The 528,499-nt window shown below is 40.2% G+C and overlaps 16 protein-coding genes and 1 long non-coding RNA gene across 46 annotated transcripts; 9 read left to right on the forward strand and 8 right to left on the reverse strand.

Annotated features, from left to right (window-relative positions):
- Positions 1 to 8,586: 8,586 nt before the first annotated feature.
- Positions 8,587 to 22,431, reverse strand: LOC148648272 (uncharacterized). The gene is made up of 3 exons (XR_015926703.1): positions 22,319 to 22,431; positions 19,969 to 20,047; positions 8,587 to 9,507 (listed from the first exon to the last, which is right to left on the reverse strand). It is a non-coding gene; the product is annotated as an uncharacterized LOC148648272 (long non-coding RNA).
- On the forward strand, positions 21,872 to 106,922 carry xkr7b (XK, Kell blood group complex subunit-related family, member 7b). The gene is made up of 3 exons (XM_088607677.1): positions 21,872 to 22,662; positions 87,774 to 87,973; positions 97,832 to 106,922. The coding sequence occupies exons 1-3, from the start codon at positions 22,115 to 22,117 to the stop codon at positions 98,773 to 98,775; spliced, it is 1,692 nt and encodes a 563-aa protein (XP_088463803.1). The 5' UTR covers positions 21,872 to 22,114; the 3' UTR covers positions 98,776 to 106,922.
- A 2,379-nt stretch (positions 106,923 to 109,301) lies between these two features.
- Positions 109,302 to 120,316, forward strand: ccm2l (CCM2 like scaffold protein). 2 transcript variants are annotated; one of them, XM_088608471.1, is made up of 10 exons: positions 109,303 to 109,440; positions 111,238 to 111,405; positions 111,720 to 111,803; positions 113,336 to 113,519; positions 113,905 to 114,497; positions 115,168 to 115,300; positions 116,222 to 116,285; positions 117,846 to 117,999; positions 118,418 to 118,556; positions 118,858 to 120,316. In XM_088608471.1, exons 1-10 carry the CDS (start codon positions 109,411 to 109,413, stop codon positions 119,133 to 119,135), a joined length of 1,827 nt encoding a protein of 608 aa, XP_088464597.1. In that variant the 5' UTR covers positions 109,303 to 109,410; the 3' UTR covers positions 119,136 to 120,316. The 2 variants fall into 2 exon arrangements, with proteins under 2 accessions (XP_088464598.1, XP_088464597.1); XM_088608472.1 differs by lacking the exon at positions 111,720 to 111,803 and having other exon boundaries at positions 109,302 to 109,440.
- Positions 120,317 to 123,094: 2,778 nt separating this feature from the next.
- cables2b (Cdk5 and Abl enzyme substrate 2b) lies at positions 123,095 to 141,222 on the forward strand. Its single transcript, XM_088608474.1, has 9 exons — positions 123,095 to 123,719; positions 129,428 to 129,520; positions 131,200 to 131,277; positions 133,062 to 133,170; positions 133,448 to 133,607; positions 134,282 to 134,385; positions 136,499 to 136,605; positions 137,220 to 137,424; positions 137,904 to 141,222. The coding sequence occupies exons 1-9, from the start codon at positions 123,130 to 123,132 to the stop codon at positions 138,042 to 138,044; spliced, it is 1,587 nt and encodes a 528-aa protein (XP_088464600.1). The 5' UTR covers positions 123,095 to 123,129; the 3' UTR covers positions 138,045 to 141,222.
- Positions 141,223 to 142,687: 1,465 nt separating this feature from the next.
- rps21 (ribosomal protein S21) lies at positions 142,688 to 146,389 on the forward strand. 2 transcript variants are annotated; one of them, XM_088607678.1, is made up of 6 exons: positions 142,688 to 142,837; positions 143,353 to 143,438; positions 144,316 to 144,379; positions 144,777 to 144,848; positions 145,584 to 145,639; positions 146,321 to 146,389. In XM_088607678.1, the coding sequence occupies exons 2-6, from the start codon at positions 143,389 to 143,391 to the stop codon at positions 146,328 to 146,330; spliced, it is 252 nt and encodes an 83-aa protein (XP_088463804.1). In that variant the 5' UTR covers positions 142,688 to 142,837; positions 143,353 to 143,388; the 3' UTR covers positions 146,331 to 146,389. The 2 variants fall into 2 exon arrangements, with proteins under 2 accessions (XP_088463804.1, XP_088463805.1); XM_088607679.1 differs by lacking the exon at positions 146,321 to 146,389 and having other exon boundaries at positions 145,584 to 145,643.
- A 14,522-nt stretch (positions 146,390 to 160,911) lies between these two features.
- lama5 (laminin, alpha 5) lies at positions 160,912 to 245,699 on the forward strand. 3 transcript variants are annotated; one of them, XM_088608254.1, is made up of 81 exons: positions 160,912 to 161,639; positions 166,078 to 166,230; positions 185,877 to 185,994; positions 189,329 to 189,447; positions 189,831 to 190,001; positions 190,635 to 190,732; positions 194,339 to 194,454; positions 195,711 to 195,743; positions 196,780 to 196,898; positions 197,257 to 197,347; positions 198,274 to 198,408; positions 198,982 to 199,041; positions 199,434 to 199,574; positions 200,148 to 200,285; positions 200,919 to 201,053; positions 201,470 to 201,604; positions 202,044 to 202,181; positions 202,298 to 202,350; positions 202,758 to 202,857; positions 203,030 to 203,082; positions 203,392 to 203,497; positions 204,042 to 204,141; positions 204,286 to 204,442; positions 204,907 to 205,045; positions 206,445 to 206,587; positions 207,225 to 207,328; positions 208,052 to 208,205; positions 209,098 to 209,261; positions 209,581 to 209,689; positions 210,058 to 210,155; positions 210,307 to 210,514; positions 210,934 to 211,060; positions 211,709 to 211,848; positions 212,300 to 212,415; positions 212,733 to 212,944; positions 213,609 to 213,813; positions 215,405 to 215,549; positions 216,609 to 216,749; positions 217,810 to 217,971; positions 218,418 to 218,531; positions 218,700 to 218,783; positions 219,240 to 219,470; positions 219,942 to 220,055; positions 221,002 to 221,129; positions 221,401 to 221,481; positions 221,602 to 221,816; positions 222,069 to 222,169; positions 222,428 to 222,611; positions 223,361 to 223,504; positions 223,692 to 223,843; positions 224,252 to 224,362; positions 224,769 to 224,880; positions 225,007 to 225,177; positions 225,437 to 225,633; positions 226,167 to 226,283; positions 226,869 to 227,023; positions 227,463 to 227,604; positions 227,830 to 227,932; positions 228,304 to 228,417; positions 229,358 to 229,543; positions 231,004 to 231,146; positions 231,482 to 231,658; positions 232,110 to 232,246; positions 232,502 to 232,655; positions 233,183 to 233,316; positions 233,916 to 234,078; positions 234,295 to 234,423; positions 235,047 to 235,201; positions 235,964 to 236,096; positions 236,632 to 236,775; positions 237,339 to 237,469; positions 237,622 to 237,789; positions 238,398 to 238,524; positions 239,490 to 239,647; positions 239,763 to 239,955; positions 240,686 to 240,838; positions 241,493 to 241,649; positions 242,774 to 242,904; positions 243,447 to 243,540; positions 243,719 to 243,838; positions 244,848 to 245,699. In XM_088608254.1, exons 1-81 carry the CDS (start codon positions 161,367 to 161,369, stop codon positions 244,994 to 244,996), a joined length of 11,115 nt encoding a protein of 3,704 aa, XP_088464380.1. In that variant the 5' UTR covers positions 160,912 to 161,366; the 3' UTR covers positions 244,997 to 245,699. The 3 variants fall into 3 exon arrangements, with proteins under 3 accessions (XP_088464380.1, XP_088464377.1, XP_088464379.1); XM_088608251.1 differs by lacking the exon at positions 195,711 to 195,743; XM_088608253.1 differs by lacking the exons at positions 195,711 to 195,743; positions 204,907 to 205,045 and adding an exon at positions 205,285 to 205,414.
- A 334-nt stretch (positions 245,700 to 246,033) lies between these two features.
- Positions 246,034 to 251,706, reverse strand: adrm1 (ADRM1 26S proteasome ubiquitin receptor). The gene is made up of 10 exons (XM_088608255.1): positions 251,548 to 251,706; positions 250,366 to 250,581; positions 249,821 to 249,937; positions 249,132 to 249,255; positions 248,933 to 249,019; positions 248,455 to 248,536; positions 247,609 to 247,886; positions 247,026 to 247,183; positions 246,682 to 246,784; positions 246,034 to 246,287 (listed from the first exon to the last, which is right to left on the reverse strand). Exons 2-10 carry the CDS (start codon positions 250,573 to 250,575, stop codon positions 246,181 to 246,183), a joined length of 1,266 nt encoding a protein of 421 aa, XP_088464381.1. The 5' UTR covers positions 250,576 to 250,581; positions 251,548 to 251,706; the 3' UTR covers positions 246,034 to 246,180.
- A 982-nt stretch (positions 251,707 to 252,688) lies between these two features.
- osbpl2b (oxysterol binding protein-like 2b) lies at positions 252,689 to 276,163 on the reverse strand. 12 transcript variants are annotated; one of them, XM_088607636.1, is made up of 16 exons: positions 275,943 to 276,163; positions 267,473 to 267,609; positions 266,136 to 266,200; positions 264,978 to 265,126; positions 263,591 to 263,723; positions 263,277 to 263,352; positions 262,513 to 262,647; positions 261,881 to 261,978; positions 260,865 to 261,047; positions 260,423 to 260,530; positions 260,019 to 260,108; positions 259,410 to 259,533; positions 258,949 to 259,074; positions 257,973 to 258,096; positions 257,241 to 257,331; positions 252,689 to 256,501 (listed from the first exon to the last, which is right to left on the reverse strand). In XM_088607636.1, the coding sequence occupies exons 4-16, from the start codon at positions 265,012 to 265,014 to the stop codon at positions 256,399 to 256,401; spliced, it is 1,428 nt and encodes a 475-aa protein (XP_088463762.1). In that variant the 5' UTR covers positions 265,015 to 265,126; positions 266,136 to 266,200; positions 267,473 to 267,609; positions 275,943 to 276,163; the 3' UTR covers positions 252,689 to 256,398. The 12 variants fall into 12 exon arrangements, with proteins under 12 accessions (XP_088463762.1, XP_088463761.1, XP_088463764.1 ...); XM_088607635.1 differs by having other exon boundaries at positions 275,914 to 276,163; XM_088607638.1 differs by lacking the exon at positions 275,943 to 276,163 and adding an exon at positions 275,454 to 275,818.
- A 5,456-nt stretch (positions 276,164 to 281,619) lies between these two features.
- Positions 281,620 to 319,567, forward strand: mtcl2 (microtubule crosslinking factor 2). 2 transcript variants are annotated; one of them, XM_088608428.1, is made up of 14 exons: positions 281,620 to 282,908; positions 285,382 to 285,606; positions 290,252 to 290,410; positions 305,256 to 305,318; positions 306,266 to 307,531; positions 308,999 to 309,157; positions 310,584 to 310,721; positions 311,215 to 311,445; positions 311,813 to 311,950; positions 312,120 to 312,287; positions 314,153 to 314,404; positions 315,833 to 315,903; positions 316,195 to 317,617; positions 317,880 to 319,567. In XM_088608428.1, the coding sequence occupies exons 1-14, from the start codon at positions 281,991 to 281,993 to the stop codon at positions 318,024 to 318,026; spliced, it is 5,358 nt and encodes a 1,785-aa protein (XP_088464554.1). In that variant the 5' UTR covers positions 281,620 to 281,990; the 3' UTR covers positions 318,027 to 319,567. The 2 variants fall into 2 exon arrangements, with proteins under 2 accessions (XP_088464554.1, XP_088464553.1); XM_088608427.1 differs by having other exon boundaries at positions 281,621 to 282,908; positions 308,996 to 309,157.
- Positions 319,568 to 350,929: 31,362 nt separating this feature from the next.
- On the reverse strand, positions 350,930 to 375,075 carry acss2 (acyl-CoA synthetase short chain family member 2). 4 transcript variants are annotated; one of them, XM_088607748.1, is made up of 19 exons: positions 374,137 to 375,074; positions 372,323 to 372,518; positions 364,398 to 364,489; positions 363,199 to 363,302; positions 362,826 to 362,898; positions 361,917 to 361,992; positions 361,326 to 361,443; positions 360,431 to 360,475; positions 358,953 to 359,090; positions 358,147 to 358,317; positions 357,617 to 357,750; positions 357,138 to 357,270; positions 356,876 to 356,932; positions 356,455 to 356,535; positions 355,585 to 355,693; positions 355,188 to 355,256; positions 354,601 to 354,777; positions 354,201 to 354,275; positions 350,930 to 353,884 (listed from the first exon to the last, which is right to left on the reverse strand). In XM_088607748.1, the coding sequence occupies exons 1-19, from the start codon at positions 374,261 to 374,263 to the stop codon at positions 353,757 to 353,759; spliced, it is 2,103 nt and encodes a 700-aa protein (XP_088463874.1). In that variant the 5' UTR covers positions 374,264 to 375,074; the 3' UTR covers positions 350,930 to 353,756. The 4 variants fall into 4 exon arrangements, with proteins under 4 accessions (XP_088463874.1, XP_088463873.1, XP_088463877.1 ...); XM_088607747.1 differs by having other exon boundaries at positions 360,431 to 360,478; positions 374,137 to 375,073; XM_088607751.1 differs by lacking the exon at positions 356,455 to 356,535 and having other exon boundaries at positions 360,431 to 360,478; positions 374,137 to 375,075.
- Positions 375,076 to 378,485: 3,410 nt separating this feature from the next.
- Positions 378,486 to 380,808, forward strand: LOC148648282 (dolichyl-diphosphooligosaccharide--protein glycosyltransferase subunit 4-like). 2 transcript variants are annotated; one of them, XM_088607895.1, is made up of 3 exons: positions 378,486 to 378,620; positions 379,212 to 379,339; positions 380,700 to 380,808. In XM_088607895.1, exon 2 carries the CDS (start codon positions 379,213 to 379,215, stop codon positions 379,336 to 379,338), a length of 126 nt encoding a protein of 41 aa, XP_088464021.1. In that variant the 5' UTR covers positions 378,486 to 378,620; position 379,212; the 3' UTR covers position 379,339; positions 380,700 to 380,808. The 2 variants fall into 2 exon arrangements, with proteins under 2 accessions (XP_088464021.1, XP_088464022.1); XM_088607896.1 differs by lacking the exon at positions 378,486 to 378,620 and having other exon boundaries at positions 379,192 to 379,339.
- A 1,247-nt stretch (positions 380,809 to 382,055) lies between these two features.
- LOC148648283 (uncharacterized) lies at positions 382,056 to 383,665 on the forward strand. Its single transcript, XM_088607890.1, has 2 exons — positions 382,056 to 382,428; positions 382,713 to 383,665. The coding sequence occupies exons 1-2, from the start codon at positions 382,295 to 382,297 to the stop codon at positions 383,047 to 383,049; spliced, it is 471 nt and encodes a 156-aa protein (XP_088464016.1). The 5' UTR covers positions 382,056 to 382,294; the 3' UTR covers positions 383,050 to 383,665.
- Positions 383,666 to 383,930: 265 nt separating this feature from the next.
- On the reverse strand, positions 383,931 to 406,530 carry LOC148648284 (cilia- and flagella-associated protein 337-like). Of its 3 annotated transcripts, none has more exons than XM_088607888.1 (27): positions 405,377 to 406,529; positions 405,217 to 405,259; positions 404,230 to 404,383; positions 403,812 to 403,930; positions 402,413 to 402,516; positions 399,437 to 399,626; positions 399,077 to 399,182; positions 398,645 to 398,729; positions 397,211 to 397,332; positions 395,303 to 395,376; positions 394,781 to 394,911; positions 394,580 to 394,647; positions 393,957 to 394,105; positions 393,318 to 393,455; positions 392,831 to 392,938; positions 391,984 to 392,211; positions 391,425 to 391,495; positions 390,742 to 390,946; positions 389,703 to 389,897; positions 388,991 to 389,161; positions 387,200 to 387,415; positions 386,666 to 386,833; positions 386,393 to 386,561; positions 385,791 to 385,923; positions 385,008 to 385,188; positions 384,728 to 384,823; positions 383,931 to 384,276 (listed from the first exon to the last, which is right to left on the reverse strand). In XM_088607888.1, the coding sequence occupies exons 1-27, from the start codon at positions 405,478 to 405,480 to the stop codon at positions 384,025 to 384,027; spliced, it is 3,780 nt and encodes a 1,259-aa protein (XP_088464014.1). In that variant the 5' UTR covers positions 405,481 to 406,529; the 3' UTR covers positions 383,931 to 384,024. The 3 variants fall into 3 exon arrangements, with proteins under 3 accessions (XP_088464014.1, XP_088464012.1, XP_088464015.1); XM_088607886.1 differs by having other exon boundaries at positions 404,230 to 404,386; XM_088607889.1 differs by lacking the exon at positions 389,703 to 389,897 and having other exon boundaries at positions 404,230 to 404,386; positions 405,377 to 406,530.
- Positions 406,531 to 407,338: 808 nt separating this feature from the next.
- On the reverse strand, positions 407,339 to 417,661 carry mapre1b (microtubule-associated protein, RP/EB family, member 1b). Of its 2 annotated transcripts, XM_088607852.1 has the most exons (7): positions 417,462 to 417,648; positions 414,207 to 414,337; positions 413,702 to 413,847; positions 412,977 to 413,184; positions 411,499 to 411,614; positions 410,190 to 410,342; positions 407,339 to 409,719 (listed from the first exon to the last, which is right to left on the reverse strand). In XM_088607852.1, the coding sequence occupies exons 2-7, from the start codon at positions 414,325 to 414,327 to the stop codon at positions 409,669 to 409,671; spliced, it is 795 nt and encodes a 264-aa protein (XP_088463978.1). In that variant the 5' UTR covers positions 414,328 to 414,337; positions 417,462 to 417,648; the 3' UTR covers positions 407,339 to 409,668. The 2 variants fall into 2 exon arrangements, with proteins under 2 accessions (XP_088463978.1, XP_088463977.1); XM_088607851.1 differs by lacking the exons at positions 407,339 to 409,719; positions 410,190 to 410,342; positions 411,499 to 411,614 and adding an exon at positions 412,112 to 412,512 and having other exon boundaries at positions 417,462 to 417,661.
- Positions 417,662 to 419,505: 1,844 nt separating this feature from the next.
- LOC148648286 (uncharacterized) lies at positions 419,506 to 448,028 on the reverse strand. Its single transcript, XM_088607728.1, has 26 exons — positions 447,484 to 448,028; positions 443,115 to 443,245; positions 442,700 to 442,845; positions 442,191 to 442,395; positions 439,891 to 441,653; positions 438,844 to 439,015; positions 436,975 to 437,031; positions 434,406 to 434,476; positions 433,212 to 433,361; positions 431,713 to 431,775; positions 430,892 to 431,041; positions 429,589 to 429,696; positions 428,669 to 428,810; positions 428,026 to 428,142; positions 427,880 to 427,924; positions 427,567 to 427,646; positions 427,372 to 427,484; positions 426,744 to 426,927; positions 425,940 to 426,024; positions 425,497 to 425,642; positions 424,924 to 425,014; positions 423,983 to 424,131; positions 423,685 to 423,770; positions 423,253 to 423,322; positions 422,759 to 422,877; positions 419,506 to 422,212 (listed from the first exon to the last, which is right to left on the reverse strand). Exons 2-26 carry the CDS (start codon positions 443,233 to 443,235, stop codon positions 422,071 to 422,073), a joined length of 4,575 nt encoding a protein of 1,524 aa, XP_088463854.1. The 5' UTR covers positions 443,236 to 443,245; positions 447,484 to 448,028; the 3' UTR covers positions 419,506 to 422,070.
- Positions 448,029 to 453,672: 5,644 nt separating this feature from the next.
- Positions 453,673 to 499,132, reverse strand: dnmt3bb.1 (DNA (cytosine-5-)-methyltransferase 3 beta, duplicate b.1). Of its 6 annotated transcripts, XM_088607763.1 has the most exons (23): positions 498,805 to 498,823; positions 498,160 to 498,290; positions 491,960 to 492,043; positions 479,692 to 479,845; positions 478,713 to 478,807; positions 476,907 to 477,056; positions 474,820 to 474,987; positions 473,715 to 473,873; positions 473,433 to 473,540; positions 471,974 to 472,115; positions 469,754 to 469,870; positions 469,475 to 469,519; positions 468,802 to 468,881; positions 466,414 to 466,526; positions 465,629 to 465,812; positions 465,440 to 465,524; positions 464,144 to 464,289; positions 462,394 to 462,484; positions 461,637 to 461,785; positions 460,900 to 460,985; positions 460,332 to 460,401; positions 458,172 to 458,290; positions 453,673 to 456,641 (listed from the first exon to the last, which is right to left on the reverse strand). In XM_088607763.1, the coding sequence occupies exons 3-23, from the start codon at positions 492,014 to 492,016 to the stop codon at positions 456,500 to 456,502; spliced, it is 2,460 nt and encodes an 819-aa protein (XP_088463889.1). In that variant the 5' UTR covers positions 492,017 to 492,043; positions 498,160 to 498,290; positions 498,805 to 498,823; the 3' UTR covers positions 453,673 to 456,499. The 6 variants fall into 6 exon arrangements, with proteins under 6 accessions (XP_088463889.1, XP_088463887.1, XP_088463886.1 ...); XM_088607761.1 differs by lacking the exons at positions 498,160 to 498,290; positions 498,805 to 498,823 and adding an exon at positions 498,881 to 499,132; XM_088607760.1 differs by lacking the exon at positions 498,160 to 498,290 and having other exon boundaries at positions 498,805 to 498,860.
- Positions 499,133 to 502,758: 3,626 nt separating this feature from the next.
- On the forward strand, positions 502,759 to 509,500 carry commd7 (COMM domain containing 7). 2 transcript variants are annotated; one of them, XM_088607891.1, is made up of 9 exons: positions 502,765 to 502,953; positions 504,878 to 504,931; positions 505,273 to 505,375; positions 506,103 to 506,159; positions 506,254 to 506,291; positions 506,734 to 506,824; positions 507,463 to 507,512; positions 508,483 to 508,531; positions 509,049 to 509,500. In XM_088607891.1, exons 1-9 carry the CDS (start codon positions 502,870 to 502,872, stop codon positions 509,123 to 509,125), a joined length of 603 nt encoding a protein of 200 aa, XP_088464017.1. In that variant the 5' UTR covers positions 502,765 to 502,869; the 3' UTR covers positions 509,126 to 509,500. The 2 variants fall into 2 exon arrangements, with proteins under 2 accessions (XP_088464018.1, XP_088464017.1); XM_088607892.1 differs by lacking the exon at positions 504,878 to 504,931 and having other exon boundaries at positions 502,759 to 502,953.
- Positions 509,501 to 528,499: the final 18,999 nt, after the last annotated feature.

Raw genomic sequence — 528,499 nt, forward strand, 5'->3', positions numbered from 1 at the left:
AGATCATATCGGGCATTTGTGCGCACTCAATCAATACCCAAAGAATTTCACCCCTTTTCCCTGACCCTGGTATAATAGTCCTTTTTTTCTTGGCAGTGTGGCCTTTAATTAGAATGTCAAGGTACATTACAGCCAAGCTGTTTCTTGACCACTTAATGCCAGCTCCTCACTGGGAATCACAATAGCTCTATGTGTTATTTCTATGCATTAACTGAGACTGCCAGGATTCACATGCAATAGATCTACTGTAAGTTATCTTTTATTGCAAAAGATACTTACCTGCTTAATTTGGGCAATTGATTGTAAATTTTACTTTATTTATATATTTATTTTTTTCTTATCATATGTGTTTCTCTTATTTGTTAATGGGTTCATGTTGTGTTAAATGTCTGGTGTATTGTGTTGTGTTTCTTACTTGCCTGCAAAGCACATTTCCCATCTGGGAAAATAAAAGGAAGTAAGACAGAAAAGTCCTAAACAGAAATGCGTATACCTGTATACAGAATATTTGATTTTTAGTCTGTCTTGATAAACTGAATTTGTTACATGAGTATTGAAAGATAACAAAATAGTATTATATCGGCCTAATTTTCTAAAGAAATTAGAATTCTTGGATTTTCAAACCGATGAGGTCAGTGCACCTTCTTAATGACAGTTTCTCTTTTTGCAAACACCCTCCTTCCCCAGGTTTGGAGTCACCAGCTGCCAGTCCGCTCTTCTTTGCTACTATTATCTCTGCATAGAAGGGGGAGTGCCTCATCAGAGTCAACCACCTCCTTCTAGGCTGTGAATTCCACAGTGTGTACAAGAAAATTAGCTCTTATTGAAGAGCTGTGCAGCTCTGTCAACACAGGCATTGCGCAATTCCCACTGTGCATGACAGAACTCCACATACTGAGGCTGAGTGCCTGGCCCACCCAGCTCCAGTGCTTCTCTGCTCCCCAGTATAGCCCACACCTGATCCAGCTCCAGCCAGCCTGTAGGACGCAACCTGCACTTCAGACAACAGTCCCAACCTTTTCTGTTCAAGAGACCCAGACGGACCCAGTTTAAAGGGAATGAATCCTATCTTATGGGTTACACAGGTTTAACAGCCCTGAGGTTTGCCTCATTGTTCTTTACGCCCAGCCAGCTCCAGAGAGAAGGTGACCGTAACTTCACTCTGTTAATGGGCACAGCAAATTTCTGTCCATGGCATTTCCTCTCCTGTTCATGCGAAAGAGTAGGCTTCTGAAATTATGGGTCAGGTTTGTGGGACTGGCTGACCCTGTTTGCCCTTTGTAAAAGCCAATGTGGTCAGACTTCAAGGAATCAGCTGCCAGAGGAAGAGTTCCAAACAACTGTCAGTTTGGGGTTTTTTTGCGCTCCACAACAAAGCCATTGAACTTATGTTTCTTTGCTCTATTCTGAAAGCATGTATACTAATATGGCCTTGTGTGTCAGTCTGAAGCACACGATTGCATATTCTGTTTTGACATAAAGGAGTACTGTATATTGACTGATAGTGGAACATGAAATCTTAGTGCACTCACCTAGTGAAGGTTTGGAATAAATATTTATGTTTTTCAGGGAAAGATCCTACAGATCCTACATCTCAAGTACTGGTGGTGGAGCTGAATAGCTGCTTTCCAGTTAGCAATGAGATCAATTCGTTGGCTATCTGAAATGCAGGTTGTTCCAAAGCAGAACACCCTGACTCCATCATGCTCAAGCAGAAGGTAACACAAAGCATATGATTACTCATGTCATGAGAGGTAAGACATTTTTCAGTCCCTCTGAGTTAAAACAAGATGGTGGATTTCTTTGGATGCACTGAACAAAAATAATGTGTAGGAAACGGACTTTCTGCTTGTGTATGAAAAAAGACAGCAGAAAGTGTATTGACACAATCTGACAAGATGAATTGTGCAACTTATTCTAAGTATTCATAGAAACCATGCCATAGAAAAACAGAGAACTAATCCTGGATGGTTAAGTTCTGCATGTGCAGCTGTCAAAAATATTATGCACAATGGTTTATTATGACTTTTAGGTGAAGAACCATTTCTGGCTAGCAAGGTAGAAAGAAATTGTTTAAATTGCCTTTCCATTGCTTATCACACATCCTACCAGATAAAAGGATAAAAAAGAATATTAAACAATAGGTTGCAGAACTGCATAAACTTATTTTATCATGGCTGGTCAAAATCATTTTTTTCTGTTTCCTTACACATTTACCTGAACGAACACTGAATCATTTGTTTTACGTAATTGATCATTTTTGCTCCTTGTTGCATTTGAATGTTCATGCTTTGCTGTGATTAACGGCACTTTGAAACTGAAAACAAAATCTTTTTTGTTTGCATTTAGTGGTTTTCCTCTGAAAGAAAAGTAGAAACCACGGGACAGTGGTGAGTGGATCAACGCCAGATGAAGCATAGGAAAGGATTAAAGTATATTACAGGACTTTAAAAAGCTGAGTCTCAGAGGAATTGTGGGTAGGGCCTCTATTAAATCTACCATTCATCTTTACCGATTCCCACAGTTTACAGCTTTTTCCTAACTTTTTTTCTCTTGTTAATGACCGAGTAATAACATCCCTGACACAAACCCAGAGAGCTCTGGTTATGATTTTCCTGAGTGGTTGGTAATATGTTCATCAGAGTGGTAGCAGCCACTTACAGCATTTTCAAGCAGAATAATGGAAAGTCCTCACAAAACAAAGTCACTTCCGAGTCTTTGCTGGCTCATCCACCCACACAAACTCCCATCCACTAACATCTCCATCAAAAAAACTATATCTGAATAAAAGCTAGCCTTTCTTTCTATTCAACTTTCTTTGATTAATAACTTAAGAATATTGTGCGTCTTTATTTTGCATCTTGTTATAAAATGCATGCAGTACAACAATGCTGTAGTTAAAAATGTTGTGCCTAATTTTATCTGATTTGCTTCTCTTTATGTTTCTGCCATGCTCGCACTGTTTGCAAAATTTGTTGACTGAGCACTTGGAGAAATCAATCTTAAACAGCTTAGGTCTCTCCGATGAAGCAACAGCCCCTTCTGGCTGAACATGCTTTCATGATTAAATGGATAGGGAGCTCTAGACATACAGTAGGTTGCTACTTTGAAATCTGAATGACAGATGCAGTATACTGTAATCAAGGATGTGTTGTTTTGCATTTCAGATGCTATACAATCAATCGAAATGCCATTTCTGACAGTAATGAACAGCAACATCTGTAAATCCAGTTCATTATTATTATTGATGACTTCACAAAATTCCTATACATTTTTTCTTTAATCTGCTTTTTTGTAATATTTGTTGGATCTACACAAGGGGATATTTCTTCGTAAACTGCCAGCAGTGGTTCAATAAAAAGCAACCTTGCACAGGAAAATAACACCTTGCATTGTCTACTGCTAAAGGAGTGTGTGCGCACAACATCACAGGGTGATCAGAGTTTCAGAGGACCTACAAGGGAAAGCAATTACTGTAAAAGAATGATGTGACACTCAACATGACTGCACAGCTCCACTTGGTTGTTAGAAATTACTTTGTAATATATGTCAGTGAACAGAAAATAGTTTGCATTGTTTGGATCCTTTCTGATTTGTTTCATTGTTGTGCTGTGGTTATTATCTAACTGACAGAATAAACAAGATCATTAGCTGTATTAGCTGTATCTGCTTCAAGGACATTGATCTTATTATGCTTTTAACAAGCACTTCACAAAGCTTACGTAATGCTGCTTGTCTTAGTTTCTTCCAGACACCTCATATGAAACTGCAATGTTATACGGTACTGTATATTACAGGACAAAATGGTATTCAATGAAATAGTGGTCAAATTTAATTAAATTTAATGAAGATACATTGTAATTTATCAGAAGAGCTTTTGGGTGGGAATGAATTTTGAGATATGTTATGTAAATTACTGAGTTTCAAACACAGGATCTTTATAGTATTAACTTTACTATGACCTCATTAGGTGAAATTGTTTGACTAATACTGGGTGTTTCTCTGTACTTACACCACATTGGTGAAAACTTTCAGATGGCATTCAAACGTACTGACAGGATAAACAAAGGCTGCTGTTTTGTTGATTCTGTAACTTTCCAGCTCATTTTCTCGAGAGATTTTTAACTTTTCTACACAAGGAGATTCCTTGCTCTCCCAGAGTAATTTTACTAAATGAATATTGCTGTTTTTGGCCTCTTGCAACAGCAGATACAGACCTGTTTGTCTAGTCTCACTGCAGCTAAAAAGATGCTGCTGCTTAATTGGGAGCATCTACGTTCCCTTTTTATGACATCACTGGATCCTATCTGCATTCCCTCCTGTGACATCACTGTTCACATCCTCTCCCATGACATCACTGGATCCTGTCCACATTCCCTCCAGTGATACCAATGGATCCTGTCTCTTTATGTTATTTATTTGAAGCTCTCTCGGGTGTAGGCTTGGAGTGCCCCAGCTGACTCTGCCATATTGTTATTGTACAGTGCCTCTATTGTAGCTGTCTATATTTCGCCTAGGGGTTCTGGGATGGAAGAGGAAGTGGGGGTGGGGTTCTCCATGGCAATTAATTCTTATTTGTTCTGTTAAAAAAAATCAACTTAGAAAATGGCTCCCCAAAATCGGGAGTTGCTTATGTACTTTTTAAAGTAAAAATCCTATCTGATGTATTGTTGTAGTTAGATATCTAGTGTAGATTATTTATTTCCATCTTACAATAAAGGATTCTGTTCTTTTTTTAAAGTTATACAAACAGCATGCAAGTATTCACAGTGTGTATAATTAACATACATTCAAGAATCAGGAAAGGAAATGTTCCTTGATTCACTCATCGGAAATAGGGTAGAAATATATATTTATATTTAGCATTTAGCAGCAGTTTCCATTATAATCTGAGCCTTTTGAACACATTTGATCTTGTGTATTTTACAACATGAGTTTTAACTTGGACAGGATAATTGTGTTGTTTTAAACCTTTTTCAGCATGGTTGTAACACTCTCAGAACAATTACTCTCTCATTTTTCAGACATGACTGGGACATTGATGAATATGTTTTATATAGAGAGTATAATAAATCCTATTTGACCTTTTGCAATATACAGTATGGTACAACACTGTGAATCTGTGTGATTGGGGGCATCTCAGAAAATGGGGGTGCACTTAGAATGATATATAAATGTTCCACAGGGCATAAGTAACTTCCAGTACCTGTCTGTATTAGATTGTTTTACTAAGTAAAAGCATTGACACGTTTCACAACAGCTGTAGTTATAACACACAGTATATGTACAGTACCATTCATTTTTTATGAACTACTATTAAGAAAATAGAACTGCTCTTATTATCCAAGAAATCCGAGGGATGTCTTTGGCTAACAACCCTTTCCTGCTAACAATGTCAGCAGCCAGTTCTTTCCTTGAGAGAAGAAAACAAACAGAAAGCATCCTAGTTTTCTGTCAGTTCTGTAGTTTCACTTTTCAAAATCAAGCAGACTTTCCTTGAAAACACACCTCTATAAAAGATTTTTTTTGGTGGCGGGGCCCCCTGACACGTCCATGTGTGATTTTGGCATGAACCCCTCTTTTCTCTTGCGTTTTCCCTAAATCTTTTTCAGCTCCTAGGTCTTGGCTGTGTCCTACTGGCAGAGATCACCTGTGGTGTGCTTGATTTATTTAATTTACGAATGTCAGTGCTGCTTCCTCTCTCCTGTTATTTCAGTTGCCTTTCAGTTTCCTGCCCTGCAAGAATTGACCCTTCCATGTCAAAAAACGCGCATAAAAAAAAGAACTTGGAAGAAATACATACAGATTTATCATGGAAGTTTGGCTCCTGGACTGATTAAAGAAGCTTGCATAATGCTTTTTCTTGCTTTTTTGTTTCCGGTAATATAAAGGTTTGCAGGGTTCATATTTTAATGCCTGCATTAAATAACATTTATGCTTTAAAAGGTGAGGAGGACTGGACACAAATAAATATTTGCAAAATACATGACCTACGGTATGTTTTATGTTTCCTCTAATCTGGAGGCAACATTCCTTACTGAAATGAAATAGTAAATGTAAGTAATATAGGTGCCATAATGTCATATTTTTCCCAGAGCAATTCAAACCAGTTTTATGAGCTTTAAACCAAGATCTGAACTGAATTGGTCATGAAGGGACCTGCAAGGCTTTAAAAGTTGCTTGTGTTTCATATGTTAATTTTACAAACCAAATGTTTGATTAATATTTAATCTGTAGTAATTCAGCAGAATGAATATTCACTCCTTTCCAGCATAGAGCACCATTATGCAAGAATGTTGTTCAAAAAGCATTGCTACAGCCTAAAAACAAAGCAATGGTGACACTAAACACTAAGAAACATTGAGTTGTGGTACAGTACTTCATATGAAAAGCTCATGAATACGTCGTGACTTACACTGTATTTTAACTCCAAAGCATTCAAAGCATGTATTAACTCCAAGTGAAATAAGTCATTGCTTCATGTGTAATTAAATTAAAAATCTGGATGCTTATGGTAAAATGTTACCAAAGCACTTTCCAGTGCAACAAGGGAACATCCGTCTCTGCTAGTACATTTTGGAACATTCTGGGTGTACTATGCAATCATTGTGTACCACATGACACATGACACAGTTTAAATGAGTTTAACAAACGTTTGGGAGGAATGACAGCAATCGAGTTTTCCTTCACCTTTGCTGCTCTAACTCATAATCCTCCATGACTTCACTTCCTGAAAAACTATAAATATCATTATCATTGAGACCTTCTCTCTGCCTTGCGTTTGTCTTTCTGCATTCCTCCTTTATCCCATCTTCACCTTTACAGTTAACCTTGGTCAACGTCATGCTCTGGAGGGGGTCCTAACTTCCTACTCCTACAGCCAAGTGGTTGACCCTCAGTCTAACAGGTTCAAGTGAAGCTTTGTATGTCTAACATCTCAAATGTGTTTTCTTATTGGGTGTTGTTATTCCTCAGGAAATATCCAGTGGACAGATCACTGAAACATAATGAAGTCAGTCTTCTAGGAGTGTGAGGATCTTTCTCCCTTGAAGTGTGGTCACTTCTTTACAATATTCTCTTTTTGTTGGGGTGTGCATGCTAATATCAAGGAGAAGCAGGAAAATGGAAAGGCCTGAGTAAGTCCCAGCCTGTTTTCACACCTACAATTTGGCTCTTGTTATTTGGTGTTTGCCATACAGTTGTCAATAGAGCCTGAAAAACTGGGTTTTTTTTCACCTTCTTTGAACCAGAGCTCTCACGGCACTCTGAGACTCCTGAGAGCCTGGAGGAAAAACAGGAAGCTATGAGCAGCATGATACTGCGGAAGAGACACAAGCGAGTGAGCTGCCATAATGAGGAAGAACAAGGACGCTGACAGGATATTTGGAAACTGGGATTGCGAATCTGTGTTTATCTCACAGAGACAGCACCTAAGAATATTCCTTAAAGCACTCCAGCTGACGAAAGGAAAACCATTTTCTTAAAAAAGCAGGTATCTATGTTGATACAGACGCTGGAAATTGCCCGGTTATGGAAGATGGCCTCAGCTGTGAAGAGATAGCAGTGTATGAAGAAATGTACCGAAATGTCATCAAATCTGACTTTGATTTATAAGGTGGCGGCCTTTTATCAGGATGCTTGGACATTCTTTTACATATCCTGGCTACAGCCTGCCTCTCTAATTGAGTAATTAGGACACCATTGAGTTCATGTCATAATCAGAAATAGATAATAAAAATTAGATAAAACCACCCACTCAGGTTTGCACAAAAAAAGCTTCCCCTTTGGAACATCAGAGCACTGACAGTGACAGTCTGTCTACCTTGGAATGAGCTGAGTAGACAACATCTTAAAGCAGTCCAAGTTCATTGAACTACAATCCCCTCACCTTTCACATTCCAAGCGACCTGTGTTAAGGTTTGCCAGTATTTGTTCACCACACAGCACAAAGGAGATCAGCTCTAAGTCCAGCAATCAGATCCAGCATAAACAGAAACAGCTTGCTTGGTAGCCAATAGTGTTATTTAAGGGCAATGACAGCCACGACTCCAAGATGACCTAAGCAAACCTGCAGGATGCCACAGTCAGCACCCCTGGAGAGCGACATCAGACTTCAATATCAAACACAAGTCCCAGTCCAGCTATTCCAGGTCATTATTATTCTTTATAAATAACATGTGTGGCCAACAGTCATCTAAGACAGGAGTAAAGTTGAGATTACAGTGGGCGATAGATAAGTTTTTGTTTGCATAACTGTCTAATGCTCTGACAGCTATTATCAGTGCTGTTCTCACCCTGCTCCATGTTCACTATTGAGACAAAGGAATTGCAGCAGAAAAAACATAACCAATGCCTAAACCTAAAACATTTTCGACACCATATTTTTACAGTATATTACTATACTATATACTGTAATGCTATAATAATATAGTATTATAATAATATTAATAATAAATTATTAATATTAAGAATATTAATAATTCTCTACCCAAATAAGTCAATTGAGAATAAGCCCTTCTTTATAATGATATAAAAATGATATGACCAACACCTTTATTGCACAGAAAAAGCATTAAAGCTGTGAAAGCAAGAACAGAACAATCAATATGATGTAAATAGCACCACAGGAATTGCCAGTGTTGGAAATTATAGGTGTCAGACAGAAAATATTTAAATATCCTGAAATAAGTTTATGCTTACTCTGCAGATTGTCCCACTCATTGCCAGTGGCAAACTGAAAACAGTTATACCACTGGCAAAACAGAACAGAAAACAGAACTGAGCCAGAGGGTATATACTGTCTGTTACTGCAGTCATGTTAGAGAAATAATGATTTAAGAGTCTGAAACTCTTCTCCCACCTCACTTCATTTTCTTTTACATGTGAATAAAACTATTTCAAATCTATCATACCTACTGTATGTCAGACTGGTCTGATTTCAGATTGATCAAACCTGTCTGGTCTGAGCGATAGGGGTTGGTTAGACTGGAAACAGAACAGTTAACAAGGATGAAGAAAAATCTCAAATGAAAATGGTCTGCTGGCATATTTTCATCCAGCATCCATGCTGACACTCTTTTAACAAGCATTTCATGCTGGCCTGCGTCTTATTATAATTTTTTTATGAAATATCTTGAAGCACACCAGGGTATATTAGTGCTATACCTCGGTTATTAATGTCAACAGGTGCCCTTGTATTCCAACAGGACACGACACTTGAACTCATTCATTTGTCACCAGACATCTAAGGTCAGCCCCCCGCAAAACCTACTGCTTTTCTTCTATAATGTAAGGGTCATGTCGTCTTTGTGTTAGGAGACATATGGACTTGGCCTCTCATGTACCAGCTGGCTTACAAAATGTTTAATTTAAACTGTTGTTTCCTGCTTGTGTGAAAAATCTCTTCCTCCAGCAGGTGGCTCAATCCCTCCATCTCATTTCAATCCCCAGCTTTTTCCTGGAGCCTCGGATGGGAATTTTATTGACAGGATGCAGGATAAATATGGTCTGAGAAACAGAGAAAACAATGAGCAACAGTCTGTGATTTCATTTACAGGGATATATTTTTTTTCTGAATTATTACTGCATTGTACACTGTAGATTAGCACCTGGTGAAAGCATTTTACAAAGTCTGAGCTCTTAAGTTTAGGCATAGAGATGACAATATCAATATGTAAGATCAGCAGAGAGGAAAATAAATGTACAGAAAAAAGCCTATTCTGGGCCGTTCAATTGGAGGCGTTTCTTCATCTCCCTTTAAATGTGTTTTCTTTGCTCATAGTATGTCACCCTTTACACTCCCACTTTATCAAGTACAAGATGTTTAAACATGTTCAGGAAATGCATTACAAAGTGAACTTCACCTTAGTGGAGGTCTTTCCTTCAATCAATGTTTTCACTTTGTAAAGACTGTAACTGTTTAAAAAGGGGCAAAACATTATTTTCTTTACATATAAAATATTGTTTTCTTTGTGTGAGGTCTTACAAAAGAAAAGTAATTATTTTTTAAACATAAAAAATAATGTACTTTGGAACATCTGAGAACTAAGAGAACAAAATGCCTTGTAGTCTGTTACACGTCTAAGTTTTCCACCTTTAGTTCAGGAAATATGTGGTTTCCTAAAATCAGTGAAGGCGTATTTGTCTTGTGTTATATTTTTTAATACAAATTTCTGCATAAGACTCTAAGTAAGCAACAGGTTTATCCACACAAAGAAGTAAAAATAAAATTTAGCAATTACTGCTATCCAGGCCAATTAAATATGCCTTAAAAAAAGGTTAATTATTCTGTTACAACTCCATCACAACTCTTGTTTTCAAAAAATCTGTTTTCGAAACATTTGCCCAGCGCTTGAAAGTGAGATGCCGAGGATCTGGATAAATGCAGAAAGGGGGTCTGCCCTGTTCTCGAGTACTGCACAGTACGTGCTGCTCTGAGACCAGTGAAGGGTAGGTGCTCTGTCTTCGCTACGGCGAGCGACTTTTCTGAAGCTTTGTTGTGTCTTATCAGCTGAGACAGAAGTGGTGGCCGTACCTCCGTCTGTTTACTTGCGGCACCAAGCCCGCCAGCTGCTCTGCTGCTGATAAGATGGATTGGCTGGAGTTGACCTTGGCAGATGAACCATTCCTGTCAGAAGCTAATCATAGCACTTCCTTCACCATTACACAAGAAAAAGTGGCCTACGAGGTTAACCCCTGCTTGTCCAGCTACAGCAGGACCTTAAATTCCGCAGTAGAGAACCACTGGGAGCAGACCCCACCTTAAAGCAGCCGAAGTTACTTTCCTAAAAGGGGCTGCCTTGACAATGCAGTGTTTCGGGGGTTCAGATCCATCGCCTGCTGGAGCTACACAGATCAGCTTCGCTTGAAGTGCAATTTTTTTTTTCATTCTTTATTTATTTTCAGATTTAAAAATAGATTAAATCAACTTCTGTTTCTCTTTTGGTCTCCTTGTTTTAAGCAGGATCAAAGGCTCTGACAAGTACAAAGAAATGTCAACAGCCACAAGACACCTGGGAAGAAGAGGAAAGCCATCTTTGTTGCCTGTAGATTTAATGGTTTTGTGAACTCAAGCAGTCATAGATAAACTAGACAAATTCCCAGAGTAAATGCACTGATAAAGGCAAAAGCAGTTCACAGACATGCAGCTGTTTTTTTCATCTGATCTCTCACAGGCTAACCAAGGTGTTAGCTCGCTTAATAATTGATCATATATTTCTTAATATATAACTTAATATATTTTTTCATGTTAATATTTCCTAATCAATTAGTTTTATTCCTTCTGTACTGGACATTGTAAGCTAAACTCTCAGTTATTACGTACTGTAAACAGAGGAGTTTAAATAACTGCTGTTCAGATTCTGCATGAACGCCCATTGATCTGCTTGAAGTGTATTCTGGGAAAAAAAAACATGGTTGTTTTATTACCACTGTCTGCAAATTAAGTGTGGTTTGTACGAGTGCTGGCATGGAGGTCGGTGCTCCTGCTCCACACCACTTCGGTCCTGTTGTTTGACAGGTGTTGTGTGAGCAGTTGTGGACCTTTGCTGCTGGTGCATAATACAGTAGGTGCCGAGTATCACCCATGTGGTTGCTGAACTTCAGTGGTGGATGAAATGGTGCCCACTTACAGTATATGTAAAGGCCTTTGGGATGAAACGCACTAAATCGATGCAAAGAATTATTATTATTAATTGATGCCTCTAAATTGTCTCTGTATGCCGGTCTGCTGTGTTTTTGTGTGATTAAATGGTATCGTGTCCAGGAGGGTGTGGTGCCCTTTGCTTTCCTGTCAGACTTCAGGTTGCCACAACTCCTGACCAGGAATAATCTGTTTTCCAAAAGTGGCGGGATTAGTTTGTGACACGCGACAAAGTGCTAAAATATTACAGATTCTTGTTGGCTACTTAATTTGTGGTGGCTAATCTTATACTTGGCAAGACACACACAAAGCAAACAAGTAAAATAAATAAATAAACGTGAATAAAGAAGAAATCGCATCAATAGGAAATGACTTCCCCTCAGACACACTAACACAGTTGAAGTGCTTTTTTCAATTTACAGCACTAGAGGGCAGGCTTGCGACACCAGGTAAAAAACGTCTTGCTTATTCTGAGGGGCTCTGTGTAGGGATTTTTGCGTGCTACTGTATATCACCTTGCGTTCTGTTTGACAAGCCTACGCTATACGATAATGAGTTGCTTAGCTTCAGATGGACCACTATGAGGACTGGGATGAAGTACGATAAATCAAAAGTGCTCTCTCTGTCTATTTAAAAGGTCACGCGAGACAACAAATCTTTCACGGCCTCTCAGTTTAAAATACAGATTTTCGTCTATCCATGCTGTACATGTCACGTCCTACAATGTGTACGTTTTCAACAAGACGTAGATGTTTGGCCGTTTGTCAATAAATGAAGTGCTACAGTTAGCGCATTAGAATTCTGAAGGCATGCGGAAACTCAACTCAGGAGCCACCTAAGGGAACGTGTTTTGTTTTCTTTTCTGATGCATGTATTTTTAATGTGTGTTCGGTACGTGCGAAGATGTTATTTATTCACTTCGCCAATGAAGGATGCTTTGTTTGTTACAGTGCGTTATTAACAACAGCTAAAAAAATTACTCCCCAAATTATTTGAAACAGACAGTGACAGGTGAAAATGCAAAATAATGTAAACTGGCAGTGACAGTGAGGAAGTAAGATTTTTTTGTCCAAATGAATAAGGAATTTAGAGACGCGTATTTGACTTGGCAGACTTGCCTTCTGCAGAGAGTTTCTCTGGGGCATCAAGACTCTTGAACTGAAAGTTCACTGAGAAATGAAGTAATGTGATATACTGTAATTATCAAAGCAAATTTCTCTCAGAAATTACCTTAAAATCTACATATAGTACTTTAATTAGGTCAATGGGGCCTGTTCAAATAGTATAGCATGTACAGTCTGAGGGTCAAATCAAATTGCATCCTGCATAATAAAAATAAATGTTCAGGGGAAAATGCCTTTTCATTATTTTCTACATTTTACATTAAACATTGGTATGTTCCTTGGCCAAGAAATCATTTTGCATGTGTCTCAGAGATGTCGGTCCACAGAAGATTATAAAAATGAATGCAATTGTATTTGTTTCACTAAAATTTAATCTCTCATAAAGGCAGTACCTCAGGTGTTCTAGCTGCGATGCAATCTGACTGCATTTACAAACCGCAGATTACATTAGCCATTGGCAAATATGGCCCAGAAATCGTTAAGTGATAAGATGAGCAGCCAACAGCACCAGAAGCAGAGGAGCCAGGTGGGAGAAGCATTGTCCTTGCAATAGATTTGGAGCTGGAGAATTGAAATAAAATAAAACAACTCCATGCAGTTTTAGCTTTCAGGACATTCAGACAGACTATTCGTAAAAGAAACCAGTATCAAGCGACTCTCACCCTGTTGATTCTCTCATGCAGTCAGTAACTCTAAATGTAGGATGCAATATGCAACAGGCGAATTCTCATTAAACAGCCCAATTAAACAGTTGCATCCCAAGAAAGTTCTTAAAGCCTATGTTACAGTATCAAATTCCTCTGTAGCTACTCAGAGCAACAGGTTCACAAGTTCTTTTTCATGAAGCTGATTTGAAATGGCAGTTGTCTTCTTCACTGTTCTTCTGAATTTCTACTCATACCTACTGCCATTGCAATCTCTTGGTTTCATAAAAGGTCATTTACCCTATATTGTATTAGTCCATCCATGCATAAATCCTTAATTGAGTATGGTACAGGGTCACAAGGGAGCTGGAGCCTATCCAGACAAGCAATAGGCACAAGGCTGGATACACCCTGGACAGGACACCAATCCATTGCAGGGCAGACAGACTAACAAACTTTCCCAAAAGCCAATTAACCTACTAGTACGTCTTCAGACTGTGGGAGGAAACTGGAGCACCTGGAGGAAACCCACATTAACACATATAGGACATACAAACGCCACACAGATAGAAGCCCAGGAACTGAAATCAGAGCCAGGGCACCGTGAGGCATCAATGCTAACCACTGTGCCACCATGCCACCCTGGGTGCACGTGTAGTTAACGCATATTTAAACTTTCTCCTATTGAGACTGGCAAGCCTTGAAGAGTACTCTCATAATCATTTTTATTTTGCATACTATTAGGCGATCTTCTTCTGTCATAACCATTTTATTTAGTCAAAACTTTGGGATTCCACCTTGTTGAATTGCAGAGTATTTATAAAATATTAGTGTGTTTTACATTGTATTACATTGGTAATAATGCATTAGGATAACAGCATGACCCCCATCTCAGGTCAGGAATGACAGCTCCCATTCCCATGCCTCAAGACACTTTTACTGTCTTTGAAATCCACTAAGGCGAAAGATGTTTCTTCTGAATTGCCTTAGATGACCCTGGTGCAAATGAAGTCTTCTCACTGGGTGATTTTAAACTGTAGTGCCTTTAACATTATAACACAATACAGTTTCCCTCCTATTGTAGTTTCTTGCTGCTTAGAGTAGACATAATATTATGTGCCAGTAATACCTTCTCCTTCTAAGCACTATTTATTGAGTGTTTTTTAATTGAATGCCTAAGCATATTTTAAATACAACAATGATAACAGTGGACACTGTGGAGCAGAGACAGAGCAGGCAGGCAGACATGGTGTGTTGAACGTACCCGAAGAATAAAGTGAAGTCTGGCATGAAGGCAAGGCCTTTTGGAAGCCAAGGAATCTAGACGGGCTCTTTTTATTTCACCAGGCTTACAGCGAATGATTGGCCAGTGATTTGAGACCTCTAAAATATGGGAGTCGGGTTTAAAACCTTGCTTTGAACATTGCAGTGTTCCATGCAATGTATTGTATTATTTAAGGTTATCTGACTGAAATATCACTTTGATTCTAAACTTCCATTTGCAATGTAATTTTGAATGGTGGAATGAAGAGAATTCTGCAAGAATACATACAGAACTGAGGCAGGTCAGCAGTAATTATGGTAGTTGTTTCAGCTGAGTTGCCACTACAGGTCATTTAGGGTTCTATTGTGTGTAAATACAGTAGGTTCACATGAGGTGCGTTAATTGATTAATTAGTTTATTTGTGAAGAGCAGAGAGCCACATACTCAATCAGGTGTAATTTAGAATAGTTTGGTATATAAAGAGCTTCATGGTGGTAAATGGGGTGTTAGTGTTGGTTTGATGTATTTTTTGGTACCTATTGAAAAAGCATTAGTGAAATTCTCATAGCACAAATATCTTGGCTTTCCATTAATCTCCATGTGCTCAGGCCTCACGAGCCACCTGCTGAGAGAAAGGTCTGTCATGTATATTTTTTTATTATATATCTTTTGTGAAATCCGTCCCTGATGGTGCTTTGGCATCTTGCATGAAAAGGTTTGCTTGATTTTGTTTTCTTGTCTGTGTGGATTTGAAAGTGCTGAGATTATCAAGTGGAATGGACGACACTTCGGATGAACCAGCAAGTTGCAGCATTAAGTAATTAAATGAACAGAGAAAAAAAAACTTAAATAAATGAATTGATCCAAACCAGTTCAATCAAATGTATAGTCAGATCTTATAGCAGGCATTTGGCACTTAAACTCCTAAGACAATGTTAATTAAGATATTGCCTAAATGCATGTGGAGTGCTGACTGTAACTTTGTAATGTTCCAGTAAATCCAGAAGAACAACTGCTCTGCACTTCAAACAATGCCCATCCCACAACACACTTTTTTTATTCATCATAGAAAAATGTGTCTCTCAGTTTTGTCTTCATTTATAACCATTTTCCATGACCTGATCTCTGGTAATACTTTCCTTTACTCATTCTATTTTTCATGGAGAGGAGGTAGCCCAAGCAGGATGTATTACATATTAAGACAAATTCTTAAATTATAAAGTGATATCACATCCTGAAGATGAAGGGTCTAGAGGATTCAGTCTTGATAAAGATAGAAAACATTAATATTGAGGCATCACAGAGATTTAAGTTATAAATGGTTTGTGAGATATTAAGGTAAAATTTAATCTTGAGAATTTTTATATTGGATTCTAAATTGCAGGAGAGTGTTTTTGTAAACAACTTCAAAAAATGTTATGTGCAGGCATGGTTAGTTAGCAGGTGCATAAAAAGAAATACAACATTCAATTCTCTCTCCTTTAGCAATTCTAATGAATATAACATTCTCCCTTTGAAGTAGCATATATTCAACGTAATACTTTATTAGTCTGTGGGAGATATTTAATTTATTAACTTTGTAACAGGGTTCAAAGAAGACATTAAGCCAGCTAGTGACATAAAGATTTAATTGAATTAAGATGAGAAATCCCTGCCTTACTGCACATGACTGGTTGAACTGGTGTGTAAAATAAAGTAATAATCATTAGTCATGCCGCAGAGGAGTGACTTGCACAGCTTTAACTCTATAATAAGGTCAACCTTGACATTCAAGGTGCTGGTCTTCTATGTGGATTATTCTTATGCCCATGTTAATCAAAACAACACACTTTTCAGCCTGCTTGTTTTTTTAAATATATTTTTCTTTTATAAAATGAGAAATCATCAATTTCCTTTATTATGTTCCCAGTGAATTGGGGATTGGCCAGTTTTGTAAGGCTCAGTTCTCCAGAAACAACTCCTGTCCCTGCTTTGGAGAGACTGAGATATCTGGACACGTTCCCCTGGCGTGCCCACCTGCAGAGGTGTTAGTCATTTGCATATCTGCATGACCATGGTTAAGTCAGGGGCCACGCCTCAGCTGGCAACACTTTGGAGCAGTGGGTAGGGTTCCTGACTGGGAAAAGTGGGAACCTGAGAGGCTTGCACTCACATTCCTAGTCTGACTGTTGTCTGTTTTGAGCAAGATGCTTTACTCAAATGTATTCAATAAAAAACCCAGCTGTACAGTATAAATGAGTACAATATATGGCACAGTATAAGGGGTTCCCTTGGATAAAAATGTCAGTTAAACAAATGAGTAGTTAGCAGAAAGCCAAAGGAGCACTAGCTACAGTAGGCTAATCCTTACTGTAACAGTCCGATTACAAATAGGTAGTGACATGGCTCAAGCTGCACATCTTCAGTGAGAACACAAAAATACAGCCCAACATTAATTTAACAAGCTGCCATCTTGGATTTGACCAATGGAAGAAAATGTGCTTTGTTACCTTAAAAGTGCAGTAACTTTGCATATACTTTGTTTCTATAAAACATATGGTTTTTAAATGCCCTTTGAATTAAATACAGCATATGGTATTTACACATACATTAGATGAAATATCTTTAATTCCTTTTATGCCTAAATGTAAAATGGAGAACATAATCAAAGAATTTTACATACCGGTGGTCTGGGGTGTTGCTGTAAATTATTAATTTGGCTGATGCCTTTATCCTAAGCCACTTACAGCTGTACCCATTTGTACAGCCTGGCATTTTACTGAAGCACTTTCAGTGAAGTACCTTGCTCAAAGGTGCATACAATAGCAGTGCCCCATATGGGATTTGAACACAGAGCCTTTTAGCTCTACATATAAGTCCAAAGCCCTAACCACTACCCCCTATCAAAGATTGAGTACACAGTGCTTCAATGACTTGTTCCCACTTGTAATCTATAAAGTCAATATTTCATCCCACTTTACTCCTACATGTGTATTCTGGAGATTATTTGCATACATTTGTTTGCCAGTTTCAGTTTGCTGGCATTGTATTATGGAGAGGTAGAAAATATGGGGTACATTTTTCATACTGTCATAATGTCAGGCAATAGCATCAGGATTTTATTTCTTGTATCACTTCTCTTTTTGGAGTGTTTTATTCTGCAGCAAACTTATTCTAGAGTTTATTATAACTATGGTGTGTAAATAAAGTGAGCCATGATCATCATCATATCCTAGGGAGATGTCAACATCTTTTATGTCTAAAAGATATAAAGGGCTGTCTGCTATTCTAGTCCATGTACTGTAATATTTTAATAAGTTCATTATATCACATCAGTGCATTCACTGTTTCTAAGAGAGAGAAATAAAGCTTAGCTTATTGGGCAGAAGCCCTTGTTTTAGGATCAGTTCAATAAAGCATAAGTGCCTTTTATTTTTGCTGACAATGAATCCATAGTGCAAGGCTGCCATGCTGGAATCTTACAATGAATAGGATGGTATTGCAATGCTTTTAAGCCTGAACTCGGTTCTTGAAAAGGGGAGGGCTATGTCTTAGTTTTTTACCTGATAGTCTAGTGTAGTTTGTTTTACAATTCAATAATTCAAACAAGTGGCACATACTGTATAATGTTACTCTGACTATTCATCTTAAATTCCCGGGGAAATATTGTGAATCTGTTCGGTAACATTCCCAGTGAACAGAATGCTTCTGGAAAAAAAGCTTTACTTGAGGATTGCTCCTGAGCCTGAGACACGAGAAAATGGAATATGACTAAGGCAAATTCACAGACATTGCAGAATGGCCTTTTTAAGCATACTGTGAGAGAGAGAGTAATTGCTTTTTAGGTTATACAAGTCTGATCTCACAACCAAAAATGTTTTCTGTTTATTTCGCTTGTTTCTGAATTGTGGGAAACCCTATCCCAGTTTTTTCTATATGTTTCATATTATGGTAATGTGTGTGTTTAATTTTAATAGATAAACATTCAATCATAGCCAGAAGCCTTTATATATTTTTAAATATCCTGAAATTCATTGATGTTGACTGTACTTGTACATTATTCTGAACAGAAAGTGATTTTTTTAGTTGTATATCTTCAATAGTCCCTTAAGACTATATCTTTTTGAGTATATCTCAAAATGAGATATACTAGCTGAATAATGGTTTTATTCTTTGTTTGCTAGGACTGGCAAAAAATCAAAATTCCATCAATTCAATCTGAGATTAAAAGGAGATTTTAATCATTGGCAGGATCTGCCAACACAGTGCTAGCTGACCAGATTTAACTAGAGTTGAATTTAAACTTGCCATTACTACAGTACACAATGTGTACCTTTTTAAGCAAGCCTCCAAAAGTGCAAATTGAACTACGCATTTGATCATTTTTTTAACTCTGCAGTAAATCATTTGAAGCAGGGGGGTTATTATTTTTAATAAAAGGTGGTCTAACCTCTACCTTTCATTATGTGATTCCTTGTGTATATACTGTATATATGAAACATTCATGCTGTAGATATTGCAATACTGTCAGGTATTCCAGGTGATAGCTGAGATTATGAACAAAAAGTAATACCATCTGCTGCATTGTGCTAGACTCCTTATGCTAAAATGCACATTGACAATGCCCTTGGTATTAACAGTTACATGCTCCTGTCTATTTTATCTTAGCAGATCAAAGAGAAAGACATCTAGAAGAAGGGAAGGATTTCAATCCACAGTTGTTATTCTTTAGTTACAAGGGACATTTGTAAGTTCTGAGGTTCTGAATATTTAAGAATACATTACTTGTTTTGTTAGTGTGAAAGCACATCCCACATAGACATTAATATACAGTATACCCACAGACACACACAAACTGTACATATACACTAGACTATTGCTTCAAACAGTTTTGTTCTTTTATTCAAATCTAAACAAAATCAGATTTTAAGACATGCATGACAAACACGCAGCAAAAAAGCAAGGACTTTTTTACACTTGAATCGAAAATGCATAATAAAAGAAAGCATCTCAATTCAGAGTTAAGTGATCTATTATATCTTCCAAGTGTGGTTTGTTATTCACCGTTTGTTATATCATTGTTGTACATTGTAGTGGAGCAGCTGGAGGAGAAGATAATCATGGAGACAAAATATAAAGTGCTTTGCAGTTGTCCAGGCTGATGTGGGACCTTCTGAAATAATGACAATTTGATATAAATATAAGGAAATCAGAGCTCAGAAAAGGAGCTGAAACCCCAGAAGCTGAATCAAGCCCAATACATTGTAGGAATACTGCTGAGAATCACTTAAACAGTCATGGAAATTCATCCCTTACCTCATGTTCTTAGGAGATCAACTGTCAAAGTGATGTAAAAAAGCAGACTCCAGCAGGGGAGGAGGGTCTTTTGGTGCAGCTAGAAGAAGAACAGTAAGACAAGAAACCAGCTAAGGAATGTGTGAGACAAATGAAACGCAGAAACACTTTTTTTGTAGGAGACACTAAGTGATGACTGCTTGATAGGTGCCTCAAAAGAACAGCAGCAACCATGAAACATAGAAAACAAGACACCAGAAGTGGGAGACTAAGGGGAAAAAAGCCCTTCATCTGTGATTTTACCATGTTAGGAAAAAAAAAACAGCTGAGTTGCGGTGGAGTAACATTGGGTGATGTCTGCTCTTTTGGGGAAAAAAGACTAGCTGAGTCTGTGCTGTATTCCACATCTGTAAGGTTACATATAAAATAAAGAGGACTTTTATCAGACTTCATTTACTTTCATTTCTAACAGATTTTAATAGTGTTTTATGTTTAAGGACCTGGGTGACCCAGTTAAACTCCACAATTATTCCTGCCTTTGCGATAGATTTTTTTTTTATTGTTTTTTTTTATATACCTGTATATATGTTGGTACACTTATTGTTGTGCATGACCAACTTATCTGGAAAATAATTCAGTCATCATTTGCTGTCAATAATGATTTCAACATTAGGATTCTAATAGTAGTAAACCTTGGTATGATAAAGTGATTCATCTAAATCTCCGACTAGCAAGTACTATTTACTATTTTAATAAAGCTGTTCATCTTAGACAAATTTCTAAAGCAACATTTATTAGGGTTTATTTAAACTACATTTGAAGAGCTTATACTTTACTGTAGCTTATGCATCTGCCAATTTTAAGAAGCTAGAATTTGACCTTTGAAGAATTAACAAAAGGCTTTTCTTTGTCCAAATTAAAAAGAAATTCAATTAATAAAATCTAATTGGGGATTTTGACAATTTAGGATAATTGTATATTAAGCAATTAAGAAACTGGCAATCAAAACAACAATGCAATCCTTTTTAAATTCATATTACTATTTAAAAAATAAGTTGATAAGCTTTTTTTTGTATACTTTTAAAAATTATTATATGGTTATATTATGATCTAGAAATTTTGGTCCTTATCCCAAAAGCCTGATCACAGAGACAAAGGGTTCTAAATACTGTCATGCATCCTCTTTTATGACAATATCAAGGGTGGGTCTTAGCCCACATGGTTCACTTTACAGCTCATACCATGACAATTGGATTACTTCTCAATGATGCATTTGAAGAGGAGTTTCAGAGAGATTATTAAGCGTAAAGGACATCATGGGCGACATGAGATGCAGCTGCCTTTAATCAATATGATATTACTGGAGTTAGGATCTGCACTTATTTTATGAAACGATTTAACAATCCACACAAGGCATTAGTAGCAAAGAAGTTGAGGAGATTTCAAGCCTTAGCAAACAGTAAAAGCATAGTGCAACCTCTCCTTAGCAATAGGTGTGTATATGCAATGCACACGAATACAAAATTATATCGTTTTATTTGTCAGGAAAATATACTGTATTAGTGCCAAACATTTTAAGAAATACATTCAGGGATTAAACTGGTGTGCAAGAAAAACAAAAACCCACCAAAATGAAGACTGTGCATCATTGCGTATTATCATAATGCATTGCCATATAGATCTTTAATGCAAAAATGAAACGTTTTAAACACGGGATGTTAACACTCCATATACGGAGAAAAGTCAATTTTTTTGCAGAGCCGAAAGCAAATGCTCCAATCGCCACAGACCAAACAAGTACCAGCGAAGCAGCATGAATAAATGGATGAATTTCCTAATCAATATCATATTACTAGAGGTTTGGTCTCTATGCTAATGAGCGAAACCATCCCTTTCCATGACAACCAGCACAGGTTACACGAGCCAGCAGCAGCGGCAGCGAGTCGACTCGCGCTGAGAAAGGAAGCAAGATTCATATCAATCCGGAAGCCTCTAGTCTGGACAGATATCACCTTTTGTTATTCACGCGAAATGTGCAGATTAAATAAATGAATAAAACAATATTTTTATTCAAAAAACTCCCAGTCTAATCCGGAAGTCTCTCCCTCTCTCGCTCTCCCTCTTGCTCTCTCTCTCGCTCTTTTTTTTTTTTTCCTCTACAACAAACATGGCCGCTAAATCTGATGGAGCAGCCGTGTCTGTGCAGAATGAAAATCCATCTCGGACTCTGGCGAGCCCGGAGCACCGTCCACACCTATACCGCCATGCCGGGAAGCGCTACTCCCTGCTGGACTGCTGCTGGGTTCTCTGTGCCCTCTTGGTCTTCTTCTCGGACGGGGCCACCGACCTGTGGCTGGCGGTGGACTACTACCTGAAGCGGGACTACTGGTGGTTCGGGCTGACGCTCGTTTTCGTGGTGGTGCCTTCCGTGGTGGTTCAGGTGTTAAGTTTCAGGTGGTTCGTCTACGATTACTCGGATAACAGCAATAGCAGCGGAGCGGCTGCTGTGAGCGCAGCCGCCGCCGCCGCAGCGGCGTCGGGCGGAGATTTTAATTTCAGCACCAAGGGCAGCGACCAGCGAGGCGCCGGCTGCGCTACCGGGGCGAGGGTACTACCCTCATCCGGCAGCCGGAGCGGTACCCAGAGGTGCTGCAGGATCTGTATGTGGCTCTTTCAGTCCATCATCCACATCCTGCAACTGGGACAAGTCTGGAGGTAGGACGAGAAGCGTTGTTGAAACATACATGATGAAGCAAACAACATTACTTGCGAGTGATTGTAGATGTTCTGTGCGGTATAGATATCATAAACGGGAATGCAACTCCATCCGAGGGATGGTTTCACTTCTCGGGATCGGCATTGTCGTTTATTTCGCCAGTTGTCGCTTATTTTGTTGACGTGGAGAACCACTTGCTCAGAAAAGTGGTAGCCGGGCTTTTACGCCCTGTTGTCAGTGCACAGATACTTAAAGTTATCGCCCACAAGTGCCTCCCCCTGCATCTGTTCCTCACATTTCTTCTGAGCGCTGACAGCTGTGTGTTAGAGATTTGTATGTCGAAAAGGGGACCTTTGACTTGAGGCGGCTTTCTTATGGTTTGAGAAAATTCTGACCGGTCTGGGAATCGTAGACGTAACGTGTGTTTAATACATTTAAAAAACAGTGAAACACCTTGTAGGGGATTTATGCGATGTTGTTCTTGCGCTGCCAGCCAGCCTATGAATGTTTAATGCAGAGTTACAGTGTACGAGATTAAAAACGCGAATCAAAACCTAAGCTTCCCAAGGCAGTGCATCATTGCTGAGAACAGGAATCCTGAACTCCACGAATCTTTAGGCAGTAGTCCTAATCAAGGAATCGTCAACTCATCTTCAGAACCGACAGCCTTGTATTTATACAAAGATTTGTGGTTCTAGTTTGACATAAAGTGAAGGAAATATCACCAGGGAAAACGAGGCAGTGGAACAGCAACTCAAAATGCATCGCCATTTTTTTTGTTTCAATGTTTTTTTAAACTTCTTCAAATTAATTGACCCACTCATTAATTCTGGCTTCTTTTTTGGTTTTTCACCCACTTAGTCTTTTAATTAACATGCAATTATATATTTGAGCGACTGCTGAAGGTGTTAACCACAACTTTATTTTCCAAAACGATATATCTCTAGTTTTCAAATGGGGAGTAGGCAGCGCTTGGAAAGTATGTGTTTTGTATGGCGAAGTGTGAAAAAAGTGAATCAGCCTGCAAATAGAGATGCATGCTTTGGCCCAAAGTCAAACTCACACGGTATTTGTGTTTTAAAATCTTATTTGCCACTGCTCCTACAGTATGTTAATCAGTTAAATGAATATGTCTGGTTTAAGTAATAATAATTCAGGAGCTTTTTAAAAAAAAAAATCTATAAGATTTATGTCAATCTTCTTTATAAAAAATGTATTATATATTTTTTCTAATAAATCATATAATCCATTGTCATCTACAAATGTTAGAAATGGAACTTGAGGAACTTGTCATTGTCTATATTTCTGCACTGTTTACTTCTAATTCTATTAGCTTAGCCTTCCCTCCCCCAGGAAGAAAGAATGTCAGATAAGAAATGGCAGACTGTATTCCATATTGAGAAATGATATCAAATTCCTATTTATTTTGTTGGCAAAGTGAGTCTGGAAATCCCTCAGACGTATTGAAAAACAGCTATTGTTACATTGGATGTATTTAAGTATTTTTGGTCCGTATTGCCTTTTTCATTATTTATACAAAGCCTCTAAGAATCTGGCATCCTCCTCTTAAGTAGGAGGGGGTGCGATATTTCCTGCCATAATGTCATTAATTGCATCAAAGTGACTTTTTCTCACTGTGATTGTGCTGCTTATGTGGACCCAGAAAGAGGTCACATGTTTTCTGTATTTTTATCATTTCTTTAGTATGATCTTATTTCTATACAAGCAAGACCACATGGTTTATTATTTCAGTAGCTGAATTTTGAAAAATAAAACAGACATTTTGTTTGCTAAGTTTATTATAAGAAAGGTCTGAAAATAAGGGAACAAATGTTATTTGAAATGTCAAAATCTTTAAAAGATGTGCTTCAAATATCTATTCCTGAGGTCAAAGCAAGCCGGAAAAATAAATACTAAATGCAGACAAATTACAAACTGAAGACAGATGTTTTATGACATCTTTGGTACTGTATACAGTAGTTCGCCAGAGTATTTTATAAAATGGTAAGAACCCCTATGTAAATGAAGAAGTTTCTAAATGATTACAGTTGCATCTTAGGATATACAAAACCTTAAAACTCAGATTAAAGTATGATTAAAAGCCTTTACAGCACAGGGCTATCTGTAGACTACATTTTAAAATGTACTGAAAATATGGAGGACAAATAAAGCCAACTGAAGCTTAGCAGTTTTAAATATTTCTTTCTGGAAAATCCCACATCATTAAGGTTCATTCTTGTCAGGGGAGGGGAGTATGGTGCCTTCATAAGTAGTACCTAAGTTAATTTATTAGAATCAAGGTTATCAAAATTAGCTTCATCCCGCTGTAGTGTAATATACAATCTGACTGATCAGTACCACAGAGATTTGTCATGGAATGCACTGCAGTAAGAAGTATGATTGAGAGCTGAAGTAGGATGGCAGGGCACTCATGCATGTTTTTATGTTGCACGTTTCTGTTCAGCAGTGAATAAACTCTTTCTTTCTGACTGACAACATGTCAGAATACTTGTAATGAGCAGCAGGCAAAGTCCACATTTCAGCCCTGAGGCTCATCAGACCAGAGCTTCTCCCAGGGTCTGTAGTGTTAAGCAAACACAGGGAGGATGTGACCCCCCCTGGCTGAAATTCTATTCAATCACAGGGTTACCTCCAGCAATGCGTTTACCTGTTTACTGGAGCAACTGTACAAAGTACAGAATTCACATCCTTCCAGCTGGGAAGAATAGTATGACACTGCTGCCCCTATATCTGTAATGTGAAGTTTCTGTTTTTCTTTTCCCATTTAAAACTTAAAATGAGATGAGTGAGGCTGCTTCACACTACTAAGTCTGTATCACCATAGAATATTTCTAATGAAACTTTCTGTTTCACAGTGTTACACATAGTTGTTATTAGATTTCTGAAATCCAGAAACCCACGTGACTTTCTGTTGACATTATATACAGTACTATTTCATTGTAAGAATTCCAAAAAGTGTATTAGCTATGTTATTGTGCAGAAATATACATGGGTCTTTAATAACGTTTAACTCTACGCTTAGGAAATGTAATGCAAGTGAACTTTAGAAATCACACCTATCAGCTTCGAACATTCAGACATCATTTTGTTGTAAATACTAATGGCTATTCAATTTGTTCTTTGATTAACAGTAAATTTGTTTGGAATATTTAAATAAGGGCAGATTCTGAAAGACCTGTCTTTCTTCTCAAAAAGTCTCATCAGTTTTAACCAGGTTCTTCTTTTCAGTGACAAGTTGTGGTGACTGAAATAAAATGAGTTTTGTTATAGTTGATAAAATTCTATTTTCCCCATCTTGTCCAAATATACCAATGGGTTATGTAATTCAAAAACCACACTGTATGTGTCCTAAAGATGTTTTGAATTCTGATGGAATGCATCATGTAAATATGTTGAATGAGATAATCAAAAAAGACACCAAAAACATACAGCATATACATGCTTCTATACTGTACATACTGTAAATGGCAATTGAATACATTTGTAATAGGAGTTTCAGATTGTTTCCTGAAACATATGGAACAGCTCTGTCTTAAATACATGTTATTGCAGGTACCTCAGGTTTGATTTATTTTTTTAACACAAGATAAAATGTTAAAAACTGTAATGGTATAATGTATATCCTGTAGAACCTAACTTACCTGGAATAAGACACAACGTATAATTTATTCATCTATGTGCATTTTATAAAGAATTGGTCATTTGTCAGCAGTGTGTTTGGTCACATTTTGAACAGAATGTTTTGTAAGAAGAAACAAGCTTTAGAGGAAGTTAAACAATGATATAAACATCAGTGTCTTTAACCTGCTAAGAACTGTTGCCTTAGATAAAGGAAAACATGACACATCCATTGCAAAATGTTTGCCTTGAGAATGTTGTATGGGAAAAACAGGAGTTTAGTCTTTGTAAGTGAATTCTGTGTGTTTGGAGAAATATGAAACAGGTCTACATAATTCACCATGCTAGTGAATCTAAAACTAGATTTTTTTTCCTCTCAAAACAGGAAAACGCCTTTAAATGTCACAAAGCTAGAACCAACCCATTATGAAATGTCAAATAGTCCTTGAATATAAATGACTCATTTTTATTATTGAGAACAGAAAATAAAAAAGAGCCCTGTTTGCTCCTTTAAGAAAAAAATTGCAATTGGGGGGAAAAAAACATTTTATATGAATGTTTCCGATCCATTTTTTATGCTGCAGGAAATTCTGACTCATTTTTTTCCCACCTGCATCACCTCTTTGATTGCACTTGATAAGGTATCAACAAAATAAATCCATAGAAATGTTAACGCTCAGAGACAAATCATGCCAGTAACTTCAAATTCAGATTCATTTTGACCTAGACTAGAGCTAGATTGTTGTCTGAAGTTTGCTCATTTGTTTTTTGTAAAACATATTTTTCAATTCTTGTTAATTTTTGCAGAACTATTGTTTTGTTTAAATCTTGCAGTGTATCAGGATATACAGTATTAGAAACTGTAGATTTTCATTATGTCTCATTTTTAACTGTACATGTCGTGCGACGCACAAACAACTAGGACATTGTGTAAATTGTGGCTAATGCTGGCCCTTTGCTCTCTCTGCTATTTTATATGTAAATGGAATGCTGCTATTACTCATGTACTGTATACAAGATGGAGTGCAAAGGGATTAAAACTGCCTATCTGGCTTTTCCAGATTTATTTCCACAGGGCCATATCGAAAGGTGCACCCTATACTGACCTCTGGCATCTGTCGCTCTGAGCACTGTAGGGCAAACAACTACTGCTGTCTCCCGACTCAGTTAAATGATACTTCTTTTTCAGGATGAGAAATGCCGATTCAGGTTTAACTGGATGTAGAAGCACAGAAATGGGCTTCCAATCAAATATTGACCTGGGCTTTTTAATCATTGAAAGTTATTTATTTTTTAACTCCTTTATGACATTTAACACCCCACCCATTTTGCCAGCTTGGTAGGACGTGTTGTGGATAAAATAAATCAAACCTCAGGTACCTGCAATAAGTTAAAGTTGTGTTTGTTAATACTGTGGTTACTTTGAGATTAGAGCCTTTCTTACTCAAAGACATTTTGCCAAGCTATCATTTTCCTTCAGGCTATCACAAGGCAATAAAAGCTGGCGCTGTTTCTGTGAGACAGGTTTATTTTTTTGACTACTGTTTTTACTGAGAAATAAAAAAGCAGAAGGAAGGTGTTGTCAAGTAGGACAGGCACATGCTGGATGGTTCACAACAGTTGTTGCCTCTGTTATTGAATCACTGAAGTGGGGCAGACTCTTTTGAAGTAATAGTTCCTTCCATTATTAATGTGCGGTTTCAGTTACAGAATTGCTGAATGTATCACATTAAAAATGGGATTTCTAAGATGGATTTAGATGTGGTTTCTTCCAAAAACTCAACACGTTCATTTGATCAGATATCTTTTTTTTAATATTAGTATTCATGTTAGTCTGTTTAGGTGCTTTTCTGTTGCTGTTTTTTCTGGGAAAATTTTAACATTACTATCATAAACATGTGCACTGGGGTGTGTTGCTGTGCAGAAAATTTTGTTACGTGTAAACTACACCCTCCTGAAATTTTCCACAAGCGTGCTGTTGGTCATTTGTGTTTTTTATTAATATGAAAATCCACACTGTAAAGCCTAGATCAGCAAGAATCTATCATGAACACTTTTACTGACATTCATCAAGGCCTGTCTATCTAACCATCAGACACATTATGTATTGTATGCGATATATACAGGATATCTCTGGCTGACGAACAGCCCACACAAGACATTTAAACTATAAAGTTGATAATTTAATTTATTTTGAAAGCACTGATGTTTTGTTTTTCTTGTACTTTTTTGGCAACAGGGCAAAACTGCCCGATGATATTGGTATATTAGGTATCAGGAAGTCAGATGTTGTTCGATCTCCTGTCTGTATTCAGAATGCAAAGGAAAGCTGTGGTTTAGCTGAAGTAGTCTGTCTGCTCTTGCAGCAGTTCAGGGGTTCAAAGTGAATCATATAAATGTATGAAGAGTTTAAGAGCATAGCCATATTAAAAAAGGGGAATGTTTGTGTGTTGCATGTGATTTACTCTTTGCTACTTCTGGTTAAATTATTTGACATATTGCTGAAATAATCCAGCAGACACATCTTTGTAACAAAATATGTACATTTTTATTCTAAGAAGGTGATGTGGAGGAAGCTTATGTCCATAAACCTGGTTGGTAGACCTTCAAGCACAGAACACAGAAATGCTTCCCAGTGAATTTCTTACAGCCAGGCCAAGTGAATCTTTTTAAGATGTGATACCTGCTCGAAGTTGTAAAAAAGAAAATCACAGTGCAGACTCCAATAGTTAAAAAAATTACAAAGGACAGATGGGAGATGTTGCAACAAAGTGTTGGAGTACCAAAAAGACATCTGACCTAATCCACAACTCACAGGAACAATTTCTCTATCAAATCTATTGCTCTTTTTAAAAATCATATGCTGCCTGGCTGTCATCCTTCTCCTTTAGCTGTCTTACACTCATTTATTTGTACTCCTCTTCCTGAGAAGTAAACAAGAAAGTCCATGAAAACATATTCACTGAGTCCTGGGGGTCTCTGGTTTCTCACAGGAAAACCTCATTACATCTGCTGCAGCTCCATCATTTGCTGAAAAGTGAAGCAAATGATCTATAAATGATCTATTAAAATCACATTTATTCTTCCTTATTAGCTGTGGGTTTGAGAGAGCTATATTAAGAATTGCCAAAATCACTCTTTCAAGGCATAATTAGATGATTAGCGCAGGTAGCACATGACTGTGCCACAAAGGAACTGGAGCAGCTCGAGTACTTTAATGCAAGTGTCTGTCTCACGTGCTTGCCCATGTGCAGCTGAGCTATGTGAAAAATTCCTCCCTTTTGTAAAACCAGGGAAGTACTAATGAGCCATACACAAAACCTTTGGTTTTCCTGTGTACTCCTCTTGTATTTAATTTTACATAACCTAAGTCAATTAAGCAACCATTTGTAATGTTTCAAAGGCTTTGAATCTTGTGATATTTTATTGCAAAGAAAAGGAGTGTAAAGTATAAGGATGGGATAAAGTGTTAATGTTACATTCTCACAAAAATAGCATAGTGAAAGCTATACCATAGGTTTAACTTTGAATCCGAGAAAGCTAAAGTATGAGAGGAAGCCCTTCAGTCAAACGATGAGCCTGATTCCTAGCAGTCTATCGATCCAGAGATTTCATGTTACAGGCTCTTGAAGGATCACTGAACAGCGTGCGGTTACATCATGCTCTGATGCGTTGTTAGAAACGCCCACTATTGTTTGAGTGCAGAAGAAGTGCCTTGATTGATTTTAGGCACAATCTGCACCTACTTAGTACCCAAGTGTCCAAGAATCTAGCTTTAATTAATGCATAAAGTCACTTTGTAAAGTAACTTCTAAATCAAAGAAGGAAGGCTTTTTTAAAAAAAGAGCCCTAGAGATGGAATTTGACAAGATAATAACTCCTTCGTTAACAAGCTGAGATACAACTGATGCGCCTGACACTTCATTGTTTTATAGCAGACATAAACAACTTTAACCACTCTCAGTTCTTTATATACTGTAGGATTCTTGATTTTTAAGAAATTCTATAAAGAAACTTAGGCAATGTAGCACAGAAAATAGTCAATTATGCAGATTCATGAAGTCATTTTTATAGATATAATATTTTATAATGCATTTATGTATTTAAGAGTTACCATTTTATTGCAATTTCTAAATGTCAATAGAAAAATATTAAAAACAGATTTTTATATATGATCTTAAGTATGTGTATATGTGCACACTATATGGCTTTGTTTTCATCCAAATATTTGCAGTCAAAGCATTTCTTTACAGAGAATGACACTCACTGATACTCAAACAGCCCACACAGTGGACAGTGAAAAGCTTCCACGCAAAAGAAGTTAAAGTGACCTTTGACTGGCAAGTTAAACCTACGACCCCTTGAATGACTGTGCAACCACTTTCTATTACCTGGGATTCATCAAAGGAAATGCCGGTAATGACTGATTGGAATTACAGCAATGCTATTAGGCTCAACTGCACAACATTGAAAGCTAGTTTTAGGTAAGAGATTACCTGTGCTTTTGGAAATGTTTCATGTGTTGATGAGAATGGAAGGGTGCTCTCTGCTTCTAACGACGCAGTTTACTGGCACATTAGATAAGTATGATTATGCTATCTGTTGTTTTTTTCCTGAGGTTATGGAGTACACAGTACTACTTTTCCATCTGTGCTTTGAAATTTAGCATCATGAATTTAGTGCGATGCAGGAAGAGCAGTCTGCTGAGAGTATTTTAGCAAGTGTCTACCTGCTGCAGCCAATATGATCACTAGAATCATGTGGTTTCCCTGTGGCTTTGCTGTGCAACAAGAGGGTTTTCTTCAGTTTTACAGTATGTCTCAGTGCCTGTTCCACAGCATGTTGAAAGGGTGGTCCTACCTAAGTTAAACCTTTAGGTCTTAACAAAGCCTATGAATTATGTGAGTTTTGGTGACACAATCAACGTGTGTACAGATTTTTTTTATCATGTCCCTTTATCATAAACATTTCATCTATCCCAACGTCTATATCCTATATACTATCTACATATGATATGTACTGTATAGGATATACTGTATATATCCTATATCCTAACTTCCTAAACCAATTTGGAGCTGAGGGGGAGCCAGAGCCTATCCTGGCAAGCAACAGGTGCAAGGCAGGATACAACCTGGACAGGACGCCAGTCTCGCATGTAAGACTATGCATTTCAACTTTTGCTAAAACTGTTCATCATGATTCATCATGGTTATGTTCGTTGTGAGTACAAAAAAAGCTGTAGAAGATTTATTCTACACACATATACTGTATGTGATATGTGTGTTTTATGTACTTGCTAATGCTTGAGATTTTCCTGCTCTGAGGCTAAGCAAAGGATTATGTTCCATTTGCATAGTATTCCTATAATTGTATTGCTGTGGAAAATCTTTGAACACAACATTTAACCATTCTACAGTTTGTACAAATATGTAACATTTGTCTAGTAGAAGCTGTCTGTGAAATCACCACTATTCAGATTTTACACAGGTGTTTTATTATGTCGTATACATTTTTCATAGTTTATGAAATGACTACTCCACACATGCTTATGAACAACAGAACCGCTTATTGTACTTGTCTTCACTGGTGAGGTCACTGAATCTGCGTCTAGCTCAGCAGATCTGAGGGAAAATACATACCACAGGAAAAACACCTGGTTATTTAAGGTGAGCACTGCCTGCTTAGACAGGAGACGCAGTTTGAATGCCAATCTGCTTCTTTTCAATGAATAAAATGACAATGAGGATACATTTTTAAAAAGGTTTGATAGAGGGCATTGGAGTAGAAAATGCGTTTAAAAGATACTTTGATGTAATTTGTTCCGATTTTTTTACGAGGGAGAGCGACTAGGTCTTGGAGATGCACTGTAAATGTCTACGAGCTCTCAGCTCGCATGTCATTTTGCTGAATGTGTCTTTGGAGAATTAAAACTGTGCATTAAAAATCGGTGTTTCTAATGCGGATGCGTACGTGGAAGCTGGGCTTCCATCACTGAGTCTGCGTGTGTGCGTGTGTGTGTGCGTACGCATGCTTGTGCATGTGTGTGTGTTTTGAAATTGCACAGCAGTATTTTGTGATGATTCCTATGAGAGGTAATAAGGAGGAGCAAACTGATGGGCACATGCCAATGTAAGATCGAGTTTACGTCAGGGAGGTGGAAAGGTATTTTGCCTGCCCACCACATGCGATGGCAGGGTGCTGGAGACAAAAAGAAAACGGGATTTTGAGTATTCCATGGCGTTTGCTTTCTCGATTTCCCTTGCCTTTGCGGTGGCCATTTGTTTGCACACTGGGATGAATGGTCAAGTCTCGCTCTGCTGCCCCCGGCTCTGGCACAAGGACAAGCTGAACGATTGTCTCCTCCGAAACCTTCTGCTTTCCAATTCATAGTCTTGCTGCTGAGCTGGGAACAGGAGAACGGAAGCCTCCGTACTGATTAGAATGAAAAGGAAAAAGCCATTAGCCTGCTAAAAATAGATGCTAGTGAATCCGGAGCAGATTTGGATCCTGTTTTTATGAATTAACACAAACTGTAGGGTTACAAATGCTGTCTTGTTTTCAGAGTCTCGGATTACATTAGTAGTGTGCAAGGAGCACAGGAGTTGCAAGCTTTTCTGCTCAGTTCACAATAGCATTTCGATAAACAAGACAAAAAGGGAAACATCCTTTCTCCAGGGATGGCATTAGAAGTGGTTGGCAGGTGCTGGCAGCCTTGGAAACACAATCAAGACCACCAGTGTCTGTGTCAAGCTGAAAGCTGGTAAGACGTGGGCCCATTCTTTAAACAACAGAGAGGGGGTTCTGTGTTTTGCATCTCTGACCTCATATACTCAATTGACTTGTTTTTAGTAGCAAAAACTGTAAAAGCTCAACAACGCATTTTGTAGATGCTGTTCAGACTTATGGAGCTAGGTGAATAAATGTTGTTAAGCTATCTGTTATCAGAGTATCACATAATATTTCCTGTGAAAATTGTAATTCAAGTCCATTTGCACAGATTTTGCATCCCAGCCTTGTAAGACCCATCAGACTGGAGTTTTTGCCAGTTTCTGCTGTGGTTAGTTGCCTGAAAATGCAAAACTCCCTCCTGCATTGAAAGATAGACCCCACATCATCAGCAGTTCCACTGAAAGCACCCAGGTGAACTGAATCAGTAGTGATAAAGTAACCTACTCAAAGGTACAACAGCAGTGCCTGCAAGAAGGACTTGAATCCACAACCTTTCAGTCTAGTGCCCAGGACCCTAACCTCTAATATTCTCTATTCTAAAAATGATCCTGTTATACCAGCATTTCTTAAAGGTGACAAGACAAGACCATTGAGAACAGAGATAGAAAGGAGGCTGCACATCTCCCTTTTTCAGTAGTTAATAACTTAGTGATGACAGGGAATCCTTTTTGAAAGACCCAGATAACCTCTACTGCTTGAGTAATGAAGTGCCTCTCATTCTCAAACCCAATTGTATTTCCTCAATTTCCAGCCTTCAGGCTCTTGTTAAAGCTGAAGTTGTCCATCAGGGATGACTTTCCTTTGTAATTGCATCCATGCCTGCCATCTTAAATAAACAGCATTTTATTTGTGGTAGGGCTTTGTTATGACTACTGCAATACATATCAGGAAAGAGTTGTGTTGAAATTTTAATTTAATAATATTAATAAATTTCATATTTTCATGTACAGTCCTAAGAAATGCACACATAAAATTCTCAATTAATGAGTACAGTAGGTGTGAAAGATCTATACTCAAGTCCTGATTAAGGCTTTTTGGTGGTGAAATGTGAACAAAATGTATTTCATTATAATAGAGATCAGTGTGGGCATTGACTTCCATTGTACAGTGCCTCATCAACTCTGGAGGGTTGTTATTTTTTCTTTTCTTAAGGTCTGTAATAAAACGATTTACTCTGTATCATACTTGATTTGTGAGATATTGCTCTATATTATATACATTTTGCAGTACATCAAGACCAGCAAAAAAATAAAATAAAAAAAGAGATCTGATATACCCAGACAGGACGTGTCGCGATATATGGACTTTGTGTTGCAACATGAGGTCAGCATATCCTGTCAGGGTATGTCCTATTGTAACATATGGACTACATGTTGCGACATGGTGGATGGGCGTTTTGGCTGGGCATGTCATATGCGATATAGGGCCTTCCATGTCGCGACATGGGGGCGGGGCACTTTTGCTGGGGTATGTCATATCACGATATGCGGGCTTAATGTCGCGACATGGGCGCGCGGCGGCGGCGGCCGCGGGGGTCATATCGGGATATGTGGACTCCGTGTCACGACATGGGGTGGGCGTTTTGTCGGGGGTACGCCATATCGCGATATATGGAATGTCGCGATAGTGTCGCCATGAGAGTGATCCGCCAGTCGCAATGGGTATCGCAATGTGATCATGATGTGCGCACTCCTATCGTGACATGCTATCGACTCATGAACGGGCTGTGGATGCCATTACATTCTTTGTCTGCTATCCAGTTTTGACCTCAGTGCGACTTCTCTTAGATTGATCAGTAATTGGAAATCAATGGATGTGTTACCGAATATCCAAGCGTGCTCATACAGCACACACGGTGCACACAGAACTTCCGCTGTGGCGCTTTACCCAATCAGAGTGTCGATTCTCACTCTTCACCCAATCGCGGCCCGAGCTGTTCGGGGGTTTAGCCAATCACGGGTCTAAGACCTGTTCAAGCTAGCAGCTCCTGCTGGATCGGCTTGTTTAGTGTCAGTGAGAATCTATTTTCAAAATGCTTTTCTTATTTGCAAAAGACGTAACTACATCGCCTTATTTTTTAAACGTCTTTATTGATTCACAATGTCCCATGCTCTTTGAAATAAATACATTTTTTTATTTGAAATAAAAAAAGAGATCTGGCAAAGATTAGTTGAACATAAATATTCTGATATGAAACAAAGCCTGCAAAGTATTGCTTTAGGCAAATGAAAACAGCTATGCAGTCCATTAACTCATAGAATTCCTTTAAAAAATATATTCATTTTCAAATGCCCAGAAATACTCTTTTGTTTTGCAACCCTTGCACTGTACCCAGACTGCCTGTGAAGTACAGTGTCTTATCTGAATTCTTGCTAATTTAGTTTATTGTGCCTTGCAGGACTTGGTTAGATTAATTATATGCTGCGTAAAAGCTACTTTATAAACAATTCATGTTATTTCAGTATCCAAAGACCTTCTAATAATTGTTAGCCTGCCCATATTCAGGTGAATTTGAAGATTATTTTGAAGTATTTTCACAAAAATGTGGAAAATAAGTATAAAACTCCTTTTTCAGCAGATGGAGCATTCTACCAATATAAAATATCCTAGAAGACTAATGTGAATAACATTTCCATAAAATAACTGATAATAAAAATCTCCAATAACATATGTAAAATAGATTATAATCCCGATCTTAACCAGATAATGAGTTTAAACTGGAGAGGTCTGTTTAAGTGACTTACACAAATAAACATTAAAAAAAAACTTAATGTTTGCAATTTATTAAATCTTTGTTTTCAGTTGTGCCTCTTGTAAATAAGTTTGTAATATTGTGTTATAGAACAAGCAATCTAGTTTTCCAACTTTTATGACTTATAAATACACATAGTACAAAATGTTGCAAAGAAGAGGAGTCCATTAATCCTATCTTACTTGCTTGGAACCCATAGCTCATTGATCTGAGAATCTCATCCACCTTATTATTTATGGAAAGATCTGCTGGAATCAGCTTTGACAACATGGCTAGACAGCTTGCTCCAGACACCCACCATCCTTTGCAAAATACACACTTCCTACTCTGAATCCTGATTTGACCAAGATGTGCTTCAGTGTTCTAATGCAAAATCTCACTTTAGCTCATGCATTGTAAAATAGACTTTATGATATTACATGCAATGAAGGAGAGCATGTACAACTCAATTCAATGGAGAAGCCAGAGATGCATTAACTAAATGTTTGACAGCCTGTAATAAAATTGCATAACAAAGGAAGACTTGGGGATGTTTGCTATAGGACATGACATTAATGGGGCACTGAACATAGATGCAGCAATAAAAACATAGATCCTGTTCTCCCGACTCTTTTAAGGAGGATGTTCAGATGTACAGCATAGTATGCCTGTTCCTTTAAGGATTCACTTTAAGGTGGAATCAAAGGATAAAGGAATCATATGCAGATAGTCTCATCATGGAGTGAAGCTCTTTTATATCCCTTTTATATCCCTTAACTTACTCAGCATAATAAGCGTTTAGAATTATCTTTCAGAACACCAAAATGATGTTGCTTCCAAGAACATCAAAAAGCACATGACATTCATATTCAGAATACACTTTGTTTAAGCTTTATTATCAAAGGAGTATCATTCAATTATATCCTGTCCCTTGCAAATTCAGAGCAGACCTTTGAAAAAAGACCCACATGTGTAAAAGCTGCATAATCAAAATAAAAAAGCAAGAAGTCTCTTCTACTATTGTGAAATAAAAGCAGTACCAGACATACAGTAGTATGATGGGTTACTTTAAAAACATTCCAAGCCGATGTGAAAATATTACAGCACGTCAAGCACTATTCTCACTTAAATTACTGACAGACTAAACCTTTGTATCAATCAAATGAATTGAATATGATGAATAAAGTAAAATCTGGTTCAGAATACCAGCGATCTTCAATAATATTTACTAAGAAAGTTTAGCACAGTGCAGGGTGAAAAATGAACACAGAAAACATGAATTGCTGCACAGATATCCTGTGGTTTTCTTCAGACAAATATCTAAGGAGTAGCCTGATGAGACACCTGCTCCAGCATGGCAAGAGAAGGGGATAATTATGGGTGGTGGGAGTTGCCGTGGGTTAATGTACAACACTAATGCACTGGCCTTTCACCTCCTGATTTCGTAGTTCAGGAAAGATCAAAGTGACATAAAATCATTCTGGTTGGATTTCTGAGGAGACTCCCAGGGGAGGATGGAATTCAGGCTCGGAATACCCTTGTGTATGAGAGAGGGATTGTGTGTCTGAGTGAACATGAGCGTGTCTTATGTGCAAACTAAAAAAAAATCATCCATGTGCCACAGCTGGCAGACGGTCCTCAGAAGAGCACTGATTGAATTAACTAAGAGATGGGAGACATTCAGAGGGACACATGAAACATTAGGAATGAAATGATGCGCTCTAGCCAATGAAAGGCTGCTATTAATGGCCTTGGGGCTTCAACTAATTGTTTCTTAAATTACCCTAGTGTTTTAGCAGTGTAAAGCCTTGGCAGTAAGCAATGCTATACATTTTGTATTACTCTAAATCAAGAGAAAGGTAGAATCTATGCATGTTAAAAAGAAGCCTGCTCCATTAGCAGAGTAAAATTAGAGCCAGGAAAATTAGACTGTCTGGCCATACTGGGCTGGAGTACTGTCTATTTTATTATGATGATTTACTGCTCTGATCCTTGCAGCCTTTCCAAGTTCGTGGCTTAAACTTCTGACTCTGCGTTACATCTCTTTCTATGCACTCTTTTCTTTCACTTTCACTGCATGGTGCCTGCAGTCCTTTAGCCCTTGATAACAGCGGCATGGCTGAAAAAAACAAACAGGGCCTAGAGCTTAACCGCAGGAAGGGGGACCTGGTGAGAGTCGGTCAAAAAGCCTGAACCTTATGGCTCAGCAATCCAAAAATAATAATAAAAAAGCACTTTACGGATGTGTAGCCTTGCTGATATTTTGTTTTGCTAGAGTGGGGGATTATTATAGGGAGGTCAGCAGATGGCTGGCAGGCGAACAGAGATATACATAATTAATCAGAAAATGCATTTAAGAAGAGGTTGGTAGTGAAAATTACAGATGGCACATGAAACTGATAATGCAGTTTCCCTTGGGAGAGAATCAGCTCAAGGCTTTTTTTTTTTCAAAGCACCCAAATTTGTTTTTTGCTAATTCCTCTTGATGGCTCTTCAACGATGGGGCAGTCTTCAACTATTTTCAGGCATGTATGGTGTCACCATACTATTGGAGAGAACTCTCCATCTCATGCCTTGCTGTTCCATTCAGTGAGGAAATATGATTATAAGATCATGGGAACAGTCACAAATGAGGAGGTCAGGCTGGAAGTGTGTATGGCCTCCTCTCATTTAAAGCTTTCTTATGGTCTTGTGGTTCTTCACATAGACTGTCTTTCTCGAGAGATGCACATGGTTTTGAATCTGTTGATATTAGCCAAAGACAATGGCTGCAGGTATTAGTTTGCACTACCTGAAAACAAAGCATCTATCTCTTCCTTAACACTTGCAGGTAGAATCTCGAAGCAAAGGCATGAGAGCTGCAGTACTTCAGCTAACATATAAGTAGTAAAAATGACAGAGAGTAACAGTGTTTTAAAAATTAAACAAATGTAATATCTAACTGTTTCATATATAGCAATTCTAGTGTTTAAAGTTAAAATGAATATATAAGTAAAAATATTTTTAATGAGTAGTTATTTACTAATATTTATAATTCTCATTGCTCTAAATAATTTTTATAGCATCATATGTATCATCTTAAGAGAGGTTAACTTGCTACATAATACAAAATATAGTGGGACCAACTAATTTACACCACTTAGGCAATAACTACTCCCAGTTCCATTGCTGTTAGGGAAACAATGATGAGCACAGAGGAAATCAAGATGTAACATATAGGTATATGTAGGCAGAAGTAGAAAACATTGTGCACAGGGCACTAGTAAAAGCTGGGCCCAGCTTCTTAATGGTGAGCTACTAGACACCTTTTACAAACAAATGACTTTCAAGCCAAGAAGAACAATTCAATCATCATCAATAATAACACACATTCCTACAAGTAATGCCTGATGAAGAGAAAATCTTTTGTAAGAAATGTATCTTCACCTTCATTATTTATTAAAACTACTGTACCAGCCGTGATTATACTTCAAACTCAGAATATTTTTGTGCACTCCAGAAATCCATTGCATCTTTGTGTGCAGTGTAAGAGAAGACTTCAAGGCCTTCCTATTTGTTAATTATCTGTCCTTAGACATTCCTACCAAATCTCCCTACATTTTTCTATTTTATAACCATTAGTTAATCTGAACTTTTTATGCTCTTAATTGATTTAAGGCATGCAAAAGATAAACCAGCTTTTGGATCTCTTTGCTGTCAACCCAACATAACCCATTCATTACAAGGCTTTTGAACATGTGCGTTTTATGATTGTATGAATTGTATTTGTTAATGCGTGTATTTCGTGGCTATGAAATGTGACTATAGTGTCCTCTTAAAACCACCCATGTTAATTACCCATTGGGTTTTAAACATTAGCACAGTAAATGTCATGCAGTTACATTAAATGCTTGTGAAATATTACCTTAACAGTATTCAATATTTGATTAAATACTGCTTTCTTGAGTAAGGGCTCAAATTCATGCAGTTTCCTCTTAAACCTGAATTGTTTTGGTTGCCCTGAGCTGAAAACAATTGTAACTTCAAGCACTTTTCAATTTAAAACTTTAATATGCCTTCAGTCCCAGATGTCTACAAGCACCCTCTTTGATCTGCTTGATGATACTTGCTCTATTCATCCTAATGGTACTAATATACCTGTAGAATGGAAATATGAGCTCTGGAATAGGTCATTTACTCTTGGTTTCTGGCACTTGCATATAGTACAAAATACAAAGCTTTTGTCATTGGCTCTGACACATGTTGATAATTTAATGGAGAACAAACACAGCTCCCCTTGCTAAGACCTTCAGCTTTCTTAAATTTATGTGCTCCCTTGTCAGAAATCAGTAGCCACAAGTGTTCTGATTTATTGAGGCTCTCTGAGTTTGATCTACGTAGCTGCAAGAACTCTGCAGGAGTTTTATTACGGCTTTTGATACATTTTAGGTCTAACAGAACATCCTTACTCTGAAATGTATTACAGGACAAAAGAAGCACTGATTTGGTTTAGGGCAATTCTTTTTCCCTGTCTTTGAGTGAGAATACTGTAGTATGGTCATAAAAATCAGAATAGCAGAACAGCTGCCCTACTGGTTTGCAAGAACATTCACCATTTCAAACACCTAGCAACGTGAAGAAGATATAATGAAACACATGGAAGCTTGATGAACTGATGACGCCTGCATTATATTGCATATCAGAGAATTTGCTTTAAACATTGGATAAATGTAAAGTTTGCTTTGAAACCTTCCCCTCCCATCCAACTAAAGGTAGGAAGAATTCATGTTATAGCAAATTACAAAGCACCTCTGTATGTGTTCATCAAGGTAATTAACAGATAATTAACTAATGCCTCTTTTTCAGTTGAACTTTATCCCAGCTATTATTAAGTCAGCATTTTCACAGAATTACCCCTGACAGAGTGGAATGGCCAATTTAGTGTAGTCAATTAACCTACCAGTATGTCTTTGGGAGAACCCTGAATTCCCAGAGGAAGATTTCTGCAAACATGCATACTCCACAGAAATCCTCCAAAGCCCAGATCCAAACCCAGGACCCTAGAGCTATTAAGCAGTGATTCTAATCTCTGTGCTGCCTAAAGATAATTACTCAAATCAATAACATTTTTTCAGTAAAGAATTAGTATGACAGGTGTGTGTCATTAGCGTTTTTTGTTAAAAGTTTTTTTTCACCACAAAATGGAAATGCTACCTTTCTTTGCCTAGGAAAAATATCCAAATAATTCACCAAAAGTAAGATTTTGTAAGTCCATGCAGCTGTTAGTTTTTGACGAAGTATATTTTTATTTTTTCATACCAATAAGGGGTTATGATGGGATCATTCCAAGATGCAGGCTGTCTAAGATTTCATGATCTTGAGACAAAGTGCACAGGAGCAGAACTAGCATTCGTCATCGACTGTCAGAGGCCCAGTGATGCCTGACTGGACTTCTGCTCAGGAATCCCTCACAATTCTCTGCAGTGCTGCTGAGCCTAACTGAGCCACTTTTACCCACCACTCATTGTTCAGTTGGCATCTTGTTCTATCAGTCCAGGTTGGAGGGGTGCAGAAGAGGTGGAGGGCAGGAACAGCAGGTAAATAGATGGACTGATATCCTGACAGAGGTCAGGCAGGCTGTGAGTGGATGTCAACTGCTGCATTTCTATTACACCAGAAGAAAACCTGTTACAAAAGGCTGATACATCTTTTCTCGGCAATAGTGAAATTTAAACAGGTCCTACCTGTCTGTTCTTTAGTGTAAGAACAGGACATTCTGTTTGAGTTTTCCCTTGGGTAATACCAGTCAGATCTGGATAATAACATAGTGTAAGCTAAGATTGACTGTATGTTACACACAGTACTGTAGCTCTCGACATGCTTTCTGAAAGAGAGTGTTTAGAGAATGGACTACATTCGCCTTCATTTGACTCAAACCATTCATGCCTCTTGTGCAGATAACATCAGAGTTCTATAGTGACATCACAGCTTAGTAAAAGCAAGGCAATGGAGATCAGCAGGACTTGGAGCTGTCCCATAAGTGAGGCAAAAGAGTAAAAACTGTAAATTTGAACTACAACAGGAATTCCTCATCCCTGAAGTACCATTCAAGTTCTTGTCTTGGACAAGCTACACTTACCTGCTGTACTGTATGTGTATTTGGTAGGGAAGAAGAAATCAGGTTGGTGTGTGGTTTCTGAGGTTGTTTTTTGTTTGCCTTTCTTTTTGCTGCACCATGGGAGAATTCAATTACAGTGTCAAGCCTAGTTTGTTTTCAAAAACAATGAAGTACACTTAATGGAATCCAGACTCCTGGTCCTTTTGTTAGATGTCTCTCTTAAAGTGGTGCTGCGTGTTACAATTGCTCATGGTTGCTGCCAGCTGGTACTGTTGAATTGGACAAACCTAGTAAATCACATGCTGTACCTTACGTAGCTATAGAAACTGCCACTAGCTTCCCTTTTCATTCAGAATCGAGTCTTGTGAGTAAAAATGAAAATGCAGTCCCTTCACCTTTTGTAAAAAAAGAATGAAGCAGACGTGTGATTATGTAATGTGTTGCAAAAAAAAGCATCAGCAGGTGTCAGTTTATGATTAACTATTCATAGGATGGCATACATACTGTAGCTAGGCATATTCTTTACTTTCTTTAGTTTTATGGATTAGATTAACACTTCTAAACTTCGTACTTAGGGATATAATCATTAAATGTGTACCAAGTGGACTTTTAATTAAGAAGGTTATCACTCAGCCAAGTATTTTTCGTGCCACCGATAATTAACTTGATCTAATCTAATTATATAAAGAACTCACATTTAGTATTTGAAAGGACAACTCAGAGCCAAACGCAACCGAATCCCCTACAGAGGTACTGTGATTTTTATATTTTGTGCCAGCTCTCATGGCTATTTTTGTTTTATAGTTCTTAGCCTTTGCAGAGGTAAGCAGACAGGCTATCATGATTTTGCGCATACAGAAAAAGCAATATCTAACTTGTAGGTTCAGGTTTTCAGCACATATATTAAGTGCACAGATGTGCATATAACTTTCTTTCCTCTGTGACACTGGCACTGGAAAGAATGAGGCATGGAAACAGAATGTGTCAGGATTATCCTCCCAAGCTTTCTCAGCACAGACTAAGTGGGGAAGAAAAAAAGCGCTTTTATACATGAGATACATTTATTCTAATTTGTTACACTTCAGTACTCAAAAGCATCACATCATCTTTGCTGGTGTTGTGTAAGCATAGATTTTGATGGTGAAATCCATCACTCAATTAATTTTATGTGCACTTTTTGCACCAATTAGTGGTAGAGTACCTCTCTGTGGTGAGGAAAATCTGGGACTGTTCATAGTTCTGTATACATTCATAGATGTGGGGTTGATTTCATAGTCTTAGAAAAGCCACAGTTTTTCTGATTAAATCTCTGATCCCGGGATTTTCAGTAAGCAATACTGTCATGGAGAATGGGAATCATGTTCACTCTTTTGGGCAAAATGTTCTGTGAGAGAAAAAGATCTGGGATCTTTGAAGAATAATACTCCGAATCCCACTGCAGCCCTGCTCACAGAGTAAAAATGCTTTTTTACTCCATGAATATGAATGTGTTTCATTCATATTTTCTCAGCAGTGCAAAGAGGATGTTTGTCTAGGGTGCTCTGTGTGGCAATTGCCTCTGGTCAGAACATCAGGAATGTAACGTGCAGTTGTGTAGTTCGCCTGGAAATCAGATGTGTCATTTGCTTGTATTCTATTCAGAGAAAGAGGGTGAATTCCTACTGCTTAGAAAATGAAATGTGCTCTTGTTCTGGTATTCCTCTGTAGAGCTGAATAAAATTCCACTGGTGCCCATTCTGACGGTTTTGCTGGAGACAGCTTTAGTGCTTATTTAGTCAGGAGTCATTTGCCATGGGGGAATGGTGCATAGAAAAGTGCAGAAAATTACAGAGCTGACAAGAAAGGAAGGGTTTTTGAAAACCTTTCATAAGGTGTAGGAAAATGAACTGTGTGATGACTTAGGCCCTGGCAGTGACTGACGTGCCAGGACTGAGAAACCCACAGCTAGATGCACACCTCACTGCTGCCGGCTGTGAGAACTGTTCCTGGGACTCTGCCGCGACAGGAGTTGCCTGGCCAGTTTGTCACTTCAGCTGTTGTAGGCTTTTGCGTCCAACAGAAAATGCTCATGACATCACTTCTCTCCTGACTCCCCCTGGCAGATCTGTCATACAGGAGCTCCAGCTTGTCTGAAAAGCTCTGTAATCATGCCCTCCTGGAGATGTTTAAAAAGCTGTTATGTGGTGTGTACTGCCTGGGGATACAGTTTAGCTACAATAATAAGGTAGTGTGTGCACAATGCATCAGTTTATTTGTTTGTGACTGTATTATAATATTCATTGCATAACTACATGGTACATGGTTCAGCCACTCCACAACTGCACTCCAGACGTCTCTAAAGGGGACACTTTAGAAAGCAATGCAATAACAGGATTCTGCTTAAAAAAGCTTTGACATTTTTATAAATCAAACCTTGTCCATTTAGCTGCACATTGTGTAATTGTGGAACTTTAACATGGTCTGTTGTCACTCTAGAAGCATATTCTGCAGATCAGAAATTACCTCCATTAACTTTATTCACCCGTCAACTGGACCAAATCATCTAATACCTTAAAAACTGGACACGTTTATTGTGTCTCTCAAGGGTTCCAAGCCATACCTGACTGTATCCTGAAACACAGATCTAGTACACTTTGAAATCTATAGTGTTCTGGAAAGTTGAGCACACTGAAAACAGCCCATATATAACAGTCTTACCTGGAGAAATAGGTATAGCTTAACTTGGTTTATCCTGCTCGAGGATTAGTTTAAAAACCAAAGGTAGGAAAACGTGAGAACACTCTGATGTCCTCTGAGTGAAGCGAATTAGTCATCTAATAAATATTTGCCTTTCTTGCGGGTATTAGTGTTGGTTTAAAGGGTGCTGAATCCCTCAGGCTACAGCTCCATCCTGTTCTGAAGAGGGAAATGTCAGAGTCTGCCCAAGAGCCATAGGTAAGCTGACAGTGCAGCAGAACAAAGGCATGGGAGACCAAAGGAGGTAAAATCCACAGCAGACAGTCCTCACTTGAGCAAGTTGAAGAAGAGCCACAGCAACTGCACTGCATCAACACATAGCCATTATATTAGTTGAGATTATTTGTGTAAACTGCTACAGCACAATGGCACAAGTGCTATGCAGGCGGACAGCGCTTAACGGTTTTCATCAAATATCAAAGCTCATAAATGTTAATTAAATCATTAAGTCAAAACAGGCTTTTAAATAGACGGCATCTTAAAGTGTTTATTCTTCCCTTTTACATCTTAGATTTGCAGATTACGATTCTACGTTCTAGATTTTTGTATTTGCTGTGCATTCTATTTGTTTATTTCTTACAGTGAGATTTAATGTAGGAAGTATGTATACATTCAACAAAAGTGAACAAGGGTTTTTAATCTGTCTTTCTTTGCAGTGGGATTACTGGAAAAGTTTGGTTTAATGCCTTCACATGTTTGCATGTGATCTGCTTTGGGAGCATATTGGAAATGTGCCAAACAATATAGAGAACAGACATTTCAGAAAAACTCCTTTATTTTTTTCTGTAGCCTTTTTAAACACGTTTTCTTAGTAAGGTCTTAATGACAGCAGTTTGAGCCTGATCTCATCAATTAGCAGAAGATAAGCAACTCTTCCAGCCCAAGATCTCTTCACTTTCATTTCTATTGAAAAACTATTGTTACAATTATTTCCTTTGATAACCACAAAAAGTCAGGTACCTTAATTAAGCCTGCCCTTTTCCCCAAGACCTGTTCAGTAACCTAAATACATAAACAATAGTTCCTTAGCTGCTTAAGACAGTGATAAATTAGTAGTGTTTTGTTCACAACTACTAATAAAGCTATTACAAACTCAAACACTTCATTTTGTAATCAGTCCATTCTCTACCTACCCCCACATCAATTAACTCACATTACACTTGATAAAGTGATAGATGTTAAATCTGTTATTTGTGACACTGCATGGGTGAACTAGTGTAATGTAATCAATTAATTGATTTTAGTTATTGGCTACATTTTTTATAGCAATCCATGTGTTTTTTCCACAGTTTTAGACATTAGTGCTGTTTTATCCTTTCATCAAGCTGATTAATTGATGCACCAGTTTTTGTAAAGCAATGTATTAATGGTAATAAAGTTAGACATTGCCTAATTCATTGTCTACCTCCCTCTGCAGATGGCCAGACTGTAGACTCCTTCTATCTGGATCATGCACTCAGCAGTGAAGAAAGTGTGTGAAAAACACAGAAGCTAGAAATGTTTAATTATGTTCTATACAATTTCTAGGAACAACATTCTCATATAAAATGTTGTGAGAATGAACGAAAGCACTAAGTTTAAATTAGTTGTGAAACTATCAAAACCAGGATGACACAGACAGACATTGTAAATCTTTCCAACTCTATTGGAATAGATCTTCTCGTCAGGTATTGAGCTTCATACTTAAAGGCTTAATCTGTCAGGCTTAGAAAGTCTTGCTCACCATTGAGCCCTGTCTCTGTAAACTTTTCCATAGTTGCAATGAGAAACTCTCCCAGTCCTGGATGTTTTACCAGAGTTCCATTGTGATGGTTCCCATTGTGAATCTACAAAGTACGATCAAATTCACTTACACACAACTGACAGGTTGCTTGCTTTAATTAATTACATGTGGTTTTAAAAAAGACCAGCTCAAGAGCTAGACCTACAGGTATGTACTTTACTACTCTGAACAGGTCAGACTGATGTTATGAAGATCCACCTATGAGTTTCCAACTAGTTTTCTTTTTAACTGGCTGAACAGCTCAGCTGTGTAAACCTATGTAAAGGTCTTGTAAATTGAAAGCTGTACGACTTAAGCTGCACTCTAACACCATAGTTTACTAGTCCTTTTACATAAAGATCAGTTTGTAACTTTGTGTCAGGTCAATTTAATTTAGTATGCAATGGAATGTAAACTAGTTCTTAATGCTCGTGTAAGAACCTGAAAAAGGTTACAAACAATAGAAGGTTGTTCAATCCTTTCAGGTTTGGATGATTGTAGCTTTAATGATAGAATTTTATCCAGCTGCTTCTTAACTTTTATCTGATGGAGATTGTTTCAACAGTGTGGTGAAGCACTGTGTCCCCTGCTCCTTTGACTTCTTAAATCCAAATGTTTGATTTTTAACGTAATCTTCCTTACAGAGAGCAAAAGGAAAAGCACTCGTACTTTTCAGGGGGTATTCAGCCATGATGAAAGTGGAGAACAAGAAACAAAGCACTAGAAAAATTCTTTACTACTTTTAAGTACCAAATACCTTTACATTTTTCAAATCACGTGGTGCTGGCATACAGTCAATAAACCAGTACAGACTATTACTGAATTGTTCCTTATTTCTAAGTATCAATGCTTAGTTACGCATTCTTAATGAGTGTGTCTCTTTCATATATATACGATAGGCAAAAAAAAGAACAAAGCTTTATTTTGAATTTAGGCTTCTTAACTATTTAAGCATACAGAAAAGCAATTAACATAAGTGCATTTTTTGTTGCTTTTGCTTTAAAGTTGCCTCCTGGTTGATTTACGTGGAATTGATTATCATTCTGGTGAATTTCCAGATAGGATCATTGATAGTGGACATTTAGCATAAGACATGCTGCTGAGCATGTCGCCTATAACTCACTTGGCTCACAGTGTTAATGACATTTATCTGACATACTATTCCGAAAAAGGGAGAGGAATAAAAACAATCTTATAGAATGCAGTATAACTGTCATCTCTATCAAGCGATTATCCACATGAAGGAACAACACTTACGAAGTTGTGCCTGACTAGTTTTGGAATTTAACTCATTTCTGTGTAAAGACTGGATCTTCTGTTTTATTGTCTGTATCTTACTTGTGCCAAACTCTGAAATCTGTTCACGTTCATATTCAGTCCCATAGTCCATAACTGATATTTCAGTACTTTGAATAAAACTTAACTCTCCTAAGGTAGAGAAGAGGCAAGATTTATATAGTGAGCTTTACTGGGGTAAATCTCATCTGACTAAGAAGGCTGTCATATTCAGTCTCCTTAAAGAATGATGAGCCAGTACATGCTGCAAGGGTCAAGATGGGATGGTGGGATGAGCAAAAAGAAAACAAGCAAGAAATGCAATATTTATACCATACATTGATTGTCAGATATGGTTGAGATTAGGGTTTGACCTCCTCCAGACTTTTTGTTTTAACCTCCTTTTATCATTATTAGAGAAATCAGAGCCACTACCCTCTTGTCCGTGGAATGAAATCGAATAATTATAGTGATTAGTTACCTTTCTCAGTGGAACAGATCAAACCAACTGGCCTTGCCCAGACCATAATCATGAGTCACCCTGCCTCGCTATACACTCTAAATTCCAGTGATTGCCTTAATTACATCGATCCAACCAGTTTTAAATAGTCATTCAAGTCTGAAAAAAATCAACACACTCACTAATGTAATTGTGTCGGATCAACCATCTAGCACAGGACTTCATGATATACATATTGATCATTTATATACTTTTTAATTCTATTCATTGGGATTTTAGTACAAATTAAAATGTATTTTAATCACCATGGTAACGTAAAAAGAAGACTGATTTTTTAAAATCACGTACAGAAAACGGAAGGATCTAAATAGGAATGTGTTTTCCTCATAACTCTTAGAGTAGATAATGCTCATTGGAGTCTTCTCATCACACTCTTTAAATATTCTACATACTGTAGATACAGAGAATTCACCACAGGGCCTGCACCATGTATTTATTTAACATTTATTATCCATTTGCTAGTATGGACTAGAATACATTAGCAGCTTGGTTTTATTTGAGTGAATTTCAGTGATTAGCACCATGTGGCAGAAATGCAAATGTTAAAAGTAGTTGCTGCTGATCCGCTCAAACTAAACATGCAGCTGGCATAGTAAAAGAATTCAAGTTCTCATTTGTGTTGTTTTAAAGTCCTAATCTCTGATTATTTTGTATTTTATTATCTCTGATTTAGAATCACTAGTCATTGATGAGCTCTTTATATCTACAAGAGTTTAAGATAAGATCACTTTATTAGCCATATACAATTTCTTGCATTAGGAATTTGTCTTTTTGCATGCCCCAGCTTGCTCTCCATGAGACACACAGGCAGGGAGAGAGATGCTTGGGGTCACAGCACAGGGTCAGCCATTTATACAGCACCCCTGGAGAAACTGGGTTAAGGGCCTTGCTCAGGGGTGCAATGGAGTTGATTCCTCTGCCAGCCATGGGATTTGAACCAGCAGCCTTCCAGCCAGAGGCGCATATCCTTAGCCATAGTGCCACCAGAACCCACATGCATCACAGCTGTCTGCGACAGTGTCTACTCTGAACCAATGGGCTTCTCACAGGCAAGTTGTGTTGCAAGTCATATGGGATGCTGTTGTGAGATAACCTATTCAAGTGACTGTTTAGCTTTTGTTAAAATAAAATTTAATTCCAAATCCCTTTTTCCAGCAAATCTGTAACATTGACCAGCTGTTCACATAGTCTGATTAATGAAAGAAATAGTGAACGGTTGATTAGTATTACACATTTAATGTTCACAGGGTATTAAGCACCATTTTTCATCTCCGCAAAGGCACAATGTTGAAAAAACATTATACATTAATGTCTTTTTGATTCAAGAGCAATTTGAAAATCCTTTTCTGTCTCAAATCAGTGAAATCTGAACAATAGAACTCAACTCAACATGCATTCCAAGTGAACATCTTTCCTGGTTTAGGTCTTTGGGATTCTTCCCAGTTTTATTCTGTTGACGATGAACTTGGCCAGCTAATCCTCAGCATTTCATCACCAGCTATTGATGGCAGAGCATTTAAGAAAGAGTCATTGTGTAAACTTATTTGGCAATTAAATGCTTGTAAAACAACAAACATGAGGAAATAAACTGGGCTGTCTTAAAGGCACCTCAAAAGGAGGAACTGGGGAAAAGATTAAAAACCACACTCATAAAATCTTATTAATAATGCAGCTAAGATAGAGGTTTAGAGAAAACAAACAAGTCGACTCATAAATAAAACAACATACAATTACAGTACACATTTATTATTATCAATATGGAATGTGTTAAAACAAACCAAATAATTCAGTAAAGCTCTATAACCTTTAAAAAACTACCAGCAGTGGTACTGACAACATACATTGTATGCTTTTATGATTTAATATGGCTTGCAATGAGATCTTATCTTTAGTATTTATGTTTGGTGCTATTGTGAACTTTCATTAAGTCATGGGTGATTTCCTTATTTACTGTGTTGAAAAAAACTATATATATTTCATATCCCTGTTCTTTCAATTTTTCTTTTAAAATCAATTAACTCTTATTTTATATATTTGTATTTCTTAAATCCAGTTATATCCCTGTATACATACTGATAAAAGAAATGCAACTCTAAGGTTTAGTGGATGTAATCAAAATTATGTTTAAAAATTAAGTCTCAAACAAACCGCAGAAAATGTGAACAGTTTTTCAGCATGAAACATGGTGCACTGTCAAAGTGAAAACTTCATACAGCAAGTACTGTAGGCTGGTCAGGTGTGACCTAGCTGAGCATGAGCACAGTCTTGCTGACATTTCTGCACTCATCAGATCAGCCTTTGAACAGGTTGCTGTGGCATGTTCCACCACTATTCCTGTCTAGCTCCAGCCATGTGCTTAAGATGCATTTGTTGCACGTGTTGGTCCTACAGATCCTCTACATCATATTCCGGAAGCCATGCCATTGTAATTCTTGCACTGTGTTGCTTTGATTTAGCTTGCTACTGTAAATAAGTTAACTGAGATTTGCAGATTATCTTGAAGGAAGATGAAAAACTGTTGGCTTTGTGAATTTCAATTCTCAACTAAGGCATTCTTCTGCTGAGAATGTAAGGGTTCCAAATGAGAAGAGGCCATCTTATTTGGATAGCTCTAACCAGAATTTACTGTACACCGAGGTATCTGCTGAGATTTAATTTTAACACAAGACACAAACACACTTAGTGCCATCATGAATATTATTTCACAAGGTGTTAATGATCCCTGATTACTGACCACTGTCTCTATTTTATGCTGAAAACCCCAACTTTGAGCTTCAAAATTGGACTTAAACACCTTTGCCCTAGGGTCAGTGGGTTGCCCTGTGATCACAACCTGATCCTTCGTTTTTCTTTTGTGGGCAGCCTTTATTTTTTTGTAGTTGTGTGCTTGGGAGCTTCCTTTGAAGGACTGACTGTATGTCAAAGACATTGAATAATGAATCAAAGCTAGAGTATCTTGTGGTCTAAAAAAAGTATTTTTAAGATCTGTGCATGGTTGGCCTTCAATATACTGTTTGTGAACCATGGCCTTGGTAAAATGCTTTCATAAAAATTATTTTACTAAAATAAAAAGACAACAGCTGCTCCACAACTTTTGCTTCCTCCCTCCCATTACCCACTCAGTAAGACGGTCATATTTCAGTGACTTAATTTTGTTATTTACTGGTTATTTACTTGATGAGTACTCTCAAATATCTTTGTACATTTCTTTTTTGTATTGCTGCTTATCAGGCAAATAAATGCAGACCATAGTATGGCTTTCCTGTGAAGTCTTAGAATTCTTTTATATCCCCATTGAATTTCAAAATGCCAAGCATTTAAAGAGCTGGCTCTCTGTCAGCAGCTTCCTTGCCCATTAAGGAGAAAATGACATAGATGTGCTCCTCTGACAAGCCCATCTGCACAACCATTCACTGAAACACTGCAAGCTCCACAGTGCCTGACAAGAAAACTGGAGTAAAATGGATGAGTGGCACAACTCACTGACATCACTGAAACCCTGCAGGTACCTGGTAAATCATAGTAATTGTTCTCCAGGAAGAAAGAGAGCCCTGGCCAGCTGATCTCAGACCTAACCCACAGCTTTGCTCTTCACACCACTACCAGTGGAATCCTAGTCACAGTCAGCTCGTGACAAGTCCAACTATAACTAGAGCCATCTTTGCTGTCATTTTCAACAAATGGCCACGTAAATATATACTATTTACTATTACTATTTGTATTACTTAAAAGGCCAAAAATAAACAGAATACATTTGTGGAAGGAAAAGACTCTTCTGAGTAAATTCAGATCATGCCTCTTTGAATTTCAGAGATGGTGACTAGCTTAATCATTTCTCAGCTACTACTGTTGCAACAACAGCATGACAGGCACTTCCCAGACTCGTGTGTCTTAGTTACTGCTGAGCCCTGATTAAAAAAATCATTGGAGATGACCAGCAGCTTTGTGTGTAGGCAGGAAGACAGACAGCGAGCTTAAGGAACCTGCGAGTACCAACATTCTTTAATAGTACAGAGCAGCTGCTGATCTTGATTATTCAAAATCTCATGCTCGCACAGATTGCTTGTGATGTTTTTGTTTTACAGAAAACAGTTACCTGTCTGCATAAAAGCATTCCCAAATGTTGTTCTTTTGTCATATATTTTTGTTTGCCATCGGTGTCTATAGCATTTTCTTAAGACTAAATAACTATAAAAGGAAATCAAGATTTTCCCTAGTTATGTATAAGATACTTACAGAATGTCTGCTTGTATATGCATATTTTAACAGTAGACTTAAACCATAGATAAACGATTACTGTATATGGTGTTTTATTTAATAAAATGGTCAGCCAAAACTTTTTTCTTAATTTTGATCATTTAAAATAATTTAAGTTCTATTATGTATATACTGTATATTCAATGTGCAAGATTTCTACCCTTAATCAAACACTGTGGAAAGTTTTGAGTGGTCTTCTGTATTTGCTTGGGTTTTCTTTGGGTACACCATTTTCCTTCATACTTCAAAATACATGCTGGTTACAGAAAATTGTAACCTTTATTCATGGGCATGGAATGGACTGCTGTCTAGTCCAGTGCTCTCAGTCCCACCTTGAATCTTATGTTTGCACTATAAGCTCCAGGTTACTGCAACCCTTATTAGGAGATGCAACTTTCTGATGATGGATAGATGTTTGCCCCACTCCTAGACAATGGATGCCAACCACATGACTGGAATGAAGGACCACTGTGGTTACTTGTAATGTCAGACTAAACTGTAAGCATTTTCTCTGGTGTCAATTTGCCACTGTGTAGTAATTGACCATTTTGCAAAATGATGAAATGTATAATCCGCTCAGGCCATACTCGATCATACCTGGCAAATAAATCAAAACTGCACGTCACCCCCGTTGTAGTTGGAAGCATTATTCAGCACATTGTTTCTCCCAAGTGGCCTTTAAATTTTATGGTGCAGGCAGAAAAAAAGGGAGGGCTACACTCAGCAGACAAAATGATTGTCCCACCATGCACAAGAGAAATTACAGCAGACACTAAAAGAAATCAAGAGCGATTTAAATCCGTTAATATAAGGGAGTACTGTGGTGGAGATTAAGTCATGCTCTCCTCTATAAGGAAGTCTTGTAATCTTCCTGACTTCTGTTACGTTGATGAATGGCTTGAAAGTGCAAGCTTAAACCTTTCTCAAATGTTCCTCGCCAGCTAATGGAATCTATTGATGTGCCTTGTTCGGGAGCTGATTTAAAGCCATAACAGGAGCGCGTTCCTTCAGTGATAGGGATTTATTGAGGACCTTCACTGCTGTTTGCCTCTTCCATCTTTGAACTACTGCCTGCACTCTTTCTCTTGCACATAATCCACTTTGCTTACTTCTTTAGGTGTTGTAGATCAGCGCAGTTATGACTTTTTTCTAGTAAAGAATGCTTGCTAGCTTTAGAAATATCTTGACTTCTCAGTAATCTCTCACTAATGTGTGGCCAGGGCAGTTTACACAGGAAACAAAATAGCCCCTTCCCTTATTTATTGGTCAGTATCAGTTATCATGTTACAGTTGCTTTGCTGAATTAGTGACACATTCATGTTTGATACACTAATTGAATAACTTGTACTTGTGGCTCATATCATGATACAGAATATGGATAGAGAGCAAAAGCTAAATGGAGGTCTCATTTTATTTAATATTTTATTTTAAATGTATTTTTTTATTTAATTTTTTTAATTCTGAAATTAAAGCCATGACCGAAGTATTATAAACTCATACATACCAAAATGAAAATACAATTGCAAAATGGACTCCTTATCTATCAGCTGGGATTAATATACAGCTGCTTATGTTGAAGTGTATTATACTTGCTTTGAGATTTTGAACTTCCCAAACAAAATGTCTTTAGATCAGCATCCTTTTTGACAAATGTTTGTCTTTTTCCCTAGTTGTTTTGTTTAAAACGTACTGTACCTAATTCCATTAACCAATGTACATGGATAAATAATTGTTTTCTACTTTAGATACGTAGAAGCACTTAAATGCAGTCACAAGGAGGAATGAGGCTGACACTCGTAAACCATTAATTCAAGCTTCCTCTATCACGATGACCTGCTAACAGCTGTCTGGCTGAATTAATCATTCTGGATGTTTCTGAAACATTTCAGTCTGCACTCACTTGTGATGAATTTGCAATGAGAATAATGTCTCTTTATTCATGTTGAGTAGGAAGCTGGATGTTTTTTCATTGTACTCTTTGAATAATGTTCAAACTGATGAAAAAATGATTTGTTTGGGGAGTGTTTGAAGTACTTTACAAAAACATGTAATACTTAAAAATCCAGAATTATAATGAAGCAATATGTGGAACTTGATGATGCACAACAAGGGGGAGTGTAAAAGCAATTTATTTTGTATAACTGCACAAACTGAAGTTTAATGTGAATCCAGTTTTGATTGTATTGGATCATATGGTAGGATCAGTAGCCTGAAGCACATCCTTCCAGATGTGCTCCCAGAATGCTTTGTGCTGAGACAGCAATGTGTGCAACTGGCACCATCTGATATTTTTATTGATGTGTCAAGGCTAACATCATTGAGCTACAGCCACTTCTGGTCTGTCCACTACTACTGTTGAGCGGTAGTCATTCATGCCCTATTCGTGACATGATAGCTTTCACAACCTACATGAGCGATGAGGCAACGCTGACTATTGCTTTTTCCAGAACCATTGCACAGTATGCTCGCACATTAAAATGCTTGTCAATAATTAATCTTATTTGACAAGGAGTAATACTTTGAGTATAGGGAAACAGATTTTTGTTGTATCTCAGAGAAAGTGTTTTTTAAAACTTTCTTAGAAGAAAAGGCATAAGGGAAATGCATAGTCATATAATACTAAACCATTTTTATAATTAAGCTAACATCTAATTAATTGCTAGTATCTTGTAAACAGAAAAATACCACCAAGTGGGAAAAAATCAGGTCTGTTATGTTTACATGTTTACTTTTAGTAATTATGACTTTAGATAGCTGTTTTGCAAATGCCACCAGTTCTGTTCATTTTCACATCTTTTGTTGTTAATTCCACACTGAAGTGGCAAGCAATTAGATTAGCTGCATGATTGTAGTTATTTCAAATAATTATTGTTTAGTATTGGAAGGTCATTGCTGTCAATGCCTAACAATAAAGTTGTTGTTTTCAAATAGACTGGGGGTTAATTAATGGAAGGACTGAAGAAGACGAGCTGGGTTTATAAAATCCATATTTTAGCAGGGTTTTACCTGGGTACCACTAAGGGTTAATTAAAAGAGTAGAAAAACAGCATTTTTGCATAGCAGTAATGGATAAATAAAACTGACAGTCAACAGCTGCTACTTGCATAAATTCAGTTCAGTACCATGGCTGAATTGAGCATCCCCGGAAGCTGACAAGCTACTGTATGGTTTCTCTAATGTCTTCATCTGCTGATCCATAGATTTTCTATTGTCAGCTTGTCACTCTATTCCAACTAGAATTGAAATACAAACATCAATATAAAGTGGGATATTAAGATAATAAGCAACTGATTATAAATATCAACTCTATTAATAATTATTGCACTTGTAAACATTCTGTATCAATGGGTAATATAACTTAGAATGAGTATCATTTTGGCAGGAGAACTTCACATACTTTTCATTAATTGCTGTTTCTGAGTCACGCATACTTTCAGATTTGTTTTCTTATATAAAAAGTTGAATGTTGAATGTTACATAACACTATTTATTTTTCATAACTTACCTGGTACAGGTCACCAGCCTTTAAAAAGAAGACTGCTAGTAGCAGGACAATATTATGCCATGCACACCTTCCCTGGTGGCATCAGCCCAAAGCAAAGTACTGTAGCTGTGGGAGTACAGATGTTGTAAATTGTCTTTCTGAAGTACAATCTGGGCTCATATATTTGTCTCTTAATTGTAGTGTAGTGTACCCATTATCAGAAAGCTGCTCATTCCTGCTAAGGATCCTGGTGGGCTGGACACTATTTCAAAACTATAGTGTGCAAGCTGGGACTACATCCTGGATGAGACGCCAGTCCATTCCAGAGCGTTAATTCTACATTTTCTTCTGAATCTAGACAAAAGAGCTCTGTTGTATAAGGTGTATTCGGTGCAAGACTCATTCAAAACATCTCCCCACATATTAGAAATGCAACCTATCCAATCAGGATGAAATAATGTAACTCCTGCTTTCACTGATACTGTCACATCCAGACACAAAGCTGTAACTATGCCCAGATCAGCTTGAGGGAGTGGAGAATGACTAAATCAATAGTGCACTCAAAACAAGGGGGTCAGTGAAATTTTAGTTTGTCCCCCCTCCCATTGTGGCACTGAATAATGGATGAATTAAGCATTAATATGCACAATTGTTTTCATTTGAGCTCCAGCTCCATTCATCACACTTGCCAATACTTTTAATTCACCTTCTTTGTACACGTTGATTGTTGGCATTTTGAAACATCTTATGCGATTTTAATTTTCTTGGTATATAAAAATCTGGGGGGAATAGGATCTTTTCTGTTGGGGAAATAACACAGGCATCCCATTGACCTCTGCTATAGATTTCTTATTAGAATTCTCTAATGCTCTAATTTACTACCTACTCTACTATACCTAAAATGTCCAATTATTTCTTCAACTGAAGAAGTTTCTATGGCCAGAGATCCATTGTGTTGCTTTGCAAAGTGGACATTGTACAAGACACTCACCTGTTTAAGTGCTCCTTATTTCTTGATTAAGAGTTCTTTTCTCTGTTGTGCTGTCACTGCTGATTTCAGCTTCATGCATGTGCCTTAATCCATTGATTTTCCATAGATAATGTCATTAACAGCCAGTGCACTTTCTTGCTGTGCTTTTTGTCCAATGCAAGCATTTTATTCCAAGTCTGAATATGCCCTTTGGTCATCGCACGTCTGTTAAAGCCCTTCTTGAAATCACCACATGGCAAGATTATAAAAACTTTTGGGGAATAAAAGGGAAACTGAATTAAATTTCATTTCCTACAACCTTTTGTCAAGGATGGAAAGAAAGAAGTACAGTATTTGCCATAAGTTGACACATGAGAAAACACGCACCCATACAGGCTACCAGCCTTCCCAGAAAGTGAAATTGCTGCAAGGGCTTTTGGGAGAACAAAAAGATGGAAGTGAGGAAAGCAATAAAGGTGACAGCCCTCAGAGAAAGCAAAAAACTGACCACCAGTTAAAAGCTTTGAAAGCTTACTCTGGAGGACAGCCAATTTTTGGCATCACAGCTAAGAATGTACTTGTGCCTTCCCTGGTTCCGCCATTTTCTGGGGCAAAACAGCTGTGGGTCCGGCAGGGGCTCATTCATTTATTCAATGAGACAGGAGAGGAGTAGATCCACGAGAGGGAACAGTTTTTGTCCCATTGTATATTAAAGCAGCTGTGTTCCTTGTCTACACCAAAACCTCCCTGAAGCACCCGGAAGTTAATGAAAGGAAAAGAGCCGCTTTGCTGTGCTTCTGTACTTGCAAGCACATCTGCTTTGCATTCTGTTCCTTTTCCTTTGTATTCATTTCCTTTCACTGTGGTGACTGTGTTCATTTTTTGGGGGGCTTTTTTCAGTCTGATAGAATCTCAGTTTGACTATATTTGAGGGGAAAGGCACGTTAAGAATTTAAATGACCTTGAAAAATGCTCTCAGAGTCCCTTGGTGTTCAATGTATGCATATGTCATATTTCCACTTCCATTTCTGCAAGATGTAAAAATAACTTTCAGACATTTGCTGTCATTAATCTGTACAGTTATGCTGACTGCTTCTGTATGTTCCTTGCAATGCTGCGAAATATCCTTCAAAGCACAGACTGAATGTGAATAAAATATAATTCCTTGTAGTCATCTTGTTCAGAGCACATTTCCAACATATCCTATTCAAACTAAAGAAAAGATAATGGCAAAATTTTCCCCTTACAAAAAGTGCTTTGGAGTGGAAAACTTGTAGTACAATATGGGGTGTCAGCATTACTTTTTCACACTCCTGAAAACTACTGAGTCAACAAGCATTTTGATTCTGTAAACTATTCAGATCTCTATCCTTTAGCCAGATCCATTGGCTTTTTGGATGCACATTTTTCTATGATGATTCTTAACAGTTGCCAATTGGCTTCTGGCTAAAACAATAACAAGTACATGAACACACAAACCACAGAGTAGCAATGGCAATGTTTCCATATCATTTTGGCAGGATATACTGTATAACCAACTTTTGGAAGATAAGAGAACGTAGTTCGGAGAGCAAGACAAGATAACTGGGGATGATAGTACAGTTCTTACCTCAGCTGCTTGAATGACATTGCCCTGTTCTGTTCAGCTACTTATCTATTAAACACAGGAACTGGGCCCACAGGCGTGGTGAATTCTGTGGCAGCCGTAGCTGGGAGAGTAATTGCCTCTGAATGAATTATTCAGAGTTGCATTACCCCTCGTTCTTTCACAGCAAGCAGCGTCTAAACACAATCAAATCTAAAAAAAACACTCTGGAACAAAGACATTTCAGCTCTTGACATAAACTGATGTAGCTCCACCAGATCTAACAACATGCTTGAATGCATTACACAGATAAAGGGTCAAAGTAGTGTTTATAGCTTTGGGATCATACAGTATACTGTACAATATGTAGCAATCTAGTTCATGAGCAGTTTCATTCAGAAGAGCAAATGTTTGTTGTCACACCTTCAAATACAATCCATGTAATCCAGCCCATCCATGAAAATGAAGTATCTTTGTTAAGCATTCGGTTCTGAAAACAATATTATCAGAGCAGTATTATTTTTAATTTGCTATGATTCATAATGTACATTAAAACTACATTTGAAGTGCAGTTCATTATATATGAGGTAATAAGAAAATACTCCATTTGGTTAGGTTTTTCCCTCTGTATAAGTATGCATTTTTGCAGTATTTTACTGATATGAATTTAGTAAGGTTTCCATAATATATTAACAGGCAAATTTTGAATAGTGCTTGTTACTATATGCTTTTCAAAACACTGCAGACCAAGTGCAGGATGTTGGAGGATAATTGCTTGTGTTGTGTTTCAATCTCAGTAACACCTCAAGGAAACCTTTTTAATGTTTTCACTGCAAGCTTATCCAAAGTAAGAATGTATGAGTCCACATGTTTTTAATATTTCATTCATACTTTCAGATTTAACTTTGAGTTAATTTTGGCATAACATAGGCATTTTGTCTGAAGTGTTCCCTGCTGAGATACTGAAGTATTTGAATGTTAGTGTGGTATTTTCTGTCTTCACAGATCTTATGTCCAGTGGGAGATCTGACAGAGAACAGCAGCACCAACATAAAAATCAATCTGGAAAGATTGCAGAATAGGCAGAAATCTGTGCCATATCATAAAAATGCATTTCCATTTTGTATTACTTTCTTGATGGTGGAAGATCAAACTAGTTAAATACGCACAAAGCTATTTAAGCAGTAGTTCCACATCATGGATTATTTTTATGTTTTCAAAAGTATTAACTGATTAATCCTATTATTACGATTATGATAAATGATGACAAGAACCATTTTACTGTTATATGTTAAACTGTGAGACCAAATGAGATGAAATATAAGGGAAAATCAACATTGCAGGTTATACATATATACAGCATAGATACCACAGATGTTGCTAACTTTTTGTGGTCTTCGGCTTCTACTTCCCTTTCAGCCAGTGTTCAGTAAAGCCTGTGGAAAGAAAAATGGATGGTGAACTGTGCCATTTAATTAATCAAATCATTCTCATCTGGCAAGCTGAAGCCAGCAAGCCATTCATCCGCGCTTTAAGTAATCCCAGGGACAGTTTCTAGGGTATGAGTGGAGGAACAGTGCTTAGTACTCAGTTCACTGGGCATGTGGAGTGCTTAAGGAGAGACAGCTGATTCATAATGAGTGGTGCTCCAGAAATCTATTTATAGAAAATCACTTCTGCTGTTCCACATTACTATTAAGTGTATACAGTACATACTGTATTTGAGTATGAACTGTATATAGAGTATACGCTATTTAATATACATGGTATATAGTATATTTCGTTTGAATAGGTTCTGGGTGTATCATATATTGCTTCTGTATAAATTCAGTTTTTACTTTCTAAATACCCTGTATTGCATTACAAGCATAAATCTTTAACCCAAGCAATGCTAAGAAAAACAATATGTGCCAATAGTCACAGCTGTAATATTTTGAATATTACAAAAATCCCATAGACGCCATGTGTCCACATGTAGTAAATACAGTAAATAATCCTGTTTGTTCTTTGTGCTGGTATTAAAACTTCACAAACCATGATATGAAATGCTTAAATAATCATCTGCTGCAGGCTACAATTCTCAATATATTTGCTGCACTTGTGTCAATATTTAAAGCTTTTCTTCTCTTCTGTCTCTGTGCTTTTAAAAACTGGAATTTATAACAAAACTTTGAAAACAAAGAGTAACAGTATGCCAGTGATGTAAAAATGAAAGTAGCAAACCCCCCTTTCACTGCGTTCATTGCTTTTCACCCCTCTACCCCTTCAGCAGATGCTCTATCAAGCAGCTCCTTGTCTCATTCCACTTGTTCCAATGGCCTCATGCTTCACTCCCTCAGCCATGCAGGGTTGATGACACACCAGGACCTCAACTGCTCTAAATGCCTCAAAACTAGGATCCCGAATAAAAGGCAAAGAAAATCCCAGCTTTAACATTCTCCAGCTCCCCAATAAATCAGTGTTTCTGTAGCAAGACCCCTACCAACTTTCTCAGAGACTCACTTTGTTTGACATCAAAGCAAATGTTCTCAAGCTGAGATTTGATCAATGCGATTTGCTCTGCTCCGCTCACAGATGTTTTAATTAAGCAGTGTATTTACATATCGCCCCTGAATGCAGTGACCAGAGGCTGCTCAAAGGCAGATGAAGCCTGGGTGGGAGTGGCTGTACTAGAATCAACAGTAGGAAAGGGCGTAAGGAGTAATATTTCTTAGTGGGGAGGAAAAAGAACTAATCTCATGCACTGTAATGTAACTCTGATATCCATTATTACTTGCAGATACATCTACATGTTGAGAAACAACATACTTTTTAAACCCAACTAAAATGATTATTATATCAGTATGAGAACTATTTATGTATTTACAACTGTGTGTGTTTTGATAATCTATGGTGATTTAAACATCCACTTTAGCAATTGAAAGCACTTGGAAATGTTGCAAATTCAGGCTAAACTTTTCATGAAGTGAGTTCTTCCATTTAAATGGTGTTTCAACTAGCACAATTGACCCTGAAGATTGTTTTGTGTGCTTTGATCTTTCGCTTTGATATACTTACTGATGTAGTTCAGCGAAGTACAACTATTCCGCTCAGAAAGATTACGTTATTTGTCACTGATACAAAAACTATTTTGAAAGGTTTATCCTCTTACTTGCCTGGGCTACTCAGATGCTGTAGCATTTAGTCTACACTGTAGTTTGACTTCAGCTACAGGATGTTAATGTTCTTGGAGTGGTCAGTGATGCTGAAATGAAGTCACAGACTTTCTAAGGATTTTCATATCTGTGAGTTTCAACAGAAAATGTATTTTATGTATTCTACAGAATATTTGATAACACTTTCAAATACAGTAATGTGCACAAATTTACAATCAATTCTGACTGTACGGTATAGGAATAACATATAAATGCAGTATCATGCATAATTCTCAATTGGGTTCTGATCATTGCTGTTTTTTGTCATAACTGCACATTTCACATTAGAAGAAATTATATTTCAATGTCTGAATTCAAAAAGAAGAACTGCAGAACATGGATTGATTACATTAGATATACACTGTGAGCATCATTCAAAATGGTAGTGAATATTTTGCATTGGTCTATACCTGTAACTGCAATACAGTTGCAGTGTGACCTCTGATTATGCTTCAGCCAAATATAGGGTAATCTACCGACTTCAGGTGTTTCAAGGCAGAAACTGTAATTATATTGTAATGACTAAAAGAACACAATGTTTGATAGCAGTGAAATAGTACATTACAGAGTCTACTTCACCTTCGCTCCATAAGAAGTTGCATTTGTTTAGAAAGTAAAGATTATACAGTATGTCAAAGTAAGGTACTTCCAGAGGATAGATTAGCAGTAGTAAATGAGTATTTAACAAGTCTGTGTGAATTATTCAAAATGCAATATCCTCTAATTAAGCTAGTTAATTAATGTTGTTATAATATCAGTATACTTTTCGCATTTAACAGTTTGACTCTTTGGGGGAAAACATTTTTTATTGTTATCAACGCCTCCTTTTTTCTCCAGATTCATTGCTTGAGCTAAGTAGATAAACACTCTAAATGCTGTCTTCATTTTTGGTCTGCTAAAAAAAATATCAAAATAAAAAACAATTAAAAGATGACCATCAGATAGACACATTTAGCAGTACATTTCAATATAATTTGAACACAAAAAGCACGTAAAGAAAGAAACCATTCCAAGAAGGTAAAATAAACAGTTAATGTTTTATTCCGTTGGTATATAGGCAAAAAAGTAAGAAAACCTGCTTAGTATAGCTCTAGCCCTCAGGAACTGGAGTTGCACACCCTTGCTACAGACAGGTTTACCTGAAGTTGTGGAGACTCAGGATTGGTTTCTTGCTCAGAAGCCAACAATTATACTTTATGAGGGCTCCCAAATGACTCACCCAGCACAGACGCTCATTTAAAATGCAGGCTGAGCCCTATCATCTACACATTGTTGGCTTGAGTCTGGCCCATGCCGTCTGCAAGATGACAAATTGCTCTGACCCAAGCGTGTTCAGGAGGAAAGCATGCAATCTCCTTATTCCTTCCATACTGCTAGAGGGTTGGTAGCATTGAGTCAAGTTAATTAACAACAGGTGATTCCAAAAAGAAAGAATAGAGAAAAAGAAAACAGGTGGGGATGCCAAACTGTTATTTTAGAAAAAGAGAAGAACCATGTATTCTGTAATGCTAAAGAGAACTCATTAAAATACCATGCATTTAACAATCATATTAAATTATGTCTTTTAGAAAAGACATTATGATCCTTTGAACAATGTGCTGCCTATCACATCTCACATGACTCACATTGTAAGTCTATGTTTTATAAATACCATGCTTTTTATAAGTTATAAGTTATAAACCAAAGACTCAGTAAAAAGGCCAACTATTTCAAGTAGGGTCATTCTATACAAGATGATGAAATGAACAGACAGTTGGTACTCTTTTAACGCACAGCAGTCTAGGATTGCTAGACAAAAACAAATATTAAATTGAATGGTTGTTCACCATCGTTAATCATTTTTAAGCAACTTATGTGAAATGTCCTGGAAACAGTACAAAGGTTACTGTCGCCAGTTTTTCACTTATATTTTCAAAAGATTTAGAAATGTTTTGCAGGTTCATAAACATTGCATGTTTGAACCAAGACACAGTTATTGTTTACAATCCAAATACTACCTCCAGCAGCAGAAAAATATTAATAAAACTTAAAAGTCCAAGTGAAATTGACAGTGACAATTCATACAATGCAAATGTAATGAATTATGCATAGCTCTAAATCAGAGAACCCTACTCGTAAAAGGGAATGTTAGGATTAGGATAGTGAACATTCACATTTTGTGGATTGATTTTAACACATAGGCTTACACCTGTCTCTCAGCTTTTAATTACCATTCAGTCTAGCTTGCAGAGCATGAAGTAAAAGAAGGCTTGTGACTGACACTCTGTCTTGTCCTCAGTTCCCTCCATTGCAAATTAATTGGATATGATATTTGTCTGTTTGAAAAGGCATTAAAGATTTACAGTATGTATGAATTCTATATATAAGAGTTTTATCATTTCAAGCTTCCCAGGAACAGGAAGATTCAGAAATCTGAAATTAGAAACCCATTCGGAAGTTGCAGTATCAGCATTGGTTGTAACCACCAAAAATGTCAGGTACAGTGCCCAAGTTGTATAAATTGATAAGATTAAAATGCAGTGGTTGTCTCAAACACAATCAACAGCATTCCAGCCTACACAATCACAGCTGGGATTATAATCAAAAGGTGGTGGAGTTCTTATTGAGTACAAGGTAGTTCATCATTGCTGAAACTTATGAATTACTGTAAGCAGTGTTTAGCCAGAAATAATTGCAAGCCAGTTTTAGAGGGTGTGGAGTAATTTCCCATTACACATATCGTGTGGGAGTTGGGTGACTTAGAAATCTTGATACATTTCTAAACAGTGTAGTAAATGCTGCTCTCAAACTTCCAGGGCCACCAGCTTTGATCCGTGTCACGATGGGTTAAGTGGCCTTTGTCGGAACACTTATCGTATAATAGAAAACTGCTGAGTCGATCCATTTACTACCAAGAAGTCCCTTGTCCTGATGAGGAATGCAGTAAAACAAAGCCAAGGGCACAAGGAGGCACTGTCAACAAAAAATTGCTCTCACCCTAAACAGGGCCATGTGCTGTAAAATGGCCAGTCAACCCTAGCCAGCATGTCTCTGGGAGGGAAAGCAAAGCAAACATCAGGCAACCACGAACACTTCTGGCAGAAGGATCCATAGACTAGAACTGGGAATCAAGCTGTGAGGCTGCAGAACTAACCTTCATGTCACTCTGCCACAAAAGGAATTTTTGAATACCATCTAAATCAATAACAATGCAAACTTCAACAAAAGAGATGGCTCATCCTTTAGACAACCATGACATTTTCATACAAGTATAACAGTAGACATTTGAAAGATGTGAGTCATACAAAAGTAAAATGAAATGAAAGCACAGCACACTAGACCTTTAATAGCTTGGGGATGTAATTTGCAAGGCAAATGTAGACAAATTATCTGCCACTAATGAGTTTATAAGAACATAACTGCTGTGAGGAAACCTGTGGCCATGAGTTACTTATTGTGTCAGCTTAATGCTTGCTAAAGGTTCAGGGTATGACTGTCACTGTGAGAACTCCTTTGTAGTTGTCATGTGCTCTGAACTTGTCTGTCTCCATGGTTACTTCCTGTGAGACTATTTGTGCACACATGTGTTCCTCCATTGTCACCTGCCAGTCAGGATTCCAGAACATCAAATCAATTCTCAACTACTCTCCAGGGGTAAAGCAGATTTGTGTGGTTTCTTTTTTCTTAACGTTTTCGTATTTTGCTCAGCAGCGTGGTCTTTTGTGCCTACTCTGTTATCTACTGTACCTCAAATCCTGGCCTGTTCTGAGTCTGGCACTGTTGCAGGACAATTTCACAAATTACAATTGATTTAAAGGCAGTCTGTGGACGACCTCTGGGTATTTCTGAGCTCTGTAGCCTTTAACTACAATGACAGCTAAAATTAGAAAAACACTGACAAGCACTTTCCAAAAGGGAAAATGGAATGTGTTCAGAGAGCCACTCCTGCTGGAGCTTCAGATAAGATCTTAAACTTAATCAATTTGACTACGATTTTTATCACTGGTTTTCAAATGCACTAATTTATTCTGATTATATACGATAATTAAGAAGGTTATTTTGGATAAAATCACATCTAGGCTCAGTATGACAATAAGATGTTATCCAGGCTTGAGTGACTGTACTGATTATTTGTAAGTTTTCACACCCTTGTGTTCAAATGAAAATGTCCTATGCCTGTTCTTGTGTGCTGGCTAAGGTCACTATATAAATAGAAAAAATATCCTTGTACATATGCCCTGAACATGAAAACTCCTTGTGTCGCATGAGTCATTTCTGGAATAGATGCATTGCACTCTATTATTTTGATGTATGAAACCTGATGTTTTTGTTTTTTAGACCCTGTTGCTACAGTACTATATGTCTCGATTGGGTATACCTAGGCTGCACAATATCGATAAAGTTATTAGTGTTTTCAGGCCATGTGACTAATTGACCATGACTAGGATTCATCAAGCATGGGTACACAAGTGGCCAAGTCCTGCCATGGTCAGAGAGGAATTGGTTAGTCAGAGCTGTCTTGGCTGGGAATATCAGTGAGAGATGTGTCTATTCTCCACTTGGCCCTAACTCCAAGGTACTGTGGATCTTACACTGTGACAGATGATAAATGCCTCTGCAGTTGGGGTTTGTAGGGGTAGCAATTCTAGCTTTCAGAGCCAAGAATCAGCCAGCTGCCCGCTGCTTTCTGAAAAATCCCAGTTACTCTTAATGATATGACTTGAACTGGCAACACCTGAGCATGGGGATTCTCCCCTTCTCTCTGAACAATCTTCCTGGTTGAGACGCTTTAAAGAGCCGAGAAAACCCAAGTTTATAACCTGTTAATACTCTTGTCATGTCATGTCCTCCCCCCCCCAAAAAAATGTCAGCTTCGTCAAAAAAGAGACTACTTTATGTTATCCTTGAAACAAAACATTCACAAGACATCAAAGGCTGATTTAAAAGAATCTTATAAAAGCCACATGACATCTGTTTCCCTTTTACCTGTCTCCCTTTGACCTGTCTAGTGGGAATTGTGAAATGTTGAAGGTCTAGCTTTAAGCACTTTAAGTCTAGCAGTACAGTAAATAAAGCATGTATCTTGTGGAATCGCTGGGGAATGGTGCACGGAGCTGGTGGTTTTGTAGAAAGGCATGTAATGATCCTGTATGGAGCTGTCAAGTGTAAGCAGCGCAAGGTTTTGATCCTTTGCCCTTGTACGACCTACCTTGATACATCTTTGCAATTGCTTGCTGCTTTTTACTGCTCTTCTCCATCACTGCACTAGCGCTTTTATTTTGTAATAAAAAGGCTGGTGCAAACCTGTCTATCTCCCTGTTGTTACCAGAGCTGCAGAAAATGGACCTGTGATTGCATAAAATTACTGAAGTTAGGACATCTGCACATTTAGAATATTTTAATCTGTTTGTGAACATGTTGTTAGTTGTTATCATTTAAAACACAGCATTTCATTCATTTCATTTTCCTTCTTGTTGTGGCTTCATGCTCCTCCAAGATAAAAGTATAACTGATTACTCATGGTTAAGCCTCCTTGTGTGCATTTCAGTTTTTATACATTAAAAATGAACAGGCCGGCTCCTGATGCAGCCAATGTGGTGTTTTTCATTTGATTAAGGGTGCTTGTATCAGACACAAGAGTAATTAACTTGAAAAAAGTGGTTGCATGTCAATCGGCAGGTAAAGATCATCAAGAAGTTGGTTTAAAACTACTCAACTCTACATTTAGTGATATATTACAAATATGTCTGAAATGAGTACATGCAAGGCCATAAAGTGATCAACTGTTAGCTGATTTATCGTATCACAGAGAAAACGACTGTGTCCAGAATAGCGCCCTGGCGATTTTTAAGAAAGAGTGAAATTGTTCAACCCCAGCACTAAAAAAGCATTGTACTTGATAGAGGTCTCCATGGAAACAACAAGCTATGTGGTAATGGCTAATTCATGAAGGTAACTTTGTCTGGCTTCACACAGAGCCACCATACTGTGATAATTATCCCCAACTGCTGAGCTGAGACATATTAGTCTTCCTTTTCTCTCTTTGCTAAGGTGATTTTGTTCTTCTCTTCCTACTTTCTAAACGGAGCAATCCAACAATGGGACAATGCATCAAGTTAGCAAGCTGCCATCTTTAGTTTTGGGAATTCGGGAAAGCTGAAGTGGGAAAAAGACCATGATAGAAAATAAGGACATATTCATAATGAATGGCTGTGGCTTTTGCGTAGATGTACTGGCTGAGAAAATCAAACCTTGCTCTGACTTAGACTTAGACTTATAAACATAGGGGTAAAACAACTGAAAATCAGGTCAACATGTTGGAGGGTGACTTCTTTGTGGCAGAACCTGTAAAACATTTACCCAATATAGCACATTGCTGCTACAAGTTTGGGCTATTGGGTCATTAGACGACCTTTTTGAGATTGGGAATAAGTCTTGAATAAGGAAGGATATTCTCAACCTGATGAGCAACAATGACCCCTGTGGTTTGCAGGGTAAATGAGATGGTATCTATGGTAATCACTATGGTAATTGAGAGCAGTCTCCATCTTCTGTTCAGTGCTGACTCTACTGTAGGTGCTGTGGCACAGTCTCAAAGCATGGAAAAGATGGGAGTCTTGAAGGTACATGCTATAAAGGAATGCATGCACTCCATTTTCCTTCCTGCTTTGCAGGTAAAAGGAGTTGATGCACAGCTGGGGGTTCTAGACTGTGTGTTTACAAAGAACATGTAATTGCTAATTCCTGTTTTTTTAAAATGTGAAGCTAACATATGATCACTATTTGAGAGAGGAATATAATTTTACTTTGCATTTAAATCACCCAACTACTGTTAACCAGGTGTTGCCTACCAGATTACTGTAGTGACAGAAGTGGAAGTAAGCTTAGCCTTACAATTTAGAATTGTAAAGCATTTTTTATTGGATTTTGTCTCAACGGCAATGGGACAACAGGAATAAAGACATCTTATAGACAGGCCATTTTTCATCTCAATGCAGCATCATAAATCAGAGAATTACAGTCTACAGAGCGAGCATAATCAAGTGTACCTCTTTCTTCATCCTTTGTGTAAGAGAGCTTTATTTAACAAAGCACATACTATATTCATCCGCTCATCTGAGTTATATATCTGTAATCTAAACTCATGTTTTAGTGTTTTAATGGTTTATGTTATGCAATATTTTTATAAGACTCGTGCAAATGATCAGCCCTCTCAGACCAGTAACACATTATGTGCCTTGTATGTGTCTTGTAGAGCAGTTTTTACTGGAGTGCGTGCCTTCAGTATGTTTTTTACAACCTACCAATGTACTGATTGTTCCATTGTGAATGTGTATTTACTGCAGCCGACTGCTGCATTAATTATTTGTGCCTTCATGTCATTTTGACGTGTCCTTTTAGTGACTCACGGGTGTATTTTTCATGCTTCTTGTGATCTATGTTGATCTCTCTCCACCCAATATGATGTTAGGAGACTTAGGGAGAGGATAACTACAGGCTCCCCCAAGGCATTTTGTGTTACCTGTGCACTGTCTCAGAGTGCTGCCTGAACCCTAGTCCTCGCACAGCTCTAACTCCAATTGTGCTCTTCTCCAAAGACCAGGTCTGCAGCACTGATAGACAGTAGACTATTACTGTCCATGGTGAGCCAAATATGCTTCTACACAGCCTAGAGACAGGGAGCACAGAGGACGGTTCACCTTCTTCTTTGCTGCTGCTGATGCTAGAACCATTGTCAAACTTAAATTTGTTTCATAGGGGACATTTTAAAAACTGTTATAAATATTCAGCTTGCTAGGGGCAGTCACAATTAAAGAAATTAAAGAGAAAAAGGATGATCGAATAAACCATGAAAAGAGAAAACCCATAGAGTATTCAACAGTGCCTTTCATTCCCTTCATTTGGTCTGTCATACTATAATGTTTCTCCTTCAGTGCTCAACAGGACAGAGGCAGGTGAAAATAATGGTTGTGTGAGCTTGTTTCTTCTTTATTAAACCTGCCTCCAAATGGAGGAATTTATCAATTATGGCAACGAATCACATTTTCTTCTTTTCTGCTGCATGTATATGGGCCTATTCTTTACTGGGCAGCTGTAAATCAAATAGTTTCTCCAGAGTTTTCTCTGCAAGTACATAGATCCTGGAAATATCAATAGAGCTTAAGACAGATATCCAGTACCGCACAGGGTTTGGCTGCCTGCCCTTGGCGAGCCTATTAAATGGCATGTGTTTTAGCGTCTGTCAAATATTGACTTAGCTGGCAGTCAGACATCAGTTCCACAGAATGACCAGGGTAGTTTCACCCAATCAGAGATGATATGGAGCTTAGGTTACAATCTCCTCTGTAGTAAGTGGTCTAAGTGAAATCACGGGCTTATTTACTTCCGATTCAAAATTTCCCATTATTTATAAGGGGAAAACAAGTCCCACAACATCAATTAAAGAATTGGCATATGAAAATACTTGGACTTCTGCAGTTGTGTGTCACATTTTAACTGGAAGAAAACATGCAGAAAAGGCTAGTAGCTGGGTCTCCCAGATGGCTCAGCAAGTCAGTCAAGACACTTGCTATGAGCACAAGTTGACTGCTATGGCCCAGATGTTGCAAATTGGAAAGTTCACTAGTTCACTACAACCAGCATTTGATAAAAAAGGAAGACCCAATTGTTGGAGTAGTGCGGGCAGTAGGCTTGGAATTAGTCAGAGCTCTCGATAGCTGGTGCCTATGGGGTTGCAGCAACAACAGTAAGGAATTTGTCAGTCCTCCAATCAGTGGTAATTAGATTCTCTACATTCTTAAAATTTGTGAGGGCTCAATGCAGAGAACCGTTGTGAATAGTCAAATTCACATGTAACAAAGTCCATCCCATACCGTCACATATGCACTGCAGTTTAAAGTGGGTATGGTTAAAAGACAATAGAAACCCTCCTTTATATGATAATTAAGGTACTAGTGCTTTGGCTTTTAGTCAATTAAAATATCATAGAGCTTCTTAAAGAAACAACAGTAATCACAAACATGTACAGTAGTAATCAGTTAACATAAATAACATTCAATAAAAACCCCTCCTCCGCATTCAGTGGATGTCTGCACTTACTCTCTCTGCCTCCATGATTAACATGTGCCATTGTAATGAAATGGGAAATAAAACTATCAGTGAACCTCTAAAGTCATCTCCAGCTTGTCATTCTCCAAACTGCTGACACGGAACCTGGAGCGTTCGTTACCATATAAAAACAAGCTCACATTGAGAAGCAGAAGCTGGGTTGAGGGTACTTGGGCAGGTGGCAGGGAGAGGCTCACTCACTAGCAAAATCCATCTCATGATCCCCAGTCTGTTGCACCACTAATTTGAAAGTTGTGCTAAACAGTCTTTGGCTCTTTTTCTGTCTGCTCTGCTTTTCTTTTATCCAAGATACCATCAGCCAGACCGAATCACAAATAAGTAAATTCGCAGATGACAAGAGCCTACTTTACATGAATGGCTCTGATAAATGGCGCCTCCCTCATTCTCTACATGTAGTACAGGAGTTGTTGCTATGAGCCGATATATGAAAAAATGACTGGCAAATTCCAAATTCCACCTGAGAATATAAAATGTGAACAAATTGATGCCAGAGCTCATGAGGCCAGAGCCCACTCTAGTTTCTGTTGTGTTAGGCGGACTTGAGTGCACATGACTACCCCTAGATGTGACGTTGGTTCATCAAAGGGATTATTGTCCAGCAATGCTGGTCCCCACATACACTGCTGGAGTAAAATCTGTCTCTCAACAACAGGATCTGCAGTAGAGACTTGAACCCACAACCTGTCAGTAATCCAAAGATACTGCCTCCCATTACCATCCATTACACTGCCTCCCAACTGCATGAGTAAACATTAAATTAAAAATACAAAAAGCAGTAGTAGCAGATTTCGTGCACATAAATAGACAAATGCATGCATGGATATAGAGAAGCATAGACATACAAACGAAAGAAAAAGAAATCAGGATGAAAAAATGACTCAAAAGATGCAAACTTCTTGTATTCAAGGTTTGTCAGTGTGGGTCTCAAGCTGAATCTCATGCTGGCAGAAAAATGTTGCTGTATTTATTTTATTGCTGTAGGCAATGTAGTGTTGAGAAATGATTTGAAAGAGTGTTTGTTAATATGATTCAATTTTTCTGTAATTCATCACTTCTGCTTTTTCATAATTTACTTCAATTGATTTTCTTTGTTGTTGTTTCATGCAGCTATATTAAGGTCCAATGTGTTATTTCTAGAGTCTCACATACACTGTATTGAGGTGTTGCTGGTCTTCCACCTACAATATTTAAGATTGTGTACAGGGGAAGTACTGTAGGAAAACAGATAAATGCTGTGCATGTTCTCAGGATATTTTAGGCTATCTCCCTCGATTTTATAGAGACAATATGAGTTAGAAGATGGGTAGCAAAAAGAGTACCTGTCCAGATATGCACAGTGACAGAGGCAACACTTAAATGCTCCTACTTCTATGTGACTGTCCAATCAAAGGCACTCCTTATATTGACAGCTTTCCCTCATGTTGTCTTCCACAGGTCACAACCCAACCAATAGAACAAGCACCGAAATCTCAGTGTTCTACTGGTTCTGGCCTGAGAACATAATAGTACTGCTATTATGTGTACTTTTCTTTATGTATCTTCTGAATATAACATGACTCTTTAATGGAGTACCCTAGTTCTTTTCACTTAGGACTCTATATAACTCTCGACTCGTTTTACACATACTCAGTAGACGTGAGCCGATTACATTACTTTTCATGTTACTAGAAGGTCACTAAGAAGTTCATGACTTAGCCATCTAAACTGATCTTTAATTGTTAAGATGTGGATCAGACCATTTAAATAAGAGTGGTGTAATAAAACAAATTAACTCACTGTCTACTGGCTAATTGTAAAATATCTTCTAGTAATTTGGGACAATTATGGCTCTGAATTCAAATGCAAAATCTAATACTGAATGTCACCTTATGAGGGAGTATTCCTAGGTACAAAAACAAGTCATGTTTTGTCATTTGGATTTAAGGTGTCTAGAACAAAACATACTGATTCCTTTAGGTGCCCATTTCGATAAGCTGCTAAAATTAAACAAATGGCTTCTTCATTTTAGTTAACGTTCTTACTGTATGTTTCTATGCCCTTTTTACAAAAAGACAAAGTAAAAGGCCAAGTTTCAGCCCAAACTAGGTCACAATATTTTTTAAAACTTGGAGTTCTTGTGATTTATACTGGAGCTTCTAATTTCCCCAGTGAACAATTTTCCATTCTGTGAATCGGGGAACGGCCCACTTTCTCACCACTGGGACAATTCAGGTCCTTCTTGTTGCAGCTTAGAGTGCTCTGAGCTTCGAGAGTACCAGGACAGCATGCTGGTCACAGAGTGGTATTGTTGCTGCACCAACTGTCATGTTAACACAGAGGGCTTTCAAAACAGTGTTTTCTCTTGGCTACAGCAGACCTAAAATAGGACTGGGATTCTTTGCTGCAGTCCAAAGAGAGAAAACATCCCTGTCCAAGTACCTCACATCATCATGCATCCCAATTCACACTGGTGTTTGTGTGCTTGCTGGCATTATTTAAAGGAGATATAAGGAAATTAACCCACAATAACAGTGATTTATTTTTATCTCCATAGGTTATGCATTGAGCCCATAGCTGCCTTCGTCACTTGCCTGTACTGGCACTTGTTCGTGACAGGCATTTCGAAAGGAAACCTACAGTGAAAAGTCGTTTTTACATTTTAGGCACATCTTGCTGTTCCATATGGGTAACCTTTCTAATTGAAAGTGTTTGCACTTGGCTGTGAAATCAAAAATATAAACTTAATTTACTTAAAATTCAAGCCCAATTGAACAAACTGTTAAAAGTGGGCAAAGTAAACTGTTTGAAACAATGCTGAACATTGCTCTGGAGTCCCTGGGGTTTTATGGGTGCTTTTAAATGAGCTCCTTCGGGTCCATAATATATTCAAAGTGTTTAACTGGAAAATTACATAATGCAAACGGAGCAAATAAGTGCTGAATTCCAGGAAGATATTTAGCCTTCACGGTTCACAGCCTCCACACCTTGACTTGTATTTGTCTCAGAATTCTTTAACCCAAAACTCTTACGAAGTGTAAAGTTATTTAAAGAATAATACAGTTCGGTATCTTCTGTACATACAGTACCTGAAAAACTCTGACAAATATTTTTCGTCTGTAATTGACTTTGTCATCGTTTATCTTTTCCCGTGCATAACGATACACGGGCACAAAGACGTTCCTTTTTTTAAAACACCTTTAAATCGTAAAGCGGGATTATTTCTCTTTCTGACACTTTCATTTCAGCACCGATTTCCAGACAAACGGTCTGTGTCACCGTATCGGATGAGAAACGGAACGTATGAAAACCTGCAAAGCGAATACACGAGTGGAGGAATAAATGTTACTTGTCAGCACGCACACCTTTATATCTTCTGTTAATGGGATTCCAGTTTCTGTTTTTAGTTGGTGGAAGGGAATATTCTGATTTGCATTACTGTTACTGTCACCTGGCTTGTCACAGTAATGGACCACTGCAGACTCGCACCAGTTGTGAAAAACTGTTTGCGGGTTGCTATACAGTTCTGTATACAGTATTTACTTCTCCGGTTACCATGGTAAAGTGAGGCAGCCTGAAAGATGACCGCCTGTCCGAACAGGATCCCGTCTGTCTGCTTCGTCCCCACACTACCCACATGGATTTTTTTTTCTTGTAATGAGTTGAACAAATTCTATTTGCCAACAGGCCATTTTACCACCTCCCTCCCCCCTTCTCAGACTCATAAACTCCAAACGAATAAGTTATCAATCAGTATTTCATGTCTTTAGCTTCAGGAAGATGTGAAAATACATGTATTTTTCATTCTAAAAATTATTCAGACTGAAAATAATATTCTAATTACAGTACATTACCAGCTATAATCATTTCTTTAAAGGCAAAAAACAGTTGTATGTGTTTTAAAATAGCACCAGTAATAGAAATTAAAATACATATTCTTAAAAATTAATATTCCAATATGCAGCATAGGGGATAATGTGAGACAGCATGTCTTTGAGTAACATTTATTTCTCCCAAAATAATTATAAGCTTAAGGCTTTTCATGAAATCAGTGCTCCGCAAAATGAGGCATTTTTATTTACTGAATTTCACGTTTCTCCAATGTATTTTTTCATTGCAGAATCTAGAACCCACGATTATCTGACAAGATTTTCTACGCAGTTTGCTGCAGTGACTTTTAAAGCTCTAGATATAGTTCTGCTGCACAATTTGTGAATCCATCTGATTCCTTCTAAACATTTGTAGCTGAAAACAGCATTGATTCCAGTGATGGTGATGAAAGGTTAAAAGAAAAAGAAGCACAACTCATTTAAATAATTAAAACACAATTAATTTGTCAAACTTCAATGCCTTCAATGGGTTTACAATACCTTTCAAGCCCTGGAAGGTTACATCACCACAACAAGCTCACACTGAATGAGCACTGCAACACTGACATAATACAAGTTTAATTATGAGAAACCAATAGAGAAGGCCTTCTGAAACAATCTTTCAGTATTTATGTACGGTATTACCTGTTAGCAAATGCTCTTCCCCTTAAATACATTTTATTTACAGTGATCTAGTTAAGGCAACAAAATAGACGTGGATCGTCTTCTTAAAAGAAGATAGACATTTGAAAACAGAATCTTACCCTTTGCCACTATCTGCCGAATGTGCCTCAGTTCATGCCTATTCCAGAACTAACGAGCTAATGAGAGACTTATTCAAGTGACCTCTGCAGCAAGGGCATTAAATGAAATTACAGCAATTTGCAAAACAATGAAACATATGAAATTCCAGCATGTATCCAAGTGAATGTCACACACAAACAATGATGAACAGCTTTGCTTGCTCGCAGCCTGGTAGATATATTCTTTTGCTAGTGTACCGAAGGTTAAAGAATGCCAGCAAATGCCTGGATTCCTTGGACATGAGTAAGCAGACTGCTCTTTTGAAGGCGTACCAGAGTGCAGCAGTGGAGCAGTCATGGAAACAGGAGAGAAGCAGTGAAAAAAGGAGCACAGGTTCAGTCCTGCCTGCTGCTCTGGTAATTGAGCTCCAAAGTGCAATACACTGTGCAAATTACTGCAAGATGGGGGTTGTATTAAGGAGGCAATTTGGTTCAATTGCAAGATCTGAGAAAAAAAAGCCAGCCAGGGTTTAGTGTTGCAGAAACAGGAATGGATGTTGTTTAACTGACCACATGTGCATTGATTCTGCCTCCAGTTATTACTGACATTTTTACTTCAAAAATCCAACCTAATCCTTTGTGACAGTAGACATCCGTTACGGTGCCTTATTGGTGTAATTATTGTAGTCTACAAACATTTTGAGCTCTCTTTTCCCCACCTGGGTGTGCACACGGCTCTCTGCATAACTTCTGTGAAGATATGTCTTTTGTGTCACCAGAGTCTGAAGACAATAAGTGACATTTATATTTGACAAGGGGGTGATGTCTCCTTTGTTCCTGCTATAGGCTGGTATGCATGTGTAATGAGGCATTGAATACTGTCAGAAAAATGCACAAATAGCAATTGGATGGCAAGGGGATGTTGCAGCGTGGCAGGTTTCCTTCAAATTCTGCACAGCTTGCCTTTCTCTTTAAAATTTAAGAGCACAGAACAATTTTCTGAGGGGGTTCTTGTGCACAATGCCACACAGCCAACCTTGAAAGTTATCAACTTTAAATAGCTTAAACACGTATTGGGGGATGGGGGGGGGGGGGGGGTTAATTTGAATAAAAGCTTTTCCCATGCTATCTTCAGATAATGAAATAATTGAGGGTAAATGACATTCCATTAATCAACGTTTCTTTAATATCTGCTCCTGTCAATGCAGGCTGTGGAGATTATCGCGCTATCATCAAGTGTCTGGGCTCCTGATTGTCACTTAAGGGCCTTGATTAGGATTCAAGGAATGAGAAAACAGTTTGTAAATTCCGCAGGACTGCCCGGAGGATGGCACTCATGCGGGCTCCAATATGTAATTACACATGAGCAGCATGAGCCCTCAGCAAAGCTGCTTGCTACCAAGAACTCCTACAAAATAAAAAAATAAAACAGAAAAACATGAAACTCGAAAGAGCAGAGACATCAGGCAGAATGACAGACTATTTTGTGACCAAGCTGTGTGCAGCATATCTACATTGACTTCTTGTATATAGTATAACCATTATACACCCTGGTCTGCACGTCTGCCAAGAATCAGTAGTTTTCGACCTGTGGGCCTTACTTTCCTCCTTTTAAATGAATGGACAGAGCTTCTGTATATTTGTGTTGATTATCAAGGATTTAAGACAAAAGTTGGCACTGGTGTAGATTTCCAAGGGCTTTTTAAAGTCACTTAGCAACAGTTCTCAAGGCAAATTCATGTCATATAAGGTATAGATGAAGAAGCACAAAAGAGGGTGGTTAGACTCCAATAAATCTATCATGCATGCATCAGGTTTGCGTGACTATGCTGTCAAATACAACCTGGGTGAGTGTTTGAAAGAGTGAATGGACTTGGGAGGCTGAGAACAGTCCTTTTTTGCCTGGTCTTTCAGTAACTTCAGTGCAGGCACCGGTCCCCATTGGGAATTTCGAGAGTTTTTGTGATTGAATGCATGCTGTTACAATTTACATAAATAAGCCTGGTTATAAATAACCCAGCACTCTTTGAATAATTTTTTTTTCCGTCAGTAAGTACTGAAACTGATTAGCTGTGGACCACAAATAAATCTATCACACATGAAAAGATACTGGGCAACAAACATTTGGAAACTAGCTCTGGTAAAATTAAAAAGCTGGAAATGCACTGAAATCTGACTCTGAAGTCAGCATGCAGTCAAAGCCCCCCAGGTTCTGAAATAGTGATGCAACAGTGATATGATGTATTACTTTAGGCTACCGGTCCTGCCAAAACCTAGGTCATAGTTAATTCAAAACAAGTGCTTGGAAGTGTAGTGTTAAATACCTACTAGCACTGAGCATAAAGAAAAGCCCTTTAGGTGCATAAAACCTATATTGTCACAGTGAGTCAATGTACTATATAGTTGGTCGTATAGGGATTGATTTCAGGGATATAATGGCCGAAAAAGCTTGTATTTCAGATGTTCAAACTTAGTGTGTATCTCTGAAGATCTCTGAATTTTTCACTGCTTTTGATATTCAATGGCACAGATATAATAGTGGATTATTTCCAGTATTTTTCTGCAACCCCCTTGTTAAGTAAACCGAAAAGGCCACTCCCCTTACTTTTGCAAAGCTTTGAGTTTCATCACAGTCTGTGAATTAAAACGAAATCTCTATTGGCCTCCAATCACCTGAAACAATGAGAGCCAGTAAACACAAAAACCCACAAAAGACAAACTCCTTCCAGAAGTTCCAGAACAAGTTTCATCTTCCTCCCACTGTCCTTCATCTTCATAAAAATGTTCTTTGATCAGGGCAGTGTTAGTAAACTTTTATGAGGCATCCTGGGCCTATTAGTATGTTTGTTTTTTCATATGCACTGTTTGGAATATTTTCTCTGAACATACTGGCACTGCCAATTTCATGTGGTATTTGTCCTTTTAGTCTAGTTTGGTTGGGAGATCAAACTGGTCTTTCAAACCCCAAAAATTATATGTATATATACTGTCATTTTACCATGCCACATCATGAACAAAGAAGTAGGTTCTCTGATATTCAGTTCTTTAGAACTCAAAGGCTTTATGGTGAGTGTTCTTTACTATAAACTGAATGAAAATGTCTGCTGTGCACATGTTCTGTGCATCATCAGTCTTTTGTGAAAGAGGAATGCTGCATAGATCCTTGTTACCATTGATTTCTCTCCAGCCTGTCTAACAGAACTTAACTACTGACTCACATCAAAGCTAGTCAATTCATGAAAACCTAGCAGTGTGAAATTATGTTCAATCACTTAATTATTAAACACAAATAATCAATTGTGCCCTTTTTATTGCCTATATGTACTTGGGTGAACAGGATTTGAACAAAATGTTTTTTTTTTATTTTCTTTGAGGAAAAGTTCCTCAAACTGTTAGCAAAGAGCTCTTCAGTAACACAATGGTTCGATTTTGATGTCTTTCTAAGACCAAACTTTCTAGTCATTCTGAGGACATTAAACTCCCAAGTAGTGTGTACAGATATAGATATGAATGGGTTTGCATGAAGTTTTAATAAAAGCCTTGCAAACTACTTTAAAAGGGAAAGTAAAGCTGTTTATCTACTGCCACCGGTTCATGAAATCACTCATAGTAATCAAAATTCATAGCTTTCTTCTAATAATATCATTTTATAATACCAGAATAAGGTCACGTCAGTCATCTTGGTGCTTTTGAAGTATGTCAGTTGACTCTGGCTGTAGTACACCTGTGATTTTGACTAGAGCAGACACATGTGTCAGTTTTGACGTCTTAGACATGAAAAAATCTTCTCTAATGCTTAAAGAAGCCATGCTTGGAATACTGCTATTACTCTAATCATATAGTATGTGCCGTATTTTAAAATAAAAAAATCTCACATGGTGATTGTTAGAATTAATAGTGAAAGAAGGTTGTTTTTGCTTTTAAAAAAACCAAAATGCTGCATCTTGAAGTACAGTAGGCTGTTTCAAGTAAAGAATTCCTCTATAGAAGTCACAGTTTGAATTTGGTGTTCCAGTGACTGAAAACATTGATTTACATTTTCATCCTTCAGTTTAAAAGCAATAGTGCTATTTATATTAATTAGAAATGTCAGAGGCTTGATCATTTTTCGGTTTGTTTTTTTCTTCAGTGCACTTACTCAGTATGCATTAAACAGACTGTTAATTCCTGTCCTAGTCTAATAATTGTGGTGCTCTTCAGTCTGGCTAGTCTGAAATTCATTCTATTCAAGAGATTGCCATTATGTGATGAGACCAGGAACCACATGTCCCTCATTTTAATGCTTTAAAAACAGGAAAACAATCCACATTAACTAAAGTAATCACAACATGGTCCTGAGAAGCATGAGTTGTTTTAACACGCACTTAAACATGTTCTTTATTTTTTAAAAGCACTCACTTGTCACATCCTCCTTCAAATCGTGAGGGATTTTTTGTCTTCCTTTAAAGCTTCAGTAGGCAGGGTTTAAAGCTTCAGTACTTAGACGTAACTCAGCGTGGTATTTAGTTCTGCTAATGCTTGCATTGCAACTGCTAGATCCTTCCTTCCTCTGATCTCCTCATTAGTAAATTGTGGATGTTTTTCTTAAATGTTCTATAAGTGGTACAAGCTTCTCCTATATTCCTTCATTGGTTTTGCAGCTGAAGTCATAGACCAATTCCCAGCAATTGCTAGTCTTTTTAATCTAAGTTTTGTACGTGTTTAACATAGTTTAACTTAAACATTCCAGTTTTATTTGTTATTACATATCCAATTTATTGTCTTTGATGTTTTTAATGATTAACGTCCTTACTTGATTGCTTCAAAATAATGTGAAGTACAAAGCTTTGTTGGTTTACTAGAAGCAAATGACTCTGTTGGAATGATTTAGTCTATTAAAGTGCTCTCTGGACTTTTGGACTATGCATGTCACCAAAGAACCTACATCTTATAAAGTGATGTATGTAAGGCAATGCTTTATCATGTAAATTAATCCCTTCAGGGAAAACTCTTAATATAGTTCAACTCAGTAGTTGGGCTGTGAATTTTCATAAGGCAGCATGTTTTTTCTTTTTTTAAATATGACTAAATCTAAAGCTTCGGAATGAATCTACTTTAGCCTTTCTCATTCAAATTCAGTGCACTAAAATAATTCAGGCCTAAAAGCATCCCATAAAAGAGTTTGTTACAGGACATTTTTCACTAATTCAGCAAGAGACATAAATAAGGACAACTTGTAATTATGGCAAACTGCATTCACTGAGTGATTGCTACAACCACTCAGAAGACCATTCCAAAAACTACATTTTCAGTGGGATCAGTGGGGTTGAAGGACTCAGTACTATTTCACTTTCCACAAGGTGAAATAAATATTCCTGTGAAAGCTGACGCCACAGTCATGCTTTTTATTTCCAAATATTTTTATCTAGTGAACCCCAATCTTTCATTACATTTTTCACAGTGCTGAAATATTTCCCTAATATTCTTCTTTAAAGCTACGTTTCACTTTAATAGATGGTTGCTGTATCTTGTCATAACAGTCAGTTCCTGTGATATAGTACTTATACTGTTATTCAATAATAGCATGAAGGAAGAGCCCTCAGGTAGCAGGATTTCTCTTTTAAGAAAGTATTGCTTTATTATTACAACGAAGAGGGGGTTCTTTTTTCCTGATTTCTTTTTTTTTTCTTTTTTAGGAAACTGCTTTGTTCTCTCTCCATCTGTCTCTGGTTCCTTGCTATGCTCTGTTTGTTGCCCCTTGTTAGAAATATCTTTTCTAGCTCAGCCATTACTGTGCTGTGCTGTCCGTATTGTCTGTGGCCTGTCTGTCCATCTCAGGTACAGCTGGTGATCGTGACACCAATGATCCCAATCAGTTCCCATCTGCATTGAAAGTTGTGTATTATTGTTATGATATAATGTAACATAATAATATTATTATGTTGTAATCTTACGTTGTTATGTTACAGTGTATGTAAAGAATGTGTATATGCGTTGCATATGTATAATGTAGTGTTCAGTATAAAATGTTACACTGTACACAATTCACCTAAATGAAATCAATTAATGCATTATTTGAAGGTCTGCTTGAAAAAAGTTTTTGAAAATTATGTTTTGAAATAACAGGATAAAATAAATGCATTGACAGTAGTAATGATAGGTAAAAAGTAAGCAAAAGGTACTTCAGATCATAGCAAACATTGATCTTACAGTTTCATCACCTCACACAGAGATACTTTCCTCTCCCCCAAGTTCTTTGAGGGTTTTAGATATAATTACAATGTATAATTAAAACTCATCTGATTTAAAAGTTATGGCCCAGTATTCATACACAAAAACACACTGTTGTGGGGATTTGTAGGGAAACTGCAGTGCACAGATTTTCCTTTGATCAGCCGTGATGAAAACAGCATGTTGACTATTTATAAGTCGCTTTGTGTTGACTATGTTTCTCACATCCTTATAAAGTATATCTTTATTGGCATAAAGATAAAAGGATAAAAGGAGTAGAACACAGAGCAAAATAGATTCTATCACATTTTCACTGATCTGCATAGGCCAGAGCAGAAATTGCAGCTGGACTTAACTTTGTCTTGAAAGTGCTCTGCATTTAACATCGCTGAATGCACTGTAACCAGTTTCCTGAAGCTGACCATAAGAGTGTAGCCTTTTCATATATATTCTGTCTTGTTTCTGGAATTCTTAGTGCACCCCTGTTAATTTTTTAGTGTGTTAAGACTGACAGTTGTCTCACTCATTTACCAATTTGGGATACAGACTTCAAGGACACAGGGAAGGAATTGATTTCAGTCTTGAGCAAGATTTGAGCCAGGGTGGTCATGTCTCTTGTGTTTCCAAAACAACCCTTGACTAATGTTCCCTACTCCCTAAACGTCAACCACTACCACCCCCTCACTCTGCCTTTCTGTGTTTGGAAAGCATTTTCTTTAAAGTAGACATCATCAGTTAAGATGTTCCAGTCAAACAGGAAAGATCGATGATTGTGACTCAGGAAAATGGTCACATCTCATGATCCAGGCTAATCCATAAAGTGTGCAATAGCGGTACCCTTCAAAGTAAGGAGTATGATAGTTTCCAAAGTTCCCAAAGTTCAGGCACATGACCTATAGTTTGTCAGAAGGCTTGAGTAATGCAGTGTTTGTAAGGCAAAGGGCAATGTGAGTTGTGTACCCAGATCTCAGAGGTAAGGTCCTGGCACCTGTGTGTCTCTGTGCTGTGATTTCTTGCAAACTGATACCTTTCTTAAAGAAATGCCAGGAATATCTTTCAGTGAGAAATTATCCCAATAGAGGCACTTTAATATTTCTTTTAGAAAAAAAACAAGTTGTTACAAGCTGTTGTAAAAAGTGAACCATGAAACTGAATGGCTGAATTCCCAGGGTATCAAATTTACAAAATAAATACCCAAAAAGATATAGGAATGTAACAGTCTTTTGACAGCCTGAACAAGTGATCCAGCCACAGTCCTTTTATAGATCTACACCAGCTGTGTTTTCAGCTGTCATCACTGATAACCAAATGCAAATCTTTTTGCTCTGGAACATTCGAATCCCTAGAACATTGATGACATGTTATGAATAAGGATTGACTTAATCTTCAATGCAAAACACTTCTCCATTGTTCCTGCTATTTATTTTTACACCATGCCTGTAGTTGAGATAGTAATTGCAGGTTGTGTGATGTCATATGACAGGGCTGCGCAGAGGGGGAGCTTGTGGCTGTTCATCTTGTCATTTTTGATTGTTCAGGCATGCGTTCATATTAGCACTGACCACGAAGAGGCAGACACTATGCACATACAGTATGACATGGTATGTTTCAAGATTGTTTTTTATCTTACAAATATGGTAGCATAAGCTGCCATAAAAGTCCTGCCAATATGGTCTCTGTGGTTTCAACAGCTAATTGACCTTATGCAGAAGGTGATCCTCCAGGGGTTAGCTTTGTGGGTCTGGCAACAGAAGTCAGAAGGCTGGAATCCCTGTGCATGAGCCTGAGAAACTGAAGTGTGCTTGTCCTAATAAACCGTTCTTGGATGAAATGCCTTAATCTGTGCCTCAGCCATCCCTGTAGTTATATGACAAGAGGTACTTCTCAACCCACTGCACAACTCTGATGCACTACATCAGATCTACTGGAGCTACATTATTCAACTACTTCAGTGGGTAAAGAGGTCTTCAGCCCTACAAAGCCTATTTTCAGATAACAGCTATCCTGCAGATAAGTCAAACTACTGTATGTAACTGTTTGTGAATTTTGTCTTGAGTAGTACATGTCCAGCTTGTGAGTGACCTTCAGTTCTCATCCTCAATCTGCTGATCCCAAATCATGATGATACATTGTATACTTTCTGAGAATAAAAATCACGATTATAATAAAGACTGTTGAACTGATGGATTCATTTAGAAGTATTTCTAAGTGCATAGTGCGTCACACTGATGGGTTTTTCATGAGATTTCAAGGCAACTATAAACATATAAAATGAAATATATAATAGGAAAAATACTGAATCTTAAAATGCCATAGGATACATTTGTAAGATTGGTTTGAAAGGGTTGTTTTGACAGCTGTTAAAAGATTCTGGAAGGGAGTTTCAACCTGTACTTGTTATAATATAACATTTGATGGTAGATGTTGCATTGGATGTGGTTCTTTAGAAACCGGAGGAGGTTGTGAAGAAAACTATGCTGAGGCTACAAAAGCACTTGACTTTAGAAGATTACACAGTATGTCACTGGAAATTGTGCTCACAAGAAATTCAAAACGAAGTTACATTCTGTGAGACCTGACTTGCTGAATAATTGTTCAAGCCACATGTTCAGTACCTTTGCCAAGTCATATCACTAGCAATTTAACCAGCACTGTAATCCTGAGTTTAATCCATTCCTGGTACAGTATATGATCTTAAGAACTTCCATGTACAAAAAGAAGAGGAAGATAGAAATACGATTTTCACCTAATAACCTGAACCAGAAGATTGTCAAACCTAAAGCATGGTCATCCAACTGCTGTGACAAGGAGGATTATAATCGCGTCCACTACCATGTCAGAACCAATCTTATTAATTCCAATGGTTTGTAGCACTTACAGGTTTCTCCAGCACGATGGTCAAATACCTTCAGCTGAGAATATTTGTGCATGTGGGCTGGTCTCAGACTGGTGTAAGAGATTCATAACAGAAAGAGATTTTTTATTTCTTTTAATTATTTTATTATTTTGAAAGTGAGAAAAAATAATTGAACCAATTGTGCTGTAATTATTTTAGCACAAGACTGTTTCACCATCTTACACTCAGCTGGTACACTCGAATGTTGAGACAATAGTTTTAGAGCTTATTTTTTATTATTCGGTGAATGATATTGCCCACAGGTGGCAGTAAGCCATAAATTATGCCATTTGCTATGACAAGGAGCACATTGATTTTCAAAAACGGTGATATAGATTTACCTCTCTGGGCTTTGATTCTCCCTGTCACGTGAGGATCTCTTAGTACGAGCAACTAAGGAACACTTTGATAGTGAAGGAAGCAGACGCAGTCCTTCACAACTGGCACCTCTGGGGATAGTAAGTGCTAATTACTCCAAAGAATAAATGACAAGTATGTGAATGGCTCAGTTATTACTTGTGCCGTAGGCTGTCATTGCAAGACACTCTTGAAGGCAGTGATAAAACTAATCAGAAGACAGAAAGCATATAGCAGTCAGACTGCATTCATCAGCCAGGAATGATTTATACTCCCAGTAGGCCCTAACAGGAAGTTACTATTACATTTGAACTAAATGTTAAAGATGAATTATTAATTATCCACCCCTGCACTGATGAATGTGTCATTAGATGTACCTATATACAGGAATGCTTGAACCTGGATTCAGTCCCTCAAGCTTGTCTTCGGTCCCCAAGTGCCTTGAAAGAAGTAGAAACCCATTTATGTTTTCTGTTTTTAACACTTGTCTGTTTTAAATCCGTATTTAACTTCTAGGTTCAGTTATTAGGCTGATTCTTTGGAATCTTTCAACAAAGAGTGAGGTGCGATCATCAGATCAGTGAGGTACAAGCAACCTGACAGGCATAATATATCAGAGGGTAAGCTCCCACTCGCAACCCGTCTGATTTTCTTACAGGACTGTAATAAGGAAGCTAAGTATTGGTTCAGTAGGTTTGGAATTGCTGAGACACTTAACATATGCATGAAAGATACTTCAAGTTTCTATCACGTCCATAGTGGTGCAGAATGATTATTTAATGTCCTGACCACATTCATTCAACATTCATGCATGTCGCGAATAAGAAAGTCACAACTACAGGATGTTGACTTGCGCGTTGAATTTCTGACGGGGGGGGGGTCCAAACCGGCTCAGCTAGCAAAAGCGATTGACCCATGTTGACTGATGCCAGAGACTACAGGTGTTCAGCCCATGAAAAGGATGATATCTTGCCCCAGCAGAGCTGCCAGCACTTCCTCTGCGTTTTCCCACCCACCAAGAAGCACACAGCTCCTACAAATATAGTGTGGTGTCCGTCACCAGCAAGGAAGGAGAGCAAATACTCTTATAGCATGTTCTGTGTTTCGAGACATTTCACACTTCTTTGTAATTCTGAAATTTGTGTCTGAGAATGTGACTCTTCTAGGCCTTGCTTGCTTTCAATCTCTGATTGACTGACTGTGAGTTTTTTTTTGCCTACTTCTATCCCATGGTGGATAAATAATCTGGCAGTGAATTTGTGAAACCATAAGGATCATGACACAGCAGGGCTCTCACAGGGAGCCTCAGTTGGGCATGCAGTCCCATTTCCAGCTGACGTTTCTTCAGTCATAGTCAAGAGAATGCCCATGGATTTTATTAGCCAGCACGTGTGGTTGTGAGTATAGCCATCTGTGGATAGTAGAGTCATTAGACTTTACGAGTTGTGTGAGAGCTGAGGTGGCACTTACAGTATAAGCTGGGAATGGTTAAACAGTAGTTAGAGTCTAGAGTGTGCAATGTCCCTAGAAGTGGGCTCTGCAGTGGTCACCGAGACCGGCTGGCATGTGATTTTGTTAGAGATCTGTCTGCACTGCTGCCAGTGTGTCGATGTGCTCCTCATGCTTAGCAAAACAACTGCTGCCTTTCGGGTAATAGAGTCATCCTGAAGCTGGAAAAGTGTTAAAAAAATCTGTGTGCTCTTGAAGGCAGAATGAATCATTGTTTGCCCACGAAGCAGCATGTGAAGAACAAACTTACAGGAGCTCTCAAGAGCTGTTGAATAGGTGAAGTAGGTGAAGTTTTGTGCACAGTTCTTTTCAGGATCTTTTCCTCCCGTTTTGCATTGGCTCTATGCAGCTCTCGTTTTTGACAGTTATGTTGTGAGGTGCCTCGTATGAATTATTCTGTAACCCGAAATGGCTCAAAACCCTTTTGCTTAAGCAAAACCGACACTGATGCTCCACTGAATATCTAAAAAATCTTCCCTGCTCTGTACCAGCTCTTTAATTGTGCTCCTGGATAATGCGTGGTCACAACACAGCAGCATCATTCAATTCAAATCACAGAACAAAGGCTTCATCTGTTACTCAGTCATTACTCTGCTGCTGCCCGTGCGACTCAAACTTCTTTGTTGCTATAGCAACATTGTTTGACATGCCTGACGAACACTGCTGGTAGAAATTTTCATGAAGACCTCATTTTCCGAGAATTATACTGTTGCTATAGTTAATGTCAATCCATGAAAACTTTAAAGCTGGTTAACGTGACAGAGTTAAGTCATTCTTGCTGACTGCAGGATAGGGAGTTACGGGTGGCTTTAATTGCGTTGTGGGAAAGCATTCAATCAAGGCACAGGCATTAAAAGAATTTGGAAGATAAGTATAATTAGAGGCATGATGACATGGTAGTTTGAATTGCTGCCTCATGGATCCAGGATCTCAATTCCAGCCAAAGGCACCTGTCTGTGTGGAATATGTGTGTTCTGCCTTAGTTTGCATGAGCTTTTGTTAGCAGCTCCAGGTTCATCACACTTCCCAAAGACATACAGCTTATATTTAAACTGTCCCCTATGCACTCATCCCTGGCTCACATGAGGAAGGTATATATGCTCCCTACTTCGTTACTTGCCTGTGGTGCCTCTCTCCCCTCTGACCATTACTGATTGTGTAATTACACAGACAACACATTCTTCTTGAGAAGAGGGGCACTTCTTTACTCTCCGGGATGTGAGAATATGGACCAAGCTGCCCAGCCACATTGTTCACTGGCTTCCTTCAGGAAATGAATAATGGTCAAGTAGCAACTTAAGAAAATAGCTGAAAATGATCTTTATAGTATATTGAGGTATCTGCAGTTCTGAGCTATATTACGCCTACTTTGTACAGTTTATGAAGGAAGAGAAATGCGTCTACATTTTCATGTCTGTTGAGTTTATGGGGAAGGCTAATACAGTGGACGCCTTCTTTTCCAGGTATCTGCACTCCCTGTACCTCGGAGTCCTGAGCCGCTGGCGTGGCCAGCACGAGCAGCAGCACTTCTACTGGCGGATGATGTTCGAGAGCGCGGACATCAACATGCTGCGCCTGCTGGAGACATTCCTGAAGAGCGCCCCCCAGCTGGTCCTCCAGCTCAGCATCATGATTCAGGGCAACGAGATCCAGCCCTTGCAGGGTAAGAGCAGGGAGAGTTTCTTCATCCGTGCATTTAACACCCTTCTCGGGAGAGGGGCATCTCAGATAGTGAAAAGTGCAGGCAGAGCTCTCTGGCAGAGATATGATTGATTCGAACCAGTGTCACTATACACCATTCACAGACAACTACGAGGGTGGGATGAACATTAGTCTGCCCGGTCCTCCTGGCTGTTAGCCGACTTGTTGACAAATTGCAGACTTGCAGCTTCATCAAGATGAGCACTCACTTTGCTGTAAGGCACTGTGGAGCCTCCAGCATGTCAAAATGTGAAGCCTCTGACAGGTGGGTGTGTCTGCAGAGTCATGGGGATGGGCGATTAATAATGAAAAGACCCGACAGTTCCAAAAGGCTCAGCTCAAGCCATCCTTGAAGCAAGAAACGAGAAGCCGTGAAGTTAAAAATGTATACACGAAAGAACTTATATTATTGAAAGAAAGCAGTGGGAAAAAAATCGAATCTAATAGATACTCCAGAATATGTGAAGATAATAGTATTTAACATATGGTTCTGCATTGCTGTGCACTAGGGTAACTGTCGGCAACACCTTGTGCACCAGGCATAAGGTTGGTTAGCTTTTCTATCCATTTGATTATGGTTGACTGTAATTAGCTCTGCATTTGAGTTTATGTTATGTTTGATAAATGTTTCAAAATCCATTCTCCGCCCATTCAGAATCACAAACTTTTTTTCAGTTGGACTCTCTGCTATGTGGGCCAGCTGGCCTCCTTGTCATGTGTAAACTTATGTTCTTACATTCTTGTTCTTAAATCACCATAAGGTGGATTGTGCAAGTTTTCACTGGTCTGTGTTGTCTATTGACTGTTCTCAAGCTCGCTGGTGTAGCGGAGCTAGTTCGGCGTGGTGATGTCATGGCCCTCCCTGTGCATAGCAGGGACCTCAGCCACCTGGGCTTGGGGAGGTCTCCTTTAGCTCACTCGGCTGGTTCCCTGTTGCATTACGCTGGACACCTGGGTTTGCGCCCAGGTGTTGCGGGACGAATCGGCACGGGCCCGCGCAGAACCGCGTCGGTCACACTGGCACTGTGAGTTAGCAATTGTCCATCCTGGCCACCTCAAGCAGAGGACTAGTTGTGTGCTGCTTTCATGCTTCTGTGGGGAATCCCAGTTTTAGCCATGTAATTGCATAGCCCAGTTTCAAACCAGCAAACTCTGAACTACAAGGCCCATAATATCCCTTGGGATCCACACAATAAAATTGACTGGTTCAACTGCTTGAGAGCCCTCACTAAATCTGGGCTTTTCAAAGTAACAACTACTGTTGGTTTGCTTGTTTTGAGACCTGCTTATACCAATGTCAATCTAATGCCGAAACCTTTTCCAGTGCTCAGTAAAGGTACCTTACATTTCTTCTAAAACAGCTGCTTAATACACAATCCTTCATCCTACTTTCTATATAGAGTGGAGGGAGTTTTCTTAGTACGTTGGCAATAACTACAATGCAGTTGGTTTGTTTTTTAATCATTCAGATTATCCTTCCACTCATTCTTTTTAGTGACTGATTTATTCCTAGAGGGTCACTGCTGGTACAAAGTGCGAGGCCAGACATGATAAATTTTAACAATCTAAATATAGTCCCTAAAATATTCAGCACTATGTTTGTATTTTGCATTTGTGCACTGAAGCATCTTTTGAACACCTTCAAAGAATAACTGCCCAAGATTTAAATTGCTGAAATTAGGTTGTTCAGTACTGGTATTTTTAATTTCTAAGGATAATATTAGTGCAGGGACTATCCTAAGGTCTTAATGGACCATTATTTGACAACAGAAGCATTATTTGCTAGATGGATTGAGCCAAGTAAATAGCAATTTTCCTGCTAACAGTAAATTAACGGCTCTATAATTACAATGCAAAGTAACTTTAATTATTATAGAGCTGCAATAGATATATCTACAAAGAAATAATGGGGAAGGCAAGTAATAGGTCTCTATTATTGGAAAATACTAGGATGGTAAGACAGCATAATTTTGCATTTTTAACTGTGTTGTCCTTTCATCTGAAACCTCTCTCTTATACATTTCATCCTGTCCATGCAATGTGTGACTCTGCATTTAAGTTTCTGGCTACAGTTTTCAGATTTAAAAAAAGAGTCATCAATTAATTCATGTTATTCACTGCCAAAGGTGTTTCCAGTTGTTAACCAATGTTGCTCACTTCTATAGTAGGAATAGAAATGGAACAAGGGCAGTAACCACTTTTCTTCCAAAATAAAAATAAGTCATAAATCAGACACTTGAAGCTAAAATAATGTTGTTAAACCAAACATTTGCTGTGTTGAATAAATGCAACAAGACTTGGTGCAGATTTGCTTTGCAAACCAAAAGAAAGGAAATTTGGCTAAAAATGTCCCTCCTTTGCTTTATGTGTAAGCAGAATAATAAATCAGGTATTGACATGGCTGTGTTCCTTTTTCCTCCATGCGTACTCTGATTGCACAAAAATATTTATCATTGTTCATCACTGAGAGAAAAGCAATGCTAGGGCAATGTAAGAAAAGACCAACTCTGCAATACAGCATCATCCTATAGGAAAAGATGAATTTCATTCAGAATCGTGTTTTAACTTAAATCTAAAAATGAAAGATATTGATTAGCATTAATAAGCACACTGAATTTGTGCATTTAGACACCGTTTAAAAACATGTTAAATGTTCCTCAATAGTGGAAGAGGAAAGACAGGGTTGGTTTGGTGGATACAAAGCTTGAGTAAGGCCATTTTAAAAACCAAAATGTTTAAACTGCTCCCTGTCCAGGAGCCATCTGACCACCTACAGCCCAGTTAATACTCTCATCTATAAACAGTGTGCTCTAATCCATTTCATGCAAAGGCAATTGTCTCTAAGATCCAGACAATTCAACAATAATCAATGCTGACAGGTAATGTATACCGTACTGTATAAAATGCCCTATTTCCATATTTTGCATACAGCATGAGTAATTGGGAAGGATACATCTATCAACCGAAACAGAGCTGGATTGCAGATATAGAGCTTTCAGACAGGTTCACCCGACAGTGTTTACTTTACTTAATTCCTTCATCTTCAGAGAATGGTATCATTTTAGAGAGGATGGTTTGCAAAACATACCTTTTGAGATTTTCAAAACTGGCTAAACACTGCAGTTTAGTGGTTGCCAATGGCACTTTATACAACAAGTTGCAATACTCCTCAAATGTGTTAACAAAGCTTGTTTTATCCAAGAACACTCCACACTTTTTAACCCTAGTATGGAAGAGAGAGCCTGTTGCAGTGTGTAGAGCTGTTGCACACATGGGCCTGGAGTGGAGGAGTTTGGCTCACAGCTGGTGTTCCAGCAGTAGGATCTACTGACCATCTGTAAGCTGGACATGGGAGTTTTACTAGTAATGGGCATTTTAACACCGAAAAAAAAACAGTCAGAGACAAATGCTTTCTGCTCTGAGATTCCTTGGCAAAAGCCAAGAAGAGGGTGAAGAATAAAAAGAATTGCAAAGACGTAATGGTATATGTATATTTTCCCGGAAGCCAGCTTATCTCCCAGCATAACTTACATACAGTACAAACTCCATGCAAATAACACTGAACCCAGGGCTGCATCACTGTGAGGCAGCAATGCTGACGATTGTGCCCATGTATTTTTATTGCTTGTCTTTTTTTTTGCGCTTTACAATTTAATTATGTGCCTAGATACTTTATAAGTCTAAATTCATTGCATGTCACTTATAATCAGGTCTGCCATCCATCATAGCATATATGTATTATCTTCTGCATTTAAGTCATTGTTGACTTCAACAGAAGTAACATCAGTCTAGGCACATGCAAGCTGACAGTTCAGCTAAGGTGGAACATTGCTTCCTCTCATGTCTTAAGCCTGTGCCATTGAACGAAAAAATCCTTTCAATGTTACTCCTTCTTGAGAGTCATGGAAGCTTTATGTTATGATCTATAATGTAAGCTAAGAACCCATTAACCTTAACAGTATTTTAGGGATCTACATTGAATCGACAAATGCTTTGACAGGGTGTTCTTTTCTGTGTCATTTTATTTTTTGTGTTGTTTAGCAATTACCGCCTTTTTTAGGCTGAATGGTGTATATCCGCTTTTTTCTGCAATCCGCTCACCCCCAGCTGTAATTGTAAACAAAACTGAACCCATCAGGAAGGTCTGACAGAAACCTTTGTATGCCATGAAAGCACATTTCATCTCTATAATGAGTTCATGAAATATTACTCCCCTTCTCTGCTCAGAATCTGAAATGGTCTCCTAAACTAAAAAAAAAAATGCACAGTCAGTCTTCATTAGGGTAGACACTGATGCCTGTAACCCTGATGCCCATTTCTAAGCAGAGATGCATGGTTTGAAAGTTGTGGCTCTGCGTACAAAATGTATTCCACCTTTATTGATGGCAAACCTCGGCTTTAAAAGCAAAGAATATTGAAACTCTCAACAAGAAATCGCCACACTTAGAAGCTCTGGTAATTAACATTTTTAGCAATGTTCTGAAAGCAACAGACTAATTCTTAGGGTATTAATTATGTAACAGGTCCCAGGCAGGGATACCATGTAACAGGTTCCGAATATTAAATAAAGGGAAATAAGGCTCAGAAGGGGGCTTCAAAGTCAATTCCATTTATTTCTGAAAAGAAGTGCCACACTGCCCACTCTCTCTACCCTCTCCAGTGTTCAGACAGCTCCCTCTACCTATCCCTTTGAGCTGTGCAGTTTGTATGTTGTGAAACGCTAGTCTTGGGTTCGACCAACCTTTCCCCTTTCAGAACAGACATGCAATGTCTAAAATGGTCTTTGTGCACATCTCCGTTTGTTTTCTCATATCTAACCTCCATTTCTCCTGAAGGGAAAAGATGTCAGTTCTGTTTCAGTAGCTGTGCAGTTGTCTTGCTAACCCAAACCACATCACCACTAAGCTATGGGATACCAGCTTAAAAGAATGCACTTAAAACCGAAACTTTTGGATTATTCAGCTTCAAACTACCTCTAGTATTAAGCGTCTCAGCATCTGAATACTTTGAGAAGCATTTTTTAGCTTTAACCCCTCTGTGCTGCAGGACCAAGAGACTCACGAGGTGGGATGAGTCAAGGAGCTGCTGTAAGGGTGATCTTGGGATGCAGGAAGGGGTGCAATGAATTCTGGGAGAAACAAATTTAGATCAAGTTTGTGAAAAAGCTAAAAAACTGTTAGATAAAACCCAGAGTCCATTTACAGTACAGCTTTCAGATACCTAAAGACCTGTTTAAGAGACATTGTTCAATGGCTCATCTCATAGAGGAATGTTTCTCTCCCAGTTTTCTTTGATTTAGGCCCCTGCAAATATCTGCGGGTTGTCACATTACACGTATCCGCAGGTTCGATTTGCCCGGTAATTTTCTGCAGACACTGCCATTCCCAGGGCTTGTCTTGATTGACGTACTGACCATTGCCACAAGCACCTTCCTTAAGGGACAAGACTGCAGCCTCGACAGTCTTGTCTAGACTGCAGCCTAGGGTTAGTACTGCTAACTCAGTACTTTCCAGCTTTTAGGCTAAATTTCCCTCAAGACTATCAAACTATAGAGCTCATAGACTTCTCTTTGAAGTCATGGTCTTCTGCAAGGGGTGAAAATTGCTCAGACTGGGTTAAAAATAAAATCAATATTATTATTAAACACTCACCAGTAAACAGGAACCGCCAAGCAACTACATACAAAAAAATGGCACAAAGTAGTGGGCTAAAGTGAGTGTTACTGGAGGTCAGAACATTCACTTCTAGAATAAACTGTACCACCTCAACATGCTAGTTAAATTCTGTGGTAAGTAAGGGCTGAATGTCTGATTTTTTAAATTTGATTTCTGTACTCATATTTTGCAATGCATTAGAAGACTCGTGTACAGCTTACTTCGATCTAAATGGGTCAGTGTTGGACCTTAGGAGTTGCTGAAAGAACAGAGACTCCTTAAGATGTATTTTTCTCTTTATTTTTTATTCTAGTTTCCTATTCACATCTGAAAGTGCTGACAACTAAATTCTTGTCTCATCCATCCAGACTTTTTTCACTCCATTCCAGGAACATTATCCCTTTTGAAATTAAAAAAATACGCTGGATTGTTTTTGTACATCCTCCCAGTGCTTCATTCATGAAAAAGTCAATATGTATGGACGTTACACCTCCACTTTTTTCTAGGCATAAGCAGACTGCATGGCATGCCAAATTTCTCCTTTTACTGTAAGAGATTTTTTAAAAATCACCCTTCTCTTCCCTCTTCAAACTCCCACTTCTATCCACCAGTTAAATTCTGAGTTTGAACATTAAATGCAGGTAAGAAAGTAATTGTGCTGCAGATTAAACCTAGTGGGTGATTGCATTTCCTGTATTTTTTTATGCTAGTGTGATCTGTTCCCTCTGATGTTAGATTCAATTAAGATTGTCATGCGTACTGTCCCCGTGGCTTGAACACACTTCGGTCGAAACTGTAGCCAAAGAGTTTGAAGTATTGACTAATGCTTTCAGCCAGGCAGCTAATTAAGATGTTCCTTAATCTGGCTTTCCTCCAAATGGATGGGAGAAAGGAACTGGATAAAATATTTATGATGACTTTAAATTCAGTAAAACACTCAGCAGTTTGACCAGTCAAATTTAGAAAGAAGAGTTTTTTGCCTCGCTCTTTTTTGCTAGGGATACCAAGCTCAATCAGATTTGGATCAGAAATTACTGCAGAGTAATTTAACAGCTTTGGAAAACAAAAAAGGCTTCTCACAGACAATGTTGGCAAACACTAAATGCTTAGTAACAATGTGTGATTTCACGGCATTAATCTTGAAAGTGTCACTGTTTACCAATGTTAAGTCCCTATTCACTCAACTAGTTAAAAGAATTGGCTTCACTTGAAAGTTATGTCCTAAGCCCTGTCATTAGCTATGATGTCCTCAGCATGTCATGCAACAGTGATCTCTACAGCTTGCCATGCAGTGTTGCCTGTCTGAGGTACATCACTCCTGCAATCAGAGCTATCTCTGATGTGACTTGTAGAGTGGAGCAAGGCAGTGACAACAGTTTACATCTAGCATTTCAGTCTGGTTTAAGTCTGTGGCATTCACAAATAACTTATTTAGCTTTTGTCTATGTGCAGTTAGTGCACTTTGATCAATGTTTGATCCGACTGAAAATATTTTCTATTGAATTTTTAATATTAATAGTCCTGAAACAAATGCATTCAACTCAACAAGAAACATGCAGTATTATAGATCTTAATATATCAATGTTCCTAATTTTTTTTTTTAATTTAATAAATCAAATGTACTACAAATTCCTTGAAGAAGGGTACTAAATAACTGTGTTATTCATTTTAAATTATTACTAACGCTAATAACAGAAGGAGACAGGAGTATTAGCAGTGAAAATAATCATTGTTGTAACAGTATAGGTTGATTGTGTTTCAGTAGTGCTTTTCATCCCAAAAATACTTTAAATGTAGAACCTGGTTCATCCACTACCAGTGTGCTGGCAGCCCCACTGCACAGTATATCAAGTAGGGAGGTGAGAAATGTCTTCTCCAATTAAATTAAGATGAAACTTTTAGGGACGCTAGGTTGCATACTGTAACTTTCATCCAACCATTTATTTAAAGAAGCCAAAGTACCAAATTCTATGACATGGCTGGGTGGCTTGTTCCCACAAACCTTTGTGCAAAGAAAGGCATCCTGTTTTCCGTCTTAAATGCATTCCGTCACCCTTTCCTTTTATGTCCTCTTATTTGTGTTTGAAAACAATCAGCTGAGTTGACTTTGTCAGTGCCTTTGAGGATTTTGAATACTTGTATTAGGACCCCTCATAATCCTCTCTCTCTTCAAGATTAAATTTCTTGAGCTCATTTCAAAAATGAATTTCCTTCAGCCTGTCAGTGTAGGACATCTTAAACCACAGAATGTGTCTGGTTGATCTTCCCTAGACTGCTTGCAGAGCAGGAGAATCTTTTCCATAACACAATGTCCAAAATTGCACACAATATTCTAAATGACAGCTCACTTGCCCCTACTAAAATTTTGCATAGCATCCCTTGATTTACATTCTACACTTTCAAATATGCATCCTAACATTTTTTGTCTATTTAAGTGCTTCCTCAATTTGCCTAGAAGATGTAAAAATGTGTCAGCATCATTTACACCAACAAGTTGTGGAAGTCCAAAACAGAATTTATCCAGGACATGGGGGTTTACGCCCCTATTCTTACAAATAGTACCATTGGGTCTTAGTATACTTAGTGAGCTCCTCGCTTTAACCTTAACAGAGAAATAGTGCCACTAGTTCCAGTATCACTGTGCTGTTGCTATTTTATCAGATCCGCATGTTGGCTTTTTCATGTTGAACATTTTTATGAAGTTCTGCTGACTTACATATCGCATCATGCTGCAGGGGTATTGGGTAGCCGTCAACACAAGGGATCCAGATACAGTATGATCACATCAGGCAGATGGGAAACAATCTTGGGTGACCTCTGCTGGACTGAAATGCTTGTGCACTCAGGTGGACTCAATTGTCTACTCTGCTTCTTCTTTACTACTGGGCCGTTATCTAGAAACCATGGAGGAACCAAACCTAAAACACCACCTGCTCTTCTGTTGCAATGCCTGCACCAGCTGTAAATTTGACCTCAAGACATCTGCTTTCAGCTCTCTCCAGCCCTCTCATCATGAGCCGCAAATGTAAAACTAGTGAGATCTGTCTGTTTGCTGTGCAGAAAGAACAGTCATGAGCTTAAAACTTCAGATGTCCATAAATGGTCTCTTACAGTGTGGGTTATGCTAATTGTGCATTGTCTTTGTGTAGTCAATATTCCTGCACGCTATATACATTATAAAATATTGCATGCAGAATATACTGTATTTTGACATATAAATGCATGCATTATAAATTAAATTTTTTAATGTTTCAGATAATTCAAGGTTTGAGCAGAAATAAACAAAAATGGTTAAAGTTCATCATGCCATCATCTGAAGTTGGGAAAACACAATATACAGTATTTCCATCGCATTTACTTCAGGCATAATGACACTAAAGAGTACCAATAAAAAAACACTGTAGATTTTAAAAGGATAATATTTTTGTGTGAAAGGGACAGATGTTAAGCCTCAAAAGCTCTTGAATATTTAACTATTATGGAGCCTAGCAGTCACTGTAGCTCACCATGGGGTTGTCTCAAGCACAGTGTGAACCTAGCCCTGATAACTGTGTCCAATAAAATATGTTGGTAATGGACAGTTTTCTTGATATTAATGTCCCTCCAAACAAAGAAGAACAACAGAGATCACATTATGTAAAAGAGAAATAGTCTAGTTTTCCTATTAAATGTTTACTATTTTGCAGTATTTTTCTGTAGGAAAAAATAAAATGATGATTAAATGTTTCTCCAAATCCACAGCAGGATGTGTCTGAAATACAAATACTTTTTAGAATTGTAATGAAAAGTCATTTGTAATGAAAAGTTTTTAATTCTGCTAAATACTGCAAGTAAGCTCATCCTGCTGAAGGGAATAATATCAGTATCTGTGCCAAAAAGTCTTTTTAAATCAGGAATATTGCATATGCTGTTAACATTAACCTTTTGTATTAAAAATGTAGTGTGTGCTGCTTACACCTTAAAACACAGACTGATGTTTTGACCCAGGACTAAGGAATCACAGGAATCACATGTATTTGCTGACAATAACTAGTAAACAAAACGATTTTTCGATCCAATGGATCATTTCGAGCTGAAGTGCATTTAAGCTACCTAGATGATAGTCGTATGAATGTGAAAAGGCAGTTCCAGGGGAGTTCACACTTTTTCTTCTTCCCCCGATGTAGGCCTGTCAGCCTCGGCCTCTCTGGTCTCGCTGGCATGGATGATTGCCTCCTACCAGAAGGTCCTCCGCGATTCCCGTGAGGACAAGATGGCCATGTCCTATAAGGCCGTCATCATTCAGATGCTGTGGCACCTCTTCACCATCGGGGCCCGAACCATCGCTTTCGCTCTCTTTGCCTCTGTGTTCCAGCTCTACTTTGGCATCTTCATCGTCACCCACTGGTGCATCATGACCTTCTGGATTATCCAGGGTGAGACAGACTTCTGCATGTCCAAATGGGAGGAGATCATCTACAACATGGTGGTGGGCATCATCTACATCTTCTGCTGGTTCAATGTGAAGGAAGGGCGGAGCCGCTACCGTATGTTAATCTACTACTTCATCACCCTCTCTGAAAACGCTGCCTTGACGGTGCTCTGGTATCTCTACCGGGGTCCGCAGACCACAGACTTCTGCGCCTTAATCATAGTTTGTGTGGTGGTCTGCAGCTTCGCTCTTGGAATGTTCTTCATGTTCATCTACTACTGCCTCCTGCACCCGAATGGACCGATATTTGGGTCGCAGTGGGGCTGCGTGGAAGAGGAAGGGCCAGAACCTTGTGCAGCACCCCCTGATGTTGTCACAAGCCCCCCCAGGCCCCTGCAGAGGACTATGGGTGTGGACAGGGAACTGGTACCAGGAGACAGAGAAAGCTGTCTGCCCGTTTTCCAAGTGAGGCCTTGTGTGCCTCCTACTCCAGTTCCTCGCACCCCCCGGACAGAAGGGCCAGTCATTAGGATAGACTTGCCCAGAAAGCGGTACCCAGCCTGGGATGCCCATTTCATTGACAGGAGGCTCCGCAAGACTATCCTCGCGCTGGAATCCACTTCTCCTGTTACGCCCCGATTGCAGTACAGAAGTATCAGTGCGCCCAAGGAAGTGATGGAGTACGAGACCACAGTGTAACCAGTCTTCACTGAGGTCTAAGACCTGATGAGAGGCACCCCATCCTTTACAAGGAAGGATAACCCGGAAGTTAATACGCAGACGAGGGTCAGGGGCTGTTGACCTCACAGGCTTAACGCCAGCGTACCGTATCAAAGGCACATTGGGCACATTTGCAGACAACAATAAGGCCAGAGAGTGTGCAAAAGCAATCTGAAGAAACTGCTGCAGAAGAGGGTGCCAGTCAGATTTGTATACTGTATGTTTTTCTTTACTGGCTGTAGCAGAAAAAGAATTCTTTTGCAGTTCAGCAGCGTTTGACATGAAGCCCGCGCGTCTTTGTTGAGTTGACTTGGTAGCACTGCATTATTAATATGCAAAGGGTTGTAGGTTGGTTTGCTTCGGTATGGTAATGGTTTGCAGACTTGTCTTTTTTTTTCTCAGTGGCCATGTCTTGTAACTTATTTTTTATAACCAAGTTTATATGTCTGCCTTACTTTCGGGTTATTGTAGAGTTTGTGACTGATACAATCCAATTGTTTGTTAACTAAAAGTTTACAGTTTGGGCCAAACCATTGTAATGTCAGTTAATGAAAAAAGCATATTATAAATGGTATATCCTTATTCAAAAACAAAAAGCTGTGATCAAAGTGTAGATGGCTAAAATACAGTAGCAAAATGGCTGAGGATAACAGCCTTAAAAACAATGACTAGCTTGTGAAAATCTTTTTTATTTGTGATTATTTAAAGTGAATTGATAGATTGTCTGGAACTGCTTTTATGACATTTTCTGCTATAATAAATGTCGACCCTACATATAATCTTCCCTTAGCTCCCGTTATCAACACTAATGAAAAGACAATAAGAGCATGGGAAGACGTTTGTCTCACAGCAGTAGGTGCTAGAAATGAGTGGAAAGTCTGCAATGTTTTTGTATCACTTAATCTTTCAAATTTGAAATGCATAAAAATGGGATGTTGCTCTATTTAAAAGTAGAATCTTTTACACACAGTCTTGTCAATCAATCCTGTCTGTAGCATCAGCTGAAGCAAACCGAGACCAAACAAAGAAGGGGAAGACATCGTATTTTGCTTTCTTTTTTGACTCGCAAGATTTCGGTTCCTCTGTCTTTACCGTATGAGAAACCAGCTTAGAATTATTTGCCCCGACTTCTCAACATATTGCGAAAGGGTCATACTGTATTTGTCGCTGGTGAGGCAATGGGGAATGCCACTATGCGGCAGGTCCACAATGGTGAATCCAACTCCCATGCAGGAAGAGGCCAGTAGCTTTATGGAACAAGACAGGGGAGAGGGGGAAGGGGAGTCCTCAGTATCAATGAGTTAACATTGGTGCTAACTGTGAGTCTGGTTAAAGCACCACTTAAGCCAACAGTACAGTCAAGCCTTACTCTGTCAATTGCTGGTCATGGCCAGACTGTTGCTATTCACTGCAAAAAAATATATGTACAGTAAATCTAAATAATTACAATGAAACAAAGACATAAATAATAATCATGGTGTTGATGATGAAAGTTCTAATATTATTAATAATGATGGAATAATACTGATAACTGGTACATTTTTTAAAGAACTGATCATGTATGAGACAGCATCCCACAGTGTGAGTTGAGTGTTGGTTCACTACAGGCCTGGTTGGATCTGGATTGATAACTGTTCTGTTGAACACTGTGTGCTGCTGAATGAAAGACATCTCATTATAGGATTCACAATTGTTTCATTTAGCCTGAGCAGTATTAACCAACCTGAAGGAGAAAAACCCTGTTTTGATTATTTAAAAAAGAAAACCCGTTTCCATAAATATATATTGGTTACACTGGTGCTGAACATGTGAAAGTCTCTACTAACATACAGGACAACTAATAAATGGACTATAATTGTTGGTCCACTATGGATTGGTTCTAAGATGGTTTAGTGTAATTATAATCAGACTCCCTTGAAAAGCATGAACCCATTACTCGAAGAGCATAATTTCCAACCATGATTAAGGGTTGGTGAGCATACTTTTCTACAATTTTCCCAGAATGTTTTGCAAATGTGCCTCACAACCTGACAGCACAGAAATTCCAGGTCAGATGGCAAAGTGGTCAATCTTTCTGGGTGCTAATACAACCTGGTGCTGATGCAGAGAAAGATGCCCAACTGCGTCAAAGCCTGCAGAGCTGCAGTGTGCCCTGTAGGCTCACAGACCAAACTGGGAACCATTATATTCTCTTGGGTTTCATCCAAACCAGATGTATACTAATTAATCAAGCTACATTTTAAAAGAAATGACTTTCACACACATTTGTGTCTGAATTTGTGTAAGATGTCTGATCTTATTTCATAACTTGACAGTAAGACTGGAACAACTAAAAATTAACCAAAAAGAGGGAAATAATCATTTTAGATCTTTTCTTTTTTTGAGGGGTGAGAGAGGGAGCTGCATCGTGTAGTGTCTTTCCATGCCAAATATATTTTTTAAGTCTGTATATTAATGACAGGCCAAAATGAGACTTCTGTAAAAAAATACCTATTGCAAACCATTTTTTTACATCATCATGAAATTATATTTAAGTCTCTAGAGATGTATTTACAGTACATGGCAAGGAATGGCTAAAGTGGTTTATAATATCTAGTCTGTTTCTGTTGGCAACCAAGGTGTCAGTCTGAAATTACGGCATTATGTAAATTGCAGCCGAACAGTGGTTAATGACTAGAGTCACAACAAATATCACTTTTGATTTATCACATTTAAATGAAAACTTTTTTCTTTCCTTTAAGTGTGACCTTATTCTTAATGTTCCTTAAGGAATCACTAAGTTTACTAAAATGTGGTCTGGCAGAGATGTGCTATGATTATCATCATAACATGGCCATTACATCTCTGGCCTTTCCAGTTCATTCTATAGCAGAATGCTCCTGCAACTAGCATTGCCATTATTTAATTCATAAATTAGCAGGATAGCTATAACTTTTAAGGTGCTGGTTTTCTAAAAAACTATTTTCTCAAGCTGGATGTGTTGAAGAGGGCTGAAAAGGGTGTAAGTTGAATGTTCCTGATCCAAGCTGACTTTGTGGAAAAAACACTATTCAGTCCTTCAGATCCCATTATGTCAATTCATAGTTCTGAACCAGTAAAGGCATTGTAATGGTAACCATAAAAACATGTTGAATATTTCTTTTCACCTTGCTATGACTTCTCACCAGGCAAAATGAATAACTCTTAGAATAATGGGATTGCATTCAGCTGAAGTTTTTGTCCAATAATGCTCTACATGATTGGCTATTAATAACATTCTGAATTTAGCCAGTATGTACTTACAGGCAAGTTTTGGTTTCCCACACACTACACAGCTCTCCACTGTTGAATGCTGTCAGGTGATTGCATTTGTTAAATGACATGTATGATGCCATTTGTTTCTGGTAGAAATGTCTTACAATTTCTAGAGCCATTTATTTGTTTGTTTGTTTGTTTGTTTGTTTGTTTGTTTGTTTGTTTGTTTGTTTGTTTGCCTGTTGTTGTCTTGGCGTTTCATTCTTTGACATGTCTTTGTTCACAGATTTGTTTGAAACTGCTCTGCCTGAATGTGTTTTGAAATGCTTTCTACTGAACATGCAGGGGTAAAATACTTTGTTAAATACAAGCGAATGGACAAAGCACATTTCTGCCTCTAATTTTCAGCAGTTGAATTCGTACTTTTTGCTTTCCTTTCTTTCAGGCTTTGCAAAAAAAAATGTAATCTTGTCCTGGTCTCACAAATTGGAAGTTTGCCACACAAAATAGTGAACATTTCGCAAGAGTTCCTCAAGGATAAAGGATATAAGTTCAGGAAAAACGATTTTCCCAAGATAGCGTGGCTGTTGATCGCATGCAGAATGGGTCCCACTGTCTGAGTGAAACATTTATGAGGAATTGTGTCTTGTTGCGTCACACACAAGGCCAGACCTCTAAAGAAAACAATAGTGAGCTAAGATTCAAACTAAAAAACAAAGATATTGCATTTTACTTCAGAAAAGCTACCCAAAGCTATGAAAGAGTTCTGTAGATGTTTGTATTTGTCCTGATTAAATATCCTGTACTTTCAATGCATTTAAATAGCAAATTTGTATAAACGATTGTCAGTGCCTGAGAGGTATTCTCTCTTGAAACATGCTTTAAACAAGCAATCGAAAATATTCTAATGTTACAGGTTCTGGTTGCCTAGGTAATACAGGCATAGCTCCCCTCTCAAAGGCAAGCTTTGGGTAAGGACTGTGTTTTGTTCAGAAACTTGTGTATTATAATTTACCAACTCGGTGTTCCGATTATCGAGTGATATGAGAAGGGAGTGGATGTGTTACAATCACAGCTACGTAATGAAACTGACCCATCTCTCACTGCTATTGCCACGTACAAGTTGTGCCAATTTCTTAATACTGTGGGAGGTGGGACAACCTGAGCTACTGTCATCTACGAACAACAGCTGGTGGAAAAGCTGGGTGTGTTTCAAATGTTGGTCCAGAATACATAAGGACAATTTGTGAAGATGCATGCATGCAAATTAAAGTGTATATCCTTTCCTGTTTTTTTTTTCTTTTGCAACTGTAAAGCCTAGCAGTCTGTTTGTTTTCTACTGCTGAACTATAAGGTGCTTATGCGTAACCATGGGTGAGCTAACGGGTTTTGTGTGGAAAGGTTAACACCTCTCTTTCCAAATGTCAGTCGAAGGAACGAGACGTTCGTTCCACAGAGAATAGAACACTGGCCGGTCTCTTGCTTACTCGCGTAGCATTGTGATTTTAACCAAACATCCTGCTTGCGCATGGGGAAGCTCAGGCTTCACTTGTCAGAAAAATCACACCCACTTCGAGAACAAGACGCAAAAACTATTGTGTGGAAATGCATGATGAAATCAGTTTAAAGAACCTCAACAGGTTTATTCGGAAACGTGAAGGTCAAAAGATGGAGATGAAGCACAAAGGTGTTTAATTTTTTCAAATCAAAAATGTTGTCAGTTCATCTTTAATGCCCATAATCTGTGTTATTACGTCTGTGATCACTTCTAAGGTATTTGTTCTTACCATGAAAAAGACTATATAAAATAATAATAATATAATTATCCTTCATATTACACATATGCAATAAATATCTTGATGATTGATAGTTCTAATACTCAACTTACAGAGTTCAAGCAATTCTTCACCCATAGCCTAACTGAATCCTTTAGGCATGAGAAACAAACACTACCAGACATATAGGTTTTAAAGGTTAAATTACATTAAAAATGTCCCCTTTTTGATACAGTGTTAATAAAGAACATAATGTATGCCTCCAATACCAGTGCTTTATTTAGAATTACTTTTTCACTACAAAACTCATCCAGTGTCCTTAAATTGTATTTTTAACTTCAGCCTAATTGATTTTTTTTCTGCATAATCTTTCAATAAAAATGAATCGTAATCAATTGACATTACATGGATAGACACAGCTGTGAATCCAAGTTTTAGTGTGTTCAGGTTTCAGTATTATTCAGAATAGCTTTAATTCAGTTTGTGGCAAAGAAACAAGTGTTCAGTAAAACGACCAGTGCATTTATGTAGGAAATAACATTTTTGAGTGCAGCGCTAAATGAGCTAAAAAGGAAGCTGAAACATTTTAAATATAGCCGTTAGCAAACAGGTTTTCTCATTGTCCAGTGCTTTGAAGAAAGGGCTCTGATAAGAACACTTGTCTTCTATTTTCGGGTCTATTTTCAATTACGTTCTGTGGAGCAGGGTCGGATTAATGCCCTTGTAGGCCCTGTAGGCACTTCTCTTTCTTAGGCCATTTGGTAGAGGTATGTTTATAAGTGTATCAATTTCTATTGGTAAATGGGTGGTCAAAATGACATTGAATATTTTTTGGATAGCTTATCCTTGCTATATACATATTTATTCCAGAAAAAAACTTTTTGTTAAAGGTTTTATCATACAAGTAAAAAACAAGGTCATTTCTTTCATGGGCTCTTTAGTTTTCACAGGGCCTAGGCACAGTAGGCACAGTAAGCAGAGCATAATACAGCCTTGTTGTTGGGGTGGAGTGAAGGTGGTAGGTAGGATTCTATATTTCACAGTGGGCATGTTTAAAACAAGCAGGGAGCTGCGTCAGCATGCGTAGGCTGCTAAGGAACATGTAAAGGTTTATTCCATGCTGAAAAGAAGAGAAGAGACACAATATTTCAACTGTGGACTTAGATATGGAAGATCTGATGAAGACTTCACACCCGAAGCTTTGTGTCTCTTCTCCTTTCTTTTTGGCATGGAATAAACCTTGACGTGTTTAAAACAAGGTAACGAGCGGTTCAGAAAACCTATCTGCACGAAAAGTGAGCTGAGGGGAGCAGTGGGAAAGCCTCTAGTGGTGGCACAGATGTAATCCTCTCCTGTGACCTTGTCCTCATTGCTTGAGCTTCCACCACTCCCCTCTCAAGGTTATGAGAAAAGCCATTAAAGAGCGCCCTCTTCTGGACACAGAAACACAGTCTCGGATCATTTTTAAAGAGGATGAACTCCAGTCTTCAGTGTCCTGCAAGTTCAAAAAACAACTATCCAATAAAGTTAATAAGAGGCATCTTAACCTCTTAATCAGTTCAGTTACATAATTTAGATCAAACTGAGAGCTCAAATAGAGCAAATATCAGTAGAAACTGGGTTATTGGGGAAGGACCTAGGACACCTAAGTATTATATAAATAATCAATAATGTCACTCTCGTTCTTGTGGCACATAAATTGTGTTATAAAATTTTTATACCTTTGTGTTTTCAGAAGGAAAAAGGCAATAATTTATGAAGTAGAATATAATTATAATATAAAAGATATGCCTTTTTTTCTACATACAGTTAGAGTCATATCATTGCAAATTATTTTCCTCTCTCAGAACACAAGAACTTCAGAAGCTCCTAGTTATTAATGGCTTTTATTACCTGTCACTGTACAAGTACGTTTTTACAGCCAATCTGTAGCAATAGATTCAACTGTTATAAGACTTCCAACCCCAAAACTCCGAGAAATTTCACAGGATACCATGCCTGTAATTTACACTAAAGCTGGTGAGACGGACATTTCTAAAGCAAGCGTCAAAGTAAATCTCCCTCTGTGAAATTTTGGAAAGCCATTACCTGACATTGCCAAGGTTCACACTCTCTTTCCCCCGCAAATAATATCAAACAAAATAATTTGTCATTCTGCCATTATAACAGGTTTACTTTTTTGTGTTTTTCTTGCTGAAGCCCACTGGCAAAACATACAACCTATTCTTTAAATGATTATCTGTAAAGCTTTCAAAAATAACAAACTGTAAGGTCAGGTTTTTAAAATGGGATGCCTGCAGTGCTGACAGGAGCTGAAAAATAAGAAATTTGCAAATTAAAGTCACATACTTTACAAGCGTACTGTAGTCAAGACTCACTGTGAACTTGCCTCAACTTTTGCGAAATGTACAGTTGTGCTTATGATCAATCAGCAGGCATTCTTAATAAGTCAAAAGATTTAGTTGTGACAACCTGCTTAGGCCTTTGACTTTAACATTTGGTCAAGGCAACTTAAAATGCAATTCTTTGTTCTCAAATTCTCAAATTCCAGTGATAAAAACATTTCAAAATGTGTTTATTCTGTATCTCCATTCTCACTTTTAAATAACATCCAACATAGTATGCTTTCATGATGCCTTGAAAATATTTTTTTGTATCTTGCAGCATGAAAAGCAACAGAGAAATGTTTCATTGCCGTAAAAAAATGTTTAGCAAACCCATGGTTATTACAGATGTGTGGTCTCTCATTTGATGCTCTGACTTCTCTATTGTATCTGGCAAAATGAAAAGGTGTATGTTGGCACATTGTCATTTTCATATATTCTTCCTAACACTGTTTGTAAAAATATGGTTGATTGTAAATGTGCCATGTGGATATATTGATTTATTTATATGAATTTGAATTTGTTTTTTATGTAATTTTTTATCTACCTCAGCTGTTATTTTTTGTATAGCTTTTTAACCTTGTCTTTCTATTTATTTCCTAGTAAACAAAAAAAGAAAAAAGCAGATTAGTGCTGTTGTATAGCCAGCAATTCAAACATTTCTGTGTTATTTTCTACATTGTGTCGTGCTAGAATTCTTTAAAATGAAACAAATACATTGTTTTAAAATCCATCATCATTACTGATCTCTTTCTCTGGATTAAACAAAGAAAATTGGCGAAGGATTATCGATCTATAAACTCACCTCTAGAACCAGATGATAGATATCCAATAAGAAGGAATGTAGTTTAAAAAACTACAACACCATCAATATCTTAGGGATTGCAGACACAGTATTGACACCCCCTTTCTAACCACACTGCATCCACCAGAAATCTTTTGCTAGAGTTTACAAGGCTGAACTAGCACATAATATTCAAAACAATATAATTGACAAACAACTATAGTTGTATAAACTAGGTTATTATTCTAAATGAATATCTGAATAACATTGCAAATGAAGGATTTTCAACTGCACCTGTAAACTAAAACAGATTAAAAAAAACCTGTAGTTTCGACTACATAGTGGACATACTGTAAAAAGTTTACATACATTTTCATATTTCTTGTTGCTCTTTCTGACCAAGGCAGTAGTTAAATGACAACGTCAACCTGCCAGGCAAAGGTTATAGTCCCAGCAGCTGAATGCAACTTTCCAATAATAATAAATAATTAGCAATAAGAATTTGTATAAAGGTTTTCATCCCAAAGGATCACAAAGAGTATTCCAAAAAAATAGGGAAGCACACTTCACCCCTCACTGGAATGTAGCACCTACCTGAGTGACTCATGGCAGCAGTTCTATACCCACAGCCTCACTCTACAGCAGGTCTGGTGGAGAAGTGAGAAATAGCTTTACCCAATTAAGTAAACAGCAAAATTTAGGGAGGTCAAATTATTCAAACCCAGAGGGCAATTTAGCCAGAACACCAGGGTTAATGCCCCTTCTCTTACAAAGTAGCTCCATGTGGTCAGAATCTCATCTAAGAGACAGTACCTCATACAGTGTTGCATGTAACAATAGTGAGGCACTGGATTTGGAACTTTTGCTCCAAAGGTAAGAATACCACCTACCAGGTCACGAACACCACTGACAGCAGTAACCTCGTATTTCTCTGAGGTCTCCTCATCCCAGTGCTGATCTGGCCAGGCCCAGCTTTGCACACTGTATCTTCTGTTACCTGACAAGATCAGACTCCAAGGTGGCTCACGCTGCTGTCACTAGACGGATGTAAGAAACCTGCAGTAAACCAATAGCCTCCATCAAATGAAAAAATTGCATGTTGCATTCAGCACAAGACTCAATGAGTTAATGAGTGAGGGACTGCACCTATTTTGTCATCTGTGGGTAGGCTGAGGTTCTGCTTTAATCAAAGCCTTTAAAGGAAATCAAAACCTGTTTTATTTCAAATAACTTCCATCTGATTACTGAAGTCCCTGATGGCATCCCTTACACAGGGATTAAACACCACAGGTTCGGATCAGTGATTTGCAAGCAGGAGAATCAAATACGCTCAAAGTTTAAGAAGGCAAAAATACGCAAACGGGAACCTTGTGACGTCCCATTAACTTGGACAGACAATTATTTTCTGCTTGTCTTTACAATGTTTTTTCCAATAAACAGTCTCATTACAGTAAATATTCCACGTGCCTGATTGCTTCCTAACAAAATCTTAGCATTGTAGAGGTGTTGTTTTTGAGTCTTTTAAAGTTTTACACTTGGCCCAAGAATGACGGCTAGAAAGCATTTCGCCCACCATCTAGTGGTCACAGGAGGTACTGTGTTATTAAATACAAACAGCAAAAGATGGTTTAAACATTCATCTTTGCAACCGGACTTTTGAAGGAGTTTACATTTCATAGGATATGCGGTAAAGTGATATCAGTTATAAAATCTTGAACTGAATTCTAATTTTTAAAAACAACATTTTTTACTCATATCACCCTTCACATACAGTAAGGTGTCAAATGAAGAAGTATCAGGATAACAACAAAACTCTGGTCTTTTCCCTTGCACTACATGTCACTCTTGGACTTGTTGGCTTTGTCCTGTTTGGCTACACAGGTTTTCAAACTCAGAAAAAAAAAACATAGCCGACAACCACCAGACAAAGTTAAGAAACAGAAAACGTTTCTTAACTTTTGGGATTTTACAACACACTGTGTGAGAAAAAGGTTCTTTTTTACCTGTACTAAAAACTTGACAAAAAAAAGCTTTTGCCACAGACTATGCTCTTTTTTCACGTTCTTCATGCACAATTATTTAGATAGTTCCGCCCAAATAATTTGTTTCCATTAAGACGACGCTATTTTGCCCCCAAAAAGACGAATTACTGCCACTGGATGAGATGTGCACAGACTGCAATAGTTTTCACCCTGGTTTTCACCTCATTAGAATCTCAGGCTTTTGTGAAAAACGGTTTGCTTTGTGTGCGGCAGATTTGCAGCCTAGAGAATGGAAGCTGAACCCAAGTTTATATCAGGACTTCTGGTGGAGTTTCCTCTCGCACAGGAAAGCTGAGCTTCCTCTATGGCAAGCAGACCTCCCAATGGGTACACACCACAGCAAATCCCGAACGAGAGAGGCAGCTGCACCACTTTAATAAAAGTGGGGAGAAGGAATGGAATATGAGCACAAAAAAGCAAAAAAGGTAAGTCTGCCTCTCTTCTGTAGAGGTGTAGACTTTTGTTACAGTAGAACATCTGGCATACCTTAGCGCTTTAGCGAGACTTGGGAGCTGTAAATAAGCTCATCTTCAGTTTCCTGTGAAGTGATTATGGTGAGATTTAAGCATTGTTGTTGTTTTTGTAGCTTAGATCAGAGCTAAACAGGGCAGTTTTGGGAAGTTTTCGTTCATTTTTCCAGTATTGGGCCGTAGGTTGACTTTTTTCCTCATCAAGTACTGTAGATCCATTTAGGGCAACTTGGGCTTGTGGAACAGTGAATTCAGTTGTTTGTATCAGTCAGTCCATTCTGAGATTTCCTTCAAAAATGTCTCTTGTCTGTGTATTGTCATGTTATATCAACAAGAAATTCCACAACGGTCTTGTGTACTTCTATATTGAGGGCAGGGGTGGATGTCACAAAGCAGATTTTTCAATAAAATTTTATTTTTTAATCAGTTGATCAAAAGCAGTCTTCTAAAGGAACAAAATACACATTGCAAAAAAATATTGTTTAATGTTTTGGTTTTATGTTTTTTATTTTATTTTTATTTTTTCCCATCCTGTATTTTTGTATTTTTTCTACCAAGCTTTCTGTTAATCAAAAACCGTTTCACAGTTTCAAAACACAATTCTGATAATAGCTTAATATAAAAGTTTGGTGTTCAAACAAAAATAAATCAATGAAAATAATAGGCAAACATTGGTCTACAGAGAGGAAAATATATTATTACTTTTCAGTTAAAAAAATTAAATTTTGGAAACCAAGTCTTATGAATCTAGAATCTTTTTCGTTTGTCCCCAAGCTGAGAAGGTAACAGACATTTAAAGTCCAAAATTTATATTTTGTAATAACTAAGTGATCTGATTCATTAATGTATTTTCTAAAGTCAGAATCTTAAATGTTGCCCAGAGCACTGTACATGGGTCATTTTGATGTGATTAATATAATTTGAAAGTGCAATTACTCTTCCTTCACTAATTGAAGTTAGTTTCACTCCTGCATCCTCTGTGAATAATATGCAAAAAGTATATCTTTAAAAAATGAATTCATTATAAAGAAAAATTCCCAAAAACTCATTATATTTATCATGTGGCAATAATCTGCCTGATGCAAGTTTGTGAACCTGATCAGTACAGATTTATTCCATTTAGTGGGCAACATTATGTCCATGCTATAACACCATTTATTTCTATTGTGTCTAAATACACAAAACAAATTCATCTTAAAACCAGCTGTTTCATTTTTAATAACTGATGAGATTTTTTAGCCAGGGTGCTGCATTTATCATCTTTGTTATTCCCCTGCTCTATTTGACTGGTATTATTGCACTGAAAGAGCATAACTAAGTATTATTAACGTACTCAGATGGCAGTAGATTCAGGGAAGATCATTGACGCCCCTACTCGACTCTTTAAGATGAACAGCTCCAAGAATATTGTCTTTATTTGTAGCCCACTGCTGGTTGGTGAACAAATACAGGTGAAGTGTTAAATAGAAATAAAGTTAGAGAATTGTTCAATATCTGAGATTACATCCTTCCAGCACCAGACTGGCATACTGTGTAGTTATCCAAGTGCTCGAAGCATGTCCATTTCCAAACAAACCCAATAATTCCTGATTCTTGAATCAATCAGTCCGCATTGAGATAGTGCATATTAGGAGCAAGAAATGAAACAAAGAGAGACAAAGAGTACATACTCTCTTCCTGTAATCCGATATGCAGATCAATATTCCTCCTGTTCCTGGCTGGGGGTGGGAGTAACTGTATCTTGCTTCCCAGGGATTTGTCTCTCCAATCAAACGACTGGTTTTCCCAAAGACTCCACGAAAGCAGGCGGACAGGAGCAGCCTGTACAGAAGGCCCCTGCATTCTGTCCCTCTCTATCCTCCTGATTTCCTCATCCATCCTGAGCGGCTCCTTCATGACTATGTAGAGAAGGAAGTTAAGGTACATTTCTTTGGCTGAACCTTGGACTGTGCAGTGAGAGACTGGTTTCCCTGAATCCTCTCCTTTTAAGGTCTTATCTTTATTGCCAGGAAAGATGGATAGCCTTTAGCCTAAGCCCTCAACACAGGGGATTCTAGATTGTAGACTGCCTGCAAAATGTTCAATGCTTGTTTACACACTTGGAGTTCATAGTTCAAGCCTTTTTTCGCTAATGTTTTCAATACTGTATTTGATCTTTCTTTCAGGTATAACTTCTAAGAAAAATCTTTGGAAATCTTGTGTTTTGATCATTTAAATGCCTCTTTTCTCTTTAGTTTCTAGGTCACTTGACCTGGGTGTCATGTTCTTTGAACCCCTCTAGCAGAGATGAGCTTCTGCAGCTTCTTGACACAGCCAGGGTATGTGTGGAGAGATCAGGAAATCAACCATTGGCCTTATGTAATGTCAGATGGCTTTTAAACTCTCTGGATATTTCCAGGAAGTGAAATGGGAGAGCAGTGACAGGATGGCACAGTGCATTGCAGTGCTGGGGCCATGGGATCAGTTCCTGGGGTGCTGTCTGCACGGAGTTAGAATGTTCTCCCCTAGTTCACCTGTGGTTTCCTCCCATAATCCAAAACTATACTGGTAGGTTAATTGGCTTCTGGTGTGAAAAGCATCCCATTTAGGATGTATCCTGTGGCCCTGAGTTGGATGAAGCAGTTTAAATAATGGATGAATGGATATGGGAGATTGCCATGGCGGTTAGTGTCACTCTGTACAACCTCCCATTTCTGAGCTTGATTCTGGCCTCAGGCATCCCTCTGTGTGAGGTTCTGCTCCTGTTCATGTTCTGTTCCTGTTGCATGTTTCCTGCCACTGTCCTCACCAGGACAGGCAGCATTTTAGTGGATGGGATGTATTTCCATAATGCATCGGTATTAAGCAACTCCAGCAATTTCAGACAGATATATGGCAAGAATGACATATAAGATAAGAGATTGGTTTTACATCTATTGCTAGATTTGCTAGGATTTCTGGCATTAGTACAAATATGTTATTCCTACATTACAACCTTATTTCACGCTCCATGCGCTGTCACTACATGTCTGATTAATAGGGCAAAGATAGTCTATCTTTAATATTCACTTCAGATCACTAAACCAATCCCAAATACTAAAAAAAAAAAGTATTTAGTCATCCCATTTATTAGGGATTTGTGCTTAAAATCATCAGGAGTAACATCATGCAATGAACTTGTTAGCTATTTTTATGTATCCCGTGTAAATCTTTCTCAAGTTATTCCATGGAAGAAGCAGGACAAAGTGTTGTGGCATATGCGAAAATGATGGCATCAGCACAATAAACCATAAATAGATCTACTGTATTAAAAGAGGATATAGACCATGTGGGAGCAAAGCAAATGCTTGATGCAAGCAATACAGAGATATCTCAAGAAATTCCATCCATCTATTGTGTTTGAATCAACCATGAGGGCTTTTCTCCAAGCCCTGGCCAGCCCCAAAGGTCCACATTACTGTGAGCTCAATTTGAATTGGGGATTCTGCAAGCGGATGGGGATTAGTTGGGCAGGACTCTCTTGGTTCCTGATGAAACAGCAATCACTGTTAATTCTCAGTCTCATTCAAGCTTGCAGGTACCTTGGCGAGGGATTAAACTTGTCCTTCTGTTGGTTGCTGTGCAGATTAGAATGTATTAAAAAATGAAAGGTCCAATTGGTGGGGAGATTGGAAGAGCCTGCCTATGTCCCTGTTAGCAGAGACATAAAGAACAGACCTGTCAATTTCAGATCGGGTGGGTATAAATAGATAAAAAATTGACCATCTTAAATGTATTTAGCCACAGAGTAGGAACAAAAGGTAAATTGATCACAAAAGTGACAGTTCCAAAACCACTGCCTGGGATTCTGACTGCGGTGATGGGATTGCAGAAGCTGAAGGAGCTGCCCCTGAAGACGACCCCTGAGCAAGACAGCATCCTCAGTCTGTCGGCCCGCTGCCTGCTGCTCACCTGGAGAGACAACGAGGAGCTCATCCTGCGCATCCCCACGCACGAGATCGCAGCCGCCTCTTACCTGCGTGATGACTCGCTGCACCTCCTAGTGCTGAAAACAGGTTCTGCAGACGCAATTTACATGTGACACCTATTTTCCAGGCTAGGTGTTTGCAAACAAATATGGTACTAGAATTGAAAAAGGAATGTATCCCATTTTTACTTGTTAATATATGATAAAAACCTTTAGGAAGTTAAAATTTAAAAAGGCAGTAAAACACAATGCATTCATGCATTACATATTAAGTTTTAAAAGAACAAATACACAAATTAGTAGATACTTTCCTTCTTCAGTCTTTCATGAGAAATACCTGTGAATGTTATTCCATTATACTTGACTTTACATTATCTGAAGCAAGCAGGTTTAATATAGCTTATGTTATTGCATCCTGATCTTTACATAACATGAAACTGCAGCTTCCACAGCTCATTGCCTACAATCTACAGGGCTTGGTGTGGACCCTGTGCCAGCAGGGGGCAGTCTGGAGAGGAGGCACCCTAGTGGCAGCCTGGAGAGGAAACAGGGCATCGAGGGCAGGAGGCAGACTGTCAGCAACATGGACCGGCGTCCTGCGGGGGGCACTATGGAACGCAGACACACGATCTGCAGCGTGGACTGGAAGATGTCTGGCAGGCATGAGCAGAAACTGGCCGGGAGCAGCTCGGAGGTGAAAGCCCCAGGGGGGAGCCTGGAGCGGAAGCAGGCTGGGGGCAGCTGGGAGAGAAGGCAAACCCGGAAGGCAGGAGGCAGCTGGGACAGAAGACCAATAAGCGGGAGCTGGGAAAGACGGAACACAGCCAGTGTGGGGGGCAGCTGGGAAAGGAGACACGCAGGCAAGCCTGGGGGAAGCTGGGAAAGGAAGCATACTTGTGGAGGTAGCTGGGAACGCAGGCAGGCTTACAGTGGGAGCTGGGAGCGGGGCAAGTCCTATGGCAGCTGGGAGAGAAGGAATGCTGGCATTAACCCTCTGGACCCTCTGAAGCCAACTCCATGCCCAGATGCGTACTGTAACTTGGTGATCTTGGCAGTGGAAAACAGGGTGAGTTTTCAGTTAAATGAGATAATAATAATGATACTAGTACTAATACTCGTAATAATTCCCCACACTTATATAGCGCTCTCCTGGACACTCCTGTCAAAGCATTTTACAGGTAATGGGGAATCCCACTACCACCACCAATGTGTAGCCCCCACGTGGAAGATGCGGCAGCAGCCAAAGTGTGTCAGTTCGCTCACCACACACCAGCTATCACTAGGAGAGAGAACTGAGTGATAAAGCCCATTCACAGTTGGAGATTATTAGGAGGATATGATTGGTAAAGGATAGAGGGGAAAGGCTAGAGTTTTACATCTCATCTGAGGGATGGCGCCTTTTTACAGTATAGTGTCCCCGTCACTATTCTGAGGCATTAGGACCCACACAGACTGCAGGATGAGCACCCTCTTCTGGCTCCACTAATATCTCTTCCAGCAGCAACCTTAGCTTTCTCAGGAGGTCTCCCATCCAGGTACTGGTCAGACTCACACCTACTGAGCTTCAGTGGGTTGTCAGTTGTGAATTGCAGGCTGACATGTATCACTTATGTGATATGTAGAACAAAGCTGTGGATAATTTATGACATGGATCTCTGTTTAAGGTAGAGTACAGTGTTTTCCTTATCATTGTAGTTGATGATCAATGTCTTTTATTTTCTGGGTGAACCTCTCAGGATGCTGCGGAGGAATACTGTGCACTTATTTGCCAGGTTTTCCAGATAATCTATGGTGATCAGACAATTGAGTGTGTGGATCGGGCAGGATACCACTATACCTCCACTCCAGACAGTTACTGGCTGCAGAGAAGTAAGTTTCCACTTTGGTGTGAGTCTGGCAACACTGACATGTGTTGTATTTGCACTGTATAGTGAATGAAAGATGGATATTACAAGGATGCATATTCACACCTAAGGAAGGCTCAGCAGCTGAACTGTTGTTTCTTCTTTGTATTTCTTACTGTGGAATTTACCTTTACTTGTTTCTGTGCAGCCTGAACTGATGCAGCTCCCCACTCAAAACTATTACAAGGCTGCCATTTGGTACTCAGATAATGTATCCTGGATGACATGCAAGTGGCCTATTTCTGAATTTGTAGTGTATAAAAGGGCTTTGCAGTTTTTTTATTCACTCCTGGTTGATTTACTCCACTGGATTGCATGCTCTAAAGCAGCGCTTTCCAAATCATTTTCAGCCTGAAGCACACTTTGTGCATCCCAGGTTTTGACACACCAATGATAGACAACTATTGAGCACTTAAATTGCAAGAAATAACATTTATTTTAAACTTAAACATTGACTACAATTTTAATAAGAATTATTTGACTTCCCAGCTAGCACAGTAGCACAGTTGTTAGCACTGGTGCCTCACAGTGCCAGGGCTCTAGATTCAATTCCTGGGAATTGCATCTGCATGGAGTTTGTATACAGTATTCTCCCTGTGTTTGCTTACAGTAGGTTTCCTCCATTTGCTCCTGTGTTCCCCTACACATATAATCTATTCTGATTCCACAGCACACCTGAGACCTATCCAAGGTTCACAGTGAGTCTATGGCCACAGGTTTAGAAAGCACAGCCTCACACAATGAGTATTAATTTGTTTTGGTTCCACCATAATGGAATCTGTGTTGGTGAAAGAGCCAGTATCCATGTATGAAAAAGTTTCAGAAAGAAGCAGAAATAGTATTGCCCCTCTTTATAATATACAGATTCTTTCTATTGTTTTCCCAGGTGACAGCTGCCTCACAGATATGACTTACGGTTATGAGGCGGATTTCAGCTGCTGCAGCTCCTTGTGAGTTTCATGTTAAATCAAATGGAAATGTTGGCTACAGACACAGCACTGGGTTGCAAATGTCACATTTATTTTATTTTGCTGTGTGTCTTTCCTCCTTTGATACAGCTCACTCGGGGAAATAATTGAATTGTGTTTTGGAAGATGTGTGATGCCTGAAAAACAGTTTAATCACAGTGTCCTGTGGTGCCAAGCATGGGCGTATAAATTTCAGTTTGTCTGAAAGTTATAGATCCCTCCTGGCTTGTACAGCATTATTCTGCACTCCTTTTCCAAGTGTGGCGATCTCAGTGAAGAACCGGAATAACACTTAAATGCTCCCACTAGAATTTAAACCTCATTTCAGATTTGTTCTTTGTTTTACTTAAAAACTTTCTTTCATCATAAAGCAGGCCATAGCAGCAGTAATGGTTCTAAGAAAAAAAAACTATTTTGACCTACTGCCATTCAGTGGTTGGAAATCAGATTTATAAAATCATCTTATACTGTTTTTTTCTGTATTGAAATCTGAGGTCACAGGTGTAATTCACAGGTGTAAGACACCTTGGGCATGAAGCATATTGTTATACTTACTGTAAATGGAGACGTTAAGGAAAGGGAGAAAAATCAGGAAATGACCGAATGGATTAGCCAATAAGTAAAATAAGTTATCAAAACCTCTACAAATATAGACATGTGAATTCTTTGTTCTCTGGCACAGCTTTGGTGAAATATTTATTAACAGTGACAGACACACACAATACACTACACACAACCTAAAAATACAAACACAAGATACCGTATTCACAAGTTAAAAGACATGTTGTTTCAGAGACCGACATCGAGACCACCCAGAAAACCCCAGGCTGCTACCAAGTACTGGACTCTTAAATAATGTCTACAGAGGCCAAACAAGATAAACTGCCTTTTTAACTAAATAGAATACAGCCTACAATTAAATCTCTCTCTCTAACTCTGATGCCACAAAATAAATGGTAGCCTCTCTCCCTGTTCTAAAATGCCTCACTAACCAGGAACGGCAGTTTTAAACCAGATCAAGGGAGGGATTCTTCACTCAGGAACTTCAAGTTCCCTAAAAGCTACAGAATTGTAAGCTCTCTTACAAGATTCAAATACTTGGCTACAATTGGGTTTTTTCCAGATCATGAAGGAGGGACTCTCGCCTGGCACCAGCTTCAAGTTCTGTCTCTTGTTGTCTCCTCTGTCTCATGTGGTCTGACCTTCCTTTTCTGTTTTCTCTCCCCTTCCTCTGTCTTGGCCTGACCTTATACAGTCTCTTTCTGGACTGTTGATTGACACTTAATCATTTACCCAGAATTGAATTAACTAAGGTAAACCCGAAGATTCTTTTGATCAGCGTTTCTCACACCCAGCACAAGAAGTAAACATCCCTCGGTTTGAAGCGCTAGGAAGTGGAAATATTGACACTAGTTAGGTATAACCCATTGAGTCTAGATTCTTAGAGAGACCTGCGGTTGTTATCTACCTCAGCCTGTAACAATATTGTGTTCAAATCTGCAAGAAGCAGGATTTTTACATCTGTCTCCCTCTTTCCTACAGTAATGGCTCTCAGGAGACCTTTGACCCCTACTACAGTGAGAACTACAGTGAGGGCTCTTCTTTCCGGGAGTCGCACCACAGCCTGGCTTCCCTGCACAGTGAGAGTGAGCAAAGCAGCGTAGAGGTGCAGCTGCTTCAGGAGTACATGATAACTGTAAGAAAGAAACGCGTGCCGGCTGGGAGGGAAAGGTCCCCTTCATTGCTCCTGGGCCTGAGCACCAGGATTAGTTTCCTGCGACTGTACCTGCACAATGCGTCCAGGTGTTCAATTTACCATCGGGGTGAACGCCGCCCATCTCATGCATTTGCTATGGGCTGGGCGCTTGTTTGAACCAATAAAACGTTTGATGCATAAACCATCAAAGAGAATGTGCATTTCAACTTAGGGGCATGTGGGTTAAATACCCAGAGAGTTGCTTTATAAAATAATCCCAGAGCGTTTAAGGGATTAGAGAAATAAATCTGACATTGTATGCCCTCACTTTTCTATTGCAACACTGGCTGCTCTAGTAATTAAGAAGGAGCTCTGCATGGCCAATTAATAACACGTTCTCGTTATTATACTTCTTAAGCTGAGGAGTAAGCTTAGCCCTCCGGAGATCCAGCAGTTTGCCCTCCTGCTGCGCGAGTACAGAATGGGAGCCCACATCGAGGAGTTCTGCTCAGACCTACTCCAACTGTACGGAGACAAAAGGAAGTTCCTTCTTTTAGGTAAGAGGATTACATGGTTAATTCTACTGCCAATTTCGCCGGGCATGGCTTATGGCTCTGACATTATCAGCCGGGGGAAAAAACCCAAACGGCCTGATTTACATTACTCAGCCCATAGCAAGAAAACAATTTCCATGTTCTTACAGGAAAATCAAAACTTTTCAATGTAAACATCTGTGGGGGGGGGAAACTTTCATTCTGCTCTATCCATAGAATGCTGATCTTAAAAAGATTCTAAGATCAGGACAATGGCTGTATCATCACCTTTTGTGTGTGCTTTGTCCTTCAAACCCTGATTTAGGAATGAGGCCATTCATCCCAGACAAAGATGTGGGCGTGTTCGAGAGCTTCCTCGAAAGCATTGGGATACGAGAAGGCGGGATTCTGACGGACAGCTTCGGGCGCATCAAGCGAAGCATGAGCAACACGTCCGCATCCGCCGTGCGCAGCTACGACAGCTGGTCTCTGCGGTCGGGCTCCGAGGACTTCAACAGAATGATCACGGACATCACGCATGACATCGAGGCCTTGGGCTTTGAGGAGGACGGGGACATTGAAGAAGAGGACAATTACTTGTGAACTCAGGCTTGTAAAAGCATTAAAGATGCAAATACGTCTTTATGCATTTGTTACACATTTCAGGTTAGGAAAGGAGATACCATACATATATCAATCAAATAATCGATCATCCTATTAATTTGAACCCATGGTGTGCCTTTTAACTTACAGTATGTTGTCACTATAAAAAAAAACATAATTTACTTACACATACAAGAATGAAATTATACACTTTTTCAGCAAATTTGTATAACAATATAGTAAAACAATGCATTTATATTTTTAGAATAGGTTTAAACTGCCGCATGGAGTTTACATTTCCTTAGTGAATTGATACTACAGTATTGCTGAGGTTTAAAATTTGGACAGGTCACACTTTGCAATTTAATTTCCTTAAGCCTGTAACTGCTTATTGGCCTGGATTGGGATTTTTATTTTGTGTTTTTCATTTAATCATTCTGAAAATCTCACAATCAATTGAACGAATTATATGCATCTACTATATGCATCTACGGTGCAAGTTGTATTCTCTGTGGACAAAGAAAAAGAAGCATAACGCACTTTTCTCTTTATCAAAAATCAATTTAAAAAAACACTTAAAAAAACATCCAGCAAAAATGAGTTCCGTCCCAAATAGTTTTAAACATCACGAGTTGCCTGTCCCATTAATGTGAACCCATGGTGTGCCCTTTTACTGACAGTATGTTGTTACTCAGATCACTTCTGAAAATATCAACAATACTTGAGTTTTTGCTGCAAGCTGTGCACAATGTCCAGTAATTTCGGGCTTATGTAGGTGGCAGTCTGTATGCCACTCACAGTAGCTAGAAAGACTGTGTGCCTGCACTAAGGTGGAAAAGTTATTTTTTTTATTTTTTATCTTTTATAGGTCTAATTATATTTTGTTATTGCTTTTTTCAAAGAATATGTTTTAATATATATCAGCAATTGTATAGATCTGAATGGGTTTATCTGTCAATAATTAAAATGGAGCAGCAACACAAAATTAGGAAACAAGATAAAATTGCTGAAATGTTGAAAATGGCAGCATGGTCATGTGAATCTGTAATGTAATCTGAAAGAGTTATAGAAAGTGTAATATATACGGACATATGCATTAATCTCCTCCAACTCATAAAACACTCCACCTCAATAACTATCCTGTTTTACTAATTTAATAAATGCAATAAATGGTATAAAAATTATCAGAATATTTGTATTAAACCACTTTTCCAGTAGATGGCTACCTAGCCATAATTTGCTGCGATTGATTGATACTCAATAATAATTATTGCCATATAAGTTATTGTTGATGTAGCCAGAATGCTGACTTCATAGAAGCTCCATATGATGCTATAATATTCTAAATTCCTTATACTGCCATAATTTTTGGACAAAAATAGATATAACCCTGTTCATGACCCTAACACATAATAATGTTGTCTATTGTGTATTATACATACTGTAGGCTCTGTGAAGCTGTTTTGAGGGTTACTTAAGACTGCATTCAAATAAAGAATGAATGCACTGTATTATTTTAGGAGCAATATTTTTTAAACTAAATTAAACTGCACTTAAACAACAATTAATTACCATACATAGTTACATCTGAAGGACGCAAATATTTATGTCCTTTACCATATGTAAAATGTTAATGTCAAAATTAACTTGCACTAAACCTTTGGAAAGCTCATTTTCTTACAGTGGAAGTTAGCCATGGTTATTAAATGCAGTGAACAACGTGATAAACCATTTCAATTTCCCAGACTCCCTAGCCCGGATGAGTGTTCTAAAACATTAATCATGAGGCTTTGCAGAAAATACCTCTACCATTACAATTAACAGCATTCAGTCAGAACTTGATTTAAGTACTGCTGGAACAGACAAGCGAACACAGCAGCAGACAGTAACTGTAAACTGTACAGAGGTTAAAACATAAGGCAGATCTTTCACTGAAGGCATGTTAATTCTACAGTGTTTTTCAATTCAGCAGGCCATCTGTCAACAGAAGAATTACTGAGAGACTAACAAGCTCAAATGCTCTCACTGTACAGATGTGAGAAGCTTGTTTATAATCCTTTGATTGCTCAAAAATAATAATCATTAGAAATAAATGTGCCTGCGATGAAAACAGAAGGGAAATCTTGTTTGCAAAATGCATAGCTCTGTAAACATTCAGTTGTCTCTGAGCTAAATGTAAAGTAGGATTAACCTCAATCTAAGTCTGTCCTCTTATCAAGGTGTTTCTTTCTCACCGACACATCAAGCCAACAGTTGAATTGGGACAGACTGCAGAAGGCAAGCTAGAATCAAGGTTAGCCAGGGGACAGAGGCACATTTCCCTCAAAGCTTTCCAGTCTTCTGCCAAGCAGTAGCCCATACTGTACTTGAGGGCACTGTGATATCTGTGTCCTCTGAGCCCTATCTTTATCCAGTCCTATTTATTTCATTGGTGATTTAAAAATCAGATATTACTTTATATGTAATATATAAGTATATAAACTTTATAATGAATGTCCAATTCTATCTCAGACTCAGTCCCTCAGATCTAATATAAAACCATGTATTAAAGTGTTTGGAGTCACAAAAAAGGTTACAGATTAGAGGACATCACTGGAGTATCAGCTCATTTGGTACTAAGCAGCTAATTAAATCCACGTGCCATATCCAGACTTTTCTGGAAAATAGCCAATTTGTGGGCTTCAACCATGGGACTGGACAGCTTGTCAGACATTCCCACAATCCTTCACATGAACAGGTGACTGCTGTTCTCAGTTTTAAATGCACTTCCCTGTAGTTTCCACTTGTCCTCTGGCTGGTGTTTCACTGCTGATTTAATGAACATTCTGCCTCTTTCCTATCTTAATTTAGATATCATCAGATAGCAAACTAAAAGAAAACAAATGTTACATATGTCCATACTAACATTTTAAGATGACATTGTCTCCGAGGGTTTCTGTAATAATACTACAGCAATACAAAACTCAGCTTCCCAATTCAGATAATTCTCTTCTCCATCTGCCTCTCTTTGAAGGAAGCAGCTCTAATATTAGATCTTCCAGAGGTGTGACATTTCCTGAGGCACTTGAAGTTTCTCATTCCTGATCTCACAAGAGACAGTTTTCCCAGTGCATTAGTGTTACATGGTAGATAAATCATTCAATTTGCAGTAACTAGAAGGAAAATATCTTATGTACAGTCTTCCCACTATATAAATGTTTTGTAACACAAGGCTTGGTTAAATCAGTATTTCAACCCACCAGCCAAATCCTAAATTCCAAGCACAAATATTTGCAAATTTCTTTTGTTAATGTAAAAAACTTCCGTTGAACAAGAAGGTATGATCACAAGGCACACCTGGGATTTCCTGTTGAGGAGTGAGTTTAAACCTCCATTTAATCCAGGCTTTAGTAAGAAAAAGGTATTGAAATATTTATTCCTATTGTGTACTTCTTTGAGAAATGAAACAATTCAGGGTTCTTTTCAAAATCTGTTCTCGTGAGGGCTTAATCACTAAACCTCTAAGACCACACTAGTGGATTTCAGGCTAAATATGCACCTCACACTGTACAAACTGCAGATTTCCTCTGTTTAAATATTAAAGTAATTTATGTTATAATTCTATGTTTGTAGTGAAAATATTCAATACTGCTTCAGTGCTGCTTGTGATACAGATGCGAGTCTATGGACCTTGTAGGGTCTTTGTTGAGGGTTCTGTTTTCTAGCCTTATGCAATCATCGTGGCAAAGTAATATTCATGACCCCATGATTAAATATTTGTTTAGGCTACGTGACTATGTATTGTCTAAGTACCGAATTAAAAAGGCAAGATGCCTTTTAATGACCACAACAAAACGGAATCAAAACATGCCTCTGGGACGATGTTTGCACAGTTTTATAACCAACCAGAGTAGCCAATCCTGACCTCGGGGGAAACTACTGTTTTGCATATCGCATAAATTGCTCCAATACGCTGGCGGTAGGCGGGTGGGTTTGAGTCCTCACGCCGGGTAGAATGCTTTTGGTTTATCTGTTTCCTTTCATTTGGAGAATGGCGGCGGCTGCTACTTGCAGTTCGCGTAGCACGTTATGCCACAGTAGTAAAGCGCCTAAAGATCACCCTCGGAAAAGTAAAGACTCACGGAGGAGGCAGGCCGCCCTCTCCTTCCTAAACAACATCTCACTTGACGGGCGGCCCGTAGATCACCTGAGCAATGGGAACCACAGCCAGAGAGAGACCGAGCTGCAGGCTCAAGAAGCCGGAGCCGCAGCCACCGGACACCAGGTGCCGGCGAGTAGCTGTGGAGCCTTCCCCCAGCTGCCGGCCACCCCGGGCGGGCCCGCCGCCACCCAGGCATCGAGGCTTGCGGGGGTCGCCGTTCCCCCGATCCTGGTCCTGCCGACTGAGCCTGGGGCGAACACCGTGGTGGGCAGCGACGCGTTTTCAGAGGGAGGCAATGAAAGCAACCCCTTGCCAGCACCGGGACCTCTGCTGCTGTCCCCGACGGGACCCCCGCACGCTGCCCTGCCGGGTGGCTCTAGTAAGCCTGCGACTCTCCTCTCCGTGCAGAGCTCCAATTCTCTGAGTTTGGACTCACGGCAGAGGTAAGGTCTGATCGAGCAGTTCACCTGTTCAGTGCGTCCCGGAGTCGGTGCATCGCTGCATCCCGCAAAATAAAAAGTCAAAGTGGAAATATTGGTTTTCCGATAACGGGTCCAATCCATGCGTTGTTTTGCTGGTATAGTCAGCTAAACCGCTGTGATCGATTTTGGCCCCGGAGTTTTAATACGACTCACGGCGGTGTGGGGGGTCATCCTAAAGGTAGGGTTGTTTTGACTGTGCAGCTGAGAAAGAAATACGCCATAAGAGTCTTTACTTCCTGCATCAGTTAAGTGGTAAATACTGCACAGCTAAATAATATTTAGCTTGGTCATGCTTTTTTTTTTTTTGTATTTTGGAGCCTCTTGAAGAGTTAATGCTGAGCTCCATCACGTACTGCTGAGTGTCTTCCGGGTTTTGAAGGATAAGAAGTTAAATCCCATTATTAGCGCAACACCATGGCATTCCCCTATGAAGAGGTTTTACGGACGTGTCTCTAAATATAAAAGATGGATAATAAGGGAGTGGGAGTCCTGTGTTGTTTTGCGAGTGTGTTCAACTAGATTTAGTCGTTGTTTATGGCTTCAGAGTAGGTTTATCGACCTCTTGTCGTGCGTTACGAAATGCTGAATCAAAAAATATCCTCGAGTTATTCTTTTCGGAAAGACGAGAATTAAGTGAAAGAGCAATCGCCCAGGCTTGGTCAGTAACGTAAACAGGTCTTCAACACACCCTACTTTTTAATAATGCAGAACCAGGGTGTCTTGTAGCCCAGGAAACCGATACACATTGAAGATTTATTATTAGAAACAAATGTTTATTCTGGCCCACTGTCAACAGGCCTGTTAACCCAATCCAGCGTGTGCATCCTGAAAATAAGTCTGGGGCTTTGTGTGTTCCACTTTTATTGGTTTGACCAATTTAAAAATAAATGAGGATTTAATTTATTTATGATAAACAAGCAGGTATTAGCTGGAGATGAGTTGGGTTATTTTTCAAAGAGCTTAACCTTTTTTTGTATTAGCATTTACAAACTGGAGTCACAACCGATAAACATGGACTCAACCTGACTACTCTGTGCCTCAGGCTGGACAAAATTATTCGTTGATGAATTGAACAAATAGTTATGCAACATAATCTGCCAGGGCCTGTACTGGGGAGATATAAATAACCGAAAAAAGGTCCAATAGTTTTCCATGCATTGTTGTTTTATTGAGAGGAATCTAGCTCACTAAGGTAATCACTCTGAGTCACATTCCTTTGTACTGCAGGGCTTCATACACCTTTGAAGTAAAATGTCCACCTCCATTTTAAAGGATTCAAAAGAAAGCTAAAATAAAGGACTGTTTGGCTTTCAATTGGGTTTTAGGCATGTGGGAACAACCACAAGCACTACTGCATGCAGCTGTGTGCCTTGTTGTGTTGGGCTAGCTAGAAAGGTTAGTTGTCTTCTCATGTTCCACCTTGTTTTTCTATTAAACATTAATCTGGAACTAAGGGGGAAGTAGAAGTGTTGACAGAGCAAAGACAAATAATAAACTTTGAGAAAAGCGCTTTACAGTAAGAAAAAAAAGCACACATTGGGAGGAGAAAGCAGATTTAGACCATTATAAACAGGGTTTGGAATACAGAAGGGAAAAGCAAAGGGGCAGATACAGAACCAGTTATATAAAATCCCTTCTAAAGAAGATGGTTTTGAGTTGATTTGAAAGTGCACCAGGAAGGTAACTCTCGGATATCTTTAGGGGCAGAGCTTATACAGAGCTTTGGGCCATAGCAAGAGAAGGCCCTGTCACCCAGGCAGGGTGGGACAGGCAGGACACCAGAATTAGTTGAACAAAGGTTGCCAAAAGGGGAGAATGATAGGTCCTGAGCTGCCAAGCCATGTAGATCCTTATAAGTGAGCATGCAGATTTAGAAGTCGACACAAAACCTGACAGGAAGCCAGTGCAAGTACTCCAGGACAGAACTAATGCAATTACTAGTTTTTAACACCAACACCATGGGTCTTCTAGATATCATTCCTGCTTAACTTTTAATCACTGTGGTTAACTTATCCATTTTTCGATCATACTTTATCCTGATTCAGCAGTCTGTGCTTTGCTTTTAAATAGTCTGCTGTACTTGGGTTGATGTGAAAAAGCTAAGCAAATAGAACTCAATCTGCTCCCTCCTTGATGTGCTTGATAAAGGTTTGCTGTAATGCTATTAATTGAACATTTAATAATTACTTCCTGAAAGGTCCCAGTGTGCAAGAGAATATGACCCTCTGACCTTTCACGCTGATTAAACCAATCCAATTATATAATAAACACTCTCAATAAAGAATATGAGTAGCAACCCCCTTCCATTCTGTATACACAGCTAGCTGAGCTGAAATAAAGGTTTTCTCCAATGTTGTTTGACCTCTGAATGGACAGAGTGCTTGCTGCTTTTGAGAAGCGCAAGTGTGTTTGTTCTGAAAGGACAGATGCATGTTTACATTCCTAAATCATTTACAATCACCCACCAGAATGTATATTTGCAGTAAAATGCAGTAAATTATTTTACTCATAAGTTTGAATAACTGCTTGAAGCTTCCTGCTTCTTCATCATCTGTCAATGATGTTAATATATGTGGGAATGACCCAGTATCAAACATTCTCATGGCAAAAGTGACTATGAGGTCTGTGCCTTGGCTGGAACAAAAACCAGTTGACGTGGGGATACACAAGAACTGGGACTGAGATCCAGTGTTTTCCTAAAGCATCCCCAGTGATATATAATTCACTGTTGTGATTCAGTGGCTTTACTCTTCCTTGAACTATTGTTCTGAAACATAACCTTAAATAAGTCTCATGTGCATATGACTGATTCCCTATTTATCGATAGAAACTGAGTGCTAAATCTGTGTGCGCTACTGTTTTTTCTTTTGTATTTTTTTATGTATGTAAAGTAAGGGAAAATGTTACAATTTTAAGTGCCACTTTTGTTGCATGGTGGCAATGTCTAGCTTTATGCTCAATAAAGTTTGCTTTGGGTTCAATTACTGTTACCAGCTTGGTATAGGGTGCTGGTGTTGGGACAGAGACCTAGCATATTGCACAGATGATTGCTGTTGGTGGAATTTATTTTTTTTCAGGGCAGTGACGCATTTTTCTGCTTATCACACTCCTAAACGCCATAGATAAGCCAGTTGATTCAGAGTTAAGAGCTTGTTGAACTTTTGATTGAAACATCTGAGGCTTTCCAAGGTCACCCTTCTTAACCCTGTCTCAGGAGTCTGTTACAGCTGCTTCCCTCTGGACCTCAAAGATGCTGCATACTGTATAAATGAATAAAGAGCTGAGAGATTGTTATATAAACCAACAGGGGTGTGACTAGAATCAGTTTTGTAGACATTTGAATTGAAAAGTTTCTGTAAAGCTTGTGTACTGGCATTGAATACAGATTACCCCAAGGTAAGAAATTATTTTCAGGTTTATTAGGGAAATGTATTTACTCCTTTATGAAAAGACCTCCCCTCAATATTAGAATCTGTGGTATAGGCTATGTAACGTTTTGGTCTTGTGAATGAAAATGCACTGAAACAGGTTTGAACCAACTTTAAAAAGTCACAGTTCTAAAATAATGACATCAGTCAACTTGTTCTCATATTTGGAGTGCTTTAGTAGTGTATGTGCTGGAGGTAGTATTATTATTGCCAAGAGTAGTTAGGAATAATAATTTATAGCTGCAAGCTAGAAACTGATGCAATAGATGTAGACATGGAGGATGGTGAAGATGCAGAAATGTCCAGATGCAAGCTGAACGGTGGTTGAATAAGTGAGAGCAGCAGCTTGGACTGGGAAAGGAAGCTGATGCCAGAAAGCGGGGGGAATAAGAGTAGCCAAAATGTCAAATAGGGATGGTTGTGACAGATCCTAATCTGGATTTCAAAACTGGACTGAATTAAATGGACCCCAGCCACACAAGTTTGTTCGTTTTTAATAGGTCAACCAGAACACGCCAGATGGAACAACTATTGTGTAACAGTTCTTATTCCAAATTCTGCCATAATAAGCTTTTTGCCTTATGGGCTGCCCTGGGCGTTTGCTCGTGTTTGCATTATAAGAGCGTTGCCCTTCACTTTTCATATCCAAAACGAGTCAGAGGGGTTTACAGATTATACAGAAAGAAAGAAGTGTCTAACCGCGTCTAATACGTATTATGTGCCAATCTGTGCGCTGCTGTTTTCTGATGTTTTGACCAGTTTGTTTGTGCATAATGAGAAATAAACATTGCTGATGCTTTAAATTGCGCATAGGAGCAAATTCAATTTCTCAGCCATTTTAACAGTGACAAACACTCCCCTTTTGCAGTGAAGACATTTTGTAGCTGCTGAAACTAAACAAGTACTGATGTTAAGAGTGGTAAGTCAAAAATAAAGCACGAGTCTAAATTACTCTTTACTCTTCACTTAGACTGCTTTTGTGTGCCATACATGACTGTAGAGATAGAATATACTGTGTTCAGTCAACTAATGGGGACCAGGGAGTAAACTTTAGTGGGCAATCTCGAGTAGCCAATCAACCCTAAACGTATTGCAACCTAAATCTCGAAGGTAGGAAGAAGCTGGTGTGCGTATCTGTGAAATAGATAGGGTTCTGGAGTCATAACTGGATAGCTGTGGGCTCCAAACCCAGGAGGAGCACTGATGTTGTGCCCTTCATCAAGGCACTATATCCAGATAGATACTTTATTGTTCATTACTTGGAAATTTGTCTTTGGCTTCTCCCATAAAAGTACAAAACACCCAAGCGAAACATAAAAGTATACTACTCTCCTGTAAAAAGGGTTGGAAATGCAAGTTACTTTAGGTAAAAAAAATCATCAGAGTAATGTTTCCAACGTACTTGGTCCAGTTTGCACCATAGTGTTATGGGATAACTATGGAGAGCTTTACAAGCTGGCGATTCCATCCAGTTGCAAAGTGGGTAAATATGCGTGAAGTGCATCTTGGTCTTAAACCATAATGTCCTGTGAAAGGGGGCTCACTCCATTTCCATTTAAGCCAATGCTAAGATCAATCAGGTAGTTAAGAGCTCTCGCAAGATGAAAATGACCAGAGACAGAATTAGTTGTTCACCCTTCATTTAATATTTAGTGTTTTCCTGTTAGAATGCTATACTGCTGTTCTTCCAAGCATTGGCTAAATTACCCGAATAGGTTTTATCAGGAGTTGCCATTTATTGAAATCCGCAGTCGCATTTTTGAATTGCATTCGTGTTGAGCTTATCATTCAAAAACCTAAACAGCAAGTAGCCTTTCACTCCTTTCTCTCTCTATACTCCGTTTGTCAAAGACCACGGTTTCTACTCTATATCATGACATTTTCAGACCTAAAAGGATCGCAAAGTGTATATTTAAAGAATTCCATAAATGAAGAGTAAGGGTTAATTCTATAAATTTGATAAAATTTTGTACCTGGCCTTGTTCATCGTTATGCACAGCTGAAACCACATTTTCTTTCATCTCCAGTTAGGAATCGTTTTATGCTTGATCTCCCCACTCATGCTTCTGTTAAAGAATATACCGATATGGGACTTTTGATGGTGTGTAATTGCACTGAAAGGCAATGCTAACTTAAATGTTAGCAACTTGTAATTGCCAGATGCCTTTTGTTGCATGGTTTTTGTCAGGAATTGTTTTGAGCAGCACTAATGATTTTCTCATGACCACTCATTTTGCTCAGGTCACGGACTTTATCGGGCTCTCCGCGACCTAGAGGTTTGAAGAAGGTCCACTTCATAAAGAACATGAGGCAGTACGATACCAGAAGCAGCAGGTATGTAAGCAGACTTGATGACTTTGCTTGTTAATGCTTCACACCAAAAGTCTTGGTGTAATCAAGCCACTGTATGTCACTCCTTGGTCATTCTGTGCACAAGCCTGGTGTGCAGCACGATCATTCTCATTTCAACATGGCCTGCTCGTGAAGAGGGCGATGTGTTATTGGCGTTGGAGTCTGACCCCAGTCAGCACGTTGTCATTTGCTGTCTGGGGGGTTCACAGTCAGCGATTTCTGCTCTTTTCCAACCGAACACAGTCCTTCAGTGATAGGCCAACAACTGGGAAGACCGCATGTCACAGTGCCTCGCCAAGATCAATGGGGCGACCCGGTTGTGTTGGACTGGGCAGGCATGTCTTACAGCTGGAGAACCCTACTTGTGATTGATGCCAGCCTGACTGCCCGGTGCTACATTGATCATGTCCTTGGACTCCCACATGCTAGCCTGCACTGGGCTCATGCTGACATGACGACATTCTAGCAGCATAACACACCGTTTCATGCTGCTTGTAAAACAGTGTTTCCTGATGCAAGAAAAGATTGGCATTTTCCTGATGATACCAAATGTCTTTACAGATAGAAGTATAAGCTTCTCTTGAAGATCAGTATATTTTAAAATTTTTCTGTGCTTTGGAGTACGGCTACATTAAAACAGTGTGATCAAAAACAAGCTTAAAAGTACGGCCACGTGCCTACTTGCTCATTCACTGAGATGATGGAGAAATGCCAAGCGATAGTTTAATTACATTAATTTTTAGTAAGTGCCTCAGCATATCTGATCTGTACATTACCTTCGGGATTTAAGGTGTTTCTAAAGTGACGGTGTTTAAATGAATAAATTCATAATACTTTACTAATGTGATACAAGGACAGAATTAAGTCATGGCTCTAACTGTATTGAGTGCTACTGCTTTTCACAGCCAGAGCTTGCCATATAAGTGCTGATTGCATTGTGTGTGCCTTGTGAAAGATAGACAAGATCTGTTTGTTTCATGACCTGACCTGCCCAGTTCTCAACATCAGAGCTGTCATTGTGTGCTGTCAAGTTTTTTTTCTCTCAAAACTCATCTTCTAACCAGACAGCAGAATTACACTGGGATTTTGTTTGGCCTCACGCCCATGGAAAAACACTAGTTCTGTTGACGAAGACTTAGTTATAAACACATGACAGCTTTCTCACTCTTGTTGTCTTTTTTTTCCCTTTGCCAGTTTTCCTGATTGTGTAGGTGTGCGATAGACATTTCAGATGTCTAAAATGCCACATAAGCGCTTAACTGTCTGTAATAATCCTTGGCATTGTATATTTTACTTGACTAGACTTGGAGCATCGAATACTTTAACCATGAAAGAGCCCATGAGAAAAAGTTCAATAAAAACATAGGTTCTGTTTTTCCATGCATATAGGAACGTTTAACGAAACTATGCAGTTAAATAACATTTTTTCTTCCACAAGACCTTCTGCGTTCTGCTTATGCCTGAATATGTCTTATGTGAATACGTGTCTTGTATCATATAATATAATAAGCAAGCAGCGAGCACTGCTGAAATAATAAAGGCATATGACAGAATAAGGTTTGTGTAAAACACGTCAGGGTGCACACCCGCAACTGTGTCTTTAAGGAGGTGAATGTCGTCTCGTGGTGTGGCTGATTTTTTTGTTGGTCTCCTGTTTTTAGGATAGTGTTCATATGTGCCAAAAGATCCCTGTGTGCTGCCTTTTCTGTCCTGCCTTATGGGGAGAGCTTCCACATCAGGTACAGCACAAGAGCATTTCATTATTACTTTTGTCTCTCTGAGTCATTCTAAAAATGTCCTTTTGTTTTAATTCTGTTGAATCTGCATAGAATTCTCAGTATTGTTTTGCCATACTTAAACCAGAAAACGTACTGCTGGTGAAATAGAAAATTCCTTCCTCTGGATAGAATTTGGGGGGGAAAAAACGGAATTAACTTTTGTTTTTAAATCTTACTACTCCTGTGTAGAAAGAGGAGTTTGTGCTATAACTGCAGAATTTTTGTAGTGTTTTTTTTCCAGTTAAAATTAAACCCTTATAAAGCATGTAAATGGAATTGGTGCTGTACAGTCACCACCTCATTTACATAAAAAGCATTTTGTGTTCATCACAAAGTGATAGGTAAGAGTGCCTTTTCTTGCATGTGTTGGTTGTTTGTAGATGGGGAAAATATAATAGCTACTCATTTCACGTCTCTTGTGCCTTGTGCTTAAAAAAAGGATGCAGTGGAAAATTGTGTAATGTTCAGTTTGGTAAGGTCTCGCATAGGGCACCCTTCAATTTTTTTTTCCGTTGCCTCAGGTCATGTTTAAGTTTTCTCTGCTGTTTTTTCAAAGTCCAGATGCACTCCTGATTTACTTGTCCTTAATTGCTGGGGTCTGCTTTGTTTCCTTAGATAAAAATACATTCTGAGAGTTTAGCAAAACAATGCAGTGGTACACTCGTGGGACTTAAGTTTTCTGTGCGTAGCGATATTCCCACTGTCACTTGGGCTTGAGTGGCACAGTGCAACAGTACACTCTGACCTTGGCTTTGAGCAGTGGCCTGTGTATTTACATCCTCGCAAATTCCGTGGAAGCTGGAGAAGGATTTTTTTTTTTATAAAGAGGAAATTGCATGGCGTGTTATATAAGACGTTCGTGAAGAGATAAGAGGAGATTTCCCAGGCTCTGTAGAAATCAAAGTCTCGGGGACTTTAATGTGGGAGCCTGCCTGTACTGTCCAAATCAGGTTAGTTTAAATTAATGTTTCAGTTTATTTGCCTATATTATAATCATTAGTGATGATTAAATTAAAGCCCTCTAGTGTTAGATAATGTGTGAGGGAATGAGTTCTCTTTCTTTTGACAGCAGTGATACATAGTCATAAATCCTAGTAGCGGACACTTTGAGTTTACTTACAGCTGCACAGATGACCATGAACAATTTTTTATAGTGTTTGTTTTGTAATACATCTTCCAAGCAATTAGAAGCAAATGGGTTCTGTGGATTTCATTGACATTCTGTCATCATATTACTGTCAGTTTAAAGATGTTCCGCATGCTAGCTCTGTAGGAGAAACATGTTTATCGTTCCAAAATTACAGCTGTGCTGAAACTGGAAAGGAGTTTGTGACAGATTGTGCAGCGAAGAAAAAATGGGTTTGCTTATTAACTAAGCAGTCCTGAAACATTTTTTTTTGAAACCTCAATAAATATCCGTTTGCTAGAAATTCTCAAGGAACGAAAAGAAAACTGTACTGTATAAGATAATTGACACCATATAATGTATTTTCCCATTGGGTGTGTTTTCTGTGCATTGTGTGATTTATTCCAAAACCGTTGAGATTCTGCAATATTTTTATGAACCCTGGATTCTTCTAGTTTTGCTTTCACGTTGCTGTCACTGTTTATTCGCATGCTGAAAGCAGCCTATTCAGACTAGTTTCCACACAGTGGCATGTGCTGTGCTGTTAACCCATGCTTAGGCAAGCCCCAGGTCTGCAGTCTGACTCGTATTAAGCACAGACTTGGCTTTCTTTCCACAGTGACCCCAAACTGGAGGGACAGAGGCAGAGGCATCCTTCTGGAGGGGGTCCCCCTTCGCTAGACATGGTCCCGGGGCTGGAGGGAGTGGAGCTGGGAGCTGATGGAAAGGTAGGAGCCCTGGAGCTCACCCTCTTGTTGTGGTGGGATCCCATCCTCAGCGTGTTGGTTTTTTTCTAAAACTGGTTTTATATTTGGGTTGTAAAAGCGATTCAGTCTTCAAGAAAATGTCCATTTTTGTTCAAGATGAAACCTTTTAAACATGAAGGGAAAAAATAGTTTGCAGGGATCTCTTGTACCATTGTGCTGTTATAGTAGTTCACTACCAAGTGTGTGTTTGGTCTGCATATTTTTTTTAATGCAGTGTTGTAATGGCTTCTCCCTCCAGACTGTATCCTATGCAAAGTTCCTCTACCCGACCAATGCCTTGGTAAAGCAGAAGAACCCTCCAGCTGATCCTGCTGCTCAGACTCCACTGACGCGCTCCAACATTCAGAGAAATTATACTCCTGCCAGGATCAGTGCTGCAGCACCTGCCCAGGAACTAGGTAAAGATGAAGAGATCTTCCTCTGATGTATATCAAACCTAAAAATGAGTTTATTTTCTCAGCTTGCAATTGTGGTGTTTATCACATTTAAACGCCAACAAAAAGAATTCTGCGCTCTGTCATGCTGCCAAGAATTCCCACAAAATTACATCCTTGATTTTATTCGTCGGCTGCATCTTGTCTTGCTTGGCCGCTTTTGTGTGCTCTGTTAAACGGGGTGGCTCTCAAGAGAGAGAAGTCAAATGCAGGTTCATGTGAGGTCTACAAAGAAACTCCTCTTTTTGTTCTTCTAAGTTTCTGCTTAAGTGCTCGTGTGTCGGAGCTGGGTTGGTGGCTTCCTGGAAAACTGTGGTGTGAATAAGATTCAGATTCTCTTTTGAACTGAAATGTTTATACCTTTTTATGTTCATTGTATCGCACTGATTCACTCAGAACTGTTTAGGCAGACATTCATAGATGTGCAGAATTACCTCCTCTGGTAAGGCACTCGGCTCTGCCTGTCAGCATGTCCTCGTTGAATAGGAGCTGTAATTACCTCAACACAAGTGGCAGATCCTGTTGAGATTCCAGATCTTTGGCCATTTGATATTTGCAATCCTCGTGATGCCTGCAGCCCTCATGCATTGCTCAGGCTCATTTCCCTAAAAGCCTTTCCTGATGGCTTGCTTCTCCAGGCAATGAGATTGTGGACATGTCGGAATACGATCCAAACCTCCTCAGCGATCCCCAGTGGCCCTGTGGGAAACACAAGAGGGTCCTCATCTTTGCTTCTTACATGGTGAGAGCCCTTGACAGCGCTTCATTGACTGTTTACTAGTCTCGTTGTGGTGCCTACCCCTGTCTGTGTCACTCCTGCCTCATTTCCACTGCTGATGCTCAGCTGCAGCTAGGCGTACTTCACAGTGCCTGTCTGTATAGTCTCACTGCATTCTACATTTGACAAAACAAGGCAGACGACCTTGTTACTATTTTATGCCTTTATGCATGGCTCCAGTTCTATCTTTTTATTGCAGTTAAATGAAACGTCTCCCACCACCAGCAAAGAAGAGTAATAACCCGGAGATGCTCTTAAAAATAGCATTGCCCTTTCTTAAAAATATTTATTCAAATCGTTAAACTTTCTGCATTGTTAGAAACTTTGCTTAGGCTCTAATCAAGTTCTAGAGAGCATTAAGTATTCCTATTTGCGTACACTTTTTTAAAATACTTAATATATCTGCTCTCCACAGTAAGCCAGAGCTTATTCCAGCAGGCACAGGACACAAAAGTATTGAATTTTCTAGTTTTTTATTTTAGAGTTTCAAGACTAAATGACCAAACTTTGACTCCCATACCTGGAGTAAAGGCAGCGTAAATGGAGTGTTAGATTGGGGTCACATTGTTTTACTTCACTGTTTGAAAACATTTTCCTGTTTCAAGAAAATCTTTAGTATAAAGTTACTGTTGTGACTTTTAAAGTTGAGAAGCATCAGAAAATGTGGTAAATGCTACCTTAACATGGATGCTATAGAACACACTTTTCATCTGATTTTTAAAAATATCATAAATTAGGATGATTTTGCCTCATACTTATAAAATTACAAATTAATTTCGCTGGCACTGTTACCTAAAGTGACATATATTTACACCCATTTTTTATTGGAAAACTGTGTGAAGGACCTTGCTCAAGAACACCACAGCAGAGTCTCACCTAAAATAGTTGTCTTTGCTTTAGCTACATAGTACTTTCGAAAGCTGTAAAAGAGAATCTGTCTGAACTTGTTAGAAGTTTTCTGTACCTTCACCTTTCCTGAAAGGGAGATTTACTGCTTTGTTGACGTCTGTAAAAAAGATGAAAATGTTGAGACATAAAACCTAATGATGTCATGCTGATCAACTGTAAATTTGGTTTGTGACTGTATTTCATCTATCCTTATATGTCCTTAGTGAATTCTGTTACCATGTTGGTAGGAAAAAATTTATTCTCCAAGGCATTCAGACATCAGCTTCATGACTTAATTTCCTCTTTCCAAGGAATTTCCCTGTCATCCCAGCTCTTAATTTTGTTGAACGTTGTAGTGGGTTCTGACAGTTTGGTCTTTGAAAGACATGGTGCACAGTGAAGAGGCTCCTTCATAAAGTACTTCTAATACCATTGTCTAAATATAAACTCGTGGCTTGATGTCCTATATATGCAGTACCTGTGCAAAGAGCTTTGAGAACAGATTATAAAGGAGCTTGTTTTCTGTTCCACTGTGGAGTGTTATGCGTAAGAAGCTAATGCAAGTTTTTTTTTCTTGGTAACATTGCTTTCATGCTCGCAGTTTGCACTCAAATACCCTTTTATAGAAACGCAATACACTACCATTTTATCTTATTTTAGAATCTTGAAAAAAATGCTGATGGTGTGTAAAAGTTGCAGGTTTTTTTTTCCATTGCCACCAACGGAATCTGTTTATTCATTGAACCGTTCTTTACAGGATTTGTAAAGCGAGCCTTTTAAGTAAGTTCACCTACTCAAAAAAGGATGTTTCACAGATGACTCAAATTGTCTGTTTTAATATAGAATGGTTTACCATTCTTTTTTGCTCTGCTCCAAACAGGATGTGATATGCTTTCTCACTTTGCTAGTCCTAACAAGCCTAAGGAATGTAAGCTTCTGTTTTCTGGTTACATTGCCTAGTGTTAACAAAGGTAAAGAACAAAGAAAATGTTATTAACCATCTCTATAGATCTTTTTTTATTATGTTATGTGTGATTTATAGGCATTATGTTTTAATATTCAATTAATTTAACATGAAAGATAAAGATATTTCATCATGAGTTTTCTGTGCTACATTTTTTCTGTTTGTCACATGTTGATCAGATATGGGGATTTTTTTAAGACTGGATCCTTTTTCCTTTATTCGTAGACAACTGTAATCGAGTATGTGAAGCCATCAGACCTTAAAAAGGACATGAATGAGATGTTTAAGGAAAAGTTTCCTCACATCAAGTTAACTCTGAGCAAAATAAGGAGGTATGTAACAGTTCTCTTCTGCAGGAAAGTCACATTGACATGATTTGTTTTTTGCTGCAGAGCCAGAGAAGGAGGATGCTGGGTGCATGAGTTGCCATCTGTGAAAGTAACCTGCACCACAGATTGGAAATTTCAATCTTATTACCTTTTCTGAGCAAGGAGTCATGCTCATTTTGCTATAAATCTTACCCCTTTATTCTTACTGCTTTGTGATCGCTAGAGTGTTGAAGGTAACAATATACCAGAGCTTGTGACTTTTTATTGAAGTGACCTTGTATTTACTGCGAGTTATTACTTGAAAAAAAAACATTTTTTCTGTACAACATAACTGTTAATATATTTAAATAAATTGGTTGTAGTTTTTATCTAGACCCAGAAAGCTACATGCAGATCACTGTACATAGCAAAAGTACCTGCCTACCCAATACAAAAAAGAATAGAAATTGATAAGCCTGCAATATTCTCACATGTAGGTTTCATGTTTATGCGTTGCCGTGGGGGGAAAAAAAACCAGGGAGTTGGAAATGTTAGTGGATGTGTATGTATTGATGTACAGTATTTTGAGTGTGAAACGTTTCTGAAGCTCGGTGCTTAACTGCCTTGGTCTTGTCCAGCCTGAAGCGAGAAATGCGCAATGTTGGGGAGGAGTGCAGCCTGCAGCCTGTCACCGTGGCGATGGCCTACGTGTACTTCGAGAAGCTGGTGCTGCAGGGACGACTGAACAAGCAGAACCGCAAGCTGTGCTCTGCAGCCTGCGTGCTCCTGGCGGCCAAGATCGGCAGCGACCTGAAGAAGCAGGAGGTCAAGCTGCTCATAGACGTACGTTACAAAGCTTTCAGCTGTCACGGGTCATCGCTCGAGTCCCGTTCAGAGCCCGTCTGCCTCCCAGCTGGCCAAGGGACAGCCTGGGGCGTATCAGTCATTTTAATGCTCAGTGCCTGTCTTTTTCTGGCTTGTCTTTGTGTGAATCCGAAAGGATGTTTTACGCTAGGACACAAAGTGCTATAATATCTTCAACATCCTCAAGCGGAAACAGCGGGTCTGTGCTGTGTGAGGGAGTTCAATCCAAAAGCTAAATGTTTGAGGTTATCTCTGAGGTCTAACCCGGACTCTGCAACTGCACAAGGTCACCTCCGCTAAATGGCAGATTACTCACACTTGGTTAAATCCCAGATAAACATGCTACCATGGAGCCACAGATTCTAAACTTTTTTTATTCTACAATGGTCTACTAAAAACAGGGGGTTGTGATTTCTGAATTTCAGTTTTGAATGTGTTTCTGTCTTCTGTCCCTGCAGAAACTCGAAGAGAGGTTCCGTATTAATCGGAGAGAACTGATCTCCTTCGAGTTCACCGTCCTCGTTGCTTTGGAAATGGCCCTCTACCTTCCAGAGAGCAAAGTGATGCCACACTTCCGACGTCTGATCCAGCAGCCATGACCAGGGCTGCCTCGCACTCTGGTCTCAAAACGGTGACTCCGCAAAAGAAAACTAATCATATTGCAATGGTTCAGTTACAGTGCTGAAGCTTTCTAAGAGTTAAATGTGTCATTTGGAGTGGGGGGGTGGCAGGTCCAGACAAAATGAACCTACCCCTCTCTCACACTTTGTTAGAGGATTTCTTTTTGTTTTTGTTTCCCCATAACACCTATTGTGATAACTGGGTAATTTAGTTCATGCACTTCAATAGAAGAAGAAATGCTTTAGTTTCCAGAATAAAGTCAACACTATTGGATGATCCATGGTTCCTGACAGCTCTTACCAGATGACATTTATCTCTACATTTCACTGTATTAAGCTGTTGCTAAACCGTGTCTTACACAAACATCAGGTATCTCTCATTTCCTTCAAACACTTAACATTTAAGTGTAAAGGTACATTATTTACATGGAAACCCAGCATTCTGCAAATCTCAAAGACTATTTGACTAGGGTTTCATGGAGAAACCCTTAATATTCTGTTCTGTAGACTTGAATATCTCACTCAGACCGGCCACTGATCTACAATTAATGGTTCAGCATACTCAAAGTGTTCGCTGGAATAACATTTAAATGATATTAAAGAAAAAGCATATAAATAAAAAAGAAGCGCAGCCTTTTTTCATTTCTATTTATTTTGTATTGGATATAGAAGGGATATAATCAACACATTTATTTATCCATAGTTTATCTGGATGCACTTCCTTTTTGTTGTTTACATTGTATTTGAAAATATTTATGCATAATCTATAATAGGCAGTATGTTTTGTATGTTACTAGTTACAGCAAAATTGTTTCCTGTAATATTTTTAACACATCTGGGAAGTATTGGCACAAACAGTAAAAATGAAGGATGTCCTGTTGCCTGCTGAAAATATGATTGTACGCTGTTAATTAATAAGCTTGTTCTTCCAAACCTTGTTCTAAGGAAAATAGCATTCAATGCACATTCAATCAAGCACTCTATGTTAGAGATTACATTTAAGCACATTTATGGTGCTATTCTGTAAAAGCTTCAATATGTCGTTGTGACTATTTTATGTGTATTACTGTATGGTGTTCAATACTCAGCTTGTGACTCCACCGGATCGGAATACATTTCTGGAGCCTGTAGGTTTTGATTTTACATAAGAACAATCAAAATAATACTGCTTTTAGAATATGTTTATATTCTAATAGATACTGCAAAGTGTGTTACAGTCACTTCTCCATCAGAATTAAACCATTCTGGCAATATATACTGTAATTCTATGTTCTTAGTGTGAGTGGGGTCGGGATCTGAAGAATGGGACAGTACGTTGTAATGGATGTGTGAATTATACATAAATTGTTTTTTTCGGTACTAGTTTTCACACCTTGTAGTTTTTTTATGTTTAATCTTCAGTAATTATCAATTACTAGTAGCATTCTTTGTCCTCCTGCTGTACATTTCTATGAATTAAATTTATTCTATTGAGCAGCAGATATTGATAGATATTTTGGTCAGCAGATGAGTTTTCATGTTGACAGATGATGATGGTCTTGTAAATCTTTGCACTTTATTTCCAATGCTTTAAAAGTTGCGCGTTGTACTTTGGCACCAAAACAGCAACCTGCATTGTGACCCTCAAATTTTCTTTTTTGTAAGTGCACCTGGTTTGTATTTCAGAGCGTTGCTTATTTCTTTACAAAGGCGTGCTGAAGTAACATGGTTGTAAATATACAGCTAATAATGGGCTCTACAAGAGTAATCTAATGGTGGAAATGTGCAACAGTCATCTTAATGGTTTCATAGGAAAATGCTTTCAATTGCAAAGAAAAATATACAGTAGGATAATTTTAAATGCCAGCAGTCAAATTTTATTTTCTCAGGAAAAAATACAGAACCTATATTTTCTTTACAAATTTATATATTTACTTTGTCAGTTAAGGTTTAAAAATGCAAAACTGTTTATGTAATGTTCATTGTTAGTTCTGAAGTTGACATTTTAAGTGTGGGAATGAATGTGTAATTTTTAATTTCGTGCATATTTTGGCTTGGTAATTCTTCCTTTGGCTCTCTGCCTTTTATAGGTTTCAGAATGCACTTCTACATTCTGCTAAATTTAAAAATGAAATAAAGCAGTCACAGAAAAGCAACTTGTTTTTCAGTAAATCATCCGTTTCAGTAACTAATGGAAACATGTCTGGCATTTATCAGTACTTTTTTGAGTAACCTGTCTGCAATTAGCCTGTAAAATGCAGAGAGAATACGCATCTGTAAAACTGTAGCAGAATTATGCACAGAAAGGACTGCTGCTGTGTCCCTTATGTTGCAGTAGAAAAATATACACTGGCACATTGCTGATGGAAACGGTGTTATTCACGCTTCCCAGATAATATCCCGAGTGAGAGCTGCTATTTCCAACTCATGGCACGCTGCCATACACCGCAAATTACAAAGTGCCTGAGACAAAATTGGTGCAGAATGTGTTAAATTATTAATTCCATCAAACATGATGCCAGTTGAATTGCTTTAAACTGGTCTTGGTCTGTAACTCAAACTGGCAGTGGAAGAATCATGATTTGCCTGCCTGCCTGTGTGCATACGTATTGACACTGTGACTTTCTTTTGACCAAAGCTTTTGCACTATGGTACCATGGTGCTTTGAATAAGAGTAATACCGAATATAAGAAATAATGGAACAAACCCATCCTTCCAGTGTTTGCTGCAGCCATGAGCACAGCTTGAAATAATACCTAGCTTTATAAGCAGTCTGAACAGTCCTGCTTTAATCCTGCGACAGTTAAAAGGCACAGTCTGCTGTGGCCATCTGATATGTTGTGCAGAGCAACAATACAGATGACATGAAGCACCCATGTTATTAAACGAATAAAGAAATGTAACTACGTTAAGGAGGTATAATAGAATGTGGTTTTTCCACTTAGACATTATTTAAATACCCATTTCCCCCCTTGATTTTTTTTTTTTCCTTCCCTAAATATCCTGTTTTATTACCTCATGTCCACTTTTGGCACATTTGTGCTTGACTGTAGAGTTCTGGTTTACCAGTCATAAAGATCATAAAGTACTGTTGCAAATGGAATCGGTTTTTAATGATCTATTTTGGATAAACAATGAATATATATATATATGTTTTCAAATATATTTTCTGTATTCCCTATGTGCCTCTGGGTTTTTTGTGTTCAGAATTGGCATGTTCTAGTTCACTGCTTATTAAATTGATGACACTTCGCTCTGTTAAACACACGCAGAGACTTGGAGGTGCTGTAGGCCATCATACAGCTGGCCTGCGGGTCAGAAATGTTGCATGATGTTATTAGAAATGACAACTCACATTCTAAGCACTTGTTCACTTACAGTCCATTAGACTACACAAAATAAGAAGCAGTCTAAACAGAAACATTTCAGCACAGAATTAACTTCCACTTGTTCATGTATAGATTTCAAGTCATGTTTTTTTTTTGCTTGGCTAGTTTACATTACATATCTATTTGAAGATTAACATGGTGGAACATCACTTGAAGCATTATTGATTCACTCTTTAAGTATGAATGCATCTGTAGTACAGAGTATATTATTTTTGATTTATTTGCATAGTCACTATTAGCCATAACATGACAATTGTTGTTATAGTAAACAAGTAATATGAATCTGATGTGGCTGACCCACATGCTCCTCATTTTATTCATCAACATTTTCACACAGAATTTGCTTTTGTTCTGACACTGCGCTTTAGTTTAGAAGTATAACGTGCAAATCTGCTTTAAATCGTACTTTTAAAGTAATAATTGCTTACACTTATATAGCGGTTTTCTGGACACTCCACTCAAAGCGCTTTACAGATAATGGGGACTCCCCTCCACCACCACCAATGTGCAGCCCCACCTGGATGATGCGACGGCAGCCATAGTGCGCCAGTACACTCCCCACACATCAAGTAGTGGGGAGGAGAGCAGAGTAATGAAGCCAATTCATTGTTGGGGATTATTAGGAGGCTATCATTGGTAAGGGCCAATGGGAAATTTGGCTAGGACGCCGGGGTTACACCCCTACTCTTATCAAGAAACGCCCTGGGATTTTTAATGACCACAGAGTAAGGACCTCAGTTTTACGTCTCATCCAAAGGACGGCGCCTGTTTTATTATTGGGACCCACATGGACCGCAGGGTGAGCGCCCCCTGCTGGCCCCACTAACCAGCAACCTTAGTTTTTCCCAGGAGGTCTCCCATCCAGGTACTGACCAGGCTCACACCTGGTGTGAGTACATTTACTTCTAATAGACTTCCGTTTCATTTTATGTTTATGTCTGGGTGGGTTTACCAATAGAAATTCGTTAAAAAATGTTTTCCTCGACAAGTCAGAAACGCCCTATTCTGGGAGTACTTAATCGTAGTACTTAATCGTAGATGGTTACTGGACCAGTAGAGTCCTTGTGAAATTTTCCTCGTGGGGGGATAGTTGTACCCGGAGAATATGCAGACTACCTTTTCTTTCTGTTAGTTGGGAGTGTAGTTTTTCTTTAAAACCCACCCTATCCATACAGTAGTCTAAAGAAGCGTGATGCTAGCGACATTTAGCGACGCTGGCTTGGCAGCACCTTTCAAAATAAAAGTCCCTTAACCCATAGCCTAAACGACGCAGTCTAACATAAAAGTATAAAAGCCCTACACGACGCAGTCTAACCGGAAGCAGTTCTGACAACCCCTTGCTGTTATGACATCTTCCGGTGGTTTCGCTCTTCCTTTCCGTGTCGGCCATTATACAGAGCAGAGGTAAGAGGGAGCGTGCTCTTGAATAAACTAAAAAAATAAACTAACAACCGCATCGTTTAATATCAGTTTATTGAAAAATGCCGAGTTTAAACTACATACTTTATCTGTTTGTGATTTGTAGCCCTATAAATATTATTATCAAAAGCATTCGGCAGACCAAGAAGCCAGTGAGAAATTGGCCACATGTTAGCGTGGAGCGCATTTATTGTGAGCTGGCGGAGAAATATGCTTTGCTTTTTATTAATGATTTGTGCCTGGACGTTAATAATATAAGAAGAGTCATTTGATCACAGAGTGCTCAATCCTTGGCAGAGTGACTTCGAAGCCGTGATGTCTGTATGCAGCTTATAGCGTTTAGTGATGTCGTTTAGATTGACCCGCAAGTCAGATTCAGTGCTGATTTTAGCCTAAATCCTGAAGATGATTTACATGCGAAATAATAGACAACATCGGATGGTATGCAATATGTAAAATATCGTGAGCTCTAGTCTAATTTGGAATAAACTCACTTACAGACCACCGTGGGACGCGTCTCCTGAAAATAAATCAAGATGCAGAACGATGCCGGTGAATTCGTGGACCTTTACGTCCCCCGTAAATGGTAAGTCTTGCTTTATTCGTTACAGAGGGTGGAAAATACTTCAGCAAAAGAAAACAAAAAAGTCTCATCTTTACCATTTTCTGTGTCTCTGTCAGTTTGCACTACAATATTGCCCGTTTTTTTATTTACTTCCAAACGTAACGGTTTTTTAAATGTGTTAAGGAGTTGGTGAATTGTCTTGTCGGCTTAGCACTGCTTTAGGTTATATCCATCAGGAATGTGCTTGGTTCACCAGCTCTGTGCTGCTTTGAAGGTAACGTGCAAAACTCATTTCCTGTAGTTTGCCTTTAGTAGTTTTATTTACCTCCATTATTCAGCTGTCCTTATGTGCTTCTGCAAGCAGGGGTGTCCCGCTCTTGATTCAGAATGTGATCAGCTTTCTGTAGCTCTTCAATTTCTGAGCCGTTCAGAGGAAGTGTTAAACTTGTCAGTTTAAGGTTTAACTGGATCGGATTGTTGCATCTCTTAGGCCTTGAGCTGATGTTGATTTAAGTCTGGAGTCCTCAATCCTGGGAAGCTGGTGTCTGTACTGGTTTTCTGTCCGGCTGGGGTTTTCGTAATTGGACTGTCCTTATTTTCTTACTTGGACCAACTTCCCCCAGTTCTCTGGGTTCTGGTGCTTTGAAGAGATCTCAAAAACCTGCAGACTCACTGGCCTCCTTTGACAAGGATATGGGACCCCCAATTTAACTGTCAGAATATGCATAGTCTTATGTCCTGCATAAATAACCAAGGCTTCTGCTTAAAGTGGAGGTAATTAAACTGGAAGTGGGAGTGACTCAGCAGTTTAATCTGGGGTGAGTTTTCCATTGTAGCATTCCTCAGTTCATCACTTTATCCACAGGAAGTTTCACATTATTTACTTTTCATCTTCTAGCTCTGCGAGCAATAGAATCATTGGTGCTAAGGACCATGCCTCTATTCAGATCAACATTGCTGAGGTAAGACTTCATCTTTGTTTAATCTAAACTGGCTTTATATTTATGTTTAGAAGCTGTGTTAGGACATGTCTGTTGCTGTACTTAGTTTTGTGATGACAACTGATAGTCGGAACTACATTAATCTGCATCTGTGTGAAGGTTATAAGAAATTTTACCTGAGCAGAGAGCTGCTCTCGGGTTCGATTTGCTCAGTGATGGCTTGCGATTGAGGTTTAGTCTGTTATTAGAGTTTCTACGTGCATAAACTGGTATTGGGGATTCTTAGCAATATCAGTTTTATGCGCTGATAATTTCGGGAAGGAATATATATAGATTTGGATAAATGTTTCTGTGTTAATCCTTGTTCCAATGTGTTCCCTCTTGAAATCCCAAGCTTGTTTTTCCCTTTGACCATCAGGTAGACAAGGTCACAGGCAGGTTCAACGGGCAATTTAAGACGTACGCCATTTGTGGAGCCATTCGCAGAATGGTAAGAAGACTACACCCCTGCGATTACATAGGTTCTCATCTTCCTCACGTTACCTGCGATTAGCACCCATTTCCTCATAAGGAGCAACAATATTGAATTGAACTGCTTAAGTTAAGTAGGGGATATAATTCAGTTGTGCAAGCTTTTAGTTGGTTTCCTTTAGATGGGTTCAATCCAGCCGAATGTAACACTGCGCGATCAGTATCAGTTTTGTGTTGATCCTGTCTTGGATTCTGGCAGTAAACAGTCAATATTCTACTCCTAGTTTATTTACCCCAGCAAGGAAGACTGCACTGCTGCTATTAAAGACGGTAGTGATTTTTTTAAATTCCATGTATGTATTGGCAAGAACCAAAATATGGAAATCGGTCACAATTGTTGGGTCTAATGGACATTTTGCAATGATCGTGCAGTTGGTAGGTCAGAAGGCCTTTGCTAATACATATGCAAAGTTGTATGCTGTTTACTGTAAACAGTTACTTTATTGATCACTTCTGTAATGTGTATATATACTTTTAGATGAATGCCGTTTTACTTTCAGAGTAATTTAAAACTTGGAAGTTTTATTCACAAATCATTCTTGCATTCCTATAAGCTTTTAGGTAGCGATTTACAGCTCATTGTTTGAGACACTGGCATTGAAAAACACATTTGTGTGTGTTTGGGGAGTTAATCTGAAAATTCAGTCTGCAGTTTAACTAGGATTGGGTTATGAAGGGTGTTGCTCTTTTACAGGGTGAAGCAGATGACTCCCTCCTGAGGCTGGCGAAGAACGACAGCATTGTCTCAAAGTAAGGGCGCTGTGACTGCAGAGAAAGAAAGGAATGCTGGAAATGGGGGTTTCTGTCTTCTCTGAATGGGCTGTGTAGCCCTAGCCATTGCTTTGATCTTTGAGAAACGGCAGCCCTTATGTGAGCAGTTTTCTAAGATGTTGCCTTAGCCTGAAGTGATGGATCACAGTGACTTGCTGCCCTGTATTTGCAAAGATAAGATGAATAATTTCAGAGCATGGTTCAAGCAGGACGTTGTCGGTGTGCAAGGTGCTGATGAACAAGCAGAGTTTAATTTCACTTCAAAAAGTATGAAGAGCACAAATCTTCACATACCTGAAGAAGAATCCATAAACACAATTTGTTTTTACTTTTCGGTGTGAAATTAGCCTCTAATTGCTCCCCATGTCACATCATCTTGTTTTAATGTACTGTGCTCTATATAAATGGTTATTAGACCTGTGTATAAATTCTGGTGGAATATGCAATACTTTACCATTTATATACTATATTTTGCTCATCTTGCAAGCACTGCTTCTTATTGCAGTTCTTTAAAATTGAACTTCCACTGTAGAATGCTGTAGAGCGCTTTGCTTACTGAACCACACCCCATCATAGGAAATTACTGATTTTATCAAAACTGAAACCTAATACTAGTAAGTAGTTTGTAATTGTGTTAATCTCTTTTTCTAATCTTTTCAGGAACTTCTGAATCTGAAGACGTGATTTTGAAGTTTGTCCTTTGTAAAATAAAAAGGAAAAAGAAACTGATTTTGTTGTCTTTAATTATTGGATGAACAAGTATGTTATTTTGCCTTTGTTTTTTAAGGGATCTGTTTGCCTGTAAGGTAGAAACCCAAGGTGTAAAAATTTAAAATGTTTGGAGTTTAGCTACCAGCTCTGGCAGCTGTGAATCGCTTGTCACTTGTTAAATAGTAATAGTTGAAGGGTTTTCCACCCTCTCTGGCATTTCCCACTCTGGTCCTGAAGAAACAGTCTACTGGTTTTCAATTTCTTTAATGTCTGAATCTTTTGATTAAATTGATATGTTTGCTGGTTTAGACTTTGGTCATTCCTGAGTGTCACAACTACCATACATCATGGTAGCGGTTTCCAGAATCCTTGGCATACAGGCCGTTTATGCAACCTCTCCTCAACGTGTTACCATTATTTCTGATGACGTATTTCTTAATAGTTGATAAATCTCATTTATGATGAACAGAGAGTTGTGAATGACACTGTATGAGACACTCCTATAATGCAGAAGTACAATTGGTTCTATTTCAGGCAGCACACCTTTGAGAGTGTAAATCTGAAACTCGGAAACGGGTGCAGTGTTGAAAGTCGATTCCATTTGACCTTTTTAAGAGCTGAAAGACAGTTTACAAAAGTTCGTCTGAAGTTGAATCTGATTTCCAACTCTCCACCCTAGAAATAAAAATGTAACCAAGCAACATATTTCATTTAAGGTGAAAGAAAAGGCTGGGCTATGGGTCCCCAGAACGCAAAGCAGGTTTGATTAAACCTTGTCACGGCATATCTTAGGCATAGCACAGAGCTGTTACAACTGGGGGAAAATTAAATTATGTCCTTATTAATGGGTACATTAATTAAATGGATCCTCTTTCTGTCTTTTATATGAAGAAGCAAACCAGTGTCTTGGAAATATTTTTTCAAAAACATTTTCCTTTTAAAAGTTATGCCGAAGTGGACAACTATTTTAATACAAACGAGTGTCAAAGCTCTTACTCTAGCAGTTAATTGGAGATTTCTTCAAGGTTTGTTCCTTTCAAATGAAGTTTAAGATCAACTAAAAGGAAGTTGTTTTGCAGGCACTGGTCTGTGGCTAATGTGAAGTCCTTGCGTTTTTCAGTTACCATCATTAGTTTATTTATAGTATGTAACATGAGGCTTTTGTTTTTATATATATTTTAAATATTTTTCTGAGTCACAGCAATCTCATGGGAAAATTTAGAAGATTACAAGCCACTGGTTACAGCTCGGCAGGCATGTTACAGATAACTTGCAGAGAAATATTAAATTAGACTGAAAAATTAGAGCACCAGAATGTTACAGATGACAGCCTGTCTTATAGTAGCTTATTGATCCAAAGGTTACCATACAATGTTTGGAATCATCTTTAATGATGAGGCTTGTTTGCTTGTTCCTGACATCCACCATCCATTCTTCTTTTGAGTAAAAAAAGTATATTTAATTGTATATCTGTGCTTGTTTTTCTGCCAAGCATAAAGTAATCCATTGGAATTCCCATTGGTATCTTTTAGGATTTGGAAAACTTATCCAGTACTCAGGTAATCATCTTGGCTGAAGAAGAGATTTGGTGTTATTAGCCTTAGTATGACAATGATTTTATGACCTAAATTTATTAAGGGAGCTTTCTGTGACAGTTATGTGCTTCTCTTTCACAGCACAGCACGAGTTAACAAAAACTTAATAGAAACAGTGAGGTGACAAATGTTTTTGCAGTCAAGCAGGAGTAAATGTGTCTTTTTCACCACTGGCAACTTGTAACAGCTACAGTCAGTAGCAAGAATATGATGAGAATTGGTGATCATACTAAAATCCACATGCACCTCTGTCATTTGTTAAACATTATTACATAAGATCATGTTGAGCAAACCTCTACTAAAGCTTTCACTATTCATTGAGCTTATTCTGGTTTTAAGGATTGGATGAGAGGTTTAAAGTAAGTTATCTTATAATCGAATGAATCAGTGCATTCTTCAAGCCTGCTGTAATGGAAGAATGTGCAAGAGCACTTTTTAAAAATAGATGGTGGGAGTCCAGCCGCTTGAGAAAATTATCTGTGACTAAAAAGGGACTCTAGGAAAGCCAAAAGAAGCAGTTTTGTCTTTTTTTTCTTGCATTGCTATTGCCAATAAAACCCTGAATAACCAAGATAAATCTGCCTTATCTTACAAAACTCTTTGCTTGGAAAATGCAGTTTGCAGGGCCACTTCTAGAGTACAAAATACTGCAGGCAAGCCAGAGAAACATGAAATGTCATTTGGTCAAAGGACTTTGGGCACTGGGTGCAGAACAGCCTGTCTTATTGATGTCCTGCAGACACCAGGGTTTGTGTTATCGGTATATAATCCATCCATACAGGAGGTTCTAATTTAAAAAAACAATACAGTGCTCCTATTGCTGCATTTTAAATAATCCTAAAAGTTTAATTATGGGGTGAAGGTATTAGATTTAGTACTAAATAGTAGTGTGACTGATAGTCAATCTTAAGACCGAGTAGATCTAAAAATGTATGCAAGTCTAATTCTGAGAAATGTGTTGGGTGTCTTACAGTGTATAATGGGTTTTTCTCTGTATTTGCAGTACATATGTAAACTGTGACTAATCTTTAGAATTCTTAAGGTTTATATATCAAACCAGACTGTATACATTTTTGTATTTTTGTTTAGAAGTCCTGTGATTTGATGTCTGTAGAACTAACATTGTCTGCTTACAATGTAATCTGCTCAAGAAGAAATACCCAAGGAATGTTTCCAGAAAAACAGATTAAAATTCAAAATTTGAATTCCCTTTGCCATTTTTGCATAAAAGTTCATATAAACTTTATTTCTGTCCTAGTTTTTGTCCTTAGGCTAATAAATAGCATGAATGGAGGAGTACATGTACAACAGGGGTATTTCTCAATAGCTGTGCAATTAAAATTGAACATCATTTTAAAAATGCATTGTAGGTTAGAGTATAGCCAGTCTTAATTGAATATCTGGGTCAGTAATTGTAATTCAAGCCTTTGGAATCCTTTATAGTTTATTAAACAAATATATTTTTAAATTCTTGTGATTGCCGTATTTCATATAATTCAAAGGTAACTTTGTTCAGCTATTTATGCATAGGGTCCATAGTTAAAACAAAGATGCTAACATTCTGGACATTTACTGTAATTCCAGTATAAATGTATTAAATTTAGTGCTAATTTTAAATAACAGTGTGGATGTTTAGGTTTTAAAGTTTTGCAATTGTTTAAACTTAAATGTATACAAATGTGGTTTTTAATGACTTGTGTTGAGTGTTTTCAGTATAGCATCTTGAGCTGGTCTCTGCATTTGCATTAGGAATGTAAACTGTCTGCCTGGTTTATAGCATTCTAATTGTTTATACATAAAAGCAGACTTTTTTGTTTGAAATTCTGTGATTAAAGATGTACACAGCTAACATCTGGCCCTCACCTAATGTCGATGTATCACTTTGTTAAAAATAATGACAGAAACATAGATTTTAGAATTAAGGTCCTTGTCATCTCCATATAAGAGGCTGAAAGACCTGTTATATTATTTAATTTCATGGGTCTAGTCTGCTAAATCTCAATCTAGATCTAATTTAACTAGCTCAAGTAGATCAGGGTTTACTACATTTATTTCTCAAGTTGCCATTGCTGTCCAGCTAGCTTTATTCTGCTACTATTAAGTTACAGTTTTAAAATTATTAACATTTTTCTTTTAACCTGATACATGTGATAGTTCAAGAATCTGAAATAGGTAACATAAAACAACCTATTTGTTAATTAAACATTAGACAAAATCAAATCAATTAAGGGTTCAAGGCCACAGTTAGATGTATAAAATGTTCATTACCTAAAAAATTAAAAATGGTAAAATTGAACTGAGTGATTCAAAATACTCTTTTGAGTTAAATGATGCACATTTTCTTAAATAATACATCAACATGAAACACAGTTGAGGGTATTAAGTCTTCATCAGCTGGTGTAAATGCAGACATTCAGAATTTGGGAAAAAAAGTTTTTTGGGGACAGAAAATTACTTTCAGAATTCACCTTTCCCAAAGACCTTGTTGTAATGCTATGGTTTAATCCTGGACAAATGCGTGTGCTGAAGTAAAGTCTTGTAAAAGTGTAGCACGGCCAGCAGGTGGCACTAGCAATCCTTTAGCGCCGCCACCTAGGTTGTTAACCCGTCTCAGGCTGAATTGTGAGAAGATCGTAGGGTGGATGCTTTTAATACCCAAGAAGGTTCTGTTTCTGATTTTGTGGAAAATACACGTAGTTGCTCCAGTAAATGTCATGCTGTACTAATGGGAAATAATACTACTTCCTGCATTTATTAAGCACTTTTCATCCAAAAGGATTCCAAAGCACTTTTACATAGTGAGAGGGATATCTATTTCATCCACCACTGAAGTACAGCACCATGATACCTCACTGGTGATGAGGGGCAGCCATTCTGTCTGCAGCCCCATTACACAGCACATCAGAGGGTAATTGTTTCTCCAACTGAATTGCAAGGGAACTTTACATTTCCCATGAACCAGGACCTCTCCAAAGGACTGCACTTCCTACGGCACTCTCATCTGCTCTCATCATACTGAGGCATTGCTTTCATATTCTGGCCCAGTGGAACATGTGCCACCTACAAGGCAACTTATTTTTCCTTAGAGGTCTCTCAGCAGAGCAGATGCCCTGGAAATGTCTCCCATTTACAAGCCATCACTGCCAATGAGATCGTATTCTTGCCTGGTTAAGTATTAAATATACGGTGAAGTATTTTCATTTAGTGCTTGTCTATTTTTTCTGTTTTCTGGACTTCCTTCTGTTTCTAATCTCCACCAGTGACAGTGTTCAGTAGTTCCATGAGATAACAAACGTCTGAGCAGGAAGGATTTTTTCCAATGTGCCTTTATGTGTTGTAGCACGCTGTTGAGTCTCAAACTGAGAATAAGAAGAGTGCAAATTCACGTTTGCTCTTAATGTTTCAGACCTCTGCACTCGTGAGCATTATCCAAGGAGTATTTCAAATTTTGAAAATCACTGTGTACTTGATCTGGCAGCTGTGCGTTATAGATCAAGTACACAGTGACTTTCTACAGGGTCAGTGCTGAACAGGGACTTAGAGACAGTGCACTCAAAACAGGAAGCACTTATTTATCCAAAGGTTGGTGGATATATGAAACAAGCTACTCGCATTTGTTGCTGAAGATGATGCTCTAGGATCTTTCAAGAAATAAATGGCTTGATCTGACACCTAATGTCAACCAAACTATCCAGACAGGCCAAATGGTCTCTTAGCATGTGCATCCTTTCTCATGTTTTTAGGCAAGTTAAGTTCTCGGTTTTCTGAATAATCAGGAGAAAGAAGCAATTTCAATATTTTTCAATGTTGAGCAGATCATTGTAATCTTTACTAGTATACTTTTTGTTGCAAAATGGCAAATGAGAAGCAGCAAGCACTATGTACAACCCTTAAGACTACAGCGTTCTAAGGATCAAGTAGAAGTTAATTCCACACTAAATTCTTCTGCTTAGTGTGGTATAACCTCTACTTGTTCCTTTGCAGCTCACACTGTGATGCAGATCCCTGCTTGGACCTCTGTAGTTTTTTTAATCCTTAAATGAGTAATATCTGTTTCTAGCACAGCACCGCATTGACACTGCTTTTTAATCTTAGGAACAATAATGAGTGCGACCTCATTTGCGCTGTTGGGAATCCCAGTGGTTGGTAAATTATGAAGCAATGTCTATTTAATCTCGTCAGGATTCAACTCGCAGGACAAAGGAATTTCAAGGCAAGGGGAAATGAGTGGCGACTAGACTTAATTATGAGTTGATTTGCAATTTTCTGGGCATTATCTTAATTGAACAATTATTTGCTGAAATCAGATGGCTTTAGCTTGAATTCAGCTATAAAGAAAAACTGCCGTGCACAGATGGTCAGTTAATTTGCTTACAGTAGGAGAATTGTATACATTCTGCATTCTCAAGTTAAAACATTCTGGAGATTCGAAGTTTTAAAATTAGACCTTTGATTTCAAACATTACAGGTGTCTCAGAATGTAAAAGACACTAATTTGAAGTACGGGCACAGCAAAAGGCCTTCAATTTACTTAAATAATATTAGAAGTCAAAACACTAGCTCTGTTCCCATGACTGCTTTAACAAAATGACAGGCTTCATCAGTGTGAAAATCCCTGAGATGTGGCGTGCTTTGAAACCAACTTTCAACCACACCTTGCTCTGGTAGACATTCAGAAAACAGCAATTACTGAGTGCCAGCATTAACAGTTAAGTATTTCTTCTAATCTTTTGAGACTAAAATATCCTTGCTTATCATGGTACAAGAGATAACGTATCTTCAGTTGCTTTAGCTTTTAGTTTTATTTCTTTTGGGACTATTGTTGGCTTTTGCCTTTTACATATGTCTGCTCTGAAAGGGTATTGGAGGATCATTTGCATTTATGGAGATGTACTGATTTATTATCTTAACTGCAGAATCTGCCATTGTCGATCGCTCATGATAATTCTTTTGATCACAAATCAATTCATCTGCCTGAACTAGAAATTTATATAGCTGGAGAAAGCCCTGATGCAGAGTACAATAGCTAAGACAAAAGTGATCTCAAACTCTCAGTGTTATAAGATTTTCCTCCTCTGTCACCTTTGACCCTGTGGACTTTTAAGATAATTTAAGCAAATCATGTATCATACCTTGGAACGTCTTGAAATACTGCAGAGGAGTTCAACTGAAGATTGGGAAAGACATGTAAAAAACAGTTTAGGGAGGGTTTGGTCTTCAGTATATTCATCTAAAATGCCTTCATGTAGTGAAATACTTTAAGTATAATATATTAAAATGGCATTTTGGTCTTCCAAGTGAGCACTGGGTTTCAGGTTTTAAGGTGGCATAAAGAAGTTGTGCGGATATCTGTAATAAGCCCAGCTTTGAAGAGAATATTTGTAACATTTAAACATGCAGTATGAAATTGTGCTGTAGTCCATTGCATTAATATGGTAATTTTGGAAATGTTAGACCATAAGCAATGGTCTATTCTCGCTGTTCTCTTTAGTACTCAGGGAACATTTCATCTCACAATATGAAAAAAACACTGGGAAGTGTGATGCGTTTGTTTTGGACATTCTTTATATTTTTTGAAGGATTTCATGTCAGCACAATATATGATTTATTTGAAATACAAAAAACAGGTGTGATTTAATGCTGACAAGTGCTTTGGGGGAACTTGTGACTTGTCTATCTAAACAAACGACAGAGATAAATTGACCATATTTCAGACAGACAGCTGTGTTGCACAGATGTGTGTATATACATCTACTGTATGTCTAACATTCCCTTAATGGAAAAAGCAGAGAACAAAAAACTTACTTAAGGGTGCCTTTTGTTGCTGCCTAAAAAATATAGATTACAATCACCATGAAGAGGCCTTTGTCATTAGTGAAAAGGCAGGTATGTATCAGGGTCTCCTTTGTGCTTTAGGTTATACAAAAGATGCATTTTATTTGGCACCAGAAACATGCAGAAACATGAACCCAATGCCAAAAGTCATTCTTTAAAAATGTTTTTTTTTAATGGACAATGACTGGCAGTTGGTAGGGAGGTGTGTACATTCCTAACAAGAATCTTTAGACAGATTTATTCTGTTGCTTTCAGGGGTGGTGGAGGGGGGGCAGAGACCATACTTCTTGCAACTGATCAACAGAATAATAGATGCTGTAATAAGAAGACAGTATGCAGTACTGCGATTGCTCTGGACTGGATGGCCATGAGTTCGTATGCTAGGTGGGATGCTACCATTGTACTCTCGAGTAAGGTTATTTGCACAAATTTGCAAACTTTGCTTTAGTAAGGGAAACTTCTCTAGATCGTCCCACGTGTGCAATGGACTGGTATCTCAGCTTGTGCCTGCAGGGATAGCATAGGATCCACAATGCAACATTACTTGGACTTGAGCTCGAGGGCTAAATCTGCACAAATTAAACGCGCTCACATGAGCCATTCAGGATCTTATTTTGAAACCTTATAAGGTCTTTTTGCAGCTTTTCAATAAACTAAAGATTTTTACTTTGTATAATTTAGCAAATTCCTCCAGATTTGAAATATCAAGGAAACACTAAAGAACCTGTATTGTTTGCCATGAATTCCCCTGCCTGTCTGGCGTTTGAAATGTGCTGATTTCTTTGTTATCTATTGGATGTATTTAACACATTTAACTTCAAAGGAGCTGAACGTAAAGGGCCACCAAAAAAACAGGTTAAAATGAACTCTACAGACAAAATACTACATGCAGGTACTTGATCTGAGAGAGACATCAAAGCTTTTTTTTTCTTGTGGATTACCGTGGCAGCAGTTCAGCTCCCCAGAGACTTCAAAAGGCAAACTATAACACAAAACTGTTTCATACTCGCCTAATAGTAGAGATGAGGGATGCTCTCGGGAACGCTGGCTTCATTCAAAACATCCAGACATCTCAGTTGTGATATTGTTACCTTTGTTACTCTTTATTGTGTCTAGAAAAAAGAAAGGTTGTTTTGAGGACACTTAGAAAACTAATCCAATGCCAAAATACTAAATACAATCTTATCATGTCACAAACTGATTACGCAGCCCTTTCAACCGAATTAAGTCTAATCTCAGACATTTAGAGGTCTCAATCAAGCCACAGTTCGGGGTAAAACTACGATCTCAATGGTTTGGTTTTTGATTTTCCTGGAGTGTTTGTTTTTAGTTGGAAACCTGGATTGATCCCAGCAATGACCTTTGAGCGGGGACTCCAGTGTGTGGCTCTAATAGTAATTATTGAACAGTCAGCAATGAGAGGGAATTGAGAAACAGTAATAGCCTAGGTTCTTTTACCTGGCCTGACTAATTCAGTAACTTTAAAAATCTAGACAGGGATATCAGAATGAGTGAGTGATTAATACTCCACTAATAAGTAAACTGTTTTTAAGGTATCTTTTGAAATACATGAACTATGAAATCATACAGTACTGTAGAAACCAGATACACTCCTTCTGTCATGTTTTTTTGTTCAAGGGGGTAGGAGTGCAAGAACAGACTTGCAACATAAATTCAAGTCTAAATTGCAATTATTCTGCGCATTGCCCTTCGGTGAGTTTTAATGCAGGGGACAGCATTTACTGTTTGTACTGTAAAAGGCCTTGTTATCAACACTCTTATAGCTGTAAAATGAGATTAGTCACAGCCAATGTCAGATTGTGAAAGGATTTTTCAACAGCATCAAGTAAAATTAATTATGGGCATTAGAGTACCTGTTAAACTGACACCACTCCTTTCAACTGTTTTTTAAAACATTCAAATAATGAACATGAGAGGTTGTACTCCTGTGTATAACCTCAGATTCTCACCCATTTGTTTTTTTACACTGAATTTTACAATACAATCTTTTGGTTGTATTTTTGTGTTTTAATAATTAGGCCGTACAATAACACTTTTTGCCTTTAACTGCTATTGTTATTGAATCACTAGAAAGCTGTATCAGTATTTCTGTATTATTCCACATCTAGATTAAAACAACTGCTCATCTGGTACCAGTAATGTCATAAATTTGTTGCTGTTAAAATCCCTCTTCTTTATTGTTTGCTCTTTAGTAGAGAGTAAAGAACAGTCATTACTTTTGTTAACTCTCCTGATTTTTTCTAGCTCCTGCCAGTTTAAAGTGTCTTATTGGAGAATGAAAAATCAATTTTGGATCTGGGACATTCTGAAACCGATGGAAATGAAAAATGAATTACCCAATCCGGCAAACAGTTCAGCCTGAATTGGTCAGATGACTTGAATTTTAGTGTATTCATGTGCCTTTGACATAGTTTTCAATTTAAAGTGCTTGCTATCCACAATATTTTCTATTCATAGACTACTTGCAGCTCCTTTGCCTGCTTTGATTTTAAATGGTGTGCTTACTGCAGTGTACGTCACAGGGTGCAGTAATTGAGTGTGTGCACTTTTATTCCATTTTCCATTAGCTTTGTGATTAATGGGGCTCATAGTCTGCCATGAATCCAATTTTCCATGTGAGAAACCAAGCGGTAACTTCCTTGTGTTCTGTTATGTGTGCCAGGAACTTCAAAAATGCACCCCACCTCCTTGCTTCATTGCAGGATGGGTTTTTGCAGAATTACAGATTTCTAATGTAAAGAGAGTGACAGTTTTTACCTTTTTCATCCGGTTCAATGCAATGAGATAAAAATTCTTTAACACGCACGAAAGATGTAATACATAGATCTGTCCATTTTCTATTCATAGTATCCAATAAAGGGTCACAGGAGAGCTGCAGCCTAACCTGGCAAGCAGTGGGCACAAGGCAGGATACAGCCTTGACAGGATGTCAGTCCATCGCAGGACAGACACACTTCCACGGGGCCAATTCATCTACCAGCATGTCTTCAAACTGTGAGAGGAAACTGGGGAACCCGAAGGAAACCCACACGAACACGGGCAGAAACTCCACACAGACAGCATCCCAGGAATTGAACCCAGGGCCCCAGCTTTGACACCAATGCTAATTATTGCACCACCATGCCACCCTGTAAAATACATACAGTACATTAAAAGACCGTAACCAAAATTATGAAAAGTAAAAAAAGTGGGAAACTGACAGCTTTGTCCATTCCATATCAAACAGAATTATAAGTCCTATTAGAATCATAACATACTAGAACATACATGCTGACAATGTGCATTGAGTCTGGATGAGGCAGTAGTGGAAGCAGGTAGGTAAATACTGAATAAACTGTAATATTTAATGCTCATTGCACTGGATTTAAATTCATGAAGTACATTAATGAGGTTTGGTTCTTACGCTTTAGCTTTGTTCTATTTATTTCACACCTATTTTACAGACTGATTGACTAGGGCACTTCCTCTGTATATAAAGTCTTCTCCTGAATGGCTGCTATTGACTTGTGACTGTTTAACCTTGGAACTTGGTATTTATCTGTTAATGAGCACCATGTGGCATTAACGACTGGCTCAAGTCATCCTAAATTAAATACACTAGTGACCCCACCAGTTTGCTGTCAAAGGCCTCAGAGCTTAAGGTCAATACATGAAAGTCTTTCCCTGGAGACTCTGAGCGCTCTCACTGGAGTGCAGGCTATGTCTCCGGCATCTTTTGAGAGAGCCTATTAAAAGCCTATATGTGTTCACCCTTCTTTTTGCTATCCACACAAAGACATGAAAATTGATGGTAAACATTCTGGCCTGTGTAATGTTGCCTCTTGATTAAAACTGGCAAAGTGAGTTGCTCACTTCAATATCCAGTTGGCTGTGTAGTGGGGCTCTTGGTGCAGAATGGCCACTGCATCTCACCTAGGCAGGTATTGGCATTGTACTTCAGGTGGTGGGTGAAGGAAGTGGGTCCCACCGTGTTAAGTGCTTTGGGATCCTTTGGGAAGAAGAATGCTATATAAATGTACAGATTTATTTGCTATCGTATAGCTAAGAGATTAAAAAAAAACACTTGTAACGATTTAGATTAGATATGATGCTGCTCAAACTTTAGAGACAGTGCGAAACCATTTTAAAGATATTTATCACTGGGCGGAGGCATATTTGTTCGGCATCAACATGACTTAAAAATAACAGGGCAGCTATAAATCTGTATGTTATATTACTTTGTACTGGTCAGTTTTCTTTTTATTATAAACCATTTGTTAATTCACCAAGTGTGTCTCTAAACATTGAATAAATGCATCAACCCATTATCTCACATTCAAAACTATTACCTTGACAATCTCTTTGAACTGTATTTTCTCCCACATTTGTCTACTTTTAGCATAATTATAACCCTTTACTAGAAACACCGGAGGCAAACCCAGTGCTTCGCCAAACACCTCTTTAAAAAGTGCAGAAATGTTCCCAGTGTAATCTGAAGTCTTTTATTTATTGAAACGTGCATGTGAATCAAATCAGGCATAAAACATACGGGAAGCAGAGAGACACCTCTTCAGATGACAGGAATAAGGAGTGCTTGAGAAAAGCCTGGTGTTTAGCTTTTGGATGACAGCCCAGCAGTCAAAGGCATTGAAAAAAAAACACCTGCACTACATCATCCTCCTGTGGAAAACAGCCATGTAATTAAAATGCAGGTGGTCTGTTTTGTAAACTAACGAAGCTTCATAATGTGTAAATGAGAAATGTGCAACATTAAGAAAGACGAAAAATACTGAGAGGTTTCTTCTCAGTCCCTTCAGCTGTCAATCTAGATCCTTGTTGATTCAACCACTCCTTTGCTGATAATTAAGCTCCTTAAATTTGCTTATATAAACACATTGTAGGAGATTAGGAAATGGGTTTAAAAAAAAAAGTCTAGTGACTTTTTTTTGCAGAGTAGTTAACCTATTTGCTCAAAATAGAGAGGATTTTTCTTATGGAAGTTTTAGTATTAAGTACACCAAACATTTTGTTAAAGGTGCAGTTACCTATTATTACCTCAGAAGCTGGCTAGACGTATTGGTGTTGTGCAGTTAATTACAGAATCAGAGTGACTATGTAGCTGAGAGCTCAGGTGAATCACAAACCAGAAGCCACAGAGCCATCCAGGTATTGAGTTTGAGACCCCTGCTGTAGACTGGTGCACAATGGTGAGCTCCTGGGCTGTCAGCAGTCACAACCATTAGATTAAAATTTCCTTTTTCCACAAAATGATACTGTCAGTCTGTGCTGCATACAGAGTGGCACTACACTACACAATAAACAGGCAACCCTGAAAGATAAATAGACCTTACAACCAGTGTCAATATATTTTTGAAAGAAGAGTACTTCATTGCTGACTAATTAAGGTAAAGTGACTGACTGAATCAATGACTGGTGAAAAGGTCAAGAACACCTTTGACTGCTCAGAGCTGCACCTAACTGGACAGGTACTGTAGATTAGATACAGGGCTGTGGTGGCCCAGGTGTTCACAGAAGCATTCCTGTTAATTCCTTTGCCCTAACTGTGATTTGCTTTTTCCTGTAGTTCTATGTGAAGTATAGTAAGTGTTTTTTTTTTAATTGTGGTTATTTAGATGTCATCTAACTTGGATTGTACATTAGCAGAAATTTTATTTCTGTTCTTCAGCATTAATAAATAGCCCCCGTGCGTGACACGTTCATGGCTCCTGTTTAATGTCTGCAAGTCAGGGTGCTTTATTTCATCTCGAAGATCAACATAAGGAGACTTCCTTGTAAAACAAATTTTCAAAAGCATCTGCTTCTCTCTTTGACGGTTGACTAAAATACTAGAAGGTTTGGCCCTTTCACCTTTTACAACAATTTCAACAATGCATGTTATGTTTTTCTAAAATCACACCCAGCTAGCTTTGCTTTTCTGAGGCTTGTCAATTGCATACTGTTCTCGCTCTTAAATGCACTTCTTCCCAGTTTTTCCTTTGTGTCAAGTGTTTCTCAACATTTTCTATCCCACGGCACACTTATCCTGGCGGGAACAGATGAAGACTTAACACGGAGCTCTTGCTCAATCTCTGAGATGTTCTCCGTTTTTGCTTTTAAATTTGATCTCCCAACATTCTTGGAAAAACTCAATTCTTGTTTTTGTTTATCTCTGAGCAACAGAACTGTACGTTCGTACGTGTAGTTCAAATATATTCCGAAAAGACCTATCCCGTATATTAAACCGGGCACCTTTAGTACATAAAGTGAACGCAGAATTGATTGCTAATTCCGAATGCTCACAATTACTGAACATGTTCCATCGGAGACGTTCTGTTCAATAAAGCCTTTTTTTTCCAAAAAAGATAAACCTTAAAAGAATGAAACAATACAAAATGAGTGGAGAAACAGCTTATTGCAGACTTTTAACAAGAGCTCTCCGATGACCACTTGGTGTCTCGATGTTCCACACGGCCTCTCAGCTCCGGAGATTTTATACAGTATTTCGGACTAGCTCGGCCCAACACAGCTAGCTAGCTAGCCTCTCCCGATGAGTGGGTTGCACACACGCCCTGTGGTAAAATACAACAAGCAGTCAAACCTCGCAGTTAACTCATATACGGATTACGTTTAGGTGTTCATTTCGAAAAGGATTAAGCGGCTGTTTGATGTAGCTGCATGATGTTTGCCCCTCTCAGTATGGGCCACTTGAACATATGCAGCATTTGCCTTCATTGGTATGCAGGGCATATAGATCTTTGTGGGTACCACTTGTTATGCATGGGAGCCTAAAAATACAGCGAATAATACATCTGAAATTGTAAAGCGCAGCTCAGCTACATACACTGCATTAATACTTCAAGTTCTACCACTTTTTTTCCCTTAAATTTCGGAAAAATGTATATCCTGTTAACCTTGGGCATTTCCCATCCTCATAATCTCAGCTTTGGTTATCATCGTAATGGCTTGGGCAGAGCCGCACAAATAAGATATTTTTAGGGCAGAAAAGGGAAGGAAAAGGCCGTCCACCCACTGGACGCCTCCCTCACTTTGGCAGCGTTTTCATTAAATCAGCGTGACCCGAGTTCCACTCTTATGTTAATCCACGGGAATTATGGCACGGGATAATACTTCCACTTGTTCCGTGCAAACGTCTTAATATTTATAGAGTATTCCCGCGGACAACTCCTGTGGCTGTTTTTCCTTCCCGAGTCAGTTTTCAGACCAAGAACAAATAGGATGCAATTACAGTCGCGCAATCCCGAAGCCGTGTGCGTCTGCTGAACAAAAAAAAAACCTGCCATCTATTGTGGTGTTTCCACAGCTGAGGGGGTGGGGTGACTGAGTCGGATAGCTCAAATTGATGCATCATCAGTTGATTAGATCTCCCTGATGAGCGGAGCTCTGGGACCGCAGTCCACTACAGTTCACTTGGCAGCGGAGTTTCAAAGTACTGCCCTACAGCTGCGGGACTTGTGCAGTTACCGGACAATGAACTAATCAACGGCCCGGATCGCCTTATTACTGTATCCATCCCGAACTAGTTAGTCTTGCTTTCCCAGGTGAAGATGGCGAGGGGACCGGTGGGAATAAACGCGATATCCCTTTCCATCTGCTGTTTCGCGACTATCCGCTTTTTATCCGGGGCTTATGGCCAGGAGCTTCCGACAAACGGAGTGAACGGGTTTAGTTTGCATCCCCCGTATTTCAATCTAGCTGAAGGCACCAAAATCACGGCCACCGCAACTTGTGGAGAAGACGAAAACGGGAGAGCAATTCGGGATCTGTACTGCAAACTCGTAGGGGGGCCGGTGTCGGGGGATCCCGGCCAGACCATCCAGGTACGCTGTTGTAGAGAGTGACTGCTGTTGACTACGACTGGAAATGTGAAGAGTATACCCATATAATATTAAAACAATGAGCTCTAAAGACGTTCATGCTTAGACATCTGAGCTGCTGTCCATTTTTTTTCCGGGAGACATAAAATACCCGCTTTTCCGTTCTGTAGGGTTTAACTCACCAAAGTAAAGTCGATTATCATTGCAATAAGCGCTTGTGCAGATTTAAAAAAAATAAATAAATGAATGAGTGGGCTCTTAATGCCAAGACATTTCTTGCACAATTAAAAACGTTAATTTGAGATAGTCCCTGTAAACATTAAAGTTGTTCTTACAGCAGGTAAGGACGACCGAAAGCCACCGATTTGCTATAAAAATAATCACCGATTAAGATGTTGACCACGTTTATTCGAGAGGTTAAACGATTGGGCTGACACCCGAAAATACCGCGTGCTTGTAAACGTTTTTCCGCATTGCCCCTGTTGAGCAGGGCATAGGAGAGTAGTAACTTTGTAACTATCAACGCCTGGGATTTCTTAAAACCATGCCAATTCTCAGTAGAGACCACATCTGAGTTTCAGATACCATTAGTTTGCTTTTTGTCGAGGTAAAAAGCGATTTAACAACTCATTACAGAAGCTGGGATACAAAACAGAACAAGAGCTGAAACACCTGCCCTGCACTTGCTTAAGTGTAACTTCAATAGAATTCTTTGAGTACTTTGTTGTAAATACAACACGGTTTATTGGAGCTAAGCTTTGAATTTGGAGCAAATGTTGCTTACCGCGACTGAACTACAGAAAGACGAAATAATTTTGCATCATGAGCTTCGGTTTTAAATAAATATTTGTTTCATTTACAAATATTACGCACTAGCTTATAAGCTGCTTGTTAGGCATTCTGCTGTCTGAGATGGCTCCAAAAGTCAGATTTTATATAGACACATAATTAATTTGCATTATTGCAGTCAGGTTACTTAGTAAAAATTACATAATTGCTCATTCAACATGCCAAGTAAATGTGACAATTACTGAAGGGGAATCCTTAAGGAGTCTATTGGGTTAGTAATTATGTTTTGCACTCTATAGTTTCATTGCGAATAATTGAACTGGATTAGGTTGGAATTGTTTGCATATGCAATTTGTTGTTCTGCAGTGGTTTTTTAATGTCGATAAAAGGACAAGTCAGTTTGGTTGCACAGTACTTTAACATTTGAGCTTTAGGCTCAATTTCTTTCTAATCACGAATATCAAGACATCTGTATTAAACAGGGTTTAAATGATATAAGTGCTTTATTTCTGATCCGAAATAGGAAGTTCTCCAAGAACGTTTCTTTTTAAAAAGTCATTGTATATTTTTTTGGTGAGCTGTCCCCACAAAACTAGGTAGTGGATCTTTTAGGTACCAAATATTTTAACGGCACAAATCTAAGGAAGCAATTCATTTCTTCAGGGCATTTCCTTGAGGAATTTCAAATATTTCCAGATAAAGCTTTGGAAAGCTGGGGTGTGGCTGTCCGAATTGTTGCCTGTGAGTTTGGGATGATGGATGGATCAAATCAAAGAGAATGCCAATGGTATACAAGGAGCTCATATTTTAGACCGCCTAAGGCAAAGTCCCTCAAGGTCCATTGCCAGAAACTAAGATTAATCCTCAGGACAGTATTTGTCAAGGAACATTCCCAGGAATATCCCACTGTTTCAGGTATATGTCGTAGGTATGAAAGACTTGGAAAACCAGTTCTAAAAGACCTCTGTTTTAATCAGCGTCAGATATATTCTACATGTATAACTTTGATGTCTTTAAAAACATCTGTCTTGATATAAAACATGGGAATGATAGGATGACTAAAACAAGCATACCCAGAGAGAGAGACAGGGAAATGGATTTGAGTCTGAAATGTCAAGAGTCTTTGAGATAAGTTGAGCATGTCATCAGGAAGAAACGTCTGCAACGTTGCATCATAGCAGATGTTACAGAGACCAGCAGCTACATTTAAATCGGCAGGCTGGGCACCAGTCCTCCCCCCTTCACATGGAATTGCAAGAACTAGTCTTAACCCCAAAAATGTATTGCACTGGGTTACATGGCTGTTTAGCTTTCTTTAAAAAAACATATTTGGATAGCCAGTATCCTTGCAGCTTTGCTCATAATTAAAAATCTAAGCAAGAATTTTAACTGAGGCTATTGCTAGTTAAGTGCAAGATTTAGATTTTATTTTAGATCCGGTTGGATTTTACAAGAGTGCTTTTATTTTTATTTCTATTCTCTTGTATGAGTTATTATAAATTTTATTAAAATGTTTGGAATGCTGGTGTGAGAAATTGTTAGGTCCTGTTCAACACTTGGCTAAAATTCTTTGGTAGATTATTTTAATATATTACTACTAACTGCCTTCTGTATCCGGTGTAGTTAATCCCATTTTCTGGCTCAGGAATACATGTTTTTTACTAATTAAAAACAGTAGGAGTTTGGAGGTGCTTTCAATTTTCCCATCTCTTCTCACCAATGTTTCAGTAAGTCAAGTCTATAAACCAAGCCAACATCAAGGCGTAGTTTTCCATTTGCAATAAAGTATCAGAGAGAAGAGCGTCTTCTGTCATACTATTTTCACATGAATCTATTTTTAAAGATAATTCACTTTTTTAAGCATGATGTGGAAGCACACAGTTTTTATTTTAGGATACTCTTTTGCTGGAACTAGCTTTTTTGTCTGTTTTGTCAGAGGAATAGTCTTCGGAATATATTAGCAAAAGTTATTTAACCATGCAAGCAAAATTGTATTTAAAATATTAAGAACACATACAAATTGTAATATGTTCTTAATCATGCATATGTGTTTGCTACTGTTTTTCTCACATTGAAAGAAGAGCTAGACCATTTTCTGTGTTAATCTACTTTTACTCTATTCTGTTTGCACAGAACAGACATTGAGACTCTCTAGTTATACAGTATAAAAGAACTCTAGACCTTTGTTCTGTTTCTCAAGCATTTTTAATGCTTGCCTTTTAAAAACAGTCTTGTAAAGTCTTTAGAAAACAGTCCTTTGCCCTTTTACCCAGTCTTTGGTTTGTTAAAACAGGTTCCTTTTTGCTAAAGAACCGAGAGACAAGAGCAGGAAGGTCAGTGTACTGTGTTTGTGGCACTCCTTGGTCTTATAAGTCAAGAACAGGAAACATTCAATGTGGGGATTTTGCAATGGCAATAATGAACTCAGAAGTGCATGTCACCTTGTGAACTCTGGAACTTCAAAGGGATTAGGTTTCCCTTTCAGCCTTTTCAATAATTTGTTAAATTGGGCTTTGATAGCGGGACTGATAAAGACCTCTGTGAAGACATCGGCACTGGCAGTGTTCACCCACCTACTTGTTTAACTTTAACTTCTGTGTTCGGTGCAGTGTTCTGAAAATGACACTAACTTCACTGCTTTATTAGAGGGCAGTACCTGTAATGTAACTGGAGACCTACAGTGTCTGACTACAAACTGAAGTTTTGCTGTTTATTATTTCTCCCTCCTTTTTTCATTTTCACAATATCAACAGGGTCCATGCCTGTCTGTGAATTGATGAGCAGTTGTTCTATTTTAAGAAATTTAAGTGTGGTCCATAACAGGAGTGTTTATAATAAGTTAATATTGTCCAGTTAGCTTTAATCAGGAAAATATTCGGATTAACTGTGGTTCATCAGAAAAGTTGATGATGATAACATTAGCAATGGAATGCTTGTCATTTTCATATACACTAAGCGATTCTATCACAATGTAAAGCCTAGGCTTATAATTTTCCTGCACCTCTTCCTCCACAGAATAACTCACTAATAGACTCCATGCATTGATATTGGTGTGCATAATAAAGTGTTTTCTGGTATTGATTGGTTTTTGTGAAGCTTCCAGTTATTCCCTCTAGTTTTGCTCCCCAAACGTAGCTCCAGACTGTTCAATTATTTGGATCAACCTTATTGATTGTTTTACAATTTTAAACACTATCAAGTCTCCACTCTGCCATCTTTTCTCGAGACCAGAACGAATACAATCCTTCAGTCTGTCCTCATAAGTCTTCCCCTTAAGGCCTGGGATGAGTTTTGTTGCTCATTTCTTGACTTTATATAATCCCCTTTTTTACAGTGATGCAGATATACTGTAGTCTGCATATCTAGTCTATAACTTCATTAAACATCTTTCAGAATTTCTAAGTTGCATGGCTCCCCTATTTCAGTTGTTTTCAGACCTGGTCTTGGAATTCTTCTGTCTTCTGTTCTAGTTGAACTTTGGATCACTGAGGCTCTTTGAGTTCAACTGAGAGAATCAGTTAACCGCTGCCCTAGTTTCTTCCAAGATTTTAAAATCCTCTTCTTAGAATCAGTGTTGTGAGACACCGTTTCGCCTCTGATGAAAACCTCCTGGTTGTTCTTGAAAGTCTCACGTGCTTGCTGTGTCTTTCAGGGTCAGTACTGTGACACGTGCATGAAAGGAGACAGTGACCGAGCGCACCCCAGCACCAATGCCATCGATGGGACAGAGCGCTGGTGGCAGAGCCCACCCTTGTCCCGCAGCCTGGACTACAATGAAGTCAACGTTACTTTGGATCTGGGACAGGTCAGTGCATTCCCTATTCGCCCCTGGAGTCCAAGGGGCTCACAACCTGCTCAAGCAGTCAAAACCCAGTGGTGCGATATAAACGTTTGTGATCACACTTCAGTTCAGTTTATTTGTCATATGCACAAGTGCAATAAAATGCTTATTTGCATGTATGCTCCAATATAAAGACATTAAAGGAATCACCAAAAACATCAACGCAGAACAGGGGCAGCAACAATAAGAACTTAAGTAACACACAACTTTAAAAAATCATCAGCGTGGGCCAGTGGTAGGGGTAGAGTTCAGTAATCTGACAGTTTGTAGGAAGAAACTGTCTCTGAATCTGGAAGTTCGTGCCTTTATGCTCCTATAACGCTTACCAGAGGGAAGGGGGGAGAAAAATGAGAAACCAGGATTAGCGATACTTCCAGTCTTCCTGAGACAGCGAGTTAATCTGAGACGGCGGGTAAAACAGCGAGTTAGCCTTTAGTTCACTGAGGTCTAATGTTAAAGATCTGATGACTGGGGGGTCCTGTACGCTGTTTTGTAGTTTTTCACTATATGCTGTGGTCTGTACACACTTTTGATAAATGAAAGAGGTTCCTTTTCTATCTTCAAAGAAAACAAAAGAGAAAGGGCACAGATATTTGTGTTCTTGTGTTTCAACATAAAAGTGGATTTGGAGGACTTTTATTATAAAGAGGCATTAAGCCACTTATTTGAGGATTTTATCCCACTTCATCCCATGATATAAGCCAAATAAGGTGCATATGTTGCACATGGGTGTTAATCCCATAGACCTATATTTGGATAAAAGCTTAAACTCTGCTCTGACTTCCCAGGACTCCTGAAAGCTCTAGTGAACATATTTTAAATGTGACCACAGCAGCATGTTGCTGATGGACCCATTTTACAGGAAAAGTGTCTGCTTCTAAATCACAGCATCAATATTTTATGCGTTTCCTTAATGAACAAAGGAAGGCCTGTCTTTTAGGAAGAGACTATGCGTGAAACAATGCTTTCTGTTGTTGTAGGACAAAAATGATATGCTGTACTTCCCAGAAAATGTCCTGGCACAGCACATTTGTTACTGACAAAATAATTTTACTGACACAATGTTAAATAGCACTTTGTTAGACTTGAATTTCAGAGACGTGTAATGTGTTTTATTTGGCTCTTGCTAATGTTTGTGTGACCTGAGGTTTAAAAGAAATAGGTCATACAGCAGAATTACTCAGGTGTAGTGTTTTTGTTAATGTGGTAATGCTGAATATAGTTTTTCCTTTAAGCAAAAGGCCTTCTTACAGAGCTAAAAAGCTCTGGATATTTTTTTTGACAAAGGCACTAGGAGTGTTTTCTTTTTGGTTAGGTACTTTGTCGGTTTAGTTTTCCTTCGTTTCCAAATCTCTGCAATCCCCACTTCCCTCTCCCCCTCCCTCGAATGTAACCAGAGAGCTGTGACTAGCTTCTCGCTGATTTCCTAGGGTCAATAAACCATCTTGTTAAAAAACAATATCGGGCTATCATGGAACACACAGCAGGATGGAACCTGGACCCTGTGGGAACAGGGCGTTCTGAAGAGATTCCTGAGTTAATTCAGCCGTACTGGGCTTTTATTTCTGTTTGTGCCGAGGTAGGAGTGCTCTTTGTCAATGGGCGAGGAATCTAGGTTGCAGCTGAGGAGGTGGTGACTGGCTGCTTGACCCCAGAGAAGGGTTGGAATGCTAGTTAACCTGATCTTTGTCCGTACCTGCGGGAATCTCCTAAACCTCTTCTGCCTCCCATATAGAATTTTTCCAACCTTTCTAACAAGCCTTCAACCTGTCTTTATTTTGGAAGCAGAGTAATAAAAATAAGAATAAGAATGAGTCTGAGTCACTGCAGTCATACTTTTATTGGACTTAGCAGTTACTGACTGGATAGATAATTGTTTTATTATTATTTTACTTGTAAGCTTTTTTTGTATACCATTTTTTTAAAGCCATAGAACATGACTATTTTCTTTATCTGAACTTAGATTTTAAAATTAGTATCCTGTTTGTGTTTTGGTGTGCTGTGGCAGATCTTTAAGTAAGTAAATTAATGAATGATTGATCTATCCATTGGCAAAAGCACCTTATGGAAAGGTGTTTTTTTAAGATAGTTGATGTTTGGTCAGTTGACTCAGCAGCAGCTAATGATAGATCTGGCTAGGAGCCGGTCTTATCAATTAAACACCTTCTAAGCAATCTAAGGCATGAAACTAAAAAGTAAGTTTTCATTTGGTCTATGATTTATCCTCAGTGACATTTGGACAATTAAAAACAGAGTGAAAGCAATGGCTAAATTAAAACATAACTAAATTGAAGCATCTCTGTGGTGGCCTGTGTATTCATTAGGAATGCAGATTGAAGCCAACTACAGTATGCAGATATTGCCTGTTCAGGACTGTGATTCCGCATGCACAACTGGCACAACTCACAACTGAGTGCTACTGAGTGCTACTGGTTTTGGTTGAGTTTGAATTGGCTGAGGTGTCTGTCCTTAACCTCCTGTTGAAAAGTGACCCCTGTGAGACTGCTGTGTTGTCAATGAGAGCCATATCTCTTCTCCGATTGGTGCTATAGAGACCGCAGCAGACACTGAAGGCATTATATAACAGCAGAAATCTAGGAGGGATGCACACTTGAACCTTACCACACTGTGGTGGAGCAAGAGCAGCAGTAGTATGTCGAATTAATTTACAATTACTGACTTAAAATCGGAGGAGTATAATTCAAACCAAGGTGTGATTCCAAATTAAAAAAATAAACTGCCTATGCCTTATTTAATACTGTAATGTATCAGACATGATTCTGGAATGCTGGTTATGTACTGTAGTACGTTTTAAAATTCAATTGTTATCCGTCCTTCTTTCTGTGCTTCCAATGTCTTCTTTAGATTAATTGCTTTCACTAAATTCAGCAGTATTTCTTCAGGTCTGGCAAGGACAAGGAAAGTCATTTGTCAGCTGAAGCATGTACTGTCTGTTTTCTTCATCTTAATCATACATATCCCCAGAGGCCAGGAAAATGTTTTAAGAGATGTATAATGGGTAGTAAAAAACGTCTGTCTCACAAGAGTTTAAAATGTCTTCAGCTGTTTTTCATTGTAAGTACAGTACAAGGCAGTGGGAAATGCAGTCTGGACTGACGTTAAATAGACCTGAGCGATAAATTAATAAAGGAGATAAAATAAGCTGTTTACTTAATAGATTTTATTTCCACGAGAACTGGTGTGATTATTTTAATATTGTGCCCTTTTGCACTTTGAATTAGTGAAAATATTTACACTTCTGCAAGGCATAAAAAGCTGGATTCATTGTCCCAGCTAGCCTGAAGCAAGCTGGTGCTTGTGTATCTGCTGCTTTGTGGATCAGTGTGCGTTTGTTCCAGTGGTGTTCAAGAAATGTCTGTGCATCGTCAGGAATGTGACACTTCAGGAGAAGCGCGGTGAAGGCTTTTCAAGCACTTACTTTGAAAAAAGGTGGTAGTTTATGAAAAGGGAACCGACCACATCCTTGTTTATGCTTCTGAAAAGAAAAGGAGCTGGAGTTCCAGTTCCATTCAAAGGCAGTGCCATTCATAGCTATTTCTTATACTCCTTAAAGCACAGCATTGAGGGACAAGTGTTTGGATAGCTACCTTCTTGTTGACATATCTCCGTTCTTCTCTAAATTACCTCATCCTTTTCTTTGGCCAATCCCAGATAAGTTTAATTGTTTTCTTGAAATATTGTGTCCTGTGCTACTCTTGCTAGCAAGCATGGGGACTAGATGAATTCTCCCCTTCTCTTCTCTCTCCCTCAGTCCACAGGCTTTTCTCTTTTCTGATGTGTGGAAATTTTATTATCAGGTCTTGTGTTGCCTCCCCTTAGTTTTCTTTCCTGCCTTTGCTCTGTCTGTGTTCATGGTGTAATCTGCAGTTGGTCCGCTGGCATGCTTTCTGAACTGTGTTGTTGTAGTGGAAAAAGAGAGAAGGTGCTTTTCTGGGATTTCAAACAGAGCAACTGAGTCATGATTTTCTTTCCTCATAAAGAGTACAAATGAATAGTATTCCTTCAAACACACATAAGTCTTCAGAAGGCAAAGGCACATTGGGATTGCTTTGACCAATCAATCTGAACTGGCTTTTTTATGTAACTTTTTAATGAGTTTCATTACTAAGGGTAACCTGTATAAGGTCTATTGTCAGTTGAGAGAGTGCCAGTGTTACTCCTTAAGTGGTGAACATTTCCTAACATTGATTTAGCCTCCTACTCAAATGCTAATGCCCGTACAGGCATTTAAGAACAATTTCCCTTTCCTGTGATTTAGCTAAACTGTTCGTTCTAAGATTAAGGTCCATATCCTTTAGCTACAGTAGTTCTCACGGTTTTGGCATTGTGACTCTTATACACACGTTAAAGTACCTATGTACAGATGTAGCTTGAAGTGACAAACTAGATCTCTTTGTTTTCCCCAAATCAGTCAAATCTGATGCCTTGTTCTCTCAGTGGTTTGTAACCCCTTACTTTCTGCTGCAAGCAAGGTTTCAAAAGTTTCAACTTCTTCTCTTCAGCTGGTAAATCATTAGTGACATTTGCCACATCAGATCAGCTAGGGATCAGTTCTTTCTCTCTGATGGATTGTGGACGAGGTAGTTACTTTTTATTGTGCCAGCAGGGACTGGAGCAGCTCGATGCAGCAGCCCATCGAACATCTGGCCCCAGTGGACAAAATGTAGGCTGACGTTTGAGTAGTGATTCTTTTAAACAATATATCAGCATATACATATTTCTAGCCATGTAAATATAAGAAAGTTGCTATGACATATAAGCTTTTCTGTGCTTTTATAAAAACCATGTATTTTTTAGAGAAATATGGAATTTCCAATTTGATATAGAGACATTGGTCCTTGACTCACTTAGTAGTCCTGCAGGCATGTAGAGCATTTAAATTCCTGACAAGAAACAGTGGGAAACAGCAGTTCCGACTGTAATTGATTCAAGCATCCACTCCAGGACAGACCCTGCTGTTCTTTAGCTCCACAAACAAATATTGTGACTCTTATAATTCTTGTTGCAACAAGCACGAGAGCCAGTTCTACCTACGATGATGTTATAGAAATGAAATTCATAATAAAGCTTGTTCAGGTTTTCCAAAGGTAAATACACCATGCAAGATATCGCACACCTTGAGTCCTGACAATGTGAGCATTGTTCTGTTTCTTAGATGCAGGTTTCTACGAGCATGGGTTCCTTGCAGTCGAAGCTGGTGACATGTGTGTGTCAGATTGGCGGTCCCCTGCTTGGGAACAGCCTACAAAGATCCTACTGTACGGGGCTAGGATTACCTCACCCTCCACACAGGAACTGTGGTCGTCTTGTCAGTACGCTCCTCTCTCAACCCCTCATTCTTTCATCATGCTTACTGAACAGGAAAATGAGCTTGGCTGCAGCCAGATTCACAGACTGACCTTAATAGGAGAGAAGTTGGAGTGTATAACGGAAGGCAAGAAAAACAGGAGGCGTGGAGGAGCAGAGCTACGGAGACATGAAGCAGTTGAGGCTGAGAGTGCAGTGTTGTAAGAGAGCTGCCACAGCCCCTCTCCACCTGTATGTGGTTTTCAATTTCAAAGATAAATCTCTTTTTTAACCACTCTGCCCATATCTCAACTATGCTCTTGCTTGCTGGAAAACTTAATTTAATATTCACAGCAGTTTTTTTTTTTAATTACTATCAAACAATGTCAGTTAAAAGGGTGTCTTTTGAATGAATCATCAGAGGAAAACTATCTAAGCACCATAAACTTTTTGCCGTAAGGTTTTCTTCTTGTTTTTTGGAGGTAAGAAGCAACTGATTTAGCACTGTTCGCAGTTTCCTCCTCTGATTGATTTCTTTTGGGCAGGAGTTAAAATCATGACAATATAATACAATTTTCTTACTCCTTGAAAATGAAACTCCTGAGCCAATGTCTGTCTCTAGAAGACCTTTAACAAAAATGACCTTATAAGCTAAGAACTTAGGCAGTTAACAGAATAGACCATAATTAGGAAAAACAGCTGCATCCACATTCTTTTGTTCTTAGGTGATTGGATGTGCAGATTCCTACAGTGGGAAGCAGTGCTCAGAAAGACAGCTGTCACAGGTGCTGAGTGCTGAGAGTCAGTAATCCAGCTGGGAAGCTGTTGAAGGCCAATAAGCAGGTTGTTTTTTTAACGACGCTACTAACACACTTCTGTATTTCTGTGGATCAGCAGAAGTGCGGTAATGGGACCAGCCATATTTGGCTGTGGGATCTACGGCTTCTGGCAGGAAGCCTGTTATCAGTCTCTAAAGCCCTTGCAATGTTTGCAGTGAAAAAAAAATCACACCTGTGAGTTGTTGGCTTTTCCCCACTCTTTTTGAGACAAACCTGCAGCAAAGCTCTGTACAGCCTGTGAATCAGCAGGTTTAAGAGTAAAGCCATGGTAGCAACTGCACCTAGTAGAGCATAAAATTACACCTCAATGTTACTTTGCTTATCAATGCTACAGTTGCATGACTTTGCTGTTTCTAACCTTCTTTGTGATTTTCACAAACAAAAATTCAATTTTGTTCTTATCACTTAAGTAGCATAAAACACAGTACATTCCAGTGCCTGTATTAGTGCATAAGAATATTAAGAAGGCAGTTAACATTTGTGCCAAAAACCTGTCTGATATTAAGTGCCAACTGTTGTGAAGGATTAACAGTAAACTTAATTTTGTTCATGTAAGTTTTGGCTACCTGATGATCTGAAAAGGTTATTTCCTTTTCAAACTGCATTTTAAAGATTAAGTTTTCAGACTGAAAATGAGTGACAGCACAAACAAACAAACTTGTGTTTCTAGACACCAAGATGAATTAATTGAGTGAGTCACTACAGTGATACTCAGGTTTTTAGGGTTTGGACTGTTTGCTCTTTAGAGTTAAGAATGAAGATTGTTTCTCTTGAAAGAATAAGCTGTTCCTATTTCACCCCCTGCCATTTTTCGAATTCACTGGAAACCATGGCTCATTTGTGTTGTGTGTAGTCACAAACTCTAAAGGCATTCCTTACTTTGGGATGTGGTATGGTGTTAGGTTTGGGCTAACAGTTTTTGGGATTGACGTGAAGGTCAATAGTAACTAAGGAAGATGTTGTATGTGCTATGGAGTGCAATATATTGCCCTGTGCTTCAGTTTTCACTTTTTATTTCATGGCCTACTTTGGTCTGAAATTAATATTTCTGAGTAAAAGCTGGCTATTGATTCTGATTCACATGTTTTGTGTAGTAATACTGAAGCATCACTTGTCCTTTCTAGTTTGATGGGTGACCCATGTCTCTGTGATTTGTGAGCTAAGGGACACTGTTTTTTGTCTTTTGGTTTATACATGTTATTCATTAACCACTGCACATTTTTACACATCATTTCAGCTGCAGCTACATTAGAACATGCAGGGCTAAGGGACCTGTTTGTTAGGAATCACACCTCCAAAGACTATAGGGCCCCAATCCCATGTCAGGCAGGATCTCCTTATCTTCCTGGTTGCCACTGGGTCTTTCAGAGCTTCGGTCACTCGAGTGCAAACAGTTGTTAACCTTGGGGCACCACAGCCTTCTCTGAAATTTTGAAGGAAACTGTCAAACTGTTTGAACTTCGCATTAGGAGCTAGAGGAGGGAGGTGGGCTTCGGAAGCTGTACACAATTTGCCAGGGCATGCAAGCATTTTTGTTCTTTGGCAGTGCAGTTGGCCAAACCAAGGAAGTAACTCTGTGTCTCACTCACTCAAGAGTTATGCTTGTGAGCCGTGTGTTAAAGCAGATGCAGATTTCAGCATATACTGTAGATAGTACATATGATTGATTCCAGTGTCTTATTCTCTCCCATGTATTAAGAAAACAAATAGAAGGATTTACAGTGTTCTGCTGTGGTCTTTTCCCTTCCAATCACACTTATTGGGTCTGGTACATTTTATTTCTTTGCCTTTTTTTGGAGCTTTTATGAAAATGAAAACCTTTTCCTTTTAAAAAATCATTTCCACTTAATCGTACTTTTTTGCTATTTCAATTTTTGTTTTTCTTTTCAGCTCATCGGGTCCCTAGGTTCTCTATTGTCATACTCAGAAACAGGGCACTTACCAGTAGTTATATTTTCAATTACTTGTGCCTGTAAGACAAAAACAGAAAAGCAGTTATTCTGTAAACAATGGAATTTGGCAGGTAATTGAATGAAACTTTAACCTTTAATTACAATGAGGTAAACTGCTAAATATGTTTTGAAGACTGAAAAGCACTGCAGACTGTTGATAATCAACATGCTACAGGGTGCTACAGTCAGGTATGTTTTCAACCCCTCACATAGTGTACTGTCCATCCATTTCCTAAACACTTCTTTCAGTTCTGGGGCATGTCATGTCTATACTGGCAAGTAACGGGCACAAGACTGCACCCTGGATGGGGCGCCAGCCCATCACAGAGCAGGCAGACACGCACAGACAATTTCCATAGAAGCCAGTATGTCTTACCAGTATGTTTCTGGACTGTGGGAGGAAACAGGATCATCCGTAGGAAACCCATACGAACTCTGGGAGAACATCAAACTCCACGCGGATAGCTTCCCGGGTCTAGAATTGAACCCAGCGCTGCAAGGCAGCAATGCTAACCCCTGTGCCACTGCACTACACACAGAGAAATAATGATATCTTAAAAACCTACATGCATTACCTGCGTATTGCATTCAGCCTATAGAAAATCTATAGTCTAACAATCCTCTTAATTATCGAGACCAGTCAACATAGCCGTGCTTGAACTTTGTTTCGTGTCTCTGGTGTGTACAAAGCTGTAGCTTAAACTTTTCTTCCTGGCCACTGCCTGGCTGTAACAGTTTCTCTCCTTGATCTTTGAGGCCTGTGTGGTGTGAAAAGATGAATGGCTGAAAGGTGAGTTGGGCCGGAGGTTTCTGTCTGCACTTCCTCATTCCCCCACAGGTGCAGCTAAACCTGTGCACACAGTATATGTTATTTATGTTAATGCAAATATGTAAAAAAAATCTTTTTGGGAGATTACGCTGTAATGGAGAATTTGCATTAGAATCTGTTCCCTCAGTACATGAAGCAAAATAGTACTATTAAAATGTAGTCATTAACTTTAAACAGGTAAACACAGTTGAAAATTTAAATCCTGAGGGAAATTCATCACCCTTTTCATGCTGAGGGCACTGCTTTGCTGGGATTATAACGGTTTACACATTGCACCTCTGCCAGGGAAACCTGTCTCTATGTGCAGCTGTTAGGCTTCCTCCAGGGAGACTATTATTATAGGTTTCCTGTTGGCTGTAGCTAACACAAGTGTGGTTTCTGAACACAGAAAGTAATGATGCCATAACCAGCCAAAAGCAGCCCTGTCTGCAGCTTGCCATTAAACCACAAGGTTTCCGTGTAAAAAAATTGCGCGCTGTAGGCCATCGTTCAGAAGATCAGATTCAACGTGTGTGCAGTACTTACTGATTATTTTGGGATCAGCTCAGCTGTTTAAATTCGGCTTTAGTGTGGCTGTGCAAGTCAGGTCTTCTTGTTGGGTTATATAATTATAAACTTTTAAAACCTTATCAAATCTATATACTATAGTATAATGTAGTGGAAACAGTAACATGCAGGAAACCATTGTGGAAAAAGAGGGATAAGCAAAGACTGTGTAAACTAAGGGTGTCCAATCCTAATTTCACATGGAATGGTAGAACACTGTATTAAATTCTCCATGCTGTAATGTAAAAGACATATAGGAAGACATAGCTCTGTCACGCTTTAATTTTTTATTTCTATATTATTAACGGTTTGATTTTATGCTGACACTGCTGTACCTTAGAGAGAGTTTGGGTACACCATATGCATTTGATTTATTTTATACTGGCATTCCCTTTATAGACTCTGAATGGCATAGGTTCTCTTGGAAAAATAAAAGCAGTCTAGCAGTTTTTTTTTTAAAGAGGACAGTTTTTACTTTTACAAAACTTGCTAAACTTTACAGAACTGACTGAATCTCTATATTAGCGATCGGGCTCTTCTTTCTTTTTTTGCTCACATCTCTATTCTGCTGTGCATGCCCATGTTGTCTCATAGAGGAGTAAAACATTTCACCCGAAGTATAATATCCTAGATATTAGGGGAACAAAGAGATTTGGCTTTTGCTGTTTTTAATCTGGAGGTTTTAGCAGCTGTTTTTATCTGGTGTAGGAATTTGAATATTACAGATGAAGAAATTTCATGGCACAGCTCTTCCAGAAATTCCAATAATTGAATGAGTCACTTATGTTTTCTTCACGGAGTGCTCTGGATCTCTGTTGACTCTACTCTTAAGTCCAATATGTTCTGTCAGTGGGTGGTTAAGGTGTCTGGGTGTAGGTACAGTTCCTTCCTGTTCATTGTTCTATATGGGAATATTCCTTGCTTAGACCTGGTGCTCATGTCAGGTGAGGACTGCAATCTTGGTCTTTTATAGCAGTGTAAATGGGTCTGGTTAGAATTCTGGGGCTCTAGGTCACCGTTACCCTGTGTCTGTCATGCCAATGCCCCTGTACTGCTCTGCCACTCCCACTGTCACCACCAGTGGGGCAACTGGAGGTTCCCAACTGGGATCATTCTTCAAACCAAGCCAATGCTTATTCCTTACTGCAGCCATGTTACTTTGTATCTTCTGAACCCGAGACAAGGTTACAGACACTGCATTTTTTACGCAACTGTTTAAACACTGATGTGCTGTGCATATTATTTGACCCTTTTTGTGACCTATAAGTGGTGCACAAGGTACCCTATACTTCCAAGTTCATGTACTGTGTTTCTGTGTCAGCTGTAATTGTTTAATAAAATGTATTGCTGTTCAGTAAAGGTTTTTCAACATTAGGATGCCAAAATAAACAAGTTTAGAAATAGTCTGTATCACATGTGGGTAATATGTATTATGGCTATTTAGAAAAGCTTGTGTACTGTAGAGTTTATAAAACAACTATTTTTGTTAATGCACAATTGTTTTATTATCCTCCGTGATACAATAAATAAACAATAACCCACAGGATGTTATTCTTGGGAATAAAAACAAACTAATATTAGCTCAAGTGGCCGGATCTTCAGTGTGTAGCTGAGGAAAAAATAAAATTGAACATTAAAGCAGAGATAAACAGCACAAGTTCCTTATCTGCTTTCACTTCTAAAATAAAAAGACCAAATATACAGTAAGTTGCCATAACACTCTACATACATTGATTGCAACATGACCTTCATGACTTCTTGTAATGTTTAAACATTTATCAAGAGGACATTGTGGACTTCAAGTCTGCACACCAGCATAAATAACTGAGACTACTGTATTTGTATGAAATATGAAATATGGTTACTGTTACATATAGAGGAACCTGCTTATGTGAATAAAAAGGAGATCTCATTTTTAGTGAAATATTAGTTACAAGAATTGGTGCCTTGACATGAATGTGGGTTAAAAATATGCACTGCATGTTTTTAATTGTTCTGGCCAGTTAAACAGCTACAGTAAGCAACTTAAATTGTGTGGCCAGTTTTATTAATAGACTTACTGTATGTCAGAATGTCTGCTTTTTCTAATGGTTGATCATAGGAACTGCACATTGCAGCCTTTTCTCTCCTTTTGACATGCTTTTTGTAACAGAAGTAGTACATGAGAGCATTTGAAGTAAATGAAGATTATACTGCCAATATAACTGAAACTATTCTTATTATGGTGGTTACCAAATCAGAGGGAAAATGCACTAAGAAAGGTAACAATTAGTGATCTAAGGATAATGCATGAATCTGTATAAATGCCACATGAAACTACATCATTGTGTTTTCACTTTTGAACCCCAAAGGCATAGGTTATTATAACACCCAGTTTAATATGTGTGTGGCCCCCATATAGCACAAGACACCCCGCAGTTGGGCTTCCATAAGATCTGATGCAAAATACATGCTGTAATTTCTGGTGGTAATGACCCATTGCGAACAGATGCTTTGAGAGGATTTGCAAATTCCAGACAGCATTATAGATCTAATACTTTCCTATTCCCAGGAACGTGAAAGCTCTCCATTCAGTCATTTTCTCTTTATGTTTACTGTTCTCTTTGTTAAATTTTGCATGCCCTTGCATGTTCCTAAAATAATTAACCCTTAGAACCCAGGCTCTGCTGCCTGACAAAGCCTCCCTTTAGAATTTCGCTGAGCTCTTGTAATGTCTTTTGGGTAAAACGCTAAGATCTGCAACATCTCCAGCAGAAAATAGTTGATACATTTTGGGAACCCAGTGTTTATCTTCAGTTTGCAACTTCTTATGTGGCTTATCAGGTATGTCTTTCGTTTTCCAGCTAGGCTTTCCCTAACAAGTTACAGAGGCTCATCTCCAGCTTGTTAGAGCATCATCTGAGGGTCAGTCTGCCATTGAGAGAGAGCAGAAGATTTAGGAGACCTTGAGTTAAACAAATGCAGAGGAGGAGAAAATGCAGGCTGCTTTTCTAAATGAAAGTGACTAACTAGGCTGCTTGTTTCTGCAAACTGATGATTTGTTACTTCTTTAAATGTTCTGCTCCAGAGATCACAGAGGCTGCTTCAGCTCTTGAAATATTTTTGTTTTAATTAAATAACAGCAGACAAAGTAATAGTTACAATAGGATGGAAAAGGCATTTCAATGCTCCTGTCTTTTAGCCATTACAATTCAAATTGTTTGAACAGTTTTTCCTTTTAACACTTAGTTTCAGTACTATTCCCTGGCCAGATGTACTTGATGTATTGCTAGGCCTTTTAGTGGAGAAACATTAACCAAAGAAAGGTTTGGAATTCAGAGAAAGGCATTGGAAGCAAGAATCATGAAAGGGAATGGATTTTAACATTCATTTATGTCAGGGTCAATGAGTTCCAGAAACATACTGCAGAAAATCTGTAATACGTTTTCTGACCTTTTACCTGTGTTCTAGTATATGCTGGTCTTATATTTTTAGTTCTGTTTTTTAAGAAATGAATTGTAGACTGTATATACATTTTGTTTTTTTCCTGCTTAAAAACTAGACAAAAGAAAATACCTTTTGTTCCTTTTAAGCTGTTTTCATGAGGTTATGTGTCTGAGGTCAAGGTTGTGCGTGTTCTTAAGCAATTAAAAGAAAAGGGCATTTGGATGCCGGATGCATGTGTCAAGAATTTTATTTTGAAATTCACCTAAACAATGCGTGCCACCACAAGCCGAAGGAGACGAGCATCTTATCTGCTGTAAACTGTGGTTATTGTTGCTGCCGTCTCGTACTCAGATCACATCATTCCTCAGATATGCATGCTTCACCTGAATGTGGGTTGGCATTGTGTGAGTGCCAAAGGTGCTTCATTTTAAAGATCCCAATTGCATCTACCTGCCACTATCTGTCTGAAATCTCCTTTATTATGCCTGTGGCTGTGGCACAATGCAAAAGCTGCTCTTTTATCCACGTTTTTTGGCCTTTTCCTTGTTACAGTATGTTAAACTAATATTTATATAAACATAGTGCTGTGTAATTTAAAGGAAAACAGCAGTTTAGGTTCCCTAGTGGCATGGTTGAGTCAAAGACTATTAGGAGGTTGATTTCTGTGTAACTGGCTTTGTTGCCACTAAAGAAGAATAACGCGTTGTAAATACTTAATTGTGCCACTCAGAACATCTCTGTTCTATTTACACATAAATAAGAACAAAAACGTTTTTTTAGATGGGGAGGCTTCTGTTGTTGCCTTTGCAGAAATACCTTCCAGATCAAGCTCGAAATCTTAACATTTGAAGAGATTTTGTTTAAGATCATGTTTTAAATTGCTCTTTTGCAATATTTAAGTTGGAAAACATCTTGGACAAAAGTATGTATCCTATGTCTTGCAGCTATTGTTCCAGCCTAATAAATTCTACCTTTATTGAAAGGGTAGCTAACCGTTCATCTTGAACCCTTCCACATGGCTTTGTTGCGAGATAACTACCATAAGACTTGAGTTTCAGAAATGCCAAGCATGTGGTGAATGTTTTGCTGGCTGGAGAGGTAATTCCAAATGCTTGTGCATAGGCAAGCAGTGGTTATTGTCATCAGCGGAGGTCCTGTACACTTTATGCATACATGCAGCAGCACACAGAAACTAGGGAGTCTTATACGGTTCTCATCCTAAATTGCAACAAGCACTTTATCTGGAAATACACCTAAAAGGGTTTCTCTCTGGTGACTCTCCCCCAGGCACTGCCCACTCCAAGGGCCTGCTTTTGCAAAAGCTGCTTTTAATTAAGGCACAGCATGGGTGGAATCCCAATTGCGGGGGCAGGAGAGTGAGAAACCGAGTGTATTGACAGCCACAGCTGGATCCAGCTCTATCCAACTTTCTCCTACATAAGCATTTCATTTATCACTCCTCTTCTCCCAATCTGCCCTCCCGGATTCCTCTGACGATGCTTTTGTAAATATTTGAAAACCTAATGAGCAGCTTGTTGGCCCTTATCAGGCTCCTTGAGTTAAGGAGTCGATATGGAGTGGGGGCAGGGAGGTAGAAGGGTAGTGATGCCAGTGTCCAAAGAAAAAACCTGTCAAGGGGGTCCACCTTCGGGCTTCATCAGCTCCGTTCCACATGGGCCACCTGTTTGGTGAACAGTGTGTGAGAGTCCTGATACTGTGGTAGCCACACCTTTACGCTCTCACCGATTTAAAGGGCAGAGAAAAGGCTCCTCCAAGGATGATCCATATTCTCGTATACTTTAGAAACTAAAATGGAATTAGATCTTTTGATCAAATATCGGTGATATCTGATGGTTTCCTTGAATTAAGAGTTTGCTTCAGGTCCAACCATTACATTTCAATGGGGGTGTAGTGCTGGACTTTGATTTAGCCTGTCCAAAATGTGAAATTAGTCTTCTGCCATCCTGTTGTAGATCTGCTTATATGATTGTAAGGGGACCAACTATGCCTTCCAGAACTTGCAGATGCAGTGTTGACCTCATGGTTATGTTAGAAATGACAAGCTGTGCAGGTCCTGAGGCAGCAAAGCACCTTAAAACCATGATCACCCCACCACCATGGTGAAGACCAAACTCACAATGTTTCTGACCATCAGAATGGACAGGCCAGCCCAAACTCAGTTATTGGTTACTTGTTGCAAATTACTGTACTTAACCACCTTCTTTTAATCTAAAAAAAAACATTGAAATATATAGAAGGGTATACTTAAACTCTTTTGGCTTTTTAAGAAAAGATGTATTTTCATTTAAAAACCAGGATATAATGGTAGGAAATTATAGTTCCAGTTATTTTAATTGTCTTTATATGTTTAATAATATGTAAATAATAATTTTCTTTAGATCAGGTGATAATCAGTCTTTTCTTTTTCAGTTTCTTTGCTGAAACCTGCATGTATTCCGAAAATAAGGCAAATGAGATTTCACATTGTGTGCAGTATCATGCAATGCATAATTCAAATTAATGTTTACCTTTAGAATACATTTCTCTTATCTTCTAGTAAATCTGTCTAGCAAAAACTAACCTGCCAAATTACTGTTTCAGTTGATTATTAATCCACAGCAATGTGTAACCAGTCATTTATGAAATTATTTTCAATGCTTCCTGCTGTAGTGGAACACTTGTTCAGCTTTTCCTACCACCAAATCAAATCCCAGCTAAATTCTGTTCTCATTCTGTTTTCATTGTAGTCTCTTGCAAGATTTGCAGCCATGTTCTTTTTGCAATACATTTTTAGATTTTGTTTTCTCTGTAGAGCAAAAAAGTCTTGCATAGTGAGTTTTTTCCTGCTGGCTTTTTTAGAAATTATTTTGCAACTGATAATTACAGCACCTTGCAGCCTGTTACACTCTGCTGTCTGGCTGGACATCAAGAAGGTTTACGAGGGCTAATGATTCATCAGAAATCTGATGCTGTATGAGGCCACCAACTAAGTAGATATGTTGTCTTGCCCCGATTATGAAAAGCCTAACTGAAAAGAAAATGTAAACTTGCATCCAATTAAACGTGAAATGGATTAGCAACCTTTTACAACCATGACGTTTTCCACTCATGAATCATACAGCTGTTAGCTATATTTGAGAGATGGCTGAAAGTGATAAAACTGTAATGAAGCTCAGGCAGACAGTTGGGCCAATGGCAACTTGGGATCCATCCATCTGCTGAAACATATCCTGGTCTACAACAGTGGTTTACCAACACTTAATTAAAAAGTAAAGCTGTAAATCTAGCATCATTATAAAAATCAGGATTTTGACATGGCTGATGAGGAGCATGACTAGAACAGTCACAGACATGCTTTTTGTACAATAGCTTTAAATCGGGAAATATGAATATGACTTGTCATGTCCAAAGTTGAGTTTGCTGGATGTAGCTGTGTTGTAGACAGATGGGAGGGGGAAACACTTTGCACGTCCTCAGTTTGGAAGTTGATGTTTAATTTTTTTCCACAGAGTGTAAATATTCCTCAGCCGGGACTGTGAGGCTGATGAATGAAGTGATCTTTTTTTTTATTTAAACAAACCCATCGCCTGCTGTAATCCCCTTCTCAGATGGCAGAACTGTAGACCTGGTTTGCATCAGCAGTCAACCCCTTTATCACCGCAGAGTCCAGCCATAACGACTGGAAACTGAAGAAAAAGCTGAAGTGGTCTGTGCCTTGAGCTTTTCTCCCTGCTCAGCAGTGCTTGTGCCTGTTATGTGACTCTAGTACTCCGTTCAGACTCAGGGAATCCGTCTCTGTGGGCAGTCAGACATTTTCCGCCTGTACAAATGCGATAATATTATGTTTCATTGTATTGCAACTTTCTATGTACATCTCAAAGCACTATACATAGGAAACTGAACCGATGTACAGTAAAATGAAGACATACAGTATGAGTACATTTTCAAATCCAAAATTACGTTTTAAGAATCCCATTTTGTCCAAATGCGTTTTTAGATGGGATGTAAAATCACCAGTGAAAAGAGAGACATATTTCATTTGGGAATGAGTTCCTGAGTTTAGGAGCGCAAGTTGGTGGTCCCTTGCACCTCAGCTTCAGTGGTAATATGATTATATGACTGATACCCAGTCAATATTCTACAGTAGCTGCTCCAGCAAGCAGGGCATTACAGTAGTCAAGAAAGGGATGAACCAGTTTCTCCACATACACAACATGGTGGGTGGCGATTAATCCCATTTTACTTATGTAAAATCCACAAATGGAATAAATGATGCTTGAGAGTTGTTATAACTGATGCCATCTGTACAGTAAAATTAATGCAAGAACAGGAAAAAAACAAAATGTGAGAGTGTCTTCTGAAATACAAAATTAAGTTGAGCACAGGGCGACATTTGTCAAACAGCTTTCAGGACTGTGAAACAAAACATCTTTATTGCAAGACTGTCATGATTATGAGTTTCTGATGTCTTATAATCAATTCATATAACTTTTTTAGCATTGATGGTGTTTCGGCTTTGTGGTTCTAGGGTCAGAGTGTTCAGGCAGGGAATTAAAGACCGATGAAAACGGTTAGTACTTGTTTAAAATATAGTAATAGTAGTATTCTTGAATCACTGCCAAGCTTTTCAAAAATATCTGTAGTTCATAAAAAAACACGCAAAATGTTATTCCCCATACTTACTTTGCAGCAATGGACACTTTTTTAAAAAACTAAGATTATACAGAAATATTTAATATGAATATTGCATAGAAAAAATAAAGGTGTTTGATTTCAGATTATGTGTGCATAGAATATTGAAGGTTCTTGCCAAATTTGCTTTGAGAAGGTGCAATCTTGTTAAAGGAAATCATCGGTGGTATCACTCAGTAGGCGCCTCAGCGATAGGGAAAAAATGACAGCAATCGTATTGAAAGGCCTCTTTCTGGTTGCTTCTGATCTGACACAGATGCGTCTTTGTTCCGTCATTGTAGAGGGATTCATAAGGAAAAAATTCCTAGACATTCTCCAAACATCCCCAAGTTTAAACTGGGCCCATGGTGTCTATTTCTGGAGCTCTTGTCATTAACATTGACCAATATTTTACAGTTCTAACACAGCATAATGTGGAAAATGGAATGAAGTGAAGGCTGGTGCTGGCCAAAAATAAAATAAAATCAAAATGACACAAAAATACAATCCCTATTTGTTAAGATAAGTGATCATACTACTTATTAGGATTAGTGTACATAGTCCATGAAAACAGTTCCTAGGACTAAATAACAGACAGGACTGCATGGATGTCAAATGTCTATGCCTGCTTCTGAAATGTTTCACTAAAAATGGTTTAAAGTTTTTATTTATCTATGATTGTGCAATGTCTGATGTCAGGTTTCTTTATATATAGATACATTATTTTGATTTTAAGAGTTATTTGGGAATATTCAGCAACTTCAGAGTGGGCTCTTTATTCTCAGAACTAGCAGAAGCTAAAAACAGCACAGTGTTTCTATCTGTTGTGGTGTGACAGTGAATATCATTTTTAGTGTGCACTCTGGGCATAACAATTGCCCAAAAAGTCATTAATAAATAATAATAATAAAATGCATAAGGCATGCATAATGAATTTTGGCTGGTTTTCAAGATCTGCTGCTATGCCAACAGCAGCTGCAAGCAGGATTTCGTGGGAACCGAGTCCTGAGGCGAGAAAAGCTGATATAAGCTAAGGAGTGCCTTTCACAAGAAGAGCTTACAGTGACCTTAGCTCTTCATAGACATGGGATCCTCAATCACCCTGCATTATCTGTGCCATGTATAGTATATACTATAGAATACATTTATAGCATAGTCTTCCCATTTCACTGCTTCTCATTGAGTTTTGCTTGACTTTAAAAATTTAATCTCTTAAATCCAGGTTAAACAAACCAAAACAAAAAAGGTAATTTATTTTTTGGCTTTCACATCTGCCTCTCCAATGTTCACTACTGTTGTTCCTTCGATTTTGACAGTGGAGTATTTAACACTGCTGAAGTTCTAGGGAGCACAAGGCAGATCATGTAGGTTTGACCAAGGATATTCCCTCTGTAAAAATACAATGAAAGCTTGTCTTTAGAGGTACATTAATTATCAAGACTCAGTGCTCTCTGATCTCTGATGGAAAGTGCAGAGATCAGTAAAGGGTTTTGTTGCCCCCAGTGCTTATATGTAGCATCCCTCCTAATTCAGATTTTACCTTGTGTAGATTTGTTATATAGAAATAACTTTGCTCTTTGCTATGTTCCACTGTTTCACATGCTGTTCAGTATGTATTTCTATATTAAGAACTACTCAAGGGAATTATTAACTTATCACAGTTCAGTTAGGCTGTGTGTACTTTTTATGCCACAGTAGAAACTACCACTATCACTACCACAGGAGTGCTATCTCACTCTTGGGTAATATTCAGATTCCAGTTTTCACATGCAAGCATGCAAGACTTAAGATTTGTGAACATGTCTGATTTGCAGACACAACAACATCAGCCCAGTCACAGTATTGTAAGAGAGTTGTTTGAACAGGAAAAAACTTGTGGTTTAGCACTGCTCACTTGTGTTAACTAAAAAAGGAAAGGGACACCGAGTGACTAATCAGGAAGCACATTTTTACGTGTCCTATGGGCTTGAGGATGCAGTGACTCAAATATCTGCAGGAGGCTGAATGAAGAATAATGTGTTGTTTTTGCTTTCCCCACAGCTCTTCCATGTTGCTTATGTGCTCATCAAGTTTGCAAATTCACCAAGACCCGATCTTTGGGTGCTGGAGCGATCCATAGACTTCGGCGACACCTACCAACCTTGGCAGTTTTTCGCCTGTGAGTAACAGTCAACCTTCCAAAAGGATGAGGCAGAACTCCAGAAATAGCTCTCGGCACTAAGACTAAGACCCGGTGCTCCAGGGAGAAAAAACAAACTTTAGTCTCCTCTGACATGTTTATGCATTTTGATTCCAAGCTGGAATGGATGATGCGTGGGTATTACTCTGTATTTAACGGCTTTGCAGCAATTGTTCAAGGGCAGACTGCTCCGAGACAAACCCCAGACAGAAGAACAAGTGTTTGTATGGAATGCCAACCTGAGTTGTTCGCTGAGCAAAACAGACAGATCTTCACAGCGCTAGAGAGAGAGAGAGAGACAAAGCAGGTTCCTGTTGGTTCTGCCTTTGGCTTGTTCTGCCCTATTTTCCTGGAGACCTCTCTGTGGGATTTGCTGTTTGTCACCACACTGAGTAAGATTATTGACAGCGTAGGTGAGGGCAGAGTTCAACTGCTGAAAGGCGAACAAAGCACTGTGCCCCTGGCTGCACATTTTCTTAGAAGTATATTTTTTTATGACATAGTGGCTTCAGTGGCATACTGTTTTCTCCTACAGACATCTTTCTAATTGAACATAATTGATGTCCAAGCAAAGCTCCAGTGAGCAAGAGTGAAAGCAGAGTTCAGTGAAGGCTTTCGTTAAAGAATAGAACTCTAAATATCGGTCATCTTTTGTAGCTGGAGAATACCTGCTTAAAGGCTTGGAATAACCAAGCCCTGATCACATACTGCAGCCCATGGAAGATGCTGAGTAATTAATTTAGTCATTCTGGTTGCAGTTTCTTTTGAGCATGATTGACTTGGATGAGCTAAGATGATTTGTGTAACCACCTTGAAGTCCGCCTTCAAGTTCGCCTTGTTTCGTTTTGTCAAGAAAATACTTTAAACCTTGGATCCTACAGATTTCCCCTAGCTCTTTATGCAGATGAAACTCTCCTGTTTGATTTGATCAGATGCCTAAACACAGAACCTGGTGTCCCGTGGTAATCTAAAGATCCCCCTCTGACATTACAAATTGTGCTCATCAGGTTGTCAGCGTCTAAAGCGGTCAAGCGGATCTGCTTCATCGAGTAAAGGGTCTATTGTGTGGGTCATCTTCTTCTGACCTCAGTGCAAAGAGCCCAGATTTCCTTTTCTGTCAAGTGCCCACTATAAGGCTGCATGTCTGCTATTGTGCAATTATCAAGAACATTCACTCAACTGCACACTTCCTGAACGTCTTTAAGGGGCCTGAAATTGAGTCTTGGTAGTTGAGGCCGCTTTTTAGCTAAAATGCAGTCTTGGGGGTTCAAAATTGTGGTGAAATGTCAGAACAGATAATTGGAAGTCTAGGGAGTTTAATGTTGCCTCGTTTCTTATGGCAAGGAAGAAAATGAGTGGACCAGAAAATCTAGGTTTTTTTTTTAAATAATTGTGTTTAGCCAGCTGTCATGAGTCAAACTGATTTTGTAAAACTCTTTCTGTTATGTGTTAGCATACCGTGAGGTATAGGGCCCCTAGAACTAACGTATCGGAGGGAAAAGTAATTTAAGAGATTCTTTGCTAACACTATGCAGAACACAAGCAAATTTATGACCGCCAGTGCCAGGGTTATCGTGGTTCTGGAGGGCTGCAGAGATCTCTGGATTTTGTTCCGATGTGAGCTGTCAATGAATCTACTTAATAATTGGCCTAGCTAGACATAGTACAGTAGTGCATTGCTAATCTCCCCTTCATGTACCTGTCCTTACAGTTAAATAGCCTTGTTAAGTAGGAGATTCAGGCTTGTGTTAAATATGCAAACCCTCATGTTATTGTAGCCATCGCAGCAAGAAAAGAACAAAACTTTAAATGACCATTATTTAACAAACATGAATTAAAGACTTTTTGACACAAAGTGCCGTCACCTTCTACTTAAGGACCTTTCTTTACTTTGTGTAAAGTAACAGGTTTTTCCCCCTCTACGCTTTTGTGATAATTATATTATTTATTGGAGAATAAATTATATTTAGTGTTTAAGCTATATAATATTGTATTATACAAGCCATATAATAAGACTTTGGTGTTTAAGATTCAGTGTTTAGCAAACATTCATTTGTGTGAGTCCAGAGTTGGTAAATCCTTTTGTAGGTTTAACATACAGAGCACTTTGCCAAGGCATTTTTGTGGCTGGCAAAGGTTAAAGCAATGCACAAAGCCATGTTTTTCTTGTCCTGGAGAATTTTTGTGTTGTGTACAAGTATTCTGGGAATTTGTACAAAGAGGTGGGAACAGTACATGAATTCCAACAGATCGTTTTTTTTATCTAGCCTGGCATTACCTTGTAGAACTTGCTTAATTAAAAAATATATATTATATTAATAAATATATTATTTTTAATATTTAATTTACCTTGAATTTTAAAAAGATGTCACTCAAGCTGTTTTACAGTCTAGAGGTTGATGCTGAATCATGGATCAGCAGCCACACCTGCAGATCCAAGAACAGAATACAATGGGGCAGAGCGGTGGCTCTGTGGCTAAGGATCTGCGCCTGTAACTGGAAGGTTTCCGGTTCAAATCCCGCGGCCAGCAGAGGAATCCTACTCCACTGGGCCCCTGAGCAAGGCCCTTAACCCTACCTGCTCCAGGGGCGCCGTACAATGGCAGACCCTGCGCTCTGACCCCAAGCTTCTCTCCCTGTCTGTGTCTCCATGGAGAAAAGCTGGGGTATGCAAAAAGACGAATTCCTAATGCAGGAAATTGTATAGGGCTAATAAAGAAACATTACATTACATTACAATCCATAACAGAATAACAGTGTAGAATATGTATTTTAATGTACATGTTTAGAGTGAGTGACAAAAGTGAGTGACAAAAGGACCCCACTTTCCTCATTATTTCAAAGATTAGTAGCACCTTACGAGGCCTTTGTGGTTTCTAGTATTTGGTGATCAGAGCCACAGGCTGCTGGGGGTCACAGGGCTCTAATTTTTCCTTTTAAGATGAGGTAGTCAGCTCGGCTCCTGAGGGGGTTTATTAGACTACCAAGGAAATGAGAGCGTATGTTAATGAGGACTATACGAGCCATTCTCCTTCCCTTCTATTAGTATTGCTTTGGGGGCCATGCAGTTCCCTGTAATGTCAGTAATGAGTGAGTATTATATACAATCAGACCCTGGGAAGTACAGTTAATTGAATACCTGTATCCCTACCCTCCATGGCTCTTAATCATTGTGCACTGTGGGTAATCTGAGTGAAGGTGTCAGTTGTGAGAATAGAAATGTGACTGAGGACAAGTGAAGTTCCCTTCTAGATTTCGGTCGCGTGCAGCTGATGCGGGTTTCCCTGATTTCCCGAGCCTTTCTCTTTCCCAGCTTCCAAGAGGGACTGCATTGACAGGTTTGGCCAAAGAACGATTGAGCGCATAACGAAGGACAACGACGTCATCTGCACCAGCGAGTACTCCCGGATCGTCCCCCTGGAGAACGGAGAGGTGAGGCTCTGCGAGCACCTTGATTCTCAATCTGTTTTGGGTTTTGGTACGAGCCAACCATATAAAAATGCCAGGTCTGATGGCAAAATTTAGTTTTTTTTTTAAGGTTTTCTGATGGTTAAGACTGACCCCCAAACTGTATCTTCTGCTTACAGCACAGAAAGAAAGGTTTGGATGCCTTAGCTTCCCTTTTTAACAGTTTACAGGGATGGCCCAGTGAACAATGCCTGTCCTTGTTAATAACTCCCCCATCCCTGCTAGACTCTACTTCCCAGTGCTGTTTCAGCTGGGCCATTATTGTTCATTCTTACAGGCAGCCAGAAGAATCGTGCTATAAATGCAATGGTTGTTCTGTGTTCAAGCCTTGTTGTTGGTGTTTTCAGATTGTCGTGTCCCTGGTCAATGGGAGACCTGGAGCCATGAACTTCTCTTACTCCCCTGTTCTGAGGGACTTCACCAAGGCCACCAACATCAGGCTGCGCTTCCTGAGGACCAACACGTTGTTGGGCCACTTGATGGGCAAGGCACTACGGGACCCCACCGTCACGAGGAGGGTGAGTGTCCGGACTGGGGGTCCGCTCAGATGGGTTGGTTGCTTCTAACTTGCATTTGCTTCACAAGATTTGCGCCAGGCCTGGTCTTACCTACAGTGTGAGCTCACCTCAGTTCAATTGACCATTTCGGTCATTTACTTTGGAGAGAGCCCAAGGGAGGAAAAATAGGACCACTGCGTCATGTAGTCCGTTCATTCAGTATGGTGTTCGGCAGCTTTTTGATACCATCCATCCATCTTCTCACTGCTTCTTCCAGTTCAGGGTCGCAGGGGAGCAGGAGCCTATCCCAGCAAGCAATGGGCACAAGGCGGGGTTCACCCTGGACAGAAGCCAGGGATATAGACACACACACCCTCGCACCCTCACCCCTAGGGCCAATTTTACCAGAACCCATGTTTTCGGACTGTGAGAGGCAACTGGAGCGTGGGAAGAACATGCAAACTCCACACAGATAATACTCCAGGCCTGGAATTAAACCCAGAGCCCCAGCGCTACAAGGAAGCAACGCTAACCACTGCCCCTTTTTTTTATACCAGCAAAGAGGAATTTCCTGCGTTTTCCAAATCAGTCACCAGGGGGTTTTATTTGACATAATTTTTAATCCTGCTTTCAATTTTCTTTGTGGTCGCTCAGTACTACTACAGTATCAAGGACATCAGCATTGGTGGGCGCTGTGTTTGCAATGGGCATGCAGAAGCTTGTAATGCCAAGGATCCCACAGACCCCTACAGGTAAGACGTTGGGTTGATCGGGGCCTATAATTTGTGCCCTTTATCGTTTCCCTGGCCCCAGTAACTATCTGTTGTCCCTTGCGTCCCGGTTATGTTTCTTAACCTGAAGCAAATTCATATGAACAAATCTGAGGCATAAACATAGTTGTTGGTGTGGAACATGTCTGTACAGTGTCTTCAGTGTTATAGCTTCAGAGCTGTTAATCTGTTAAGACTAAACAAATGTACTGTGTGTGGGGCCCACTGGAGTGATAAAAACACATCTGTTATCAGTTTTAATTGCATGCTTGAGGTGGCCCAACATGCTGTGTCTTGATTTGTGAGGGCTTTCTGACATTTTAAATTCAAATTTCCCAGTTCATTTGTTGTCAGAAAAATATGATGTGTGTGGACCAGTTCCTGCTTTTTCTCACATGGAAATTGCGGTTTCCACCTGCTGTTTTTCGACAGCAGCTCTACTTGTTTGCTGTGAATGTTAGCATTTACGTGCTCTATCCTGAATCGTTGAGTCGCTTCTGGGTTTTTTCTCTCATGATCACAGCAGATGTTTAGCTTTGGATAAACATTCATTTTTGCCAAATGTAGTCATGCGTGAGAATGTGCATTTGAAGTGGTCGATCTGTTGTCCTTCAATGTAATTAAGTCAGCTGGCGTGTTAGGGGAATTGTGATTTCGGAGAACTATTCCTATAAACCCACAATCACCATTTTTTTTGTGTGAAACCTTTATTATAAACCGATAATTCATAATTGAATAACTTGTCATAGGGCCAGCTTGTACAGTAGGGCTTTTTTACTGGAGCAATGTGACTGGGGTGCTTTTTTCAAGAGTACAGTATTAGTGCCCCATTGGGGATTTGAACTCATGACATTGTAAACAAAAGGCTGCACCACACCACTAGGATGAACGTATTGACTGATCGTTTTTCATATTCAAGTGTTTTGAAATTATTAAAATACAAGAGGGTCTTTGCTACTTTTATTAATCTAGATTAATTCATTATTTTTTTCTGTTTAGGATTGGTGCATACCACAGCATCGAACAAGATTCCTTACTGTGCTGTACTGTTATACAGTATGTACAGTACTTAACCAGAATAGATTTTTCTTACCCAGACATACCAAATAGATTTTTTTGTGGGCTGTGATATGATACGATGGCTACAGAGGGTTGATAACCGTTACAAACAAGCAAGACAAAAGTCAAAAATTGTTTGCCAGGTACAGAGATATAATTCAGATATCTTGTGCAACCATTTCAAAATGCCATGAAAATGTTGCATCTACCTCCATGGGCATAGCCTATTGTTAGGCTGCAGCTACACCACTTTATCAGGAGAGGCAGAACTGCCAAGAAACAGCAATAAAAAACAGAGTGTGAAATAACAGATATATTAGGGCAACAAAAGTCCTTTATTGTGCTGTTGGCATGTTATTTTTCTCCAGGCTATAGTCAGCTATTGTTATTTTGGGTTATTAAGATACATACTGTAGCATGGTTCGAACTAGTATAAATCCTTTTATGTCTTGTCTATAGACACTTGTTTGTAAGTCCTTCAATATTACAGAAAATAATATTTCAGATGTTTGATTTTTGTGTTAGCACCCACAATGAGGACAGGAAATGTTGACATGACTTGAAGGAAATTGTTTTTGCTGATTGTTCTGAAGAAGCACCTGGAATTTGCCAAATGCTTTGGAAATTGCAGGAGTCGGCCAGATGTGCTGAACAGGACGATTTGAGATTTGAGGCGAGATCATCCATTTCCAGTGCTGGAGGCTATCTACACCATCTCCTGTAGCTGTCATTACCTTGTCAAATCCTCAAGAATCCCTTCTCTGCCTGGGGCACCTCCTCCAGTGCTAGTTTGTGTAACACATACTTTTGTCTAGAGGGATTCAGTCCTTTTTTTGTTATCCGTGTTTTTTCAAGAACTTTTCACATCGATCCTTTTTTGTATTTTTTTATTAAAAGTTAGACAAAATGACATTTGCACCTGCATCATTCATTAAAACGAAAAATGAGTTTCCAAAAGATCAGCTTAAAAAGCTTCATTCTGAGAACTAAATGAGGTTGGCTTTAGGAGGAGCTGAATACACAATAATGTCCAGTTTTTTTATTGCCTCACTGACTGGGTTATTAGAAATCATTTTGTTGTTTACCATATCAACAAGTGATGTTGTAATTGTAATAAAAAAAAATCCAGCAGGGATGCCTGCCTTTTTTCTATAGGTAAACGTCCAACAGCTTCACTGCTGACCTGTTTATGTATCATCCTCACTTGGTAGCGATGAAAGATGTTATAGTATTTTTCCTCTTTTACCTTGCTTGAACATAACACATTTCAAAGTATCAGAAGCAGTTAGAAGTGATTGTCTGCAAACAGAAGTAATCCAATCGATATTAGAAAAGCCTAGTAACGGCAAACCACACTATTTTGTGCCTTTTGCTGAATGTAATTATGTAACTCGTGGAGCGTGTAAACTGGAATCCATCTTTCCAGTGAGTGTGGCATTTCTCCCGAGGAGAGTTCAGAGGGTTGGGAGATAAGCTGGGAATTCTGGGTGGTGGAAGAGACGTTTATCAGCGGAGGAATTCAACCATTTGTCAGAGCTCACAAGATGGAGACAGCACGACCCAGCACTCCCAGACCCGCATTTAAACCATCGACACTAACCAGGCCGAAGCCAGTGATGTCTTGTTTAAGATTACTTGGAATTTGTTTAGCATTTTCACATTTTTGTTTATTTTAGAAAAAAAACGCATTGAGCTAAAATGTGTTCTAGTTGTCTATCTCATTTTTACACCACATTTGTCGCATTTCACAATATGCTACTCATCCCATCCTATACAATTTGTTTCAATTGTGTAGGGTGAAACTCTGAATACACAGTGTGCTAGTGCCAGGATGACCTTTTCCGCTTAATTCAGGGCTTTTAGTTGTGAGTTTTATTTCTAGTTTAAATTAAAGTAAACTGCTGCAGTAGAGTGTGTGACAAAGTTAAAGCTCAGGAAGGTTTCAGTGATATGCATATACAATTATATAACTATATGGTTTCTTCAATAGTGCATTCTCCCTCATTGATTGAAACTAATTGCTGTTTTTCTAAAACAAAATCTTGGCCTGTTCTAGCGTAAAACTTGCTTGAAACATTTTTTCAAGTCATACGGAAAGCACACTATTTAAATGTGATCATATATATTATTTTCAGCCTTTTCTTAGCTTCATTTATCATTTCTAGTTATTTTTACAATAACAGTGGTAAGCCTAATGAACCCTTTTTAATGTAGGTACTCTGACAAAACTGTACAAGAACAAGACTTTGATCTGTTTACAAATGCTGTGATTGTACTGGAGACCTAAATATCGTAGCACTCCATTGTTTCTCAGATCCAGATTCATTTTTAAAAGACAATAAGGGTTTGGTCAGTGCATGAGGCCCACAATGAAGAGTAATTATCTTGTTAGGTCAAAAATTGCTTGGAGCTGTTATTGGTTTGAACTTGATTTCTATTTGGCGTGTAGCACTGGTAAGAATAAGTGACTGAGGTCTTAGCTAATCCATCTGAGAGTGACCATTTTTGTTGTTTTTTTGGATGTTAAAGACTGCAGTGTGACTGTCAGCACAGCACTTGTGGAGCATCATGTGACCGCTGTTGCCCGGGATACAACCAAATGCCCTGGAAGCCAGCTACCACGTACAGTGCCAATGAGTGTGAACGTGAGTAGAGACATCGAGTTCGGGTTGTATGAGTTGTTTCTTTTGTCTGTGTTCATAAGGAGCTTTTTTTCTGCCTTCCTTCACCTTGGGTGAGGGTCTTGTTTGGCCTAGGTCAAAGGCATTAGAAAACCAGCGCAGCGGTTTATGTACCATAATACATAAACATCAGATCCTGAACCATGTTTGTAGGTAGAGTTATGCGTTGTGGGGTTAATTACATTGTAAAGCCTTCTTTTAGACTTTTCTTTACTGTCTTGTTTGTGGTTAAACAGAGACCTCAAAATAAATCATTTTGTACAAAAGCTGGGGCTGAACCTTTGGCTTTTGGTAGCAGTATCCAAACCCATGCTTTTCATCTGCTTGCAGGTTTCATTGTTGTTTCTTGGTTTCCTACAGTGTTAAATCTGTAACTCGGTTCAATTCTGGTAATAAATCTCAGGTATGTGAATTCAGTTGCAAATCGAGGCTGTGTCAAACATAGTGATGCCAAAGAAAATAATGCAATTAGTTAGTACATACAGGTCAATGAAATATTAGTGTTTAAGAAAGGTTCCATAATGGCTAAAGTATGTAAGACGTCTCTCATGCAGCTGGCTTCTGGTATTGTTTTTTTAAATGACTTTGCAAATTGGAAATTTGTATATTGAAGGGAGTGTGTTCTTGTTCGAGAGCTTCTGTGGGTGGATGAGGGCCTCCCCCATGCTGTCCTGTCTTATCTAGGCTCCCAGTAAATTAGAACATCTGTCAGCAGGAATAAGAGGCACCAGCAGTCTAAACTAAATGGAATTGTTCTTTAATTGTTTTTACTGCGCATTTCAGGGGTCAATCTCAATAGTTTTTTTTTTGTTTTTAAGAGAGGCCCATAAGGAAACGATACAATCTATCCTAAATCTTTTTGATGACACTCACGTGATCCTGTGACAAGGAATTGTACTGAAGTCATTTCTCATTCCTCTTTCAGAACACGCAACAGGAACTTAATATTATTACTTAATATTATCCCCAACCCATCAAAAGAAACATATGTGTATGAATTTCCGTGGTACATTTAAGAACATAACGTGCACAAGACTGGGTTGAGAACACAGCCTTTCTGCTTCTTCTTAATCGCCAAGGCATTGCTCCTCGTGGTCCTTGGTCAGACCAGGCCACAAGAGTGTGACTGAGCAAAGGATCCCTTTGTCTCAGGATTCTGTCTCCTTCTTCCTTCAGGTTCTACTCATCCTCTTCCCCTCTGTCCTCCCTCTTTCCTGCAGCCCCCCTGGGCCTCTGGGGACTCTCCCTCCCAGGTGCAGCATGTTTCTCCGCTGTGTTGAGCAGTCATGGGACTGTGAGTGCGTGCGTGCGTGCCTTGAGTAACCCCAGAGCTCATTAGAGAGCTGTCTGTTGATACACAGGGCTGTACTCCCACCACCCTCCTGCACTGAAGGGCAGCCACTCAGAAATCCTTGAAAGTAGATGCTGGTCCTTTGTCTTTGAGTTCCGCTTTAATAACCTTTGGGAGGTTTTCTTCAGTAGCCCCAGAAAAGGCAGCGGAAAGGTCCCGTTCTGAAATTTCTCCCATATTGTTTACGCCTCACTTAAAACATCAGTTTAAACAAGTATTAAAGGAACAAGTAGAGGTTATTTCCGTGCAGAAAAGTATGAAGAAAGAGAGAAAATTGCAGTGTTTTGTCCAGCATTTTGCTTTTTTTTTTACAAGCAGAGAATTTGTCTGTGCTTGTTTTTTTCTGAACCAGCGCCCCATCTCTGTTCTCATCCAGATGGAAAATACTTTATTTGCAATTTTTTTCAGTAATGCTACAGAGCCCACATGAAAATGATGAGGGTTCATCCCATGACTCTCCTGGAAGCAACATTTAAAACAAATAATCTTTAAAAAATCTGTATGCATCACTGTATTGCAAATTTGGTTTTAGCTTAAAGTGTGAAGCATGATATAGTGTTTTGATTACACTTAATTGAATGGAAAAATACTCATACTTTATACACTGTAATGGAGTTTTCAGACATTAAGGCATGCAGTGTGCTACTTTGTAATTCGGTGCTACAAGTGTGGTAAAACAATCCTTAAATTTGATTTCGTTTTCATTACTCTTATGTTAATTAAGATTTTAAACTTTCAGAATCTTGTTTTACTTTACACCTTTCAGTTCCGTTCAGAATATATATCCTGCATGCTACCCCTAACTCCATGTTCTGATCTGCGATTGTCTGGAGAATGTATATTTTCTTTTGGCTTCTGATAAACTCTGCCCATTTTGCAGTGTAGCTCTAAAGCCTGCATGACTTTCAATGCCAGTTCTTCTTTTTCCCTTCGCACAGCCTGTAATTGCAACAAACACTCCTTTGATTGTTACTATGACCCGGAAGTGGATGAGCGCCGGGCAAGTGTCAATGTACATGGGGAGAACCGGGGAGGAGGAGTCTGCCTGGAGTGTCAGGTACGCAGCTGCAGACGATTTGAAGCCCGAGCTATCACAGGTCATTTTCACCGATACCTGATGAACGTCTGCTTGTTCTCTCACATACAATTGGCCTGTATATTGCTGGAACTAAAGCTGTGAATGATGCAGTTTAGAGGATGGCTAATTTTACTCAAGTTTTATTGTCAGCAGTTTGCATGTATCTGGAGCACTTCCATTACGTAGCATGAGGTGGGCTAATAATTGTGTTTTGTGCTTTAAATAATTAAAAAGGGATGTTTTAACACCCAAATCTTTGAATCATTATTACATGGAAAGGTGATCATTTATTTTTGGGGGGAGCGCATTGGAACGTTGTTGTTGTTTCCTTTCACAGCATCACACCACGGGCATTAACTGTGAACGCTGCATCCCTGGATACTACAGGTCGCCTGACCACTCCATAGACTCTCCGCTGGCCTGCTCACGTGAGTGATGTCATCGTGCGCTCTGTGTGGCAGCATGTGAAATATTGTCTAGGAGACAGCAGATGTACTATTTGTCATTAAGTGAGTTTAATGTGCGCTGTGAGATGGTCACTTAACAAATTTTTCCATTTTGAAAATCGTCAGTATGCCCTAAGTATTTTAGGATTCGATTAGATTCGTAACAGCTGTTAAGCCTTTTCTTTTACAGAATAATATGAGATTTAAATTGGGCATATTGAATTCAGTGGGATGTCATTTGCAAATGAATTGATTATAGAAGTGAATATAATAATTCTGAAAGTGAAAAAGAACACGTGAGGTACTGTAATCGCAAAATGGAACGAAAATGGAAAAAGGTAAAATAGTTTTAGCAGAAGTATTTTTTTCTTTGGGTCCAATCTTATCCATCTGTGCTAAAATGAGGTGAGTACAAAAGTTTTAAGTCAACCAATAGGCCAGTGATCTACAGTAGTACATTTGTCTGGGCTATTAGTAGGGATTTCACTGGACCACGCTAAGTATACCTGATTATGTACAGTAGATCCACACGTGCATTTACAAGAAACCTTACAGATTAGAGGTTGCGGACCCCTTTAAAAACCCCTTTTAATTATCCAACAAGTTGGATAAGCAATTTCTCTCTCCTCTACCTGATCTCCTGTGTTGTGCAGCTGTTGTTTAACAAAAGCCACAGCACATCGCCCAGGTGGGTTCTTTAAAGGTGAAAGATGAAATGAGTCCCCTTTCATAGTTAAAGTCTGGTACTTGTCTTAAACTGTATCCAGTTGTCTCTCTCCACCAGTGCCCTGTCTGGACACAATACTTGTACAGTAGGTCATAACTTTGAGACAGACTAAGCTCCAGTCTAATCGGATCTTCAGTGTTAAGGATTTCAGTTTCATTAATGTGTGGCTATTTGACCCCAGGGTGCGTCTGTGACTCGGCATTCACAGACGGCACGTGTGAGGACCTGACCGGCCGCTGTTACTGTAAGCCCAATTACACCGGGGAGAACTGCGAAGCGTGCGCCGAGGGGTACGCCAGCTTCCCCGAATGTTTCCGTGAGTCTCGCTGCTCTCTTTCCTCATGGTGTACAATTCAATCTGTGTGCCCGAGCTGTCTTTAGGGTTTGGTCTAAAAGTAATTCGCTCTCTTCATGTTAAAGAAACAGGACAGACACCTGTCACTGTATGTGGTGTCTTTAAAGAGTGTGTGACATTCTGAAGCAGCCGGGTATCAGAATTTACGTTTTGTGTTGGTTTTGAAAATATTCTCACCCGTGTATGCTCTTTAAAGTTCTGTATATCTAAATACACATTGTGTTCTTGTCCTAAAAGGGACATTTTATGGCAACACACGTTGTGCCTGATGGATAAAATACACTTAGAAATGCTTTTGTTTAGACCAGAGGAATGAGAGAACACGTTGTCTCTCATCTCGCTCTCTGAGTAGTCGTCCGTAATAAGCTTTTTAAAAGTGCTCTAAACTGTGCTTGGGTTGCATCCCTGCTGCAGAGAGCCCAGGTTTGCAGAGCAGAAACTAGCTTGCTTGAGCTCCATTTCTCAGCTGTCTCCCTGCGTTGAATGATTCTTGTCTGCTCACCTTTCTCTCCTTCTTGGTTTGCGTCTGTGCAGCTGTTCCTGCCTATCCCAACAACAGCAACGGCGAAGCTCTACCTGCAGGGGAAATAATAAGTAAGGTTCTTGTGCTTTTTTTTAAAAAAATAAAAGTTGCCATTCAAATGCCATATAGGTAAAGGAGCTTTTCAATCAGAGGTCCAGGTGCCCTAGGGTGTTCTCAGCGTCCGTTCAGGTGTCTCCCCAACGAGGAAAAGTGCACAGTGGTTCTGCTTTGAAAAAGCTTACAATCAGTCTGTTCTGCTTTAATATTTTGTAGTTAATTGTTATGTAATTGTATTACTAAATTTTGATTTACTGTTTAAAAATGGGGAATTCAGAATTTCACAGTTTCCTGAAAGGAGGTTTTCCTACCACAAAGGTTCAGGTCTGAAATATTAAATGCTAAAAAGATGATGGTGTTTTGACCTTCACTGCCCTGTTTTTTTGGCTGTCTCGTCATTCCACAGACTGTGAGTGTAATGCTGCTGGCACAGAGGGTAACTCCTGCCGCCCAGATCCCAGTCGCAGGGCCTGTGTCTGCAAACCGAACTTCCAGGGATTTCACTGTGACCAGTGTGCGCCCAATTATTTTGGACTCAACTGTCAGCGTATGTACTGTGTGTTTGTTTTCCAAGTTCCATCTCGATCACAATTTTCTGCAAGGTTCTACTTTTGCTGAAAGTGTTGTATTTAGTGAACAACATGAAAACATTGAATTTTAAGTATGTCAGCAAGGAAAATTTTAGACTGATACCGTTAGCTAAATCTTTGGAGTCCTAACATAGCACAAAATTTGACACTTAGTTGCTGGCTGATTTTATTGTTTTAAAATGTTATTTTTTGTCCAGACTGTTTTATTTTTTACCAAAATCTGAATCGGCATAATCCATGGTTTCCAATTCTCCTGGTCAAGATGTGCACCCTGTTTTTTATGAAAGCAAAAGGAACCATTTAAAGTTGCATGTCTAAGAAGAGGAAATATAAATTAGAAAAGAAAAAATATGGACATACACAGCTGTGAAGTGGCAGTTGATAGATTGGTGCAAAAAGATTAAATCATCAGGTCTTTTAATTTCCTTGTAGTCAGGCGTTATCAGTTTCATCTGTTAAATTGCAAAATAACTCAATACTAAATGTTTTGCTGTCTAGAATATTAACATCCCTCATCCCTCTCCTCCCAGCCTGTCAGTGCACTGGACCAGGGGCCTTGGAAGGCAGCTGTGATTCTGAGACGGGACAGTGCCACTGCCGTAGTGGGTTTGAGGGCTACCACTGTGACCGCTGTGCTCCTGGGTATTTCAACTACCCTCTGTGCCAGTGTGAGTTTCCGGGTATAACTCTAGTCTTTGCTGTACTTTGACTTATGCAACATACTGTATGTAATCCCCAGCAGATCTGGAATCAGATCAGGAATTTTTAGATGTGTTAGGGCAGATAACTGATTGTGGCCAAGATAAGTGAGGTGTCTAAACTGAAACTGAAACTGGGGTCTGGGGTGGGGGGGGTTGTGTCCACCTTACCAGAGAATGAGGTCAGTGGGTGGGGCCTTTTATGAAAGTAAGGGACATGGCTGTGGCCTTTCATGAAAGTAAGGTCAGTGGGAGTGGTCTTTCATGAAAGTGAGATCAGTGGGCGGAGTCTTTCATGAAGGTGAGGTGAGTGGGTGTGGTCTTATGAAAGTGAGGTCAGTGGGTGTGGTCTTATGAAAGTGAGGTCAGTGGGTGTGGCCTTGCACTAAAGTGAGGTTAGTGGGTGGGGCCTTTCACGAAAGTGAGGTCGGCGGGTGTGGCCTTTCATGAATGTGGGGTCAGTGGGAGTGGTCTTTCATGATAGTGAGGTCAGTGGGTGTGGTCTTTTTTGAAAGTGAGGTCAGTGGGTGCCCTGATGAGAGGTCTTCTCAGGCAATCAAGAAGAGTGACTCATGCCTTGCTTGTCTGTGGGTCTTATTTCAGTGTGTGGCTGCAGCACAGTGGGCTCCTTGCCTGAAGTCTGTGACCCATTTGGCCAGTGTCTGTGCAGGCCTGAGTTTGATGGTCCACACTGTGAACAGTGCAAGTCTGGGTTCCACTCCTACCCCAACTGTCAAGGTACAGAGTCCTAGTCCCCATACTCTGACACTTGTGTGCTAACATAAAAAATGTTTACTTTGGTGCAGATGCAGGGCAGTGTTGTTAAAGAGTTTCCATGGTGACGTAAGGTTAAAATGACATTTTAAGAAATGTATCATTTTACATAGGCAAGTATGTACATTTCCTTAGTTCTTTGTAGTTAAGGAACTGCCATATTTGCCCTTAGTGACTTACCGGCACTTTTCATTGTATTATCAAAAAGACAACTGTGCTCTACATCCTAAAAAAACGAGAGATCTGGACAAAAGGAGATCGAGAGGGAAGGGAGCAGAATGGGGTAGCTGTATTATTTGCTTTGGGACGTACAGGTGCTCTTTGGCGAATAGATTTCCCCGATATCCAGTCCCACTGACTCCCAGTGCTGTCATTTGCAGTTTGCTCCTGTGACCCTCGTGGCTCTGTCGATGCCAGCTGCAGTGCCTCAGGGCACTGTCACTGCCATCCCAACTTCTCTGGTGTTTCCTGCAACAAGTGTGCCCCTGGCTACTATGGTTACCCCAGCTGCACGCGTAAGTTTCCCATTCATGTCCTGTAAGTCTCTACCCGTATACTCTGGCCACACATTTCATTATCTCTATTTATAAGTTGCCTTTGAAGATTTTTACTAAACCTCATTTTGCAAGGATTGGACCTGGGTAAGATTTTAATTGCCTGCATTGTGTACTCTTTAAAGTCCCTTTATGATGTGGTGGTGTGTCATTCCTTAAGGAATTTTACCTATTTATTTATTCTATTTTGCCAGGGGTTTTATCCTAGTTTTTTATGGTTTTAATGTGCACTATAGGATTACCACAGTAAATATTTCTATGAAACTGCTTTCAGTTAGGTATGTTGTTGTTTTCCCATGGTGCAGAGTATTATAGACCACACAGTAAAAGTGCAGAAACGTGGATACATTTCCTCTGATAAACAGTCATCAGGGATTACGTCTTCCATCTCCTTTCCCAGCCTGTCAGTGCTCGATGGAGGGCTCCCGTCACAGCTCCTGCGACCAGGTGACTGGGCAGTGTTACTGCTTGCCCAACGTGGTTGGCCAGCACTGTGACACCTGTCACCCAGGAGCCTATGGCTTTCCTCAGTGTCAAGGTAGAGCCAATAATATCACTTCTGAATTTTTTGATGTGGTTGTGCTTGTCCGCCCTGTTAAACTGCCAGAGTAAAACTGCACTTTTCTTCTGATTATTGATTCATCTTCCTTGCAGTTGGCTCCTGCAACCCAGCTGGTTCAGCGCAGAATGAAGTCTCACCCACAGCTGTAAGTACAGGTCTTGTGGTAGTAAGGGTCCCAGCTGTTGCTTCGGTGAATGTTTTTACATTACAAGAGCTAAGGGACAATTCAGTCAACTGTTTCATGTTCCTGAACTTTTACTGGCTTCATCAGGGCTAAGTGTCTGATTCATTGAATACATGTACATTGTTTTATCAGTATCAGAAATGTTTTCAGGTGTGCATTCTGTCTCCAGTCAAGTGCATCATTAAAATCACCATATGTGTAGAACACGTAAAAGATGGAAAATGTACAGTTAAGGTCACATGTCCATCAGTTATGTAATCAAGAACTTAAGGAGAAGCAGAAGGTGACTTGGGTTTTGTATGCCTGCTTTACAATAACACCTTCTTCCCTCTTCTCAATGAGAGACTCCCTGATTCATTTCTCCTCAGGGTGTCTGTGTGTGCCGGCCATATGTTGAAGGCTCTTCCTGTGACCGATGCAAGCCCCTGTATTGGAATCTCTCTTCAGACGTGCTCTATGGATGCATGAGTAAGACGAGACTGGTCAGATTTATTGCTTTGTAAACGAGGAATCATGTAGGCCAGTAGGGGGTTTCCAGGTCTTGCAGCCACCCTTAGCTGCAGTGCACATTACAATTCTGACCTTACTGTTTTGTTTTTTAGGCAGAAGGTCATTTCTAATTGTCATTTATTTTCAACAGGCTGTGATTGCAACACAGAGGGCACATTGAGCACAGTAGCAGAATGTTCCCAGGTTTGTAGTCACAGATTCCATTAATTATGCATTGATTTTAAACTGTTACTAGAACAATCATTTTTCAGTGACCTTCTTCAGAAATATTTGTATCAAGTACTACTGTATTAAGTAGGTCCTTGAGATTAAGATTATGAAAGAAATGGTACATTTATTGGAACTTTGTCATGTACTGTAATCGGCTTTCATGTCGTATTTCTTAAACCCGTTTCACTGACATCCTGTGATTTAGTTAGTAATTCTGTCGCATACCTGACATATGTGAGGGAAGCTGCAGTCTTCTGATACCATGTTCTCCTTCCCTCCCAGAGTAAAGGCCAGTGTTTCTGCAAGCCGAATGTCTGCAGTGAGACTTGCTCCACTTGCAAAGATGGCTTCTACAATCTGGAGAGAACAAACTATTTTGGGTGTCAAGGTGGGGTATGCTGAGAAGATAAAAATAGTGTTAAGTTGTTCAGATCTGATAACACTCAGGGGTGCCAGGTACTATTAACATTCAATGTTTTGTGTGCACTGTAGAATGATATATGAAGAACGTAATAAAAAGCTTTGATGGCTATACACCAAGAGCCGCTGAAGTCATTCCAGCATTACTTACTGCAGTTCATTAATAGATGCATTTTCTGAAGCTGGTGTGCTTTTAGTAATCTGATATCCAGTATCTGAACTGTGAGAACAGTTACAAGAGAAATGGCACAGGGGTCTGGTGAAGATGGGTGGGGTAATGGAGAAAATTATTTTTAATGGGAAATGATATCTTTGTAGTTCTTTTAACTAGGAGGTACATCTATTTACAAAGGGGGAATGCTTCTTTAAACAAGGGGAAAGGCGTTCCCCTCAAGTATACCTGAACCAGCTACATCTCTGATGTTATTGCATTAGGTGTTTGATGATACAGCTGTGCTGCCCTGCATTTGACCCCACATGTTGTCTAGCCTTCCTGTCTGTGTCATCCTAAGGCTGTCAGTGTGATATCGGAGGCTCAGAGGGGCTCTCATGTGAAAAGAGAAATGGAAGGTGCAGATGTAGACCCAATATCGAAGGACCAAAATGCACTCGGTAAGTGTTCTGTAGAGCTTCAAAGTTAGGCTATGAGGAACCAGTTCTGTGCAAGAGCAACAGTAGACAGCTCAGTAGTCCTTTATGCACTTTTCCTCATATCCAGAGGCTTCAGATGTGTATTCATACTTTGTTTGCTTGCAGGCCAAAGAGTAACCACTACTTCCCTGATCTGCACCACCTGAAGTTTGAAATAGAAGATGGTACCATGCTGGATGGCAGGCCGGTTCGCTTTGGTTACAACCCGCTGGAGTTTGAGAACTTCAGCTGGAGAGGCTACGCACAGATGTCTCCCATTCAGGTAACTACTGACCACTCAGAAAAACATTTTCAATAAATAATAATATAGTTTTATCTAAGACTCGCCTTTCTTTTGTTCATTTTTAACCTTAACAGATAAGCAAGATCCTATTTGACATTTGCATATGAGAAGCTGTAGAGAAGTGAAATGTGCTGACTTTTGTGATTTATGACTTCTGTGATTCTCCTTCTGTGAAAATATCTGCAGATGTGGAGCTTTACTCTTATCTCCTTCAATCCTCTAGCATGTCTTCTTTTTTTCACTGAAAAAAGAGCATTTCTCCCTCTGCCAGGTGTGGAGCTAGGTGTAGTTGGCTTTGGCTTGCCACAGGCTCTGGTCTGTGCCGGGGTCAGGGACGCAAGTTGGGTGCAGGTTGGCGGTGGTTATGGAGGTGGTGGTGGTGGTAATAAGGCATGGCTTTGCTTTTTTTTCCCTGTTTTGTTTCTCTCCCTCTCTCCTTCCAGCCAAAGGTGGTGGTGTCGGTGGTTGTGAACTCTCCCGACCTGTTTCACATAGTCTTTCGCTATGTCAGCCGGGGCTCCTCTCATGTCAGAGGAAGGGTTTCGGTCCTGGAGGAGGGGAAGCATGTTGTCTGCGCCAACTGTAAGTGCTGACCTCACCCCTTCCAAGCCACGTTCATTTTTTTTACTTCTTCGCTGCCTGCTCTCTTTCCTTTTTCCCTTGGCGAGAGGCTGTTTTCTTTATTAGCAAAGGTTCAGAGCAGCACATGCTTGTCCAGGGTTTCTCCTGGAGAAAGTCCTGAGGACTCTTTCCGGGCCCCAGGCCTTAATGTGGGCCCACATCTGCTGTAATTCCCCCCAAACGCCTCTGTGTCTTTCCAGAGTAAAGTGAGAGTTGCAGTTCACGTGAACGAAGCAGAGCTCTATCTCTTCCGTTTCATCCTCAGATATGTTAATACAGGAGCTGCCGTCTACTACGGTAAAATTACAGCATATCAGTCTAACAGAAAAGGTAAGGAGCAGGCGCTTTGCAAACTTCCAGCAGGGGTTTGCTGGGTTAACAAAGTGTTTTTTTTTTAAATTTTGTTTACATCAGTCCATTGGTTAGAGATATGGAGGCTCAGTTCCCATCTTTTTTTATGAGCGTGAGTGCAGGTGTCACTATATTTATTTTAAATCGGAGAAAATATTCATTTATCCTCACAAGGAATATAAATCATGTGACGTCCTCTTTAAGGTCTAAAAGTACCAACTTGTTTTTCGAATCTACATTCAACCAATGTCAAGTTTCATTTAAGCAGCATGCAGAATAATAAAAAGTAATAATTGCTTGGATATATACGGTATAGTGCCTTTTGTCTTAACAGATCTCAAAGCACTACACATATAGTAAAGTCACCTGAGCGACATGCTGCAACCATTCTGTGCTGGCAGCCCAACTAACAATAGATTTAGTTTAAATGGGAGGTCCTCACAAGTACATAAATACAAATAGGTGTGTGTGTTTGAGACTCTATCTACATTTCTTTGGAATTACTAGGTTAAGGGCAAGTGAATGGGTTGTGTGTTCATTCTTCAATGTGTGTGTTTGACATTAAAAGTGTCTGTATTGTCCCTGGTTTGAATGAATTGATCTTGGATACATTCAAACTATTCTCTTTAGCATTCTTGGATACTCATGGCATACTGTAAATGAAGTAAAAGTTCCCGTGCTTGTTAGAACACGTACTCTAACAAAGGAATAAATATATCTATACTCGTATAATAGAGAAAAAGCAACAAATTCAATGATAAACTATCTCATACGGTCTTATATTTTTGTATAGCGAAGTCCATTTTAGTGTTTCAAAGCAGTTCTTCTCATAATTTGTAATGGTTACAGAATTCACATTTGATCATGGGTAAGTGAGGTGTCTGATCCCAATACTGATCCTTATATTTCAGTATTTATTATTTAACCCACCTACATATGGGATAATACAAGAGAATCATTTTAAACTATTTCTTGAGTCTGAAATAATATTCCTTTTCCCTCTGCGCAGGCTCAGATCAGTCCAAACAGATCATCTTTGCACCTAGTTCAGAGCCCTCCTTTGTGACTGTGCCTCAAAACAACTTTGTGGAACCTTTTGTCCTCAACCCTGGCACCTGGTCTGTTGTCATCGAGGCTGAGGGCATTCTGCTGGTGAGGATCTCTGCGTCATATGGCTGCTGTTTGGGCACAAGTTGTTTCAAATCTGGAACTGTTGAAATGAAACTGAAACATCTTTTGTTTCCTATTCTATATAAGTCCGTCTCTTTTTTTTTAAGAATGATACCAGACTGACAAATGGTGGAAAACTTTTTTTTTCTATTGTGATTCTTGTTCACTTAAAAACTAGTTTTCTATTGTGGTCAAGTTTTTTTCCTTGGAAGTTGCTTTGTTGTGGGAACTTCAATGGAAATTTGATATATAAATATTTCGTATTCGACCGCAATAAGGACATAACAAAAGTTCAAAACAACATGGGGCCACTTGACCCATCTAGTTCTTTTGGTAGTTAGTAGCTAATTGTCCCAAATATCACATCCAGCCATATTACTAAAAAAATCCAGGGTACTGGCTTCAACAGCCTGGCTAGAGAACTTATTCCATACTCCTACAAACCTTTGTGTAAAGAAGTAAGTTTTGAGGGAAAATATTTGTGTTAATAAATTACACAGTAATAGTGTGTAATTCATAATTTATGAAGTGGGCTGACTTCAAGAATGTGTTAAGAGTCACAATAGCGACAATAAAAATCTTGTTTGAATTGCAATGTTTTCTTGGGCCTTTCTTTCAGGACTATCTGGTGCTATTGCCCAGTGCATACTATGAAGCCCCCATCCTGCAGCTAAAGGTCACAGAGCCTTGCACCTATGACCACTCTCCAGAAGCCAGCCAAAAGTAAGGCACCCATACATCCTTACAGTGAGAACAGAATTGTTGTCTACAAAGATTATTTTTTGTACAACTGTTGTAGGAAGAGTTAAGAGTAATATGACAACGCTTTGTTTACTACATAACCATTCAGAATAAGATTCATGGTGCAGAATAGGCTTGTGCTTCCTGATTTGGAATAAGTGGTTAGAAAATGAATGGTTGGATGGATGTAGTGCAGAATGGTTATTGGTTAAATGCAACAGAAGTATAGCAGGGTAGTATGACTGAGCTAAAAACAGTGGACAGGCATCAAGAAGTACATTATTGGTGACAAATAGAGGTAACTTAAACAAGAGGGTTTTAACATAGAATGGGAGCAGGACTCCCAGGTGCAGTCTGAAGGGATCAGATTTAAGTAACCTAAAGATGATGAGGAATGGAGACGTCCTGGTGTGCACAAGCTGCTGGGATCTTCCTAAGAGGAGCTGATGAAGATGATGAGTGGGACAGACATTAGCAAGAAGCCATTAGCAACCTTTATCTGGAGGACTGGATAGGAGCAGCATGAGATCGAAGTCAAACTGGTCTTGATTTGTCTGCTTGAGTGAGTGTGCATTTTCAGCACCACCTCATGCATTAGCACAGCTGCAAAGCTTGTCCTCACTGTGTGCCTCATTGCATTTCACAATGTGGCAAGATGCAGATGGTGCCTCTAAATTCAGCCGTTCTGCTCTCCTCTCATCACAGCTGCCTGCTCTACAAGTATCTGTCCCTGGATGGGTTTCCCTCAGCCCCAGGCAGGGATGCCACCTGCAGATTTGACAATCACCTGCCCAGGCCCTGCCAGACAGAGAAGATCACTCCTCACCACCCCTCCATGGCCATCTGCAGTGGAAACGACGTGAGTGTCCATGTTGCACACCACACCCCATTCTTCTGAGATGGGCTGCAACAAAACCTCTATTCTATAGCAGACATGGATAAACCATCAACCATTTTAGTATCCTGTGGACAGCTGTAGTAGTGTGCCTATTGATTCTCATTTCCATTTTATACCCAGAAGAGATTTAAGGTTCAGTGCCTATGGCTGTGGTTCTCAGGTGACCCACACATCTGATGGTTTTCATGCCATCATTTGATAACTGAAGCGTTTCTTGATGTTGTTTCATTGGAAAATTTTGCATTTGGTTTCAAGTCACAAGTTTGGGATTTCATTTCACTCACAAAATACAATGGTTACAGCTGCAACATGTTTAAGAGCTGGAAACAAACAGTTATATATAGCTATATACAGCTATGAAAACCTGTAAATTATTTTAAAAGATGGAAAATAGGAAAGGAGAAGGGTAACCTTGCTCTTTGTTGTTAATTTAATTTGTCTCGGTGAAAAGGGCATTTGACTCCAACCCCAACAAGGGAGAGCCCTAATCCAATTTATCATACAGGTTACTGAAATCACCATTTTCCAAGGACTGGGAACAGTTGTACATTATTGATTGATTGAGAGAACACGTAATTGTATCAATTAAGGGAACTCTGCGTTTTGAGGACTGAAGGGGTTTCTGAATTTTGCTCCAAATGATCTTATTTGATAATGAATGACAATTAAGTAATTCCATCTCATCTGAAATTTTTCATTTGATGGTCGCCTATAAAACATGCTGATCTTGGTATTGCAAGTCCCTTATATTACCCTTTGTACTGTAGCTCATTTACAGTATGTGATAATATCATTTTTTCTGATGTCATTTGTGGAACTGTGAATATCTTCCCTCTTACTCCCTGCCTTGTAGCTCAACGTGCAGTTCCGGATCCCAGTTCCCAGGCCAGGCACCTATGGCCTGGTGCTGGAGTATGTGAACGAGGATGAGTCTCTGCAGACGCTGACTGTGTCTGTGAACTCGCCAGGGGTGCAGACACAAGTGGAGATCATCAAACTGTACCACTGCAAGTACAGGTGAGGCCAGGACAAAGAGTGTGCACATTGGCTCAGACTGCAGTCTGTTGAAGTTCTCCGGTCCTGACTAAAGGGTATAGATGATACGCAAAACTATTTCTTTGGGAGGCAGCATATATTAAAAGACCTAGAGCTGGTCTGTATTAGATCTGGCAATGGCACACATTTCTTGTGAACTATCCTGATTCCATCAAATATCATATGAAATCCAGTGCAGATGTTTTTACCTTTATTAATGACATTTAGACACCTTAATAGCAAACCCACATTTCTAAAAATGGGAATCGTGTCATGATGTTTTTTTTCCATACTCCTTTAGCTTCATGTGCCGGGTTGTCTCCACTGACAGCAAGAATCGAGTTGGTATCTTTTCCTTGACAACAGAGGCAGATGTGCAGTTTATTGCAGACAGAGCCAACTTCTTCCTGGTGAGTCTGGCTAACTTTTAAATAGTGTTTGATCAATGTAGTAAACTTGCCATGATGTACCACATACATAGCAAGATTTATTCCACTTTTTAAGTCCAAATTAGATGCATGAATATATAATCAAAAAGGTTCTTATCATTGGTATGACACATAGCTTTGTGTCAGTGTTCCACTTCCTTACATAAGGTGTTCCAATATGAACATTCTCCTCTCTTTTAACAAGTCCTCATTCCATGAATTATTCATTGTAGAATCTATGAAGCTCAAGCACAGAATACACACAGCTGCAGACGGGTATCCTTGTGTGAACATCCTCTTGCTCTCTAACACAAGATCTGTCCTCTGTCCTCATTTCCATGTATCTCCAGCACAAGATTTATCTCATCCCTCACGAGCAGTTCACTATGGAGTACGTGGAGCCCCGTGTGCACTGCATCAGCACGCATGGGACATTCTCACCAGCCAAGTACGCTGCCTTAATTGAAATTTCTGTCCTTTATGAATTTTGATTTGTTATCGACAGTGAAAGGAAGTTTGGCACCATCCGCTAGCTTTTGTGGGCTGCTTCCTTTCCTGTTGAGGTGTGCTTTATAAGAACTGTTCCTCTCCTTTCCCAGCCTTGCCTGTGTCCCATCCCGATTCCAGACTCCCTCCCAGTCCATCATGCTAAGGGAAGGCCAAGCTTCTTCCGTCCCAGACACCCTGCCCTTCTTCCACGAGTCGCAGGTCATCCCTGCGGAAAGACCCGGCTGGGCGGAGCGCTCTGAGGATCGGCCGCCCACTGCAGCAGACAACTCTGAGCACATCCGCCTGGACCGTTCCCAGGTACAGGAGCAGGATCGCCCAGCAGAGCTGGGAAAGAGAACAGACTGTAGGTCTTAGCATCCCTTGCAAGCTTCCACAGGCAGAGCGATTCCATTTCAACTCTGGATTTGAAAGCTGAAATTGTGTATCACAGTAAACTGACAGAATTTATCTGAATTGAGACAGTTTAATTTATTTGACACTAAAATAAAGAATTAAAGTCTGACAATAGTGGAAAACTGATTGGTGCATCTTGTGAGAAAATAATCTGGTTCATGTTGCACTTCTTGTATTGTAAAAAACAGTCTCGTTAGGAAATATGAGCATATTTGTAAGTCCTCTTACAGTCAGAAAAACACGTTTTGAGAAAACAATAAGCTTATGCTGCCTTGTGGGAGGAATCTAAGTCAGTTTTTGTGTTTGGCTGCTCTCCCCTGCAGAACGCTGTGGTTTATTCCACCCGTGTTCAGACTCTGGGCCGCTATGTCTTCATTCTTCACTATCACCAGCCAGACCATCCCACCTTCGCGGTCCAGGTCTTCCTCAACGCCGGCCGGGTCTGGCAGGGTAAGGCCAAGCTAGAGAGGATGATGGGACCGTGGCATGTCCAAGCACCGTGATTTATATTGTGCTGGGATGCCAACGGATTGGCAACGGACATCTCTGCTTCCCCTGGGCACTTCCATTACACTAGCTGACCTCTCATTGTGTGCAGTGCTTAAGTGTTCCTTTTCAAATGTCAAAGCTCAGTTTGGCATGTTTTAAAAACCTGCTTAAGTTCTATCTGGACTGCCTGGACTGCTGACCTTTTCAGACGTGTTTACAGTACCTTCTGTGTAACATTACTGAAGCTGGTCAACAGTTAGGACTTGATTCTAAAAGGGCTGGCTGTTGTTGTTGCACGACCACAAAAAAAGTTGGAACTTAAATGGCACAAGGATGTTTAGACATCAGTGGGGATATTAAAAAAGCAGGCCTTAAATCCTTCACTGTTCACCAGAGTGGGGTCAATACACGAAACAGTGTTGAAAAAGACTGTTATTTAGCTCTGCAAGGAAATACTGATTGATTTTACTACTCAAGTGAAAACTGACATCTTACATTTTCCCTCATGTAGTTATATAGAACTAGGTCAATTCCTTCCCTTGTGCTCCGAGCTGGTTTTCTGTGGTTCCCTTTGCCTGAGGTAACCAGTTTTTCTGTTCCTCATGCCAGGCTTTGCCAATGCTACATTCTGCCCACATGGCTACGGCTGTCGCAGTACCCTGAGCTCGGAAAATAAAATCATCCTGGATGTGACGGACAATGATGTGTTTCTAACCATCCGTGTGCCTGATGGAAAAACTCTGTGGATGGTAAGGGTCAAGGGGAGAAATCAGGTGGTCTCAATCAAAGTGTGACTACAGTTCTGTGGTGTTCTCTTCGGTCTGTGTGTTCACACTATGCAGGACAATTGCTTGGAGTTGTGTGTATTTGTACTTATTTTGTGCTTTTATTAGGGTTTCAAATCTACAGTGCATTATTTCATTCTCTTTCCTTTGCTTAGGCCACTTTTTTGTTTAAAAATGACTCTGTGGTTATTGCCTACTTGAGTAATACATATGTAAAGCTTTTCTACATATGTATATTCAGATATAAAGCTTTATGTATAGGACATTAGTGAATGAAAGAAAGAAAATTGTTGAAAGCTGCTCACTTGTTCACCTGATGAATGCTGCTATGTCCACTTCTGATCAGTATTTGATTCTCTGCTATTTATAGAGTGTTGTTTTATTGAGATGATTACCAATAAATCTGCTTTTTTAGGATTACGTTCTGGTTGTCCCCGAAGGAAGCTACAACCCTAGCTACCTCACAGAGGAACCCCTGGACAAATCATACGACTTCATCAGTAATTGTGGTTTGGACAGCTTTTACATCAAGTAAGAATTTTATTATATCACATAGCGCGCGTCAGAACGCAAAATGTAAACTTTTTTGTTTTCATCGGAGTGAATAGAAATAAAAAAGGTAAAAAGAAAAGTCACTCTTAACTTGGCTGTAAAATGGTTAAGCATGAGGCGTTAAAACCTCAGCATGTCTTTCTCTACGGCAAACAAGCAAAAAAATGAGAACGGACACTGATTTCTTTTGAGGTTGTGATTCATTTGGCAGCTCTGGAAGTTGAGGCCCAGTTTGTGTTCATTTTTACCTCAGACGCCCTGAGTTTGTGACTCTTTTCCTTCCTGTCGCTGCGCAGCCCCACGGCGTCCTCTCCCTTCTGCAAGAACTCGGCCGTTTCTCTGTCGGCGTTCTTCAACAGCGGCGCCCAGCCCTGCGGCTGCCACGAGGTGGGGGCGGAGGCCGCCGCGTGCGAGCCCTTCGGCGGGCAGTGCCGCTGCCGGCCCAGCGTCATCGGGAGGGACTGCTCGCGGTGCGCCACGGGCCACTGGGGCTTCCCCAACTGTCGACGTGAGTGCTGGGGGGTTTCGGGGCAGCTGGGCAGCGGAGGTGGGGGTAGTGCCCACCAGAGGTGAATGTGTGTCAGGGGAGAAATTTTCAGTGCTGTGGGTGGTGTATGTCTGGCACAGTAGAGGGGGGGTTAGCATTGCATTGCTCTGCAGTCCTGTCTGTGATTCTGGCCAAGGACATTTTCTGTGCCGTGTTTTACTGTGGGTGTTCGAGTGTTTTTCCACAGCCCAGGGGCATGCAGCGCACCTTAAATTACTTCCTGTTAATCTCGTCTGGGATGTAGTCCTGTACCTGGCGGTTTACAACACGGCTCTCCATAACCCTCCTCTGAACAATCTAGACGTTACTGAGAATGGAGGGCTGGATGGGTGAATCTAATTTCAACTACATATTAAACAAGTTGCACTGCCTGTAGCTTTGTTTGTTCTGCACAGAAATAATACACTATACCGGAAAAAAAACCTTCTGTCCACTAAAATGTATGACCCATACCCGTAATTTCCCTACAGCATGAACTATTTTTTAGACCCTGTCAATTATACCATCATTTCGAATAAAAATAAAAGTGAAAGATTCTTCCGTTTAAGAGAAAAACGGGTCGAGACGCTGTTTTCGACGTTCTGGTTCCGTTGCTCTGGTAACCGCCTCCTTCCTGCCTCCTCAGCGTGCCAGTGCGGGACGCGGCTGTGTGACGAGGTGACGGGAGAGTGCATCTGCCCGCCGCGCACCATCGTGCCGGAGTGCATCGTCTGTCAGCCGCAGACGTTCGGCTGCCACCCGCTCGTCGGGTGCGAGGAGTGCAACTGCTCCCGGCCTGGCATTTCCGGGCTCACTGACGACGGCTGCGACCGGGAGAGCGGGCAGTGCAGGTAACCTAGCAACAGGAGAGCAAGGCACTATGGGATACAGAGCATGACAGGAGCGTTTGATGTGTTCTGATTCACAATTTCCAGATCTTGGGCTGCCGTTCCAGAGACATTCCGGCCACGAAATCTTGTTTACTTAAAGTATCCCGTGTCTGTGATGTTTATTCTGTTTTGTTTACTGTCACCATGACTCAAAGAGAATTACAAAGAACATTTAATACAGCAGGTTTAACATCTTTTTCCCAGGGTCATGATTTTTTGAAAATCTCTTTTCCCACAGTACTTTGGTACCTAAATCAAATCTTAATGTGACCTTCAGGACTATTAGTTTTGACCTTATGTCTAGCAGGCTGTTCATATTTATTTTCTGCCTTCCTTTATAATCTTATTTTTTACAGTAATATCAAAGTGACAGTGTTTGGGATCGGAAAGCTCAAACAGTTGTCGTGCATTTGAGTGACTCTGTAAGCTTCAGATTTGACACGAAGCACAATTCACTAAATTTAGCATTGTGGGACACCCAAGAGTGATCCATTTGTCCTGATAACACCTCTTAGGTTTCCTGTTTGTAAGCATTCTGCGCTCATTTCTTTTTGCAAAAAGAAAGATAGCGAACTGGTTCTAGCTGTCTTGTTTCAGATGGATCTGTGGAGATGTTGCACTGTGGGAACAGTCGAAGCTTGCGCGTGACTCCCACTGGAGCTTGACATTTCTATAGCTAATTGTGGTGCATTTCAGTGACCTTGAAGTGTTGGGGTTAAAGAAACATATACTTAGCAATCTGACAGGAATGCTGGTCTCTTTCAATGCTTTGACTACGGAGGGAAATGATGAAAGAGCACTGCGGCCCAGAGCTGATGCTGTTTGAGAGGCGGGAAGGACGTATCGGTGAGGGGAATGGGGAATGAAGAGCAGGGTGTCTTTTGTCCTCTCTTCCCTGTGGTCACTCAGCAGGGAGGAATCTAGCGGTTGGGTGCCACATTCTTCCCCTTGCATTTCTAATCTCCCAAGAATTTGTCTAGACATGAAGAGGTAGTAAAGGTTCTGTCAGAAACACTGCGAGGGTTTAAAGGCCAGAAACTTTACATCTGCTCCAGATGCCTGCACTGCATTACAGCAGCTATTCGGGGGCATGTCATTGTGATGGGTGAAAGAAAGAACTGTGTTTATTTTTCCCTTTTTCAATGTTTTTTGATTAGAGTTCAGTTTTGTGTGGTTTTGAAAACCATGCTCTGGAAGCCCGTTACCAAATAAGTTTTAAAACTACCAAGCTTTTCTGCAAAATTGATTTGTAGCACTGTGAACCAGAATCAGTATTCTTATCTTTTACATTTTAATCTGTGAACTAATTTAGGAATTCTTCAACTTACCTTTTTACTGTTTTTTCTAGGTACCTCAAAAATAATTTTCTTCAGAAAATTACATAATTACATAATTGGCTTTTAACATCTCAAGTTACTTCAGTCTTCAGCTAATTCTATTTTCAGTTTTGTTTTCCACAGATACTACTATTGAATGTGTGAAGTATTAAGTAGCTACAGTACAAGTTCTCTTTGGTTAATCTTTCATATACTGTATATATTTTTTTACTTAGGTGCAAGACAAACATTATTGGGCGCCGGTGTGACCACTGTGCCCCTGGTTTCTATGGTTACCCCAACTGCAGACCTTGTGACTGCAGTGAAGCTGGCACGGAGTCAGGAATCTGTGACTCTGTCACCGGGCAGTGCCTGTGCAAGGTGAGAGCTTTTTATTGTCTTTTCCCACAGGTACTGGGCCTGTGTATCCCAGCATTTACTGCACTGAGCAGGACATAGTCAATAACAGCTTCTTTGCCCTCTCGGTTTCCCGAGAGACTCTGGTTGTTTGTTCTTTGTTTTCTTTGTCTTTGTTGCTTCTTTTCCTCTGACTTTAAGTGGTAAATAATGAAAAGTTTACACTGGTGAAGAGAGTGGAACATCTGGCTGAAACTACTGTTTTCCAGCGCTCGTTTTTTTCCAGCCCTCCATTTCTGTGTACGTTCCTTTTATTGTTTTTTAAAGGTACCATTTAGAACAATAAAGCATAAAATTACATATTTTTAGTAAGAAACTACTTCTAGTGATAGTTCTGCTGCATTTATGTGCTCCCACAAATCATTTTGCAAAAACAAATGTTGCATATTTTTGGTTCACAAAAATGCATTCCATTTCTTAATTTAGGACAGATTAGTTCTCACTTTAATGCACTTGACCAAATTCAGCAGCAGGATACCTGCTGGAGTGTTTGAGAAAATATATTAAGCTACTGTGTAATAAAGTTGTAAAGACAACTGAAAATATTTTAAAAACCAATAGAACCCTTAACCTGAACATTCAAAAAATACAACATGTAAAAAAGTCTATACTGAAACTAACATTAACAGACAGATTAAGCCTGACTTTACAACCACTTTTGTGCAATATATGCCAGGGACCTGTGCAATACATTTATATTTATATTTATATCTATGGTTACATCTATATTTATATTCATACGTGTGATACGATTTTCTGTGTACTGTTCTGTTCTAGTTTGCTCTTGTGTGTCCGGACTGTGAGTAACTCTTGTATTGTATTGTATGTATTGTACTATTAATATATAATTCGTTACACTGTGGCTGTGTTGTGTGTGTTAAGCTGTTGTTGCACTGCAATTTCCCTCACGGGATCAATAAAGTATCTATCTATCTTTTAATACAACTATATAGACACCTTACACAAATAAGAAAAGGCAGGTCCAGCCTGCTCAAGTCCTGTGCTGTCTTTGCCCCCCCCCAGGAGAACGTGGAAGGTGTGAGGTGTGACCAGTGTCGAGTGGGCACCTTCCTCCTGGACCCCAGCAACCCCAAGGGCTGCACCAGCTGCTTCTGCTTTGGCGCCACGGATCGCTGCCGCAGTTCCGAGAAGCGCCGGGTCGAGGTGCCTACCGTCCGACTGCCGAGAAAACACAAAAAAAGAGGAATAAGACTCAGATCGCCAAAGCTTTTAGTTTGTTTTAAAAACAAAATCTAGGACTAGGCAAACACCTCTGTCGTGTGCTTGAAAGCATGTCCTTCCACCATGAAATGAAGAGCCCAGTGCGTTATGGCAGCGTGTGTGTTTTGTCAGCTGGGTCTTGGAATTGGCCCCATCAAATTAAGCTTTGTTAAACGTAAAGGCAGGCTGTCAATTTTTGTTCTGTACTAAAAATGGGAAATTTAGGGAAACTGACATGAAATCTAGGTTTGTGAAAGTCCTTCATGAAATGGCTGTTTCTATACCATTAAATGACTTGAGAGTTTAACTTTCACATAATGTGGGGCTACTGTATTTAGTCATAGTTAGATCCCCAAAGCTATATATACAGCTAGATGACTGAAATAATCAGGTTAGCCTGCAGTACCTTGCTCAAGCATAAGGAAATTAATGTACACCTGCCTTCCAGAAATGATCCACTTTTTCTATGTTCTGTACTGGAGCAATATAACTATATATGTATGACACAGCATGTGGTAGTTCTGCTGGAGATGATCCTCAGGATGTGGAATTTTTAATTTGAAGATGGTGTGCAATGACTTCACTGAGTGCAGGAAACAGTCAAATTAAGCATCATCAGTAACTGGTGTACCAATGAAGAATATTATTATTATTAAATATTAATTAAAATGAATTATGGCAAGGCAGCTATCCAATAATATTGCTTGTTGATGGTCCCCTGGAAATCTTGGAATAAGACCTAAAAATGTTTACACTAGCAAATACACCATCATTACGGGAATATGGCCTTTTCTATTGAGGAACAGGCATTTAGTGTTGTTCTGAGGAAAGTTTGCATTTCAAAGCTATTGTGGGAGATAATTTCGGTCCTGCCTATTATGTGAGATGAGTATTAACCTGCATTGAGAATGATTTAAATATACAGTAACAGAATAAGCAATAGAAAGTAATTTGAGTTGCTGAGGGACTTAGTTTCTATGCTCTAATCCTGTTTCCTCTGCAGCTGATGGATATGAATGGCTGGATTCTTCTGAGCGGAGAACGCCAGGAGGTTCCCATCTCCACACACCTGGAGCGCAGCCTGGTGGAGGCGGACCTGCAGGACGTGCCTGATGTCTATCAGGACCTTCACTGGCATGCTCCACACAGCTACCTGGGAGATAAGGTAGGTAGGCAGGAAGGATTGGAGTGTGGGAGCGATGCTTATCTCACTCCTCACCGAGACTGGAGCAGAGAGATAAGTAGGGACATCAAATACAGCAGAGCGGGGATGATTTTCGGTTCTGTCTGAAATGCTAAGGAATGTTTTCATATCTGCCAGACCTGCTTCGTTTTTGAATGCCGTTTGTATTGTTTTACAAAAAACATGTCCGCCTGTAGAGAAACAAAATCAGCAGAGTTCCTTTTTAGACAGTTGTGCTTTTCCAGTTTGCTTTCTTTAGCTTTATCCTTAGCTGTGTTATCCTTTCACAGGGGTTCATTTGTTAGCCTATAAAAAAAATAAAAAGGGTGACAAACTAGAGGAGGCCCTTCAGATCATCTAGCTTCCTTGGTTGCCAGTAGCTACCCTGCACTGAGACTGACTGCTGATCGTGAATCTGTCTCCTGCAGGTTTCCTCCTACGGAGGGTTTTTGCATTACAGGCTGCTCTCCCAGACTCAGCCCACCAGGGGGGATGGGCTGTCTCTTCCCGCTGAAGCTGCGCGGCCTGATGTCATCCTGAAGGTACCCATACCTCTGCTAAAATTTCTCAGTGTTCACCCACTGTAAGGGTACGGAGTACCATTAACTGCAGCCTGTTCATACCAGCTGACAGCATCGATGAAATCTCAATAGCACGCTCACACAGTGGCGCGTGGTATTCACAAAGGATGTGCATGATTTGCCCTCTAGGGGAACCAGATGACATTGGTGTACCTGGAGAAAGAGTATGCTGCTCCTGGGATGCCTCACGAAGGGCGCGTCCACCTGGTTGAGGTAAGACGTCACCCCATTGCACGGAGCATGGAGCGAACAGCCCTCCTGCGTGCGTCAGCGAGCCTGCTGAGAACCATCGGCATCATGAACATAAGACAGGCAGCCAATGAAAAGAGGCAGTTCGGCCCTTCTAGTTTGTTTGCTAGTAGCGTATTGACCCAAGAATCTGATCCAGTTGAAAAAAGCCAAGGTATCAACCACATGGCTGGGTAGCTTGTCACGTACTCCCGCAACCCCTTGTGTGAAGTGCCGCCTGTACTTCCACATAGTGTGGACGTGCTCTCTGGCTGGTGTTTCAGGGTGGATTCTGAAGACGTTCACTGGGCTGTTTGTCAGTGCCTCTGAGGATGTCGTGTTGCAGGATCAGTGCAGAGTCGGCTTCCCAAGCGCGGGCGGAGGGGAGGGGGGGCTGCAGACTTGGCGTGGCCTGAACCTGACCGTGTTTGCTCTCCCCAGGGGAGCTTCCGCCACGCTCGGACGGGCAACGCGGTCTCGCGGGAGGAGCTGATGATGGTGCTGGTGGGGCTGGAGGGGCTGCAGATCCGGGCGCTGCACTCCCAGTCCTCCCTGGTGGTGTCTCTGCAGCGGGTCGTGCTGGAGCAGGCCTCGCACTCGCCCACAGGAACCCCGGCCAGCAACGTGGAGATCTGCTTGTGCCCGGCCAGCTATCACGGAGACTCCTGTCAGGTACCTGCCTGTGTGCAGCCAGCGCAGCCAGCGCAGTCAGTGCAGGGCTGCTTGTACTCTGGCTCTGCTGACATGCATTTGACCTGCAATAACTTCCACAGTTATCTGGATGTAGACTGTAGGTGATACTGTATGTCCACCAGGATGTATCTAGAAAATGAGTTAAGCAGTAAAATCTATTGAGTGCATTGACTTACTCAGATCAATTTGATTATATTTCTGGTATTCTGTAGTATTTTCTGAAAAGTGAACTCATTCAAAGGATTCTTGAATGATTTTATGCTCTTTTAAGGTCCTTTCAGAGTACTAAAGATGTCCTAAAGACATCTTAAAATTGCCACATGCTTCTAAAGGTTTCTGAACTATTTAACATGTTAAACTGATGAGTGAACCTTTGAGCGTAAAACCCACAGTTCATTGAATTCACGATCCAGTGCTGCGAGTTGAACACTGCCTGTCCCCTCTCTACAGGAGTGTGCTCCAGGTTATTATCGGGACACCAAAGGGCTTTTCCTTGGGAAGTGTGTTCCCTGCAACTGTAATGGCCACTCGGACCAGTGCCTGCATGGCTCAGGAACCTGTGTAGTAAGTTTCATTGCAACGGATTATCTGCTGGATATTGTTTGTGTAGCACAACAGGGAATATTTTAATTGTGTGAGAACCTGTCTAGTCTGGGAACTGGCCACGAAATAAGCTATAAAGAAACACTAGGCAATTGCATTTTTGTATAAAAAGAGTAGTGCAAAAAGTCGTTCACATGATCCTGTGATCTCCGACATCTGGTTGCAGGAACATTTCTATCAAGAATCCAGGGCCCTGGCTGGAAGAGTAGGGTTTTAACCCCTGTGTCCTGGCTAAATGCCACTCTGGGCTGGACAATCTGGCCAACGTTCTTTGGTGAAGCAATTTACCATTTCTCCCCTGATCTGTCGTGTAGTGAGGCTGCTGATGCAGAATGGTGCTGCATTTCAGTGGAGGGATGAAGCGAATCCCCTCATGTATGTGAAAATCTTTGGAATAAAACCACTATATATACGCAAATAATAATGATTATGTCTTATCACGTTCTTGTGACGCAGGTAAGATACTGTTAATGTACAAGGAATGAGAATGGAATTGATGGTTTTGTAGATACTTCAGATTTCAGAATGTGCCACCTGTTGTTCATTTTTCTCTTGTGCAGTGCCTTGAACACCTCTGCTTTAATATACCTCCTCTCGGTTTTTGGTTCTTATTAGCGTCGCTATACAGTGTGTCCGCAGTCTCACAGCCACAGTGTACTTCTCACACGTGCGACAAGGGCTTTCCCTGCTGTGCATCTGCTTCCATTTCCTCAGCCCTGGAACGCTGGGTTGTTTGTTACTCTAGATCAGACATGGTGCTGTTTTTTATTTAGAGAGAGAGAGATACTTAGTGCAAGCTACAGGCAAAATTGGCAACAGTTGTAATAAGGTTATTCTTGTTGTAATAACCAGAATAACCTAGTGCTCTTTCAATGCTGTGAACGGGACCTTTCTTTCACATTGTCAGAACTGCCAGCACAACACCGAGGGAGACCACTGTGAGAAGTGTAAGACTGGTTTCCTTGGCAACTCCACCAATGGACAGTCCCAGATCTGTACCGGCTGCCCCTGCCCGCTGCAGGTGACCTCCAACAAGTGAGTTCCACAGGCTTGTTTTTCCTTGAACAGTTGAATTGCATTGAGACCCAATGTTTTTTTTCTCCATTTGGCAGGGCTATTGATTTGTATCTGGGTGGTACACTTCACTTACTAGTCCAGAGTTTTCTCTTCATTTTCTGACGTGGTTGAAATTTAAGCGTTACTTAAAGAAGACCACTTTTTTTCACCAGAGCTTATTGGAATGATTCAATGTGCTGGGTCAAGCTGGCTGAATGCTAAAAACCTTTTTTTCTTCCTTTTGCATCAGTTTTGCAATTGGGTGCGTCGAGAGAACGAGCAGGATGCAGTGCCTGTGCATGCCAGGATATGCTGGCTCAAAGTGCGAAAGGTGAGTGAGTTACTTTTTCCATTCCTGTCTGTAGCTGTTGCTAAAAGTAAAAGTGCAGCAAATTGCACAGCCCACAGTGGTTCGCTTCAGGAATAAGCTCATGTGTCTGTACTTTCTTAGGTGTGCTCCTGGTTTCTATGGCAACCCCATGGTGATTGGCAGCTCGTGCCGTCCTTGCCAGTGCAACGACAACACCGATCCCAACATGCTTTTCAGCGACTGTGACTCGCTCACAGGGGTCTGCCATGGCTGCATGCACAACACCGCTGGCCCTCACTGCGAGATCTGTGCGCCGGGATACTTTGGAGATGCTGTGGTGGCCAAGAACTGCACCAGTACGTCTGACTTCGTTCTTCGCCCAGTATTTTCCTGATCTGTGTGTTTTAAAGCTTTGTGTTTTCAACAATGAACTTCCCAGGATCAATCCTCGGTGCCATTTTGTTAAGGTCAGGTTGCCCAGATCTCCTCTGTGTAGGATCTGTCGGAAAATAAGGTTTTAAAACTTTAACCTGTAAATTATGCTTGACTGTACTATAGCTGTGACCTTAAGCTGTGGAATTTGAACATTTTCTGGATTGTTTTCTCAGAGTGCGACTGTTCGCCCTGTGGCACATCGTCCTGCGACTCTCACACCGGACAATGCCACTGCAAGCCTGGCGTGACCGGTCCCCGATGTGACCGCTGTGAGGTAGTGTCACCCTCAATTACATATCCACAATAAATGAATATTATTTATCTGGCCCGTGTTCAATATTCAGTGATAACCCAATATTATTCTGTGGTAACTGACATTACTGTCAGTTGAAACAAAGGTTCTAAAAATGTTGCTTCTGTCACCTCCTCTTTAATCGTTTGTTCTGGACACTTGACATATCCTGATGGCTGCTTAGGTTTCGTCACGACAGTCTGTGTTTTTCCTTCACAATGGCCGTGTCTTCCCCTCCAGGAGAGTTTCTATGGCTACGAGTCCTGCGCAGGGTGCCGGCGGTGTGACTGCAGTGCCGCCGCCACCCTCACCCAGGGCTGTAACCCTCAGAGCGGAGAGTGCTCCTGCCAGCCGGGGGTGAACGGGCCCCAGTGTCTGCAGTGCGCCCCTGGCTTCTGGGACTACAAGCCCAGCGGCTGCAAGAGTAAGTGTTCTGTTCCACAGAGGCCTTGAGCTGGCAGCACTGAGTCAGGCGTGAAGCTCCCAACGAACGGCACGTTCTAAGTAAATGAAATCACTTTGAAGAATTGTTGAATGTTTTCCCCAGAAGTAGAATAATACATGTTTGATGGGTTCATTTCATCTGCAAGAAAATGGATATGAACATGGATATTCTTGCTAGCAATAATTCCTTCAATTAGTGTAGCACCTTTTTATCATGAAGGGTGCTTCATATTTAGGATGGGGAGTTTTATTCACTTACTGAAGTGCAGACCCACTTAGGTGATGCATGACAGCCATTCTGTGCCAGAGAATCCAATGGGAAATTTAGCCAGGACACTCGTGACAGCTCTTCCTATGAGATCTTTCTTGACCATGTGGTTAGGGCTTCAGTAACATCTCCTGCAAAGGAGTCTCTTTCCCACCGTAGTGTCCCCTGGACTCTCTGGTACAGAGATGGCTAGTCTGCCACGCCACTTACAGTACAGCAGCAGCCTGAGAAGGTCTCCCATCCCAGTACTGACTGGGCCCAGCTTGACTTAGCTTCTCACATCTGCAAATGTGATTACATATTCAGACTTAATTTTTTGGAGTTTTAGATTTGAATTGGAAGTAGTTCCTAGTTTTAAAAATGAGATGAATGATGCAACGCTTAATGCGCTTCGACCCGAAATGTCACGCCCTGCTGTGTGAGAGAACTAGCTGACAGTCTGTGTTCCCCTTCCGTTCCAGAATGCCACTGTAAAGGTGGGTCATGTGATCCCCGCACAGGAGAATGCAGGTGTAGCAATGGGCTGACAGGAAAGCAGTGCGACACCTGCGCTGAGAGTTACCACATCCCTGTGGTCAACGGAGCTGACTCCCTGCAGTGTCAGCGTGAGTAGGCAGCTAACAAACTGTGGTGACCATAATGATTTTCCAGTGAAAGAGCTAATTTAATTACAATAGATAGTATCTTCACAATCCAGAATTTCCACAGCTCTAAAATGTTTTAAGAATGCCTAAACAGAGTGGCTCATGGTCTTGTGTTTTTAACGCTATGTGTTGGGTGTTCGTTGGCCAGCCTGCGACAGCTGCGTGATCGTGCTGTTGGAAGACCTGGACAAAATGACTGGCCTGTTCCTGACCATCAGGGGTCAGCTGACCAACCTCAACGCCAGTTCCATTGCCTGGACTCGCCTGCAGGCGCTGAACGACTCCGTTAACAATGTGACTGTGAGTACAGACCCAGGGAGGAGGCCTGGCAGGCCACACCATAGCACTGGATCTTAATAGTTCTAAGATTTCAATTCCTTCATCATAGGAGAAGCTAATTTCTTCAAACTTCAAGTCTACTTCAAACTTGTCAGTTCATTGAAATTTCTCGTTGGGACAAAATAACCAGGCTAATCAGATATAGTTTTTATCTTTAGTTATTATTTACAAACATCCACTTTGTAGACATAGACAATAGTTTTGAGTTATGAACCACTTATTCACTTCTCATTTTAGTGTCTAATTAATAGGTGTTTTCAACTATGGTAAGATTTTAAAAATATAATTTCTTGTCCAGTAGATCCTAGGATAAGAATATCCTAAAAAGCAGTTCTTTTTATATATTTGTTTCCATGTCCTTCCAACCAGAATTACCTCTTTGACTATAACAACTCATTGGATAGTCACAAGATGAAGGCAGATGAGCTGGAGAATGAGGCCATGAATCTCTCTGCAGATCTGGATGTTCTTAAGGATAAGGTAAGGTTTGTCCATTCTCAGGTTGGTTGTCATTGATATTTTTGTTATTATACTACAGCGTGGTCGGTGTGTCGGCGTGTTGATTAGAGATACTGCCTCACAGCTCCTGCTCGGGATCTTAGGTTACTTTCCAGTTTGGGACTTGTATCTATGTTGAGTTTGCAGGTTCTCTCCACAGGTCTCACATAGGTTTTCTCTGGGTGTTCCAGCTTTCTCCCATGTCTGGAAGACATTTAGGTTCGGTTTTACTGGCTACTATAAATGGTGGCATTTCCAGTACAAACAGTACTGTCTAGGGAACTACAGAACGTAGAATCAACTTAGATCAATGGTCCAAATTACCTTCTGGTCTCATTTGAAGTTCTGAAGTGAATCTTCTTGTGATGTCTTTGTTTCTGTATCGCAGGCGACAGAGACAAGCAGGAAAGCTGAGACAATGGAAGAGGATGTGGCGCTAACACGCCAGAGAGCTGAGGAACTACTGAATCAGACCCGGGGAACCCTGAGAAACATTGAAGGTGTGCTCAGCTGAAAAACAAGCTCCTTACAGTAATGTATTGATGCACAAGAAAGAATTACCACATTGATTGCTTTTGTAAATATAAACTCCTTGCTTATTCTCTCACTTTCGCCTGGCTGTACAGATCTTATAAGGCAGGCAAACAGAACTGCGCTGAATGACAGCAGCAGTGAATCGGCAGAGGGGCTCAGCAGGAAGTTGGCAGAGGTGGAGGAGATGCTGAGGGAGATGAGGGACAGAGTTTTCTCCATTCAGACGGAAAAGGCAGGGAAAGAACTAAAAGAAGCCAAGAACTGTGAGTCGCCCTTGCTTCTTTGATCCACATAGCATTCGGTTCACGAAGGATTTAATCTTTTTTATTTCGGATTCCAAGAAAGGAATGTTCTTGAGCTGTGAGGACCATGCCTGACCAACCCTAACCCTGCCCGTGTGTCCGTGCTTATCTCGAAATCATGTTATAGTGCAGGAAAGCTGGGTAAATGGGCATTAAAGGACTGGTCCTCTGTCTTCTCTCCAATTTTGATTTTTCCTTCTCCGGCTGCTGCTCTTTTCAGTAATGGAGCGCATGCAGAATGAGCTTGTGAGCCGCCTGAATGACAACGAGGCACTGGTGAAAAGCATCAGGGACAAGCTGGGCAAGTTCAATGCCAAGCTCATGGACCTCCGTGATGCACTGAACGAGGCTGTCAACAAGACTGCCCAAGCAGAGGAGCTCAACAACCTCAACAGGAACAGGCTGGAGGACAACAGGGTGAGCTGAGGAGAGCAGAAGAGAAAGAATTCTGGGCCCTTTATTTGCTGCACGCTTGTCTTTTCTCTCTACTTCATAAAGGTTATATGAAAAGATGTGGCTTTGCTTCACTTAAGCAATTAATCTACTGGTTGATTTATCAGAGCATAGATGACTGATGTGGCACTTTACTCGTAGGCCAAGTTTATCATTTTGCCAAAGCCTAAAATTCACTAGTCCTCCTGCTGCTGGAACCCATCCTCACTTCCACAGTGAAATTAAAAATATATGATTTCAGTAAAAGGTCAGGCACCAACGCAAAAGAAAAACAACTTCAAGAAGAGTCAGTGATAAGGGTTATGAAGGTCCTTACATTTATATCTTTATATATATACATTTATATCTGCCATTTTCACAGTGGCTCACTGTGTTGCAGTGTAGATGTCTTTGTTAGTAGCTGTCCATTGGTGGAGAAAACCTGTACAACAGTTAATTCCTCATGTTCCTTGCCTTTTTGAAAGTTTTTCTATGCTTTCTTGATCTCAATATTCTAGGAAAAGATTGAGGAACTTGAAGCCAGGAAAACGGAAGTTCAGCAGCTCCTTCAAATGGCTGAAGAGGCTGTGGCTCAAGTCAACGATCTCCTGTCCATGCTTCAGGAGAACAAAGAGGTTAGTCTAGCAGTACAAGACGTTTGAAAACTTAAAGAGTTTTACCTCTAGCGCCTTGCCCCTCATGCCACCAAGTTTAAATTAATGTATTGTTAATGTTTGCATCATGCTCCTTAGAATCAATTTTCATATCAGAATTATTTATTTAGAAAAAAAGTTGCTTTGGTCATGCGTTTGCTTTTTTTCTGAAACCACAACCTCCGTGATTCAAAGAACTAGGTGCAGAAGATGAGATATTTCATTAAAAGTATAATGATTAAGTCTGCATGGGGGCACATAGTAGCTTACGGCTGAGATATGGGAAATCTCAGAGCTGTGCCTCAGCGCAACTCATCTGATAGTAGAAAGCAAGCAACTGCCATGCCTGGTAATTTGGGCAATCTGGTGATATTTTCATATAGAATTACTATATGTATTTATAGCTATATTTGCATTAGTGAGGTTTGGTACAGATTCTTTCCTTTAGATCTGTTGTGCTCATGCCTTGACAGTACTTCCTGCAAAACCTATTTTGAAGTCAGTTGCTGAGCTAATTGCCCAGGGCTCGTGGGACTCTTTACATCCCTGCTTTGTAATCCTTGGCAGGAATATGAGAGACTGGCAGCCCAGCTGGATGGAGCCAGGATACCCTTGATAGAGAAGGTGCAGAAATTTGGTCCGTCCATCAACAAGATCGAACTGGTGGAAGAAGCCGAGAGACACGCCATGCTGCTGGATGAGCTGGCCCGGAACCTCTCTAGGTATGGTCCTTCTAAAACTTTACCACATCCAAGTCATAGGTTTTCCAGCAAATGGTATGTTTCACATTACAAATGAGACAGACGTATAAAGAAACCCACTTCCGGAAACACCAAAAAAGAAAATGTGGAGAAAAAAAATAGATGATGACTCCAACAATAATCACTTAGCTGAGGCCAGTGAATGAACTGTCGCTCAACACCTGCAGCAACCAGATAAACTCTGTGTTACATCTCATCTGAAGGACAGAGCACAAGGGGGTGTAAGTAAGATGCTCAGGACAACATGCAGGGCTTGAACTAGCAGTCTTGGTAACAAGCCCTATACCTTACTTTTCAATCCCCAGGCTCTTTTTTTATCACTATGGGAGATCCTACAATTGGGGAAATCCAGTTCTTAAAACGAATACAGTTGATCATTTTAGCCCTGCCCTTTTTTCAGGGTTATCATGGACACAAACCAAGATGGCTTCATCCAGAGGGCCATTAACGCATCCAAAGCCTACTCCAGCATCATCGAGGCTGTCCGCAATGCAGAGAAGGCTGCCAACGATGCCAACCAAGCCGCAACAGAAGCTCTGAAGGTTTGTTCACTTTGCACAGACAGTGAGGTCTGGTTCTGTTCTGTCAGTTTCTAATCTTTTTTCTTCACACTGGCTTTTGATTCTTGGTATATTATGCTAGAAACTCCCTACTGGTGTCAGCCAGAGAGAGTGCTGTACTCTTCTGTCTCTTTATTTTTTATTTGCGCATGCAACTCAGCGATGTTAACTTAAATGGCTTCTCATCAGATAGTGGTTGTTTTGCAGAATGTGATGTCTGAAGATACTGGGTCGAAAGCAGAGAGGCTGAAAAACAAAAGCAATAGTCTGGAGGAGAAGGCGAAGACAGTGGAGAAAAAACTTTTAAATGGTAGTGGAAACAAAAATATATTTTGCTGGCTTTTTCACACAACTGTATAGTTAAAATGTCACCGTCGAGCAATGACACTTGAAACAAAATGTGACAGTGTATACCACATGGCGCTACACTGGCTCAGTGTGACCACTGCTGGTGTCTAGTATGGTTTGCATGAATCCTCTGTTGGACGCTAGTAATGTTAATGCACCCTGGTTTGTGTCTTATTGTGTATGTACAGCATATTCCTTGCAATAATTATATTGGTCTGTACTAGACATATTTCAAAGGCTGGATAACTCTGTTAGGACTCTTTTCATCTACATATTAAAACTGGATTGAATCTGGCACTAATTCAGATGTCCTCACTGCCGTTTCTGTCACAGACCTGAAACCGCAGCTCCAAGCAGCAAAGAAAAGACTACAAGATGTCCAACGCAAACAGAGGCAGCTGCTGAAAAACTTGGAAGCTGCTCAGAGGAGTCTTAACTTTAGCAGAGGTGGGTTATGTTGTAGTTCACCCCTGGCCACTGATCAGGAGCAGAATCCCCTGATGTTGACTTTGCTCTGTTTGATCTTCTATCTTCCCACCCTCCACTTTAAAAGCAGAAGGTGTTACAGTTAGTTTTATTCTATCAGTGTGTTTTCAGGTCTGTATTTACTGTCCTATTATTTCTTAGCTTCTGTATTGACTAATTGCTAAAGACATTCTGTCATTACAAAGTGACTCTTGTTTAATGCACATGGTTTGAGTTGCATGTTTGAGTACAGCTTTTCGAGCTGCATTCAGAAATGACTGCACAGGTACTGTCAAACCTATGCACATATTATCGCAGAAGACCATGGGCAGAGACGGAGTCTGGGGTAGAGTAAGAGACCAGTGTATAGAAGCACTTGATTTTTGGAAAATCTAAAATATTTGAAAATACTTAAATCTTCCAAGCAGGACTAATTTCAGGACCTTTTACTTCTTTTTTTTCTATTGTTGGTCTACATTAACATTCATTTAGCATATCAGGGATGGTGAAGGTTATGTATTATATGAGTGGCTAAGGCTTTCCAGTGCATCTTTTCAAGGTTTATGAATACAGCGTTTCACACGGCGCCCATTTGGCTTATGTGCTTCTAATTGCATTAGAAGCTTTTGTGAAAGAGGCCCCTAATGTCTTTTTGTACAACAAGCGAGCACAGCAAAGTATTAAGACTGCTGCATTTTCACCCTCCTGCCTCCCTGACATTCTGCACAAAAGCTGCTGCAGATAAATGCATACACTAGTTGCATCTGTTGAGATTGTAAGCTTGAGGCAGTCGGTCTAAACACAAGGAGACTGAGCCACTGGTTTCACTAAGAGGCCCTGTTGAGTTTGCTCTCCTCTGAACCGTAAGTAAGATGCTGTCTTATTTATTTTGTTTTTTTTGCTCCTCTTTGTGTCCCTGTAGAAGAGACAGCAGAGGATATTGCAAAGGCCAAGTTAGCCGCGGCAGAGGCCAATAATACTGCCGCAAATGTGGAGAAAGCTCTCAGCCCCATGAAGCAGCAGCTCGAGCAGTGGAAGAAGCAGTATGGGAATGCCAGCGAGACGAGCATGGATTTCAACACTGCCTTCCAGGAGGCCAACAAGTCCGGTAGAGCCCAGGCCTTCTGCTCCTCTCCCTCCTTCCTTGCTCTGGGAGGCCTGATGGCTTCCCAATAAAGCATATAAGCTCCTAGCATCCTCTGTCAATTCAGGATGCAGGATCCTGGGGTGAAACCAGGAGATTATATCACACTCCTAGTAATACAAGAACATGGGGGTCACAATTGGAAACTAAAAGGGAAATCATCTGGGCAGAAATAAGAAAGATTGCTTTACAAAAGATAGGCCCAAAGCTCTTTTATAAACTGCCAAGATGAAATATAATATATTTATGTAGTTGATAATATGTGATATACAATAGTTTCACGTGGCTACTAAACTATAGTATGTAGTATTTTTGTATTTTTTTGTGAGTTTTGCTTGGCTTTACTATTATTCCCTATGGTTTACACAATGCTTTACCATGCCTCTGTATATTTGGCTGCAAATTGTCAATGATTTTGTGATAGTTCAGGTGGGTAGCTGCGTCCGCATGCGTAGGCTGCAAAGGAACAAGTAATAGGTTTATTCCATGCTGAAAAGAAAGAAAACACAACGTTTCAGCTGTGGAGCCTTCTTCAGGTGTGAGAAAGACAGGGCAGTAAGCAAAGGTATTGTAGCAGGGGAACAAAAGCTGGGAGAGAGGAGGAGCAAGGGGCGAGGAGCAAGGAGCGAGGAGCAGGGGACAGAAACAGAGGCCAATCAGGAGGTGTGAAGTCAGGATAAGTGAAGTGAGGTGTGAAATGAAACCTACAATGAATGGAGCGAATTTAGAAGAAAACTAGTCTGTGGTTAAAAGAAGGGGGAAAGTGTGATCCTAGCTGCAGGATAATTTTGGTTTCTGTAGTCTTTCTGATGTATGAGTTCGGAAAACCATCTTTGAGAACACAGACGGAGAGATTAGAGTGGTCATGGCAGTCAGAGGTGAAATGGGAAACAATGGGCTTGGAGAGATCTTTAATCTTCACAGAACCTAACATGTTCTCTGAAGTGGTCTCCGAGTCTCCTTCCTGTTTCTCCAATGTAGATGGCTGGGCATTTACTGCATTAGATACAGTAAATAAGGTTGCTGGAGGTACAAGATGCCATCTGGGTGATCCGGAATTGTCCAGAGAGGAATGAGTGTGGTGTTAGATGTGTACTTGCAGGTGATACAGCGAGCTCTGCTGCAAGGGAAAGTACCTGGTGTGGATGGTTGCTGAGGGCGGTCAAGGGAGCTGCGAACAAGAAGGTTACGCAGATTAGGTGGTCGGCGAAATGAGATGATGGGGCAGTGAGAAAAGAAGGGCCCAATGGAGGGATCATCCTGTAGGATGGAAATGATTTCGTGATGTGCATTGCTGTTTCTAACAAAGACACCAAACTGAGATCAGTATGTTGAGGATGTTTCGGGAACCAGTGTGAGGGAGTGATTGGATAAAACTAGCCCTAACCTGGAGATTTTCACTTGTTCACATCGCCATGCCACAGTGGGAATGCTGGGAGACACCATCCCCTTGCTCATAAAGAAGCTGGATAGCTTGCAGAGCCGCTCGATCCAGATGCCCAACATTTCGGAAAACATCCAGCGAATCCGGCAACTCATCTCCCAAGCCCGGAACGCTGCAAGTAAGGTAAGAACTGCATGAAGAAAGTGCCAGGCTGGGCGGGGATGTCCTCAGCTTGTGATGTCAGTGAGAGCCTCTTCCAATCAATGATAGCTCGCCTGAACAGCACTGTGGAGCTTCCAGGAGCATGTCAAGAGAGGAGCAGCACAATGGTGGGCATATCAGAGCAAGAGTGTGCTCCTTCCTCCTAGTGTGGTTCAGTGGTTATTGAAGTGAGCGAAGTGTAAAAATACACAATATTATAGAAGCAGAAATAGAGCACCTTCCAACTAAACTCTTGAAGACTGAAAAGATGAGTGTTTTTTTACCCATACCATGATGCTTTTTTTTTATTTGCAAAGGTGAACGTGCCCATGAAGTTTAATGGCACTGCAGGTGTACAGGTCAGAAATCCCAGCAACCTCGCAGATCTCACAGCCTACACATCCCTCAAGTTCTACATCACTCTGCCAGAGGCCCCCTCCAAGCGCCAGACAGAGCCCACCAAGCAGTTTGTTTTCTACCTCGGCAATAAAAACGTAAGTTTCTGGATGCTGCTGCACTTCTTTTGACATAGCTTAGAGCACGGGAGACTTAGAGAGTGCTTACTTCTAAACAGTTTTGCTGAGCCCAGGTCTGTTTCTGTTTTTGATTACTTCGAAGTGTCGCTGATTGGTCTTGCATCGTGGAAAACTGGCAGAAGTTCAGCAAATAGCTTGAAAACTCTCCTGGCCATTTGTCTCCTCAGGTCGGTTCAAGCATGAGAGAAAACAAAAATGGAAACCTAATGGAGGCGACATCACCAGTCCTGTTTCAGGATTGTTTTGGTGTTGGGTTTCATTTAAACTCCTTATACCGCCTAGGATCTTCAGTAATGATTGCCTGATAATGCCTCTTGTTAGGGTATCCCTAAAGTGGATCGTTTCAGTCTTGGAGTTCAGTCTTATGCTGTCTGTGCTCTTGTGTTATTTTTTACGTTTGACACTTTAGGCAACAAAGGAATTCCTTGGCATGGCACTGGAGGGAAAGCAGCTGAAGTGGCTGTACAATGTTGGTGGCGAGACGGCTGTGGTCGAACTAAACCAAGATATCAGCTCTGGCACGTTTGACGCTGTCAAACTGGAAAGGTGATACAAGGGGAAGGGGGGTGAATGATTAGATCAGACTATTTAGAAACTGCTGGCTAAAAAACACACTTCTCTTGTTTCGGATTATGTCAAGAACACCTCTGCATGTCAGCTGAAAATGTAAGTTTATAGATACGGTACAAGAAAGAGTTGGTGGCAGGCCAGACCCTGTGTGGTAGTATAGTTTTCCCTTTTAAATTATTTCATACCTTGCACAATCAAGCTGTTCTGATTAGAAGTGTTTTGCTTTCCCAGGATCTTGCAGTTTGGCCAGATAGAGCTCTCTGTGAAGGGAACGGTTACACAGGTGACTAAGCAGAATGACAGGGCAAGGGGCGACAGTGGGCTGCTACACCTGCCCCCTGATGAGACTGTGTTTTATGTGGGCGGCTACCCTCCGAGCTTCACGGTAAGAGATGCATCTCCACTGGGGAGTGTTAACCAACTGTTGAAAATGTGTCCAGAACTCAGCTTGTTTATCACAAGATTTGTCTGTGCCCTAAAATTTATATAGAGCTTTTCACATCGGTTGTTTTTCTTGAATTAATCAATCAAGTACTTGGACATGATCAATAAGATTGAATGGGTACTGCTGTAGCTGCCTGCTGGACCACACAATGAAAGGTGTTTTTCTCTAGACTGTAACAAAAGTCTTTTTAGCATGAGAACATAGTATAAGACAAGTTATATCAAGTGCATTTTTCTAGTTAGTAGTTAATTGATTGAAAAATCGCTTGCGAGTCATTTCTTGAACAAACTGTTTTGGCTTCAGCAACACAAGTGGGCAGCTTGTTCCATACTCCCACAACCCTTTGTGAAAAAGGGCCTCCTGTTCTCAGATCTAAGTGTAGTTTACACTTGTTGTCTTGGGTCTGAAGTTCACTGGTTTAACTATGTTAGTGCCTTTAAGGATTTTTAAGATTATTTTTTTTACAGCCTCCTCGTGAACTCCAGCTGCCCAATTTCAAAGGCTGTATTGTGCTAGATACCCTGAATCAAGAGGTCCTGAGTCTGTACAACTTTGAGCAGACCTTCGATCTCAACACTGCCATAGACCGGCCCTGTGCAAGGTGTGCTCTTGATAAATCATTTTCCTTTGCCAATTAGCTGTCATTCCAAATTCCAGAAAACACCCACCAATATTCATTCACCTTTCAGCTGTGATCTCTACTTCAAGACAGATCCATGTAAAGTTGCCCTTAAACAGAAAGATATTAAAGGAGATCAAGACTTAACCAAGGGATTAAACCTTTGCTAAACCACATATTATTACTTCATTAACATGCGCAACAAAACAGTCTATTTTATCTTATGCAGTATTTTAATTGCTCCTTTTAGTAAGAAAGTAATGGGCATCACCTATTAAATAATCAATTCCTTTCATTTGCACTGCCTCTCCCGGCCGTAATCAATGAAATGATCAGCTACTCTCGCTATCCGATTAAAGCTTCCTCACCACTCAGTAAATGAGTGCAATATCACAAGGTAACTGTCAACTGGGTAGAATATCTTTGATGCATGTGACATTTCGGAAGGTGCAAAGATCAGTAGGTAAATGACCTGTGTTGTACTGTACATTATGTTAATGCTATTTGGATGGGACTTGGATGCCTCAGCCTCTTTATATCATGCTGGAGCTGCTGTTACTGTTTTGATTATTTTGTTGCAGGTCTAAGTATGTGCCAGAGCAGTGGGTCGATGATGGGGCCCACTTTGATGGAACTGGATATGCCAAGATTGATTTCCGAGCTGACGGCGGCCCAACCAGGCGCTTTGAGCAGGAGATCAAAGTGCTGTCTTACAATGCTGTCCTGCTCTTGTTTCAGAAAGAGGTACTTTCAATTGAGCCTTTCCCCAGTGATCTGTTTCTGTCAAAAGATTACCAACATGACAATTGATGTAAAAAATAATGAACTTAAATTAAGAAAAATCACAAATAAAGTCTGATGCTGTTTTTTTTCTTTTTTTTTTTGTTTACAGTGCACGCATTCGTACCAAGTGTTGTTTTTGCAGGCATTTCTGACCTGGGTTTATCTGTTTTCTATCAGGACCAGTTCCTCTGTTTGGCAGTTGTTGATGGAGAGCTTAAGGTTTACTATGATTTCAATGGAGGAATGCAGGACATCAAGCCAGAAAAAGACAAATCTGCCCGGATCAGTGATGGCAAATCCAGACAGGTAAAGCAAAGCTCATTTCCTCCTGTCTTTAGAGTTTAAATACCTACTGTTTCAGTCGGTATTCTCTTGAGTCTAACAGCATTAAGCACTGCGTCCTCACACCTCTTGGATAATTTTTGTACTGAAAATCACCCGTACAGTGATTACATATTACATATAAGTACAATTACATATGAAAACTTAATAAAGTGTAGTGAATCCAAGTATCACATTGGCTCTAAACTTTAGACTTTTGTGTTCAAATGTGCATTATAATGTTCTCAAAAGTTGAAATGCATTATAAAGTACTAGTTAAAACCATAATATAAAGAATGAATTTGCTCTAGTGCTTTTAGGAAGTTATTTGCTTGTGCATTACTTCCTGGAAAGGCTTAACTGCTGAAATTCATGACAAGGTGGGAATTAATTTTATGTATGCCTGCTCCATTTTGCCTAGTCCTGTTCCTATATCGAGAGCGATAGTGACCAAAGTAACATTATAAATATAATTACATTCACTGCCATTATATTGCAGCTCGGACATTTCAAGTCTATGAGTGAGGTTTGCCTGTAAAGATGACCGTAATAGCAATCCATTCTCCTTCAAAGGTTTTCTGAAAACCTTTCTTTTTTTTTTTTCTCAGCTGGAGATCATCCTCCATCAGACAAGCAGCGGCACAAAAGTGATTGTCCGTATTGAACGAGCAAGCATCTTCATCAAACAGTTTGATAAGCCCTTCCCGCAGTTCAACGATTTCTATTACCTGGGCGGAGTCCCCCAGGACAAGATGCCAGAGGGGTAGGTTTAACGACCAGTCTGGTTTTCTTTCCGATTATTCAAAGGACACTTAAATTTCAACTCTGTAGTACTGTAGTACTGCTAGCATTCAATAAAATTCTTCTATAGAATTTATGTAATTTGGACAGAGAAAAAAATAATTATTAAGTAGGTAGGTTAGGTCCCCTTTTCAGGCCATAAAGGTCCATGGTGAATGGGGGCCACCATTTTTCTCAACCATCAAACACTGGAGGTGGAGGTGATGGGGTCAGCATCACATTCCAGCCTGTTACCCAGGAAAGACCTCCCGGTACTCATTTAGAAAGCAGGATGAGTGGACCTGGGAGGTGTCTGGAAGGAATTAGAACGAGCTCCATCACTTGCCCCTACCTGGGATTGAACCCGGGACCTTCCAGTCAGGAGCTAGACGCCCTTGCTGTCTGAGCCACCACGGCTCCAAAAAAGTAAATAAATAAAAAATGATTATATATTATTAATTATTTATAATGGTAATAGAAACCGGGTGCTTTGGTTTCTCCCACATTCCAAGGATGTGCTAGTATGTTCATTGACTTCTGGGAAAACTGGCCCTGCCGTGAGTGTGTTTGTCTGAGTGTGTCCGGCAATAGACTGACGTCTCCACTGTGACCCTGTATCGGATTATGTGATAAGAAAATAGATGGATAGATACTGGTAAAAAATAAATTATTGTATCACAAAATGTTGACTTCAGAATATCAGGTTCCCTGTAATGTTCTGGTATGGGATTTTTTTGTTGCTCAGATTGAAGGCACTGTTCCCAAATCGGGGCTCCTTCAAGGGCTGCCTCAGGAACGTCAAGGCTCTTGGCAAATACGTCGACCTCAAACGAACAAACAGCTCTGGGGTCAGCTATGGGTGTTCCCCCGACTTGCTGGTGAGTTTGCGACTGCCTGTTTCAAGGGAATGACTTGTCTTGTGAGTTTGGCTTTCTGCTGCAGAACTGTTATTTAAAAGCACTTGTAATATAATTGTAAATAACTGAAACAACTTGGTTCCTACAAAGCAGTACACTGCTGTAAATCCAAGCTGCCAGCTTTATTATAATGGTAATAAGCTTTTGATTTCTAACTTTAAATATGAGAAACAATCAGAACAATTGCATGGCACATGTGCTCTTCCTGGCCAGGATTCAATCTGCCATTCCTGAGGTGTGTCTCAGCACATGGGATGCACAGCTAATACCAACAGCACAGAGGTCATCTTTTTAGCTCAAGAGACTTCAAGGCCACTGTAAGTTATGGGGGAAGTGACACCACCACAAGAGTCACATCTTAGTCACTTCGATACAATAGCTCCCTCCTCAGTGTTGTGCTTCTGGAATAGGCAGAGTAGATGAAACCCTGCATCTCATAGCCTTGCAAAAAGATCTTTGAAGCTGAAAATCATTCTTTTACCTTCATGTCCTTTAGGTCGTGCGGGGGGCAGAGTTCTCTGGACAAGGTTACCTCAGCCTCTCCTTGGAAAATGTCCCCAGTCTGCAGGATAATTTCTACGCCGGTTTTGGCTTCAGGACAAGCCAGAAAGATGGACTTATGTTTTATCATGAGGCTCAGGTACATACTGTGGGGTCAGGGAGAACAGGGAGCTAGCAGGTGCACTGGTGACTCTCCTGATTAATGTAATTATTCTCATATTCTCATTGCAGGAATATGAGGCAAAATCATTCTATGCTACACTGAAATCCCCGTTAGTATTATTGTTGTAATGATGTATAGGACACCCTTTTCCAGAACAACTTACATTAAAGAATCACTTTTTGTATAATCTAACAATTTCAGTCAACTACAACTCAATCCCAGAGTGCATCATGTAGAATTATATAATAAAGCATTGCCATTTGAAATAAAAAATAACAAACAATGATAAGTGATAGTACAGCCATCTACATGATTGTGCCAAAAAGTGCTTTTCATTAAGATTAAAATGCAATTTAAAGTTTTGTAGTTTATGATTGCTGGCCTAACTTGTTTGACCATTGTGTACCAAACAGTAATTATCTTCTCTTGGTTGATACGTGTAGATACTATTGACCTTGTTTCTAAAAGTCTTGACTTGGTTCTAAATACAGTACACATTTATATACTGTATCAAATGTAATGATGTTGTTGTTTTGTAGGATGGAGTCTGTGAAGTCTATCTTAAAAATGGGCTTGTGGTTGCAAAGTCAGTCAATGCTGAAGTAAGGAGCAAAATGATCTATAATGACGACAGTAGTCATTATGTGTCTTTATACAGCAACAGCAGTGGGTAAGTCGCATAGTATGGTTTTAATAGAAAAGAAATGTATGCCATGCATTTTTGTGCTTTAGATTTCTATCAATTTGTACCTCGTCGTTTCAGAGTCATAGTCTTAGAGCAGCTGCATCCTGTGTGAATCCTAACTGTGTCTTGTTTCCCAGGTTGCTTCTCTATGTGGATGATGACTTGATGAAGACTGGGCCTGTGCAGCCAAAAAGGTCCAGACACCGGCGGCAGGCACAGCTGGGGAGCTTCTATCTCGGTGGCTCCCCGACCTCCGGCAGTGCCCCCAACCTCACAGGGTGCATCAGCAACCTGTTTGTCAAACGGTGAGGAACGTCATGTGTCCGATAGACTCCCTGCCAGTGGAAATTAAAGAGATAATAGGGGCCACCAGTTGCTCCGCTACATTCAGAAACCCCTTAATCTGCTCTTCGTTTGGTTTCAGAAACAATATCATGTATTATTGTTTATTCCAAATGCAGAAGTAGTTAAGAATGTGTTTCTTTTATTAAACAAATTTGTTTTTTACTGATAATGATGGGCAGGATGGTGCTTTCTTTTTCAAATAGTAAGCTATATAAAAGTCCTTGCCAAGATTTTTAAAATAATGCATGGCAACATTTATTTGAAGCAGATATTTCATAAATATGACACAGATGAAGAAGGAAAATAGTAGAAGAACCAAAATCATTTTAACATCTTGAATGTAAGAACCAAGCAATTCACTTTAAGTGCAAATATTTTGAGGGTCCTTTCTCAAAGCAAGATTGATGGGCAGTTCCACCTTCTGAATAAAAGCTGACTAACTTGATGCTTTTTTTGCTTAAAAAATATTCCGGAACAGAAAATAGCTGCTAATGTGTTACTGTAGTAATAGGAAAAAATAGTGAAAGGCGAACAAGGAATAAAGCAATGTTTTCTCTTCTGTTTGTAGGAATCAGATCTCACAAGAGGTGGTGGATTTGCTCCAGTCGCATCTCGTAAACGTGTCTTTGAACTGCGCAAACAGGAGGAAGCCCTTGCCGATGTGGGCGTCTCCAAGAGGCCACAAAGCTTCTAAGGTAAGACAAGTCAGAGAGTTCCTGTTCCGCCTTAAAACATATGCAGCCCAAAACTGACTGGCTGTGACCTTCTGTATGGATTTTTCTCTCTGTGATGAGGATTGAGGGGGGCGATTTCCCCATTTATTCATCCTGGTAACTGGAGCACAACTTCCCCAGCTCTGTTTAGCATGTACTGCACGTATGTCAGTTATTTAAATTTCATGGTATTAAACGATATCGTCTCACCATAAGACAAGTTACACACAATATAAGAAAGTTTAGTCTGTTTACTTAATTGATACCTAAAGCACTTTGCAACTGTTAATTTTCCAGTTGTGGTTTTCTCTTCACAAGTACTGTATGACACATGGTGCTATTGTCATTCGCTTAAACACTACATTTAAATTAATTGTCACAGTCCATGACATATCATCTGCAAAGATGTTGGGTTTTCAGATTCTCCCGTATTTATCATATTCATACCATAATGCCACAGTGTCTCAGCTCTCTTTGTTACCAAGAAAAGTGATTCTTCTTATAGAAATGTGCACGCAATTTAAGGAATTATGTCCTGTGAAACATCTGAAAAAATATGTGGATTGTTGATCAGTGGAAAACAAGTTCAGCATATTTATTATTGAAACTAAAACAAAACAAAATGTTTCCCTGCCCTCTTGAGATACTATGATTTAAAAGAACAATAGGTAAAAATGTAACACACAGACTGCAACCTAGAAAGTACTTACTACTTTAGTAGTGAGAGTTTTGTGGTAGTGATTCAGTAATGATATTGGTTGGTTCTCTAATCTTATTCAGAATTCTGTAATGTGTTTACTGCAGTTGTAGTGTTATGAGAAACTGGGTCCATATGCAGTGTATTATTTTTATCATTTGGTATTTATAGCAGTGTATAAAGCAGTGAATAAAAAGTCAGCAAGATGCCTTTTATGCCACTTACTGTCATGTTTAATCCTGCTTACTAGGTCCATTCCCAGGCATCCTTAAATGTGCCCAGGAATCGCAGTGTGAGGGGGTCTTGCCAGACAGAGCAACCTAGACGCATCACAGCAGGACTGCAGTTCAGTGGTTCCATGACAAGCCATCTAGAATTCAGCACCACGCCAGTGGATTTCAAGACAAGGTACTGTGTACGAGCTCATCCATCTTCTCGTTGAGACGTTTTGAGGGGTTAACCTTGTACAGACTACTATCATGAGTATTCTAAGCAGATCTAAAACTTTCTCAACATCAAACAGATTCCACTTTTCAATGGACATCCATCTGAACTCTTCGGATGGTCTGATACTCTACATCTCCGGAGAGAAGGAGCACAATGTCATGACTCTGTCTGTGGTCAACGGGCACTTCGTCCTGATGGTAGATGGTGGAAGAAGGAAGAAGACTGAAATCAGAAGCAATAAGAATTACAATGATGGACTGTGGCACACAGTGAGTTTTCTTGGAGCCACATATGATTTGTTTTACTTTTTCTATTCTATTTTTGTTAATGGTTGAAGGTTCATTGCAGGTTACCGCAAATAAAAATAGTGGGACCGTTATAATTAGTGGAACCGTTTGGGAGGGGGGTTCACCCTGTTGTCAGTGTGGGTCCTAATGCCCAAGTATAGTGACAGGGACACTATACTGTAAAAAAGGCGCCGTACTTTGGATGAGACCGAGGTTCTGACTCTTTGTGGTTATTAAAAATCTTAAGGTGTTTTTTTTTCAAAGATTAAGAGTGTTATCCTGGTATCCTATCCAGATTTACCCCTGGCCTTTATCAATCATGGCCTCCTAATAATCCCCATTTGTGAACTGGCTTCATCACTCTCCTCCCCACTGAGAGCTGGTGTGTGGGAAGCTTACTGGCGCACTATGGCTGCTGTTGCATCATCCAAGCGGGGGCTGCACACTGGTGGTGGTCGACCAGAGTCCGCATTACCTGTAGCTTTGAGTGAAATGTCCAGAAAAGCGCTATATAAGTTTAACTGAGCACCAAAAAATGCAAAGAAGAGCCTGAAAGTGAAATGTAAATATGCATAGGAATTGAGCTTTAATCAACATTCCCCTTTAAATTTGGTTTAATAATCAAAACCACAAAATCAAACTATATTTAATATGTGGTGAATTTGGGTGGGCGTAGGTAAGACTTAATCTGTTTGATTTTTGCTTGTTTCAGGTGTTTGTCAAGAAAGAGAAGGATAAAGTCCGCATTGTGACCGATGGACTGGATGTTCAATCAAAAAGGCTTCCAGGTGGTGCAAGGATGTCACTCAGCTCACCTTTTTACGTAGGTGGGATCCCAGCAGGAAAAAGCAGGAAACTCTCAGCTGTAAGTGGGATTGTTAACATTATAAGCAATTGTGCTGCCAATGTGGAGCAGCTATAGCTATAGACCATATAGAAACACTACACAAATTACAATTAAATTAGTTATTAGTTTACTACTAAACTACTACTATGGCTTAAAATAATTTGTTTGTTTTTTTATAACTGGGTGTTATCTACATCATCATTCCCAGAAAAGGATCCTCAAATGCAGAGATGTTTATTTTAAAGATCTCTTTAATAAGTAGAAAACACAACTTATTGAAATGTTAATACATCAGTGTTCGCATGATTAAGAAACTGAAATAAGTTGTCGAACACTTAGGGTTTGCTTTTATGTGCAGAAATGTGTGAAACCATTTTTTGGGGGCGGGTGTGTATTGAAGAGTTTGCACCACAGAGCAGTGCTGTACAGCACATAATGAAAACTGATCCATAGTAAGTTTCCTGGATTTAAGCACTTGAAGAAGGCTCCACAGCCAAAAAATTGCATCTCTTTCCTTTTCTTTTCAGAAACCTTAACTTGTTTCATAGTTATATTCATATATTACCATTTGCTAACGACATCAGGCACGTTTAGTTTCAGTGTTTTCTGTAGGAGATGTTACAGCCGGGGTGAAGCAGCTTTGTGAGGAGGTGATCGTCTTTCTGCTTCCAGGTTGAGGGGCGCGGTTTTGTGGGCTGTATCAAGGGGATGAAGCTGGACAACGTGCCCCTGGATCGCCCCTCCCGTTCACTGGGGGTGGTACCTTGCTATGAGAAGAGTCTGCAGCCAGGGGTGTACTTTGCCAGCGAAGGAGGGCATCTCACTCTTGGTAAATATTGCAATACGATGCCCAATCACTGCAGTTGGAATGCCAACTCCTGTGGTCCTCTTCCTATAGCTTATGACTCAAACAGAATTATGCTTGCTGTAGCGTGAGAACACCAGTATTTAAAATGAGTGCTAGAATCCAAAGCTTGGATTATTTTTCCCACCACAGAAAAATGGCATTCCAGCATTCATCTTCATGTGCCACGTCTATGCTTTTCTAAATGCTGTCGAGGTAGGGAGAATTGTGTCAAGTGCCTGATAACCTGCATTAATTAGTTCATATTGATTGGTCCTGTTTCACAGCTGTTTACTGCTTATAAAAGCTATAGGAAAGCCTGCAGCTCACTGGTTGTTAACTATGTAGTTCAATCTACTGTATATCTAAGACGTCCCATACCAAAGTTTGCCACAGCAAGTTTTTTAATATATTTTTGCAGTTTTAACCTGCATTAACTTTGTTCTGTCTTGTTCTCTCATGGTATCATGCTTTACTGGACCTCTTTTGGACAAACTCTACTCCTATTGTGATTTTATTGTACGTTACATAGCACACTTCTTTACCAGCAATTATTGTCCAACTGCTTACCTCCCTTTCAATAGTAATCAGCACTCGTTGTGTCTGCACTAGATTTATTTAGTGAACATTTTATTCTTCTGAACAAAAATCACCTTAAAAACCTAGAGGGTGAATATTGTATTCTCCATTCCATTAAAACAAAAGAATACCAACAGACACCTAATCTAACTTGGTGAAAATAAATCAATCTGCAACCATGGCAAACACCCTCCATGTTTACCATCAGTACTTCAGCATGAGTGAGCAAAGAGGCAAAACTCTGAGTGACTGTGATGTTGCATGAAAACGGCATGCATTCGTTTGTCATTTTTAAAAGAACGCTTTTTCCACTTATAACTGGAAAAGAGGGGATGTTTAAAAGTATGAAAATAAGCATCGAAAACCAAGTGCCCTAGCTTTACACCACTTATATCAGTTTGGATCATGAGCTGTCGGTACACCATTAAAGGAGATAACTGGGAATAGGTCGAACTCCTGCCCGTTGCCTCTGTTTAGGTTTGTCTGAAAGTCAGAAACGTGACAAGTGTTTTGTATGCTGTTCCTTCCAGATGACTCCTTTGTAACTGGTCAGGACTTTGAGGTGGTTCTGGAGGTCAAGCCTGTAACCAGCACAGGCTTGCTGCTTCATATTGGAAAGAATAAAGGACAGTTTGTCTCCCTCTACATGGCAAACGGCGAGGTAAACTCCTCTTAATCTCCTGTAAGCCATTGAGGTCGGCAAAAATGTTTTTGCACAAAGAATATGTCGTGCGGGACATGCATATACAAAAGATCAATATAAATATAAAGGTAACACTGTACCAAGCCTTTCCAAAGGCATGTATGCTGTAGAATTGTGAGCAGTGGGTGTTAACAAGTTGAAACCAAATGCCTTATCACTTTCTAAAAGATAACTTCCATAGACAGGCCTGTGAGTGGATGCCTAGGTGACATGTCCACCTGCTGGAGAAATGTTGTTATTACAATTAAAATGGGGAGAAACTTTGCATGATCATTTTGTGTAGTGCATAGTTCAGATGTTGCTAAACTGATGTCTTACGCACCCCAAAACCTCAGCTAGTGGAAAACAAACCATTGATTCGCTTCTCTTTGAGATCTGGAACTCAGAAGGTTCTGCTAGGGCCAGTTCTTCAAGAACTTTGAAAAATACATTTTATGAAAAAAAGTAAACCGGTAAAAAGAATGTAAAATTAAATCTGCTGCATGCATCATTCTGCACAGGTTCTTTTCACGGTCGATAATGGTGGAGGAGCGTTCTCGGCTTCGCTGATCCCAGAGGAATCCCTTTGCAATGGGAACTGGCACCATATTGCAAGTAAGGCACTCATCCGATCGCCAGATTATTAATACGCACATGCAGCACAAAATGAAGCCTGTAGTCAACATAGCTTGTCAAGGCTTCCAGTCTCGCTCTTCCAATTCTTTTGCGAAACAGGAAGAATTGCTGGGCAGATTTTAAAGGAACAATGTTTCTCTCCTGGATTGATTTTCAGTTGTCAAGAAAAACAACGTCATCCAGCTGGATGTGGACTTGGAAAGCAATCACACAGTTGGCCCGCGAGGATCGGTTTCGTCACGGACTAGAGCGATGGCGTATTTAGGAGGCGTGCCAGGTGAGGGGGCATTGAGGGTGGGTCTTCAGACCATGCTTTTGTAGTTTTCTGTGGGATACCAAGCAGCTGCTATTTACCTCACGTCACATCACTCCTTCTTAGAGCTGTGCAGTTCACGAGCCATTGATTCTGTTCTCCATGGAAAAAATCACTTGAGCGAATCAAATGTATTGGTTCAGTTTTCCCTCGGACTTTTGATTAAGTCCTTTCTTTTCATGAAGTCAATCGGCTCAGGGTATAGAACTGAGTATTGAACCAAGCGAGGAAATCATTCCGTTCTAATCTCAGAGCCCAGAGAACAGAGGTAGGAATTAAACTGGAGTCCAATGTAATTAATCCATCCATTGTCTAACCATTTCATCTAATTCAGGGTCTCAGGGGATGCTGTCCAGACTATTAGTTTCACATTGGATATTATTTTCCATTTTGCTTTGGAAATGAGTAACCCTCATTTCAGTAATTATGTTTCTGAATATAATATTTAGTAGTAGTATTATTCAGTGACTCAACCCCCTCTCAGTAATTGACTCATTCACTGGCTCAGCTTTAGTAGTACTATTTCATTCAAGTGAATTGGGACATCCAATGACAAAAAGTGAATGAATCTTTTGAATTGATTCAGTTAATTAAATTAATCGCTTCACTAAAATGAATTGAACTGTCCAGCTATACTCATTAGCTTGCAATGCCATACATGTGAAAAATGATTTCAGGTTCATTAGTAGAGAGATCTGGGAAATTAAAATTAAAAAAAGTGCTATTTGTATATTAATTGCATGGTTTCATGCCTCCTCCACAATTATCAACACACAGCTTTAAGAAACTGATACTTAAACATCTTTTGTATTCAATTTTGCCAGGTAGAAATTAAGCACATGAAGGATATGTTTCTCCAATGAAGAGTTTAATTACAGGTTGTATTTGATAACCCAGGTGTCACGTAGGTTAAGGTACAAGACATACAGCAGCTGGGTTTCTAGCTAAAGTAATCTTTTCTTTCTTTTCCCAGATACAGTTAAACTTCCTGGCCTACTTTCCCCCATGCCCTCGTTCCACGGCTGCATAAGAAGAGTTGTCATGAACCAGCTCCCTATAGATTTATCCAGGCCAGTATCTATATACGGTGCAGTTGGCCTTAAAGGATGTCCAGTTGTATGAATATGGAAATGCTTACCTTGTTCATAGGATTTTTATGTTTTCACGCTTGGGTGATGGGGCTCTTTGAAAGCATAGGTTAATTTAAATATTTATAATTTTATTGATCTTTAATTTTATTCTGAACATCACTGAAGTTATTTTCAAGATTTCAAACCTACACTATTAATCAAACCTATGCAAATTAAAGGGGGGGGGTGCGGGCTTAGGAACATGGGACATTTTTTTTTTTCAAAACTGTGGCTATTTCCTTCTCTGTAACTGCAGTGGTGTTGGAAGCGCTCAGTTATCCTAAATTAAATCCTTATTAAGTCCGGCAGCTCAGAGATCATTCTTTTAAAAAGAACATTTCATCTGCCACATTAGAAGGACTGAAATATTTTGAACTGGACAAAAAGCAGTGCTGCTCAAACAGGGTTTTGCCTTCTTTTGTTTGGTGTGACTCCGTTAAACTCGTTGCCTTTCTCCCACCAGGTCCACACCTGCACTGCCACCTATTTGCTGTATTTTAATTGTGAATTTATATTGCTTTGTTTGGTATAATGGGATAATATTATAGAAGAGGGTAAGAAAGACTGGTCTATATATGTCATTTTTATTTCAACCTGAAACAAATCAAATCAAATGCCATTCCCAAATCAAGAGTACAGAGTTAAGCTTGTGGTTATCCAAATCGTCCAAATAAAAATCCTTGTGACTAAGAAAATATGGAGTCTGTTATTCATTTTTTCTCCCCAGTGTGACAGAACTAGCAATGCATTAACTATAACACACTCTGAAATGAATAAAACTTGTTTTGGATAACAAGGACAATCCCGTACATGGTTACAATAATGGTTATTTTATTTTTATAAGTAGTACTGCCTTCAGCATAAATAAAGCACAAAAACCCAATCTTTCCTGCTCTGTGCCAGGAACAGGATAGTGTAGTGTCTCTAAGGTTGTGGCTTGAAAGAGCATGTCATAGTTTTTGCAAGCAATAATATCCCCCCCCCCCCAAAGTAAACAATTTTCACTATTTACAAAACAATGTAAACATCTTTCGTGCTGTTTGAAGACTATTTATTTGCGCCAAGCTTGGAACATTTATAAAGAACAATGAAGTAAATCTTCTAGACACACATAGGTGGACTCGCAAGCCCTAGCATGTAATAATGGGATGCAGGCGTGGATACCATCAGCAATACCTAATCCAAACTCATATCTTCTTCATCATCCTTCTTGTCCTTGGGGTCCCCCTCCTTTTTTTCTGCCTTACCATCGCCTTCCATTGCTTTTGCAAATGCTTCCACATCTGTAGATCAAAAGATCATCTGTCAACTGTGAAACTATACATTCCCCAATACTTTAAAAATGAAAAATGAATACATTAAAAATTAGTCAATTAAGATTGTGAAGAACATTCTTGGTGCCAAACTCTTATAATCTAATTAAATGCTCATTTTATGGTCACTTTTAAATAATGGCCTTACATTCCCATTGAATAACCAAAGAATAATAATTGGACACTTGCTCCGATTTCTAAAGCCAATTTCAGAGTTATTTTAATCCCCAAAAATGCCCTGATTCATAATGAATACTGACTGCACTGTCCAATGCTTTCATAATACTAATGTAAGAACACACAGAACACACTTGATGCCCCTAAACCTGTCGATCTTGTAAGGCAGGAAACAGCAGATATTCACCTCCTTTGTTCGCTGCGTCGACAGCCTCTGTGGGCAGTCCAAACTGGCTCATGAGAGGACCCAGCTGTCCTGAAGCTAATGCCGAGCTGAACATGCTCATAGCCTACAAGATATCAACAGAAGACAAAACTGTCAAAACAAAGACCCCTTTTAAAGCAGACAATATCAAAAAGCAGATGGTTAAATGGAGTTTTGAGCTTCTTTTAAAGGCCTTTTAAAGCCTGTATTTATATACTACAAATGTGGGGGGAAAAAGTTTTCTGGCCTTTGTGGTCAGTGCTTCACAATTCAGTACTTGGTCTTGTAGTAAAACCAAAGACTTCAGGGGGTGGAGCATGAGTGACCTGCTGGAACTGCGGCGAAGTCAGCGTGTTCTGGATCTCCTCTGCAGTCTGGGGGAGAGACTCTCCTGAAGGTAGGTATGGCAGCAGCCGCTGCTGCACTTCAGCATTAGCTAATATAGGAGCCATGACCTCTGGTGTCAGCACACTGGCCAGGTCCACTGAAAAACAACCCAAGGCAAGAGTATTGCATACCGCATCTCAGCATCATTGCATTAGTATATACATATGCACATACATGGAAGTGAGAGAAAAAGGAATTAAGATTGCACAATCCATCTCTCTACATGGGCGATGGTTTCATTTGATACCGCATTTATGTTTGTGGCCACCCTAGCTGCTTGTCTAAGACCACGAAGCATGATGTGCGATATCACCAGAGGAAGCTCTGATCTCCGGTCAGACTAGACTTGCCACACAGGCAGTACGTGTGCGACAAGCACGACAGTGACGATTCAGCAGGGTCGGCTGGTTTTTAACCCTGTGCAGCATGATGACACGGCTGCCTCGTGACCCTTCCGTACGACGCAGAGGAGCACGGCACTGCACCAGCGAGCACGATCTGAAATCCCCGCCTGACACTCACCCCCCTGTCCGCCTGCCGCCATGGCTGGGACGTTCATGGTAGCCAGGATGCTCTGCAAGTCGCTGAGCTGGATGGGCTGTGTGGGGCTGCCGGCGGTGGCGGCGGCGGCGGCGGCGGCGGCAGCCGGGGGCGTGACGGCGGTGCTGCTGGGCGCAGGGGTGCTGGGGGACGCGGTGGAGGGCGCCGCTGGCGCGATCGGGGCGGGAGCCTGGGCCGAGCTGATGCGGGTCGCGGAAGCGGCGGAGGATGGGGTGACAGCGGCGGACTGGCTGCGGGAGCTGAAAGCAAGGCAGTTTCTCGAAATCAACGTCAAAACAAGCCGGCGATGCCATTTCTTACAGCCTCCATTTTCAATGGAGATGTGGAACTTGGAACATCAAATAATAATAATAATAATAAACTTTATTTTATATAGCGCCTTTAAAGGTGACTTCTCAAAGCGCTTTACAGGATGACAATAACAATAAATAAGAAGACTACAACAATAAATAAGAAGATTTCACAAGATAGGACACAATTATAATTACAACAATACAACAATAACAACAGAGGAGACCGTGGAAGGTGGTATTAAGAAGAGCAGAGGGGTGAAGAATGGAACCAGTTAAGTAAAGGCTTTTTAAAGCCCTGGGCACTGCCTATTTGTAACACCACAACACTGAAGGAGAATGCTTCGGCTGGTTATAATTCACTGAACACATTTTAACACCTGAATCCACAATCTGAAGTTTCACGACATTGTGCGTGTGTTTCTGCTGCAACAACTAGGTGTGAACAAGGTTTCAGTCAAGCCGTTATTTACTTCGTGTCGGCAAGTTATACAATAAAAAACCCGGATTTTATTACCCGGAGGAGGAACTGCTTGTGGGCGGCCCTCCACTGCCCAGCAGACTCGCCAGCCCGGGCCCAGCAAGAGCACCAAGCCCACCTGACAACGGAAAACAGCTTTAACAAGTTTCACAGCTTCAAGACCAAAAACGTAACAGAGTTAATAAGACTAATTCTATGTAACCCTTTATTTTGAGTCATGTGTACTCATGAAGGAGGTAATGTACATGGAATTTCACTGGTGCTAAACCTTTGACCCACTTTACAATGGAAAGTTTTAAAGAACTACTACAAAATCATGTCATTAGCACTGGAGAGAAAACATTTTTCCTCCAGCTTAAAGGCGGATCAACACAGCAGGGATGCACAAGGCATTAGACTAACTACGAAAAAAAAACGAACTCTTCTCGTTCTGTGGGTAAAGTCGAAAACGAGTTCAGCAACTTCACGAGATGTTTTGTTATTAGGAAATTCACAAGAAAACGGAGAAACTCACCGAGTCCTCCAAGCCCTGTTGGTCCAATCAGCTGCATCAACTGGTTATGGCTCATATTACCCAGAAGGCTCTGCAGGCCACCTTCTCCTGTTAAAAGTTTAAAACTTTGTTAAAAGTGCATACCAGTTTTTACTGTTACAATCAGAGATTGTACTGTAACTCATGGCCTCGGTCAGAAGTTCTCCCCTCTATACCTCACCTCCTAAAGCGGAGAGCTCGTGGCCTCCACTGCCTCCACTCCCCAGAGCCCCAGGCATCGGGGGGTTGTTGAGGTATTCATTCACTTTACGGCAATACTCCTCATCTTTGTCGGATTTTGGCTCCTGGAAGAGGGAGGGAGAGTCATCAACCAAACAGGAAAACAACTTCTCTTTTTAAAACTTTGATTTGATGGCACTGAAAGCAATGAAGCACTGAAAGTCTTTTAAAAGAAAATAAGCCTATACATTCTGAGTGAAATGCAGACAATCTATTGGATTGGAACAAATGGAACAGGCTCTATAAACATGTTTGGTTTACGTACTAACTAAAAAAAGGCATTAACATTATAGTCCACCACGTAGGTTCCAAAGAGCTGCAGAAGGCCACATCTGAACTCCAATCTCATTTTCCCTAATCGCCAACACAGAGATGAGGCCCCTCGGGTTGCAGAGGCCTGGATAAAAACCTAGCCATGTTTTTGAATCTTATTTCCTGGGAAAAGCTGGACAAGGTCCTTGGATTGTTAATTAGCAACCAAATTTAGGCAAAATGGATTGAACTGCCTCCTCTTATTTGTAGCCTTACGTTCTTATCTGAGATCTAATAAAATGGCGTGCACAAGGTGATGAGAAATTACAAGGAAGGGCAAGTCCCAGTCATATTGGGATTCAAATGAGGCTGATTTACCTGCATCCAAAAGAACAGTCTCTTAGATCCTGCCTTGAACTTCAGCACATATACTCGGCCAGTAGTGCACTGAGTTACCCTCTTGAATTCACAGTCATCAGGGAAAATGATGAGATCCTGAAATGCATTGCAACATTATGATATTAACTTCCAGTAGTTTACATAGTCAGTGTCCACAGGTCAAATAATAACAGAACACACTCTGTATATCCACACTCTGTGGCTGAATGAAGTGAACATGTTGTGCTCAAAGAGGCCTTTCTAATGGACTAATTTCTAAATACATCTCAGAGCAAGGCTGTAAATTGGTTTCACAAATGGGAAATATTTCACAGAAGATTAAAAACAACTGTCAAGATTACTGGGATCCTGAAATTTAAAAGCCATTCTGATTAGCCAGTCTTGTTAAGATCGGGATTCATGAAATGCTGAATTTCCGTCTTGTTAAAAGCACAAGCTGTCTCCCAGAAACCACCAGGTTTTCCAAGGTCCAAAATGATTCTCAGTTCCAACATTTTTTGCGAGCAACAGGTGGGCCTGCTTACATCATCCACATTGCCAGTGGTCCTGTCCTTCCAGCAGAAGTGGATCAAAGAGTCGTCAGTCTGCTGGATGTAGACGAGGCCTTTGCGTTTGTCAGGAGTCACAGTGCTGCCTTTCAGGGTCATCTTCCCAGCCCTGAACTCCACCAGGTACTTACTGGAGGACCCCCGTGACCCCGACACCAGACTGGGAAACAGTGCGCCGGAAGACATGCTTGACTAGATGGGAGAAACAAACATCACAGGACTTCAAGGTTGCTTTCATGAAAAAGATGGAAAGTTTCCTGGTGAGTAAAAATTGTGAGCTTTTTATTTTTATTCAGGGGCAGCAGATCAATCTCCCGGCATTGCTAAACTGAGAGGGAGAAGGGAGAACGGCCCACGCTGAAACTATGTTGTTTTCATATTTGGGAAAAATGAAAGGTTATAAAATTGGGCGTGTTGGCAAACGTTTTATGAACGTCGGAGGGAAATCATCCATTTGTAAACATTCTGTTGCACCGAACACTGAAAAAAAAAAGAAACGAGTAAGCTCTGCTCTGAGGACTTTATACAGCTGTCTGTATCGGAATACACTAAAATCTATATAAACATTTTCTGTCCATAGAGACTCTGGTTCAGACATGCACGGCTGTATCCTGCTATTACAAAGTAGCTACGCCTGTAATATTACCAGACCAGGATCTCCTGCCAAGGGTGAGACTGCAGTTTTCCACGATTACATCCGTTCCTTAAGGTCGGCTATCCACAATTCCAGCTCCTGCCTTAAACCTTGTGATTTTTGTCCCTTTACGTTTCAGAATCAGAACATCATGCAGTAGGTTTTCAGTTTTGCACCCTACGGTACTAAATGTCCTACCGCATTCAATTAATCACGCAATGCTCACCTACTAAACCGCACAGAGGATGCTCACCAATTTCTCAAAATCAAATCGTAACTCGTCGATTTTAAAATATCAGGCAAACAATTACGAATATAGCACTACAAAATTACAACACTAATTACAGAAGTGGTGATTTTCTGTATCACGCTACCCGAACGCCAATCTTCAGATTAAATATTTTAATAAACCGGGCATACGGTACAAGCTCATCGTGCAACTTTACTCTGACGTTTAATTTGTATAACCGTACTCCTAAGATCCCACTTAATCGTTTTTTATTGACCGGTTTTGACTGCGTTACCTCTTTTGATTTTCAATCTTCGAAACAGACAATCACACACGAACACAGCGGAATGCAGGAAAACAAAATACCGCCCCTGGAGTCTGAATACGTCGTTTGATTGGCTGGACGAGATACAACCAGCTCATTGGTTGGATTAGGTTAGTGTCAATCGCGTGCTTTAAACGCCGTATATTTTAAAGTTAGGTAGAGGGGTTTTGCTGCGTCATAAACTCACTGCGCAATCTCTGAGAGAGAAGAACGCAAAAGAATTTGACAAAACTTTATTGGCACCCACCAACTAAAAACACTGGAAAAGCTTTACTGGTGGGCGTCAGATCCAAGATTCAAGTTCGTGGTGCCAAATCAGATCCACTGGTGCCAATTGGTTTACGCATTAGACTAGAAGTGGAAAGTGTCCCTTCATTACTGCAGAAACTCAGTTCCTATAATCCCGCTTAAAAAGTCAGTGTTAATTGATTATATTGTAATGGAGTTTCAAAGGTTTTACTACTTTAATAAACTGAATTCCACATTTTTAACTTTCGTCCTCACAGTGCTGATTTGAATATTACTTTACTTTAGTTTTATTTGCTAGATCAATAAAAGAAATCGAGATAATTTAACCATTCATACGCAAATCAGGGAGAAAACGGTACCAAAGGTATACATGTTCAGCGTTATCCATTCTTTTATTCCAGAATTGTGATATCCTTTATAAAATGTCCTCATTTCCAGGTGAATTGAGCTATTACTTTCTCCCTTCTCCCGCTGATTCATAATGAATGCTGCGGTGCTGCACTTCAGCAGTGGATGAAGCTGACCCCGTCCTTACATGTAAAACACTCTGGGATAATCAGCTGTATATAAAAGGAAAGAATCACAGCAAAACCACAAGAAAAACACAGCAGAATCAGATCATCATAGGCCAGTGACTGCTGAGTGGACCAGACTACCACTCCATGGTCAGTATCCTTCGGGAACATGTTAACTTGCAAAGAAATTCTTCAGGTAATCATTTCCATTATGTTATATTATTTAAGATCTAAAACCATTTATAATTAAATTCAGTGCTTCACATACCCATACCTAATGCAAAACCCTCCCATTAAAATTTCATGATTTATTACAACAGTAAAAAACAGACAAACAGGAACCATGCTGTTCACCAACATTTTTTTTTATTTAAAAAGAACAAATGTATTTCCAACTGAATATTGTGATTTTGTGAGAAGCTCTTACATTTAACTGCCTACATAGTATTGTGCATACAGATAAAACTCCCTCTCTTCTTCCCCCCTCAAAAACAGAAGAAAATGATTTAGTTTGATGTTACTTTTCAGACACAGGGGGTACACTTGACAAAAAGAGAAAGGAATTGCCTTAAATACTATAAAAATAAACTCATTTTGCAAGTCTCTTTTTCAGTATGACCCAACGTCTCCATGCCATATTGAGAAGGCAAACTAAAAATTGTTCAAACAAAAGTACAGAAAGAGGGGGAAAAACTAGTCTAAATGGAAATTTGTAGTTTACAACAAGGAGACAGCCAACCAGTACAGACTCAAGTGTTATTAGTTTTCTACACAAAAACCATACACAGCAAAATAAAAACTTTAAATGATCATTTTTATATTGCTAGTTTACAAATAACCAATTTTTACATTTCTTAAGACCGCAATTAAGTGGATAAATACAACAGTAGTAGTGTTTTAATATACAAAGGGGTAGAAAATAGGTAGCACTATTGGAATATTTAGCATAGTTATTTTAAACACCAATGCTTAGTGACATTAATAAAGATGAAAGGCACAATAATGATGGAGTGATGGTTTAGAAAGTTTGCACACTTTTCCACATGATCCCAATGTTTAACTTGACCTTTACGTTCGCCGCTTAATACTCATTTGAAAATATATTTTTAGTTGCTTACGGAATTAAGAAACTAAACAGTGTAAGAAACTATGCAAGTTCCACAAACCTTTATTTGAAAACAGTAAGCCAAAAGATGTAGACAGTGACCGTCAAATTCAATCTAGCAATAACACTTGAAACTTGGTTATCTACTACACATACAATAAGTAGCAGACCAATTAAATTCTCCACAGCTATGTCCAAATCAGTCAGTTCACATTGTTTTCCTGAAGGTGATGATATAAATCTTCCTAGATTCCTAAAACACAAAAGGCCAACCTATGTACTGTATTTATATACTCCATATTTTAAGGGACACGTTGATCATATCGATTGTTGTTTGCATAGATTTAGGTAATGTTTTAAAAGCACTGAACATTTCAGAAGCCTACACTACTTTCAATTATACTGTAGCTGCTTTTATGTAGCATAAAGATGTTCAGAAAAGCACTCACTGACAAAAATCAGTGGACATATAAGACTGCTGAAGACCAGCAGTTTATTATTACTGTTTTTACATACTAAACTATCTACAGTTTACATCATGTACATACCATAAAGAAAATCCCAAAATTCTATCCAATATCTGGAAATTAACTTCATTTTACCATTTCTACCCCCAATATGCATTTTAATTCAGAAACAGCAATTCGGAATGTGAAGGGAAAAAATAGTTTTAAAAAACTATGAGGACTATTTTTAAATGCCAAACATTTTCTGTCCATTAGAAATCTAGCTATCTTGGAGGCTGAATTTGAAAATAATTGAATACAATCCCAAAGAAAGAAACAGCACCGCTGACCTACATTTCTAAAACCTATGTTCAGAACCCTTTTTCCTCTAGATCTATTCTCCTCACACAAAAATAATAGACTATACAGGTAGTATTTTTCATATTCTGGAAGTCACATGGTAACCAGCAATGAATTCTTAGTTTATTCTGAGATAACAGTTATGTAGCCTGATTTGATGTTTAGGTAAATTAGGCTTAATAGAATAATTAATGTGGAATTCAATGTTAGCTTAAGATTTCTGCCAGTTCAGTCAAAAATGCAAGATAATTTCCAGTCCTAAAGTTGAATTAATCCAACTCCACAGAACCATGTTTTTACAACATACTGTATACTGATATAAATATGAATACCTGTACCTGCAACATTAGAATGGCTTTGGAATTTCTACATGAAAATAGTCACTTTGGCAACCATACACATAGACACTTAAATCTATTTGAATTGAATGATTTTATTATTTAAAAAAGTGTTAGTTAACTAACTAGGTAAACATGGTCTTAAGCAGCTTTCAGTTTTCTCACCAACTAAAACAAATTAATTGGTAACATTTGTAAGCATGCATCAGAATAAGGAACATAAATATTTAGTGCCAAAAACATTTCAATTACAGGACACACACAGACTAGTTGTGCAAATGTGAAATTGGCCAAACTAGTAACAGCTTGAGTAATGGGACTTGTTATGCTTATAAAGAAGAGGATATCTAAGATAACTAAGCTCTGAAAGGTGAAACAAACTGAAAAGGCAAACACAAATGACACACTCGTCTCTGAAACAGGATCTTTTATGCACTTATACCACGAGTGTCAGGCCTAGTGTCCTTTGGTTTTTGTTCCAAACTGCACTCTCAGTTACATAATGGGTCTAATTATTTGTAATAACTGCATAAGTCTAATGCCTGTAACTAGGCTCTGATGTGTTTTATAAGTAAATGTACCTTGATGAGTGAGTGTTCTGTATATGTCTGATAATTTGGCAAATTGCTTATTTGAGTACTTAGGTTAGGAAATAAACCAGCAGACACTAGGCACCCCAGGAAGAGAGTCTGACAACCATGCGCTATACTAAAGCCGGATGGTTTAAACCTAGTTTGGAAAGTCCGGAATTCATATATAAAACCTAAAACAAAATACAATCTTTCCATTCTTTTTTACTGCATTTCATGATGGCACATGCCTGTTTCTTTGCTGGTATTGATCAACATCATGCTTTGCTTTGTCACTGAAGATTTCTATAGTCTCAAGTGTTTTCACTGTCTCTTCAGATACTGTTTAGCATACTGTCATAACTGTGGAGCTATACCCATCAAGTGCATACACTAATGGTAGACATTTTTAAGGTACAGACGCTTTAATATACAGAAAATAAGATATTTTTATAACAAGGAAATGACAAACAGTATGAAACCTTACTTTATTTTAAATTAATATTCTTTATGCGTACCATTTTTTTGGAAAATTTTTAAACGATCACAGAACTGATCGCTGTTACATGTTACTGTTTAAATTAAATGCTTTTATGTTTAGAACTGCACACAATGGTCTCTTCATCTGAAACTAGCCGATAGGCACTACTGCAGGTTTTCTCTTTTTAATCTAACCAACAACTCACAAATAGAACATTTTACAGTGACGTAAGAGATTCTGTAGACTTGCTAAGATCATATTACCGATTTTTTGTTTAATACAGTACGTAGGACCCTTGAAAATGAGAAATGTGAGCCTCCGGTTTCTATTAAACCTAAAGTTGCGCTTATTCCTTAAAACAAACCAAAAAAAAATTAAAAGTGCACCAGCTGACCAGACATGATTGTAGCACGTATGCTGACTCTTGCGAGATCTTTCTTCAAGATGCTTTTGAGATTAAACTCCCACATACTGCAAGATACATGAGGGAAACTACAGCAAAAAAAAGAAAAAATACTGATTACAGAGATATAGCAGATGCTGAGACTGAGGGAGAAATTGGGGAGATCACGACTTTCCTTCTTCCCATTCTCGCTGTCAGTCAATGACATTTCCATCCCAGGCTCAGAACTATTTCACGAGTGGAAAAGGTTTGTACAAATTGTTAATTGTGCCACGTTAGGGGGAAACGAGCAACTGGTTTCTTCCATTTCCAATTAGAGATGATATGGTGCTGAAGGCTGGAGGTGACCACCCCCTCAGTAGATGTCAGGACAGTCGGTGTAATTCCTATCAAAGTACCCTCCTGTGTAAATCCAGTCCTGGGACCCTGTGTGGGGATTTGCGTCTAACCTGAACCACCTGAAAAAAAGAATTAAAAACCATAGATTTCTCAATACCAGATGTGCATTAAGGAATAGAAACATAGTAAAACTCAATACAGACAAGTGTTATGTGTTGCACAAATACAGTATATTAAGCCACTAAAGGTCACAAAAGACATACTATATAATAATAACTATAATCTGTGCTAGGCCATGTATTTTTAGGCTACTTTTTTTAATCAAGCACAAGTGTATTTCCTTCTACACTCAGTCACCAAAAACTGATCATTTTATCTTTAATTGCTTGCCTAAATTTAGCATGAATATCTTTAGCTTATGAGGAATCTCAGTGAATATATGAAGAACAGGAAATAGGCACTGCCCTTTTCCCAGTGGACTAGCCTTAAAAATTAATCTAAAAACATTAAGATTTCTGGGGATAAAACCAGGCAGATAGGAAGGAAGACATTTTCAGCCATTAAAAATAAGGTAATACTCATTAACTGTTCTTTCTACAACTCTATAAATGTTAGAGTAAGACATTATCGGGTTCAATTTTTTTTTAATTGAAGTGCACTTATTTATATGTTTTCTATGTAAGATAAATAATGCTGAGGAAACTGGATCCATTTTAGTCTACTGTAAATGCAACTAAGTTATACAATGGAGTTAGTAAAGAATTCCTATTTTTAAAGACAGTGAACACTTGTGGAAAATGAGAAATACAGACATCCCATAATCCTGCTTGATGCTGTCAATCACATGATGATGTTTACCTGGGTGACCACTCTTCCTCGCTCTTGGCTCGTTCCTTACGAGCAGCCCTCTGCTTCTCCTCCAGCCTTTCCTTCTCCCTGCTGGCCACTTCTGTCAAACACAAAACCAAACCAGGGGGTGACCACAGCCTCCGAAAAGTTTCTCATTTCCCACAAGTAAAAAGATAACGTTTTGCTCAATGATAACTGTATCATACCAACACATTACATGTGTACATCGCTGTGTTGACTGTGTTAAGCTGCTGTTGCACTCCAATTTCCCTCACGGGATCAATAAAGTATCTATCTACATCTCCCATGTCCAAAATAAATGCACATTGCTAAAATCACTAAATGGCTTCCAATTAAAACTACAGTCTCAGCATGAATTTAGCTAATATAAATGTACGGTAAAGCAGTTTCTGAACGTAAAAAACTATGCTCTTTACCTAAATGCTCCACAAAGTGAACATAAGCAGTATACGTGAAGCTTAAAAAATCACTATTCAGTGGTTTCACACACATCCAATTAGTGATGGGACTTCTTGGACTTCCAAGAATGTAGCATCATGTTACAGCTATAGTTAAAGCTAAATTTGAAACTAGCCTGTGAAACCAGCCCTGCATCTATAAATTGTATGATTTGTAATCAATATGGACCACAGGACTAATGATAAGCAAATGCAAGCAAAATGAGCTGATGCTTATTATGGATAAAAATTCGGTTTGTTCAATGCTACAAGTCTTACACACCCATGTTTCCATTTTCCATGGCCCTGATGTCCGGACGCAGGCGACAATCTGTCAGTGGTAAAATCCGGTCCATTCCTGGTTCCAGTTCATTCAGAGTGATAGCAAAGTTTGTAAAATTATACATCTGGGAATACATAAAAATAGGAAGTAAAAGGTACAAGGCAAGTACAAGCAGGCAATACTATTTTTTAGAAATTTAGAAATATTTTTAGAAACCAGTAATTATTTTCATTATGTGCCCACCCATCTGGAATTTCCAATTGTTTTAAAACTCTCAAGTCTTAGAACAATTGCCTAGAGTCAATAGACTGTAAATTTTTAAGGCTTTACAGCCACCAGTCCTTTACCTTTACAGGGAGCTCCAGAAATGCTCTTTCAAAAAACCCACCTGTCAGTCACATATTCACATACTCCAAGTTCTGCAGTGACAGGAGAGATTATCCCAACAGGATAACCAGCACATTTTCTTACTGATACCACTGCAAGTTTGCAGGCACTGGACAAAAGCTGAACCAACAGCTCTGGCTGGTAAATGTGCACCCTACCTCAGCAGTGCTCTACACTATAAATATGGCATTCTGTCAGCAAAACATGAATGGGCAATTTAGGTCCTAGAGTGCCAATGTGTCTGCTTGTTTTCAATTATTGATTGAACAAGACCTATTTAAAGTTTGCCCAAAGCCAATCAGTGCCGTTGCTTTGAAGAGATCTAGAATACCTACAGACACACTGACCTTCCAGGACCAGAATTGCCCCTACTTGTGGCAGACAATTAGCGGGGGAAAAAATTATCTAGGGTGTTTTTAGAGGTGGGGTTTTATAAAATATGTGGCTGCTGAAAAGCTTTGAAAGAGGAAGATGGATTCAACTTCACAAAGACAACAATATCTCTTCCATCGAGAGTCTGGTAACTCAAGAATTGCATACTGTTGAGACAAAGAGTGCAACAGGCTGGAGAAGATATAATTCTTCTGACCTGCGCAGAGTGGGGAGGTCTGGACCATATTCTCCACAGCAGCGTACTGCCGGGGATAACTGCCACTGTTTCCTGAACCTCAGGCATGTCATCAGCCTCATCGTTCTCTGCCTTCAAGCTTTCATCCTGCAAAGGGAAAGGAGAAGATGCTTCACAGTACAGTCACACCACAAAATACAGCACACTACGACTCCGAGCTGCAGTTTGCCGATGTGAAAAGACCATACCCGAAGACTTAACATGTTGGTTATATCAGCTTACAAAAAAAACTACAGCACCCTTGTGAACTAAGCACGCATGTCATGTTTTCTGATTATTTAAAGTACTGACTGACATCTTAACGTTTATCATATTTAAACAAAAAACAAAAGCATCAGCCCACCAAAATTGTAATTATCTCCAATGCTAGATGAACCACAAGTAAAACAGTCTGTTCTGAGCAAGCAGATAAGAGGAAATACCTGCTTCTGTTTCTTCGTGTCAGATGCTTTTTTGTCAGTCTTTTTGTTTGCTTCATAGAGATGAGGATCTATACTCCACATGCATTCTGTCCATTTGCCATAAATCACACACAATTTCTTCTTACTGTTTCAGAAAAGAAACCAATTGAGTCCACATCCAAGCAGAAGCAATAAGTGGAAACATAATCAATGATTTTTATTCAATGCTACTGTACAAAACTGATACAAAGAGGTCTGAGGCTATAGAACAGTCATGTCGCCAAGGTTAAGCTACACTAAAAAAAACCCACTGAATTCAGTGTAGATGTTTTTAAAGGAATTCAGCTATAAGTACATCTACATGTTATTCAGCAGACAAAGTTATTGTTAGGCTACTGCTGTTTGGAGTCACTAGAGGGACAGGACAATGAGATGGTGAAGGAAAAAAAGGTGATTTTTATGCTTTTTGTCTTAAGGAAAAGCCAGTCTTAAGCATCCCTAACCAGCTAAGTTATTCAATGCGGTCAGTACTTAACTTAGTAGTTACATGTACTTTACAAATCACCCGTCATTCATATAGACAGCTAAGCTACAAAGAAACTTCCATGTTGCTCAGTTTCCAAAACTTACTTTTTGTCCTGAATGTACCCTTCAACTCTGTGGAGCTCTTTCCCAAACATCCCACATGGTTTGAAGTTCAATACACATTTCTCTCCAGTACTGTTAAAGCATAGGGGAAAAGGTGGCCCTGTTAATTTTGCATGCAAGGCAATCAATCACAATTTAAAATATTTTAACCATGGGATCAGGTTAAACTCTTCTAGATAATGTATTAACTGAGTATGATAAGCATATCTAGTACAATGCACATACATGTGAAATGGCTGCAAATACACAGATCTTTCCTGGTGTAACTAACCATTTATACTGCCAAGGTTTGTAAGCATTCAAGTATTTCTAGTACAGAGAACAGCTAGAGGCAGAAAATGCCTGAGCCAAAGGCTAAAGCACATGAGAGAAAACTGTTTGCTTACCTGTGATTGATAATCTCAACCGTTCCATACTGTTCTATCCAAAGTTTGCCTAAAATAACGTTATGTACACAACAGGAAGGGTTTGTCCATGTGTAAGCTTCTTTATGCCTGAAGAGGGGACAAAATGTGTCAAGCTGAGCAAACAAAACTGAAAATGCAATTCCATTCTTCTCCCTTAAAGCCAATAACCAGTAAGTTATCTGAAAGCTAAAAAAAACTATTACAAAATTTTAAAGATTTATGTTTGGGTAATTAAAGCATTAACATTTTTATTGTAAAAAATACATAGTACAGTACATATGCATGTATATTTAATAGGTGATGTTAAAATAAATGCATTAATTAAAATGCAATTTAACAGTGTTGTTAACCAGTAGTTTTTTTTCAGTAGAAACACTGAAAAGCTTTAAGGAAAGAGACTGGTTCTGAAGATTATGCTTACCTGAGCAGCTCTAGGGTGATAGTTCCTCTGGGTTCTGCTTCTACACTCTTACCCCAGAACTTCAGTTTGGGGTAGATAGAGCCGTGGAAAACAAAGTCGTTGTTAATGCCTTCGGAGTAGAAAGCACTAATGGGAGGATGATGGCTGACCTGTTCAGATATGAGCCTAAATCCCTGATCCGCTCTGGAAGTAGAACACAAAACCATTAATCCAAATGATCTAATTGTAATTTTCATCTAATTATCCAAACCTACACCTGGTCTAAAAATAACTTTCGTATGAAAATATGAAAATACAAAGTTATAACTCTTTAATACCCCATTGTGTGAAAAAATATAATTTATTCAAAGAAACCTTACTTTTTGACTTGCCACCATGAACTTTCACATGAGGCCACAATGCTGTTTGTTAAATTTGAAATTTTGTGTAATTGTTCCTCTTTTTGTCTTAAGGAAATTAACAAACTGTGGGATATTGGGCCAGATTAACTAAAACAAAATGTATTGTATTTGAATTGAACATTTGTAAAGACAATATTAATAAAGCTAAAATGAATAATTTAAAAATCAACGTACTGTACTCTTCCTTATTGTCATACAACTTAAAGGTTTAAAGGCTTCTTTTAGTAAACATATGGTCAGGCAGATGTACACAACCAAATCATATCTAACTGGCTCACTGTCCAATGAGCAGCTCCCACCACACATTGTGAACATCATTGTGGGAACTTTTCAACAGATTTCAGGTGCAACACAACCAGGGAAAGAGTAAAAACTGCAAGGGTGGAGACAGAGAAGTAAAAGAGGATGTAGAAATCTGAAAAAAAAAACTCTTGCCTTTTTATGGTTTGAGGAAACATTGTAATAGTAACTGTGCAAGCACTGCTATAAGTCTTTCTGTATTGTAGTGGAATCCTTCACAGCACATTTGTACTGTAGCATCTTGCTGAGAACAAATACCTTTACACTCTTTAGAAAACACTCTAACCAAAATGTTTTTGGACAATGAGTCCTCACCGTGTGAGTTCATAGGTTTCTCCTAGCAGCGGATTGAATGGTTTCCCAGTTCGCTCCCACTGAGATGCTACTGCAGACACAGCAAAAGCAGCTACAGCCTGGAAGAGAGCAACACGCTCAGCAAGTATAAATCACTCCAGTAAAAGCAAGCAATCAGAATTGTCTGATGAAGAGGTCATTTTAATCTAAATGTTTTTTCTTATTCATGATTCCTCGAGAAACAAACCGCAGTAAATTATTCAAATGGGTCCGTTTTTGATATCATGAAAACATTAAAGTTTATTAAGCTAGGATCTTTAAGAGAATAGTAAGTAGAATCGTATATATACCGCCTTTGAAATAAAATAGATTTTATGTCCCCTATGTACGTAATGGTTCACATTCAGATATATTTTAAAAGTACTTTAGATGCTGTGTAGATATGTTAGAATAGCAAGATAAGACAGATAAGACACATAACAGATAAGACAAATTGTCCCTGTATCTCTTTTGCATCTTAAATCCTTGACCGCACAAGACAAGTTGAATCAGATTAGGTCGTGTCTACTCATATCTCAGAAATTGCTCAAACCAGATTCAAAACTCTCTTAGAACACATGACACAGAAAGACAAAAAAATCTAAATGGATCACCTGCATCCTTTCCACAGAGTCTGAGAGAGAGCATGCTTTATGAATGAGGTATGTGTGCTCCATGTATTCTGTGATTCGCTGCAGAAAGCTCAGTGGCTCATTAAATACTATAGGCATCGTTATCTTGGAAAGCTCCTGAAACACAAAAAAGTCAGTTATTTTTCCATCACTGTTGTATAGAACAAATACAATCTTTATTTGACATAAACAGAAAAATAGTCCGTCATTCAGATGAGATGTAAAACCGAGGTCCTGACTTTCTGTGGTCATTAAAAATCCCAGGAAGTTTCTTGAAAGGAGTAGGGGTGTTACTACTCTTATCCTGCAGAATTCCCATTGGCCTTTACCAGTCACGGCCTCCTAACATTCCCCATTTACAAATTGGTTTCATCACTCTGTTCTCTTCCCCACTGACAGCTGGTGTGTTGGTGAGTGTACTGGCGCACTCAGGCTGCCATCACAGCATCCTGTAATGCTCTTTTAGAGGACTGTCCAGAAAAGCACTATTTAAGCGTAAGGAATTACAAATTATCATAATATGAATATTTATACTTTGAGACCCAAGTACATAACTTAAAAAAAGACATAAATACATGCAGCATAACTGGAATATTGTCTCCCATGTTTCATCTTAGAAAACATTATTTATTAGCCTTCTTGTGTGGCTGAGCTGAAGTTTCTCTTCTCCAGCATTCCCTGTTAAATGAGGACTCACACCAGCAGAGTGTCTTTACACAAAAAGAGCACCATGGTGGTTTACTCACCAGTCCAATGCATTTCTTTAATATTCCCCACACGCTAAAATTATTTCGGGAAAACATTGGCGCTGGCAAGGTTGTTCTGGAAGACACAGCAACAAACATTTTACAGTTTGGGATTGAAGCAGTGGGATTACCATTATGAAACCTTTACAGTACGTGTTTAAACCCAGTGCCCCAAAAATCTCAGATATACGGGTTAGACAGTCAGCAGCTTAAAAGCAATGAGAAAGCGTTTTAATATCACAAATCTTTTCATGACAAAGAATGGTTTCTGGGGAAATCCTCCCCATGGTAATGGAGCTGGAACCTGACTATACCTGCGCTGCTTGATTCCATTCTCCTGTGGCGTAGTCCCATTCTTGCTCTGACTGATGTTGCCTCCATCAAAAACAATTGCATCTTTATAGCTGGTTTCTGATGTACCTTCGCAGGATTCATCCGACTCCAAGCCTGATGCACATGCAAACAAAAATATTTATAATATAATACAGACATTTTTTTCTATCGTTCTTAGAGGTAAGAATTAACGTTTCATACTGCTAGCTTCTTCTATATTAATCCTGAAAACCAGAAACAGCAAACATATTATCACTCCCTTTAATCAATGTTGCTATTTGAGGTGTGCTGTATCACAGCAGGAGCAGTAGGTGCTTCTTTCTGTATATTTTTTTATATTGATTACATTTCCTCAAATGTGAATTAAAATTCTTCATTATATGTTACAGTTTTTTCTCCTATAACTCAAAGGGTTTCATACTTATTGTATTAATGGTTTTGCATAACTGTACATCTCCATGGACTGACATTAATAATTCACACCTTTTCATAATTACACCTCTCAGTTCACTTTCATTTTGATGTCACGTTGCTTGTGCCATTTTAAATTTAAAACTAATCTATCAGAAACACTACATTCTGACATAATCGGCATTACAATAATACTAATTCTACCTTGCACTGTACATTGTGAACATCTGAGCCTGAGTGACATTTTCAGAATAATCTTTTCAGAGATTAATCGACATAAAACAAACAGCCTTAGGCAATCTATTCTGCATATTATTATGCATATATTAGCTTCAGAACAGAGACACATGTGCAAGTGACAGGAAATAAAAAAACTGATGACTGAACTGTTATTTAGGACTCAAAACATTTAAACAAAGGTTATGTCATTTTACATACAGTATATGAAAGTGATGATTTAGGCATGCTTATTAATTGGAAATAAATAAAGAAATAATTAGCTGATTTAATTCAAAGCTTTCAGGGGTCACATCATTTATCAACAAAGCCATCTGCTTCTATGTAGTATATAATGGCATAATGATACATAATACTTTAGCTCTTGGGCCTTTATTGCCCCGCAGCAAGACATTACAATGAAATCCATTACATAATATAATAGGTTAATGCATAATTAAAACACTGCACACGTGATGGAAGATGATACTATTCAGTGCTAGTAATAACTTTTTTTAATTTGTCTGACACACATTTCCAAAGCAACCTACAATTGCACCCATTTATACAGCTGGAAATTTTACTGGGACAGTTCAGGTGAGGTGCCTTGCTCAAGGGTACACTTGTACCCACACCCTCCCAGTTATGAGTCCAGTTCCCTGACCACTGCTCCCTCAGCATTTGTTGAGCAAAGTGGTTACATCTATGTATCTCTCACTATGCTTTGAACTGGTTTCTTACCTGTGATGGCATCAAAAAACTCCTCCTCGCTGTTCATTTTCTAAACTACAAACGCGTCTGTTCAATTGTCGTTTCTCTAGTACATTGTTCTGTCGTGTGGCAGACGTGTTGCTTGTCCCGTGGATTTCTTAGCTGCTAAGCCAGAAGGCCTGAAACAAAACAATAAAACAAAAATTCATGCTCTCGAATGTAGTTACAACTGGGCTGCATTCATTGACTGTAAGATATCTGTTTTTGCTTATCTTGTCTTGAACATATGGAAATGTAGAGCATATACAGTAGACCTATGGCCCTAGCAATTATAGCCACATTGCTACCAGCAACAAATTACACTCATCTGGTTCAGTGGTGTCATGTTGTTTTTGGTGAATAATAATTTTTTACAAAGTTTCTGAAAAACAGAGAACATGCTCTGTTTGACCAATTGTCACCTGAGGTTATGTATGTTTTAAAGGAAGTTGTATGCTAAGGCTAAATATGTAAAACCATTTTCTGACCCAACTAGAATGTTTCCCTGTCTAGAGCTGGGAAGACCCTTCTTTATCTCAATAAGAACTATAAAAATATATGGAACACCAGTCTATAAGCAGAAAATGTGCTATAATAGGCAAGCACATCTGAAAGCTTCCCAGCAAGTTACAAAGTAACAATATTATGGTCCAATAACATGATACTACTTCTGGTAAACAAATTTGTAAAAAAGAAAGAAGGTGAAATAATTATCTGTGTCTTCACTAATTCAGAAACCAAAAAGCACTAAGTAAAGATCCTAGTTGTAAAATACTGTAGAAAAGCTACAGTAGGTTGTTGCTAGGATTCTGTATTACTGGTAAGCATAATAAAACTAATGTCAGAGACAATACTTGCCATTTTTGAAGATCATTTGCATTCAACCAGAAGCAATTTGATTGTTAAGGTTGCAACAGCGCAAATGACCACTGGCAGTCAGCTGGCTATTTTGAGTTATACAGCAGCCCCATTGTTTGATACTGGAAGTGTATTTTCTCCTAGACTTGACTGGGAAAACAGGTTTTGCACAGCAGTGTAACAGGCATGTATGGACAAGAGAACAACAGAGCGGACAGGTGGTCAACTTTGATTACACATCAACCCCCTATCACCATACTTCAACTGTATTGTCAATAGAATGATACCAACCAGGCTTGGAGTTAATTGGCCAAAGAGTTTTCAAAGAAGAGCAGTTTGCAGCACAGGACACGTAGCTGAGGGAAAAAGGGAGGTAGAGAAGCCTGTGGTTTACATGGAAACCTCATTTTGCCACACTGTAATTGCACTGCCACTAGAATATAATTACCAAGTTTGGAGTTAATTGGCCAAACAGTTCTTTTTTGTTTGTTGGCGATATGCAAAACAAATGTCTGTCAGGAAGACATCTTAGTTTAGGAACCCCGTATTGCAACATTTTTACTTGTACTGGCACAATAATGTGAACTCCTATGTCTGGAGTTAAGTGACCTAATGCACTTCAAAGCAGGGAGCAGTGCACTGTTTAGTGTCAACTGCATTTCTCAAAGCTGTTTCTTGCTAATTGCAGGTATAAATATGATCGTGGCAGCTTTGCAGATGGAAGTCTGAAGCAGCTTCGGTTCATGATGAAATCTGCTCATTTCCTTTTCAACTGGTGCTGTGGTTCCCAGGAAGATGTCAGGAAAAGCGTTTTCTAACACGTTATCATCTAGGCTGACCAACTCCAGTATTAGTTAATACAAATTAAATAAAGCATGAGTATGAAGCTGCTAGGCTACCAGGTCTTTAACCGCAATAAATTTCAAAAACTGAAAAAATACAATATCGTACACTATTATTACAGAACTTAAGCTATCAAGTACAAAACATTAAAAAGCAGAACCAGGAATCAGCGGGGCCTACTTTAAGGCATGTTAGGAATTAAGCTGCTCTGTGAGTGCTGCTTTTATTACTACTACATAACTTGAGAGGGTATTAACATTTCCAGTTTGCTTTTGGGGACCCCCACAGACAATTCAGAAGACCCCTGTTTGAATGTGTTTTTCTCCCCCATTGATTTTGGAATTAAGCAATAACTGGTGGGGGACAGGCAGAGATCACAGATTCCCCCGAAATGCACGCTAATCTCGTCAGCAAACATCCCCCGACCGATGCAGTAAAACAATTCCTGCATGCTGTACCCCGTGTGGGTTAAGAAGGCAATCTTGACAGTGTTATCATAAAATAGGGTGAAAAAGGGCATTATCATCATTTCCAATACTAAGGTTGATCAGTACAGTACACACAAATAGCCATGTCATTTTCTAAATGACAACTGAATTTCTAAAAACAACTGAATCAATAAATATTTACATCCTAGTTAAGCAGAGATTTATCTTTAGGTGTGGGATGGTGGGAATGCTCACATCATTCATAATAACAGGACTTGATAAACTGGGAGGGAAAAGCATTGCCTTGAATCCCAAAGAACCTACGGTAGCAGTCCAAAAGGAAAGCCTTCTTCTCACCTTAAGCACTACAGTATGTTTTGGATGCTGTTCGGGGAAAACAAACACATTGGCTGGGGTACCACCAAGAAAAGCGCCACTCCGTGTTGACAGAAGAAACCAACTTGATACTTCAGTGTTTTCACAAAAGCACTGAGCTGTTGGGAAAAAAGGAGAACCTTCACAGTGAGCTTTCTCAAGTCCTAACCGGATTTTACAAAAGTGTGACCTGGCTTTTTCATCGCCTTACTGTAAAGCAAAGAGCATGCTCTCCTACGGAGAAGAGAAATCATAAGTGGGAAATTAAAATTAAAAGTCCTGGAAGTATAATAATAATAATTATATAGAGCTTCATTTCCATTTTAGGTAAGCAGAAAATATAAACACTCAGCAATATGAAAAGAAAGTCCTTTTGACCTAATTTAGAATTACTGTCCACACTACTAGGCTGCTCACTACAGAACAATCTTTATCAGCAAAGGCCTTCTCCAGACCCACAGATGAGCTGAGAGGGATACCTGAAGAAAGCAGCTGTGCTTTTATTATTTGGCCTTTTGTGCCTAATTGAATTTATTTTTACATAAACGTACATCTCATGTGCATGTAGAGATACCTTCTGTAATTACAACCATCAGTGATTCTGCGACATAATAAAATAACTGCTTGTACTTTGGTAAGGGGGTTTCCTTGCGCAAGGTTTCCTTCATTGTCACAGTCAGAGGCATTAGTGGCTAGGAACAACTCTTACCATAAGGCCACTGAAAAAGATCAAATGATCCCTAAAATACCACGTGAATCTAAAACCTGACTGGATATATAAATTAACAGATATTTGAATATAACCATATTTATAAATAAAAAATAAGTAACTTAATGCCTGTTTAACTCAGATGCAGTTAATTATTACTTTTAATATTACCCAGCTTTCATTACAAACTTCACTACTTCTTCAATTCCTTTAGCTTTCAAAACTCTTTGGAGGGCTCAGGATCATAAAATACAGCTGAAATCATCCAAGCAGACCAAGGACTAAGCAGAGCAAGAAAAATACATTTTCTTTATAATTCACGTTTACTTTCCCAAAGCAGTACTGTAGATGCCATTTATACAAATATATTTACATAAATAAATCTTCTTAATATTCTCTGGTGTATTAATAAGGTTTGGAAAAATACAAATACTCTTACTAGACATATGATACTGTACATATTGGATACCTAATGGCACCTATATTTTGCCAATTTAATAAAAAAAGTGTCTTTGCTGAATGTATTAAGAGTGTGGGAATCACTGACAAGAAAGATAATTGCAGATTGTTAAAACGAGAAATAAAAGTAAATGCGTGTGATTATGGGTCCAATACACCACCAGCCTCCTACTTTCTCACTGACAGAAGTATTGTTTTAAACACAAAGTCACACTTGTACGAGGTAACAAAAAACAAAATGTTCACCTCATACCAATACTGTTCAGAATTACTGTATTGTCTTTGTACAAAAGATACCATGATCTAAGTGAAGTACAATATAGTTACTATGTCATACAATATTCATTTCAGTAACATTAAAACAGAATCTGGAGACGCAGTGGAAAACTACACTCACATGTCCTCTCCGACGTGAACATTTCCATCCCCATAAATGAAAAAAAGTAGCAGCAATCAATCCAGAAAGACACTGAATTCATTTTTGCTTTATCAGTTGAGAGTCTCTGAGACAACTATTATCTAATGAGATGCAACTGGACCAGGCTGAGACCTGCCTTTTCAGCAATTTACCAGACATAAGGCATGCATATTCACCAACAACATAGCTTATAGCTTCCATAGCCTTACACAAATATTTTGCAAGCTAAAGGATTTCACACTGCTGGGATTTCAGATCTCCAGCCTCTTCTCAAGACACTGAAAGATTGAACCCAACTGTTCAACACTATTCCTTTAAGAAAACATTCTGTACTGAACAGGTGTTGTTTACCAAGCCTAATCTATTACTTAGATTAGATAAAAAAAACATGTCAAACAGTTTAAACTTCAACTCCAAATCACTCCATGAGCAAAATCATTACCTCGCCTAATGGACACATTCTGATAACTAATTCACTTCCTGACTAACCAAGATGATGACGGCCTGTTAAATCAACAAATGTCTTAATTTTAAAAATACCATAGCAAGTGCCAGTCCAACAGATATTTAGTCAATTACGATCTATTACAACATGTTCAGTTTACAAATTACTGACTGACATTATCTGCCTAAAACATTTGTGTGCTTAAAAGAGAAATCACAGCTATGATCTAGCATTAGCAAAGAATTCCAAAACCTTGTACCAATTTAGTTATGTGTGCTAAGAATGAAAGACAAAACTATCCCTTTCAATACACAGAAATTAGGTTTCTACAGTACCAGGTAGAAGTTCACATTTCATAACCAAACATGACTATGATACCACATTCCTATAAGTCACATCCCAGGTGATTCCACAAGTGTCAGAATGCTGATAAATATCCAATTAAATTATGACAAAATACATGTACACTTTTGGCAACTTCAGTTTTTTACCTTGATGTTTTCCAGTATTACTAGAATCTGTAACAGACAACAACTGTACAACTGTAGCCTGTATCTACAGGGCTGCTAATAAACTCATATCAGAAATTATTGATGTTTCCACTTAGTGCCTTGTTTACCCCAATAGCTATTGATTGTCCCTTACTAGTGTGTACCTGATCTCTGAGCAATTACAGTGCGAAACACTGTAAACACTCAAACAATAGCATGATCTAAACAGGACAATGGCCTGAGAGGAACATTGGTAACTAAAGCAACTGGAACTGGTGTAATAGCTGATCAAAAACACAGTCCATACTAAACTGGTGTAACACTAGCACAACCAAGTTATGTACCACTTAAAAGAATTTCAGAACTCAAGTAATACACCATTTTAACACGCATATAATGAATTATTTTTAGTTTTAAACTAAATTAAGTTACAGAACATAGCAAATAATTTAAACTAACACAGTGAAAAATTACAATATTTTTCAGTGCCCTATTCGACACCGTTTCAACTAATCCGTATTTCTGATTAAAGTCAGCATTTACCTCCAAACTCGCCATGGAGCTTACTGTATCTGCCTATCAGAGCCACAGACCTTGCATTTTCGGCTTCAGCAAACAGTCCAGCAAATTCATTTGAATGGAATCTTGTTTAACTAGCTGAGTCACATTAAGGCCAAGGATTGTCTGACAGTAAGAATAGTTACACCCAGATTCATTGAGAACACTCCAAACCAAATTTAGTACAGTATGCCCCTAATGCACCTATAAAAAAAACAATTTTACAACTTCTTAGTAACTGAGACTAATGAATGTTTAAGACATTAGAGAAAGCATTTCCAAGGAACACAAACAAATTAGTTTTTGTTAAACAATATGTCGGTCTTTCAGGTGTGTTACATATGTCAAGTTACCAGCTCCCAATCAATAACTCTTTCTTCTGGGAGTGGGGGCATGAACTTTACTTCACAATTAAATCATCTTGGTGCAAAACGCAGTAGCTTTAGGTTTTACAAAATTCACCACACAAAGATTCCGACAGCCAAGTAAAGGGGAATGATTATTCAATCTTGCTCCTGAGTACAACACCGCATATTGAACAAAGGAGGGCCAGTTTGATTTTTTTTATTAAGTCTTTACCATTACTCAAAAAATTAGGTAACAGAGTAAAGACGTATGGAATCTGTATGGTGACATTAGGGAGGAAAACAAAAAGACTCGATGGATTATCTCACTGTATATACTGCCTGAGGTCATTGTCAGCCAACTGATGTTGCCCATTTTGCTGTGTGACACAAGCAGCATCTTGCTGACAAATCCCTGCATGTTAAACGTAAGGGAACAACGCACTTTAAGACGAATTAACCTTTGTTTCTGGTTTACAACAATAGACTGAGGTTGTGAAACTCGGAAATCTCGGGTGGATACAAAATGCACACACTTCGCTGAGGTTTCTATGAGTCAGCGTTGCTGCGATACCTTAAAATCACACTGTTCCTGCCCCTAAAGGTGTTTAAACTTTCAGACATATTCCCTGATATCACATCCAGAGGTTAAAGTGACAAAACCTGAAACTCCATCAGTGAGATCTCTCCTCCCTCAACCCCAACAACCCATCTATTTTTCAATATAGAAATGGTGTAACATATTGTAAAATAGGTATGGCAAGCAAGCTTTCTTAAATATGCCATATTTCTTACTACCATTAAGAATACATTTAACAATCACAAAGGACTTTTTCTAAACAAACTTGGTTTGACAAAAGACAAAATTATAGCAATATTATAATTCTATGTAGTGCATGAAACTGCAAAGATTTTATGAGACGTGCAAATGCAAGGAGAATCCATTTCCTGGCACACCAATTTATGACAGGACCAAGAAAATAATAATAATAATAATAATTGCTTACACTTAGATAGCACTTTTCTGGACACTCCACTCAAAGCGCTTTACAGATAATGGGAACTCCCCTCCACCACCACCAATGTGCAGCATCCATCTAGATGATGAAAATGGAACATTGCACTGCCTCTCTCTTTCATTCATTACCATGACACACACAGAGCCTGAAGAACTAGGCCTTCCTAAATCTCCAATCTCAAGTGAGTTAAAATTAGACTTTCTGCAATATTGCTCCCCTTCAACATTTTCTGCTAATTGATTCTTATTTAGTATACAGGGTCCCCCATATTAGGGTTGGATTGTGGAAAACACTATCATACAACAGCACAAAGCAAACTGTTAATATATTGCTGCAAAACTGCAAATATATTAAAGTCAGAAGTGCTGTTTTATATCATAATTTAATATCAACTGGTATGTAGCCCACAGGGGTTACTGTTTAAACAGCTCCTTCACCAAGTCTTCACCACTAAACTACTTAGCACAGACTTGAGTTTTAAAGTGCTTCACAATCTTATGAGCTTTTTATTTTAATCCAGGAACAAAACAAATAAAATCTTTACTACATTTCCTTCATGCAGCTTTATTATTTTCAGATGCGCTGCTGCACAATGTTCTGGACATTTACATTTCAGCACCTGCCTTTTGTCAGTGTAGTATTACAGCAGACCTGATCACTGTACCGCTTCTGCATACAGACACATTATCCCAGTAATAAATAATAGATTATAGAGGAGAGAAAATTCTTTATGGTTTTTTAGGTTTCCTGGACTCCTCTATGTTTGAGTCACTGTACTAGCACAGTGTTTTATCTAGTTTATTGTTTTGCATACCTTCAATGAAAGATGTCTCTTAATTTTTTAAATGAGGCTCATCAGACTTCACAAGATGATATTCCTTTCACATGGGCATGACTGAGGTACCTATGTCATCATGCCTCTTATTAATTCTAGCAGCATTCGCAAACTGCCATATGAGTTCAATATAAAGCTCACAACATTTTTTTTAAGACTTTGTTGTTACTGATGCAGGTTAGACTGTCCCTGCAACTTCAAAGCTGGAAAAAATGAAAAACAGTATCAGAAAAGACTGAGCATTAATGTTTTTGAACAAGAGATACAACTGAGGTCTAACTGCTTTACAAATGAGTTGCAAAACACCTGCGAGCTCCTTCTGCGATTGCCCTCCAACCTTCTTTGTAATGTGGTTAATATATACCTTTTCTTTCAGCTCTCTGGAGATCTGTTACCGTTTAAAAAGTGGTTACTAATAGCTAGGGCTAAATAAAACCAGGCTCATATTCAAAAATCCCCTTTCTGTCTGAGACTTTGGCTGTCCAACTCTCACTTTTGTGGTTTCATTACCAAACTACAAAGTGCAACGAAGTCAATAGCCTTTTAAATACTTATGTGCATTAAAATACAAGTTTAACGTGGTTTATGAGCATACAGGGTTAAGTAGAATCACTATATCTGCTTTGCATTAAAAGACATAGCCACCCAGCAATCATTCAGAGACGTATACACCTGGAGAATTCACTAATGCATCGCATCTATTATTTCAAAATCAGGCAGAAAAAACATTAGTTCAGAGTGGGAAATTATAGCAGTAATAAAGGTGAAAACAAATTGCCCGTTGTAGCTAACTGCTTCACATTACAATAGCAAACAGTATAAGCATTGTTCTCGTACACTACATTGTAAGTCTTTTTAACTTTCAGGGCAGCACAATTATCAATGTGGCGTACATATTTTACTCAATACGAAAAAGCTTTGAACAAACATTTTTCCCCCGAACTAATTCGACTTCCGTTGATGAAAATGCAGTATTTCACAGATTAAAAAAATATACTAAAAAGAACAAACAAGAATACTGGCGTTAGCATATTTTTCCCAGCCCGTTGCAAAAGAGCACTACAATGTAAATCTCTGATTATTAGAGATGCACAAACTGGGTAGGTACTTCATCTTTTATGCGCAATCACAAACTGGATCGCGAATATGGCCACATCCGTTTTCTTACAGATTATAAAGAGTTGCAATACAAGTACAGCATGAATCGTTTCATGCAGCAGTTTAAATAGTGATCGGTACTGGTCGACCCCAGCCAGTGGGCTGCTGCATTGCTCATCCTTAAAACTCAAGTGCACCAAGTTGCAGAACTTGATTTTAGGAAGGCAAGAAAATAGGATAACATCTCGGGTAGAAGCAAAGATATACCTCGACCCGAACTAATGGCCCTTCACAGCTCTAAAAACATCTGATGTTGTGACAGCATCACAAGACAGTCCGTTGTTTTCACCAGAAAAGACTCGCACCATTCCTATTCAAGCAGGTCTGTTTTCCAGAAAGATGGGGGCTGACTCCATTAGCTATCTATGCCCGCACAGTCCACTCACCACATAACTCCTAAGTTAAAATCTTATCTGGTTGCCTTCAGAGATCAACCTGGTCCGACGACAGCGCCAACTTTCATTTAACACCACTAAAAACAAGACCAGTTCTCTCATAAGTTATTGATAAGAGAAGCCAGTCACTGGACGTAGCTAGGGATTGACATTAGGCCTCGCACCGGGGTTACCGCCAATGAAAACAAGCTTAATCTCTAATTTAACACGTAGGCTGTGTAACAAAAGCAAAAACCCGTTTACCTGCAAGGTTTTGGAGTCCGAAACTGTTATATTTATCCAACAAGGCAAAAGCAACAAACTGAGCTCCCCGCACTGACACAGAGGCGGAAGTGGTTACAAGGGCGGTGTGATTGACAGGGCCAGCGCCCTATCAGATCTCACCAGGGCAGCCGCCTGATAGCAGGAGGAACCAGCCAGAGGGCCAAGGCGGGGACGTGAATAACTGACAGCTAAGTATACAAATAGAAAATCGCGTTTCCTCAGTGCGCCAATCACGTCCCTAAGCTGGTATTGCCCTCCAGTGACAGAGGGGAGGTCCCTAGTTTTGTTGTGGAGGAAGTGTTCTGTGGAATGAAGGCTGTTAATGGCCTTTAGCTTGTAACAGTTGCCAAGCATGTTTCGGTGTCATGCATCTGATAAGAAGAAAACGCAGGTGATTTTACACACACACACGCTTTTTTCTGGTTATTCCAAAACAGGGCTAATAAAAATTAAATCGAGTCGTGATTAAAAATGGTCAAAAATGGTGCATTTTCGTTAAAGTCTTAAAGTGATACCACTGAGATTGTAAAAGCCGAATATCCATTTATAATATGAAAATACAATAAAGCACCCTACTTACAGTATGTGGTTTTTGTATGATTTTAGCAGGAAATATCTCAGTCTGTTTTCGTCAACCAAGACAATTGCAACCAAGCAATATTTTACAAAAAGAGCTTGTATATTATGCTGCGTTCGATATACTTCAGTTAATTTGTTTTAAACGGATGATTGAAAAAATAGCATACAATACAAAGTAACTGCCCTTTAAATACTACACATATTTTCTAAAACATTAACTAAAGAAACACTTTGATTTTAAAAGATGAATGGATAAAATTAAACTTTTTTCTGAACTTCTTCAACTTACTTGTTTATACAGTAGTTGCCTGCTTGCTTCCCTTAGAGAGCGAGAGTGAAATCTAAAAATACTGAGAGGTATTTGTCTGGCAAAATAATCTGAGCCTGTCACAAATTCTCTCTGACCTTGCTTGTGGGTTACCAGTGCTTGACAAACAAGACGCTAACTGTTAAGTACAGTAGTGATGTATTTTTTCTTTCTCCTCGGGTTAAAATGTTGCTATAATACGAGCTGCTGCCAGACAGCTCTATGTGAAGTAGAAAACCTTGTCCTGTTTGTCAAGGTCGTGTATTAATATAACGTACGTTACGAGTAACAGAATTGCAATTTCAAGTGCAAAAAAAAACAGGAGAGTACAGTATCTACTATTACTGATAATTTATTTTGCTGACGCTTTTATTCAAAGCGATTTAAATTCGTTCACTTTTATACGGCTGGATATTTTACTAAAACAATTCTTGTGACGTACCTTGCTCAAGAACAACAACAGTCCCTCACCTTTTTGGAGATGTCTCTGCCCAGTTTAATTGTTGACGGCTTATCAATGGTTTACCAAAGACGTGACAGGTACTTTATTACAGCTTTTTCCATGTGCAGAACCTATAAACAAAGGAGCACAAAATGTCAAATCTACTCTGGGTGTTTCCAAAAGAAGAAACGTAAAACAAAAAGCAAGTGCGGCTTGTGAGGTTCTGAATCAGGTTTCTTCACTTTCTTTCCTGTTTTTTTTCCTGCTTGATCTCCACCTTAGAAAAATAAATAGAATCACAAGTGATTACATGCTTTCACCTTTTACAGTCTTATCACCAAAGTGAAGTGTATTTGATTTGGGAGGGAGCATACAAACATTTCAAACATTCTGCCTTTCTTTGACTTCAAATAATAGCTTGCTCACTGTGCTGGAATACAGACTCGTTATGAGTGGAAATATGTTAAGAGTGACCTCTTGGCCATTTCATGCCTGCATGTATTTGGAATATTCTCCCCATGTTCACATGGGTTTTCGACATGTACCTTAGTTTCTTCCCACCTCCCAAAGACAGGCAGGTTAGATTTGATTGTCTGCTCTAACCTATGCATTTTCAAAAGAGGTTTCAAGAGGACTTCTTACCTCTGAGAGAGGAGGTGTTTGTTCCATGTATTGGCTATGGGACTTGAGAGATATGGGCCAATTGATTTAATCTCATCTGCAGCTGCCCTAATGTTCTGAAAAAGCACATGGGGATCAGAGAGATAAGTTAAAGTAACACAAGCTGTTGTATACTGTATGGAGCAAGGCCATATTCATAATAAATAATCTTGCAATATTGTGTTGATATCAGTATTATAAAACTAAAAACTTTGTAAAATAGTGTAGTCTATGAAACCACAATTACAAAGACTAGAATTATAAGCCAGAGTTAAAAGTTTTCACTGGTCATAATTACATAAGATCTACCACAGTCACAAGCTTCATCTCTGCTTCTTAGGCTTATCTGTTCAGTCTATATGAACTCTGTTCATATAGATTTAACAGACAAACCAGTTTAGCCTTTCCCACCCTCAGAAGCTAAAAGGAGTGAGAAAGGAATGTATTAATTGCAGTGCCGAGTCTGTCGTTTATTACTTTTTCACAGTGAAAGCACAGAGAGCTTCATCTATTGTTAACAGATCTCCTTGAACAAAGCATAGCAACCACATAAACAATGGTTAACGCTTTGGAAGCGAGCGCCTTTCTGTGTAAAGTTTTCATGGTATTTATTGCACATCTCGGTGTGGTTTTTGAATGCTGGAATTCTATAAAGTTACTAATAATCTGCACCTCATTAAAACACACACCGCTAACGAATCAGTGCTATGGGACAACGATAATGTCATTTTAGTCCTTTTTCCTACTTTCAACTTGCAAAGTTTCACACGGTGTGTTCCTTCGTAGTATAACTGACAGTGCTTCAGATATCGAACCTGACCACATGCTTTTTGAAAACAAGAGCCATATCACCCTGCAACTCACAACTGGCAACCCACTGAAGCTAAGCAGGTGTGAGCCTGGTCAGTACCTGGATGGGAGACCTCCTGGGAAAGACTAAGGTTGCTGCTGGAAGAGGTGTTAGTGGGGCCAGCAGGGGGCGCTCACCCTGTGGTCCATGTGGGTCCTAATGCCCCAGTATAGTGATGGGGACACTATACTGTAAACAGGCGCCGTCCTTCGGATGAGACGTAAAACCGAGGTCCTGACTCTCTGTGGTCATTAAAAATCCCAGGGCGCTTCTCGAAAAGAGTAGGGGTGTACCCCGGTGTCCTGGCCAAATTTCCAATTGGCCCTTACTAATCATGGCCTCCTAATAATCCCCCTCTATGAATTGGCTACATTACTCTGCTCTCCTCCCCACTGATAGCTGATGTGTGGTGAGCGTTCTGGCGCACTATGGCTGCCGTCGCATCATCCAGGTGGATGCTGCACATTGGTGGTGGTGGAGGGGAGTCCCCATTACCTGTAAAGCGCTTTGAGTGGAGTGTCCAGAAAAGCGCTATATAAGTGTAAGCAATTATTATTATTATTATTATTATTATTATTAAGAGACAAGAGACAACAGAAATCATTAGACACTGGGATTGCATACAGTATCTTATCGCTGCTTTCATTAACGAGTCACCCACAAAGCCCAAAGGTTTACACTTTGGAGAATATCCCTTAGATGGCGATAGAGTACTGTTGACTATAATGACTGTTAAAGAACCTGGTCTTTCTCAACAAAAGGAAACTGTTGGCAAGAATCAGTATCTTTCCAGTAGGTCAGACATTAAAGAAGGAAATCCTCTATATAGTGCAGCATAACAAAAATTAATTTGACAATTTCTGACAATTTAACGTGCTTTAAATCCTATAAAGTGCACTGCAAATTATTTCTGATAGGGTAAATAGAAGCTACAGTATCTGTTCGAGTTCCTTTTTCCAGAAGAAGACTACGTCTGTATGCACATTTTATCAAATCTAATATCTTCATAAACCAATGTGTTGTTTCATTTTTTTTCTTTTTCTTTCCTTTTGAAAGCTTACAATGTGAGATCAAAATGGTAAAATCACAAAATGGAATAGCGAAGAAAATCTAGTTCCTCAGAAGGGCGCAAGGTGACAGCTGCTGATATCAAATTTCAAAAGCAGTTTTTAATGTGTCTCTCTCCACATGTTTGCACTGCAGGATGCCGTTCATCAGGACCGTGACATCTCCACTAACACCATTAAATCAGCTCACCAGAGTGCGCGATCCCAACAGGCTCCAGTCAGCCACAGGGAAGAGATGAAATAGAACCCCATAATTATACTCCCCAATGCATATATTACCAGGTCTTGATAGGCAGTACTAGATGCCTTTTTATGCCATTAACAATAGTGTATACTTCCAAAAAGCTAATAACCATTGCTCCTACAGCATAACTATATCATAAACAGGTTCTTAGATATAATAAGAGAAATGTATATGAGAATAACACAAAGCCCATTATTGTACACAAATCTCATTTGTTATGTATGCACATCTCAAATAATGTACAGGGTTTAAAATATTGTAACACACCTGGATTTTTAAAATCTGAATGGAATCATCTCTGTACTGTTCTCTTTGTCTTGCTATCTTTACTCCACCCACGCACAGCTCTTCCTTAAAAGCCATATTAAAACACATTTAGCCTGTTAAAACATTTTATTCTTGTGTATACGATTCTTGGCTAATTTTCATTGGCCTATACAATATTAGCCCTGGTATTGAGTTATGATGGCAAAAGTATAAGAAAGAAGGTGGCTTTAGTGAACTGAATGTTTTGTTTCCTTTCTTCTCTTTTCAGCATGAAATAAACCTTCACTTGTTGCTTTAATTTATGCTCACTTCCTTGCTGGTCCTTGACTGTGTTGTATCTCTTGCAGGGTCGTACAATATGCTGAAACTCCCAGCACATTTATGGCAACTTTTTGTTCTTACCTCCAGTGTTTTTGTTTCTGTGTCTTTTCTTTTTTGGTTTTGCTTCCGAGTCGTGATCCTGGAGTTCTCCTGTAACGTCTGATTTGTTTATCCCAACTGAACTCTTGATTAATTTGCCTTTAATGTAATTATTTACTTTTGTTAATCAATCACTGTCAGGAATTGACTGGTATGAGAATGTTAAAAGTGAGCATTTATCCTGTGTCAGAAGCTGACATTCAGTAATTGTCTCCTTTATGTTTTGTTCCAAGGTGGAATTTACACAATTACTGTAAGCAACAATATTAAACACAACACAGTTCCATTTGCAACACTTATTGGCCATAATCTAGTTTTTTTATTTCATTAAATGTGATCACTTTGAGACCTCGGTACAGAAAAAAGGGGATATTGTCATACCTATCCATGATGTTCTTGAGGAATTTGACAATAACCTATGTTACAATTCTTACAATTCTACAAGGTCGGTATAACTGATGTGTCACAATTAACCAGCTATTATGTTGTAATCATGAAGAGCCTATATAAGTTACCATGTGTCCTGGGAATTACTGTTTAATTATTAAGGGATTCCATTACTTAATAGCTTTTATGTTCATTGAACCATTAATTTGCCATTCAATAAATCATGTCAGAATAAGGCTTTTTTAAGCACCACACATCTTTCCATCACACAGTATGACATTGTCATAAAGTTAGAATTTTGTAAAGATCATATACCATGCCTCTGCAATTATGTATTTTACTTTGCTTGTGAAACATTTCAATATTACAACCCTGTTCTACCCTTCTTAATAACACTATTATCAATACAATGTATTATTTAAATAGACTGAACCTATCCTGACATGCACAAAAGTGTATATCTCTCTATCCCTTCTAAAAAAGGCCTGAATTATTTCCGACACAGCAAGAGGAAATCAGAGTGTGATAATAGCGCACACTGTACATATAATATGGGTGGTTTGCTTCATGTGGAACTGATGAGAATTATATCTGGTGGCTCAGGTGTGAAGGTGTGAAGCATAAATAAAGGAAAGGTTAGAGAGAGAGCACAAAGAGAAGCAAAAAAGACAAGATTACAGGAGCTCTACACAATGGTATAAGAGTAAATGAGAACCCTATATTCACTAAACGTAATAAAATATATAAATATATATAATAATAGCCTATATAAATCCAAGGGGTATGTCTTTGAACAAAAGGGAGTAAAATGTCCTGAAGCACTAGCAAGCAGACCGAGTAAAACATGGAAATGAGCAGGGAGGGTTAGGAAGGGAGGGGACTGGGGGAGTAGGTGTGAAAGGAAAAGAAAAAGAGAAAAAAAAGAAAGGAAATCTGAGGAGAGGAAACAAGGGAACAGGAGAGGCGTGGGCGCAACGCAAGTGTAAAAGGACACAGTACCTGGTGATTAAAACGACTTTTCCACGCTAATACCAGGGGGTGTTTCAGCATTCATATGTGATTTCAGGATGTGTAGCTCCTGAGACCGCAACACTGCCTTCTCCGTCCTGTAGACAGGATTCACCGGCAGCAAATCTGACATATTTACAACATGCCCAAAAACCCATATCTAGCCATTTGAGGAAAAAAAAAAAGAATAAGACAGTTAATTGTTTAAAAAAAACTGAGGGTGGAAACTACATTTACCCTCCCATTCAGAGCTGCAGTCGCCTATTTCTCGGTGAAATCTAACAATCTACTGCCGGACAAGGGTACAAGCAAAAGGACAGCATTTCAGAAACATGAAAAATATTAAGGATTTTAAAATAAGCTAAAGATGTTTTGCTGTTGATAGTACCCCTCGAAACTTACACGGGGTATGCTTTTCAATAAAATGTAACTGCCATTTGTTGTTGGGGACGTAAGCGTTAACTATAGCTCCTCAACTGCTGATCAAGAGAAATCTATTTGTAAATCAATTTAATCTCTTAAAACATATTAATATCGAAAGCCATCTGCTGTAGCAAATATAGAACCACTTTACTAACGAAAGGCAGAGGGAATATCTATTTTGCACCCAAACAGATTTAACGTAGATGCGTTTAAAATTAGAATACTGCTGCTTGACATTATTTTACGCATCACCTGATGTAACACCGGGATTTGGTAAATAATTTATAGGAGCTGGTTGCTCGGGAGTTCTGCTCCTAGAAATGTCAATGATACCTCCTGGTTATACTGTGTTACCTTAGAGGGAGGTCGCTCTTGTGCCGTGTTAATGCACTAAGGAGAACAGCTTTAGTATGATGCTCTAGGGCCCAAGCCGAGCCCAGACTGGATCGTCACAGACAGACCACGATTGCTGGGCGGAGAAAAACCCCGATCGGCTGCTGTTGTTGCTACTGGTGCCTTTTGAACAGGGAAAAGGGAGGCGCAACAGCAAGGCGTGTTAAGAAAAGGGGAGAGAAAAAAAGTCCGAAGGGAATTATCCGACACAAACAGCGAAAAAAAAAACGGGAAGATCTAACAAAGCAGTTCTTCCTTGACCGTGTTTCGCTCGTCTCGCAAGTTCTCGATCACCCTGCCTGGGGAGTAAGATATCCTTTGGTTTCCTGCTGTCTGTTGCTTGTTTCGAGGGGAATGAATGACAAAGACAAAGGCTGATGCGACATTGCCGAATCATTTTGTCTTGCTCAAAGAAAGAAGGCAGAGGCAAAAAATGGATAGCGGACAAGGGAACGATGACATTTGTCAGCAGACACAACCACCACCACCCACGTTTCAGGAGCAACCGACTTCCCAACCGCCTCAAACCAGCGGAAAGAAGAAAGTCAACAGAGCCCCTTCACCTGCAAGACCAAAAGATGTCCCTGGATGGTCGTTAGCTAAAATTAGGAGCGGCAGCGGCTCCGGCACCCCGACTCTGAGCGTCAAGACCGGTGGTATTCACTTAGGCAGTCGGATATCCAGGCGCTGCCCGGGGAGTGGGAAAGAGCTGAAACCGGAGAAAAGCAGACAGCCTGGAAAATCCACGCCGTCTGTCTCTGGGTCTCATAAATCGGGGAATAAATCGGCAAAGTCTGCGAGGAGAAAGATATCCGACGCCAGCACTGCATCTGATGATCTAAGCAAGGATTCTGGCTGCGCCCCTGGGAAGCTCTCTCCCTCTGATAGCAGCTCGGAGCTTTCCGATTGTGCCTCCGAAGGAAACAAACTTTCCACCGACGCTCTGAGTAGCGACACCGAGACCAGCAGCAGGGGTGGGGGTGCCGATGGCGAGAAGCCAGGCACGGGCCAGGCGAACGGGATATCTGACAAGGCTAACAGGGGAGATCAAACTGGGAAGAACCCCTTGGACAAGGACCGACTCTCACTGGGAGTGGAGACCGGGGAAGAGAGCATTTCTCCGGGAGATGAGCGATCTGTTGCCTCCTTCGACAGCCGGTTGCATGTCAGCACCTCCCTGGCGTTTTCCGACCTAACGGAGGAATTTATGGATGGGATGCAAGAGGAATTTGTGAGGGAGATCGAAGAACTAAGATCTGAAAATGATTATTTAAAAGTAAGACGTGGTTTTCTCCTCTCTCTACATGCATTGCCGTTTTGATATAGTGTGCAGTCACACTCCTTGAAATGCTAATAAGCTCTGTCTTGCACTGTGCCAGAATTTCACATTAAACTGTGTACCTCGACTATACATCGCAAATCAATGAAAATTAATTGCCCCACTTGCAATCGGAGATACCGTGTGAATCTGGGATTAAAAGCTTGGCTTATCGTATTATGCGACAACGGTAAAGCTCCTGTAATTGCATTGTGGCATCTAATAGTATCACTGTGGATAGATCTGAACAGATATAAATAGCGTTCAGGCGACTCAAAATGATTTATTTATACAATAAATGTTAACATATGTATAATAAGTGTTTTCATTTAAAATTAAAAAAAAAATAACGGTACTGTTACGTGGGCAAAAGGGAATATCCAGACAAGGATTTGTTTGAAATAGTTATCACTAATTTAAGTGCATAATAGTGTGATATCGTGTATAATAGTGCAGTTTAAAAAGGGATTAAAAAAGATATCACAGTTCCGAAATAAACACTTACGCTTACCAAATGCCTGCTTGGGATAGGTTATGCTTTGTTTTCGGCAGTGCTGCAACACGTTGTAATGTGTTACAACTTTAAATTCATTCGTCTAGCCACTCCATTACCATTCTTATTAGGAGAGAATGTTAGGATGAGGGAGGCATTTGCCCATTCTGCCCAATGGGCGAAATCCAATGCCAAACCTCGGCCTTTCCAGTTAACTCGTGCGGTGTGAAGTGCAACCGCCTAATTTTTTTTTATTTTCAACAATGCAGATGTGCACTCCGATCCCCTTCTTCCAGATGCTGCAGTAGAAGGCGTCTAGCAGCCAACACCACTATTGTTTATATCAGGCACCCACGTGACTCGCGCTGCAGTGACCTACATTCACTCGTACTGTATGACAGCGAGCCTTACTGTAGCCCGAGATAAAAGGGTTATTCACTACACATTCGGCCTTATAAATTCTTTATCTTGCCTATTACTACGGATTTGTAACAGGGACTGGGGTGGTTTCTACTAATGCGTCCATATTGTACAAACTGATATTATGGAATATACAGTATAGAGAGAGACAGCGGGGTGAACATTTCTACACGTTTTGGATATAGCATGCTTTATGTGGTTTTCTCTATCCAATAGAAAGAGGTAAACATATTACATGGATTTTATATCAGCAATGGTTTCCAAAATGGTTTGGAAAGCAATAGCCAAACATTGTATTGTATTGCATCCCCATTGTGACGATGCAAAAACTGACATTTTAATTAAATAAAACTTTCATGTTTGTAAGTAAACCCAATTCAGATACCATTATACAGTATGTGCTCATCAGACTGTGGCCGTAAGCATGGTTGAACAGATTCTGTGGACAAAACAAAACAACAACTGCTCAGTAATGTCTTTCGATACTATGATGAATAGAAGGAATAAGCACATATTTTAATGTAAAATCTTTTGATGTGTCCCTAAATCAGTTAAATATTTTGAATTGAAAATGTGCATTAGCACACAAATGAAATTCAAGCACACGGTCTTCAATCCAACCTGTGAAGTCAGTTTGTGGGCTGTCTCTGGTTGAAGGTACTAGTACATCAAGATAGCTCCCACAATGGGAGTTTCAAAGGATGCAATTTGTTGAGAAATTGCTTTTACTTCAAGGCACATGCCCAGCTATTTAGAGCTCAATTGCTTGCCTGCAGGGTACACACAGAAGTTATTAGCAATAATAGCTACGTTGCAGAAAAACTCCCATTTAATTGTTTAGTCTACTTTGTCCTGCAGAAGTGCTATTACCTCATTGATTCTTATCAACCTTTACAAAAACTGTGCGATTCTATTAAGTGTATATCATGAAAGTGAAGGTACTCATAGGAAAAGCCTTTATATGTTGTATATAATATAGAAATATATCCTAAATGCACCTTTGTGAAGTATTGAGCAGGAGACTACTTTAAACCACTGAAACTCAAGCATTCAATGACTTTAAACCATGTGATCACCAAATCTATAGAAAAGGCAATAGAACTCATCCAGTCAAGGCACACTTCTTGAAAGCAGATCTCTTTTTTTCCAATTTTCTACATCTTCAATTTGATATTGTTCCCTATACAGTAAGTCCAGTTAAACAAGTTTTTTAAATGGACAATATTGCAGTTAGTGAGAAATCTGCGATACATGCTGGGATATAACTTGGCTTTATAAACAAGGGAGTAGAAAGAGTTTGATGGATAATTTATTTTTGGCTGATGATTTTATCCAAAAGCAGCTTACATTTGCACCTATATATACGGCCAGGTGTTTTACTCGGGACAGTTCAGGTGAAGTGCCTTCCTCAAGGGTACAACAGCAGTGGCTCAGCTGGGATTTGAACCTGCAGCCCTCTGGCTATGCAGTCAGCCCAGCCATCCTAACCTGTGCCCCCACCCTGTGTGCCGCGTGCAGGATGAGATCGAGGAGCTGCGCTCGGAGATGCTGGAGATGCGGGACGTGTACATGGAGGAGGACGTGTACCAGCTGCAGGAGCTGAGGCAGCAGCTGGACCAGGCCGACAAGACGTGCCGCATCCTGCAGTACCGGCTGCGCAAGGCCGAGCGGAGGAGCCTGCGGGTGGCCCAGACTGGCCAGGTGGACGGGGAGCTCATCCGCGTCCTGGAACAGGACGTCAAGGTACTTTTCCTTCGCGTTCTCTGGAGCTGCCTGCTGTCTTTTGACTCGGCCGATCTCGTGTGCCAATCCAAAACAGAATAGTTTTATCTGTGAGGGCCAGTGTGATTGTTATTAGTCCGTTCTCTCCATATACCCATTGCTTTCGTTTAATATTTTACCAACACAGTCTTTTTTTCTCAGAAAGGTTTCTGGCTAGGCTTAGACTTTGAATTATTTATGCTTCTATTTCTAGATTCAATTTACTAGAAAAAAATACAATCACAAATCCAGTGCATGATGTTAGGGGATGACACAGCACAGTGCTCCTTAAATGATGGGCTAAGGAGCATATCAGTGTTATTTTCTATGGCGAGAATCTTATGTCTGCGTACTATATCACTTTTTTAAACAGAACTGCCTTTTTTCATCTGATAACACATTTGTTTGCAACTCCATCATGTGGCTTAGAATCTAATTCTTCCTCAAAATACAGTAAATCTGAACATGTAAACCAAACTGGTTTATTTTGAATAAACGGAAACCTGGATTTAGATTCTGTCCTCGCAGAATCTGGAAATGTTCGTCATAGCATATAGCGTCAAGCTCTACAAATGATACAAGTTAAAGACAAATGTTAAAGCAAGATGAATTGGTTTTAGCTATCTGCTTAGAGTAACCAAACAATACAGTGTTAGCTGTATCAGATGAATTATGAGAATGCAATGTTTGCAAGAAGCCCAGACAGGTTAGATGAAATGCTCCGTTTTCCAAAACTTCTCTGACAGTATGTGCAGGCAGCTATTTATAACGTGCTGCACTGCAAGTAGCAATACAATGTGGCCATTCTAAAATGCTAAAAGGAAGAAATTTGGTGATGATGTCATCCCCCAGAGGCTAGGCCTGCTGTTACTGTCCCTCATTTTAAATGATGCAGTTGTGAGAAGAAAAAAATCCACTTATCCAAACATTGTGCTTCTTTGTTTAGCTGAACTGACTCAGTAGTGAACTGAGACACAGCAGCCAGAGCAAATCACAGAAGGAAGCCTTGTCTGTGGAAGACATTAAAGGGCCATTGACGTGGGCAACACCCAGTAAATAATTTTGGTTTGTGAGCTCTCTAAAACACCCCTAAAGGCTCTGCAACACTAGACATTAGTTTCTTCACACAACCCGACTCCGTGCATTTCTCCCAAAAAAAATTTTTGGGGGGGGAATGAATTAATCCCAAAGCTGCATATGTATAAGAAACCAGGAACAAATAACAGAAAACTGATCATCTAAATTGACAATGTGCTTTTCTGCTGTCAACCCTGGAAAATGGAGTTCCTTGGAGATTTTAGATGCTATTATTGTATTTAAAGATTACAGATTTAAAGATACAAAACTTAGAAGGATTCAACCTGGCTAATTACAGAGCACAATTGTTTATACACTATGAATGGAAGTGTGGAACACACTCTGATTGAAGTTTCCATATCAAATACCATACTGCCCTCCAGAAATCCTTTGAGGTTTGTAAGAATCAGAGGATAGTGAAAGTGGTAGACTGCGTCCATTTCCTGCCCTTCATGTGTTTCATGAGAGCCATTAGGAACATCTGGACGCACATGTGACAGATAAAAAGAAAATGCGGAATGATCAACTTCTGAATTCCAAGAAATATTACAAAAGTGCAGAAAAGTTCGAAAGAAATTCTCTGAGGAAGTAAACTTACTTAAAGCACTGATTACACAAAAGACATGCTCTGTCGGTCTGTGCTTCCCTTTGTGCATTTTTTTCTTTTCTTCATTTGTTCTCGAGAATGCATGAAAAAGTATTCTGTGTTACTAAGACTTCTTGTTATAAATGAATAAGCAACATTCTAAAATAATATTCAGTAGAGCAACAGTTAATTAAGAAAAGGAGAGGAGAATCGAAAATCCTGCCTGACTCCTGTTTGGAGTATTTCCTGTAGGGAGTATTCTTAGCTGGTAATGTCCAGTGGATAATCCCAGTTACTCACCACGTGGAATGAAGTAGCGGGAGATAGTTGAATCTGTGTGGTTAGAGCTCCGTTTTCATTGCAACAGCTGGTAACTGGGACCATGCAATGCTGAGAAATAGCTCCATGTGTTACATTACACAGCAGTGAGCATTGAAAGAAACACTATTCAAAGCAAATTGGTTTCTGTGGCTTCTGTGTGTCTCAGCCCCTGCATGATTTATTATTTTGCCAAGAAAAGTCATGTAGCAAAAGACGTTTAAGTCAATGTTGCCAGCCACTATTGACTTCTTACAAGTAGAGCTTGCCAGTTTTCTATTCCCATAAACTCTGAACCTGTATTATTTCATACATCAGAACCATTTAATTGTAAAAAGAATACTGTTGTTAAAAACAGAAAAGAAAGCTATTCGACAAGTTTTTCTTTGCAGTCCCAGCAAAATGTCCTTCTTCATTACAAAATTAACTGAAAAGTAATTGTGTTGCTGTAGCAAACAGCTGCTGTAATGCTAATTTAGACAGAAGCAGAAGAGTCTGATGGGTCAGTAACACAGATATGAAAAGGGTCCCATGGCTTTCTGACTCTGCTTGCTGTCAGAGTATTTAGCCACAGTTAAAGACTGAAACCACACAGATATTTAATTTCCCAATATCCCGATTCCAAGACCCACAGCATAGCTACAAAAATTCAAATGCAACTGTTTGTCAGCGGAAATGTAATAAAGCACTGGCACCACAAGCAAAACACACTGTTTTCATAGCACACACACATATATATTTGCATGTCAAAGCCACACCTCGTGAAAAATGAAGCAAGCAAAAAAAACACCTCTTTTTCATCTGTTTATCTCAATAGTCTATTCTCGTTCCCCTGACAAAAGGCTTTTACTTACTGGAAAAGTGTGCAACTGCTATAAAGCACCCTTTTAACACTCTGGAAGAGTCACAGCCTATTAAAATACAGACCAGCGATTTTACAATCCAGGCCGTCTGTTTCTTTTACTGTGTACAGAAGTGAAAGAAGACTGAGCCTGTTAACCCTCTTGGATATGAAATATAAGAGTGTCCCTGTGGTGTTTTTACAGGATAATTACAGTGAGGCACATTGTGAGCAGTAATGAATTTATTCTGCAGCGGAGCACTGCCTTATATCCAGTAAAAAAAACGTACTTTGTATGGCCTTTCTCACTCTATTTCTCAGTGGCCACTGAATAATATCAGCTCTGTTCTTTGGTGTATGTAGAATAGGCACTTCTTTATTGTCGTGTTAGTTTATCATTGGCAGATCTAAAAGACCTGGAACAATTGTTAAGGTGTTTTTAAGTTAGCAATCATTTGATCACAAGACTATCCCAAATACCTGGAGATTTTTGCATGCCCCCTTTGTGTTGAAAATTCATTTTTCTCCCTTCAATGTTAAAACTTGTATACATGCAATAACTACTATATTATAGTACTTATAATTTAAATTTAATTTAATTTAATTTAAATTAAATCCTACTTATAAATTACATTAAAAACTGTGTTCCTAGAAGATCCTTCACAGGTCACAGTGTCAACAAATGCAATAGTATATGGGCCTTTTCAATTAATCTTTTATGTAACCTAGACCCAGGGACATTTTGTACTTCCACCACTGTTTCTGTGAGATTAATTTTTAAAATAGTGCAGAATTAATTTTCTGACATGCCCTGAAAAGTAAAAAGCACATTGGATTGTAGTGGGACATCATTGCCCTCAGCCTATAAAGTCTTTTAAATAACATTGGGTGTTTTTGTAGTTATCCTTACGTGTCCTGATGTAGAAAGTGCAGAGCTGTACAGTAGTTCACTGTAAGGACTCTGTAACTCCCACAACAGCTCACTGCCTCCATACAAGGGCTATCTGCAGTATTAGGAGTTTTTTTTACAACCACTTGCTTGATAAACTATAATAGCAGAGGCAAATGGTGGATTACATGCTCTGACCTGACATTATGCTTCATTTAAAATGATTTCACAAGACTTTTCATCTCCAGTGTCTGAGGGATTGTATCATACTGCACATAATAATCATATGTTCTCCTGACTGAATAAGACAACCATTCGTTCACTTTAATTTACCAACATGTTTGCTGTCTGCCTGCATACACATGCAGTTTTGGAGACGGCAGCATTAACTTTCTTTGGAATGTTTAAGACTTAAACTTCATTGTAATTAGACTCTCAGCTAAACTAAGAAAATTTTACAAATCACATGACTGTGCAGTTATCATAGAGCCTCTTAAGCAATATTTAATGCCACTGCATAATGAAATCCATAATTCGGTCTCAATGCTAGTTCCTTTAATTGCATTCTCATAATTTAATTCTCTGCTTTGAAATATTCAATCAAGCTTAAAACTGTGTAAATATTGTATATAGACATGTGAATCATCGAACAGTCCAATACAATTACAATATCATTAATTTGGTAATGTTCATGCCTAATTAATGGTTTTGAATGCAAGATAACTCAGAAATATTGCATTTAATCAACAGTCACCATGTGGTAAATAAGGTTTTCTACCCTCAATTCACTTTAGTTTCGTCTCTGGACACATACTGGCCTTATTTGTAGCAAGCCCTCAGTTTTAGTGAAGTTAGCTGTAATGGTGAGTCTGTCTGTTTACCAGTACTGCTGCATGTCTTGGGCGTCCATTCACAGGTGGCAAAAGACGTGTCCATCCGCCTCCACAACGAGCTGGATGCGGTGGAGAAGAAGAGAAGCAGGCTGGAGCAGGAGAACGAGGACCTCAGACAGAAGCTCCTTGACCTGGAGGTGGCCAAGCAGGTCCTGCAAGCGGAGATGGACAAGGTGAAAGAGGTAGGCCGTGTGGTGTTGCTACTTGTTTTTAACAAATTGAGCCAGGACGGGAGGTCAGGTTGGAGTTATAATTGTATTGTATTCTAATTATAGTGAGGCAGTCTAAAGTTTAATCATTTCAATTATGGTTAGAAATGTTAAACCTGATACCAATATAGATGTTTCAGTGCTGTCCAACTGCAGTTCTTATATAGCAGGTTGTTTGTTTGTTTGTTTGTTTGTTTTTTTCCTTTCAAAGAATGACCGTAATTCCTTAGTTTCAGTAGTGACTAAAATTAAATGACAAGCAATATATTCAGAAAACCCACGCAGGTCACACACAAGTGAACTCATCACTCCTGTCTTGGAGTCCTTGCACCATATTTCATGTTAGAGGCAATGTTAAATACCTTATATTTACGTTCAAGATATCAAAACATCTATCATTGTTTTTGGCTTTGCAATTGTCTTTAAGCATGAAAGTTGCTTTTTGGGTATGTAAAGCACTTTACTGTTAAAGGTACTGCATAAAATAAAGCAATGTCTTAAGGTTTCTACCCATGCAGCCTTTATCATGATTGTATTTCCATGTGTCCTCAAGCGTAGAGATCTGGTTGTGGCTCATCTGACAGCATGTCATTCACTGTGATCATGGATTGTATTGCAAAGGCTGCATTACAAAGAGCTTTGAAGAGAGCACACCCAGTGAGCTGACAGGGCTCTAACATACAGAGGAATGCCCTTTCTCTCTATCACATTCTGATCTATAGGGGCAGATGACTGTTGTCTTGGATTTTGTTTCTCTGCAGTGGGCAGAGAGCACTGCTGCTTGTTGGAGGGTGGAGCAGTGTATGGCTGGGATACTTGGAATAGCTGAAGCTCTGATGGGCACCACTGCTGTGGGTTGTGTAAAAGATCCCGCCCAGTAAGAATGTCTGTGTCCATTCCAACTGCTCAAGTTTTAACCAGCTGCAAAAATAGAACAACAGCACATCTCAGACCTCGTAGCCCAGAGTGTGAGAGTCAGAGTCTCAATGTCAAGTACTGAGGGAAAGAAGGGGGGAGGGGTGGTGGCTTATTAGAACACAACAGCTGCGTGGGTCTTGTGAGATTTTGGGAGCAGTCTTGTAAAACCTGCACGGCAATTATTGTTTTGTAAGACTGCTGCGTTCGCTTCAAAGCCTACTGACACTGAAGCAAATCCCAAGCAACGCTAGACCGCTTAGGTTCAGCCAGTGCCCTTAGCTTCTGCTGATTTAGGTGCAGAGGGAGCAGAGGCAGTCTGGTTAGCCTGTGGTTAGCTTTTGGGTGCAGCAAAACGACTGGTGGGATTTCCCAAGGTGTAATAAACAACAGGCAGCACCTCGCTGTGGCTGGGATTAGTCACTCAGGGCTCTCTTAGCGTGGCAGGTTGTCCTGCAGACCAGCGCTGAGATTGGCGAGAGATGCACTGCTGCTTCTGTCTGCGCCAACTGTCCTGTCGGGAACTGTGAAGCCCGCAGCATGTCACAAAGATGAACAGCTTGGATAGCTGGGCATCTGCCCTTCCTTGTTTTCCTTCTGCAGTTCAGGAGTCATTATGGAGAGGTGTAAAATGACTATTTGTGATTTCTAGCTCGGTGGGCATAAAATGAAAAACACAAAAAATATGGCTTTGCTTTGCAAGTGAAAAATCAAATAGATGGGCTAACTGTCCTCCTCTTGTTTGTACCCTTTCTTATGTTTTTAGAAATAAAACCATACCCTAATTTATGTTCTCCTAAAAATGATGAAGCTATAGAGAATGTTAACCATGCACTCATAACCCGGAGCCTGTGTTTAGTGGCGGTGAAATGGCAAGAGGGAGCCCAGAGGAATTGAAGATGAAAGGGTGTTAAATTGAAATGTTCCTCCCTCATTTCGACTTGCGTTCATTAGTATTCGGCTTGTTAGGCTGCTTTGAAGAGAATTAGACCAGAAGGGTTATCCGGCATCACCTAAGCAGGAATGAAAGAGGCAGGGTGGTCCTGATGCAGGCTGCTCTGTGGGATTTAATGAAGGATCTGTAATTGGAAACCATGGAGACAAAGAAAAAATGACATGTGTTCACGTTGAAGGTCATGAACGATGTCTTAAATGATTGTAGGTGGGCTCACAGGGGTGATTATCTGTCAAGTGGTAGGTTGCCTTTTGTCAGTTAAAGACAACAATACACAATTTAAATATCTTGGCAGTAGTGTCTCTTGTTTTTGTATTTGTTTTGCTTATAATAATCTTTCTATTGAAAGATGTAACAGTATTTCTCAGTAGGAGCTTTGTTTTCATTTTGAAGTTGGTTTGTACTCAAGACAGAAAAAATATTAATTGTGCTTTGTAAATGATTCCAGTATTCATATTAAGTTGCTTTGTTCCCCTTTGTGATTTACCTAAGGACTTTATATAATAGGAAATTATATATTATATATTATATATAAATAATAAGATGCATCCTCAACTGAAAATAAAATTATACATTTTCATGTCCCATTTACCTGCACCACTGAGGAGAGCCCTGAACTTTCTCCTTTTTCATACTGCACCACTAACGGACAAGTCTAATCGATAACCCATATAGCCTCGCAGCGGCACCTCAGCTCGATGCTGATCAGTTAATTAAAATTGAGTAAGTGGGCTTTAGCTGAAATTAACAATTACTTTCAGGTCCGAGTCATTGACATGGAATTGGTTTCATCAGGATGTTGAAGTCCAGTGGGGTTCGGTGGCAATTCAATGGATTAATGACTTGGCCCACCTGAGATAGATTATGTCTGAAGGGAAAAGTTCACTACTGAGAATATCGATCATGACCCGAAGACGGTAGAAGATATTTGAATAAATCAGTTTGCGTTTTCTTAGTAGCATCTAATTTCAGACATCATTAAAGATGGCTGAAAGTAACATAAACATGTATGAACTACAGTATTTGATATGATTTCTTTGTTCTCTTGCTTGGTGATGATTTCGTATTCCAGAGGCTGATAATTAATACACTACAGTTTTGCAGACTGGGATTGATTATCCTTACATTGAATGTAGGAAAACCCTTCAGGTAGAAATGTCAAGCAGAAAAAGAGGGAGCCCCTGCAAATTGCTCTCTAAGACACAAACAAGAGCATGAAGGAGCCTAGTTAGCTCTCCGTGCTGAATATCTAGGTCGATATCTTCAGAAAAATGAGTCCTTTGGGAGTTTAGGATCTTATGCTGAAATTATCTAAGGCTTTGGGCAGGAAAATCAAGACCACAGTAATCTGACTTGGAATCAGAATGGAGGTTTTGTGTTAAACACAATAGGTGAAAACAGCAGAGCGAAATGTTTTAAATCTTTAATACCTGATTACTTCATTGGAATAGGTAGGTGAAGGATTTAAACCAATGATGAATACATGCCAGGACCTGAAATAAAGCACTGAAATAGGGGTTGTGAGAACTTCTGAGCGGTTCAGCACATGAGGTAAGAGATAACCCATAATTTCACTATTGCCACATCAAACATCAGTCAGGAAGATCACGAAATCAGCCACGCCCTCTAAAATCCCAGCCCTCATTTTCAGTGCAGTGTTTTGACCGCTTATCATTTTTATCAATAGCTTAAGATCTCGAGTGGATCACTGAAGTGCTTTTCAAGGCTGCCAGTGCTGAACTGAGCAACATAATTCTCCTATGCATCTGTGGTGCTGTTAAAGGAAACCAACAGCCCAGGGAGAGCTCTTACTTTATACAAAACTGAAAGAGGCCCAACAGAGGGGTGTGCTGACAGCTAGTGTTGTAGCTTCCACATTGGTGCCTTGTCATGTTGTAATTTCCCCTTGCAAACACCTTGTCCACCTGTGTTTCACTGGTATCGTTCTGCTTAACAGTGAAATCATTATAGCTGTGCCACCACAACTGAAAGCTCAACCTGCAGTGGTATGTTTAGGATTTAAAGGAATTAACTCATTGTTGCAGAAAGGACTGACATCTTGTTTTTTGAAGTCTTATTCAAGACTTAAACGCCTTCTATAAACATGAAGCCGACTTAAGGTTTATAGGTTTAATGTTTAAAACGTCAGTTTTCCTGAACCAAATGGACTGCAGATAGAATATTGAAAAACATGGCTGGACAGCATTCCAGACAGAAACAGGAGTATTGAGCACTAACCCCGTTTCCACAGGCTTGATACTGGAGTTGAAAAGCTACCATAAAGGAAGTTATTGACTCAGAGTTGGATGAATATGTGCTGGTAGGTTTATCCACACAATTGTTGGTTGAACGGCCACTTTGTAACTGTATATATATATAGTATTCTTATCACATATTTAGGGGAGTCGTTTGAGAGGGCATAAGACTGATTTATGATGTTAAATATTTTGGAAATCTTCAATTCAGTTCTTCAGAAAGAACATTCTTAATAAGTTTTTAAAGAAGAATGATGTAAAAGAAATTGACACTGCTGGGTTTTTAAACAAATGTCTTTGCACTTTAGAGCAGTATATATAGTCTTAAAACATCAGGGTTGTATACTGATGATATTTTCTCTACCTAAATTAAAACATACTTATCTTGATTTTGACAGAACCCTGACTTTGATCCAACTTACAACTTCTTTACTATTTCCTTCCCATTCCCCATGTGATATACAGTACATGTACACATATAGCTCACTTTCCTCTTTTTCATGATAAGGTGCACATATAAGGTAACATTTAGGTAACATAAAAAGGTCTCGATGGATTGGTTGTTCTATTGCTGAGCAGTTTAATTTGTATCCCTCTTGAGTCAGACGACGAACACAAATGCTTGCTTGTCTATTTATGGCTGTGGATTTGCCTTTATGAAATGTGGCCTCGGTACTGGCACTCATATAGCACACAGTGCAGACAGGCTGCACCACTACCACTGCTGAAAAATAAGCAACTTCCAATTATTCCGTTTTATAGCTAGAAAGATTCTCCCATACAGTTTACTTTCAGCCCAACCCTCTATTAGACTCTTAAACCATATGAATGAGAACACACTGTAAATTTGTGGATATTTGAAATCAATTTCCATGTTTTAACATCAGCTAACATTAATGTTACTTTGGATTTGGATCAGATAGGAACACAAATGCAAACGTTTTGAGGGAGACTAACTAAAAAAAGGACATCAGTAGAGGTGCAACTAGGAAAATATTTTACAATTTTATATTGTGAAGAGAAAACTTTTGACAGAGGATGCTCTGTTGTAAATACCAGAGAATGCTAATCTGCTTTATTCATTTCAGAGGTTCTACAGTATCTAATGAAAGTTTTGTGCTGCAAATGTCTCCTGTTATGTAAGTTGTTTGCTGATATAAACTAATCTCCCAAACTAGATAAAGGCTTGGCTATCATTGCAGAGGAAATATATTTAAGACAGTGTATCAGAGGAGAACAAAACCATCTGTACTGGCATTCTGTGTGCACTCTGAATGGTCCTTCCCAAACCTCACAGTTAAATGCATTCTGGCAGTATTTTTTTGCACTAATAAAGAGAAATACTTACATAAAAGGTTATATAAACTGAAGCACACAGTCCACATAGATTTTTAGAATTTTTTAAGTGACCCTTGAGATAAGCAGGCCAAACTAGAAGTAAAAAACAGAGATACAGTATATGAAGTGTTTAAGGAACAAAGATGACAGAAACAAAGTTTTCCTTCACTTCTGCAATACTAACTCATGATTCTCCGTGATGTCACTTCCTGAAAAGCTATAAATGCCACAGTAAATTCTCTCCTTCTCACATTTGTCTTTGTGCATCCCTCCCCCACCCCATCATCATCTTTCCAGCTTGCCCTTGGTTGGGCAGCCACACAGAGTCAGGAGCTGAACTTCTTCAGCCAATTGGGTTATGATAAAACTTCCCTTGCCTGACTTCTCAAGAAACATTGTTTAACACATTTTCTTGCTTGATGTTGTAATTCCTTTGTTGTGTAGCCCATTTGTGGTCTATAACTGGAGATCCTCAGTCCAGTTAGGCTTATAGATAACCCTAATAACTGTTTTTTTTTAAGATTACAAACAGCTGCAAACTTTGGTCAATAAAGCTCTAACTCAGTTAAGGTAACTCTGTTAAGGGGTATTCTGATTTTTCTCTTATGAGTCCCCTGTGGCCATCAGCAGGGATATGTGATGAGTTTTAAAACACATTAGAGAACAGATGTCCACAAGAGAGAAAGTAATTCATAATTCCTTCTGTGCTCAAGTATAGGGCACAACCAGTGTTGCCAGAGTCAATCCTGTGGGATTTTGCCCTGTTCCAAATTTAGAAAATAAGCAAATTAATTATCCAGGTGGATGCTGCACATTGGTGGTGGTGGAGGGGAGTCCCCATTACCTGTAAAGGGCTTTGAGTGGAGTGTCCAGAAAAGCGCTATATAAGTGTAAGCAATTATTATTATTATTATTATTATTATTATTATTATTATTATTATTATTATTATTATAAATTAAACCCTTTACGTGATACCTTAATCAGCACACTGCTTTCCAACCCATTAACCCATGTTCCTTTCTGCTTCCCATACACATTATTATGGAGCTTCGAAACTTGTTCAGTGTCTCTCAAGACACCCTAAACCTCAAAACATCAAGAATTCTCATGTTTTTACACACTATAACATTTATGTATAGTTATAGTTAATCATTGTAACAATGGATGCATTCTTTTACACCGTAAAAGTCAGTGAATACACTGTAAAACCCTGACTGTGTGCCCTGAAACTGTACAACAGCATCAATCTCAGAAGATGTCTGGCAGTGGATTAATGCAAAAAAAAATTATCTTCAGAAGCGTGGCATAATGACATTTGTAATAGGTTGAGCTATCATAATTAATAAGATCACAATTAAGCTTCTTAAGTATGACTTCGACTGCCATTCACTGTGCCTGCACAGACCAGTGTTGGGAAACTGCTTGTGACAAAGCAAGACAAAGCCAAAAAGCTGTAGAGAGTAAAAAGAAAATCCATTAATGAAGTGTAGCCAGACTGTCATAATGTTAAAAATTAAACATCCATTCTTTTCAGTGAAAGCATTAACCTTCAAAGATTTATCACTTTCACATTACAGAAAGAAAGAGCCTAACTTAGCAGGCACAGAGCACAAAGTGGGTCTGTATACCATTGACAAGAAGCCAGCCCCTCGCAGGGTGCACACAGATATAAACAGCTAGTCTTTAGGCTTGGAAAAACATGCAGACACAGGAAGGCCATGCAAACAGCTCACAGAGGGCAACCCAGACCTGAACCGAACACAAGTCCCAAGAACTGTGAGGCAGCAGTGCTAATCACAGTGGTACTCTGCTACCCATCCAAAGAAAACCATTGTCTAGTATTAGACTCAGGCCTGTTTTGTTCAAGATTACTATGGCTTTTGTGTCGCCACTGAGCCCATGTTCCAGTGGCACACATCTGCTGTTATGATTGCTATCACGAGTGCAACTCTAGTGGAGTGAAAAATGGACAGGATTAATCCTCCTCTTGACTGGAGATATTGCCAAAAGGAGGAAAAAAGCTCAAACTGACTGAGAAAGCTGAGATTACATTTTCAACGTCCACGTATGGAAGAACATGTTAAGAGGGGGCTTCTGATGCCACTGATGTGACATTTAATTGAGCAGCGTAACTAATCCCCATCACCACTCAGGATCGGCCTTCACAAACACTGCTCCTCGTGTCCGCAATTTCCACTCGATTGTTTCCACTTAGAGATTGTGGATTCTTGTCGGGGAGAAAAAAAAATGTAAAACTTGTCTTTTTGGTTTGTTTAAGAGCACCGGGGCATTTAGCGCTCCGTTTCTAGGACATTGTGGGGCTTGTTACATACCCTCCAGGGAAGCAGAACTCTCTTAACTAATTTCACCAATGGATAAAAACAGGAGAATTGGCAGGATGCCTCAGCTGAATGTGTAATAGAGTTAGCACGAGCAGAGGAGGAGGTGAATTCCTTGCATTCTCCCCCTAAGAGTTGGCACGAGGATGGAGAAAGCCAATGTTTTTAAAAATCAGCAAGACGCAGCAATTCAGTAGCAATGCTGTCATTGGCCCCTTTTTTGTTGCAGATGAATTTTTTTCTTCCTCTCTAAGCCCATCTTCTAAGCTACTTCCTACTTCCTCCTAAACAATGATTCCCTTGAAGAACAGAAGTACAGAGCTGACTACAGGACTTTGGTTGCGTACATAATTACTGTCTTAAACTAGTTAAATCACTTGAATGTGTTCACTTGTTAAAATGAACAGTTCAGTACATGCAGAATGGGGTTCTTTGACAAATAAATACGGTTTTAGCTAACAATAGTGGTTTCACTTTATAAATATGTGGACAACCTGGTTTCCAACAAGGGAGGATAAAAGAACCTACCATCTGCAGCTTTGGCATGATCCTTTTTCAGAAATGTACATACAGGTTTCTTTTGTTCTAACTTCCAAAACAAAACAGTGCATCAAGGTTTCCATAATAAATTTATCTGGTATCTTATTTCAGTCAACAGTACATCATTGAATTCCATTCAGGGCTTTGCAGTCATTTCTATAATCCACCGGAGGTATTACTGTTTATTTTATGAGGCACTGTATGTCTGTAAATATTCTCACAAACTACAAAAGGCACATTTCCAGCTGGAAGTGACTGAAATGAAGACCTATCAGATTGTGTGACCCTTTGGTTCAAAGAGCTGTGTGGTGGTGTGATGTGAAATGTTAAGTGGCTGAATACACATGCACACTTGGAGAGGAATCCTGCAGGGAAAGAACTGAAATGTCAAACACCACCTCAGTCAATTTCCATTCCAGCCTGCCACTTTCAGGATTTAGAAAGACTAGCAGAATAATTGCAGCATCTACAGTATAACACACTGCGGTGACACACTGAATGTTCCTGTATCTTAACTGATCATGGCCTGCACCCAGATTAATGAGGCTCCTGGAATGATGTTAAATTCGGTGATCCTTGAAATGAGTTCAAAATACCACTAACAAAAAAAAAAACAGGCCGGTCAAAGTGCTTGTGTGGCCAATGGCATCATATGGCTATGAAGCATGGACTTTAAGAAAAGACGAATATGTGCATTTGAGAGAAAAATGTTGTGGGGGCCTTGGACGGGAAATCAACTGTTAGCAGCAGTGAAAAAAAAGGTAGTTGCAGTATTTCGGGCTGCCTGGACAGATCCCGCATTAATTGCTCCTGACAGTAAACTTAATGAGCATCAAATATTTCAATTTTTCAAACCCACCTTGTGCTGTTTCTTTTCATTTGCTATTGGTTGGGGGCAAAAGAGCAAAAGATAGGTTTGTACATAGTAGTCAGTTTCTTCTGGTACCAGAAGGCTTATTACATTTAAAAAATATATATTTTTCCCCATTTACTTTTTCTCCTAAAAGCTTGGTTGTTTCAAAGAGCTAATGTCTCCCGACATTGAGGTGTTGAGGGCATGCTGGTCATTAGTGGAAGAAGCTCTAAGGCCAGCATACACTTCAACACAATGGGCTTTTGTGGGAAAGAAGTGGCCTCTCTCTTTCCTGTCTGCATGGGTTAGGCATTACAATGTTCTCCCTTAATCAATGAACCATTGATTTGCGAGGCAGGTTACATCATAATTTGGCAGTAATGAAGGGCAGATGAGCGACGTATCACAAAACTTTGTGATAACTGCTGTGGACAGTTCATCACAAAAAACACATTTCTGCATTAACCCTTAGTTTTAATACATGTGGCACAAAAGTCTTTGTGTGCGCTGAAACTTGCATTAAGGAGAAGTAAAAAGTATAAAGGGGAAATATATAAATATGCAAAGATCACCTGCATTGTCATTTGTCACACTTATCCAGAGAAGGGAATACAATAAATTCAGTACAAAGAAAAAGGTGTGAATTGACACAGATGCTATGAAAATGCATTCAAAAAGAAACATATACTGAAGTTTGATCGTGTCTCTTATCAGTATGCCTTGTTTAAAAAATAATCATCTTTCTTTGCAAGAAACAAAAAGATTCCAAACAGAAACCGGCAAATAACATGCAAAATTGATTCATCTGATCATTCAGAACAATCAAACGCAGCATAAAATGCTTCTGTATAAAAATGTGCTCAGTTCTCTTATATACATACAGTATACACTGACTGCTGATCTACATGCTATATACTCATAGGATACCCAGATAGAAGCATATTGTATAATTTCAGGCAAATAAGGTGACAGAACTGAGGACAAAAGTCAGGACAGAGACTGACTCCAAAGATGGACAGAGGAGTAACTTCCAGAACCTGAGAAATTATTTGTACCTGTAGGTTTCGTTTCACACCTCTCCTCACCTCTCTCGACCTCGCACCGCTTGATTGGCCTCTCTGCCTCTCCCCTGCTCCCGCCTCCTCCTCTCTCCCAGCTTTTGTTTTCCCAGGCTGTATTATCTTTGCTGACTGTCCTGTCTTTCTTACACCCGAAGACGGCTCCACAGCCGAAACTCTGTTTTCTTTCTTCTCTTTTCAGCAGTGAAGAAACCTATTACTTGTTCCTTTGCAGCCTACGCATGCTGACACAGCTACCCACCTGAACTTATTAGTATTTAGACAGGGGATCCCTACTGCAGCAAATCTTCTCTGACCTGCCATGACAGAGGGGTTGGTTAAACACTTGTTTTCTTTATTCCTGTTCGTTTCAACCAGTGAGGGGGTGAAGAGTCAGAGGAGCATGACTTCCCCCAACACAGGGCCCTTTTCAGAACCTGGGGCTGTTTCACAGAAGCTCTTGGCTGTTATAGCCAGAGCAGATGGCTGAGCCTAACGCCAGGCCACTTGGAGTCTCTAGAGCCCAGCACAGGTGCTGCCAAGGCCTGTTCTCATTAACGCAGCCCAGCTCTCCTCAGCCTTAGTTGGCCATTAGCTCAGGTGTCTCAGGGGGATGGAGCAGAGCCACAACTGGCAGCTTCAAAAACAAGTTAGCAGAAGAGAATTAATGGAAACGAGCAGGCCAGGAAAAAAACAGGACTGGGACACGGGGGCAGGTGAATGTTTCTTATCTCTGAGCTCTCGGGTCGTATAATCCTTCAGTTCATTCATGCTTTTGGTCTGGAAGTTGTACAGAAAAAAACGTTTTGGACGTGAAGCTATATTTTTAAAAATATTACATAGCAGACTAATGTTTTGCAAGTCAGACTCAATGAGATCTTAGGAGGCAATTTTTCAAAAACAATCAGTATATTGTTATTTCTTGTAATTGATTTTTAAAAGTGTTTTTAACATATACTTTCATTTTAATAACATGGTGGTGGTCACTAAAACATGATGGATTAGGTTTAGCACAACAATTTATGGATCTATTCATTAAACTGACAAGAATGAAAGAACTGTTTCATGTTGTCAGGTTTCTTGCCTCAGAAGGGAGCTGAATATCTTAGAAGGCTTTTCATTGGCTTTTACATTGACAGCTGTCAGGTTTCAAGGGAGGGGAGGGGAATTGATTTCATTTCATTTCTTTCTTCTTTTTTTCCAATTTGTTCCGTTTGCTTCCACAACAACCACTGAGTAATCGAGAGCACAAGTGGTTACCATGGGAACCACCGTGAACCCATTCTGGCTTGAGCTTCATTTGCTGGATGAAGAGAGGCCTCACTAAGGCTGTTAAGGACCGGCACTCATCCTTTCCACAACATTTCTCTGTCCTGATTGACTCTAAAGGGGCTAACCTAAAGAGGCAGTTGCCGTGACCAATTATTTGCAGTTTGAGTTAGAAAAAACAGTTTGTTTTCTTAGGAACAGAGAACCTTCAAATTCCTTGTTGACTGCCATGGCTCTAGATTTTCACCACCAGGAACTGATAATGAGCGGTTGTTGTCTTCTTTTGAGATCAGACTGGGAAATAAAAATGGTTCAGGGATTTACACTGTACATCCTTGATTACCAGTTCTTAAGGATCCTAAAGAACCTTACTATAGAGCAAAATGGTTTATAAGCCTATTCAGTGTAGAGATTTCTTTTGTGTCTCCAAAACACTGTGCGCCCTCTGAACTCAACTGCCCTCGGAAAACAAACTTACCAACAGTGCTTCTTAAAGAATGTGTCTGGAAGAACAATAGTAACATAAAGCATTGAAATTGCAGAATAGTTTCCTTCATAACTAACGAGTTAGTGTTCTTTATTGTGTTTATATGAAAATATATGTTTAGATATAAAATATGTTTATATGAAAATATAAACATGTTCAAGTTTTGAATTTTAAGGGTATTTCTGTTTTTTTTTGGTGGACTAGTTGCTTTATGACGGTACTGCAACATTTTTTTATTCTTATTTATATATTTTTTTGCATTGTGATCGGTTTTAGCTCCATTTTACAGAGTTGCTCCCTACAATTCCTTGGACAAAATTCACTGCTTTATTGAGTCATACTAAAAACAGGCCCCCCTTTCTTCTCAGGTAAAGTGGGGTGCTGCTATATTTCTTCTTGTTTAGTTTGTGCAGCCTGAAGTAGCAGGCTGTTCTATGGCAGGTTGACTAAGCCCAGATAAAAACATCTTGCTTTCAAAAAGCTCCCTCTGAATCCTCTTTCCTTCATGAAAGCTCCAGCCTACACCCTTAATACAGTGTATTCAAGTTGGGACGTGACAGTTTCATTAGCAGGAAAGTGAGACTCATTTGTTCCCCGTTCTCAGGTTGTGACCCCTCTATATTGGATGATCAGGGCTCTCTGTACAATAAATTCTCAATCTAGCCAAGTCAGCAAATCTTCGTTGCCTGTGCCTCTGGAACAGCCTGGCTGATTGCTTCTGAAAATCCACCAACATGAAAAAAAGAGCCATTGTATGTTATAATATCTGCTGGGCTTTATTATCATTATGATTATTTTTTTCCATTACCCAGCAACAATATCATCTTGATATGGTCTGGCTGTCTCAGTCAAAGAGAGAACTTAACTCTGCTTAATTATCTCTGAATCCCACAGATTTTATTTAATGAGGTACTCAAAAGGGATGATTACGCAACGCTGGCATTTTTTGAGCCCATTATTCTGTCCCGGGCACTATGGAAAGTAATCCTTTTGTTGAAAGGTGTTGACTGTCAAAGCCCAACACACAAATGCCAGTTGAAAACATTTGTTGTTTTCTCCGTGCGTTTCTCTTTCAGAACAAAACCATGGTTGTTTTTCCATGAAAATAAAGCCATAGAGGAGTGCCATCTGTTTTCCTTGATCTCACGGGGGCTTTTTGGATGAATAATTTTTCAGCAGGATCAAAGAGTTTGACAACAAATAATTGCAAACCAACTACCAACTGGCAAAGGAAGAATATTTAGGGATCAAAGCCATTATTTACAGACCACCACACGAGTACACCTGAGTGCAAGAGTAAGTGCTTCCCACAAGTGACTCTAAAGCAGCTTTTTAATCTTGTTGAGTAAGAACAAATGTATCCGCAAGCTCTAAGTCACCAACCTGGGGTTTAAACACATTGGCCCGACGGTGGCGAAGGGCAGCCCGCCCACCAGAAAAATATAAATTAATGTCACCCAACGCTTGCCCTGGCACAAGAAACACCCCCATCTGAACAAGATGAAATTCCCATAAAGAGGTAAAAACAAATGAGAGCAATAGCAGTGCTCGTCCTGGGCCAGCTGTTACTGTATTAACGGAGCCTTGCCTATCGATTATCTGCTGACATCACATTTATGTGTCTCAAAACTGGGTCAGGATTAGAAAGTAGGTATAGAGAGTGGATCACACCATGCTGAAGCAGTCTTACTTGGCATTGTGCACTTCATAAATACATTTCTGGATTTGTCTTTATTCAGTCCAAGACTGCTGTTTCCAGGAGGAAAAGAGTTTAACCTCAAACTGGAGGCAGCCATGTGGTTTTCCAAGACCGACGGCCCCTTTGGAATCAGCCTGCTGCTGCTGTTTCTCAGTATACCAGATCTCTGCCTTTTGCCGGCTTCAGTTGTTCAGAATAACCCAGCAGATTGCATCAGCTTGGCAAGGCGGAGAAAAGCCAGTGGGATTCAGAGGCTTGTGTGCAGGAAGCTGAGGAATGAATGTGAGGAGGGAGGGAGCACTGTATCTGTGGAAATAAAGACCTGTGCTTGCATGTGCTGTTGTGAAACCCAGGAGGAGAGGATTTCAGTCGACTCCACGATACCACTTCAGATTATCATGACGTTTTCCTAGTCTTTTGAATTGTAAAAAAAAAAAAGTACAGTGGCTATTTAATTGTTTTTGTTTGCTTGTATGCAGTTGAACTTTGTCTTTAAAAGTAAAGCTTTGAAGAACTAGCACTGGCAAATTAGTAGTTTAATAGTTAAACTGTGAAGGAAAATATTACAGATATTACATTCAACATTATTACATCCTGCAGCTGCAAGATTTAAACTCAGTGCTACATGATCTCACCCCACTCTAGAAACAGCAGCACTTTTGTAAGGACTGAAATTATATCCCTTATTAAACAGACTAAATGCCACGTGTTAGCAGAGAGTGCTGTCTTTTTAATACTTCAACAGCATTAGTTGCCATGGAAAGGACTGTGCTAGCATACACTGCAGAGTTTTATTGTGGATATCAATTATTCTGTCTCACGGCACCAAAAAAATAAAAAAAATAAAATGAGTCACAGGTACCCCAAAGAGCATTCCTAATGACATGTTTTATATCCTTACTGGATAAATAAATGTATTATTGCAAGGTTGAAGATTATGTCCATGCATTTTTATGTCTGAGTAGCAGTGCTAATGGGATGCCAGCTTTTTATGTTAGCAGGAATATATCTGTATTACAATGATATACTCCATAACGATATCTTACAATATTCGCACTGCTTACAGTTATGGTTTTTATACATTGATTCATTCTTTTTATTTGTTTTAGAACTCTTTGAAGAAAAGAGGAGCTCGTTTGGCCAACAAAACCGACAAGAAACCATCCCCCCAGGTAATAATATTATCCTAATGCTTGAACGTACTGATAGCCTTCCTGCTGAACAGGATGATAAATAAATATACTGTACACATCTATCAGTTATCAAAGACCCTAATGTTAGTCCTTAAGCTTTACTGAGTAAATAACATGCCACTGCCAAGAACGATCTAGTTATTACTTTAATAACAAGTTAGGCATGTGATTTTATAATTCCTATTTTCTTTAATTAAATTCAAGCAACGGTGCAGTTGAAGTTTAAGAATATGTTATCAGTGCTAGTTAGAAACCTGTAAACTCTCACTTTAGTTCATGTAAACACACCTTTAGTAGCACAGAATCGTAAGAAAATTACAGATACCATTAGAAATGTGTTAAAGGCAGGTATCCAAACCTGTAATCACTTGTACCTTCGTATTGCAATCACATTCCTCACTCAAAACATAGAACAGGAACTTAGAAATAGTTTTAAATTTTGAGTCCTTGAAAATAAATAAAATTACTGGATGTACTTTAAACTACTCTTCTCTGTTTTCTACTATAAACAAAATATAGGCTTTACGTATACAGTACATTAAATACTTCTCTTTGACACTATACAGAGAAGCAAGTACTTCATTATTTTATTTGAGGCTTACTTTCAGACACATTTGATAATTTACTTAAGATCATGTGAAACAAAGATAGAAAGAAACATTCTAGTAAGTTTACTGGATTGTATGTGATAGTTGTTTGGACAGTTGTTGTTAGCTTTTTCCATGATCAGCCGTGGTTTCCTGGGTCATTTCTTCACAATGAAATCATTTCAAAATGCATCATAAGACAAGGGCAACTTGTCTGGTTTCACAAAATAATTCTTTAAAAAGAGCCAACAAACAGTAGACTTGTGGTGGGACTTCCTTAGGGCCAGCAAACCCAATTGTCTTCCCCTGAACAAACCCTTCAGTGTTGTTCAATTTCAGGAGGACAGTGCTGACCTCAAATGCCAGCTTCACTTTGCAAAGGAGGAATCAGCCCTCATGTGCAAGAAGCTGACCAAGATGGCCAAGGACAACGACAGCATGAAGGAGGAGCTGGTGAAGTACAGATCTCTGTACGGAGACCTAGACAGCACGCTCTCGGTGGAGGAGGTGGCTGACTCTCCTCACACTCGGGAGGCCGAACTGAAAGTCCACCTCAAGCTGGTAGAAGAGGAGGCCAACCTCCTGAGCCGCAGGATCGTGGAGCTGGAGGTGGAGAACCGGGGCTTGAGGGCCGAGATGGATGAGATGAAAAGCCAGGAGCTCCCAGGCCACCTGGTCACAGCGACCAGCAGTTACGGGGACTCCAGGGAAAGCATGGTGGAGCTGAAGCGCCACCTGCAGTTTGTGGAGGAAGAGGCTGACCTGCTGAGGAGGTCACTCCTGGAGATGGAGGAGCAGAACAAGCTGCTGATGAATGAGCTGAACAAGTACAAATCGGAGCACGACCTGGATGCCACCATGTCGGAGGACAGCTGCTCGGTGATGAGCGAGCCCTCGCAGGAGGAGCTGCTGAATGCCAAGCTCCAGATTGGAGAGCTCAGCGGCAAGGTAAAAAAACTCCAGTATGAGAACAGGGTCCTGCTCTCCAACCTCCAGCGCTGCGACCTGGCCTCCTACCAGTCCACCCGACTCTCCATGGAGACAGATGCTGAAGCAGGGGATTCAGCCGAATGCGTCCCGTCCCAGATCAGGAGAGAAGGACCAATTGGAGGGGAGAATGACTCCAGGGAAGATCAGGAAAAGCTGATACGGCGCAATAGCCACATCGACAACTATGAGGGCTCAGAGTTCTTCAAAAGTAAAGACTACGATGCTCTACTTAGGATCAAAGAACAGGCTGGACTTGTTAGCAAAGCCATTGACCTTATGATATTGGACTCCAATGGGTTTTCGTCCTATCCGAAGATCTGTCCTTCCATTGATACCCCAGAGCAGGCCTTGAATGAGAGTCTTGACAAAAGCGAGGCCTCAAGTGACCTAAAGCTGGTCAGTGCCCTTAACAACAGGCTGAGTGCCTTGCAGAGAGAATTAGCCACCTTCATGGACAAGGTAGAACATCTTGGTTACTCTAGCAGGGAACAAATTGAAGGCGCATCGCCGTTACCTCTTCTTTCCGAGTCAGGGAGCTTTTTAGCCACAATGCCTTCTGTTTCCCAAGACTGCACAACAGAGGGACCAAACAAGGGAATCAGTACTGACCAAAAGGTAAGCATCCCTTTTCTGCTGACAATCCCCCAGCAACAATTTTCTTTTCTTTGCTTTATTTACCATGCTAAAGCTTACTAATATTCTTCCGACATTAAAATCCTCAATAATTCAAAGAATTATCTACTGTGCATGGTGTTAAGACCCCACAGAATTCCAGATAGAACTCTAGCCTAATGGAGTGTGCATGTTGAAGAAGGTAGTCCATTAAAACGATTTGACTAGGGCAAAGCAATCCAATCTTGGAAATCGAAGTATATAAAAAAGAAATGGCAAAAGAGAATTAAGAATTCTGTTCATGTTCAGGACGCGTACATCTTATCATCCAATCAGATTTTTTTTATCAATGTACTTTTTTTAAATTCTCTCCATTTCTCACTGGAAGAAAAAAAAGCTTTGACTACAATTAACTTTCCTTGCTGTTCCCACCAAATACAGGATGTTTTCTCGAGGTCCATACATTTTCCTGACCCAAATTATGACCTATATAAGTAATGAAATGTTTGGTGGTTACTTGTCACTGTTTGTTGGAATATCATAATTATGTCCACAAGACTCAGTGAAGAGTATGTTGAAACAAAATATAGACCATCAAGTAAGAAAGAAAAAAAAGGTTATGATGTGCTTGCAAATGGTGCAGAGTTAACCATTTGAAGTGAAGTAGACCTCCTGGGCTGAACAGCTCTCATAGCGAGAGATGCAATCGTGAATTCCAGAGGGCTCTCGTCTCCCATGTGGTGAGAGGTGAGCCTTTTGCAATAGTCTACTACTTCTAGGCAGCTCTGGGACTATGAGATGCCTGAGAGAAGGCGATATAAATCCCAGATCCAACCACCCACATTACAGCAGTCCAAAACCTCCAGTTAAGGAGGTATAGACAACCTTATCGTTAGTCTCATGCAGCCGGACTACCTTCCCTGAACATACAGACTGATTAGAACAGAGCTCTATTAGCTGTGCACAACTGTGGGACAGTCAGAAGTCCCCAGCTCTCCCCTCTCCCCCTCACTGCATGGGCACCATGACTGGTGTTTGCACACTTTTTTCCCTTTCTTCTCTCTTTGTTTTTCTCCCCTCCACACCCCCTCCTCCCCCTCCCCCCCCCCCCCCCAACACACACTCCAGAACCAAATCCAGCCCATACTCTATCTCATTGTTGTTTTGATTTCGTTTTCCACACTGTCTTACGCCACTGTGATAAAGCTGTTTTTTCTTTACATACTTTTCTTTGTCTTGTAGTTTTTGGATGTTTACGAAAGCCATTTTTTTTTGTTGATCTGTTTTGCCCCCCCCCCCCTGCCCCTCCCCCCAACCCTTAACCCTTTGTACTCCTGAACAACCTCCCTTTCTCTCCTCCCCCCGCCCCACCTCCCCTGCTGCCCTTCACAAACCACCCCCCTGTCCTTCCTCCCCTCTCTTTATCCTTTGTTTTGTTTTCATTAACTTGCCCATGCATGCATACAGCAGCCGCCTGACTTTAGGGACCAAATGGAATGGCCTGCAGGAGGTCAGAGCCGGGACCTGTTAGAGGCGCACCTGAGCGGTGCTGAGGACAACGAGAACAGAGACAGCAACAAGGACCTCGAGAACTACACGCCAGACGACAAGGAGTCGGACATCATCAAGGTACTCCCTACCCAATCTCCACCCACCAATGTGCCATTACAAACTAAGGCCTGGGTTATAAACATGCGCGGCTTTTGTAGACCGCAATGACGAAAGAGACAGAAACAGGACACCACAAGCTCAAACGGCAAAGCTGAATTCGTGAGTCATGAGTGATACGGTCCCATCCAAAGTGTCGGACTTTTGCAGGACAGATGTTCCAGTTGTTAATGCGGGAGACTCTGCAGCTGATTTTTTTGTTTGATACAGAAAGTCCTTGATAAACAAGTTAATCTGGGGATTCTTACAAGATTTTTGTAAAAGCCACTCTTATTAAAGCACAGTAAAACAGCTGATTCAGAAGGTGGAAGTATATTTTCCCCATTCCAGAATCCACACAAACTAATTCAACTAAAATATTAATCCTACTGCATTTCAAAATAATGAAATAAAATAGACTCCAAATAGGTGATCCTAGCTCTTCTCTAGTTAAGAACTAATTGCCTTTCCCAATGCAGCACAGGCTTTGAATTGCAGCAAAGGTGATTAGTGGCTAGAAAGCAAATGCTAAACAGTCCCCTGCGAACAGAATGGTGCTACTTCAGATAGACTGGCTAGCTTGCCAGAAGTAGGTGGGATGAGGCATCAAACACTTCATAGTTATCCTGACCTCAGCTTCACCCTTTGTGGCGTAGAACCCAGCTGGGCTATTGTTACTGTAAAGTCTTTCCATAATGCTGAGAATCAAGAGCTACTTCAAAAGCCCATTGGAGCTGAGTCATGACAGTGTAATGGTGTGACACTCTCTGCCTTTAGGGACAATGCATGGCTTTAGGTGAATTTGGTACTGTGGGGGGATGACATTAACTGTCGAGTGGCCTTCAAACAATTGATCTTTGGAATATGTACATCTTGTACAGACATTCTGGCACGGTGTTTCACATTTGTAACTCTAATGGACAGGGGGGTCAAAAAAATCGAAAGCTTTATGATGTTTTTTTTTCCAATGAAGCATGAACCGCTCAATTAGTTAAAAATTCCCTGTCGCCACTGTTGATGGAGCACATTGTAATTTTGCCTAGAAAACGTGCATAAAGCCAACTGCCCTAGGTGATGCATTTAAACCTAGGTAAAGTTCAAAGAGGGTACCCAATGATGGCATTAATGAGCAGATTTTCCCAGATACTCCAGCTCCTTTCTCTAACTTTCAGTTTTAAAATCCCCCTTTAATTTGCTTTAATATGTTTTTACAAAACGGAAAGCCCCCGCATGTGTCAGACAGCGGGTGTGCTCATTAGAATGCACAGACATCTCACAGGGGAGAGCAAACACTAATAGGGTTGAATGACTACAATAGTACATCAAAACTGCAAGGAAGAAGCGTGTCTTTGAAGCGGCGGCCTGTTAATTAACGAATTCCCTGGCTTTGCTCCGTGTTGTCCTGCAGCATGCAGCCAAGATCAGGGAGCTTCAGAGTCTTCTCTCGGAAGCAAAGGAGGGCATCCGGGGATTCCAGGAACAGCTGTCCCAGGAGCAAGAAGCTCACAGGCAGGAGACGGAGAGCTGCTCCCAGAAGCTTGCTCAAGTAGGCATGCCGCACAGCTCAGTCCCGCCAACCAGACATTCTTGGGGGAAAAAAACCTCTGAGTCTCGTTTCTGTTCTGTTCAGAATTTCGGATACATAAACCCATGAAGATAATGTTTTGGGATAATAATGCCATTTCCCAGTAAAATTTGTAGGCCGTAGTTCATAGTTGGGTTCATAGCTCAATAGAAGATATGCATGGTTTGGGAATGATCCTATTTGCACAATCCCAGTGCTTCAAAGCAGCGCTGAAACGGTTTATAGCTATTTCAACATCACAACGAAAAGCAATTCTTTACATCTCATCTCAGCTAAGCAGTATAGAACAAAATAAAATACTGCCATCAATTCACTGTTTCTTCTCCTCTAAATGTTCAGGGAGCAACATTAAGCTGAAAAAATATGGCTGCACACAAACGTTTCTATGGAAATTTACCTGAAGTTGTATGAGTTTTGAAATTCATATATGGTCTTCTACTTCCTCATTAACCAGCTAAAAGAGGAGCACCAGAAAGCTTTGATCCGACGAGATTTTGAGCTACAGAGCCTGAATCTGCAGACCCGTCTGCAGCAGAAATTCTGGAGCCAGGAGAGAAACCTCATGATTCAAGAGTCTCAGCAGCTGAAGCAGAACCTACTTCTTCTCAATCTTAAACTCAGGTGGTTCCTCAAACAGTGGAGGCTAGGCAAAAAGCTGGACAGCGAGGGAAAGGACATCCTTGAGGTGAGAACCGTAACTGATCCATTCTCTCATTCCTACTGTTGTGGAGTTTCACCTCATTCACTTCCATGTTTTCTGTATGTAATTTTCAAGTTAGCATTGATCAACCTGAATGTTTTTATGTTTTTGTATATAATTTGGATTAAACACTGCTCTGTGCCTATGATTTTAGCTTGCAAAAAGTTATGAAATTCTAAAGAAAGACTGAGAAGCCCAGTGAGAAGCTCAAAACACAAATCTATCTTAATGCAAACACAAAAAACGATTGAACATGACCCTGTTTTTCTGTGTTCTGTCAGTACAAGTGTCATGGTCTTAAGTCTTACTCAGTACCGTGGAAAGTAACTGGAGTCCTGTATGACTTTTGTAGGTGAACAGCGTGAAAGATCTTTACATGCTCATTGAGGAAGAGGGGCTAACTGCTCACCAGCTTGACAACAAAACAGAAGATCAATCCCAGAGTCCAACAGCAAGAGCAGACAACCTCTCTGAGAAAAACTACAAGCAGGTACCAGGAGAGCAGTGGTTGTGCTGGAAGCCTCTTGGGAATTAAATTCGTGGCCTTGTGCAAGGCTATTATCAGTGGCCTCCGAACCATAAGAATAACATGCCTTCATCAACTTTCATGAATGTTAATTGGTGTGAACATGTATGGTGAAGTGCCCTTGTCCTTGCAGTCAAGTGGGCTGGACGGTGCCTTGGCAGACCTGAAGGAGGCGTTGAGGGACCTTAGCACAGAGCTGCAGGAGGAGAGGCGTGGCTCGGAGGAACTCACCCAGCAGTTTGCCAAAGCCAAAGCCGCATGGGAGGTGGAGAGATCTGAGCTCAAATGCCACATCACACAGGTGAGTCTGCACCACCGGCTTAGTGTGGAGTCTACAGGCTTTCATTTCAGCTCGGCTCTTAACGACCAATTTAACAGCTTCTCCCAGCTCCTAGGATGCGGGCCAAGAATCCTACAGCCACACCTGCTCTCCAGCACCAGGACTGCCCACCCCTGTCCTAGGCCAGTCAATTACAAGGGCTTACATGGTGTACTGAGATCAAGACCTACCCTTTGACCTTTGTGAATCATGTGTTCTCCAGAGTCAGAGTGCTGTAGTTTTTAGTGGTGCCTGCATCGCTTGCATCAGGGGCTTTAGTATGTCAATGTTTTCTGTATCTGCTTTCTAAAACTTCTTGTCGATTTTCAATGTGCCGGTGCTTGCTCTAATGGCTTTGGCTTAATTGCCGCTCTGAAGGGGATTAGTTTCTGACAAAAGTGAGATCATGCAGGCAATCTAAAGAGAAATGCTGCATTTCCATCATCACAGCCAGGGCTGCCTTGTAAAAGGACACTTCTGAAGACGTTTCCCTCACATAAATGGCTTTAACAGGATGATGCATCATTTCAAAGAAATGTATACTTCCAGACTGTGTGGGCCGTATTTTCAGCATTCTTTTATGGCACTTACTGCCCAGTGCATTTCGATGGATAGTGGAAGGAAGATTTTTTATAAATGCAAAGTGGTAAAAAGGTTAGATAAGAAGTAAAGAAAAAACTCTAGAAGAACCACTGCTTATCAAAAGAAGATATAAAACCTTAGAATGTGCCCTTTTTCCTTTAAGCTGTTGTTGTAATGCAAGGATCTTCATGACAGCTGTGTATTTAACAAACAACAGTCTTGCAAAAATGATTTAACAAGCTCCTTTGTAGCTCAGCTTAACGAACGCTGATGGTTGTAATTGCTTGCAGGAGATGGCATTGTGCCGTCTGCATCTAGTGCAAGCAATTAACAGTTTCCTGCATCCAGAGACAAAAGTATTACTTATGCCAAAACATTCCCTGAGCCACCAAAGGAAAAAAAACAATTGTTACACTTTCCATTGCCAGTGGGAAAGTGTCTTTCAACAACCAGTCCTAAAAAAATCCCACACATCCCCCGTGCCCGTAGCTCATCCGGAACTCATCTGCCGGGCCTGGGTCTCCGGTGATGACTAGCCCTGTGTTTCATGGAAAAAGTCAACTTCCTGCCTCAGTGAGTAAGACACAGTCAGCGCAGCCCAGCTTGAACCTCTCTAGCTCTTGCCCCTGTCCTCAGAGACCTCCTGGGATTTCTCTCAAAGTAGCAAACCCCGCTGGGGACCTTTCCACCGGCATAGGGAATGTGGAAAAGGAACGAAAGCCCTTATTGGGTTTTTGGGAGTGGGAAGTAGAAAATACGGAGAACCGCTGCAATAGGCTAATGTGAGCACTGAAAAGTACTCCTTAATCAAGGAAGATAATGCAATATCATAGTACTGCCCTAAAAAAAAGTATAGAATTGAATAGCAAATCTATGACAAGCCAACTCATGGCTGGCATTTTTTAACCATACTAAATACCTTTATTTATCCCTAGGCCTCTACATTGAACAAAGATGCACACCGTGAAAGGTTTTTACTAACAAAGAAATTATAGTTGACTGCACAAAAAGAGTAAGCAACTATATCTATGTGTAATCAGACTGATATGAGCAGAAATACCATTCCTTAGGCATAGCCCTGGATAGTCATTATTGCAGGGGCTGAATTTTTACAGCGGGGAGCTGGATAGTTATTTTAGCGGGGCTTGGGTTTTCACAGGGGCGGGCTCCCCGTCTCGTTCATTGCTTTGGAGTAGGCGGTCAGCTCACAATGGGAAGACCAGAACTTCCGTGTCTGAGACCTGTCCTTGCTCTGCCCCTGGCAGCTGGAGTGCAAGGCAGGCAAGCCGGGGCTAGACAAGGACCTGCCGGACCTGAAAGCCGCCCTGAAGAAGGAGAGGGAGGAGCACCAGCACCTCCTGGCCGACTCCTACGCGGCCGTCATGGACCTCACCAAGCAGCTGCAGATCAGCGAGAAGAACTGGAGCCGCGAGAAGGTGGAGCTCCTGGAGCGCTTCAACCAGGAGCGCGGCCAGTGGGAACAACGCCTGCGGGATGCCCAGAGCAAAATTAGCCAGGTGGGATACTGCTACATTTCAGCCCAGACAGATGTGCATGAGAGAAGCAGTGCGAGTTCAGTGATTGTGCTGTTCTGTCACTGCTGAGATCATCACGGGGTTAAGCGCTACGTTGCTGTGATCGTGACAGATCATGTGCCTCCACAGGTGAGACGGGATAGTTAGCTTCACACACTGCTTTTATGAGGACGATCCCAACTGCATACCGGGGACGGAATGCAGAAAAACACGTCCCGATTTAGACAACCTAGAGAAATGATTCTGCGGTGTTATTTGAAAAACGCAGATGAACTTGCTCGTCGGCTGCAGTGCAGGAGGTGAATCTGTTCACAGCAGATGTGCAGCAGAAAAGGTCACCGAGGCAGTGAGCGAACAGGAGTGCTATCAAGCTGTGTTTTCTGGGGGGAGGGGATGAGGCATTTATGAATTTATGAGTTGCAGCACTTCCTGTAACTTCAGAACGCTTCAGTAAGTTGAGAACATTGTGTTCGTCACAATCCAGACAACGCTGTTGCTGCTTCTCCATTAGAGAAAGAATTATATGGCACCTTAATATGTATTCTGGGTTTACTGAGGCATTCTCCACGTGAAGAAATTGATCTTTCATATTTCACATGCACATTATGTCAGATAACACATAGTCCTAAATGATAATATGGCTAATAGTATTTTATCTATGCAAACATTTTTAATAATTAGTAAAACCCTGCAAACATTTGCTCATTCTGTAAGACACACATGTCTGTTTTTCCATTTTAAATGGCACAGAGCTTCTGTTCTTCCTTTGTAATCAGAGCAATCAATGCTATTTTCCTGCCCAGTTCTCCAGCAGTGGAGTCTTGGCCGGCTTTGCCTGCTTGGCTCTGGCTTGGCCTGTTCCTAACTGACGCCCATTCCTGAAAAACAGGAAAGTTTGGATTTCCAGGAGCAATGTTCCTCGTGTCTAGCCTTGATTTTCCCCTCTCTCAGATTAATGAGCTTTAAAAACCACAAAGCAAAATCAATAGCTGAAGCCAACACAAGAGGCAATTCACACTGGAACAAGGCACAAAGAATGTGCTACTGCATGTGTTGCATTTATATTTAAATTCAGAACAAAAATATTTAAGAACTTGCATACAGGATTTAAAACTCCAATTTCTGTTAAACACTTCACAAAACACAGATTTTAATGCAGGTAACACTGCATGTAAAGAGAGTTAGAAGCACAACTTACCATCCACTCTTACACTATAGCAAAAGTTAACATTCATTCTAGATTTGTGCTTTATGGCAGTCATGCTTACACACCTCTTTTTAAAAATATCAGAAAATATTCATATGGAGCAGAACTCCTTTTCTTCATAAACTATATTCGCTCTGCTGTTAGGAACGTGAATCAACCTTTCAAAAAAGCCAACCTTAAAAACCTTTTCTGTTCTCTTGCAGACATTGCATGACAAAATGTCCGAAAAAGACACTTCCCCTGACGCGGAAGCACAGGGAACAAATTTGCAGAGGTGAGGCAGTGCAGAATTTCATTTTTTAAAGAATTGAAGACATTTTATCAATTTATTTTCCTTTCAATTGATCGTTATTTTATTATGTGTTCAAATATTCAAAACTGGGAAGAAATTTGAAAACTCGAAAGAATCTGCCCAGCGTTGACCTGTTAGAATGTGGTAATAAAACTATAGGAATTACTAAGTTTGGGTGAGCTCAAGGGGAACAAAATACCAGCACAATGTGACATTCAGGTGCACAATGTCAGCTTTTATTAGGTCCATTAAAGTAAATCTGTGTTTTTCCAGGACCAAATCAGTTTCTTCCATATCGGAATTCGAGAGCCTTTTGGATTCCTCTCCCTTCGTCCCCAGCCAGGACAACGGCGATGCCAGCAAAGGGCGGGGGATACAGCCCAGCGCACAGCCTATCTCCAACAACCTGTCCCACCTAGGGGAGCTTAACAAGAAGAACTGGAAGTACCTGACAAATGAGATGGCCCTCTATGAAAAAGCTGATCCCTTCAAGACCTGGGACTGTCCAACAATGACCAACAGCTTTGCTGGCCTCGACTTGACACAGTCATGCATACAGAGAAGTTACACCGCACCGGATAAAACCGGGATTAGGATCTACTATAGCCCTCCAGTGGTGCGCAGGATGGAAGGCAGCTTAGCAAAGGAAAAGCAGGAAGAGAAGACAATGGCTGAACCAGGCTATCTGTTTACCACGACAAAGCCCAGGGAGCGTGGGGAATCGGAGAACCCATCAGACAACACCTTTAACAGATGGCTCTGCAATTTCTCCAAGCAGCACAGAGATCTACTGGAGAACAACTCCAAGGCTGCAACTACAGCAGGGTTACCGTCACCATTCCATAACCTGGAGATATCTGGCAACCTGAGCGACGATATGAAGGAGATGACCAACTGTGTGAGGCAGGCTATCCGTTCCAGCTCTCTGGAGCGAAAGTGCAAGGACACTGCAAGCCAGACGGTGGTGGTCACCTCCACCGGAACTCAGACTGCGCAATTTGTTAGCATCGGCCTGCAGACTGAAGGCCCCAGAACGGGCCTGCATGCCAAAAGTTGGTCACCTAGGAGCTCCTCGTTAATGTCTGCTCGCAGCAGGCAGATCTCTACATCTTTAGAAAAAGTGCACAGCAGGATTGAGCGCCCATGCTGTTCACCAAAGTACGGCTCTCCCAAGCTGCAGAGAAAGGTGTCAACGTCGTCCTCCAAGTTGGATACCTCTAAGGACAGGAGCCTGTGGAACCTACACCATCGGGGCCAAAATGGGTCAGCCTGGGCCAGGTCCACCACAACGAGGGACAGCCCAGTGCTGAGTGGCCTCAATGACGGTCTCTCCAGCTTGTTCAGCGTGGTGGAGCACAATGGCAGCACAGAGTCTCTGTGGAAAGGAATACCCCAGGAGAGCAAACCCAAGGCAGAGGTCCCCAAGTATGGGATAGTTCACGAGTTCTTCCGCAACGTCTGCGGAAGGGTGCAAACCCCAATGCCCGTGGCAGAAAGGCAGCCGAAAGACGGCACCCTGGAAGATGGGGCAAAGAAGCCAGACTCTCCTGCTGCCACAGTGGGAAGCGCCTCACCGGACAACGTTTCAAAGATCGTCAACAAAAGGTTTCTTAAGCAAAGCCTCCGAGATGAACAAGCCCAGGGTAACAAAGACACGGCTGCAAGAGACACCAACATGAGTTCCAGTGCGCTAGAGGTGAGTTTCGATTAACAAGCCCTGATGCACGTCTAGAAAAAAACTAGGAAGGGAATATCCAACAGCACGATTGCCTTGTTTGTTCCAGCATAATAATTTAAAGTGAAACAAACCATTTTAAAGTCAGGGATTGTTGCAGTAGATTGCCCTGGGTGAAGGACACCAGTTAAGGGGCTCGGTTTAGGTTTATGCATTTCCGTGTTCAGGCAAATGCTTCTTTGTGCATTAACCATCCAGGGTGCTTCTGGTTCTCTTTCCGCAGGATGCGGCTTGCGACTGCACCTCTCAGTCCCTCACCTCCTGCTTTGCCCGTCCCTCCCGGTCGGCTGCCCGCCACTCCCTGGCACAGTGCAAGATGCGCTCGCTGGAAGCCGGCGCCGCGGAGGAGAAAGGAGACGCCCCGGAGTGAGGGTGCAGGGGGGGGAGATTGTACTAACGAGGACCTGCTGCCAGGGAAGAGAAATCCAGACTCAAACCACTAGGCTAACAATCAACCAGCAGCAAAAACAAAACATCACAGGGAACATCTCCTAAGGTTTCTATTACTCTGCGTGCTGTATTCTCATGTTACTGCAGTAAAGATCCTCAGGTTTGAAAATCTGGGTCAAAGGTGCACACTATCTTGGACTGTACATTATAGAGTTATTCAGTGAATCCAAGTCTGGCCATTAGCCATTTCAAAATCTGATACAATTAGAAGCAAAACAGCATTAGATGAAAGTCAGTGGTTCCCTAGTGAGCACGTGAACTGTTCTCAGTCATTGATGAATCCGATTCATTCGATTTCTATCCACAAATATTTGAAAAGACTTACAACTTTCCCTTTCCATTTTCATTTTAAGTGCATGTTATGAATACAAATTAAATTTAATATTCATCACGCTATCCTAGGCAGTTGGTTTAATACAATGTCCTATGAACATTAAAATTCTCTTAGAAAATTCAATAAAACTTTAAATAGTAGTTTCACAGACCCTGGCTTACACTAGACTTAGATTACCCAAAGTTAACGTAGGTAAGTGAGCCCTAGGCTAATAGGCATCTGTGAACTCAATCCTTAAAGTTGGACTTTTGGGCGCATGTGACTTAAACTATGTGAATGGGACTCATTCTTTTCAAATTATCTTGAATCTGATAGAGCTCTTCAAAGAGTTTCTGGATAAAGGGTGTGGATCTTGAAATTAAATCTATCCAGTTTTGCCTTCCCACGACTTTCTGCGTATCACAAGATGTACATTTTTGAGGCAATAAATGTAAACACAGATATTAATATTCAGTTGTTCAGGAAATCACAAAAGACCTTTGATAGATTAAAAATAACGTGCTGCCAACTTGCCTCTCCTAACTCGCGATTACTGCATATGATCGCATTCTAGGAAATTCTGGCACCCTTTCTTTGAAAAGGTCTTCTGGACCACCTGCTGTTAGTATAGTTTCAGCTCCTCCTCAGAGTGTAGCCTGAAGTTTGTCTTTCCACAAGTGCGTTTAGCAGAAGGTAAGAAGTGCTGAAGGTTTAAAAGTGCACATTTGTTAAATAATTACTCCACGGAGTGTCCTTATGATGTACTTTTTCATTCCGTAATCCTCAAAAGAACATAAAAAAGCGAACATCAGGTGCTCCCGGGAATACTCCCACAATAGCAGAGGACTAAACACAGGGACCAATGTCTACAAATTCCAGCAGTAGAAAAATTGCAAATCTTTTATTGTCTAATTTTACTTGGGAAATGTAAGTGCTTTCTACTTAAAATATACAGTCATCACAATTCATAGAACTTCTGCTCATTCTGCTTGCGTCTTGCCTTGTTCAGCAGAAATGAGCCAGAGGTATTGATGCTTTGTGACTGGAAGCCCAGGAGAAGAAAGGTCCTGGGCTTTCAGAGGGCTCATATGTCCCTATATACTCTAGTGGTGGACGACCTGAGTCTCAACTGCTCAAGAGCAGTATCCCCCGCATGGAGCATTACGAGATTAAAATTATTTTAAGTAAAAATAAATCTAGTTTTAGATTTAATGCCCCAACAGGCTCGCTGCTAAAACTCATTTTCACCAGTGCAAGAAGTGAGGAAACGTGCTAATTGGCTTTGCGAGTGTGTTAATTCACGGAAGACAAACATTTGTCTGCATGGTACTGCCTTTGAGCTGTTGTTACCAAGGCTACCTCCCGCCCTCAGAATTTATTTTTACCTAAATAAAATGGAAGTAATTTTCAGAAGGACACGTGTGCCTTTTAGATCATATGTAAAATTCAATTTAGCACTTTAAGCAAATACTGTATCTCATCTGCTGATCCCTTGTGCAACAGTAGGAAATTGACTCATTTTTGCTGGTATGTCACTGGAGTTACATTCTCCTGTGCCATATCACACATTAAAGCACATTCATTTCCAAAGGCTTTTTTCAGGACTGTATTTAAACCTTGAAGAAATCACTTAGCCTAAAGAGCATTTCAAATATCATAGTATAGAATTTTACTATTCTTTTATGGCACACAATCCACATAAAAAGATCATGTAATCCCAATATCACACCACATCTTGACAATGCTGATATTTATTTGGAATTTGGAAACTCATTCCGTGATCTGGAAATGAACCAATGGAAATAACCAGTAACATATGCTTCACTTGAATGTCAGATTGCCATTCACTGAGTTAGAGTAGAAATACATGAAGAAGATACAAGATAACAGGGACAGTTTTACACAAGCACGAACCTATTATTGACAACTTGAGTAACAGGGCAAAAGGCATGATGAGATAGTGCCAGTCCTAAATCTATGGAAGGGAATGGATTAGTGACAGGCATTATAAAGTTCACTAAATCCTGAGGGATCTTCCTAATTTAATGGTCTGACTACACATGGAATTTGAAAATGAGATGGGAACAGGGGCATTTGGTGTTTAGCAAAGGTGAGGAGGCATTGATGTAATTGACATTTTCTGAATAAATGTAAATGACCAATCTGGTTTGTAAACCGCACATTTTTAATTCTTTTATTTATAAAAAAAAAACCGAGCAACAAAGAAAAAAATGTATTTAAATATATAAAAACTTCCGGGATATTTTGTTTTTAATTTTGTTGTAAATACTTCAGTGTTACAGCCTTTTTTATGTTATTTTTTTAACTTTTTTATTTGCAGTTTTGTTTTTCAATTTGTTTCATGCCTCAGATCAACAAAGCTGGTTTCATGGGAAAGCCTTTCCAATCTCGCACACTGAGACAGAAATTGTGTGCTCAGAAAAGCACTGCACAAGGGCCTAAATTAGGCGACAGTGTATGTCTTCTTCACATAATTTCCATGTGTTTCATGAGTAAGATTAATCATTTTAGGAAAGGACTCTGTATTGGGTTGGTTTTAAGGACCATTGGGTAAATTTGAAATTAAAGAGTTAATTAACTTGGACTCAAGATTAAATGTTTAATTATGACCCTCTTGTTAAAGCATTACTAAATATGTCTGTCTCTGTCCTCACACACCAGCTGACATTGACTTCTTTAAATTTGGTTCCTGTATTACATATTCATTGGACTTTTGTGGTTTATGACTAATTAAAAAAAAAAAGATAATGACTCAAAAACATCAGTTTGAGGAGTACAATGAGTTAGAAAGACTGTTTTGGCAAGGTTTACAACAGTTTTTTTTTCCCAGCCAGCATGTTTTCTATAAATGTACTGTACCATGTATTAACAAAAACCTCCCATAAAACCATGCTCAGTTTGTCCAATAAAAAAATTTAACCATGTACCTATATTTGAAAGAAACCAGTTAAAATTGTTAATATTTGCTAAATTATTTCCAAATGCCTGTAAATTTCTTTTAATATTAAAAGGCTCTAATAAGCTTAATAATGTTGTAACTTACACATATATGAACAATTTGTACTCTTTCTATCCTTGTGTAGAGAAAGTTGAATGTTTTTGATGATATTGAGCCGTGTTCTCCATTAAAACATACTCCTCTTTTCTTCATAGACACAAACATTTCTGTAAATAAGAAAACATCTGCCATAGAATTAAGATGGGGTTTGTGTTGGGGAAGGATCTTTTGAACTGTGAAAGGTGTCAGCTCAGATATCATTGCTTACTGTTTGTCATTGTTCACAAATAAACGTTTGTTGAAAAGGTACGTTGGTGTTATTTTTTAAAAAATAATGTTGGTTTCAGGGCCTTAACTGCTGAATATATGCGTCAACACTATACTGTCACAATGGAGTTCAAGTATTAAGTAACCAAGTATTTCTCAAGTTCTAATTTGAACTGGAAAGGAAGACAAAAGAACAATTCCCAGATCTCCTTCACTTACCAGAGCTGCTGTTTTATCACACTGGACAGGAAGTTTTAGCTGCTGTGAATGTTATTAAAAGACAATAGGGAACAAAAGTCAAGCTGCTGGGGAACTGTGACGGGGCTGTAGCAGACATTAAGGTTTTAAATGCAGTAAGCCTTGACGAGTGACGACCTACCCAAATTGAGTGCAGAAGCCTTTCCACATGTGGGGTAGTAAAAGCAGTTCACTAGTTAGCACTTAGGTCCTGGGTTTGATTATGACCTGGAGCTGCTCTGCATGTCCTCCCCCTGAATGAGTTCTGTCTTGCTGCTCCAGTTTTTTCCCACATCCCAGAGATGGGCCTGCAGGCATAAGCTCTGGGTTGCTGTGAGTCTTCCACAAATTAGTGGCTTTCTCATAATGAATGTTTGGAATTCATATATGTGCATACATGTATTTGTTTATATGCATTGAGAATTTTATTTTTCTTTTGAAAGATGCTCTATTTTAATGACAATCGGGAAATTACTATTTCCTATAGGTATTATAAATCACATTTAAATTTAGTTTTAAATGGCATCTTCAGGTCTCACTTTGCCTACAGTTCCTCTTTTATGTCTGGTGTGCAATTTTGTAATTGCAAATTCAAATGATTACACGTTTAGGATGCATTAATGTCTGAAGAATATTTTTGCAAGGATGTCTTTCTTACACACATTATTTTCCAAATGGAGTGCTTCTTGGGAATGTATAATCCTTTGTTCAAATTCAATTTCAATCTTAAAATCCAAAAAGCTGAGAACACCAAAAATGAACAGGCGCATCTGGAAAAAACGTAAATACAGCAATGGGGGAAAAATGAATAAGTTTTTCAATAATTTATACCTTCTTTTTTTCTTGTATATAACTTTAATCCATAGTTTGAGCTGCTCCAGTGATGCTGAAATATAGATCCTAGCTGTCGCTGCATGTTCACTCAAATTTACAGCTTCTCACAGCTGCTGCTGGCTGACTTACTGACTGCTCGAACGCTATAAATGTCACGAAGTGTGAAGTGCAAGCAAGGCCCCCCCAGATCAATAGTGCACTCTTGGTCCTCAGACACACAGAACTCAGTAATTACACTTCAAACTCAAATCCTTCCCTGATGTGGCACCTCAGAAAACAACGGTTGTTTTTAAAGACTAAAGACAGCGAGTAGCGGGACAGTTTACATCCTTGCAGAATCTGCTTCTGCATCAGAAGACCACCATCACCTGTTTATTTTCCTTCTCTGAGTAAGTCAAGTAGTTTCCAGCATCCAATCCTACAGCACATACAGTAGGAACTAAAGACGAGCAGCAGACGAGATTGAGGCATATTTGGTAGACGAGGTTGGAACTCTACAGTTTGCCTAAAATTCTGAACCTAATTGTTTGCTGATTATAGAATTTAATCTACTTTAAAAAATCCTTATTACATAATTTGATAACATGTTATAATTTTTTGCAAATGAGGCAGAGGCGTGTACAGTGAGGGATGACAACATATACTGCATGCTTTGTCTCTTGATTCAGCTTTCTTTTATATTCTTTCAATGGTATGTGTGCTTTTTTAAAAAAAATCAATGCCTCTTTCACTCAACCCTGCATTCCAGCAGCAGTACATTTATTCTTTTCCCATACTGCACTGAGATACACTATGATGAAACACCAGGCAACCTACTCCAGCAGACAGCTTCCTCTTATAAAAGTCACTCTGTGCTTCTCTGTAACTCTCTCTGTTGCTGTTGTGCTTTAGGCTTATTCATGAAAGCTCATCTGCCCCCACAGCACTGCCACTGTGGCAGATTACACAAGAGGATTTAAACTGTTGGCCTCTCACAGTAGTCTGAACATCTGGGAATAACAGAGCATTCATTTAAAGGAAAACAAGTTTAAATTTAAGGACTTGTCCAGTCCCAGCTCACAGGAAATGAGCTCAGGCTTGAAGTCACCATAGCAACTACAAAAACTTCCTACTAAAACTAAACACATCCCTTGGTTTTCAGCAGGAAGTGGACTAGCAACGTTTTTATATACTGTATATATTCAACAGCTGTGTGGGTTGCTACAGCAAATGCTACAGTATATTTGTTTCAGTTTGCGGGCTATGTATTCATGGTGCATATCTACATCTGAAAACAGTGATTTGATAAGCTGCCAGATCAGAACAGATAAACTCCAGTTTTGGTGAAGTAAACGTACATAAAAAAGGTTTGGAAGTAGAGCTACCACTAAAAATAACATGGATGCAGATTGTGAGTGATCTAAAGTTACCAGAAGCTCCAGTAAAACGTCTTGCACTACATTCCACTACACATTGGCTCAATTTACAAAACCTGTAGAAACAACAGGAAGCACAAATAGAACAAATTCTTCTTTTGTCAGCGTACAATGCAGGTCTACATGGATCATCCAACAAAGCATGAAAGAACACAAACGGGCATCATCTTACCAAGACTGCAAGCTAGAAGAACTGTTTTTATGCTGCTTTATAGCATTACATTTAGTTGTATAGCTTGGTATAAATAATACATCGTGCAGTGCCATGTGACAGACACTAAAGTGTACTGTTTCATGATGCAGTGTAAATCAAAACTAAGCACGATCCGATCCGATATATAAATCATCTTCTGTGCTTCGTAATGAAACCTCTTCCAGAACATCCGTGTGAAAATGTTATTTCAAGATATTTAATATTCTAAAAGCAGGACCAAATGCAGGTTTGTGACTTGCCAAAGAAATTGCTTCAAACAGACGTCTTGCAGTGCAATTCTTTACAACTTGTGTACATTTACAAGTGTACATTAAGCACATCTGACTTAAACATGAGGTTCTACCCATTGAATTAACTGATGAATGGCTAAACACAAACTCCCAATGAAATATAAAGAGGAAGGAGGCCTTTAACTTTTCTCTGCTACTTAAACCCACAGGCCAAAATATTAGAACCCCCATTAAACAACATGCAGGACCCTAGAGAGCAGGAAGAAGAGCTTAAACATTACCTGATATTTTTCCACAGATGTTTAACATTTGCCGCCAAATCCCATCCCCATCTGCCAGCAGGATCATCATCAGCTGAGGCTGTGATAAAGGCAACAGTGTGCAGAGCTAAACTGCACATTCCAAAGGATCAACCACTTTTCAATAGCTTGAGACCTTGAAATGGATCTGTCTTCATGTAGCCACACAGTGCATGCCACTATTCCTTTCACTTGGACCCCTAGTGCTTTTACCAGTGAGTGTAAACAGCAAATATTACAAATATGTGGAAATTAGATCAGATATTATAAATTCAGGGCATCCTTTGCATCATAACAGTTTATGGAGCTGAAGTGTATATTGATGCAGAAGAATCAAGATCAAGTTCAGTTATGTTTCTTGTTTAGAGCATTTTGCATGTTGCTGCATTATAATAAGTAACGATCAAACTATTTTACAGTGTCTTTCCAGGAAAACATCCTATGCAAAGTTCTAAATACATCTTACATGCATTCTCTTCTAATGGAGCCCTATTTTGTCCCCAGTGACATTCCGTCTCTGATGAATATTGTTGCCATTTATTGATGAATCAGCAGCCTTTGGTAGCAATGAAATCTGTGAAATATGGGTCAATATATACTGTAGCTCTTTCGGTTTGAGAGCAGTGATTTGATATGTCTACATGGGCAACCTACCACCCAACCCTACAGGCAACACTAAAACAAAATCAATATCCCTCAGCATTCTCAACAGATGTTTAACCATCTGGATATAAAATAGTTTGCATTGATTTTTCTTAATGAAAATGCTCTCCTGTCATCAGTTCACTTCATTTATGGTGGTACTAGGAAGGCAACCCAGCATCTTTTCTAAACAAAAAAATACAGGCCAAATATGTCAATGGCGTCTCACTAGATTAATGTATTTAATAACACATTTTTTTAATCTAAACATTATTTTTAAATCCCAATATACAGTACAATGATCCCAAAAGAGATTAAAGACTGATTAATCTGTTTTTGTGTACGTGAAAGAGTGCTCCAAAGTGGTACCAGGTTTTGAACTTAATAATGCAGCTACCAACTCTCCCTTCTCTGCCCCTGCATACACACCTTGTTTTAAAACCGTTATGCAATGTTTGCATCAATGCATCTGCCTCTGAGCCGCTCGGAGAATACAATCCCATTAGAAACGACTTGCTTGTGTCCCTCCTAGTCAATCTCATTACCCCCAGAGATAGGATCAGGCACACCACTGGGCTGGCCTCCATACTTTGTAAACAACAGGATGCAGACATGCGTCTGTTGAATAAAAGTGAAATCAAGCAGCATCGGGTACCATTCTTCAACTGACCATAAAATTAGCAGGTCTCAAAAGTACTTCTGGCACCCAAGCTCGCAGTGACGACTTATCTTTTCTGACTTCGACGCCATGAACGGTATCACAAAACTACAGAGTGTTTGTTTAATAACCTTTTTTGACTGAGCAATCTAACCAAGGAAAGGGTGGCACTTCCCTTGCTCATTCAGGCTAGGGTTTGCTAGCAGCTCTTTAAGGGAAAGGTCTAATGAGGTCAATTAGGAACATTCCAGGCGGAATGAGTGAGTGCAGTACCACAAGCACACAACCCTAGCCTCACACAATTCGTGTGTACTATGGATTAGGAATTTTACATCTAATCCCTGAAAATAACGCTCACCCCACTGTGGGTTAACAAACAGGATGAGAAAATCCCCACAATGTCATAAAAATCATTTACATAACCCTGCTGCAGAACCATTCTGGTCCAATTTGGTCAGTACCGCTGGCGATTCCATTTGACATTAAGTCCACTGAAGGGACCACTTTCAAGACTATTTTAGGAACTTGGCATTTTGACGAAAGCAGATGAAGATTTTGGGTATTGGGTAGAGCAGGACAAATGAAAACAGTTTTCCAAGAAGCTCTGAAGCGAATGGAAAAAATATTTTGTTCAGATGAGTATTTGGCATAAGGTCCAATATCTTTCTTTGCTTTTCTTTTAAGATTTAAGTTTAAGTTAATTAAACCAACAATTATTGTCTGTATCATATCTACTATACCATGAAATGTGAGAAAACAGTAACAGAGAAAATGTAAGTGCTTTTCACTGTTCTTACCTATGGCAAAGTTTTCTAAATATAATAGCATAATATTACAAATTACACTTTTTTTTACATATTTGTGTGACGTTATCAGGAAAACAGCACATTTGGAGGTTACATATCAAATCTATGTTCTCGGATTCCTTATTTTACCATAAATTCAGTATTGTATTTATTGTGCTAAAGATGAGGTTTGTATTCTGAATATACATTGCTAACTCAGCATCATGATCTTAAATAGAGCTAAAGAGGATAATAGAATCTTCATATGTGATTCATAATTCTTGTGTTGCTCCCTCACTCTTGCATTAGAATGATCCTTTTTCACAACATCTACACACATCACTGCCTGAGTGCCTTCTGACTGCACTGAGCTTTAAAAATGTATGTGTACTCAGGAAACTGGGTCAGTATTATAAGTGGCACATGTTTTGTAGATTTTCTTTGAAATCAAATCCCATTTTCAGTCTAACACATCTTAGCTGGTGCTTGCATAGAGAAAAAGAACAAAAGAATATTGGTATATGGGATTTTAAGTTCAGTGTTTAGAAACACTAGTTTTAGAAGCAGTCGCTCACAGATAAAAAACAACATTCCTTTAAGGTACAACACAGTCCCCAGCGGGTTAACAAGCACAATGCTGCAGCACAAGCAGCAGAGCGGTCGAGCACCAGAAATAGATCCCCATTCGTCTTTTTTCCTCAACCCATCGTTATCTCTAACTGCCGGTTTGAGCACACAGGGTGTACTTGCGTCTGATTAGCCTTGTAATCAGTGGGATTCCAAAAGTGTTGTGGCTCAAAGATTTTTTTTCCTTAAAAAAGCCTAACTTTAGAAAGGCAGCAGACCATGTGGTGTGCTGGGACATCAACAGGGCCTGGCCGGCTTCTGTGTTCTTTATTCTTGGTTCTCAGGTGTAGCTGGTGTATCTGGCTCTTACAGAGCAGAAGCGCACCCTTCATCTGTAGAGGGTGCACATGTAAGCAGACCACAGAGCAAGGTCAGAAGGTGGGGTTGAGGGCGGAGAGCAGGAAACAGAGTGGGCTATAATCCAGCTGTGGCTTGTTCAAGGCTGGGTCATGAGCACTAGGCAGCACACATCCCTGTGAACTAGAATTTCCAAAGAAAAACACTACAGCATGGTGACTGGGGAAGGCGTGGTGTAGCAGGTGTCATCTTTTAGAGGACTGGAATCCTGAGGTATTTAAAAATCCCATTGCTCCCTCTTAACAAAAGGAGGGGTATTAAGCCAGACATCTTGGGCAAATCCCACTCTGAGCTTGAATAATCTGGCCAATCTAAATTTTCCCCCTTAATTCAACTGAGGAAGCAATTTCTTCCTTCCCTACCTGATGTGCTGTGTAGCAGGACTGCTGCTACAGAACAGCTGCCACTTGTGGCCCAGGTTTGTGTTTCATAGCAGTGGTAGATGAAGTAAATACCCTCCTGTGTGTGAAGTGACTTAAGGATCTTTTGCTTTCATGCAGTGCAAACTATTAATACTGATATTAGGACAAAGGTTTAAAATAGATCTTGTGCGATACTGAACACTTTAGCAAATAACTACTGTATATAAAGGGGAAAAAGATAACAGATTAATTAATAGTACTCTAATTAATAGAGCTCCTACGCTCTCTACGTCCAAAATAAATCCATTCTTAAAAAACCTATAGAAGCTTTAACCAAAGTGAGCATCTGTTTTTTCAGTGAATCATATGCCATCTTATTTTCCAGCACTTCGCAGTGTTTGACTGGTCAGAGATTGAGGTCATGTGACCTCTTCCTGCAGTGTTACAGAGCCTCCTGCTGGCTGAGAGTTTCAGATGGTTTCAAACAGAAAGCTCATTCAGCCACACTGGCATTACCAATCACAACAACAAACTGCAGCACCTGCCTGTGAACACTAAAGGCAGAATGCAGTCCTATCCTACAATTGTCATTCAGGTGAAAACTTACCATCCATCACCTTTTCTAAGGGAGGCATGGGTGCTGTCAACAGTGTAAAGAAAAATCGCAGTGAACACAATCTAATTTCCCAAAATTCCTAAATGTATCAAATCTCATTTCATAAATGTGCTACCACTGAAACATTAACTTGCACAACCACACAACTGCTTGACAATAAATTATAAATATAAGCACTCTTGCACAGAACCACCAGTTTAGATGCAAATGTGGCAGTTATTGATAATGGGCTGAGTTAATAGCAATACAGAAGATGGCAAATGTTCTGGAAGATCCAAGTGCTTCAGTAAGCGTATATGCCTTTTTCAGGACACCGTTATAAATCCTCCAGGAAAATGAATACAAATCCACTTAAGAATTTCAAGGGGGCATCTTTGGTAATGTATTTTTGAAAATCCAATTTTGTTGGCTAATGCCTTTTTTTAGCAGAAACAAAAACTGGCAGAAGAATGAAACCTGCAAAAGGACTCGGATGCCACAAGAGGGGAATATTAGCCATTAACAAACGCAGCTGATGGCAGGAATGCGGCGTGCAGGCAGGGGTGCGAGGAAGCAGCGCACGTTGCTTCCCTTACAGGGCGACGGCAGAGCTGCGATCTGCAGGGGCGCAGACCCGACCAGAGGCCCGGCTTACAGTGTGAAACAGAAGTTGCCATCCCATCAACACCCTCACAAAGACAGCTGTGCAACAAGAAAAAAACATCCATCTGACTCCACACAGAGGGCGGGAGCCCCATCAGGACCCCAGCTCTGCACTCCAGTAAGAGGGCATTCATATTTCAGAATAGCCAGCTGTGCATCATTGGAGGGGGGCAGTGTGCATTAAACTGAAGAAAGCACCTCTCTACCACTATAAGCGCCGTGGCTGCTACAATAAGATTTGTGCTGCATTAAGCTCGGGTATGAGCGACGCTCATGCAAACGCTGGATTAAAAAAAAACCAGATGTTTCACTTCCGCAGCTATTCACCATCTACGAACAAAGGGATACATGAACAGTTTTCAGGGAAGGCCAGGTCCCATTTAAGTATGCTTAGGCGCCTGTGCGGTTTTTCAAACCTGCAGTGCCACTTTAAGCAGAATGGCACTTCAGTAAATCAACAGACCCACCATTACTCTGTGTGCCAGGGGGTAACAGCAACAAGCTTTTAAAGTCAAACACCACTGTTACCAAAACAAGCCCCTGCCTTTCAGCTTCACATAATGTAAATAACTCCCTCTGTTTAAATGGCCCCTCATAACACCTAAATGCAGCACTAAGCAGGAGGCGAATAGTGTGGCATTGGCTATAGCTTCAAGCCAGATGGAAAATACATCTCCAACTGAGCTTTGATTACAGGTGATTTCAGTGTCCAGAGTGCTTATGTATAACCAGTTATTGCTGCAATTTGAGAATACAGATCATCTTTATCACAACATCATTTGCTTCTGTATGATTAAGGCAATTATTAGACAATCGTGACAAATGTGCATCCAAAAAGCATTTTAAATAAGAAGTTTTCTTCCCTACTAATTAATTTTGAATGGACACTATTTTTATAGACCATTTCTTGAGAAACAATGGCAATGAAAAAATCCTGCAAGACCAAAAGTCAAAATGAAGCTCCTCAAAAGCACACTACACTCAAGGGTGAGGATAAGGCCTGAAAGTAGTGTCAAGGCATGGCCAGGGGACACTCATCTAAGGACTCCCTACATATTCTTAACACATCCTCGGCTTCTCCAGAGCTATTATTTGTAAAGAAAGAACCCCCTCTACTGCAGAACTTGAGAATCTGCCCTTTTCAAAATATCAGGCTCCTTCAATCAGCATGTCCTTGCCAGTTTCAGGGTCGCCCTATTGTAACAGTGAGCACAGCAGCCTGCGACTGCACAGAGTGCAGGTACAGATAACAGGGCTATTCACACCCCTTCCAAACAGATTCTGTTGCTGGTTCTCATCAGTGCGTGGCAGCATGCCTCACAACATTTGGATTACACCATCTGTGAGTTATTGCTTCAAGGAAACTTATATAGTTATACTGTATATGAAAGGAATTAAAGCAAAGGAGATAGTATCGCATGAACCAATTGATTGCACGTAAAACGCAGAAGAGTTAGTGGATTAGTCTTTCCTTGTTCCTGGACAGCAAATAAAACTAGCTCTTAGTTGCAAGCACTTCTAGAGTTTCAGTATGGCTCATCTCAGACAGCTAAGCTGTTTCCTTTTCCTTTGACTGTGTTTAAAAAGGATACAAGCTGCAGTGAGGAGTCCACAACTTATCTTTCACTGGATATGAATATCAGTGGAAGTGTTCCCAAGGCACTGTAGTTTATAAAGCTGTGGTGCCTTGCATCCCCCTGTCCAACCTGTGTAAGCATGAAGAACAAATTGCCCAGCCTTCACAGGACAGGATGCTTTTAGAAGAAATGGTCAAGGCCCATTGACCAGGCAATGAGGGGTAGCTTCTACAATGCATTTTCTTAATGCTGGTATGGTTAATAGCCCCTTGCACCCAGAGATCTGCTACACAGTTGGTTCAGACAAAACCTGCCTGAACTTGTCCCACCTATGGAGATGCAAGAGAAAAACAGATTTAAGCCCGCCTTCTTTTAAATGATGACTGATGATTGTCCTCTGTCTGCGATGTTGTCCCTGGAGAATATATGAGGTGTTCTTTGAGCAATGCAAAAGAAAAACTACTGCAAATGCAAAATAAAAAAACAATCTATTCACACGGTAGAGAGAAAAATGGCTTTTTAGAATAAATACGTGGAATGCATTTACTGGTCAGTCTTTCCTGTCCATGTGGGAATACATGCATTAGTAAAAGTTAAAACAAGTAAAATGAGACATAAAAGCGCTTAAACAAAGAAGATCAGAACAGAGATGAAACTCAATAGATCAACAGCAACAGCTTGGAATTACGAACACTGGAATCAGAAAATGAGCAAAGTTAAGTGCTGAATAGGTAATTAAACGAGCAGTGAAATCAGTTATTTGTTTGCCCCCTTTAACTAATCACAAGCATACCTACAAACACTTCTCATTTTGGCTGAGATACCCTTGCAAGTGCACTTACGGTACTGTGCTGAAGCCTTTGTTATAGACTTCTCTCCTCCAGTCTACCTGTAATTACAACTGTTGCATACTCAGTCTATTCAGAGGACCTAACTGTCTGACTGATAGGGAATTAATATTATCTTGACCACCCACAATGCCGCGCTCCAAAGCTTTAGCTATTAGGAATTCAAACAAATCATTATCTTTGTCTGTGTCAAACATCCAGTTCTCCATCACACTGGATAATGTCACAAGCATCACTTTTTCCAGTGTATCAGTATTCCGATACAGTAACACCACTGCAAATACTTATGCTGCTTGGCAAATGGCAATTCCCTTAATGTGGTTCATCCATGAATGGCTTTGAGACCAATAAAAGTAGAATAGGAATGCATGCTGAAAAGAGGCAGTAAGTGTTGTGCCTTCAGGCACAGTTTAATTATATTTCAAGATAATTACGGTTTCCGTTTCGCCATTGTTCAAAATAAGTCGCCTTAACTGTTTGAATGGTTCAGAAACAACTGGATTTCTTTACAGTCTGTCTTGTCAAACACAGCATGCTTACTTTCCTCTAGTTAAAGCACCAAAATGAGTAGTGTTAAAAATTCTTGAGCAGCATAGTGAACGTCAGTCACCTTGGATTTGGCACCGTGCCTCTTCCTAACTATGAATAAAAATGATGCCACATTAAACACCTCCCGGTACCTCCTGCCAAACTGCAAAGGGAAACAAAAAGATTTCAAGATAAAGGATAATTTAAAAAAAGACATTCTCCTTGAAACAAAAATGGGAAAATCCAGGGTTATTTTGGCAGTTTCCATTTCCTCAAAACCAAATGTTTTCCTAGATGAACTCAGGTGATGACGTGACACTAGGAAGCTTCGGGAAATCTGAAGCATGCAGCTCTGTTACTGTGCTGATATTTTCCCTTTGATTGATTATTTCAGATCGCTTCACTATGCGTACAATACCATTTATGTACACAAAACAGCAGAGCAAGGCTACACTGTGTCTCTCTTCACTGCTTAACCATCTGGCCAAATATATTTTCATCAAGATAGCTGTGGTGGCATGTACAGTACAAGCTTAGAAAAAAATTGCCTAACTGCAATTTTTCGCCTGGGAGAAAATACAGCTGTACTTATGCTGAATTTTCAAATGCTTTCTCGTCATTCTAGGTAGGGCATTAAGAACAAAATTTCCAGAGGCTGTGCAATCATGTCTCCAAGAGCTAAGACGAGAAATTTCATTCCCAAAAGGGATGACAGGCTATTCAGCCAAGGTTCCAGCAAACAAAGATCCGTATTGGAAGCTTGCTCAGCCAAAAAATAAAAATAAGGTGAGCATCTGGGCATTTCTGAACACAAGGAAATGGTATATCTAGAATCTTAGCCATTATGTCCTAATTTGTGTAAATAAACTTCTAGGAGATTAATTCCATTATACCACAAAATGTACCAGCTCTTACAGACAGCTTTGAGATTTTATCATTTTTAACAATCAAATCCAGATTTACAGAAACATGCCAAGCTACACAATTAAGTGTCTTTAAGGACTGTTGAGTGCGGTTGTCTAGGCTGCTTCTCACACTTGTTATTCCTCTTGAGTTCCAGCTATGTGTGGACAAGCTCAGAATTCATTTGATATACATAGGTACACAGAGGCTCCTATAGATAAAGGATGAGCTCCAAAGATGGCATCTTCCAAATCAGTTAAGTTTGTATGTTACCAGTATAATGACAAGTTAAGCCTCTCTATACATCAGTATAGCTAGGTGATCCCAATGATCTCCACACACACAAAAACAGACAAGGCTGTCAAAGTAAGTGCACGAGGCTTTATTGCAGCTTTTACCAAAACATATGGCATTAAGCTCCATGCAAATGCTATTTAAACCCACGTAGGAATGTGCATAAACACCCTCCACCAATAATCTAATCAATTAACAAACTGTCAACCCAAGTGTCAATTTAAAAGAACAACAATTGGCCGCCTGTAGTGGCAGATTGGCTGTAACTGCAGCCCCTCATTAGGCCATTAGGTGCCACACTCATGTCAATGAGTCAATCGTCAAGGACGACAACCACTTGAGAAGGTCACTCTGGGCAAGTGCCATCAGAGGTGGTTCTGTCAGAGTGCCAGCAAACAGCCTGAGCGCACAGGCAAAGAGCTCCGCTCGCACAAGCCAGACCCAGACACCAAGCTCTCCGCTCACATTTGGGTGTTTGAAAATAAAAGTCACACCATTTTTGCTGCAATACTATTCACAGATGATTAATTAGGATGTGCAAAACTCTGGATAGTAGGTGTGAATCAGCTGCTTAAGGCAGTAAAAAACAAAGGGAATGAGGGAACTGGTGGAAAAACAGCAGTGAAAACTATTTTTGTTCCAGAGAAATCGTATTAACAAGATCACCTTTCTGGGGGAAATGCATTTCCAGAGACCAGAAATCTCACAAATTTTCACACCCATTTTCAAAAGTCAAATGTCAGCGTTTATTTTTTTCTTTTTTTAATAGTTTTATCAATTTTAAGCTAAATATTTGAAATACTGAAGTCAACTGCTTACATTTACACATATAGCAAAACCAAGACATTATAAGTATACAATTCTAAGTATAGCTGTAGTGGTATCATAACCTGAAGCCTTTTTTCAAATAAATGGTAATACTTAATGTGATTGTATAAAACCTGCTGTTGTTTTGTTATACAGTCACAAAACATGCAGTGGGCCTGGCTCTTTAAATCCAAATGTTACACACGCACACACAGACACAGAGCTCTCATGTTACCAAGGAAACAGTTTCTGACACGTTCTCTAGAGCAGAACTGCTGCAGTTACCCAGGACTCCTCGGTTTTATCACCTCTCAGCGCATTGGAAACCAAAGCCTGGGTTGCCATGGGGACAGCCACACGCTGCTAATAGCCCAGTGGCCAGTAGCAGTGCTCACAAGTCAGACTCCAGGAGCTGGGGTGGCTTAGGGGCCCTGCCTGTCTGAGGGGCAGTGTGGGACAAATGATGGAGAGAGGGCAGCTGTGAAGTCCCAGCTGTACCAGCTGCATTGTTGTAACTCCCACTATGGTCGCAATGGTGAGGATGTGATATAAACCCACAACAGCTTAAAGAAGGGGGTCTACAGCCCTGAATCTGGAGAGCACCAGTTTGAAAGATGAAGAACACTCGTAAGTTATATTGATCAATTAAGCAAGTCATGTGCTCAAGTAAAGGAACTCTGGTCCTTAAGGGCAGTCATTTTCTGTTCCGATGTTTTCTAAATGACATAATTTAACAAACCTGATGGACATGGGGCTCTGTACCACCAGGCCATAAGCAAGCTCCTCTAATGAATTCCAGTTTGAAAGATGTGTGAGAGGGAATGAGTACTCGCTATTCAGGTCCAAAAAGGAAACAGGAATGCTTCTTAATCATTGGACCAAAAATAAAAACCGCAGAGAACATTGCTCTCCCCTTTCAAATCTCCTTCAGAAGGACAAGGGTTTCAAAGTGCAGTTATCTGGCTCCCAACCCAAGAGCAAGATTGGAAAGGCCATGTGTCTTCTGTGTTTGGAGGAAGACTGTGCAGTAAACCCTTTTAAAATAACGAACTGAGGAACGGTGACTTTCTGTGATAAGTGGTACATGAAGTGTTCTTTAGAGTAGGTTTTCAAGCAGACACAGTTAATGGACTATGGGCCATGTCACAAGATCATTTACCTTCTCCTTCGCTATAATTTCTCTATAATTCTTATTGTCTCCATTGAGGGAGAGGAGGTCTCTATTCTGATAGGCTTCTCTGTTACCAAGGCAAAGAAAAGCACCCAATCGCTGGGGGTATGTGTTCTTTGTTGTCGTGCTGAAAGGCGACAGTATTAATGTCCCAAACCTAAGCAGACATTCAACCCAGTCTTGCCTTCCAAAGCATGTTATATACATTGCAACAGCTGTGGCGAAACAGCTGAAACGACAGTCAGCACTGGTTTCTTCAGTTTCATGTCTTCATTTTCATATTTACCTGTATAGCATCCGAGAATTAAATTCTTACAGAATCTGAGAAATACTGGCAAATATTTGAAGGTAACACAGGCTGCTATAAAGGAAAACACATCAGTCCACCTCAGTCTGGATAGTCATAAGATTTAGAGAATCTTATGTCTCTTACTCTCCATTATGAAATCCTCTTTAAATACCATTGTCTGAATGCTTGAGCATGAAGAGCAGCGACCTGACTCCTTTGCTGCCAGCTCTCCCTCTGCTGGCTCCGTCAGTTTGCATTGCTGTGCATTAACAGACCATGACATCCAGGTTGTTGTAAGTTCATTGCCAGCTGAATCCCACATTTAAGTCAACATCACTCACAAACCACAAACTGACTGCCCTTAACCTGTCCTGTTTTAAAAGCCCTCACAATGTGGCATGCCAGATCAGCTGCACAAGCCACCGATGTGCTGAGGTAAGCGTTTCGTTCTCCGTCACAGAGGCACTCAACCTTCGATCAATGGCACCTCCCCATTCTACGGGTCTACAGCAACTGGATTTTCATTAGCATCATAGCTCCGATTCCTCAAAGACAATCATTTGTAGGAGAATGATAGCACTTGATGGAGAGTGTGTCATGAACAAGGAAGATAAAGGTTTTGTTCTTTCTTTGTTTTGAGACTTATTATAGCTCCAAGGAAATGGCCAGATAAACAGCTTCTGTTTTACAATTACCCATTCATAAAAGCATCTGTTTACTTGGGTTTATATTACAGAGGACAGCCATGAGTTGGAATCAAAAAGTACCTTTTTAGTTGGAAAGTTGCTTATGGAGTCATATCCTATGGACACTGCTTCTCTGGATCTGTCGATAATTGAATTCTGCCATTTGTCTTTTGGGAAGTCAATTCCATCCCTTAATACTTCTCATGACAGATGGTGAACGTAGCAGTTTTGTTCATGTTTATCAAACAGAAATACACAGATGGAACTGGAGAGGCACTTTTCAGGCTCATATGTATACACAGAAATAATCTTTGCTGTGTGTGGGCCGTCACCAGTGGATCAGCAGTTTTCTTTGGCTACAGCACGAATTTGCTGTACAGTAGGGAAAGGACATGACACAGATTATCTTATGAAAACAGACTGGCTCAGTCTAATCTTTAGTGTCTGGGATGAAACTGGAATTCAAATCTTGAATATTGAATACTAAAAGGGTAGAAAAGGCAACATACTTTACTCTTGAACAGCTAATTTAGGTTCTTATCATGATTAGAAAAGACAAGGTAAATACTTGGGAAAAAATGTTTAACTTTTCAAACTGTTATGTGTTTAATTTGTGTTTCACTTGCTGAACAATAATCCTAATATTTACAAAGTAATAAATACCAGTCAAAAAACCTAATTAAAATTTCTGCAAAATTAATAAGAATTCCACTTGTCTTTTTTTTGTAACATAATTGAAAAACGTTGCAGTAAACCACACTAGAGCTAGTCAAAGCATTCCCTGGTTTACACAGAAGGCATCATTAATTCAATGTAGCTATTATTTGTTTCTTTGCTGACTGAAAATGTACGACTAGTGGCATGGATCCATGCTTTTTTAAATTGGCTATTGACCTAACACAGCAGAGAAGCTGTTAGAACACCACTATCTGAATTCATTCATAAATCTGGGTTAGCAGAGAAAAGGTGGTTCAATAAGAACACTGTAATTCAGACTACAGATAACAATCACCTTCTTTGGTTGATACAAACACAATTATCTTCCCTGTAATGTCAGCACAATATTCGAAAGAAATTTGCTCTTCTTGTATTTGTAATGCTGTGCGCTAGTGTTCCTGAATTAAAGTATTCTCCAGAGAGACGTTCAATGAAGTGACAAGTGTAAAAAGCCAGAAATCACACGAAGCTAGCAGAAGCTGCCTTTTTAGAAGCTTTTTGAATCGTAAAATCATATATACAAAGTAAAACTAGTCATGACAGAATAGGACTTTGTAGAATAGAATCCACTTTGGGATTGAAGACACTGTATAACAAGGAATTATAATTTTTTAGAGGTTTCCTTATCGTCACCGATTGTGAAATGAGCTGAAAAGCATACATATCTCTCCTTGTTATGTTAGCTCTGTTTGTCTCCGTGCCTGACTTAGTAGGCCAGAATATTGTTATGGAAACAATTGTAAAATCCACTTTTATTGCCAACAAAGACAAGTATTCTTGTACAGCACCCCCAAACCCTGGAAATAATGAATGATAATTAATTCAGTCTATACAGAGGAGTTCCCAATCAACACAAAGAGATTGACATGTACTGTAGGAGGGGACTCACTTCATCCACCACTGAAGTGCAGCTCCCATATGACTGACAGATGGCAGTCGTTATGTGCCATCAGCCCCATGACACAGCAGAGCTGGCAGAGAAGTGACAAATTACTTAACCACCTCAATAAAGGGGGTCTTTCAGTAAAGCCAGGCTGGTCAAAGTGGACTCCAGCATTATATCCCTACGGTGTTTAATGTCTGATCTGAAACACAGTGTCCCTGCCTCACCATGCTGGGACATTGTTTTGGTTACGCTGGGCCAAAGAAAAGAGCACCGCCTACTGGTCTACCAACACCACTTACAGTAGCAATCTGGTCTTCCTTGGAAGTCTTCCCATCCCAGGCTCAGCTTTGCTTATTTTCCAAGATCTGAGGAGGTCAGGCTAAAAGGTGGTACTGTAGTACTCCTGTCAACATAATTAAAAGCCAAATCTATTTGAAGGCTGCCTCAGCCAGGAACATCTTGTGCACCTGTCATTCTTTAAAGAGCTCAATTCATACAAAATATAAAATATCTTGAAAAAAAAACACTCTAGCACAGCAAGCTAGGTTTTCCAATCTACTCTGCAGGGCAATGTGCAGTTTTGTCATTACAAATTAACTCATTTCCAAATAATTGACAATGAAGAGGAAATTGGCACACACGCATGTACAAGTTCCTATTTTTTTGTGGCCTTCCTATTTTTTTCTCATACAGTATTTACTATTCCATTCTTGACTCAAATAAGGCTTCATACAGTGTGAAACTGGACCTGGAACAAACAGCTTTGGCATCATATCAGAATGCAAAACACAGTACTCTGAAATGGCAGTTACAGTATTTGAATAAAAAAACAGGTTTGAAGTGAAGTCTTGGCATTACTTCACAAAAGTAATTATAATACAAGTAAGTTCATTACTGTCAATCCAAGTCTACGCTTTGCCTTTCTGGTTTACTTTTCGACTTTGCAGCGCCGTAAATTTAAAAATAACTTTTAAGCTGTTAGTACTGACCAAGGAAGACTGTTCTAACCACGTTCAGAGTACACAAAGACCACCAGCGGTGACGTTACAGAACATAGACACAATAGTGCCTCAATACAAAGACAGCCTGAAAAACAGAGTACACTGGTTTAAAAATGACCAATGACCCTCCATTGCAAACATTAATTTTTTATACGCTTCCAAATAGTTTCCACATTTGTTGTCTGTTGTTGCATCCAGAAGCTTTTTTGTCTTTCTTTAATTTCCATAAGATTCTGACTCACTTTAGGTTTGAGTCCATTAGCCCCCCAGAATTTGAGGATCTTGTTCAATTTTTTCTTGTAATACAAAAGGATACTGCTGTACAAAAGGCCATCAGATCAAAGGAGGACGGACTCATGAGAACACTCTCAGGGGTTTTAATGTGTACTGCACAGAAGATGCTCTTTTCAATGGTTTTAGAGGTGACCTTGCATGGACTTTGTCAAGCCAGCCTTTGCGATGAAACAGACCAAAAAGATTCAGAGTGATTAACGATCGTGACGCCACTCAAGACATTCAGTTTATATTCACCATGGAAAAGCAGAACACTTGCTGTCCATAAAAGGAAACAGGCAAGTGGCTCACTATGATGCAACACAATGTAAGGTGCAGATCTCTCCGTTAAAGGGGCAGAGTGGGGAGTTGTGTCACAATGGTCATGAATGCAAAGGGACAAACAGACTTCAATTCAACACAGAAAAGAAAAAGAAAAAGCACACTAGATGTGTCGCACACCTGAAGAGGGCTCTAGAACTGAAATATTGGTGTTCATTCTTTTTACCTTTAGGGTGGAATTAACCTGTTTGTTCTCTCAATGTACCGACTCAGTTCTTTTGCAACAAGATATTCTCTCCTCCTTCACATGCAAGAATGCCCACCCACACTTCCAAGAACAAATGCAAAAGGCATGTTCATGAAATATTGCATGCTTTTCAAACAAATCACTATTTCTTTTTATTCAATGAACTGATCTGTAATACGTGTATACCTAAAGATTCAGATGCAACTAGAACACTTGACGTGTTATATATATAGGGGTTTGGTCATCATGAATAATGTTTAAACCACAAATAAGAAAATTAACTTTAAAAAAAAAATTGGTCTCCATACAAAAACAGATAGAAGCCCTAAAAACTCTTCTTGCATTTTCATGTAGCAACTTAATGTTAGCTCACACTACTGTACCTTAGTCTTGTGTGAACATATTCAGTTAACCATGAGATAAAACCTATCCAGGGTGTGACAGCAGTACTCGGTGTTCTGCCACATTTTACTAAAGCCAGCCTTCATTACACTGATACTTGACATTACAGCAGGTAGGTGGCACCCTCCAGAGAGCTCATACAAACACAATGATCATGTTACATCCCTCTATGCCTTCAAACCTGCCAGGATAACTCGGTTTTGTCCGTGAGAGGTCTTGTTACATTCATGAAAAGCCCTCAGACTGGCGCAAGCACAAAGAATCTGTGAACATTTGGAGTGCTCAGTTTTCAGCAGGGGCTTGGGTGTTATCAGCAACAGCAAACCTGTGTGGCCTTGTACATCAGCCATTGGTAGATTAGAAATTTAGGAATAAAGAATGACAAAGCTTGGTTTGTAAAATGAACAGTGAAATGTTACTGTAGGCTTCAAGTATGCTTGTAGTCATGCAACGTAGATACCACATTTTGTGAAGCTATTGCCACAAGTGTTAAATACAGCAGGACTAGTATGATGTACTGTATTGCATAAGGTATAAAAGACACTAAGTCAATATCTGCTTAACTACCTATAAATGTAGAAAAAACAAATCCTGTATTAATTATGCAAAGCACAGGTAATGTCAGCTAATTATACTATAAGCAATGAAAAAACAGAGACCCAGAAATAATTAGTTTTATATACACAGGTGTATAAATGAGCCTCTTCACTAAATGAAATAAAATCACTCTTGCTGCAGGATTCTCTCCCTGTCTTTGAATTGTCCTAACGTGCTCCAGTGTGGACCAGTAAAGGAAAAGCAATCAATTATGTTGTCTTCACTAAGCAATCAGTATTGTTTTAATTACATTGATGTGTGAATGGATCCTGAAATCAAGATTCGATTTAATCACAGACCAGGAACCCCACCCTCAGTAGTACTGTCTAGCCTGAAGTCTAGCATTTTTATTTTAATTGGAACAGGGTGGAGAGGTGAAGGTTTTCCTTTAAAGCAATGTAACCAATTACTGGGTGACTGTAGGCAGTACAGTGCTCACGTTTTGCAAAATTTCAAGAGTAGGCAAAATCCAGAATTAAGGGTCACCGCTGGCCTGAAAATGTATTTTTTGTCCTTTCTGTGACTGTGGACGTTTGCTGGCAAAGGAGAAAAAAATGACATTGGTCTCAAAAGACCAGCATTTGTATTTCCTTTTTTTAGCTGCAACAAGCCCTTGGGTCTCTGCTGAATTTACTGCACTCCAGTTAAGATAAAATCGCTTCCTGCCTCCATTATTCACAGAACTAATTAGTTTTTGTACTCTTTGTGAAATGTGTTGCTACCTACAGTATATATCTGATGCCAAAATACCCTGTCATTTTTTAAGGAATCCAGAACGGTTAAAAAAAAACCTTTTTAATTGTAAATTTAAAAAGCATACAGGGAATTGTTCTGACTGGAACATAAATCTCACCACCCTCTAAAAAAACTCCTTTTTATCTTTTTCCTGAACCCAGTGAATAGGGTAACAGGATAATGCTTTTGGAAGCACAGTATTACAAAGCTTTATTGTAAATAAACTTGAACAGCTTTTGTCTTTCACGCTGTAGTAAGTGGGAATCTTTTATCTGTGTTATTTTTTTTCCCCCACCAAGAGAAAGAGGCAAAGAGTTAATGCATAAAAATGTGTTTGACATCCAGGGTATATCGTCAGCAGTTATGAATCTTTCAAAGAAATTCACAAAGCTACTTCCAAGCCCTCGGAACAAGATCACCATATGGTCCGCCACCGGGTGTCCCAGGCCTTCCTACTGCCCGCCCTGCTGGGAAACCTCAGTCAGGAAATCAGCGCCGAGATTACAGTGGGAGACCAGGAGCAACCCGTGCTTTTCACACGGAACCCATCTGCCTCCTCGCCGCTCGGGGTCCTGCTCTCCTGAGCGCGGGGCACGACACCGCCAGCACGCCACACCCCCGTGCTCGAGGCGCCTCAACGAGTCACCTCCGCGGCCAAACGAGGCGCAGCAGGGCTGTCCTGAAGGAAAAGCACGTGATGCACAGATGGAGGCGAAAACGGCGCTTGGGTTTCGCACATATGTTCAGAAAGCGGTTAAAAATAAATACAGCCTCCACCCCAGATACTGCCAAGACAGTTACGGAAACTGGCGATAAGATACAGAGGGGCTCGGTATAAAGAGGGACAGATGCATATTGGGGGGGAAAACCACAAAGAGGCAGCAGCACTCACCGGCCTGGCTATTAGGAAACGCACATTGAGTGATGTGTACATACAGTCTGGACAGGACATGGTGTGCATTTCCCCAACCTCTGGAATATTTTGGGGGTGACGATGGAGACCGTGTGCAGGACGGACTCAAGCGCACCTTATATTTATATTTAAAAAAATGTTTATATTTTATTTTCTACTGTGCAGGATTGTTAAGTGTCCTTCCAGGTCTGGACTGGGATTTTTTTGAGTCGGGCGTCGAGAATAATGCCCGTCAAGAGAAGAATTGCACTGTCAGCATTTTATTTTCTTTATGTAAAGATTCCGGCTCATTGGCTGCGTCACAGCGTTATGATCCAAACAAACACTATTTTGCCGTTTTATCCTGGGACTCAACGGAGTATAAAAGGGAGAGGGAACCTTGACAAGATGGCCTGGCACCTGACAGCGAGCTTCAGAGTTTTATGCTGTACTCAGCAGGGTGGAGGCCATTTCCAGCACAAATACATAGGGTTCGTTCCCATGGCAACAAGGGAGCCTTCCCCATTCATGCAGAGTAACTGTCAAGGCAAGGCAAAGCAGGAGACAGGCACATCTGTTTTGAAGCTTCAGGTAGAAGATTAAAGCTAGAGAGGGGCTTTCTTCATCCTAGTATGCTTTATTTCAGATGTTAGGTCAGTGCCTTACTGACTTTCTGACATTCTCATCCTTTTCTTTCATGCTGACAGGATTGTCAAAGTGCCTCTTATTGCTTCTCACAGACGTTAAAAATGCACACAGCAGTTCTTTTCAGAAATTTCAGTCCACTGAAAGTTGGTTATATCCGCCCCAAATTTCCCCTGCATCTGTCACTCTCAGATCTGACCTGACTGTTTAGACAGCTGCTTTCATTTCTCTGGTGAAGTGTTTGTAAATACAACAGACTGTCTCCGAAGCTTGTGGAATTCCACTGCCCCCTACCTGCCAGAGGAAACTAAAAGGGAGGAAAGGAGCTGGAGTGAATTAGTACTGAAACCATTTTGTGCTCTAAAATTAAGATAATTTCTCTAATGGCATCAATACAAAGCAACATCCCGGGACTGAATTTATAGAATTAGACTTTCATGAAAAGTTATACTACATTACCATGCTAATGTTGCAAACTATAGTGGTAAAAAATGCAGAAAATAAAAAGTTGTCAGCAGTAGGATAATAAACACTGAGATGCAACTGCAATGCCGTGAACATCACTAATGACTGCTTCAAATCCTCAGATTTAGATAGTCTTCTACCTGACTTTAAATTACTCCTCCACAGCAGTCACCAAATGTACCACAGTGGTGATTGTAATACAGAACCTAGCAAAGCTCTGCACCCAGTCAATGCCAGGAGTTTAAAGCAATACAGTTCTTCAGACAGTAGTCAACACATCTGAGGGGAAACCAGACAAAGATGTGAGAATCATAAGACCAGAGGGACACATGGCTTAAGGGCTCTTTAAATCATGGGATGATGATAATGTACAGGTAGGGCATACAGTAATTCTCTAGGATTCTGACCCAACCTGAACCTCTTCAAAGGGAGGTTAGCAGAGCATACTACATCAAAGATCTTTTTACACAGTATTTCTATCCTATTACGAGCCAACAGACTATTCACACCATGTTAAAACCATCAACACTTGGGATAACTAATAGTGTGGTATCGATTCAAAATTCAATAGAGTGCAGAACATACAATGCATTGTCGTAGTACACAGACCTCAACAACTGCATACTGACAGCACTACACCTATTCACCTGGTTTAGGTTGTATTTCTCTCATTTTCCTCCAGGGGTTAAAAAATACCTGGTGGTCCTGGAGGGCCAATGTTTCTGCTGGGTTTTCTAACTCATCTATTAGCAAAGTAAATCAGCTTGTTGTTGGCTTAATAAGACCAATTTAACAACGTCTCCCAGCTCTTCATCTCATCAGCTCTTCGGCATTGCAGAATTGAAAAGATCTAAACAATTGTAGACACACAGGTCCTTTAGGTTCAAGATTTCCCACTCTTGGATTCAGCTGCAACATTTATATTTTATTTAGCTTGCAATAGATTTTACACTGGCCAAAACTATGAACTGTAGTCTCTTGTGACCTCACAAAACAATGCAGGCAATCTTGATTTCACTAGAACATACTCTACACATATTTTCAGCTGTTACAATTGCTTATTTTACCTCAATCTATTGCCTTCACCCAGCTTAGTGAAAGCATTTGCAGGCCTGACTCACAGTTGTTCTATTTAATTTCTCCAGGCACCCAGAGTTCAGTGGGTTGTGAACTGATTATGAAGACACACACACACAGATGAGGTACTAAGCACTCACAAGCCCATCAGAGCAGCCACAGAGTGAAATGAGAGATTCATGGATCAGTAAAGATAAATCAGTAAACAGATGGTGGTGTTGCTTTTAATTACTTTGCATTCATGTTGTCTGAGGTAGCTGAAGGGAAACTGAAAACGCTCATCTGAAGTGGTTGGAACAAGTTCCATCCCTCATGTGCTCTTCAGGTGGCCAGTGCACACCAGGTGGGGGGGTGCAGTGGAGTGGCTTGCAAGAGCCTCTGTCTCACAGCTGTGAGATTGTCTGCAGCCTTAGCCACCTGTCTGCACATTCCTCCCACCTCCAAATGGCACACAGAATAAGTCTGATCGACCGCTTAAAAATTAATCCACCCCTGGTTCAGTCCCTGGTCCCTTGTGAGGAAGGGTATTGGGTACATCTCCTCATTAGTCTGGCTGGAGTCTCTAGCCAGTGCTTAAAATTGATTTGTTGAAAACATTTCAGAAGCAATTTCACAAACCCACCGAGAAATCATGACTTTTCATATGACCAGTGTACGAATCTCCCAGTGCGTATTTTTAACGGAAAGCAAAATGTCAACTTATGTGAACGGAAAAAAAAATGTCAGGTCTCTAAATCATAAAGTGATAGCCTTCATTTCTACCTGTGTTTCCACCTCATTCCACTCCAGAATGATCTATACCAGTGTTACTGCACTGCCACTTTCCAGACAGGCCAGGGGTCAGAGAAACAGCAAGAGGACACAGCACAGTCAGAAGAATTAGGGGAAAAAGAAACAGGAAAGAGCCTGAATAGCTTATTAATACTGCAGCGTCCCACATTCAGACTCACAGAGGCGTTAATCACCTCTGAGTACATCCGCAGCAAAACAACCCTAACAAAAACACCCCAAAATGGGAGCTGTTAATATCCACACTGTAAATATGAGGTTAGGGAAGAATAAATAAATACAAGCAACTAAGGTGTCTTTTTCCCACCCCCAACTTATTAATTCTTCACTTCCTCTTTGACAAACATTGGAAAAAATACTGCGGAGATGGGAACTGATCATGAAAATCCACACTACAGAGGCGCGGAGAAGTACACAAGCCCCTCCACTAACACCAGGGAAAACAGGAAATTGGTGGCAAGACAAAAAAACAACCTCAGCATCAGCATTTTACCCCCCCCAACTTTGAGTAATAGGCTACCTTTGAAATTCTGATAACGACAACAAACAAAAGTGCTGACGAGCACATTTCAGGAGGTGGAGAACATAACTGAGGCTGGACTGCATCGCAGCCCCGGAAGCTGAAAGCCTGAAGAGCATCAGGAATGCCTTCTTATGGGCCAGCCAGCCCCAGCCTTCTGCACGCCGCGTTTTTCAGAGATATCCAACAAGCAGAGAACACCGAAGGACTTGGACAGCACAGGACTTGCAGCCTGTCCAGACTGGAAAGAATTGTCCCCGGTGATCACAATTATCAGATCTATGGACATGACTGAACCGGGTTTTATGAATACTTCTGCTCTACCCACTTCCTCCTGCTTAACAGTCTCTCTCAGTGGATACAGAGATAACTGCCTTGGATAGACCAGAAACAAACTTTTACAACAGAGGTCTTCCTATTAGCTTCCTTATGGTATCACACAGCTCGTTTTACACTTCTTTAACAAAGGAGCATTTCTTACGATTATAATTAAAAGCTGCATGGATACATTTACGCAGTATGCCACCCTCTTACATCTGATTGTGATTAAGTAAACGAGCTGTTAAAACATTACAAAATACATTATTGTGGGAACTCAGGAACGTCATTAGCGTAAGACTTTATTAGATATAAACCTGTAGCAACTGTTTTTTCTCCCGAAAAGTAACCCTGCTGTAAAGCTGAAGGATAATACTCAATGCCAGTAACAGACTAGCCGGAGTTACCATGACAAATGTACCATTAAGCAGCCTAGTCAGACACTCTCCTCATCTACTAATCCTCACTATGCCGCAATACTTTAATGTCACCATTAGAAAAGTAGGTTACAGTGAGGCAGTGAGTCAGGAGGGAGCTGGTGGCACAAAACCCTTTTCCTGCATGCAAAGCAGTGAATCCAGGGACCAGGGAGCCTGTCTCAGCCAAGTTTTTTCTTTTGCCATCTTTACATCAGCAGCACAGGTACTAATCTGGTTGCAATGGACCAACCCACCAGTTTGGGGTCAAGGCCTGACATCCACTTTTGCATCTATAAAAGCTGACTGCTGGGGAATCACCCAGGAGATGGAATCCACTGGAGAGGTAAAAAATGTTTTTCCCTACGATGTTTTTCCTATTCTGCAAGTGGTCACTGTGAACCTCAGCCAGAAACAGACTGGAAGCGGTAGCCCGACGGTGATGCCACACAAGGGGAAAATGTCAAAACAACAGCGTATGGGGAAGCCATGAAAGCACAGCTACCTTAGCCTGGATTAATCCTGTAATCCTAGAAATCAGACATGTCACCCAAAGAAATAAGGCCATGGCTAACCTGCAGAATCATCAAATCACAGCACCAAGGGTTGTCCTGTGTCCTGGGGACAGGCAGTGCGCGAGTTTTGAAATGACTGTTTACACAACCATGTCTGGTTGTTTGTGGTATTTTCTTCCCTACTCTAGCTCACCAGTCTCATCTCGACTTCAAATGGAATATTTTGTATACTAATAAGCACTAACACCTGCTACCTTATGGAGCACCTCTGTGCTCCTAAAATTAAAAATATGAAGACACGAAAGATTTTCAAACTCCTACCAGGAGACAAGTGTTACAAATTATAATGCCACGCAAGTCTTACACTTTAAGAAATCTGGTTTTCAACAAAGGATTTGCAATGGACAAGCCACAGAAATGTCTCATTTTGTTAGAACTTTGTTAGTTTTTTTTTTTTTTAGAAGAAAGCCTACTTGGAAAAGCTCCTACTTGAAAACAACGTGCTCGCACACGACCCTCCTCCAACCTAACACAACGCTTGCGAACGAGCAATCCTGGAGGTGCGCAAACTAACGGAAGATTATAGATCAGCAAGAGGTCAGCCTTCTCCTCCCTTTCATCCGAGTGCAAACCCAGGTTTGAAGCAGTGTGCACATGCTATGCGCTTAAGCAAAGGCTTAAGAAGTTAATGGGATTTGCCTGGTAGCACATGGTGCAAGTAGTGTGACTGCAAAACATCTCCCTTCCTCCCCCCCCTTCCCTCCCACTGCTCTCTCACGCTAAACATATGCGCCCGGGGTCAAGCACAGCTGACAGCTGTCCCAACGCCAAACCTGATAAAAAGTTTGTGCCAGAATGGCTGTTGGCATCCTGCCATGGTGTTGCCACAGGTTTGCAAAGGGTTAACAGTCTCATCATGGCATTCAGGTTTACGAACCAAAGAAGAGGTTGGAGATGGGGACCACAGTCCCTAAAGTGATAGGATGTTACCTTTTAGCTCACTTTCAAGCAGTTGAAAAACTTCAACCTGTGAAAAGCTTTAGGTCCCAACACCGATTTCATGCCACCTACCTGAAGACGTCTCTGCAGCCAAAACCTTGGTTTCTTCATTTCAGTGAGGAATCTACCTGGCTAGCCAGCAAACAAGTTGGTGAAAGACAAAGAAAAAACCTCTGGCCAAATATTTAAGGGAAAAACTTAAGCATATGAAATATTAAAAAGTCTATTAAACTTGAAATGTTATTTTACACTTTAAATAAGGCAGAAATTATTCAAATTCAACATCATTCATGTTTGGATAAATGCTTTCATACTCAAAAAGCTTTTGGTAAAAAAAAAAATCAAGAAGTTACTCTCATGTTATAGTACAATGTGAGGGCTCAATATTTTCAGGGATGTTATCACAGGTCAGCAGCCGACTGATTGATCTGCATCGACGCCCACACAGAAACTTCGGCTCTGAATACACTGGAACACTCGGTACAAGCTAACATCACATAAACACCTGCATCGCTGGCCTTGAAAAAGGCATTAGGGAAACAGTTGTAGACCGTAACTTTATAAGAAACGTCTTTCCAAGGCTTATTGGAATTGGTGCTCATTGATAGAAGACAAGACCTTATTCCTAATAATTATAATTTGGCATAACTGCTTTTAAACTAAAGCATTCAAACTAAAGAAATGCACTGAAGAGGCAATTCATCTGGTCAACTTTTTTTTTTTTACAATTCTCGTTTGATCTGAAGTACACATTTATGTTTAAACACAGTTTTCAACAATGCAACAATGCAGAAGTCTCAAACGTTTGTTCAGTGTCATTTCTGTGCCCGACGGATTTGAACTCATTTGCTGTTGGCCTTTTGCTTACTCATCAGATCAGTGCCAACGGTCATCAGTGCTGGTGAAGAATAAGAATTAATAGGCAGCTCACTTCACAAGGGGAATCCGGTCTCACGTACCCAGAACAAAGCAATCAGTTCCGCTTGTCTAAATCTCAGAAGATAAACTTGGTAAAGATTGGTCTGAAAATTATTCTAAAATAAAGTATAAAAAAGTACAACAGCCTTTCACACGCTTGCTTATAGTCACCCAGTTTATTCTAATAATTTCAGATACCTAATATTAGGGAAAATGGCACCTCCCCCCCCCCCACCCATCCTTTCAGGAATCCAGAGACATTGAAATTTTCCTTACATTTCCCGAAAAAGAAGCAACCACCTGAAACGCCAGCAGCTGACTACTGTACATGCACACAGACATTATAATCGTTATGGTTGTGCTACAAGGCCTCATCTCCCAGCCATACATTCATACAGCAGGGACAGGTGGAAAGAAGCCACCCAGCACGATATACCTCCATTGACCGAGACACGGAAAGTCACAAGGGAACGTACACACAGCGTACAGGGGAATGTCGATTAGAGGTTCCGTCTGCAGAAGATATCGAATGGTCTGTGCATCATTCAGCCACAATCCCTCTGGGATTCCTGGGACAAAAGAAAGCAGGGAAAATAATCTCCCCACCCCCCACTCTGGCTGCCAGACAGTAGCTCATCCTGCAGAAGCCAATGAACCGAGGTGCACAACTCCAGTCCAGGATGGCAGCCATCTCCCGGTTTTCATTCCCACTCGATGCTCAGATCAGTTAACTGGTCCAGTTTAACATTTTAATAAGGTCTTTAGCAGCTGGTAATTTAGAGTCACTTGGAAAACACGCTAAATTTTGTCCTCAGGGACTGGAGTTGTACTCCTGTATAATTATAATGAACTTCTTTCTGCACTAAAAGTGGTCTTGCCAAAGGGTTTTGTTTTCAAATGTACCTACCTACCATAAAAAGTGGTACAAATTCATCCTTGATGTACAAAACTGACCGATTTCATGCCCTCATAAAGAGAAACCCTGGGAACAGTGGATTGCAATGTCAGATGCTATCTAAAATCCAGTCCTGGAATCTTGACTGCTTAAACCAAACCACTAAAAACTACGTCTGTGCACAGCAACATACAAAGGTTATCAAAGAGAGCGCCATCTTGTGGCTGCAGATTTAAAGTCCATTAAAATTGAGACCTGTTAACGAGCTGCAGTGTTTGAAACAATATTAAATGAAGACATACAGGAAAACCAATTCAAGCGCAGTGATAAATAATTAAGGATTTAAGTCATCATAATTGACAAAACAATGAAAATCAATGCCAGAAAGATTAAACTGCTGTTCCCCTCAGGGCTTATTGCGATTTGAGATTAAGAGCCTCTAGTTACCACTAAAACACTTTCTCAGCACCACAACACGATGGCTTACAGAAGCACTTCCCAGCATTTGTCTTCAGCTCTCTCAGGCCAGTGGCTGACCCCTGCTACATTAGCTTGGATTGAATAATTATTGATTATACACACTGCAAAGATGATGGAAGAAAACAGCATACACATTTTCTTTCAATATGTATTTATCAATTTCAATAAAAAAAAACATTCATTTTTCCCTTAGTTCAGATTCTTTTACATGTTATGAGCACAGCTTAAGCTTCAGTAGACATTTTTGTCTACGGCATTCACAAGACAAAAACTACAGGAGTGATTAAGTGTATAGACAGAACAGAAATTGCCACGTATGCTAAAAAAAAACAGCACTTTCAAGTTTCACATTTAAGCAACACCATCGCAAGCATAACCATTCCTAAACAGCAACAGAATGCAATAAAATTTTAAATTCAGTGACTTCACATTAGCTTAAAATGCAGAATTATTGTTTGGGGGGAATAACTGAAGAGACGCAGTCTTCAGCACAATAATACCGAATCATAACAAAACCAGTTGTTCAAAAAAGTAGCACATAACGCCTTCACACCAACCACACAAAGTAAAAATAAAATAAAGCAATTAATACAGAAGCGTGGTCTTATTTCACATTAAATGGAGCTTTTAAGAAGGTTTAATCAGTCAGTGTCAAAAAGTAAGCACAGATGCAATAGTGTTTTACCAGCTTGCCTGTTGTCTTTTCATTGAAGTTAATGTCCCTGTAGCTCTTAAGAGTACAGACAAAATGCAATGAAAAACTGAACCAAGATTGTTTTTAACAAAATCAACATCATTTCTGCAAAGTATACTTAAATAAAACATACTAGTATCTTTATTTTAGGTTAAAATTGAGCTGCTTTAAAAAGAGCTTGTGTTGCTGGCATGTCACCAGCTTTAATTACATTCAGAAATGCCCCAAACCTGAATTTATGGTATGAGTCTCTCAGAAAATAAACACCAGCTTTGAGCCAAGACCAGGGCTGTGGGGAGACTCAAAATAATATTTCAACAAAAGAGTGATCCCCTGAATTTAGAGATTATTCACCAGTCCATTACTGGTAAAGTCATGAGCATGTCTCACAAAATAACCAAGCTTCAGAAGTACTGGAGATGGAAATCTCCAATGGGAGATTTCCCATTGGGTTGTGCGGCAGCTTACACTTTGCTGAGCTGTTGTGTACTTAAAAAGGGAGTGTGAGTAAAAGGCATGAGTCCCACAATGTCATCAAGACCCACTTTTATGAGTCTGGCTACTGAATGATTAAAACTGATGAAACACATGCCATACTAAGAACATGTACGCTGCTTAACACAACCTTGTTGTGACAAAATCTATTCTTTATAGACAATACAAATAAGGGAAAAGTTTATACTCCAAACATCCGCCTCTAATTCCCATTTTTCTCTCTTTTCCTACATTCCATGTTCTGCAGGTTTAAACCGCTGGAGTTCCCCCCCGCCACAATTAGTTTTACAGCTTTAACTACTGTAGCAAACTATAATAAAAGGAGAATAACAAATGTGGTAAAAATACAAAGAACAATTATAACGTTTAAAATGCTTGAGCTCTAAAGATCTTCAAAAAACATGCGATTTTTAAACACAATTTGTAATATTCACCATATTCAGGCCATAAGTAGCCATTCAAAAGCAGTGCCAATGATGGGCTGCCATTTTTGTAAAAATCAGTCATTGAACTTCAGGTTACAATATTAGACACACACAGAAATCACATATATTGAGCTTGCTAAACTTCTTAAAGGTTCACGGCTACTCAACAGCAATTCATGTTTTTAACGCCAACAAGAATACATGACTTTTACACTTATGCAACTCGCACCGAAAATCATCAGATTCTTAAGGCACACCCACACTTCCAAAACACAACATCCTCATGCTGGAACACAAACAAACAGGTTCTTGAATAACATGGGAAACAACTTCCAAATTAAAGACAGATAAAACACTGCATTTTTATAAGGGAAATGTACATCCGGAGCTGTTGAGCAGATAAACAAAAGCAAGGATATTATTAACCAAGTCTCCAGTATTTCCATCTAAAATATATATATATCACTGGCGCCCTCTGGAGGTAGTGTATGCTTAAAATGATTTTATTTAAACCTGCAGAAGGAGTTCTAGATTTCCTGCTAAGGTACTGTATTCCAACAAATATAATTCAGCCAACAAATAAAGAAGGAAACTAAATCAGGCTTTTTCCACCCCCACTTCAAAAACCATTTCATACAAAAGCCCTCATAAAACAAAGACTCATGCATCAGAGTGTATTAACAAATAAAATTAAACGATGACTTAGAAGCATAAAAGTGTGGCCTAAAGGTGCAATAAGCCTCAATTAAAATGGACCAATTTAAGGATGTAGTGATACTTGGCAAAAAGGAGACATGGCACAAAACGAAAAACGTCCGAGAGCAGGAAATGAAAGGATCGTTCCTAGCTGCCTTCACAGCTATATTCCTGAAACCACCCCTCACATGAAACACTTGTGACCACACAAGCCCCAGCCTGCGGCAGAAGACATTTTTGGCAAGTTCAAAGCATGGGTTTAGTCTTAAGCACCTAGACCTTTCACTCCAGTCACACGTGGACCACTGGAGGCAAATGGAAAAGAAGCAGCGAAAAGCAGCCTAGAAAATGCGAAACGGCATATGCCGTTTTCAGCACTTGGAGTACTAAAAGGACGGAGAGGTTAAACAAAAACCTCTAGATAAAAAATAAAGGGAGTTATCTTTGTTAAAACAAAAAAAATATATATATACTTTATATATATATGAAGCAAATCATATCTAGAACACATTACGATACAATCATTCCTAAGAAGTCTGTTCTTATTTTACGTCCATGATTTGTAAATTTTTTCCCCGATTTTACTTCTTGTCCGTTTGCACCGACAGCGCTGTCATCGGCGCCCCCTTGTGGGCGAGCAGCGGTGAGTGCTTACACGATGGTGCTGCAGCGGTTCTGGAAGAGCTGCTCGATGACGGCAACGTCGGCCAGCGTGGACGTGTCGCCCAGGTCCTTGTCGTTCCGGGCGATCTTTCTCAGCACCCGGCGCATGATCTTCCCTGCAAGCAAGCGAGCAAGGAGAGGGAGGTGAAGCCTTCGTGCCCGTTTTTAGAAGCTACAAACCCCGTATCCTCTTGGGGGGGGGGACTGAAGCCACTCACCTTCCAAGCAGATGAATCTCAGCGCATAGTTTTTCTTGCAAGACCTCATCTCATGCAACTCAACATAGTGCTACGTGGTATGGAACACGCTATTTGGCCATACTGTTGAAGCCAATCCTTAGAACAGTTAAATGCCAACTACTAAACCCGCTGGATGGGCTGAGCTGCCTCCTCATTGGTAAATATTCTCCTGGTTCCTATATAAAACTCTCACCTGATCTTGTTTTGGGCAATCCAGGAGCGCTCTGCATATAGTCGGGCGTCGCAATAGCTCCAATCTTTTCCCGCACTGTGAAGCAGCAAAATATTTGTGCCATTATGATTTCAACCTCTGTCAAGAAAGAAAAAAACTCCCAACGCATTGACGGACTCGGTTTCGCTGGAAGTCCGTTTTGAGGGAAACCGCACCCAAAACGCAGAGAAAACAAAACAAATCTGAGGCGGCAGCTTAGCATTTCACAACTCAAACGTTAGCCTATTCCTAATCAGTAAATTTTTGTACTGTTTACAAATTAAAAACGGCCCATCATTGAACAGGTTGTACAGATGACAAGCGACCCGAATTTGTTCACGACCGTGTTCCGGCCGCTCAAACGGGAGATAAGCCAACGCACCCAGCTGTTTGAGCTCCGTCTCCATCGCCTTGCTGTACTCAAAGCCCTCCTTGAGAGTGACGAAGCAGTACAGACACTCCCCCTTCACCGGGTGTGGGTGGCTGACCACCGCCGCCTCGGCCACGGCCGCGTGCTCCACCAGGGCCGACTCCACCTCCGCCGTGCTGAGCAGGTGACCTGGACAGCACACAGCCGGTTAGCGCGACACCGGCGGGAGATCCGTCACAGACGAGAGGAGGCCATCGAGCAAGGATCTCCTCCAGCCACCCCCCCGAAATTAACCAGGGCTCCAGCTACACGGCTGGGCAGCTTGTTTCACACTCTCTCAGCCCTGTGGGGATAGAAAGGGCCTCCTTGTCTTGGTTTGGAAAGCCCTGGGAACTACACGGAAATACAGGAGGCCGTGCTCTCCTTGGGGTCCTGGTTTTGGATCCAGGGACGAAATGCACAAGTTGTGGAGGGGGGGGGGGGAATTCCTGAACACTGATCACTCATAATAGTCAGGCCTGCTGGGAACTGTTACAGGCCAGTTTCGCAACAGAGACAGAGATGTCAGCACTGAAAAACCAATGCTCTGTAGCCCTCACCAGACACATTCAGCATGTCATCTATCCTGCCCGTGATCCAGTAATAACCATCCTTATCTCTCCGACAGCCTGAAAGAAAAACACAAACTAGGATTAAAAAAAAGTAAAAAGGCACATTTAAAGCATCCATAAGCTTTGATTACCTTAAAGCTATCTGTTGCCTTGATAATATCAAACGCATCCATCAGACAACAGTGGTAATTCATTACTGGGAACAAGAATGCAATGCATTTCTTATACACAAACCGTTTCAGTGCAGAGCAAACCCAATTCTGACCAACACCCTTGCAGGTATGTAGACAAACCCATGCATCCTTGGTCATTATGGACATAAAACTATTGACTTTAAATTAATGCCAGGTAGGATTTCAAAATCCAGAGACAAATGTGGGTTTACCATCTCCTGTAACGTAGTAGCCCGGGAACTTCTTGAAGTACGTTGTTTCAAACCTTTGATGGTCACCATAGACTGTCCTCATCACTCCTGGCCAAGGCTGTTTGAACACCTGTAGCAGGTGAAAATGATTGATTAGGTTGTGTGAATTATACTCTACAGATCCACTGAGTCTCCACCATCAGATCCATGTCTTCCTCAGGCAGGAGCACCTGAGCAGATCAAGGAGTTAAGACACAAGCTCAGGGTGCAGGTGGAGCTCTACACCAACGAGGTCACTGGTTCGTGCCTGGATTGGGATTAGAAAAGAGCTGCCAGGAGTATGGCAAGATTATTTTGCCATTGGATCTTTGTCTTCCCAGCAGAGAGACTCCTGCGACTCACAACACATCAAATTACAAATGTCTCTGTGGGTAAGCATGGCAGAGGATTAATACACTCCCAGAAGGCTCAGGAATCGTACCAGCAAAGTAGTCTTAAAACAGTTTGGGGATTCCAAATTTAAAGGGAAAACTTTATTGCTTTAAATCAGCATGACTTCAGACATAAAATGCCACAAGACTAAATAAGGATAAAAATGAATGCCCTGCAAATCTATAAACGGTTACTAATGCGCTTTTCAAAATTATTTTTGCCAAAAAAGGTTAGATTGTGTGATATTGCTTTACCAATAGGTGGTGCTGTTACATTCACAATGAGAACCTACCTCTGAGCTTCACAGTATTATAATTAAAGCAATTCTGGCTACACCCACAGCAACAAAGAACAATCACTGGTATGAAGGGAGATGCAAGCAGCCTCCACATTCCCTACAGTGACCAACCGTCATTGCAGGCGTGGAACTTTATACCAGATCCCAGATGAACGCATTACCAGATAGCCTTCGTTTGGTCCCTCCAGCTCCTCCCCAGACTCGTTAAGGATTGCAGGAACAACACCAAAGAAAGGAAATGTCTGGGGATAAATCCATCAATCAGGGTTTACACACAGAGATATTTAAGACCCGTACAAAATGCAGGAGCTTTATGCTTGCAAGGTCAACTAAAGCAACTTTAAATTAAATTTAAGACAGGATATTCATCAACGCCAACGGCTTGCTTTTAACATCTTCTAAACTGCCCATGGTAGAGGAGCAAATCATCACAATCGTGCAGTCCGTCTCACTCACTATGATTTTTGCGCAGTAAAAGTAAACGGCCGTGTCCGATATTGCTTAATACCAAGATCCGAGCATCCAACCCTTGGGAATGGAATGGATGTAGGAGGAATGAAACGGCGATGAGGAGGATCTTACCGCAGACCCGGGTTTGGTGGGCGTGGCAGCAGGAAGTGGCGTTAACACATGGCCACCCTGAAAACACACAGATAAGGTTTTGTCAGACGCCAGGTGACAGGGTTGCTTCATTCTGCAGCTAGGACAGTTACACTAAAGCCCGATTCTAAAAAAAAAAAAAAAAAAAACAGCTCCGACAACATGAATGGTGGCACTCCTCACAAAACAAAAGCTCTGCCCCCAGTGCAAGTCACGTGCAAGTTTCCACTCAAACACGGCTCACCGTTTCGGTCTGCCAGAAAGTGTCGACCACAGGGCACCTCTGTTCTCCCACCACAGTGTAGTACCACTGCCACGCCTCGGGGTTGATGGGCTCCCCGACAGTGCCTAGGACTTTCAGAGAATCGCGCTTATACCTGAATCAAAAGGCAGAGGACAACTTCAGCCTGACTTCTCCTAGCTGGGGAAAAGGGTAGACACATGAATATCTTTAAAGCTGGCAATACAAAGCAACTTCCATGCAAAAGCATTTGTCAAAATCCCAATCCGACGCCATGTGATTCGCATTCAAAATTACATTTTTGCACCATACATTTCATATGTTTGGAGGAACACAAGACCTTCAAACACAACCATCGTTAGTTACTGAATCCTGAAATTAACATCACTAACATGCACTGGGCTTGATAATCAACCAAAAAGGCAACAAAACGCAAGGGAAAAGAAAAACGTAAAAGATTCTCGGTCACTTCGGGGGCTTACTTCTGGACAGGCTCACTTCCGTACTTCATCAGTAACCGGATGGCCGTGGGCGCCGTGTAGAACTTGGTCACCTGGTATTTGTCCACTATCTCCCACAGGCGGCTCATATCGGGGTAGGTTGGAAGGCCTTCAAACTAAATAAAATGAGCATTTACACACTCAGAGCTCTCATAAGACATATACAACCTGTTAAGTTTATGACACGTGCTCAGGTAGTTTTCAACCAATCTGACCTAACATGTACTCCTTCCTTGAATTAGAATTGAATTTACGAGTCAGTTCTAAATTGGCCTAAGGTAGGTAACCCAAATACATAGAAACCCACAACTTTAAATGCTTGAAATCAATCATTTAAAAACTGCCTTGTGAGTGTAAAATGAAAATAGAAGTGCAGACCTTTGTGCAAATTGAACTTATGCTAAGTGAAATAGCAGCTCCCAACACAGGGAGAGTTTTTCCTCCAGGCTTCAGTGTTCCAGTACACTGGCATCACTCTCTCTTAGTGTGGTCTCCTAACGAAGTGCACTCACCAGTACACTGGAAGCCCCATTGGCCAGAGGCCCATACGTGATGTAGGAGTGTCCCGTGATCCAGCCAATATCCGCTGTGCACCAGTACACATCCTCTGGCTGGTAGTCAAACACATACTTGAAGGTGGCAGCAGTGTAAATCAGGTATCCCCCTATTGTGTGCAGCACACCCTTTTGAGAGAATACAAGCACACTGCCATTGAAACAAGTAAAAGGAGACGATCGATCAACTCAGATACCATCAAAAAGCGAGTGCCAGAGGGAGGGTAACATAAAAATAGTCATAAAATGACAGTCAGAGGAGTCGACAAACTGCAGGAGGCTTCAGCGGCTGAGGTTCACATGGATTGGTGGTGGATTATTAATGGCCTTACCCAATATACCCACCCAATTTGGAATCGCCAATTGTCTTTATGACTCAAGGGATCACAATAACCCCTCTGCCCAATCACTGGGAACAAGGAAGTGCAGAAAGGCTCCAGCAATCCACTGAGACGCGCATCTGTTGGCATTCGTCAACCTCAACAGAGACACGGAAGAGGTTCAATGCTGGCTGCAGGAGTCCCGGAGTAACTCCAAGATGTCACGAGTGCTGCCGTCTTGCAGAGAGCCGGTCGTGCCCGGGCTAGCGCACCTAAACCCTCCCACCACAGGTGCGGAACCCATTTGAGATACTGACTGAACCCGCATGGGTCGTGCGGATTGAAAAGGCTGGAGCTTACGGCTGACGTCACCATACCCTAAGGAAAAACACCGGGCTAGAGCTGGTGGCTCAGGAGTTCCACGCCTCGCACCTCGCACGGTACCTTGGGTTTGCCAGTGGAGCCACTGGTATAGAGGATGAAGAGGGGGTCCTCGGCATCGCACCACTCCGGCTCGCAGTCGTCCGCGGCGTCCTTCACCAGCGTGTGCCAGCACAGGTCCACATCCGGATTCCAGGGCACCTGGGGAAGAAATCCCGAGACGTGAGACCCACACAGCACCAGCAGGTTTCGATCCCAGAGACACACAACTTCAGCTCCGGCTGCAAACGTCCTGCCTGCATTTTGCCTTTTTTCAGGAAAATCTCCAGGAGAGTTTACTACTGAAGTGAATGGAGAGTTTGCTACCAGACAATGCCAATTCCATCATCTGCACAAATTTATGCAGCGGACACTTTTATACAAAGCAACGTTTGCACCGATTTACACAGGCAGGTATTGAGCAGTTCAAGTGAGGTGCCTTGTTCAAGGGTACAATAGCAGTGTCTCACCTGGGATTTGAATCCACAGGCTTCCCTGCCCGCTGATACCCCACTCAATACAGGCTTGATGGCTTCTTCAGCTTAGAATAGTGATTGCAGCCCAAATGAGACACAATGACAAAGAATAATAGCATTTCTTTTCACTAGCAGCCAGCCGAGGCTGCTCAATTTATATCGCTCAGTCTGTAAGGCAGTGACTTTAACATGAGGCAAGATTTCTTCACACACATGAGCTTGCAAAGTGACACTCTGCAAAATAATCTATGCAAACTTTTATTTCTCTCCACTAAGTAGGACAGTTTTTAAAAAGTTATTAACACCAAGGAAAAGAAGAGATTATTAATTACATCTCTATCTATATAATGGACACAAGAAACGTACAGAAAGAAAAGTACAGGAAAAGTGAGTAGTTGATGTAAAAAGCATTAAGATCAATTCACATTGAACAACTGTATGTTAGAAACACTGTTCCTCCATAACCTATTGAAAACAATTTATAAAGGTCCAATTTCCTGTAACACAAACACACCTCACATTACACTCAATCAAAAACTCTCAACTTTAAACTTGCAATGGATTATCATGCAAGGCTGGCAGAAATACCCAATAGTCCTACCCGCAGAGTTACAGAGGGCAGCAACTCTGAATCACTTCCCCAGCTGGAAGTAATCAGTTCCTGAGGGCAAGCTGGTTACTAAGTGCATTATAAATCTGACAAGACAAGCAACAGTTCCTTACCTCCAGGGTGAAAATGACAATAGCAATTCTCAGCTATTGTCACTACATCATTCAGTATCATTGAAGTTATGCATAACCCTTTAGTATTGGTCAAGTGATTCGAAACTGGTCAGGCATTGATTAGAATTAAGGTTAGTGATTAAGATGCCACAGAAACCTTTAGAGGGAAGGACAACAGAAAAAGTTGTACACCAATTAGAGAGCCATTATGCAAACTTTAAGTTGAGAAATGAGGAATTTTTCCAAAGGTTAAGGTTAAAGCAAAAGTGCATGAAAGAAGGTCTGCAAAAGCTAGGAAAGTACCTTGGGTTTGGGGCGGATTTTCTTTACTCTCTCATTCTGTCTCTCCTGCTAAATTGTTGATTGAAAAATGATTTAAAAAAAGAGATTAAATTTCACCATGAAATTTTAAGTGCCTGGTTGTGATCAAACCAAATGAAGTCACCGATCAAAAGTAAAATTTTGTAGAAAATAAAACTATTTTGGATACAAATCAATGAGAAACAAACTTGATTTGTTCCATTTTGATTTCAGAAAAAAAGATGAATCATGTAGCCACTGTTAAATGCAGTTCTTAGAATTAATATTAAAGTTGTAACACACAAGTTAACATTGTCAAACAAAAATTAGTGGTTACACAACAGGTATTTGTTAAGTACAGCTGTTACAACTACTGAAAAACAGGATTGCAGAGTCTTATATAATATGGATAAAATAAAAAAGAAAATACAACAAAGATGGAACTCAAAATGAAGTTACCTTTTGCAGTGCTTGACAGCCAGCTTACAAATAATATTACTTACAGCTACTGTACCTAACATATCTTAACTTCAAATTTAAGAGTCAAGTCAGTTCTGCTTATAACTTGTCTTGTCTACTCTAGGATACTGTAAAAAGCAGGAATCCTAGACTAATTATTATGCTTCTGGAAGCTATTTCTATTGTCACAGAATTGGTGGGCTAATAAAGCTTGCATTCTCAATTCTAGTCCACTCCAGAAACTGCGATCTTAGTTGCAACATGATGTACTCTCTTGGAAGGTCTTTACAAAGTTCTTCCTAAATCAACAATAACAAAGACTGAAACCAGCTACTTGAGCCATCTTACAGTATAAGAAATACAAAGTAAAGCTGATCAACACTGAAATAGAGTAGATTCTTGCCTATAATGTACAATTCCCCTAAGAGCCCAGTCTCACCTGCAGGTCAGGACACGGTCTTTTCGCTGGGGGAGACTGGGAGCTGGCCACAGGCTCCCAGTTGACCTCATCTTTCGACAGGTGCTTGATCATGATGCACCGCTTCAAGGGGAATTTCCTGAAATGCACAAAGTCATTGGTACGACAATGCCTCTACCATGAATTCCATTCAAAGGTGAACAATGGGGTTCAAAGAACTGGTTCGCTTTAATCCCAAGCAGAGGAGATACAGTACTAACAAAGTCAACCCAATGGATTCCATCAGCTCCAGCACAGGTCCTGAAACAGCTTAAGGACTCCCAAGAGGAAATGAAGGTGAAGAGTTTTGAAGACTGAGAAGGAGAGGTACCTCTTCTTTTAGTAAAGATACTCAAAAGCCAACAAGGAAGAAGCCACTGGCTTCCTCTAGTTTGTATCCTTTCTTCAACTACATCATATTACTTCTAGCAACTTTGCAGTTATCAAAACTCCTGTAAGTGATGAATAAACTAGATGAATTTATAGGTTTATAACACATTTGGGCAGATAAAAGGTTTTCAAATGTGCATTATTGTTCAGTTAAATTTCCTTCTGCTTTGAGACACTCCTTACTTTTCTCTGCATTTGTGGAGTGCTTCATCAGCAATCAGCTTCAAGTTGATGAGCTTGTCTCCCCGGTAAAACCCATCTGTAACAAAATAATCTGTTTTTAAGGATGTCCGCTGTCACAGTTAGCAGGATCTGACTTGCTTAAAACAACGGAATGAGACAATAAGTGCAGCATTTACCAACTTAGTATTTACTAAGCACATTTATACATAAAAATATAAAACCTTTATTCACTTAGGCCTAAAATCCAGAATATGGAAATTCACCAAGATAAAAAGCAGAGACCTGTGAAATAAAATGACTCCAGAAAACCTGAAACTATTACGCCCTCCCTGTAACATTCTTGCTTGAATACTATTTCACCTCATAGCCAAATACAATTATTCATGCTTGTTGTTACAGTACGTTGAAAGTTGCATACAGAGCATTAAGGTTTTTTTGTGTTAAAGCTAGATTTAGTGGCTAACATCAAGTCTTACAATCATACATCTTGTGTACAACAAGGGTGGCAGCTGCACCAGCTATGTACTGTATAACCATTTTATCAGAATTACTGGCATACTGCCTGAGCTGAATAATGCACTTGCAGTATCTCATTAGCTAGAAGGTGCCCATTATACACTCATTTGAGAAGTAAGCGATAAATGTTCACTCTTGTAGATTTAAAAACAAGGGAAACTATGCTAACAACTAAGAGATGTACGAGGTAAGTATGTTTTCTTATACTTGGCTCATAGCATTCTCATTAGCACATCAGAAAATACAGGATCTTTTCAAAATGAATCTGAAAGGATCTGAAAACAATGTCAAAACATTTGTGTTTATGTAAAAAAGGCTTAAATCAGCCATTCATTAACTACAGATTTAAAAGGCTTCAGGATAATCCAACAAATCTGTAACAAACGTCTTTACCGGCCGTGATAAGAAGGGAACACTGCGAGTCCACGATCCGCTCACAGAGGGATTCAGCAGAAAATCCTGCAAACTGGAACACATTGGAAAATCTATTTCAAAATATCATTTATTGTAACAGAGACCAAGCTTTTTCGGCGCTCCCCCACCTTAAAATCACCGGGAAAGTTATGGATTCTAAAAAGTAAAACTACAAAAGAAACAGTGAATTGTAGGCAGCTTGGAAAAGCAGTACTTGTTTGAGATACAGTGAATGAGACGTAAAAAAAACAGCCACAGCAAGAAGCAAAACCACCAAGAGGTGACTCCATTCGCAAGAAACTCAAGAACACCGTTTTCAAGCGGGTTTGGTATAAAACGGCGCGTCTCTCACCACAATGGAGTGCACGGCCCCAATGCGAGCACAGGCCAGCATAGCCACCACCAGCTCCACGATCATGGGCATGTAAATGGACACCCGATCCCCCTTCTTCACACCTGAGAGCGCAGCACACACCAACAAGCTTCAGTCACCTGGCAGGCGGAACTTAAAAAACACAGCCCTCGCCGACAGGATGCCCCGAATGTGTTCAAACAGTCAACCTACACTTCCAACTGCGCATTTATCCAGGAGACTTTCTATCCAATGGACTCTCACCACCCTCTCCTTGTCCTGGAACTTGTGACTGACAGGTGAGTTGACATTCTGGATTAATCCAGGCCTGGAATTAGGTACTGGACCTCTGCCGTCAATTTTAAAATCAGAAATGTGGGAGATATTGCACTGTACAATTAAGTTTTTTCTGTACAGACCAAAAACTAACATGGGAAATACAGGAGACTACTGCTGTTAAAGTAATCCATTATGAATTAAGAATAATCCATTCATAATAAACTGCATTCCTGTGTAATATGCTTTAATTTAAAGAAAACTGTTAAAATATCCAAAGAAATTAAATGACCATTTTTGCGGACTATGATATTGAAACTGATTTTACAAAATCTAGCCATTACCTCAAATCTTAAAATATAATAGTTTACAGTCATAGCTTTACCTTTGAAACTAGTATCATTACATAAATCTCACATTTAAGAATTATGCACTATAGTATATTCTTTACAATGTTTCTCTTTTAAAAAGATGTTATGGGATTAGTTTGTAGCTGTACTTGTACTGTACTTGCAGAGGTCTAAATTAGCTGGAAAGTTCATGGAGGAATGTGGCTTTTACTGTTCATGCTACTGCAGAGCAAAGGTGGAGAAATTGGACCTGGCATTTACATGACAGCAAACACAGAAGATATTACTGCTGTGCAGCTTTCAGGAAAGGACATTTTGCTTTTAACATTTTGTCGTTTTTGAAAAATGTGAACCAAACAAATTAAAAAAATCAAAGTATTTTTTAAAACCCTATAAAAACCACAGAAAGAGCAGATGTATTGGAACAATGAAAAACAAATTCCTAAATTAAAAACAGAAAAACAAAAGTTCTTTAAAGCAATAGCCAATCAATAAACAATACAGCCAGGTTATGTCAACACCTGTGACCAACACCTGCTCCAATCCCATAGGAATTAACAGAAACTCCCATACCTTGCGATCTCAGCACATTGGCGAATTTGCAGACCTGTTGCAGTAATTCACGGTACGTCACTTTAAGATCATCTCCAGGCTCGTTCCCTTCCCTAAATAACAGGGTATAAAAGCAAGTATGATTTAGTTTCCACTGATTAAAACCTACAAGTAACAGATACTTGAAACAGAAAGGTTCTTGACTCCATGACTGGATTTTACAGTTTCGCGCACACCGTCACAAAACTTGAACCAGGAACTTGCAAGGTGACCTTCCAGCAGACATTGTGCTGGATCTACAGGGGCATTCTGACAGTGATCTACTAATGAATTGCTGGGACTCTTCTTACTGTGTGGAAAGCAGATACAAACAGTAAATTAATGGTACTGCAGTAAGGAGACAAGACAGGATATGACCGTGATCAATATTCATTTGTCCTTTAATCTTCATTCGGCTGCTTTAATTCAAAATGTACAGTATAATTTACTAATATGGCCAAAGCTCTTATACCTGAAGACATGTACATTTCACCCAGGTGTATAAATGCGAGCAGTGTCTCACCTGGGATTTGGACGCACAACCTTGCTGGTAAGAGTCCAGTACCTTACAACTGCACCACACTGTGGCCGTTTCAGAAAAAACTGTTCTGAAGTTCTACTCATTTCACTAAGATAAGCTCTGCCATTTAAAATGGGACCGGAAATGACAAGAGCTAAGCTACGCAGTAACTGTAATGGAAGACAGAACATATTTCTCTTGAAAGAACGGACAGATCATTGGAATCAAAGTCAATTTGACTTTTTCTTTTTCTCTCATGTTAACAATCACAAATCCTATTACCAGTTTCCTGCTTACTGACTTCTGAAAAAGCTCCAAAGCTAAAGAATATTTCCAGTAGTAAATTTAGACACTGGCATTAATCACCATCCTTCACTTCCTAGACTGTAATGAGCTAACGTTTTTTTTTTATTCTTAAAAGTCCTTTAATTGGTAATTGAATTAATTCACTGTAGACAGTGTATTCCAAGAGGGTGTTTAAATTACTACTCGGCAGCTTTGTCAGCTTTTTTTTTTTTAAAAAGCATGACCAGATCACTTTATTGTGTCACTTTATTGGTTACCATCTACAAGGAGAAAGGAGACCCAATGGAGTGTAAAAACTATAGAGGAATAAAACTTCTGGAACATGGATTGAAAATCCTGGAAAAAATTCTGGACAAGAGACTCAGGAAGATAATCAGGATCCACAACTCACAATTTGGATTCTCAGCGGGGAAAAGCACAACAGATGCCATTTTTGTGATGAGACAGTTACAGGAGAAGACACTAGAGAAAGGGAAAAAGCTGTATGTGGCCTTTCTGGACTTGGAGAAGGCATATGACCGTGTGCCCAGAGAGGTGGTGTATTGGTGCTTGAGGAAGAAAGGAGTACCAGAAAGCATGGTGAAGTTAGTTCAAGCAACCTATAGAGATACAACTACAAAGATGATAACACAACAGGGAGAGACAAAAGAGTTTGAAATCACAGTTGGAGTACACCAAGGATCAGCACTAAGTCCTTTCCTTTTCATAAACATTATTGACACACTGACAGAGGAGGTAAGAACAGAAGTGCCTTGGGAACTCATCTTTGCTGATGATGTGGCACTGATGGCAGACTCAGAAGTAGAACTACAGGAGAAAGTGTTCAAATGGCAGAGGAGTCTGGAAAAGGGTGGACTGAAAATGAATGCAGAAAAATCTGAAATAATGGTAATGGAGAGAAGAGGAGATACTATGACCAATGTTGAGGAGACAAATGGAGGAAAACTGAAACAAGTTGATGACTTTAAATACCTTGGATCAAAACTGGTAAAGGGAGGAGAAACACTAGAGGCAGTAAAACAAAGAGTGAAAGCTGGATGGAACAAGTGGAGAGAAATAACTGGAATAATCTGTGACAGGAAAATTCCCAGAAAGTTAAAGTGCAAAATGTACAAGACTGTGATTAGACCTGTATTACTATATGGAGCTGAATGCTTGGCAGTTGGAAAGAGGGAAGAGAACTTGATGAGAAGAACTGAAATGAGGATGTTGAGATGGATTCTGCAGATTTCAATGAAGGATAAGATCAGAAATGAAGAAATCCGTAGACGATGTAGGGTGGTGGATGTGGTTGAGAAGATGCGAGAAGCGAGGTTACGGTGGTATGGACATATCATGAGGAGGGACGTTGAGGAAGTAACAAAGAGGGTAATGGAATTTGAGGTGGAAGGTAACAGAGGAAGAGGCAGGCCTAGAAAGAGATGGATAGATTGTGTGAGAAAAGATATGGAGGTATGTGAAGTGAGTGAGGAAGATGTGCTCGACAGAGACAAATGGAGAAGAGCAACCAAAGCAGCTGACCCCAGGACAGTCTGGGACTAAGGCTGTGAAAAAGAAGAAGAAGAAGAAGAAGAAGAAGATGACCAGATCACTTTATTGGCCATATACAATTCCTTGTATTAGAGATTTGTCTTTTCACATACCCCAACCTGCTCTCCATGAGACACACAGACAGGGAGAGAAGCTGGGGGTCAGAGCGCAGGGTCAGCCATTTATGCGGTGCCCCTGGAACAGCTGGGGTTAAGGGCCTTTCTCAGGGGCCCAACGGAGTAGGATTCCTCTTGCCCGCCGCAGGATACGAACCGGCAACCTTCCAGCCACAGGCACAGATCCTGAGCCACAGAGCCACTGAACATGCTCGACTGAAAAAAGGTCAGGATTACTTTGCTGTTCACACAACTTTGAGCTCCCAAAGTCTTCATCTTGGCCTCGGCCGTCAGTATCAGAGCCAGTTGCAACACTCTTGGCAGTGAAAATGTGGGTTATTGAGCAATAGCAGAGCACGCACACAGCAGGTGCTATAGCCACCAGGCACAACTTCTGAGCCTGAAGTGTTTTAAAGGTAAAGGTTGGTTCATCCTGCTCCCCAATGCCTCGGCACTAACCGAGGCCTGCCTGCCTGCCCCACTTCACACAAGCTCTGGGAAAGCTGCTCCAGGTTCATGGTTCATGGTTTACAAGCTATTGTAAATCTCAAGGTTAACTGAAGTTATAGCAGCAAGCATTGCAGAAAACCAAAGCCTCCCTCAGATGCGGCACAGTAGCATGTGTCAGTGTATTTTAGAGTAAAACAATCCCCTGGGGAGGTCACAGGGCTTCCTACACTAAAGTGCTGCACTTACCCCCCCGTGTCTCATATTGGCTGGAGAAGTGTCTGTGGGCCTCCGATTTTGCAGTAAAGACCACACGGATTGGGCAAAAGTTACACTTCTAACCACCAATACAGGGTCAGTAAGTAGAAGGCCAAATTGCAAAACCCCACATCATTCTACGCCCATTATTTTCTACCTATACTGATTAACAATCAGTGCTTCAGCAAGGACAGTAGTACAGTAAACACCCCGAGTCTGAAAATTGGCATTGCTTTTATGTACCTCCATTAAACATTGTAATTTTGTGGCCTGACCAGTATACCCTTGAATGAACTACAAAAAAAAGTACACAAAACAGTTTCCTTTCCTAGAGCAAAAAAATGAGGTTATTCCTGTCCATCAGTTTGCGATCTCTTAATTTACTTATTTAAAAGGCAATGCATGCTTACTGTATCTATCTTCTTCCCAAGTTCAGCTAAGTGCAATGCAGGAAACCCTAATAGCACCCACAAAGAAAAAGTCCCATATGAAAAAAAGAGAGGCTTACAAGGGAAATTACTGCCACATAATGCACACATAATCTCCTTTATAGTTAACAAAGGCGTTCTTGTTTTAGAAATGTGTGCATGGTCTCTCTCCTATAGCTTTTTGCAATAGGTTAAGGAACTGCTGGCATACTGCTCCAGCAATTATTAATTCTACAGTCCCCTGCATTAGGCCGAAAAGCAGAGAACATGTTTTTGTCAGAGATCAAAGAGACTTTTGTAAATACACAGCCCAGCCCGCCTGTGGAATGGGTTCCTGTACCATGAAATGAGACTGAGGAGGCAGGCCCAGCGAAACACCACAGCTGCACAGGTCCCTCACAGCACAAGAGATAGGGTCTATTTTTAAATTGTAACCAGACTTCCAAACAAACTAGAAACTGATTCTGTCTAGAATTAGCAATGTGCCTTACAGAACCAAAAATCTACACACTGATATGGTCCTGAAGTGAACAGCTCTACTGTTCAAAGCTGCTATTGATGAGAGCTGTAAAGGATCGTGTCTAATTCTTCATACTGAAAATCAACAATAAATACACTGGTCAATATAACTGCTATGATTAGTGGCCTACTTCATATGACACCTATCAAACCCAAATCAACACAAAATAAAAACGTAATTGTCCCCCTTTTTAGTGGTCTTTGTGACAAAGCTTTTCCAGATGTTGCCCAGCTGTAATATTCCTTAGCCCATGGCAGCAAAACACAACAGGAAGGTCAAGGTCACCTTGCAAATTTCCCATGCTGTCGGTCAGCTCAGTACAGTACCCTCTAAAAGACCACAGCCCAGGGACAGAAAATCTGTTATCGCAAAAGGAAATCTATTTCAAAAGCATTAGGTAAAGACATAAAAATAAAAAGAATTTCACTTTTTAATACCAGGTTAAAAGATTCACAAAGGTTACAGACAAGAGGAGTTTTTTTAGCCCAACAAACTTGTTAGGCTGCTAAAAACTAACTTTTTCAAGGATGTCACCCATCCATTTCTTTACAGAAGCCAGGGTATCGGCTTCAAACAACTTGGAGTTTCTTACAACTTTGTGAAAAACATGCCTAATTTTCTTAATTTTAAATGCATTTCTGTGTATCTTAAATGTTAAAGCTCAGGTCATGGTTATCTGTCCATTGAAAAAACTACTTATTTTATCAGTTATTTATTCCCTGCACTTGATACGCGACTTAACTGTACAGTACCTGTAATAAAGCAAATGATAAAGCTTTCTTCACAGGGTTTACTGCCCAGGACAGGACCACAGAGAATATTGCAAAATATCATAAAATCCAGGAAAGAACATTACAAAGAAATTATATGAAATGCCCCAAGAAGGAAGTGCAAAGTTTATTCACTCTAAAGGTACTTTAGCTCCTTCATAGCAAATGACTTGAAAGACAACTAAATATAAATTTGCAAAAAAACAACTGACAGTTACCAAAACTACAGATTCATTACCTCTAGTTCAGATGGCAACTTGTTCAGATTCAGCTTTCTCTTTTCCCACCTCCCATAAAGAGGATTCAATTAACAATATGATCTCATCTCAATTTAATCAGCAGCAAGGACACCATCTGACTGTATAACAAAATGTCATGACTTATATATGGCAGAAACAATGTCAGACCTTTTCTCAAAATAATACCGAAACGTCCGAAGTTACACTGGTCTGCTGAAGCAGATGTTGCAGAGAACAGAAGGAGGGAACGATCACAGAAGTCTGGAATAGGACAGAAGTAGGAATAGTAGCCCAAAACCTCACAAATCAATCTCTGCTAATATTCCCCCACCTCCATGCGTGTACAAATGACAGGAGGGGACTGCCTTCTGCCCGAGGTGATTGGGGACAAAATACATTCATCATTTTCGTAGGTACAGTCATGCCACTTGTCACATTCGGCCGCAGAAGTATTCCCAGCACGTGTATCCTCAAGGACACGGTACTAAATGTGTCAACAAATCCCAGAGACCCAATAAACAATAGTCACAAACACCGATTCCATCTGCTGGATCTGCTGGAGTGGTCACTGACTGTCTTACTCCTTGACTCCTGTGGTTTCGGTTTAAAGCAGTCGTTCCCAACAAGGGGTCTGGCGATCCAGATAAAAAGGGGGGAACACTGACTGACTCTGCTGAGTGGGTGTCAACAAGGGACCCCCTTTTCATTTTACAAAGCATTCACAAAGCTGTAAATTAATTATTTTTTAAGCCTGCGGCTCTTCCCCCACCCAAGAGTGAGTTTTTGAAAAGCAGGTGCCGTAGCCACAAACAGGTCAAGAAGCTCTCCCCACACAATAAAAGTATCTTCCCAGGAGCACGGGTTCGAGCCTGTCTCATGTCGCTACTCAAATGCCAGCAGGATTCCAGGATTCCTCCGAGCAGTGATGCACAAGTCTGAGAGTCCGAGATGGAAGATTGAAGGTGATACAGCATTTCTACCACCGTCAGGAATCATATGCTTCTGCTGAGTATGCCATTGCATAGATTAATCAAATACTTATTTGAACATCTGAACATGCCAAAAAAGGTTTCACCGAAGATTAGCTAAGACTCAAAGCTTGAAGTGCCACACAGTACACAGAACACCTTTTTTAACGTTAGCTGTAAAGAGTTAAAGGAACAATGTGATCCATCATGTAGAAGGGGCAGACAGTGACACCACATCTTCTGGCAGCACATTAGGCTGAATACAGAAGGTGGCTTGAAACATTGCACTGCTACTGTAGCTCTTCAGAAGCAGAGACTTGGAAATGCTGTAGTGCCTACAAGCCATCAATTATGCCCTCTAAAATCAAATGCTAAAAAGATGCTTCGCTCTAAATTGATTAAAAAGGGCATGCATCTAACAGAGTATGTCCCCCGAGTACTTTGAGCCAAGATAAATGGATAGTTTGGAACACTTACAATAATTAAAGCCTATGTCTGCAGAGGAATCCATAATGATCACTTGACCCTAAAAGGACAATACTCGATTCCAGTCCTAGTGCTGTTCTAACTCTTAATGAAATGAATGTAACATGGATCTCCAAATACATGTAAGATATAAGAATTAATCCGTCAATAAAATAAAAGAAAGCAATACGAAGATTGCCTTTTTCATCCATGCTCATTCAAGAAAACGTCTGTTACTTCATGACATTCTGCACACTTCTGTAACATTGAAGGTATACAGTGTATTCAACAGTTTGTCAGCCAATCCTATTTCTATAGAAAGCCAGTCTTGTGCGTGTACAGCAAAAAAAAACGTTTGTTTAGAGGTCCACTAGCATCATAATTCTTTACTGAGCAGGGATAAAACATTAAAAATTCTCAGTGTTAAATACTCAACATCCTAAAGAGTTAATCATGACATTGAATTAGCAGTCTCTAAGGGTCAGGTCATTGTATATTGAAAAGAAATCCATCTTTTGCACAATATGGTTTGTGCAGTTATGAGAGAATATTATGCATTCTATTCTAACTTTTTTTACCTTGACTTTCTTAATCACGCAACAGCATACTTCGAATGGATAATGTAAAACTTGACGCGGACAGATCTGCTAAGAATACTGAAACTTTAATTAAATCACAGAAACAGGCAGGCACTATGCCCTACACGAAGCTGGCTAGCAAACTAACTCAATAACATGCAGGATTTGTGACTAGTAATTGAAAATAAGAAAGGTGTGCTTTCAGTCCTATTTATTCTCCACATTCATTTTTGCGACACATCATGTCGCAGACAGAGTCCCAAGCCAATCCTGTGCACCACTGACTAGAAGAGAAGCCCCTCACCAACACTATGGAAGCCTGCAAGAGCCCAGAAGGCAGAGAGCTGAGAGACCTTCTCCCCCTAATCCTACCCTACTCTCTGCAGTGCTTAGCCAACTGTGAGCCATCGGGTGGGCAATCCCAGTCACAATCAGCTAGTGACATGATCCAGACTCGGACCTGCGATCACAGATTTCAGCCTGCACTGGGGCTGAGACCTGGCTTTACGGTCTAAATCACTAAATCGCTATTCTTTGCAATTATGAGAAAGAGATGGATTTTTTGTTATTCTTGCCTTGGAAAATAAATGTTTCTCGGTCAATCTCTGACTGAAGATGCACCTCTCTTCAAACTTGATCTTCTGCCATCTAATTACTGACCCATCTTTTCTTCATAACTCACAGATACACCAGTCTTGAATATAAGAACAGGCTAGTACTTTAAAATGAGGCAGCTACCACTGGCTAAACTCCGACACTCACCAAAAGAATGCAATTTTATCGCCCAGTTTCTTCTCATTCACATTCCTATCCAGGAGGTTGTAGCAAATGTTGGTTGTAGCTCCTTCCATGCACTTGATGTAGATGCTGCCTTTCGTTACATCGAAGTTATAATCCAGAAACTGGCCCGAATGCTTGGTCTTCCAGAAAAATTCATCAGCGATGCTCCCCCAAAACTCTGAAAGAAATAAAAACAAACGTGGAAACACAGGGAAAGGGCAGAGCTCATGAGTTCAAGGAACTGTTTTGTGTGCCAAGATCTACTTAATCCTTTATTCAACCAGATGAGTCAACCTATAAATCCAGTTATCATGACGACGTGGAGGGTACCCATTTGTGCACAGCTGGGCAGTCTGAGTGAAGTATCTTGTCAAAGGTTGAGATTCCTCTCAGTCAGGGACCCTGAGCCCTAACCACAGGTCCCCACTATTGCTGCCGTTACACAGAGCAAAGAAAGTGGAAGGCTTTTGGCAGCCTATGAAGTTAAACTCAGGATCAGCTCGGCAATTAAATGCCCTGCGAGGATAACAGTGTACAACCGTTCGGAGAAGACTATGCAAGATCTTCCAACCCTCTGAAATATCCGACATGCTGCTGGCCACGGGCTGTCTATAGTGACATGACATTTCCCTCTATGGCTCCCACACAGTATAATTAAACAATACATATAATATGGAGCTGAATGCCTCTTTGTGTAAATAGAAAACGCTATGCACTGCTGCAATAAATTAGGTGTATTATATGAAAAACAGACATCATCACCGCTTAACTGGTTAACAGCTATTAACTACTAAATGAACCAGATGTGCTAATGCCCTCCTCTGATTTGTAACCTTTCTTATGGTCTTAACTTACATGGTTAGCCCATCCTCCACCAACAAATTATACCAAGCTCATTTTGTCTTACAGATCCTGCGGTTTATGAATTAACTGGGTCCCACGCCAAGAAGCCGATGAGTAATGGTATGAACCGTCTTTATTTTAAGAATAACAGCCAAACACACGGTATATCACAGGCTGTCACTTGGGGGAGAGGAAAAAGATTTGAGAGAGAGAGAGACTTACTGATAATACACGATCCATCAGTAAATAGGGATATTCAGATTTCACCAATTTGTAACCTGGATCATACACCTCCACCCAACCACAGCTTTAATTATTCCCGGCTCTCAGAAACAGCAGCAAGCTATGCGCGTTGGTTTGACTATTAAAATGGATTAATGTCCAGAAAAACCTACACTGGCACTGAATAACCAGGAGCGATGAGGTCAAATGAGGGGGGAAAAAAAAGTTGCAATGCACTTATATGCACCGTTCAGAAGCTGACCCCTATACCGTACATTTCCAACCTGACAAGACCAGGGCTATGAAAGCAAGCCTGGCCGACGAGTTAGCTCAGGTAAACGAGGTAACGCCCCCTCCACTATCTTAACACACGGGTTACCTGGTGCGGACCCAGTGCGAAAGTCGTACAGGCTCTCTTCTCCAAAATTTTCAAAACATGTGTCATATTAGTCATATTTTCATTTTTTCAAGTGGGCACACACGAGCTAAAAATCCGCCCCCTTTGCAATGGCGTTTTAACAAGACGGTCTTCATACACCTCACCCCGGAGCGGCGGCGACAGTTTACAATCTATATGACACTGACGTTAACAGTTACAGTTACCAGTTGTCCAAAACTAGCAACATGCAGATCCATCTGAAAGGCAAGAGTAAGCGGCGGTCAAGAACTACCAGCTACTTGACAGTGCACTCAGCTGCATAAAAAAAAATACACAGAAAGTAAAGACTTACCTTCCGGGCTTTCCATCGACTTCATGTAGAGCTCTTTGTATTTTTCAAAATTTGGTACGTGAGCTTTTTTTATCAAATCATTCGGAGCAAGATATACATCTCCTTGCGGGGCTCGATCGGGGATCATTGTTGGCTTACCTTTTTTTTTTATTTCTAGGTATCTAAAGTATATGTAGCTTGCCTAGATCTGGAAAGGGCAGCGGGAGGCGAATTCGCAAAACCTTGGTTTTGCGCGCTGTCCTCAACTCCTCGCACACTAAACAAACGCTCCCAGCTGCAGCAACAACAACACTTCCTTGTTCGAGCTCAGAAACGGAGCTTACACCGATCCTGTGCCTTTTGCACCATGCACGCTTCACGAAATGCGAATAAATAGAATCGTTCTTACAGCACAAAATATTTTTTTCCCCAGCCCTCAATTTCAACTGGAGCCCTGTAAAAGCACACCTTAGCCTTACTGCCACATGCTTCCTATTTGTTTGCGATACGAATCTTGTTTTCGTTTTGAAATTGCAAACAAAATGTTGATTTAACTGGCGTGCAAACAAATAAAAAGTAAAATCTGAAATTCAATCAACTATTGTATTCCAGGGGGAGCAAAGGGAAAGCGAACCGCTGGCTGCGAAATAAAAAAAAAAACGGCCCCTTCTCCTCCCACCCTCTGTCCACCACCTCGGCTCCCCGCACGGTGTGTAAAAGTCACTTCGCTTGCTTTTGCCCTCAATGACGAGGCGGAGCTCTTCGGCACAGCCAACGGCCGCCCGAACTGGCTGATGACGAAAAATAAATCAATTTAAAAAAAAAAAACCTCGCTTAAAGGTGCAGTGGGCTGGCTGCGTGGTCCGGCGAGGCCGACGTTGCCGAAGTGAAGGCGTGCCGTGAGCGTCGGCTCAGCTGGCGGACTCGCACGGCTGTCATGAAACCTGCGAAGTGTGACCATGAAATCTGGTTTTCTTAGCTCAGGGAGGACGAGCAGTGGCTACGACACTGAACCACGCTGGCGTGCCAAATATGGATACATGCGATCGTCATATTAAGTCGACGGCGTGCCTTGCGTGGGGCAAATTTTAGCACCTCTCCTTTCTGAAACAAGTCAAAGTCTATTCCCATGCTGAAAAGAGAAGACGTAGAAACACAACGTTTCGGCTGTTCACACCCGAAGAAGGCTCCACAGCCTAAACGTTGTGTTTCTTTTCTTTTCAGCATGGAATAAACCTTCGCTTGTTCCTGACGCAGCTCCCTGCTTGAACTACTTCAGCCTCTCTTTTATGCTATTTTTATGAAGAAGCATAAATGGGGCAGATAACATTAGGTGCATTATGAATGTAAAAATATTCTTCCGAACATTAAGCTGCACTTGAAACACGTGTAATACCATTCAAATAATATTTAATAAAATGTATTTTAATATAGCAGTCAAGAGTAATATTCTCCTGAAATGGCAAACCATCAGCTCATCACAGGGTGATTACATTACTCTTTTAATCCATTTAAACTGCCCCTAATAAAATAATAAATTAAATGATATATAGCAATTGTGTGGCAACAATGATTACAAGTAGTACAAGACAATGCAATATTCCTGCTCCAGTACAATTAGCATAGAATACTACTGACAATATTGAAACACAGCACTGCTTCATCCACATCCATATACAGTAGGTCAGGAGTTGCCAGAACACAAGTGAACCACCTGCTTTTAACAGCTTTCACCAAACAGAATGAAAATATTCTTTTTTCAGTTTCTGAATATTTGTGGTGGCTTCGGGGGAGCCTGGAGGCCTTCAAGTTAGCACCAGTACTGCTGGGCGGAGGCAAACAGATACAGTACAGTAGCTCCCTCATTCTGCTTCCTGTAAAGATCACACAATCAGATTATGAAGCACCACGGAGCCTGGCAGTGACTCAGAAAAGAGCAGCTGTCTCGCACTCTCCTCTGCTTCCTCTCATAACTGCCTTCATTATCAGACAGGCATGAACTGTCCTCACGTGGCGCTGTGTGCTGATATAAACAATGAGAATCATGAAAGAAAGCAGCGTATTTGGCTGCAATTAATTTTGAAAACTGTGGCGCTTCGTTTCAGCATGTTCTTAAAAAACTAATAATATTCAGCAAAACAGGTATCCGCTGAGAAGTTTTTTAGATAAATAAATCCACAAATGCTGTACTGTGCTTTGCATTTTTGATCAGTTGAAATATCAGCTTGATACATAATTGCCAAATTCTATGGGTTCCATTTATGAAAATGCAATAATGATAACTAGTATTTAAAAAAAGACATGTTTATGAGGCCGATCAAGTTCAGTTTTATTTTCAGGCTTGATGCATAACTTTCCGGCAAACCTAGAACACACTGCATTGTCAGCGTGATCTGAGCAGAGCCAAGCAGCTTTCCCCATAACTGTGCCTGATGACCACTACTCTGGCCTTCCTGTACTACATGATTGAAGCTCTTTTGCCTGCAGAAGAACCTTCGAAGCTGCTTGATACAATTTAAATGTGACTAATATTTAGAACCGTGCCTTGCAGTGCATTCAAATTTATAATACCTTTGGAAAGAAGAGCTTATGAGGCTTTTCCTTTGTACTTCAGGTAAGATAAAAAAGATCCAGCAACACTTCTGTCAAAACACAAGCTAACATGCACTGCGTGTGCTCTGTATGAGAATGAGCTCTCTGACACATTGACAAACAGCCGACAGCTGATGTCTGAAGTGGTAGTACCAGAAATGTAACTCTGACATAGGTCAAGCCTCCAGAGCAGGCTAATGCAAAAGGGCTTTCTCTTGACTACAACTGCCTTTACGACTAATTATTTTCTAGAAAGAAGACAAAGAGGATAGTAACATAAACAAAAATGCAAATAGAAAATTAATATGTTTTGGTTCATGCAAACTTGTTTGGTCATTTAAGTGGATTTCACTGATTATCAAAGTCTTTATTCAATTACCTAGGAGCAAAATATGAATCAAATGCTATATTTAAACATGAACTATGACTGTGAAATAAACTGTTTTGACATGACTCATAATATTTCCTCCAAAACATTCTGAAACACACAGGGATGACACAGTTGTTTAGGGTGATAATAAGCGTTGCCTGTACAAGGAGTTACATTATTGTGTGTTTTAATTTTCTTGGTAGTATATCTTTCAGATATATTATACCTTCAGCAATACAAGTAAAGAGTCTCTCACTCTACACTATGATAATTGTACAAATTAATTAGCACTTTACTGGATTACTGAATTGCTCATATCTAATCATTTTTTAAATGGTAAATTTAATATCAGGAGACAAAAAGGACAATTGTCCCACATTTCATGCTACCTTGTGCATGTAGGGTGTCTCTACAGTAACCCCTTGTTAAGTGGGGTGGGATTAAACCTGAAACACTCAAAATGCCATGGCACCCACAGACTTTTTGAATAGACATCTCTTTTTTCCTTTAGTTGACAGCTTTCAATCCATCCACATAAAACCCCAAAGCTGTTCCTATTCCTCTATTTGGTCACGATGTATTGTAAATGTTACACACATTTACACACACAAGGTTACGCACAGATTCTGATGCAAAAGCACATTCATTTTCAGCATCACCTTGAGAAGGAAATAGTACAACACACCATTCTCTTGCTTTCAGTGAGTGTATCTTGACACAACAGAAACCTTATAATAATACCAATTCTCTTGACGCTGGTTTCACAAATTGTATTGAAAAAATGAACAGCTACAGCTGGGGGTCACAGAAATAATGTTACTCATTTTAACACTCTTGAGGAGAAGAGATGTCATCCGTAAGGCTTGGCATTCAAGCATGAACATTAAAACAGCACTAAATGGTTTGGAAATGTTTCATTTGTCTTAGCAATACTTTTTTTTCATACTTTACAGGTTTTAAAGCTGTGTTTACAAGAGAACTGATGCTGATATCAGGATTAAAAATGTAATGTCCTGTCTATACTTGCTGCACTAATTAAGTAGGCCACACAGATTTCACAGAAGCTTAAACGTTGAATCGCTTTATCTAGCCTTAAAAATCACTAACCAATATTATACAAATGTAGTAGACGCATTGTTTAAAGTGAACGGTCAATGTTCGGAGTCATGCCTCCGCAACGGAGTTTCCTTTAGCAGATAATACCTAGGCGGGTATCAGGTGGACAACAAGATAAGAAGTTGAACCATTAATAAAGGTGCTTTGAAGTCTTCAATCCTCTATCGATTTTTTTTTAAATTTAGTTATTTCTCCCTGTCCTGAACTTCGTGCTGTCGTGAACAACTAGAAGTCGAGAATTTGTTTTAACCGAATGACCAGCCCGCCTGCTCCCGAAATATAACTTTCTCCCCTCTGTCTCGCTGACGGATTGATTTCCATAGTCAAAAACCCCTAATGACGCGCATCTCTTTCTCGATAAGGAAGTTAAGTGTAACTTTCGTTTTTAAACAAAAAATTGAAGCCCCGATAAAAAAAAATATATAAGGTAAACCTGTTATTTATGTGTTTCTATGTTCGACTGATTTAAGTTTTAAATAAAATAGCCGCAATTGAGACAAGTTAGAAATTGTGTTTGGACAGCAATTTCATTCATTGCGGACGCTGTGTTTCGAGAGAAAAAGCACACCTTTTACGGCGAAAGCTGTAAATGATACGGCACCGGTTTATCAGAATTTATACTCTTAATCTTTCTACATTTATTGAAATTATAACATACACAGGATGTAACGGGGTCTGTGCTCAAAATTACACAACCTGAATGCTTGATGGAGAGCTTGAAGCTTTATCGGTCTGTAAGACTTGACATGCAGCGTGCCATGTGGGCTGTTGAATACAGAAAAAACAGATATCAGTCTGAAATTTCATATGAGAGGACATTATAGTTTCTACAAACACCCCGACACTCGTGTTGTTTTTTAATTTAATATTAAATATGTATATACAGTATGTACAGATCGTAAAAGCAGAATGGTCTGATGAGATATCATTATAATGATCAGTCAGTCTAGTAATGTATTCATGTTAAGTGTGGACATTTACGCCGTAATCACCCTCAGATGTTTCTTTGTTTTCTCAGAATGATTGAGGATTTCCACCTTGCAATATTTGCCAATATGCTGGGAGTTACAGTCTTCCTTCTTATTATACTCTATCATTATGTGGTCACTAATGCTCCAAGAAAGCCTAAGCATAATAGACATTAAGGTAAGTAAAGAAAATAATTTCATCGCCTACAAACTGAAGCTGAACAAATGTTTTTTTAGGACAGTATACCATAATTTTTTTACTTTCTTCGGGTATCATTTGCATGACCATTGTTATATTTCCAGACTGTGGTTCATGGCAGAAAATCACCCCCAATATGATTCACAGAATGAGAATGTGGACCGTTTAAAAATCAGCAATTCAGTCAGAACATCACAACACAGCATTTCTGCTTAAACATTACAGTGGCAGGAGTGCAACCAATACAACAGCACTGAGAAAATCCAATAAAAGACTGTTTACAAATACAGGAGGGCCAGAGTTTTGTTTTTTGAATATTGCCATATCCATATCCATATGCCATATGATTTTTGAATATCATCAGGGTGGGAAGGGCACCTGTGCTTTTGGATGAAAGGAGTTCAGATTGCATTGGAGTTCTAGTGTCAGTTATGCAAATGAGCTAAATGTTATTAATTGTAACTGAGCAAGTATGTGTTGATTGGGGCACTGGTGCAAAAACGTGCAGGTTACATAAAGATTCTTTAGAAAACTGTAATAACAGAGACAGCCAATGATAAGGGTAAAAGAAATGAGATAATGATCAGAGAAAGAAAACTCATGTAATGAGAGATCTATACCAGCAACAACATTAACAATAACCAAATACAGACTACAAATATGCAGGGGAACATTAAGTGGGACAAAGAAAAAAATACTAGAAGGCCTACAGACTCTCCAATTATCACCTCAGATGGTCTAGCGAGGTGGTGGCCAATTCTGATCAGGAGAGACGGTGTGTCTGCAGGTTTTCTTGGTCTCTTTACATAACCTGCACCTGAAGAGCTGGAAGGAGCTGTTAAACTGCTCCTGTGAAACTGATGATGAGCTGATGAGCTTGTTAAGATCTGAGTTGGAATGAAGTCCTGCAGACACAAAGAGTCTCCAGAACCAGGTTTGCCCAGACCTAAGATTCTGGTGACATGAATCTTAAAAGCATCTGCATACCACTATGGGAGGTATCACTCATATCTACCCTGGTCCTAAGGTGACCATTATACAATATTCAAATACTCAACAACAAAAATGACTTCAAAGTCATTTGGTTATTATGGCAATTAACTTAAATGAAGACAAAATATTAATAGTCGTATTTGTAAGCCATTGTCTTCACTGCAGTGAGAAACACCAGGTCCTGAATTAACATGTCAAAAGCTCCTTTTAAAGTTAATCTATTACTGATTGAGTGTCTACTCTACTGTACATGCCAAATTCTGATTCATTGACTCTGTTAATGTATTCGTTTTTGCATAGTGTAATCTGCATAATTTATTATCCTTTTTTCCTTTTTTTAATGCAGGACATGCCATGACATCCTCGGCGTCTTAACATCATTATTTTCATTGGAGAATAACATCATTTGTACATTTATTTAACATTCTTTTTCAATAAAAATGTTATTCCCCGTTTCCTGCCTCCCATGAATTATAACGTTTTACCACAAAGGTCATTTATTATTTCCTTTGCAGTACAATTTATTACCTGAGAAAATACGTTATCTGTAATCAGATTAATACTAATGCTTATGCAAAGTAGCCCCTCACTGAGGACTGAGCATTTATGAAAATCTTCAGTAGTGAAATTCAGTGCTTGCAAATGCTCTCAGACGAGCTTCCCGGATGACCAAAGTTTCAGTTCACACTGTAGTCCTATAAATAAATACTGAACAAAACGTTTAAATCACTTTCAGTCCCAGGGGTATTCTGTTCGAAGAAGGGATTGTTATATAGTATAACACTGAACTTAGCCATTTGTAATGTCACATTCACTACATGTAATACTTCATTTGAACAACAACAGCACATAGGATTGCCACTTTTTTACAATGCACGTCATCTAAAAAGTCTGATTTCTGATCTGCAAATGTATCAGTACTATTTAAGACTATCAGAGTCACTAAAACTGTTGTATTGCTATTGTTGCTGTTCCTTTATTGGCCTGATCCAGTGCTAACTCATGCAGAAGGGGACTTGACTGAAACTAAATGAAACACCTTGCTCAGGGGCAGGACAGTAGCACCACACCCAGGCTTTGAGTCCACAGCCTTCCATTTACAAGTGCAGAGCCCTGACTGCTACCCCACACTGCTCCTTGAAAGGTTTCTTAATGCAATATCTTTCATCAGAAAAATACAAGTAATGTTCACTACAGCCTCAGTGAAGGGTCCTTTTGCAGAGCTTTTCATCTTAACATGGAGAAGTAACTTCTAAAGGGCTTGGTTATGTGACAGGTCCCATTAATCTTCACCCAGAAATATTACTAAATAAATACTAATTATGGATCATACTCAAGGCTATATAAACGGTGAAAAACAGTAGGGATTCTTATCATCAATAATCCATCGATATCCGGGTGTTAGTCTGGGACACATTGTGGACAAGACCAGACATGGGATTCCAGCAATTGTAGGTTTGATTTGTACCTTAAAACTTAAATTAGAAAAAAATAAAATCTGTAAAATTAATGTATTTATGTTAATAAAATATAACCTGAAGAGGTATTGTTCAGTTTTGAGGCATTGTCCACGGAGACAAGTTTTCTGTCACTGAACTCACCTTAGGTCTTCGTCTAACCTCGTCATTTCTGAAGTGTAAGTGTACATGCTGTCCAATAGGTGGCGATGTTAGTTTGGATTCCGTTTTTGAAGCCTGTTTCTTTTCTTACCTCCGACAGTCGTTGTCGTCGATTCGATATGGCTGCTTTGTATCGATAGAATGAGTACAGGATTCATATGAAGAATATTTCAATTTAATCACTGACACAAATATAAATTCACTATATGTACATTTGCACCCTAAATCGATTCTAGCAACAACAGGAAAATAACTTATTTTATGTATAGTGATGTGTTAAAAGATTCACGTTTTGGTTCGTGTTGAAGATTATACGAATGATATGGAGCCTTATCTTGGGTTTAGTTCTCATGACTTCGAAAATGACGCCAGATTTCAAAAAGGCTTGAAGACTCTTAACATTACGGGTGAAACGCAGGAAAATATTTTGAAAATGAAAATTTTCTATTACAACAGGTACGTAGTGGGATTACTATGGGATTGTCTACTGTGGAAAAGTGTAAGATACTTAAATCGAGTAACACCTAGGGTGAACACTGTTCTTCAAGAAGATATTTCAGAGTAATTCGTTTGCTTATAATCTACTTTATTACTTTTTATGAAGCTTTGTTCTGTGAAAGTTAACGTTGTGTGCTGACAAGGCAATGATAGCCGTAGAAGAACTATTAAAAACTATTTGCAGCCTATTTCCAGATTAAAGGAAAAAGCTGCCCCCTTAAAATGTCCAAATGTGTTGGTAGGTTTGTTCAGCCCATTGACCTCGAAGGTTACCGGAAGTGGCAGAGCGCACGGACACCCCAGTCAGATCGCGGGGAGCAGCCCTGCAGCAGTCCACACAGAGATGTGAACCCCCAGACCCTGCAGGAAACCCCATGGGCTTCAGATCCCACCAGCACGACTCAGCCACGGAGTCCGGACGCAGAGGGCTCCCCGCTTTCGTTTGCGGAGGTGTTTCAGCTCATTCAGTGTGGCAAAGAGGTTCCTGGACTCCAAAAACTAAACATCAGCCCGTGCCAACAAAGTCCTACCGTGTCTCAAATGAGTAGAAGACCCAAACCTTGGGAGGGCAAATGCTGAAGCTGCACAAAAATACTGTCTGGTTCTCATGATGGACAAAGTGTCGGAATGTATCTTAGCATCTTATTCTTGCTCATTTATTGTTCAAATGTGTGGGAGGTTTGGGAAGTTGCTAAACATTTCATGTTGCGGCCTTTATTTTAGCACTTCACTGAATTGACAGGGAGTGAAAGTGTATTATTCAGGGTTTTTGTGTTCCCGTTAATACTGTAAACCCTAGCTGTAAAAATAGTAGTCCCATAATTATAAAACAGCTAACACTGTGACTGGAAAGCACAACTTGAGAACTTCTGAACTCTATTTCTGTGCTTGTTCTACCACCTAGTAGAAATAGCATTAATATTTTAATCGTACAAGAAGATGAATTCATTTTTTAACTTCCTTTGCTGATGTGATCTAACAGATTGTGATTAATAATTTATTGCATAGTATCCTGAGTATTCAATGAATTGCGTGAGCAACAGCTACTATTTATAAAGGGACATTGGTTCCTGTTGAATTAGGGAGAAATCATGTGGTATGAAGAATGCTTGTGACGTGATGTGCTTCATCTGATGTCTTCATGCCCTCTGTGATGGCGCAAAGAGAATAAATGTTTCTGTATAAAATAACGAAAGCCAGGCTTTCTGGGCTGAAATGCTGTCATTTATTTTCCCACAGGAAAATAGTATCCTAGTGCTCACATTGCAGGTTTTCCAAATTAAAGTGGCTCAAATTTGCCTGTGATTTTACTGCTGTAACCTGTGAAATACACAGTCCTATTGATGCACTGTATTTTAGAGAAATCAACTGAAAATTCACTTTAAATCCAGTCTGTCTTGTAAAATTTTGTCCTGTGGTGATCTCCAGCAACTCACACAAAAAAACACTGACACAGAACATTTCAAAGGGGAATTTGTATTTCACTTATTCTTGAGAACTTCTGCTACTTCTTCCAGTTATTAAGCAAGGCCAGAGCGCAGATTAGCGGCGCTTTCACAGACTCGGTGCCTTCTTCGCAGGTGCGCTGTTGCTCCCGTTTGGTTTGGCAGCTGGAGATTTCTTTCTGGCGACTTTGTTTGCTGGGGTGAAGCGCAGGTGAGTCTGCCGTTTGCTGAGGCGCTTCTGCTTGCCTGTGGGCTCGAGGCCCTCCTGGGTCTTCAGCTGCTGCTCTCTCAATACTGCTGGGATGGGCGGCTGTGTGACTGGGGTGAGTGAGGAGTAGGGCATGGACTTGTAGATCCTCAGCTGGAGCACAGTGAAGCATAAGAAGATAGAGTAACATAGAGCAGTACGTAATAGTTTAGATGATTCATGGGTGTCCACTCATGGTCCTAAAGGGTCCATAGGAAGATTTTCGGGAAATATTTAAAATACCCACACCTGAAGAGCTGGGAGAATCTTAATTGGTCCAATTAAATCATTAACGAGCCAGTTCAGGTCTTTATCAGCTGCAGTGCAAGGCAAATCTGCAGATGCACTAGCTCTCCGGGATCTGATTTAAGATCGTATGCATGGTTTTCCATGTCTTCCTGCGTTGTCTACCACAGGAAGGTAACTGCACTGTTTATTTCTTAAAGTACTGGGACTCATAAATTGACCTTGTAATTTTTTTTAAATAAATTGATCATAATATGTATCCCATTAAAAAGTATATTAATATATATGTTATCGTATATGATAATAAAAGGTGACTTGCCTGCTCTCTGCTGCTGAAAGATGTGTTGACATCGGGTAGGCTGGGCAGATGGTGCCTGACCTTCTGTTTGTAAGCTCTGCCCAGTACACTGCTTCTCTGGAACACAATGGTGGGAGAGCTAAAGTTTTTCTTCCTTTTAGAAATGGAACCACTTTTACCAGTCGAATCAGTTAAGGCACTCAGTTGCTTTGCATGTTAAATACTACAGATAGGGCTTCCAGTTTGTTGCCATCAGCCAGCTGTGACAGGGTCTGCACAACCGCGGTCGGGCAGTGCATACCTGTTTCCCCTTGACCTGCCACTTTCTCCACGTCTCCTCGATTTGCTCCTGGCTGGACTCGGTGATGCAGGGGTCGGTGGGCAGGAGCTCCTGCAGTTTGGAGCTGTAATCCTTGTTGGCCAGCTTCACTGACTGCTGCCGCCTCTGCTTGACCAGCCTCTCCACCAGTTTCTTGGCACAGCTGCAGATGCACGACCTCAGACTCTTAACGGGTCATTTTTATGGCGCTCGTCCTTTGCCATAACATTCTACTTTCGAATCAAGGGAACTTCACAGACAGAACTCAAGTTAGAGTTGACCTTTTCTTTATGAACTAGCTTGCTTGGAGCTCTGCTCTTGGGTGGAGGTGTTAATGTCCCAGGAAAGTGATAAAACTGTATTTTTTTATTTACTGAAACACAATGAACCTGCTCAAATAAAATATGATTTTTTAAAATTCTCCTAGGATGGCAGGGTAAATTACAACTCTTAGATGTGAAGCTTTTGTTCCCCATTCAACCAGCAGTACTAGATAACATAACCAGTGTCTCTACTGTCCCTCTGGACTCGTGGGTGTGTGTGTGTGTGCCCTGTGATGAACTGGCATCCTGTTGAGCTCTTGATTCCACCAATGCACCCAGAAGGAGCTGCTTCCTCATAATGTAGGAATAAAGTAACATGTTTTGACTTATGACGCAGCTTGAGGCCAATGTGCAGAATGAAGAGATGATGTCTTTGCTGTATAACCCTGAGTCTCACTGGGGGGGCCTCCCCGGTTTGGGGGGGGGGTTCCTGGAGACTTACTGCCAGTGAGGGTGAGAGCCCGCGTTGAGCACCCTTAGGGTCTGGCAGGATCCCACTCTTCTTAGATCTGCAGGCAACTCCGCAGGGGTGACAGAGGGCACACCCACACGCCACACAGCTTGGCCAAAGGTGCCTGGAGACAAAAGAATTGCAGGAGATTGCTTGTCATACCTGGTCCTCTTATCCTGAGCAGGTAGATTCTCTTGCTGTCTGTAACAGTAGATGTTCTTTGTTTTCTTTGAGTGGCAGGCAGTCAGTGGGTTAGTGTTTCTCAAGGAGGACCTTGGCACATGAGCAAGGCCAGCAGATGATGTACACTGATAAAGGTCCTTTCTGAACTTCGGATTGTCAATGCCAGGGCACACGTTATGAATAACACTGCACACACAGACCCATGTGCATCATTGCTAACTGCTGATACATCATGCTGCTGGACTTGCAACAGCAAGTCCGTGCAAAAGAGTTTCACCGAGACATTAAAAAAATTCTATTACTTCATGACCTCTTAAATTAAATTCTTATCATTCAGCGTTTTTAAAATATTATTGATGTACAAGTTAACGCATAACTTGCAGCACCAGATGTCTCCCTTTCCTGCCTACCAATGTATTTGCCTGCTATGCTCCACAGACGGACATTACAGTCCAGGCTGGCCGTGACTATGAGCTGAAATCTGTCCACATACTCCAGGTGAGTAACCGCTTTCAGGTGGCACCTCCAAGAGCTGAGCAGCTTTGGGGGAACGAGGGTGATGTTCCATCCACCCCATACCTTTGAATCATAAAAGCGGACTGTAAGTCTCTTAATGAAAGGCATCATCCTGCAGTCCTGCCTTTCAATGGGTACAAATTGTGACCCAGATTCGCCTGAATTACCTCTTTCTCTTCCTTAACTACCAGGCTTCTGGGACCCTGCACACTGCAGTATTTTGGGATGAGGTCAGCTAGTCTCAGGCATTTCCCTCCCCCTCTCTCCTCTTCCTCACTCCAGCAGGACTCCTGTTCATCTCCCATGCAGTAGCAGTAATTCTCAATGTCCCATATCTACACGGAGGCACAAGAGACGGACAATCCAATGCTGGGACTTCCTCAATAAGAGACACCTCTCACCTTCTTTGACAAAGACGCACTAAATGTGGTCTCTGAAACTTCTATATTTCTCATTTTGGACATCCTCGAGCTCTCTGCAATACAATATATGTCATCAAGTCCCCATACATTTCGCACATCAAGTAAAATGTATTGATAGCAGGAAAAAATCGCCAGTCTTGGACTTCTTTGCATTACTGTATTTTTTCTAAACATAAGTTTCTGAAATGTGAATCTCAGGTTTTAACATTTACTTTCATGGTCCCCCTCCCCCCCGTTTTTTTACTGTAAGGCAAGTCTTCCTATAAATGTGGTCTTTACCATTATGTAGCCCTTCGTGTCTCCTGTGAGAAGCATCTGGTCTTCCAGGTCCGTGGACATGGAGCAGACAGCGGTGTCGCTGCCATGCGTTGCTTTGAACTTTCCCAGCATCCCCCCCTGGTGGCTGATGGACCAGGCGTATACGTAGCCGTCAGCCGCGCTGGTCAGGAGAATCGCCGTGTTGGGGCTGCGCTCCCGGGTGCGCAGGAACAGAACCTGAAGAGGTGGCAGATCACAGAGCGCGCAGTGCTTGACTTCCGTTTCTCAGCTGGTAGAAACACATGCCGAGGGGTCTCGGAGAAGGGCGGCTGTAACCCCTCTTTAGAAGAGGCATGAATAAAGACTTAAAGACGGGAGCCAGGAGCTCCAGCTGTATTCAGTAGCCATCAGGGTTGAGTCCATTTCGATTACAGTAACCCCCTTAAGGAAAAGAGGAGTTTACGGTGCTTTGCAAGTACCCCTTCCAGTGAAATCCTCCTGGAGGATAATGGGACAGTTATCATCCCTTGGCTTAGAGGCTTCTGTTGCTGCAGCGTATCCCAGCTCTCTGCTACCACAATTCCTCCATAAGCACCCCAGGCTTGCAGTGTAAGAGTAAAGAAGAGGGCTACACAATGCACACATTGTTGTCTGGTGTGGAAGATTGCTACAGTCCAAAAATACAGGCGGTAAAACAGCTGTCGTTTTGATTTTTTTTAATAAAACGAGGCTGTTCTGAAAAATTCTCTGCAGCCACAAAAAAACAAACAAAAGCAGAAGTCTATATCCCAACCATAAGCTGGAGTGCTTTGAAATTTCAAGCTTTTTAACTCAGAGCTTCCAAACGGTTAAGAACACAGTGCCTATGAGTTTTCACTCAATGTCAACATTTCAAAAAAATACAATACAGCCCTTAGTAAGTTCAGTTAAGGGTTTGATCAAGCCACAAAAAAGCTCAAGCAGAACACAAACCCTCCCTTACTTCCATGAGGAATACACTCTCCCCACCACAAGGTGTCAGCTGAGCTCAGTCATCGCAGGCCTTCAGCCATTTTTAGACACAGCCGATGACTACGTCGAGACTTGAAAAAGCTCGGGTTTAAAGCTTAATTGTGTTCGAGATTTGTTAAATGCAAGCAAACGAGAACCACAAACAATGTGGAGACAAGACGGTTTAACACTAGATTGCTCTAGCATGACGGAGGAACAGAAATACTTTGTTTTTTCAAAGTATAGACTATGGTCTATACTATACTATGGTCATTTTAGATTAACTCGGTAACTGCCACGTAGGCTGTTTGCTACTGCAGAAAAAAGTCATTTTCCCTGCTGATGTTGTTGTTGCTGTATTGAGGACCTATTCTCCAGTTACATCATTAGCTTGTTGTGTATTTAAAGACATGGCCAGTGGCTCCTGGGTGTGTTACCATGGCTACCTGATTGTGTAGGCAAGCTGGTCCATATCTTGTTTTTTCCCCAAGTCCACTATGTACAACTGCCCTGCCCTTTTGTCATCTAAACAGTTAAAACACACTTTTAAATGTGCTTTCAAACATTAGAATAGAATTTGTGTTTTAGTATTGTTATACAGCTTTTAGACCAGACATTTATGGTATAGCAAAGTTACTGTATCCAAGAGAGGTGAATGTTGAACAGGATGTGATGGATACATTTATACTTGTTCTATCTCCATTGGAAATGGCTGCCGGAGGTATTCTCATCTTGTAACACAACACATTTTCTTTTTGCATCAAATGAAACAGTTCATTAGTGACAATCATGACAGTTTGACAGTTTTAATACATAGTGTACCTTCTCCACAGCCAGCCTAGGTCTGTCCAGCTTCTCCTCTATATCCATCTCTTTCTCCATATCTTCCATTGTGGAGGTGGTGGCTGGTCTCTTCTCCTTACTTGTCCATTCATCATCACTGTCCGTTGTGTCCGACACAGGGCTCACTTCCTGGGAACTGTGTCGCTTCTCCTTCAGAAAAAGCAGGTGGCGATCAGAGAATGTTTTGGTGCTAAATAAACATTCTTATCGAAGAGCCAGTGACTAGATGTCATCCGTATACAGGGTAATGCTATTAAATGGTGTCTCCGTAAGGTATAGTGAACTCTTCTAAAAAACATAAACAAGACTTGGCTGGTTGAACGAACACCAAGAATAAATTCATGCAGACTTTAGAGAAAGTATATAAAAAATCCTTAAGAATTCCTGTAAATTCCTGTCATTCCGTCTGATTTACAGATTCTGAAAATTCTTTAGGTTTACAGCAGAACAATAAAAATTAATAAGTTATGCTCTGAGGTGTTCTATGGCTTTTACTTCAGTTTAATTTGTATTTTGTGCCTGAGAGCCAGATGTTGAGCTGTCAGTAGATACATCTGTGAAGAGTTCTTCTGTATATAATTTGGACCAGTACATGCAGCCAAAATAGCAAGCACTGAAAAGGGGGCAAGAGGAATGTAAATCTGCGAGGCTTCAGCCCTGGGGGGCAATGTGATGTTGTACTGCCTCCTGCCTGCTGGAGACGTATTTGGCTGGTTCTCTTCGGAGCAGGAGGAGACGAGGCAGGAGCTCTCTGCTTGCTGACGCTGGACTTCTCGGTGCCCGCAGGAGTCAGCCTCCGGGAATCACCGACATCCTCCTCACTGCTCAGGGACTCCTCCGAGCCGGAAGGACTGCCCTCCCGACGAGCACTGCCTTGATCAATCACCTGCCCCCGGAAGTCAAGTACACAGGGCGTCAGGTCTGTGGCCTGAGCTCTCACCTTGTGGAGGAGCAGGGCTGACCACAGACCATTCTGCGTTCTCGTTGTCCTTCTCCTCAAGAAACATCATCAGAAAATACTATTGCCATGCGTCAGGACGCAGAACCTCAAGTCTGAACCTGGCATGATTTGGGGTCTGTAGGAATTTACTTGCTTTACCACAGAAACTCTTAAAAAAAACTCCAGGAAAATACCATATATCTTAGATATCTACAATATATTAGGCAGCACAAGCAGGTAATCAGGTGAAGTACTGTACTACCCAAGCAAAATGACTGAGAAGGAATAAACCTCTAAGATATATGAGAATGTGCTTTCAATTTTTTTCTATATGTCTGGAATATTAAATATTTGCCAGACATTGCCAATTGCGATATTCCGAAGAATAAAGCATGTCTCCTCTCAACAGCAGTACAGCATGCTTACATCAGGCATTGAGCTTACTGTGCTGTGCTTTAGCATAGCTTGTCACGCTCTGACATCACAGTACTTTACTACATCTTACCCTGCTTTCACCTTGGTAATTACCCTGTGTGCTCCATGTACTCTCTTGTCTACTGAACACTGCAGAAACCAGCATGAGCTCTGGGCAGAGTGGTTCTGGGATGGTCTCTACCTTTATGCCATGCTAGCATAACGTCATCTGATTGAAGGCATCACCTTACAGCCCTAGATGAAGACCTGTTGAACTGTTGTTCAGTGCAGGTTTTTCCTTATACCTAACCCATTTTCATTTGGAAGTGCGTGACGGTTTAGAGAGCAGAGGGCTGTTTCTGGGGCTGGCGCTCACCCTGATGGGCAGGAGGGGCAGGGGGCTCTCGCTGGCGTTGAACCGGCAGAAGGCCTGACCCGAGTCGATGTTCCACACAATGATGTCCCCGTTGTAGGAAGCGGTGACCAGCAGTTTGTGGCTGTGGGCGTCCATGGAGAAGATATCCTCTGAGTGATAGCAGTTCCACTGCCGATACTCCATTTCATCATCCTCTTTCGAATCCCTGTCCATCACCAAAAAGATGAGCTAAAACTTCGAGTCAAATGATCAAATAACTGGAATCTTAATACTGAACTCAAGGATATGGCTTATGGATTTGATCATTTTACATATAGTATGTCTGTTATTTAAAATGTATACCTGTATATCTTTTTGTGTTTTTTGCTCTCTTCAGCAGATGTGTATTTGTAAGTCTACAAGCTACAGCATTACAACCCCTGACAAACTCTAAAATCCTCAGTAGTATTCAGCTTAAATGAAACATTGTGACAGAGAGGGACAGGTCTGAACTTGTGCTCAGTGCCTTTTTTCTTTCAGAAGAAATATTGGGTAGAGTAAATCAATATCCCTCTGTTTCCGTGCCTTGGGAAAGGGGAGCAACTTCCCAGAGGATGTAGGTTATGTCTTCCATGATGACAACTGTTGACAAGTGTTATATCGGTTGGTGACATTAATCAGAAGGTGTTTTTTTTTTTACTCACAGGTACCAGACCACTCTTTTACTCCAACTGGAAACATAAATCCTCTGGTTGATATACAGAATCCCAGTCACCTGAAAGTCAATGACAAAAACCCCTAAGCAAACACAAGTATTGCAATGTATAGAAATATGTAAATGCTATTCATAATACTGTATATGAAATTATATGCAGTAGAAAAGCAAAACATGTCCTTGCTGGTATCTGTAACCTTAGCCATTCAGGAGCAAAGTGTCATAGCGCTACAATCTTGTCCCAAACCTTGTATTGTGTATTATTTTTAATGCATAACACTGATGGCAACCATCTTGAAAGTCTACTGTGGTGTACCACAGTAAAAGCAGTGAAAAGTGTAGTAAGGTGCAATGAAAGCATGTAAAAGCCTTACAGAGTATACTGATGTATGGTAAGAACGACTGCTTTGCACTAAACACAGTAAACTGTGGCAAAGAAGATGCATGATGAAGTTTAGTAAAATCTCGGGAAAATGAGAAAAATGCTGTTCAGGAAGAACAGTGTTAATGCTTGCGCTCAAGGTGTCCACCGTCGCTGCGGCACGCACCTCAGAGTCATGCAGCTTGGGCAGCTCGAAGAGGCAAGCCCCGTTGTTGAAGTTCCACAGCCTGAGGGAGCCGTCCTTGGAGCCGGTGATGAGACGTCTCTTGGGGCCGTCAAAGGCCATGGCCGTGACCTCCACCCCTCTCCCCGGACAGGCCGCGAACTGCATGACCTTCTCGCCCGTGAGGATGTCCCACACGCTTACCACACCGCTGTGGCAGCCGCTCACCACCTAGAACAGACGGACACCCGAGTCAAGAGAACCCCATGCTGCAGGAGGCCTGAGGCTCAGGAGCAAAGCAGGTCAGAAGCATGCAGGAGGAGCCAGCAGGACCACCGCAGCCCCGAGCCACTGTTTCCACATGTGGAATGGACATTCATTTTTTCTTACACACCCACCCTGTTCGGTGTCCACAATTGACTTTAGGACTTAGCATCTCCAGAGAAGCTCAGGAACTGATGAAATACATGTACTGTACATGTGCTCCTTGAACCTGCCAACCTGCAGTGACACAAGCGCCCCACAGGAGAAACAGGGCCCACTGGAAGAGAAGAGTTCTCTGCTGATCACAGCAGCCAATGTTTTCAGAACAGTAGAGACTCAGAGAAGTTTGTCACAGCCCCAGTTTGGGTCCAACTATGACAACTATTACAATGATGACGCTTGGAGAAATCTGTCAGGTGTTATCCCAATAGTCCAGCAAGATAGGCAGAGAGTAGAAGCTAAAATAATCTTACAAAAATCACCTTCAAGAACAGACCATCTATTCATTTTCTAAAGTCCACAGCAGCGTATTTATAATACTGAGTACTCCAATTCAATCCCATAACGCCCTCACCACCTGACATACCTGTTTGAAGTTGCTGTTGTAGAGTGCAGCACACAGTGACTGCTCATGGGAGGTGGCTGCTTTGTTGCTGGCCTCTACATCTTCCACTGCACCATACAGAACACCAATCTACAGCAATGATGAGCACAAGGAAGAAGTCTGACATTCTCTCATCATTACTGGGCAACAGAATTTCTTCCTGCAGCATGGAGTATATTATATAGACAAAAGCTGACCTGCTTTTAGCTTCTGCTCCCTTAAAATTGTCACCACAGCAGTCTATGCATCACAAGCTGGGATTGTTTTTTCCCTGAGCAGAAGCCAACTTCTTTTTTTTTTTCCATGCAAACAAAAAATAATGCGATTTGGAATAATACGTTTTAAAAAAATCAGAACTCCTGCTCAGTCCAATTTTCTGAAGCTTTAAGAAATCTATGATAAAAGAATCTAAGAAGCAAACGCTAAGTGAGAAGAAGAAACGGAAGGACGGAAGACCAGCACCGCCAACCTGAAAGGTGGAGAGGGCCAGGGTGTTGGTGTCCTTGCTGTAGTGAATGCTTGAGATGGGGAACTTGCCCAAGGGCATGTTTCTAGAGTGGATGTTCTGGAGGCAAGCGCAGTCCTGCAGGTCCCAGACACGCACATTCTCAAAACAAAAAGCATTGAAATGCGTGAGCGGCGCATCCCTCGCCAGCCTCATTTCATGCCTGCAAGTACCTGGGTGGCCACAGGGGTCGCTGTGTCACTAAGTGAGCTTATTTTATTATTCCCACCCCACCCTTGGTGGAGCACAGCCAATCGTGGTGTCGACTCTTGAGGAATCCTGGTCCCAGTAGGCTAGAGACATGATCCAGGCTCAAACCCACAAAGATCAAAGAGCTCAACTCCTATAACTTCACCAATTGAGTCGACTGGGGGAATCCCTTTTACACACTTATTGCTTTGTCTTCACCATGCTTATTCATTGACCCAACATCCACCCATTCTGCAGTATTTACTTTGTCAAGATCTAACGCAACACAAACTGTTTTTTTTTTTTCAGGAAAGCTTAAAACGTCCAACAAAAAGTAGATCTATGTCCATCTCAAAAGAAATAGACAATGGGCAAGAATTCTTTTCTTCTTCCACTTGTCGTTGGGCAACTCACCTTGTCCTTGGAAATGCTAATGATCTTGTTGTCGCGCCCGTTGACCACAATGTGGGTGATGGCGGACATGTGCCCCTTCATCTGGGAGGTGGCGCAGTTTGTGACGTAGGGGTTCCAGATTCTCACGATCCTGTCAAATCCTCCCGTCACTGCAGCAGAGCAAGGCACAGCGAGAAGATTGCCACAAGAGTCAGCCCCTGCAACAGTACTGTCTTGCTCCTGCTAAAACTGCACACTTTGACCTCCCACAGGTTCTTCTTCACTAAAGTCCAGTTCGCACTTCTGCTCTGTTTTTTGTTTTTGTAACCATATATTAACAACATTATCTCAATCTGTTGAGCTGTTGAAGATGTTGAAGAAATATGTTTACAAAATCTATATAAGGAACTGTATATTTTGGAAATAGTCTGTAGCCACAGAAATTTACTCTTTCAGTCACTAGCTATTGAACATTTATGTGAGGTTTTTGAAATGTATTATTATCAAAACATGGCTGTATTTCTCCCTAGCATTGGATTTTTACTCCTTTACAACACCTCTATTCTGTTCTGTCTAAAGGCTTGGCCAGTTACAAATGTCTAATACAAATCACAAAAATACATCAGATCCAACATACTACTTACCAAGTATATTAAACTCTGGGGAATAGTCAAAGCATAAAATGCCTTTCCTTAGATGAAAAGCTGAGTTACTGTGAATCACAGAAAAGAGGAGTATTCCGATTCAGGATTGGTCAGGAAAACTTTGAGATAATTTCATTGACAAACGGGAGGTGTACAAAGGGCTGGAGCAGAGCGAGGGAGGGAGGTGGGAAGCAGCCGTACTGGATTCGGCTCTTCTGGGAGTGGGGCACCAGGGTCAGCACCATGGAGCTGTTGTCAGTAGCAGAGCAGGTGGCGACAGCGTTCAGCTCCGGGATGAACCTGATCTGGTAGCACCAGTCACTGTGGAGAGCCTGCACACAAAGCCCCGAAAGAGCGTGAAACAGCAAGGAATGAGCCACGCTCATGAGCAGAAATACTTATTATCCATGCCTCAGACTCTCATGGGAAAACAAGACGAAATCTGGGACATGACAAAACTATCGAGGAGAAGAATCAAACGTAGATAGAAATTTATTTTGGTATTATTCTACAGTAGTTTATTTATTCTCTTGTATCTGGTGATCTCTAGCTGAACCAATTTCAGACTCATTCTGCTTTCATACAACTACCTTAAATCATGGCTTGGAATATAACTAAGGCAGTCACGTGTAAAGACAACTGAGCCATTCGACTAGCAGGTGCCGAACTTTAAATTTTTCTTGAATATTACAGCTACTTTGATGCAATAGATCCGCTACTTACAGAAACTCTGAAGCACAAGTAAATGTTGGATGTATTTTTAAACAAAGCTGGTGTAGGGATGCGACATTTTCCACCTGTAAAACAAAGAATTGTTAAGAATAAGAATCCGAGACTACAAATGATTAATTAGTTCCAGGGAAAATCTCCACTTGAAAATCACTTGCTGTCCAGAATCGCTCTGCAAACAGAAGCAGGTGGACTGGTTATGAACATACTGCATAGAAGGAAAGTTAACCAGTCTGTTGAAGAGTGACCAGATACATTCTAGGGCTTAAAGGACTGTCCTGAACTATATCTGTTTAGTCCAGAATAAAAAAAAAAGACGATGGGGGGACTGGTCCAATCCTTCAAAATGCACAAAGGCACTGAAAAGATGTCATCAGTCAACATCAAACGTGAGCCAGAGAACACAAAACTAAATGGAAGATACAAAGGGCTGCAGGTGTCTTGAATAAGCTGCCCAGCCATTTTGTGGAAGCTCACACCTTGGCTTTTTTCAAGATACAGCTGGGTGACATCCTCAGAACAATTATCTACTCAGAACCAAACAAGCTAAATTTGATATCTTTAAATTATATACAGTATATGTGTGTCTGTGGTTTTTCTGTTGCCTGTATGGAGCACTGAATAATAAGCAACAACCTATGTGCTCAATATATCAATGAAACGTTATGTCAGAGAATTCATTTTTTTTAGACTTTTATCAATAATAATTACTTAGAATATGTGCTATTTCTACAAAATCAACTCTGTAGTGATCAAAACATCAGCTGGGAAAAAGAAATTCAGACGAATAGTATAGACGATGGAAGGCACACTTAGGCTTAACCTCAAATGGTTAAAGAAATTTGTTTTTAGGGTTTCAGTTCTGACATTTAGTTTGGTGTTCGTCATTCACAGTCACCATGGGATTTCTATTACTATTGATGTGACTTAGACTAGAAAGCCTTTTTCATAATCGAGTCACTTCAGTGTGAGAGGAGCCATAAATAGTTCCAGCCAGAGGACCTGAAGTCACTCCCCGCTCTGAGAAGATTTCTACCCTGGAGCGGAGGGAAACAAAGGACATTTTTATACCTCCAAACAATATTTTTCTTCACACAAATGCATAGAAAACACAGGGAAGAGCTACTGTATATTGCCCTTTTACTATACATGAAAATAAAACCAATGATGTGGAATATTACTTATAAACTGTACATAGAAAACATGTAATGTAGAGAGGTACAATATGAAAAAACATGAATAGAAACATAGGCCTTGTTTACTAATGTGGTTCCTGACATTATTTTGCCAGGAACTCCTCAAGCAATTTCCACTTCCATGGATCTTATTCAGAACGTACACCACCACAAAATAATTTTAAACAAAACCCCAAAAATGTATGTGTGCAATTTTGATAGATTAGATAAAAAACTACTATTTAACTTTAAATTGATTAAACAAACCCACCCAACGAATATCTTTCCTAGACACCTCACTATCACACAGGATTGATGCAAACTGCTAGGGAAATCAGTCGATATTATTAGATTTTTCTTGGAATGGTCAGCTGTCCTGGGCAGAGACTTGTCACGCCCTCTGCAGCCAGAGGGCGCTCCTTCTCTGTCCTGTCCCTAGTTTCCAGTCTGCTGTCCTTCCTGTCCCTCTCTTTCCCTTGGGCTATATATTTCCGGGTCTTGCACTCTGTCCTCGCTCAGCATTGACGTTCGGATGTCCTGAGACCCGCCTAGCACCAGGGCGCCCCACGTCCGCTCCCTGAGGGCATTGGTTTCTATGCGGCATTCCTGAACTCTTTGCACTAATGAGCCCGGGCCTTTTTCCTGTCTCGCCGCTATGCATATGGGTCTTTTTCCACTCTCCTGCTCCCCACGGTTAGTCCCTTTGGACATCCGTGACAGACTGTACCTGTTTTAGAGGTGCTGTTCAGAGTGCTGAAGAGTCCATACCGGATAACGTCTGAAGATATGAAGACTGAAATACTGCCTCCTGCATCACCCATGGAAAACACACCTTTTTTCCCATCAGACCTAAAAACAACAAATAATATAAACTTTTACACCCTTTATGTTATCCTGAATCATTCATCAACTCTACTATAAGCCTCGAACAGTGATGAAAAGGTTGGGGACAGTGTGCGTTTTCCTCCAGAACACCCCCCAGACAAGCCACTTGCCATTTTACGCTTGTCCAAGAGAGGACTCAACACTGATGGAGCTGTAGTGATAAAAAGGACAAAGCTCAGGACAAGAGAAGTACAGAACTGCATACTATGTTTATTTCCTGCAGCTGTTTCAAAGACAGTTCAACTGCCTTTCACTCCCCAAGTTTCGATCGACCCAGAAGAATTGTAAACCTAAAACTTTTACATTGCAGCTACAGAATAGATAGCTACAGAATGCATGTTTTTAGCAGCTTATATACAAGTGAAGTTATGTTTCTCAGGGTAGATAAGGGGATGTGGCATACTGCCTATGATTTTCAGCTTCTCTGACCTTGGTTCTCTCACTTATGTTTTTGATAGTCAAGAACATTTGAACATTTGTTCTGACTGTCTGTATTCTTACACAGCTCCTTTATTGTTTCTCACACGAGTCATTAATGTATACCACATTATCCAATTTAAACCTCTGGCTGCTCTACCTTCCTGAAATCTTCAGGAGGAGTGATGCACCTCTCATTATCAGTAGTGCAAGCTCACGGGCACTGATGCAAGGCAAACCAAAGCTGTCCTGGATTGCTCAAGCCCACCAGACCCTGGTCTGCCCAGACGATTCTGCACTGCAGCTCATCAGCAAATAATACAGCCCAGCCCTATCTTATATACCATTTCCAATACGTTCATGAATATCACCCTACTCAGCAGAGAAAGACAAACTAGAGAACGTGGGAACTCTGGAAATGCATTTAAAATCGATAACAGGAGGCTGATCTATATCCTTTAGGATTGTGGGAGTATGGAAACACTATCCAGCTACTGTATGTTGTTGAAGTCAACACCCTGGGCTCTTTCAGGAATCAGTGCAGTGAGTTCCTTGGATCTATTTGCTATGGCCTACCATAAAAGCAGAATGGCCTCCTCTCAGTTGGAACCATTATGATTTTCTTAATTCAGACATTTGAATACTGAAATAAAATCATGTGGAGTAATTTCTGGAATATACTGTATGAGTATAGTTTGGTATTTGGCTGCAAACAGGATAATCCATTATGAGAGCTACTGTAGACAGTGAATACAGAGAGAATAAAGTCATCCTTGATCTGACATGCTTAACGTCAGGTAAGAAATGAGTAGCACAGATAACAGAACACCCTGTTTTACTCATGCAGATTGGTACCTACCAGTAGTCCATAACTAGAATGTAGCTGTCCAGCCCAGTGAGGGAAATGACAATGTCACATTTGCTGGCACTGATGTCGTAGAATTCTGATGTTAAAAAAAAAAATTAAAGTGCATTCTTCATTTGTCTTTCATTACATTTCAAATTAACCAGTGCATGATCTCTTAAAAGGTTACACTTAAGAATGTTTAACACGTGCCACACTCAATCACAAAGCGTTCTTGCTCAGTCATTCATTAGTTTTGTAACAACCTTGAGCTGTTTCTCAAAAATAAAATCGAATATAGTCTGATGACCTTATGAAACAGATCTGCCAGTTGACAGATATTCTAACTCACTGCTCTGTCCTTGCACCTACAAAGTGTTAAAAACATCATCACACAATGCATTACACAGAGAAGGAGTGCAGTGCTGTGGTCACTGACATACACACCCACGTCTCGGCCGGTGGAGGAGATGGCCAGCAGGTTCAAGTTGCTCAGGCAGATCATGTCGGTCACCCAGATGGGATGGGCATGGCCGCGCCTCAGAGTGTCCAGCTGAAACGCAGCGGACACTTCAGCGCCCAAGGCCAGCGCTCACAAGGGTAGACACTTCCTGCCCCCCCACACATAATCACATCAGCAACACACAGGCTCTGCTCTTAAATTCAATTAGGATTACAAATACACCGAAAACATATTTCCAACCTTAGGTTTCAAGCTCTGGATCCCTAGAGGATCGTCCGGTTGTGTTTTTAAGTAGTGATGTGTGGGAACACACTGGGCCCGTGAGGGTCTGCCCGCGGCCTCACATTGACAGTCCGGAGTAGCTTGAATCTCTCGCTCCAGTAGTACAGGATTCCATCCCGGCTGATGGAGAGGTAGCGGCCCAGCTGGGTCCGTGCCTTGGGGAGCCCGCTCTGCTCGCCAGAATCCTTCTTGTCTGCCTGGGGTGTCTGGAAAGGATAGAACTGTAGCCGCACTATCACCTCACAATGAGCCCTAAAGACATAAGAGCCAGTGTCAGGCAGGGCCAAGCCAGGCAAACACACTCACACACAGGGAGGAGGTAGCAGTAATGACTCTCCCAGCAAACCCCAGTCATTTGAACTCACCAGGAAAGAGTATAGCTCTCGTTAGCTCTTTAACTGGCAGTTTGACCATGACTCTAGTGCTCCAATCATTATCCAAATGGTAACGTATGGAAAACATGGAACCAATCTATGGCACAAGAGTGTAATGAGTCAACCCATATGTCCATACTAATGCTGACTTTAATACTATATCATATAGTGATTCAGAGAGATAATAGCACATGTTCAGTCAGAATGTGACCCCTGTGGTGCTGCAGACACACATCTCTGGCTTCATCTCGCAATCTGTTTGTTTAGGGACATGTGCCTCTTAAGCCTCAGCTTAGTTTACTTGGACCTCTGCCTGAATAACACATGTACAGATGCTCCTTTAACTGGTAAACACATTAACAGGGCTTCCATTGGTATGAGGAGCTAAATGTCTGGATGGAAAAAGACAGAAGCCATATAATGTCAAAGTAACCCAAACACACACGGAAATACAGATGCTTGTAGTGGACGAACAGGAATTATGTTATAGTTGGCATACAGCTCTGTACTGGATCATGCTTGTAGTGGAACACATTCATTCATTTATTGAGCCGATACACTGGAATTTGTCTGAATAATGCATGCACAGCTACATGAGCCATGCTCCTTACTGAGTCATTAATCGCGACTCCACTGCAAACTGGGGTGAGGAGGGAGGGGGAGGGTGCTGCATTTCCAGAGAAGTGACTCATCATTGAAAGAGGTTTATTAGACATTCAGGCCACACTATCTGTGCTCATGCACACACAATCACCCTTATCCCTACTGGAGAGAAGACAGTCCTCCCCCCCAACCCAAGGGAAAATCTCAGCCAATGAGAGCACAGAGCCTCCCACTGGAGTGAAATCATATTCCCATTAAAAGCATTGCTGAATGGTCTTGATTTGATCACCATTTAGAAGATTTGCTAAAAATAGCAAAATAATGGCAGCATTTCTGTTCGGACGTCTGAAGTCCCCCACAGCCTGATTCATTTAGTCCAATGATGGATTTGCATAGGAAATGTATTGCAAAGGTCAGGCTTCTACTGCTGATTATGTTGTAGATGAAATTGTTCTACACAACAATAGCATTTTTTCTGCTTTGATAACAGCCAGTATCATAAATATGGGACTGTGAACTTCTGCAATAGGCTGGAAATAGCTAAGAACACAGTTCGTATTACAAAACTGACCAGACTACAAAATGAAATTGGGCCGGGCTGTTCTTTCGATAATATTTTTTTTTAAAGCAGGATATAAATCTATTAAATCCTATGTACAGAACTTTTAATTCCACAAGAGATTATCCAGAATATAAGTGTCTCCTCAGCAAGATAACTGGGGGTTACAGTGTGTTAACATCTTTTCTTGGGACTCAGCTGCCAGCACTATCACAGATGGAACAGAAAGGCTGTGCTGTAGAACCAGATTTACTATTTAATTATTTAAGAGATACATGGAAACCCTTTTAACTCCATAACAAAAAAAGTCAGTCTTTGCCAGAGTGTAGGAACACACCTATTACACTGCTGTCAAAACAGACTTAGCCCATTCAGGAAGACGAAATAAATGCTATGCACGCCAACATCAAAAGCCAGATTACTTACCACAGCCTCAGGGCTCAGACCATACAAAGTAAAATGAACTAAAGAATCTGAAACAACTATAAAACATTTAAATATGTTGCACTGAAGCTGTGTTATGAGCTGAACTGACTGGGTGGTGGCACCATCAGCTGTACCTACTGTAACACATACTGTACTGTTACAACATCCACTGGCCTGTCACAGCCTGCAAAGCTCTCTTAGAGCCAGAGACTGAGAATCAAAGACCAGCACAAATTGATCAATTTACTTTGTTAGTTGCTAATGAATAACAGAATCAGAAGGATGAGCTAAACCACTCTGAGGATGTTCTGGTAATGAAACCAGTCCATCGCTACTTCGTCTGTACTAACAAGGTTAAGTAATTCAGAATAACGTCAGCATCCATATTTTGTTCCTGTTAACCCTTCATTACCACAGAAACAGAGGCGGAATAATAAGGAACAGGGGCAGATGTTAGCACTGAACTCATGCGTTCAAACCCTGTGCAGGGATCCTGGAGCTGAAGACGTAACTATTGAACTGAACCAAAACTTTCAGTAAAAATTGTATTTTGAAAGTCTCAGTCAAAATATGAATATTTTTTACATTATTATAACATTATTATTATAATAATTAAACAATTTAATAATAAGGGCGAAGCAGCCAATAGCTAAAATCCTGAAAGTGCAGGAGACGAAGAGGATTGCTGTTTTGGCAGATTTAAAGCAGAACCACTACTCAGCAGCTCTTGAAACCAATTAATCTAGAAGCCAAAGAGAGTTTTAAAAAACATTTGAGAGGTCTTTCTAGTGAAATATAATTCAGTGACCTATCTGTGAAAGAACTGGGTCATAAATGAATGACAGATTACATTTTTGGGCAAAACAGAATGCTTTTCCGCTTTTCCATCAACAGCTTCCCACTTTTTTAGACTGGAAATACACCCAGAGAGCTGGCATTCCAGCACCCCACTTCTGGTTTCAACCCTGATCCTGCTTCAGCCCACGTCCCAGGGAGGGAGAGTGTAGTTTCGCCTGGTGTTTAGGATACATTTACAGGAAGAGATAACACTGTCACTGCCGAGAGGGCTGCCTCACACAGGGATGATCTTCAGTGGCTTGGGGAAGTACAGGGGTCTGGTCTGCTGCTGAAGGGAATCCTTCTCCCGGTACTCCAGCAACATGTAGTTCAGGTACTCATCCTGGAAACACAGGTGCAAGAGCAGGGATGTGAGAAAAAGTGCTTCAGTGTGAAATCTGTACTTGATGTAGGGATGGCAGGGCTACTGGGAGGTGGGAGAGAACCTTGAGCCATCCTACTAATTTATAAAAAGTCACTCTGCTTTAGAAAACACCCATCCACAGCACCACACACATTCACACCCTGGAAAGCTGGAAAAAAGGCATAAAATCAAGTTAAAAACCCACCACCTCCTTTACAACTGATCCCATATTTCTTTCAGGTTCATGTTAGGCTATATTGTTCAAAGCACCTAATTTAAATGAAGGGATGGTACAATTTCTGCATCATAGCTCTAATCTGTCTTTTTTTTTCTAGTCTGGGTTCTGATGAGAGGTTCACATTTTGTGGTTCAAGCTTTGGGAAGGGACAATTTCAAGCGTCCTGTCATAGATAGCTTGCCTGTCTTTGGGAGGCAGGAGGAAAATGGGGCATCCAGACACAACCACAGGAAGAACATGCAAACACCACACGGACAGGGAGCACAGGCTGAAAGTGCAGGCCGGAGATGTGAGGAAGTAATGTTAAGCCCCATGCCTGCCGCTATCAAAGACCTTCATCCATACTGTTTATCAACACCCCATTGACTCCGGCAAAACATGAGTATTCCCTCTGGTCAAGTCCTTTCTGGGAAGAAGTTATTTATATCAATTATGTACAAGGGCCTTTCTGTGCCAGCTGTAGTTACGAGCCTTCTCTGTCGCTGAGACAGTCTGTGCATGAACTGCTGTAATATTCACAGAGCCTGAATGTTATACGATATAATTTATTTCAAAGCCCAAAGTGAAGGAATAATACTCAACTAGGCTGCATGAACATCTTCGGGGTCACAGTGGAGATGGACAGAGAGGTTTGAATTTCAATATAAAGGAGCAAAAACAGTTCTATCCTAAAAACTATTCGAACTATTCAAACTTTCAAGCAGCCTGCCTATTAAGGATCAGTCTGCACTTAACAGAGGGCTCAGGTGGCTCCTATTATGTGACACTATCAACAGCATTTTAAAGATCATAAAAAAATTGCTGGCATCCAGTCCCTGGTCAACTAACAATCCAAAATTTAAAGGTCTGCAGCTGAGCGATAAAATCTTTTTCAAGGCAAATCGAATTGCTTTTCTTGAACGGTTCATCAGGATTTTATGGTCTCCCAGTGAACCACAATGCTTTGCTTGCTGATCTGTAGCTGCTTTCTAGAGAGAGCTAAAATATGAATTTCCGTTCAGGCATGTTTCGAAAGGCAGCTCTGTGACCCGCTCACCCAGTCCACATTGCCATCACAGTTAGTGTCCACTTTCATGAAGATGATGTCCAGGTCCTCATCATCCACCTCGCCCATAATCTTCTTCATGGCATCTCGAAACTCCTCCATGTCCAAGCCTGCAAAGTTAAATCAAAAAGGACATTTTAGGAGGAAGGCAAGCTATAATGCTTTATTATCGTAACAGATCAAGACAGAATTGTACCTCATTTCCCTTTTCCCTTTGCTTGATACTCATGTTCTTTGGGGAGGGTGGGGTTCTATTATTTACCTTTTATAATTCAGCATTGGTACAACTGCGCTGACTAACCCTATTAACTCGTGAATGCTTTGAAACTTCTTTTTTTTTTAACCAGGTCTTCAGTACATATCCATATGTTAGAAGGCCTTTAAGAATCTCCACGATTCGGTTACTGGCCTCCGCCCCCGTCTGTATCAGCCTCGCGGAACATGCGTTCAATGCGCTGGAGGTGCTCGTTGTTGATCTGGTCCTCCACGCGGCCCTGCGTCTGCCTCTCCTCTGCCGACATCTCGCCCTCCTTCGCTGGTTTCTCCGCTGGGGCGCCAGCTGGCTGCTGTGGGAAATGTGAAGCACAGGGTGCAAGTCAACAGCAAATGAGCAATGGGCTTTGAACGTAAAGCAGCTGGAAAGGAACAGGGAATTTGCTCAGGGTCATTGTCTCCAGAGCGGAACGGATTAGAGATGGTTAACAGGTTGCACATCAGTGTTTCTGTACTGGAGGAACACAGTTTGGGCCAACAAGGATTCTGTAGTAGGGTGGTGCAGTGTCTGCTTTGAAGTGCTGGGGCTCTGGGTTCAATTACTGGGCTGCTATCTGTGTGGAGCTTGTATGTTCTCCCCACGTAAATGTGGGTTTCCTGCCACAGTCAAAAGACACACTGGTAGGTTAACTGGCTTTTGGGGAAAATTGATGGTGGGTGTCTGTGTATCTGCTCTACAACAGACTGGCATCCCATCCAGGGTGCCTTATGCCTGTTGCTTGCTGAGATTGGATACTCCCTGTACTGGATAAAGACATTATGAATACATAGATAGAGGGAAGGATTCTGGATTCAGTGTTCCAATGTTCCATGCTTTAAATAAGTTAGTTCAGAAGATCTGTTCCCTCTCCGCGTCAAGAGAAACTGCAAGTGTTCACTACAATCAATATCTGATTTACTATTCATCAGTTACTATTCAGTTATAGTTAGTGAGTTACAACATCAAAACAGAAAAAGTGTAGCTATTTAGAGTGAATATATATACAAGACTGCATTACATTTGTCCTAAAACGTTTGAGAAGTTACCTAGAAGTAGCAAATGAAACTTTGAACCATATCCAGCTTATATTAAACAAAAACGTTTTTTTTTAGCAAAACAGTGCATTTGCCATCTGTACTATACCTGTGTTGCAGTCTGCTTGTTTTTATCAGTCTCCGAGTTCGCCCTACAAATATAAAAATGATTTTTTATCATTTCTATACACTGTATAATATAGAGTATTGTAAACATGTATGAAGACTCACAACTGGCAACACAATAACTTATGACAAAAGAAACTTACCATGCTACTGAAGAGGACTGCTTAGCTACCTTCACATTTGCGTTACTGGCATTCACAGATGTGCTACCCTTTATCAGGATTTCTTGCGTTTCTTTCTTTTTCATTTTTATAGTGTCCTTTCAGAGCTCTCGGCACTTACATTTTCCACTTGAAAGAGGGCTGGTAATTTCATAGAATGTTCCTTTATTATGATGTCATCTAATCATAATTCATCCTCCCTGATGATCTCACAGACTAGACTAAAGGATTTAATGTTTGTTTTATGGCAAGGGGTAATTCAAAACACTGGAACCTGCATTTTTAACCACATTTTTTCTTTTAAGTGGATATTGTATGACATCTTTTCTTATATGAATGTTGCTTTATGCATATCGCACAGGAAAAATAATTTAAGATGTCTTTGCACTGCACAGTATTTTGTGACACTCTATATGAAGGACTGAGCTTGCCACAGTATGTAACAAATGTCTTTGTTCAAGCAAAGGTTTAGCCTGAGTGCTTACAATGTCATGTTGGGATTATTAGCCATCAGAATAACACTGAGAAAGTTAATACTTATCTTGAGTCAATATGCAGCTGTTGCATAAGTCCAAACACATGCTGCCTTTTGAGATCACTGTCTTACAGAGTTCCTCCTTACCTTGAATTCTCATCTTTGGGAAGAACTATTTGAATTTTCATATGAAAACTTTCTTCTACACAACAAGGGGGTGCATGCAACACCCATTAACACGTTTGAGCATTTCTAGAAAAGCAGTTAATGCTATCATTTTGGATGTACTTATTCAACCCAGGTTTATTTGCATAGCACTTTTTACAATGGTCACAAAGCAGCTTTACAGGTTCCAGGGCCTGAACCTCCAGTGATCAAGCCTAAGGCAACAGTGGCAAGGAAAAACTCCCTAGTAGACTAAAGTAGGAAGAAACCTTGAGAGGAACCAAGGCTCGAAAGAGGGAGCCTGTCCTCCTCGGGCCGGCACTGGGTTAAATGAGAATGAACACGTATGCGAGTCGTCCGTATTCTATTACATGGTGAGAAAAGAACAATCATATACTTATCCACAAGCACCTAACAGGAATCTCCATTTCAGCAAAATCTCATTTCATCCACAGCAAAAGCCTGCTTGAACAGGCTTGACTATCCTGGGTAACCCGAGATAAAGGACTGACTAAACTGACAACAGTAAACTTCCGGCTCGTGCCACAAAGAGGAAGCAAACACTATACGACACGGAACTTGGAAAGAGGTTTGCTACACAAAACACTAGTATGACAGTCGGTAGAGACCTGTCAGCTCTATAGCTTGTTGCACACCACTAAAAAGGATACAAGCTCCAAAGCTGCATATCTAGAAGGTGGAAGCTTATGTAGATAAAAAAGCAGACAGAATGAGGGAGGTACAGTTCTAAAAAGGCACATGCTTTAACATGACTGCAATACTCCACTTTTAAAACAAGGAATTGCTTACCAATTTCCAAAAAACCTTAAAATGGAATCAATGAAAAAAGGGAAAACCTCAAGATAGGGGCTGCCTACTGAGATTCAGCTCAAGCCAAAACAGAACTGGGTAAAACAAATCTGTCATTTATCTTTAATTTTTATAATTAAAATGTGTAGGATAGGGGCCATACTTTCTAACTGCATCCCCTATACTTAACTGAATCGTGGACTAATATTACTGCTCAAGAATAATGCGATTCTCCACTGAGGGGAGACACCTATAAAACCAAAGTGATTGGATCAACTCCAGGACTGGAGATGACCTATGATCTAAAGAAAATGAAAATTACTGGCTTCATAAAAAGATGCAAGCAGACAGCATTTCTTCACTAACAAGAAAAGCAATCGATTCAAGGACATGAGTTAACTGATTTAGAACACCTGTTTTGACAGATCCATGCAAAAAAACAAATACAAAATATAAACCATGCAAACACCCCTGATAAAACATTACAAAGACAATTCAACAGTGTGGAAATAGTTTTATTGTTCGTAAGAAACCGACTTCAGCAAATTGGTAAAAGAAGAACGCCCTGCAGAGACAGACCAATAGTGGTACATGGTCCACAGTGTACAAGAATCTTAGGACAACAAACCATAAAGGCCACAAGAGGAATTAGAAATAGCACCATTGCATTCACTCCCATCCCAACAATGGCTGGTTACTGTATGTTTTTGGCAACTTCTAAAGTTCTACTTACAGTCTTTCCTTATTCCACCTTCACACATGCTTCCAAATAAAAACTGTCTAAAACTGATGCGATGAAACCATAACCAACTTGAAACAGAAGTCCGAAGACATTGGCACAGAAAAATATTCAGAAATGGAGACGTACTCCAGTGACAGATTTATATTTACATAATTCTGACAATGCATTTACTATATTCTGGACTTAACAAGACAAAAACATTCCTTCACCATTATCTTGCTGAAAAGATCATTTACCCCATGGTCTTCAGAAGGTGCCATTTCTAAAAAAAAAGTCCTTGATTTTCATCATAGTGGTGAGCTTCTTGACTCAGTGCAAAAAATAAGTAGACCAACAATACATACACATCCCTTTGCTTGTTTATGAAGATGAGCAGTAACTGGTATTTCAGCTAGACAATTCATCCATGGATTCAAAGTGTTAGAAAAGGGGAAACAAATCCCTCACATTATCTCCCCCAGATTAATATTAAATTTAATCAGAAATTAAACTGCACAGTGCAGTCTTCAAAAAGTTGTGAAACAGACTTTTAAGAATTGACAATTCAGGAATGAATAACAGGCAAGATCTCTTAGGAAACCCCATTATTCTGAAAGCAGATGATGTCAGAATGTACTGCAATCATAGTAAAAGCTTACAGATTCGTTGCACATTTTTTAACCGTTTCACACAAACGGGCCTCATTTCATGCAGTCTGCTGCCAAGGTATTGATCAAAGTAATCTAGAGATTACCTGGAAGGTCACAGCCTCCGAAACTGATGTTGTTGCCACTATAAAACCACACACTTGGTGAACTAAAATGAAGCTGTGATTTTGTGGTGCAACCCAGAAGAACATACCCAAAAACATAAATGTACTGGATTTCTTTCTCGCCAATTTTATGTGTGAGAATTTGAAACATTTTTCTCCATCATAACCTTATGCGGAAACTTTGCATTACTTCCTGTTAGGCGTCTTCACAATCTAAAAAGCCAATCACTTACACCAGACTTCCTGCAGATTTCTTTAAAAGGTTGTAAAATTTAAAGAGGCAGAACTTCATTATACCTGAAATGTGCTGCAGGAAAAACATTCATTTTATAAAAAAAAATCTTGAGAACCTTTATCAGGAATAAAAACGTATTAAAAATAGAAAATAAACCAGTTCACAATTAAAGTTTAACGTTTTTTCCCTCACACAGAATAGCAGAATTTAAGTGAACCTGGATAAGGGACCCTGTGAGAGCTTTAATAAAAGACATTGGATACAAACTATTTAAACTCTTATTTAAATAAAAACATTAATAGAAACAGTGTCAATTTCATTGTGTGTGCAATAATGTAACAGTTTTCAGAATTGCCAAAATATCTAATCCACAATGCTAGAGTAGGTATTGTATAGAATATAAAAAAATTAAACAAATGGCACTCAGTCACTGGTATACAACCAACGACTCCCTGTTGACTTCCAATTCATAAAGACCAACTCATTTACCACACCAAGACAAATACACTGTAGTCCTCATGTCTCAGTACTGAGAACTCAAGTGTTGAAAAACACATCACAGAACCGCAATAAAACGCACTTTTCCTTTCAAGACAGAACACCAGATATTGATACATATTCAAATTGTGTCTGGTGCCCAGTCTTTCGTTTCCATTAAACCCCTGAACGTGATATTCTGTTCCGATATGTAATAGAATAATTAAAAAACTTCTTAAATTTCAGCAACATTTAATAATCCAAAAAAATCAGAAAACTTTAGTGACTTTTACAAAACCACAACAGTGAAAAGGTGACAGAGCTTACAGAAAAACAAAACAGAAGACAAACACGGAAGGCGCTGGACACCTCTGAACTTCCCTAAAAGCAAAACAACGGGAAGCCAAGTCTGAAGACGGATCTGCGTTGCTTTTTTCTCCACTCTGAAACGAACAGTTCTGCTTTTGGAATTCTGCATTTATACACGTCAAGGGTCAAAAGAGGTACTTCAATTAGTTTTTGCCGACAAATTTTCATATATAGTTCATTCTCAACTAAATGCATAACATGATGTGTAGGGGAGTACAGGTACTGTAGAAGTTTCATCCAGCCTGGAATGTTAGTATTCCTCTTGTTCCTGAGATTCCGCATCTGGGATAACAAAGCCCTCCTGAGAAAGCAACACAATTTCAAATGACTGCTATGAAAAGTAATGCTTTATTAGTAGTACAGTATAAATAAACAGTTGTGTAAACATTATGATAATTGGTCAAAAAAAGTTCAAACTCTGTAACTGTCAGAAAGAGCTCTTTTTAGGAAAAGCTGCAATGCATGTTCACAGCTGTAGCAGCAGAATATGTTTTTATGCCAGTATATCGGTTTTCTTATATCAGTATAATCATGCCAGTACCTGCACAATCCTGGTATTAAATAAAGGAACAAGCATAACAACCAACCAATACTACAAACACATTAAAGATTGGAGAGGTGAGGAATGTACTTTTTTAAAACATTAAAGAACAGTACATTCCACAGGCAGGTCCTCTCTTGTCTTTTTCAGAGAACAAGTAGACTGATGCCACTATCATTAAGCTTCATTATTAAGTCATACTTTACCACAACCCTTTGCACAATACTTACGTCTGTGGCATAAAGGATGTCAACAATCCTTTGCAATGTTGGGTCATTTTCCCCCTCCTTCTCTTGACAGATCAGTTCAATATTCCTCAGTTTGCCGAAGTAAAAATCCCTCTCTTTCTCCATGTCTTCAATTGTGAGTTTTAATAAGTTAACCTGGAGGTAAGAAAAAAACAATTAAATTGTTATTAACTCACAAGGCACTTCTGTATCTTTAAACCAGTGGTTATGGTTACAAACATTTTCTGCCAGGGGAAACCCCATTTCAAAGGATCATGCTTAATAAGGACTCCAAATGATATCATGAAGTCAAATAATAATATATACAGAAAGATCCAGGTTATGCATACATTTCCTACATGGAAGTAATAGAACACAAAAATTTGGAGTCCTTTATATAATACACAGACTACTCCCTACTGAATGTGAAGCAGTTGATCCAAACCAAAGCTAGCACAAAGCCAAGCACATAAAATACACAACAACAACAAAACCTACAAAATGACTAAATTTAAAGAGTTTTTAAATTGCTACAACTTTATTCATATTAAGTACATACCATGTTTAGAGCCTTTTACAAAACACAGCATCACTGTGGGAAGATTAATTTGACGGGCCAACAAATCGCAGAGCACCTAGCAACATGCACAACTCCTTGACAAATTAGTCAAGTTCTGGACCAAAGACCAGCCCCAGAGGCTGAGGCCTACAATGCTTATTCCAAATGTTGAAATTGGTTTAACCAATTTTTTTGTAGGCAAAATACCACATGCAATGGTATTAATTGTAGCCTCTAGTTTGAAAATGTCTTTTTGGCAATTGCTGAGTCCAACACATTTTTCCATAAACCCTATGTAAACTGAATACCTGCTTCACTGGCATATACCTGAATCTAACCTCAACAGGGTTTTATTTTATTTTCAGTGATACTAGTACTAAATATTAAAAAGACAGATGTAGGGCAAATGATTCTGTGTAAGCAGAATAACCAATGCAGTGAACACAAATGCGGATTTTACTTAACCAGTTGAGAACCTGAACAACATCTCCCCTTTTAAACAAAAAAAAATAACTTGGTTTTACTCAGTTTTAAAACGGTGTAATGCTTTAGGAGCAGATTAGAAACAACCTGATAAAAGAACCCCATGCACAGACTTGCCATGCAATTTTCCTTTCCTTTTCTTTATTAACCGAAATACCCTTAAACTCTCGTTAACAGTCAAGAACTTGTTCTTGGTTGGGGGGAAAAAAGGGGGACTTTAAAATTAGACTTGTAGGAATAAACATCCACAATCCTGGAAGTTACACAAACCTCCTGAACGAGCTCAGCCTTCTCCTCATCGCCGTTTCCTGCGCCAGCAGGTCTCCGCGCTCCCACTGAAGCAACTTTAGGAGCTGGCTTTGCTACTGCAGCTGGTCTCTGAGGGGCTGCAAGTGACACCAGAACAGCAAAAATCAAGAAGTGCACAACCGGCAACATCACTGCACTGCAGTGAGAGATCAGGAAGGTATAAAACTCTGTAGGTAATTGCAGGGCAAAATTGAGCCAAGTGGTCTTTTTATATAACCATGAACAAACCCGTAAAAACAGTCACTGAGATGCGTGCTAAATAGCTTAAGGTGGCAGCCTAAAATGAACTGGAGTGGCTGTTTGAATTTCAAATTCAAATCTTCCCTGGATTGTGCCCACTGCCCCATTGTTGAAACAGTACTTAAATTTTCCATACATCTATTCGGTAGATACAAAACTATGGAAGAGCACACAGTGGACATGGAAAGGAAAAAAAAAAATCAATCTCACTGCATTAAACAAATATCCAGAAAAAAGGTTCTCATTAGTTTTTGGGGTTGTTGCATCAAATAAAACGCACACACAGCATCCTTCTTCTAACGATATGGTAAATTAAATTATACTTGATTATATCATCAAAGTTTGGATATTATTCAAATTGATGATTAAATGGTTTAGCAGGTTTTTCACTGGGGAACACTAAACAAAACGTATTATTCCCTGCAGAAACTCGGAAAATGATTAAATTGCATCCAACCAAAAACAACAGGAAAAAAAAGAACAGGAAACTGCACAAAACTTGATTTTGACATTCTAAAATTAAATCTAATGGCCAAAACGTGCATATTAAGATTTTTTCCAATATTAAGAACTTTAACAAATAATTGTTGTATATTAATGAGAACTTAGTTTCTGAAACTTTAACCCACAGTGTAAGAAAGTGTGTGCAAAGCCACAGAACCAGGTCTGACCAACAAATTAGTATACCAATTCTTGCTGCTGGTCTCCCTTTAGATACCTGACTGAGGCTGTCATCTGTAATTAGCAAGGAATGACACATCAGGAATTCATGTTATTTTGGGATAAAGATTTAGAAACAATGCAAGGGAAACTGTAAAATCTGCAAAAACATCCCTATGTGGGTATACAAATCAGTGGACTTGGCTACATAACACGTTATCATTTTTAACTTAAGATCTGAAAGTGAACTCCACTCCACATGCACATAAAAACATTTTCTTTTCAGATTTTAAATTTTAAAGCATGTTTCGTAAAACGGATGGAATGTTTCCAGCTGAACATCAAAGCCGAGATGAAGCATAAAGGATAAAAATAGCCAACTAAACTGTATCATGTGGAAAGACGGAACTGGTACAAATTAACAAGACACACTTCAGCTAGGTCTAACGAGGAAGCCCTAAGCAGGGGGAGATGCAAGCGTGAGTCAAGAACAGCCCTGAGCACAGCAGCGGAGAAGCTGAAGGTGTCCATGGTCTTACCTGCACTCCCAGTGCTGGGGATTTTCTTGGGCTTGTTGAGAGCAGGAGTGGAGGGGTTGGGCAAAGGCATGGTCTCCTGTCCTTGGCGTGCAGCTACTGGGTCATAGTCTTTCCCGTCGTAGTTGGCATCAAAGAATTTCTTAAACCACTGAACAAATTCGAAATTGTCCTGAAACTTTCCTTTTATTAACTTGTCAACAGGAATAATCTGAAAAGAGAACATATTAATATTGGTATTTTATTAAAGACAATTGTGAATGATAAAGATTCGATTGCCTCTGCTCTACTCCGACTGAATAGCCTGATTCTAATCAATGACAAAGCTCACCTCTACCTAGCAGCCCTGGGATCGTTCCACTCTTCTAGACTATGTGAAAGAACATGGAGCCTAGAAATGTCCTGCTTCAAGCAATTTACAATGATCAAACAGTAAAGAAGGAGCTGTCCATCTGTCACACCACCTACAACTAACTGCCCCCAAAGTACTGACATATCTATTAGTAGAGTTCCCAAAATACTTAAAAAAACCTTATCTTCACACCCTAAGATCACCTCTAAACATGCCCAAGGTACAAACTAAAAATGCCACATCAGTATGAACAGCTTTGGATTAACAGCTGAACTTTATATCTGGGGATTTCATGTCTGATTTACTAATGATCAGCTAATAACAGTTTAATTTTAAGTAGATGCAAATAGTAAAAACACGAAAAAAGGTTACTAACTTTGTCAACCCCCATTTTCTTGAAGCTTGCTTGTAACAGCTTAAAATTGTGAATGAATTCATGTTCTAGTTTGGCTTGGAATTTCACTTTCTTCAAAGGCACACAACCAGGGAACAGCATGTCCATGAATTGGCAGTACGCACCACCTGAGAACAGGAGGAAAAAGAGATCAGTAAGAAAATGTGTACTGGAAGTCCTTTCCATTAACTGATCTTCTGATATGCATCATTCTACACAGTAAACCTTCATTAAATGGAGTACAAATTAAAAAAACAATCTCAATTGTGCCTTAAATTACTGGGTTTCTCCAAGTATAGGAACTACGTCTAAATGGATGGAACTTTAAATAACTCCTGTAAACTTCATGATCATGGGATACAGGGAAAAGGCATTTTATAATTCTTTTTCAGTTAATTCTTCTTTTACATTAAATAACAAAACTCATTTATGGACTTCAAACAGGAAAATTACAGTTATGCAAATATTTTCATTTCCACTATGTTACCTGAACACAGCAGTTCAATCTTTGTAAGGTTTATTTTTAAAGATTCATTTATCCATGCCAGCATGTCATGTCGACTTAAATTGTCACTGGTTACTGAAGTTGAATAGACGTTCACAGCCATCTTCTGTAAGCTGAAAGAGAAGAAATAAATATTAGGCTACATTGTTCTATCCAGTTTGTGCTTGTAACAGCACAGCCTACACGTGACATACTAAGATATCTAATAAAAGTCATAAACAACAGCGCAGCCACTTATCATTTGGACACATTTAGTTCCAGACCTTATTAACTCCATTTTCTCTCAATGGAAAAGGAATCATTTTTCCATCTTAAAGATACTAACTTGAACACATCGATCAATTAGTAGAAAATGGTGTTGAGGAAACCCTCAGACTCTTTCAGAAGCACGGGCCACAAGGCTGTGCAGCTGTGTCACAAGAAGCATGGAAGAAAAAGTGGAAAATGCAGATGTCAGCTTTATCTGCTGAGAAGGGGAAGAGCAGAATGTTCTGGTTGTTCTCGTTCAGGGACAATTCAGAGACTGCAATTAACCTCTAACCTGGCAGGTGGGAGGGCACCAGAGCACTTCAAATCCAGCATGAATTAAAGTGGACCATGCAAACTCCACCAAGGCACCCTAGGCAAGAATCAAACCCAAGACCCGAGAGCTGCAAGGCAGCAGTGCTAACCATGACACCATTTACAGCACATACCGTAAGATGCAAAATGGGACTAATTCATGTAGCCCCCACATTTGAAACACAGCATTGAGCAACCTGCTTGATTTACATTTGACCTGGGATTAACCAATTGTCTCAGAAACAAGTTTGGAATTCCCGATTCATTCTTAATTTGCGGAAGTTTCCTTTTTTTTTTTTACAAACCACTTTTACAATATGTCACCCATACTAACAATATTGACAAACAAATCAGAACATTCTGCTCTTCCCCTTCTAAGCAGATAAAGCTGACATTTGCATTTTCCACTTTTTCTTCCATGCTTCTTCTATACTTGGGTCACAAGTGTCAACTGGTGTCTGCAGTGACTTTTCCACTTGATCCTAGTGCTATTATTTTGAGTGGACTGTGGCGCACAATGAAAAGCAGACTTCAATCCATTATATGACAGGGAGAATGCTTGGCACAGCTGTTTAAACGTCTTCACTCCAGACAATGTTTTTGGCTTCAATGATCACATGCCGAAAAAACAGCTGTTGCGCCTCGGTGCATTAGTGCAATTGGAACACAGCAACAATGTGAAGCATCCATGTCTTTATTCACATGGTTGAGTTTCCTGTGCTTAAAAAAGCTTCATGGAGAAATAAAGATCAGAACAAAATCCTCTGACATTTCTCGAACATTTGACTGCTTCATGCACTCCGTGCATCAATCCACAAACACTGCTTGCTTCTACCAAGACTGGTCTGATACAATGTACTCCTCAGCACATGACAGAGTCGTGTCATTAAGCTGGCAATAGCTTCAGAATATTTACTGAACACAACCTTCATGTGACTGTTACTGGTAACACTACACACACTGGCAAAGACAAAAAGCAATGGGAAAGTACTGCACACTAAAATGTTCTACAGGAAGCTGTACTTGTGTTTTTTTCTCTAATGTACAGAAGAGCTGGCAAGGAATTCGTCAATGCGTTGAGTCTTTTTTCAGGTGGAAAAAAATACGTCTTCTATAGCTTAGTCCAGAAAATGTGTTGGGAGTATTTTTTCGTAAGCAACGTTCACAAGCACACCAATGCCATTCAGAAGGCTTGTGTACAAAAACCAGAGACACTTGATCCAAAACACAAAATTTAATAAACGAAGTACACTTAAAAAAAAAGGCAATGCTAACTAAACTGGATAAAACTCAAGCTGAAGAAGTCGTTTCCATTAAAGTTTGTGTGCACGGTAACGCACCAAATAAGCACAACCTACATTAAAAAGGGAGGCAACATTTCCTCGTACTGTCACTCCCAGCCTAGATGAAGCACTGCTGTCTGCTGTGCAGGCCGGGACCAGGTGGAGAGGGCGAAACCCCTTCGATCTCGACTGCCAATAGGCAACATGGGGCTGAGCTTCGGACAACAAGCACTGAGGAGGAGCCCGGACTGCCTGCTAACTGCAGTGCTGGATCTGCTAAATCAATCTTGCAAACGGATTTCATTTTTTAAATTTTTTTTAGCAAGACCAGTCTTCAATCACAAGGAATAATAAAACAAATGACGACCCATAAGAGTGTTCAATGCATGCTTTCGGGTTGATGTAGGTGTTTGGATCGTAATCCGTTAAGTACTGTGCTGAGAAGGTTAGCCGGCTTTTCCTCAGGTGTAACAGATGACAGGATTGTGCCAGTCCACCTTCAGCAAGGGGCGATGAATAGGCAAAGCCACATTGCACAGCACAATACGGGCGCAAGAGAGACGGTTTTAATACCACACTCGTCTATGTGGCGCAGCAGGAGAGAGCTGCGGCTCTCGATAGGGTTTCTGTTCTGCACTTTCAGATCGCCATCTTCAACCTAGTCTGCGTTTCAGAAAACGTCACTCTCCGGGGGGGGAAGAAAACCCAGATACGACTCTTCCTCACCGCCCATCCCGCGTACAGAGCCGCGTTTTCAAAGCGAGTTCCTTTCTTTTTTAATTTGGGGGAAAAAAAAGGGACGTTTCATCGTCGCAGCCAGCGTATGGGCCAATCCCCTCGATCACGAACTTTCAATAACGGCGGCTCTGACACTGGACGGTGGTTTATTACCATCCCGTAAGGCCTTTTGCGCGAATGGGGCTGATCGGAGGATTCAGAGAATAGCTGGAAAAAAATAAACTGCCGATTAAGGACAGTGACACCGGTACAAATGGCCATCTCCCCCTTTGTCTTTGTCATTTACAGCGATCCCACTCCCTCAGCTGCGGAGCCAGAGCTCATTTCCCCTGTTCTGGCCTGAGTCACTGCGCAGGATTTCGGCTGAAGAAAGGAGAGGAGGGGTGTCTCTCGCCGGCCTATTTTCTCCCTCGCACCGAAACATTTCCACAAAATGACCCCGGGAACCCAGGCGGGAACTACGCCCCTTCTAATCCCGACAGCTCAGAACCCCTTAAAACTGAATCGCCGTTTCTTATTTTGCGAAATCCCCCCTCTCTCCCACCGCAGATCCTACGCTTCCTACCATCTCCGCCATTCAATCCCCTCCAGTCGCCTATTCTCATTCTCCTTCGGGAAAAAAAAGCACAACTTCGCCGGAAAGCTCGCAACTTACCTCGTAAGACTCGACTAATTTGGCGGTCACTGGTCAGACTGAAGCAATACAATAATTTATTCGGGGAATCAAACTGTCTGTCTGTCTCTCTCTCTCTCCCTCTTTTTTTTATTTTCCCCCCAGCTCGTCTACCGGCGGTTCCTTTCGCTCGGTGCCCCTCGGTTTGTTCAATCTGCGGAAGACGTCACGACGTAACGGTCGAACGCCGGCGTGCAGGAGCTCGAGCCTCTTCCCAGCCGGCCTGGGCGAGGCGCCGCGCTTAACCCTTCCCCCGCCGGAGAAAGGGCGCCCCCTGCCGGCGGGAGTCAAAAATTGAACTCCCTCTTCTGGAGCGGCGCAGGTCGGTGAAGAGCAGCGCCAGGCCGACGATAAAGGGGTGCTGAAGGACACTGCATACGACGCAGACGTTTAGTCACGAAATATGTAACGTTTTCGCGGTCATTCAACGAGGAAACTTCTAAATCAATTCTGAGTGCAAAAAAAAAACAACAAAACAAACAAAGACGCAAGAAATATACTTTTAAAATATTTAGCGACTAACCCACCCGTAAACAAAAGCTAGACTGCGTCTGCCAAATGCTATGTATATATAAGTGCTATAGAAGGATACATCAGGACAAGTAGGGAAAAAACTAAATACCTCTCGGTGCTGCCAAGCTCCAGGGAAGGGTACACAACATCGTGCTTGAGTGATATCCTCTGTAGCAGGATATAAAAAATGACAAACGCCCATAAAGTCCTGTCCTTCAAATACTGATTTTTTTACTTCACAACCTTCCACTTACAAGTACAGAGCCTTAACAACTGCTCCACACCCGATTAATACTAGGCTGAAGGGCTTCTGTTTTGCTCGGAGCATACTGCGGGCCCACCTGTGTTTGAAAGTTTGGGGAACTGCAGGACGCAGCAGTTTCAAGACCCTTTGCAAGCAAAAAAACTTAGTCCTTTCATTTGGCCAGGGCTGTCCGTATGGTTGACTCTACTAGAGTGCTGACAGCACGAAACCCGTGTTCGCTTGACCAAAAAAACTCATCATTGCCAGCAGCCCGAGTTTCTGGAGAGAGGCATGTTATGACCAAATCGAAATGACCAAATCGCATACTTCGTAAAACCATTATAGGCGTTGATTCCTGGCAGCTGTACTTTACCTGAGAAAAGTCTATTTCTCATTATGAAGGAAGAAATTAGATCGTGTGGAATTCACGATTACCTATAGGCTTGATCTGACAAGACCGCGGCCAAAAAAAAAAAAAAAAGAAGGTCGGATTTGCTTTCAAAGGGCGCACGATTGTAGGTGATCGCCCTCCTTGACAGCGACAGTACTATACAGCACTCTCGGCGACTTTGCAAAGTCTCGATCACGTACTTGAATCGAGAACCCAGCAAAATAAAACAGTGTTCATGTAGTCAAGTAAGGCAGCGGCCTTGTGTATCTAGAGATATTTACATTGGACTTGGGGCTCACAGTGGAGGCACATTATCAATTTGTTCTTGGCTTTATTTGACCACGTAGGTCGACTGGGAAAGAATTCCCCTTGGCATGATGATTTAAGAGTCCCAGTTTGTGCAGCAGGAAATTTGTCTGGAGCCATATGAGCACAATGTGTGAGACACAGTTACAATAGCAATCTCAACCCTGTGACCCTCCAGTCAGAGCCTTAACTTCTGTTCCTACTCCATCCTGGTGGAATTAATGGCAGCTACAGTAAGCAGTATCCAGCTCTTTCAAGTCAACGAAAAATAATACATCCTTTATGATACCAGAACTCCATCTGTGTTTTACTCGAGAGAAGTGCAGCGTTTTTTTCCCCTCAGTATCATTTCTTGGGTTTTTAAAGGGAAATAAATGAGCAATGGGATGGGTTTTGAATGTTAAACATCTTTGCTCAATCTGAAAAAAAAAAAGAAAACTACTTAAAATATCTGCAATCCTCTTATTTTATGTGATCCTTTTAAATAAGAAATAGAAAATGCTTAATTCTCATAGACGTACAAAAAAGAAACGTTTCAATGTAAGTTTATAATGAACATACTGAGAACAGGATAATCAATTTAATTTATTTCCTATAGTTACACATATATTAACAATGAAGCTGAGAGAAACAAGTCCAACCTTTCTATTAAAAACTTGAGGACAGGTGGTACTTTCATTATGAATACTATTACAGTACATGTAACCCAATTACCAAAACACAAGGAAAAAAACAGTACACATAACGCAGTAAAATTCCTTATACTAAAGGTTTAAAAATAGCACCAATAAGAGTTTAAAATATCCTAGCACCTTACATATTCTTGTGAGGTATTATTGTACGTAGACAATAAACAGTACATAGACAACAGTAACCAAAAGGTCTAAAAAGGCCTCCACTATATGGCACATAGGCATAATTGTTCAAGTTTTGCTTTTAAGAACAGAACCTGATTTGTTTTGATTGGAAAAATGTCAAATAGCACCAAAAATATCCGTCACATCCAGCTCACCTCAGATGCGTTATGTGGTTGGGATAAACCACATCCAAGGTAAGAATGCAAACAAAAGATTTGACATATTACAATAATAAAACCAGTTTAAAATAGAACACTACAATGCACAGGTCATGAGAAGAGGGTGAGTAGTACCCTGAATAGATAATTATGGCCATTCCAAAAAAGGTTAAATCAAAGCAACGAATACACATAAAAGCAAACATTCTTAATGTACAATTTCCCCATAAACTAGCTATCTATAAACAACAGCACTGATGAATAAGAACATAATGATGTTTCAGTCTTGCTATAACAAAAGGTAGCAGCCAACAACAAAAAAACCCAGAAAATCAAATGACCTTAGTTTTATACATGCAGGAGTACACAGAACTGGGCAAAACTGATTTTTGCCATGAGTTTCTTTTTAAACTACGCGTGCGCTGAAAGGACAAGATTGGCTGAGAAAGTGAACAATACACCTGAGGTGTTCCATAGGTGTGGAAAGTCATTAGATTAAAATTGCTGCTTGGATCATGATATTCTGAATCACACAGCAGTAATTCACAGTACTCAAAAATGCTACATATTGTTTCCTTGTGCATTAGATTTTCTTTTGCTTAAAAATGACAGGCACTTAAAGTTGTAACAGTGTCCCTTTTCAGTAAGCTACCTGATTATTTATTTAAGCCACTTCCACATGATGTGAAGGTCAGCCTTACAGAGATTCAGATACAGAATCATGATCTTATGTGCATATTTCTCTGCTGTGCTTGCTTAGATTACAATCTATAATGTATTCATCCAGCAACAGATTTATCTGTCCTATGAAATTTCCAATCATCCACAACTGTGAATAAACAACAGAAAATCAACCATCACTACAAGAAGACATAAAAGAAAAATAACAGTTTTTGTGTTCCTGTATGAGGATATAATCAAGATACACCTGGCAATTTTGTCCAAAAGTCTTATGTTATATCAGCATCATAATAAACCAAATGAAATGTCGATTCTGACGGTAAAAAACAAAAATACAAAATAGCTTATTAGTTCACTATAAATTATTATTAACACCCTAGTTTTTTCCAGACTTCATATACTTTGGCTTCACCATCGAATTTGACCAAATAAGAACTGGTTACAAAATTGAATTAAATACTATTAATTTTAAAACAAATTTGCTTTCCACACACCTAGATTGGTCAATTGTTTAAATCTGGGAGTGTTCTATGGTGAATCAATACTTGGCCCCCAGAGTGACGCAAACCAAGGATATCAATCAAATATAGACTTTCACATCATCACCAATGAGAAACGCCAAAATGTTCCACACTCTCCCATCATCATATCGCATCGGGTGCACAGCAGGATACACCCTGGAGGGGGCGGTAGCGTACACAGAGAATGTCGCCACACAGCAGATTTCGCACAGAGGTTTGAGGTAGGCAGAAAACTGAATATTAGGTTCCTGTTAAATAAAATTGTCCTGTTTTAAAATAGTTAACAAAGTGGCAGTGCTGTAAGTGACCGATAAACTCCGACAAGTAAAAACGTTTAAAAGCAATTCCAGGTGTGGCTTAAATAAATAAAACTGGATAACGTCGGAAATCACACCCCAGTTGGACAGAAGGTTCCTTGGTTTTACCTCAAACAAAGGGATCCGGAGAAAATTAAAAGAAAGAGCATGGAACGTAAGCCTGCCTGTGACATCAGTGAGAAGCTGAGGATTTGTTTTCTAGACTGTACGGGGCAGTTATGCATGTGTGCTGAAGGTGGGGGTATACACTCAGTGGCCACTTTATTTTTCCAATCTTCAATCGTCCAGTTTTGGTGATCACGTGTCCACTGTAGCCTCAGCTTCCTGTTCTTAGCTGACCCGGTGGGACCCGGCGTGGTCTTCTGCTGCTGTAGAAGGTCCGACGCATTGTAGCCACCTGGTTCGCTGTTTGGCTATTTGCGTTCACGAGCAAGCGTACCTAATAAAGCGGCCACTGCACGTATAGGACCGCTCTCCCCCGCCTCGCTCAATCTCTGTGCTTTGCAGTGTTGTTTCTGCTGCTGTTGCCTAGCTACCCAACCCAGGGAAGGGAAGGGCAGCTTCCAAAGGTCCTTGAGGTGTCCCTGCTCGCATTGTTCCCAGCTATTCACAGGCAAAGTAGTCTTTCAGGGGCGCGAACAGATGCCGGATTACGGGAACACTCCACGACCTCCCGAGGACCTTCTGGCGGGACCCACGCCCCATGTTATTCACATCCGTGTAGTGTCTGGGAAAACCGAAAATCCTGGAGGAAGAGAAGAGAAACACAATGGTGCAAAAACGGCACACACTACCTGAAGATCTCCGACAAATACAACCAGGTCAGCGATTCACTCGCACACCAGCACGTGTACAAGATGGGGCGTAACGAGGTTCTTCAGTTCTCTTCAGAGGTGTGCATACAGCAATCATTTACAGGCTTAAAGCAGCAGTTTTAGCTCCAGGGTTTCTTAGGGGTCCCCAGAATCACATCATCAAGATTTTTCATTCAAGTCTTGCAGAGCATTGAAATTTACACCGCTTAACACTGATCGGTTTTGCCATCATTCGTAGATCTGTGCCGACACATCATACAGCGTGTCTGCTCACCCTCAGTTGATCATTTTAAGATGTGTCTTTAATGATCATGAGTCTTCATTTACTCTATGTTTCAAAATGAGGGGCGCTAATCATGAAAAAAAGTCTTGAAACCATGTGCTATATAATATAATATAATATACTATAATAACGCCAGATTGAATGTTTTAAACCCACTGCAAAGTAATAAAATAAAAACCACGGCAAACATTACCTCTCCAGTTCTGTGCACCACAAATTGTCTTCTTTTCCATTCATTACCACTGGAAGAATCTCCGACTTGCCCTGTTTAATTGAGTTTGGTCGTGTTGTAATGGTCCGCACTTTAGAGAACTGAAGAGAAATGAGATAAGGACAAGGAGATTAACTATTAAATTAAAAAGTCTTTCAATTTCATATCATGAACTACTTCTAATGAAGCAGACATTTCAATAAAAAAACTGAAGAGAGTATGAAATACTTTGAATTCCAGGATGTTATTCCCTAAAGGAAGTGTAATGCTTTTCTCTTCAAAAGGGCTGCTGCTTTTGTTAGAGCACTCTGATATTATTCACCAGGAGACAAGTGGGGTGGCCATCTTTCTTAAATTGGAAACTCCTCAAACTACTATTGATTAATCCTAGCTGCTGTCTCAACAAAAGCACACATTAGCAAACTTCCCTTGATGTTTGCTTATTTCTCAAGGCATGAACCCAACTGAGTTCTGACCTTTGCTTGCCTTCCATGTTCCAGGCAGTCCTGAAGGTCCAGTTTATCACTCTGGGAAGAAGCAAGAGGCCTGTGGAGAGCCAAATCACATGTATATCATACTAACAGAACTTTCAAGTTCCGTGGTCAAAGGTTTGCTTAAGACGTTTTGAACTGAGACACTGTCGACCTAGTAAAACAAGAGAATAAAAGACAACTGTACAGTATATTAAACTAAACATCAACACCTACAAGACAGACAAATCAATTTACTGTAAGAAAAAAAAAGGCCAGGACTTGAAACGCAAGAAAATGAGAAGTTTTCTCTACTCAAAGGGTTTTACCCTATCAAAATACTCATGAGATTGTCTTGAACACCACATAAGACAGAGTCACACAGCAACTGCACAAAGACTTTTACCATTTAGGGTATATTAAAAAAATTAGCCATACCTGTTCATTCCAGGGAGGTTGCCCCAGAAATACCTTGCTCTGTGCGCAGGACTCACTTTGACAGCATCTATCAGCACTGGGTTGCACTGGAATTCACAGATAATGTATCAGAGAACCAGTATGCTATATTCTTCTGCTAATAGGCTTTCCTCACATACTGTACATTACAACATTGTATTTCTTCCTCAAAGGGCTTTATTAGAAATCGTTGATGACTGAATTTAAAGTAGCAACTGAAAATTGGCCAAGCAAAGTGGTTCTCTTCCTAAAGTTACTCTCAAGTTGTCGAAACCCTTACCTCCAAAAACCGACAAATGTCCGTCTTATCGCGGACCCCCATGGCCACCACGTTTTCAAACAGCCAGAAGAACGGCCTGTTGTCTCCTTCTTTCGGTTTCAGTATGTTGAGGAGACGGTAATATTCAAAGAAAAGTCTTCCAGTGCCCTCTGTAAAGAAAAGATGCACGTGATATTGTCCTCTGCAGACACTGACTAAACCTTACAGCATCAGGTTTACTGGATCATCAGTTTTACAAATTCAGTGTTGTAGCCATTAGAATAAAATAAAATATATACAGTGCATATAGAACATCTATACTTTTTGTGGCCTGTATTAATTAATTTTTGATAAACACATCTACCTTTTTGTGGCCTGTATTAAATCAGAATTGTACCTTTATTGACACATTGCCACACACAATGTCCAAATGAAAACAAACACAAAATATAAAAAGCATGCTTAAAATCATTATGTTCCCAAGCAAAAATGAATGAGAAGCTTCATATAATGACAATACTGGCATTAAATCCTTTGAAGTGTATCGAAGCCAATTGGGATGAGTTGGTTGTATACTTGTTTTAGCATTTCCTACATGTGTCACAGTGCCCTCTGTTATTGCTTTGTATGGTCTTGAAATTGAGAAATTGAAACATTCTATATATTTAATGGAAGTAAAGGTGAAGTCAAAGCCATCGCAGCAATTACTCCCAGCAATGCTGGTGCTTACATTGCTGGGGTAAAGTACCTTTCCCAAAGCTGCAACAGTTGTGTCTACAGTAGGAACTTCAATGCACAATCCACCACTCAGGAGTCCAAAAGCTTACCCACTGCTCTATACTGTCCCCAAACAGGCAGAGTAAATGCAATTAAACAGGGAGGTAGACAGACACAAAGCCATAAATTATGTTGTATATTCATTTAAATCTACAGACGTGGATAGGTATATTACAGGGTCATACCAAAAAGACCTTTTCGAGCTGGGTTCACAATGGAAAGGTCGTTGCATGGACTTCCTCCAATCAAGAGATCAAAGGGACCCCATTCGGCAATCTAGAACAAAAAAAAAACTGCATGTAACTTCATTTATGTGACGTACAAAAAAGGCTAATAATTCCAAATTAAACTGTGGAAAACACAAGATGTTTATAAAGCCAAATGACCTATTCAGACAACCGTAGGAAGTAAATGGCGCACTGTGAAGCAATGACTTGCTCAGCTGTGTACAAAATGACCCTCTAGGCTTGACAGCAATCAAGTGGTATAAATTAGTGTCATAGTGAGTCACTGTACCAATTTCTGATATTGCTGCCATTATCCAGGCATGCGTGTCAGATCTCTGCAGAGCTGCTGCAGGATACAGTTCTTCTGATGCAGTGGTCCTATTCGACCAAACTAACTCTGTAGGTGAACATTAACAACACAAAAGCTGTCACCAACTCATCAAAGTTACAAGGTGTCACCGAGGTGGGAGGTGAGCTATGCTGCTAGGTCAGGCAAGAGACGGAAATCAGGAATTGAGGGGCTTCACGCACATGTTTCTTTGTGATGGTTCTCACGTCGTGCACATGTTCGATTCTCCCTTCATGTTTTATCATTCCAACTGCAATGGAGTCCTCACAAATTTCAGAGGCAATATACCGTTCAACTTTAAAGCCGAGATCCTTCAAAACTAAATAACCTGTGGAGAAAAAGAAAGCATATGCTCTTATTATGCTTATCATTGTGGGATTTGAACAAAAACTGTTGCCTGAAATCAAGCATTAAAAATGCAAAAGTTCCTTTTAAGGTCTTAATTACCAATGCTTTTAACTAAAATTTTGTCCTGTTTGCAAGCAAAGTGAAAGAACTAAAACTGTAAGGTCAAATGAACTCTCCCGCAGTGCTGCAGTTCATGCAGTTCACACACAAAAGGCTAATAAAAGCTAAGTGCACAATCTGGAAGACCATTAACAAATAAAACCTGTAACAGCCGCACCTGTTGCAATGCCATCGAACAGCGACAGGACCCTGATGGGCCGGCGCTGATTCGCAGGGATTGAAGGGTAAACTCTGTGAGGCTCCTGTAAGGCAAAAAGATTCGCTTTGAAAATAAGGTCTGCAGCACAGATTTTTAGAAAAGATTATGCTTTAATACAGTAATCTCTTGTCTTAACGGACTAATAGAGACTAATTTTCTTCTAAATTCTCTCTACTCATCTCTTCACCTATCCTGACTGGCCACTCTGTCTGTCCCCTGCTCCCGCCTCCCGCCCCTCCTCTCTCCCAGCTTTTGTTCTCCTGCTACATTACCTTCGCTTACTGCCCTGTCTTTCTCACACCTGATAAAAGGCTCCACGGCCAAAACCTATTTCTTGTTCCTTTGCAGCTTACGCATGCTGACGCAGTTACCCACCTGAACAATATATATAGTACTACATATGGTCTTTTGACTTGAATTTTAATACTGTCGTATTTATTTTGACCTTGTTTTAGTATTTGTGTATTTCCCCATTATTGCAAGGAAAGACTAAATTTCTACTATTTTACAGACAAAATTACACTGTAGCAGAGTTCTTCCGTTAAATCTGAAGTCCGGTAAACCAAGTGTTTACTGTAATATGAAGGTAACATCTAAAAAACACCCATCAGATGAGTGGAAAGGTTTTCATGCCCAGATACACAGCATGCATGCAGTGAACCGTAACCAATATTTGAACATGCAGTAAAAAAGTACTTATTGAAGCCAAGGCATCGTGGGCACGGAGTACGTCACTCTATCAGATGCAGGTCTGTCTCTTACAAATTCCATAGCGCTGTTGTTGACAAAGAACTCCTGCACCCGGATACTCCAGTCCTCCCTCCTTTTCAGGACGCCGTAGCGCTGAGACGGCAGGCACATGTAGCAGCTCCAAGGATCCACCTCCTTCAGCTTGTCGAAGGTCCCAGGGCCCACCAAGATATCCAGGCAGTCAAGGCAGAAGCACCTGGGCCAGGGCAACAGCATCAGTCATCAGAAAATAAAGAGAGCAAATTCCATCTGACAATGACAACCCTAGGCCCCCCACTAAAGATCCAGTGAGTGTTCTGCTAATTCCCCTCTCTTACGCAGCGGCAGCCTCAGAGAATAACTTACAAACCAGCACAGCACCCTGCACAACAATGAGGCCCGGTTTTTATATGATATTCAACACAAGGAACGTGTTTTTAAATGATAACGAGACCCAATACACTGCAATAAAAACAAGTTTACTAATCCCAGAAATAATACCGCTATTACAAATCCCATCTAAAAGTCATCCGTACCTTTCATCTACCTTACTGGAGTTTAGGATCAGGAGAAAAAAAAGCAAAACCTAAGTTAGCCTAGTTCAACACTAAAAATCCTGGGAGTTTTCTGCTGGGAATTATATTGCCCCTCTCTTACTCACCGGCAGCAGCTAGCGTTCCCACAGAGAATAACTTCCAGACCGGCATAGCACACTGTGCAATAGGACTGGTAGCCATCCTCGTCGTACCTGTACAAGGTCTCAGTGAAGTTATCCTACAAAAGAAAGATTACGGGATCAGCTCTTGTTAAAAGAGCCTAAAATGTATTTTAAAAAGAACTCGAATACGATAGCTACCTTGCACTTCAGGCATAGGCTTCCTTCAAACAGGGGGTGAAATATCTCAGTTTGTGGTGTCCCACAGGACAGGCAGAAATCTATGGAAAACAAAATCGGAAACAGTGGATACTTTAAACGTGTTCCACTCAACAATGGTAGACTTTATATAGACCGTGCTGTCTGCCAAAAGATACATCCAGCACGCAGTAAGTGTTTGTCATCCTTTCATCACAAAGGAGAAGTTTCACCTCAAAGACCCCGACTATTTATTTGAATGACAAGAGAGCTCCATATTCTTGCATTTAAATCAGACATTTTGAAACACGCTTACCCTCAATGTTTTTCCCTTTCTGCAGGACTTCACGGACCATTTGCACTGTAAAGAATTAAAATTAAAATCAGTTTTGCTACACTTGAATGTATATTCATAAATTGAATGTACTGAAAGGGACAGCTGAGCTTGCAGACTGGCTTTACCTCTAGAGTACTCCTGCTCGTTTCCACCTTTATTCTTATAAACATATTTCTGTTTTTTGGTTGGAGGCTGGTACTCTGGAACTGGCGTGTCCAAGAGCGCCGCTTTCGCTGCAAGATCTGAGCAAAGAAAGAAGAAGTTTATAAAAATAAATAAGCGAAACATATCTAGGAATGTCTTCTCAGGCTCTTCAACTGTATATCTGTCATATCAAACATTTATAGCTCTCAAAGCTTGTTAAATACTATGAAATTATTCAAATGTTATGCTGAGACTGTATATTATTAATGCAAAGAAGACAAAAAATGAACGGAAATGTGGCAATGTTACGTAAAACTGGGAACAGGGGACATGTCTCTATGCAAAGGTGTGCGAGAGTCTCGATGAAGGGCCGAGAAACAGCTGCCCGATCCCCTGATCAACAGCACGAGCAGCTGAAATGACCTTCTCTCGTTCCTAACTTTTCTTGTGGCCTCAAGAATGCAAAACTTTGAAAGGACATCCATGACGTAAGACACGTGAAAGTGAAATTTGTGAAAAAAAAACACAAAATAATTTAAATAAAACCACCATCTCATGTCATGGGACTCGGCCCACAGCTTAGCTCCCCACAATTAAGGTTTTTCCAGAAGGTTGCATTCTTACTATCAGTTACTGGAGGCTTGAATCCATCAGGTCCTTTTGGTTTAAACCCTCCAAAGGCCCATTCCAGCATAGGCTTCAGTTTCTCGTCCTTAGACTCGGTCTTGCAACCGGCAAATGTCTTCTTACTCCTCTCACTCACCATCTACAAGAGTCACATTACATTTGCATTAGACAACAGAAGAGCACACCACGCTGGTAACAGGCATTTCCCTAGCAGTGTAGGAAATACACATATATTCACAACGAACATAGCTATAGCACTGTACAATGCAAAGCAGTTTGAATGCACTGCAAATGCGTAGCAAAGGCTTCAACCACCAGCCATATCACCCTGCAACTCACTACTGGCAACCCACTGAAGCTAGGCAGTGTGTGAGCCTGGTCAGTACCTGGATGGTAGACCTCCTGGGAAAAACTAAGGTTGCTGCTGGAAGAGGTAGTAATGGAGCCAGCAGGGGGCGCTCACCCTGCAGTCCATGTGGGTCCTTGTGCCCCAGTATAGTGATGGGGACACTATACTGTAAAAACCTTCTGATAAGACGTAAAACCGAGGTCCTGACTCTCTGTGGTCATTAAAAATCCCAGGGCGTTTCTCGAAAAGAGGAGGGGTATAACCCTGGTGTCCTGGCCAAAATTCCTATTGGCCCTTACCAATCATGGCCTCCTAATAATCCCCATCTATGAATTGGCTTCATTAGTCTGTTCTCCTCTCCACTAATAGCTGATGTGTGATGAGTGTTTGGCACACTATGGCTGCCGTCGCATCATCCAGGCGGGCCTACACATTAGTGGTGGTGGAGGGGATCCCCATTACCTCTAAATTGCTTTGAGTGGAGTGTCCAGAAAAGTGCTGTGTAAGTGTAAGCAATTATTATTATTATTATTATTATTATTATTATTATTATTATTATTTATTTTACCTCAAGTGACTGGAAAATGGCATCCTTGTATGCTGGAAGAGTGGCAAATGAGCTGTTACAGAAGCACTTAGAGAAGGCAGAAAATGGAAGTAGCCTCTCTGTGTAAATCTGAAAAGCAAAACATCAGGATCTCAGGAAGGACTGACAATTACAGGAAGATACGGATTAAAAGGGCTTTAAACTCCTCTAAAGTAAAATATCCTATCCTGGTATGGATAAGATTTCATGGGTGTTTTATTAGGTGTTGAAATACAATTCTCCTATTTAAGCTTAAAAGAAGACGAAACTAATAAAACAATAAATAAGACATAATAACAATCATTTTTACTTTCAATTCACTACTTCATTCACACCTGATAAGAAACTGCACTTCTAATGTCAAGGAATGATACTGCAGCTAAGCCAGCGTCACACTACATGACTCGACACGACTTCTAGTTGGAGAGCATGTAAAATTTAACAACTGCAGTTGCTGAATCTCACTGCCTTTTCTGTCCAGGAGGGTGTGAAATTATACGACTAGGGTTCGCAGGGGGTGACTAATTGACTGATTCCCTCACGACTTTTCATCACAGTTCCAAATCTCGTATTGGGCCGCGAAAGTACCGAGAGGTCGCCTCGTTTTGGCAGCCAATGAATGTGGAGCACACCGGAACAACATGGAGAACAAGCAGGTAGTTGTCGCCTTCGCTGTAGCCTGTGCTCTCCTTTGTAACGAGAAAAAAAAAAAGAGGATACGCCGGAAAACTTGGAGTAGACCATACTTGTTTGGTCACGGTACTTCCGGTTGAGCGCTCATTGGCTGTTGCCTGTCGCAGACTAGCGACTCGCTACGAGAAAATCAGACCAGTTTGATTTTATCGCAGGGAGTTGCCGAGAGTCGTAGGGGCTGTTAAGAGCGCCATGAATGAGTCGCTGGGGGTGTCACTGAGACGCTCTTCAACTCGCTGTGATTTTCTTACGATTATGCAAACGAAGGCTACGACGGAAAATCCTAGGAAAAGTCGTGTAGTGTGACGCCGGCATTACAAAGCAGGAAATCTACAGGATTATCCAGAGGGAATCAGAACTGCTTCAGTATTGCAGAGAAGAGGACTACAACACTGTAAAGGTAAAAATATGATGTTTGTTTATAAATAATAAAGCTGTTAAAAGCTTTTACAAAGGACTTTTTTTTCTATGCATACAGAGATTACAGTCCATGTGATGCAGGAGTCCGCAAGGTACGTCTTGCTGCACAAAAGAGAACGGATTTGTCCCAGGGCTCATCTGGAGCTCCATGTAACACTTCTCCATCCCTCACCTCAGAGAACATGCCGTCTCCAAACCAATCCACTTTTCGCATGGCGGTGGGGATCTGCTTGCTCTTCCAGCCCACGACCAGGCCAGGCCACCAGGAGAAGCCCTTCACCTTCCCCCACACCAGCTCTCCAACCGAGAAGCCCTTCCCATCCTGTCAAAGGATGGAAACTGCTTCATTACCGACTCTCGTAGACTTATCCATATCACCAGACTGCTTTCTGCAGCTCCCGAAGTTTTGTTTGTTAAACCAGATACGGTACAACTACAGATCATGTGTGGTCTGTTCCAGGGCAGAACAAAAGTAAGATAGAACCATCGTAACACTTTTCTACAAGTCATTTATTGAAAGCTTGTTAACATACTGCCTCACTCACTGGTTTGGTAACATCAGTACCGTTGATTGTAATAGGATGGAAAAATTGAAAAACTCGTCAAATTAGGCAGCAATTTAATTGGGGTAAATCAAATCACTAAATGTCCTCTACAAACAGAGGGTGGCAAAGAATACAATTTATATTGTGGACTGCGTCTCTCACCCCCTCCACTGTGAGTTTACACTTCTCCCGTCTGGGAGACACCTCTGTTTCCCCAGGTGTAACACTAATAGACACAGGAAATCCTTCATCCCTGCTGCAATATCTGTTTCAAACAATGTCTTGTAACTATCTTCTCCCCCTATCTTACTGAAACACTGCTTCATTAACTTCTTTGGTGGTAAGAGTTTGTCTGTCAATGTGTTATATTGTAAACAACAACAATGTGTGCTGTAAACAACTCTCCCCAATGGGAAAATATAGCTTTAATTGAATAAAAAGGCAGTACCTGGTATGGATAAGATTTCTTGGGTGGCTTGTTAGGCGTTGAAGTATGATTCCCCCTTTTAACCTTAAGCAAAAGACATAACGCTTGTTTTTAATTCCATTTTACCACTTAACTCGCATTTGATAAGAAACTGTGTTTCTATTGTCAAAGAATACAGCTGCAAAGCAGGAAAACAGAAAGATTATTTACAGGGAACCAGAACTACTTCAATATCACAGAGAAGTTAAAGACATAAAACTTCATATTGCAAAAGATATAACATTCTAGTTTTGTTACTACTCTGTAGTCGTGTTTCCCCTAAGAGACCATTTTTAGCTTCTTGAACATGATTGATATAATTAAGAGACTGTGCCATAGAAAATTTGGAACAATACTATTTTTCCCCCCACAAATCAAGCCTTTTCATTTTCATTTCTTTGTATGTTTTAGCCCCTCCAGAGGCATCTGATTATTGAATGCACAGACTCTCAGCCATAGATCAGGGAACGTTGCTATAAGACATCTGCCTTCAAAAATTGGACTTGATCAAATACATGTTTCTTCTTCCCTGAAGTGATATAGTATTACACCTATTACATGTTGGGTATCCAAAAATTTGACAAATAAAAAAATGCTTAGCTTAGCTTTTGGACACCCTGTAATTGTTAAATATTATACCACCTGTTATTGGCAGCATTTGAAGTGCACAAGCTAAAGAAGTCATTTAGAGGTTTCAGAAATCAATGCTCCTGTCATGCTGGGAAAAAGTTTGACACAGGTCAAAGTGCTATTGTGATCATTTATAAGGGATTATTTATGTGGAAATGTTGCAGTCTAAATTTTTCTGCAATAAACGTGTACTTTAATTCAGAAAAGGTGGAATGAGAAGTCGTTAACAGTGCAATGATGTACAGCATTTTGATACAAGAGGTCAGAGCTAATTAGTATCCACACTAACTAGCCACCATTACATTGCAGCGTGTTAGGAGGGTTCAGTTGCTCATTTCTAAAAAAATCAAAAGAGCAAACTTGTGATTTACATACCTACAATGGTGTATTTGTGAAGTGAAAACACCTGAGGAACCTATTAGCAGTGAAAGTCTTTCAGTTTGTAAGAGGACAGATGTGCAAGTGAACACGACGACTAGGTAACATACAGCAGTTTCAAAGCAGTGGACTATTTTATACTTAAACAGACACGGACTGTCTCTATTACAAGGTGTAACGTGCAATTTAAAAGGCTCTGTACATTTTATTATTTAGCTCCTGCCCTTGACTTGACTGAGCGAAAAATTCCATTGCCAAAACTGTAGCCTTAGCAGGGAATTATTTTCACACATTCCACCAATTTCTCTCACACAAGCTCTCACATTTCACAACCCTGCCGCTGCTCTGGGAACACACCATGCTTGTCCGCTAATACTGAAGAAGGGTGCACTAGTGGAAAAGTGCCTCAGAGAGTTTCAATGAGCCTGCTGCAGGATACCAGGCATCCTACTTCATAGATTAAAGGTACGTACCCCAGGCGCCCCTGAATTCGTTTGTGTGCTCCCACTGTTGTCCTCTTTCTTCACATTCTCCAAGGAGTTCGCTCCCACCTGAAATATTTTGCGAACTGGCGGTTTCTGCCTCAGACTGGACTCCCAGCCACAAATTCCCCTAGTCGTCTCCTACGGAAACAGAAACTCAATCTGAAGACACTGCTTAAAGCAGCACAGCTGATGCCTGTTTGCACTGACAATCGAAGCAGAGGGAAGACAGCCCAACTGTGAAGACTCAAGAAGGCAAGTGTCAGGTGTTCAGTTAACTCTTACAAGGCCATCAGAAGAAAGCAAGAGATGTTAGTTTTTAAATTAATATTTAAAGCTTGAAATATTTGAATAAAAGCCCATGTCATTAACACTGTGGATATAACAAACAGCTGTTTTATCCAGTATATTACCCCTTGTGAGGGACATTTATAAACTACAAGGTACCTAATGTACCTGTAGTCTATGTCAGACACATTGACAGATGAAACGTTTCCCATTAAATACTTGAACCCAAGAATGCATTCAGAATGAAACAACACTGGTATTTTCTATGCCCTGACCTCGACATTATGGGTTTTAATTTTGGGCAAAAAAAATGTTTCAGAGGAACAAACACCTTCTCAATTGGAATAGATTTTATAGCTCAAGTAAGGCACTACTGGCCATAAAATCTATTCATGGAATTACAGAATTGTCTTCTTTGCAACATCTTTTAATAAGAAGATAAACAATAAAACTCACATTTCTTTCATTTAAAAATGAAAAAACTTTCGCCCTTCGAATTAAAAGTGTAGAGCAGTGGTTAGGGTTCTGATCCCCGGACTTGAAGTTAATGCAGTCAAATCCCTGAAAAGAATCCCTGCTACCGCACCCTTAGACGAGGAACTTCATGCAAATTACTCCTGAAAACCTGGATGTATTTATGGATACCAGCATTGTTACAGAAAGAAACGGGGTTGATACAAACTTTGTAAGTTGTCCTGTATACCGCCAGATAAGTTCACATTAATAAACTGCCTGATTATACTGACTGCTCAGTTGTGATCTCATGCATCATCATAGGCAGACTTAGATGCAATGCTAGACACTGGCTCGCCTTCGATTATAAACCTCTTGCTGCCACTTTTTCTTGAAAAAAAAAACAGAAAGGCATGACCAAAACATTAACAAATGGGGTATTACCTCTTGACATGAACTAGACCAAACAATGTCATCTTCAATAAAAACTTCATTCTTGTTGTCCACACTTGTACCTGGAATGGAACAAAACCCAATCAGCTGAACACCAGAGCTAGGTGTAAGTGTACAAGCCACATTCTCAAAGCCATTTTTCCACAAAACATTTAGGTAAATGGACCACCGAACACATGCTGAACGGGGCCGATCAATGTCAAATGCGTTTGAAGTAAGCATATGGTTTATGTATGAACTGCGCTTTAAAAAGTGTTTCTATTTAACCCTTTGCTTCTGTAATAAAATGGCTTTGACAACAGCACACTTGCAGATCAAAGTGTGATTTGCCCCTGAATCACAGTGAATGTCATCCCTAAGTGATTCACAACAAGTGATTCTAAATTAGCGAGTGTGAACATAACATTACAACCATCCATTCTCCCACCCATCCATTTTTTATCTGCTTCTTCTATTTCAGGGTCATAGAGAAATTACCACCAGATTCCAAAATTTAAAACTATTTAGGTCTATTAATATGTGCAAAGAAATTCAGGGAAGGTAACCTACAGAGAAAGCCGAGAATGCAGAATTTGCACAAAAGCAGACACAAGGTCCCAAGTCTATGATTAGTGTCTGTTCATATAAAAAACATCTTAAATCTAAGAATTAAAAAAAACATTTTAAATTAATGTGAATGTTTCTCACAAACATTAATGCAGATGCCATTAATATCATTCAGACACATAAGACACAAAATCATTTTTTAATCCAAACTGCCTCTGGAATATTGGATTTTTTCATTAAAGGAGAGACAGCTTTTTGTGCAAAGAATGTGGAATGAAAAGCAATCAGCAGAATTGAATATTTAATGGGTTCATCTATACCGAATATTGAAGAAAATAATAAAAAGGAAGAGATCATTGAGGTCTTCTTTATAAGTTAACTGTAGATCACGCAGTCAGAAAACAAATTACATAACATTACATAAATTAGACAGTGTGCAAAACATAAAATGCACTAACACTAACATTCTTTGCAAAATTCAAACGCGTCACTGCCTATACAGTTGTTGTACACCTTTTAAGCAAGCAAAACCAGGAAATAATGCACATCCCACTGACAGATAACTAGGAAATAAACCACCTACATATATCCAGTGGTGGAAATGAAAAAGAAATTACCAGAGTAACTACAGCACAATTTTATTTAGAGAAAGCATCCCCAGTACGTATGCTTCACATGCTTCCTTTTCCTGTAATAATTAAATACATATTAATAAAACTCTATAAGCTAAATTTGGGGTACTACGGCCTACTTAACATGTTTAGGAGTACTGGACTAAAATGCTTGCATGTCTTCTTGATATTAGAGGTTTGCTGGACTTAAAGTTGTATGAATATTGAGACCGTAACCAGGTAGAACTCAGTAGTTACTGACTATTTCATATACCCATCACCAACAAAGAGCGGTATATGCTGTTTAAATTAAAATTACCATTACAGGTCTGGATGAATGGGCTATACTAAAACTCAGCTTTCATTCTGACGCACACGCCAACTTACTTAATGCTACATAGATTGTTTCAGAGTTCCAAGATTCTCCAATAAAAATGAGAACATCGTCGCTTCTTGCTACCCAAGTTAAAATTCTAGTAAAAACAAAACACTGTGTAGTGTGATGGAGCATTACCAGAGTATAAAAAGGACTCATTATTTTGATAAGTCCTACATTTGACCAGGACGCACTGCCCCTTTATTTCGGAAGATCGCTCTACAAAGCGCTAAGCAGAAACCACAGAAGTACTTAAAAGTCATCAATTACAAGAACCCTGCCTCCGAGAACATAATGTGCGGACGCAGATCAGTAAACAGCACTTGGAGCTCAGTCAAAGCAGCAAACACAGTTATTACAGCCACGAAATGCGCAAAAGACCTCTTTCATTTGTGTTCTTTACAGAAAAAGGAAGCAAGTGTTGAATGGGAAAACCCAGAATGTTCACCGCAGAGCGCTATAGCAGTCGTGCATGGACACACAAACATCAGTTTATCACCATCACAATCGGATCCTGCAGCTTCACCTCAGTGCCTTAGTCTTAATCTTAGGTCTGGTTAGTATTATTATTTATTTCTTTAACAGATGATGTCATCCATCTCAATGCATAACAGTTAACAGTTGAAAAATAATTAGTCCTCCCTGATGGTAAATTCAGCTCACTGTGCACAACAAACCTCTACTATGGTTCAGGTGACTGCACCATCTCCATCTCCCATTGGCTGGCTGATTACAGGGGCCATTCTGGCCAAGGCAGTGGTGGAGCCAAGGAGAGATTGTAGAACTTTTCTATGGATGTAATGCAATCCCATTTAAACTGTCACGCCTACCACAGCATTCTGGGTCATTCTGGCCCATTTCCACCACTAAATATACTACACTAAACCTTATGTAGGTTTTCGAATATATTTGAATATATCCGAAGATTATCTGGGACGTGCCCTTTCCACCTTTCTTTCTAGACAAGCCACTGCAGTAAACTAAGAATTTAGAGAATGAATGTTGGGATTTCTGATTCCTCCCTTACAGTTGATCTTTTTCAACAGCACAGCACAGGGTTTCATCTGGGTAAGATCAATCACATCTGCAAAACACAAACAGAATTGAAAAAAGACAATGGCTAATATGCTTTTAACTTCAAACTTAGCAAGTGGCCATTAGGTCTCTTTCTGTTCTGTTTGACTGCACACTTTGCATCTTTTTCATCTTGGAGGAGGCATCTTCCTTATTCAGCCACTAGGTGCAACATAACCTTGGATGCAGTGAGCCTACGGTGGCAGGGGAGTTGGCAAAGGAAAGTGGCCAATTGATTCAAGAACTGAGCATCAGTTCTCACCCTGCCTGACCAGTCACTCAACACAGAGAAAAACCAACCACCTTCTATGCCTTGTACAGCATTTCAGCAGATGTCAGCTGTGTCCTCCTGCATGCATAAAAACGTGGCAAGATTAAAATCAAAACACAGACACTTCTTGTGCACTGTGCACAGGGAGGAACAATTTACATCAACAGTCTTGTTTACCGTCTTTGGGCTGAGAAAATTGCTTGAGTTCATTAAGTTCTTTTTTCCCCGTGACATAGTCACCCGATCTGGCAACGCCAGATTTGGTGTTTCGCCTCAACTACAAACCCTGTAACTGTGCACGGGGAGAAATGAGGAATGTATAGGCAGATTCCTGTAACTTCCTCCTTTGAGCCACTTGTCTTTGATCACATCCCAGGCAACGCAGTCCAATGCAGGAGAAGAGGCATGTCGCTGCCCTGCGGCACTGCTAGGAGGCCTGAAGAGCTCTGCGAGATGAAACCCAACCTCCCCTCAGTGGCAAAGAGCTCCACTGCTTGGAGAATCCCAGTCACAGTCGGCTAGTGACATGACCCAGGCTCCACCCGCCAGTGTTCGAGTTCAGCCCAAAGGCGCTTACTTGGCTGAGCCACTCAGAAGCACCAAAATGTATGCGGTTTGAAGAAAATAATTCCAGGTTAGGATTTTAATTTCGGGCTCCGATCAAAAGCCATGATTTTAATTCATTAAAACCTGGACTTTGTGGGTGGGGGGGCAGTAAAATGAAGCTAAACATCTTTTTCCGGTACTGTTTAAAGTTATCATTTCCTTATCTACTGCCAAGAAAAGTTTAATTTAATGGGGTCACTTCTGAAATGCTGTAAAGGCAGCACTTAACCACAAATACTTTGTGAACTCCGCAAACCCTCAACTCCAGATGTCAGATGTCATCTCATGTCCTTGGCTCCATCTACACATTTAATCCATCTTAAAAGTACTAAATACAGTTTGCATCCACACTACAGAGCATTCACAGTGGTATTCAAGTCTATATCAGGAAAACCGGATGCATGCAAACCTGTATTTTTTGTGTACACTGTGACATCCCAAAATGCTCACTTATGTGTGGAGCCTGGACTTTGCAAATACTCATACACAGAGCTACGGCATCTAAACATCTGAGAATTTTTTAATTACTTTTTTTACTTTGTTCTATTAGGTTTCACTTCACTTTGATTGTATTCATATTAAATTCCCATTTTAAAAAACAATCCAGAAACCCTTGCATTTAAACGAGAAAGTGTTGGATTCCCAGGTCATGATATTCATGCAGACAAGCCTGGCATTTTATGTGGGGACAGCCTCCATGTTTGCATATTTGAAAAAGTGCATGATGGGATAGTAACAAATTATGTCCCACTACTCACTGTGCAGCTAGATACTGTAACTGAACCATTTCAATTATTTGTGTATGTATTATTCCCAACCAACTAGTCTGGCTTTACTAGGCTGGACTAAATTATAACCTTTTTGGGGATGGTTTCCAAGATCACTTATATATTGCCGATGGGACCTTAGGGAAAAAAATCTGAGAAAACTGGAATTAAGGCTTGCCTGCAGAGCTGTTGCAGCGCTTAGGATGCTTTGTGGTCTCTGGAGACAGATGGCCATCTTCCACTAAGATGACATCCTCATTCCCTGCGGTCAAGTCTGAGTCCCTGTTGTCATCCAGCTCATTCTCGGTCACCGTCTCATCAAGGAGAGAGACATCCCCGTTCTCAAACGCCTAAGTGGGGAGGGGGGAAGGTTCACAGTTGAAATAAGAATCAGAATGCAAAATAATTGTACAAACAGGTGCGAATAAAAGGAAAAGTTTCAGAGTATAATGGAGATCAAGGAGGAGAACAGAGAATGCCTAAATCCAAAAACATCTCTAAGGGCACGCTTCCTGCATGGATGCCAAAACACTGAATTACATGTTTTATGTGCTTACCCTTGTGGGAACGTAAAATGTTATTATTTCCATGAAAAGGTAAGAAAGAAGAAAAATATCAGACATCTGTTTAAAATTATCAATATCTTGCGAAAGACTTAATTTCTTGCAAAAGAAGCCTCAGATGCACGGCCAGCTCCACTTTGATTTACACGGTATGAAGGTTTCAGAAACCTGCGACTACTGTGATGTAACAGTCCAGATGCTTGACAGAAGAGCTGCATGATTAAACCCGAGCTTTAAACTGAGGTTCAGAATTAAGATGTCTAACAGGAAAAGGGATGTTTACAAGGTTATTTTAGTCTTTTCAGTTATAAAGACTATAAGACTATGTGAAAGAAGATTGACGGTCATTTGTTTCGGTGTTAAAACCATTAGCTTTTAATCTTACCTGACCTAAAGTTATACTTTATTCATTTCATTAAGACAAATGATAGCCCTTTGCTTATTGATTGCACTGGCTTGCAGCACAGAGTTGGCAAACTTTTACAGTGTTGCTCAAAAATCAGTATTATCCTTTAACCTAGCATTGCATTTGTTAGAATTCAGTTATATGATTGTTGCACACAGAGCAAATCCAAGTGTGTAAATTAAATGAAAGGCCAATTCGGGTTAATAATAAGACCAGACCAAGCTGCATAATGAAACCCCACGAACTTGTTTCATACCTGACTGAAAGCCTTTGTTGCTTCCATGCTGGGGTATGGTAATGACAGCAAGGTCAAGATTAGTTTTCGGAAAATGGACATCTGCTCATTAGTTCCAGATAAGGCTGTCTTTAAGACAGCACTCCAGTGCTGCAGGGGGGATGGAGGCAGCACCTGGGCTTCATCATTTTCCAAGAGCTGATACTCCAGAAATTCATCAATCAGCTGAGTGGTTTCTTCAGGTCTTTTACAGAGGCCCAGGTGTGTGGCAAGATCTGCTACCACTTTGCCTGTGATCTTCAGTTTGCAGGAGGGATTTAAAAGAATGGAAATGTTTCTGAGTAGCGTGTCATTCAGGGGGAGATTCTGCATAATCTGTGCGGTCACGGAGGCGTAGAACAAAGAGACATCCTTGAAGAAATCGCCCCAGACAGTCCCCAGGCCCTGCTGGTTTTTTGTCAAGTACTCCTCCACCTCTGCGCCGACGTTCAGCTCCGTTCCTGGAAGATAGTTTTTCTCATTTTCCAAGACTTTGGAGTCATGGCCCTTCAACAATTTAACCACGGCCTCTGGAAGAAGAAGACTGGCAGCGTATGATCTCAGGAGGCCGCTGGCTTCCTTCAGGAGCTGGGCCAGGTCACCATTTTGTTTTTCCAGTTTGCTCTGGAAAGCACACAGGGGTTCGAGGGCATGGCTCAGAAAGAGGAACATCGCCCTCAGCTGGTGGTCTCCTAGCTGTCCACAGATTAGCTTTACTTTCTCACTCTTATGGTCACAGGACTGAAAATATGAAATTAGGTCAGGCCAAATGTCACTTATTTTCTTTAAGATATTAGTGAACGCAAGGCACTGCGTTGATGTGGGCAAATCTGCTTGGTAAGGCTCGATGTTCGCAAACAGTTCCTTCAGGTTATCATTGGCTGTTGAGCAGGAGGAATAATGGCTGTGAATGTTGGAAATTAACTGACTGACGTCTTTCGAGGAAGCTGCCACTCCAGCCCTGCAGGCGAGGCTGGCCAGGTGGGAGAGGCTCCCAACGCAAATAACGTTAGGGTTCATCTCCTTTAGCCTGGAGAGGACCGCAGCCCCCTCTTCTGGGGGACAATCCGTGTGGAAACCAGAGAGGTTGAGAACCGGGAGCCCAGATTTCTGCAGCGTTTCCACGAGGCAAGAGGACACGGAGGCAACCGTCTCCGTTTTGGGCCGCACGACGTCAAGGAGTCTGATCTTGTTTTGACCGGCCTTCTCGTCGAAGAACCCCACGAGCACCACATCCGCCTGTTCACCATCTCCCACGTCTACGTTACGGTGCAGATAAATACAGTACGGGGTCTGGCTACAAATGGAGGCGATGTCTTTTGGATGTTTCAGTCCCAGGATATATCTTGCTCTACAATTGGAAACCCTGGATCCGTCACGTACTTTGGTGAAGCTTTTCAGACTGGTGCAGTACTTCTTAATGAACTTCAGGGTTGCGACGCCACAGGTAGTGGAGTCCCCTCCGCACACGTCCTCGTTATCTTTCGTCTTATTTGTCAAGCATTTCCTTTTTTTCAGGTTTTCGCAATGTCTTTTTGAATTCTGGTGCCGTTTCAAATCCACCTGCCCTCTATGGTGAATTGTGATATTGAGGTCACAGACTTCACAATAGGCATAAATATCTCCGAGCTTACTCTGACGAACCCAGCTAAAGGTCTCTTGCCAGTGTGTGAGGAAAGTTATCCGTTTAGTTTTTGGATCGTGTAACTCCTCATCGAAGTCACAATCAACTTTTTCTTTTCCACCTAGCAAATTAAAAAAAAAAAACACTAGTAACAAAATTCCTCAACAACACTGTTCATCTGAATTTAAAAAGTATAAAATACCAGGTGCTTAAAGAAAAGTTTTCCATCTAAAAATGTAAGGCACATCTTGAAAATACACAGCTTGTAACAACTGCATGCCCGGTCCCTTCTGGGGTTCTTCATGTTTGCCCATGTTGCGATGACTCTGGCATTAAAAGAGAAACTAGGACCTTCTGACAGACAGTAATTGTAAGGATTTTTTTACTCATGAAAACATGAGGTCTTTATTTGCACGTGGAGGATAACTGCAACAGACTACCGAGTTACTTACTTGAAGAACAGCTGAATGAGCCTTATAGGCTACCAACAACCAAACAGTCTTTTCTTGTTTTACCTTTTCTTATGTTCTTATGAGATCAGGACAACTTACATTTGTTCCATAAAAGGTGCCAATACCTAATATTAACTACTAGAGTGAAGACGTTAGAATTCAATTGTCCTGCCTCTTTGCAGGACAAGATGAATGTAGCCCCTTACCTGCATGGGTGAAACTGTTGGGGGACTTTGTGTTTGGCGGAGACACAGGCTTCTCCGTCACTGGCAGTACAATCTGACCTTCTCGGGCTGTTAACGCGTTGTAAATTTGTCCATAGAAATTGGCATCAAAGAATTTCTTGAACCACTTCAAAAACTGGAAATTGATTTGAAAGGCTCCCTTCACTAGCTCATCCACAGGAATTACCTGTGGCAAAAAAAAGGGTAAAAGAAAAACAATTACAGTCATGTTACACACTTTAGTTTGAAATTTCAATGACTGGTGCTAATTAAGAGTGTAAGGAATAATTATACTCTAAAATATATGTATGTTGTTGGAATTTGTAGAAAAACTGAGCAAAGCCTCCAGAATTTATTGATAAACAGAATATTCCATGATTATCCTGTTATGTTTATACACCCTATATCATGTAATATTCATTTTCAAACCTTAAAATTATTACGGAGAAAACACAGAATCGTTTGCTATCTCAAAACACAACAAAACATACTTTGGTCACACCAGTTTTCCTGAAGCTTTTTTGTAGAAGATTGTAATTGTGGATGAACTCCAATTCCTCCTGGGCCTGAAACTTGATTTTGTTTAAATCCATAGAGCCTGGAAAAAGCCAGTCCATGAGCTGGCAGTAGGCAGCACCTGCAGATCATAAAAATATGAAAATATGATAATATTTGATTATAGTAATCAAGAATCTTCTTTCTGTATACATTTTAAAAGCATTTCTACCACCGCTGCTTCATGGAATTTGCACATGCGCTAGCTTAAAATATTATTAGACTTGTTCCACAGATAACAAATAGGTAGCATGTTTGTTAACTTTGATCAAATATTGGCCTCAGCCCTGAAAAGTGAATAAGAAACTAAATGGACAAATGTAAAAATCAGAAATGATGTGCCGCCTTTACCTGAGCAGATCTGTTCGACCTTTGTGAATTTTGTCTGGAGGGAATCGTTGAGCCATGCCAAGAGCTCAACGCGATCATATTTGTCTCCAGCATCAGATGTGAGACGAACATTCACTGCCATCTTCCCCAGCCTTTAAAACACACATGCACAAAGCGTCATTTTTAGTGACAAACACAAGCCACCACAGACACAGTTTATCACCCAAGTGACAGCTCTGCTTGCTTCCTGTAGGACTTTCAATTCTACTTACAACCTGGAATCCAGGGGGCTTTTAGTACATGGTGACAATAGTGGAATTGGGATATTCTGAACCCTATGTTGCACAAATTGTTACTTCTGATTGATGGACCAGGGACTGGATCTGTGGAATTACCCCGACACGGCATCATGAAAGAAACCACATAGTCTACGATATCATCCCCAAGTAACCTGCATATTCACATGCCACATCTAAAAAGCTGACGAGCGTGGCAGGCACTTTTTTGTGGTAAAAGTATATTCTCTACTTTTAGCTCATTTTAATGCAAGATTTTACAGAATATATTTTATGGAAACAAGCTTTGTATAATAGGCACAACGCAGAATTAACCCCATGTAGCCTGATCTTGTCAGATCTCAAAAGCTAGACAGGCTAGATCTGGTCAGGAGTGGGATGGGTGAGCTCTGAAGAAAACCAGGCAGCTGCTGGAAGTGGCGTTTGTGGACCAGTAGGTGATGCTTTTCTTCCCAGACCATCATTTACAATGCAATGACCCTGTCCTTCAGATGATAAAAATAAACAGAGGTCCTGACTAGATGTTGTCAGTAAAGATGTCATGGTATCATTCATAGGTACGTGTAACTGAACTAAACATCACAGTTAATTTCAGCTCCATGAAATTCAGCTATCCCCTCCAACTGATGAAGCAACTCCTCACTTCTGCACCTCATTTGTGTAGTGGGGCTGGTTTTGCAGAACTGCACTTGCATCACCCAGGTCAGTGTTTTTTTTCAGTGACAGATAAAGGGGCCCTGCTATATGTGCAGCACTTTAAGATCCTTTGAGCAATACACTATGTTAATTTACTCTGCAAATGAGAATTCAGACCTCTAATTCACCGAGCTTAGGATGCACCCCCTTCAATCCCCCTCATTGCATAATTTGCTCCATCTCCTTAATAGTGTAATTGGTTAGTAGCAGGATCAATATAGCAATTAAGGAGCTGGCTGTATCAAAACAGTGCAGTGAAGAGGATGGGGAGGGCCACATGTTGGGTGAGGCTGCTCTAAATGTATCTCAAGCCTTTTAACACCTCCTTCTAAAAAAAAATATGTTTCCTGTTCAGAAACAACGGCACCATTCAGTGTCTTTAAGGAGATGCTAATAAATGAAAGTCACACTGCTGTAGATTTCTAAAAGGTGGTAAAAAATAGTTTAAATCACATTTGTCTAAACCATGGTTTAATTACAAAACTGCAAGAAACAGCAGAAGGAAATCATACAAAATTATTAACCTAAATGAGAAAACAACAAAATAAATCACAAGGTATTTCACAGTGCCTAATACATACGGTTTTCACATCTTATTGATGCATAGCCAAAGGTAGGCCGAATTTGCTTGGATGGCTTATTCATCCTTCCATCCTTCCACCATCTAAGAAAAATAAAGTATTTGTATAGAAAAAGCAACCAACAATTCAGGTACATTTTGAAAATATGCAAAACAGTTTTTCATTCATGTACATCCTATCGCTACTTGAACAACAAGTTACTTCCATAGTCCACGGAGTTGGTTGGTAACTCAAGTAGCTTCCAAAGAAACTAGAGACTAATTGAATCTACAGTCACTTGTCCAATGTAAACGCTCGGATAACCTTCAATAAACCGCCACAAAAAAAAGAAAAAAAATGCGTGAAATTACGTGTTCCATCATTCACTGACCTTACAATATTAAAGAACTGCAAAATCTGAATAGTCCAAATGTTTGGAGTTTTAACAGTACATTGAAGTTTAGAAAAAAAAATAACCACTCGCTACACAATCTCCAAAAATGGGTCTGGCCCGAATTCAAAGAAAATGCGGCACAAATACTACAAGACGTGACACCCCAGAAAAGAACAATTTGAAAATAATGTTTCAAAATGTGCTCTGAATATGTATTTTAATGTTCGCAGACATATTACATAACGTATATAAAAAAAAATTGTCCTAATAAAATAAAAACAGGACGTATTGTTTCTGAAAGAAAAGGGGTGTTTCTTAGTTACTGCGCTGCCGTTCCGTGTTTTCCTTAACATATCCACAATATAATAATCTAAATAAGGTTAATAATTTTTAAAACTTTTTCCACGACTCCTCTCGCAGGTAGAACCACCCAGAAGAAAGAGGCAGTATAAACAGTCCCGCCCACCTTCGAGCCACTCGTCTTTTAATTCGTTGCCGCGCAGCACACGGTCGTGCCCTGATTGGAGGAGAGGCGCGTCATTCACGCACAGGCTCCCCACACGCCTGGAAGGCCGCAGGGGTCGCTGTGCTGGACGGGAGAGTCTTCAGAGACGCTGTACGTCATTCGGCGCACGACGGTACTTAGAAGAATTCCGTGCGCCGTGATTGGCCCACTCGGTAGTATGGAGACCAATGGGAGGGCGCTGCGCTTTTTCAAAGCATCACTCCAGCTCCCTCTACCGGCCTGGGGGACCTGCGCCTTTGCGTTAACGCTCAAGACCGATTCACCGTTTTGGACAGCCTGGCTTAAAACGCTGGCTAGTTTAACCTGTTTGATTACAAATGTATTGCTAGTTTCACTTATTATTCCCCAAATTTTACAATCTGGCAAGCACATTATCCTCAAACACCCCCGTCATTGACAGCCAGACCAAGGTAACTGTACCTAGCCTGCTCTATAGCTTCGCCTATTCAGTAGTTCTCTTTCTCTCAGGATTAAAACAAAAAAAAGGAACACGTGGGGGTTTGCAACATAATTATCCCCTTAGAAATGTTCATTTTTAAACGACCAGCGGGGAGGCGTTATTTGACGCCCGGTCCAAACAGCGTCCCGGTTGCCCTGACAACGAGCCGGCCTGCAGACTTCGGGCATTAATCTGGGCAAATCCGGGAGATGCTGTATGTGGACGATAGACGTGATCTATTGTTCTTCAAACGACCAGCATGAAGAATGACACACTACACTGGGAACCAGATTTACGGACTTGCTGTGCACCTAATAATATAAACCCTTTAAAAAAAAATGAACACGAAATTGAACTCGTTTGACCCAGCATCTTTTGGGCTGCTTTTCAAAGTAGCCGGAAGGAATCTATTGTCAGCAACCATTCCGCAGCACCCGAAGAGAAACGTGGTGTATCTTACCCCTTGCCCTAATTTTTTCTGTCCCTCGGCTGTCAGATCACTGAACAACAAAACAACAACAACAACAACCGGTTATAACCGCTGAAGCCAACTGTACACGCAGACGACAGCAGTTTCTTTTAATGACGGGTCTCCGATTTTCGAGTCACCCTCATCAAGTCAAACACCAGAAGCGCCCACCCTCTCCGGTGTTTTTTTTTTCTTTTTTGTTGTAGGAGGAAAAAAAAAATAAGCGCATGCTCGATTTTTGCCGCCAAACTACATTTGAAGATAAGACCTTAGCAGCCATACCCGCGAAAGCCGAGTAACACAGAGCAGAAATCTGATTACAGAGCAGCCCGAGAGTGTACGCTGCAGGACTACAAACACACACATGTGATATTACACCGCTTCCATTAAGTTGCTTTAAAAATAAGAAAATGCACTGACGATTGATCGATACAGGATAAGGGAAAGCAAAATCATCTGGACTCTTTGAGGGTGGGGGGAAGGGGGATAAGATCGCCTATGGTCTGGTGAGAAACGGTTTTTTTTTAATGAACCCCCATCTGAGGAGCATGTTTTCACTGTCCGCGTTCATAAAAAAGTGTAAAACACTCCTTACTCGTACAGCGACGGGCGGATCAGAACTAAAAAAAAAGATAACTTTTATATTCGCGATTATTATTTGAAAGTCATTCTGAAGATGCCACATCACACGTTACTAGCCCCATCGCAGCGCCCTGCTTTTAATCCGTGGTGCTGTGTATTTTGCACAATTAAAAGCCCATGTGTCGCAACCATTTAGCAAATATATAACCCCCTCCCCCCCAAAAAAAAAACTTGCATTCAGCAGCATTTTCTGTCGCCTTTCTTGAACAATACCGGCGCTCTTTGTTTCAGTGCCTTTGTTTTGCACAAAGCCATCTCACGGTGGAGAGGCGCTGGTTTAAACGCGATCTGAAGGTGAGCCGCCCCGGTATTTCCATTGCTCACACCTATATTATATTTAAAATATGAAGCTTGTGTCACGTACATACCTCTCCACTACGCTCTCCGCCGACAGCCCTGTCAGGAAATATTCCTCGTTTGCTATAGTACCCCCCCGAGTGACGTCACGCTACGTTGCGAGATCTTTGTGCTTCACCGGGGGCAGAATGGGGGGCTCGCACATTGCACGGCATCTGGGCGGGCAGTGTTGTTCAGCCAAGCCACGTTTTCCGCACGGATACCCTGAAGGTGTCGACGCTGCCCCCTAGAGACGAGACGAGACGAGACGCAACCGCAGCCGATGTTGAGAGATTCGTGGCGTGAAAAAACCCTTCTCGGGACAAAAAAAAAATATGCATTTTTCTTCCCTTCACGAACGAGCACTCGTTGCTCATCTTGGCCTGCAACGTTGTTGCTTAACGGGGTGGCGCCGATCCGCTTCGACGGTTACCCGCGAAGACAACGAACGATCTCCATCACAGGAGCTGAAATGAGCTCGTATAAACGCTTCATTGGAACAAGTAATAGGTTTATTCCATGCTGAAAAAAAGAAGAAAGAGAACACAACGTTTCGGCCGTGGAGCCTTCTTCAGGTCAAGCTCCACGGCCGAAACGTTGTGTTCTCTTTCTTCTTTTTTTTCAGCATGGAATAAACGTATTACTTGTTCCTTTGCAGCCTACGCATGCTGACGCAGCTCCCCACCTGAACTACTAAACGCTTCATTTTCGTGCATTGCGTGCTTCCTTAATTTTGACCTCCGTTTTCTCATCGTTTTTCCAGGTAGCCGTATGTATACGCTCAACAGTTACGTCCCACAGTGTATTTTCTTCTCTACTGTCATGACGGTTACGTCAGTAATTAGTTCAGGAATACAAAATACAGACCAACGCCCTGGGACTCGAAATGATTGGGAAACCCCATAGTGGTGTTTGGATAGTAACCGCTCATTGGAAAAGCGTTCCCAGGACACTGCAACAAAATTAACAGAAAGTACGTTTACGTATCATGTCACATTAGCTAATAATTTACTTAAACAGGTGTTGAAGCACATCTTACGCCATTACATGTGTAACTTTGTTTCGTCCAGTTTTTGTGTAGTCACAGTGTGAGCCCGGTACCTTATTCATTCGGTTCACAAACGATTGAACGCGCATTGTGTGTGTTACATTTGAACTTGCGAAGGCGCCCGTCTTTCAGACTTTCTAATAATTCGAACAAAACGATTTTTAGAAATCAAAAAGATTTAAAAAAAAATAAAAAAGAGAACAGTTTCACACAGGCGGGCAGTTGGGTTATGAACATGGCGGGGCTGGTCTCGCGCACTAGGCTTGAGGAGGCGCACGCGTGGAGGTCAGCCGCGTGGCGGCTCGTTCCACTAGCGCTGCCGCTACCCGGATGTAGACTGCATGCAAATCAGGACCGTGCAGCTCAAGAATGGTATAGGGTCTCCCTTTAATGTACATTTACTTAATTGCCCGATAGGGTATTCTACATATTTTGAATTTCGGCACGACTTATCACCACTGCCGCACTAAGCATTTATCACAATAGAATAGGCTGTCTGAATTTTACATCTGAATTCACACCAGATGCTTCCTACCGTACGTGTCAATTGATGGATAAAAAAACTACTACACATGTAGCAATAATTATAGGCCTAAAGATCAACATTTTTGATTGTATATCCTTTTTAACAGGATATACTAATATACATAGGTGTCTTTTAATGTTTCACCAGTGACCGTATTTCTTCAACAAATTAGCTTGATGGAAAAGAGCACTTATTTAAGATGTGATTTTACAATGCATTTACTTTTTAAAGAAATGCTTCATGTAAGACGGTTATTTTACCTTAATTATTAAGACCCATGAACGTCATATAGCCTACTGTAACATGGTCGTCAGGTAATATCACGCTAAAACAGAAGGGACGTATGAACTACACTGGCGCTTAAAATCGTGTTTGATCTTTAAAACAGCTTCCAGAATAATCTCAAAAGAGAAGACCTAAAAGGGCAAACCAGGCTTTGAAAATCTGGAAAGAATCACTGTGTAGCGAGCGCACGGCTGGGGTAGACATCAGAAAGCGGGAACGGTTCTCCAGCTCATTGTTACCGAAACAGCCTGTCTTCTGTGTTGTGTTGTGAAGCAGTTCTATCCACATTTCTTTGCGTATAAAATGTTAATCGGGACATATACTCCAGCTCATGTCATACAGGGGAGGCGTTGTATTTGACACTTTTATTAGCAGACCATTCTTGCAATTAAAGGTACGATGAATTGGTTAGCATTGTAATGCGACTATAACAATCCAGTGTTAAATCTTGTGGGAAGTCACAAATTTCCAAATTAGGTGTCTTTTGGCATCGAAAATAGAATACTAATTTCGTGGGTTTCATACAAGTTTAATCGCATCATGAAGGATCAAACAAGATCTTCAGAACTTAATATGTTAATACCTTCGCGGTTTTTATTCTCATGGCGCCTCACTCGATATTACCCTTGGGGCGATGCATTTGCTCCAACCTCTGAAACCCACACGTGCGTGCACGTTCTTCTGGTATGTTCTGCTCAAGTCCGCTGAATACTTAAAGGTTAAGGTAAAAGCTCCGTGAAGTCCCCCCCACAGATAGCACAAACGATTAAACCCCCCTTATTCGTTAGTGCTGCGTTTGTGCCGTTGAAAGCAGCGTTTGTGTTACTTTCGTTTCCGAGATTTTAACGCCTTGTTTTTCCGGTGATCACGTGACCATGACGGTAACTTTGACCTCCAGTGACCCCGTCTGCCGAGATCAAGCGCTCTGTTACAGTTTAGCTCGTACCCTTTACATTTTAAATACAATCAATATCCATAAACATATGAGTCTCCTTAGATGTGAATTAATACTAAGACATGATGCATGCCAACAAGTTAACCATCTATGACATAAACCTGTGGTTGTAATGTATGTAAAATCACCGTGATTGTCAGATCTATGGTTTTTATTTTCGAAGGCACTTTTTCCTTTCCTTTCCCTGCCAAACACGTAACTGTGGGATACCATCGCGACAAGACCTCCGCAGCATGTCATGATAGGGATCCAATGCACATTGCATGTACATCGGCATTGTATATCACAACTGGCGCCTTGCTTCCATGCCACCTTGGCACCGCTGTCGCAACAAAGGTCTTATATCAGGACATGATTTACCCAGATAGGACATGTTGCGATATATGGGCTTTATGTCATGACATGGGGTCAGCATATCCTGTCAGGGTATGTCCTATCGCAATATATGGACTCCATGTCGCGACATGGGGACGGGGCATTTTGTCGGGGGTATGTCATATCGCGATATATGGGCTTCATGTCGCGACATGGGTGTGACAGGTTTTTGTCATATCGCGATATACGGGCTTCATGTCGCGACGTGGGTGTGAGGTTTTTTGTCATATCGCGATATATGGAACTCCATGTCGCGACATGGGGCGGGCAATTTTTTTGCGGATTATGTCATATCGCGATATATGGACTTAATGTCGCGACAGTGGCGCAATGAGTGATGCGCCAGTCGCAATGGGATCGTGATGCGCGCACTCCTATCGTGACATGCTATCGGAGTCGTGAAAGCGATGTGGATGCCGTGACATTCTTTGTCTGCTATTCAGTTTTGACCTCAGTGCGACTTCTCTTTGATTAGTAATTTGAAACCAATGTATGTGTTACTGTATATCCAGCGTGCTCATACAGCACACACGGTTAACCGGGGCTACAGTATTTAGACCAAGAAGAACATCCATCATCTGTGTATCTACATGTTCTCGGAACTTCCGCTGTGGCGCTTTGCCCAATCAGAGTGTCGATTCTCACTCTTCACCCAATCGCGGCCCGACCTGTTCGGGGGTTTAGCCAATCACGGGTCTGAGAGCTGTTCAAGCCAGCAGCGCCAGGTGGATCGGCTTGTTTACTATCAATGAGAATCTATTTTTAAAATGGTTTTCTTATTTGCAAAATAACTACATCGGCTTATTTTTTTAATGGCTTTATTGATTCACAATGTCCTATACTCTTATAAATGAAATAAATACATTTTTTTATTTGCAATATAACTGTCTCCGCTACTTTCTGTAATGAATACATGGTATTTGAACAATTTTAATCGTACATTTAAGGTAGGGGAAATACCTTCTGCTTCGTACTTCAAAAATGAATAGAAATGTAAAGTCTATGATCATTATATTATTATGCTCGTGTTTTCAATTTTGTTTTTTTATTGTTAAATTACATCGATCTTGAAACTAATACCTAAAAATGTGAATGTGGGCTCTCGTATTGTACCAGCGGTAATTTGGAAACTGGTGTCTCTTCACCAATCAAAGGGATACACAGGCAATACATTTTCGAGAACATTGTTAAAAATTAACAGAAAACACCTAACCCAGTAAACTAACATAGTAATTTCTCTGTTAACATTGTAATTTCGTGTAAAGGCTGCAAAGTCTGGGGTCAACTGATCAAAAGATCACAACTGAAAGAGCTGGTGGTCGTGACTTTGCTGTTTTGTACGATCAGACCGACTCGGAAAACAAATTGCCAGCATTGTTTTCATCACAATCAGGAGTTCAAGTACCGAGTTTGGTGGAACCTGTAAACTTCCTTGTATATAGTCACGTGATTACCCGAAAAAAACAAGGCGCTATATCTTCGTTTCGTCGTTTGTGCTGTTCGAATGGCGGGTGGGCAACTTCATGGAGCAGGACAAGCAAACGTCCGGGTCAGTACATTGCAGTCTGCAGTAGACTCGACTTCACCTGAGGATCTAACACAGGCATCCACACCTGTGTCTTCAGAGGGCAGGCGTGCCCTCACGCTGTATTCTACACCAAGGGCTTGCCGGAAACACAAAGACACAAGGCACAAAGATCATCGCTTCATGTTTGCGCATAAGACCCCTGTAAATACAAACACACGGATAATGACAGTTTATTAAAGAATTCAGAACGTTTCAAAACGTTACATTGCTATAAAACAAAGGAGCCTTAAAACCAGCTGTCCGTACACCAACCATTTGGAAAATGAAAGCTAATTTTTAATTAACCTATCTTGTTTTTATCTCCCTGTTTACTGAGGCACCCACAGAGTGATCAATGAAATCGGAAAATATTTTTTTAAAACTGCACGTCAACTGTGAAACCATGGAAGCAAAGCAGGCGAGATAGGACTGTATGCAACCCCTCCAATCTATTCCAGTAATTATTTTTAATGACTAATTTGTCAGCCATTTTTATGCAATGCAACATATATTTGTACTCATTTATTCCACTGGCTATTTTATTGGAACAGTACAGGTAAGTACCTTGCTCAAGGGTACAACAGTGTCTTTCTTGGCATCTGAAGCAACAACCTTCCAGGTATAAGTGGAGAACACTTCCCCACTATTCCGCAGTACACTGTGCTTTGGTGTAACCAGCAACATTGGTTGTTATATGTATCCTATTTCATTATCAGTTGTAGAACTGAACAGCTGGTCAGGGCACAATTGTCCAATGGAGTTGGCTAGACTGGCCACCATTTCAGTAGCATCTAAAAAGAAGAGTCTCAACAGGTAGGTGGCGCTGAAGAGGGTGCATAGCTGGTCACACAGACGAGCAATGGCTGGGGAAGGCAGTGCAGTGAGGAGACAATATGAGCAGCTGTGGTCTGAGGAAGAGACACAGGAGGCTGAAGACAGCAGAGGGCTGTAGGTAAAGACAAGGACCTTAAACTGGATGCACGCAGGATGGATGGGCAGAGAGAAGTCAGTTTCAGATATTTGGCGAGGCAGAGAGGGCAGATAGTAGCAAAACACAGCAGAGCAGTCCAGGCTGATAGAAGAAAGGTTTCAATTGAGAGAAGCTGATAAAGCTGCTCTGAGAATCTCAACCAACATTTCTTGGTAGGTGGTTACAGACTCCCACAACTCTTTGTGTAGTTTCCCCGTTTGTATTACCCTTTTTATTTTGAGAAAGTCTAGAGACTCACTTGTGCTCCAAGCAGTGCTGTAAGTGGTTATCAATCCTTTTGATTGTCAATACAAAAGTGGCTGGAGAGGAACTTTGCAATGGATTGGACTAGAAGTGTTCAAGGCTGAGCAGCAAGTCTGGTCCAGAGGGAAGAAAATCTTGGATCAACAGCAACGTGGAAACGCAAAACCAAGGTAAATTCGAATGTGCACAATAAACTTCATGACCAACCCAATAAAAACAAGAGACAAGAAGTTATGAATCAAGTCAAAATCAGCTTTATTGTTGCAGCATGGAATGACGGACAAAACATAGCACCTGAGCATAGTGTCAATTACCCCACGTCAAGTGAAAACTTGTAAAAACCTTTTATAAAAGTCAAAAATAATAAAACAACCCCGAGCACATGTGCTTACGGGTTTAACCTGTGTTTCAGTATTTTTTTTATTCTTAGAATAAAACTAGACTGGTTAATATCAAATCCAGTATTTAAAATGCAAAAACAGGACAGTGGGAGAAAAGTATCCTTTTTCTGAAACTAAACAAAAGTAGTATACATTCAGCTGCGATTTTCAAATGGTTAAAATACACAAAATAGTATTATATATACTGTATATAAAAAAACAGAAATACTGGTTTAGTCTACGCTATAGTAAAATGTACTATTAACATAAGAAAGAACAGCACTATAAATTCAACTGAGTTGTCTACAACATAAAATACAGGTTTATGTATAAAACGTTTAAAAGAGGAACTAAAAATTATGGGTATATAAGAAAGTAGCACCAACAGGAATGAATCACCCAAAAACCTATTAGAAAAGCTACTAATTGCCTTTAGAAGAAAGAAAATTAAGAGGACATCCAGTTCAGACTTAAATTGAGAGCCTGCTCTACAAAGCCATTAGGTACAGCATTCATTCCAGTTCCAAAATTTGCATATGATTTTGTTGAAAAACACAAAAATAAGGATTCATCCATTAAATTTTTGATTTATCTTTCAAAGACATTGTTTTCTTTTGACAGCCAAAATGTATTTTTTTTGTTTTTGCTATGTGTTCACTCCAGAAACTGTAAATATATATTTTCAAAAATAGCTCATCTTTAAACCAAATATTTTACATTTAAAGAAGTTACAACTGGACAACTCTTATTTTTCTTTTCTAAAAACATATACAGTACTTTTATATTGATAGATATACAGTACAGACACAGTTGGTTAGAAAATACAGGTAAAGTATAAAAAATAAATGGTAATTTTTTATATGCTTTACTTCAATTTAAAAAAATAATAACCTGCCTCTAAGCATTAGAGAGCAATGTAATTCAAGATGACTGTATACTGTATCCCCAAAATCTTTTTCTTAGTTAAGAGGGAAATTTTAATTTGTAAACATTTTTTTAATTAAAATACAGTACGTCTCTTTTAAAATATCCCCCTGACTGAAAGATCTTAACTTAAAAACAGGCAACAAGGTAATATTAGAATGAAGAAAAAAATTGTTTTTCGCTTTGTCGAAAAGCAGAATTCTTACGTTTTTTATTAAAGATGCTACAAGTGAAAGTTTCTTTCCCTGTTTACTGTGAAAAATGGAGGTAATAATGCTCTTTTTTGGTTATATTTGTTATTTGTCATAACAGCTATCACTTATCTAGGCTGGACTGGTATACTGTACATGTTCAGGTTAGTTGCCACCTTTTGTGGCTATTCCACAGGAGTTTTACTGAGGAGAATAGTCAATAAAACTTAGTACGCAACTTCCACTGCTTCCAAGCATCCAGCCTACCAGAATTCTGTGCCCGGACCAGCTAGCTATCTTCATGACTGTATTAGGTGTTCTGTGCATCAATGTTGGAGGGCACTGTATTTACAAAAAGGCAGGTGATGTCATTTTAGAATTTTCAGATTCTATGACAATTGCCTTAACAATGAGCTATGCAAAAACATTTTTTTTACATCTGTATATATTTTAGATGATGTTAACAAAAAGGGTGCCTGAAAATATCAGGATTACTTTTAATGTGCTGTTAACACTTTGCACATACTGTATACAAGTCCTTCTTGTCAGACACCCATGCTTACAATTTCTCTTTAGGTCCAGTATTCTTTAAACAATAGTGTTAAATGCAAATATTTTCTCAAAGAACAATTAAAGAAAGACTTTGGGAAGAAATACCATGACATGATTATTGAATCACAGACATGGTGCCGTCTTCCTAAAGTTAGTGATTTTTTGTTCTCTATTAGCCATGCTACATCTCACAAAAATGAGTGCTCTTCACAACTGGGGCACATGCATTTGTAATCCCCTCAAATATAGACCTTTAGGTTAAAAATGATCAATGAAAAACAATGTAATGGCGAAATCTTTTTTTCTCCTTAAGATGAATTTAACACATTAACTTTTGCACTTTCTTATTTTTAAATTGAAGATCGGAATTTAAGTCAACAATTTTGTAACAATTCTAAGCACCAGGCAGCTGATGTTCTACTCAATTAGTCCACATGTGCCAAGTTGGTAGTGATTTCTGTTTGCAGATATTATATTATTTTAAATTAAAAAGTAATCTGTTAATATATATTTAAAATGCTTCATTGTAACCCAATTCACACAAATTTAGCCTTAATGAAAAACTTTGTTAATGTAATATTTTTGTCACATAAAAAATATTCTGGCTTCACATAAAAGAGGGGAAAAAAACAACATTCTTCACCTAATGTTTAGTTGGTGGATAAAAATCAAAATGACTTTCTTGGAGTGGACAAAATATAAAATATCTGATAAAAAAGCATTGAAAAGCCTTTTCATCCTTCTCAATATCTTGTGTGAAAAAAATGAACTGAAAGTTAAAGCTTTTTAAGCATTCAAAGTGCTAAGACCAAGATGTGTTAGATCTACAGTACTGCTACTGGTAATATATCATACATCCAGCCTAAAAACTTCTCCATTAACTTTAACACCTGGATGGAGCTCAGTGGTAACGATTTACCTGTGGTGAAAGCTGCAGCCTCATACAGAGGTGCTATGGTATCTGAGCTTTGTGGATTTCTGTGAATGGGACACACACAAATTCTCTCATAGCTATTCACAGGCAAAGTAGTCCTTGAGTGGGGCAAAGAGGTGTCGAATTACGGGGACACTCCAAGACCGACCCAGCAGCTTCTGTCTGGCGACCCGACCCATGTTGGACACGTCAGTGTAGTGCACTGGGAACCCGAAAATCCTGAAAAAAACAGAACAACGCCAACTTTAGGAATTCAGACCGGAAAGGCTATCTTTGTTCAAACCACAGACTGAATAAACATGCAAAATCAGGCGATCTGAAAGTGTCTCCGCCAGAAAGGGCGCTCGCTATAAAGTCCAGCCTCATGGTCCAGACCTTGCCTGCTCATAGACAGGCTATGCTGTCAGCTGAATATTACTGAGATTGACTTGGCAGCGCACAAACTAGTCAAGAATTCCTAAGAATTCTGATAGATTAGGCCCTGTTTATCAGACATAACTATAAAAGAGAGCGGTTAGTCTCCCATCAAGTACCTACTTTAGAGGTCTCTATAGTATTGTGTTTAGACAAATGGCTCTAGAGTTGGAGAGATTTATCAGCTGTAAAAAGGATTATTTCAGAATGCAAGCTTATTTTTAAAGAAACATTTTAGTTCTCTCCATCACCAAATGTGCACCATATGTTGAGCATCAACCAGGGCTTTACTATCTGGTGCAGATCCCGACCCGAGATCATTCCTGACCTGGCCTGGGAATGTGACATTTCAGGAGTAGCTGAAAGGCAGGGTTAACCTTATCAGAAACAGCCATTGTGCCATGTGTCTAATGCATATGAAGTGATCACTAAACACTAAACACCCACTTCTGGTAATGATAGACGGTGACCAGAGCTGTACTTGGATTATAAAACATCCTGCAAAACTGCTTGGATTCAGAACACCATGGGGGATACCATGGGGGGTCTTTGAATACCTGACTGAGTTCCCCTCATAATCTTCTCCAATTCCGCACACCCATCGATATAAATTCTAACATTTTTCACCTGTTTAATCACTTCCTCACAATGTCTAGAAAACGTAAATGATGAGTGAACATAAACACCTAAATCTTTTTTATGTTGCATCTTGTATCTCAGTGTTTCCCACTTTGTATTTAGTTTTTGTTTTTGCTACCTGCATGCAACACCCTGCACTTATCTCCATTAAATGTTGGGTGTTTGCCAAGTCTTGAAGTTTATCTCAGCCTTTTTGAATCTCAGTGTTTCCCAATCCTCCTAATTTTGTATTATCTGCTATCTTGACTAGTTTACTAATACTGTATACCAGAATCAAGAACATTGATATACATTCAAAAGAACAGTAGTCCTAGTACAGATCCCTGCAGTACTCCACTAGTTACTGCACTCCAAATAAGTTAGACAATTTGAAGTTGTAAGCACATAACAGAAAATACTGGGAATTAAATACAAAATTCCCCTTTTTGATTAAAAGTCTAGTTTTCACATAATAACTACACAAAACAGAATTTCATCACTAACAGTTACCAAGCTTGTAAAAATACACTATAATATAAATTGTATTTTTCCAATATAAATTGAAATGATTTTCAAAATTCAGTTATTAAAATGTGTCCATGCCTACACCATGTAACTTAGGTTTTAGCTACACAGTAGTTTACCACAGTAAGGAGACTCACAAAATCTGTCCCTGATTGTGTCTTGATGACTAATGCCTACAGTGAAAGCACTTACCTCTCCAGCTCTGTGCACCACAGAATGTCCTCCTTGCCGTTCATTATCACAGGAAAGTGCTGGTCTTTCCCTTGCTTAATGGAGTTAGACCGTGTGGTGATGGTGCGTACCTTCCCAAACTGCAGAAAAACAACAACACCTTCAAGGACAAACAGCTATGGCACTTGATAAAAAAACGTTCATTTTTATCTTTCTCACATTTGCACAAGTCTTGTCGTCAACACTCACAGTGTCGCAATGTCGGTTTTATCACCTCCAGTGAAAGAAAAATCACATAATCATGCTAAATATCTATGTGAGGCTGTATAAGACAGCTCCATGGTATTGTCAATCAGAAAATAATACAACCAGGATTAACACTGAATGGATTTAACTAAATTGTAAACTGTTTCAGAATCAGAATGCAGAATTTTCAAAGTAAAAAAATTGATACTTATTGATACAATTTTTCAGGATGACGGGTGATTTTTGTTTGCTACCTTAAGTATCTCAGTGACATAAGAGACGATATCCACAGCCATATCATCAACTCAGTGACAGTGCCATTTGGTAAAGATCCATTTTTAATTTAGTTTAATAACTTCCAAGCAAAACAGTCACATGCAGAGTAACATTTTTCTTCAGCTTCTTTGTCTTTGGCTCAACAAGGGGGAAACCACATAGTTTTTCAATAAACTGCTGAAGCAAAATCGCATTCCTCATCCAGTTTGCATTATTGCGTGTTACTGTATACAGTGCTGAGAACAAATGTGTGAACCGCCACTATAATTATGGGAATTACTATTTCTTACCATGATAAACTTGTTTAATCAAAACAGGTGTTTTTTCCTAAATAACTATAAGGATTTATTTTCCATTTCAAAGTTAAAAATAGTCACAAATGTTACTAATTTTTTTACAAATTCAAATAACTTCATTGGCATTACCAAAGACTTACAGAATTTTCAATGCAGTTAACAGAAGACACAAATATTTAAATCAGTACCATAATAATAGTTGGAGGCTGACTCTATATTCCAATCATGCACGTGCACCTCAGTGGTAGAGGAGTTGTCTGTGGCTCAAATGTGGGTATCCCTATTAACATCACAACACCCTGGACGATAAGTGCGCACCACTGGTGGGGAATCACTGTTCTGGGTTATATGTGCTGGTTTTAAAACAATTCCCTTAGGATATTTGTACAGTAACTGTTTTCAAATAATTTCAATTACACAAATTATTTAAATGAATCCAATTGTTTTGGTGTGAATTAATTTAACTGTTTTTTAAGCAATCTACTTTCGTAAAAAAAAATGCGTCAGCAAGGCATGTCAATTAGGAAAATTTGTTTTGGATAACACATTTTGAATGAATAGTTAAAAGACAACTGAATGTGAAATTTGCAAAATGACAAAAATAAACACTATAAATATTAATCATAAAATGTTTACACAACACAGTTTTTCCAAGTTAAATATATCTAGTGATATGTAGGGGATTCCCTTTGGCTGTTAACTATTTCCTTGTATAATACATAATAAAGCACAGTGGTAGTTTGGTTAAAAACTATCATTTCCGATCTTTCTTTCCCTCAGTTTCTCTGAACTACTGCCAGAACTACAGAGTGGTTTATGATAGCTTGCAAAAAAAACTGCATTGGGGACAAATTTCTGGGAAATCTGCCCATTCAAACACGTATCCTCTATACAGTTGGCAATTTGCCTGTACATTTTTATCAGGTCCAGAGGCATAATTAAGAAAAACAAACGTAAAGCATGTTATTCTATTCGTGCGTGAGGCAAATTATCTGAGAACAAAACAGGAATAGCTGTACATTCAAGCTAATCATTAATATCGGTTTCGCTGTTGATAAAGGCAGGTGTGCTTCTGTAGCAGTCCTGACGTTAATGACCTCCTGACTGCAGGGGCATACAGTACTCAAAACACCCAGGGCTGTCGTTTCAGAATGGAAACAATCACCCACATGGCTAATCTGCTTATTTCGTGTCAGAACATGCAACTCCGACTGATCATCCTCGTGAGGTGATACCAGATGTCCGGGAACAAATTAGGATGAGCATTTTAACTTGCGTATTTTTATATATTTGCATAGTAACAGCTATGCGCCTGTTATAATAAAGACCTGCCTTTGAAATGTCTAAGAACGAAAATCGTTACCTTCGCCAGTCGCCCATGCTCCAGGCAGTCCTGAAGTTCCAGCTTATCCATGCCTGAAGCGCACAGAGGCCTAAGGATAAAAAACAATGCTAAAGCTTTTTTCCACTTTCAAGATAAAAATCACTACAACACAAGTTCATTAACCCCAATTCTGAAATCTGCGATTTATTCGAACTGTTCGTAGACGAAGAAACACCTCAAGATATTACTTATACTGTGTAGAGCCTTTAAACTCATGTAAAGTTAAATAAAGGTTGTAGGTTGCATATATGTCCTTATGGCATTTCTGGAGAAAATGCTTTTGACATATTTATTACTAAATATAAATAAGTGACTGTGAAAAATGCTTTGAATGCTCACCCAACAGGTAGTGTTAATAGTTTATAGACCATTGATAAATTACTAGAAAACAGACAACCTGGAACTCCCATTAGAATATGCTGAAGGCTCCGACATGTTTGTGCAACTCCTATATCACCTTCAGAGTGTCAAAACAAGCCGTGCTCTCAGGGGGTCTGGCAACAGGTGGCACTTATTAGACAGCTAAGCACACCAAAAACACACCTACCTGTTCATTCCAGGAAGATTGCCCCAGAAATATCTGGCTCTGTGTGCAGCTGATACCTCTATGGCATCAATCATGACTGGGTTGCACTGCAGCATATAACACAAACACAAATAGTTATCAGTGGGCGGAGCGGTGGCTCTGTGGCTCAGGATCTGCGCCTGTGGCTGGAAGGTTGCCGGTTCAAATCCCACAGCCAGCAGAGGAATCCTACTCCATTGGGCCCCTGAGCAAGGCCCTTAACCCCAACTGCTCCAGGGGCGCCGTATAAATGGCTGACCCTGCGCTCTGACCCCAAGCTTCTTTCCCTGTCTGTGTGTCTCATGGAGAGCAGGTTGGGGTATGCCAAAAGACAAATTCCTAATTCAAAGAAATTGTATATGGCCAATAAAGTGATCTTATCTTATGAATTGTATTGTTCCTGTAACTTTCTACACAGTACTGTATTAAGCTTGTTGATTTAAAACTCCTCTGCATAATGACTGTATTAAGCTAATTGATACAAAACTTTCCATTGCTGGGGTTTTCCCAAACTGTTTGTTATGTTGGCATAAGATATAATCAATAATATATACCAAATGGACCATATGTGTCTCATTATCTACGCCTTGAGTCATGACTGGTGTGACAGAACTGAAGCAATACTGCTTTTGAGGCTGGTGCAAAAGCCATATCAGGTGAGCAAGGGTATTTTAATTACAAGGCGAGTTTTACTTTGCTTTTCCGAGAATGACTCCTACCTCCAGGAAGCGAGAAATGTCCCTCTTGTCGTTCACTCCCATGGCCACCACGTTCTCGAACATCCAGAAGAACGGCCGGTCCTCCCCTTCCTTGGGCTTTGCAAAGCTCAGCAGGCGGTAAAACTCGAAGAACAGCCGCCCCGTGCCCTCTGGAGAGCCGCCCCCCAAAAAACAGGAAGAGAACAGGTCAGTAGTGTATGTGTGTGTATGTGTGTTTGTGGGGGCTGGGGATGGGGCGACTTCTTCAACACACATGGAACCCAAGCAGATATCAAGCGCAGGAGCACTCAAGGCAGAAGCAGGAGATCCAGTGCAGGGCACTGTGGGTGCCAGGAAGCACACCTGCAGCCACGCTGCTGTGGGAGCTGGGTGGGTGGGAGGGACCCTGTAAGATGGCCTGATGGATAATTACGTCACCTAACAAATTGGGGTGTACTGTCCCCTCCCCTTTCTAATCATCGCTGCATTCTTATGCATCAGCACGTCTTTGCTTCTTACCATTTAACTCTACAGCACAGTTACTGGGGACGGGCTATTAGTGGGTGTGCCCTGTCCACACATTAATGCTGTAGGAGAAATACAGGGGGAAGGCATCTGGGAGATACACACATCCTGCCTTAAGTGCAAAAACATACCCTGTGGGTACGCATGCAAAACATGCAAACTACTCTGTGAGCAGGTTATTCAGTTATTATGTAAGTAAACATTTAGATTGTGAAACATTTAAGAAGCTTTTATTTGCATCTAACTTTCTTACCATACAGGCCCTTCCTGGCCGGGTTCACGATTGATAGGTCGTTGCAGGGACTTCCACCAATAACCAGATCAAAGGGACCCCATTCTTCAATCTGCAATATTAAACAAATAAAATTAATCAGGGCAGGGTGTATTCTACATACAGCAGTTGTAACTCTAAATAAAGTAACAAGTACAGCTGCATCAATACAGACCTAAAGTAAACGGGAATCAGTTCAATGGACCTGTTCATTTAACAAGAAGAAAAAGCAGGATTTAAATCATATACACTACAGTTAAGGATTAATATAGTGCCTTTAGTGAGGGGTTGACCTCAAGGCACATTAAAAAAAGTCCAAAAGCAAACCGAAATGGACCAATGTGAAATCTGGTGTCTTGAGGAGCAAAAAGAATTAGTGTATCCAGCAGGTATAGACTGAACAATTATCCTCAAATGTAAACATTTGCATCCAAACATGCAGAAACATAATTTCAGCATTGCAAAACAAGTTGTGGCTGGAGGTATTGATGTAATATAGCTTCTTCACTGATCAGAGTGCACTGCTCTAGGCTTTTTTCACTGATCAAGCTTAAGAAAATATTTTTCATACTTGTTAATTTTGAACAGTGTGCCTCCATAGCGATCTAGATCACCTCCAGCTGAACCCTCACAGGTAATGTGGAATGTAGAGGCAACTACCTGTATCTTTCCCATGACCTGCAGCCAGTACAGTGCAGTTCATGTTTTTTAATTCTTCCTGGTTCTTTTCAGTACTTTCCCATTGATGTTTATCTTTGCCCACTGTAAAAGATACCTGAAAAACTGGTCATGCTTTCTGATCGTTTCTTCTGTAAAGCGTGAGACCCAACCTGTGAGCACGACGTCATGATATCGACTCAGTGTTTAGTACTTAATTTACAGTTGAATCTACTTAGCCTGCAGCCTTTGGACAAGATATAAGGTGGAGCTCTGTGGCTAAGGATCTGTGCCTGTGGCTGGAAAGCTGCCGGTTCAAATCCTGTGGCTGGCAGAGGAATCCTACTCCCTTGGACTCCTGACCAAGGCCCTGCGCTCTGACCCCAAGCTTCTCTCACTGCCTGTCTATGTGTCTCATGGAGAGCAAGCTGGGGTATGCGAAAAGACAAATTCCTAATGCAAAAAATTGTATATGGCCAATAAAGTGATCTTATCTTATCTATCTTAGATATGTTTGATTCTTGTATCCGATTATAACAATTCTTAAAGAAAAAAAAGACATTGAGATACTCCTCCAGCATACCCAACTGCATGGCCATTCACCTTTGACATGGTACAAGCTCCATAGAGCCAGACAGGAGACTTAATAATGACTGGAGGGACAGCGTGCCTCTCAATGATGTCACTATAAGCTCTGACAAGTCCCAGGGAGCTGCTGATTTTCAAAAGAGAGACTAGGCTAACTAATTAACCCCAAAAGCATTCTGGAAACTGGCACTGCCTCTTCAGTGAAACTCAGTCAACCTCATTTAGTGACATAGCCCGAGCTCGAACCTGAGACATCTGAGCCATAGTGTTCAGCCCGTGCTCAAAGGGAGCACTCTGACTGCTTGAGCCCCCTGGGACACTTATTCCATTCAGAAAACTTTGTAGCCTGGTCAGTTCCATCTGGCAAAGGAAAAGTTGGGATAAAAACCGCTTCTCTTGCAAGCGTTCTGAGAGCAAGGCAATGAAAGCAGGTCGGGTGTGTTTTACGTCTCAGGCGAGTTAACTAAAAAAAAAATATTTTACGTACATTCTTTCTTGTGATGTTCCTCACATCGTGCACATATTGAATTTTTCCTTCATGCCGGACGACTCCTACGGAAATAGAGTCTTCACACACCTCGGATGCAATGTATTGGTCAACCTTGAATCCCAGATCCTTTAAAACTAAATACCCTGCAAAACATGCACAAAGGCATATATAGTTTTAGACCAAAGAGTGACATCTCAAGATAAAACACACAAACGTGCCAATAATGTGATTCAGGTTTTCAGTTCACTTACATGCAGACAGGACAAGCTGCCATGTAGCAAGAGGTTAAATGGAAAACAGCAATTTTATTTTAGGTATTGTAGGTCTCTAAAAATACAATTTTACACAAAAAGAATCTAAAATTAATAAATACATTATGGTGGAGCCTACCTGTTAACCAGATCACATTCTGCACTTCATTAAGCTTGCATTCACTCACAGTTAATAACAGGGCTTTCATAAATGCGTTGTCATTATCTCAACATTTTCATAGATTAAGAAGCATTGTCACTGACGACTGTTTGCCAAATTCTCGTGTTGCCTTTGGCAGCTTTTGTTATGGTTACATCTAAAGGATGATATGGAATGTCATCACGTATTATATTTTTAATGTTCCATTATTATGCTAAAGAAACAACATTTGCAGACTCTGTGCTTATTAAGCAGAAACCTTTGTGGACTTGAATAAATAATAAAGGAGAGGGCCAATATTTGCGTTATCTATTTGGAATGACTATTTCATAAATAGACGTTGCAGTTTGAATTACTTTACAACCATGGTTACTACAATATCACTAAGATCACACGAAACGGTTACTACCTCATTCGTAATATACAGATATATTAGCAATAATACATATATTTAAATAAAAAAACGTATATTATTTCATATTATCCTTCTCAATGAATTTTAAATTAACCAAATCCTGCAATACCAGAAGCAGAATATGAAGAAGGGAGGGCTTTTCAGCATCAATGCTGAAATTGGGGAGAATTCTGCAGATTACATTCCTTGTGCCATTGTTTTCTGGAGTTGCTATATACGATATTCAACTGGCTTAACATCTCTCAGTTTGAAACAAATGCCTCTTCTTGAAAAGGAAGAGTATTCTAGGAGAAAAGACCCTGGTAGTAAGTTTCTGCTGGCCAGCCCTTGGAGTAATCACTTGACCTTTCCCCTGAGCTTGGACTAAGCACAAGGAAAGTACAAAAAGTACTAATGTACTAAAGTAAAGTATTAAAGGACGCTAAATTGTACACAGAAGTTCCTCTCCAAACCCGCAAATTGCTCACCAGTGGCAATGCCGTCAAACAGAGAGAGCACTCGGATAGGCCTTCTCTGCTCCGCAGGAACAGCAGGGTATGTTCTGGGGCTCTCCTGCAAAAGAGGTTTGTGCCACGATGAGCGGGTCACCCCACTGTGGTGAGAGACGAGAGGCGAGCGCAGCCCGCCGTGGCCCCGAAACCCCCGTCACCACTCACAAACTCCTGGCCGTTGTCGTTGACGAAGAACTCCTGCAGCTTGACGCTCCAGTCCCCCCTGCGCTTCAGCACGCCGTACTGCTGGGGCGGCTGGCACATGTAGCAGCGCCAGGGGTCCAGCACCTTGGCGCTCTCCGCTGCCCCGGCACCCACCAGGATGTCCAGACAGTCGACACAGAAACACCTGGGGGGAGGGATGGGAGTGGGGAGGAGTCAGACGGGCACGACTCTCTTTTTCTTAACAAGAATGCAGCCAGAAAACGTAGGCACCAACAAGGAATTTCAGCTTCAACGGCTCCTCGGGGGTTTATCGTTTACATCTGGAGGTTTCAACATCTGCAGCCAATTGTGACGGATCTCACGGCCGCACGAGCAAGCGATCTGATGACGGAGTGGGCTATGGGGGATGCCTGGGAGACAGGCAAGGGCTGAGCAGCACACATGCCCCACAGGAAACAGACGTTTCCCACAGCGACAGCGGTGCGTCTAGAGCAGGGGTCGCCTCTTTTAACCATGGGGGAGACCCGCGAGTTACTGATCAATTAAGCAACTCATCTGTTTAATTCAGAAATCGCTGATCTTTGTGGGCTGAAGGGTACTGGGATTTTGGTCCCATACGATCTCTAAATGACCTATTTCAGCCATTTGTTCCCACGTCTTTAGAAATTGTCCTTTGAACTGTGGCCTAGAAAACTCCTGGACTGGGCCTACAGCTAACATAGGGGCTCTTAGAACGTGCACTTCCAGGAGAGTCCAGAAGGAGGTGAACACAGAGTATTACCCACCTACAGCAGTTGGCATTGCCACACAGCAGGACTTCCCGGCCTCCACAACACACAGTGCAGTACGACTGGTAGCCATCATCATCGTACATGTAGGAGATTTCTAAATACACATCCTGTGGAGACAGGGGGCATGGCTGGGGTCTTAGTGAGGATGATGCTGTGTTTGGTTGCAATCAATCACATCTACTATTGCTCCTGTCATATCAATTGGTTTGCTTTCAATCATTTTGATATCAATACCATCATACTGTCTGCGTACTATCAATTGCATGCTATTATTGAAACTGTCTTATTTTGTAGTTACTATCTATTTAGACCAGTGTATCATTGGGTTGCTATCAATCACATCTATATACTATCATATTATTTGATTATTACAAGTAGTGAACATTACACATTGAATTAGATACTGTGGAAATGTTTTTAATTAATCTAACAAAGCAAAGAGCTTCTCGCTCATTGAATAATGTGGAGAAATGAGCTGTTATTGCACCCTGCGCTTCAAGGAAAACGTATATTTGAGAAAAATATAAGGCCATTCCCCAATCTCTGTTTTTACAGTATCTTGTCCCAGTGGATTGTGGCTTCAGCCTGTAACACTCAGGCTGGGGTGCACAAGGAATTCATGTGACAGGAAAAAAACACAATCGCTTACCCTGGCCAGAACAGATTTGAGTTTAATAGATTATATTACAATTATATGTTTCTTTTCTGTGCCTGCTTTGTGACCCCTGTTTAGCACCAATTTCAGTGACCAGAAATCCTAATTAAACTAAAATGTTTTGAAATGAACACAAGTGCAATGTCATGCTCCCATTATATTATACTGTGTAGGTATTGAATTATAGGATGTTATATTCTTCAGCACAGGCTATAAATCATTGCAGTAAATATGACTGGATATGACACGTACTGGCAGGTAACGTGAGCTTCCAGTTATATGAAATAACTTAAAAAATCAACAAACTCAATATATTTTTTATTGAGCAGGGGAGTTATCATGCCGACTCAATGAAGACGTATCAGTCAATTTCAGGAGCTCATGTTGAGACTCGTGTAGAGTGATCAAAATAACAAATTGTTTTCTGAACTATTCCGATATTACCCAATATCTGTAGCTATTAGTTTCTTCAGAAGTAAAAATTACACACTGCCTGTAGAAAGAGTAATGGATATGAATTCCAAACTCAGAGCTCTTCATATTACACGCTGGGTTCATGACTTGATTGTAAGTGCAGCATATTAAACTGTATTCTAAATATAAATGTACTTCCAAGTAGTCAGAAAATAGTCAGATGATGATATTTCTTTAAGGAAAACCAAGGCAGTAAAACACTGTATTTAATTATAAAAAATCTATTGAAATTAGAACAGAATATATTCAGACACACTGGTTGGAATAAAATGGTTTCTGTAATAAAGACAGCTGGTTTGGTATGATTAAAATTAAAATCATTCCACATTCAACACTCGGGTATCCAGCCCTTTAAAGTTTTCACTTAAGACAGTTAAACAATAGGTGTACATCTGAACATCGCATTTGAGAAACCTAAGACCTTGTTTTTACAGTAAACACTCATCCAGAACAAAATAATCTGAATTATCTAAATGAATGCCTGGCAATGCAGAGTAAATCGTGACTTTTACCCACTGTCTACTGGGTTATTTCCAGCTGCCTGTGCCCCTGTACTTGATTGTCATTGAAAGTGGATGGATGTTAGTTAAAATAAACACTTATATGTCGTATTAACTGTATATCAAATAGTAGTTCAGGCATGTAGCTGCGTCAGCATGCGTAGGCTGCAAAGGAACAAGTAATAGGTTTATTCCATGCTGAAAAAAGAAGAAAGGAAACACAACGTTTTGGCCGTGAAGCCTTCTTCAGGTGCCTTCAAGAAGGCTCCATGGCCGAAACGTTGTTTCCTTTCTTCTTTTTTCAGTATGGAATAAACCTATTACTTGTTCCTTTATATCAAATATGTAACATTTAAATAAAACATGTTGCAATTCTGAACAACTGCATCAAACTCTTTTGAGTATTCAATACAATGACAAATAATTCACTTACTAATGTACAGTATCTTGACTTATATTTTCACAGGAGGTACTGAAACATCATGTTAATAAAACTGCAATAATGTAAACATTATTACATTATAACATTACTGATGTATACCTGAGTGCAGACTGTTTATCTGTCATTTTTGAGGCTCTGATACTAATCACTATTGAAGGCTAAAACAACAATCAGTGACATTAATTCTATCATTCTATTGTCTTCAACAAAAATTTACTGTCAAGCACTCAGATTGGTGAGAACATTTCCTAACCCTACTGCAAACTTCAGAAACTTCCCCAAACACAATATCCCTGCTGAGTGTCACCCACCTTGCAGGTTTGGCAAAGACCTCCTTCAAAAAGTGGATGAAAAGTCGCTGCTCGTGTTTTCCCACAAGAGAGACAAAATTCTGTGAAAAAAGATGAATAGCCAGCAGTTAAGAGTCACTGCTCACATCTCTGAGGCCGTTGTTGTTGTTCAGAAGGATTACTTCAGTCCCACAGTACACTAAGCCTTGCAGGGATGAGGGTGATGACAGTTATCTTCATCGCCAAGGACAGGAGGGGTTATCTTAACAATGGGTTCACTGGGAGGGCTGTTACAAGACACATTTACTCACACATCTTTTCACCAGACCCATCCTGACGGGAGCCAGGATGAGACTTGTTGACCCCAACACACAGAGGGTTGGTCTGACGCTGATGTCACGTCCCCTGTCTTGCCAAGGCATGAAAGTAGGTGGGAGGGTCTCATCTCTACCGCCACAGGCTCATGATCAATCAACAATTCATCCCACTGCAGAGCTTGGGCTTGCCACTAGGCAAAAGCAACAAACTTTTTGAAGAAGAAGGTTCACAATATCGGGGGTGTTTCTAATGCTTACAGTCACCTCGAGAAGAGTATCACTGCAGCCTTTCACAGGTGAGGTAAGGGCAGCGCCACAGTGACACAAGAAAGGAGAAATAGTTTTATCAGGAAATTTACAGAAAGTTTCAGCTCTACCTTCTATACTTCTGTTATTCTTCAAAACTTCATGGACCATTTGTTCTGAAAAGCAAAACAAAAGAGAAAACATGGGGTATCAGAAAACATCAAACTGGTTGTGTCTTTTTGCAGCTGTCCTCTACATTCAATAGAAACTGGAGGTTCACACTGATAAAACCCAAAATGTTTATTCCCTGATATGCCTTTGCTACCAGGTTACACAGGTTTTCCATAAACAGGCCGCTGTGCCAGTCCCTCTTGCACATGTTGAAGAGGAAGCCCTGACTGGGTGTTCACCTCTGCTGTAGTCTTCTTCACTTCCCAGCTTGGGTTTGCAGAGCTTCTGTTTCTTGGCCGGGGGGAAGTATTCGGGCAGACTGACCTCCAGGACATGGTGATTCAAAGAGCCGGTCACTGACACAGACACAGAAACCATCGTTAAGCATAAAGCACCTCCCAATCCAAGCCAGAAACCAGATCCATTGTAATTCTGTTCCTCTTTGCACTGCTGTGCACCACATGTTTTAGATGCCTGACACAAGTATTCAAAACCTTCAAAGGCCCAGTGGGCTTCATCAGAATGCACAGTGACACACAAACCAGAGGACACAGGTGGGAACTATGTGGAAATGCATTTAAAACTGGCTTCCTTCAGGACACACCTGGATGAGATCCTGGGATCAGTCAGCTACTAACTCCCAAACCAGCTGGCCTCTTCTCCTTTGTAACCATTTTCTTATGCTCTAGAACAGAGCTGCTCAGCCTGTTGCTCTTCTAGTCCACTGCAGGTCAGAAGCTAGCAACAACTTCCTCAGTTCCAGATCCTGTGCTGATCACCCTCATTTGGAGGATTGCTTGAGTTAAGTTAATAAGCTCGTGCAGGGATGTGAGAAGTCACAGCACAAATCCATGCAGTTCTGAAGCAAGTTTATTTGAATGGCCATCAAAGTATGAGTTAGCAAAATAAATTCAATGTCGGCTTCAGTGTAAAAAGTATTATTTTTCAAAGTAGTTCAGGTGGGTAGCTGCGTCAGCATGCGTAGGCTGCAAAGGAACAAGTAATAGGTTTATTCCATGCTGAAAAAAAGAAGAAAGAGAACACAACGTTTCGGCCGTGGAGCCTTCTTCAGGTGTGAGAGAGACAGGGCAGTAGGCAAAGGTAAAGTAGCGGGAGAACAAAGGTTGAGAGGGAGGAGGAGTGAGAGGCGGGAGCAGGGGACAGAAAGAGAGGCCAATCAAGAGGTGTGAAGTCAGAATGGGTGCAGAGAGGTGTGAAATGAAACTTCCAATGAATGGAGAAAATTTAAAAGAACAGTAGTCTGTCATTAAGGGAAGGGAGAATGTGTGATCCTAGCTGCAGAATAATTTTAGTTTCGGTGGTCTTTCTGATGTATGAGTTCGGAAAACCGTCTTTGAGAACACAGACGGAGAGATTAGAGTGGTCGTGGCCGTCAGAGGTGAAATGAGAAACAATGGGCTTGGAGAGATCTTTAATCTTCACAGCCCTGAGGTGTTCTCTGAAGTGGTCTCCGAGTCTCCTTCCTGTTTCTCCAATGTACATCAATGTGCTGGCCATCTACATCAATGTATACTGGAGAAACAGGAAGGAGACTCGGAGACCACTTCAGAGAACATGTTAGGTTCTGTGTTGTATTAAAGATCTCTCCAAACCCATTGTTTCTCATTTCACCTCTGACGGCCACGACCACTCTAATCTCTCCGTCTGTGTTCTCAAAGACGGTTTTCCAAACTCATACATCAGAAAGACCACCGAAACTAAACTTATTCTGCAACTAGGATCACACATTCTCCCTTCCCTTAACGACAGACTACTGTTCTTTTAAATTTTCTCCATTCATTGGAAGTTTCATTTCACACCTCTCTGCACCCATTCTGACTTCACACCTCTTGATTGGCCTCTCTTTCTGTCCCCTGCTCCCTCCTCTCACTCCTCCTCCCTCCCAACCTTTGTTCTCCCGCTACTTTACCTTTGCCTACTGCCCTGTCTCTCTCACACCTGAAGAAGGCTCCACGGCCGAAACGTTGTGTTCTCTTTCTTCTTTTTTTCAGCATGGAATAAACCTATTACTTGTTCCTTATTTTTCAAAGGCCTTTTTTAATACAAGGAAAATCTTAACCATCCTCTTGTGTTGCAATAGATGTCAAAACAAGAACAAGAACACAACATATATTTAAAGAGACAATGTAAAAGGGGTACAACATGATATAGGAATATCAATCACAAATGACAGAAATCATCATCTAAATGTCCAGCTGTCTAAGAATATCACAAATTCTTTCAGCCAGCTGAACATGTTATGGCCAGAGTCAAACCACAGGTCTACTGCCTGCTTTTTTAATGTCAATGAGCTATGCCTAACTGAACTCTACACACTGATTTAACTTCAGGCGCATCTGAAGCTAAAGGAGTAAAAGTGAAAGGTTTTCATTTTCCACTTGCAGCCCACAGCTAAATCAAACTGTTCCATGTGGACAGGGGCGGAGAGCAGGTCTCACCTGTGTTCTCGGAGGGCTTGAGCCCCTCCAAGCCCTTGGGTTGGAAGCCTCCATTGGCCCAATCCAACATAGGCTTCACCTGGTCCTCGGGGCTGTCATTTTCACACAGGGGGAAGGTCTTTCCTGACCGGGTGCTGGCCATCTACACAGACACAAACACACACACGTGCACGGTCACTTTCAGAGTCCCTGGCTGTCATATGGAATCTATCATGTCCTCAACCAGGACATGATAACACACAGACTGACCAAGGCTATTGATCGATGATCGTTCAGTTCTTTGTGATGGCATATGATAATTTTAAGAAAGGAACTTTAAATGATATAACAAAAAGGTGCAGAAACATTGCATGTATTTAAAAAATACCCTGGGGTAAAACTATGAAATACATAATACATAAACAATACAAGAATAAAAACATAAAATATTAATTAACGCACACCAATTATACAAATGTATTCGATTTACTGTCCTTATGATGGATAAACACAAAACCTCAATATAATTAAATGGTGCAAAGCAATAAACTCCTGTTTTGTGTTTAAAGTAATGCTAGGCTATATTCCAGCAATATAATTCCATCCTATTACCACACACAGTCCATAAAATCACGGCTTGTTCCCCAATCTCTATAAAGAAGGGACCATTATCCACCAAGGATTACATTATCACTGTAATTTCTGTCTGACATGGGCTGATGTCTTGGCTATTTGCTCTACACAATAAACATGGTTCGAGACCAGATAAAAAAAGAGGCAAACTATGCTAATCAATGAAGCTTTAAATCCTCTTATCTAACCACTAGATGACACTGCATTCCTGAACTGAACTTGGGACTATGTGCATTAACAGAGAATGTAGCTGAAGAACCAAAGCATTTGCTACATCCTGGAAGGGTGTTAATGGTTAAAGGACTGGAGCTGCCTGTGCCTGTGTGCTGTGCTGATCAGCATGCCACCTCGAAATGTGGCGGGAGCAGCAGACAGCTGCTGAGCAGCAGCAGTTTGCACAGTGGGATTTGCTACAGCTGTAAATCGAATTACTAAACTGCCCCCATTCAAAATATTCCAAAACACGCATTGCAACCAAAACCAGAAAATCTTTGCTTTTCGTGCAATTACATAAGACAGGCCTGAAGCTGATAAGAGCGTGTCTTTTTTTTTATTTCTGCTTTTAAGTGCACAAAATTCTTTTTTGATGGTGAAATTCCAGCCCTGCAGCCTGCTGTAAGGAAACCCAGTGACTCCTGATGTGATAAGGAAGCAGTGTTCCCCTTGTTAATGAGACCAGCTGCTTGCAGATGGTCTCCACATTACTGAGTTTAACACACTCCAGCCTACAATGCAGTGAATCCCAGAACTTCCAGAGCTGCTCTTTGAAAGATCTTACTGCTGCAAACCCAGACACAGGAAAACAAAAAGCTTCTAGATTTCATCTGGCATCGAAGGGTCAGCTTACCTCAAGAGCCTGAAAGATGGCTCTCCTGTAAGAGGCTAGCTTGTTGTAGGAAGCTTGGTTGAAATACTTGGGGAAAGCCATGAAGGAGTCCAGTTTGTCTGCAGAGACCTGGACGAGAGGAAAGCACACTGTGACAGACAGCGGAGCACAACTTTCATCCATCAATTCATCACAAATGGGTGTGTCGGACAAGTGCGCTGGCTAAGTGTGGACAACTGACTCATGGTGGGTAACGCGCAGGGGCTTGCGAATGCAGCGCTGTGCCGGCTTGGCGTGACTCACCTCAGAGAACTTGCCATCCCCAAACCACTGCAGCCAGCGCATGCCGGGCGACGCCTGTCGCTTGCCTGTCGCACGCCAGGTGACAACAATGCCTGGCCACCAGGAGAAGCCCTTGATCTTCCCCCACACCAGCTCGCCAATCCCGAAGCCTTTATTATCCTAGAGGAGGGGACGACAAAGGCAGCGGGTGAACAAAACTGCTCATTCATTCATTCATCAGTCGCTCCGGCCACTTCAACAGTGCGTGTGCAAGGGACTGATACTGCTACTGAAATCAGTAACATTGTTAAAGACATTCCAGACACTTTTAAGATACTAATCTGAATTTCAATTCAATAAGAGCAAACATATCACAAATGAAAAAATAAAATAATTTTGACTGCGTGCATGTTCTAATAGATCCAATAAAAATACTAACAGCGATGAGTGATTTAGTATTTTTATATTGTTATTATTTTAGTGCTTGGTTTATATTATATGGAGTAATACTGAAATGTAATTCAGAACAAAGGGTTGTAACATGGTGTTTGGTTATAACAAGGTAAGAACATTCAAATGACATTGAAGTACATTATTAATATGAAATACTGGAAGGATAAGGATGCTGGCTAGATATGATACACATTGTTTTATTTTATAACAAGTAAATAACTTCATTGACCATTACACATACAGATATCAGGTTGTTCTGGAAAAATTCTGTTGTTGTGTAGTGCATGTAGTGTTGTGTAGTGTTGTTTGTGTAGTGCAAAATGAAAACCGCGTGTGAAAGGGTGCACTGACCCTTGTGAAGACAAAGGTTAAGCTATTGTGAAGCAGCGTGAATTAAATTCCCTTTTTAACATTAAAACACTTTCGAGTGTGCGCACTATAAGCAAACCAGAAACCTTGAATGGCATAGAAAGGATACGAGAAATGAACTCAGAGATCTCTGCCCCAGACAATAGACACCTTGACTTAAAGAAGTCTCGATGTGATCATTGACTTTAGATCTGGAACACGTTCATTTTGACCGGCGCAGTAAAGTCGGCGAGAGCAGGAATCAAGACCAGCAGTGTCTTTCCAGCACCAGGGCTGGAGCCCTGGGGAGGAGGCAGGGGGTCACCTTGTACTCCGGCTGGCAGCCGGACTCCGCGGAGCTGCTGGCTGTCTCCTGGGACGTGGAGGTGGAGCTGCTCTGGGCCGAGTCCTTTGAGTCCTGCTCCATCAGCTCCAGAGAGGGCGCCTCAGGCAGGTGGGCTTGCAGGCCGCTGGGACTGCCGCTGTTCTGGTTCTGCAAGAGGCGAGGGGCTTATGGAAGAGTCCCAGCATGCGGCTTCGCGACAGCTGGCCAAAGGAAATGGAGTCACAGACTGCGGTGGCCTTGCAGAAGGTCTGTGCATCTCAGAGTTAACCCCATGCAAAAGGTGCCAATAATAATGAAAGGTAAACAAGTTTGCTGTGGAGTGAGCAGCACTTTCTCAGTCAAGTGCTTTTCATTTACAAGACGTCGCTTAAAATCACAGAAGCACTGCACACAAGCAAAAGTGTACCAGATATTGAACTATATCTCTAAAGAAAAATACATTTACCGAGGCTATATTTGTAACAGCTGATATTGGCAGGTTTGCAAATATATATCGACAAGCAGGCCTTGTTAAATTGTTAAATTCCCATGGAAATCAAAACTATGTGATAGTATGTTATTTTGGATGTATCTCTTCACTCTTGTTAATTAAAGATTATTTTGTACAGGGGTTCCACGGTAGAAGGAACTCACCCAAAAGGCAGGTTTAGCTCTAGTTTAGCAGGTTTAGCTCTTACAGAGAACAGGGGTGCCCCCAAAGGGTCTTCTCATGACTGAATGAATGACAATGTGATAAAAACAATTGCCAATTCCTATGTTTTTTTAAAGAAAAAAGAAATACAATTGTTCAAAGTGGGTTATAGTTAAAGTGCACAATCAAAAGATATTATAGGGCATTATAGCAAAAACACAACCAAAAAAATATGTGCTGACTCAATTACGAAGCATCTGGTCCCACACCTTTCACACTGAATCCCTAGTAACACATGTGATTGACCTCGATCTTGATCGTGCGACTTCTGGATAGCCCCAGGGCCAGTAGTGACTCACTCCTGTGTTAATCATACCGTGTTTTGGGACGAATACATGTGCGACAGACCCCGCAGCCAAGAAGCAAAATGCAGGAAGTAAAACTTGAGAGAACAGCTGGAAACAGCTGCCTGCCTGGATGCAGCCACATGGCTGTGCCAGAGCTCAGGAGCAGGCTGCCTCCGTTTGGCTCATCTGGCCTTGGTAACACCAAGGATCAGATCACATCTGATTTACATCTGGTCTGTCTGACCTTATTTGAATTGCATATTTTTCAAGAGTACAAAACAGAGTATCTTGATAGCCAGCAAAGTCACCCTTTAACCAATCAGACACAGTTGGCAGAAGTTAAAAATGTTAATGTTAAAGTTTAAAAATGTAAAACTCTGAATACAAACGAGTGATCTATGTAAAACAAGTCACACTTGCAGACAATACAAACACAGATATTTTGCATATACCACAACATTACAGCCTTGGAAATCTGTTTACTTTGGTCTCCTCAAAACTCAAAAGTTTTGTTAAGCTCTCCCCATGAAACATGTACTGAAAGATAAGCAAATAACCAAGAGTGCTCAGTTCTGCTTCTGGATGGCTGCTGCCCACACTTTACAGCTCTATTTAAATCACATCACATAATGACATCCTTAGAACAAGACAATGCTGTTAAACTAGGTAACAAAAACCCCAAACTGGTGGAACTGGGCAGTTAACAGTTTAGATGGAGATGCAGCTGACAAAACTCAAAGGTCCTCTGCACAACTAACATCTGTCTGCTGTCTACAGAGGGCTTAGCATAGTTCTGACATCTTGGTCTCTCGTGACCCCTTTTCTGTTGGCTTGCCTTCCAGAGGAGCTGTCTTTGACCTAATGGTACACTTCACTGAATTAATCATACGCTTCCTTCACGGCCGTATATTTGAAGCCTCCTACCAAACACATCAGATTAACTTCAAATAGGTGAATCGCCATTTAAAAACCTTCTAAGTGCGCAAAGAATTGCTTAGTTTAATGGTTTAGTGAATTATTTCTGAGCTCAGCAGGAGTGAAGGATTTAGGAAATGACCTGCCTGAGAGTGAGGGGTTTCACGACCTACCAGAGAGCTGCTCTCATCCTGCTTTGGCTTCAGGCTGCTGTCTCTGCTCCTGGGCTTGCCATGGGGGCTGAGTCCGGCCTGGAATATCGTCCGAGCAGGCGGTCTCTGTCTCAGACTGGTCTCCCAGCCTGCCACTCCCCGGGATTTTTCCTATCAATGAATCAAATCCTTCCATTTATTTGAATTCCAACAGCGAGAAACACATGGGGCTGGATGCCGAGAAACAAGCTTACAAAAATAGAAATGTCCTACTCAAATGAATCACAAAATGGGACTCCAAAAAAGTACTAAACTTTTCAACAGGATATCCAGCCCTGACACATCGTCAGAAGCCTTTTTACAATATGATTGAGCCAGCAGAAAACCAAACAATACAGTACATTTGCCTTTTTTAATGACTCAGTTTAGGCCAGTGTCTCTAAGTGGCTAACTACAACATAACCATTTTGTCTTGAATCTGCTATCATTTGGAACCTTACCAAAGGCAAAGCAATGCAAATATCACCATGCGAATAACTGTTCCAAGTTTTTTTTTACTCCTTTATAGATATCCAGAACACATTCTCCTACAACAGCTGCACCAGAAGTGCATCAGAGGGCCTGGCTGTCAGTAATGAAACTGACCAAAGCTCCTGTCGCCTCACAACCGATCAATCAGGACAGAGGACACGAGCTGGTGGACAAAACACCCAGCAGCAAAAGTGACATTAGCAAAGCTTGTGTTCTGTCAACACTGAAGGAAGAATAATAAAGCACAGGGAAAACTGGACAGTATTTTGGACAGTAACTGGAAATTAAACAACAAAAGAAAAAACATGGTGGTTGTGGCTACAGCCAGCACACTGTTCTTCACTTTCAACAGGGATGTGTTCGACACTTTGGGACTGCTGCCAAGCGACTGACACGGAAGAAGAACCAGTACTACAGGTAAATGCCGAGGCATGTAATCTTTCATATAGAAGAATACCAGACGGAGAACTATTCCAACTGCGAGCGTATGAAATTCCTGCTGTGTGTTATGACTGCCTGGCACCAGCTGGACAATTTCAAGTTCTTCCTGGCAACTCGATGAAGAAGAGTAGTGCAATGCTGTGGTTGTCAAACATCTCCCACTCCGTGTTGGGAAGAATGAGAATATCTGCCTATTCAGTCAGCCTTGTATTTCAACATCTGCACTGCAGTTCAGCTTGAAAGAGAATCACTTGTACAATAATTAACAAACAGAACAGCATGTGCAATAGGAACACAACGTTTAGGATGTGGAGCCTTCTTGGGGTGTGAAGAAGACGTTGTGTTTCTTTTCTTTTTAGCATGGAATACACTTGTTCCTTGGCAGCCTACGCATGCTGACGCAACTTCCTCCTTGTACATGAGCAATAATTCATGCCATCAACCCACATCAGGTAATCCTTCTCAGATAATACTTGAACCATTCATTTTGTAAAAAAAAAAAAGAAATCAGATTTAAAAATGTTGCCTGGTGAGGGGAGCCTGGGACTTCTCAAGCAGTGGCACAAAGCTGGGCGAATACTAGCTGTGGACTTGGGTCACGCAGGGCACCTCAGTTTGTCATGTAACAAGACACCAGGGACTGACGGGGCACTCGAGAGCTGTCTGTGTCATCAATAAGCAACGCACCCTTCTCATCCTCCGCTAACTCTCTTATAAGGAGCTACAAAGCTGCAGAATCTATGTGAGCCAATGAAGCCCACTTCATTGAGGGTAACAAAAATGTGATTTCAGAATCTTTTTGAAGATGAACACAAAAACTAGGTCTGCAATTCTACTGTAAGTTAAGGGCTGTACCTCACTGTAAGAAGAATCCCATGCGCTTTCGTCTTCCAGCTCAGAATTCTTCCTCAGCCTCTTCTTGCAGCTGGATGGCTTGTCCATGTTGATCTCTGTCATGGACAGATGACACAGGCCAGTTAAACAAGGCGACCAATGACACACACTCCTGAGCAGCCTGCACCTAATTCATCACAATGAACAATGCGCGATTTCAATTCAAGAGCAAGAGATGACTACTTCTTTATTATAATTAAAGATTATTTGGGGTTTATTGTTTCACTCAGAAAAACGTATTTCTTTTATCCTGTTTGGAACTATCCCTTTACAACATCTGCATTAAAAAAATTGGATTTCGTGTTGATATAATAGCAGGTTTACAGTATTACTGTGGTCCGCAATCCTCAAACAACTCTTATCTAAGGATGTTCCCGTTTCCATATTCCAACTCTCACCTATTTCAGATGTTCACAACTCATGATTGATGAGCATCCTTGACTTGATAGTTTTCAAAAACACATAATAAATGTGCTATATAATTGACGTTGAGGCCAACCTTTTCATTAGTTTTCATGTTGACTGTTTTTATCTTGAAACTTCTAAAGATAAGAGATTAATCAAAGTATGGCTGGCATCATGTATCAGTGAAATCACCTTCACCTGTAAGTGTGTAGGTTTGTCAGTATTTTTTTTTACTTTACTTTTTAGTCCATACTCACAACACTATGCAGATATTACACACACTGTCTTTCCAGAGATGCCTTACAAACAGCTGATAACAGCTTTCTATCACAGAACCCCACCAAAAATAAAAAAACATCTCGAACCCGGCTACATCAGCTTCCTAGCTGTAATGGGAATTGATTAAAACTCTTGATTAAAGAGCATTCAAATCAATAAAGTATGCACCTTTGGCACGCCTCTCTAATCCATGTCTACCTCCTCAAATTCAAGCGACAGTTGACATCTAATTAAAGTAACTTTAAACATAACTTACCCGGAGAAATGGAACCCCCATTCTGCTTGGGGCTCAGAGGAGAAGGGGGCTCTGAGGCTGTTAGTGGGCTGCTTCCAAGATGGCCATTAGTGAGTTCCAGGCCACTGTCTTTCTCAGAGAGTCCATCCATGGCTACATCACTGTTCACCGCAGCCTGGAAAGAGCATCAGAATGTCAGGCAGTATTGAAACTCATCTTACCTCTATACTGTAGCTTCACCGATGTTCACTGTGCTCCATCTGTTGTCCCACCTTGGGAAATGAATTAGGAGGCTCTTTGTCTCCTTTCTCACAAGAGGCTTTTTTGAGGTCTAGACCAGCGGTGCTCACATTGAAGTCCACAGACCCCTGGTGCTCCACAGAGCTACAACAGGGTTTCCGCAGAAGGGAACAATGCGGCATGGAATCTAATTTAAGGCTACAGCTGTCATCGCTCCAGTCTGAAAACCCGTCTTTGAAGCCAGCAAAACAGAACCAGCCATCTTGTTAAATTCCTCATTATCTGCACACACACTGCAATGCATGAACAGCAATTTCATATCATGTAAGGTGTCTACGTTGCCAGTGTTTCCTGAGTGCAGATTATTTGTTATTCTGTTGGATTTTCAAATATAATGAAGCAGAAAAAAATACATCTAAAAGCAGAACATCTGGAAACTGAAAGGGAAACTGCTGGTCTAGAGAATCACCAGGTACCTCTTATAATTGATAGTCCAGCTACAGCATACAAGAAAAAACAACTACACCCCAACACTGTGTTAAAGCCTCCATGTGTGCCTTTATCAGTCTTCTACAAATTGCTGCCAAAATGAACAAACCCTTGTACCTTTTATCTCCACCATTCATTGTGATGTACCTTCTTTAAGTATGCTTCAGTGAACAACTCAGTTCAACACGGAACTTTCCATTAAAAATCAAACTGCAGCATTTATTTCTGACATCCTCCTCGTTTTGGAAAAAAATGAAACAATAAATAAAATGACCAGTTTAGAAAATGCAGAACCGGTATAGAAAATGCAGAACCAGTATCAAGTGCATCATTGCCAAACATCTTTCACTTGAAAACATTGAAAGCCAAGATGATCAGATAATCATGATGCAGTAGGAGACAGATAATGCTGAACCTTTTTACTTTTTCTCTGCCACAGAAGGCCAGGTCCAGAAAGAGTCTTAACTACATATCCAGGTATCAACAAACCCCTCTAATGTTTAGAAAATTCAGTCTGGCTTTGCATCTACTGGATGCAGAATTTGAGTGTATGTTTACTTGCCAAAATATGCAATTGTGTTGCACAAAGTATAGTTTCTTCTTTGATTGTATGTTATAATTTCTGTATTGTTATAATAACACTTGGTCCTTGGTTTTGGTACAAGCAGAAAAACAGAAATAAAAATGAAAAGCCAGGAGATAAATGGGCACTTTCTTATATTTCTTATCCAAACTAGCCTATCCTGTCTCACACACACTCACTCTCGCCTTGCATTCTCTGACGGATCGTGTTCGGCTGGTTATTTTCCCTCCCTCTCCCTGGCCCTGCCTCTCTTCTATCCTAAACCCCCACCTTCCACCCCTGACTGCCCACTGAGTGTTCCTCCAGTTCTGGAGAGGGGGACAGCTTTCTGCAGACAGTCCTAGGGCATCCCAGTGTGACAACAGCTCCCGCACTCCGCTGTCTCCAGACAGCTCTCTCGGGATGCGACTGGCTTGGAAAGGTCGCTGATTCATGAGATGTAGACCAGACTTCACAAAGAGCCCTGGTGTTTTAACCTTCCTTGAAAACGAAGGTGTTTTGTTGTTGTGATGATGACAGCGTTTCAGACCCGAGTTGATTTTGTTTGAAAAACTGTGACACGTACACCCCTGTAGCTCTCCCACCCAAAGTGCAGATATGAGCGATAAAACCCCCTCCAAAGTCCTTTGACTGAGGGCCTGTTAGAGGTACACGGCTTGATGTGAATTCTATGGTTCACTGCTCCTTTTATAGAAGGGTCTCAGATTTCCAACGTATATAAATAACAGATGGCAAGGAATGCATGCTTGGATTGAAAAGGAAACTGTATAAAGCAGGGTTTTCGATGGTCCTCACGAGCAGGATTGTACTTCAGTGTGTAGAGGCAGCGGACTCCAGCGCTCAGTCACTAGCTGTAAGCTGTTAGCTCCCTCGTCTCCCATTCCTGTGACGTGGCCCGTCTAATTTGAAACAAATGCTTTTGAGGAGAATTCTGAAGTTTCAAAAGAGGCGCAAACCCAACCACGATATCAGATATTGATATTTAAATCGGCGTTTTGATATCGATTGATATTTATTTAGAAAATCCAACAGGGATTAAGAAATATGAACAAATAGCCGTATTAGCATTTTTTAAATAAGAACTTCACCTGGTTTAAAACTATTTTACTTTTTTTAGAACAAATTTAACTGGATTAAATAACCAGTTGCACCAGATCGAAACCTCAGAGGAACTCATGCCTGACACGAAAGCACAGCTCTGCTGGAAGGCCCAGGAGCAGGCTCCAGAACACAAGGCCATTGTGTCCCTGACCTTAGCTCATTATTTTCCAGGCAGAGAGGCGGGGGGGGGTTGTGTCTGTCTCAGGAAGGCCAGGGGTCACCCCCCCCCGTGTAGGCAGGTCCGTTTTCTCCAATTTCTTAACAAACACTGACGACAGCTGGAAGAAGAAAGAGTGACAATAACGATCATCCATGCACACGTCCGTTATCCGAGACCTGCTGATTCCTAGAAGGGATCACGACAACCAGCTGCCCAGGATGCATGGTGGAGCCACACCCTGCACAGGACACCAGTCCCTCACAGGACACACAGTGCCAGCATGTTTCTGGAAGGAAGGCAGAGACCGTAACACCTTGAGAACCCTCACAGGAACTCGGGGGGGAATTGTGATTCCATCTGTACCATCACTTTCAATTCAAACGACAGGCTGCGCGACCTCTCCTGTACAAACGTTATTTCCCACATACCGGCAGGTTCCGAGACGTTCTCCACAGCTCATTTAAAGCATGTGTTGAAATGCTCCGTTTCCTGCCCCTGGGGCTTTCAAAATGATTGCAATCACAAGCTGGCTGTGACTGTCAGTTCTGAACTACAGTACCGATGCAGCATAGCGACACTGGATGTGCGAGGGTCTCCTCAGAGGAACCTGGACAGGGGTCCGACTCGCCTGGACCCTTCCTATTGAACCATGGTGACACCATCTCTGGCTTCCTGAGCAAGGGGCACAGCAGCCTGGACTAAGAAACCAGAGCTCCACATTTCACGCAGAGGAAACCTTCTCACCAACCCTGGAAATCCTTCTTCATCTCCGGCTGAATGATTTTTTTTATATAATACCTTCCATGAGATTACAGCAACAAACCCCCGCCTTCCTCACAGCCACGACGAAAAGAACTGCAACACTGCAGAAAACTGAACATTTCTTAGCTGCCTAAGCTTCTTGAAGTTTTCTACTGCACAGGTTACAGCTTGGTACAGTGCTTGCGATTACTACTAAGCACGGTAATCCCCTGAATTAATCTTGCCCAGTTAAGATCTTCTCGTTCAATGTGAAATGGTGCTCAATGGGATCCAGGTTGAGGCAACTAAACCCATTCTCCTTAAAGCCAGAGGTGGATTCGAACAAAACCTTGCAGTTATGAAAGGATAAAGTAAAAGATTTATTCCGTGCTGAAAGGAGCAGAAAGGAAACACTTTTCCTTTAGTTATATGGTTATATTTCCTTATGTAGTTATATTTAATATATATAGTTATATTTCCTTTTAGCGATATGAAAGGATATCTAATATATGCAGCCCCTGTCCCTACTAGATCCTGGTAAACATTAAGAGAATCACAAAACCAACACTAAACCAATTACTTTCCCTACCTTTGTGAAGATATTCTGCATTTTACCAAGCTAAAAGTACATTAAATTGTAGCAATGTACAGTGAAATTGTGGTAAAGAATAGAAATGTATGTTAAGGGATGATACAAACTGGTGACAGCCATGCCAAGGAACAGTGAAATCATGGTAAAACCGAAAAGAGCACACCAATGCACCACAGCACACTTTTACAAGAGGATAGCACAAAGAAATAGATTTAACTGCGCACAGATAAAACTTTCTTGATCTTCCGGAAATCCAAACACAATGCTGCTACATTTGGATACTATATACACAAATCTGTATTTGGTTCCCTCTTCCTAGTCCTGTGGCAGTGCACTGTGTGCCTGTGCAGCAGTCGGGCAGTCTGTGGGAGGCTACATTTATCCCTAAGTGAGAGGACACCCCAGGGCTCCTGGTACACCAGGCGTGAGTGAGTAGTTAAAGGTCTTTCTCATTAGAGGGATTAGGAGGGCCCCACTGACAGCCCTTTGAGCGTCTCTCCAGCTCTACAATGCCGGGAAATGCAATGGTTTTTCAAAGAATAATAAAAAAAAGAAAGTCTCCCAGAGAACAGAACATCGATAAAACCACAGATTCACGGAATAACCAGTGGGTGTATTTTCCAGAAGAGGATAAGTCCGGTTAAGCACATATGGTATTATGCCTTCCAAAAAACAGTTAAGAATTATTTCGGTATTTTTGTGACACAACCAGCAACTGCAGATGCAGCAGTTGTGATCCTGATGTGTGATCTAGACGAAATGATTTTACTACCCGATGTCTACATTTAGCTCCAATCGCTAGTGCAGTCTGCTCAGTTGGAAAGTATAAGTTGTCCAGCCCTTTTCAACCCAAAGGATGCCAAAGTGCTTGACTAATAACAGGGACCCACTCCATGCAGCCCGTGCTCGGTGGTATCCTGGCACCCACTCTGCACCTGCAGCTCCACAGCAGATCAGGTCGAAACTGCTTAACCAGCTGAAACGAGGAGGCGATTTTCGGGAGGCCAGTTAGTTATTTGAACATCTCATCCGAAATATGGTACAAGTACTTGCCCAAAGCCCAGTTTCCCCAGTCACCACACTGCGGCAGTGGTTCAGGAAATCTGATCCAGAAGAAAGAGTGCCACCTACTGGTCAACCAGAACCACTTACAGCACTGTTGATGGGGTTTTTGCAAAGGTTGTACATGCGTCTTTCTGCTGATGCTGCAGTATTTTATAGGATGGAGATCCAGGAGTGGTTGGAACCGGAATGGAAGAATGCTGGGCACAAAGCATACTACAGTATGTTACTCTATATGGGTTTATATAGGAACGCAAGCCATGAGACTAAGTAACCAATTGTGTTAAAAGACTGGCAAACTGGGAAGAGGAATATGAGTGTGATCACGGAATGCTATCAATCTGCTAAGCACACGTAAGCATGATAGATAACAGAAAAATATGAAAGCACAGTTCTAGCTTAATCGCTTTGAGAAACATACACCAAGCATCTCTGTGTCCTCCTCTCATGGACTGCAGACAGACTCTTGACTGTCTGTGATGGGGAAGCTGAAAGATTTTTCCAACAGCAGCAGCCTGGTTTTCCTTACACTTCATCCCAGTTCCAATCAGGCCTAGCCTTCCCAAGATTCCGAGATCTAAATACAAGGCGGTAGTATTGTTTTCATGCTGCTGATTAAAGAAGAACTAGCTTCCGTTTTTATTTTTAATGAAGATCCAGAATTAAGCATGAACCTACTTTTGAATCCTGGGTACTAAACTGCAAAAATACAAGACACTCTGTATTTCCTGGCGGTTGCTGTCTTTGGTTTGTCGGGAGATCATGATCCTCCTTCATATCATAAGCAAGCTGTGTCTGGGATCTCCCAAGACATTGCACACATCTGTTGAGTTATAACAGTGCAAGGATTAGGAGAGTAAGATGGAGTCTCTTGCCTTATTTCCTACCAGTTACCCTTGCAACAGACCTGGTATTAAAAGGGCTACGCCTTTCCTCCAGCACTTCATCACGGTATGATCACTTTGGAGATGAGATAATGCATTCCTTTCATCTAAGTCAGAGAGGTCCCAAGGAACGCAGCTAGAGTTACCTGAATTATGGTTCCCTGTTCTAGATTTGGAAGCATACCAGCAGAAAACTTGTAAAATAAAAATGAGGTTATCAAAATTGCAGAGGAAAAGCTGTGCAACATACAAAAGGGAAATTTACTAAAACAAGATGATACAAATTAGACTCAGCTGTGATTTATTCCCTGTATAATACATGTATAATTTGGGGCTGTAATTGTGTCCAGCACATGGACAGTTGTTCCTCATTACATGGTCAATTTCCTGTGCAGTCGGGTTATTTCATTAACTGAGCTACCCCTTCTGTTCAGTAGGAGGTAAAACCAGCTCTCAACACAAATAAGCAATGGGTGTCAGCTGAAAGATGCCTTTAAAAAATGGGAGACATCCACAATCAAGTACTAAGAAAGGACAGCTTGTTGTATTTTGGTAATAGGTTACCAGTGGTCTGAAACTGAGCTTCCGTTAAGTTCCTCAAGAAAAATCCCCTGCGCTCAGAGCAGCACACTCAACAAACCTCGACAAAGGAGCCAAGGTTACTGGCTCCGATTCAAAATCCATCACATTCTTAGATGAAAACCATGAATTTATGACAATTTCCCTATGCTCAGATATTCATTTAGAGAAGCCATATGCAGCAACCTGTCAATCTCCTCTCTCCTAGCAGTGATCAAGAAGAAAGAACAATTTGCTTCATTCCACAAAGGAATTCTGACACGTACACAACAAATTTGATGTGCCAAACGGGCACTACCCCATTGTTCCTCAGTCCCAGAGATACAGGCAGAAGCTGTGTGCACTGCAGATTATGGAACTCCTGATGCCTCTACCTCATTCTGTCTCCCCACCATGTATTAAGCCAAAATGCAGTGTATAGGCACTCCGCCAATGCGATTGCACATGATATGCACGCTTGAATTACGGCCAAGGCCATTTGTATTTGCTCATATGAGCCCGAACGTGACCCCAGCAGATGTAGCTACTCCCATTTTCCCTCACCGCTGCCTGGCTGGGAGAGTGAAGGCAGACAACAGTTCCCCACGAGCTCTGACCGAATGTATCAGTGCATAGCCCAATTTGACATATGTCCTTTGTTCTTAATTTAAAGAAATTATCTCCTTTCTATAAAACTGGATTTTTAATTGAATTACGTGGTACAAATATCAGTAGTACCATTACAAATACCCCATAAGTACTGGTACCATTAACAACACTCTTTAAGTCCCAGAAATGTAAAACGCTGTTCCAGGGAAAGCTTTCCCACTGAACTCAGGCTCTAGTTGGCTCTTTTAACACCGATTTCTATAGAGCACCTTTATCTGGTACGAACTCTCAGAGCTAGGAGAGCGTCTTGTCTTGCCTCTTCCTAGAATGAACAGATTTCTGGAATATTTGCATGAATTCATGACTCAGAATGACATCTATCCATTATGACTGATGGGTGGACTTGAAACAGGGCATTTCTGCTGCACAGCAGCTGCCCCTAGTGACTTGGTGCTCAGGTCAGCTCATTAGAGAGCTGAGGCGGTCGTGGTGCCGGGGCTCGCCAATCCCTGCTGTGGCTCCGAGCGCATTACAATACAGGGCAGCAGAGACGAGAACAGGGAGACCCTGCACATCAAGGGGAATTCCAGCCGGCTCCCAGCCCTGAGTCTTTCACAGCAGGATCCGAAAGCCAGTTTCAGTGATATATCAGGATACATCAGCCCCACAAAGCCCCTCAGGGGAAAGGTCATTAGACTGCAATTCTCAAGCTGAAACTGAAGACATGCAGAAGCTGACTGCTTGATATCACAAATTGTTGGATGGTGTCATAGACTTTCTTATAGAGGACTTAACCAACCTATAACGATGAGATTACACATGTGCATGATTCTACACAGTTGCACTGGATTTCAGGATTATTTTTGGCCAATGTTAGAAGAGTCCTGGTTGTGCGACACAGCCACAGACACGATCTCAAGTCTTTCCCTGTTCCAAAAAGGAAACGATTCTTACCGCTACCTAGTTAGGGGTGTCCAGTCTTTTTGCTTTCAGGGATATGAATGTGTTTCTGCCCATTCATCTTTTAATCGTGACAGCTCCAGCAGTGCCCAAAACGTCAATCGTTAAACGTTAAAGTGTTTAATAACCTCTTACTGAAAACACCGTTGGATTGTTCTTTTATGAGGTGGATACCAGCAGAACCGTGGCTCTTTCTGACTTGCACGAAGGAGAACACAGAAGTAACCCGCCATTTTATGCTTTTTCTTAGGGCCCATGTCCTATACTTCACAATTCAAGCCCGGCAGGGATTCTGGGTTTTTTTGGGGGGGAGTTGGAGGTCATTCATTCGGGGCTCTTTGTGTTGCTTTATTTTCAAAGAGGCCCACTGGACCTTGCTGCAGTCTTTGTGAAGCAGAAAATAAGGGCAGTCAGATCCCAAAGCACACGTCATCCGTGTGGCTAAGCCTTTTCAGTGCCTTCTGCAGCAGCGATTACAGCCCAGAAAAGAGGCTACAGATCTGGTCTTTGATCCTGTTTCAAGAAGTTAAGAAGATGCTTGGTAGTTCCTTTCAGGAGAGCTTAAGACCTTTTACAAGGCCAGTGGATAATGATCAGGTATCGCAAGCTCTCAAAGACGCAACAAAAGGTAGAAAATAACACCTGCCAAAAAATCCAGATAACTATACATGATTTGGAAAGTTGCATGTATGTTAATCTACTGCAAAATTTGCAGGGTGTTGTAAAGACTAGGCAGCAATTAGGTCTCTGGGCCTTCGATGGGTTCAAGTCCCAGGTGAGATGCTGTTGTTATACCCTCAAGACACACATATTACTCCAGCAAATACCCAACTGTGTAAAAGGGTCACCAGGTCACCGCTGTAAACAAGAGAACAGAATCTGCTCTCATTTGACAGAAATAAAGAAATAAATAATGCCAAAAAGACTATTGTATTATACTTCCCGTTTTGAGATATCAGACAGCAAGCTCTGAACCACTTGTGAATAAAATTATGTCCACAATATGGCATTGCAATTCTGTGTCACTGACTTTAAAGGAGCAGTGCTGATTTCCCAGAGAGGACAGCTGACTCTGAAAGCTGTGTATCCATTCTTGCTAAGATGACAAAACTATTGGACCAAACCCAAGTGAAACGACATATTTAACAGAAGAATAAGACAGGGTGTCACCTGGTATGTGGCCAACACAAACTACAACATTGTATTTGAGGGGTTTTTCCATACTTAAGCTTTATCCATCACCTTCAAAGAATCTTTAAAACTTCATAGGAACTGCTCGCACTCCAACAGTGCATCACTCAGACAACATTTGCTCATATCCACATTTACCCTATGGGACTGTGTCTACAGTACAAACAGTTTGCAATTATTGCAAACATGAAAAAAATTAAGTTTGTTCTGAAGAGTGTTTAGTTCATCACAAGAATTTGTGATGAGAAAGATCACAGAACTGGGTCCACAGTACAAAGGATAAACATGGCTGACCTTCATCATTCTAATGAAGATGCTGTATAAATGCATACCAGTGAAAGGAGAAACTTCAGTGGTTTCTGTAAGAATGCTGATTAGAGGTGGGAACCCAGGAACATCACTGAGAACCTGGTATGTTTTTGCGAACACAATGTTTAAACAAAGAGTATGTCATTTTAAGTGCTAATCTAATTTGAACTGAACAAAAAAATAAAAATCCTTTTAACAATAAAAGTTAACCTGCTTAATTTTGCCTGCACAGTTTCCTTCTTTTGTTAAAAGCAGTGCAATGTTACTATGTTACAGTCAAAATTATGTGAACATACTGTAATGTACTCTTTTCAGCCACTTTTGTCCCCAAAATGTACCCAAGATCTTCATCACTCCAGATCAATCAAAGCAGCAATGAAGCTCTATACTGAGTAATACATTCCTTTCAACAGGATGACTGCATCACTATATCTGTGGATTACAGATTAATTTTATCTTCTTGTTTTGTGAGCAAAGTTTGAAGTCTAATACTTTTCTGTACAGACCAGCGCCATGCATGGTTTTCAGGAAACCCACAATTTTCACAATGCAAAGTGATCAGCCTTCGCCACCGTTCCAGTACAACACGGTGCTAAGGTGTGCAAGAGCTCAAACTGTTCCTCTTAAAAACACCTCCCAGTGCAGTTCGTGCTACATTCCAAAAAGGGTCACAATCAGAACGGTCCCAAGTTACGCAATCTGCGACAAAGCCAAACTCGTCAAGCCTCACACATTTGGGGATTCAACCGGATTTCTGCAACTGTCTTTCAAGCTTGTCCTGTTTCACTCAGATTTCAGTGTGAGAAGCGAAGGAATTCCTAGGAGTATAATTGTACACCTCTTGATGAAACAAACACTGAGTCTCTGCTACCATTACCATGCATTCCTGATCAGCACAGCCTGACATTCCAAACACAACAGCGAAAGTACTAAGAAAAAAGATATTGAGGGTATAAACAAATTACTTTGCTAACAGGATTTATGGAACACACCCTTCAGCTGGTTCATCCTTAGATAGTGCTGAGGTTAGCACCATTGTTTTTCTTCAGTACTATCCAATATAATTTATTATATCAAATGCATTATTTCAAAACAGTACATTCTCAGGGAATCCTACAGACTGCAGTGGTAGGTACACATAATGCAAAGGAACTGTAAAATGTCACACTGAAGAACGTTTTGTGGTTTCTCACACACAGTAGCGAGAACTGTTAAAATACTTCTGTGAATCAGTGAATTAAGTCCAGCACTTCACGTGGCTGACAGAAAGAAAATCCGCTGTTGATGTTATTAATTGACAAGGATGAAACTAGTGTGTTTCGTTCTCATGCCCTGGCTTGTTTATTTAATGTTTTTTTTTCTGTAAACCTGAACATGGGACCTGTAATTCTGCCTCAGGTACAGTAGCTGCTGCTGATCAGGCTGCACTTAGAAAGAGTATTTCTCCCTCCTTTGCTTTCCTATACCATCCCTTTGAAAGCCCCCTGTGTATATTGACACACACTACGTGTTCACATTTGCAAGTTTTAGAATTCCAGCATGGAAATCTGGACTGTAGCTGAATTGTTGACATTTCCTCACACAAGTCTTTTTAAAAAATCTAGTGTCTAATACAGGTTGCATTTTTTACCAAAAGTGTTCGCTGTCATTCGAATTTGGGCTTTTTCTGTGTGGCCTAGATTCCTTTACAGTATTTCAGAGTGCAGGAGGCAGTCAATGTATGGAGCTTTGTGCGCTTAAGTACGCAGCACACAAACAATGGAGTTCTTAAGAACTGCAGATCTTGAGCCTATACATTCCTTATGACTATTGTATGTTTGAAATAAAGTGTGTGTGTGTGGGGGGGGGAGGAGGGGTGCTGGCTTACATCACACACCGCAATGTGCTTTTTGCTCATGTGTTCAAATATCCACGCACAGTCATTTTCAAATCTTCAGATCCCCTACTTAAACATCTAGTGATAATAGAAGACAAAGATACAGTAAATAACAAACGTTGTGAACAATGAGCAGGGAATCTTTTGCACACCCTGACCAGGAAAATCCCAAGCAGTTCTAAACCCAGAACAAGTTGGCTGGAAATCAAGGGTTAAATTATATGCGGTTCACATTTATCCAAAATACATTCCATTTCTGCAAGTGCACCTTAAGAGCCATTGCTGTTGCTTTCTGTCAAGTTCAGCAGCTGCCCTTCCAAGTTCCGAGACAGACGGAAACGAACACTTTGCGATTGCCCCTACTGGAGGTGAAACTGCTAAGTTACAGAAATGCCACAGGCGAAGTGATCAGACAAGAGGGGTCTCGACTCCGCATGCTACAAGTGTCAGTCAGCAAGAGTGTGCCGGTGAAGTCTCCAGGCAGGGGGAAGGGAAAGGAGAAGAAAAAAGTACTGTAAGAAAGAGAGGGACAGGAAGTACCAAGTGAAGAGAGGAGGAGGAAAGGGGAGACACTTTTATCGAGCTGTAAAATCTTGTTTTCAGTCCTGCAGTATTTTCACATAGCATGTACTGCAAACTGATGGAACTCTTCTTCTGTCGTGTGGAAGCCACAAAGATCACATTTTTTTACTCCTGTGGCATATTTTACATAACCTGACAGCTCTTCTGATTTATTTTAAAGCAGAATGGCCAAAACAGAAGCCACCTAGCACTGAGTTGCTTACAACTCTTCACGTCATTGAAAAAATTGCCAAACCAAATCTATAATAATGAGTCTGCCACAAAGAACGGAAGCCGTCACTAAATTTCATCAAAACAATCCAGAGCTTGGAACTGCAGAAGTAAATACCAGACACTTGGAAACCTGACTTACTGTTGCGGTCATCTTGTCGCTTGCCATGATGGTTGAGGAGTACTTATTAGATGGCATCTCTGGTCCCAGTATTTTTTCTCTAGCCTGTAACCAACAAGAAAGTTTAAAGTCATTGCAGCACTTTTGTTATATTGTTGCTGAGGTCGTTGTTTTTTAAGGCACCCTACAACTTAAAGACAAAAAACACATTATAACATTATAAGAAGCTAAAAATCTGAACAGCATTTATTAAAGCCAGGAAGAATTCTTCTTCGATTTTACAAATGACTTGAAGCCGTACCTCCTGAAGTTGCTACAGTATGGCCACAATCATGAGAACATAAGAAAATCGGCAAGCGAGTGGAGACCATTCTGCCCTTGCAGCAGGTTTTGGTTCTTAGAAGCTGATTCATCTGAAGATCCACTTCAGTTATTTCTTCACGCCAGGTCATCTGCCTCAGCAACATGCCTGGGTAGCCTGATCTACAACCCCACCACCTTTCATGTGAAGAAGTGCCTCCTCGCTTTAGTTTTAAAGCTATTTTCCCTTAGTTTCCATGTACCCTTTTAGTTCGTGTTAGACTGCTGATTTTGAGGCCCATCGGGCTGACTTTGAGGATTTTCAATCCTTCAATCCAGGGCCAGGGAATCGATACCACTATACATTTCCAAGGAGTTTACTCGAAACCAAAACATTGCTGCTGAGAGGAGGGACAGTAGGTTCTACCACGGAAATCACATAATAAAGAACTTTAATTTCTGAAAGCAGCACTTTACTAACTTTAAACAGACATAGGCTTAGTTAAAAAAAGTTTAACGCCCTTGTTAAAATTCTGCTTCCATACACATAGAAATGAAAATGCCCACTGTACAATCCACATTACTGCTGAGATGTATTAATTCGTAAAAGGTACCAGCCCCTGCCTCAGCTCATTCTCACAGAACAGCACAGAACAAAAATCCCAGTGCTATTACTCACATTCATCACCTGGGCATTGCTGGAGGTGACATTTTACACTGAGATAATAGCATACCTCACAATATAATGAGAAGAATTTGCTTCAACAAATACATAATTTACAGTCACACACAAATCATAAAACCAACATTAACTGCATTTTCTCTTGGAAGCATATCAAGTAAGGTCTTCTATGTCTTTAAATGTGTGACTACCTACAGGAAGTATACAAAGGTAAATCATATCACATCATGCAATCATGTGACACTCCTGGTCTCTTTGTTAGGTTTTAGAAATGAATCTTTTTTCTAATTTTCTATAAGGACAACCCCTTGTAGACTACACATTTGGTGTACTGCTGCAGTATACTAGTTGTCCAGAAGGAGGCCCTCAACAATGTTCCAAGAAGATCAATAATTAGTGGCCCTCTGAATATTCTGAATGGCAAATGTGTTTAACAGGGGTTTTCCCTCAGGGGAATATACCACCCTATCAGTTCACAAAAGACACACCTTGTTGGGCGAGATCCACCGAACAATGTGCCTCTACAGACAAGGAGTCTTTCACTTCTGTCAATGCAATCTTCAAAGAATCTGTATGTTCTTACTAAGCTAAGACGCTGTGGGCAAAGCTGCTCTATGCGGCCCAAAAGCAAATTCAAAAGCTTCTGAAGGCCAGCAGTCAAGTTACTCCATTGTGGCCCAAGATTAAGCTTTCTTACAGTCACAAAGCATGCTTCTGCAGGGTTGGCAAAGCTACTGAACTTCAGCCATTAAGAAAAAATCATTATATGCAGCAAGATAATGTTTTCCCATAAATAAAGTTCTGGTCTTGCACTGTGGTCCACTTCAAATGATTTTTGAATATCTGTCACAACATATTTTTATATTTCAATTCTTCGTGAGAAAGATGAAGGTAGACTTTTCAGTCCTTGAAAGCCCACAATGTAGTCTTCATTCTATTGAGCTGCTAGAATTTTAGCATTCCTTCTTTAGCCAGATGGACTAAGATCCCTCCTACAATTTTCTTAAAGTTGGCGGAAACAAAGTTCAAACTTTGTGAAACCTGTAATACACTTTACAGCACCTGACAGCTGTTCATATTGTATACCAAATAGCTCAGTTCTCATTTCCTGAACTTCTTCAGCTTCTCAATTTTCCTTTCCTGCTTTCCTCTTTGCTCCAGTCCTTCAAGAACATTTTCCTTAATATCAGTTTAGCGTTCACTTCATTAAGCCATGCGTGCTAGTTTTTACCTGAGTGTGTCTGAGTATTTCTCGGTAGTTCTCTATAAAAACAGAACCTTTTTTGTCCACATTGACTCTGTCAAAAATGTTCCTCACATGTTTTTGCTTGTTTTCATTTACTGTAAGATATCACCCCTGGTAACTAGGAAGCTGAACATCATTTCTCAGGGCTCTCACAGTATGTCAAGAAGATTTAGGGCTTCCCTTATTACAATAGAATATAAATGTATAGCTATTTTTGTAGGATCTGCACATCCTAAGGTCATGTGCATTTTTTTTTAAAAAAAGAGATCCAACAAATGCATTCTCAATTCAATCATTTAAACTTTTTAATCTTAAACCGTTTTGATCAGGCAGGGAGTTGTGTACAGTTTCTCACAACATTTCTCCTATCTCCAAAAAAATGTAAACATTATCTTGAAGAATTACAATAACTTTCACCTCGCTAGTTATTTCAAATGGCCTACATTCAACATTAGCCAAGAGCCTTCCTTATAAGCCTGCCTGTGTTAATTCTGAACCCTCTCAAATCAGATCACATTAAGATATTAATTTTTAAAGATAACTTTTATTTTTTTTCAAGCAACATATTTATTTTCCAGGCGTGTGAATTTACATTGCTAGATAAGCCAATGCTTTGCAATGTAGTTTCATTCTTGAAAATGCACATTTTGAAGAATTTTTTCTTTGGGGGGGGGGGGGAGTTGGGTAATCACATAAAACTGGGACTGAACCAGTAAGAGACTCATACGTATTACAGACTGGGGTGCTCGATCTGCGTGAAGAGTGAAGGTGTCCGAACACCTCTTCTTTCCCCAAGCTAGGAAAATGATCAGCGAGGTCACATTCCTCTGTGAGAGAGGGAGACTACTGTAGGACAGGGAAGTCAAAGGAAAGGGCAAAGGTAAAGGGCCTGAGGCACAGGCAAGGCAACCCCTGGACCAAACAATAACACAACAATCAACAGCTTAGCCTGGCTCAATTACACGGGGGTAAACAGTACACAGTACACAGCGGCCGGCGGGAGGGGTGCGCGAGAGTCTGAAAGATCCCCTGCTGTGGACACCAGAGGCCATGCCAACACACTGGTGCGAACGCAACACAGCTGTTCAACACAGTGGCTCCAGAGGAGCTGACATGGCAAAACAAAGGCATTTTCATGTAGAAATTAACCAAGGCCACCTAATGTGAGTGTATGGGGGGAGGGGGATAAAACATTTTAGGGGGAAAACTCTCACTATTCAGATCCCTAACATGGTAGTTCCACCGGCAGAGCAAACAGCTTCTTACTAACCCCAGCAAGTATTTCCCCCTTTTCTAGCCCCTGCGAACTTGCTCCTGAAATGAAAGCGAAAGACGGAAAGTGAATGTGGGGCTTCTGTCTGCCAGGTGCATCCTGCAAGCACTTTTAAACAGAGCACACAAACTCCGCCATACAAGAGCCGCTGTCATCTGAATAGGCCAGCCAGTAAAGCAGGAGTCTTTCTCCTGACTCCCTCTTTTTTTTTTTTTGTCTGTGATTAAAAAAAGACAAGGCGCAGAGAGCTTTGCTTTATTATGTGGAAGAAAGCTGCACAATGAGAACCCACATCAAAGCCTTGAAGTGAAGAATTACGGAGATTAAGGCTAAACTCAAAGTAAACTCCATAAGAAATCACCTGCATGTCTTCAGGTCTGTGACCACCATATTAAACATACGTCCATAATAACATACCAAAGAACCTTTCAACATCGGCACTGAGCTGCTTGCTATGTTCTACCATGAATTCCGGGTACTTGTTCTCTCTTGAACTTATATTAAAACCAGGTCAGTGACTATCTTCAATTTTAAACCTCAAGCAAACTGAGATGTACTGAATAATGCCAGTCCCTAATTGTCTTAGGCAGCTGGTATAAGTAAACTAATTGTGGAAGCTAAAAGGAAGCTAAATATACTTAGAAATCTAAATGCACTCTATCTAGGCCCTCCTGTCATCTTTGCAGTGATAGGGACAGCGTTCTACAGTTCTCATTCTCTTGGAGTGGTTTTTTCTCCCCTCAGACATGCTTTAGTTTTAATATAGCTTTTTGAAAAATCCTGAATGAATATCACAGCTTTCAATTAGAAAGAAAACCGCAACTAAAAGATCTTCTGACTTAGAAATGAGTCATAAATATGGTAGCCTGTAATGACAAACTGCACCAGCTGTTTCTAGAATTAATAAGCACTCTTATTTTACCTGTTGAACTTGTGTTGCAATCAAAGTACCTCCCAGAGATAGGAAGACAGCCAAGGATTGGGGCTAGAACAGACTAATCTGAAACTGCAACAGGGCCTTTTGCAATAAAGCTAACTAGGCCGATAGTTTCGGTGAAATACACTTGGCCTCTTCATCACATTGGTACAGGGGCTACCAAAAACAGCAAACATGCTGCTCAAAAGGAAATCAAGAAACGTAAATGTATTCATAATCATAGCTCGTTCTCTGAGCATGACCATTGGAATAACCGTGCAACCAAAGTCATGTTGTCTAGAGGGAGTGCATTTCTAGCATTTTCCTAAAGGTTAATCATAATACTTTAATTTTTACTTGTTTTGTGAGGTGAGATGAATGCATCTATCCCCCCCCCCCAAAAAACAAAAAACAAAAGACAATAACACGCTATAGTTCACAATAACAATCTCAAATCAAAATGTTCATTGAAGATTTTTTTTCATTGACTATGACTAATATCCACTACGACCACATTAATTTCAAGATTGATTCCTTATCAGCTGTTCAATTAAGTCACATGGTCTCAGTAAGCTTTAACATCAGCCCTGTGATGTCATTACCTTAACAGGATGTGCTGCTGGGGAAAGAATATTACGTTTTTAACCCATTTCCTGTAATTTAGTTGTTCAAATGCGGTTTCCTTTCTAAAGGGAAGTCTATGCTGAGCTCTTGTCAAGAGGGTGTGATTTAAAGGGTACCCCCCACCCCACCCAAGTCGTTAGAGGTACCCCTCCTATGTCGAAGGGTAACAATCCCCTCACCAATCTCCATGCAATTGTATGTCGTACCTGAAAAAAAACAAGATCTTGAAATCCTGCCACGATATCCCCCAGACAGAGTACTGCTCTTCAGTCAAATAGAAAAATATTCATGCACAGTAAGCCGGTTCTACACCTCTCTTCTAGCAGAGAGGAGGACGTCTTAAGGTGAAATAGCAGTTAGAATGCATATTACTTAATCCTCTTCAAACATGAAAAGGCTAAGAAAGAAATTCCCGCTTGTACCTAGAACTGCGGCAGCCGGCACATAAAAAAAATTATTTTCTTGCTTGTTGTAGAAGCTTTGCTCCTATCATCACAACTTAATTGCAAAATTACTTGCATAATGTTCATCTTGCAAACCGAATGCAGTCTAAAACACTATGTCTGGAAAAGATAACATGCGGACACTGTACCTCGAAATATCGAAAAACAGAAGCACGCTCTGCTCTTGCTATGCCTACTGGGTCACACAAAACTGACTCTTAATGCTACTGCACAGAGCTAAAAAAAAAATGTTCAAAAACTGTACCTTTAACTAAATCTTAATGAAGGGCGTTCTGCATGGATCAAGTTGATAAGATCGTCCCAGAATCAATGTTCTTACTTCAAGAGATTAAAATCTGACTTTCGTTTTTGGTGAAAATATCTAGATACATACATCAGATTAATTGACCTCAGACATGAAATGGCACGGAAAGTTAATTTCTGTTCTCTTCTGCTCCAGCCGGCTAATCTCACTTGGGTTCAAGAGTCGCTATGGAGCCACGCGATAAGCAAAAATCAATAATTTCACGCATTCTCAGTTTTTCCAATTCTTCAGATAGGGTAACCAATACCAGCGGCACGACTGATAGTAAGATTGTGCACACCTAATTTTGAGAGTTACATTTCGTTTAAAAACATCAGGGTACTGTAAAATAAAACAAATAAACGTGAATGTATGCACAAACACCCCCTCCCCGAAACACACACACATAGGAAGATGAGAATTTGTGACTTACTGGCTGCGAGGTAAGAACTGTAACAGCTCTTGTAAGAGTACAGCACACCAAAAACTCTCAGATCTCAAACAATCCAGCGCACGTGTCGTGTCGACGGAGCGAGTAGGATCACTGAAGACCGCATACCCCCCCTACCCAAAAATAATGTATGAATGCACTGAAATTATGTAGCGCGCACTAAAATTATTTTCATAACTTTTCCTGTTTCTGAAGGATCATTTTATCCGTTTGACTTAGAAGTTCTACATAAAACACTTCTTCCCAGCTTCCTCGCTGAACACTAAAAACATCGAAACATCTGGGTGCCGGTAGGACACTCTGTACAGTGGCGTTAAATCCATTCATGAATCCAAAGTAAACACCAAAACGGACATTGCGCGTTTTCTTCGCCTGAGCTCGCCTCTACTCTTTACAGCAAGGTTATTAAAACCATATCCTGCCTTAACACTTACATAAGACCTTGCAAGTTTAGACTGGAACCAGAATGAGCTTTAAAAAAAGTTTCTAAGCGCCACATAATACTATTGTGTAAATTTCCACACACACCAAAAAAAAAAAAAGCACGCGTGTTGTTGGGTTTATTTTTTCGGAAATGCACGCAAAAGAATAATTAAGTCACGGATTTAGAAATCGCGTTTACGTTACCATGCAGCATGTCAGAAGCGCGGAGCTGAGAGTGATCCCGCATTGAGCGAAAGGGAATGCTGAGATTGGAATTTACCTGTTGCTGGCGCTGCCTTGCAGAGGGCTGTGAGTGGGCGAATGATCTCTCTGTCTCTTGTTGGAGCTCTGCAGTTGCCCAGGTGTCAGTGTCAAATTTGATCCATGTTACACTTTGTGCTTTCTAGTCCCTGGGGTTGCTAAAGTTAAAGTGTTACAACTTTCTTCTGTATTTCACCCCCCGTGCTTTTTTTTAGGTTACAAAGTATTCAGGCGTGACGATTCGCGGGTCTCGAATCACACCCTGCCTAAATTAAAACTACATTTACCTTACGGGTTAACCCCTTTGTTGCTCTGTCGTGTCGTGTGAGTTGTGCTTCTCACGATGTCGGAGCTGCCTCACGACTCCACGCACTGATCGCTAGTCATTTTCTCCTGGCTGAAGACTTTAATATTGCTAAGAGCTGTTTATCTTAAAATGTACGATCCTTGCGCGTATTTTTATATTGAACAGGCAACAGTTAAAATGTGTAATGTGTAAATGTGAGAGCAAGGGACCCGAGGAACAAGTCACACAAAGCGAGATGCCCCGAACAGCGTAGAAAGTAAAATTAACTCGTTTGACTTCAAAAAGTGTCCAGGAGTGCATCTTCATTGACCAACTTAACTAGATTAATCATACAAAATTGCTATTTTAAACGATACAACAGCGTTCCCCTTGCGTGAAAATGAAATGATTTTTCTGCACACTACGGAGTATAACATTTTGCAGATGCAACGAAAATCAAAGCACGGCATTTCATTTAAGCAAAGCTAGTTATGTATGAATTTCTTGAGCAGACATCTACTTTGCACGTATCAGGCTCCCATATAAACCGTTTTGCAGATACAGAAAAGCAATGCATTTAACACTATATATTTTTTTAAATTCATATACCTGCCAATGCATACTTTCTCAAAACAGGATACCAAACACAGGAATTCCAGTGCTCGGTGTTGGCAAATTAAGGCACGAGCTGCTAAAAGTTTTCATGAATCACTTGCCAAAAAGTAGTATTGTTAATCCTAGTCTCTTGGCTGAACGCCAGACTGCCCTTTGCAAAGTTCTCCCTTAGTTCAAGTGGTGAAGTAACTTCTCATTTCTCATTTCTTCAGTATTATTAGAGATGCATCCCAAAGCTGTGGAAAAGGGGTATCATAGTCAATTCCCTTAATTAAATTAATTTATAAACCATTAGGCATAACTTCAGCTTCAGGGTTTGTAAAAAGCAAACACAAATGTGCTGAGAGACTACATATGGGGAATCTATACTGTATCTCCTTACTCAGACCCACTGTTTATTAAAATTGCTCTTCTGAAACTACAAATGTTATGTACTGACAAATGTGCAAGTTGTAGACGTTCTCTCAGAAATACAGCAGAAAGACTCACTGTTTCCTACCTGTTTCATTAGCGTGGTACTGACTGTGGGACACTGGGATTCCTGCAAAATTAAAGCACACTTTTCTTTAAATATTTCATATTTCATGCATTCTCTCCCCAAGGTACTTAGTAGTGTTAAGTGGTAGACTCAAGGCTCAGAGTGTTGTGTCTGTAATTCCTGGGTTAGAAACTGCTGTTGTTCCCAGACTTTGCTGTTATTCTAATTCACTCAAATGGCTTCAGCAAATGTTCCAATAAACTGATATGAGTTTGTTGTTGTAAATGAGAATGTGTTTGCTATTGATTTATGAAGTGGAAGAAAATAATCTTCATTCATTTCTGGTTGTGGGTTGTGTGTAGAAAGTCCACAACAAACCATAATGTTCTATTTGCTTGTAAAATAATAAAAGCATCTTTCAATTAGGCTAATCACACAACATCACTATGACTAATAACTAATAATGACTTCCTTGTAACCATATTGAAATAAAAACAATAAATAATAATTTAGTTTACTGAAGTAAGGAAGATTCTTCCATTGAAAATGTGTAACTCACCACAACACACAAACTATTTAGGGCCTGATACAGACACTGTGAAATTAAAAAAATGTAAAAAAAAGTGGGCAGGAATTTGTTAATGAAAAACATCTGAAATACTGATTTGTTATGTTGTGTCTTTCGAAATGTACATAAAACACGCACAGTGAAAAACATTACACGTTTCAACAGACTTCAATGGTCTGGGTCTCTCATGAGAAAAGTTGACAAAACAAACTGAAACACCTGGTTTTGTGTGTTTAATCCAGGTGTGATGCAGGTGCATTTTGATAAAGTACACTATTTGGAGCTTTGTCCATGTCAAGGCATTAGGTCATTTGCTCAAAGAGATTTATTTTCTTGGCACAGGCAGTATAATTAGAATACAATACTTATCTTTCTGTGATCCATGCCATTATTTGTTTTGTGGTGAAACGTTTTACTATAAGAATAAACCCAAACGTTAAAGCACAGTCATTACCCTGGTAAATCATCTCCCATAAGAATTGTGCACCTTATTGCATGTGATTTAGAACTGCACAGACGGGGAATTTTGCTAATATACAGTAAATAAATACAAATATGGATACCTGAAATGTTATCTACGTGTAATCTTCATGCGCCAATGTTATCATTTAAACGTTCCAACTGCATGTCAGATTCAATCAGTCTAAAGTAAAATAAGGAACCGCTGCAAATCAGCAACACATGTGATTTCTCTGATGATTTCTATAATTACTTAATAGTGCTATCGACAAAGAAAACGATTTACATATATTTTCACGGGTCTAAAATTCAGAAAATTTATGATTGACCTGTTTTTGTACAGAAGTCCATGTAGTCCATTTTCAGGTCTAGAAATTCTTTGAAATGCTCTAAGTGTTATAAAGACCTTCTTGGTCGTACTGTTAAGTAAATGATCTTTGTGAGTGCATTTCAAGTGCTAAAAACATATCATATATAGGGTGGATAGAACTCCCACTGTCCCTTACAATAAGTACGGATATGAAGGTAATTCCAGACCATGTTTTGGTCTTTTTAACACAAACAAATTTAACCCAAATAATAATAATAATAATAATAATAATAATAATAATAATAATAATAATAATAATAATAATACATTTAAAAATACATTCCCTCCTAATATAAACGCCTGTAAACGCGTGCATTTAACATACAAGATACATTTGACTTTCTACCGAGATAAAAAGCAATTTAATTTACAATTGAACAATTAGATTATTTCTTACTTTACGTTTCTTTCAGAATAAAAAATATCACATATTTTAAATATCTACAAAACTTAGATATCGTTTATCCACGTGTAGAAAAACGCGGGAAGATTTTGTTAGATATTTTCTAACATTTTCTTTGTATTAAAATAACGCGAAGAGACCGAAAACCTTTTACCTTTTCTACTTGTTTTACCTATTCGTGAGCAGCTCTCCTGTGACTGACCTTATCTGGAACAGATCGTATACTTTATACTGTAGTATTCTATTACAGCAATAAATAATTAATTATCGTTAGTGCTACCTAGAATGCATCACTGTCCCAGCCTTAAGACAAAAACTGTTTCTAAAATCAACAGATCCGTTTAGGAAAACTGACATTTACAGTGTGCAAATTTCCTAAATCTGTGCATTCATTCAAATTTTATATGGAAACATATGGTGACAAAGACATATACAGATGTTGACATATTTTGCATAATCTTTGTGATATATTGTTGTTTTAAATAAAAAAAAACATCTAGCAATTAATGTAAATCAACACGCAAGCATATTGGGGCAATAAATATGATCCAATTTTATATAGAAACTGTATAATAGAAAAAGAGCATGTTTAATTGATGTGCATTAGGCTCGTTTCTGTTTTTTAATAGTGTGTACATTTTCATTTTCAGAATCACCATGCCCTTACAAGAGAAAGCAGAGTAGGTCGTCTACTAGTACTATTGGGAAATAAAAATGGCGAAAGTGCTCCCAGGAAAGTGAAGGGTGCACGTTTGTTGTTGATCAGCTGATCAGCTTGTTGTAGGAAGTGACAGCAGACCAGTAACGGCTACAGCTGGAAAGGGACAAAATGTTGCAGCTACAGTTTACTAAAGACGTTTTACCAGACTCGGTTAGTGCGGACTTCCAAAATCTAAACAAACTGAGTGAGCAGGTAAGGTCTATCAGAAGAAATATTAAATGCTCTTGCAAACAGAGATGGCAGTACTTACACATACTATACATAATCCGACTTTTGCAAGAATTTAATATGTAAAAGACACTTTAGTTAGGGTTTTTTAGATTGATCATCAAACGTGTACGTTTTGTATTTCGATTTTTGTCCTGGATTAATAATCTGTGAAGTAATGCAACGTTTTTACAGCGTGGAACGGAAACCCGTCTCGTCTCAAAATAAAGATGTCACATGACAGCACTACAGCACTCACTGAAGCCTCAGTTACGGATGTACTGTCATATTTCAACAGCTGTATCGAAGGCATTCCACTGATTTTCAGCCAACTACATATTCTGCCCGGAAATCGACTGGAGTGTACTGTTATATAACTGCTTCACTCACATTACAAATGTAACTTTATGCAAGAACTTTGTGAACTGATGAACTCCAGTAGCCACCCTTTGCAATAGACTGTAATAAATTCGTTTTTCTCATCTTGATTTTTACTGGAGTTAGCTTAACTTGAACACAGCAAAGAGATCAACTTGCGAAAAACCTCAAAACCTCAAGACAGGGAAAAGTCATCTCTATGTCTATATCTGATTGTTAAACTCTGCTTCATGAATTCCTACAAATCTGCTTAAGTATCTATGGAAGTTAATCAGCACAGTCAAGCTTGCATGCAGTTTAGTTTGTTTTAAATAGCAGAACCAATTATTTAAAAGTCCCCAAACAATCAGGAGAAAAAACAGCATAAATATTTTAAAAAATATATAAATATTTTAAAAAAATATTTAGCAATGCACATAAAATATATAGTAATTTTTGGGGAAAAGGTCTGATATCTTGTTTTAAATGGTGCAAGGGATCAGTATATTGGGAATATTACACAGCAAAGCTTTTGTCACTCTGCAGTCCAAACTACACATCTTTGCCTACAGGTGTGTACAATGGGTTAGTGACCCATAAATTACTCAACAGTCATAAATGTAACCAGAATGCAGTCATCAAATTACTGTTCCATGTAACTCAGACACATTTTAAAAAATTGAATAATCTAAAAAAATAGAAAACTACCAGACCACAGTGAAGACTCTACTCTTTATTTATTTAAAACATTACAGGTTTTATGGATATAATCCTTGATTGGTGATCCATTATTTTTGGTCTGCATGTGCAAGGTGAATAATTAACCAAGCACCAGGTGCAAAACACTTTTTATGTTTGGAAAAAACTAAAGGGTTCTACCATTGTCAGAGTCTTTTATAAGCTGAAGCCTGTTGTTGCTAAAGCGTGTTTCACTACTCCGTTATTTTGACTTTCATCAAAGTCATGCTCGTGAGGTTTATTCAGCTGTGAATGCAATAGAAAGTTGCACCTTTAATGCAGGCCTGTAGAGCAGCAGTGTGACATCTGTTCATTCTTCAACTAACGTGTTGAGCAAATCTGAGCGAATGGGGTACATGTCAACCCAGCTTTAACCTGAAGTGGGGAGGACAGGGAGAAACCTGCCAGCAGGTAGCGTTCAGGAAATACAAATGCACATTTGGACTAGACAGAGGTGTGATGAGTCTCAGCCTGAGCTTGTTTGTTCCAGATTCAGCACTGTGGGTGCAGTTGGTACTGCAAACTATTTTTAAAAAAAGATTAAATCTAATGAGAGAAATCTGAAATCAGGTACATCTTCCGGGATAAAGCGATTGCATTCCCGTTTCAAGTCCATCTAGTATTCAAGCGTTAGCTGACCCACAAGGCTGACAAAAAATCAGTTTCCCATCTATGTTCACGCCAGATTTCAAACTAGTGTAACAGATGCATGCAAGGGAAGTGGAATATGTCCTGAACTCTCTGTTTTCACACTGTTCACTCTTGGGCTGAATGCTGAGTAATTTTCCTTTATTTGTCCTTTGTCATGTTCCAGCAATTTGTGAGTTTGGCAGACATTCTCTTCCGCTTCTTGATAGAACCCAAAGAGGTAAAACTGTTTTTTAATAATGCCTTTTTTGCTTCATTTGAACTGAATGTTGCTGCAACTGTCCTCTTTCTATTGTTTTTTAACCATCTTTAATTCTGACAGCAATTTCAAAAGGTTACTAACTATTGTGTCTTGAAAGCAAACAGAATTTATTGATAGCGGCAGGAGGGGGTTTACTAAAAGCCCAGGCCAAAGGAAGGCAAGTATTTTCTTGTCAGGATGTAAAGCACATAATGTGGATTGCTAGGCTGTCTTTGCTGTAAGGATTCATCTTCTGCAGCTTGTGGCTCTGCTTGTCCAGACAGCTTGTGTTTGTTTTCTTCCTTTCTTCCTTCCTTCAGACGGACAGATTCATGACGCAGCTAAATGACTTTGCAACAGAGAATGGGATGAGTCCCGGGCCTCTCCGAAACCTGGTGAAAAGTGTCCTGTTGGTACCCAATGGTAAGCAGGCTTAGCAGCAGTTTGCTTTTGTGCTGCTCTTTGGTGGCAGCGTTGCTGTGATCACCCCCTTACCGAACACGGCAAAGTCTTTTAAAAAGATGCGCACGCTCAATGACAAACCAATCACTTTCAAAGCTCAAGAAGGTGCTGAAAATTAAACTATAGTTGTGAGATTTATGTTGCAAATGGTTTGAAATCAATTATAATAATAATAATATTCATCATCATCATTATCATATATTACTTACATTTCTATAATGCTTTCAGCGGAGTATCCAGAAAAGCGCTATACAGGTAATGGGGAACCTTCTCCACCAATGTGCATCTGCCCCTGACTGGACTGGCCAGCGCCAGTATGCTCACCACACATCAGCTATCAGCATGGAGGTGATGCTGATGGAGTGATGAAAACATTTAAAGAAGCATGTACTTAAAGATAATTAGCCTCCACCAGTGGAAATGAATCACCACCCACTATCCGTTTTTAATTCATTGAGATTTTTTGTGAAATGCGAAGCTTGTAGTGGTTATTCCCAACAATCAGAAGCTTTTTGGAGCAGTCTGCTGCCTGTAGGGGAACAACGTGTCAATTTTGCCCGGACTCCGGAAAAGTGTCTTCTGGAAGTCTATTGAGATTTGAATATTGCAGCACTAATCTCTGAATATCTGATGAAGGAGAACACTGCTTTTATTACACTTGACATTTGTATTTTGTTTTTAATGTTAGGTGCTCTGAAGAACAACCTGAATGCTGATCAAGTGAAAGCAGATCTGATCACTCTCGGTATGCTGGGTTTAATCCATAAAATTGTCAAAATCCAAATGGCTCATTGCCACAATTAGTGACAAAGATACCTGTGTTTGCATTGTGTTTATAGGTCTGAGTGAAGACAAGGCTCATCATTTTTCAAACCAGGTACTTTCTTCTCCGTTACCACATACAAGCGAATGATGATCTGGCTGTATTTGGTTCTGTGTGGATATGAAGTACAGCTTATGATTTTGTTTATTATTACATTTATGTTTTTAATTACTTGTGCTCCAAAACACTCCTTCGTGTACTGCTGCAGATGAACGTGCAGTCTAGGAAACAGCACCCTTCACTCTGCTCCAGACACATTTGCACATAAAGCAAAGAGGAACTAAAATTTCAGGTCAGCTTTGTGAAAGTGGTACATAGTTAGTACAGCTGTTGTAAAAAATAGCGATAATGAAGAGTGAAGTACCTTGCCTCACTTTGGCAAAACTCTGGCTCCTTTAGACAGTTCATCAAGGGTGAAAGTGCATCAATATGGAGCAGCCCAGACCTTCTACAGTGATTGCTGCAATCTTATCTGATGTTTCCTTGTCATTTGCAGTGGAAGGCTCACTTCCCATTGATCTCCAGGCTAGCAGTTGGACAGACCTTGATGGTCAATCAGCTCGTGGACATGGAGTGGAAATTCGGAGGTAAAATGGACTGGACTGAGAGATGAAGTCTCTTTTTTGCACCTTAACTTTAAAGTATTGTCCTACCACAAGGCTGTACACTACAGAAATGGCAATGCAGTAATTGGAGGCCCACTACATCATGTAAATTATATACAATGTGTATAAATAAATTGTACTATGTTTTGTTGTTATACCCATTCTGTGTTTGTACTGATGACTCAGAGTTTTAGTTTTCCAGATAATATACCTTTAATGGTATTGTAGGCCCCTCAGGCATTTCTTGTGCTAGAAAGGTTGTCTTTAAGAACTAATACACATACCTTAATTCATAAGTCAAGACCTTTGTATGCTGTACAGCTGTCCTCAAACAAAGAGCTTGTCTTTACTGCATAACATTTTAGACCCCAAGGTGTAATGTGAGTATGATTTGTGAAAACACGTTGCTGGGCAGATCTAACAATATGTTTGAGTAATTGATTATTTTGCCAGGTGTTGTCACAAGAAGTATCGTAAACTTTATTAAGCCTTCAGATGCTGCAGAAACTCCTCACATTTATCTTTCAGGGCAGTCCTCTTGTTTGCCAGCTTGTCCAGCTTCTCTGATGAAAAGTGTAGTCAATTGGGATTACAACGTGAATTCTTATTTTATTTTTCAGTAACGGCTGGAACCAGTGAGCTGCTAAAAGTTGGAAGCATCTTTTTACAAGTAAGGTTACTGCTAATTTAATTCCTCCTTTTCATAAACTGGCGATATTTAACTGTGGAAGGAAGCCTCAGCTGTTCCTTGCCAATGTTGTTTCTGCGGCATGAAAATTTAATCCAGTACTAAGCATCCCGTGTTCAAGCTGCCTCAGGTGTGGAGCTACCTCAGTGGAGCTCGGAAATGCTCAGGACTGACAGGGAGTTTTTTTTTAGCCCAAGGTTGCATAAGACCTCTCTTGAAGAGATCTTTTGACAGGTTCTTCCTCTAGTCAGGAACTTGCTTGTTTTTTGCCTTTCACACTCTTAACCTTCCAATTGAAAGATCCTTGTGAGCTTTCATTCATTCATTTCCAAAACCCCTTCAGTAATCTGGGTATTTCTTCTCAAAGACTGCATTTCATCCAGTCAGAACGAAGCATTCTCAATGAGCTGATGAAGCCCCTGACCCATTGCTGACTGCTTGGGGTCCTTCTTTGTGACTGTCTGCCACAGTGGCCCTGAAAGTTTTGCTCCATGTTTAAATGAAAGTTGTGATTTTTCAGTGGTCTGGTTATCATATGGATATTGAGGTGTGAAAATATCACACTGCTAGGGTAGCAGGAAGTCATTGTAGTGCTGCCAGTGAATTAAATAAAGGGATTGCATTGGCATTGCAGGGCATAAGGGCTAGCTTTTGTGTTTTACTTGGGGTGCTTTATTCCTTTCTGTTGGAGATGTGTATGTTGTTGTACAGGGACAGGGGATGTACAAAATAAGTTAGGGGCTGCTCAGGCTCACTAATATGAGTATAAATCATTAGTCTTGATTTGTACAGTGTGCACTCTGCAGCACTGTAGCTGAGAATTCATCATAATCCCGTGGGATCTCAGCCTCCTCTGTGTTTTCCCACAGTGCCAATGCCTGTGCTGGACTGATTAATGTGGAATAGTATTGTTTGGAGATAATGTTACTATTATGTCTTTGTCTTCTCGCAGCTGAAGTTGGTCATAAGAAAGGGAAATTCACTAGAAAATGTTTATATGGGTGAGTACTATGCCAAAACCTTATTCCATCCATCACAACATTATTCCACCAAGCAACGGGCCCAGGGCAGGGTACACTCTGGATGGGACACCAGTTCATCACAGGGCACACACAGACACACTCTCACACCAGGACCAGTTTACCTGCCAGCATGGTTTTGGACTGTGGGAGGAAACCGGAGCACCCAGAGGAAACCCATGCAGTGGTGGGGTGAGCATACAAACTCCACACAGATAGCACCCCGGGAATCGAACCCAAGACCTCAGTGCCTTGAGGCAGCCATGCTAGCCACTGTGCTACCCTTTTATTCCATTCAGTTTGTTATTTCTGGAGATGGAAAATGAGAATATTGTGTTTATGGAGAGTAGAAAATGCATATACTGCCAAAATTCAAACTTGAGCTTTTAGGAAAAAAACCAAAACATTAAGCGCCTTTGTAACACCAGCTGCCCTCCTCAAATCAGAATCTGTGTCTTCTCACAGATTTGGCACATTTGTGTTTTTTTTTTTCCTGCAGAGTTGACACTGCCCCAGTTTTACAGCTTTCTTCACGAGATGGAGCGTGCCAAAGCCAGCCTGGACTGTTTCAGCTAAGTCCCCGGCGTGGACCCGTCCTGCAGGTGTGTGTGAGAGAGGGCTGCTGGACAGCAAGAGCCCGGCATGGGACCGCGGAGGTCATTCCCTGTGCTGCCTCCGCGCTGTCCACAGGTGCCAGCCGGGATTCCACCTGAAACACCCTTGTACTCCATTTCATTTTGCAAAGCAAAAACTGATTGACTTCTGTTCAACAAAATGTGTTGAAGTATCAAGCATGTGGTAAGGCACATACATGGTTACAGTTTTTATTCAAGGACATGACTTCTTAAAAAAAAACAAAGCAGTGTAACATAATACTTCATAGCTGTGTAGTTATTACCACCTGAGGCATGTATACATGAAAGTATAATAAAATTGGCTCCTTTGTTTGCATTGCTTTGTGTTTTTGTACTGTTGCCTTTTTTTATCTGTATCCCTTCTTTGTTCGTTATCAAGCTGCAGGGAGCGGGGGGGGGTATGAATTTTCAGCGTTTTTTTTTTTGTGTGTTGCTCCTTTTTCTCGCTCCGGCGTTTTGTACAGTAAGACGGTTTTTCTTTTAAGCAGGAGGAAGCGGCTGGCCCTCCCCTCAATAAAGACATGACCCCTGGCCCTTGTCAGGCTCGGTGGCGCAGTCTGAGACAGACAATGCTGAATCTGCCTGCTCGGGTCGAGGAAGCAAGTCTGATCAGGTCCGCCAACCCCCACTTCCCCCCCCTTCTCCTCCTCCTCCCGCCCTCATTTGGCAACGCACACAAAGAGAAGAGCTGCCGTTTCCACGAAGGAAAAGTCTCCCGGCTGGGCTTCATTGTCCTTTTCTCCGCTCTTGTCTGCAGGTGTGGCGCGTGTTTACACTTGCCTGGCCTGCCATTGCAGGGGGCCCAGGCGTGCTGCTTTCTCAGCTGGCTGATGGGATATGAGGGGGATAGTGTACCTTGCCCTGGAAAGCCCGGCTGTACTCTTTATCGACAGCTTGCTGGAGCCCTTATTGTACATTCAGTGCTGTGCCGGTGCTTAAAGACAGACCTGTGTGGCTTCTTTTTTACTGCAGGAACTCAATGGGGAGATTTAATATATGTGCCAGGTGTGACATTTAAAAGACACAAGACAAAGTCTGTGGTGTATACTTGATTTCTTGTGGCCGCTGTTTGGTTAGGGTGCTTAATTTAATTGAGCTGCTACGTCGCCTCAGGTGATTTAAAGAAATGGGAGACTCTTGTGAAAGCATTGTCCTTTTCCTTGTGTTGCACAGGTTTTCTGTGTGGGGATCCATTTTAGATCTTAAGTTACAGCTGTCAGCAGCCAGGCAGGCATGTGGTCCCTCAAGTGTCCTAAACTGGGGCTCAGACCTCAAGAAGCCATTGTACCTGTGTCTTTAGTTTCCCTTAAGCTAAGGTTAAGTGCATTGGTTTGATAAAGCTTGAGAACCACACAGGGTCCTGTTGCTGTTTGTATAGAAAGAATACCACGCCAAAAAGAGGAAAACCTGCTGGTTGTTACATCGAAACATGTAACATCTGGTGCTTGGAATGAGAAAAGGCTGCCCAGGAAGTAAAGTAAAGTCCAGGAAGATTCCTGAGTTTTAGCCACTTTATTTGGCAGGAATAACCCGCAGTCAATGTGTCCAAGTTATTCTTGGCATTTGGGATGCAATTTACCATTACAACAGGCAAGCTGGAGCCTGCAGGTCATTTGAGGAAGTAGAAGAGAGAAAGGGTTTTGTTGTGTGTAGAAATATTATCAGCATCAAAGCTGATCATCAACAGTGCAGTTCATTGGTTTATTAACTGTAGAGCTGTGAAATTATTTTTTTCTTTGTGACTGACCAGTTTGAGAAGTGGTCCCAACACAATGTTTGAAATAGTGAAATAAGACCATCTTTTTCATGATGTTGGAGCTCATTTCACTGTTTTCACCCACACCTTTAGATAATGGGCAATGGCTGCTTGTACAGTGCTTTACAGGAACAGGTTATTGGGAATACCACGCTAAAAGCACAGAAACCTTAACAATTCCCTGAAGTCTGTAGTAGTGCAGCACAAGTTTTTGTAGCACTGTATTTGTATCTGCAAAGAGTTTAGGAATTTATTAATTTCCCTCTAATCTAGGAAACCGGTTTGGTTTTTAGGATGTAACCATTGCACCATTCCTATTTGTGGTGCAATAATATATATATATTTTTTTAAATGCACAGATTAGTAAAGGTTTGTTGAAAACCTCCCTCCTACAGTTTGATTCTAACCCAGAAAGTCTAATATCTGTGTCTGTAATCTGCAATTGCATTTGAGAAGTATGTCTCCATACAATCTACATTTTTGTGAGCAAAGCACATTTAATGTATTTGTGAGTATGTGTCGCATTATTTTTTTATAGGGAGATCATTCTAGTAACCACAGCATTTTTCCAGCATGGTATAATCAGCCAACAGTAATCTCAACAATCTGTCGGACCCTGAATGAGGTCTTAAATGGCATATTAGCACATTTTCACTCACAAAGCATTGCCAAGGTAGAGAAGGCAGTGTAAAATTGCTTATTTCCATTTTTTTTCAGCAAAGTGTTTTACCAAACTCAGTACAGGAAGTGACTCTTTCCCACATTTCCTGAGTGCGCAGTTTTTTTTCCCCCTGGAGACATTATGTGTTGGCCGCATGAGTGACACTGGAAGATTAACACCCGGGACTCCCATTCAGTTAGGGGCATGCACTTTTTCCCCACAGACCCCTACACAGCCTCAAACAGCCCTCCCTGGGGACATATGGTGCCTGCGATAACCCACCTTGAAGGCTTTTCTACCCCAGCTCTCAGCTATGTGGTTAGAGCCTCCCTCTCTGCATGGCTTGTCTCCCTGCCAGGATTATGAATGCTTTCCTGCCCAGTTCTGAGAAAAGCCTACTCGCCATCCTGTGACCAGCAGTGCAGGCAAGGGGCCGGGTACTTCCTGCCATATTTCAAACTATTTAGGCTGCAAGGGCTGTGGTGTAATCTGGACAGGACAGGCAGACGCCCGCCCAGCTGGGGGAACAGCCTTCTGACCAAGGCCTGCACCACACAAACTGTAGGCCCTTGTGGTCAAGAGCAGAGCTGAAGCTTCTGTCTCCGAAATGCAAAGCGCACCAGGGCTATCCTGCCCTGCGCAACTTTATGGCCTTAAGACAGATTGCACAGCTGGCATTCTTCCGCTTTCAGACTGGCTGGTGGTTATCAGGCCTTATTGGTATCTTCCTCTTGTAATCTTAATACTCTGCTACGGGCAGCTGTGTTTTTTGGTTTTTTCGTGTAGGAGGTCATAGCAGGTCCCACCATCTCCCTTCTTGATTCTGAGTCTTGATTTCTAGACTTGTGGTTCATCCACCGCTCAATCCACTTAATTGCTTGCAATTGCATGCAGATCATTAGGGCATACACCTTGCTACACAAAGCCTTCAGTTTTTTTTTTAACTCACCCTTTCATTTTTACTTTCGGCCCCTCAAGGCCAAGAGCTCAAATAAGTGCTGCTTTGCACCAGAACAGTCCCCACCTCTCCGGAGGCAGAGCAAGAAGACCTGGTCATCTTTGACATCCAGTTCACACCTAAGGCTTTAAGACGGCCTGCCTCTTAAACACAATACTTTTCCCTACTCTTCCAGGGTAAAAGTCTTCCTTTCCCTAGACTCTGAGAAAGGAAGCTGTTGGGTTTGTCTGTGTCATGCGGCAGAATTGCGGCACAGCTCTGCAGCTGGAGCCAAAGCCCATCATCCTTTTGATCGCACATATTTTATTGCTTAATGAAGAAGAACTGAGATGGACTGGTGACTTCTCCAGGGAGTGCCCTGCCTTGAGCCCCTTGCTTGCCAGGACTAACTACGACTCCCCAGGGACCCTGAATTGAATAAAGGATGAGAAAATGGGTGAATGGATGAAGAAAGAAGTGCTCATTATGTATATAGTACATTCACATACTTATTCAGCTTATTCAAGGAAAGAGTGAGAAGTAGGCCCATATTTCCAATTACATAGTATAAGACAGTCCTGCACTGCATGAGAAAGCCTCTTTATTATTCTTCATCTGGAAGGTGTTCTACATCCTGAGGGCCACCCTGATGCCGGTGAAACACTGCAGTCTTCGAAAGCTGAGGCTACCCCTCGTGGGCTACAGACCTGTTAGATCAGAAGGGCCTCCAATTGTAAGCTGCTGAAAGGACACACAGATCACAGTATGCACCTGCAAGCCACAGTCATGGTGTAAATTGGATGGTTATTTTCAGCCGTTTTACTGTGATCTGGTTGCGATCAATGTGTGCTCTTCCCCAGCTTCCTGAGCCTCGTTACTGGGAGCTGAGACTGTCTCCGTGTGAATGCAGGATCCACAGCCCTGCCCCTGCACAGCCCCAGTCCAGCAGGTCTTTTTTAGAGATGTTACATGAACAATTTCTAAGGGCTTGGATCAATCGAATTGCAATCAGTTAAGCAGATGATTTGCTAAATTAGGACATTTGGAGATAATGTGTGACCAAAATTGCACAACCAATCCTTCAAGGAAAGAAACTCTCTTAACTGACTAAATCGCACAATTGCTTAGAACATGAACTGTTCTCACTTAGATATGGGTGATCTAGAACATGAAAGTAACTGGACTGGGGCTCTGGAGGATCATAGCTGTGGAGGGTTTAGGTTTATATTCTGTGTTATGCCAACATGTTCTCGTTAATTTTATCCCTATCTCAACTGGCAGCTGAATTTCTTCTGTTGTAGAACTGCTAATTTCTAAAGGCCTGCACAATTCAGTGAAGGCAAAGCATTCAGCAGTAGTTTTTGGAATGGTTAATATCAGGTCTGACAAGGTCCTATCATTTTGAAATTAGTGGGTCCTATCATTTTGAAATTATCTAGAACTCACTGTTCGGTTTCCATCACTTAAAACTTTCCTTACAACTTACAGTTTTACTAAAACAGACAGCCTTGATTACCAAAAATTCTTGAAGGAAGAACTTCATTTCCTGGACATCCAGCAAATAAAAATGAGTTTATGAGTAAAACAAATGAATTATGCTGGAACAAATAACATACTTGTTCACTGTCAAATCTGACAATCTGACTGTTCAAATCCCAATTTATGTTGATACTTTTGCAATAATTTTTATTACAATTTTATTTAAAAACATTATTAGTTAGGATAAACAGGTTAGATTAGCTGAAGATGGTGTTTAAATTTGATAATTTCACAAGAGATTTTTTTAGATCTTTATTGTGAGCACCATTGTACCCATTAGCCCTTAAAAGAGCGCCCCCTTCTGCACACTGGTTGAAAGGCAAATGTTGGATGTTTTTCCAGGGAACTGGTCTTTAATATTTAGACAGCAAAACTGATTGTCTGGTAGGCAGTCTTCATCTGTTCTCTATTTTAAACCATGTTACTTAGTTACTGGTTGCCATGGTTGTGTGGGCTGATCATGTATCCTTGGTAACTATCCTGTTGCCTCGGAGTTACTGTTCCTGGGGTCAAGTCCAACAAATCTTAAACTGCAGGCACTACTTGTGAATATTTGGCTGGATTGCTTGGTCTCCTAAACTGTGTAGAGATGGAAAAGATGGGAAACTTAACCTCCCTGTATCTTGTAACAGGTTATATCTTGTTGCTAGGATATAACACTTTTCAGTGATTATATAATTGGCTTTGACTATCGGAAAACAATCGATAAACCATCCTTAACAGCCTTACAAATACCAAGGGAGTGCTTTTTCTTTAATTTGAATTTTTCAGCTTATTGTATATGGTGAACTATGGAACATACAATTAATGAGCTACAGAGATACGATAATATATTAATACAATGTATTATATAAATTACATTTTAAGAAAACACTTTGCAAAGCGCTCCACAGCTTCAAGGTGCTAATCCTTACTGTACACGAGTTCTTAACAAATTGTGACATCTCCCTCTATTTTAATGAGGAAAAATAAGTAGATTTGGAATATAAAAAACCCTTTGGAATCACATAGTTCAGGTGTGCAGTTCTTCATGATGTCCAGCAGAGGGCAGTAGTTGACAAAAAAGAGGCTCTCCCATCATAAACTGATATTGACCTGAGATCTAATTTCATGGTAACAGGTCAGCGTGCGGAGAGCATTGGGTTGAGGGCGAATGACGCTACTGTACACAAGGCAAGAGGTGACGTCTTATAATCTTCCCACAGGTATTTCAGCAGCAAACCATATGAGTCCGCTCTCAGGACTTAAAGTATTATAAACATGGTTCCCTTAAAAATGTTCAAGTTTGCAAGTTCAGAAAATAGTACCGAATAGCGAATTATTCTCCAGTTATTTTTTTATAAGGCGCGACAGGCATACTCTGGTGCTTACTTTCTGTTATTTATTTGTGTTTTAAGACAAAATACTGTACGTTAAAGCAGAAATTGATTGGTCAACTTCTTCACAAATCTAGGAACACGGGTGAAAGTGGAATACATCCTAAAGAGGAAGTAGACCCAGAGACCTTGCCCTTCTCCCTCTCCCTCGCTGATTTAGACTGTATCCCTTTACATCGTCAAATATGAATTTAATGTCAAAGAAATAATTAGACAATACCAGAATCACCACTGGTGGACCAGGATTTTGACTTGTTAGCACTCGTTGATTTAAAACGCCCTTCAACGCATGACTGCCCAGTACCTGGATGGGAGACCTCATGGGAAAGCTGAGGTTACTGCTGGCAGAGGTGTTAGTGGGACCAGTAGTGGGTGTTCCCTGTGGTCTGTGTGGGTCCTAACGCCCCAGTATAGTGACGGGGACACTGTACTGTAAAAAAGGCACTTAAAACCAAGGTTCTCACTCTACATGGTCATTAAAAATCCCAGGCCATTTCTTGAAAAGAGTAGGGGTATTACCCCAATGTCCTGCCCCTTTTTCCCTCTGGCCTTTACCAATCACGGCTTCCTGATAATCCCCATCTGTGAATTGGCTTCATCAGTCTGCTCTCCTCCCCATTGATAGCTGGTGTGTGGTGAGAGTACAGGAGCACTCTGCCTGCTGTTGCATCATCCAGGTGGGGCTGCACATTGGTGGAGGTGGGGGGGAGTCCCCATTATCTGTAAAGTGCTTTGAGTGGAGAGTCCAGAAAGACACTATGTAAGTGTGTGGAATTATTACATCTCCTTCTTAAACATATACACAAGGCTTGGGGGAGATGGTGTAGAGAAGTGGACAAGGCTCTGGACTCAGCTGATGAGTTATGGAGTGCTGGGGTGTAAAAAAGAGAATAAAAATGACCTTATTCAGAAGAATAAGTTAAACTACACAAGACATAGCATTTAAAATAAAAATATGGATAGACTGTGTTAATCTGCAGCCCTTGTGAATGTACAGCTGGATACAAGGCTCCTCAGTTATTCTTTTATACATGCCTTCTGTACATAAATTGCTTCTGCAATTATACATACATACTGTATGATATCTTTTCACTTCCACACTGTATACAGTATTTCTGTGTATATTTTAACACTACTGATTGTCTGGAAATGCCAAAACACCAACCACTATTACCATTTCAGAACAAATTCAATTAAAATGACTTTAAAAAAGGGGGTTTCGCTTTTCAAGACCGTGCACGAGGCAGACACGCCGGGCCTGCAGCAAATATAGCAAAAAAAGACTGCTTTTTTAAAAACACGCAAAATGAAAATGATTCAATCTGTGTTGCTAACTTACTTGGGGGCTGATGCCTTTACAATAACAGTTGCATAAAAGGTCTCCGGAGATAATTTACCTTTTATTACACTCAGTTAAAAATTAATTAATTCAGTAGGTTGGGAGAATTCTGCTGCTGCCCTGCATTACAAAGTGCTGGAAAGTGCTGTTGCAACCTGTGTGCTCTTCCCTTCAGCACTGGTCCTAATTAATGCAATTTTATGCATTGTAATAACAAGTGCAAGGCTGTATCCTTAGGGCACTTTGACCAGGAGAATGACGCTCTGGTTTTGAAAGGCACTCAACACACTGGAGTGGCTTTAGCAAAACCATATTAATGGTGCAGGCTAGCTGGTCTCCTGTTTTAATATTAGCAGGCTGGTGAAGGTGAATTCGAGGGTCATGTAACTCCACTTGAATCAGAATAGATCACACAAAGCCTGAGGGAGACAGCGTGGTCGGTTTGAACACAGGTATGAACTGGTCCTCAGACCACTTCTCCACGCGGGACAACAGTCTGTGACTGTGGGGCAACCAAGACACAAAAAAAGAATAACCAAGACCTTTTACTGAGTAAACAAGAAACCTTCAACAAACACATTCTGTTAATCTTTCTTTTTGGTGTTTTTTTTTTGCTCTCTTATAGAGGACTGACCATATCTATTGTCATCTTTTCCCACAAACACAGAGCCACTGTCAGTCACCTGATGCACCTCTCTCTTCTTTTAGGAGTGTCCACTCCTTATTTAAAGCACACACACTGGTGAGCTAAGGGAGGTGTATGAAGGGAATCGCAGTGGCAGAGTAGATAAGGTGAGCCTGTTTGTTCTATCGTGATCAATAGCTGGGCCACAGTTTCACGGAGTGGAAAGAGCTTTTGATACGAGCAGGACAATCTTATTTGTGGAAGAAAACAGGAAAATAAAAGACATTGCACAATGCACGAGAAGGATAAGAAAAGTAATTATAAAACCTTACACTTTGCAAAAATAAAATAAAAAAATCTATAAGGACTGTTGCAACCTGGATCCTCTTCAGGAAACATAAGATGCAAAACTGGACCACATCCTGGACGAGATCCCAGTGCATCACAGGCACGTAGGGGCTCAAGAAAGATTCCTGGGATTTGGGTTTGGAGCAAGAGCAACGGCGGACAGTTTTGTGACATACGGAGGCTGAAGACAATAAAGAACAATAAAGACCCCGAAGAACACATGGGAGCGACAAAGGCATTCTCTTTTTAAAATGCATGGAGGAAAAGGTTAATTAAAAGGTTGAGAGGAAAAGGTTAATTAAAAGAGAGTGTCTGGGGACTGTCGGAGAGAGGGGACCAGTGCCCCGTATTCGGCAGCAGAGTGAAAGAGCTTTGCCTCGCTCTTCAGCATGTGCTGGTTGGAGCTGGCGGGGAGAGGTCAAGCCAGGTCAAAGGGCTTTTGAGTCAACACGCTCGCTCAGCCTATAGGATCCCCTCAGAAGGGCCTGCAGATGCACTGCTGCCACAGCACAGGGGGCTGTTTCATTAGTGTGTGATGGGAAAAGAAATTCACGCAAATGTGAGTGAATAAGTTCCAGGCCAAATATTCACCCAGCTCCCTGTTCGCCCTTACTCAGTATCAAGCCCAGACATAGCTTTGCAATTTTTCCTTTCAAGTACACACCAAATCCCTACTCTGGGCAAAGGGACTCTGAAGGTAACACCTCTTCTCCGTGAAAGCAAGGTTGTTCTGAAAAGACAAGGACAACCATGTAGGTTCTTTTCCATTGGCAGCTGCTTCAGACCGTAAAGAAAGCGGAACCGGACCAGTCAAGGAAATATTTAGTTCAGTGCCGTCCTTTCCAGGTCACTGAGGATGAAAACTAGAAGGCACCATGGCTCTCAAGGTCAACAGCTGCCCACTGCTGCAAGTTATACAAAGACCGAGAGCCTTCATCTTCTGTGCAGAGTGGAAACGATAACCTCCTTCTGTGGTTTCAGAAGCAGGTCCTTTTAAAAGCAGTTTAAAAGCATAAACTAAAATGGCTTTTCCTTGAGAGCAATTCTTTTGGCGATTAGTACATTTCCTGTCTGGATCGACTCAAGGAAAGCCTTAGTAAGTCATGATCATCAAATGCAATCGGTTGTTTAAAAATCAATTAATTAGTCAATCAGCTTTAAGATCTTTTTAAAACAAATCTTGTGGAAACAGCAATGAAAGGTGGGGGATATGCATCTTGAGAGGAACGCGTGGTCGAGTTGAGATGGAAGTGTTGTCCAGTGTTGATTCCATCTGGGATTGATGTGTTTTCCCTGTTTTCAACAACACTGTGGCCTTCAATACAATAATAGGATGCGATCAGAAGGTGGGCTGCTGTCTGCTAAGGTTGACTGTGCTACTGTACGTAAACAGCACCATGCCTGAAGTCCCCTGGAGGTCTGTTTGTTGACCATTCCCAACCTTGTCCGGTGTCAGAGATTTTCTGAAATAAGAAATTAAGGTGATACAGCTGTGGGCTTGATATATCTGTTATATAAACAATGAGCAGGTGGCCTGGAGGTGGTTTCGACTTTGCCAGCTTCCACTGCGTTTAACCTTGATGGCAGAAATCAACGCACTGGAACACGTAGAACAAAGTATCAGTAACGTAACAGTTTTCACTGTTTCTTTAATCTCCACTTCATGATTCTCTCTAGACATGATATATGGACCCTGTGTAGAATTTAAAAAAATCATTACACACCCTTTTTCGTACTGCATAGTATAATGTCAGGAGGATAATATTTTAAGACATTAATGAGTGTATTTTATTGGATTTGATCTAAAAATATCTCCATGAACACAGACTCCCCGAGAGAAAAATGTCTTCCCAAATTTCATTCTAGCACCTTAAGGAATGTTTTCAAAACTGTGTGTAAGATGGATTGATCGTCATTAAATGCCCATTATGTTTCTTGTATAGCCTTCAGACATACTAATAATTAGATATTATATTATGGATTGCTCAGTGTTCTGTGACTTTTTTTATTACTGCAGTGCTCAAATACCTTGAGACTCGGTTACAGAGACGAAACCATCAGGCAAACAACACAAGCTGTTACTAATTAATGATCAGGAGCTGTCTGCAGGTGAGCTTTTGTCTGGCAATAGGAAAGAAATATATTGAGTTTGGTGCAAAACTACAAATTACGACATGTACCTTGAGCACTGTGAAGAAATATTGTTTCTTGGTTTTGCTTCATCACATGACATCAGATCATCATCCCAGAATGCATGGACCACAGAAAGACATTATTAATATCCATGTGATGTTATTAATCTTATTGTCTATGTATTATATTATTTGTTTTGACTGCCCCTGAATGTTTTATGTTGTGGATATGCTATGGGTATGTTGTCCACCATTTTACAGAAGTAAAAACAAAATCCTTCTGTAAATGTAATCAGTGAAGTAGATAAGGCCCCTGTTTGTAGAAAATCCAGAAAACACTGCACTCCTCTTGGGGAATATACCTGCTACTCCTGTACTGTATCACTCAGATTTCGGGACATGTCTGCTGTATCATGCAAAATCTAGCGGTTACAATTTCTGCAGTTTCAGCCCAAATTCAGTGCCTGTTCTGTATCTTACGATGGGATCTCTTGTCAGTACAACACTTACTCTTCGTAATTTGTTTCCTGTCATCTTGCTCAAAGAGTCTTCCTGAGTCTTTATTCTGAAAATTGTTTTTCTGCCTTGGTCAGTCACTAGAGAAGCAACTAAAGAGAATCTCACAGCTTTAATAGCATATGAAACAAGCAATAAACAGAAAGAAATTAATTGTAGATGGTAAGATCTGCTTCCTTAATCTAGTGTATATCGTGGTGCATTCTCTGGTCCTGCTGTCAAGTGCTCATTTAGGTCTTTCGTGCTGCCAAACAAACACCTTACAGTCTAGGTGTTTTCTTACTGTTAAAGTGATAGGGGATTAAGATAATACGATGCAGTGATTAATGGTGTGTCTGCACAGCAAAAGTTAATTTATTAAAACAAAATTAAACATGATAGCAAGTCAAAAACAAAACAGATAGTATGAAACGATGTTGTACCACTATCCCACGTACCACAATTTACGGTACAAGGAAAGAATGTCTCCAAACCCATTGTATACCACTTAGCAAATGACTGACTGCTCGCTGTTGAACTCTAGCATTTATTCTACAGTAGTAATAGGAATTTAGAGATGCACAGTAAGGTGCATTAATTTCAGTAGAATTTGTTTTGGTCAGACCTTTAAATATAATACAGTTTTGTGTGTGTGCGTGTGTGTATGCCAGCCTCCAAGCGCAATCGTGTGTCCCAGAACAATCCCAGCTGCGAAAGACAGGATGGATGCCTCCAATAATTAGTCGCCAACAAAACCCCTTCCAGCTGACTGCCGCCATAGCAACAGATAGACCTGCCATCCCAGCATGGGCCTGCTGTAGTACATTAGCGAGGGAACAGAATTATAGCAAGACTGGAGCACTTCTCCAGTGCGGGCTAAAGCAGTGTCTTTTTTTTTTTCCTTTCTTCGGCCAAATAACTGTCAATTACTGGATGTGCTAACAGCATTAGCTGCTGAAAGGCTTTGGCTTGTGAAAACCGAAAACGGGGAGCGTTTTCCAGTGTTTGATTTTTGCTTTTGTTGCCTTTGGTTAAGGTTGTTGTTGTTAAACAGCCACGTGGTGGTGAAATGATATTTGCCTTCTTCTCTTGTTATCTGTGGGAATGATGCCTCAGTCCTTTTTATGTGCATGGTGAGTGACTGTCCAGTAGCTTGTGATATTGTAGAGGAAATGATATTGCAACATGGGTGTTTTCAAGGGGCACACTCTTTGTATATACTGTAAGTAGCAGAGATCTCCTTAAGTTTTATATGCTAGAACTAGATACTATTCCAATTGTTCCAACCTTATGTTTTTGTGTTTAATGTAACTTCCAGCTTAAAGACCAGTTTCATTGGTTACATCTGGACTCCAAGCAGAGGCCTCTTGTGATTTCAGAGAGGAAAAATTGTGTTGAATCAATGTTAATGCACATCTTAAGAAGAAGTGGCTTATTTTGTGTTTGGTATTGTCCAAAACTAAGCTTCTCATCTTTTCATATTCTTCTGTGGAGGAGTAACCTTCAGATTATTTTGACTGTTTCATAGTCAAGCACAAAATTAAATCGCTTTTCCAGCCGTTTAAGCTGAAAGTAGTCACAAGAGATGATTTTTGTTAACCTAAAACCCAGGAATGCCTGTTTGATATTTTGGTAATGTTAATTTCAGATGAAATGCCAAAAATAAACATTTTTCAACAGGGCCTAAGGCAGATGCTGGCAAAAAAAATAATTACTATCATATACTCAATGGACAAATTGCTTTGGCTACTTTGTGTGGCTAACATGAACACCAGCGGTTGCTATTTCAACAGTAGAATGACAGGTTTTCTCCGAATAAGGAATTCAAGGGTTAACCGCAGATGACGGACAACTTTTCACTTGAATGAGTTGTTGTTTTCTCGGCTGAGTAGAAGAAAGCCTTTTCGGACGGATTTTGTAACTCAGTTTCACTTCCCATAACGTGGTGCTATTTTTGATAGCCCCTCTCCGTTGCGCTCTTCATTTCTGCTGTAAAACAAAAAAAAAAACAGATACTTGAAAGTCGTTATGTGGATCATCCCGAGGTTTTTCGCGTAAAAAAGCCTGTTACAACACTTGTGGTCCAAAGAACGAGAAACAACCACGAAACCAAAATGCCCCTTAAAACCATGAGATCTGCTGCAATATCTTTGGTGTGAATATCATTTCTCCACAAAGGTTTTCGTCCGTCAAAACATTAATCAACTCTTTTAAAATGGTGTTGAAATTGTCAATTTGCTGCTGAGGAGATTTATTTGTTTGCTAGGGGACATGATTGACGAGTCTGTTTCTTGTGCTATGGATGGGTAGTCTCTCATTGTGCTCATTTGCTGATTGATTGAGGTTTTGTCTCATCTCCTGTTTCGCATTGTGCAAAAACACATAACAGATGCCCCTACAGCCCCAGTCTTTAAATTAATGCTCAAGACCCATCTCTTTAGTTTCTTTTTTTCTTATTTTGTAATCTAACAGGGCTGCTGATGTTCAGAGTGTGTTACATAACTTTATTACTTCAAACCATAGTGTTGTGCCATGTAACACACCTTACCGTCTTTTTATTTTCCCACAGCCTGGGTTCCTGACACTCATTGCCTGGATGGGGGGTACAACCACAGGGCCCGGGACCCCCAGAGGTTTCCTTCCTCCCACTGGAGGTTTTTGTTTTCTTTGTTTTTGTCTCTTCTGTGCCCACATGGCCCACTGCTGCTATACTGTCACCTGCAACACAGATCTCTACAGAGCTCTGCACAGGGCATTAGAGCAAACAAAAGACTGTCGTTCAGTCCCTCTCAGCCCCTCTCTGCACGAGGTTCCTTTTCTCCCACTGGCGGTTTTTCATTTCCTCTGCTCTACTCACCTGGTCCTCTGTTGCTGTCTTGTCACCTGCAACACAGATCTGCACAGAACTCTGGGACTAACTGTTCAAAGGACACTATAGCAAACGAAGGTCTGAGACCGCAGTATTTGATGACTGTGTTGTGTGTGTGGATGGATTCCCGGGGTTCTGAAATACATGACAGCATTCTCTTTACTGGCAAACAATTAAACAGCATGGCAGAATGACTTGATTAATCACCACCAAGTGCAAAAAAAAAAGTAAATGCCAAATAGCACAGCCTGGTTCAGTGGACAGCTTACAAAGTAATAAGTACGAGTTTAATATGTTTATTCCTGATAGCTGTTCATACAAAGAAATACAAATGCAGAAACTGTCCAAGTCCCCTCTCTGCTTTCATGACAGGTGTTGATTAAGTTATGCAGCAGAGAACTTACGAATTCCAAGAATCCCACACAGATGTGACCCTCCTGAACTGTCTCTCATCTTGCCAGCCACCCCAGCCCTCCTCAAGTCCATGTCCTCCTCGCCATTTCAACATCAAACAATTTTTGCAGCCGTCAGCAGCTCAGCAGGGGCTGTGATATTTCAGGCAGGAAAGAGTCTGAGTAATAAGGTCAGTGAGTAAGAAAGTGAAAATCACAGGGTGGGCATACTTTTTTTGCAGAAAATGCAAAGCAGTTCTTATTTTCCTCCAAACAGCCAGTGGACGTTCATACAGTATGTGTCATTAATAACATCATGTACATGAATCACATTCATGCTGTGGTGCTTGAGTGCTACTGCCTCCTAGCTGTGAGATCCTGGGTTTAATTCTGGGTAGGGGTGGCTTTCTGTGCGATATTGAATGTCCTCCCCTTATTTGTATGGGTTTACTCTGGTTTCCTTCCACCTCCTGGAGACATGCTGCTATGTCTGTTTGCCTCTCTGTATTGTCCATCCTATGTTCCGGCTCTGTCAGGGATAGCTCTGACCTCCATCTGCCCAGTGCATCAGGTTTAAATATATTATAGATCATTTCTATGCTATATGTTACAATCTGTTCTGTGAAAACCCCTAGCTTTCAACTCATAATTCATCATATTTTTATGATGCTTCCCCCTGTGAAAAAACAACTTTTTGCACATCAATATTGCATAGTCTTGAAATACAAAATTGATATCGCAGGAATTAACTGCATGTAATGTTTTAGAAACAGTGAAAGGACCGACAACTGCAGCCTCATAACTTGCATGAATTCTGGTTGGCAGATGATTCAGAACTTATGATTTGGTTTCTAAAGTGAATTCTGTTGCTGAAGGTAGATATTAGAACAGTCTCTTGGCCAGCTGGACAAACTGTCCACTCATTTGCAAATGAATTTGATGGGCATGCTGAATGCAGTTTGCTGCAGGAAAATCACAGTGTCTGATTGTTGTTTTTTTTAAATAGGAAACAGGGCTGGGTCCGAATACATGAGTAATTTACCACTATGAAGCACAGTTTGAACAACAATCAAACCGTCACTGAAGAACAAAGCTGACAGCATGGGCAAGGTGTGATTTGAAAGTGACAGTAGCCCAGCTTGTGATTGTCACCTCCTGATTTAAAATGTTCCCTTGCTCAGACTGCAACTCCAAATCACCAGGCGTTGCACAAAACTTATCTTCCTTGCGCTTCTTTCTTTTTCACCAGTATCGTCATTTGCTTCACTAATAGTGAGACAAATAAAAAGAGAGTTCAGGATTTAGGGATAAGGACTGATAGGGATGGAGTTTTCTGTAGAACTCAATGGGGAGGTCAGTGGTAGCTCCCTTTTCAACATTCTTGACAAGGTTGTCACCCCTGTTTGACATTAATTCCCCTAATTACCATCTTTTTTCAAGATTTTACATACCCACTTATGGCAATTATTTTCTGTCTCTACCAATTACTGGGACTTTAGCCCCTACATAACCTCTTCCCTGCAATAGAAAAGGAGGCTCCTCTGTGGAAATATCTCTTGAGTAATTAGAATTTAAAAGCCCTTTTTCCCAGTTCAAATAAATAAGTAAATAAGGATGGAGGGGAGTTTGTATGATCTCCCTGTGTTTCTGTGGATTTCTCCCAGGTGCTCCCATTTCCTCCCGCAGTCAGTTGGATTCTGGGATAATTGGCCTGGTGTGGGTCTGTGTCTGTGCTCATTGGGATAGGCTCTGATTCCCCCCGTTGTTCCTGTATTGGATAAAGTGGTTAGAAAATGGATGGATGGACATATAAATAAACATGCTGATTTGATAAAAAACATTTTTAAATAACAGTGACATCAATTGGTATGCCCACCCACTTTGAAATTTCCAGCTGTTTGACGATTCTGCTCTCCAGCAAAGGCTGCTGGTCCCATCGGAGAGTGGACGACACACATGGACACTCCCACTTCCTGAACAGGGTGCTTATCTGACCTGCTGCAGGCCTCACACAGTGTCAGGCAGGAGGGACAGTGATGACTGGAAAGGTGACTTGTCTCTCATGGATGTCATTGCAAGCGTGCAGGCTCCCTGCTAGCCACTGTTGTTCTGAGAGCACGGAGAGCCCTGCCTGACAAATCCCAGCCCTGCCCATGCAGATCTCAACCAATTGTGGGCTGCTGCTCTGAAAAGCCAAACGCCACTTCTTCTCTTTGTCTTGCATTCCTTTGTCCTGTCCACACCAATTTCATGGAGCAACCTAGACTTATTTACTAATCCAGGGAAGATAAGTAAGGAATTGTGTAAATTCTCAAGATTGCAGGAGCAAGCTGAAAGATGTCACTGATCAAATTGTGCACTGTAGGAGAGTGTCTCTGTAGGGTATTTCTATTAACACTAAGATAGGGTCCCCATACACTGCTACTTTAAACAAACCTGGATTCTCACTGAAGTTCCTAAAACTTCAGTTAATGTTTTATTAGTTCTGAAGTGCGTCAGACAGACTTTGTAAGAAACTGGTATATTAAAATCAGGTTTAAAATTTTTAATAATAAATATCTAGTGAAACTGAAGAATCATCAAAATTATGTTATGTTTTTTGCACCCCGCACCACTTAATCATCAGCTAACGATGTCATAAGTCACTTAAATTCCAGCTAGTGGTCTTTGATCAAGAAAAATATTTTTTTCAATAATCATGAGAGCAGTGAATTGCATCCATGTTTCACAGCCAGTATTTGTTCTCCCCCATGTTCTGCTTTGTCCTCCACACTGCGTACACCCTGATCTTTTAGGTTTGGCAGCACATAACCCCTAATTTATTTTACAGAAGGAATTTGGAAGAAATCTCAAAAACCTCATTAACTCAATGCATAACCTACTCTGTCTGAGATCCCAGTGCTTGTGCAGAGAGGGGCTGAATCACATCACTCTTTTGTTTGCCATAGTGCCCTTTGCAAGAAGCTTGTCCAAGAGCCCTGTAGAGATCTGTGCCGCAGGTGACAGTATAGCAGCAGTGGGCCATGTGGGCACAGAGAAGAGGGAAGTAAAAACCCCGAGTGGGAGGAAGGAAACCTCTTGGGGTCCCAGGCCCTGTGGTTGCAACCCCCCCCCATCCATGCAATGCCCTTGTGGTGCATTAACTCTAACAGATCATGAACAGTTTCTGCAAGGCTAGGGGTTAGGATCCTGAAGTCCTGGGTCTGTCATCAGTGTCACCTGACCGAAAGAGCTGAGGTTTTCCTGGGTCAGCCATCTTGGGTCTGGAGATCCAGGTTCTGATGTCACAGACCAACAGGACATGTGTGTCCGAGGCATCTGATCCGAGGCAGTGGGAAGATAAAAATGGAGAAGTGATGCTAGCACTGTCCTGGATCTCTACAAGATGTTACAGACTGCACTTTATAAAAAGTATAGGTGCTATATAAAAGTTTCTTCTTCTCAACAATAAAGTCATAAACATGTTCTATTAATCAATGCACCTTTGAATATACAGCATATATTCTACATTCATACATTTTCCTACAGTAAACTGGGTCTAGATACAAACTTGCTTCTTTCTCTTTAGAAGGCTCGCTTTTCCTTTTGGATAATACCTTGAACTCATATGTAGGAGACAATTTTTCTAAAAAGGTAACAGATAGCTGAACAAAGAACACAAGGAGTTTTACTGACAGAATATCAGCGGAAAGCAGATCTATTTTGGTAGTCATATGTATCTATTTCATTCTGTTCTTTTTTGTTACTTTATTCCTGACAGTCCTTGTAACAGTATTAGTAGTAAAAAGCAGCTGTAGCTGTAAGATCAGATGTTGTACTACACTTCGTAGTATCAGTATTAGCAGCTGTAGTATCAACAGCAATTGTACTAACAGTACCAGCAGTAGTAACTTCAGCTTAAATAACAGCTCCAGATGCTTTAACAGTAGTAGCAGGAGTAACACTAGCAGAAGAAGAATTAGCACCTCTTTGGCAACCATCCGCAGTCTTAAAAGCTCTTTCATCATTTAAAAGACATGCTGAGATGTTTTAGGTTACTGTATGTATGGAAAATGCTACCACCTAAGTCCAAAATTCAAATTCTTTTTTTTCCACTTGACATATTAACTCTGGTTTCGATGACCATAAAAATGATTTCTCCTTGCGGATGTTTTGTTTACTTTTGCTGAAAGTGTTAAGTGGTATGATGCACACTCAGAGGTTACTTTGGGTGATTTTAGTAGGTGTGGCTCTAACATTTGATGAACAGGGACTATTTTAATGCTCAGAGTCATCTGATAGCCTCTGCCATTACCCTCCAAAGGTAATGATGTTTTCACCACCTCACCATTAAACACACAAATGTGTTAATCTCTTCTGTTTGTCCTATAAAACAGTCTAATAAGAAGTGGTGTCCTGAGTATCTTGTGTCCTGTGCTTCCGGGATATGGACTTGCCAGGAACAAGCGGCTTTCTGAAAATGAAGGAGTGGATTGACAGCATCTCCCCAAGTCACAGGCTGTGCTTAATTTAATCTTTATTATTTTGGTCGATGGAGTTTATATTTACAAGAAAAACTCTGCAATCTATAGGAAACACTCATGTTTACTTATGCAAATAGCAATTTTTACTGGAGCAACTGAAGAGGAACCTGTGAATAATTTGGTAGCAACTGAAAACGTGTATTTTTGTGACTTCTAGAAAAACAACAGCTCTAGTGACTCTTGATTGATATCTGGAAACCCTTATTATTGCACTATATGTTGCCAACACAGGTGTAATGCTACGTGCCATTAAAGCCAGGGACAACGTGTGACATATAATTTGATTTGTATTTATCGTGTATTTCAGACTGCCTTCTCTTGGA

Source organism: Lepisosteus platostomus, chromosome 15 (genome assembly GCF_059453375.1).
Source record: "Lepisosteus platostomus isolate fLepPlt1 chromosome 15, fLepPlt1.hap1, whole genome shotgun sequence".
Taxonomy (NCBI): domain Eukaryota; kingdom Metazoa; phylum Chordata; class Actinopteri; order Semionotiformes; family Lepisosteidae; genus Lepisosteus; species Lepisosteus platostomus.

Coding starts and splice junctions, on each gene's coding strand:
- LOC148648282 (XM_088607896.1), top strand. CDS start 379,192: ATGTTTCTTTGTTTTCTCAGAATGATTGAGGATTTCCACCTTGCAATA.
- LOC148648283 (XM_088607890.1), top strand. CDS start 382,295: ATGGAGCCTTATCTTGGGTTTAGTTCTCATGACTTCGAAAATGACGCC. Junction 382,429..382,712: donor AAAATTTTCTATTACAACAG/GTACGTAGTGGG, acceptor ATGTGTTGGTAG/GTTTGTTCAGCCCATTGACC.
- LOC148648284 (XM_088607886.1), bottom strand. CDS start 405,480: ATGAAAAAGAAAGAAACGCAAGAAATCCTGATAAAGGGTAGCACATCT. Junction 389,898..390,741: donor TGCCCCTCCTGCCCATCAGG/GTGAGCGCCAGC, acceptor TTCCGGGGGCAG/GTGATTGATCAAGGCAGTGC. Junction 384,277..384,727: donor CTTTCAGCAGCAGAGAGCAG/GCAAGTCACCTT, acceptor ACTGTGCTCCAG/CTGAGGATCTACAAGTCCAT.
- LOC148648286 (XM_088607728.1), bottom strand. CDS start 443,235: ATGGCAGTGAATGTTCGTCTCACATCTGATGCTGGAGACAAATATGAT. Junction 423,323..423,684: donor AACCTCCCTGGAATGAACAG/GTATGGCTAATT, acceptor GGCTCTCCACAG/GCCTCTTGCTTCTTCCCAGA. Junction 422,213..422,758: donor TGGTGCACAGAACTGGAGAG/GTAATGTTTGCC, acceptor CTCTTCCTCCAG/GATTTTCGGTTTTCCCAGAC.
- adrm1 (XM_088608255.1), bottom strand. CDS start 250,575: ATGTCTTCCGGCGCACTGTTTCCCAGTCTGGTGTCGGGGTCACGGGGG. Junction 249,938..250,365: donor CCACTGGCAATGTGGATGAT/GTAAGCAGGCCC, acceptor AATGCATTTCAG/GATCTCATCATTTTCCCTGA. Junction 246,288..246,681: donor CGACGCAGCGAACAAAGGAG/GTGAATATCTGC, acceptor TTTGATCTACAG/ATGTGGAAGCATTTGCAAAA.
- dnmt3bb.1 (XM_088607760.1), bottom strand. Junction 477,057..478,712: donor GGGATTCTTCTTACAGTGAG/GTACAGCCCTTA, acceptor ATTCATTGATAG/GAAAAATCCCGGGGAGTGGC. Junction 469,871..471,973: donor CAAGCCCTCCGAGAACACAG/GTGAGACCTGCT, acceptor TGTCTGTGTCAG/TGACCGGCTCTTTGAATCAC.
- acss2 (XM_088607747.1), bottom strand. CDS start 374,263: ATGATCCCCGATCGAGCCCCGCAAGGAGATGTATATCTTGCTCCGAAT. Junction 361,993..362,825: donor TTCCCTTCTTATCACGGCCG/GTAAAGACGTTT, acceptor ATTTTGTTACAG/ATGGGTTTTACCGGGGAGAC. Junction 357,751..358,146: donor ATGGGGCTTCCAGTGTACTG/GTGAGTGCACTT, acceptor CATTTTATTTAG/TTTGAAGGCCTTCCAACCTA.
- cables2b (XM_088608474.1), top strand. CDS start 123,130: ATGCTTTTGGTTTATCTGTTTCCTTTCATTTGGAGAATGGCGGCGGCT. Junction 123,720..129,427: donor AGTTTGGACTCACGGCAGAG/GTAAGGTCTGAT, acceptor CATTTTGCTCAG/GTCACGGACTTTATCGGGCT. Junction 133,171..133,447: donor AGCTGGGAGCTGATGGAAAG/GTAGGAGCCCTG, acceptor TTCTCCCTCCAG/ACTGTATCCTATGCAAAGTT.
- rps21 (XM_088607678.1), top strand. CDS start 143,389: ATGCAGAACGATGCCGGTGAATTCGTGGACCTTTACGTCCCCCGTAAA. Junction 144,380..144,776: donor TTCAGATCAACATTGCTGAG/GTAAGACTTCAT, acceptor TTTGACCATCAG/GTAGACAAGGTCACAGGCAG. Junction 144,849..145,583: donor GTGGAGCCATTCGCAGAATG/GTAAGAAGACTA, acceptor GCTCTTTTACAG/GGTGAAGCAGATGACTCCCT.
- mtcl2 (XM_088608427.1), top strand. CDS start 281,991: ATGACAAAGACAAAGGCTGATGCGACATTGCCGAATCATTTTGTCTTG. Junction 311,446..311,812: donor AGGGAAAGGACATCCTTGAG/GTGAGAACCGTA, acceptor TGACTTTTGTAG/GTGAACAGCGTGAAAGATCT. Junction 314,405..315,832: donor CCCAGAGCAAAATTAGCCAG/GTGGGATACTGC, acceptor GTTCTCTTGCAG/ACATTGCATGACAAAATGTC.
- osbpl2b (XM_088607645.1), bottom strand. CDS start 265,014: ATGAACAGCGAGGAGGAGTTTTTTGATGCCATCACAG. Junction 260,531..260,864: donor ATCACCCTAGAGCTGCTCAG/GTAAGCATAATC, acceptor TCCCCTCTTCAG/GCATAAAGAAGCTTACACAT. Junction 259,534..260,018: donor GGGTACATTCAGGACAAAAA/GTAAGTTTTGGA, acceptor TTTCTGAAACAG/TAAGAAGAAATTGTGTGTGA.
- ccm2l (XM_088608471.1), top strand. CDS start 109,411: ATGGAATATGAGCACAAAAAAGCAAAAAAG. Junction 116,286..117,845: donor TTCAGCTGCTGCAGCTCCTT/GTGAGTTTCATG, acceptor TCTTTCCTACAG/TAATGGCTCTCAGGAGACCT. Junction 118,000..118,417: donor TTCAGGAGTACATGATAACT/GTAAGAAAGAAA, acceptor ATACTTCTTAAG/CTGAGGAGTAAGCTTAGCCC.
- lama5 (XM_088608254.1), top strand. CDS start 161,367: ATGGCGAGGGGACCGGTGGGAATAAACGCGATATCCCTTTCCATCTGC. Junction 224,881..225,006: donor AACCCTGAGAAACATTGAAG/GTGTGCTCAGCT, acceptor CTGGCTGTACAG/ATCTTATAAGGCAGGCAAAC. Junction 229,544..231,003: donor CCAGGAGGCCAACAAGTCCG/GTAGAGCCCAGG, acceptor GCCATGCCACAG/TGGGAATGCTGGGAGACACC.
- mapre1b (XM_088607851.1), bottom strand. CDS start 414,327: ATGGCTGTGAACGTCTATTCAACTTCAGTAACCAGTGACAATTTAAGT. Junction 413,848..414,206: donor GATTGAACTGCTGTGTTCAG/GTAACATAGTGG, acceptor TCCTGTTCTCAG/GTGGTGCGTACTGCCAATTC. Junction 413,185..413,701: donor AGAAAATGGGGGTTGACAAA/GTTAGTAACCTT, acceptor TTCTCTTTTCAG/ATTATTCCTGTTGACAAGTT.
- commd7 (XM_088607891.1), top strand. CDS start 502,870: ATGTTGCAGCTACAGTTTACTAAAGACGTTTTACCAGACTCGGTTAGT. Junction 506,160..506,253: donor AGCAGATCTGATCACTCTCG/GTATGCTGGGTT, acceptor TTGTGTTTATAG/GTCTGAGTGAAGACAAGGCT. Junction 506,292..506,733: donor CTCATCATTTTTCAAACCAG/GTACTTTCTTCT, acceptor TGTCATTTGCAG/TGGAAGGCTCACTTCCCATT.
- xkr7b (XM_088607677.1), top strand. CDS start 22,115: ATGGCCGCTAAATCTGATGGAGCAGCCGTGTCTGTGCAGAATGAAAAT. Junction 22,663..87,773: donor CAACTGGGACAAGTCTGGAG/GTAGGACGAGAA, acceptor CTTCTTTTCCAG/GTATCTGCACTCCCTGTACC. Junction 87,974..97,831: donor CGAGATCCAGCCCTTGCAGG/GTAAGAGCAGGG, acceptor CCCCCGATGTAG/GCCTGTCAGCCTCGGCCTCT.